This window comes from Dermochelys coriacea, chromosome 1 (genome assembly GCF_009764565.3).
Source record: "Dermochelys coriacea isolate rDerCor1 chromosome 1, rDerCor1.pri.v4, whole genome shotgun sequence".
In the NCBI taxonomy this organism is placed as follows: Eukaryota; Metazoa; Chordata; order Testudines; family Dermochelyidae; genus Dermochelys; species Dermochelys coriacea.
Genome location: NC_050068.2, coordinates 132,401,222 through 132,971,679, shown reverse-complemented (window position 1 = coordinate 132,971,679; position 570,458 = coordinate 132,401,222). Strand labels below are relative to the sequence as shown.

Below are 570,458 nucleotides of genomic sequence, written 5' to 3'. Positions count from 1 at the left end.
GTGGCTTTGCCCCTGCTCCTCCTCTTCCCCCCAAGGCCCAACCCTCTGGACAGGCCACAAGTTGGAGCTGGGCCGTGGTAAGAGCTGCCAAGGGACCCTGAGCCACTGTGAGGCGGTGTGTCCCGGGGAGTGGGCACATGGGCTGGGGGCTGCTCTTGGGCACTGCAGCCCCCCTGCCCAGGGCAGGTTGAGGGTCCGGGGCACCCCATGGTGACTTAGGCTCCATGGTTGGCAATTACCACTGCCCAGCTCCAGCTTCCAGCCTGCGGGGGGTAGGGGGAGGGCCTCAGTGGGGAGAGCAGAAGCAGGGGCAGGTCCATGGGGCAGGGGAGGGAGCTCATGCCCCCCCTTCTGCTGCTTGCTCCTGATTCTGACCCCAGGTCCTCTTCAGAGTTGCTGCTTTTTCAGATTATAGTCCCCCATTCTGGAGGTATGGTCTGCATTTTTTGTTCCTGGATGCATAATGTTGCATTTGGCTGTATTAAAGCACATTTTGTTTGAATTGGCCCAGGTTACCAAGCAATCCAGAGAGTTAGAGTTTTGGACCCTGAATACTTGCAACAAATAGCTCATTAATTACAGGCCAATAATTAGTCAATGAAATATGTTAATGAATACATTGGAGGAAATCATACGGAGTTCTTGGGAACATGTTTGCTATGAATACTCTGACTAAACCCAAAGAGTTTCAGGTGGAGTTTCCAGCTCCTGATGTGAAGGGAAGGGACTTTTGTTAGCAAACATGTAGCTAGCACTCTTTTTACAAACCTGGTAGCAACTTTAGCCCATTGCAAAAGTAATTTTACACAGACATCAAATACTTTAAAGGATCCTCTCAACATATTTTGAAACATTCCCTTCATAGGGTCTTGGAAATTCTTTTTGAGTGTAAACAGGATTGTTGCCATTCTTTGATCTGCTTTCGGACTAAGCATGACATTTATCTATATTTTTGTAGAATATTTTTCCCCTTCCTTGATTAATGGGGGTCTTGATTTTTGTTTTTCTTTAATGGATATTCTGAATAAAACTCTCTGGCTGGAAACTGATGATAAAAAGGTGTTATTCCCATATCTACCCTTAGCTTGCAGATGACCTAAGGCTCAGGGAGTCTCTTGCTCCTCTTAACTTTCTAATAGAGATAACAAGGCTCATGAAAGAACTTGTTTGCCTCACATGGATTTGTTTAGCTGGCACAGTCTTATTTATCATTACCGTGTCACTTCAGGAAATGTGTATTCATGGGATATAAACTTGGCTGTCATTTTGTAATTGCTATTTATATTGCACATGGTCAGGTCTCTTTTCTGGGTCTCCTTCTAATTGTGCCTGGAATGCTGCAAATGTGAGGAATGTATGTTAGACTTGGTTTGGATTTTTCAAGGCAGTTGTTCTCTGACCCTTTTTATGAGATGATTGAAGGGGACTTGGGGAGGTGGGGTGTTTTTGGCTCTCTTTTTTTAGTGTCCACAGTAAAAACTGTTCAGCAGTTTTGAACAGTCACAACACGTTTGACTGCAAAGCTGAATTAGTGCTGAGAGGGCTTTCTGATGAACTCCATGAATACTTTAGCCATCCTAAGAATCAAAAGAAAAACGATGACTTTTTTTCTGAAAGAAGTACTGTAGGTAGGGAATAACTCAATGGCCGTTGCATTTCTTCCATGCCGGGAGGAGGAGAGAAGGGGATTTTATTACCCAAAGTATTTTTTTCTTTTTTCCTTTTAAGTGGCTCATTATTTTTCAGAATGTTATAATGTGTACATATATGCTAGATTTTTGTTTACTTGCTTCTCTGCAAAATCAAACTTTAGCTTTCTATGGATTTGCGTGGAACCAGCTCTTCTCACAGAAGTAGCTGTAAGGCTATCTTTCCCAGCATCTGACTCTTCTGTGATCTGGGGTATGAACTAAGCAGATGTGTCTGGTGCTTGACTCATACATCCCATAATGTCTGTGAAGCAATAATACTGCCTACTGAGCAACATGGGAGGTCATATATGATCTATGGGCATAAAAATGTGCTTGGGAACTAGCAAAAGTTGCGTCAACATATATGTGTTAACATCTGGATCCACTAGTTGTTGTACTGCTTGAAAGCGTACAATGTCAGCTTAGGCTATTGAAGAAACAGAAATTGCTCAGGCATTAATGAGACTTCTACCATCCTTTCCTTGTATCAGATTAAAAAAAGAGGCATTCAAAAATAAAATGTGCCTGATACGGGCAAACAGTATTGTGCGTACAAAATGATTTTTTCTCATCAGAGAAGAATATTTATCCCACTGAATTGAATAGCCTGTGATAGATGCACACTATGGCCCTGATTCTGCATTACTCTGAATGCCTCTTGAGAAATGCAGTCTTGAGTATGCCTTTGATTCCCACTCAAGGAGTAGGTCCTAACTTTCATTTCTGTATTAAAGTGTCTGAGGTGCAAATACAACCACTGCAAGTGAACTTGTTGAATAAAGACATGTTAGTTTTGTTGTATGCTGTAATTTCCCTAAAACACATGCATTCCCGTACATCAGAACCAAAATGGTTAATTAATGCCCTGCAACCTTGATGTACCTTGATTTGCTTTAACGAGGATCCAAACAGATTACCTGTAAAGGCACAGTAATCCTCATCTCTAAATGAGATAATATGGAAAGTAATAAACAGCATCATAAAACTGACATAAATTAGCCTGGTCTCTTTCATTCAACTGATGGCTCAACTGATGGCTTGCATGTGCTTCAAAGAAAGAATTCAACTAATTAGTAGAGCTCAGGGAAACCACCTAGAAAGTAATCTCATATTATATCTTTTGATCTTAAGGTGAGATGAAGTCAATAAAGAATTTTAAAATAAGAGAGAAAAAGGGCAGCAAAAAATAGATATATAAATCCTGGCCTCCGTACATCTTGGAAGCAGTAGCCATAGCCAGAAGGACCTAATGGCTTTATCAACCTGGATGTATTGTGTCATGGATTGGTCTTGTCATACTGGAAGTAGTGTGATTATTGGTAGGAGAAGTGGATGGCTTTATCAGTAATGTTCACTTTCTTTTCTAAATGAACTGTGCCGCGCGGACAATCTTTTCATATGGTAATAAAGTGGTGTGGTATTCTTCTGGGTGCAATATACAGTATAATTGTTTTTCCATAGACATTTCCACAGAGGAAATATATATTTTCAATTCAGTTGTCTTATTATTTGTATTACAGTAGCACGTAGAGACCCCAGTGTAGATCTTTAGTTATGCTAGGCACTATACAAACACATAGTAAAACATGAACAGTCCCTGTCCCAAATAACTTAGTCTATATGACAGACAAAAAGAAAGGGAAGAAGAAGAAACAGACACAGGGGTGAAGTGACTTGCCCAAGGTCACTTAACACATTTGTGGCTAAACTCAGATTTTCAAAATCCCAGTCTAGTGCCCTAGCAACAACCCTGCTGATTGATATTTTAGATTTGAAGAAAAATGAAGTCTCCATAAGAGAGCAGAGAGCGTGTGCCTCCTCTTTATCAACAGCCATCCTGAATTAGCTCAAAGTGACTTCTCTACAGACTGACCCAGGGGCCCATTCCACTCTTAAAGATGCAGTCTATAGAGAGAAGCCTTACCATTGCATACTGTACCTCACAAATAAAGTAATAATATCAGTATTTATTAAATAGACTAAAGGGGCTCCCTAGTTCTATTTGCTGAGGACTGGAAGTCAAGAATCCTCTGATACTTGGGGCTGATCTACACTACCGTGGTTAATCCATCTAATTTATGTAATTTCAGTTATCTGAATAACATAACTGAAGTCCACATACTTAGAGCCATTTACCACAGTGGCTACACTGCGCTGTGTCAACGGGAGAGTGTCTCCCATCAACTTCTCTTATGCTTCTCAGGGAGGTGGAGTACACAAGTGATGGGAGAGTGCTCTCCCATCCATTTAGCATGTCTTCACCTGACCCGCTAAATCTACACTTGCTGCATCGATTGCAGCAGTGCTGATCTACTGGTAAGTGTAGACAAGCCCTTGGATTGGATAGGAAGGGAGAGAGCCACAATAATGATTAAAGGATTGGAAAATATGATTTATGGTAATGAGTTCTTTGAATCTTGTCTACTAAGCTTAAAAAAGAGAAGGCCAAGGAGTGATTTGACCACAGTCTAACACTGCCTACATGGGGAACAGAAATCTGATAATGGAGGACGATTCAATCTATAAGATCCAATGGCTGGAAGCTGAAGCTGGAAAAATTAATTCAAGAAATAAGGTGCAATTTTTTAACAGAGAGGGTAATTAACCATTGGAACAATTTACCAAGAGCTGTGAGAGATTCTTCATCGCTAGACATTTTAAAATCAAGATTGGATGTTTTTCTAAAAGATATGATCTAGTTCAAACAAGAATTAATTGAGGGAAGCTCTATTGCCTGTGTTACACAGGAGATAGGGTTAGATAGTCACAGAGGTCTCTTCTGGCCTTCAAATCTATGAAATAGAATCCTTAAGGGCTCTAACAAGGATTCCCATCCGAGATCTCAGGCAAGTTGTTTCTTTTTCTTGATTTTTAAAAATAGGGATAATACTCCTGTCAACTGCACATTGTAAGGATTGATTATTTTTGTAGAATTCTTTGAAGATAAGTGCTGTAAACACTTAGAGCAGGGGGCAAGGTTGTAATCAGAAAAGGTTTATTTGGAATAGGAAAATTCATCTTATATTAATATGTTGGCTTTGAAAGTTATATTGGAAGGTGAAAGTTATCGGGTTTGCATTCAACTCAGGAGTATAAAGGCAGAAAGGAAAATCATCCAATAAAAACCAGAGTATAAACAGAAGAGTGATGAGCAGAAGGACTGCTATAATGTAAAATAAAAAGGACACTAGAGATGCTAATGGCAAAAATGGATAATATAGTGTAAACCTAATGGCTAGGTGGTTTGCTGGGAATTGAAGCTCTCTGGGTCCCCTTCTTGGTGAAAAGGGAATGTGTATGCTGCATATATGGGGCACATAGTAGCCATGTTTTTAGTGCTTGGCCTTCTAACTGTAACAAATTGCACAGGCTTTGCTTTGGCTCAGAAAACTATTTTAGAGAAAAAAAAACTCCACCCAGGAGTGGTGGGATGTGGACCCTTATTTACAGGAAATGGGTTCATAAATTTCACAAAGCTCCAGATTCCTTCCTACATGCCTTCCTAATGCTCGTGACCCATACCATTTTCTGTGGCTTCACCAATGCTGTTTCATGTATAAGAGCAGTAAATGAATTGTGGCATTTGAGAATCCCCAGCTGCAAGACAGGTACTCGTTTGTTTTCACAAATTCAAAGGTTGGTCATAAAGGGTTTGGGGAATGGACTAGAAATGACCGTAGTTTGTAGCACACTAAAATACTGCACAGCAATGGTAAATGCTGATGTGACGATAATAAAGCCCCTGTGTAGAGGCAGTCCTAGGGACATGGATGAAGTGTGGTTGTTCTTAGTGCCTCCTTGCTAGTGGCATCTCCTTAGTACTGCTGGGGCTGGAATCAGCAGGAATCATTATTTTAAAAAAAGAAAAATAAATAAAGGGTTGGAAGGGTAGAATAGTAGGCAAGTGGTGGGAGCTTCCTGAGGAGGAATGGGAACCTCTATACTGCCAACTACAAGAAGTTACTTCTGTGACTATGATGAGTTGTCTGAATGTTATTGATTATAAGCAGCACATAATTTCATGAATTTGAGTTACTCTTTACAGTTTGCATAAGGTTTAAAAGACAAAAGAAAGGAAAATGTTGGGAGCTTTGGATATGTATGGGGAAAACCTTAAAAGAGGGCTATGGACACTCTCAGGGTTTATTATTTTAGATTACTTAACCAAATCTGATAGGAAAAAGCAAGCAGCTTTCAATTCTTAGTTTTCCCCTGTATGTCGTGCAAGATACTGTAGACAGGTTGCAATGTGGTGAGAAGCACATCAGCCAAGTGTATCAGCTGCAGTGCCAGGGTAATTGCATAGCACAGAATAGTTGATACAGAAACTGAGAAGTCTTGTTATTTTGCTCCTAGAGTTCTCACTTTGATACTGTAAATAGTAGGTCGCTACAAATAAGGAGAGAGAAACTCTATATTTCTGTTGAAAATATATACAACTTTCATCTCCCACTATGTTGTGTTATCTAGTCACCTTGATATCATGCAGCCACATCATTCATATTCCTTTTGATCTTATTCTTGGCAAATATTGAAAAGGACTGCCAAGATCATTTTAGCCCTTTACCCAAATTACTATAATGGCTAGGTTCTGAGTTGATGTCTTAATTCTCTATCTCAGATGAACTGAAGAAAAGCTGAGTTCTCAGTGGTTTGCTCTAAGAGGAATGCCGATCCGGGTATCTCCTTGCTAATCCCGCTTGACTTTCATAGTACCATTCATGAGTCTAAAAAGCACAGGTAGTATGATGGCCTTTAGTTTATCCTTCAATAGTCAAATCTGTGATATTTTTAGGTTTTGTGTTTCAGCCTTTGAACGATTACCTGATTGAAATCTTGATTTAACAACCTGTAAATACTAATCAGTTATTTTACCATATGATAACAGAGATAAGCCTTCTTTAATGGATGGTTTTACAGATTGTGCCATTCATAAAGACAGATTATCTTCTGAGATCCAGCCCCTTTGCGCCACTAAAGCGGCATAAAGGAACTGTTATCTGGCTGCAAATCACTGGCCCTGTACTTCCCTTTCCCAGGTATTGGATGGGGACCTGGCAAACCCTGCCATCTGTGGCAGATCTTACAGCAGACAGAAGCAAACTAAAATGTTTTGGGCGGGTCAGTCTCTGTCTCTTTTTGACCAGAAATTCCATTCTGGACCTGAGAACTTTTTTGATGAATCAGTATTTTCCAATGAAAGCCATTTAATCAAAAAATTCCTGACCAATATTAGTAATTTCCAAAAAGAAAAGGAGTACTTGTGGCACCTTAGAGACTAACAAATTTATTAGAGCATAAGCTTTCGTGAGCTACAGCTCACTTCATCGGATGCATCCGACGAAGTGAGCTGTAGCTCATGAAAGCTTATGCTCTAATAAATTTGTTAGTCTCTAAGGTGCCACAAGTACTCCTTTTCTTTTTGCGAATACAGACTAACACGGCTGCTACTCTGAAACCAGTAATTTCCAAGTTGATCTAACCGATGTTAATCCGAGGTGGTATGCAAGCAGAGAGAGTGAAAGTGAAAAGACAAAAAAGGGTATTTTAAATATGTGGGTGTGTCACTCTGTCACATTTGAGCACTTAATACATGTTGTAATTGGCTGTTTTTAAGCACAGATGTCACTATTTATCATCTAGAAGTATGGTGCTGACTGTCAAAGCCCTTTTCTCTTCCCCCTCCACCCTCCTGTTCTTATTAAAGCTCTGTAATAGTGAAGTGGACCAACATCCAAAATATTCCAACATAATGAAACAATATTATGATTTGAAAGCTGAAACTGTTGTGGTTTGGAATCCAGAAATCCTGGGGATTCAAAATTGTGGTATAGTCCTGTATAACTATACTTGGTAATTATGAGAAGCTCTATTTTTCTTTAATATTAAATTTCACTGATTAAGAGGTTCAGCCTCTAGCTACAATACATTAGAAAGAGGATAAAATAATTAAATCAACACAACTTGTGTTGCATTTAGAGAAGTACATATCATGATGAGAGTAAAAACTAAAAATAAATAAAAATGAAAAACTGGAGGCGACTTGCAATGAGAACTTTGTAGACTAGTGAAATATGTTTGATAGAATAAATGTTCATACTGTGTGGGTTTTCCTTCAGCGCAACTTCATTCTCCAAAACACTGATTTCCATGATAAGAATTGGATAATTTAGACAGACCCATTAACCAGTAGCAAAGTTACTCACAGTCATTAAGCCTCCCACTGTTCTCTTTTAAGAAGAATCTGTCTCATGGAATAAGAACCCATATAAATAAATCACTCTGACACTGAAAAATATCATTGAGCTGATCAGTAATTGTATCTATTGTTTGAACCCCTCTGTTTATGCATTGCTCAAAAATCTTGAAATAACATTGGCTAACATTTTCAAAAATGGCTGCCTAACTGTAGGCACTCAATCTCATCTATAAACAACTAGAGAGGTCACTAGAACTTCAGAGGTGCTGAGCCACCTACAATTCCAACTGAAATTCAAGCCACCAATTAGCTAGAGAAGGATAGGAGAGAGGTCCTGGAAGCCAAATTTAGGCTGCTAGGTCAGAGATTGAAGTCCAGGACCTCCATGGTAGCATTATCTGAGATGCTCCCAGTTCCAAGCGCAGGGCCAGTTAGACAGGCAGAATTGCAGAGTCTCAATGCATGGATGAGATGATGGTGTAGGGAGGAGGGGTTTACATTTATTAGGAACTGGGAAAACTTTTGGGAAAGGGGGAGCCTATACAGGAAGGATGGACTCCACCTAAACCAAAATGGCACTTAACATTAAAAAGTTTGTAGAACAGTTTTTAAACTAAGGGCTGGGGGAAAGCCGACAGGTGCGGAGGAGCACATGGTTCGGAGATACACATCCCTTAGGGGAAGTTCTATTAATAGAGAATCTTTATGTCCTAGTGAGGATGTCAGGATGGAAAATGATAAAATACAGGCAGGTCTGATCAGAAACAGTCAAATGAAAAAGATTCCCATTCAATTACATTGTGTAATGGCAGACAGCTAAAAGGAGACAAGTTTTTAAAGTGCTTATATACCAAGGCTAGAAGTCCAAATAATAAAATGGGTGAACTAGAGTGTCTTGTATTAAATGAGGATATTGATATAATAGGCATCACAGAAACTTGGTGGAATGAGGATAATCAATGAGATACAGTAATACCAGGATACAAAATATATCAGAAGGACAGAACAGGTTGTGCTGGTGGGGGAGTGGCATTATGTGTGAAAGAAAGTGTAGAATTAAATGAAGTAAAAATCGTAAATTAATCAAACTGTACCATAGAATCTCTATGGATAGTAATTCCATGCTCTATAATAATAAGAATATAGTGGTAGGGGTATATTACTGACCACCTGACTAGGATGGTGATGGTGACTGTGAAATGTTCAGGGAGATTAGAGAGGCTATTTAAAAAAAACCTCAGTAATGATAATGGGGGATTTCAATTATCCCCATATTGACTGGATACATGTCACCTCAGGACGGGATGCAGAGAGAAAGTTTCTTGACACCTTAAATGACTGCTTCTTGGAGCAGCTGGTCCTGGAACCCACCAGGCAATTCTTGATCTAGTCCTAAGTGGAGCACAGGATCTGGTCCAAGAGGTGAATATAGCTAGACCGCTTGGTAATAGTGACCATAATATAATTAAATTTAATATCCCTGTGGCAGGAAAAACACCACAGTGGCCCAGCACTGTAGTATTTAATTTCAGAAAGGGGAACTACACAAAAATGAGGTTAGTTAAACAGAAATTAAAGGTACAGTGCCAAAAGTGAAATCTCTGCAAGTTGCTTGGAAACTTTATAAAGACACCATAATAGAGGCTCAACTTAAATGTATACCCAAAATTAAAAAACATAGTAAGAGAACCAAAAAAGAGCCACGGCAGCTAAACAACAAAGTAAAAGAAGAAGTGAGTGCCAAAAAGGCATCCTTTAAAAAGTGGACGTTAAATCTTAGTGAGGAAAATAGAAAGGAGCATAAACACTGGCAAATGAAGTGCAAAAATACAATTAGAAAGGCCAAAAAAGAATTTGAGGAACAGTTAGCCAAAGACTCAAAAAGTAATAGCAATTTTTTTTAAGTACATCAGAGGCAGGAAAGCCTGCTAAACAACCAGGGGGGCCACTGGATGATTGAGATGCTAAATGAGCACTCAAGGATGATAAGGCCATTGCGGAAAAACTACATGAATTCTTTGCATCAGTCTTCACTGTTGAGGATGTGAGGGAGATTCCCAAACCTGAGCCATTCTTTTTAGGTGACAGATCTGAGGAACTGTCCCAGATTGAGGTATCGTTAGAGGAGGTTTTGGAACAAATTGATAAATTAAACAGCAATAAGTCACCAGGACCAGATGGTATTCATCCAAGAGTTCTGAAGAAACTCAAATGTGAAATTGCAGAACTACTAACTGTAGTCTGTAACCTATCATTTAAATCAGCTTCTGTACCAGATGACTGGAGGATAGCTAATGTGACACCAATTTTTAAAAAGAGCTCCAGAGGTGATCCTGGCAATTACAGGCCTGTAAGCTTGACTTCAGTACCGGGCAAACTGGTTGAAACTATAATAAAGAACAATATTGTCAGACATATAGATGAACATAATTTGTTGAGGAAGAGTCAACATGGTTTTAGTAAAAGTAAATCATGCCTTACCAATCTACTAGAATTCTTTGAGGGGGTCAACAAGCATGTGGAACAAGGGGATCCAGTAGATATAGTATACTTAGATTTTCAGAAAGCGTTTGACAAGGTCCCTCACCAAAGGCTCTTATGCAAAAAGCTACCACAGGATAAGAGGGAAGGTGCTCTCATGGATTGGTAACTGGTTAAAAGATAGGAAACAAAGGGTAGGTATAAATGGTCAGTTCTGAGAATGGAGAGAGGTAAATAGTGGTGTCCCACAGGGGTCTGGGACCAGTCGTACTCAACATATTCATAAATGATCTGCAAAAAGGGGTAAACAGTGAGGTGGCTAACTGGGCCCTCTTTAGTTCTTTGTTTTAAGGTTTAGTTAGTAAAAGACAGTATTCTGTATTGTGTCTATGTTAAGTAGATTAGAGGAACATTGAAGGCCTGGGTCTCAATGTAAATTGTCTTGGTTATTGATTGTAAAACTTAGCAAGGTTTAATTTGCAATGCCTTTTTGCTCAATATAAAATACTACTGTTTATATTCTCAAAGTCTCTATAAAAGACAGTTTGGTCTCTGCAGATGATACAAAATTACTAAAAACAGTTAAGACCCAGGCAGACTGCGAAGAGCTACAAAAGGATCTCTTTAGACTGAGCAGCAAAATGGCAGATGAAATTTAATGTTGACAAATGCAAAGTAATGCACATTGTGTTATACTTATAAGAAGCACACAGGATCTTTATAGGGAAGAAGGCAGTATGCTGCATTTATTGAAAATGCAGTTAGCATATGCTTTTCAATCTCACACACACACACACAGAGTCCTGCCAGTTGATGTTTATAGTTACCAGTCCAGAGTCTGGATCAATCTAGTGGCCAGCCAGATTGGTCACAGAGGGGAGCAGGGCGCTGTCAGTTGCGATCTGATGCTCCTGGAGTGTGGCAAGAGGAACCCAAAGTCCCAGGGCAAAGCACCCTGTTCTTATAGTCCTTTTTCTCTGTTGAAGTCTATAGATTTTGCTATGTTAGTTTCTGACCGGTTACTCCTTGATTGGTGTTAACATTCCAAAACACCTCTGAGAGGGTCATCCTGTTCTGGTCTTGATTTAATCAATTGTCTTTAGGGGTGCCAGCCTTCACCTTGGGGTTGTCAATTTGCCCTTCTTCAATCATGGATACGCGTTAATGGTTCTTTGGCATCAACAAATCTTGATAAGTGTCTTCGCTCCTTCTTTCTTAACCATCTGGTTAACAATGGCCTTCACACCTTATCTTTTCCTGATGCATGCACTCCTCATTCACACAAGCAGTCTCTTACAGAGACCAAACAGTCTTTTACAGAGACTTTGAGAATACAAACAGTAGTATTTTATATTGAGCAAAAAGGCATTGCAAATTAAACCTTGCTAAGTTTTACAATCAATAACCAAGACAATTTACATTGAGACCCAGGCCTTCAATGTTCCTTCAATCTACTTAACATAGACACAATACAGAATACTGTCTTTTACTAACTAAACCTTAAAACAAAGAACTAAAAAGGGCCCAATTAGTAATGCATATGGGAAAACAGAACTCATAGTCCCAGAGGGTCATTCCTTCCTGCTATTCAAATGGGGTGGCTAGCAGGATGAAATCAAATTATACATTAATTCTTATAGTGCAATTCTAAAATCCTACTCCTACTACTGGAAAGCATAATCCCAACTCTACATATAAAAAGATGGGTTCTAAATTAGATGTTACCACTCAAGAAAGAGATCTTGGAGTCAATGTGGATAGTTCTCTGAAAACATCCACTCAATGTGCAGTGGCAGTCAAAAAAGCGAACAGAATCCTGGGAATAATTAAGAAAAGGATAGATAACAGAACAGAAAATATCATGTTGCCTCTATATAAATCCATGGTACGCCCACATCTTGAATAATGTGTGCAGATGTGGTCGCCCTATCTCAAAAAAGATATATTGGAATTGGAAAAGGTTCAGAAAAGGGCAAAAAAAATGATTAGGGGAATGGAATGGCTTCCATATGAGGAGAGATTAATAAGACTGGGAGTGTTCTGCTTGAAAAAGAGACGACTAAGTGGGAATATGATAGAGGTCTATAAAATCATGACTGGTGTAGAGAAAGTAAACAAGGCAGTGTTATTTACTCCTTTTCATAACACAAGAACTAGGGGGTCACCAAATGAAATTAATAGGCAGCAGGTTTAAAACACACACAAGGAAGTATTTCTTCACACAATGCACAGTTAACCTGTGGAACTCCTTGCCAAAGGATGTTGTGAAGGCCAAGACCATAACAGGGTTAAAAAAAGAGCTAGATAAATTCCTGGAGGATAGTTCCATCAATGGCTATTAGCCAGGATGGGCAGAATGTTGTCCCTAGCCTCTGTTTGCCAGAAGCTGGGAATGAGCGACAGGGGATGGATCAGTTAATGCTTACCTGTTCAGTTCATTCCCTCTGGGGCATCTGGCACTGGCCACTGTCAGAAGACAAGATACTGGGCTAAATGGACCTTTGGTCTAATCCAGTAGGGCCATTCTAATGTTATGTTATCTAAATATGGATTTTGGGTGCCTTACTTTGGCAATGTTGGTTAGTGCATATTAATACATTGTATATTGCATGTAATTATTATTAGGAATTATTACTTTTCTCCAGTTAGAGCCTTTTTAAAATTTAAACTACAGTCATATGCCCCAGTCTTGCTAACTCTTCCATGAGAGTGGAACTCTGTGCTAATGTAGAGTATAGTAGCCTCAGCAGTATTGCAATTAAGAGTTTACGATATGTTTGAGAATACAATGACAAACACCAGCAGCTTTGTTGCCTTTCAGCCTTAAATCTCTTGCATAATACAACACAGAATTTCATTCACCATTTTCATGCCTTCCTGGCAATAGCAATGGAAAAATAAGTGCAACAGTAGAAAGATTAATTGCAGTGCCAAATATGTGTTAGTTTCTCATTAATTTCTCTATTCCAATTATCTTTTAATGAAAGAGTCAGTATAACTATTGGACTAGTCGTTGCAAGCTTTTCTCTTAAGAAAAAATAATGCTGGGCTCCAAGAGTGGGATTAGGGAGACATATCCACCAAATCAAAGGCCGTATTCTGTTAGTTGAAATCAAAACTCATGAGTTGAAACCTTGGCTCCAAAGACATCAGTGAGAAATTTGACATTGACCTCAATCAAGTTAGGGTTTCACCGATGGTGATATCTTTCCCTAAATGAATAACTAATCTTGTGAAATGCATTGGTTCTTCTGAGTTAAGTAACTTTTACAATATATACACACCATTAAGACATAATGGAGTTTTATTAGGCATGAATTTAGCCTATGCTGTTTAAAACATGAGGAGGCAAAATGGATTTACCAATTGGCCAAAAAGGATAGCAATTTCTCCCTGCGAAGTTAAATTACTGATTTACCACTTTAAAAACCAGGTTTATCAAGGTCTCATTAGAGTTTCATTACAGAATGGCAGGTAACACTTAATTGTAAATATTTTTAATTTAAAAATAAATAACTCTTGGTTTCCGTTGTTACTATATTAAAGTACAGGTGTACAAACTTAATTTGTTTTACTAATTTTTCTGTTATGGTGGTAAAATCCAGGTAAAGACCGTTAGCTTTTCAACTGTGGTTAGAATTTTTTTTCAGAAATTTGATCTGTACTTGTTCCTTTTGTATTGCTTTTGGCTGCTTGCAGCTCTGTTGGAAACCTGTAGTAATTGTGTTCTGCTATTATTCATGTTTGCTTTCACTAATCCAGATAAAGAATGCAAAGAAGAAGACTCTTTTTTTAAAAAGTTAGAAATGATTTAGATTAATGAGTTCAACATAAAAGTTTTGTTCTTTAATAAAGTGCTTGTAGTTGCCATAGGTAAGTAAGACAATCTTGTTTCTGAAATTCTAGTATCTAGCGAAACAGAAATATGATTCCACTACTAAAGGTTGTTAGTACTAATATCTAAGAAATGTAAATAAAACTTTTAAGGACACATGGCTTAGGATGACTTTTTTTCTAGGGAAGCTTAATCTTTTAAAGTTTGCTTGATATCATTCTTTCAAAGAAACACCCATAAATAAAAATCTAATACTGTCCAGTAGATATCTCTTGATTGATTTTCGCTTTACCTGTCTCACAGTAACAATTGATCTTTGTATAAATTATGTTTCATGATTACCTTTCCAGCCTATCTTCTGATGTGGAAGTTCACATTTCCTTTAACTAATAGCTTTACCACTGTGGAGGTTTATCGGAGGTCTTGTTGAACAGTGTGAATAGGGAGAGAGACTATTTCATCAAGAAGAAAAGAGTACTTGTGGCACCTTAGAGACTAACAAATTTATTTGAGCATAAGCTTTCGTGAGCCGATGAAGTGAGCTGTAGCTCATGAAAGCTTATGCTCAAATAAATTTGTTAGTCTCTAAGGTGCCACAAGTACTCCTTTTCTTTTTGCGAATACAGACTAACACGGCTGCTACTCTGAAATGTTTCATCAAGGTGACAGGTTTCAGAGTTGTAGCCATGTTAGTCTGTATCAGCAAAAACAGTGAGGAGTATTTGGGCATAAGCTTTTGTGGGCTAAAACCCACTTCATCAGATGCATGGAGTGGAAAATACAGTAGGAAGATATATATACATAGGACATGAAAAGATGGGAGTTGCCTTACCAATTCTAATGAGACAATTAAATTAAAGTGGGCTATTATCAATAGGAAGAAAAATCACTTTTCTAGTGGTAATAAGGGTGGCCCATTTCAAACAGTTGACAAGAAGGTGTGAAAAGAAAAGGAGTACTTATGGCACCTTAGAGACTAACAAATTTATTAGAGCATAAGCTTTCGTGAGCTACAGCTCACTTCATCGGATGCATCCGATGAAGTGAGCTGTAGCTCACGAAAGCTTATGCTCTAATAAATTTGTTAGTCTCTAAGGTGCCACAAGTACTCCTTTTCTTTTTTGCGAATACAGACTAACACGGCTGCTACTCTGAAAGAAGGTGTGAGTAACACTAGGGGAAAAATTAGCATGGGTAAATTATTTTTTAGTTCTTGGAGTGACCCATCCATTCCCAGTCTTTATTCAGGCCTAATTTGATGGTGTCCAGCCTGCAAATTAATTCCAGTTCTGCAATTTCTCGTTGGAGTCTGTTTTTGAAGTTTTTTGTTGAAGAATTGCCACTTTTGAGTCTGTTATTGAGTGTCCAGAGAGGTTGAAGTCTTCTCCGACTGGTTTTTGAATGCTATAATTCTTGACGTCTGATTTGTATCCATTTATTCTTTTGCGTAGAGACTGTCCGGTTTGGCCAATGTACATCGCAGAGGGGCGTTGCTGGAGGGATGTGAATGGCATGATGGCATACATCACATTTGTAGATGTGCAGGTGAACGAGCCCCTGATGGTGTGGCTGATGTGGTTAGGTCCTATGATGGTGTCCCTTGAATAGATATGTGGACAGAGTTGGCAATGGGGTTTGTTGCAGAGATAGGTTCCTGGGTTAGTATTTTTGTTGTGTGGTGTGTGGTTGCTGGTGAGTATTTGCTTCAGGTTGGGGGGCTGTCTATAAGCAAGGACTGGCCTGTCTCCCAAGGTCTGTGAGAGTGAGGGATCGTTCTTCAGGATAGGTTGTAGATCCTTGATGATGCGCTGGAGAGGTTTTAGTTGGGGGCTGAAGATGACGGCTACTAGCTGAAGGCTTCTAGGGATGGCAGCCTTATTTAATTCACTGCAGTAGGATGTTGCTTGTCATCTGTAGCCTGCATTGTGATGCAATCCTACTGGTCAGTGCTCTTTTCTCAGGCCAAGAAGCAGCACTCTACCATTTGCAGCTGCTCCATGAACGTCACCAATAATCTTGATTTGATCCTTTCTACGTCCCACAGTAATCTGCTCTCCAGGAAACCATCATGTTTCCCCAGCTCTTCTTGCAGCTCTGCAAATACTGGAGGATTGTGCATTCTGTGCTTGCAACACTCATGACAATAGTACTGAACTGTGCAGCTCCCATGCTTCTGTCAGAAATGGCAGACAGTGGCAAGTCCCATGCGGGTTTGTGGGATTTTCAAAATAGGCGCAAAATTTATGGGATAGAGAAAGTTGCATGATGTGAACTTGACCCTGTAGGCCCAGTCACTTTTGTGCAACTCATTTCCGCCCCACCCTGCATTGACGAAAGTTCTCCTAAAAAGAGTGTGCTGGATGGTGGTGAGTTGCACGCTGAGATACCTACCCATGGTGCACTGCAGTGTGCATTGAAACAAGCATGCCTGGTGAGCAAGAAACCAACTATGCACAAGCAATAGGCTAACTACAGTAGCTTTATGCTGATTTTATGCATTGACAAAAGTTTGTAGTGTAGAACGTGCCCTCGGTCCTGGTCAACACTACAAAGTTAGGGCCACTTCACCTTGAATGTTCCCTTAGAATATGTGTTAACTACTTATGCTAAACAATTGGCTGTACCTTATATTTAGCTGTGACAGGCTGAGGGCATGTCTACATGTACAGCGCTGCAGTGGTGTGCCACTACAGCACATCTGGTGAAGACGTTCTATGCTGATGGGAGAGAGTTCTCCCGTCAGCATAATAAAACCGTCTCCAGGAGCAGCAGAATCTGTTGGCAGGAGAGAGCTCACCTGCCAACTTAGCACTGTCCACATTGACGCTTATGTCGGTATAACTGATGTCGCTCAGGGGGCTAGTTAATTCACACGTCTGAGCAACATAAATTCTATCGACATAAGCTGCAGTGTTGACATAGCCTAGTACCTTTCCCAGACATGGAGAAGAAGCTCTGTGTATCTTGAAGGTGTGTCTCTTTCACAAACAGAAGCTGGTTCAATAAAAGATATTACCATGTTTCTCTAATTGTTGCTTTTCATTTAGACATGAAATTGGTTGAAAGCAATGGTCAGCAAAGTTTGCTGTTTTCCTAAAGGACAAAAGAATATAAATAATTTAAGTTAGAAGAGTTTAACATAAAATATTCCCTGAAAATGAGGAAACAACTGATCCTAGGTACTATGGTAATACAAATAATAATAATGATGATTTACAGATCGTTTATTCCACAGTGCATAGTTAGCCTCTCTTGCTAATCTACTTTTGTTTTGTCATCTTTGCAACAAAGAGGCAGTCTTTGGGCATGTAATAAAAAGGAATGTTGGCCTTAGACCTCTCATTTTAAATCTGTGCTTTAAAGACCATTTTTTCTCTTTTAAATGTAAGAACAATAAACTCCTTTAGCAAAACTCTGGAACATACCCAAACCAAAATGGTAAGAATAGTATGGCTAAAGTTTACACAAAATGCATGCTTAGCCTTCAAAAACTTTAATTAGGTAAAGCAAACATTCTTTCTCTCTCCATCTCTTTCTTAATGTCTGTTCCATTGCTATTGATTTCATTTTTTAAAAACTTTTTTATTATATCGTTGTAAAATTAGAGACATAGTTTGGAGTTAGGCATTATTTTCTTAAGAAAAGACTACAGAATTGCAAGTCAAAGATTGCTTAAGAGAAAACAAGTTTGCCATTCATGTTTCACAGGACCAGCCTCTTTGTTCCCAGAGGACTTTTTTTACAATTACAATTTAAAGGTTAAAATTGTGTGTGTCTGTGCATGTGTATATATAGCTATGTGCTGTCATATACATACATTTTATATATGTGTGTAACATATAATACATATGTTATACACACACACAATATAGGACATTTTTTGATGAGTAAACTTTTTTTTCTGCCTTTAATTCTGAAACCTTTGAAAAGTGAAATTTATGTTGGGAACTGGAAGACTAAATGTATTCTGTTTCTGCTAGTGCTATTGCTACTCTTGCAATTTGTATGAGAGAGATACATAAATGTGCTCCCCACCTATACTTTTAGCTAGTGGGTTTGTCATGTTATCACCAAGAAATAGATGGGTATACATCCTGGATATTTTTTATTATCTTTGAGTCCATAATCAGTTTGGAATTCTTATTTATAACTCACTATTTAACAAAAATAAACTTCCTGAACAAACCATACAAGAAAAATAAAAGGACCTAAAAAAATATTTTAAAGGACTTAAACTAGAGATGAATGTGAATTAGAACTCCAGGCCTAAATAATACAAACTTCAAAGAGAAGCATTATGGAATCAGAATTTGAACCTAGATCCAATTTTGTGATTGGTCAATTTCTTTATATGTATTTGGCCTAGCTCAGATCCAGATTCCAACAGCCTCAACAGTATGGGGTTTGGGGGCTAGATCTAGCTCTGAAATTTATGGATTGAGCTAGAACAATGAAAACAATTATGGAAATAAATAGGGACATGCTGTAAAAACATAATGAAAATGAAAACTGCTGAAGTGGAAGACATACAGTAAAACCACATGGACCACATTCTACTCAGTTACACTAGTGAAAATCTGGAATGACTCCAGAAAAGGCAGTGGGTTTATTCCAGATTGTCACATTGAGGTAACTGACAGCAGGATTTAGCGTGTTTCTTAAAAAATACTGTAGTAAACTCAAAAAGCTTCAGAGGGGTAGCCGTGTTAGTCTGGATCTGTAAAAGCAGCAAAGAGTCCTGTGGCACCTTATAGACTAGAAGAGGGCCTCATCCTCCCTGATTGAACTAACCTCGTTATCCCTAGCCTGATTCTTGCTTGCATTTTATACCTGCCTCTGGAAATTTCCACTACATGCATCCGACGAAGTGGGTATTCACCCATGAAAGCTTATGCTCCAATATGTCTGTTAGTCTATTAGGTGCCACAGGATTCTTTGCCACTTCTAAAAAGCTTGGTATTTAACTTACTTTCCATGTTGTACACATACAACACAACATTGACTTTCAAAATGTCCATATCTCTCTGTTAGTTCATGTGATAGAAGGGAAAGAAAAGGCCCTCTATACATCACTGAGCATCAAAATATACTTTGGAAATATGTGAAAGTGCAAAGGGATCGTGTGTTTCACTCTGTGTATGTGTATTCATCTTGGTTGCTTAATTATGAAGCATAGAATTAAGGCTGAACCGTGCACTCCTGGTTACAGGACCTGTGGGGTGACTGGATCCATTGCTTGGTAACTTGTTCCTCAAGGACCAATTAAAAGCAAGACAGGTAAAGTTCAATAAAAGTACAACTTTTGTGAGCTGCAGACTTCTTGCTAGAAACTGGCATTAGCAGAACTTCAGTAAATTGCTTTTTCTGTTATTCTTTTTATGTGAGACACTTAGCTAACTTGTTAATATCAATTCACACCAGTATCTAAAGGTCAGCAATTTAATTAATTGGCTATTTTTATACACTAATATTATTATCCTCATTATTATCTTATTATCCTTGTGAATGAAAATGAGACATGACTGTAGCTGAAAAATCCTCTCTACAGTCACATACAATCCGTATAAGAAAATATTCAACCTCTTGCTCTGCTGATGTTTATGTGGGATGCTATGTGGAGGAATTTCAGATCTTGTTTATGTCAGTAATTTAATCTCAAAAATCGTAAAAGCCTAGTTAATTTAGCTCTGCTGATGATGTATTCTTTCAGCTTTCAGCTAAATTATAGTTAAGAGATTTGTTGAATTATTCATTTATATCATTTTGTATGTCAAGGCTCTAAATATATATACTCACAAAATGAACAAAGTACATTAAGCATCTGTAATGCATTGTGAACATATGTATAGTTACTCAGAAAAACGGGCCTTTATTCTCCACTCAGTCATTCCATCTTACATTGCTGTAAATGCATACGCTTTAAAAGAGTTGCTCCCAGTCTACAGTGGTGTAAGCAAGAGGAGAATCATGACTATAATCTCTACATTGCTAAATGAAAGGAAAAACCCAGGAGAAGATGTACAAATAATCAATTCAGCAGCTCTCATGTTTAAACATAAACGCTCTATCCACTAGCAAATATCCATTCATAAACAACTGCTAACTCTGTTATAGATTTACCATATGCATGAGTACTTATGTTAATGAAGAAATAATATATCATTTGTCAAAAGTGTTAGTTTCTAAAGATGTAATTTCAAATTTCTTGCACTGTACTTGGAATAAGAAAGGAGGGAAATATGGCTATGTTTACATTAGTATTCTAAAAGCAGATTTGTTTATTTGGAAAATATTCCAGTAAAGACAGATATTTACATTCAGACTGGCCACTGAATAATTGTAGCCAATTATGGGAACAAAAACTAGCTCAAATAGGGCTGCAAGAGAAGAAAAGGAGCATCCAGCACTCAATGAGAGTAGTCTGAGAATATCAGCAATCATTCCTTGGTTAATAGAGGCAGACCTGCTCTTGTTTTACATAGATAGTACAATCCTGTTGTCTGGTGAAGTTGCCAATATGGGGGCCAGCCCTCCAAGCATAGGTCTGGAATAGTACTAAGTGTGTTTCCCTGTTATCTATAAAACAAGCTATCACTTGTTTTAATTGCAAGCTATCCTACTGTACTAAGCTGAGCAGTATGAAAGTTCAAAGGGAAGCAATTTTCAACATGAGCACACTGACACACACATTTGAAAATGTGATTTACAATTATGATTGACTTTTATTCAGCCTAAATTTTCAAATGCTAGTAGTGATTTCATAGCCTAAAATTCTGGGTGGCCACATGAAACATCTTAAATATTTTCAGAAAGAAACATTTGACCTAGGCCATACATTAATGAAAGCTTGACTTATCTAGCAAGAAACTACAGTTGCTGACATTGGTTTCCATTCCCTCTTCAAAGGAGGGAACTACAGAGAAGAAACCAATTCATTTACTGGATGCTGTGAGACTTTGGGTTGAGCACAATAGTCAGATCTAAAACTTTTGGTATTTGAAGAAAGAACAAACACCAGTGAAACAAGGACAAAACGCTGGAGGCAATTTAGGACACTTAATTTTTGAAAGCAGAAGAAGTGGAAGATTTAAGTAATTTGTTACACCTCTCTCACACAGGCAGTTCTTAGCCTTATTTTTTTCCAGAATAATTAGATCTTTATAATCTAGCAAAATAATTTCTGTGAATTAGTGGTGGAGAAAAGGGTCTGGCCCGTAGGAATGGGGAAATGAGTCTGGTATACCGTAGAAAAACGCACTGCAGTTTACTTGGAGCAGGGCTGGCCTTACCATGAGGCAGCTGCCTCAGGTGCCAGACTGTGTGTGTGTGGGGGGTGCCACTAGGATCCAGAATGTAGAAAATTGTGTCTGCTGCTGGTGCACATGTATTCTCTCTGCTCTAGATGCACAGAGATGGTGGAGCGCTGTGCTGCAGGAAGGAGGGCATAAGAGACATAACAGGCAGGCAGGAGAAAAGGTGAGAGGGAATAACAGAAAGCAGCAGGAGCTGCAGGGAGAGAGAGGAGGAGGAGCCTTTTATGTACCTCTCTAGCACTCCCACGAGCCTGGACTGATTAACACCAGCTTCTTAGGGAGCTTCCTGTTTCTTGCTGCTTCCCTGAACGCACTTGAGGAGAACAGGCAGTCAACTGAAATAGTAGGAGCCAGTTAGACCCTTAAGATGCTGATATCTTCCCTCACTCAGGCCCTGCTACCAGCCTCTTTATTTGTCCCCTTCAACTGAGTGTTGAGAGCCACTAGAGCTGGCACAGAACAACAGTCATGAGTGAAAGAAGAAAACGCCCCTCTGGGGCAGCATTCAGAAAAAGAAAGCAAAGGAAGCTTTTCTATCTAAGCGGGAAGGAGTTCTCCTGAGATACATAGACTCAAATGTTCACGGTGAGCCTTCCAGCCCCCATGAGGATGTGAATGGTGTGGAGATGCCTGATCTTCCAGTTAGATTGCAGGTGACCTGGCACCTACTGCAGCATCCATATCTCCATCTCAAATGGATGTAACCATGCACATTCCTGCAGAAAAGTGTAGATCAGAGAAGAGTCTGGTGGAGGCACAAGAAACAGCTGCTGCTGAGTTTAGTTCCTGAAGTCTAGATGATCCAGGACTATGGACTCACTTGAGCAGTAGCCTGAGGGACTTCCTTGTACTGCACTGTGGGAAACTTCACGTTCCCCAAAGACAATGAAAATAAAAGCTTCCATCCAACACAATCCCAATGGTGACAAAGTGGAGAGGCCATGGCTTATGTACTCAAAAACCCAGAATGCTGCATACTGGTTTTGTTGCATACTTTTCCAGTCTAATGTTCCAGGCACACTGGGTTCTACAGGAACAAAGGACTGGAAAAATCTGGCATGCCATGAGAAGGCAGCAAATCACCGGAGAGCATTCCATAGGTCGAAAGAGCTTGAGATGAGACTAAGGTTAAAGGCCACCATAGATCAGCATCGAGAGAAGATTGCATCAGAGTCTCTTTACTGGCCAAATGTTCTGAAAAGGCTCATTGTCATTGTGAGAATGCTTGCTACCCAAAACCTAGCACTGTGGCACTTCAGATCAGCTGTACGTGCCAAACAATGGAAACTTCCTTAAAATTGTGGAGCTGATGACTGAATTCGATGCTGTACTCCAGGATCATCTAAGAAGAGTCACCACCCAAGAAATGTACACACACCACTGCCTTGGAAAAACAATTCAAAATGAGATCATGGCAACTAAAGTAAAACAGGAGATTGTGGCAGATCTGAAGTCAGCAAGATATTACTCTGTTATTCTGGACTGCAAATCTGACATCAGCCATACGGAACAAATGACTTTAATGGTGCGTTTTGTAACAACAGAACATAGTGAAAATGTCCCTGCAATGGTGACTGTCAGAGAGCATTTTCTAGAATTTATTGACATTGATGATATTACAGGAGCTGGTATGACAAATGTGCTTCTTAAAAAGCTGGAAGGTACGGGAATTGCAATAGCTGTCATGAGAGACCAGGGCTATGATAATGGTGCCAACATGAGAGGAAAGAACAGAGGAGTGCAGACACGGATCCCTTATCCCATGCAGTTCTCATTCATTGAACTTGGTGGTCAGTGATGCAGCATCAGCTTCTAGTGAGGCTGCTGAATTTTTAATGTAATTCAAAGCATCTATGTATTTTTCTCTGTATCATCTCATCAATGGCAAATTTTGAAGCAATATCTGGGAACATCCTCTCTGACACTGAAACCACTGAGTTCCACACGATGGGAAAGTCAAGTGGAGGCGTTAAAGCCTATGAAACACCAAACCGGGAAGCTAGATGATGCCATAGTTGCCATTATGGAGGATAATGCTATGACAGGAACTGTTCATGGGAGAACAGTGGCAGAGGGAAATGGAATCACCAGAAACATACATAACTTCAAATTTCTATGTGGCTTAGTGTTGTGGCATGACATACTGTTTGAAATAAATGCTGTAAGCAAGAGACTCCAAGGTGTTGACCTTGATATATCTGTAGCAATTCAACGACTGGACAAAGCAAAGTCTTACCTACAGTCTTACCAGTCAGATAAGGGACTTCAAAATGTTCTGAAGAGTGCACAGAAGTTGGCAGAGGAACTTCACACTGAAGCTATTTTCCCACCAATTAAAGAATACAAGAGTCACCGAAGAAGACATTTTGATTATGAGGCATGGGATAATCCCATAAGAGACCCCAAAATAACAATTCAAAGTTGAATTCTTTAACCAGGTGCTAGATCAGAGGTGGGCAAACTACAGCCTGCTGGCCACATCCGGCCTGTGGGACCATTCTGCCTGGCTCCTGAGCTCCTGGCTCCTTCCCTGCTGACCCCCCTCTCCCACAGCCATGCAGGCAGCACGGCTTGTGCCTGCCCACTTCCCAGGCTTTCGAATAAGTCTTCCTGCTGCTCTGAGTGGCATGGTTAGGGGGCAGGGGGAGGGGAGGTTGGATAAGGGACAGGAGGTCCCGGGGGGTAGTCAGGAGGCAGTTGGATGGGGCAGAGGTTTGGAGGGGGGCAGTCAGGAGACAGGGAGCAGGGGGGTTGGATAGGGGGTGGGGTCCTGGGGAGTCCCGGGGGGAACTGGAAGCAGGGGGGATTGGATAGGGGGTGGAGCCTTGGGAGGGCAGTTAGGGATGGGGGTCCTCGAAAGTGGCGGTCAGGGGACAAGGAGTGTTGGGGGGGTTGGATGGGTCAGGGAGTCCTGGGGGACCTGTCAGGGGGTGGGGGTGTGGATAGGGGTCGTGGCAGTCAGGGGACAGGGAGCGGGGGAGTTGGATAGGGGTTGGGTTCCAGGGGGGACAGTTAGGGGTGGGGGGGTTCCGGGACGGGGCAGTCAGGGGACATGGAGCAAGGGGGCAGTAGGGGGCAGGAAGTGGGAGGGGGTGGATGGGGGCAGGGGCCAGACTGTTTGTGGAGGCACAGCCTTCCCTATCTGTCCCTTTACCGTTTCGCAACCCTGATGTGGCTCTCGGACCAAAAAGTTTGCCCACCCCGTGCTACATTGTGCAATACAGTCAGTTGAAGAAGGTTTCAGCTCAAGGAACACAGCAGTATATTTGGGATGCTGTATGATATTCCAAAACTCCTCTCTATACCTGAAGACCCAAGCAATGCAGGGCACTAGAGACATTTTTTGTCACATGATGACATGCGCGATATTGATGCGAGTGATTTAGGTGATGAACTGAAAGCCCTTTCAAGGTACATTTCAGCAGGATTAACTCCAAAGGCTGTTCTGGAATATGCGTGCACAAATAAGATGACCGCCCTCAAAAAAACAAATGCTTTTGTTGCTCTGCGCATACTTCTAACACTTCCTCTAACAGTTACCAGTGGAGAACGCAGTTTCTCCAAGCTGAAGTTAATGAAAACACATCTACACTCCACAATGACACAGGAGAGGAAGGTTGGCCTTGCAACCATCTCAATAGAGCATGAGCTGGCCCAGACTGTGGACCTTCAGGAAGCAGTTCAAATCTTTGCAACCAAGAAGGCACGGAAAGCACCACTTTGATTATTCAAACAGATAAAAATGCCAGTGTGTACTATGCAGACAAGAAAAGTTACATTTGCTGTTCAGGCGTTTGAAAGTTAAGTGTTACTTAAAATTTTTGAACAAGGCATTTTAAGTTGTTAGTTCTCCTTTATTGGGGTAGGTAGCAGAGCAGTATCATGAGAGGAGTAGAACAGGAAGATGGCAGAACTGAGACCTTTCAAAGTTTTAGCCCAAGCAAGGGGGCATGGGGGCGTCATTTGAACTCCCCGCCTCAGGTGCCAAAATGTTGTGGGCTGGCTCTGACTTGGAGACAATCATAGGAATATACTTGGCGTCCCATGTTTCTGTACTCTGAAGGTTTATCTTCACTAGGGAATCTTATGTTTCAGCCACTGTCACATTGCATGATGTCAGCTAATCATGGTTAACCAATTCTGAACTTAACTGGTCCTTTTGTTTCAGAAAGTGCAGGAAACAAACAGAGGGGCAGCCATTTTAGACTTGATTCTGACCAACAGGTGAAGGTGGAAGGCAATTTGGTTGAAAATGATCATGAAATGACAGATTCCATGATTCTAAGGCAGAGGTCTCCAAACTTTATGAGACAAGGGCCATATTAGATTTTTGAAGGGGCTTCGCAGGCCGAAGTGACTGTGAAAGAAATTAAATATATGCAAATATATGCAAAATAGTTTTAAAACAACACTACCGTGTCAGTATCGCATTAAATTCTAAATCAGGCTCACCTTTTTGGGTTTGCTCTGCCCTGTACCTGCTCCCTTCTCCCTGTGCCTGCTAGGCATGCCTGCTCTGCTGAAGAAAATGACAAAGGATTGAAAGTTTGGCTGTGCTTTAGTAAGAGAAGCTCCAGGTTCCCATTGTTGGTTGGGACTGTTTGGTTCTATTCGTGCTGTAGTTAAAATTTAACCATTATGAAGTTGTTAATTTCCATCTTCTTTACTCCATTTATTGGAGATGTAATTAAGCATCTGGCTTGTATTTTTACTCTAAGGTAGGGGTCAGTGCCTGCTCGGCTGCAGCAGCAACTCTCCTCTAAGTTGGCTCCCCTACTTGGGTGACACTAGTTCCCAGGGGCACTCACCCTCCGCACAGCTCAGCTGAGCTACCCCCACCTACGCGAACTGCTGCCAGCAGCCCCTCCCCCTGCCTACTCAGCTGTTAGCTTCTCCCAAGTTGGTTGGAGGGCCAGACAAATGGAAGCCCCAGGCCAGACCCGGCTCGCGGGCCGTAGTTTGGAGACCCCTGTTCTAAGGAAAGGAAGGAGTGCGAGCAACAGAATAGGGACAATAGACTTCAAAACAGCAGCCTTTAACAAACTCAGAGAACTGGTAGGTAAGATCCCATGGAAAGAAATTCTAAGGGATAAAGGAGGTGAGGAGAGCTGGCAGTTTCTCAAGAGACCATATTAATCACACAACTGCCAGCTACTCTGACATGAAGAAAAGGAAGGAAGAATAGTAAGAGGCCAATGTGGCTCTGTCAGGAGCTATTTAATGACCTGAAAATCAAAAGGGAATCCTACAAAAATTGGAAACATGGACAAATTGCTAAGGAGGAATACAGAAGAAAAGCACAAGCATGTACAGACAAAGTAAGAAAGGTTAAGGCTAGCAAGAGACATAAAAGGTAATAAGAAGAGGTTCTATAAGTACATTAGGAGCAAGAGAAAGATGAAGGAAAGTGTAGATCCTCTACTTAACAGGGAAAGAGGGCTAATAACTATGGCTTCAAGAGCCTACTTTGCTTCAGTCTTCAATAAAAAGGTTAATGGTGACCAGATAGCCAACACAATGAATATTAATGACAAGGGAGAAGACAGAAATAATAGCTCAGTCTGTTATGTTATCAAAAAGAAGACTCAGAGGTGACTTGATTATGGTGTATAAGTACTTTCACAGGGAAAAAATACCCAGTACTAAAGGGATTTTTAACTCAGTGGAGAAAGGACTATCAAGAACCAATGATGGAAAGCTGAAGCCAGGCAAATTCAAATTAGAAATAAGGCACATTTTTTAACAGTGAAGTTGATAACCATTGGAATCAACTATCAATAGAAGTGGTGAATTCTTTTAAGCCAAGACTGGATGCCTTTGTGGAAGATGTGTTTAAGACAGGGGTAAGTGGGTGAAATGGAATGGCCTGTGATACACAGGAGGTCAGACTAGATGACCTAATGTACCTTTGTGAATTTAAACTCTCTGAATCTATGCATTACCATTTCAAGTAAAACAATGTAGTTTATATCTAGTCCTAAATTTGTCTAGCTTTAGCCTACAGCCATCAGATCTTGTTTTACTTTTGTCTGTGAGAAGGCTTTTTAATCTACCAGACAAAGGCATTACAAGATCCTTAGAAGCTGAAACAATACAAATTCAGCCTAGAATTAATGTGGAATTACGTTTTTCACCAATACAAGATGGCTAGCATCATAGGTGTTTATACCATATCCAATTACCAACACTACATTTATCAAAGATAGACACACCTACTGTCTGTAGTTTCTTTATTTTTTTTTAATGTTTATTATGGTAGTACCTAGGAGACAACTGAACCCAATTGTGCTAGGCACTGTACAAACACAGAATAAGACAGAGTTCCTGCCCGGAGGTGCTTACAATCTAAATAGACAAGGCAGACAAAGGGAAAGAGATATAACACACAAGCAGACTGAACAGAGTGATGATCAGCAAATGTCATGTACATTTTTTTTTGCTTTGTTGTTTAAATCCTGGTTTGGGATTATATTAGGAGAGGATTAGCTAGATTGAAGACTAAGAAAGTGGGGGGTGAAAAGATGTTGGAGAATATGAAGTAGGGGGCAGAAGGAGTTGGAGCAAACAGCCAATTGTATTATGGTCAGTTATGCATATGATGGTTCCTTTTATCAGCTGGCACAGCATTGGACATAGCTGTTTGTGTGTGTTTATTACACATTACTGAGTTAAAAAAACAACAGTTACTTTGAGAAATCATTAACGTTCTGAATTATATAATTGATTGGAAGAGTACAGCCTAGTAATTGTTTAACAATATTCTTGAGGATACACAGACTCTTTTTTCCTCTTGAACCTGACTTACTGTATTTGAAATGAGCCAAACACTAGCACCTCATCTCTCTCTTTTCACTTTTACTAAAAGTTAAATGTTAATTACAAGGGGTCTGTATTGTGATATATAGAGTTAGTTTTTATGACTTTTAGATTCCTAATTAATTAAGAACAGTTTAGGAAAAACAGCACATTTAAACAATGTACTTGTCTCTGGTCTGCTCATATAAATGTAGGAATCATGAAAGGGGAACAGCTTTTCTAACAGAAGTGCCCTTCTATTTGCACTAGGCTTAGCCATTAAAATGTTGAATGTAAGAGTAAAATACTAGGTTTTTTTATGGGAGGATTTGTTGCCTCACCCTCTGTTAGGTAGGAGGTAAAGCAAATAAAATTCTGTTAAATGGAATGTGGAATCAGATTTACTGCACTGGGAGTAGTTGGGGTTAACAATGGCCATGAAGTATACAGATAAAATCTTCTCTCCAGTGGATGCCTCTGTTCAATAAACTAACACTAATAAGAGACTCTGATCCTTATATAAGACCGAAAAGCTGAAGAAAAGTATTTCCCAAAAAAGGGTTATCTGTAAAATTTACATTTTTTCTGTGTATTTTTAAAGTAACAAATACATAGCAACTTCCTATTCCTGCTGTGATGGTTTGGGAAATCTATCTATACATAGTTTATTAGTTCTGTTTTATACTGGGAGCTCTTTATGTGTACACAAGTAAGATCACGGACTTCATTTTGAATATTGGGCTTGATGCCTTCTCTATTGTCTTTTAATCTCCGTGGTGGACTGAAATTCCAAGAGATGGTGGCACAGGGCTAACGAGAGAGGGTTGTTAAATCTTGATGACCCTCTATTCAGATAGAAGCACCCTTGGACAAAGTATTGGTTCTTCTGGGTGGCAGCCAATCTGCCCAGATGAGCTGAAATTTAGCACTTTGATCACCTGATGATGTTAAATAGAGAGCACCTGAGAAAGGGGATGGAAGATTATAAAAGAGAAGATTTCTTGCTCCCCAGATATTGGGAGAGAGACCAAAAGCAGAAGAAGTTGGGGGCAGGGGTGGAAGAGAGCCAGACCAGACCAGACCAGACCAGACCAGACCAGACCAGACCAGACCAGACCAGAGCAGAGCAGAGCAGAGACTCCATGTTCTGGATGACAAGCTGAGGGCATGGAGGAAAGGAAGGATCCTGGACTTCTTAGAGGATTTTGAATTCAAAGACTGTTTCAGAGTGGTGAGAAAACTGTGATAGTGAAATGCAGGTAGATATATTTTTTTGTCTGGATGTGTGTGTTTCTCATTCTATCTAAGTAGAGAGCAACAGAATTCTGTGCAAAGTCTGCCTGTGTATCTGTTTGCTTGTGACTGTCATGTGACTGTCAAGATTCCTTCCCCACTCTGAACTCTAAGGTACAGATGCCGGGACTTGCATGAAAGACCCCCTAAGCTTATTCTTACCAACTTAGGTTAAAACTTCCTCAAGGTACAAACTTTTACCTTTTGTCCTTGGCCCTGCCACCACCAAGCTTGTTAAACAAAGAATAGGAAAACAGCCCACTTGGAGACGTCTCCCCCCCCCAATATATCCCCCCCAAGCCCTACACCCCCTTTCCTGAGGAAGGCTTGATAAAAATCCTCACCAATTTGCATAGGTGAACACAGACCCAAACCCTTGGATCTTAAGAACAATGAAAAAAGGTGGTTAGCCTTCCCTTTATATTTATGACAGTGAACCTGAAGAGTTAAACTTTGAACCCAGATTATGGCTTGAGTTCTGGGAGAGGGTCTGCTTAAGTTACCGGGAGTTCTGCTGTAGCTATAACTAGGGCTAGTTAAATCATGGGGGTCTCAGCTCTCAGAAAGGGGCTGCTAGACAAAGGATCTGCCCACCGAGTGTGTGCCTAGAAACCTCTGCCAGGAGCGGTGCATGGACTCTGTTTAGATTCAGGAAGCTTAAAGTACATGGGGCACAGGAAAGTGGGCCCCAAACACAACACCCTGGTTAATGTCTTGCTACAGGAAGTTCTACCAGTGCTGTGGATGTGTGATACCTGCTTTCTAAGATTGCCAGAAACTCCAGGTTGTCCCCTTTCACTTTTGGTAATTGCTGTAACTGTGAAATGCTGTGAAGTGCCTATCACTGAAACGAGGACTTTTGTAGAATATTATGGAAAAAGATAAGCTCAATGACATTTTGTGACATACTTCATAAATCAGATGAAAGCTTTCCATTTAAATCAACATGGACACTTACTTTAGAAAGGGGTTGGCAGAGTTTTGCTCCCTGTTATGTTAATAAGAATTTTTCCAATGGCTTCAACCAGAGGGCATTTTTTATAGAGAAGGGGGACGTATGGCAGTAGAGCTGGGTGAATGATACATTTTCAGTGTCGCACTTTCAAAAAATAATTCAGTTTGGATTGAACCAAATTTGAAAATTCCAAAAACGCTTGCTGAATCAAAATCCACTTTGGGTTGAGGGAATGTTTTGTTGTACCGGAAACATTTTGTTTCTGGGAATTTTTAAAGGGCTATATTCACAGGGAGGAAGTGATGGTGTCTCCTTGATAAGTTTTCGTCCAGGCTTTAGGGCACTCTGCTGCGATCTGGGTTCAATTCCCCACTTTGCCTGATGCAGAGAAAGGATGTGAACTGTAGTAGGATAGTGGCCTAATCCTCAAGTCATAGGGTAGTCTGGGGTGGGTTTTTCTCAGTCTGTCCTGTTGAAGCCGTTCCACTTTGAATACATGATTAGTCATTGAGAGAGAGAGAGAGAGAGAGAGAGAGAGAGATAGACTCTATTCATATTAGACCCGACTCCAGTAACTGTTTAATTACTTATATGCAGTGGAACAACTTTAACAGGAGAAACTCCTACATTAGAATAGCCCATAGCTCAGAGGGTAGAGTGTGAGTCTGCAATGTGGGAGGTCCCTTTTTCACATCAGCAAGAGGGGGGAATTGCCTTAGGTGTGTGCCCTAACCAATGAGCTAAAGCTTCTGAAGGAGGCACTACTACTACTTCCTCCTTTTCTGGCCATTTTGTGCACAGACACCTCAATCATAAAAAAAACCCCATTTTTAGGGTTGAAATTATTCCATGAATTTAACTCAAATTCACAAATAGTTTAGGTTCCCCCCAAATTGCATTTTTTGGTAAATTTGCTATTTGTTGGGGGGGAGGGGAAAATCACACATAGCAGTGGAGGGAACAATCCTCCCTTAAGGATTGCTTTCCTTTACATCCTTTTCCAATCCATTTGATCTGTTAACCATATCCCTTCCATATTGAGTGCCTACACTGGATATCTTACCCGATCCAGGTAAAAAGAGGACCTCTCTAGGGCTTCATGGGGTATAAATTACAACCCCCACCCCAATTCCATTAAGCACAAAGACAGCAACCTTCTCCTGACCTGGTCCCAACTGCATCCTGCCTTTCCTGTCTGTCTCTTTAATTTTTCTCCCTTTCCCCTACCCATTGTAAGGAAGCCCCTAAAGGGGCAATAACCTTTTCCCTCACAGCGAGCTGCACAAAGACCCCAATATGAAGGTTGCAGTGGACATACTGTGCGTAAGCATAATTATTAGGGGAAGACTTAGGTGACAAGGTGCTGCCTATGACTGATTGGTCAGGGTAGACAAGGACCAGTCAAGTTGAGAATTGTTTAACTATGATTAGCTGACATCATGAAATGTGACAGTAGCTAAACATAAGATTTCCTAGTGAAGACAGGCCTTTGGAGCACAGGAATGCAGGACACCAAGTAGTTGCTTTGCTTTTGTCTGTCCCTATGACTGTCCCCAGGTAAACTGCAGTTCTTTTTCTATGGTATACCAGACTCATTCCCCCATTCCTGTGGGCCAGACCCTTTTCTCCACCCCTATTTCACAGGAATTATTTTGCTAGACTACAAAGATCTAATTATTCTGAAAAAGAGACTAAGAACTGTCTTCTGAGAGAGGTGTAACAAATTACTAAATCTTCCACTTCCTCTGTTTTCAAAAAATCATGCTGTAAATTGCCTCCAGTGTTTTGTTCTTGTTTCAGTGGTGTTTATGCTTTTTCCAAATACCAAAAGGTTTTGATCTGACTTTTGTGTTCAACCCAAAGTCTCACAGCATCCAGTAAATGAATCTGATTTCTTGTCTCTCAGTTCTTTTCTCTGAAGAGGGAATGGAAACCAATCCTTGTCAGCAACTGTAGTTTCTTGCTGGATAAGTCAAGCTTCACTAATCTATGGCCTAGGTCAAATGTCATAGGACATATGATTTCAGAAGAAGCTGGAAGTTGGGAGGGTTGTTGACTTTGGGGGTATTATAGTAACAACAGCTAGAAGAAGAGTGTTAGGAGTCATTAGAAAAGATGCTAGCAGAGCGCAGGGAGAGTGTGTGAAAAGAAGATAGGAACTTGGAAACTTGTAGCTAGGAAGGAAGACTGCAGCTAGAGATTGCAGAGGAGAAGCTTTTGGATACTGCAGGAAGCAGGAGACATGGGAAAACTGAATCTGGGAATTAAATAATTAAATATAAGGGGATTCAAAGTTTGTACCTGAAAGAATTTATAGAATTAAAGAGTTGAACTACATGAATCAAGTGGTGGGGCCACAACTGAGAGAGGTTCTCTCAGGGGCGCTGGAACAGTTTTTAAAGTGGGGGTGTTGAGAGCCATTGAACCAAACTATAAGCCCTGTATACAATGGAAACCACTTCAAACCAGGGGGTGCTGTCACACCTCCCGCACCTCTAGTTCCAGCATCTATGGGCTCTCTGCAGCGGTGGTTGGGACACCAGCCACTATCTGTCACTGCTGCTGTGGGAGCATCAGTTGCTGCTTCAGTTTTTCAAAGTGTCATAGACATGCTTTTTAGCTTGGCTTTTTTTTTTTAATTGTGCGTGTAAAGTCTTTGGTGCAGGAAAAGCATCTTACTCTGAATGTGGTGTGTAAACTTGCAGTGCTGTCTAAATGATTGCACATAATAGCATGTTGTGGTTTTTAAAGGCTGTTCATACAATGCAGGATAGAACAACTCGAGTACTTCTCCCCCCAGGCCCAGACAGACTCCATAAAGAAAACTGTTGAAATCAGCTGACAGAAAGAGTCTATCTGAAGGCTCAGCAAGGCATTTAGAGAAAGAGCCCTTTTCCAGAACCCCTGCAATCTTTCTTCTGGCATGCAGACAAGTTGTAAATATTTAACATGGTCTTCCTTTTTTTCTCCTTCTTATTTCACTCCATCAGAATGTTTTATTCTCTCTTAAGGAGAGCTGCTGTCAGGCCCCAACAGGTTATTTGCCAAAGCACTAACAACCACATCTAATTACTGTTTATCTGAAACTGCTTGAAGAATTTTTTTTTTTAAATTTGTTAGAGAAGAATTCTGTCACTGAATCTCAGCACAACAGTTGAAAAATCCCATAGATTTCAGCAATTGTGAATAGTTCCCTTACTAAAAGAGAAACACAGGCTATATTACAGCAGTAGCTTTACCAGGATATGATTTATTATAAATAAAACCAAACTTAGCTGAACTTGGGTATTATTTGTAAAGTCAGTGTGGTCAGAGTAATCGAAACTGCACTGGGATTGCTACTAGAGCTGGGCAACATTTTTATTGCAAATATATATTCACTAAAATAAGCATTTTTGTGTCACCTAAACATTTATGAATTTGGGGTGGATTCAGCTGAAAGTCAAAATGGTTTATTTTGGCCGTTTTGCAACAAATCCTTTTGACTTTGTTTTGAAATGACATTTTGTTTAGCAATTTAGCTTTTTTCTTTCTTTTTTTTAAAAAAAGTGTAAACAGCTGGAAATAACCCAAATTGACCCATGTCTTCCCCTCCCCTCTCCCCCGCCGAAAAAATTGTTTTCAAATTTTTCCGTTCACTCAGATCTAATTGCTACTAGCAGGAGGAAAAATATTAAAATTGTTGGGGGGGGGAACCCCAGCCAAAACAGTTGCTCCCCCCACACACAGTAGAATTGTTTTAAACATTTTGTAGATTTCAAAAGGCAAAAATATGAAACTAAAGTTCTTGAAATAGGGACTTCAATGTGTTCCTGTGAAACTACAGCAGGTTCTGCAAGAATTTTTGTGAGGGGAACTAAGATTCAAAATCAAAGTGAACCAACGTGGCCCAAGAAATATAGGCCCTATCCTGTAGAAACTCCAGATGTGCAAATCCCTGTGAGAGTTAGATACATGGAGTAATTGCAGGATGAAGCCCTTCAATAGAAAATAATTCCAGTGGATCAGTGGGACTGTCAGACCTGTTAATAGATAATCATTGTGAGTCTTGTTCTCCACACAAACTGAGCCAGCCCATATCTCTTACCATTCTTGAAAACTGAAGATGGAAAATCTTTTGTTCATGTTAGCAAAATTACCAATTTTTTTGCATCATCAGTTTTATTTGTAAAAATTGAAAGACGCATAATACTCTTAATGATGAATCTAGGACAAACTCCAGCATTTTATGTAGCTTAACCCCCACTCCAAAGAAATGTAAACAAACTTTCCTTATCAAAATCCTTCCCTTTGATTAAAATTGTGAAAAGTTCACAGATCAAAAACAAGTTTCTTTGCGGGTGTGTGTGACATTTTTGTGAGTTTATCTGGTGATGGCATTAGTTTACATGAAAGATTTATAACTAGGGCCCTGCCAAATTCATGGCCATGAAAAATGGACCATCATATCTGGTCTCCCCCAGTGAAATCTGGTCTTTTGTGTGCTTTTACCCTTTACTATATCCGGGCCCTTTAAATCACTGCTGGAGTCCTGCCGCTGCTACCCCAGGGGCTCCAGCAGCGGGGCTTGGGAGGTGCTTTAAAGGGCCTGGGGCTCCAGCCGCTGCAGGGAGCCGCAGGGCTTCAGCCGCTGTGGGGAACCCCGTGCTTGGGGGGCGCTTTAAAGGGCCCAGGGCTCCCCGCAGTGGTTGGAGCCCCTGGCCCTTTAAATCACCACGAGAGCCCTGCCACTGCTACCCCAGTGGCTCCAGCAGCGGGGCTCAGGCAGTGCTTTACAGGGCCCAGGTCTCCCCGCAGCAGCCAGAGCCCTAGACCTTTTAAAGTGCGGCCGGAGCCCTGCCGCTGCTACCCCAGAGGCTCCAGCAGCAAGGCTCAGGGAGTGCTTTAAAGGGCCCGGGGCTCCAGCCACTGGGGGGAGCACTGGGGCTTTTAAAGTGCCAGCCTGGGGAAGCTGGTCCGGTCTGGCGCAGCGTACTGGCTCTTGCCTGTACGCCGTACCGGACCGTACCAGCTTACTTTCACCTCCGGAACCTTCACAGTAAATATCAGAGAGTGCTGACAAAAGGATAAATAGAGGGTTTTGAGAGAAGTGAAGGAAGATATACATATATGTCAAAATATTCTGAGTACTTGGTGAGCAAGTTATTTCACACTATGTGCATATATTATTTATAGGCTATTAAAGCCTATAATATTCATTATATTTGCTTGAATATAGGCTAGTTTTTTCACTTTCTCAATGCCTGTCTAGCGATTACCAGTCTTTTTTTTTTTTGTTAAATTCTTTCTCTTTTGCGCATATAGCTTGTTGTCACTCTGTGTATCCAAGGTGTTTACTTGAGATTAATTAGTGGTCCTGGGGAGACAGAGGATAGAGAAGTGAATGCAAAGAGAGATGTCTGCCTAAAAAGACTAGAATTTGCTGCTCACTGGGTTTGGACAGCACAAGATAATATTTTACTATAGGTAGTATGCCATGTAAAAATTCTTATATAGACTTATAAATCACATATCATATGCATAACACATTTTATTTTTATAGTATGGCAAAAGAAAAATCCCCAAAATGCATTTTTTCATAGCGAAAATTAAATCTGAATAAACATTTGTAAATGTATTTTTATATAGTCTGGATAAACTTTCTTTCCCTAACAAAATTAATCAAACATTTTTTCATTTATACATATGAAAAGAAGCATAATTTTCCTTATTCATGGTGTGAAAAAAATTATATATCCGCTCTTGTTTTCCCATGAGAATATAGACAAAATAGCACTAACGTTCACAGAAATAACCTGGTAAAATAACATAGATTTTTGGTGGGTGTATATGTATATGATTTGTTGTTGTATAGATGTGTTATAAATATTGAGATTTATATAAAATTAATTTTTTACTTGTTTAAATAAAAGCTTTCTGCTAATAATTTTAGTACCAACATTAGGTAATTCAGCATAACCTTCTATAAAAACAAAACAAATCAATGTATTGGAAAAATACAACCTGCATACTATTTTCTGATGGTTTGCTTATTACTTGGGTGTAATTCATATCAATATAACTTATAGTTGAGCTTTAAGCTTGTGGGTTATCTACATCCTATATCCCCTATTGCCTCTTGTATCCTCTATTGCCGTCTTATATCCTCTAAGAGTCTCATTGCGTATTCAGACAAGGAATTCCAAAATTTAAATGCCCCAACAGAGAAGAAAAAGTTCCTGAGAACTCTTCTAGTAAATTGTATTATTTACTGTATTTTTTTATTTTGTAGTTTTTAAATTGTATTCTTTACTTCTACTTTACTTACATATGCAATTAGTTGAAAGAATTTGTATAAAATTTATTTCTGTCATGTCATCATTACAGAGAGGTCTGCTGAAAATGAAGATTATTATTCTATTTTTACAACTTCGCCTTTGTATAGATGCCAATATAAAGCTTTCGTATTTAGATATTCAATGTCCTTTCTGTGAAAATAATAAATTCATTTTTTATGGTATGGAGCCTCTTATATTTGACATAGTTTAGGGCCTGAGTCATAATCGGGCTCTGCTGCATTGCATCAATGGGAGATGCTCTCTGGTTGACTTGCCTTACTCTTTTCAGAGAGCTGGAGTACCGGGGTCAACCTGAGAGCGCTCTGCCGTTGATTTAGCATGTCTTCACTAGATACGCTAAATTGATCCCTGCTGCATCAATTGCAGCAGCATCAATCTCCCTGTAGTGAAGATCAGCCCACAGACTTGAACTGAAATAACTAAAAATGTGAATTACAATAAATTGTTACTTTGTTTCCATTTACTGTGTAAACAAGCCCATAGTCAGTTTAACAGAATTAAGACTTTGCTAGGGACACGAAGAATGTGCATGTAACCCAGCATAGGCCTCAACAGCTCCTTGGAAGTTCCTTTCACTTCCACTAATGATGTGCATTGAGTATAGCAGCTTGAGATGTTCTAAGTTTCTACACTGAAACGTGATATATGGGCCCAATCCGTGGCCCCCTGCCATAAAGGATAGACTCCCATTGACTTCAGTTTGCTTTGGATCAGGGCTAAAAGAGCATTATGATTTGATTGTTTAACAAATAGTATTATCCTCCTCCATCAGGAATGGAGGGTATTTATATTACCGAAATATAATCTGCTGGAGGTCAGACTGTCTGAACAAGCAGACAAACAAGAACTTATTTTGGACTTGGAGAAAGTAACTTTTTTATTTCTTATAATTCCATAGCGAATGTTCTCAGTTTACAAGTTAAAAGATTCCCCCTCAGATCTGCCTTGCAGACTCAATGTACAATCTCTGAATCCAGCCATATTAAGAAATGTTGCCTCTTGCATCATCACAGTACACATAATTCTGCAATATGAAACTACTGATGACGCTTAAATCAGACTGGTTTCAGAGTAGCAGCCGGGTTAGTCTGTATTCGCAAAAAGAAAAGGAGTACTTGTGGCACCTTAGAGACTAACACATTTATTAGAGCATAAGCTTTCGTGAGCTACAGCTCACTTCATCGGATGCATTTGGTGGAAAAAACAGAGGGGAGATTGATATACACACACAGAGAACATGAAACAATGGGTTTATCATACACACTGTAAGGAGAGTGATCACTTAAGATAAGCCATCACCAGCAGCAGGGGGGGGAAAAGGAGGAAAATCTTTCATGGTGACAAGCAAGGTAGGCTATTTCCAGCAGTTAACAAGAATATCTGAGGAACGGTGGGGGGTGGGGTGGGGGGGAGAAATAACAGCTACAACTACAATACCCACCTGCTGAAGTGAAGAAACAGATTGACAGAGCCTGAAGAGTACCCAGAAGTCACCTACTACAGGACAGGCCCAACAAAGAAAATAACAGAACGCCACTAGCCATCACCTTCAGCCCCCAACTAAAACCTCTCCAACGCATCATCAAGGATCTACAACCTATCCTGAAGGACAATCCATCACTCTCACAGATCTTGGGAGACAGGCCAGTCCTTGCTTACAGACAGCCCCCCAATCTGAAGCAATTACTCACCATCAACCACACACCACACAACAGAACCACTAACCCAGGAACCTATCCTTGCAACAAAGCCCGTTGCCAACTCTGTCCACATATCTATTCAGGGGACACCATCATAGGACCTAATCACATCAGTCACACTATCAGAGGCTCATTCACCTGCGCATCTACCAATGTGATATATGCCATCGTGTGCCAGCAATGCCCCTCTGCCATGTACATTGGTCAAACTGGACAGTCTCTACGTAAAAGAATAAATGGACACAAATCAGACGTCAAGAATTGTAACATTCAAAAGCCAGTCGGAGAACACTTCAATCTCTCCGGTCACTCGATTACAGACCTAAGGGTGGCTATCCTTCAACAAAAAAACTTCAAAACTAGACTCCAACGAGAGACTGCTGAATTGGAATTAATTTGCAAACTGGATACAATTAACTTAGGCTTGAATAGAGACTGGGAATGGATGAGTCATTACACAAAGTAAAACTATTTCCCCATGTTATTTCTCCCCCCACCCCACCCCCCACTGTTCCTGAGATGTTCTTGTTAACTGCTGGAAATAGCCTACCTTGCTTGTCACTATGAAAGGTTTTCCTCCTTTCCCCCCCCCCACGCTGCTGGTGATGGCTCATCTTAAGTGATCACTCTCCTTACAATGTGTATGATAAAACCCATTGTTTCACGTTCTCTGTGTGTGTATATCAATCTCCCCTCTGTATTTTCCACCAAATGCATCCGATGAAGTGAGCTGTAGCTCACGAAAGCTTATGCTCTAATAAATTTGTTAGTCTCTAAGGCACCACAAGTACTCCTTTTCTTTTTGCGAATACAGACTAACACGGCTGCTACTCTGAAACCTGTCATTATGCAAGGCACTGAATTTAGCCGTACAGAGTGGAAATCTGTCAAATTCATGAAAAAACTCGTACAGATACAGACAGACATCATCTTCCTCTCCAAATACAAACAGATGGACATCATACCGAAAGGACTGAAGGTAAAAAATCCATTACAATCTACATACCACACAGACTATGCTGACAGCTTGTGCCACACACTCTCAAAGAAACTGCGGAACCACCTGATCAACATCCTCTACCGCAAACAGGGAAAGATAAAGAATGAGCTCTCAACACTGGATACTCTCATAAAGAACCAACCTTCCACACAAACTTCCTCGGGGCTGGACTTTACAAAAACTAGACAAGCCATTTACAACACACACTTTGCTTCTCTACAAAAGAAAAAGGACACTAAGCTATCTAAACTACTACATGCCACAAGGGGCCCCAACAGTGGTTCCCGTAATCCACCCAGCAATATTGTTAATCTATCCAACAATACTCTTAGCCCAGCAGAAGAATCTGTCCTATCTCAGGGCCTCTCCTTTTGCCCCTCCACCCCCACGAACATGATACAGTTCTGTGATGACCTAGAATCCTATTTTCGACGTCTCCGACTCAAGGAATATTTCCAACACACCTCTGACCAACATATTAACCCACAGAGACCTTCCTACCAACACTACAAAAAGAAGGATTCTGGGTGGACTCCTCCTGAAGGTCGAAACAGCAGCCTGGACTTCTACATAGAGTGCTTCCGCCGATGTGCACGAGTGAAATTGTGGAAAAGCAGCATCGCTTGCCCCATAACCTCAGCCATGCAGAACACAGTGCCATCCACAGCCTCAGAAACAACTCTGACATCATAATCAAAAAGGCTGACAAAGGAGGTGCTGTCGTCATCATGAATAGGTCGGAGTATGAACAAGAGGCTACTAGGCAGCTCTCCAACACCACTTTCTACAAGCCATTACCCTCTGATCCCACTGAGAGTTACCAAAAGAAACTACAGCATATGCTCAAGAAACTCCCTGAAAAAGCACAAGAACAAATCCGAGACACACCCCCTAGAACCCCGACCTGGGGTATTCTATCTGCTACCCAAGATCCATAAACCTGGAAATCCTGGATGCCCCATCATCTCAGGCATTGGCCCCCTGACAGCAGGATTGTCTGGCTATGTAGACTCCCTCCTCAGGCCCTACGTTACCAGCACTCCCAGCTATCTTCGAGACACCACTGACTTCCTGAGGAAGCTACAGTCCATTGGTGATCTTCCTAAAAACACCATCCTAGCCACTATGAATGTAGAAGCCCTCTACACCATCATTCCACACAAAGATGGACTATAAGCCGTCAGGAACAGTATCCCCGATAACGTCACGGCTAACCTGGTGGCTGAACTTTGACTTTGTCCTCACCCATAACTATTTCACTTTTGGGGACAATGTATACCTTCAAATCAGCGGCACTGCGATGGGTACCCGCATGGCCCCACAGTATGCCAACATTTTTATGGCTGACCTAGAACGCTTCCTCAGCTCTCGTCTCCTAATGCCTCTACTCTACTTGCACTACATTGATGACATCTTCATCATCTGGACCCATGGAAAAGAAGCTCTTGAGGAATTCCACCATGCTTTCAACAATTTCCATCCCACCATCAACCTCAGCCTGGACCAGTCCACACAAGAGATCCACTTCCTGGACACTACCATGCTAATAAGCGATGGTCACATAAACACCACCCTATATCGGAAACCTACTGACCGCTATTCCTACTTACATGCCTCCAGCTTTCATCCAGATCATACCACACGATCCATTGTCTACAGCCAAGCTCTACGATATAACCGCATTTGCTCCAACCCCTCAGACAGAGCCAAACACCTACAAGATCTCTATCATGCATTCCTACAACTACAATACCCACCTGCTGAAGTGAAGAAACAGATTGACAGAGCCTGAAGAGTACCCAGAAGTCACCTACTACAGGACAGGCCCAACAAAGAAAATAACAGAACGCCACTAGCCATCACCTTCAGCCCCCAACTAAAACCTCTCCAACGCATCGTCAGGGATCTACAACCTATCCTGAAGGACGACCCATCACTCTCACAGATCTTGGGAGACAGGCCAGTCCTTGCTTACAGACAGCCCCCCAATCTGAAGCAATTACTCACCATCAACCACACACCACACAACAGAACCACTAACCCAGGAACCTATCCTTGCAACAAAGCCCGTTGCCAACTCTGTCCACATAACTATTCAGGGGACACCATCATAGGGCCTAATCACATCAGCCACACTATCAGAGGCTCGTTCACTTGCGCATCTATCAATGTGATATGTGCCAGCAATGCCCCTCTGCCATGTACATTGGTCAAACTGGACAGTCTCTACGTAAAAGAATGAATGGACACAAATCAGACATCAAGAATTATAACATTCAAAAACCAGTTGGAGAACACTTCAATCTCTCTGGTCACTCGATTACAGACCTAAGAGTGGCTATCCTTCAACAAAAAAGCTTCAAAACCAGACTCCAACGAGAGACTGCTGAATTGGAATTAATTTGCAAACTGGATACAATTAACTTAGTCTTGAATAGAGACTGGGAATGGATGAGTCATTACACAAAGTAAAACTATTTCCCCATGTTATTTCTCCCGCCTACCCCACCCCCCACTGTTCCTCAGATATTCTTGTTAACTGCTGGAAATAGCCTACCTTGCTTGTCACCATGAAAGGTTTTCCACCTTTCCCCCCCCTGCTGCTGGTGATGGCTTATCTTAAGTGATCACTCTCCTTATAGTGTGTATGATAAACCCATTGTTTCATGTTCTCTGTGTGTGTATATCAATCTCCCCTCTGTTTTTCCACCAAATGCATCCGATGAAGTGAGCTGTAGCTCACGAAAGCTTATGCTCTAATAAATTTGTTAGTCTCTAAGGTGCCACAAGTACTCCTTTTCTTTTTTTAAATCAGACTAACATCTATTTATAAGCTTTGTAATCTGCTTTATGCATCATCAACTAAATTTTATTTTTTCAGCACTGTAATCAGTGATGGGTCTGACGCATATTAAAAGGAGGCAGAAGGTGTTATATTACATTATCACTTTACTGACTAAGTCACACTTACAAACCTGAAGATGAACAGGTTTTCTATTATAATCCTGCAGGATCTAAAGTAGCTGGCTACAGATGACACCATCTATGTCAGCAGGGTAGAATAATGGCTAAAGTAATGAAACCTTTTTCTGAAACAAGTGGGTGATCCCATCTGTCTGGTCTTGCTTCATGTTAGCTAGCAAATACCATTTTGAAATATCCCAATCAGCCGATTATATATAGATACCGTATACAGGGGATATGCCATGTGTGCATTCTATAATTTAAGGAGGACTGAGAGAGGAAAAACTCCACAGCACAGTTAAACCTTTTCATTTTCATTGTTCTTTGATTCTTCCCCTTCTTACTGTGTTTTATGTGGCTTGTACATGATGTGACTTGAGTTTGATTTAATGGTGTGAAACACAAGTGTTGGGACCCGAGTGAACTTTTGTTTTTTGCTTGTTGGCATTTGGATGAAAAAAAGGATTAACACAGGTTAATGCTATTTAGAGCAAGTTGAAAAATGGGTTGACATTTTTGCTAAAAGATTGATCTGTTTTATTCACTGAAATTCAAAACTTTGAAAAAAAATCTTGAAATTTCTTGAGTGGTTCCAGTTGTTACCCCATCTCAAAATAGGGGTGAGTAGTCATTGACTTCAATAGTTGTTGCTGATACTTTATTTGTCTTTCTTTTAAGAATGCCAGCAATGATGCAGGTTCTGTGGTTGGTAATAATTTTCATTGACATGATATTTTTATTACTTTCTTTACAACCAAATATTGCCATCAGTCACTGACAAAACAATGTCTATAATTTCAGTTACTTATTACAAATTATTTGGATTTGCTACCATAATATTTTTTTTATAATTTGACAAAGAAAGGAACAGCAATTGGGTATGGACAACTAACTTTTAGAAACTGGCTGAGACCATCACCACATAGGCCTCTGAAAAGTCACAATTATTTATACAGCACCATAAATATGCATGTTGCTTTACAGACCTTCAGAGAGCAATGAATTTCTGATGTTACTGGCCTTTGCCAGATTTGAGCCATTGGCTTAAGTAGAAAAGGCTTCATGCCCTGTTATCAATCCCCTAAATCGTTCAATCCAGTCATTTTAGTATTTGTTTTCCTTTTCATGCTATGATAATATTTCTGAATATTGATGAGATAATTCATTCCTTCTAGACTCAGGTAATCAGATTAACACATATAAACAACATATTTAAAAACAGCCAGCATTACAAGGAAATTTGAAGTGCGAGCTGTTTTATGTCTTGCTATCAGGCAGGTGTTGGTACAATATGCCAGAACTACTTAGCTTTGATGTGTCTGTTCTCTCATCCATACCCATACTAGATTAAGCTTTCATATCAGAAGAGTATCACAGGGGCTTTATTAATCTCTGTGAACAAGGACAGTAGTTATGCCATCTCACAAAGAGAAAAATGGAAAATGTACTAAATATAATTTATTTTAATCCAATGCACATTCATCTGCTACATGTTTTCAGATGAATGGCGACTGAGTTGGTAGTAAGATCACATTATCCAGATCTTGTGCTTTTTCTAGCAATAATCCTTGTGTAATTACACATTTGACAGGTGAAAATTGACAATGGAGTTTGACACTGCTTTGCAAAGTGTAATCTTGCATGCTGCAATCTGTAATTTTCTTAGTTTTGTGAGAGACTACATGATGTTATCTCTGTGCAGTCGGGGTTCATCATCAGAACTGACATACTGTATATTTGTTATCTATACTGCTTACTTAGCATGGCACTATACAGTGCATTCACAGTCTTTTTGAATTCAAGACGCAATTTCTAAAGTCAAAATACTGGTAAATCACTCTTGCTGTTTTGGATATCTTCAAAATTTATGGGTTAGGATTATTGTTGCATGTAGAAGAGAGCCTGCTGGTCTGTCTTTTCCATTGTGAGCAGGTTATAGATGTTCTTTTTCAAATTCAGAAGAACCCTTTGAATACTGCTGAGCAATAAATAGAGCCTTCAGTTAGAATCAATTTCATAAGAACATAAGAACGGCCATACTGAGTCAGACCAATGGTCCTTCTAGCCCAGTATTCTGTCTCTGACAGTGGCCAGTACAGAACAGGGCAACTTTGGAGAGATCCATCCATCCTGCCCTCTCAGCTTCTGGAAGTCAGAGATTTAGCGTTGTCCGGTCATGGATTTGCATCCTTGACCATGATGGCTAATAGCCATGGATGGATCTATCCTCATGAATTTATCTAGTTCTTTTTTGAACCCACTTATACTTTTGGCTATCACAACATCCCATAGCAATTAGTTCCACACGTTACCTGTATGTTGTGTTAAAAAGTATTTCCTCTTCAACCTGCTGCTAATTAATTTCATTGTGTGAACCCTGATTTTGTCTTGTGGGAAAGGGTAAATAACATTTGTTCCACACCATTCATGATTTTATAGACCTCTATCATATCCCTGCCCCCTTAAATGTCTCTTTTCAACACTTCTGAATCTGTCCTAATAAGAATAATTATATGGCAGTTTTCATATTTGGAATTCATTGTTAAGATTTGTAGTTTGTATCCTGAATGGGGGAGAACCAGATTTTTGAGATATTATAATTCTGTTTTCTTTAAACTTTTTCTCCAAGTGATGGAAATTAATCAGTCAACTAAAAACAGTCTTCAGAATGCAGAAAAGGTAAGTATTTAAGATCACACAACATGGTATGATAGTTGTGGCACCTTAGAGACTAACAAATTTATTTGAGCATAAGCTTTCGTGAGCTACAGCCACAAGTACTCCTTTTCTTTTTTGCGAATACAGACTAACACGGCTGCTACTCTGAAACATGGTATGATAGGTCCACAAAGGAAATCTCTTCCAAAGACTTGCAGGCCACTCTTGAATTTATAAAACGTAGAAAATAGCAACTGAGTTAAGATCAAACAACCTGTTTTACGTACCATTCTACAATAGGTAATAGCTGTCATATTTTGTTGCTTTCTATTGGTCTTGAATACCTACGGTTGGCGTACTTATTTCAAGACAAAATATTTCCTTGGAACTTTATTTTGGTGCATATCCCCATGAAGCAAGACACAATGTGACACCCCTGCCCTCCACACAGTTGCTGATCCAACAGCATAGTTAAATGCAAATGCAGCATGCATAGTTTTTTTGTTGCCTATTCTACATAACCTAATTACAAGATAATTATATGATAATGGTGTAGGGGACTGTGCAAAACTTTGTTACGGCCTATCTAGGGAACTTCTGCTTTCTCGTGCTGATAGGTTATTGTAGGACATAGAAACCCAGCTAGAACCGGCCAACGGCCGGTTACAACTACTTCGCATGGCCCTTTGCCAGGAAGCTGAAAACCCCTTTTGGAAATTCTATATTCATGAGCTGTTTTTGTCTATATTCAAAAACCTAATTCTATATTCATGAGCTGTTTTTGTGTAGTGCTTATTAATGCTGGCCGTCTGCCCCTCTGTTGCACTCCATGCCAGGCAGAGCTTTGGTGTGCTGGGTTCCCCGCCTCCGTGACTGCAACGCTTGGAGTCCCCGTTGTGGGTGGGTCACTAACCTTCAGTAAAGCCAATAATTCACAGCTGTGTGTAAGCTTTGTTTTTTCAGAGTACTCCTGCCAGGCCTGTGGTGCTTCGAACACCTTGGCCCAGAACATTTAGCAGAGCGAGCAGGGTACTCTGAGAAGTGATGCCACTTTGGCCGAAGGTAGGGGAAGTGGGGAAGCCGTCGCTGTCCCTAAAGCGCATACCAGGATGGCCCCTGACGGAGCGCTGGGGGCTGGGAGCGTGGATTGTGGCCAGGCGGGCTGCCCCGGCGGATTGGCCGGAGTTTCAACAGGCCGCAGGGGTTACGCCCATGCAGCTGGTTGAGGGGTTACAACATTTACGAGCGAACCGGCACTCTGGGGCGGAGCGGCGGGCGATGGGGGAGCTAGGGTGCCTCCTGCTGACTGTCGTCCGGGCCCAGGATGAGGAGGTGCTCCACTTACAGTGGGCACCGGAAGGAAAGACTCAGGAATGCACGGCGCAGGCAGAGGCCCATGCCAGGGCTCAAGAAGTTGTCACCTCCCAGGCGGAGCGTGCCCAGGAGCTGACATGACGCTGCGAAGTGTTGGTTGCCCGGGTAGCAAATAAAAGGCGCCTCAGGCGCGGGCGGCAGCCAGTAACCACCACCCAGGTGCGTGCGGTGACCGCTGCCCCTTCCTGGGACCCTGAGTTGGGATGGGAACATTTGGGACTCCTCATTGTCAGAAGAGGGGGAAGAAGAGTCCCCTGCGGTGGCTCTGGCACGCCCGGTCCGGGAGTTGCAGATGCAAGGAGGCGCCCTACAACCAGGATTCCTAAGCAAATTTAAATCGAGTGAGTTGCAGGAAATTGTGAAGACATTCCGACAGGAGCCCGGGGAGAGCGTCCTGCAGTGGCTCGTGAGGGCCTGGGACAATGCCGGTAACACGGTTCTGCTGCTCCCTTATGAATTTCAACAGTTGGGCGTCCTATCACAAGACTCTCAGGTACATGCACAATTGGTGAACCCGCCACGGCCGCAGGCCAGGGGACAAGATGTCGAAAGCCCCTCTTTGTACCGCTGGCTGGCAGCTGCAGTGGGGGCGGCCTACTCCTCGGTGGGGAAATTGGAGGCACAGGCTCACCCCTGGAAGACCATTCCGGAAGGGGTGCAAGCCCTCCGTCAATTGGGAATGGCCTGGACCGTCACCACGGGCAGGGAGATGGGACCGGACGATGTACCGGTGACAAAATCAATTAAAGCCACAGTGTTACGCCTGGCCCCTGATAAGTTAAAACCTTCCCTCCTCACGGTTGTCATGGCAGAGAATGGGCGCGTGGGAGACTTGGCAGTCACCCTTATGCAATTGGAGGTTGCCTTGGCGGGTGCTAGGCCAAGAGCCATATGGGCTGCGAAGGGGCAGCAAGGCGGGGGACAGGAGAAAGGGGAGTTGTGGGTGCCCCGGAAGATCTTGTGGCTAGATATCTTGCAGGCTGGTGTCTCTCACGAGGAAATCAATGGGAAGCCAATGGCGGACTTATTTAAGCGGTGGATGCAGCTGCCCCCTACCAAACATAGTGCCAGAGGAAAAGGGGAGAAGAGTGTGGAGCGAACCAAGCCAGCGGAGCCCTCTGCTCCTCCAGCCGAGTGGAAACTGCCACGCCCATATTGAGGGTGTGGCAGGTCCTCCATTCCGTGTGTCGCGGAGGCCACACACATGAGGGAGGTGGGGGACCAACGCCCCTATGTACCCCTAGCGATTCGCTGGCCGAGAGGAGGAGTCCAACACATGTTGGCATTGATAGATATGGGTGCTGAGGTCACCATTTTGCACTCCGCACAGACCCAGGGCCGAGCCACTGTTGTAAAAGGCCTCAGAGGAGCGGAGACCCCGGCGTATGAGGTTACTGTCACTCTGACCCTGGGGAAGGCTACCCCGTTCCAGGCCACAGTCTTGGTGGCCGCTATTGGAGAATACATACTAGGCATCGATGTCCTACAGGGTCACTCTGTGGACACCCAGTACGGCCTCTTTGCGTTCGGACACCCCTGGTATGTAAGTGCGCCTCGGTACAGGAGGTGCAGGCATTGACAATCCTACGGGGCTCCCCCCGTTGGGAGCCCATGGTGTTGCCTCTCCCAACTGCTGTAGTATCAAAATGACAATATCGCCTCCCTGGAGGGGAGAAAGAGATCACCCAGACTATCAGTGCACTGTTAGAGGCCAAGATTATTCGGCCCAATTTAAGCCCATATAATAGCCCCTTTGGCCAGTGCGGAAACCGGATGGAACCTGACGTATTTTATCCTCCGTATTGGTAGACTATCGCGAGTTGAATAGGGTCACCCCTCCGCTGACGGCTGTCATGCCTGATATGGTGACCCTGATTGAGCACATTGTGGCAGCTGCCTTACCCTGGCATGTCATAATTGACCTCGTGAATGCCTTTTTCTTCATCGCCATCGCCCCTGAGAGTCAGGAGCAGTTTGCATTTTCATGGCAGGCCCACCGATATACTTTCTGTGTTCTGCCGCAGGGCTGGAAGCACTCCCCAACTATTTGCCACCAGTTGGTGAGTGCCGACCTTGCCCGAATACGGCTGCCAGACGCGACCCGTTGTTATCATTACATTGACGACGTGATGGTATCCGGCTCCTCCCGTGAACTGGTGGTGGATGCGTTACATGCAGTTGTTACTGGCTTGGAGGCACATGGATGGACTCTGAACCCACAGAAAATACAGGGCCCCACTCAGACGGTAGTCTACCTAGGTATTATGTGGGCTGGACCAGATCGGCAAATTCCTCAGAAGGTGCAACAAATGGTGCAGGGTTATCCCCCACCCCAGACGTAGAAAGAGTTGCAAGCCTTCCTTGGTCTACTTGGGTTCTAGCGTGCCTTCATTCCCCATTTAGCCTTCCTCATGCAGTCTTTGCAGGCCTTGGTACAAAAGGCGGCACCCTGGCAATGGCAGTAGGGCCATCAAACTGCCTTTGACCTGTGTAAGGAGGCCTGCTCACTCATGCTCGGCTCCATGCTCCGCAGCCTGGGGTCCCCTTCGAGTTTGAGGTCACCACGGTGGCGGACGTGGCCTCTTGGGGCTGTGGCAGCAGGTAGGGGTCCAGCAAAAGGAACCGATCAGGTTCTGGTCCCGTACATTGAAGGGGGCTGAATCCGGATACACCCCCCTGGAAAAGCAGATCCTGGCAGTGGTCTGGGCGTTGCAGGATACCGAGCGCATAACGAGCCCTACTCCGGTCATCGTGCGCACGCCCATTCCCCTGGGGCACTGGGTACGGGCAGAATCGGCCCAAACGCAGACAGGGATTGCACAGATCGCAACCCACTTTAAGTGGAAGCATTACTTGCAACAGCGCATGCTGCTGGGCCAGCCCTCCCTTTCTATCCCACATGCCCTGTTACTGGGGGCCACTACATTCGAGCATGTGCCCTCTCTCACGGAGGAGCTGCCCCCAGTGAAAGACCCCGTGCCTGCTCTCCAATAGAGGGAGGCCCCCTCGGTGGACCAATTGTCCACTGCGGAGCAGGAATATGCATGGCTCACGGACGGGTCAGCCTCCTATACGGCGCAGGAAGCCCGGTAATGGCGGGCCATGGCCTATGCCCCCTATGCAGATGTCGTGGCATTGGCTTGGGGAACGGCAGGCTCCAGCCAGTGGGCTGAATTGTGGGCCACCACCCTAGCGATCGAGGGCGCCCCACCATGGGTTTACCTATATATGGACAGCTTGGTATTATACAAGGGCCTCCAGACCTGGATAACTGTGTGGGAAGCGAAGGGTTGGGAACTTGCAGGCCGGCCCCTGTGGGGAGCGGTGCTCTGGCAGCAAGTCCTGCACTATGCCCGACGGGCCCTTCTGGCCGTGTGACATGTAGACGCCCACATAAAGGCTAAAACCTCCGAGGCCCACTGGAATGTGGTGGCCAATGCCATGGCGTGGGGGGAGGTCTTGCAGCTGGCAGAATGGTACCATGTGGAGGGAGGCCATCGAGGAGCCTGAGCAATGCAAATCACAGCCCTCTGCCAAGGCGCCTCCCTACCCTTGGCAGCCTGTCGAACAGTTCGTGCCAGTTGTCTGGTTTGCTCCCGACTGGCGCCCATTGCCCTCCCGGGACCGACCAGCAGAATTTCTCAGGCTGCAGGTCCCTGTCAGGATTTGCAAGTGGACTATATTGGCCCCTTCTCTCAAGAGCAACGCTGGCAATATGCCTTTACAGCTGTGGATACATATACTGACCTGTTGTATATCCCAGCGCCACCGCAGCTGCAGCCACTATGTTGGCTGCGCTACAGCAACTGTGCTCCCGCTATGGAACTCCACACACTCTACAGAGCGACCAGGGAACCCACTTTACGGCCCAGGCCGTATGGACCTGGGCCGCAGACGTAGCAGTGGACTGGCACTACCATCTTCATTATACACCTACAGCGAGCAGCCTTATTGAGCACCTGAATGGGCTCTTGAAGGATCAGATCCGTCGCCTCACTCCCACCCATATGCTCCGCGGGTGGTCTGGGGTGCTGGAACAGGCTGTCTGGCTACTCAACAATCGCTCGCTGGGTGGCCAAACGCCCTTCCAGCGTCTGGTCTTTCCCCCTGCCATACCTGCCCACCTACGGGTAAATCTCATCCAGGCGCCGGGTGTGACTGACCCAGCACAAGGCTTAGTTACCTTATATGGCTCTCCACATTACGGGGTTGGGCCGCCCATCTTGTCCAAGGCCTACTTATTGGACTTACCAGCCAAGAAGGCAAATATTTTTGCTGCCTTTGCAGCCGTGGCCTAGTCTCCCAGTGCTGTGTGCGGTCTCCCCTCCGCAATGTATCCTCATGGTCTTTGACGTCGCTCGAGAAAGTGAGGGGAGGAGTGTAGGGGACTGTGGAAGACTTTGTTATGGCCTAGCTAGGGAACTTCTGCTTTCTCGTGCTGATAGGTTATTGTAGGACATAGAAACCCAGCTAGAACTGGCCAACTGCCGGTTACAACTGCTTCGCATGGGCCTTTGCCAGGTAGCGGAAAACCCCTTTTGGAAAGTACCTAATTCTATATTCATGAGCTGTTTTTGTGTAGTGCTTATTAATGCTGGCTGTCTGCCCCTCCATTGGACTCTGTCCCAGGCAGAGCTACGGTGTGCTGGGTTCCACACCTTCATGACTGCAGCGCTTGGAGTCCCCGTTGCGGTGTGTCACTAACCTTCAGTAAAGCCAATAACACACAGCTGTGTGTAAGCCTTGTTTTTTCAGAGTACTCCTACCAGGCCTGTGGTGCTTCGAACACCTTGGCCCAGAACAAATGGTTTCTTAGGGGTTACATGCAAAACATTTCCCGTATACTCCATCTTCTTTCTGTAACACAAAACAGTATTTCACACAAATCTGTGAAAAGTTTTAAATAATTTGCTTTGAATATCTCAAATATTGCCTCAAGATCCTTTGTTCATATGCTTATGCCAATAATTTAATATTGCATGATTTTACTGATATTAATAAACTTGATGATTAGGTAAAAATGCCATTATGCTTAACGATATTATTGCCATGTCAATGGCAAAGCCCTCCCCCTTCAATTCCCATTATTATTGCATAGGAATGAAATAGCCTCTTTAGATGCATTAATGCTTGGGAAAGTGTCAGTCATTTGGGAAGACTTCCTAGAAATAAGATAGGGCCTCATGTTTGACAAGGGTACAGCACAGTCATCCATTGTTTTCTTACTTCCACTTTTTTCTGTTTAATTTCCTAATACAAGCTCTTTTGTGCCTCTCTTCTTGTAACCAGTTGTTTTCATAACGCTGAAGGAAAATGGAAAATAAATATTTCTATTTCATATAGTATATAAGCTACTCCTAAAATCTTATTGGAAAAAGTGGGGCTCTAAGGCATTCTTTTGACTTTTCTCTGGATTTGCTATATGTTGCTTTTACTTTCCTGTTTGGTGTTTTCTGTATGCTTTACATTGTATATGTACAGAAAAATATAATATACTATATAAAGCTATATAATATTAATATATATACTATATAATTGTAGTATGTTATGGGGTTGATCCAAAGTTTAATTATGTTGATGGAAAAGTATAGATGAGCTCCTATTTTTTTTATTTTAAGAATACCGTGACTACATTATGAACTCCCTGATGAACCCAAGAATCCAGAATGTCAGGATTGCTGTCAAACCATCTAATATATGGCAAAAAATGGTGCAGGTGCTATCATAGCACAGAGAGGGCCAGAGAGATTCTGATATCCATTACACCTGTGTAAATTTGGGGTACTTCACTGAATTCACCCTCAAATCAGAATATTTTCCCAAGTTGTTCTGGAATCCAGAGAAATGTCACTTTGGCCCAGAAACCAAATCATGGTGTTGAAAAATGGTCTGCCTGTCAGGGTTGAAACAATAACAGATATCAACACGGTGAAGCCTTTGTCCTGCTTTCAACCTTGGCATCTCTGGTCTTGAAAAAGCAATAGTTCAATAAAAATAAGAGAGGTGGGGGATGATTGAGTGACATATATATATATATATATATTTATATATATATATATATAAACACACATAATTTCCTGGCTCTGTTAGTGGTAAGGGAAAATGTGATGTTTTAACAGTATGTCCCTCTGACTAGCTGGTACTCTGCCAGGGAGAGCAGAGTTCCTCTGGTTGCAGGAATTTCAAACATACTGCCACTTTTTGCTTGGAAGTTAAGCCCTAAAAATCAATAATTGGGTTTCAATATTAAGTCATATACAGCATTTTTATTGTGGTTTTATTAGATCAGTAAAATGCCAACTGTGGGACAATATCAGAAGCAAACTTAAAATCTAATATATGCCAAAGAGTGTAGAGAGAGGGATTTGAAAGAGGCAAAGAAACTATAGTTTTAGTGTTGAGTTTCCTAATATGAAACGAGTAAAAAGAAACTAAAGTCCAATAAAGTAAATATTGTAAATTTCAGATTACCTTAATTTGCTGTGTAAATTGCTAAGGAAACAAGGTCATGAGACACTTTCTCAGTCACCTTCCTTTCCCCATGGGTTGTTTCTCCCCCACTTTCATCACACTAATTAGAAACAAAGAAATTAATGGTAATCTAGAAATTTTATTTTTGTTAATTAAATTGGAACCATCAATTGATTAAAGTATGGGCAGCTGAGTTTTGTTAAACACATTGGGCCAAGATATGACACATATACTCATGCTGTGTAGAATCTGGCCCATAGTTTGTGCATTTCTCAAATTTAATCCTTTAGGGAAGGATCTGAAGCACAGAACCAGATTCTGTTCTGATTTATATCAGTGTTTAATGTGAAGTGATTCCACTGAAGTTTGTGGAATTTGGAGTATCTTTGGCTTTTCACTGGAAGTTTGAATTACTCTGGAGTTACATCATTGTACCAGAGAGATCAGAATTTGACCCAGGATAGGCAAGTTTAACTTCTAATCTGAGTTTTAAAAAGTCTGTTATTATTTATTATTGCCATTGACTGAAATGACCATAGGATCAGGCCCTTTAATATGTTAGCTTCAATGATATCCAACAGGGGGCAAATGAAGAACAAATAAGTAATGTGAGTAAAGCTGAATTAAGTTTACTTTCACACATAAGAATGAGCTACTGAAAAGCTGAAAGAAATTCAGTTCCAAAATCTGTGGGAAATCATTGGAGGAACTGCAAAAGAAGAATATGTTTAACCAGCTTCACTTAAAATATACAAATCTTCCAATATGTACATTTTAACAGTTTTTTAACAGTTTTTAATAACATTAACTTTGTAATTAATTCAGTCTTGTTTTTTAAATTTCTACACACATTTCCACTGTTCTCCTCTTCAGGTATTTGTGTGACTAGTGACTGGAATGTAATTATAGTATTGGTCTAAAACCGGTTTAGTCTGATATATTATTCCAAACTATACATGGTGACACAGAGATAGTACAAAATCTACATCACTGTAGGATGAGAGCTTCAGGGTGACAGATCTAGTGATGAGGATGAGGCAGTCATGCACTCTAAATTGAGGTTTTTTGAGAAAGACCTTGACACTATGAAACTGCTCTTTCTCTAATGTCAATATAAATTCAGTCACATCTACTTTATATTATAAAATTCCTATAAAGCATATAGGCAGCTAAACATCTAGAAACAAATATGCAAATATTGATAAAGGAGATATCACCATGTTCTAAATGCAAATCCATAATTCATTAAAAATACCCAATTCTTTGTTAGAAAAGATCAGTTTGCCTTGATTTGCCTTTTGCCAGATGTCAGACAGGAGGAGACAGTTGCTAAATTGTTCACCATGCACTTGAAATAGCAATGGAAGTATTATACCCAGCATGTGGTCCGAAGGCAGACATCTGCTAACAAAGATTAGGTATATTGTGGAACAGATTCACAGTTGTTATAATGAGCCAAATGATCTCCCATGTAACTCCACTGAATCAAATGAAAATAGCAGTCAGTGGTGTTGTACCAATGTTGGCCCAGTGTGCTTTGCCAATTGGATTCATCGTATGTGTTTAGTGTTTTGGGGGTTACAGATGCATTTGTCAGAGCTTCTTGGTAAATCCATGTTTACTGGCTAGAAATATGATGAGAGTGAAGTACCTATTGCTCTAGGGGAAATAGGGAAAACCACCCAACTTCATGGAAACGGATAAAGCCATTGAGGAGAGTAGCTGTTGGAGTTCTACATATGCTTCAAAGATAAACTGCTTCTAGTTCTTCAGAGAGCGTACAGAGAGACCAAGTGGAAGTACATACTTTGTTGTACCTTTTGATTAGAAGAATTCTCTCCCGCAGTTTAGGGACTTGCAGCCCTTTGAGAGGTATCTGTTACGTATGTGTTATTAGTATGGTCACTAAAATATAAAGTATAGTTAAAATCATTGGGTATGGTTCATTCTTAAGACACAGTAGGTTTGTTGGGTACTCGAGAGTCCCAACAACTCCATTTGGATTTTGTTAACAAATTTTAAACTTTCTTTTAAACTTTAAAAAGGAAAAAATCCAAGTAGTTTTAGAGATCAGTTGTTCACGCTGAACATTTTGGTAAACTTCTGCATTAGCTCTTAAGATGTTATTTTATATAGTCTGTCAGCAAACACAGATGCAGGCAAACTGTAGAATAAACCACCTCACTTCTGTTTCACCTCTGGCTTGTGTAACCAATGGAAACACAATAGGCATATGTGCATACATTCTGAGATAATTAACTTATTACTTATTGAATAGAGTATGGTGCAAGCATGAATACAAAATGTGTAAGGCTAGGTCAGCCACTTACCACAGTTGTCATTCATTGCACTTGATTTGAAGAACTGTGGCTTCATAAATTGGTATGCCCTGGACATTTGGCAGCATGAAACTGGGATTACCCTTTTTCAACTTGAAGCTTTTTGGTTTCTATTGTATATCTAACCCATGAGAGGAGAATTAAAAAATGTTATCTCCCGATCAGATGGCATGATATTCTCCAAATGGATAACATAATGTGATGTCAGTTTCTGAAATTTCTATTGGTACCTATGGGATTTCATATTTTCTTTCCAACAATTCTGAGAAAAATACACACTGCACCTAAATCAACATTGAAAACTTCAAAAACTTTGCTCAGGTGTGTATAATAATCATAGTGGATGTGCCAGGCAAGCTGTTCTCCATTTTATCACGTCTCAGCTTCATTTAACTTCCACTTCAATTAATATAATCAAATAATACATTTAAATGTAAGATCTCTATCCCCCTTCATCTCTGAGAGTATAAAAGCTAAATGGAAAACAAATCTGGATATTGTTCTATGATGATGCATGAAGTTTTGTATATTATATCTATGCCTTTCATGTGAAACAGAGTTGGAAGGAAAATAGTTTAAAACTAATCCAGTTTAAAACTTTAGATAGGCTATTTTAGACACCTGCAAAGATGGAACTGTGCAATTGCTTGCTCCATGAGTTGCAGAAAGGGAATTAATAATCTTATATTAATGTAGCACCTTTTTGCTGGAAGACTTTACAAACTATATTGAAACATGTCTTAAACAATACTCAAGGGACTTACCAAAAATGGATTGGTTAATGGAGCTGGTCTTCTAATAAAGGTGCAGCAGACCTGAAATTCTCTACACACTGAGGATACTTTGAGGTGGTCTCTTTAAAAAGGTTTGCCTAATAAGGCTGTACAAGTTTATACTGAATCTTTTTCTTTACATATACAATGTAAAGCATATAGAAAACACCAAGCAGCAAAGTAAAAGCAACATATAGCAGGTCCAGAGAAATGTCCAAAGAACGACTTAGAGCCCTGCCTCTTCCAGTAAGATTTTAGGAATAGCTTACATACTATATGAAATAGAAATATTTATTTTCCATTTTCCTTCAGCCTTATGAAAACAACTGGATACAAGAAGAGAGGCACAAAAGAGCTTGTATTAGGAAATTAAACAGAAAAAAGTGGAAGTAAGAAAACAATGGATGACTGTGCTGTACCCTTGTCAAACATGTGGCCCTATCTTATTTCTAGGAAGTCTTCCCAAATGACTGACACTTTTCCAAGCATTAATGCATCTAAAGAGGCTATTTCATTCCTATGCAATAATAATGGGAATTGAAGGGGGAGGGCTTTGCCATTGACATGGCAATAATATCTTTAAGCATAATGGCATTTTTACCTAATCATCAAGTTTATTAATATCAGTAAAATCATGCAACAATATTAAATTATTGGCATAATCATATGAACAAAGGATCTGATTAACTAAGAGTTATACTTACCAATGGAGGGAGGGAGTTTGCATGTGGGAGGGGGCTAGGGGCAGGGGCTTGGGGCACGGGAGGGGTTTTGGGGTGCCGCAACTGGGTGGCGCTTACCTCGGGTGGCTCCCCGCATGCAGCGACATGTCCCTGCTGCTCCTAGGTGGAGGTGCGGCCAGGCAGCTCTGCGCGCTGCCTCAACCTGCAGGCGCTGCCCCTGCAGCTCCCATTGGGGTCAACAAGCATGTGGACAAGGGGGATCCAGTGGATATAGTGTGCTTACATTTTCAGAATGTCTTTGACAAGGTCCCTCACCAAAGGCTCTTAAGCAAAGTAAGCTATTCTGGGATAAGAGGGAAGATCCTCTCATGGATTGGTAACTGGTTAAAAGATAGGAAACAAAGGGTAGGCATAAATGGTCAGTTTTCGGAATGGAGAGAGGTGAATAGTGGTATCCCCCAGGTGATCTGTACTGGGACCAGAGCTATTCAACATATTCATAAATGATTTGAAAAAAGTGGTAAACAGTGAGGTGGCAAAATTTGCAGATGATACAAAACTACTAAAGATAGTTAAGTCCCAGGCAGACTGTGAAGAGCTACAAAAGGATCTCTCAAAACTGGGTGACCGGATAACAAAATGGCAGATGAAATTCAGTGTTGACAAATGCTAAGTAATGCACATTGGAAAACATAATCCCAACTATACATATGAAATGATGGGGTCTAAATTAGCTGCTACCACTGAAGAAAGAGATCTTGGAGTCATTGTGGATAGTTGTCTGAAAACATCCACTCAATGTGCAGCAGCAGTCAAAAAAAGCGAACAGAATGCTGGGAATCCTTAAGAAAGGCATTGATAAGAAGACAGAAAATATCATATTGTCTCTGTATGAATCCATGGTATGCCCACATCTTGAATACTGTGTGCAGATATGGTCACTCCATCTCAAAAAAGGTAGATTGCAATTGGATAAGGTTCAGGAAAGGGCAACAAAAATTATTAGGATATGGAATGGCTTCTGCACGAGGAGAAATTAATACAACTGAGACTGTTCTGCTTGGAAAAGAGACGACTAAGTGGGGGTATGATAGAGGTCTATAAAATCATGACTGGTGTAGAGAAGGTAAACAAGGAAGTGTTATTTACTCCTCATAACACAAGAACTAGGGGTCACCAAATGAAATTAACAGGCAGCAGGTTTAAAACACACACAAGGAAGTATTTCTTCACACAACGCACAGTCAACCCGTGGAACTCTTTGCCAGAGAATATTGTGAAGGCTAAGACTATAACAGGGTTCAAAAAAGAACTAGGTAAATTCGTGGAGGATAGGTCCATCAATGGCTATTAGCCAGCATGGGTAGGGATGGTGTCACTAGCCTCTGTTTGCCAGAAGCTGGGAATTAGCAACAGCAGATGGATCACTTGATGATTACCTGTTCCGTTCATTCCTCTGGGGCACCTGGCATTGGCCACTGTCGGAAGACTGGGCTAGATGGACCTTTTTGTAGTCAACAAATGCAATACACAATGGTACTTTGTATATATTGCATTTTTTGATGAGCTGCCAAACTGAATTAATGTGATCAATTGTCAAATACTCTGAGCAGAAACAGGCTTGTTTTCTGCTCTCATACATTTCAAGATCCTTCTTAATTCGATTGAGTATGACACGGGTGAAGACTTTATATGCTTGTGAGAGAAGTGTGATTGGATGCTAGTTGCTCAATTCTTCTAGATCGCCTTTCTTCATCAATAGTATTGTTTTTGATTTCTTCCATGCATCTGGAACACACTTGCTATTGATGGAGATGGTGAACTATTTTGCAATGCTTTGAAGAGGGAATCTTCTTCTGCTTTGAGATAGTCCGGCCAAATATCGTCCACTCCTGGGCTCTTTTTTGTTACTAACTGCATATTTGATTTCTTCCCACATAACACTGGGAACTTCTGTAGCCTGCTGCCTTGATGGTGTGTGTGGACATTGAAATGCGTGGATTAGAGATCATTGTAGAATTTGTAGATATTTTGTTCATCTTGCTCCTTTCCAATGTTCTTTCACCATTTTCATCTTTCAGTGCTGCCAGAATAAACTGTTTCAGCCTAACGTCTCTTTGTACCGTCTTCAGACTCTCCTTCTTTTCGGCAGCCTCTCTCAATTTTTTCTTTCTAAAATCTTCACAGTCTTCTTTGATCTTCACGTGAATTTCTTTGCACAGTGTTCTGTATTCTTCACCCATTTTTTCCTTCTAATTTCATGCATGCCCTCCTTGCCATCAGATTCACAGTTTCCTTGCTGATCCTCTGCTTGCATCCAAGGGTTTTCAATGCCTTTGCCTTTTTAGCTGCTGAGATTATCTACAAGATAAACTCTTCATAGTCCTTATCGATGTCCTTGTTGACTTACACTCGAGGTCCATTTCACTCACTTCCTGTGCAAATGCCTCTTTGCTGAAGTGCCATTTTCAATTCAGTTTCTGGCTTCTCTTGATTCGGTGTTTGTAGACATTGTCAGTGCATAGTTTTGAGCACAACATATGATGATCTGAGCCTCTACAAATGATTCGTTCTCCTATTATTGCTACATCATTGAAGATTCTTCTGGTATCCATCAATACATAATCATTATGATTCAGTGTGACTCCATCCGGGCTTTTCCAGGTCCATTGTTGATGTTGTTCTTTTTGAAATATCATGCTACCCCGGGTTGTTAGCATTGGTCAGACCGACACATGAGTCTGTGCTCAGTTTCCCAGTTTATTCTGCTTTGGGTGGCTTGTTTGGCAGAAGAGTTTTGCAGCAGTGCATTTGGGGTGCCGGCCCTTGTGCCCTGTAGCTGTGGTACCCGCTCCACTTTGGTCAGGTTGCCCTAGAGTAATAGAGGTACAGTCGGCCTCCCTACTACCTTGGGTGCTAGCTTGACACCCGCTCGACTTGCTGAGACCTGCCAGAGCATGCGCTTAGAGGACGAATGGCCGAATGTTGTATAATGGCAGACTAAATCCCTGATGTAAAGCTGAAGGGTCAGGGAGTCTACCCTGTCTGTCAGAGACCTTTTTATTCTTGGTTTGTGTTTGATATATTGTTTCTGTTGTATGTTGTTGTTTAAAGTAAAGTTTGGATAAAGGTTTTATCAGCCTTTCCTTTCCAGAAGGAGGGATGTGGTGCTAGTTGTGAATGTTTATAGTGGCCACCAGGGGGCAAAGAGCAAGGAAATAAGTCTGTATAAACAGGAAACCGACTGTCTGACATTCATCCCAAGCACAGTATGTTGGGTCTTGGTAATCTCTACACCTCTGCAAAAACTTAGGTTCCATTTTATTCAGAATCCCTTAGACTTACTTACATCCACTCTACTGATGTGTTAGAGAGTCTAAGTTAGTGTAGCCTACCCATGAAGGGTCCAGAAGAAGGAGTATGTTAAAACAGAGTGAATGAAAGCAGCCCTTAAGAAGTCTAGTTAGTATTTGTGGGGTCTAATTTACACATTACCTCTAAAATTGACCTGGCATGTCTAGAGGAGTCTAAATAAATTAAATGTGAGTGTAAAAGAGTCTAAGTTTAGAGAGAGTCTAAATTGGTATAGGATATGGGTTCTTCTTGTGCCCTTCGACTGTAAGTTGCACCATACTCTCTAGACTTTCCTAGTCACATTTGAATTTGTTTCAAACTCTCCTAGATTTAATGCATAAGGGAATCTGAGATAGTGACGCTTACATGCTGAGGAGGCAGGAGAGATGTGCTCATGGGTGCTACTTCAGTGTATATCTCCTAACTCCTTGTTAGAGCACTTCTGCACATAAGTCACATCAATTAAGGTTACCTTAAATCTATTACCAATATCTAAGAGACTGTGAGGAGACTGTTTTAGACAACTTTACATATTCCTCTCAATTTGTTCCAATGGGTATCTTTGTTCTGTGCCACCTCAAAAAAGTTCTCCCTAATTAACAGTGAGTTACATTACATAATAATGTCATCCCAATTAATGTGAACTAGTTCCCTTTAAATTCTGTAGCAGCGGACCTCTTTTCAAAGTACAATGACAGAAATATGAAGAAAAACATAAATTTGATATCAGTGCTATCATAAGGTCACCTGCAATCCCTCTGGCTGTGTAATATTCTATTGCTAACTTTTTTTCTTCACATGTTTAGAAAACAATTTATATTTAATAACTTACTATTATAAAATGTTTTTGTCTGGCTAAGACATCAGTGCGAAAAGAACTACAGATGCTACAGTAACTTTAAGAATTTATTAATGTCATTCATTTACATGTTCATTTAAATAGTAATTAGCATTGTTATAAAAATGTCATTAAGATCACTATGATGATATTGAAATGCACAAGATAAACACATTATCATTTAAGTCTATGGAGAACATTTTCAAAAAGATTGCAAGTTACAGCAGAAAAACTCTGTAAATGTCTCTGAAGATGAAGAGATGGCACAAAGCAGCAAAGATAGAACCGCATTCAGACTTCTCAAATATTGGGGATGTTCACATTTAGGTCCCTTTCTAGTGGAGACCACATGATGGTAATGGTAGGGGTTAGTGAATGGCCAAAGAGACAAGCTTTACATTGCTAAATTACTAGACTGACCAAGATAATGCACCAAATCACTCATATTAAGACGAACTATATCAGTGCAAGTTAGTGCAGACTATATTAGACACGACAGAGCTTGCATTATAGTACTTGTATGAGGTGAACTGAAAAATACTGTTTCTTTTGTTTGTCTTTTTACAGTGCAAATATTTGTAGTAAAAATAACAATACGAAGTGAGCACTGTATACTTTGTATTCTGTGTTGTAACTGAAATTAATATATTTGCAAAATGTCAAAAAAATCCAAAATATTGATGATAAATGTAAATTGGTATTTTATTATTGTTCAACTGTGTGATTAAAACTGTGTTTTACACAGTTTTATTAAATCTTGCGATTAATTGTAATTATTTTTAAAAATTGTTTGAAAGCCCTAGGAAATATTATAATTTATATAGGAATAGGTTGTAAGATCCTTAGGTCAGTGACAATGGGCCATATTCTCAGCCTTGCTATGGCTGCTTTGTGTCTGTTTAATGCTGATCCTAGTAGCTGGAACAGGCCCTTGGGGCTATAGACAGCTCTGTGTAAATTAGAGCAGCTCAGCGTGTGCTCTAATTTACATCAGGGACTAAATCAATCCTTGGCTGGCCTTAGCTTAAGGGAGCCATAAAGTTGGCAATTTTGGCCTCCTTAACAGAGCTGCACCAAGTTCAGGTCAGATGTAAACAAAGCTCATGTCCTCATTTTCAGTACACTTTGCTGGTGCAATACACAATTGTTTAATAATAATAATAATAATAATAATAATAATAATCTAGGATTTATATTTCATTAGAGCCCTCTTTGCAGTATCAAAATGTATAGACCACGTGTGTGAGGCAGGGTTGCTGTCACAGATTTACTTAGAAATTTTCTCACTTTGGTACTCTCTGCATCTGTTAATTTTGAGTATTTTAATAGAGATTGATTTTGGTATGTTCTTAATAGCCAGGCTGCTAGGCTTTGAATAGGCATCTGCTTATGAAGCCATTTCCCTACTTTACAAAAATCCATCCTATGCACAGAATTTGTCATATCAAAAGCTTATGTCAATTATGTCATATATGACATAAAAATATATATGTCATAAAAATATGCTTATGTCAATGGTTATAAACTGTTCAGGAAGGACAGGCAGGGCAGAAAAGGTGGGGGAGTAGCACTGTATGTAAGGGAGCAGTATGACTGCTCAGAGCTCCGGTACGAAATTGTGGAAAAACCTGAGTGTCTCTGGATTAAGTTTAGAAGTGTGTGCAACAAGAGTGATGTCATGGTGGGAGTCTGCTATAGACCACCGGACCAGGGGGATGAGGTGGATGAGGCTTTCTTCCGGCAACTCACGGAAGCTACTAGATCGCATGCCCTGATTCTCATGGGTGACTTTAATTTTCCTGATATCTGCTGGGAGAGCAATACAGCGGTGCATAGACAATCCAGGAAGTTTTTGGAAAGCGTAGGGGACAATTTCCTGGTGCAAGTGCTAGGGGAGCCAACTAGGGGGAGCGCTTTTCTTGACCTGCTGCTCACAAACCGGGTAGAATTAGTGGGGGAAGCAAAAGTGGATGGGAATCTGGGAGGCAGTGACCATGAGTTGGTTGAGTTCAGGATCCTGACGCAGGGAAGAAAGGTAAGCAGCAGGATACGGACCCTGGACTTCAGGAAAGCAGACTTTGACTCCCTCAGGGAACAGATGGCCAGGATCCCCTGGGGGACTAACATGAAAGGGAAGGGAGTCCAGGAGAGCTGGCTGTATTTCAAGGAATCCCTGTTGAGGTTACAGGGACAAACCATCCCGATGAGTCGAAAGAATAGTAAATATGGCAGGCGACCAGCTTGGCTTAATGGTGAAATCTTAGCGGATCTTAAACATAAAAAAGAAGCTTACAAGAAGTGGAAGGTTGGACATATGACCAGGGAAGAGTATAAAAATATTGCTCGGGCATGTAGGAAAGATATCAGGAGGGCCAAATCGCACCTGGAGCTGCAGCTAGCAAGAGAGGTCAAGAGTAACAAGAAGGGTTTCTTCAGGTATGTTGGCAACAAGAAGAAAGCCAAGGAAAGTGTGGGCCCCTTACTGAATGAGGGAGGCAAGCTAGTGACAGAGGATGTGGAAAAAGCTAATGTACTCAATGCTTTTTTTGCCTCTGTTTTCACTAACAAGGTCAGCTCCCAGACTGCTGTGCTGGGCATCACAAAACGGGGAAGAGATGGCCAGCCCTCTGTAGAGATAGAGGTGGTTAGGGACTATTTAGAAAAGCTGGACGTGCACAAGTCCATGGGGCCGGACGAATTGCATCCGAGAGTGCTGAGGGAATTGGCGGCTGTGATTGCAGAGCCCTTGGCCATTATCTTTGAAAACTCGTGGCGAACGGGGGAAGTCCCGGATGACTGGAAAAAGGCTAATGTAGTGCCCATCTTTAAAAAAGGGAAGAAGGAGGATCCTGGGAACCACAGGCCGGTCAGCCTCACCTCAGTCCCTGGAAAAATCATGGAGCAGGTCCTCAAAGAATCAATCCTGAAGCACTTAGAGGAGAGGAAAGTGATCAGGAACAGTCAGCATGGATTCACCAAGGGAAGGTCATGCCTGACTAATCTAATCGCCTTTTATGATGAGATTACTGGTTCTGTGGATGAAGGGAAAGCAGTGGATGTATTGTTTCTTGACTTTAGCAAAGCTTTTGACACGGTCTCCCACAGCATTCTTGTCAGCAAGTTAAGGAAGTATGGGCTGGATGAATGCACTATAAGGTGGGTAGAAAGCTGGCTAGATTGTCGGGCTCAACGGGTAGTGATCAATGGCTCCATGTCTAGTTGGCAGCCGGTGTCAAGTGGAGTGCCCCAGGGGTCGGTCCTGGGGCCCGTTTTGTTCAATATCTTCATAAATGATCTGGAGGATGGTGTGGATTGCACTCTCAGCAAATTTGCGGATGATACTAAACTGGGAGGAGTGGTAGATACGCTGGAGGGGAGGGATAGGATACAGAAGGACCTAGACAAATTGGAGGATTGGGCCAAAAGAAATCTAATGAGGTTCAATAAGGATAAGTGCAGGGTCCTGCACTTAGGATGGAAGAATCCAATGCACCGCTACAGACTAGGGACCGAATGGCTCGGCAGCAGTTCTGCGGAAAAGGACCTAGGGGTGACAGTGGACGAGAAGCTGGATATGAGTCAGCAGTGTGCCCTTGTTGCCAAGAAGGCCAATGGCATTTTGGGATGTATAAGTAGGGGCATAGCGAGCAGATCGAGGGACGTGATCGTTCCCCTCTATTCGACACTGGTGAGGCCTCATCTGGAGTACTGTGTCCAGTTTTGGGCCCCACACTACAGGAAGGATGTGGATAAATTGGAAAGAGTACAACGAAGGGCAACGAAAATGATTAGGGGTCTAGAGCACATGACTTATGAGGAGAGGCTGAGGGAGCTGGGATTGTTTAGTCTGCAGAAGAGAAGAATGAGGGGGGATTTGATAGCTGCTTTCAACTACCTGAAAGGGGGTTTCAAAGAGGATGGCTCTAGACTGTTCTCAATGGTAGCAGATGACAGAACGAGGAGTAATGGTCTCAAGTTGCAATGGGGGAGGTTTAGATTGGATATTAGGAAAAACTTTTTCACTAAGAGGGTGGTGAAACACTGGAATGCGTTACCTAGGGAGGTGGTAGAATCTCCTTCCTTAGAGGTTTTTAAGGTCAGGCTTGACAAAGCCCTGGCTGGGATGATTTAACTGGGACTTGGTCCTGCTTTGAGCAGGGGGTTGGACTAGATGACCTTCTGGGGTCCCTTCCAACCCTGATATTCTATGATTCTATGATTCTATGAATTAATACCTCCTATGAATCTTCAATAATACGCACTCTGTGAGAAATTTCACTTGTGCATTATGCATGAGCATTTCACACACAGTACGTGCATGGACTATACAGTTTTCTATCTACATTGGGATCAAAGTTCTATCCTCTTGCTTTTCTTGTGTTTATTGGCAGCTTTTAATTCCATCAATCATGCTTATGCAACATAAACTTTGAAGGGACACTGCTGGGTTACTCAGTATTATTTTGGCACGCTTGGTTTTCTCATAGCTCTTCAGGATTCCATCTCAGACCCTTATTAGCCCCTTGTTGTCACATGCTAGTGTCCTAATTACCCTATCCTTTAAAATATTAGATGTGCCATTCAGGTGACCAGACATCCTTACTGAACTATGCCTTCCAAAGTTGATTTGGTTCCTGTGGTTTCTGGGCTGTCATGAAGATATGCTTCTGAGCTAGGGCCAAAGCTGTACAACATTTTGCTTTTGTGGAATTCTGACAGGATACAAGCTTTATGTGCAGAACCCAGTATCATCTTGGAAGAGCCTCTTCCTTCACAGTCTCGTTGGAGGATGATTTTTCCATTTCCTGTCACTACAGATTGCACTCTTGGAGGCAGTTTTAAATCTGCAATGTCTTTGATGTTTTCTTCTTAGTATGCCAGGAACATTCCCAGAGTGACACTGATGCTCTCCCAGGCTGTCCAAATGTGTATTCATGGCAGGCTTCCGCTAAGCTCTCTCTCTCTTTCTCTCTCTCTCTGTTTGCTAGCTTGCCAGATGTGAATAAGCTTCAGTTAATTGAAAATACCAGATTTTGAATAGGTTGCAATTAATTCAGAATGCTAAAGCCAGATTATATGTGTGACTAAAATTTATGTCAGCTAAATTTAACCATTACATTACTCCTCTATTCAAATCTATTGACAAAAGTTTCTTATAAATTTCAGAACATTTTCTTTCCAGGCTTACAAATGCCTTCCAAGATTATTTTTTTATTCCTCTTTCCAGTCTAATGTGTCAGACAAAGCATTTAGAAATGGAACATATATGTCATGGAGATGGCCAATTTCCTATAGCCAAGCAACCAAATATGTTTTTGCCTCCTTGTTCTTCTAGGACCTGCCTGTAGCTGCTCCTCCTTCTCCTTAAAGGGAAATTAATTGATTTCAGTGATTGCTCCCTGTTGTGTTCCATGGAGCTAGGTAACAGGGTGGTATCACCCACCTTCCTTTTCTTTCTTCCTTCTGTAGATCCACCTCTTCCTTTTTGCTGAATTCAGATCAAACACAAACCAAAATGCTTGTCTGGTACCATGATACTTCAAAAGAGTTGTTGCAGAAGCTAGTAAAGGATTCTGGGGCATGCATACAGCCATTGAAATGAAGGAGCACTGCATTATTTGGAGAACAACCATCCATCTTTATGAAAGAAAACCACTGAAGTCTGCAAACAAAAGTTTATGGGATTACAAAATAAGAAGACTGTTTTACTCATGGTAATGATGCAGTAGACAGGGGAGCCCTCCATGCATCATACTTCATGAAACTGTGAATAGTGAAAGATGCCAATTCTCATTATAATTGAGGAAACATTGAGTTTGCCTAGGTTTTGAATGAATGTCATTATTGCTATGTCAGAATCTGCTGCTGCCAGTCAAGTCAAAGCAATGCCCTTTTCTAATGATGTAGTCAGCTGATGAATTCATGTTATGGCCGGAGAAGTTCAGGAACAGCAGCCTAGAAGAATTCAGTAGAGCCAGCATTATTCAGTACAACTGGATGAAACTATAGATATCAAATGCCCAATTTATAACATTTGTCTAGTATGGGTGGGAAGGACCCAGACAGGAGGACTGACTGTCCACTGAAAGATTCTATAAAACTGAAAGAATGTTGAAGTCATGCCAGTGTTGAACAAGGGCAAGTGAGATGACCTGGGGAATTATAGGCCTGTCAACCTATCAGCCTGTCATCAATCCCAGGTAAAATAATGGAAACGCTGATATGGGATTCAATCAATAAGAATTGAAGTATGGGAATATAATTAATGCCAGTCAATGTGGTTTTATGAAAATATGCCTGGCCAAACAAGCCTGATTTCATTTTTTGGTGTGATTACAAGTTAGGTTGACAAATGTAGCTGGTAACTGCAATAGACTGAGGCTTTTGAAAGGCATTTGACTTTTAATCAAAATGTTATGTGCTAACATTAACACTATATGTTTCTACTGGGGATCCACAGGGATCAGCGCTTGGCCTAAGTCTATTCAACATTTTCATCTTGTATCTAGAAGTAAATACAAAATCTGCACTTTCAGATAAGAGAGAGGTTGGTGGAGTGGTAAATAATGATGAGCCAGACTGGGGAATCTGAATTTCATGGTAAACTGGGTCTGTTCAAAGAAAATGTGTTTAAATACAGTCAGATGCAAGATTATATATCTAGGAAAAAAGAAGACAGACCATATCTACAGAATGGAGGACTGTATGTGGGAAATCAATGATTCTGTAAAGGATTTAGGGATCAGTAGGAACAAGCAACTCAACATGAGTACCCACTATAATGCTGTGACGAAAAGGGTGTATGTGATTCATGGATGTCGAAATAGAAAGGTGAGTAGTGATCAAGAGTAGAGAGGTGAATTTTATTTCAGCATGTGGAATTAATTGGTCAGGCAGATACTGGAATACTGTGAACAGTTCTGGTGTTGCAATTTAAAATGAATGTTGAAAAATTAGAGAAGGTGTGGAGAAGTGTCACAAAAATATTACTAGGGTTAGAGAAAATGCCTTATAGTGGAAGACTTAGAGTTCAATCTGTTTATCTTATCAAAAAGAAGACCAAGGGGTGATTGATTAGAGTAGATAAGTACCTTCATAGAGAGAAAATAGCATGTACTAAAGGGCTCTTTAATCTAGCAGAGAAAGACATAACCAGAACCAGTGTCTGTAAGCTGAAGCCAGACAAATTTCCTTCACAAATAAGACACACATTTTTAACAGTGAGGGTTATTAACCATTGGAATAAACTACCAAGGGAACTGACAGAGTATCCATCTCTTGATGTCTTCAAATGAAGACTGGATGCCTTTCTGGAAGCGAAACACAAGTTATGCTTTAGTCAAACACAAGTTATTGGATTCAATACAGAGATAACTGGATGAAATTCTTTGGCCAGTGTTATATACAGGAGTACAGACTAGATGATTTAATGGTCTCTTCTGGCCTTGAAATCTATTAATCTAATGCTAGAGAGGAATTTTTTTTGAAATTTTCTAAGAATCCAGTTCTTGCAGCGTGAGTTGATTAGTATGGCTGTATTGCTATTTCATTGATGTTGACACTGTGGCCTTGCAACTAGACTGTATTTCACCCTGAGACATTTGGACATCATTTTCTGTTGAACAGGAAAATGTTGTTGTGGCGAGGATGCTAGTGGAACTGAAAAAGGTTCTTGACAAGACTGTAAATTGTGAACTCTTAATAAAGATAAGCCCAGTGCATGCCTCTTCAATCTTTTTATATGCTGAAAGGGCCATTCAGCATCAGCTCCTTCTCCTCACTAAGGTTTGTTGGCCTTTTGGGTGACACAGTTTTAAATCAAATGTTTGAGCTCAGAGAAGTGGTTGGGATTTTTCTTGTTGAATGTGGCTCTGCCCTTGCAAAATATTACATTGAGCAGCATTCATTTACTTTGAACTCTTCTCTCCCGGGAAAGGTTTCTGACACGAATTTTCAACATAGGACTCACAAACAGGTGTTAGGGGGTCAGGATCACCTTGCTCCTCCCCTAATTAAAAATGAAAGGTAGGGTGGTCTTTGGAATAGGGTGCTGATTTTCCTTAGGCGGAACATGCCCCTTCCTTCAAATTAAAAATTAAAGGGGAAAGTTAATACTTGTGAACCTATATTACAATTAGAACAGGAGTACTTGTGGCACGTTAGCGACTAACAAATTTATTAGAGCATAAGCTTTCGTGGGCTACAGCCCACTTCATCGGATGCATAGAATGGAACATATAGTAAGAAGATATAGATATATACATACAGAGAAAGTGGAAGTTGCCATACAAATTGTAAGAGGCATTGTATATATGTATGTATATATATATCTTCTTGCTATTTGTTCCATTCTATGCATCCGATGAAATGGGCTGTAGCCCATGAAAGCTTATGCTCTAATAAATTTGTTAGTCTCTAAGGTGCCACAAGTACTCCTTTTCTTTTTGCGGATACAGACTAACACAGCTGCTACTCTAAACCTGTCTTACAATTGATGACCACCTTCATGTAATCAGTGGGTCCAGTATAATTCTTGGCTGTTCCCTTGTGCTCTGTCATCACAGAGACAGTCAGCTTTGACCAGACCAGTCAGGAATAAATAAAATACATTTTTAGATCCATTCACTTAATTGGTGCCCATGTTAGATTGTAAGCTCTTCAGTGTCTTTTTATGTATGTCTAGGGATGGTCTTGGTTTACTTGGTCTTGCCTCAGTGCAGGGGTCTGGATGTATAGACTTCTTGAGGTCCCTTCCAGTCTTACATTTCTAATTCTGTGTTTACACACTATGTAGCACAGTGGGTCCCTGCTCCTGATTGGAGCCTCTAATGTGAAAAGCTTAAAGCTCACTCATTCTAGAGCAGAGTACAAGTTCTTTCAAAGTATTCAAAAAATCTCTGTTTTTCAAAATGTGAACAATGTAAAACAAGGGGATTTTCAAGAACAATATTTGCTATCACCCCACTTCCCATTTTCTCTGGATTGCCCCTAGAATGTATTGGCCATTCATTCTCACTTCTTTTTCTTCCTCTTCCTTCATTGCCCTACTGGTCTTTCCATTCACCAGACAGGTTTTATGAGAGCATGAAACACTTTTTGGGGATATTTGTCTGACTCAAGAAAGGATATTGCTTGGTTCAGGTGCAAAGTTGCTCTGTATCACTTTCTATACAACTTCCACTAGGTAACATGTTGTTTGCCTTCTCTGGTCCACCACATAATAACGGGTATTGTTTAGGTTGGATTTGTTAGTGGATGGCCTTCAAGAAATTGTGTTGTCATCTATATGGTGGACATTTGTTAAGTGAGTGGCACAGGAAGCATTTATGTGGCATTCAAGTTTGTTTGAATTTTGTCAGTAGTCTCTCTCTAGAGTGTTAAATTATTTTTGTCTAGGATTCATAGGTGGAGCTTGGACTGAATAGCCAAAATGGCTGATGTAGATCATCAGTGGATGCAAGCTTCAGTGGTAGCATAGAAATGAGACACTCCTAGTGGAATGTAAAACTTGAATTTAGAGGTAATCGTGTCTCAATTTTTATGAAAGCACAGCTGTGCCTGTAAGTAATCAGACACTATGTTTTATGTGGAGGGTCATACCACATCAGATAGGTGGTGAACTGTACACTTTATAATTCTCTGTTAAAAGTTGTGGTTAAAAAACTTTAAATATTGAATTTATATCTGGAGAGCCAAATTTTCAGCTGTTAAAAATCAGCATAGTTCTAGTTAAGTCAGTGAAACTACACTAGCTTGAACGACCTGAGGATCTGACCTGGAGTGTTTATCTGGCTGAAATTGATGGGAAGGGAGGTGGCAGAGTTTTACTGACACCCAACTATGTGTGGTTTTTCCTAATTAAGCAAACTACTTTATATTTTATGGAATGAAACCCACCCTGAAAACAATAGCAGAAATCTGACCACTACTTCTTCTTGTAAATCTTCTTTCTCTCCTCATAGGCTTCCTTCTAATACCATAGTAATTGTTCTGGACTCAGCTCTCTAATGTTATTAATTGAAGAGTAATTTACTTTTCATTCCCCCCACCATTTATTTTAAAGAAAAGCAAGGACTTCAGAACACAAACATGCATATAATAATGTGAAATTCAGTATGTGAAACTAAATCCACAGAAATTAAGACGGTGACGCAAGCAGACACAATCCAGGGACTTCAAGCTTAAGGCTAATATTTCATTCTCTAGAGCAGTTAGGCCTTTTTATTTTTTCTTTTCTTTAATAGGAATAGTGTGAGCTATGGATGTAGTGTTGGTTAAGTTAAAATTTCCTGGCTTTTCAGTTTTTGCAACTTTAATGTGCTTTGTGTAGCACGTGTGCACATGTTCACATATTCTTTCTCTCTAAAACTGCTGATATCAGATTTTACATGAAAGAGAGAGATTCTCAGAGTTTTCACAGAATGAGATATAATACCTATTTAATAGCTGTAAGAAGTGGGTTTTGCATATTGCTTTGAAGGTCATGGTCATTCTGATCATTTCCAGGTGGGAGTTTCAATTCTGTAGGCCACACACCAAAATGCTCTGTCTCTTGTGTGACTAACAAATTTATTTGAGCATAAGCTTTCGTGTGCATCCGATGAAGTGAGCTCATGAAAGCTTAAGCTCAAATAAATGTGTTAGTCTCTAAAGTGCCACAAGTACTCCTTTTCTTTTTGCGAATACAGACTAACATGGCTGCTACTCTGAAACCTGTCTCTTGTGTGTGCTTATTAACCTTTTGAGATTGATAGTTCCATTGTTTCAGTGGAATGTAGCTGTCGTGGGAGGCCTTGATCATACAGGCTGAGGTGATCCCCCAGGTAAATTTGACCAGTCCCACAGAAGGCTTTGAAGATGGGGTTCAGAACTTTGAATTTAACCCATATTGCATCAGAATCAGTGAAGGGAATGGTGCAGTAGGGTGTTTTTTATGTGGCTATGCCTGTTTGGATCTCCAGAAGCAGTGAGGAGTCCAGGTGAATATACAGGCTGTGAATTGTCAATTCTGAGAACATAGCCTGAGGTTTTTAGACCTTCCTCAAATTGTACATTGTTAGTGAGTATATACACTACATTTGTTTCTAAAAATCCACTAGTTTCTTTGTCTGTTATCTGCCTCATTAGAAGTGGTCCAGTTAAAGGTGTTAGTAAATTAAGTAGAACAGAAAAGAAGTGCATCATCTGGTTTTTAATTTCTATTTTTTGGGGAGGATGGGTGTGTTTTTAGGCTAGCTGTATACTTTTGGTGCCCTTTGTCACATCTGGCCAATCATTAAATCTTGAGGGTTGAGGCTGGAAAACTGATGGCTTGGCTTCTCACAGAAAATGCAGTCCAAGTGACACACAATATGAAAACATCACATGGAAATTTCCAAAAACATGTGATGTGAAAATGCCAACTTAATTAAAATATACATTTTTTTAAAATTTCCAGATGAAAATATGATTGGCAGTAAAGCTGATCTATTTTGCCTGTATAGCAAGATTTGGAATTCATTTAAATTAAAGGACCAGACCAGTGTCACCTTTCCCAATTTTTGGTGCTGCATGTCAAATAAAGTATTGTTACAGGAGCAGTGAGCTAAGTAGTTGTTTGTAATAATGCTTTACATTGGTAATGAGGAAAGTTTTAAGAGTTTTGAAAACAAATTGATGTTTACCCTTTAAAGGACAAATTCTACTGGTAGAAATATGAATGGGGCTTCTGTTGACATCAATGGAAACCATATGCTCAAAGGAAGAACGCAGCTCATAATCTTGTTATCTCCAAATAGGGAAGGAGAGCCTGGTCAACCAGAAAATGGGCATTTCTCGTCTGAACAGGGATTCTCCAATCTGGGTCTAAAAGTTTGGAATTCATAAAAAGTTCAGATCAAGAAGTACCACTTCAGAAAAATGAGGGGTTTTATTTGGTTTTATCCCCACTTTGCTTTCAAAACTGTTGCCTTTTCCCTTTACCAAATAGAATACTGATTGCCCTACCATTTCAGAAAGGGCCGGGGCAGGAGTCTCACCAAGGAGAGTTTTTTGAGACACATCTGAGTAGAAATATCAGGCAATGAATCTATCTTACTATATGAGGATGACTCATTGAGTCCACAGCCACTCTCCAGTAATTATTGAATACATGAGAATCAAAAGGAGGAATGACAATAGCTGGGAAAACAACAATGACAAAGCAACTATAAGAGATTATGGTTAACCCATCCCAAATTCTGCAGCTCTCCCCCCTTCTCTAGTACTTTCCATATTCCCAACCTCTTCCACCAAATTAAACTGACTGCCATCTCCAGTCCTCTCTGTGCCTGAGTCTGCTTTGTATGTTTTAATCCTAGACCTTCTATAGGAGTTTGTTTTCTCCTGCCTGCCCACCTGTAACTCTGTTGACATAGCCCAATAGACACTGAGGATGGCTCCTTCTATGATGGACAGGGGCAAAGCTTTTTCAACTGTGTTTGTGCTGCTGCTGCTGCTGGGAAAGCAGTAGAAGGAAAATAAACAGATCTGAAGGACAATAGTAGTGCTGCAGGCAGTGGAAGATAAACACAGCTGAGCAGTAAGAGAAAGATCAGTTCTTTAGCTTCTTTAAACTTTGAAATGGGTGGGGCAAACTTGAATCTAGTGAGCTGGTTACCTCCTGTCCCATTACAATTTATGTCTTTGATACAAAGAGGTGAGCTGAGGGTGGGGGGGGGCAGAGGGATTGAAAATAAGGAAAAGAGGGATTGAGAAGAAGGACGACACTGAGGGACTTAAAGAGAGAAGAGAGTGGGTTGATGAAAGTGGGGAGAATGAAGTTGTTGGTGTGACACTGGTTCACTAATCCTTCTCTCTACCTTCCCAGACAGTCTTTTTTCACTGTGGTGTAAATTACAATAGCAGATGTGGAATCTGTGAAGTAATTTCTTTTTGAAGAACTTAAAGTGCTCACCACTGGCTTGTTAAGACACCATAACACTAGCAATTATAAAGTGCTCTAAGAAATGCTGGCTGATGGGCAACTCGGGTAGCAAAGAGAATTTTTTTTCTTTTCAAAAACTGGTTACAAATGATTTTACGGTTCTCAATGCACTAAAGCGTTCTCTTACGCAGAGGCCTGAATTATGAAAACTATTCTTCTGCTTCAGAGACACTAGAGAATAGGACTGCCTGACTTTTGCTTAATGAGAGAGCAATTAGGATAGCTATACATTCAAGTTGCACTCAGCACCTTAATGTTGTTTTTTTTATTAATGTATAAGAGTTGTGGCTGTTTGTTTCAGGAGGGATGCATTCTATACATGCAACTCCCATTAATATCAGTGGAAGCTCTGCATATAGATTAAGATAGTATGTTACTCTATATGCTTTTTATTTGTTTCTGGAAATTGCGCACATTCTGTTCTAGGAAATTTATTTAGCACATTTGTAGGAGCTGGAGCTGGGGCTGATAGTGAAGGTGGACAATAATATGGGTTGCAGTATTGTGTTTATTGATAGACTTTTCCAGTGCCTTGCAGAGATTCTTTCCATTAAATTAGGCTTGAATAAAGACTAGGAGTGGATGGGTCATTACACAAAGTAAAACTATTTCCCCCATGTTTATTTCCCCCCACCACTGTTACTCTCACCTGCTTGTCAACTATTGGAAATGGGCCATCCTGATTATCATTACAAAAAGTTTTTTTCTCCTGCTGATATGGCTCACCTTAATTGATCACTCTCATTATAGTGTGGATGGCAACACTCATTGTTTCATGTTCTCTGTGTGGTGTGTATATATATATACTTCCTACTGTATTTTCCACTGCATGCATCCGATGAAGTTGGTTTTAGCCCACAAAAGCTTATGCTCAAATAAATTTGTTAGTCTCTAAGGAGCCATACTTTAATACTTAGCATTAGTTTGTAGTATTGCATATGTAACTATTTAAAACAGAGCTTGCAAACCACATCAAAAGTCTCTAGATGGGTATTTTTGCTGTTGCTTGTATTTGATTCCCACAGCCATCTGCCACTATGTAAGCTTATTTTCTGTTCTTATTTGTGCAAAGAAAATTATCAAACCTTAAGTCCATTGTGAATACCTCGAGAACAGCACTATTGTTTTATCATTTAGCCATATGTTTTGGGTAAATCTTACCATAAAATTCAGCTGCAGCTCAGAACTGTGTTCAGTACACTTTAAACTTTATAAAATCTTCCATATGTAAAGCAAATTAACCAGCATATCGTGGCACATGGCTATTGTGCTGACAGGAGACTGTGGTGCTGCTCTTGTGTTGTGTTGGAAGGTGGCTATCCTTTGCAAAGAACAGATTGGGCTATGCATTCTGTGCTTAATGCCCTTTCAGAGCTGTGACCTGAGAGGCTAGGAGTTGGGGCACCTGAATAAAGAGGTGACATTTTAAAAGTCTAGATGGCTTGAGAAACAAAAAAATAATAATTTAAAACTCTGTGTTGGCTTTAGGCACAAGCAGTGCAAGATGCTTCTTAGTTAGTTCTTAGGACCCTGCACTTCTGTAGGCTTTGCAATGCTGCACTGACTTTGGGAACTGAGCAGTTGACTCACTCTGGCAAGGGCCATGGAAGGGAGGAAACTCGGGGTCAAAGATTTAAACTACTTTCAAATTTCAGCCCATGGTATTGAAATGAATGAAATCTGACCCATGAGTTTCTGGTAGTTAATGCCAACCATCAGCTCAGCTTCAGTAACCTCACCCTGCTGTGGTTTCTGACATCAGTCAATTTGTTGTTTTCAAAAAGACCAAAAAAAAGCTATCTCGGCAAAAGCATTTGATGATAGACTATATATTATTTGCGTAATTACAGGATATAGAAATCGCAGTTCTGGAGCATCACTGAAAATCTTCTGCCTCTCTTCTGCTGTTGACAGATTCTATGCATGCTTAGGGATCACAAATCTTGTTATTGAGTGATCCTTAAAGTGTTTCTCTAATTTATTGTGTTCTGCCTGGAAATGGCCTTGCAAACATCCCCGGGCTTGCTGAGGGCCAAAGGTTCATTCAAAAACAGTCCGTGTTGCTTTTCCTTTTTTTTTTTTTTTCAGAAAGCTATCTTCACTGATGTCAAACTACTGCTCTAAGTGCTTTGTTATTATTGGAAAGGAAAAGAAAAAAGTTTTTCTCCTCTCCCTCCATTTGATTGCAAAATAGATTTTTGGGATTGATTTTCAAGAGCACAAATGGCTTTCATTAGCCATTGAGAGCCAATGGGAATTAGGTGCCCAAGTGCCATTTCTATTTTTGAAAATCTACTCTTCTATGTTTTTCATAAATGTTTGCAATTTTGCTTGATATAAGTTGTCAGTTTAGATCTTTACCAGTTTGGCTATGTATCTAATAATGGAATAAAAAAAATGGAGCTAGGAAATGCAGATCCTAGGTCGTTGCTACATTTAGGTTGTGGTTTGTATTTGGTCCTAGATAGTGTGTTGAAAAATTTTCTAGAAAACTTTGTTGAAAAATGCCATTTCATCAAAACAGATGTTTCAAGGAAGCATACTGATTTTGATGAAAATTTCACTGGGAAGGTTTATCAGACCCAGGATTGTGAGGGCAGGGGAGAGGAGGAAGAGGAAAACCCCAGAATAGTCAATAGCCTGATTAGTAGGGCTTTTAGTTAGACCCAGGTTCTAAATCAGGTAGGGAAGAGTCTTGAACTTGGGCCTCCCTAACCTAACCTGCCCTAACCACGGGCTATCAACTACTCTAGGGTGTGTCTCTGTGAGTGTGTGTGTGTTTTTTGACCAGAAATTCTATCCTGGACCTAAGAAACATTTCCTGACAAAAGTTTTGTCTAAACCAATATGTTTCTGTGACATACTTCAGTTTGGACAAATGAACATTTTCTGACCAAAAATGAAAAATACCTGACCAGCTCTAATAATGATCACCATCAGCACACATACTACAAATCAGAAGCCCCTCCAACAGTCCCATTATGCAAAACAAACATGCAGCCCGCCCCATCTCAGCCCTCCCTCAAAACCAGCTCTTACAGATGGACTTTGCAGTGTATCCAGATGGACAACATAGTAAGGCTACCTCAAGCCCAAGCTGGGAACTGAATTCCAAAGCTGATGTGCCCCATAGAGAATCCCCCATCTTTTTTAGACAGCCAAAAAACTGCCAGAAATCTAACCAGTTCCCAAGGTGATGATCTCAGTTTCGTTTTCACTAGACAGAAGTCTGCAGAACAAACAGAGCTTGTCACTACCATTGGCAGACCACTGTGTTATCATTGTTATTAATTATTTTGAGCTCTTATTTATTATTTATATTACTATAGTCCCCAGGAGCCCCATTCATGGCCCAGGACCCCATGGTGCTAGGTGCTGTACAAACACAGAATGATAAGACAGTCCTTGCTTGACAAGCTTACACTAAGTATAGGTCAAGAAACAGTGGATGGATATAAATAGGGGAGAATGGAATACAAAGAAACACTGAGACAATAATGGCTACCATGACAGACTGTTGTGGGCAGTGTAGTGAAGGCTGATATGATGGGCCGATCAGAGGAAGCATCGACTGCTTGACACTAAATGAGAGAGATAGGTGGGTAGGTGTGGGGGGCATAAATTGACTGTAAAGGGTCAGGAAAGTCAATACAAGCAGTTAGCTTTATGCAGTACAGAAGAGGGAGTCAATGGAGGGGTTCAAAAAGAAGTGCTCCATTTCAAAATGATAGGTAGGTAGAATAGTCTTTGCAGCAACAATATGAATGGATCTGAGGTAGGCCCTATTCCTTATTTTCAGCTTCCTCTGTGTTACTAGATCTGTCAATCTCTCTTGCGACAGGAAATATGGTTGTAGTGCAGAAGGGGTTTCAATTATCTTCTCATTTGCTGGAAATAATAAAAAACCTCAAGCTGACATGTGTCTCAGGAAGCATACATAGTCCATACCACAGAAACAAACAAACAACATTCCTTCAGCTCCAATATCCTGGTTGGGAAACCAAAAAGTGGCAGAACATCAGCAGCTGCATGATCTAACAGTCTTCCTTGCTGACACTGATGTGTACATGCTGGTGTGTCAAAGTGCATTGTGCGCTGACCAGCCATGACTGCATAAGTCCTAGAATGAAAAAAGTAAATTTAGAATTATGTAGGGATTTTATAAAGGTATGTATAGCTTTATATGTATATGTATATTTTTGCAAGAATCAAAACATTTTATAGAATTTTAAAGTACATTTTTATACTGGAATCACTTCACCCACCAAAGGAACATAACTGCCTTTGGGGTATAACATGGTAGGTGTGTTTGAGTAGCGATAATTGTTATGGAAAAATGATAGACATTGCTGCAGAGACCAAAGTTCATCCTCCGTCATGGAAAAAGTGGCTCTGAACTGCAGAGGGTGAGCTGCAGGTTGAAATGAACAGCAGGCTCTGATTTGCATTTTGTTACAGTGATGCAGGGTAAAATTTTCTAAAGTGCCTAAGGCCAAGATCCTCAAAGGTATTTAGGCACCTAACTCCCATTGAAATGGGAGCTAGGTGCCTAAATACCTTTGACTGAACGTAAGTATCTTAAGTCCCATTGAATTTCACTTCTGAAAATGTTGTCTCTTTTGCAAAGACCTGCACCTCAGTAAGGCAACACAGCAAGTGTTAAACTTCATCTAGGTGTGGTACACAGAATGCAAGTAAAGAAGTGAATAATAACACATACGATTGAAATTGCAAGGGAAATATACCTAAGCAGAATGTAATTATCTGAATTTGAATTTTAGCTAGGAGACAAGGGATAATAGCCTACCTTTCTGAAAATTGTCATGGGATCAATAACCACAAACAGGACCTTGGTTTCATGTCTCATCTAAAACACTGTCTCTCCAGTGTTACAATGCCCTGAAACATCATAGAAATGTATGGCTGGCAAGGTCTTCTAGTCCAGAACCATGCTGGGCCATTAGTTTTCTGTGCACTCAGGGAGAAGAGTACTTTCTTCACATTTATGTTCTGAAGCACTTAGGTGTTTGGTCAATATCAGTAGACCAGACCCCTGTTAATCTTACGTCTGCTTAGCTTGTGACAGATGATGGAATCTCAGCATCAGGTGCTTTTTCCCTTGCTTTCACAGATATTCAGCACATAATTTAGAGCTAATTTATTTTTAAATAGTGCAAATCACCTTTAAACACCTGCCTTCCAAATGGGAGGAGGCAGGCCTTTAAGAGAGATGGCTTCATTTACATGTATCTCACTGTGTATTTAGCAAGGGCGTATTTGACTCATTTTCATTTTTTGTTATGGCATCTGCAGTATATTTAGCTTCCTCTGACAGTAGTAACAGTTGTTTATATAAAATAAAATTAACTGTTTAAAGATTTAAGTCAATTTTCATGCTTCATTTTTGAGTGTATATTCCAGGAGAGAAAATTTCCTGTGCTTTGAAGGGAAAAAAGTACTTTTTTGGTGCCAAAGAATCATAGAATATCAGGGTTGGAAGGGACCTCAGGAGGTCATCTAGCCCAACCCCCTTCTCAAAGCAGGACCAATCCCCAACTAAATCATCCCAGCCAGGGCTTTGTCAAGCCTGACCTTAAAAACTTCTAAGGAAGGAGATTCCACCACCTACCTAGGTAACGCATTCCAGTGTTTTACCACCCTCCTAATGAAAAAGTTTTTCCTAATATCCAACCTAAACCTCCCCCACTGCAACTTGAGACCATTACTCCTCATTCTGTCATCTGCTACCACTGAGAACAGTCTAGATCCATACTCTTTGAAACCCCCTTTCAGGTAGTTGAAAGCAGCTATCAAATCCTCCCTCATTCTTCTCTTCTGCAGATTAAACAATCCCAGTTCCCTCAGCCTCTCCTCATAAAGTATGTGTTCCAGTCCCCTAATCATTTTTGTTGCCCTCCGTTGGACGTTTTCCAATTTTTCCACATCCTCCTTGTAGTGTGGGGCCCAAAACTGGGCACACTACTCCAGATGAGGCCTCACCAATGTCGAATAGAGGGGAACAATCACATCCCTTGATCTGCTGGCAATGCCCCTACTTATACATCCCAAAATGCCATTGGTGGTCTTGGCAACAAGGGCACACTGTTGACTCATATCCAGCTTGTTGTCCACTGTAACCCCTAGGTCCTTTTCTGCAGAACTGCTGCATAGCCATTCGGTCCCTAGTCTGTAGTGGAGCATGGGATTCTTCTGTCCTAAGTGCAGGACTCGGCACTTGTCCTTGTTGAACCTCATCAGATTTCTTTCAGCCCAATCCTCTAATTTGTCTAGAGCCCTCTGTATCCTATCCTTACCCTCCAGCATATCTACCTCTCCTCCCAGTTTAGTGTCATCTGCAAACTTGCAGAGGGTGCAATCCGCACCATCCTCCAGATCATTAATGAAGATATTGAACAAAACCGGCCCCAGGACTGACCCTTGGGGCACTCCACTTGATACCGGCTGCCAACTAGACATGGAGCCATTGATCACTACCCATTGAGCCCAATGATCTAACCAGCTTTCTATCTACCTTTTAGTCCATTCATCCAATCCATAGTTTTTTAACTTACTGGCAAGAATACTGTGGGAGACTTTATCAAAAGCTTTGCTAAAGTCAAGGTATATCATGTCCACCACTTTCTCCATATCCACAGAGCCAGTTATCTCATCATAGAAGGCAATTAGATTAGTCAGGCATGACTTGCCCTTGGTGAATCCTTGCTGACTGTTCCTGATCACTTTCCTCTCCTCTAAGTGCTTCAGAATTGATTCCTTGAGGACCTGTTCCATGATTTTTCCAGGGACTGAAGTGAGACTGACTGGCCTGTAGTTCCCTGGATCCTCCTTCTTCCCTTTCTTAAAGATGGGCACTTCATTAGCCTTTTTCTAGTCGTTCGGGACTCCCCTGCTCGCCATGAGTTTTCAAAGATAATGGCTAATGGCTCTGCAATCACATCCGCCAACTCCATTAGCACTCTCGGATGCAGCGCATCTGGCCGTATGGACTTGTGCTCGTCCAGCTTTTCCAAATAGTCTTTCTTCACAGAGGGCTGGTCACCTCCTCTCCATGCTGTGCTGCCCAGTGCAGTAGTCTGGCAGCTGACCTTGTTCGTGAAGACAGAGGAAAAAAAATGCATTGAGTACATTAGCTTTTTCCACATCCTCTGTAACTAGGTTGCCTCCCTCATTCAGTAAGGGGCCCACACTTTCCTTGACTTTCTCCTTGTTGCTAACATACCTGAAGGAACCCTTCTTGTTACTCTTAACATCTCTTGCTAGCTGCAACTCCAGGTGTGATTTGGCCTTCCTGATTTCACTCCTGCATGCCCGAGCAATATTTTTATACTCTTCCCTAGTCATTTGTCCAATCTTCCACTTCTTGTAAGCTTCTTTTTTGTGTTTAAGATCAGCAAGGATTTCACGGTTCAGCCAAGCTGGTTGCCTGCCATATTTACTGTTCTTTCTACGCATTGGGATGGTTTGTCCCTGTAACCTCAATAAGGATTCTTTAAAATACAGCCAGCTCTCCTGGACTCCTTTCCCCTCATGTTATTCTCCCAGGGGATCCTGCCCATCAGTTCCCTGATACAGAAAGCTTATATGCTACGATAGAATGGTGAGAGGAATGGGACTGTTTCTGAGAGAATAAAAGTTCCTTTTACTTCATGGATTTACTTTACATGACTGCTAATATTTTTAAATTAACCTGGTACCTATCAGGCAGTAAAAAAGCAGCCCCCACCTTATAACTCTCCCCCCCAAAAAACAAAAACAAACTTTTATTTTCCTCTTCAAGCAGCGTAATTCTAAGACTGTCTTTAAACTAAACATTCCTGCTTAAAAGTAAAGTGCAATCATGTTCTGCTTTTGAAGACAGCTGGTAGTTTGTCCAAATTCATAAAAATAAGTGTCACAGCAATTACCATAAGAGGCTGAGCAATTATGTCGAATTCTCCCTTCAGTTACACTCCCAATGTTATTGGAAAAGAGAGAATAATGAGAGATGTTCAAGCAATATGGGAAAATAAACATTTAAGTGAGCAAATATTGGAGCTTAGGTAATGGAGCCCCCAGGACAATGAATACATTCCAGTACCTAGATATCGGTTTACAAGCAGAAAACTTTTCTTAGACACTGGAGTTAATTAAACTTCCATGTTTGTCAATACTTTGCCATTTATATCTGCTTCTGTGAATAATATATCCTATGACAAAATATCACATCAGTGCCCAATTCTTTAAACTCCTCATGTGACAATTTGTCCATCATGGGTGGGCCAATTGAGTACTAGAAATAGTCAAATCTGTGGAGTTAAGTTGAAATCATAGAGTTATTGGTCTTCAGATTCTTAGAGAGGACCAGGATATGTTGAATGAGGGTCTTGATAAAGTGAAGGACCGCTGAGTAAGAGATCATTCTCAAGTTTCCTACTCAAGCTTATGATCTGTTTTCTCTCTGCTCACACAACACACATGCCTATACACAAATTCAGAGAATCTAAGGCTAAATTTAAAAAAGAAACCCAAATATTTAAAAGGATGGAATGCACAAGTAAGGTAGCCAAGCTATCTTAATTCTGGCACTGTAGAGATATCAGCCTCTCACCTTCTTTTTGCTGCAGGAGTTCTGGCAACATAGAATATTTGGTTATATTTAGTTTCATATGTAAGTCTCCAATACTAAGTGAGTTGCTCTGTCACCATTTAACAACCATATTTTTATTGCAAGGGCTTTGATTTCATGATCTGGACCAGGATTCTGATATATGCAGGCAAGCTTAATGTGCTTAATGACACTTGCATAAGTGGCTAGTATGTAACTGTAGAGCCCAGCAGCAAAGTTCTAAGTACCTTTGAATACTGCAGCTCCCAGTATTAGGCCCTGAATGAGGATTGGGGAATGATTGCCTGGTGTGTGCTATTTGTTCAATTGGGAACTTGTAAAGTAAGCATTTTCTTTTCTCTGGGTGGCGTATGAACATAAAGTAACCCATAGTTGGTGCAACCATGGCATCATTAAGCTTAATACCTTGATTTTTGTGGTGATTGCTAAAATGATGCTTATTATGGAAGGATGAGATAGTTTGAATATCTAATTTGCTCAGGATGTTGCTACAAGGCAGAGCTAATACTGTTTGAGTGGCTTAATGATATATTTCATTACAAGAGACCAGCAAGGTCATTCATTACATTAGCTAAATATTAAGTTACCCTTGAGGAGAGAGCAGGGAGCTTGGAAGGGCTATTGTCACCCTGTCTGCAGACTTCCTAAAAAGAGTCCTACTCTTGTGTATCTGTCTGGATCCACTGGTCCCTTGCTGGAACTCTGTGGGAGCTGGAAATAGAGAGATCAAGGTCATTGTGGGGAGGACTCTCCTTCTCTTCCTGTGGATCTCCTCTATAGGAGGGACCCACTTTTGCAGATGCTAGGAAGTGCACAAGAATAAGGCCCCACATGGATACATCATGTCCCTATGAGCCTGAAGGGGTTTGTTGGGGGACCTTTTTCACACATGTCACAAGTGTTAGAAGGCTCGTCATCCCAAGCCTTCGGAGGTTTGTCAGGGTCCTCCAACCTCCCCCGACAATTTCCATCCACTAACAAGCCTTGGGAAGTGGATGACTTTTGTGTAGGCAGAAGGAAAGCTGGGAAGGCCATTTCCCCCATCTCTGTTGAATAGATGAGTCTAAAACCTTAATTTGAAATGTCTCCCATACTTTGGTCTCAAATTAGGACCTGGCAGATAGGGCAGAAGGATTTTCTAATTATGACATTTTCAGAGAGAATTTTCTGAACATTTCTGAGATTTTTCTATCATGTGAAACAACTTGGGATAAACTGATTTCAATGAGAATATTCATGTGACTAAGGACTCCTGGAATGGGTGAATGTTTCAGTATCTGGCCTTTAATTAATATTGTGATGGAAATATTTATGCTACATACATTAATATGTAGCATAAAGCAAAGACTCAGAAGTTAGGTCTGGAAGAGGTTATCAAGTCCAGTCCTGTGCTTGTAGTGCAAGTTTATCTGCTATGCTATTCGTCTGAGTGTATTATCTAATCTCTCTCTAAGTATTTCCTCTGAGGATGTCTCTGTGGCTTCTCTTGGCAGGCTGTTCCATTGATTAATAGCTCTTATTAGGAAGTTTTTCCTGGTATCTAATCTTAACTTGTTCTTCTTTAGGTGAAAACCATTACTTCTTTTAATGTATCCTTGGTGAACTTTGAATAAGTCTTCCCCCTCTTTCACCTGGTTTCCCTTAAAACCAAAAAAAGGTATAGAGAGTTCATATGTACTTTCTAGTTTGTTTAAACAATGTCTCCTTTTCACCTTGTTCCTCCTATGGTACCTTCCAACTTTCTTACTGTTACTGCCCTTCTTTGCTTTCTCTCTTTATCACTTCTGTTTGTACTGAGATGCCCAAAGCGCTTCATGCTATTCTCAATTAGGCCTTTTCAGTGATGTGAATGCAAGAATTGTTACCTCTCCACTCTCAAGTATAATATTTAAATGTATATATTTTCCATATGGCATTAGTCTTTCCCCTGACGGTTTGTTGTATCAAGGCTGAATCTAAAATTGCAGTATCCCTGGTATGTTTTCCTACTTTTTGGAACAAGAAATTATTCTCCAAATATTTCAAGAAGTCCATAGAGATCCAATTTTTATGCAAATATATTCATTATATTTGTGTGTTCTAGAACAATCTCTTCATCCCCTCCCCTATATATTTTGAGTCAGATTTGTGGCAGTCTATTGTCACCCATCCACATTGCTTTTCCTGCATTACATTAATCCATAAAGATTAACTGTTGCCTTTTCCTCCTGAAAGGCAATTCTATGTCACTAAATGTACCAATAATTTAAATATAAATTCACCCCAACCCTGAATTGGCCCATAGATTCTATCCATAAATAATGAAATTCCATTTCTATCAATTTATCCTATCATGTTTTATGTATGTCAGGCATCATTCTGTCTACTTTCTCACATACATGACCACATTCCTCGGATTTATTGCCCATGCTCTTTATTTTTGTGTATAGATACTTGAATTTTATTTTTAATTTAATCTTATTTTGGGGCTATCTTTTATCCATTATTCCTTTTTATTAGACTTGTGCTAAATTATGTCTGTAAAAGGCAGAGATGTTCAGTGAGTAAGGGAAGGAAGCATGTTGCCTGAGCAGTGCTTCCTCCAGAAGCACAGAGGGATGTGGGTGAGCAGGTTAAAATGTGTAACAAGTTTCCCTCCAGTGCTGTCTGGTGCTCAGGGTACCATGGCCTTCCATTATCATTCTCAGGCACATCTGCTTTGGACCATTAGCTCTCACCCACCGAGGTGCTCTCTAGTATAGTCAGCCAACTGATGCTGACCTCCTTCAGGATTGTGCTAGGCTGTGGTGTTCACCCCTCGGTTTGCCCACACAGGTCCAAATATAATTTGACCTGTAATGTTTTGTTCCATACATGACAATTTCCTCCATCCTCCAAGCTCAAAGATCTTTGTTCCACCTTAATTAGTTTGACATTCAGATAGCTAGCTCCCTATGTTTGACATTCAGATAGCTAGCTCCCTATCTGATCAAATAAAGGCAGAACGTTCTAAATAGCCCTGGTGTTAACATATTTGTAAAACTTTGAAGGAAGGTCATAATTACTCGCTAGTTACGGAAATCTTGAAAGACTAAAGGGCTGTAAAACAAACTCAAATTACAACCTGTCTTAGTGGTTGAGATCCCAGATTTTGATAAAGACTTGGAGAAATGTTCTGCTGTCTAGATTCCTAAGGTCTAAGAAGTAAGAGCTGGATTTACAAAAGGATGTAGGCACCAAACCGCCACTTTCACAAAACTGCTGCTTAGCTGCCCCCAAACCCTGTAGGTGCCTAAAATCTCTGGTCCTATGCTGAAGCTGTTGCACTGTGATTAAATAACAAGAGAATCTCTGAGTGTGAGGGGGTTAGGGAAGAGTTTTAAACCACGATTTGAGGACTTCAATAGCTCAGACATAGGTGAGGTTTTTCGCAGGAGTGGGTGGGTGAGATTCTGTGGCCTGCATTGTGCAGGAGGTTGGACTAGATAATCATAACGGTCCCTTCTGACCTTAGTATCTGTGAATCTATGTATCTAGAAGAGAGCTCTTGTGCACAACCATCACAATGATGCTGTAGCCTGGTGATTAGAACACTAATCTAGCATGTGGGAGACCTAGGGTCCGGTCACCCCTGCTCCAATGATTCTTTCATAATTCATTCAAAGTGGAACAGTGTCAGCAGGAGAGATTGAGGGAGCCCCACATTTGAATAGCCCAATGGCTAGAGCATTCAGCTGAGAAATGGGAGAGCCCTTGTTTAAATCCCCCTCCCCACCCTTGGCAGAGGGGTGGGAATTGAACTGTGGGTCGCTCACATCCTATGTGAGTGCTCTGACTACTCTGCTAAAAATTATAAGTTCCTCCTCACTCCATGGCTTCTTGCAGAAACAGCACAGGTGCCTAACACCAAGAGAGGGTTTGCAGCTGAGGCTCTCAAGCAGAGGGAGGCACCTATTTCTGAGAGAAGGGTGGGGCTTAGCACACACTCCCTTTAGCTAGACATCCCCCATTGGCTAGTTTAGATGAGGAGCCACCGAACATGTGCTGGCTTTTGTGGCTTTCATTCTAAAGCTCTGGTCTCTTCCCATTCATTGTATAAGGAGCCTAGGTGTCAAACTCAGGCTTTCTGAATCCCAGTTATTATCTAGGCAACTAATTTTCTTTGTGAATCTAGCCCTAAGTACTTCCCATGAGACCCTCGTAGGTCTAGATATTCTGAATAGTCTTCTCATGTGTCTCAGAAGGCATTTTCCATGCTGAGAACATATACATTTTTACTATTTATTTTCCAGAGTATTTTAATCCCCCTCTAATCTTAATAACATTATTATCATTATTTCATTAACTTCTCCTACTAATACATTTTAGCTCCTCAGTACCAAATAGTTTTCTTCTGCCTTCCATACCAATTGCTTCATCAGATCCCACAACTTTGAGTTTTTAATTTATTTAATGAAAAAAACCCATGAGTTTTTGGTCTTGTATCAACATGTTTTTGAGGCCTACAGTAGCCCTTACACTTGGTACAAGACTGTTGTATTACAAAGGTTTTAATGAAACAATTTGTGAGAGATGAAGAAGAAACCACTATGATCTTTTTCCAAGGGTAAAATAATATCTATAGGACTTTAGCATATTTTGACACCTTTGTTCCTATGTAAAAGTTAATAAATATGGTAGAATGTTATAAGCTATGTCTTATTAAAAGCAATATGTTAAGGTTGTAAAATTAAATACCCAAATCAGAAAATACTATACAACCTTCACTTTTTATTATAGTGAACTGATCCATACAGATCAGTTACGTGCTTAACAATTGACCCAATACTTTAAAATACTGCATATTTTATGTGCAACATGAACAAGTTAGCATTTTCTGAAACCCATAACCTTTTCATTTCCTGACTTCTTCCTGGCTTCTTTTTATTTGTAACTTAAATGTTGCATTAATATAATTTCTTGCATTAATTTTATTTTGTGCATTTGTTGGGGAAAAAGGATAAAATGGGAGAAAAAACTCCACATCAAAATACTCATAGGTGTGTGTTTTACATACTTGATTGCTCTGTATTAATAGAATTATAATATCTTAATTCAGAGTGCTCCATTTTAAGTATGCATGGTTAAATGGTCTATTTTGGAAACTATCACTTCCATGACATGGAAATATTAAGAACATACATATAGTTATTGAATGAAAGTAGTCTGAGGTTTTCTGTCTGGCCTCGGCCAGCCCAACGTTCTTGTCTATAGAGAGGGAGAGTTGTATAACTTCACAGTGCAGCTTTAGGAGACACAGAGACTGTAATATGTCAAATAGAGACTGTAATATGGTAGCCTTTTAGACTCTTCTTTTGTAAACAATGTTCTATGAGTTCAGTGAGCATCAGACTTTTTTAGGAATCATTTAGACAATTTCTTGAGTTTTATGTGTGGTTTTCTCCTTTTTTCTTAAATACATTTTTTATCTTATTTCATTTGGATTGAATTTGTCAATTTTATTTGAGGAAATACATATTGTTGCCATTCATGAAAGAGTGTGATTTATCTGTCTTCAGTTCTGGGTGATGTTATGGAGAAAAAGAACATGAACTATTAAATTGTTGGCCTGTCAGAAAGGAGCAGTCCCAGAGAAATTGTTCTGATGATAGACTGGTGATTAAGAGATGTCATGACCAAGAGGGAGGGTGAAATCCTGTCCTCAGTGAATTCAATGGGAGTTTTGCAATTGACTTCATGTCAAGATCTCAAGAGTGCAAGAGCAGCTTAACTCCTAAAACTGTAGCATAATAGTGTTGTGCAATCAAATGTTGCACATCTCCCCTCGTTTAAACTCAATGGTTTCAATAAATGTAGCCAATTTATCGTGGTGTTCAAACATGGACAGTTTCAACCTAAAGAGGGAAATTTTCAGGAAGTTATGGATTAGAGAAGATTGGAGGTTGCAGAAACATTATTTTAACATGATAGCTTACCGGGCCTATACAGATACTTGTGGTCAATCAAATACAGAGTTCAGTAACAAGAGATTGAATTCGTACTTTAGATTTTTATAGTGAGAGGAATTCTTAAGCTAGTTACTTGAATAGTGAAGGCAGGCTGTGATTTTTATTAAAATGATGGGCACTGGTTATTTAGCTTTTTGGTGCCAGGCCTTTCCCCTTTATGATCTCTCTAAATTCACCAGGCAACATGGGAAAATTGCAATTTTTACTGGATTTCTGTTTCTGAGCATGGTACTGATTCCATCACTATGTAACCACTGAAATGCGGGTGCATTTTATGAACAAGTTATGAAGGGAAAATGAAAGCAAGTCACTCATTTAAGAGGCAAGAATAGTTCTCATGAATAGTCGCCTGCACTGTAGAGAATACAGCTACTTAGGAGAACAATTGGCAGTCATGAAGAGGCAGCATGGTTCACTGGATTAGTCTCTGACCTTTGAGGTCCTCCTTAGAGACTGTCCTTATCCACAGTAAACAAAGCTCATTGTAATTACAAACAGATGCCAGATAAAAGGTGGAGAATACAATAATCTCAGCTGAGCTTCTAGTGAATGCTGAGAATGGAAAACAGGGTACCATCACTCCAAAGGAGCATGGCACAGTGTAGTTAAATTGTAAGCTTTGTGTTGAAAGTTACCCAGAGTACGCTGGAAACCCCACGGTTGCCATTACTTGCATTAATTCCTGATCCTTTTCATATCAACCCTTCCATTTCCCAAATTTTAAAAAGAAATATTTTACAGGACCAAAATGGGAGTATTTTATATGGAATAGGCACATACATATGCATAATCAAATGTTATGTCTTGCAACTTATTAATACATGAGGTTGATTCCAGTGAAATTAATATAATCCTATCATCACTTGCAGACCATACATGAATGACAGGAAAGTAAATGAAAGCAACCATGACTTTTCAACCCTCAAAATTAGACAACTGCTCAAGATTATATTTTGAAAAGGCCATACTGTACATTACAGCAGCCATTTAAATACAATCTGACTACATGTAATATATTATAATAATATGAATTATTTTAATTCTTTGGTGTAGGTACATAGTGAAAGTGTAGTGAAAATATTTTTACAATTTGAGAGATTGCTAGTTGCACTGCTACTCTCTGTTTTAAGTAAAGAGACTATCTCCCAAACCAGTAGCATATTTCAAAATTGAAGAAACTTTTAAAGTGTGATCACTATGCCACGTACTAGGGATATGACAAACCCATAATTTTGGGATTCTATAGATAAATAGTGAATCCTGATGGATTCAAATACAGATATTGATTATCTTTAGAGTCTTTGGCTCATGGATGGAGGTGAACAGAGGGCTGAGCTGGGGGAGGCAGTGGGTGAATAGGTTCTGGGGCTGTGGTGGAGGGAGGGGACGGAGAGAGAAGTAATAGGTATGGGTGGAAGGACCCGTGTGTGAACAGAGGTGAGCAGTGGGAAGGAATAGTTTTTGTTGTGTGATTTGCTTCTGGGGCTATGGATTTGCTGGAAGAATGGTACTAGTCAGGATCAGCCATCTCAAGCGTTTATTATCTGTTTTATTATCAACTGGAGAATCCAACTGATTTCAGTACAGGTGCAAATGTGACTTGCTTAATATAAAAGTTGATTTTTAATTGGGGATTTGTCAGATGTTTTACTTACAGGGAGAAAATACATGGTGTGGTGCAGTACAAATAGTTTTTATCATAATAGTATGAGTTTGGCATGGCCAACTTACCCACAAGTAGTGAAGCCACAAGTGAATTATTTAAATGATCCTAAATGAATCCCATGAAGACCATTATACCACATCCCATGGTCAGGTATTTGGTATATGCTACATATTTTACAGGTAGACTATTTTAAATGTATGTATGGAGTGTTTTACAATTTTTATTGGAATCATTCTTCATATTTCTCTACCTGTAAAGCCAGACTTCTTCAGTATCATGAGGCCAAATGCTTATGAGGCAGAAGAAGAGGAATATTCTAGCTAATGAAGTATTGAAACAATTCAAAATTACCAAACATAGCTTTTCTAAACAGTACATAATAATCTATGGCTCTTAAAATCCCATATATCATGGGTTCTTGGAGCTAAACAAAAAGTCTTGCTGTCTTGGAAAGAGAGGAACCTTACCTTTCTGATGGTATTCTGATGTTTCTAACCCTAATAACTCACCTGTTACCAGACGTTATACCTGTTGCTGGTTCAGGACTGAATATTGCCTGTCATGAGCCATGTGGCTGTATATGTTTGGCATGAAAGAATGAAAAGTTGTTTTTTTCCTCTTAGGGCTGTATATATCTGTACTTAATATTCAGTATCTCCTCCCCACTATATCTCCCCTTTTCCAGTTTTTATCCACTTTTTTCTTTTTCGCTTTTTGCTTCTTTCTACTTTCTCTCATCTTTTGATATCCCCCATATTATGCTGGCAATGCTCTCTATTGTGAAGGGAAGGCTTTGGCAAAGAGATGAGTCTTGATCTGACTGGAGTCAGCTGAGAATGTGTTTAACTTGTGGTATTTTTAATGAATTACCTGACTGTTGAAGCAGCTCTGGTTTTGAAATGTTAGAAGCAGTCCATGAAGAAATGGATTAGTAGGCAGAATGCAGTTGAGGGGAGTTAAAGAAACATGAAAAATTCAGATGTATTAGTTCCACAATTCCTCACATAACTATCCATTCCTTTAGAAGCACGTGTGCCCTAAGGGGACACCTTGTGTGTCTAGCTATTTCTGTAAAGCATCCCAAGGTATGATTGTGGCAGTATGATAGATATAAAAAAAGAGATCCCTGTCCCAAAGAGCTTAAATGCTAAAAAATACCCAAAATACAAACAAAGGAATTGGAGAAGGGACACAACAAGCTTTTTTTATCCCAGTCTTTTCTGTTCTATTTTATTGTTTTAATAATTTGTAGCCTTTACTTCTTGCACATAAAATTCAGTTTACTGTAATCTTGTATTAAACATTCTGAGCACTGCTAATTTTTAAAAACTCTCAGATCTCTGTGTTTATACACAGATACATGTACCAGTGTCATCTTTTGTGCTTTGTTTCTCTCATCAATATTAAAGTATTGGATGATGAGGGTGTAGTGCCACTGTTGTAAAAACTCTGTTTCTGTACTGTAATAATGCATAATATCTTAGTTTTAATCAAATGAATATTTGAATAGATGGTAAACCATGCTCTAAATTAAACTGGTATCATATTCCTTTTGCAGTGTCTTTACAATGCTTGCTAGCAAACTACATGCATTCAAACCGTCTGGTATTTGTGGAGTTAACTAACTTAAACCTATTTCCAATTAGCTTCTTACACCCGGTATGCAATGCTTGTTCACCTATATAAGGAAACATGTTATACTGAAATGAGCTTGGCTGGTTTTTAGTCTGACTGAGAGAGACAAGTAAGCACACACCCTGGAGAGTGGGAGTGATCAGTAGGCTGGACAGAGCACAGCTTCCTGAATCAAACTGACTACAGTCCAGCTGATCTTGAGAAAAACAGCACAAGCCAGGCAACAAAGCACCCTACTTGGAGGAACTATCAACTTAAAAAAACAAACAAACAGAATTTCAGGAAAAGAACAATAACTGACAGTATAAAAATGGAGAAGCAGGTAAGTCACTTTCATTTTAGAAGTGGCCTTGTTAGAATGAGGAGGAAATCAGAGTGCTACTATTAAGTCTTGTTCTTGTATCTCGTTCAGTCCTAAAACGGCTTGCACATTTTAGAAATACTTCTAGACAATTTATGCCTCTTGTGCACAGTAACATCTGTGTGGGGTAATTATTTTAGTTTATCTGACTTTCCATGTGTTCCTAATTTGGATACACCTTTCTTTACCAAAGAGATTATCAAAGTTTCTTATCTTTGATGGAACACAGATGCATGCTGAAACTGTGGAAATAAAGCTAGGATGCTTTGATTAACTGTCTGAATCTCTGCAAACTGCAGAATGCAAAATTTCTAATATGCACACACTAAAACCCCTTATTTTTAAGGTTTAGTGCATTTTTTTAAAAAGTGAAATATCTCTTCATTCCGTAGTTTCTAGTATACTTCATTTTGATTGGTATGACTGGAGCTTAGTCAGCACAGCTGAAATGTTCTTGCTCGCTGTACATGGAATAGGGGGATACCTGCAATAATAATAAGCACAAGTTACTTACAAATAAGCCTGGTTTGGTCTTGCTAAACTTGTAAACAAAACTTGTTCTCCTAAAAGAAAAGTTGTCAAGGTACAAAACAAAAATGTGGATTGCTTAGGGAACATTTACAGATTCTGATAACCTTTACAATAGACTGATTTGAATCCAGAGAGCAAAAGAGTTCTTTGAAGAATATCTCAGTAAGAATGACATTAAAAGTAGAAATCTGAAACAATATGTTTCAATAGACTTCTAATTGTATATTGTTGTACAGTACTTCAGGACAGTCAATGTTAAAATGCAGCTAGTTGTAGAACTTCCTTTAAATTCTATTGCACTGATGATACAAAAATTACAAATGAAAGTTTGGTTTAACTGATCCCTCTGAGAGGTACCTTCCACAGAAGAATACCGTGTACAGAAAACTTGACAGAAACAGGTGCAGACTTTGTTTTTAGGGTGATTTCATTTCTCTCATTCTGATGGTTCACTGTCATATGATTGCATTGCACTAAGCTTTGACTGATAATCTCGTCACAACAAATCTGCGTTAAGAATTTAATTGGTATGTCTATATCTTTCCTGGGAGCCAAAATAGCAAACAAAATTACATTAATATTTCTAAAAATTTAGAAGATTTTTAAGAAGTTGATCACACTAGAAACAATCAGGGTAATTTCAAAATGTTGCAAGATTTAATAATGTATGCCTAACAGTAAGCAGTTATATTGCAAGCTCCTGTAATGTAATATTTCCTGGCTAAAACATTCATTCGTGATAAGGAATTGGCAATGTTAAAATTCACTTATGCTAATTTAGTTTTTCATTCATAAATATACAGGATATTTCTAAACTCCTGACCTTCAAAGTGATATATTAATGGGAGTTACATACATAAAACAGCAATGCTGTATCTTCAGTATAGTATTTTTACAGGATCATCTGCAAGGAAAGTAGATAGTGAGTTCTTAGACATGGGCCAACATCTGAACATACCATGTTATCCTCCTGAAATATCATTGGTTTCGATGGAACTCGGCAGCAATAGGGAGTCTGGGAATGGAGGAACAGGAGCAAAGACTGTGGCTTCTGAACTTCACTCACCTCACCTCCCACCCCATCTTTGCTGGCTTCAGTTTATGGTACCTGAAGAAACTCTATATTATTATGCCTCAGGTAGGGTACAAGATAAGAGATTTTATCAGGGATATTTGTAAATAAAATAGAAGCTTTAAGAACAGGAGAAACAAATGCCAAGATAAATACACACTCTTAATCCATTGGATTCTGTTCTGTCTAGATACTTAATGGTACTGATCTGAATACCTCATAATCATTAACAGAATTTACCTTTACAACACCCTGGGAGGTTGGGATGTTTTACTGCCATTTTACTGTTGAGAACTGAGGCACAGGGTATTTACTTATTTATATTATTGTAGCACCTAGAGCCTCAGCCAGACCAGGATCCCATTGTACTAGATGCTGTTATATAGATGCAGATCAAACAGTTCCTAGATTAAGTGATTTACCTAAAGTCACAAGAAATATCTGAGGATGAGCTGGGAAATGAACTCAAGTCTCCTGCATCTCAATCCAATGCCCTATCCACAAGATCAGAGTTTCTCAATTGTGAGGGGGGGAAGGAGGTGCCTGTCAAATTTTATAGGGGTGCAAAGCACATCACAACACCATTCAAATTTGGCCCGACCATCCCTCAGTCACAACAGAGGAGCAGAGGAGCAACCGGTATAAATTTGAGCAAGTGACATGGGGCCTCCAAGTTTAAAAACAAAAAAATACCTCCCCTTCCCCACACAAAAAAGCCAGAGATGTGGGATGTGGTTCAAACAAGGTTGAGAACCCCTGCACTAGATCACTCTTCCCTCTTAATCTACTCTGCCTGAGCCCCTTATCTGTAAAATGGGCATATTTCTTCACACATCGATAGACAGAAACATTCTCTCTGGATGATATGCAAGTAAAGTAATCTTGGAAACTGGGAACACCGCCCTGTACAATGTGGTTAAATAGTGCTTTCACTGCCAATGAGCTGTATGTAAGGAACTCTACTTTTATATTTGGTTAAACTGGTTCCAGCAATTTTTTTGGTCCATGAACCCACAAAATGGGGGCGGGGGAGGAATCAATCCCACAAACCCACGATATTTATGGCATTTGGGTCATGAGACAATATTTCTGCCATTTTATATGTGGAGCAGCTGGCAGTAATGGGTGAGGGTCTTTTGGGAAGCAATTACCTTGAGATGAATAAATTATATAGCCTTTCTTCTTGATACTTTTCATCAGTAAATATGTATTTTTTTTAAAATGAGTTTTGCCCACATAGTAGAACACTTCCATTTTAATACTCCTTGAAATACTGAGGAAAAGTTTCCACTTTAAATGGTTGGTGGAGAAAAAGCTATAAATTTGTTTTCAAGGTTAATTCCAGGTTAAATAATGTAATTAACTTCTACAGGGTCTTTGGATCTGTGTCAATTTTAATTGTTTAACTCCAAGGAAAATAATGAAGTACACTGATGATGTTCAGTCTAAAGAAATGTCAGATTTACAGATGCACATATTGAATCTAAGCAAAGGTGTTGTGCCCCAACAGGCCTTCTGTGTGTATGTATGTACTTATAGCACCATCTTTAGTTGTCTAAACATGAGGACTGAAGTGAAACAGAACTCTGATTTGACAGTCCGAGTTTTAACAGAGAGGACTGAGTTTGAAATTTTTGTTCACATTTCAGAGCTGTGAAGTTATTACTCTCTGACAAAGGCTTTGATTACTTAGACAAAAACGATTTTGCTTGGTTCTGAGTGAAACATTGCTGAAGCATTAAATTCAGGAGTGTTCTTATCCATTTGTGGTTTTAGCAAATCAAGTGTTAACTTTAGAGCTGAGGCTGTTGGATGTAGTTATCATGACACTTTTATTGTAAAAGAAAAGTTGAATATGGAAACTAATATTTCTCCTTCTTTAATCCATGAACTATAGTATTTAAGGATATTTTTTAAAGTTTCCAAGGTAAATAAACTAGAGTTGACTGTTCACCTTGCAACAATAGACACCCTGTCTATTTCTTGATTAAACAGGTTTTTCATGGCCACTGCTTTGTTTATTTATTTTTACTTTTTAAATTTTTCATGTAATTGGGATTGAGAGCTCCTATGCATTAGCAAGTAGAGGCTGTGCACATCACATTTCCATTTTGATATCTTAATACTTTTTCAATAAGAAAACTCAAGACTTTCAGAATGTAACTAGAGAGCCAGCAATAATAGATGAGCATGCTGTGCTAATTGTGTGCTCCCTGTAGGGTTTTGTTAAAGGTTTTACCATTCTATTACGTTATCGTTTTCTAATGTAAGCATTTTATATGGCATGTGTGATTTCATTGCCCTTAAGTGACCTAAGTAAATTCCTTTTTTCCCCTGAAGCATATGCCTAATTGAAAAGAACCGTCAGCAGTTGCCGAGCTGCAAGCAATATCTCTAGGAATAGCTTGAAGAGAGACAGGTGTCAAAAGGGTGGGGTCAAGTGGGACAACATTTATAAGAACCTTCTGCAGATCCTGCATTGAGTCATTGTTAGGATTAATGGTAATGAAGAAGTGTAGGCAGGGCATATTAGTTTAGCTGAAGAGAAGACAGCAGCTGCCTCAAGATTAAATATATAGATTATATTTTCTGAAAGGGCATCTGTTTTGGTTTTTTACTTCTGCTGTCCTTGCTGCTCTATTTAGGAAATTTAAAATGCAACTCAAAATCTGTATATTTCATAGAGCAACTGTTGTTCTAAAATCCTAAAGCCCCACGTGGCTGTGTGGAACCTCTGCATTCATAAATGTAGTTATGAAGAACACACAGCGCTGCAACCTAAGATTGAAACATTGTGTTCCCTCTTGGAGGCCTTATGTTGCTTTTACAGTGCCAGCTGCTCTGAGTGCATGTGTTTTAAGAGTCATGCAAATGAAGGACAATCTCAAGCTGGGGAACAGCCTTTCTCTTCCCTGATCAAGAGACATAAAATTATCAGATGATAATAAATCATTGGTCAATTCTGCTTAGAGGATTAAAAAATTAATCTCGGTTTAAAGTACTTCCATGAAGTCTGCTCAAATTTTATATTTATTGATCACAACTTTAACATGCTTGATCAGGTCAAAAAAAATCAGTACTTAAATTTAAGAAGGTTAAAAACCAATGGTCCTTGCAGGCACAAACACAGAGCCTGTATCATATAAGATGTGACACATCATTCTATTAGCCATTCTGTGCTATTTGTCTGTCTTGGAAAGTTCAGAAAACCACTAGGCTGAAAATGAAGGCTAGGAATGTCTCTGCCAATGGACTATGGATAGTAAATTAGCTCAGCGCGTCTGTCTTGTGTTATCTGTCAAATAGTCTGCTTTAGGTAGGCTTGTGCTATTGATTTATTTGTTTCTGTATTTATTCCAGGCTATATTTCAGTAGTACATGTCAGAATTTTAGTTTTGGAATGCTTACAACTTTGGGCCTGATCCTGAAAGATGCTGAGCACCCACAACTCCCATTTCAGGCAACTAGATTTATAGGTGCTGTGGCCCTTAACAGGCTGCATCTGCCTGGTTTCTTTTAGAACAGTATTTCCTGTTGTGTTTTATTTTTTGCTAAATTAGTCAACACTAAATCTAATTTTTGGTGCTGTGCCCAGTGATTGAGAGACAAGGCTGTGTTGTTGATGCAGAGGTTTGTTTGTAATACAGTATTTTATAGGGGGTTGGTCATTTTCATGATAAATTCCTGGTTCAGCGAAACACTGAAAGACAAAAGAGCTATATTTCCAGGAAACATCTCTGTCATCAATACTGACGTCAATGGGACTTAAGCACAAGCATGTTCTTAAACATTTTGCTAAATTGTGGCCTCAATCAACAAAATCAAGATCTTTGTCCTCAGACTTTTATGCTCTTTGTACAGTATATCAGGACTAGGGGAACAGATTACTTTTGAAATCAGTTTTAGCCAGTAGGACTTCTTAATACAAAACTCAGCATTTTCACCTTATAGAATGAAACATTTTCAGTGGTTTTAGGTTTTGCACTATTCTTATTCCTGGACTCACACCCATTGGTAGTAATTGTGGTGGCCCTTAATATAAAGAATTAGGGTGAAGGCCTAATGGAAGTGGGCAGTTTCTCTTATTAGATGTGATTAATTTTATTTGCAGGAAGTGTTTGTATAATTTCAGCTTCATTTAAAACCAGCTGAGGTTACTTTCAGGAATAATGAAACAAGAAATTTGGGGATACTGTAGTGCAAAGTTCCAGTCATTCCTACAGGTTGAGAACAGTCTTGTTTTGTAATACAATAGATATATGCAGCATCATATTCAAAGGGTCTTGACTTGTGCCCAATGAGCTTCCACTGATGTGTGTTCTCAGCGCTGCTGGGTTTCCTGCAGTTCTGTGTGGTAACTGCCTAAACTTGGAGGTTCCATTTGAAACCCCATGTCAGGATCCCTGAGGGGTATATTTTTTTGTACTTGTATCATATTCCTATGTATTAAAAACTGATTGTTCTCCTAATATGTGAATTCTGTAACATAAGTCATTATTTTTACTGTACATTTTTATCTTAGTCTGTCTCTAATTTCTTAGTCTGTTTGAAATTCAAACCTATTTTATCTGAGGACTTTAAGTATTAGCGATTAATTATAAATTCTTACCTTAAGAATGGAAATATGCCACAAAGAGGTTTGGGAATATCTTATTGGTTGTTTATTCAAAATTAGGCAGCTGCACTTAAAACTCTAGTGGGCAATTCTGAATATGTTGTGTTTTGCCTTTGATACAATGCCATTCCTCCTCCATTAGTTCAGCGCTTAGACTGCAAACATCTGTTTGCTTTTATTGCACATGTGTTACGTAAGATGTTCTGTTTCTGCATGATGTAAGTCACTGGAATTTACTGAAACATATGATTTTTTTTATTCAGTAAACCTTAAAATGTGCCAGTAAATTGACTATCCTAGATAATGACATATACAGACATACATATAGAAGGAAAAGCTGATGCTCAGTGTCTGTGTAATCAACAATATTACACTTTCCTGTTTTTAAAAACAATTTGTAAACATTCATGTGATTGTCTATAAAAAAAATTGACCTAAAACTGGGACACATCCACACAATCAGATGAGAGTGGTCAAAACTGAGGATATAGAAATGCACCTGACTTAATTACATTTCAGAAAACAAAATGACAAAATCTATAGACCCTCATTCTAGAATCTTGCTATGTTCACAGAACAAAACAGAACATATGAATGTATAATATACAGTAAATGCATTTTCAGGTGATCATGGCTGTATACGACATATTGCCTTTTGAACAAATTGATAAATTAAACAGTAATAAGTCACCAGGACCAGATGGGATTCACCCAAGAGATCTCAAAGAACTCAAATATGAAATTGCAGAACTACTAACTGTGGTATGTAATCTATCGTTTGAATGAGACTTTATACCAGATGACTGGTAGATAGCTAATTTGATGCTGATTTTTAAAAAAAGGCTCTAGAGGCTATCCTAGAGGCAATTACAGGCCACTAGGCCTAACTTCAGAACCACACAAATTGGTTGAAAGCTATAGTGAAGAACACAATTATCAGATACATAAATTAACAGAATATGTTGGGGGAAGAGTCAACATGGCTTTTGTGAAGGGAAATCATGCCTCATCAGTCAATTAGATTTCTTCAAGGGGGTAAAAATTGTGTGGACAAGGGTGATCCAGTGGATATACCATTCTTGGACTTTTAGAAAGTCTTGGACAAGGTCCTTTACAAAGGGTTCTTAAGCAAAGTAGGCAGTCATGACATAAGAGGGAAGGTCTTCTTATGGATCTGTAACTAGTTAAAAGATAGGAAACAAGGCGGCGTAATAAATTCTCAGTTTTCACAGTGGAGAGAGGTCCCCCAAGGATCTGTACTTGGACCAATGCTGGTCAACATAGTCATAAATGATCTGGAAAAATGAGTAAACAGTGAGGTGGAAAAATTTGCAGATGATACAAAATTACTCAAGATAGTTAAGTCCAAAGTAAAGAGTTACAAAGAGATCTTACTAAACTGGGTGACTCAGCAACAAAATGGCAGATGGAATTCAATATTGATAAATGAAAAGTAATGCACATTGGAAAAAATAATCCCATCTATGCATCTAAAATGATGGGTATAAATTAGCTGTTACCACTCAAGAAAGATCTGGGAATCATCATGGATAGTTCTCTGAAAACATCTGCTCAATAAGCAACAGCACTAAAAAAAAGATAACAGAATGTTAGGAACCATTAGGAAAGGAATATATCATAATGCACTATATAAATCCATGGTATGGTAACACCTTGAATACTGCATACAGTTCTGGCCACCTCATATCAAATAAGATATATTTGAATTGGAAAAAGTTCAGAGAAAGGCAATAAAAATGATTAAAGGGTGTGGAACAGCTTCCATATGAGAAGAGATTAAAAAGACTGTGACTGTTCAGCTTGGAAAAGAGATGATCAAGGCGGGGTCTGATAGAAGTCTGTAAAATCATGAATGTTGAAAGTGAATAAGGAAGTATTATTTACCCCTTCCCATAACACATGAACCAGGGGTTAACCAAGGAAATTAATAGGCAGCAGGTTTACAACAAGCATAAGGAAATACTCATTCATAGAATGCACAGTCAACCCATGGAACTCATTGGCAGGGTATGTTGATTGTGAAGGCCAAAAGTATAACTGGGTTCAAAAAAGAATGAGAAGTTCATGGAGAATAGGTCCATCAATGGCTATTAGCCAAGATGGTCAGGGATACAATCCCGTGCTCAGGGTGTCCCTAAGCCGCTGACTGCCAGAAACTGGGACTGGATGACAAGGGATGGATCACTCGATAAATTAATCTGTTCTGTTCACTCCCTGTGAAGTATCTGTTGGAAGACAGGATACTCGTCTAGATAGACCATTAGTCTTGATCCAGTATGGCCATTCTTATGAAACATTATCTGGATTCTGAAACAAGTTTCTCAAATGATCTCAGTAACTTCGGTTCTTTCAACAATCTTCTTTCTATCAGACTTCTTGAAGCTTGGTTCTAATGTAATGCACTCAACATTGCTAAATTGCATAACTTAATTGTTTACTTTAGGTTACAGAAAATATAACCCTTTGTAGCAGATTAAGCTTATGGCTATCAAGCAATTTAAAAAAATCAGGAATAATCGCGCAATTAAAAAATGAATCACAATTAATTGCATGATTAATCACACTGTTAAACAATTATAGAATACCATTTATATATTTTAGATGTTTTCTACATTTTCAAATATATTGATTTCAGTTACAACACAGAATACAAAGTGTACAGTGCTCACTTTATATTTATTTTTGATTACAAATATTTGCACTGTAAAAAAAAATATTTTTCAATTCACCTAATACAAGTACTGTAGCGCAATCTCTTTATCATGAAAGTTGAATTTACAAATGTAGAATTATGTACAAAAAAAACTGCATTAAAAAATAAAACAATGTACAATTTTAGAGCCTCCAAGTTCACTCAGTCCTACTTGTTCAGCCAATCACTCAGAGAAACAAGTTTGTTTACATTTGCCCGCTTCTTGTTTACAGTGTCACCTGAAAGTGAGAACAGGCATTCACATGGCACTGTTGTAGCCGGCGTCGCAAGATATTTACATGCCAGATGTGCTAAAGATTCATATGCCCCTTCATGCTTCAACCACCCTTGCCGAGGATATGCGACCATGCTGATGACAGATTTTGCTCGATAACAACCCAAAGCAATGCAGAGAGATGCATGTTCATTTTCATAATCAGATGCCACCAGCAGAAGGTTGATTTTCTTTTTTGGTGATTCGGTTCTGTAGTTTCTGCATCGGAGTGTTGCTCTTTTAAGACTTCTGAAAGCATGCGCCAAACCTTGTCCCTCTCAGATTTTGGAAGGCACTTCAGATTCTTAAAGCTTGGGTTGAGTGCTGTAGCTATCTTTAGAAATCTCACATTGGTATCTTCTTTGCATTTTGTCAGATCTGCAGTGAAAGTGATCTTAAAATGAACAACATGTGCTGGGTCATCATCCGAGACTGCTATAACGTTAAATATATGGCAAAATGCAGGTAAAACAGAGCAGGGGACATACAATTCTTCCTCAAGGAGTTCAGTCACAAATTTAATTAACATTTTTTTTTAACAAGCGTCATCAGCATGGAAGCATGTCCTCTGGAATGGTGGCCGAAGCATGTGAATGTTTAGGGGCATATGAATGTTTAGCATATTTGGCATGTAAATATGTTGCAATGCCAGCCACAAAAGTGCCATGCAAATGCCTGTTCTCAATTTCTGGTGACATTGTAAATAAGAAGAGGGCAGCATTATCTATTGTAATTATAAACAAACTTGTTTCTCTTAGCAATTGGCTGAACAAGAAGTAGGACTGAGTGGACTTGTAGGCTCTGAAATTTTACATTGTTTTGCTTTTGAATGCAGTTAAGTACAAAAAAAATCTAGATTTGTAAATTGCACTTTCACGACAAAGAGAGATTGCATTACAGTACTTGTATGAGGTGAATTGAAAAATGCTGTTTCTTTTGTTTTATCGTTTTTACAGTGCAAATATTTATAATAAAAAATAATATACACAGAATACAATATATATGAAAATGTAGAAAAACATCCAAAATATTTAATAAATTTAAATTGGTATTCTATTATTAACAGTGCAATTAAAACTGCAATTAATCGCAATTAATTTTTGAGTTAATTGTGTGCGTTAACTGCGATTAATCAACAGTCCTAGTTATTATGTTCGTGATGTAATTTTAAATGGCTCTCACTATGTTAGCCTCAAATGCCTTGCAGTTTTAGTTCTTTATCTCCCTATCTGTTTGTGTAACTCAAGCATAACTAAACTAGAATGCATTGTTCATCCACTGGAGAATGAAAGAATCAAAGCCTAATTAGAAAAGGAGAATTTGAAAGAGGACAGGTCAGTTGAATCATCAGCTGCATAACCTTTTATTTGCCTACCAAGAACTTGAAAGTATTCAGAGTTCTGGTAAGAGGCCACAGAATTTCAGAACTGGAAGTTTCCTTAGACAGTTGAGTCTGTAAAAGGAATTGAAGGTACTGCTGTGACCTTGAAAATTGGAACAGGTTATTTTTTGTCCTAAACTGGCTTTAGGGAATTAAAGAGTTGATCTTTCCTGAGACTCACATTTAAATTGTTGGTATGATGCATATGATTCCCAGCAGATTGTGATGTCTACTGAGGCCTCTTTAGTCATTCCAAGGTAAATTATTTTGGATTGGCACTCTGGAACTTTAACTGATTATTTTTATGTTAGACTATTACACAGTTATCAGTATCAAGTTTAACGCGCAGAATTCCTTGCAGCTACCTGGCTTTTAGTAACAAAGGATGCAGAGTTGCCATGAAAAAATGCTAAACCTAGGATAAATGTTACAAATTAGTGAGAACATTCACACATCTATTGACATGAAAACAGTCACCATGTATAATTCAGTCCAGAATATATAATTTTCCCCTGTTAAATGCTAATTAAGGATTGTGGCATAGGTAAAGAACATAACAATGCAATATCTGTAAATGTAAGGCAAGCATGAGAGTAACCACATGTACATTATGTCATTCCAGGAGAAAGATGTGTTGTCCTCTATGGTATTTTTAACTTTCATGTCTGAAGTGTGGGGGAAGAGTTGTATGACAAGGTCCTTCTAAGAGAACACTGAGCAGAACTGGTTGTTGCTTAGAATGTAATATTGATTTGGCATGATCAACAAATGAATACTCAACATATCGCCCATGGTTATGTTGCAGTGTTGAGTCATTGATCAGTATGGATCAATGCTGCACTCCATACTGCAGTATCCATTAGGTGTGCTCTGGGAATTACAGGCGTTATTTCTTGAACAGTTAGGTTACAAATTCGAGTCAATGATCTCAGAAATAGCAGATAATAAACAAAGAAATGGAAATGAGATTGATTTCTTTTGCATGGTACTTTCCATAACCTTACCTTCACGAGTCAGTATTTTTGAGATAAATAATTGCAGTTAGATTGGATAAACTGAATCCCTAAATAAGGATGGTCTTTGTTAGGAGTGTAATCAAGAGCAGTAAAATGTCAAGGCTTTGTATGTGTACATCTTCTCTTCTAAAATTGGCCAATACGTAGTCTTTATACTAACAGATATCTGTCTAATATTTAGATATTAGATAGCTATTTTGTGATATCAAACCACAAATCTATCTGTCAAGGTGGGATCATATTATGGATTCTGAGCACCTATATCTTAATTCTTTATTTGTTTGTAGCTGGGAATAATTACTTTAACAGATTTCTTTTTAGTGAATTTTGTACTTGTAAAAGATGCAGTCTCACAGCCCTGGAGTCTGAAGTATTTTATTTATCCACAGAACAGATATAAGTACAAGTAGAAACTGAATAGACTCTAGTCCTCCCTTCTATCCTGTTTATGTGACACATTTACATCATGGTTGGGGAGGAAAAGGTAATTCATTCTTAATATTCACTCAGTCTTTGGCCTAATTGCTGGGACTGCCAACACCGATTCCATGGCTTGTGTGATGAATTTCCAAAAGGAACTGGATTCAGAACACCAGCTCATTATAGTGTTGCCATTAAATGTTGTTAAGCAATTAAAATTTAATTGCTGTCTCTCTCACAGTGATCTCTGACATTCTGCAGTTATTTTCTATTGTAAATTTAGGAAATGATGCAGTATGTCGGATAACAAATGTTGTAACAGTTGGCAAATGTTCACTTTTGAATGGCAGCCATTTCCTTTCACTTATTGCTGTTTTGGATCAGAACAGATTACGTTTTACCTTCAGTGTGTATGGCACTTACTAATTTCTAAGATGTGACTGAAGCTCTGCATCTAAAAATATTTTGTAAACATTAAATTGAACCACGCTATTAAAAATTCAACAATTACGTGCAACTGTACTTCCATATGTCTGCTCAAAGCCAGCTTTTAACATTTTGCCTTTAGACAAATTCTCTTTAAAGTTCTTGGACAAGTTAAATCCCAAGCTAAAATTTGTTTGGAAGATGATATTTTACTAAGCATGGTTTAGTAATTCTCCTAGATCAGAATCAAATCAGTAGTTTTTAGTATATTTGTACTGAAGACAGATCTCAAACTAAAAACCTATTAGAACACATGACAAATCCTCTTGTCTGGAGATATTCAAAGATGACACCAATATTCAACAAAAAGGGGTGACTTTAGCCATCTCCTGAAACTATAGACTCTTATGCTGAACTTGTGAAATTACCTTTATTCCCAGATGGAGCAAATCATAGCATTTGCTAAATCAGGGCCCAATCCCTGTTTCCATTTAAATTAATAAGAGTTATACTTCTCACTGGCTTAAAAAGGAGCAGGATCAAGCCCTTAAAATAAATCTGGGATAGATTTAGAAGAAGACTCTGTATCTGCAATGGATTTTTAGAAAACCTTTAAATAGACATGTAGTGGTTGCACAATTCACATAGCAATGAAAAACTCCTATTTAAACCTATCATATAAACATCTGTAGCAGGAGGTGTGAATGGATAAAGAACTTGATAAAAAGTAGAAGAACAAAGAAAAGGGTAATTTTCAAAAGTAGCCAAGTGACTTAGGAGACAAAGTCCTATTAAAGGACAGTGAGATTTAGGATCTTCAGTCTGTTAGATACTTTATAATTTTACCCAAAAGGATTAAAGGAGTTACATCCCTATATCTATTGGAATATCCCATAGAATTAGATAGGGATGAAGCAATAGGACACTGCCCGGACGCAGTTAGTTTGAATAGCATGTAGAATCCAAAGGCTGGGACCATTTGTAAGCAGCCTGATAACTTGTCTCTCTATCAACAGCAGAGGTTGGTTCAATACAAGATATTATCTCTCTCACCTTGTCTTGCTAATATCCTGGGGACTGACATAGTTACAAGTACACGATATGCAGGCTGGTGACTGTCCAGGAGAATTCATCCTGGGCTGTACCATAGTGTATTTTAAAATAAAAGAAAACCTTAGAACGTTAGGGACATTTCAGAAGCATCAGGACTATTACAGCATAGAATTGTCTTCCAAAGGAAGTGATAGAAGCTCTATTGCTTCAGTCACTTGGAACTGAATTGTATAAAGCACTTTAGAATATACTTTATACAAACCTGCACAAATTGAGGGATAGACTTGATATGACCTAGCTGGGAGAGTGGAGTGGAAGGGGGCAGTTTCCATCTATAATTTCTATGATGCATGTCTTGACAAATGTGCAAAGCTCATAAAGGGAAGTTTGCATTCTTACAGAGATCAGTATGAGTTGCACTTTTGCCACAGAGCAGAAACACTCACTTCTTCCTGCTACCTAATACGCCACCAGCATTTCTTCCTCTGCACTATTTCTGTGTAATCAGTCTTAACAAAACAATCCACCAGAGTCATAGCTATCTCTGTGTGACACAGAGAACATGATTCTATTTGGAAAGTGTTTCTGCTTCTACTAATGCGACTAGGAGAGCTAGAAGATACTGTGCTCTAGGTGGATAACATGGGAGGATGAGTTTCATAATTAACTAATGGAGGGAAGATAGCTGTTTGAATGAACATAATGGGTTCCCAGCCTGGTTGGCATCTAGGTGAATACTTATGGACATATTTTATATAAGATGTCATAGTCACCAGACAAATTGCCCCTCTGAGCCTTCCTTGTCTCTCTCAGTGCTCACCCCCACCCTTGTCTCAGTCCTCAAGTCATCACTAGGTCTTGGGGTAGATTCCTGCAATTCTCCCTCTCTTAGACTAGGCCCTGCATGCAGTCCCCATGTGCACCAATTTAATGTCTAGATGCTTCTTCACATTGTTTCTTCTGGGAGCAATGATGGTGGTGATCAGACAGCCAAAGTATTATTTAATAGAGCAAAAGCATTTAAGAGAAAAATAAACTGTATGCCTGTCCAGCCTACCAGGCATCTAATTATCTTCCACATGCAGACTCTGGAAGGTCTAACTTTGTTTACATTCGTCTGAAGAGTTTCTCTCTGTGTCAGCTTTCTCCACGTTCTAGCTCATTGACCATTCCTTCCTGCCTTTGCGAGTGTCACTTTAATGCTTTGATAACCCCCCACCGCCTCTCCTTCATGGTAATCATGCTTCCACCTGTGATGTGGTAACTCTCAGCTTTGGCAAAACAAACTTGTTGGAGGCAGAAGGTAGGATCTCTGAAACCAATAGCCTCCCTCATTGTCTTTCAGGTGTATACCTGGATGCTCTTAGCTGGGAAGCCATTGTGTTGCCTTCTTGTTCAGTTGCCATTGAATTCAAGCATTTCAGATGTATATATTAAATGTTCCATTATCCCCAATGTAAGTTATGTCAATAAATCAGACAGCAAAGTCCACCATAACCCACCATAGTTATGAAGTAATTTTACCTCACTCACCAGGTCACATAGTGTTCCTGAAGTTGTTACATCTCAGGGTTCTTAAAGTATTATATGGAAGTGCCACAACTGTCACATATGGAAGATTCTATTGATAAATAGTTTATAAATGATTAGTAGAGGTTGCATACAATTTTCAAAATACCCCAGGCCCATTTTCAAAAGAGCCTAAGTCCAGTGGGACATAAGGAAACACAGAAAAAAGGTTTCAGAGTAGCAGCCGTGTTAATCTGTATTCGCAAAAAGAAAAGGAGTACTTGTGGCACCTTAGAGACTAACCAATTTGTTTGAGCATAAGCTTTCGTGAGCTACATGCATTCGATGAAGTGAGCTGTTGCTCACGAAAGCTTATGCTCAAATAAATTTGTTAGAGATAAAAGGGAGATAAATTATGGAGGATACTGAAATGGACTGTCTAGTAGACAAGAACAAGTATCTAAGGCCCCAGTCATGCAAACACTTACACAAATGCTTAACTGTACTACCTTATGTAGTCCCACTGAAGTCATGGTAGTACAGTTAAGCAATTGTGTAAGCATTTGCAGGATTGGGGCCTTAGATATGATTCAGGCTGCAGTAGGAAGCCAGCAAAGGGACTTGGACAAGGGCTGAAGAGACCATCACAGAAGCTAGCTAGATGACTTTTTGTCTCTGAATTTTTAACAGATGGCAGGGAGCCTCTAATTGATGACTGATATTTTCAGTTTATGTTGTCGACCAAGAGGAGAAGCGTGTGAAGTCTCACTGCAAGGAAGCAGAAAGTGTGAGTCGGGAATACCTTACAGATGCTACCCTTTCACTTTATTCTTCATACAGGTTTTCTGAGACGGGGCCCAAAATGTTTTGATAGTGTTAAAAACCCACTCCCCTCCCTTTACTCATCACAGTGTGTTCAGCATTTTCATGCAAGGTTTGAAGTGGAATGTTGTAAAGTTATATGCTTAGTCTGTAAAACTCTGGATTCTGTCCAACAGACCATTTTTACATGGCCTGTATACTTTTTAGACAAACAGGAATTGTACTAGGGTGCAAGAATTTAGACAACTGATGCATTCTTTAAAATAATTACAAGTTGGCCTGCTGCCTTTGAAATGAGTAGAAGAGCCCCCAAAACCCCCCTCCAGTGGAGTCTAGGAATATAGTTGTGGCAAAAACAATTGTAAGTGCCTTTAAATTAATAAACGTTAAAGGTACATTTTGTTTTCTGACACATTATAATTCCTTTTTAATTAATTTGCCATCCACACAAGGTAGGTGAGGGAACTTAAAATTTCTGCAACAAAATACATGTACTCTGTGAATAAAGTGTTAATTTTTAAATGAAAATATGTCGTGACATTTTTTCTATAGTGGTAAAACTAGCTTTTCAAGTCCATGACACCCTTTTCATGATGAAATTGATTCAGTGATGTGCTACCAAAATTTTAATATAGGATTCCTCAGAAATGTTCTGCCTCAGACAGTGATATGTATGATGGTCTCCAGGAAAAGCACTCTTTCATCTCCTTGCAAAGATATGAATTATTCTTCCTCCCTGATGATACATTTTTCCATCACTATCCCCATCTTCCAGCTCAATGCCTCTTGATACTTCATTCTATCCCATTCCCTGCACCACAAAGAAATGCCTCTAGATGCCAACCCCTATCAAGCATCTGTTCCTCACAGCAGTAGTGGTGGCAGCAGCAAGTGAATTGTCCAGTGGTCTTTGTTGACAGCAATAGGGGTGGATAACTTGTCCGGTGGTCTTTAGCTGTGGAATGGTTGGTCAGGTGAGGAGTGGATCCCTTCTGGTGGCAGATAGGGAATAGGTCTCCTTTTAGCTCTTGAGGTGGGTAGGTTTCCACTCACTTCTGTTAGGAAGGGGAAAGTGTGAATCCTCCACAGTTGATGTGGAGAGTATTAATGGAAGAGTGGGTCTCTGTTAACTGGTGTGGAAAGTTGGGTGTGGAGCAAGTCCCTCCTGGTACATGGGTGAAGAAACATGTTTCCAGGCTCTCTGCCAATATCAGGTCTTCAGGCTCAGGACAGGGAACAGGTAGGAAATAAGATGAGGGGTGGATGGCAACAGCTATAGGACTCCTACTTTGTGCAGCAGCAGGTTGACCCCATCTTCTTTCTTCCTCCTTCTGTGCTGCAGCAGCAGCTGTGGAGACAGGAAGGTTAAATGGGTGTGTCTTCTTTGTGGACCTAAAGGCACTGATGGGGGATACACAGGAGTTCCCCTTGCAGTAACTGTCATGGTTGCAGTCAGAATGTGCCTACCCAGAGTGAGCTGAAAATTTTAATAAGAGTCAGCTTTAGTATTCTGGCATTTTGTCACTTCTCCTCCAAATGCAAGCAATTTCTTACCACTGTAATCATACCATATTGCACTGGGCTGACTGAAAAGCCTAGCAGGGTGATTGGGCTACAGTCCAAATGCAACTGACTTGTTTTATATAAAAATTATTTGTGGGATAGAAGCTTTATATCCTCCCTAGTCTCTGGCTGTGGAAATGGAGCCCCCAACTGCATACTCCTTTATAATCCTAGCAGTCACTTTTCATTGATTTACTTTTTCATGACTGTCTTCACAGGGAAAGGGACTAGAGGGCTCTTTTAAAATTAAAATTTAGCTTTTCCTTTAAAGGGACCGAAATCTGACTCTGTTAACAAGGGACTCACATGAGTGCTCACTGACTTCAATTTATTTGAGTTTTACTTCCAATTTTTTCTTTCCTTCTATCTATTTTTAAGTAAAGAGATCCTAGTTACAACCACATTCCTGGAATGGGATCAGTGCTGAGGTCCTTGTGTAACAGCCTTTCAGGAGCAAACCTAGATAAGTAGTTTGACTCGGATAAGCATATATGAGCAGGGCAGGCTAGCTTTAGCCTGTTTGCACTGGGATTAGAACAAAGACAATGGGGGAGAAAAGTTTGAAAGCATTTTCTTCAGGGTTGTATTATAGATTGTTTGCTGATTTGAGAGCATTCTTCAGAACATTGTCAAAGACAAGCATTTCTTTTCAAGCTTGGAAAGCAAACCTTGTGAATTTTTCATGGTTCCTTCTTTAGTGGTTTCTTTAAGTTCTTTTAATCAAATAGTTGTGAATGATAGAATTATGTTTTTAATTATTTTTATGTAAGAATTTTATAGTAACAGAGCTAGGGCCAAATGATCTCTGGATGCATGATTTGAACTGAAGTAAATGGAAGTTGTGCATCTGTAGCCAAAGACAGAATGTCATTTAGTGCATGAAAAAAAATGTAGTTTGATGTTTTTCCCCTCCCCGCATATCTAGATGTATATCTTGCTTTACTTTTGTATTGGGTAGCGAGGGAATTCCATCAAATTGAATCAATGGGGAGTCCCTTACTAAGGTATGATACATGTAGCTGCTATCTTGTGTTAAAGATAAACAAAGTTGGTGAAAATGCAGTTTTAATACACAATTATTGAGAAAGTGACAAATACAAAAAAGATGTAATTATGGAAAAATGATTCAATCAAATCAATATTTATAATAAAAATACATTTTCTGTTAATATTTTAGTAGCAGTGTTATGGAACCTCCTGATATAGAGCAAGTAAAACATTAAAAAAATGTCAAGCCTTACAGCATTTCAGCAGCAAAGACCTAACTTGGATCAGATAAAATGACACTGTACAGTAAAGTAAATGGATTGAATTACTGCACTAATAAAAGGGAAACTGTGGTACAGTAGTTTTGCTCAGCCACTGGATTTCACAGGTGCTTAAACCACTGTGGGATAGAATAACTATATTGTAAATATAGTCATTATATTTGCAATTAGCTGCATTTTTCTGTGAAATGTGATAAATCAAGGAATGGAATTTGTCAGGCATCAGTTCCCTAATGGAAAGAAGAAAAAAGCCTCACAGCTAAAATCACCATTTTTTAATGTTAATGTTTTCACTCAAGTCACAAGAGAAATATTACAGTCCAGTTCATAGACTGAAGCTTTTTGATTTTTATTTGCATTAATTAGAATAGGTTTATTATGTAACCAGATATTTTGGCAACACCTATGCCTTTATTGTGTATTTTCCACAAATCTGCAGCTCCTTGTGAAGTGTGGCACTTTGTCACAATCACTTGGTGCAATCTGATGTCTTCCTCGCTGATTGGGGAGTTTATAGTTGATAGCTAGTGGAAGAAGCATTTGCCAGTTATTCTACAGGTGTATTATTCTCCATGGGTAGCGGAGTTTTTTTCTTACAGTGTTAACTATGTTTTTCCTGGAAATAGTTATGACTGCATAGCCCATTTGTTGTTAAAAATTCCATAATTCAGGATTCTACACCTCTGTAATACTGCATGAGCGAATTTATGGTAACTAACTGATATAGGAAACCATAGCCACCCTGAGATTTTTTTTCTCCCATTAAATAAAAAAGCATGGTGGATTTAAATTTTGTGATAATTTAAAAATATAAAAAGGAAATAGTTATTAGGTGATGGACATTAAAGTCCTGATCCAACTCCCATTAACTTCAGTGGGAAGTTAGATCAGTCCCTAAAATGCAAACACAAATGAAAATAGAAGTACGGTAGCTACAATTAACTTTTGCTGTCACCAAGATGTGACAGATCTGCCTTCGGCTGCACATTCAGTTCCTATCTAAATAACTGACTTTGAATGCAGATCATGCATCCACTGGCGGTTACCTTCTGTGTGCTTAGCAATTTTTCTGTGGTGGATGCAAAAGCTTAAAGGGGTATATTTTCCCCTCTAGCCACATGTATAAAATTCACTAATGTTAACATGTCAGCTGAGCACGACCAATGAGGTAAAAAGAGACCCCATAATGAAGCAAATCCAAATGATGTGCATGTGGGTTATTTTTTTATACTTTACAACATTAAAATCCTTCAGAGATCACTCCCTTTCTGCCACAGAACATATTTCTCTTGGAGGACTAGATTCCAAAACTGCTAATGCCATGAGGATCATATTTCTTTTACTCTGTCTTTTTGTGAGAAACCCCCTTTGGAAGTTGAGCAATGAAATTAGAGTGGAATGTAGCCCTCTTAAGGGCCTAGCTCATGCTGCCCAGTTCTTTATAAAGAGAATCTCTCTCTCCTGCATGGAAATACGTGTCAGTCATCTATGCAGCATAGTTTCCCTCACTCTGGAGAGTATTCATTTGTTCCAAGGTCAATGCATGGGAAGCGGGAAGAGCCCAGGGCTATATTATCTCTTTGCTGGAATCCATTCAGGGGCCCCAGAGCAGTCAAGGCCAGAGTAGTGCAGTTCCATGAAATCCCTTTTGCCAGAACCCAGGGAATTAGTACAGAGGTCCAAGGGATGTGCTGGCCGCCCTTCTCGCAGCCCCCATTGGCCTGGAGCAGCGAACTGCGGCCAGTGGGAGCTGTGATTGGCCAAACCTGCAGACGCAGCAGGTAAACAAACTGGCCCGGCCAGCCAGAGGATTTCCATGAACAAGCAGCAGACCGGCTTTGAGAAAACTGCAATACAGACTTCACTGCTTGAATATAAAACATAGGAGGAGTCAGTCAACAAGCAAGTGTGGTTGGGGTTGGAATTTCCTGCTATCCTCTGTAAGAACAAGTTTCCATTTTGTTTGAATCTGAGTGATATCCAAATATTATAAGACAACAAACATTAACTATTATCTTCATGCTAAAGCAACTCCGAGGTGAATATAAACAGTGATTGTTTAGAGACCATCAATTAAACTAAGATGTATTTACAGCAGGTGCCACAGAGATAATGGAATGAATGTAAAGAGAACTTTATAGCCTCATAGCTTTAAAACAATTAGGGTTTTTGATATCATGTTTACTGGGAAAAGTACTGAGATGATATTCAAGACTTGTGCTACTTTATGAAAGGTTTACAGTTTAACAACAATTTGCAGACATCAGGTAAGAACTGCTAAGTCGTGGGAGCTTTTACCCTGAAGAAAGATTTATTTATAACTGCAGTAATTATTAAAATGACACTTGAACCTAGAGCCAGAAGTTCAGATGCTAGATCTTTTCTAACCTATGATTAGATTAGATGTGATTTGTTTTAAAATAATATATGTTTTAAGGTAACCTTTTACTATATGCATTTGGAATACAGTATAGCATCTAGAGGCCCTCATTGAGTTTGGGGTCCTGTACGTACATATAGTCGCTGTTCTGAAGAGCTTGCAATTTATATAGACAAGACAGACAAAGTGGGAGAAATGGAAGCGTATATTATCCCCATTTTGCATATGGGGATCTGAGGCACAGAGAAACAGGGCTTGAGATTTCCAAAGCACGCTAGGGCACTTAGCCTCATGACTCATTGAAATTAAACCTACAATGCCCTGTCCAAGGTCACAAAGGAAACTGAACCTTCAACTCCTGCATTTTAGTTCAGTGCCTTAACCACAGGACCAACCTTTTGCTGACATTAAAAGCAGTTCCTTTAAAGGATTTCTAGCCCCTTGATTTCTGCCCAGGCATGCTGTATTACCAGGTGCTTAACAGTGGAATGAAGGAGAATCTTGGATTTTAACCTGAAATGTCCCAGCTCATTCAACGAGCCAGTGTCACAAATTATTTGATGTTCCTGTACCTTGGTCAACTTAGCTATCAGATTAGGTAAATAGAAACAGGACTTCACTGAGAACTAGATCCTGTATCTGAGCTGACCTATCCCTAAATAAATAAGCTACAAGATAAAGTTAACTATTTCTAATCGTGGTGTGGCCCATTTCCTTAAACAAGGGTTTTGCATCAGGATTTTAGTACACATGAAACTTAGCTTTTTTTACATGATTAAACTGTTATTAATAATACTGATTGTGCTTGATGCCACATAAAACATAGAAGAGACATGGCCCCTAGCCCCAGGGAGCTTCCAGTTGAAATAGAGAAACAATATAATTCAGGCACAGAGCACTGGGTGACACTACTTGTGCACATGTGGGGAAACAGGATTCCCTGGGCCAGATTCTCTCCTGTGCTAGAATTCCACTCAGTGTAGAAACGGGGCAAGAGAGCCATAAGGGATCCAGTTATTGCTCCCTGATTCTCAGGGCTAATTCCAGCCCCAGGGAGACCTAAAGCAGCTTCTGGACAGCTCTCAGTTTCATGATTGGTGTAGGGTCTTTTAGTGAAGTCTATGCCAGTAGAGGAGCAGCATAGTAGAGAACATCTCTGGGACACCCCTTCTCTTTACGACCCCTCCAACTCTGAGAGAAGGAAGTGGTCAGGTGAAGGACTTAGTTTCAGCACACTTGCACCACCCGGGAGTTTGCCTCCAACAGGATAATTCTCTGTTGGGCATTTCAGGATGAATTATACCTCCTTTGTGCCACCTGATTGTTGCAAAGATGAGTAGCTTTGTAGGGAATCTGGCCTTCTCTGTACATTTCAGGTCTGAAAGATCTCTAGTTTGAATTTGCTTTGTCGTCTTAACTCCTGAGTTTGACAATATATCCACTTGTCAATAGGGAAGCACCTCATTCAGCCAGTTAACAGTCTGATGTAGGCCTGTAAAAATTCCTCCTTCTCCATCTCTGCCTAAATGGCAAATTCAGAGCTTGTTGTTCACCTTTCTATACATTCAGCTGCCACTATCTAGTTTGAAAAACAACAGCAACAAACTGCTCTTCTCTTCCACATTTAAAGGAAGCCATAACATTATCACTGTAGTGAAAGACACCCAGTTACAGTTCAAACTTTGCCGCTGCCCAATAGCCATAACATAGATGGCAAACCCTAGTGGGATTACAGCATTCTGATATTTACTGTGAGAAAATAATCTTTCGTTAGATTTATGCTTCTAGTGATACGAGGAAGTCTGAGCTTCCTGCTGACGGTTAATGAAAACTGGCATGTGCAATACAGGATACCAAAGTTTGAGTTCATAAACAAATTCATTTCCTGCTTTACCATCTATTCCTATACTGATCATATAATCACAGAATATCAGTGTTGGAAGGGACTTCCGGAGGACATCTAGTCCAACCCCCTGCTCAAAGCAGGACGAACCCCAACTAAATCATCCCAGCCAAGGCTTTGTCAAGCCGGACCGTAAAAACCTCAAAGGATGGAGATTCCACCACCTCCCTAGGTAACCCATTTCAGTGCTTCACCACCCTCCTAGTGAAATAGTTTTTCCTAATATCCAAGCTAGACACCGCCCACTGCAATTTGAGACCATTGCACCTTGTTCTGCCACCACTTAGACCAGTCTAGATCCATCCTCTTTGGAGCCCCCCCTTCAGGTAGTTGAAGGCTGCTATCAAATCCCCCTCACTCTTCTCTTCTGCACACTAAATAACCCCAGTTCGCCCAGCCTCTCCTTGTAAGTCATGTACTCCAGCCCCTTGATCATTTCTGTTGCCCTCTGCTGGACTCTTTCTAATTTGTCCAGATCCTTTCTGTAGTGGGGAGCCTAAAACTGGATGCAGCACTCCAGATGTGGCCTAACCACTGCTGAATAAAGGGGAATAATCACTTCCCTCGATCTGCTGGCAATGCTCCTACTAATGCAGCCCAATATAACATTAGTCTTCTTGGCTACAAGGGCACACTGTTGACTCATATTCAGCTTCTCGTCCACTGTAATCCCAAGGTCCTTTTCTGCAGAACTGCCACTTAGCCAGTTGGTCCCCAGCCTGTAGCAGTGCATGGGATTCTTCCATCCTAAGTGCAGGACTCGGCACTTGTCCTTGTTGAACCTCATCAGATTTCTTTGGCCCAATCCTCCAATTTGTTTAGGTCACTCTGGACCCTATCATTACCCTCCAGCATATCTACCTCTCCCCCACAGCTTAGTGTCATCTGTGAACTTGCTGAGGGTCCAATCCATCCCATAATCTAGATCATTAATGAATATGTTGAACAAAACCGGCCCCAGGATCAACCCCTGGGACACTCTGCTTGATACTGGCTGCCAACTAGACATCGAGCCATTGATCACTACCCATTGAGCCTGACAATCTAGCCAGCTTTCTATCCACCTTATAGTCCATTCATCCAATCCATACCTTTTTAACTTGTTGGCAAGAATACTGTGGGAGACCATATCAAAAGCTTTGCTAAAGTTGAGGTATATCACATCCACCGCTTTCCCTATATCCACAGAGCCAGTTATCTCATCATAGAAGGCAATCAGGTTGGTCAGGCATGATTTGCCCTTGGTGAATGCATGCTGACTGTTCCTGATCACCTTCCTCTCCTCCAAGTACTTCAAAATAGATTCCTTGAGGACCCGCTCCATGATTTTTCCAGGGACTAAGATGAGGCTGGCCACTCCGTAGTTTCTGGATTCTCCTTCTTCCCTTTTTTAAAGATGGGCACTATAATTGCCTTTTTGCAACCATCTGGGACCTCCCCCAGTTGCTACGAGTTTTCAAAGATAACAGCCAATGGCTCTGCAATCACATCAGCCAACTCCCTCAGCACCCTCAGATGCATTATATCCAGCCCCATTGACTTCTGCATGTCCAGCTTTTCTAAATAGTCCTTAACTGGTTCTTTCACCACGGAGCGCTGCTCACCTCCTCCCCATACTGTGCTGCCCTGTACAGCAATCTGGGAGTTGACCTTATCTGTGAAGACCAAGGCAAAAAAAGCATTGAGTACTTCAGCTTTTTCCACATCATCTACCACTAGGTTGCCTCCCCCATGCAGTAAGGGTCCCATTTTCCCTGACCTTCTTGTTGCTAACATACTTGTAGAAACCCTTCTTATTACCCTTCACATCCCTTGCTAACTGCAACTTAGTATTGAAATACTCCAAGGATTAAGAGAGTGCCCACTGTTGGTTATATTAACAGCTGCAGATAAAGTTTTTCAGTGATGTTATCCCAATTCTTCCTTGGGAGGAAATAAATCGTTCATGGTGGAGGTATGTGGTTAAGTCCTAATACATTAACCAGGTATTGAAAGCAGGCTGAGGATCATGAGAGAATTGCCAGATTTTTAAACTGTTGGGCTGGTAAAATTTCTCAAATTTCATTCATCCAATGAAAAATTGCATTATCTTAAGGGATAGTACATATGAGACCATGTAGATCTTTACCCTTATTTAATATATACATTCATTGACTTAGAAAAATAGATCTGTGTTTCAGTCAAGCATAAATTGAATGGATAAATCATATCCTTAAATGGATAAAGTTTATACTGAACTTTTATTTGTAAATTAGTTTTTAGTTGGCCAAAAACTGCCCTACCAATTTTGTTCTTATATTTGTCTTCAGAAATCGACATATTTCTTTGTTTGTCATAAATAAATGTTTCATTGTACTTTTATCTAATAATTTAAAAAATTATCAAAAATGCCAATCCTCAAACTGTCAGATGCTGGACATCACTAATAAGCAACCCTGAAATAACAAATCAGTGTTCCCATGTGTTATAGGGGAAAAGAGTTAAGAGCAAAACAGTTCAGTTTCATGCTTTCAATATGTTTAAAACAATGGGTGTAAAAAAGAAAAAAACAAAGAGAAAGAAACTTGACAAATGTTGACAGCAGCCTTTGAGCTTTCAGAAGCAAATAAACGGTTAACTGTTCCATAAACATATAGGGCCACAATCTGCCATGAATGCACACGTGGATTCCCTCTGAAATCAAAGAGAGTTCTCCCTAAAAATTGATTTATGATTTCATATAAAATTGACAGTTTATATGTAAAAAAAAATCCCATGTGAACTTACAAAATGTGTTGAATAACATAAGTACCGTTTTCAATTTTAAAATTCCAACCTCAGCAATTTTATTTCTTCAAGTGCCAATTTATTTCCTCTTTCACAGACATACTTTCTTTAATTCCTCCTCTACTAAAATGAGTAGTGCAGGGCTTTAAAAACTATGATTAAAATAATCTCAGAATTAGTTTCCTGGCATGATTTTTATTTAAATTGTAGAGGAATTTTTAATGGTTCTTCCACTGAGAAGTTTATTTCTAATGCATTTTCTTTATACCTTTTACATCAGTCAAGCATTCTTTTCATTTACATAATTAACTTAAAGTATCTTCTTAAGATAGCGTTGGATATTTTTTAATACAAACAACATTTAGTTTATTTATTAATGCTCAAACATTTTTTTTAACCAATTGAAATTAAAATAACATGATGGCACTTGATCTTATAAAAAACAAAACATATCTGCTTATTTAGGACCTGAATGTTTAGACAGGGCAGTTTTATATCACCATTTCTCTACAGGGAATGCATATTGATAGGTGGAAATTCGGAAGATAATACTCAGCAAAGTCCTATGACTTATATTATACAGGAGATCAGACTAGATGATCACAGTGGTTCCTTCTGCCTTTATAATCTATAATCAATTAACCTTGGGTCACATTACAGCAGTGACATCTAATTTTCTCAGCTGTTAAGGCCATTGCAAGTATGCTTATTAGGTACTTACCATTTCCATTGTAACTGAGTGCCTCACAATGGAAGGAAGCTATGAGAGAAGACGTCTCCATGAAGTTTCCCCCATCATCCTATGGAGGAATGGGAGTTTCCTCCTGTGGAATAGGCTACAGCACCATCGGAGCAGAGATGTCAGAAACGCCCTTTGCCATTAGGACATGGTACTTCTTGAAGAAGAAAACACAGGTTTAGCCATGTAGTTCACTGTTGTTACCCATGTCTTCCCTTTCCTCTTTTTGACCATATTATGTGTTGCTATCACTCATGTTATAATATTGTTTCTATTATCAGACATCTAAGATGATGAATTCTTCAAGGCAGGGGCTATGTCTTTTATTTGTCTGTTCCTAGCAAACTTGTGGCCTGGCATAAACAGTCATGATGATAATAATTTGATTTTTCACTTTCACTCTCTGTTGATACTTTTGGGTAAGAGTGTTGTTCATCTAGCAGATGGCACTGTTTGTTTCATTGTTAACTTCAGCCACTCCTGCTGTGCTTTTGGAAAGGAAAAGACTCAGCAGGAAGAGCTTTTTGTTACAGGAGCCAATTGCTCCATGCAGGTGTGTGTATGTGTCTCTAGTGGACTGAGAACAAACAGTCTTAATTTTTCAACCAGACAGCAATAATCTGAAATGGGCTGACCTGGAAAGTCCTTGGCAGGGGGAAGGGGGAAATCATTTTGTAAGGGCTTATCCCCCAGTTCTGAAAACAAAGAGAATATTGCCTGCAGAACTGGGACCATAGTGATTTGAGAAACAAAACATTTTGATAGTATATATTAATGTATTTCATGGAAGGGACTTGAGAAATCTTCTCTCCTTGGTAATCTGAAGTATAGTAAATTACAGCGTTGGATAGGTCTTGCAGACCAATGACTCTGAAAGGGTGTTGAATAAACAGCTGCAAATAAATAAATACCGGGCTTATTTTGGATTGGACGGGAAGCAAATTAATAGCTTGACACAATTAATATTTACAGTTGAGCCACTGGTATAATTAAAATGACACTCAACAGAAACTTCTTTTCTTACATTTTGATTGAAATTCACTTTGTGCAGGGGGCCAACCCTAGTCCTTGGCACAATATATGTCTCTATTAACCACTGTGCATTGGGTGAGTTTCACCTTTTCTGAATGTTTGAGCAATATCAAGGTAATTAATGGCAATGGAGCATCTAATGGATATCTTGCTATATATCACTCAACTGCAGAGGGGGAACAACAATGAACTCCTTGGTCACATATACAAAATAATCTGTTGCTGGCATTTCTTTTACCTATATGTGATTGAAGTATGTCTTATAAATGGCTGATAAACCTAGTCTGGTCTGATGGAAAAAATGATCAGAACAGCTTATTGTAAGTAATTGAGAAGAAATGATGGTTTTATGGCTAAGGTGCCAGACTGGGGTTATGGAAATATAGGTTCAGTTCTTGCTGTGGCTCAGGCTGTGTGTGACTTTGGCAAGTCAGTTGGGCCTGAATGTTCAGAAGTGACCAATATTTCCTCTAATTTTTGACAGGCCATGGGCGCAAAAAATTTCTTCTGTGCAAATTGTTGTGCTTCTGTGCAAATTTTTGTGCGTGCGGTGTTTCACCATGTGCGTGGGGTTTAGGATCCGTGTGTGCGCACACATGCGCACAGCTTTGAGGAAACAGTGGAAGTGACTAATGGTTTTGGGTGCCTCAATTTTTGGGTGTCCTGTATGAAAATCTTGAGACAGATTTTCAGAAAGTGCTGAGCAACTGCCTTCTGAAAACCAGTCCTCTTTCAGGCATTAAATTGGGCACCCAAAAATGGTGGCTCCCCAAATCAGCAGTGACATTTGAAACTGTTGGCCTAAATTTCTCTGTGTTGCAGTTTCTCATCTGTAAAATGGGAAAGATAATACTTCCTTTCTTCAATCCTTTGCCTATCTTTTCTATTTATATTGTGAACTCTTTGCAGGAGGAACTGTTTCTTACTACATGTATGCTGAAGCTCCTAGCACAATAGGGGCCTGATACCAGTTGGTGCCTCTGGGTGCTACTGAAACAATATCATGTTTCAGTTCATTGTTTATTACTATTATGGCTCTTGGGGCACAAATTTTGGCTGATGGAATAAGCATATCATCCTTGAATGTTCACATTATTTATATTATCTAGAACATATGTTTATATCATCTGTGCATATAAAACATATAATTAGGGAATATTTGAATCTGTAAAATAGGTTTTATTAGGAAACTGAAAACCAAAGGTATATTTTATATTATACTTTATGCAACAATAAACTGTTAACAGCTCAGCTTTTGTAAAGGATTAGAAAAGAATTCAAACAGGTGTGATAAATTATATGTTGAAAGAGACTACCACATAAAAATACAGACTCCTTATAGTTTAATGTCCATTGAATTTCTAAAACTTGAGTTAAGGATCAGGTGACATTTTAATTTCAGGGGGGGCATACATAATTATTTGGCTCCTATTAAGTCACTTAAGGCTAAAAGTTAGCAAGCAAGCTGGGTGAATTTTCATTTTCTAAAAATAAAAAAATTCTTCTGCTAGTTAAAGAGCTCTGTAAATTATTTTTTCATGCTGTGTGTGTGTGTGTGTGTGTGTGTGTGTGAGTGTATGGTTTGGGACACCCTATTTAAAAGTTAGAACATTAAATTTTTTTACTGTTTTTCTTTGGCAAAGTTTTTTTTCTGTGGTCTTGAATAAAACTCGGGTTAATTTGTCTGCTTCAATTAACAGTAATTAATACAATTTATGCTAAAAAAAGAGTCTGTACTAGCATCATCAGTGACAAAACAACTGTGGAAATTGTGTGTGTTAGTGTAGCTTGGGTATTGCTATTGCAGTGCCAGCACACACAAATTTGTTTGTGAACCTCACAAAAATTTGTCTGTTTTTATGTTTTCTGTTATGGATGGCTATTATTTTTTTTACAATATATTTAGAATAATCAGGGCACCCCACCATGGTGTTATGTTGATGGAAGGATAGGATAGACCTAAATTCTGACCTATTTTGTAGGTAGAAGGTGGTCAATACATATTGATTTTTGTAGCTATAGTTGACATTTCCACTTTGCTCTCACTAAAAATAGCTTTCAAAAGTGATAGTTTCACATCTCTCACATACTTGGGGGCCTGATCCTACAGCCCTTGTGTACCCAAAACTCAGAGTGAATTCATTGGGAGTCTTAAGTGTGCAAAGAATTTCTCCCAAATAAAAATTAATAAAATCTCCATGTTCCGTGGTAGTTCTACCAGCTTTACTGTTCATGAGGGGAAATAAAATCTGAGAAATTCTTAAATGAGATTTCATCCATTAGTAGCAGCAATGTGATTAATTGCAGCTCTCTGGAAACTGTAATATCCCTTTCCAGTTAAAAAAAAGAGAGGACTCAGTTTTAATAGCTGTGACAGTTTAGCTAACATTTATAACATGATTATAAATCATAACATGATTTACTTCCCTTTTCTTAGATTTATGGCAGAGGTGAAAGTAAGCCGGTACGCCCCGGTACAGTGTACCGGCAAGAGCTGGTGCGCTGTACCGGGGTGGATCGGCTTCCCCAGGCGCAATTTAAAAGGCCTGCGGCTCCCAGCAGCAGCTGGAGCCCCCGGCCCTTTAAAGTGCTGCCAGAGCCCCGCTGCCGGAGCCCTGGGGTAGCGGCGGTGGGGCTGGGGCGGCAATTTAAAGGGCCCGGGGCGGTAGCGACAAGCTCTGGAAACGATGTAAAGGGCCCAGGGCAGTAGTGGTGGCCAGAGCCCCATCCCTGGAGCCCTGCTGCCGGAGCCCCAGGGAAGTGGTGGTGGAGCTCCGGGGACGATTTAAAGGGTCCAGGGCTCTGGCTGCTGCTACCGCCCTGGGCCCTTTAAACCACTGCTAGAGTCCCCGGCTGCCGCTGTTACACTGGGAGGGGGAGGGAGGCACTTGCTGGTACAAGTACTGACCTCCCCCAGTCCTGCCCCTCCCGCCTGAGGCCCTGCCCCTTCTGGGGGCCAGAGCTGGCCCCAGCCCAGCCCCATACCGGTAAGTCCCTAGACTTACTTTCACCCCTGGTTTATGGGCATGCAAAATCCCAGTGCAGTTTGAAACCAGTAGAGTTGCAGGGATGGGGGTGGTCACAAGGGTTTTTTGGGGGGGCGGTGTCGCAGTATTGCCACCCTTACTTCTGTGCTGCATTCAGAGCTAGGTAGCTGTTGGCTGGGAGCCCAGATCTGAAGGCAGAGCCTCCGCCAGCAGCAGCACAGAAGTAAGGGTGGTAATACCATACCGTGCTATCCTTACTTCTGCATTGCTCCTCGTGGCAGCTCTGCCTTCAGGCTGGGTTCCCGGCAAGCCACTGCTGCTCTCCAGCTGCCAAGCCCTGAAGGCAGCACCGCCACCAGCAGCAGTGCAGAAGTAAGGGTAACAGTACTGCAACCCCCTCTACAATAACTTTGCGACCTCCCCGTCCCCCAACAATTCCTTTTTGGTTCAGGAGCCCTACAATTATATCACCATGAAATTTCATATTTGACTAGCTGAAATCATGAAATTTATGATTTTTAAAATCCTATGACCATGAAATTGACCAAAATGGTCCATGAATTTGGTAGAGCCCTAGACCTGAGCTTGCTTCTCTTGACTTCAGATGGAGCAGGAAAAGGTCATTTATTTTCATCATCTGAAAATGAGCATTCAGAAGGAAGTAAGGCAGTGATTTCAATGGGATGGACTGACTGTTAAAACTGGATAAGGATCTCTGAATTTGGACTCCAGAGAATACTAACTTGATTTGAGTACTTCCCTCACAATACAGTACAATTCCTATTGCACAGTAAAATAGTGCTAAATCACTGAGCTATTGTAAACTTGATATACATCAGAGAAACTAATTCCTTCACTGCAAGCTTCCTCCTCTGCTTTTTGGTTGTTTGTGACTCTTCTTGTGAGCCTGTTACTCATGTTTAAGGCCCGTGTCACACATTTAAACCTGGCAGATTGAGAGCTATGTGGCTAATGTGGAATTCAGATTCACAAACTAACCATGCCTTCACATGCAAACTGTGCATAGCAAACATACTTTGCTTTGTACATTTTTGCATAGAAACTGTAACTCAAAACGCACTACAGAACTAAAAAATACAAGGCAGAGGCCAATATCTGGTATAAGTTACAAAAAGCAGTTCTGAAAAGACATTGATAAAAGAAATTAAAGCAGTGAGTTATCAGAATAACGAAGGCAAAGAAAAATAAAGGGGCTTAGGGAAGGGAGACAAGCTGAAGATAGGTTTCAAAGTGGCCTTCCTGTCAATTGTTGAGAATGGGTGATATCCATCCTGATTGAATTGGCCTCATTAGCAATACAAAAAAGTAATTTTCCCTCTGATATTCAGCCCTTCTTGTCAACTGTTGAGAATAGGCGACTTCCACATTAATTGAATTGGCCTCATTAGCATTGACCCCCCACTTGGTAAGGCAACTCCCATCTTTTCATGTGCTCTAATATATATACTGCTTACTGTATTTTTCACTCCAGCATCTGATGAAGTGGGTTTTAGTTGATGAAAGCTTATGCCCAAATAAATTTATTAGTCTCTAAGGTGCCACAAGGACTCCTCGTTGTTTAAACTGAAGATAGGGTCCTTGTTTCTGCAACTAATTTTGCATGTACAGATCCTTTTGTCCACACAGAACCCCACTGACTTCAGTAGAACTCTGTATAGGTGCAGGGGTTTGTCCAGATGTTGTCAGCTACAATATTAGGGCCTTGGTTTTAGACAAGAGAGGGTAAATGAGATTGAGGTGGTGGAAGGGTGTTCCAGATGGCAGCAGTTGCAGAGAAGAACATTCTCACAGCAGCAGTGATAAGTTATGTGACGGGACAGAGAAGTGGAGGGGATTGGGAAGGGAAAAGGTCTGTAAGGTAGGCTGGAGCAAATATATGGAGGGTTATTAAGAATTGTATTCAGAAATAAGCAGGGTAGGTGTTTGACTGTGGAGGTGATGTGGTTGGGTTTCTTTGTGTGGGTAAAAAGGAGAAATGCTGGATTCAGGAGAGCAAGATCTTTGAGAAAGGGTATATTAAAAAAACACCACTCATGTAATTTAATTATACTGTTTAGGGCTTGGTCACCCATGGGACAGAGCTCTCTCTCTCTCTCTCTTTTCAGAAGGCAAAACGTTGTAGCATACTTTTTTTTCTTTTTGACAATTAACATTCTATATAATGTTTTGTGGCTAAGAAAGAGAGAGGGAGATATATCTCTGGCTCTCTGTATCCTCATGGGAAGGCACTGGAGATTACACCCATACTCTCCCTTATGAGTAGGGTGGAGCAAAACCTGGTGAAAACAGGCTGTGGAGAATAGAGGTTCTAGAGCATATTCTTTCTTCCCTTTCCTCTGCTCCCATAGAAAACTCTCCCCATTAAATCCAGAGCTCTGAGATTTGTGAAGGTTCATAACTGCATGGGGAGGGGTAGGACTGGGAGGATGGTCAAGTTCAGCCACATTGCCCCTACCAGAGTTCTCTTGCATAGTTCAACTCCTATTCATGGATGTTTTGGAGCAGCTAGTGAGAATGTCATGAAACTTGCCTGGGGGTAGCTGTGCTGCTGTGGGGAGAGGGAGCCCAGGGAAATAGTGTGATGGAACTAGTTCATCAAGCTAATTCGATTTCAACAGATTTCTGGTTTGGTGGGCCTCACTCCGATCAGTTCATCACATGTGGGCAAACTCCATTTTCGTGATGGAAAAATCGGAAGGAAACTCTACAAGTTGAAACTCAGTGCTCCGATGGGGTTTTCTTGATGTACACTTCATCAGATCTGCAAATATTATTTGAACAAGAGATGGTAGGTCTATTTATTGTTGATTTGGGCTATCATTTCCCTTGTGTTGTTCTCACGATATTTCTGCACTTTTCTTTATGAAGGTTGCTTAAGTGAGAACCCAAACTGTGCTCCTGAAACAAGCATTAAGGGTGGTGTAGCTGCGTATTAGGGCTGCAATGCCCTCATTATCCAAAATAAATTATTCTTTTTTATTAATGGGATTTCTCTCACATTGTCAGCCTTTTCCTGTCCCTTTCTATTATACTTTCCCCCCGGATGAACATTTGACAGCTGATATGAAAAAATGTTATATTTAGAGAAAAGTTTGCCTGAATATCAAGAGTGTGAGAGACAGAACTGATGGCATTTCTTGCACTGTGATGTTTAGAAGAGTATCATACTCAAATATCTGTAGCTGTTCACTTGAAAATATTGGAAACTTTTTTTCAGAAGAAAGAAAAAATAATCCATCTGTTGTCAGTTGTCATATGTAAGAGATAATATCAGTCCAGTACAGAGTTGCCGTCAGATAATTGATTCCTGCTTCTGCATAAGTGCTGAGACATTTATGGAAAATAAATGTCAAAGTGAAGCTGATGTTTATTTTCAAAGCATGAGGCATGGGTCCTTTGAAAATATTTTAGTTTAATTACTTAAAGGGTAATGTGGTACTAATACCTGTGAGGCAAAAAATGGTTTTGTTAGCAATTTAATGCCAAAGCAAAGCTTGAAGTGTTTGTTAACTGCCAAAGTTATTCTTTGCTAGAGCTGGTTGACAAATAGAAATTTCCATCTGGTGGGAAATTCTGAGATTCTAAAATTTTGGTTCATCCCAAATCAGATGCAAAGTTGTAATCTCAAAATTTTTTTCATGAAACAAAATATTCCAACATACTTTGTTTTGACTATCGTTTCAACTATTATGTTATATTTATAATATACAAGTCAAAACATGTTGACATTTACATTATATTCTATATAATGATATGATAAACCTGAAGTGAAATGTTTCGACTTTATCAAAATGAAATGTTGACAAAAGCAATACGCTCCTGCAAAACTATTCCACTGGAAATTTTTTTGACCAGCTCTGTTCATTGCCTGTATACTCAAGTGTCATGAACCCTATTTGTATTATACAAGGCAGTGGTCAATTGAGGAAATCTAGGCCTACACAGGCCTGTGCCAGGGGCAACATACCAAACAAGTAACAAGTTTTCCCACTCTGGTGAAGATTTGAAATTAGAAATAGTGGTTGATTATGCAGAAAACTGACTGGGTGACCCACATTCTTTATTTGTGTGTGTGCGTGTGTATAATAAAGCTGGTATATACTTTCAACAGATTTTGTCTCCCATCTTGGTGTCCAAGTGCTATACCCTCTTTCATCAGCAATAATTATGTGATATTGGGCCAAATATGCCCCTCTGTGCAGTGCAAAGAACAGTAAAAAGAGAGGGGACAAAACAGCAGATGGAATAAAGGTTAGATTTGGATGTGTGTTTTGGGAACGTACTGAGTTGAAGTAGGTAGCACTTGGGTGACAACTGGGTAGCAACTGTTCTACCCAGCACACCTCCCTCAACAGCTAATTTCTCAGTAGAAATTAATGCTGCCTATTGTAGCATTAACTATTCCTCTGAAACTTCTATTTCCTTTGGAGAGTGGAGATGGTGCATAGCCATAGAGGGGGAGTCATTGGTCAAACGGCTCTAAGAGCTGTCAGAGTGGACCAAGCAGCACTGAATGTGAAGAGGTAGTGCTCTGGATGACACAGGTTCCTTTTGAGTTGGAGCTAATTTCTTTCATTAGCTCTACTCAAATGGCATTTCCCTAGCTCTTTCACGTGACTGTTGACCAATCCCTTACAAGGGAGCATGCTTCATTTTTCCTCCCTGTTTCACACAGGAGACTTTATATTTACATTAGTTTTTGTCCCCTCTTGCAGGTTTTTTCAGCAGATAGGGAAAATATATCCTATGGTCACTCATGGCCTATGGTGATGAAGGTATTGCAAGTCCCTTGGTAAGAGAGAATCTCTTTCTCGCAGATGCACTTTAGATGGGGGTTCTTGAAAATAAATGAATTTTTTTTGGATAACATAAAAGAAAAAGATATAGAACTATGTTTACAGCATATAGTATGTATTTACAGACAGTAAATTCTAGTTTTCTGAAACATTATTGCTGGAATGTCTTCCTGAAGAAGAAAATGATTGTACTTCTGGGTAAATTCTGTGGAGGGAAATGTTCCTAGCATGTCTTATAATACCCCAGAGACATAATTATTTGGTAATTCTCACAGCTTCAGCCAGGCTGTTGCTGATTAAATAATGTAAATATATATGTGCCACATCTGTCCCTGCACTTTTTCTGAGACTCTTTCTAACAGGATGGTGCTATGAACTGCTGTTTGAATAGTGTGAATTTCAAATATAAACTGGGGAAAGATTACATTTTTGGAACATCTGTAATCATCTGTGCGCTATTACAGAGTTAATTAGCTGTATATGGATTTTAAGCATTTCACTCCATCTCTGTTATATGGACATAATGCATGTTTTGCATTCTTGAGACCTTATTGTTTTCCTAAAGATTGTAGAATAAAAACTGAAACCTGCCTTGATTACACATGATGTTCAATAGTGTAGCTAAGTATGTGTGTACCAGCTTATTTAAGGTATCTTTGGGGGGACAGAAAAGAAAGATATTGATATGGAGTAAAATCCCACCATACCTTTTATTAGTGGCATTGATATGCAGATTAGAATTAATGAAAGGATGAGTCCTTCATTTACCCTGCATAGGTGTGTAGCAGGTGAAAGTGTGCTTTCCTGTTAGGATGGTTAAGTATCTGTCCTTAATACAAAATGTAAAAGCAGCTTTAGGGCTTTTTACCAGATTAAACTGAATCTATATAATGTACTATTACACTGATTTAAGAGTGTCCACACAAGAGGGTTCCACTGACTTAATATAATAAATTTAGGAACTAATTTCTTTAAATCAGTGTAATTTCTTGTGTAGACTGGGTCTTACAGAGAGACAGACTTTTTAAAATGTCTTTCTGCTGATTCATAGTCACCAGCAATAAATACATCATATTTTTAATTATCCATTAGTTTACATGAATTCTCTTCTTCCCCATCACCCCCCAACCTATTTTGTACTACCTTCCTCTCCCTAATCTACCTACACAACCTATACTGGGTGAGATGAGAGCCTGGTATTTCACTTATCTGTTTTAATTTTTTGGAAGTCTTCCTCCTCTTGAGCTACAGAGTGACTTCCTCCCTTTGAATCTTACATCTTTCTTTGTCTCGGTTTCTGATTAATGCTTGGTACAAAGTGCTCTGTGATGCTGTGAATTAATGGCATTTTTGTAAAATTAAAATGTATCTTATTTACCAGAATTTGGTTCTTTGTATTCTGGACCTGCCATTTGTATTTTAAATGATGGATTACTTGAAAATCAATAGCGAGACAAGGTGGGGGAGATGATATCTTTTATTGGATCAACTTCTGTGATGAGAGACACAAGCTTTCGAGCTTACACAGAGCTAATATGAAGAAGAGTTCCACGTAAGCTTGAAAGCTTGTCTCTCTCATCAACAGAACTTGATCCAGTAAAAAATATTACCTCACCCACCTTATCTCTCTAATATCCTAGGACCAACCTGGCTACAACAACACTGTAATGAAAAACAAAAGTCATCTGTGTATATGTGTGCATGCACATTTTGGTTTATGGCCTCCTGGAATTTTGCTTGAATTCACTTTGTTGATTTGACATCTATGCTAACAGTAGCCTACCTGAAGCCTTTCACTTGGTTGCTAGTTCATGTCCAATACGTATTATCAGAGATTGAAAATGATTACAAATTGTTGGCTGTTTGATGGTTAATGTAAAATAAATTGGTGGCCTCAGTCCAATTCCCTGTGGACAGACATCTTGCACAATTGTCACCGGTGTTGGTAGCCCTTCAGAAAGGTAAAGAATATAATGGGAATGAACACTGAATTCCCCTAGAGCCTGTTGCATCAGGTCAGAGCTGAGGCATTCTGGCAGGGCAATTTGGGGAGGCCTTCTCTGCTGTTGCTGCCTATGCTGCATGTATTTTGTAGATGAAGTTCAGTGCTCTTAATTATGCATTTTTTCTGAGCATGAAGGCCAAAAGTTGCAAACCTGGGTGCTTAAAGTTAGGATCTTGAATTCAAAGTGAGGCACCTAAATAAACGTGGCTTGATTTTTTTTTGAAGTACTGAGCACCCACAAACACCTCTACAGTTAATAGGAGCTGCAGGTGATCATTACCTAAATTCAGATGTCTAAATGTGGATTTAGGAGCCTAACTTTAAGCACCCAGGTTGGAAAATATTGGACTAAACTCTCCAATTAATATTGGGAGGAGAAAGGGGAAAGATAAATCTCTCATATAGGACCTGATCAATAGCCCATTGAACTAAATGGAACTCTTTCAATTGATTTAAGTGGGCTTTGGATCAGGTCCAAATTCTTGTCTCCATCAGTTTCTGTTCTGGACGATATAGAATTTAATTGTTGTTTATCTTTTAGATTTGGTGTTGCTAAATATTAGTCTACTCTTCCATCATTCTCAGATAGTATCTTTGCAGTCTGAACTGCTCTGTCATCACATTTATTTCTCTGAAGCTAATGATTAGAGGAACTCACAATATACTTTAGGTCCCATCTGTTGGTGAATTGCTGAAATTCTTTGCAGCTGAGCTGTGGTCTGTTACCATTTATTAGTTCATCTGGAATTCCACCCTTGCTGCTTGAGCTTTCATCTTCTCAATAACGGCTGATGACTTAGTATTTGGTGAGACATTCACTTCAAACCATCGTGTAGTCTTCTTTTAGCAAGTAATCTCTGTTGGGGCACACCAGTAGATCTGCTCTATTTCTCTTGGCCTTTGTGGAAATGTGAATGACAGCAAAGATACTTGACTGTGGTTCTTGTGACTAGAGTATGCCTTAGACATTTCTGGATGTATTTTTTTATGCCGTCTTCTCACTGTGCTTTCTATTGCTGACGTCATTTACATGCTTCTGTTCTAAGGTGTCTTACAGCTGATAACTTTCAGAATGATCGTCTTAATCTAATAATAATACTTAAACTTTTACACAGTGTTTTCATCATCAGTGCCCTTTATGGGTTGTTATTAAGTAATCTTCAGATTGCCTCTGTAAATTAATATAGATGGGTAAATAAATTTTCATTTCCCAAAGGAAGCAGAGGTACTTCACGTAGGGGACAGGAAACTCTTTCAGATTTCTCAGAGTTTTTTACATGAACCTCCATAGTAGGGCTCTGGTTTAGCTCTCCTCCTCCCACAGATGAGATAGGCGGATTAGCTTCTAAAGCCAGTAGGACCTTTGAAATCCACGGAGACTCTACTTCCCTGTGACAGATGTGGCAATGTCCTGTAATAGCCTTAAAAGACCGTATTGTATTAAGTTCATGTATTATTGTGGGCAGAGATTGTATGTAACCTCTCTATGGGAGAGATGTGATGGATGTAAGAACTTGGGAGTTCAGAAGAATATATTGAAAATGTGTCACAAGTATGGACTTTTGGGACAAGAAGTGATAAGTGGATTTTCTGGGGATTCCTTAGGGAGAGGTTAATGCAAATTCCCCAAGTCTGATTATGCAAAAACCCAGCTTTTTGAAGCTATGCTCCAAGGAAAGGGTCTTTGTCAGCTGATCACTTGTTACAGAAGGCCAAGATCAAAGGCTCGAGCTGTATAAAGAAATGGCGTCAGATGAATTTGTAACCTTGGGGAGAACTCAGTTGTGGGTTTTGAAGGACTGAAGCCTACCAGAGTCTAGGTTAGCACTCAGGATGACCTCTGGTAAGCTTTAAGTGGGTAGATTTTTGTATTTTAATAGGTTTTCTCTGTAATGCCTTTACCTTGAGAATAAATGTGCATGCTTAGAAGGAGCTATATGATAACTTATAACTGTGGGCAATACACTGGACATAGCCATCTAGAGAGAAAGTAACACACAGTTACTGGCCTGCTTAGGCTGTCTGGCTTGCTGAGAATATCACAGTAAAACCAAGGGAGCTGCGCAGCCTTAAAACCTCTGGCCAGGAGGAAGAGTCCTGGTCTCTGCCCAAGAGAAGTGACATCTGGGAGCAGGAAACCTTTAAGTGGGTGCCCTTGAGTGATCAAGGAGGAGAAAAATAAATGCAATTACCCTTTGTGGCAGAGCTCCAACCTTGTCCCCGTGGGTCCTGCGCTTTCAGGCAGTTTATGCTAGCCTCAGAAGTCACTGTGACCCTCCACATAGCCTGTCTCTCTCGGGTCAGGATTACAGTCTACTGAACCCTTTTCATCATAAGCCAGCAATGGAGGTTGGTGAGAGAACTCCCACAGTCTCTGTTGTCCCTATGGGCTTGTTCCAGAACAATTTAGCTTCCTGTCCTGAGAGGGGCCTATTTTCCCCTCCCAGGAGGTGTTTCTATAATGGCAGGTTGGTGGGAACCCAGGTCCGCCCTCTACTGCGGGTTCAGGCCTAGGGACCCTGTTGGCAGCCGACCTTTCACAGCCAGAGTTGCTACATTTCCCTGGGCCACTTCCCCACAGCTCTCCCACTTCTCTCTCTTAACTCCTTCTTCACTCTTACCTTAGGGCTCCCTTTCCAGTGGCTTGAGGGTGTCTTCATTACCCAGCCCTTCAGCCGTACTTCCTCTCCTCTGGCTCCCTTCGGCCTGACTGGAGTGAGCCCTTTTATACTATCAGAGGGGCCTTAATTAGAGTCAGGTGTTCACATTAGCTTAACAGCCTCACCTGACTCTTTGCAGGCTAATTGGAGTCATGTGTCCACCCTAGCCTGGAGCAGCCCCTGCTCTGGTCAGTCAGGGAACAGAAAACTGCTTATCCAGTGGCCAGTATATCTGCCTTCTACTACTCTGCAGTACCCAACTGGCCTGGATCTATCACACCTTAACAGTGACATCTCTATCCAGACTCCTTTCAGAGTCAAGCTATTGGGGCTCTGCTGCCAGCCAAGACGAAAGCAAACTTCCTTTAAGGGGAGCATTTCACGGCATAGAGGGAGTGTGTGAGGGATGTGGGCAAGTTGATTGCTGATAGGATTGTCAGTAACTTGCCTAGAAAAGTTCTATAGGTTTGAGGGAGAGAGGAAGATCATTTCACCTCCTTAGCTGTATCCCTGACTGAAAGGATCCCTGAGCCTCACATGGGGTGTCCACAGAAGTCTGATACTGTGGAGACACTGTGAATTAGTGGATCAGACACTGGCCTGAGAGTTAGGAGACTTAGATTCTATTCCCAGATCTGTCTTGGGCAAGGTACTTCATCTCCTTGTGCTTCTGTATCCCTACCTGTAAAATGGGGATACTGATACTTTCTTTTGAAAAGTGTTTGAGTTCTGTGGATAAAAAGTGCAGTGATCCAAATCCTACTGAAGTCAGTAGTAACATTTTAATAGACTCTAAGGAGCATTGGATCAAGCCCTCTTAGATTAAGTATTATTTATTTCTTTATTTTATTGCCTCTTTCCCTGCCCTGGGATCTCCTGAATCCTTATACATTCTGTGATGGGAGCAAAAGGAATGATGACATCCTTTGGTTTGCTCATATTTCAAAAGGCATATAATAGCCATCCATAAGTTAAACTGGCTGCTATAATATATATTTCACTAACAAACTCTCAATTTGTTAATGGTAAGTATTTCTCTCAAATCAAAACCCTCAGAAATCTGTACATCTCTAAAGACTTCCCATCCAAAGCCTTGAATTCTTAGATAAAGCAAATGAAAATATATTTACAAAGCATGAATTAAAGTAATAATTTTTTTAAAATAATGAATATTTTTCAATGTGACAGGGTTTGATGAGGTTACAGAGGGAAAATTTAAACTGATTGTAGTGATTAACGGTACTCAATAGAAAATAGTCTTCTGTTGCCATAAATCAGAATTAATCACACATAATACTGTATGCTGTGTATCTCATGAAAAGGAGAGGACTAAGTAATGGGGGAGGGAGGAATAGGTTTTATTTATTTTATGGCTTATAGCTGTTTGGTTGTTTTTTTTTTAATTCTTGGACAGAAAATTTATAATACGAGGAATATAAGTTAATGGGGAATCGCAAAGTGTTTTCTTTCCTATAGTACAGGAATTCAGCTGAAACTGTTATTGATAGAAAACCTAAAGCATAATATGAATCCATACAAAAGGGACTGTACTAGTTTATCCGCATACCAACTAAGATTATTATATTTAAAAGTCAAAGCATTCTTCAGTTGCTGATTTTGGAATATGGAAATTCAATGTAAATACAAGTGAAAGAGTGTTATCTCAAGAGTGGCCTTTCCATCCCCCCAGTGCCAAAAGCTGTGAACAAATTAGAACAGGTGTCCACCCTCAAATTCTTTGCAAAGCCTTCCATGTGCAATCCGTCACTGAAAGATCAAAGTGAAGCCAGTTCATGTAGCATTTTTGGGGATTTGTAACCTGTCCAGAAAGGATTTTAATTGCTTATTTGGAATATAGACAATTATTACTAAGAATGTATATTTTGTGGCTTTGTCTAATATGTGCTAAATCCTCAAAGGCCCACTTTGCTTGGACAATATTACTTAATCAGCCCCTTTTCTTTCCCTTATAATTGCAGTTTCTAATACAAGATTAAGTAAAGCTTTTAGAAAATTGCTCATAAGAGTCAGACATTTCATCTGGTAGGGACAGATGTGGGCATTGTACACAGTGTAGAAACAGCTATTAAAAATGCTCATTCTCAAAATGAAAGGGATGTTTGATAGAATCTCCTTTTCAGCCTTGTAGGAAATAGGCAACTGGAATGTTACAATGACACAAAACATTTTGGGGAAGATTCGCAGCTGCGGCCTAGCTCCACAGATGTCAATTTACACCTTTTGAAGTTGAGCCTGTGTGTTGCAGTAATGGAAGCTACAGTCATAGGGATGGATTCTGGCACCCTTAATGATATAGGGCAGTATCTTACTCCACAAATAGTTCCATTGGAAGAAATTGTGATGTTATTGACATAAACTGTGACCGTATAGATCATTGTTGCAACCAAGGTCCTATAGTTATACCAAATCTTGTACAAAGGAGGTCAAGTAAGGTGTCTATAGAAAGGTTGAAATTTGCTGGTTATGATTATACTTTCTGCATGTGTGTATCATTTTTGTATTTGAAATTATATATATTGGTTATGTACCTGTATCCAAAGTGTTTGATACCAAGTAGCCTCAGGGAAGCATTTGGTCAGCTTCTTGAGAAAGGACTATTCTCAGTAAGTGCCCAATCAAAAAACACTTAACTGACAGTGGACTTTGGGAGACGCCAATCCACATCTGAGCTTTCCTGGGAATGTTCAAACTAACATGTAAACAATGGCATCGGTCTGCAAAAAGCTGAATCATTCATGGATATGTGACTTGCCCAGGTGGCTACAAACTCCATCTTGTTGCTGTGACTTTGCCCAGAAGAACAAAGGGCTTCCACCCACAAGAGAGACTATAAAAGGCCCTGAAAGCCTCTCCATTTTATCTTCAGCTGGCTCAAGAGATGGCCTCTCCATCCCAAAGAGATGCCTGAAAGAAACTGGGAAAAAGGACTGTAACTACGGGGGTGTGAGTGATTGCTGGACCCAGGCCATAAACCACAACATTGGTCTGAAAAGGATTGGGCCCAGACTAGGAAGGAGTCTAGTCTGTGAAAGAAGCTTATTGGAACATCTCTGAGGGTAAAATTTACCTGTATTCAGTTTCCTACTGTATTAGGCTTAGACTTGCGTGTTTTGTTTTATTTTGCTTGGTAACTTACTTTGTTTTGTCTGTTATTACTTGAAACCACTTAAATCCTACTTTTTATACATAATAAAATAAATTTTTGCTTGTTAATTAACCCAGAGTAAGTAATTAATACCTAGAGGAGCAAACAGCTGTGCATATCTCTCTATCAGTGTTATAGAGGGCCGACAGTTTGAGTTTACCCTTTATAAGTTTTATTCAAAGTAAAATGAATTTATTTGGGATTTGGATACCGCTGGGTGTCTGAGTGCTAGAGACAGGAACACTTGCTAAGCCGTTTTCAGTTAAGTCTGCAGGTTTGGGGGCATAGGTCAGATCCTGGGTCTCTGTTTGCAGCAGATTAAAGTATCTGGCTCAACAAGACAGGTTTCTGAAGTCCCAAGCTGGCAGGGAAAACAGGCTCAGAGGTAATCTCAGCACATCAGGTGACAGTCCCAAGGGGATCTCTGTGACCAAATCTGTCACAGAAATCTTGGCCTCATTGAAGTTAATGGGAGTTTTGCCATTGACTTTGACAAGGGCAGAACTTCATTCGTGACTTCAGTGAGACTATTAGTAGTGTAAGGTACTGGTCAGCATAAACAAAGGTCTCAGAATCTGGCCATGGTGACAGAAAAAAAGTGGACAGTTCTGTTTAAAAACATATTACAAAAAATCCAACTGATGATTTTGTGGAATAATTATTTTAGGTACACAGTGGAATTGTTGGTGACTTTATTATAACATAGTTAGAGGCATTTATGAATATAAGACAAACATGATGTTTCTTCAGGATAAGCGAATGCAATTTTTATATTCTGAATGAGTATTCTTGAAAATGAAATACACAGTTCACTGACTTCATTACAACATTGCTGCTACACTTACAATTTCTGCATTGCATCCCATTTTCATAGGTTTATATTTTGATTGTAGAGACTTGGTCTGAATTGCATGCATCATCTCTTAGACTGGGAGCTATTAGTTTTATAATATTTTTCTCAAAAATAGCATTAGCCTTTTTGAATAGAAAAACAAATTAAAAGTTAACATGTTAAAGATTTATTTTTATTTCTATGATTCAAAATATTCAAAAGATTTTTTGCAGACATTTGCTTATAATAGGAATTAGTGCCTTAAGGGAATAATTACTAGAAGGTAGCTTAGTTAATTTATTTATAATTGCAATTCTTTGCATGCACACTAAGAATTCTGTTCTTAGTTTACGTGTATAATTCCCATTAATTTTATCAGGAATTAAAAACGTGTATTCAGAAAAGAATGACACAATATTTTCTTTCTTTGAAAATTTCATAGAGATTTTTGGCATGAGAAAATAGCACACATTTATAACAGCTGGAACAATGTGATTGATCACAATAGCTGCAAAGGAACAATTACACTTTAATAATTCAATAATCTTGTTAAGAAGGAAGTAACTATTACAGTACTTTGTGTAAATACTATGTGACAGATCCTCAGCTAGTGTAAATCGATGTGGCTCTATTGAGTGAATCTGAGGACCAGGGCTGAGATCTTCACCTCCACTTTAGCCTCTTCATGCTGGGTAAAGGAGCCAGAGTAACATAAAGGGGCCCTAAAAGCTCTGACTCTGGCTGGGGATGGACTCTCTCAGCTCAGGCGGTGCAGAAGATAGCTATAAGTCTGACTTTCAAGGACCTCTTTATGAGCACAGGCATTGGGGCTGTGCTGGAAACAGGAGTGGCATGTCAGCTGCAGGGGCTACAAGTTGTATGTTCTGCTTTTAAGAGGCACAGAACAGAATCTTATCCTTAGTCTGCTTGTTCTCAAAATTCGTGGGCTAGATCCTCAGCTGGTGTACCTTAATGTAGCCATGTTGTATAAATGGAAGTAAATGGATTTATATTAATTTACTCCAGTTGGGCATCTGGCTCACCACATTTCGGCATGTCTAGACTAGGTACTATTAGAGAGAATGTGTTTTTTTACATGGTTTTAAGCAAACATCCCTTAGCAGCCAATATAAAGAAGATTTAAAACACTTTAAAAATGTGTTAGCTGTTTATGATCAAGCCTAAACTCCTCTCAGAACCAGCTGACATGTTTTCAAATGTGTTAAACCCTGTCAACACTCGAAGTTAAGCAGTGTTTTAAACTGAATGAATTAAAACATGTTAGCTTACATGTTTTTAAAACATCCCCTATTTTTCTCCTCTCACAAGGTCTTTCGGAACATATGGGCCAGATCGTCATGTAGAGTTAATTAGTATAGTTTCACTGAAGTATATACACTAATATTGATGATGTATGTTATGTAATTTACCTGACAGTAAATATAAAGACCTTAGAAGGGGAGAATTACTCACACGAGGACAGATACCAAGCTGGTGTAAACTGGATTATTATCCTTTCTATCTACTTCGTGATAAACAATGTAATGTCAATATTAGTGTATACACATATTGAACATTCAACAATGCCAGTTATATAATTTGGGGAAAATGGTATAGAGGGAGTTATCTAGTATTTATATTACTGCATCATTTTATATTGGCATATTCAAAAAATCTTTTTCAGTGGGCAATACAAGAGCTCAGTTCTGTCCCTTTTACTAGAGCTGGTTGAAATTTAGAATTTCCCATTCATGAAAAATTTCAACATTTCAAAATTTATTTTCATTTTTAATTGGAACAAAGGCAAATATTTTCAACATTTCTGAAAACTTTTGTTTTTCTAGATTATGGGTTGTGTTCAGTACTGATCTATACTTGGGGCTGGCTTTACCCATTGGTGACCCTAGCAGAGAATGCTAATGTTGAAAAGTCCACCAGAGAAGAGAGTGTTTTTGAAAAGTTACTCCTGGGGGAATTCTGCACCAACAATTAAAAATTCTGCACACAATATTTTAAAATTCTGCAAATTTTATTTGTCAAAATAACACTATATAATCATGCCAGTTTTAGTAATTTATTTCAAAATACCTGTCAACAAGTATGTCTGTAGCAATACAAACACACACAAAATTTCCCCCAGGAGTAGAGTTAAAGAAACCCCTACAAAAACCCAGTTCCTGCTTCTCCGCTCCACCCCAGAGTCTAGCTGGAGGAGCCAGACACTCATTCCCCCTTCCCCTCAAAGCTCAGCCATCGACCCCCTTCCCCAAGCCCAGACAATCACACCCTCTACCCCGCAGAGACCAACTGCGGGGCCCCCTCTGGCCCAGACACTCATAGACTCCTAGAGCCCAGGGATCCAGAGGGAGAAACAACCCAATGCTGGGTCCCAGGCTTGCACAGAGTTTCCTACGTGCCATGTATTTCCCTCAGGGAGTACTGGGAACTGCAGCTGCTGGGAACCCTCCAATTCCCTCCCCCAGGCCTTGTCTTCTATTTGCAAGCTGGGCTCTGCTGGGTCCAGCAGCCCCTAGCGGTGGCCAACGTCTCTGCGGCCCATTTCTGTGAGGGAAAAAGGAAGTTCTGTGCATGCAACATTAATTTCTTCTAAATTCTGCGTTGTGCAGCGGCACAGAATTCCCCTGGGAGTAAAGAGTGTGGCAGTGAAGTGACTGTATCCTCCTCCCTTTGGAGGGAGCCAACACAGCTAGAAAACCTTTTTGGTTTTGGAATTAAGAAGGCACTACTGAATAGTTTGATTTGATTGAGTATGTTCCACATGAGTATTATGAAATCTTATAGTCTAGGTCCTTATAAAATAAGGATAATTCTGAGCAAATTAGTAAAAGGAGCTGATTTATTATACTATTAATTTGTTCATTTAAATGAGGACCATGTGGAGAGTTAATAAATTCAGCGGGTTTCATTTCAACTCCCAAGGAGGGTATCCTATGTTTTATTTTACCCACAGTAAATGACACATAGTTGGTTGGAATGTGGAGAGATACATCACTGAAAATTTCCCCAAGTGGAGCTCTGTCATTGGGTATCATTATATCGCAGCACGTGTGCAGTAGCAATGGTTTCTTAGCAACTAACTCTCTCTTTCTTTTGAGTTCTCCTTCTGTGATGATGGGGACATTCTTAGAAGTAGACCCTTGAGCTCCACGCCTTTATTTTCCATTTCCAAGGCAATGAGAACCGGGACATGAGCATATTTTGGCCGCTAAGAAAGCCCATGTTGCAAATTAATATATCTTCCTATGCTGTTCTATAGTCCCTAAAATCTATTGCATCTATATTTGAAAATAAGTAATTTATGTTTTTTGCCTTGTTAATAATATATAGTATGGCATGCAAATATATTTTAATATGAAATTTGGCTTTAGTCAAAAATATATAGTAATTAAAATCTGCAGATCTGGCCTTTACATAGAAAATTTATTATTTTCCATTGGGTCAATGTTAATGCAAAAACATTTTTTTTATTAAGAGTCAAAACATCTGCATAGTTGATGTAAGGACGGACAAGGAATAGAATTCCTTCTCTGCAGAAGCTTGGAGGCTATGCTTTCAAACTATTGACTTTAAAAAAAATTTGATCTTAGTGTGTATATTCCTAATGCTGGTGTCAAGTATCGGGGGTAGCCGTGTTAGTCTGTATCCACAAAAACAAGAAGGAGTCTGGTGGCATCTTAAAGACTAACAGGTTTATTTGGGCGGAAGTGGGGGAGTTTTACCCACAAAAGCTTATGCCCAAATAAATCTGTTAGTTTTTAAGGTGCCACCAGACTCCTTGTTATTCCTAATGCTGCCATTGGATGTTTTGTTTTATTGTTGATTTATTTTTCTTCAAATTATTTAACCCTCTTCTGTTTGCAGTGGCAATGTATGCTGGAAATCTTTCAAGACATTTATTTTCTAAAAATGCTGGGATCAGGGTAATATTTTATTGACCATGGCCCTTCATTTGCTCAAATAACAATGCAAAAAGTCGGTGTGTTAGGTAGCTGAGTGGGTGTAATGAATAATGTTCCATCTAAATCCCAGTTATATTCTCATGTCTAGACAGGGTCTGCTACAAGGAACATGTAAGTGTAACGGAACGTCAGTATGCATTGAAGACTTTTTTTCTAATAAGCTTTTAATACAAAACAACAACATTTAGTAAAACTCAAAGCATGTACACTGTTTAGAAAAATATTTTTGAAGTGAGGAATCTGGTTGATTCTTCTGCACTAAGCTGTTGTGTGACCTTTCAAAGTATGTCTAATATAATCCTGAAAGACCACCAGAGTTGAAACTACTTTATTATGTCCCCTTCAGGCTTATTATCTATATCACATGAAATACTACTTCACTTTGGTTTTAGTTAATTTGACAGGTCATTGTTAACATCATTACTAATAGCAATCTACAACAAGTCTCACGTGTTCAGACAAGCTGGAGTTTTTAGATAATGTCAGTTAAATAGTGTACAGTGAAAATGCCAATTGCTTCTTTCCATGAACTGGATATTCTTAATATTTTTGTGGGGGAGAGGCAAAATATATTTACTTCATGGACAGAGCTCTCTCTCTCTCTCTGGCTAAAGGTAATTAAGACTAAATAAAAGTTTGAGGATACCTATAAACAATCATAGTGGTAATACCATGCAGGCACTCTGATGAGGAGGACATCCTTGTCCGGTAGCTGTATATCGAGCAGCTTTCGTGATGAATCATCACAAAGTCACATCAGTCCTTCCTGTTCAAATTCTATGCAGGCTTTTGAGGAACTTTTTGTGGAGTGCTACAGTAGCAATGTAGCATTCCTTGCCCAACATCTTTTGGAGCTAAGGGTGGCTGTGACTAAACTATCCTAATGTAAAACTAAGGGGACTATAAAGCTGTTCCTCAGCTGATAACATCAGTACATGGAGCTGTTGTAGCACCTACCAATCTTGTGCTGCTGCTTGGCAGATATAGTGCCTGGTAGATCCGCTGGCTCTGTAGCTACTACAACCAGATTTTCAGGTTGGCTACCCCTTATTTGCAGTAAATCATTTTCATGACGCCCTTACATTTACTGTAAAAGTAAGAGTAAAAAATGCAAAAATGATAAGGTTGTGTAATTTGTGTTTTGAGAGATTGAAAGAGAATGCTTGACCATGAAGGGTTAGAGTATGTGGGGAATCTTAGAGCGAGATTTTCTTTTTTAAGATACAAGGGGAAATCTCTGAAAGTTAAATCTCTTTTCCAAATTTGGGACCACTGCTATAAAAAGCAGCTATAATAACTCTTCTCTGAGTGTTTCTCTCAAAGGGATTCACCAGGGAATAATTGGCTGTTCCAGAGATACCTCATCCCCACTCAGATCAAAAGATTTAAAATTTATTATTATTATTAATTTATTTACTTGTATTGTGGTAGCACCTAGGAATCCTCATCAGGGACCAGGACTCCACTGTGCTGGGCACTGTACAAATATGGAAGAAAAAGATGGTCCCTGCCCGAAAGAGCTGTGATGCTTGCTGTAGAATGTGCGTAACAAGGGAGCGATGCTTTGGAGTGTCCAAAAGTGACCAAACTTAAAGCATATATTCTGGCACTGACACCAGACTACCGATGGATCCTTTAGTTATAGTTTCAGGCCTGGCTTATTTCTTAACTCTTGATAGCAGCAAGATGCTCCTTAGCTGTGAATTGGAAGAAGAAAGATCCCTAATACAATTGCTCTGTTTGATAGGATCTGGGACATATGCCATGTCCCAGAAAAGCTTAAAGACAACACAGAACAGGTGTTAGTTTCAAAATAACTTGACTCCAATTTTTTTTTCAGAACAAAATAATCCTTCAAAAACAAACATGTGACTAGATAGCACCAATGTTTTTCTTTATCATGATCTAGGCAGTGTCTTTCCTTTTGACATGTGTATAAACCCTATGCATTCCTGGTCTCTTCTTATTCCATTTCCCATATAATCTGCATACCTTTGTTGTATTCTGAAGATTGCTCTGTCTCCTATGTCTGTCTTCTATGTTTAATTTTGTTATTTCTGAACAGAAGTAAACATAATTTATTTATTAAGAAAAAAGACGGAAAGCAAGAGGAGGGGAGATGGTGAAGGGACAGGAGTGAGATAGAACTGTCAGGATAGCACAGAAAATGTGCTGGGAATTCTCATTTAAAGACAATACAATGAGTATGAGATCACTTTTGGAGCAAGTCAGAAAAATGCCAGAACAGCAATTTCTCCCAATCATAATATCCATGTTTACACTGAGATTCAGCCTGACCACTTGTTAATTAGTGTCGCCGATCATATCACACTTAGCTCTACATCTCAACATGCCACAACTGTTCGATTTACATTTCACAAAGAGAAACAGCCCTGACAGAGGCTGTGCAGAGAGGCACAGCTGGGTTATGTAAATGTAATTTATCAAGCTGTAACTTGGGTCCTGATACTCAGATGCTGGTGTCTAACTCATTGATGATTTTAGTGGTTTCACACATACTCAGTGTTTGGTATTGACTCTTAAGCTCATTTGCTTTTATGAATGTCATAAAGGTTTACATCAAAGTTATCATATACCCTGAGTCCATGCTCACAGTGACCTGAGATGTTTATCTTCCTCCTTTCCCACTCTACCATTCGCCACAGTGACGCTGTTAAAGAGGGGGGATGCATACCAAATGTGTCTAATTTAACACCAGACTTCAATGAGTGAAAGAAGCTTAAGAAACAAAATGTAGCAAGTGGTATCTAACTGGTCTGTTGTACTGGCGGTGTTTCCTTTTCAGTTGGCCTTGATCCCAAAACCTTTATGGTGCCATTTGTATCTCGAAAGAACAAAAATGTGTCTCTGAAGGGTGGTTACGTAGTGAGCTTTATCCAATGCCATAGTGTTGCTGTAATTGTAATTTCAGAGGGGGCATTTCAGCATTTGAAAAACTGCTGTTTATGTTAGAACTTGTAACTCATGGAAAAGGTGTCACATTGCAGCTATACACATCACACTCACAAATAATACTTTATGGGTTAAATTGAGCCATAAGGCTAAGCCCTGAATAAGAGGCAGTGCATAGCTGCGCTGCCCCAGGAGGAGCCCTAGTAAGGAATTGTGACTTAGCCTTGTCTACATGAGAAAGTGACTATATGGAAAGTGTTTTTTAAACCAATTAAGTGAAAACCCCTGGGTGGATACTCCTATTTCAGTTGAAGAATGGCTTCTTTGAGTTTATCCTCAGTCTGTCCCAAATAAGCTAAACTGAAATAAGACTGGTTTAAATTGAAATAAGAAGGTCCACAGCGGGGTTTGCACCCCTTCAACTCACTGGGTGTAAAATCAAGTCTTTAGTTCAGCTGGTCCCACTTCTGTGTATAGACAAGGCCCCAGAGAATTGAAGTTACTTCCCTTCTCCTTGGGGAGAAATAAATTGCACTGTATTTTCCTCCACATGCCAACTCTACTGGTCTTGCTATACACTGGGATGGGGGAGATGAGGATTTGCCTGCTTGATTGTGGGGGGCCTAGGGAAGGTCTGGAGTGCTGGGGCTGCACCCTTCACCAGATCCAGACCCAAATGAAATACTGAGAGCTTTGCACTGAACCCAGAACTAGTGCTTACCTTACCCTTAGACTATTTCTTCATTATTTACAGAGATTTGGATGATCTCATCAGCTCTTTAACACCAAATATTTCTTTTTCTGTTAAAATCCTTTATAAAGCATCCTTTTGACCTATGAAGTTGTTTATATGAGAGAGAAACCAGAGAGACATGAAGATCTGTTTTCAATCCCATGGTTTTGGGCAATGGCCTGAAAATGCCAACTATCTCTGTCAAAATAACCAAGAGAGCAAACAATATACCAGCAGCCTCTATTGTACTTTTATACTCTGTTTTTAAAAAGTTATGAAGATTTGAGTATTGCCTTTGTGGGAATGTAGGATGGGCTCTGGGATTGGAGCAAACAGAAGTTACTATTGTTAGCTGTTGACCCAGGAGCCTCCTATGTTGACTCTTGCACAAGTGGGCAGGCACTGAAAAGCCATTGTGATGGGAAGTTTGCAGCCGGTTTGAACACTGTAGCCTGAGCTAGAGGAGCAGAGAGTTAAACGATCTCAGAACGTAGAAACTTCAGAATCAAAATAAACATTTAGCTGATATTTTTTTTAAAAGTATAATCCACATGGGGTCGTTCTGCAATTAATTATTTCATGGATTTTTCTGAGATTATATTTTGCCTTGTTTGAAAGTATAATAAATAAGGGCAGCATTTGAGGCCACTACAAGCTGCAGAGCTTGGGGCTTAGTAGGAAAGTAGTCCTGGGATCCTTGGCTAGATGCAGAGAGGCTTTCCTTCCATTCTCATTAAATGACAAACCCTCTTCCCTTCCTCCAGACAAACAGCAGTACAGCTTGGTACCAGCCTTGCTGCCATTGGCTGTCCCGTATGAGATTATGTTATGTTCATTTTATGTGGACTGCCCACGGAGGAAGGGGAAATGCAACATTTTTTGAGTAACCGTTGCCAACTCCAGACTGCAGTCTTTGGCCACACAGGCACTGTGGAGACATGCTAGAGATAACTATGCAGAGGAGAGGAGAGTAGCCACTTTTCCTCTCCAGATATATCAAGTGGTACAAGTAGAATTCATTTCTTACCGGTACACTGCACCAGCTAAAGGTAGCGGGGGCGAGACATGTGACCTCCCCAGGTGACTCCTCACGTGACCCCATCCTGCCCAGGGCCCCGCGCTCTCACTCCCCATGATCCATCCCACATTACCTGGGTGGAGTGCTTCCAGTGAGTGGACATGGCAGAGCTGCAGTGTGGGCTGCTAAAAGAAGCGCAGGGCTTGCTCTCTGGAACAATAGCCAGTTCACAGTCACACCTGTTTTGGGAATTGCCAGCAGTAGAGCTTCTAACCAGCTCCCTCTGACAGCAGAGCCCTGGGCTGGCAGCTCCTCTGGCCGCCCCCAGTCCTTCCATGCAGCTGTCTCCCCTGAGTCCTGTCCGGGGACTGTTCAGCAGCCCTGTTGCAGGACAGGGCTGCGGGGGCGGGAGGGGGGCGAGGCTGGGCCCTGGGGTGGTGCAGCCGCGCCGCAGGAGCTGCTGGCGTAGGGTTCTGCTCCTTTTGCCGCTGTGGTTCCTAGGGAGAGCCTGAACCGTAGAGCTCTCCTGGGAACTGCAGCAGCGAAAGGAGCAGAAAGTGTGGCCACTGGGCGGTCCCACGCCGGCAGCTCCTCTGGTGCAGCTGTACTTCCCCCAACCCTGCCCCCAGTCCTGTCCTCCAGTGGGGCTGCTGTACAGCCCCCAGACAGGGGATGCAGGCACACAGCTGTGTGGAAGGGCTGGGGGTGGTACAGCCACGTCAGAGGAGCTGCCGGCATGAGGCCACCGTTCTGCTCCTCCTGTGTCTTTCCGGTGCGCCATACTGTCTATAAATAGCTTACTGGTACAGCATACCAGACTGTACTGCCCTACTTGCACCATTGCATATATCTCTCTGACTTCTGTCTCTGTTGTTGCTTCTCTCCATTATGTGCAGCAGGAAAAGAGTAAGCGTCTGATATCTACCTAGATCCTCAAACCTCCCGAAAATAACTTTTCTGTCCTAAGTAACCCTGCAGGCCCTACAGATTCTTACAGTATGGAGAAATATTATAGGTACAGGATGTTCTTCTAGCAGTACAGACCCCTGAGCATCCTTATGATCCTTAATTAGCCTTGTGGAACATGGACAGATGCAACACTTGCTGCTTAACTCATTCCAGTAATACATTTAAGCAATTAAAATAATCAATTCCAGGTTTTTTTTACTAATTAAGATAAAAACATTTTAATTTGAAAAATATAGATTTGATTTTTCACCTGGAATAAACAACACATTTGTAATGGCTTTTTTCATGTGTCGAGGAACTGAAAATGTAAATTGGACTGAACGGTGGTGATTGTTTTAATGTGGATTAATATCCCTTATAGTGTTCAGGAGGAAGCTACCAAACTTCATTTTCCCTTTTAGAATTATATCTCTGAAGCTGGAAGACTAGTTCACTGACACTGTCTTATTGTAGCCTCATCTGAGAGCCTTATCATCCAATAGGAGAGTGTCTCCAGCTTTTGGGTCTGGGAAATGTGGCAGACATTCTTATATCATTCAGGTTCTAATCAAATGACGATGATTCAGTTTGTTACAATAAATACAGCTTGAATAAATAAAGCTGGATTCTCCCCTACAATTCCATGAGCACAGGAAAATCACCAGAGAAGGGCTGTGTTTATGCACAATGAGGAATCCTGGCTTCATGGCCGTCCATCCCTTTTCCACCCATACACTCTGCGAAAGTGGGTGGAGGTTGTACCAGGTGTAGGAAAAAGAAAAAGGAAAGATCAGTCAGAAAAATCCCGGAGTCTGATTTTCTGTATGCCTTGTGGGAGTAACCTACACAGGGAGAATATTTGGCTCAAAGCCATTGTTTAAATGTTTGGGCACCATATCTCACCATCCTTTCTCATGTGGCTCTCCCAGGATCAGTGAGAGTTTTTTTGCACAAAAACCATTTGCAGGATAGTAATTAATTGATAATTACAGAAAGCTGTCTGTTTCTTTAAAAAAAAAAGAGCCTTATAATAAATGATGGTTAGTGCAATCTGTGAAGTGCACACTTGTTTCCTGACATGATGCAAAATCCTTCACTGCTATAACATAGGTTTTTAATTCATAAACATGGTAGATTTGATTTTAACTATACTCAGGTGAAAAGGAATTTTAAAATAAAAATTCAATTAAAAAGAAGAGGAGCTCTGTTTGGCTAGAAAGCTTGTCTCTTTCATCAACAAAAGTTGGTCCAATAACATATATTACTTCACCCACCTTGTCTCTCTAATATTCTGGGACCAACATAGCTCCAACAACACTGCAAACAAACGTATTTTCTCTTCACAGAAGATGTTCAAAGAAGCTCCATGTTTGGCCCTGGATACATTGTAAATTCTACAGAGATCTCAAAGGGAACTATCCTCACTGCTTAAATGTACAACAGCAGCTGGGTCTTGAAGTGTATCCTAAAGTTTTCATCTACATTCACAGTTGCCCAGTTACGTTTATACATACCATTCCTTTGGCAACCTCATTTTCCTTCCTGCCTGACTACAGCAATGAACAAGGTTTCATTGCTTCCCCAGTAACAAAGGTCTCCCGTTGAAATTCTGTAGCTTCTTTCTGAAATGGAAGAATATGGTACTAAGCCAAACACCCACTTACTTTCCATCAAAATACTTGCAGGGTGGCATTATTCTGTACAAGCTACTAGAAGGCCTATATTTGACATAGCATACCAACTGAAAAAATGATAGTATTGGACCTGTGCCTCTCCCTGTTTATTTAAGTGTATTGTATATCTTTGTTTAGACTACTGACTCTTTTCCTTACTAGCAACCTACTATATCCACAGATTGACAGTAGTAGTTTCTATCATTATGCAAACATTACCAACCATTTTCATTTGTTACTGCATACATTAACATGGAAAGCTGAATGCATTTTTAAATAATTCAAAATGATAATTTCCGATCATTCCAAGTAGCTGACTGGAGCGCTCTCTATAGTGTTTTTGCTGAAAGTGTTATTTTATAAATATATAAAAGGGAAGTTCTCCATTTCTCTCTCTCTCTCGAGTTATTTCTTATATAGGTTTTGCATTCACTTAAACATTGTCATGCAGAAGGAGCATATGAGCACCCAAGAGCTATGCACAGTTATGGAATCTGTGCTGTAAACTATGGGGCAGATCCTCAGCTGATGGTAATTGGCACATCTCTATTGGATTAAAGGCAGTTATGCTGATTTACATTACCACCTTAGAGTCCTGTGTTTCCAGGAAATAAATAAAACTACCTCAAGGAACAAATTCACACATCTATCTATGATAGTTATGTGGCCCCCATTATCATATTTGAGAACCTTGCAATCTTCACAATGTAGTTACTTCACAACAATCCTGCGAGGCAAACTCCATTTTACAAAGGAGTTCCTGAGACTCAACGCATTGTCCATAGTCACACAGAAAATCCTGTGGCAGAGTAGAGAATTGAGTCTGGATCTTCAAAGTCCCAAGCTAATGCCCTAACCACTGGACCATCTATTTACTGCTATTGTGTGGCTTTCGTGGGGTGCACATGTGTCAAGGTAAGTCACCTTGTTCATCACCCCCCAGCAGCAAGAGGGAGAATTGCTTGTGTTAAACTGAGTGTCAACTCCCTGACACTACCAATGTGTCAGCCACCCAAATAATTCCTCAGGGCAATGCAAGTCCTGATTTTGCCTTACGATGAAGTGAGCTGTAGCTCACGAAAGCTTATGCTCTAATAAATTTGTTAGTCTCTAAGGTGCCACAAGTACTGCTTTTCTTTTTGCGAATACAGACTAACACGGCTGCTACTCTGAAACAGGTTAAAAATAGGTGCTCTACGGTCTGCAAGCCCCTTTGAAGCACTTCCCGATGATACCTAGCCCCTGCCACTGGCTACTCACAGAAATACCAGGTAGACTAGCCCCAACGGGACAGTGTAAACATGAGCTTGTTTGATTCAACTGAGGATCAGCTTCTATATAACATCATAGCCCTGAGACATATTTATAGTGAAAACATAAATTTATTATCAAAAATTCAGATTTAAGCAAGAATAGTGGAAACAGAAAGGTTACATATAAAACAAAATCATAACATGCTTTCTAGAGATTAAATTTAACAGGTTAATTTCCTGTCAAAGGAAGTTTATCTGACCCCAAATGTCTTTTACCGCATTTCTAACAAAGTCTGGTTGAGTTCCCATTTTCATGAATGTCATTGCACTTCCCAATTACTTCCTCATATAAAGGAGCATCTTTTGCCTTCCTCTTCTGGTCCCCAAAGTCATTATTTGTCCGTAGAGTCAGATGACCCCCCCCCAGTTTATTCTTTGGCCTGCTGACTCCATGTTGATTTCATATCCTCATACTGACTTCATATGCAAAACAATGCTTAATATTTACTTCTGAAGTGAGGCAGGCAGGTGACTATACAGCTTTTGTCTGGCAGAAACCTACTTGTCAACCCTGCCTTGAATCAGACTTTTAGGAACATGCTTTCAGTATGTGTATATACATAATTTCTTACATGGTATTTGGTATTTGCACATACATTTCACAACACTGTACATGATGAGTATGACCCCAGCTTTTATTGAAGACTCTTATGACATTATTTATGGATAAATACTATGAAAGCAGTGTGCTAGGTGTAGTGTGTTTGCCAGGCCCAGCAGAAATTGCTGTTACAGAACAGTGAACCCTTCTCAAGTTGTGCTTCTTAGGGTCACAGTCATACCACATTTTGTCATGGAAACACATTCAAAATAATGTGTACATTACAAATTTAAATCATTAAGATTAGAGCCAATAATTAAACAATTTGGTAGTTATTTACAAAAGTCCATTCGTATATGCACCATTGGCCCAATCCTGCTCCTCTGAAGTTAATGTAAAGACTTGTAAGCAATTTGACTTCAGTGAGAGTTGGATTAGGAGCCATGACTTTCAAAATGTGACCTCTGCATTCTGGGTGGAATTCCAGTTGAGCTAACACTGTTAGAGACAGAGTTTTTAAACAATAGGAAAAAAACCCAAAAATAATTACAAGACACTTCTTTGACTAAAATTTCACTGGTGTTTCATTTTCAAAGAGAATACAAAATATTTGAGTAAAGAAATGAGTAAATAATGTTTAACCCCCCCAGGAGCATCAGAGACTTTTTAATTTTTAAAAAATTAAAAAACAACTCTCTTTTCTATTTTATGTCTATATTTCCTGCAAAGCAAAATCAAAAAGACTAAATAATGTGTCTAAAATATTTCACAAGAAAGAATTCAGAGGACAAATAGCTGCATGGAAATTTAGAGATTTTAAACTTCTGTGATGCATTTTTGAGTAGTCTTGAATAGAAATAAATCTAAACTAGAACCATTAATCCAAACCCAACCTCCCCCAAATCACTGAAGGTTCAGATAAAATGGAACCTGGAATTAAACCACCAAAGCCTGACAGCTGAGATTTTACAAAATGAAAATCAGGCCTGATTTTGTTCAACCCATGGTCTTTCTTCCATTCCCAATAAAGTAGATAGCAAAAAGTCTCATTAGTTTTAATGGGAGCAGGAACTAGGCCTCTGTCTGGAAGCTGCTGTCTGAAATTCCACATAGAAGATTTTGATCTAATTGCTTAGCATGAAAGAATGTTGGATAGCAAGATAACCCAGTCATTTGTTACTGCATTACAAAGCACCAAAGAAGTGAGCTGTAGCTCACGAAAGCTTATGCTCAAATAAATTTGTTAGTCTCTAAGGTGCCACAAGTATTCCTTTTCTTTTTGTCTAAAAACTAGCTCCTCTGGCTAAAAAAATCTGACACTTCTGTTCAGAACAGAGAGCAATCAGGAGGCATTATGAAACATTTAACGTTATACTGCTCCATGGTTACTGCTGTGGACGTACTGTATCATGATCTGTGGCATTAGAGTCAGAGAGCCATGTTTCCTGGAGGACTATTATTGATGGGACAGGGAAACAGAGAATGCTGGGGAGTTAGGTTGGAAGCTACGCAGCCACATAGATGGAGCAGTGTAAAGGGTTTAATAAAATTGCACTTGTTCAGTGTAATCTGTTTTCTGCATCTCTCTTTGCAGATAAAACAGGGATGGCAGCAGGCATTCAAACTTGTAACTCAGATTTTTAATTTTTATTTTAGAAAATAGTGAAAAATGTTTAAAATTAAATACGTTACAATATATGTATGCAGTTGCATCTCTTTCTATAGAATGCTTCTATGACCAGCTGGTAAGAGACAAGAGCATCTTGGCTTCCATTTTCAGTCCATTTGGCCTTAAACTGCTCAGCCCTGAGCATCTTCTGAGGGTTCACAGGAATTCAAGTTCAACAGTCTGGAGTGAACCCAGTCTGGAGTGAATTCATATCTATTCAGTGTACTTCCAAAAAATTGTTGCCAATATGTTCTTGAAATAACAACAGTGAGTTTGCTTTCATTAGGTTCGCACCCCTATTGTGGACACTTTCTGCAAATATTCTAAACCACTAGTTTACTTAATGTTTGTAAATTTTAAGGAAATAGTCACAGAAGGGGATATTCACTGCTTCAGTCCAATTTCAACCTTCAAAATAGAGAATTCAAGTTGTGTACAGGTCTTTCTGATGGCCTGCTATACAGGAGTCAATTTCATGCAGGAAATGATTTTCAAAATATTAATGAAAGTATTTGGACTGGAAAACTGATTGTAAAAGTTGTGTTAATCCAATCAGGGAATGGAATAGTACCATGTGTCCAATTAAAATAATGGACCAGAATCTTCTGAACTATGAATATTGGATACTGTCGGTTCTCTGCTTAGAATCAAAGGCCAGAAATTATTTAGTGAATAACTTTCAATAGTTAATACATTCAGGCAATTCGATTGTGTGGATGCACTGTTTTTTAACACAAAAAAGTGGAATTTGACACATTCCTTATTCAACACAAATTATTTCCCTATGTTTAGTATGCATATAGATTTCAGTTTTCAGCTAAATTACACAAATGCAGTGGGAGCATATAATTCAGGACCATCTGTGCCAGAAAATAAATGTCTCCATCACTTGTACTAAAGATAAATGATGACCTAATGATGGAGTTACCTTCTTTGTAGGCCTAATGCTGCCATAAGTTTTATTCCATGAAGCATAAGGACTAAATAAGCAATACAATACAGTACTCTAATTGCAAAGGAGCCCACAGTTGCATTAGTGCTTATCTTAAATATGCAACTATCCTATACAATTTAACAGACAATGCAAACCTTTACAAAGATTTTTTTTCAGTCAGCCTATAGAATTCTATGGTGACGTTATCATTGTCTATTCAATTCTATAGACTTGGAGCAGCAACACCCTGAGCTGGAATTGTATGTTCAATGAAAGAGACCACCTGTGATATGTATATTGGTAATCAAGACAAATACATTTGAGAATTTGTGGACCTGACACTCTATCGATTTTTTTCTTATCTTTGAGCATTGCAACAAATAGAAGTCTCTCCAATGCAGTCCTGTTACTACAGCTCTTCATGTGCTTTTGTTCGTGAGTCTGTGAATCACAGTCAGGCTACTTCAAATGTCTCCCTTTTTTTCAAACTTTATTTTTCTTTCAGGTTATTTCCATATTTTGGGCTAGACTTCTTGAAACTACATAGTTCAGGGTCAGTCATGGTGGTCCAGATAGATTGCTCCAACTATTAGGGATTTAGATCCAATTTTGAGTCCCACATGAAGACTCCTGTCCTGCTCTTCATGTCAAATGTAGAACTACTTGCCAGTTTTTAAAACCAGAGGGCTCAAGGGTGGATAGAAAGCAGTTTCTGAGTTTCTTTAATATCCCTAGGAAACCTATGAGAGTATAAATGGCATTTGTATTTCGTTAGTGTCTTCTCTACAAAAAGAAAGGAGGACATTTTCCACAGATTTTACTTTTTACAGTGTTTTTCTGGATCACAGGGAATTTGCCCACATAGCATTTGTTTAATCTGTAGCATTATTCCACTTAATTTGAAATGGCTACCAGGTCAGAAAATTGGAGACTTTCCATTTAAATGAACTTCCTTTTTCTGAAGCTAATGTGTAACCACCTGGCCTTGCAAAGAAGTTGCTTGAGTATTTGTATTCAGAATACCATATTAACTGAAATATGATACACTGGTTGTCATCAAAAGTCAACATTTACCCACAGTTATCACAATGTAGTTATGCGATGGTGCTTTAGAGAAACAACAGTTACCATTTGCAGAGTGTATTTTATAAAATAAAGTCAATGAAGCAAGTTGATACACATGGCTTTGCTTGTCAGGATTTTCTTTTTAAATTGACTACACAACTACTTTTGAAAATTTCAGATAGGAACGTTAAAGAACATACCATACTTACAACACATTATTCTAGCCCTAGTGTCCAGAAATATGAAGATCTATGTTTAGAGAAAAGCAGCAGTCTTTCTTTCTTTCTTTCTTTCTTGCTTTCTTCCTTTCTTGCTTTCTTCTTCATTACTGGTGCATGGTGGAGACTTTGAGAGAGGCTGATATAGAGAGTGCAAATAAGAATCAAGCACAGAAAAAGCAATATGCACTTCATTCTGCAGGCTTGAATCTGTCTATATAGATTTAGTATACTGTCATGCATCAGCATTGTATCTAAGTGGGGTCTGGGAGTTTTGCCTTTGACTCCAATATCACTGACCATAAACAGGAAACTGTAATAGTCCTGTGACTTAGCGCCTTATGGTTGCTGCCATGCTGTACGCGACGGGCACTAGGAACTTCTTTGTGAGAGTGGAGATAAAACTCAAATCCTCCAGCTCCAAAAGCACTAGCTTCTACCATATGAACAAAAAGAGTCTCTGTTAGTTGTACAGGGCTATCACACACAATTAAGCAGTTTTAATTTTATCCAGAAGAGGTCATTGGAACAAATAAATACTAGCAAGTTTATTATATTCTCCCAGTTAGATAAAACTTGAGTCCTTGAGTGTGTGAGGGTCCCAGGATTGCTCGTCTCACCTCTTATACCTGTGTGGCAAATTGGTGGCCACCTAGGGATTACACAGTGTTCAGTATGTTTTCACAATGACAATGGGGGTAGAACTATTATCATCCTACTATAAAAGCTCAGACAACTCCCATCTGAAGTAAGGAGAGTCAACATTAGCTGTCTGTCCACCTATCTACTTACCTAGCTACATATATAGTCCTCACCAGAGTAATGTCTGAGCTTCTGTTAGAAATATAGAGATTTATGACACGAGAATGATCTTTTCAGATTCCACTCAGTAGAAAACAGTGGTGCACAAACAATAGCCAGCATACTGCAATCCTTTGTATTTTATATAGCACTTTCCAGCTAAGTATTTGAAATGGAATTTTGAATCCGGATGAATTCAGATTCACAACAGCCCCATGGAGTATCACCATTTACAGGTTAAGGAAACAGAGCCTCAGAAAGAGGCAAAAAGTTTATTGTAGTTCTGGGAATAAAAGTCAGATCTTCTGGCTCCAAATCATGTGCCTTGACCACAAAAATTTTTCCTTCCCAGAAAATCCAATTTTTCTCTGGCTTGTATCCTTGACTATCAGTTCTTTTAGGAATCTGCAGATTTTGGTTTATGGTGTCATACAATACTTCAGAACAATGTCTGACTTGAATATTCTTTTGAGTGTTGAAAGAAAGGATCTTTAACTGATTTCATTTAGTCTTTCTTAGCAATTTCTGAAGTTTTCACTTCACTATCATTTACATGTAGGAGTATCTGATTTCAACACTGCCAGTTAATGTTAGTGTAATGCCGACAGACCCTGGTCATTGGTGGGCAGGATCAAACCGGGGACCTCTGGAGCATAGTGCATGAGCTAAAAGCCAGCTGGCTCTTAGCTAAGGCTGTAGAACAGACTCATTTAACTCTCTCTAAGTAGTCTCGATGCCACAAGATGGGTCAGAACACCACACCCAGGGCCGTCCTTACCCACACGCAAAGCAAGCAGCTGCGTAGGGCACCAAACTTCCCGATGCCCTGCGCAGCTATGTGCTGCTCCAGCCCCTGCTCCGGCTCTTCCCCAGGCCACTGTCCCTGCCCCGCCCCAGCCCCACGCCCACTTCCCTGAAGACTGCAGCCAGGCTCAACCCTGCACTCATGGCATGGTAAGTGGAGCGACCCGGCCCCAGCCTGCTCCGCTCCCCTGGCTCCCAGCTGCGCCGCCAGCGAATGCTGAGGGGCGGTTCCCCCCCCCCCAAGCCTGGGAGCCAGAGGAGCAGAGCAGGCTGGGGCCAGGTCACTCCACTTCCCGCAGGAAGTGGCCAGCCCCCGTCCCCCACGGAGGCCTGGGGCATCCCCCCACAGAAGCCTGGGGCCCCACAAGCCCCTCCGCAGAGGCCTGGGGCCAGATCCCCCCCTTTTCAGACCCTCTGCAAAATGTGATTTTGGTAATTAATTGATCTTTAAATATTCAGGGTAAATAGGCCTAATCGCCTGAGATGGGATATTAGATGGGTGGGATCTGAGTTACCCAGGAAAGAATTTTCTGTAGTACCTGGCTGGTGAATCTTGCCCATATGCTCAGGGTTTAGCTGATCACCATATTTGGGGTCGGGAAGGAATTTTCCTCCAGGGCAAATTGGAAGAGGCCCTGGAGGTTTTTCGCCTTCCTCTGTAGCATGGGGCACGGGTCACTTGCCGGAGGATTCTCTGCTCCTTGAAGTCTTTAAACCACGATTTGAGGACTTCAATAGCTCAGACATAGGTGAGAGGTTTTTCGTAGGAGTGGGTGGGTGAGATTCTGTGGCCTGCGTTGTGCAGGAGGTCGGACTAGATGATCAGAATGGTCCCTTCGGACCTTAGTATCTATGAATCTCTTCGTCCGCGGGGGGCGGGGGGGTTGCGCAGGGCACCAAAATAGCTAGGGACGGCCCTGACCACACCCAGAAGGTGTGTGGGTTACATACTTCCCCTAGCTGAGGAAGCACGTCCCGAGCTTCAGAGACTTCCCAGTTGAAATCCCAGATGAGCCCCCACTTGTAATGCCAACAGATCCCGGTTATCGATGGGACTGAACCTGGGACCTCTGGACCTTAGTGCATGAGCCTCTACCACACGAGCTAAAAACTAACTGTCTCTTAGCTAAGGCTGTAGAATAGACTCATTTAGCTCTCTCTCTAAGTGGTCTCTGTGCCACTAGATGGGACAGAACACCACACCCAGAAGTGTGTGGGTTACATTAGCAATAATTACCATTCATGTTTTTTTTAAAAAAAACTCTGTGAAGATGTTTATACTTATCATATTTCTACCCTAATGTAAACTATAGCCAAGAAATCTATCAGCTGAACATTTAAATGTTCTGTTCAGGGCAACAAATCTTGTGCTCTGCTGTACAGGCACTGAAAGCTTTCTGGGCTTCCAAGCTCAGTATAAGCACAGGGTCTGTTAATTTTTAATCAAAATTGTTGTTCTGACATCTCCCTCAAGAACTCTAACTCTTGCCCATCCTCAATACCCTCTTCAGGCATGTCCTCCTCCAATATCAATGAATTAGTGGCCCAGTATCGATTATATTAATGAACACTAGTCAGCCTCTTATGGTTTGATTTCATAGGGTACTAAACTATTGAAATATTTTAATATGTATGGGACAGAATGCTAGCTGTAGCACCCTGATCACTGACATTACTGCTGGAGGGAAAACGCTGCAGGCTCAGTTGGAAGCAATTAAACACTTTCTGTTGGGAGATTATGACCACCACCTGGCTGGTCATTGCTGGGCTAATGATACAATTAGCAATAATTGGAAAGATATAATGGTGGGAGGAGGGGAAAGGGGCCAAAGTGACAAGATGAACTGAGAAGAGGAAAGATACTACATAGAAGTTTCCTCCTGCAGTATGTCTGTGACATGTTCTGTTTGTGGGAGACTGAGGAATACAGGTACATGGGGTGAAAAGGAAACAACTTGGGTATGCTTGAGATGGAGGGACCATGGAAGCAGGCTAGGTAGAGAGGCACAGCAAGTATCTGAAGAAGCACCCTATGACTGTGAAAAAATAGTTGTGCTCCCCAGGTTCTACATAAGATTCTTTCGTTGATTAGTGTATTTTAGGAGCCTAAACAAGCTGACAGCATCCCTTTGTAATAAACCCTTTGAGCAAGGGTAGTCAACTATTTTTTGTCAGGGTCCAAATTTCTTGGTCAAGGTTCAGACTCCAGAGAAGAATAAAACCCCCCTACTAATGATAAGTAAATAAAAAGATTTCAGGATCTGTTCAAAAGCATCTGACAGTTTGGATTTGGCCTGCCTACTGACTACCCTGCCTTTGAGTGCTCTGGCTGAAGCTGAGTACTTGAGAAAGATTAATGTTGTCTTAGGACTGTATATTGTACTCAGTGTTTTCTATTCTTTCATATTTCTGTGTTTGGTTGGTTTTTTTTTTTGAATGTATAAACAGATGTAACCTCATGCAATATCAGTATAACAGTAATGCCGTACTACTATTTTAGAAGACAGGCTTCCTCCAGAAAGGGGAGAACATTCAGGCTCCCTGCTTTTCCTCAGTGCCCTATGAAATGACTCATGCTACCCCTACCCAGTGGGAGAAATGAATTCCAGTCCAACACATATATATGCAAATATAGTCACCTGACCAAAGTGTTAAAGGCAAGATTCCAGGTTGCGAATGTTAAACATCTTTCTTGAATTTGCTTTCCTAAAGTTCAGAGAATGCTGCTCTAGCTCTGAGCTGCCATGTGAATTATGCATTTTCTTCTGTTTCTTAATGGGTAATGTATTTATTTTTGTAGGCAGAGGACCTGATTTTAAAATGTGGCCTTCAGTTTTGACTGCAGATTTATCAGGTGCACCATTTCAGATTTTGGTAAGGGGTGGAGCAACTTTAACCATGATGCCAGGGGCTACACTACAAACACAAGTAGATTTCAAAAATAACCAAGCATCACCACTACCCTGCAGGCTAACTACTTTAAACCTTGTGGTATTGAAATGTTTGAATGATGCACATGAACAATATTTTATTACACCCTAAATCAAATTGACAGCTCAGAAGAGGTGTTGTGTGACTCTTGCACACACACACAGTGCTGTGCATCTGATTTAAAGGGCCAGCACTCGCTTCCTGCACACCGGGGCACATCCACGAGGAGCAAGCTGGAACCTGGCTTGGGTACAAAACTCGGGGGGAGAGGGGAAAGCGCTGCCCCTGAATTTTATGTGTCCATAACTTTGAGTACAACAATTGCATGTCTACCGTCTGCACCTGTGAATCAAGTAGAGGTTGGCACCTGCAATTAGTTGTACAGGTCTTTACTAAAATCGGAATGAGAGAGTTCCCTAGTTTGTTTTAACTCGAATAATCCAATTATTGATGGCTAGGTTCAGGGGCAGGTAAGGATAACTGGAATGTAATAATAACAAGTGTAAATTAATATAGGAATATAAAATTGTATATCTCCGCCCCCTCCTTCATATGTTATCTTCGTAAAAAAGTGTAAATTCTGAGGGGGTAAGAGTAGGGATAACAGGGTTTTTTTTGTACATTTAATACTTAGCACAATTGGGCCCTTATTTTGATGGGATTCTAGATACTATGGCATTATAAATAATTAGGTTGTTTATTTATTGTCACTAGTAGCCAATATGTAATTAGCCCTTTTACTGCAGTCTATTGCTACTTTGTACTGCAGCTTTAAGTAGACATCCCCTGATAATAAGTAGGACATGCATACTTCATGTTTTGGGCAGCCTACGATGCCTGTGTCTGTTTGGCACAGCTGGTATTTGAGAGCAATTAAATGGTTAATTACTTTGTGTGATATATTTCAGTCCTTTAAAGTCTCTCATTTTCACTGAAAATGATATTGTTTAAAATAGATAGTTGAATCCAAACCATGAGATGCAATTTGTTGCTATATACAAAAGTAAACCTAATTTTTTTAAAAAACATTAAATAATTTATGGTAGGTTCATTTGAGATGCGGAAAATATTGAAACTATATTCACGGGGAAATGACCTTGATAACTCACTTGAGCTGCAGCTTTCATGTGTTATGAGCTCTTCTCTTGCCAAGAAGAGATTCCTCCCCTCCGCCCTCCCCCCCCATCTCTGACATGCCCTTTGTGAATACTATTTGCCTCTCTCTAACTCTAATACTGATTGTATTTCTCTTCTGTTTATCAGTCCGGGGAGTGGAGGGGGGCAGAAGAAGTAACAGAAACAAAACCACATCTCAGATAAAATTGTGATTGTGATACAATAGATAGTGACACAGTAGAAATTGCACAAGGCTGACTCACCACTCTGTAAGCTTCCCCTCAGGGGCCAAACTGGGGAGATAACTGGCTAATCACCCAGTCCTTTGTCAATTAACAAGGGGATTGAGATGGACAGCTGGGGATAGTTAAAAGGGAGAGGGAGAGGCTGGAAGGAAAGACCAATGCTTGATCTAAATTGTCGAGCTAGACTGAGGTAAGGCAACTTACATCAACCTAACTCTGTAAGCATTTACACTGCAATGATGCTCCCGCTGATGTAGGTCACCCACTACACTGACATAATAACTCCACCTCTGCGAGAGATGTAGCACTTAGGTTGATGTAGTTAGGATGATGTAGTGTCTGTGTAGAAACTGTGTTATTTACATCGCCTGTGGGCTGTCAGCTCCACCACTCCAGGGCCCACATAGAGTTACCACCTATCTGTTTTTCCACCCAAACAGTCTGGGTTTCAGCTTGTTCTGGGTGCCATTTGACAAGCCTGTATGTCTGTTTTTTGTTTATTGGGGGGAGAAGAGGTGGGGTGCAGTCTTGGGGGGGAAGAGGCAGAGCAAAGGGCAGGGCCTCGGTGATTTGGTCAACAGCCATTAGAAAGGTGGCAACCTAGGGCCCACAGGCGGAGCGCTGTCTGTGATTCCTGCACAGGGGTCACAGTCTGGGCCGTGGGCCTCAGAGGGGCAGGGGACTCCAGCTGTCAGTGCCTCAGAATGCCCCACACAGTTAAATTGATGGAAGCGTTCCTGATGAGAACACACACCACCAAGAGAGGGGGCGTAGTGTGGACATGAAGCATTGCAGTAATTACTATGGTGGCTGAACATTGACCTAATTTAGATTGACTTAATTTTGTAGCATATACAAGGCATGAGAAGCCCATGAGGAGTGAAATCTCTTGCCCTAAGCCTAGAGAGTATGCCTTATGTTGTAGGGACACAAACTTGTGCAAGATGATATAAATAAAACACATGGTGCTGAGCCTACAGGAGAGTGTGTGAGGGCGAAACACACGGCGGGGGGAGGGGAGAGGGAGCTTACCCTGCGATAGGGATGTATTCCTGAGGTCCAAGAAGAATGCAAAGTATACAGAGTAGCCTAGAAGATGGAATCAAGATGCCTGAGAGTCTAGCCATGTTCTGTGCCTTTATTTTAATTTAATAAGTCTTGAAATGTGTTTTATTAGTTTTATAATTACAGTTTCAAATTGTTTTATTTTGGCAGCTGCATTAAAAATGTAAGCATCAAATAGTACCTTGAAATTGTTCCATGAACCAGTTCGAATTCTTCTACTGGCTCCCTGCCTTACATCTAAGCAGAGCTCAGGAGACAGATCCTCTGAAGATATGTTCGAGGAAGTCTCCCTAATTGAAAAATCATTTCCCTCTTTTTTTTCCCCTTGCAAATACAGGAAGACCTCATTAGGAGGCTCTCTAATATAACATTCACAGACAAAAAGCTACTATACTTTAGCTTCAGTTTTCACTAAACTCCATTACAGAGACTCAGATTATTCACACACACAAATCTTTATGATTAGGCCACTAAAGTCCTTTCTAACACTGTAGAAAATGTGTTATGCTTAAGCTTAAACCAAGTTATTAGTTTATTATTCTCCAACATCTGTCTCAAACTTGTGAGAGAACTGAACCGTTTGGCTCCGTTTACATTTAAATCCTGTCAAAGCTAAGGAATTTGTCACACAAACCACTTTGTGGCCCACCTTGCATACATACCAAAAATACTCCCAAAGACTAACAGGAATTTCTGTCACCAATTATATTAGACCTGCTTTGAAAAAATGTAGCAAATTTGGTCTCTCACTTTGCCAGTTACCAATTGTGACTAGTTCCCCAGGGTACAACCTAGAACTGGGGTACTGCTGAGCCCTCTGTTTCACCAACCTGGGCTCCCTCTCACACTGTGATGCTGTGACAAGCTACAAACCCCTCCAGGTCCTGAACTTATGCTGCCATCCAGAGGCAGAGAGACACCCAGCTGAATTACATGAAGCTTTCGCCAACCTCTCATGAAACCAACAATGGAGAGGGTCCAGCCAATACTCCACAGGTGCCCAGCCTAGGACCCCATAGCTAAACTATCTTGCCCTGGTCAGAAGCCTGACCAGTGTGCGTTTATTACCCAGTCCGCCCCTCCCTCAATGTAGAGAGGACATGCACCAGTTTTTGTTTCTGAGCCAGATTCCCCAAACACTCTGAGCAAAACACACTGTTTTATGCAGGTAAAATATAAAACAGTTTATTAACTATAGGAAGATAGATTTTAAGTGATTATAAGTAATAAGTGAACAGAATAAAGTTGTTATCTAAGAAATAAAAGTAAAATTGCAATCTGAGTTCTATAAACTAGACAGGATTTGAATCAAGCAGTGTCTCACCCTGATGGTATAGTTCCTTATTGTGCAAGGGATTCTCCTTTCCAGCATGGGACCAACTCCCCAGTTCAGTCTTTGTTTTCCAGACATGGTTCCAGGTATGGGGAATGAGGACCAATGATGATGTCACTTCTCCTCCTTTATTGGTTCTTCCAGCTTGCTGGAAAGATCTTTTGCTATGATGTGAGTCAAACAGTGTCCATTGTTTACATGCTCCTTCTGAGAAGCCTTCATTGTATAAAGATCCTGTGATAGTTCTTAGTGTTGTAGGCTCATAAAGGAGAATCCCCATTATTATCTGGCTTCTCCATTGTTGTACCTGAAAGGCTGGTTGTGGGTGTTTCCAACTTCACAAAATATTTCAGTAACACACATAGCAAAACTTCATGACTTCACATACAATTTAACAGGGTATTAATGTTCAACAGATTAAGACTTTTAAAATGATACCTTACAAGGCATATTTTGTACAAAACATATCATAATCATTCACCATGGTAAATATGGGTATGCCAGGGTGTTCTTTTGGGGTACAGTGTGTCACACCAATGTTGCATTGCTAGTGTGAACAAAGAGTAATAATGCCAGTAGAGCAAACATCCCTCCCTCTCCTATTCCACAGTACAGGGGCCACTGCTTAGGTGACTTGTCTGGTCTTCTCCAAGCCACTGCTTCAGAGACTGTCCTAGGAATTGTGGCATAATTACCTGCATACAATCCAACTGCAGTGAGACAGAACAGTATCTGTGCAGTTGCATGCTAATATTTCAATTTGAACCAGCATGGCTACCAGGGAAAACACTGCACCATTTATGCCCCCATTAGATCCCACCAGTTTAATTACCAAAAAAATCATTTTTCTAGTGTGAACAGGGCCTTAGAAAATTCAGTGTTATCTGAACCTATCTACCTAGTCCTGAAAATGTGTTGTTGGTTTTTTTAATGAGTAAAACTTGTTTTTGCCTAATCCTCATTGATGAAATAAAACAAGTGGAAAAAAACATTTTTAAAAAACCATTTAGTTAATGCACCTTTTTCTACTTCTAAACAAGTTTTTTTTCTGTGTTTATGAGTGTGTTTCACAACACCACTTAGCAAATAGGGCAATCACTAAGATTTGCTGTTTTAAATAAGGGGTTTCACTGTCACCACTCATCTGTTCATTTTTTATTTTTCTTTGAAACTGGAACCTGGAATGTATGATATCACTGTCAATTTCATGGCAATAAGAATGATGTAAAAACACAGGATTATAATTTTATTGCAGGATCATGCATAGAGAAATTTTATTGTAAGTGAAAATTCTTATTCAAACACTAATAACTTCAGTAACCTGGTGGGGCATATATAAAATTGCAGTCAAAGTAATGGCTTTTGTGGAGGGTCAGGACTGGAAGGAAGGAAAGTAAAAATATCCATTTTATCTTTTAAAGTCTATCCTATATATCTTTGTTTAGACTCTGTGGCTTCTATTAGATTTAATGACTTTCCACTCTAGATTGCATCGTTACTAAAGAGGGCAGCATTTATTTAAAAACTATTTATTTAAAGCTCCTACTCAAAAGTGGCTTTTAAAATAGAAATAAAAGTGTGTTTGTTCTCAGCTATCTTAGTGCATTTGGTGTGATTTATTGTTGAGAACCAGCACTTTGGCTGGAAGAGTTCAGGGATGAAATATTTTGTGTATATGCGGATGTATTTTCTCCTCCACATACACACAGACTATTTCATGTCTCTGTTAATTACAGCTTGATTAATCCAGCTGCTTATTAATTTTGTGATGTGTCTTAGTAATAACTGTGTGCCTGATGTCTAGCCAGGAATCTGGGGGAAACACTATATTACTGGTTTCAGAGTAACAGCCATGTTAGTCTGTATTCGCAAAAAGAAAAGGAGGACTTGTGGCACCTTAGAAACTAACAAATTTATTTGAGCATAAGCTTTCGTGAGCTACAGCTCACTTATGCATCCACAACCACATTTCATATATCTGCTAAATGCAATGACTGAATCCATCTGTTACCATTCTATGGCATGTTATCATTTGCCAACCACTCACCATGGCCATTAATTGCATGTACATGGTCCTGCCACAGTTGCAGAGGGTACAGTTACCCTTCCAGAGTGGTGTTTGTGACTTATTTCACTGATTACCAGGACTTTGGGGAAATGCAGTATGTTGCAAAGTGTCCCCTTGTTCTCCCATGCATTATAATACTATTTGATTACATCTGCTAAATCCATGGATGGAATTTACTGGTCTCCATTTTCACATCCTTTCTTCTTTGCAATCACTGTCAGTCACACAAATACTTTAGTAATTGTATATATGTGTGAAGGGTGAGGTCACTTACCCTTATCCATCTCATTGTATTAACTACATTACTGCCAAATTTAGCCTGATGTCTAGGGAAAGCTGTTTTATTTCCCTGTTAAGTATCAAACTCGTACTGTTTTAACATTTATATTGCAGCAGTGCCTAATGGGAGTTCAATGTCCGTTAAAGGAGAAGCTGAAAAGAGCTCAGTGGAGAGTGGGGGAGAACCAAGATTCACCAGTTAAAGGAGCAGAAGAGAGTCCAGAATGAATGTATTTAGCAGGAGGAGGGAAGGCTGAATTCATTTATTGTTCAGAGCCCAGAATTTAACTAATGTATGTGTCAAATTTAAGATTTTTTTTTTGGTGGATTCAGGCTGGAAAAAGGAGGCTGGAAGGGCTGGAATTACCTGATATGGGAGTGAAGATATGGTGTCATAATGACTTTGAAAAGCCACTTTAACAAATTCCAAATGAATAGCAACCATGCAGAAAACAGCTCAGGTCTGAGTGATGCCAACAAGCAGGTTGCTACATTAATACTATCAAATTGAAGTGGTGATTTATTTATTTTTCTAGTTGTTGAAATTAAGTTTGTAATGGCATGGTTAAAAGTCAGTTGTTTTGCTGCCACCCCCTCACCCCTGTCCCAAAGTTTCAATGAGACATTGTTAGAGCTTGAAGGTTTCCCTTTTTTTAATTTGTCTTCCCGCTTTCCCCCCACCCCTATAGGATCACCAGATGAGGAACAGAGAGGAGTGAACTTCACAACAAAACTTGGGTACTAGACAAAAGGAAGCCAGAGGTACTGGCTTTATACTCCGTTTGCACTGTCCATAGGGTGAATCTTGGCCCCATGGAAGCCAATGGCAGGGCCCCTATTTACTTCCATAAGTCCAGGGTTTCATGCATAGTTTCTAAGACTTGTGCTTTGAGTGCTTTTGTCCTGTCCTTCTGCCAAACCTAGTAAAGAATCCTTTCCTTGAAGTTGTGTGTATTAATACCCATTGGGAAGCCATCAGGCATTAGACTCTATGGGGACTAGTTGTTCCAAAGGCATGCTAGCAGGTATCTGAAGTGCATTGGAGTATCATCACAACCAAAGTAATACCATGGAGTGGGGTTAATTACAATGTATATTTTAGGATGGCTGGAACCTCAGTTCTGTGCCTCTTTTGAAAGCCACACAGTAGTGCCCTATATGATTTAAATGACTTACTGAATTGTAAATGAATCCTTTTAAAAAAGAATTAACAACACCTCTGTATAAGTAAAATGGCTAGATATTGTCCACATACCAAAAATCTGTCTTGGGATTTATGATTACTTCTCTTCATTCAGTGACAAAATCATACCAATGAAAGGAACACCCATATAGCTACACCGATAAACAGCCTTTATTAACACCACACATCACTGTTGGTGTATAAATAATCTTTAATAGATGCCTATTGGTTGCCCTGGTTGGACAATAAAAATGCTAAATAACTTCAGAGTGAAAACAGTCCCACCAACAACCTTAGATCTTGTACTATCAGACATAATAAGTTTGTAGCCTCTTGGATATTTTTATTTCTCTCTTTCTGAATTATTTAAAGGAAAATAACCAAGTGTAACTGTGAGCTATGCAGCTCTACCCTGCAAATGTAATCTCTTCTCATTTGGTATGTGAGAGTAAACCCACATGATTTATTTATAGACTCCCAGGCTTTTCCATGGTGCTCATCACCATAGTAGCCGAATGCTTCATAAACATTAATGGAGTTAACTTGACAGTGCCCTACACTGTGAGGCAACATTCTCTCCATTTATAAGATGGGTAACTGAAAACACAGAGACTGGTACTTGCCCAAGGTCACTATGTCTCTCGTAAAGCCAGAGATGGAACTCAGATCTCAGTACAGTGTCTTAGCCTCCAGATCATCCTTCCACAGTATCACTCTCATACACCACAAATTTACAAGAATTGCTCAGGGTAACATTTGATCTTGTTCTTATGACAAAACATAAGTCTCACCCCATTCCAATGCAGCTCTTAGAAAACATATCCAAACCTCCCACAAACATCCTCATTTGAGACATTAGCGTTGCCCTGATGACTGTTAAATTGATACAAATATTCACCAGAGAAAAGTTTGCCTTTCTAAAAGAATCACCACAAAAGTAAATGACCTCTAGCTGTCAGATGTGTAATGCTGATCTCCAGGGTTCAGAGGGAGCAGGACTCAATATCAGCCTACAATCACAATGGATAGTATGCAGGTTCCTTCACTCCTCCCCCCCAAACCCTCACACTCCTGGGGCACGGAGCTGACCTCGTCACTCAGGGAGGATGACCTCTGCCAACACACTTGAAATCCTCTCAACAAAGTTCCAACGAGAATGGAAGGTTCAAACCAAGACTTTAAGCAACAGAGGTTTTGACAGAAGAACCATACTAACAGAGGCATACTAACATCTTTTTCTGACAATTCAGAAATAAAGGTGGCGGGACAGCCATTGAACAATGAAATACTATATGTTGCTTTAATGATCACCATGTATGGTGCATATGGAGTTGTACGTAATGAGACAATACATGTTGTTGTTGGGTTTCATCAGCAAGAATTTGGAATGGCCGCATTGCTTACAAGAAGCAAAGAGGCAGATATGGTTAATCTTTAGGGGCTGTCTATGTATAAAATGATGCAGCAGTGCTGCTGTAGTGCTTCAGTGAAGGCACTACCTACACCAGTGGAGGGTGGGTGGGGGTGTTTCTCCTGTTGGTGAAGGTAATCCACTTCCTTGAGAGGTGGTAGCTAGGTCAATGGGAGAATTCTCCCATCGACCTAGCACAGTCTACACCAGGGGTTAGGTTGGTTTAACTGCATCATTCGGGTGTGGATTTTTCTCGCCCCTGAGTAACACAGTTATATCATATTAATTTCCTAGTGTAGGCTAGGCCTTAATGATGTGGGTATTCTCACTGACTTCAGTGAGACTATTCATATGAGTAAGGGTTGTAGTATCATGTCTTTAGGTCTGACCTGACCAGGCATTGCAGAGCAGTAATGGGTAAGGTATGTATAACTTAAAAACCAGAAGTATCTTATCTTCTTTCATATTTCAATAAAAGATTAAATACTTGTGTAGTTTGTAGATTAAATACTTGTGTAGATTAAATACTTGTAGTTTGTCATAAATGAGTTAAACATCCCAGATTTTTAACTTGGCTCCTAGAATTATAATTCATAATGAATCAATTTAATAAATTCTTCCTTTCTGTTAGCAGAACTTCTGTCCATACAAAGATCATCATTTTCTGGATTTTTTTATTTGAAATTGCTCAGTGAAAAATTTCACAAATTCAACTTTCTCTGTGCATGCCATTCAAAATTCAGGGTGTGTTCCTTAGTTGTAACAGAATTTACATGGTATTGTTTCTATTGCCTGATTGGCTGAGCAATAACTCATTTTGGAAATGCTTGGGGAAAGCAAATGTAAAATTAACTGTTGCATCATGGGAGCTGAGAATGTATATTTCCATTGTACAGTACTTTAAATATTATTTTTATATCTCCAGTGTTGTGTATGGTTGATTTTCTGTCCCAAAGAACTTAGAATCTTGTCTATGTGGCACATCCATGAGTAAGGGATAGTAAAAAACCCGAGGAAAAGGTTGGGGAGGAATTGTGCCTTGGAAGCTAGTGTAGTATACTCTTGGCCAGCTTTGTAGGCCTGCAAGGGAGGGGAGAATAGAACTGGGAGGACCCACACTTCCAAGGGAGCACTTCTCAGAATGTAAGGAAAGTTATTCTGCCTGGCCCTTGCATGAAGCAAAGATCTCTTAGAGACTAACAAATTTATTTGAGCATAAATTGCATCCGATGAAGTGAGCTGTAGCTCATGAAAGCTTATGCTCAATTAAATTTGTTATTCGCTAAGGTGCCACAAGTCCTCCTTTTCTTTTTGTGGATACAGATACTAACATGCCAGCTACTCTGAAACCTGTCAGAAAGATCTCTGTGCCTCTTCTTCAACCTGCACACTCTTGTAATGACAAGGCTCACTCTGACCCTAATTTAGGATGAGAAACAAGAGGTAACAACACAGGGCAGAGGTGGGAAAGAGATATAATGGGGAGAAGACAATTGCCCAGATCCTCCAGCACATAAATACCTTTGAGGCTCTGGGCCACTATGAGTACATGGCCATATGGGGGACTAGTACATATGGTTGGTTACAATTATGTATTTATTTGTTAATGATGTCTTATGTATTTAAACTAAAGCTATAGTTTACATGCAGCCTTGAAAAATGAGTTGCTTTTTTTTTTAGGGATTAACAATAGAGGAATGGCAGGAAATGGTGCCAGGATGTGAATTTTTTTTTTTACATGCTACATATGAAATATCAGCTGTTCTGGCTGCTGCAGCTGGCAACCATATTTTTGAAGAATCAGTTAAAGTTTCTGCAATTTATCATTTCTGTTCCTTAAGGTTAGGTTCTTGTTATGAGAATTCATAACCAAGTATAAGTTTATAGATAACTACCAGAGCTATCAAATCATGGAGGCTTTTCGTTTTCCCTTTTCATTTAAGAGGACTGATGTAGCCCTAGCCAAAAGACTTTTTCTGCCTTCCACACAATATATTATAATTGGGGTTGACCATGTTTGCCTGAAAATTAGTAATGTCCTTGACTTCATAGCTTTTCCAAATGTCCTTGTTGGTTTTATAGAAAACAGCACTTCTCCACCGTTTTCACTAACTCCATCTGACAGGCCACCGGAAAGAGCCATCGATCAACTGAGATGCTGAAAGTGATCAAAGGCTGGCTGATCATGTGTGCACTTCCAGGATCTTCCCTACCAGTCCTGTATCACATTGCCATGTCCTTCTTACCAAGAGCCTGATCCGTCTCCTATTGACTTGAGTGGAAATTGGATTAAGTCTAAATGATGACTAGCATGCAGATTCTTATGGCTCAGTTTAATTCTTAGTAAAGTTAGTGAAAATAATCCTATTGACCTCAGAGGGAGTTGGTTCAGGTCCTTTGTGTGTCTGAAAAAAAGTGGTAGTTGACACTAGCATTAAAATATGCAATTTCAGTTCACAACCCAGATATGGGTTTTGTTACAGATTTGTTCAATGTTTGGATGGAATTCACAGCCTGTTGAGCTAAGCTGACCATTTATTAAAACTTCTCCATGTAAATCTGCTGTTTGGAAAAACTCTGGATTACTTAGCTCATGATCAGAATTGCCATCTGCAGCCAGCCATTTCAGTTGCTAGTGTCATAGAACTGTATACAAAGTTCCAAAATTTTATTGTGCCTTAATTATTGAAAAGGGTGAGCAGTCTAGCAGAATTTTTGTGACCATTAATAAACTCTCTTCGTAGTTATATAAAAATTTAAGGTAGTCCATTAATGAAAAATATGTTAGTGCAGGTGTTGAGTGTACTGCAATGAAATTACAGTACTCAAGAAGTTGTTTGTTGTACTCGGTTACATGTTCTGTAATACTTCCAGTTATTCATTCTGAACTCAAACAAATGAAAACATAGATTAAATCCTGTTAAAATTGAAAATAAAGTTAATGACAATAAAGAAAAGGAGGACTTGTGGCACCTTAGAGACTAACAAATTTATTTGAGCATAAGCTTTCATGAGCTACAGCTCACTTCATCAGATGCATTCAGTGGAAAATACAGTGGGGAGACTTATATACACAGAGAACATGAAACAATGGGTGTTACCATACACACTGTAATGAGAGTGATTAGGTAAGGTGAGCTATCACCAGAAGCAGAATGGGGGAAAAAACCTTTTGTAGTGATAATCAAGGTGGGCCATTTCCAGCAGTTGACAAGAACATCTGAGAAATAGCGGGGTGGGACGGACATACCCACCTGCTGAAGTCACTCGATTACAGACCTAAAAGTGGCAATTCTTCAACAAAAAAACTTCAAGAACAGACTCCAACGAGAGACTGCTGAATTGGAATTAATTTGCAAACGGAATACAATTAATTTAGGCTTGAATAAAGATTGGGAGTGGATGTGTCATTACACAAAGTAAAACTATTTCCCCATGTTTATCTTCCCCCCCCCACTGTTCCTCAGACGTTCTTGTCAACTGCTGAAAATGGCCCATCTTGATTATCACTACAAAAGGTTTCCCCCCCCCCCCCCCACTCTCCTGCTAGTAATAGCTCACCTTACCTGATCACTCTCGTTACAGTGTGTATGGTAACACTCATTGTTTCATGTTCTCTGTGTTTCTAAATCTCCCCACTGTATTTTCCTCTGAATGCATCCGATGAAGTGAGCTGTAGCTCACGAAAGCTTATGCTCAAATAAATAGGTTAGTCTCTAAGGTGCCACAAGTCCTCCTTTTCTTTTTGCGGATACTGACTAACACGGCTGTTACTCTGAAACCTGTTAATGACGATGTTTATAGCAACTGAATCTAAGTGAAGAAACCAGTCCATAATGAATTTAGAGGAAATATTTTTTCCAAGCAGACTCCCCATGATTTCCCAAGGTTTATTATAATAAATATCATTGCCATAAAAACAACTTCAGCCAAGGACTTCTGACAACTTCATTTTTAGTCTGGTCAGCTAAGGTAAACTGAGATGCCCAAGGAGAGTTGGGGAAAGAGTTTACTTGCGGTAATTGTAATAAGGGAAGTTTAAAAACCACAAGCTGTTACAATTCAAAAGTGAACAACTGGATATTATTTCTAACAGATTTTTTATTTCCTCTTTTTGGCAAGCTGGTGCTACTTTGGGCTAGTGGGAATGGGATTGTTTTGAGGTTAGGGCTCTGTTATTTATTTTAGATAAATGAAAGTATAATCACTGCACACTTTCACTGCATAAATTCAAGTTTTGTAGTTTTAAATCCTAGGACTTTGTTTTACAGCCTTAATAAAACACACCATAAGTAAAGATCAAATCATAGCATCCATTTGTTTCTGGCACTGAAGTTCATTCGGTCAACTTCACATGCGTGAACAAATACTAACAATGTACTATTTGCCTACTACACTTACTAAATTCATTGTTTCTGCCAATAGAATTCTAATTCTGTTTTGCAATTTCTATAGCCTGATTCAATGGCAAAATATTTACCCTGGAAGGAACCATTTGTAGCTATAAAATATTAGAAAGTGTAACTCAAATATGTTTATAAATGATCCTGGAAGGTGAACATTTATGGCTGACAATTTTATTTATGACAGGTTTCAGAGTAGCAGCCATGTTAGTCTGTATTCGCAAAAAGAAAAGGAGTACTTGTGGCACCTTAGTGACTAACAAATTTATTAGAGCATAAGCTTTCGTGAGCTACAGCTCACTTCATCGGATGCATCCGATGAAGTGAGCTGTAGCTCACGAAAGCTTATGCTCTAATAAATTTTATTTATGTAGTCAAATGAAAGCTTTGATCTCAGTAAAATCAAAATCTCAACTATAGCTTCTGGATGGCTTGCATTTGCAGTTATTTTTTTAAAAAAAAAGCAATGATACATTTTGATAGACATACAATACATGGTATCATGTTTGAAATGAAGCTTCTCTACACAGAGTTGACTGCAGAATTGCAACAGAAGTGCTGGCAGCTTTATGCAAATTAACCATAGGAGGGAGCCTTTCCTCTTTAAGGATATAAGGAATCAAGGCCTTTACAAATTAAAGATGTCTTTAGTAACAGACTATGGTGTCTACCAACCAGTTTTTATTCTGGTAAAAAAAAAATACTCTTATTCTGTTAAGATGCTCTATGGCAACTTCACAAAAGGTAACATTTACACCATAGCATAGACTTCAACTTCTATAGGCACATATAGAGCAATTTCCAAAACCTACTCTGAAGAGCACATAAGGTGTGATAACACTTTTTTAATATTACTGGGATTCACTCATTGTTAGAAGAAAGCTGTTTGTTTAAATCTTTGCCAACATCAATACTGGCTGCTGTGGGAAAGAAAGTTTGTTTGCTGTTTTAATGCTTGTTTGGGTTGCGGCCTACCTTTGTAGTCACTGACTGCTGTATCCTCAGAACATATCAGAGAATAAAGTCTCAATGACTCCCTTATGTCTTCGAATAAAATTAGGAGTGGTTTACACAGAAAGGTTTAACTTTTTAAAGTAAAATCAGGTTTAAAATCAATTTGGCTAACCTGCTGGAAACCCCCATGTGAACAACTGACTTGTATTGCTTTCACTTAATTTGGTTAGGCAACCTACTGAGGAGAGAGGTAGAAATTAGTTGATGGGTAAGTACTGGGGGGAAAAATAACAGAGGGGAGAAAAATACGATTTTTGGAAGAAAAATGAAGAGTGAGAGAGAAGGATGAGCAAAAGCAAAGGATTAAATTAAAAAGATTATTTTTTGCAGTGTTTGTAGCTGTGTGGGTCCCAGGATATGAGAGAGAGAGAGAGAAGGTGGGTGAAGTAATACATTTTATTGAGCCAACTTCTGTTGATGAAGAAGAAGAAGAAGAGTTCTGTGGAGCTTGAAAGCCTGTCTCTCTTACTAATAAAAGATATTACCTCACCCAATTTCTCTCTCCCATTTTATTTTGACATTAAACTGTGGTCACTGAAAACACATTTAATTTTCTAAAGGGATTTATGGCTGAATTTTTATAAGCTCTCAGAAGATATTTCATGGGTTGCTTGTGCCTGCTGGTTCATCTCTAGGTCTGTGGAGGGACTCTGCTATTTTCCTTCTTTAAGTGGCCGAGGAGGGAGTTCCTCTCGCTCAGTTGTTCTCAACCTTTTCTGCACCATGACCTCATGTTACAACAGCAAAAGGTTTCAGCACCCTGCTCCCACCTACTCATTAAACCAACCAACTCCTATTCAAGTTAAAGGAAAGACTGCCATTATGTTGAGTGGGAGTTGGATAAGACCTAAAACAGTTAGTCACAATGCCCCTATATTTGATGTGATTGCAGATCCCAAGTTAAGAAGCCATTCTCGGTCTAGACTGGAGCAGGAGTGGGCTGTAGATTCTCACCTGGGCTGGCATGCCTTTCCAGCTCTCATAGAGCTGCTTCTTCAGACTTAGCTCTTACCTGCCTCTCCAGCTCTCCCCCATACCTCACATGAGCCCCTGCCTTACCAGCCCCTTCCTTCCAAATTAATCTGTCCCCTGGCTTGTTCTGAAATCTGCCCCTGTCAACAAAATATTTGGGCTTCGTTATTTTGAACAAAAGCTAAAGACCACATTTTCCCACAGCACTTAACGAAGATAATATGCATGTTTTAACAGAAGTCTCTTTCACCATGGCGTTGTGCCTCCTTCTCATGTACGTGAGGTGCATGAAGCACCTCAGGCTCCTGTAGTGGAGGGTGAAGGACTCAAACGGTCACTCTGGGAGGGGACCTCGCACATGCCCTTGCTACAATGAGCTGGACTGGCTCCTCTCCAGGGCTGTGGGTACGGCGCCTGAAGTGACTCTCTACCCTCTCCTTGCCCATACCCTTCGTTGGCATCCCTTTTAATTGTATGCCTGGATACCAATGAAGGATGCAGCCAAGGAGGCAGCGGGGATCTCAGAGGAAGTTCCAGAAGGAGTCCTGAGGGAGACAGAGGAAGAAGAGCATGTAGTTGCACCTCTATCTGGCTGACCTGTTCAGGAAGCCCATCCCCCGTCTGCCCTGAGAACACAGAACCACTGTAGGAACAAGCATCTGATGCTGGGAAATTTTTACAATGGTGCCCCAGCTGCCATGACAATATTCCCTCTTGCTCTGGTGCTACATGCCTCAGCCTGCCACCTCCCACAAGATCCCACCCCTGCTCCACCCTGACATGGTCCTGAAGCAACACATGGCTGTAAATCAATAATTTTATTGAAATCCCATGAACCGCTGTAAAGCATATAGTGGAAGCAATAACATATTTATTAATGAGCAGTCACTGTGCCTCTGTCTCTATGCATTTCTTGACCATCCCTGATAACGATAGTCCCTGGGCTGTGTGAAAAGGGGCCTGGAGAAGGGGGGGTGGATTTTGAAAGGACCCCAGGGGGGAAAGAACAGTTTGTCATGACAATTATGGTTGTGCAAATACCCAACACCATCTCTCTCCACACCTGTCCCCTTAGTCTTTCCTTCATCTTATGAGTGGGAGCCATGTGGAATGGGATGGGGGTGGTTGGTGGCTTAAGTGCCGGCTTGCCTAGGTCAGGGAAGGGAAAGGGAACAGTTTGTTTGCTGAGGAAAATCAAAGCAGTCCATTCTCTCTATGACTATTTCAAATATTTTGAACCATTCCCAGTCTCTGGCATCCTTCACGAAAGCTGGGAGAAGCAGCGGGGGGTGGGTGAATCATCCACTTAGGCAGTTGCATAAATACAATGCTGTTTCCCTTATTGGGGAGAGGCGATTGCCATGCGCAATCCAAAACTTCAGGGAAGAAAATATACTTCTGGAGTCACTCTCTGTGTTCCATGTCCCTTTCAATGCTGCTTGCTGGACACGGGCTGGATCATCTGGTGATGTGGAGGTCCTAGGGGCTGAGTGGATGTTTTCTGTCCTCTTCCAGGGGAACTCCATCTGGTAGCTTAGAATAGTCAATTTCCTGTTGAATTGCCACTCAGGCCTGTAAATATAATTCAGTAAATTTCTCGTGTAGCAGAAATTCAAGATGGTTCTTCAGGTTTAATGGCAGGGCAAATGTGCTTGGTTCACCTTCATAGCTCACCAAATCCTTCCACTCAGCAATAGGTAGAGGGATCACCATTAGCAGAGACTTCTCTTTGGCATAGGTGTCCGCCATGGTACTAGGAAGCACATTTCTTTTTTCCATTCCAATACCTTCAAAACTGCTGTGTTCTCCAAGTGATGGCCAGCCTTTAAAGAAAAGAAAGGTGACTGGTAATGTTATCCCTGAAGGAACCAAACCACTCCCCAACTAGTCCCTTGATGGACTGCAAACATTACAACATTTAAATAAAAGTAACGCAGGTATCTTACCATATTTACCCTCTGCTCCTTCCTTGTGGGCTGCATAAGTAGTCTGAAGGAAAGAGGCTGTAACACTTGCATTCCTGGGATTCTAAAGACTACCAATATTGTGGCCTTCGGCAGCACAGTTATGTTAAGTGTGGGAGGGATTTAGGTACCTGGCAAGGAAAAATGAAATAGAATGCTACCCTTGTCTTTGACTTGGTAGACTATTCCAGTGCCAACAGGGAAACCATTCCAGTGGTTGGGCAATCGCAGCACCACAGAGGTAGCAGAGGAAGACCTGCTGCTTGGCATGGATAGCAGTCAAGAGCACTTGAACTTTCTCAGGGAAAGGGAGGAATGGGCTCTTAGGTAGGATGAGGCATTCCTGCAATGGAGATGCAGAACAGGCAATGGTTCCATGCACAGAGAGAAGGGGATCATGCGGTTCCTCATTCAACTGGTGGTAGAACACTTTTGGGGCCTGCCGCTCCTGTATGGGAATGGGCTTCACCTACTCCTTCTCTAGCTATCACACCGCCTGCTGCTGAGGTGGTGCTCCCCAATGGGAAGGAACATGCTGGATGCCTGACACATCCTCATCCACTGAAACCCCTCACAGAGAACTCAGGATTCAGTGAGGGAACATTGAGCCTGATCCCCTCCCTCTTGTCCAACCTGTGTTTATTCCCAGACCCATGCAGAAGATGTCCCTGTTTGTACCCCTGCACAATATTCTGCAGCCATTCCTCTGCCCCTCTCTCTCCTGGCCCTTCCCTTCTCCCGACATGTCCATAGACATGGTTTGCCCACTTTTCTCAGTGAATTTAACCGGTTTTGGCTCATTTTTTCTAGTTATAAACCCCTTTAGCTCTTTGTTCAATGTATGCCTGTTCCTAGAGAATTGGCTTCCCAACCCTGAACTGGTTTGCAACTGATCAGTAGATGCCAAGGCTTAACAGCTTCCAAAGGGTGATAGCCACCCACTTATGTACTGGTATGGATTTCTGAAATCAAGTGGTCTGGCACTGAAGGGTTGTTGCAAGCTGCTCAGACAACTCTGTGAAGGTCTGCTTTCCCATTCAGAAGTTCTGGTGCCACTGGTCATCATCCCAAGTTTCCAAAACTATGTGGTCCCATCACGCCATGCCGGTTCTCCTGGATCAGAAGTGGTGGTCCACCCATGGGCATTCTATTGCAATCATGGCACTTAGCACTTTCCTTGGGACTACTGCAGATTTTAATTCCCCTTCTGAGTCAGTCATCTTCACCATCTCAAATTTTTATGGACCGATTCTGCCCAGTATCCGATGCTGAACCACACGAGCATTTGTGCTTTGGACAGGAGTAGAACCACATCATCATACACTTGCTCCATATCTCCAACACAGTTCAGATCACAGGAGCTGCTGATGCCAAATGTGTGAAGGCCGCATACAGTGCCAGCAGTTCCCAGAGTCTCCTGTGTTGAATAGAGCTCTGGGATACTCCCATTTCAGGGGTGGTGCTACTGTGCCATACTGAAAAGGATTAGTGTGTATGCAGCATACAGGTATATTCCTGTGCACACTATGTACCCATGTCCAGCTTGGCATATGTGGACACTTGGTGTGGATATGGGGAACACCTGCTAGCAATACATGGATAAGTACCCAGGGAAGTGCACAAGCATAGATGTAGCCTAAGCATAGTACAGAATCCATAGTCCAAGGTGAGGGTGGGAGGGACTAAAGTGGCTTAAAGCCACTTTAGCACTCTCCTAATCCTGGCCTGGTCTGCGATCATCAGAATAATTGAGACAGTCCTGGGAGCCTGTCTAGGTTACAGCAGACTGTCCCTGCCTGCCTATGGGCAGCAGCTCTGACCAAAATCTATCCCTGGTGTGCCTCTTCCACCTGCAACCTCACCCCAGCACATACTCTATGCTATATTTGTGAGGCAGTCCTTGGAAGACATTCTTATGGCCAGTGCTGGAGGAATCTTCTCCCGGCCAAATGTGGGGCTTTTAGAGCTACTTCATGTCACGTCTAAAGAGGCTGGAGCAGGGCTAGGGATCTTGCCATTGCAACTAGCACTCTCTCCAACTAGCACTATGGTAACCAATGGCAGGAAAGTTGCCGTGTTTCTATTCTGTTTTCTTTTTTCTAATAAGCTTTAAACTGAGGTTGCATTCACTAAAATTCAAGAACCATTCACGCAAACCTGGGCTGAGTTATGCTTTGATATTAGATTCTACAGATATTCTTAGTCTCTCAAACTCCTGATGCAAAACCAGTAATTAATTGGCTGACTTTTACTTTGAAAATATGAGTTCATCCAAGTCAAAAACTAAAAGCAAAATTTGGGAGTGGGGACTGGTTGAACCTATATGGACCAAAACCAAAGAAAATAATTGGACAGACCCTTGCAAAATTGAAATCTTTGACTATCACAGAGTTCTTGCTGGAGTGAGTCTTTTTTTCTCTGACTAATGCTAAGTAATATCACAATCTTGTGTGTTTCTTACTCTCATTTTCTCTTCATCTCAGTTCTTTCTTTTTTTGCTCTATTCCATCTCTCCCTCTCCTTTTACTCTTCCTATTTCTGTTCCCTATTTCTGTCTGATTCTCACCAGATCTCTCTTCTCTCTAATTCTGCTCCTCTACTCTCCCTTCTCACTTCTTTCTCAGAGGGCATTACCTGTGATATGTAACTGAAAACATCATCAGAACATTTATGCATATTAAGCACTGATTGGGTCTTCATCATCCACAACTTTATTTGCAAATGGTACATTTTCAGAGCTTATTGAGAAAAATAAGGAGCTGGCCTGAATGAAAAGTTGTTTGAAAATCTCTAACATTTCCAAAATGTGGACCTTCCATGGATTTGTACTCCATCTGTACTTTACCTAAAGCAAAAACTTAGTTTTCCTGCAGTTGTAAATCATCGCTTTTTTGACAGTATTGAATCGAAATCAAATTATAATCTCTTTGACCTCTTATCTTTAGATCTGAAATTTGGTGTTCCATGTGACTTCTGCGTGTTTTTAATGTGCCAAAACAAACTGGCAATGGAAAAATATAAAAAATGACACTGTATCAGTAGATAAAATGATTCTAAAACTGTCAAGAAAAAAATCAATGGGAGATTACAGGACAGAAGGCCAATTTTGCTTGAATCCATGGGCAGCTGTCTTCTGCCCCAAGATCTGCACAGTTTGAGGAGATTGTGTAATATTTTCAGGGAGCCAGTTACAATTCCGATTTTTTGGGGCTTCATACTTTCAGATTGTCTGAGTTACTTTAGTGATTGTTTCAGAGGGAAACCTAATTGTAAAATTTATTGAGGATTTTTTAAAAAGGGGATGAAGTGGCATTTAGTCACTGGCAAATAAAGAAAGCATCATAGCTTGGCCTAGGGCTGTCCCCCAAACTGAAACTATTCTGAGAAAATCCAAAGTTACCACAGTTCTGTAATGAACAGGCTAGGGAGTATGTTTACCACTGCCCTTTATTGGATGGAATCAGAACTGCTCCACACGTAGGTCATGGATGCTACACTGCTAATAGTTAACAGAAAGGATAATCTCTCTCATGTAGTCGAGACCAGCTATCCTCTTTATAGCTGAGAAGTTTTGAGTCCCTTTTATTGTGCAATGTAGTAACATCGATGAAATCCTTGGTGTGTATGGATTTGTTACAATTTGTTTCCTTATTTGCGTAGGGCTCTGATCTTGCAACTGGCTCCGTGCAGAGCTCCAATGACTTTAGCAGGCCTCCACATGGTTGCAGGCATCCACCCCATACAGCTCCTTGCAGGATCAGAGCCTACGCCATCATTAACTGCTTTTATATAATAGCCTTGAAGAACAATTTTGACAAATGTAGGAAGCTATTCATTAGAATATGGGATTTTTCAAGCAACAAAGGCTTAGTTGTGACTAACTCTATCAACTACTCATCTTGGAGAAATATTATTAATGGTCATGAGGACAAAGCATTGTCTTTGTTCATTCACTCACTAGCTCATAAATAATAATGCTGAATGTAAATATTAGAAGTTTAGTGTACATTTTTCTTTGTTTTTATTGTTTCTAATGTTAACTGCCTCTTTTGCCTCTGTCTCCACATTGTGTTCTAGAATTATTGGAATTTTTTTCCCAAGAGCAGATCCACAACAGAAGTGTCGCTGAGCTAGGCTAATCTAATCAGTCACATCACAGATCCTCAAAGAGCTTAGTGTCCTTTCATGTTTAGTTTTGCTAGAATCATTTCCAGTGCAATTACATACTCTGTTCTGCTTAGGGATTTGAAATACATTTAGGATTACTGTTAAAAATGCAGAATTATGACCAAAATGACCTTGCTTTGTTTTTTCTTATTAATCCAAGAAACATAGAAGGAAGTCAGTACTATGCCAATCAGGTGTTTTAGATAGGATAAGGATAAATAAGGATTTAATTTTGAGTAAGTAAAAGAGAAATTATACCAGCAGAATGTCCGCCTTGTCAACATTTCCCAAAATTTCAACCTTGTTTCTGGCCAGGCCTCTTTGTGTGAATCAGTATGAAAGTTTATATTCTACTCCAGAGACTCTCCAATTCTTGTGTGTTACTTTTGATTGGTGTGTTTTATTTTTGTTGTGGGAACAATTTTATAACCTGCTTCTAGTTCCAAGAGTGGCTGACATTTTGAGATGAGCTGGAGCCTGTTCATTTTCACACTTGAAAGGTACTTTCTATGTGATGCCTATAGCTCTTTCCACTGTAATCCCAGCTATACTGTAATTCCTGATTACATCCTGGATAGTAGAAAAACTGTTAGTTATAGGCAATAAAAATGGTTCTTACACATGCCAACTTGTGAATTAGTCGCGAGAAACATGATTTCTAAGTATCATTAATCCTGATTCATGATCTTGATAGAATTCTCAATTGTCAGGATTATTTTTTTTCAGCCGTGGCTACGCTGTCAGCCCGCCCAGGGCTCCCCACTGTCAGCCCTGGGAAGCCAGTGTTCCCCTGCCAGCCTGGGAAGTAGGAGAGAGGACACACCCCGCAGTCCGCCCCCACCCCTGCCATGGCTGGGGAGGGTGAAGAACCCTAAGAGGATCAGGGGTGAGGCTGGGAGGGCTGAACTATGGCCTGGGAGCTGCAGGGGGGCTGAAGTGAGGAGAGTGGGGGCTGATGCCTGACTAATCTAATTGCCTTCTATGATGAGATAACTGGCTCTGTGGATGAGGGGGAAGCAGCGTGTTGTTCCTTGACATTAGCAAAGCTTTTGATCCAGTCTCCCACATAATGACAGGTTTCAGAGTAGCAGCCCTGTTAGTCTGTATTCGCAAAAAGAAAAGGAGTACTTGTGGCACCTTAGAGACTAACATATTTATTTGAGCATAAGCTTTCGTGAGCTACAGCTCACTTAAATGCATCCGATGAAGTGAGTTGTAGCTCACGAAAGCTTATGCTCAAATAAATTTGTTAGTCTCTAAGGTGCCACAAGTACTCCTTTTCTTTTAGTCTCCCACAGTATTCATGCCAGCAAATTGAAGAAGTATGGGCTGGATGAATGGACTATAAAGTGGATAGAAAGCTGGCTAGATCATCAGGCTCAATGGGTAGTGATCAATGGCTCCATGTCTAGTTGGCAGCCGGTATCAAGTGGAGTGCCCCAAGGGTCGGTCCTAGGGCTGATTTTGTTCAATATCTTCATTAATGATCTGGAGGCTGGTGCGGATTGCACCCTCAGCATGTTTGCAGATGACGCTAAACTGGGAGGAGTGGTAGATATGCTGGAGGGTAGGGATAGGATACAGAGGGACCTAGACAAATTAGAGAATTGGGCCCAAAGAAACCTGATGAGGTTCAAAAAGACAAGTGCAGAGTCTTGCATTTAGGACGGAAGAATCCCATGTACCGCTACTGACTAGGGACCAAATGGTTAGGCAGCCATTCTGTAGAAAAGGACCTAGGGGTTACAGTGGACAAGAAGCTGGATATGAGTCAACAGTGTGTCCTTGTTGCCAAGAAGGCTAATGGCATTTTGGGCTGTATAAGTAGGGGCATTGCCAGCAAACTGAGGGATGTGATCATTCCCCCTCTATTCGACATTGGTGAGGCCTCATCTGGAGTACTGTGTACAGTTTTGGGCCCCACAAGAACGATGTGGAAAAATTGGAAAGCGTCCAGAGGAGGGCAACAAAAATGATTATGGGACTGGAACACATAACTTATGAGGAGAGGCTGAGGGAACTGGGATTGTTTAGTCTGCGGAAGAGAAGAAGGAGGGGGAATTTGATAGCTGCTTTCAACTACCTGAAAGGGGGTTCCAAAGAGGATGGATCTAGCCTGTTTTCAGTGGTAGCAGATGACAGAACGAAGAGTAATGGTCTCAAGTTGCAGTGGGGGAGGTTTAGGTTGGATATTAGGAAAAACTTTTTCACTAGGAGGGTAGTGAAGCACTGGAATGCGTTACCTAGGGAGGTAGTAGAATCGCCTTCCTTTGAGGTTTTTAAGGTCAGGCTTGACAAAGCCCTAGCTGGGATGATTTAGTTGGGGATTGGTCCTGCTTTGAGCAGGGGGTTGGACTAGAGGACCTCCTGAGGTCCCTTCCAACCCTGAAATTCTATGATTCATGCACACACCCTGGGGATGGGCAGGGGAAGTTAAAAAATCCAGAGACTTGAGCTAAAAACACAATATAACTTTTTTTAAAAATCTCATTTGAGGGCCAGTTTAATGATTTTGGGCGGGGATCTGGCTCATTTTTGATCTCTTGAAGTTGGCAAAACTGGGTTCTTAAGTTGCTGTACCTATAGTTTTAAAAACATTTGAGACATTTCCTTCTTTAGAGACACCAGGTTCCCAGATCCCAGATGTCAGAGATCCTAAACCAATGAGAGCAGTTCAAAAGCTGTCATAGAGAGAGAAATGGTTCACAAGTGAAACTTCTGAAAGCCATCTACATAAGTGGTGAAATTCACCCCTTAAGAGTCAGTGCAAAGGATCTGTATTGCTTAAGTCCCCTTTAAGCTCTCAAAATGAGTGGGACTTAACTGTATGTAGTGCATAGCTCTTGTGCTGGTCCTCCATACAAGGATGAGTTTCACTCACATAGAGCTATGTGAATGAAACAAAACATATAAATATAAAATATATTATATAAAACCCACCAATTTTGCTTTGCTGGTATTAATCACTCCTTATATTTGATTGTCTTTGAACATTTGTGTGAACAAGTTTGTTCATTAGAACATGAGAAAGCAAAATCAGAAACACTCACCTGAATAAATGTTTTCACTAGAAATGTTATCAGAGTCACTTTGAAAAGCTTGTTTTTGTCTTCATACCAATAGAATAATCTAAATGTTGCAAAAGTTTGTGCCTAACTTGTGACTTGAAAGGACTCATTTTTACAAAGTTTAGGTCATGCCTTCAGGGAACAGAAATAATACCATATGGCTTAGGTGGCCAACAATATAGTGTGGGTAATGGACAGTGAATGCTCAACCAGTTTTGCTAATATTTGTTTTTGTAAATAATTCTTAAAATAATATAACCAAATGTGAGCTATATTGGGATGGATGACCTCTTATTTAGGATGCGAGCTCTGGTCTCTGGAGACCTGAGTTTAATTCCCTGCCCTGACACAGATTTTCTGTGTGGCCTTGGGGAAGTCAAATAAACTTGCTGTGCCTCAGGTCCCCCATCTGTAAAATGGGAGCTAATAGCACTTCCCTACCTCACAGGAATGTTGTAAAAACATTACAGACTAGTGTGCTACAGTCCTAACAGAATGGCCATATATGAGTACCAAAGTTAGCAAGACACGTAGATAGAAATGAGCAGTCCCACTAAAATTAATTGGGTTTCTCCTTCACTTGAGTAACATTAAAAGGTTAAGTATTTGCATGATTGACCCCAAAATTATAGAGAATTTATTGGAATGGAAGTTTCTCATCTATTTCACTGGGAAGGTGACAGTACCCAGAGACCAGTGGAGAAATGCGTATCATTTTGCTGCTGACTTTAGACTTGGCACAGATGCAACACCCCTGTATCTTATGGTTCTAATACCAAACTGCAATTCCATATCTATTTTACCAATAGTTGATTCTGTGAGGCAATGATGCTGCATGAGAGCTTGAAATGTAGAAATGGGTGTTCAATGAGGTAAAAAAATCTGTGAAAGCTGTAAATTAAATAAAAATTAGTTAACTATAATGTTAAAAGTTCATTTTAGTGTGGAATCTGTGCTTGAAATAGTAGGGTGACACTAAATTACATATTAGTACATATTGTTCCTCTGATATTTTACAGTTACATTTTAATAATAATAAGCAATCCTCTACTGGGACTTTGTGTGGTGCAAGATTTTGCCTCACAAATTCTGTTACAGGATGGGGCCTTAGTGAAATACACAACTGTTCAGGGTTCCTGGTAAAGCCATTAAATTAGTAGTTAGGAAAAATTGATAAAGGTCATAGTTCAAGTGCCCTTGATGGTACATGGAAACAAAAAAATTCCTTCCTTCCTGGCTGATCATGCTGTTTTTGTGGGCCAAAATAAGCTTTGCTGTGTGCTACTGACACTAGCCCTCCTCTTTGTAATGTCTCCCTAGTCACCTCTTACTCCCACAGCCTTTTCCACAAGAAACCCAGAAAAATTTAGAAAAAACAAAAACCAAACAAACCCTCACAACTTTGGTGAGGTAGTAAAAGGAAGTCTCAGCCTTTGCTACACAGGTTTTGTTTCATTTTATTGTTAAAATTGTTTTGTGTGTAGTCGCTTTTTGTTTTTGTTTTGCCCTCGATAAGCCATAATAGGGGATGGGGCCGGGGGGGGGTGAGGAGTGGGAACGTAGCTAATGAAGTCACAACCTATATTGTGAACAGAGAACCTCATCCATCAAACCGTCACCTCAGGTTTCTGTACAGGGTCACAGAGGAACAAAGTACGCCTGTGTCAGGTTGAAATAGCATTGGTAAGTGTTAGTGTGTGTGAAGCTGGTGGTCTGAAGTTTATTTATTTTGTCTGAAAGGCACAAATGGCATGCTGCTGAGTCAGGGAACAAGCATGGGGGAAGTGTCCTTATCAATTATTACTAGAAGGCTAACAACCGACATTTAAGATGTGGAATTGTACCATCTGCTTTTCCACATCTTTTGTTTTGTTTTGTGGCAGCTGTTTTTTTCTGAGCTTCAGAGAGAGACGGACAGGTAAAGCTTATGTTTCCAATTAAAACAACAATGTTTTTGAACAAAGCTCTAAAGACTTCGTTAACTATGAAGAATATGCTGAGGATGAGATTTGATTTTTATGGCATAACTTCAAGGTGCATTATCTGGGAAAACCAAATATTGGCCCTTTTTACATGTAGTTAGAAGTCTTTGTCCAAAGTAAACTTCACATAATAGCTTTTTCTGCTTGTAGCTCTTATTTCAGGGAGCCGTAGATGTTTTAATAACTCACCATTGATTTCAGTGATTCCTAATACATTTTTGATCTTATTTGTTAGCATTTTTTTAACTTCATGTTTGTTGTTATCTTTTTTTTTAAAAACCTTTAGATTTATTTCCAGGGTCTTTATTTGAAAAATAAATAAACCAAAATTAGGCCCATTAGCAGCCTTAGGAAGTTCACGTAGCTAATTTTTTTTTTTTTTAAAAAAGACTAATTCCTTAACGTACTTTAACTGAGATGTAAACAAGTAACCCTTAGAAGTATCAAGGGGTGTATTTATTTCAGAAATTAGTAGCTAAGATGTTGATGAATGGAGATGCACATTTCTTTATGCCTTGTCAAGAAGCACTCTTTGTATGGCATTTGGTGCCTGATGTCCAAATGACCACACTGAGTAGGCGAGTTTATTTGGATACCCTCTCTGAGGATTAACATACTGCAATGGTTGAATGCCAGCAGAATCTCTTTCCTCGCCACCCCCCAAGAGAATGGTTTCTGCTGAAGTCATTTGGTGTGTGCTTTTTCCTGTGTGAGGATTAGGGAGTAGGAGAATGGCTTTGTGAGAAGATTCGGAGAGAGGGAGCTGAGGAGAAACTAAACACAGGGTACGAAAGACTTTAGCCTTTCAGAGTTCTTTCAGTCAATTCATTCTGGGAGACCAATTCCATGTGATACAGCAGCTGGGGTTTTGTTTTCTTTTCAACTATATACTGTAGGAGAAGCTGGTAAGGTTATTTTTTCCCCCTTGTTCTACTGTTCCATGATGCTGTTGTAATTGCTTTATCGAAGTGATTGTTTCAAGAGGAAGGGAAGTTGGTTAATGATGCTGGGGACACCCTGCATTGTCTCTCCTTTGTACAGCTGCTTAGTTTGCAAAGAGATACTGTTTACAGTAAAGGGATCAGTTTCTCTCGAATATCTTTGCTATTTTTTAATCAAAGTTGTTTTAGCCTCTCTTTCTGCAAAGCTAGTAAAAATAAATATATAAAAGGAGCTCAGCTCTTCAGTAATGTTTGAATTTATAGAAAGCTAATTTGGGGGGAAAAGCTTTCATCTAACTGCTAAGTTTGAGATGTTTGTTCTTCATTGATGTTATCAGATTTCTCACTTTTCTGGGTTAATTCCAAACCTCTCCTGGGTTTTGCGTGAGGAACATATATAAGTCTTGCTTCTTACATGCTCAACCTAGACAACAGGGGACACTTGCTGTGACAACAAAACAAAAGCAAATACATTTCTGTAAGGAAGGTGAAAATGAGAAATACAAAAAAAATAAAAGGGGCAGGGGGGAAAGAGGGGAGTCCAAAATGAATTTTGTTAATTATTTTAGTTTAGTTTAAAAAGAAATTGCAAATAAATCCTCAGCAAGGACATTAATATTAGACACTTATTCTTACCAAAGTGCTTGTGGATAATGTAAGATGATAAATACAAGGCTAAATAGAAAAAATAAGGAATCTCTCAGAGGAATCAAAGTATACAGATTCACATATAGTATAATTACACCCTCTCAAAGAGGCAGTTTTCAGATTCTCATTTGAAAAAAAATTAGCTATCCTTTCCCTCCCCATGCCCCACACATTATTTTCAGAATAGTGACTTGTGTTTGTCTGCATCTTTTATTTCCTTTCATATCATCGTGGGAAACTTTATCTTGAATTGCTTGAGGATATGTGAACACAGCTTGGGGCATACCATGCCTATTCCACAGGCAAGCTATGAAAATCCTTCCTGTGACTCAGATGAATTGCAAAGTCCATAATTACAAACAAAAGTTTCTTTTGTGGTCAGTCAAAAATCACAGACAAGGGAACTGGAGAATGATTGACACCAGTTATAGGAGTGATTGACAGAGAACCAGAAACTTGGTCCATGACATAGTATGTTAGTTTTTCAAGCAGTGTTGGGTTTTTTTTTTACAGTTATTCATTTCTTTATTCCCAGTTCCCCTATTGAGTTCTGAAGGATTTGCTAAAATGGTCCTTTGTAGCTATAGCCTATGGATGTCTGTATACAATGATTTACTAATCTGTAGCTGCTGAAACAAAACTGATAACTGCATCATAATCAGACTTCCTTGAAAGAATGTGTAGACACACTTTACACACTTAGCTGTTGTTCCAGGTACAGATCCCACCCTTGTTAAGTAATGAAGTGCCAATGCCCAAGCCTGCAAAACCATACTCACAAGGTTAGCTCTTACTCGTGGAGCCGGCCCACTCATCTTAATGTGGTTACAAGTATGAGTAAAAGTTTGGAGGATCAGTTTCCTAATCATTAATGAACTGGACTACGAAGTGAGCCGTTACTGTGGTTTTCTTTATGGCTTTGAAACATAAACATCTATTAAAATAGACCCTGATGGAATCTGTCATGGGGGCCCAATGAATGTCAAGCTCACTGGCTGAATATCAGAGTGTTGTAGACTTTTGACTTCACCATTACAGGGAAATGCTAAAAGATGGAGCACATTTTGCAACTTTACCTTTAGAATACTAACAATTTTGGCAGCAAGGGAAACATAATTCTTCTATCTCTTTGCGTTCTACACTAGATACTGTGACCCCAGGGTTAGCAGTGTAACTTAGAGCTACTCTCTAGGAGGACAGAAGTTAAATTAGTATAGTCTTATCATCTATCATTGGAGTCCTTACCCCTCCCAATTCCTAGCAATAACTCTCAGTTCTGCCAAATAATTAGATTCATTATCTTTTGGCATCAGGATCTGTTTTCAGCAAACTGACACATCAGGTTAGGCTTCTGGCTGTGGTTCTAAAGATGGAAAAGTAGTTTAACTCCAAACTGTAGAGCAATATACACTGTTTATTATTTTCACACCACTGATTTCAGTGTGACTACTTGTGTGAGTAAAGATTTTCAGTATCAATACCCCAGTCATGAAGGAACCAATCTAAGTGAGCAGTTACTGTGTCTCCTTGGCTCTCTGCTATAGTGCTGTCCAAACTCTGTTTCATTAGTTTTCATAACTCAGCAGCATTCTTTAATGTATGAAAGTAAACATGAGGCTTTGTTGTCATTCTTGCCAAATATGTGTGGGTCTGCAAAATTTCCATGGAAGAGAAAATGTGATAACATTGACCCAAGTGAACAACATTAGCTGCTATTTCTGTCCACATTGGAGGTAATGTAACTGCACTGAGTTAGTTGGCCGCAGCAAAAAGAGACATAAAATTATCTGTTTGAGCCTATACTCTGGCTAGTTCATCATCATATCACAATGCAAAAATATCTATTTTTTTCTATGTATACATTATTGGCAGTTATTGCTTAGAAAAGGGGGTGGGATCCAATGTTAGGTAAAAGGTAATGTTGTTTTGCCAGACCTGTTATGTTTATCATCCTGTATATTACATAGGAATGTGGTTATGTAATTTAAAGTACCTGCTATGTTTATGAGCACAAAGAACATGTGTGAGAGAAGTCCTTGCAGCTCATGGTTTCCTATCCTCCTAAAAATAACCACCAGACTCCCACATCATCATATCTCAGGCTAAATACGCTGTAAAGAAGTTGTGCTTTCATTATCCAAGTCTAGCAGAAACCACATCTGGTCTCTTATGGGAAGTTGCCATTTTACAAGCACTAATCCGCCAGAGGTCCAGTCCGACGGAATAGGGTAAGAATTAGGGAATACAGCTCCCAGTTGCTCATGTAACAAAACAAGAGACTTTGAATATTGCTGTAAAGTCAATTCTATCACATTGTAACAGTTTTTTTAAATTGCATCTGAAAACGGTCAGCAATTATATTAATCATTCTTATTAATAGAACTAATTTATAGTAATTTTAAATCTTTTATTTTGTCATCCATTCAAATGGGGGCTGTATTCTCTAATTATTTATTATCAGAGCTCCATTGTGGCAGCTTCCTATATGATTGTCAATTATTCTTTTTGGTACTTGACAGATATGGTCCTGGAGCTTTAAAACTGCCAGATGTTCTATACTGTCTTTTTTACAGGAACCCAGTGTAACTTGATGAAAACCACCTTGCTGAGTAGGTGATCAGCCACAGGATTGGTGGAATTTAAAGTCTCTGGGACGGTATAACTTATGGTTGAGGTTTTCAGAGCTGATGAGTGGATTGAGCCACACAACTCACATTAATCTGTTTGCATGTTATGTGATTAAATATCATGCCTCGCCATCTTGGAAAATGTGTATTTATGTGTGTGTGTGTGTGTGTGTGTGCACGAATTTGTACAACTTACACTCCTTTGTAATTAGATGTGGTGAGTATCCTTTATATTACATTTCTGTGTCCTTTAGGAATATTTCACCATTTCCATTGTAAATGTTCAGGATTTAACAGCTTGACTATGAAAATTCATGGCAGGTTAAAGCTTTGCATAGATGATAAAACAGACTGGACACTGTCTAGAACTCATATTTGATACAGAATGGAATTGAGACATGTGGACTTAATGTATAAACATAACCTCTATTGAGACCAGGATTGAAATTTTAATGATCTTTTGTCTGACCCTTCAGGGAAAGGCCACCAATGATTTCCTAGGGGAAAAGAGCTATTAGCTTGAAAACGTGTCTTAGTCTGACCAAGCTTTTTACATTATTAACTGTCATCTATGTAGGTACATAAGAACTTTTGAAGTTCTCTCTACTACAGAGAACTTCAAAGAGAAAAATAGAATGGGTTGCTTTTACTTCCATGAAGAAAGTGGATCTCTGAGATACTTCAGTGCTAAGACCAGAAAGGTAACGGACAGCCTGTCAGTCAGGACTTGTCTATATTGGGAAAATCTGTAAGAATTTTTCTGTACCGGTGAAGCTTATCCAGTGCTAGCTATTGTGGCTAGGGTGTAGGCTGAGGCTTTTTGAGCCATATTATGATCAGAAAAGTGTTAGAGGCATTGTGACATTCCTCACAGTACATTCTGGACTGTTGCATAGCTGTTATTCCTCAGTTCTCCAACCTGGAATGCCTTTTACACTGTTTTACTGGTGAGCAGCCACTCCTGGTCAGTTAATTACAGAGCCTCCAGCATTCAACTTGCTCTCAGCTACACAGTATTTAGTGCTACTAGCTAACAACTTATAAATTACACTGCAGAGGAATACCTGCAGGTTCTCTAATCCAAAACCTTCTCCCACAAATGTGCATCTTGTATTGCCTAACACCTTGTTGAACAATGAAAGCTCATATAAAGTCTGTCATTCCATCTAAGGAAAATGATATGCACCAGCTTTGTTATCCCAAATGGAGTTTCCCCGCACACTTTAAACCAAAAATATTGGTTAGATAAAATGATGAAACAAGTTTATTAACTACAGAAAGAAAAGAGACTTTAAGTGACTACAAGTACTGAGGCATAAAAGTCCAGATTGGTTACAAAAGAAATAAAAAGATAAAATGCAAACTAAATGCCTAACTTAACAAACTAAGTGCAAAGGTTTTTCTCACCATAAGCTTACACCCGTCAGTACTAGCTGAAAAGTCTCCCAACTAGGACCTCTCCTCTCCCCGTTCAATGGTGCTTCCTTTGTCTTTTGAGTGTTGTAGCTGTCATGAATAGAGATGAGGAGAGAAAGAGGTGATTTGGAGGCCATTGTCTCTCATTCTCTCCCCTCTTTGCTGATTACCTCCCAGCTGGGTGCAGGCGACAGTCTCTTGTGGACGTGAGGTTGGAACCATGCCTGTGATGAAATGTAAATTTCTCATTCACATCTTCTCATTGTTGGAAAATGGCTGCTTAAGCTGGTGATAGCTCTGGGTGTTTGCCAAAACTGGTTTGGGCCTGATTTTCTTAACCTTTGAGCATATTATAACAATGGTATACAGTAGAATTTTGTAACTTCACATACAATAGTGATACACATTTTACGAGAACAATAATGTTCAGCAGATTATGACATTTCAAATGATACCTCACAAGTCATACTTTGTCTTGTAAAAGTGTTGTAAAAGTGGTGAACATAATCATAGAATATCAGGGTCGGAAGGGTCCTCAGGAGGTCATCTAGTCCAACCCCCATACTCAAAGCAGGACCAATCCCCAATTTTTGTCCCAGATCTCTAAATGGCCCTCTCAAGGATTGAACTCACAACCCTGGGTTTAGCAGGCCAATAATCAAACCACTGAGCTATCCCTCCCTCAGTATAGATTATCAGAGGCATACTGGTAAAAATACCTGTAAGCTGCTTTCACCAGCTCTCCTGCCATCGCTAGCACCTTTGTAGCAGCGCTGTGTACAGAGAAACAAAATTTTTTCCCCATTTTAGATGTGCCCTAAGAGACTGAATTCTCCAGACTCTAAGGGCCAAATCTTGCAAGTATTTAGGCACTTGAATAAAGGTACCCATGTATATAAGTGTAGGCTTTCCTGAAAGATTGGATTTGAGTGTTATATAGCTAAGCCTGTACAAAGTTTTGGATCAGATATGATTTGATACTGTAACATTCTGTTGGGTTTGGGCTTGAGTATTTACTGTGGTCCGCCCAAGGAAACAAGGAAAATGAACTTTTGCTCCCTCCAAAGAGACCTGAAAGGAAGTTACATGATATTGTACCTGGAGCATGTAGTTCAAGGCATGGACAAAAGACTGTCTGCCTTCAAGAGTTTCTGTGCAGATGCCAGCTGTGGTCAGTAAAGATACAAGAAGAAGGCTAGGAAACCACTGGATGCAACAAGACTAGGAGACCAAAGACTGCATAAGGTTTTGGCCCTTCAAAAGCCTTTTAAAAATATTTATAATAAACCTGTTTTGTGATTAGAAGAGGGAAGTTTTGACAATGTTTAGAAGTAAGTGGTCAATAATTTATAATGTTGATTAGTGCCTTAGGGTGTTTTGGAAAGAAAAATATAAAAAATAAGTTATTTTAGTCCCTATCATGGTTATTGTGTCAACAATGACATTTTCCTACAGATATTCAGGAGGATTTTTATCACTCAGAGCACCAAATAGCAGGATGAACTTTATTTTTTGTGTAAGGTTTAATTTTCTTTTTAGTTTTAGGAATAAGATGATTTGGGGGAAAGTTTGATGTGGGGAATTCTGTGGTTAGGTGATGTTAATACATATCAAAACCAGTCTGTGACTTACTTACTATAGTTTTTAAATTGAATAGTCAAATGATATACCGATGTAGATGAGAGAAGAATTTGGTCAAGAGTGTCTGGTACATTTAAAAACAATTGGTTAAGTTTAGAAAGAAAGTAGAGTCAGATAGATAGATAGATAGATAGATAGATAGATTTAATTACTAGAGGGAAGAGTACAAAAGAAATACCTGTACTCAGCTAACATTCTGATCTGGCATTACTTTTACATCCACAGTGCCCATTGATTGGTGTCAGTCAACCAGTTATCAAGGTATTTTTACAATTTAGGATCTTACAGAACTCATTTATGTTTTATGGACATCCAGCTGCTAGTGATGGCTTGATATATCTTCTTGATCTTCAGCTAGCTAAGGGATAGTAACATATAATCTATCTCAGATATTGACCTAGTCATGCTTACCCACCATTTATCACCTCTAGACATCCATGCTTACATTGTTAGGGAGGCATGCTCAAGGAAAAGCTTACAGGAAATGGCTCATAGAATTCTCTGTAGCTGGCCCTCACCTCTGGAACTCATTCTTACTGCAGGGAATACAAGATGCATATCTTTATTTAGCCTGACTCAAGCAGGGATAGAACAGACTTTTTCATATGTTGTGCATTTGTGTCTATCACCAGCCTTGATTTGTAGCTCTGCAGCCCAGGGTGTAGTGCTCATGCAGAGGGGTTTGTCTAAATTTAGGAGTGCGTTAATTATTTTTATTTTATAGTAGTGGTTGAGGTTTCCCCCCTACAGTTTGAAGAATTATTTCCAAAATGCTAGAACTGTACCTTGTATTAATAACCCCAAAAAGGCCTCCCCCACCCCAAAATGCTGACCAAAACCAGTTGGAATAGACTGCAAAGATAACAACTGTAGAGTGAGAGAGAGGATGTGTCTATATTGGTATTCTCTCTCTCTGTTACATCCTCACACACGGTCTCATTCTGCCCTCTTTTACTGTGGTTTTAGACTGTTGACGTCAGTGGAGCAACTCCTGATTTACAGTGGTATAAATGAGATTTTAATTGCGTCCATTGCATTCCCTGGTTTCATATTACCATTAGACATAAATATGTCAGGTATGATGATCCTATTCGAGAGCTGAATAGCATAAAATGACTGTTATGCCACCCTCTGATATGTTCAGCAGGAGGGCTTAGTCCTCTCCTTCCCAAACATGCAAGGTGGGATATCCAACATTGGCATAACCCAGTTCCATTGGAGTCAAAGCGAGTTTTACCATTGGCTTCAGTGGGAGCATTAGGCCACTGTTGCGTATTTTTGAAAATATCACCTGCAGACTTATTTCTGCAGAAATATTAGCATGCATAGGTTGAGTATGGGGAGGAATATGTTCTGAGCATACTAGTGCAGTATGTGGAGTACTTACTGCTCTACAGGGTAGTTTGCTTGTTCACTGCAAATACAATGGAAGTTGCCTGCCACTTCTTTGTTTGCCCTGGTTTACCCCTTGTACTTCTTGTTCTCAATTGGTGCTGCTACTCTTGGATTTTCCACTTATTTGGAGTCCATTTGCTGAGCTCTTAAGACTCTTGTGTGTATAAGTAATATTTTTCCCACCTCACTATTTTTGCATGGGTATGCATGCCAAACATTTATTTCCACAATTAAACATTCTAAAATATAAATCCAGTTACTGTTTGTTTTATATCTATCAGTAATTAGACCTCAGATTGTAGGGCAATTGCAGAACAGAGTTTATCAATTTACATGCTAATCCAGCTGAGTTTGATGGAGCATGATTAGCATAGACTCAATCAACATATTAATGAGCTACAATCCCAGTATGCTGCAGTGGTGGTTATCACTCTGAGAATTTTTCCAGAGCAAATGCAGGTTCCTTAAAAGCTGATTCTCAGTGTTGTTGTTAAAGCTAACACCTTAATAATTGGTTTAATAAGGGAAGTTAGTTAAAAACCACTCAACCTCACATAGAGCACCTGGGGCAGCACAGTATCTTTATTAGGAGACACCTGGTCTCTCACTTGTATCAGAGGATAGACCTCTGCCCACTGTTAAATTAAACCAGGTAATTAAATAATAGACGTATCAAAATGAAGTTCAGCAAAAGGATATGATAGATCTTCTGACTTAGAACAAATGGTGAGAAAATAAATCTCACCAAGTGACATGCTCTCTAAACCTTGTTGGGTTTTTTTTAAAGGTTTTGGGATGGTTTTATCCAATTAATTAATTCCACATGCCTACAGCCATAGGAATCTCTCCACAGGAGACTGTAAGAAATCAGTACAAGCACAATTTGAGTCTGCCTTTGTATTTGAGTACTCTGCTGAGCTAGACTTCACCTGGGCTATTAGTATCTACCATGATATTTTGTGACTAGAAACACTAGAATGACGTTTTTGTTTTGTCTGTTAATTTTTGGGGTAATTTTAGGATTGAAGATTGAGTTTTATGTACATAATTATATGTATGTTTACATACGTATTTTTAAAATGTCCCTGAATTAGACATTTTCAAAGCCCATGCTTCTGAAGATGAACTCTGAGTGAAAATAGATGTTTTGAAATTTTCCCTGCTTCAACTCCTTGCTGAATACTTTTTCACACTGTAAAATGTGTATAAATCTGGGGAAGGATTCTGTGTATATTAAAAAAGCAAAAGCCCAAATCAGAAATATTTGTTTTCTCTGGGTGAAGGGAGGAACTTATATTTTAATTTTAAAACCAGGAGCTACTTATACCGCATATATTGATGCTACTCCAACATTACAAACATTACATTACATTTTAGGTTAGAACTCAGCAATCTGTGACCTTACACTTCTCATTGCCCTCGGGAACATCATAATGACTATCTGTTTGGGTTCTAAGACAGAAGGTTTAAAGCCACTCTTTGTATCAGACAGTCCACACAGGGAATGCCATTTGCACGCTCTATTCAAATACTACTCTGGCCTTCCAGCCAGGGGAATGACACTGTCAACTCAGACCAAAAGGAGATGTTTTATTTGGGAGATGAATCAGAAAATAAAGGAAGAGGTTTCTTATGTCTCCATCTAGACATCCTTGTAGCTAGAAATGTCTAGAAGTTATAAATTATATTATCTGTCAGAGCAGATCACAGAAATTATTGATGAAAATGACCCATGAAGTCTCCTCAATCTGTTCCTCTGCAATGCAGTATTGTTCTTCACATCTTTTCAGCTTCTTTGTCCTGACCTCCACTGTATTGTTTCTTACATGCTTCATTAATGGGCTATCTCCCACTCCTCTTGAGAAACTGTCACCAGTGTAATAGAGCTCACTGTCAAGAATTCTTTTATTGATATTTAACTTATAATTTCCTTTGTTTGATTCAGTCTTACTACTCCTAGTCACTATTCCTCCAATTTTAAACAACTCTTTTCCTCATCAGATGAACCACTACTGGGAAGTGTTCTGAATGCAGTGAAAAATCAGTTTTACTTTATTTGAGAATATGTTATCTATCATCAATTGATTGAGAATCACAGGGATTTAAAGAAACCAATGAAAGAAATAGCATTCATTTATAGACTTATTATAGGGAAGATAACATTTTAAAATCTTGCATCCGATGAAGTGAGCTGTAGCTCATGAAAGCTTATGCTCAAATAAAATTGTTAGTCTCTAAGGTGCCACAAGTCCTTTTCTTTTTGTGGGTACAGACTAACATGGCTGCTACTCTGAAACCTGTCATTTAAATACCTGTTAAGTCCTATAGTCTTTTAGTATAAGAGGATTTTAAGGGTATGGGTGCCTAACTCCGTTAGGTGCCTTTAAGGCAATTTTCAGCAATATGTTTCAAATAAACAAGAACTGGCTGATCTCAAACCAAAAGAAAAAAGTAATTCACATATATATTCAATATACAGTGGTCACCATTTAAAAAAAAATCAGCATTATCCACAATTGCTATACTGCAGTATTTGAGTTACTACCATTATTTCTTACTCTATTCTAATATAAGCATTTGCAGTATCACTGGGGATCTGGGTGCCACAGATACCACACTGGTAGTGAAAATGTCTATTAAAATGGGTAAAGATATGAAACTCTTAAAATACTTTTATCATAATTGCAGAGCACCACATCGAACACAGCTACATAGTTTGGACACACCTAAGCAGTTCCTTCTGGTTCCGGAGGCATTCTGTGGTCTTGATGGAATTCTGTGTTTTAAGTATAGGGAATATCTTTGGAAACCTTTACTATCTCTAAATCTAAAAGGAACTTTTGAATTGGGCACAGTGGAAAATATTGTTAGTCTTTATATACTTGGTAGTATATTTAGAGGTGCATGTGTCTTATTAACTCTGTTTTTTCCTAGAGCTCCAGGAAGAAATCCCAGCCAGCGTTTCACCCTATCTGTGATTTGCGGGGCGTGTCATAAATATAAAGGGAAGGGTAAACACCTTTAAAATCCCTCCTGGCCAGAGGAAAAACCCTTTCACCTGTAAAGGGTTAAGAAGCTAGGATAACCTCGCTGGCACATGACCACAATGACCAATGAGGAGACAAGATACTTTCAAAGCTGGAGGGGGAGAGAAACAAAGGGTCTGGGTCTGTCTGGGTGATGCTTTTGCCGGGGACAGAACAGGAATGGAGTCTTAGAACTTAGTAAGTAATCTAGCTAGATATGCGTTAGATTATGATTTATTTAAATGGCTAAGGAAAACAAGCTGTCCTGAATAGAATGGATATTCCTGTTTTTGTGTCTTTTTGTAACTTAAGGTTTTGCCTAGAGGGATTCTCTATGTGTTGAATCTAATTACCCTGTAAGATATTTACCATCCTGATTTTACAGAGGTGATTCTTTTTATTTTTTCTTCTATTAAAATTCTTCTTTTAAGAAAACTGAATGCTTTTTCATTGTTCTTAAGATCCAAGGGTTTGGGTCTGTGGTCACCTATGCAAATTGGTGAGGTTTTTTTTACCAAACCTTCCCCAGGAAGGAGGGTGCAAGGTTTTGATGATGATTTTGGGGGGAAAGACGTTTCCAAACGGCTCTTTCCTAATAAAAAACCCGGTTAGACATTTGGTGGTGGCAGTGAAAGTCCAAGAGCAAAAGGTAAAATAGTTTGTACCTTTGGGAAGTTTTAACCTAAGTTGGTAAAAGTAAGTTTAGGAGATTTTCATGCAGGTCGCCACATCTGTACCCTAGAGTTCAGAGTGGGGAAGGAACCTTGACAGGCACTGTGCACATTGCAACACTTTATCCAAACTGGAATGCTGTCCTACCCTCTGAAGTCACCTTTGTCACCTCTACTTACTCTTTCTAGTGTTTTTATTAGACAACCCCATTATTATTATTCAGCCTTTCCACTCATGTTACTGTATTTCTCTCCATCTGATATGGGACTTGAATCATCTGTTTTTCATGGACAGCTAATGACAATTTCAATTATTATTACTAAGCCACATTGCTGGCAGATTGCTTTAAAATTAACATAACACTGAGTGACTCCCAACAAATTGCCAAACTTTTGTAATAGTACAAGCACTTGAAGTAGTAAATTTCAATTATGTAACATGTTAACAACAAGAAATATGTACTTTTATAAGATAATTTCCTATATACAAATCTAATTTCCACTGGTCTATTTTCATCAGTTTTAGTGCACTGTTTTTTCTGAGGGTTTTGACTCTTGGAGATTAATGCAGCCAACAAAAGGAACAAGCCAAAACAGGGATGAAGCAGCCTAAGAGCAGTTTCTTCCCAAGATGTAGAAATGTCATGTGTCAAAACAAATGAACAATATTATGTTGAATAATGGGAGACTACCCAGGGCCAAATGGTTGTAGGTTCTGGTCATTTACATGACATTAATATAATGTGCTCCTGTAAAGACATTTCACCAGCAGCAGATTTACATTACACTGTTCAGATAATTAGTGCACTATCATTAACAAAATCTCCTTATTAATATTTAAGATGTTCCAGTTGTCATCTTTGTTGTTGTTTCATATCATCCAAATTGCTGTAAATTTTCTTCCCCATCTTTTTCTCTCTAAATAAATCTTTTTTGGGGGGCAGGGGAGGAAGGAAATAAACATGGAAATTATAGTTGTTTACTTAGTTGGAAAAAAGCAAACACATGGGAGAGCTGAATTATATGCCAAATGTGGGAATTCCAACCACAGAAATTGCATTAACTTCAGTGGCAATTTTTTACTTTTATTTTTAAATGTATATTGTCTCCATCATCATAGCTGTTTTAAATTCTGTAAATTCACCCAATCAGACAACTACAAGTATTGCCAGCAACTGATAAAAAAGAAACACATTTGTGCCTCTCCTAGGGGGTCATTGAAAAATAATTCCCCCCAGCTGGTCACAATCCTCGTTAAGGAAAAACATTTTAAAAGTTATTTTGCATTGTGTTCTAAAAGCCATTAAACTGGTAAATCACAGTAGAAAGTCATCTCTAGAGCTGAGAGTCCTTGATTAATAATTCTAATTAATTAGTGCTTCCATACTGCTTTTCAAATATTAACTAGTCCACATGATGTACCCCCACTTTACCCAGGGGGAAATGGAAGGCAGAGGAGTTCAATGATTTGCTCAGGGACCACAGAGGGTTTCATTTACAGAACCAGGATCAGAACTCGGGAGTGCTTTTCTCCTAGTGCAATGATCAGATCACTACACTTTTGAAGATAAATCTCTTTCCCCTTATCAAAAATGCTTTCTGGATCCTATCTTTGAGATACACTGGGAGAGAAGATCTGAGTTTGGTGAAAAGAAGGCACAGACATTTGAACTGCATCATAGGTGTTCAGCAACACTTTTATTAAATTGGGTGCATGTAAAAATTATTCACCCTATAGTGAAAATGGAAAGATAGGCTCTTTTCTCTGTATGTTAGTTGTATTCTAGTCATGTGTCTGATTCTTAACACTGTGCTATATGCTATGTATATGTGATAGTCAACTTCTAGAGATCTGGGAATGGAAATAATATTACTAAAGTATTATTGAATTGGGAAAGGGGAAAAAAATCAAGAGTTCTATGAGTTGTAAAAAAAACAGACCAGGAAAGAGCCCACCAGCTGTGCGATACTGTTCAGTGTGAAAAATGTGCTATTAATTCTCTCTCTTTTCTGTAGATCATTAGAGGGTTTTACAGTCTTTCCACATCAGTACAAGAGACATTCTGTAGCTTGGTGTGTGTCTATGAATTTGGAAGATATGCACTCCAAAGGGATACTGCTGTTTGTTTATCTTATTAATGTTCTGCATTTATTTCTGCAGAATATCTACACTGTTTCTCATAGCTGGAACTGCCTGTGGTGATAAATTGGATCCTGAATCTTTGCACCTGATGTCATGCAAAGCTATAAATTAGTTATGGGCTAGCAAGATGGAATCCTAAATGTTTCCATTTCTCATAGCGCAGCTGACCCTGGAGATCACCAAGCAATGAAAGGGGGAAAAACTGGACTTGTTGGCAAGAATACAATTAATTATTTACACACATGTGAACATTTGACATTAGCATCTTTAGAATTAGAAGGCTTTGCTCTGCTTCTTTTATTTTTGCCCTCAAAACTAGATAGTTGGTAAAAAATGGGAATCAATGTTTGGCTCATTTAAAACCAGAAAATATACACAAAACAAGTTATCGCGTAAAAGTGGGGGAGGTGTGTTACAAATTTTTGGTGAACAATTTAAATGTTTTTAAAGAATCTAAGATTAAACTATTTTATGTCAAAGCTACAGCATTGAAGAATGGACAGTGGTTACTTAACTGTACATATGATCGCTTAATATCCCTATACATTCAAAACCAGTGTAAGAGTAATAAATATAGTGAATCCTATGGGTTAAACACAAAGAACAGGGAAAAACCCACCTCCCAGTACAATTCCCATTGGGAAATCTTCAGTGAAGTTCAGCCAGGTGGGGTTTCCATTTGTTTTTCTCATTTACACTGCCATGCTCTATTCATCACAACACCAGGGTCACTTTTCATCCATGAAAGCTCCTTGCTAAAGTAATATGTGGATTTTGTAAATAAAGCCTTGCATCACTGAGAAAAAAATATAGAACACTAGGTACTCCAATATATTGAATTTGTTTTAAAGTCTGAAAAGTTTATTCCTGTAATGGAATATTTTAAGGCACCCTTGGTAGGGAAAATTTTCTTTTTAATGGCATGTAACCTTTACAGGCCCTCCATGGCTATAGAACTGTTGTTTTGATCATGAAGGGGCTTAGAACTGCTGCAGTACGATACAGGAATTTTAGTATGATTGCTCCAAGGGGAAAGCATTTTTTCCACTATATGAGCAATTCTAAAACATCAAGGTCCATGTTCTGCTCTTAGATACATGCCCAAGAGATCCGATGGCTACAGGGAGAGCTGCACATGTATAACTAAGGGGCAGTATTTGGCTCTGAGTGTTAATGAGGCTAGGGGAGAATAGACTTTTGTTTTGTATAGCTCCTTTCCTACTTGGCACAGCTCAAAGCTACTTACAAAGAAGTAAATGAGATACTAGCAGCGTGATGACTGCAGAGACAAATGAAGCAGCCATGAGATGCTCAGTAGTAGCTCTCTCGCTCTCTGGAAAAGTAGAGCCTGGTTTATGTTGAGAAAAACAATACTAGCTAGTAACGCTGGGGTTATCCTGGTTTTTTTTTTCTGAAAGTGCCAATGGATCTTTAATAGTATCGACATCCACCAAAGAATTTAATGTCTCAAAACTATGGACTTTCCCCCCTTCTCCTTATAGTGTTGTTCTAAGCCCTGCAGCAACTTGAAAGCATCAGGTGTGAAATACAAAATGCCTTCTCCAGCTCAGTGCTCCAGTTTCAAAGATGCTAGTCTAGACTTACTTTTAAAATCATATACAGGAACAGGGGCGCTGGAACAATGTTTTTGGGGGTGGAGGGTGCTGAGAGCCATTGAACCTAACAGAAAACCCGGGATATGATGGAATCCATTTCAAGCCAATGGTGCAGCAGCACCGTCAGCACCCCTAGTTCCAGCACCTATGTACAAGAAATTTGTTTACTTCACATGCATGTTCTGTACAGCAGGGTGTGGGCAGTCATTCTAAGCAATGGCCATAAATAGCTAGGCACCAAGTTAAGCAGAGTTTTCTTATAGCTAACTTAGGCCCCAATCCTGCAATGAGCTGTGTGTAGGTGGGGGCTCTTGCACTTGCATGGAGCTCATTGCAAGCTCAGGACATTAGATGTAACAGTGCAAGTGTTGATATTCTATGCTATTCCCACACAAATAATCATCTGCTGCAGAGAAGGAGCCTTTGGATTCATGGGAAATGCCTGAATACCGTCTTCAGGCTGATGTTCCTGACACTACCACTTTAACAGCCTTAAAAGCTGCTGACCTTTCAATCTTTGATTCTAGTGCCAAAGAAGGAAGTCACATATGCATATGATTTTTCCCCTCAAATTCTTGTGTTCATAAGCACTGTTGCAGTGGTTGCATAGTTTTTACAACTTGGAATATTTTAAATACATAGCACTGGCACACATCAAAGGGTGGTTTGGATGACTGTACTTTAGAGCACTTCTGGAATGATGTTTACACCATATTTACACCATATAAAGGATCGGGGCATCTTATATGTCACTGAACAACAAGAAAGGCAGGCTCCATTCTTCGGCAGTGCCAGGAACTACTTGGTTTTGTAGACAGGGAGGAATATCTTTTGGGATGCAAGTGGGCAAATTTGTGGAAGGTGATCTGAGGTCATGATAGTAATAAAAATGGATATATGTACTATCCATGCTCTTTTATACATAATCTTTCAAATCTGGCAAACCTTGAGTAGTTACTTAGCCACACTACCCTCCCTTCCTTTATACCTATATCCATAAAAAGACACAATAAAATAGAGAACAGCATCTTTAACATTTTCCACCTAATGCTCTCTTTAAAATTGGTATGAACAATGCTGGCTTTGGAATCCCAGCTGGTCTTAAATTGTTTAATAGCTTGCCAGCAGCACGCCAACCTCAACTTTGTAGTCTGTGGGACAAATGCTGCTTGCCTAACTCATGTAAGTAATCTATTAACCTGTGGCCCTGGGCATCTGACATTGCCATGGTAAATTTTAGAAAAGATGATATCTAAGCATTTAAAGGTCTTCAGGACTCCATTATACTCAGAGAAACATCTATTTTTCTTTTTTAAATTGAGCTACTTGTCTTTGAAGTGTAGTTTCTCCTAGAATGACGGTGACAGATTTTGCATTAGGGTGCAATCTACCACAAGGGCTAAGAGCCTACCTGATCCTAAATGCTCTTATGAGGCACAGCCTTCGGGTGCAGGGGCAGAAAATTCATTGTTTGAAGTAATGGTAGGCATTATCTTCTGTGCCTGATCCACAGGATGGGTGAGCCTGTTACAGTGCTCAGCTGTAAAGATTGGCTCTTTAACTCAAGCCGTAGATGCTTTCAATCCCTGGTGTTTTAGCAATTATCATATATGGAGACATTGACCTGCTCTCGTTGCCCACATCCACAACATTGCCAGACCCACACATTCAAAATACGTGTTTCAGGTCCAGCAGCACACAGCATACAAGATGATATATTCTTGTTTATGATCCTTTCTAAGGACTGTTTTACAATACCTAATTATTATGTGAGTTCTGTTACTAATTGTTTTTGTTCTGCACAGCATAAAGCAAAAGGTCAAAACACAGTTCTTCAGGTCTGGAAAGCCAAGAAGTTGTTTTTTTCACCAGAAATGGAAGGCTTTAAACTTTTACAGGAAAAAGTCACCAAGCGAGAGAAAGTGAAACTGCAAAAGCATGAAACTGCAAAAGCAAACTTAACTAGCTTGCTAATACAAAAGGAAAAGGACAGTACTGAGAAGTACATGTCTTTTGTGCAAAGCTGAAAGTAAACCAGCATTTCTAACATGATTTGGGGAGCACTGCTTAAGAAACACACACATCAGAAAATATGGATTTTTGCAGCTAGAAATCAAGTATGGTGCTGCTATGGCTGCCAGATATCATCAAAGACATCCTAGTGGGAGAAGAGAGAATGGTGCCGAGTTGTAAAGTGAGACTGCCTATAGATACTGATCTGAAGTCAACCCAGAAACAAAAAAAGGAAATACATTTCTTCTCTCAACCCAGCCATAAGAAGAGCTATAGGCCAGTTCTGTTTTCTCCACATTGCCATTTACTTAGGGTCAGTGTCTCAGGGCTGCTCTAACTGCCACTGGGGTTGGGCTGGCACAGAATCAGAGAGCTTGTAACTGAGAAGAACTTGGATTCAGGGGAAAACTGAGCATCCTTTTTTTGGTCCAGATTTTAAATTGTTTGGGACAAACCGTATGTGCTGACTCTGTGAGTGTTCCGGGGCAGTTAGATAGATGTTTTTAATGAAATAATTGTTACCTGACACTTTTTTCCCTAGGAAATAATAAGTTTAGGCCTATTTCTCCACTGTCTTGCACCTTGGCTACAGCTGCAAAGTCTGGCACCCATCACTAGTATTTATTTTTCTCTCCCTAAGTAAACTATCAGCATCCCCAGCCCAAGAGCTTTGATGTGGATAAACTGCCAGATTTCCACTTGAGAAACACAGCTTCACTATAAACACACCTTTGTTTGCAGTGACAAGTATTTATGTGTGCGTTGCACCATCCCTCAGCTGTGCTTGTTTTCTCCACTAATATCAAAGAGCATGTAAGCAGTGAAAGAAAGCAGGGCAAAGTGAACCTGAGCATCCATGAAGCACAGAGCTGGTAAGGACCAGCTACCAGGCCTGATAGTGTCTCTTTGAACAACATGCCTGTGATATTATAGGTCCTGATCCAACTATCATTGATATCAGGTACAAAACTCTAGGAGCGGCTCTTGTAAGAGCAACTAAAATCTGGCTCTGTGTGTGTGTGTATGTATGCGTGTGAGAGAGATTCCTCAAATGCAGAGTATACTTTATTCCTAAACATTTCAAGAAACTATTTGGCCTTTGACATTAATGACTTGACATAAAATGTGTTAATAATAGCATAATAGTTAATCTTTGCAAGAAAAATAAGCGCATCCCTCAATACTTGCCATACTCCTAGATCAAATGCATCCCTACAGACTATTAATGCCAGATGAAATCTGAAGATGTAATATAACATGAGATGAATAAAATGTGTTGTCCTTTGTTACTCAGTTCTTTCAAGGCTAAGAAGTAACAGACCACAGGATATCAACTGTTTATTTCTCAGTAGCCCTGTTCTTGCACATTGTAACTGTGCCATCTTCTGTTGTGCCATCCTTTTCGCAAGTGTCAGCACCCTGCTGAAGCTCTGTTGAATTATTATGGCAAGTGTGGCTCATTAACTTCACCCTAGAAATAAGGAAAGTATGACTGGTTGCCGAGGAAGAAGAAGCTAGTGAGTTCAGTTGAGAGCTGTGCGAATAACTGATTTTTCAGTTTGCCAGCTGAATCACAAAATCAGAAAAAAATTAGAATTTTCTGGCAAAAAGTCAAAAAACAGTTTTGGGTGGAATGAAATGTTTCATTTAATTTTCAAGATTTTTGTGAATCTTTTATTAGTAACATTGAAACAAAATTTGAAACAAAGTCATTTTGCATCCAAAAATCAAAACATTTCATTTCAAAAATGTCAACATGAAGTGTTCTATTTTTTTTTCAGATTTTTTGGGGTTTTTTCAGATTTTTTGAGTTGAATGAAACAATTTGGTGAATTCAACACAAATTCATGAAATGTTTGAGTCAATCTGAATCTGCATTTTACAGTGAAACAAAATTTTGGCCAAAAAATGTCACCCACCTCCAGTTAAGATATAGGAACTCCCGGGAGAAAATATTATAAATAGCTAAGATCAGGGAGGAAGCTTAGGCTGAAGTTTATGTTGTGGTGGTTGTGTTTTTAGTTATCAATACAATCAGACTTCAGGAGGAGAATGAGCTTGGGCACTAACTCAAGGTCCACATGCGTTTCTGGGAACAGGGTAAGGATTCAGTCTGTTCACACACATGAACAATATGAGCCAGATTATTCATAAAGGGATAGGAATGGGATTTCTGGTTGCAATCCGCTTTCACCAGTAGCCATTGTTCATACATCTAAGGAGAAACAAACAGCAGAAATTGAGAAAGCTCGGACTGGAATCGTGATCCATTTCATTATGGATTTATTTACCTTTTGAAAGAGTGTTGGGGTGCATAATAATTATTATAATTGCCCTGTCTTCACCGAGTAATTATAGAAGGTAGCTGTCAACGCATTGAGCTGTGTTCTTCTCTTTCATGTTAGAACATGCTGACATGCTTTCTAAGTTTCACTTTGTTTGACTTAAAGTTTGCTGGTTGGCATAACTGGATGCCTTTTATTAAAACAAAAAGAAAATCATGATCTGACATAAGGTAGAAAAATATTAAAATGCACAAAATGAATGGACATCTACAACTTAAACTCTCCCAATTCAAGTATATCTGAGGCTGATACTGTGTTGTTCTTATCCCCTTTATGCTGACTATCAGGATATCGTGTTGCTATAGGCTAATGTGGAATGCACAAGTGCCTTACTAGTCAGAGTTCAAGGGTTTCAGCATATTTTTGCAGCCAGAAAGCTGGTCCCAAGCACAGTTCCTTTATCCCAAGGGGCCAAACTTTTTTGCTGGGAAAAACTTACCACAAATCTGAAGCATGCAAAGTCTTGCAGGCTCTTAAACTTGTAACTACAGAAAAATTACAGAGTAGAGACTTCAAAGTGATAGTACAGTTGGAGTATGTTGTGTAACATAAAATATTCCCAGTGGACATTGGTGGGGTACCTACTTAATAATTCCAACATACTTTAAAAAATTACAATTTTAAACTATTGTCTTTGTTTGCTCATACAAATAAGTTCCTTTAGCCGATGAAGGCATATTTAGAAACCGAGATTCCAAGTTGTTTTTAAAATAGCAGAGTATTGGGTGGGTTTATTTTCAAGAATTTATAGAGCTGCCTGCCTTATTTGTTCCTTTTTAAGTGATTGTGTTTGCTTATCAAGTTTAAGAAACTAGAAGCAATTGAAAATAAAGACCTTTATTTTTCTTCTGAGTAGCTGAAATATCACTATGATATCTACGTGTGCATGAAACTGATCTCAAGCCTGGATTGAAAGGAATCCCATAGTTTTTACAATTCATTTCTGGGCCATCCTTCAGCAAAGTCTGCGAATCATTTTCGATTATTCAAACGTATGTGTTGTTTGGGCAGCAGGGATGAAGTGTGCTGGGGATTCTTGTGCTGTTTATTATTGGCCACTAGAGGCTGCTCAGGGTCCACCATACTCATTTCATGGAGGATTAGAGTCCTAGTGGTAAAAAGAACAAAAGGGGTCTTGCTCTGCCATCTCTTTGAACTGGTTTCTCCTATAAAACTAATACATTCCTTTGAGGTCTGGTCTTTGTAGCAATTAATTAATTACCTCAATAAAGAACAACAACAATTCCAGACTAACTAATGACAGTCCTATCCTTTACTCCTTTGTTTTTCCTCTAGCTTCTTCCTTCACATTTTGCAAAGAAAAAGTATTTTTTTCTGCTATCTCCCAATTAATTTCACTTATTTTCCTTACGTTTGTGATGTTAATATTTTAAAAAATGTTAATAATTTAATTTTTATATTTACAAATTCTTGTTCTTTTCTTTTTTGTACTTTTTACATTTCCCCTTCTTCTGTCTACATTTTTCATAGCCATCTCCACTTACACATTTCCTCCAAAAACTTTTTATTTCATTACTTTACAATCCACTTTTTTCAAATCTTTGAATAAGTGACTAAAAACTGAAGCTTTTAACGTGATCAGTGGTATGATAACCAAATAGTGCACTGCCAAATGGAAGATATGTCATAGGTTTGGAACTGCATACCTCACCAACGGCTTCTGTTGCTTAGCATTACAATTGCCGATTTCACTAGCGCTATCAAAACACACTTAAAGACCAAACATGACTAATTTACCACTGCTAACTACATCACAAAAATGATTCTCTGAATGCTTATTATTGTATGTACAGATCTCCTTAATATATGTATGTATACCATATGTGCTTACTGTTGGTGCAGTGTGAATTTAGGGTTTTATGAAGTGATAAGCCACGTATTAATAGTTTTAACAGAAGGCACACTAGTTGTTAACATGGTAACACCTTGCCAGAACAATGTTATATCCATTTTTTATGCTAGAAATAGGCTAGCTGCCGGGCTTTAAAATATGTAATGTGAGTGCATATTTAGCACTTGTATCTGGTCAATATATTATCTTCCTCGGTCTCTTGGGCTATTGGTAATAGTGCTATAAAAATGTGCAGCTCTAGACTGAATATTAATCCATTTCCCAGTAATTTGTGAAACAATATGCAAATATTGACCTCAGCACTGCAAACACTTTAGCACTTGCCTAACTTTACTCATGTGCATAGTCCCATAGATTTGAATGGGCCTACTCACATGAGTAAAATTACCAAGTATTCGAGTGTTTGCAAGATGGGCCATGGCTTGGAGAAATAATTTTCTTTGTTCTTGCAAGAATTATTAGATTATGGGTAAAATCCTGGGCCTATTCAAATCAATGAGAGTTGTGCCATTGATTTTAACAGGGCCAGGATTTCATTCATAACTTATTAAAGTAATTTCACAATTTGAAAATCTCTCTCTCATATATTCCTAACATATCCAACAAGCTCTAATCTTTTATCTGTAACTCGATAAATTTTAGGGATTAGGCAGTGAATGTCCAAAGTAGCTTACATGGTTCCAAAACGTTATGATATTTGGATCATCAGAAAAAAAACAGGGAAGGTTCTCATGTCTTCACTTTTCAGAGTTTTTTTAATAAACCAGATAAAATGCAAAATTAGCATGAAATCAGCATTTTCAAACTTCTGTTCAGTAGCATTGTTAAGAAGATTGACAAAGATAAAATTCAGGTTAAATTGCCAAATATCTTGTCTTTCCAGTAACTCCTTTAAACTTGCCATTCCTAGGAGGGAATGCATGAAAGCATTTACCCGTGAGTAATACCTTATTAAACTGTCATGATTTAATGTGACACATTTTCGTCTCAATTTGCATGCCTGATAATAAACTTCCTAAATATCAACTTCAGGACCATTGGCAAAAAAAGTAACCCAATTGAAATAAACGTTGGATCAGCAACCTGGGACAACTACAATGCCCCTTGTGAATACAGGACAAAGGGCTTAAGCCATTAAAAACTATATGGTCCATTGCCATGCTAATGTTGAATTCTTTGTGCAGAATGGGCTTGTTGCCTTGTAAACACATTTCCATGATTCATTAAATCCTGTGGAATAACCCCCCCTCAACAATTCCAGTACAATGGAGCAGTCATTTTTAGATTTAATTATGAACAGGCAACACTGAGCTGTCTAACTTTCCCACTTTTGCTGAAGGACTAGTGTGTCTACAGACCTTTCCTTCGATTAACAGTATAAACATTTTAGAAATCCATTACTTTTTTAAGAAGAAAGAGAGGGGTGGGGAGAAGTCTTGAAAAAATAATAAGGGTGCATAAATGAATGCCATTCGGGGCACTAATACTTCATTCATCAAGTTGCACTGGTTTTGCACATCTATTTAGTATTCAGTTTAATAGAATATAGTAACCATAGTAACCAGTGCATAAAGGGATATGCAACTGCTTCAGACTCTGCAACGTCTTCTTAATGAAACGTGAACCAAATGCCATTTTAATATCTAAAACAATTTTGTTGATACTATCAATTGGAAAAAGCTACAAGGAGAGATTATGTATAAAATCCTCAAAAATCCTGACCTTGCATTATATTTTTTGCCTTTTAAATTAAACATTGACTTCCCCTTGCCCATTTATTTGTGTTATGTATTCCTGGAGTGACCAGTGAGAGTGTAGGTGTAGTCTGCAGAGGGCATTTCTGTCATTTTAGACTCTGCCTGGCAGCCACATCCCTTGCCTTTGCAGCTTCAAAGATGCACTGGGGTGAGGGTCTACTTTTGTGGTGTTTAGAAAATGGGCACGACAGCCATGTTCTCCTGCTGTGTCATTCTGAAACCTCACAGGGGCTCCAAACAGCTGCCTGCTCCTGCAAGTCTCTCCCTGCTCATCCCACAAGACAGTACTTCAGCCCCTTCCACTGTAGCCTGCTCCTTCTCCACTAGTTTAGGAACTGCACAGGACGGGTGGATGGCTGTCACGTGGAGCTCCCAAGTTACACAGGAGCCCTTGAGCAAATGCTAAGGAGCCACATTTGAAATGATAATTTCTTCTAAGGTTTTCATCAAAATATCAGTTTCCTTCTTTTCTTTTTAAATTTTAACTGAATGTGAGATGCAATAGTTTTACATTTTCACTATGGCTACGTATTTAGAACTAGGTCTATACAATCAGTGGTATGATTCTGTGATTCTAAATGGTTTCATAATCATTGGACATGGCTGCACAATTCAGTGCAACTCTGCTGCACAACTTGAGAGATCTTGGTGCATAGTTTAGGTCGATGCCATGCAGCACAAAGCTCCCGGACCTTAATCTCATAAAGTAGACATCTCATTGCTCACAAGTCAATGGGAGATTTGGGTGTACACGGTATGCAGGGTCAATAGAATCACTGCTTTATACCAGCTGAGTGGGTGGAAAGAGGCCTTTATGTAAATGAGAATTAGGTCCCTACAATTTAGTTATAGTTATGGAAAGAGAGAGAGTAGTAAAAAAAAAAGCCTGTTGAAGAAGGTATTAAAAAATGTGACAGTATATGAGAGAAAGGGTGGCCACAAGCATTAAAAATTGCATACAATGGCATACAGGGCATACACTAAACTACCCTCATGGTGAAATATAATGTAGCAGGTATTTCTGTGCTTCTCTTTTACTGCTGTTGGTGAATAGTGATTGTACCTGATGGGAGTGCAGTGTAGGCAGGAATTTGAACATCTGGTGTTCCAGCAAAGAAACACAAGCAGTCATGAAGAGTGTTACACACCTGTCCGTTTCTGTGACTTTGGATACTGAAATGTCAGAAGCTGATTGAATAAACTGGAGAAAAAAAGAGAACATTAATGAAAGCACACTGATACAGCCTTTGTTTTGTGCCTGCCTTCATATTGCACAAGCACTACCTGTATCAGCCTTCACAATTTTAACTTACTGGAATGGCACAAAAATAACGGCACTTCACATAAAAATATCATAGTTTCACAAATCAATAGTTCAGTCTTTTGTATGGGTGTGGCTTAAAAAAAAAAGAAAACAATCAGAAAATCTGAATGTAAAACAGCATTGCTAGAACCCTGGGGAAGTACATTATCTTTGTAGCCATTGTCTTTTATTACCAGCAGCATTTAACAAAAAAGAGAAGCCTACAGAGGAAACGCATCTGGAAATGTGTCCTAAATAAAGTAAAAATTCTTTTGGGAAGTGGTAAGCCTATACTATATGTCTGTAATTAAAAGAAATGAGGTATGGTGGCTCATAAAAAAAACCATCTGAAAACAGTTTAAAGGTTAAAAAGAGGGCTCCCTGGCATAGATAGAAGGGTAAGAACTGAACAGAACAACTCACTCCTCTCAGGGTGGTGCTCACTGTCAGAAAACTTAAAAGTGCAATTTAATGTTTCAATTCATTCCTTACTTAGCTGGCATGTACATAAATAATTTTAAGTACTAAACAATGCCACTGACAAGAAGAAAAACAGCATTCATGTGATAGGGAAGATTCTGAAATTGTTTCTTTCTTACTCATAATATTGTATGACTAATGTTTAGAGACATCAGTCCATGTCCTTGTGGGTTACTTCATTAAATCCTTAAAGCCAGTTCTGTTTTCATCTAAGGCTTCTGTTTTTCCTCTTCTACAAAGCAAGAACAAGGATGCTTTCTGCTGGGTTTCCCTAAAAAACATATTGGGTAATCAGCCCCAGGAGTCATGGATGACAGTAACTGAAGCAAATTCAGGGGTACTGCAGCTATATGGGACTGTCTTTGATGTAGGGTTGCTAACCCTCCAGATTAATCTTTAATTAAAAATTATGTAATGTGATGAAACCTCCAGGAATATATCCAACCAGACTTGACAACCCTACTTCAATGGCGAATCTGAGGTGCTGTCCTGACAATTAAAAACATCAGAAATTTATTCAAGCCAGATCCTGAGGCATTTATTCAGGTAACCTCTCATTGATCTCTCATTGATGAGCAAAATCTAAGGACTTCTGGATTTTTGTCCACTGTATTTTTGCTCGACTTCATCATGCTAATATGACACCAAAAAAGTCATATTAACAGGTTCCCTGTTTAGCTAAATGTTTAGCCCAACTGTGTGTGTGTGTGTGTGTGTGGAGGATCCTTACTTTTTAATTGAAGTAAAAAGACGTCACTCCTTTTGATTCTAAGGGGGGAATTTAAGTGTATTAGAGCATCATGATAAAAAGCTCCAGGCAACAGTGGAAATATCTAATCTGGAGTGTCTTGATACTTAAAGATATTGTAATTTTTTATCTTCTCATTTTGAAAATATTTTGGAAAATATTTGCACATTTAACTATATATGGACCAGCTTGTGTAAATTAACATAGTTTCATTGATTTCAGTAGAACTATGTTGATTAAACCTGTGAAGGATTTGACCCATATGGTTTATTTCTATATTTATTAGTGGTTACTGGAAAAATTAAATGAAATAGAAGAATGGAATTCTGAACATTTTTGGGAGGGTGATTCCCTCCCCCCCTATTTTCAGGTCAACTTTAATATTTATACTTTTAAAACTCTATGCATTTTTCTTATCAATGCCATGTTCTTGGGATATTTTTGGCTCCCTACAAGCTTCTAGGTCAAGGATTTTATGATGTTTCTTTTGGAGGTTATTTATGTATTCTGTTTTTGTTGTTGCCACTTGAGAATTAAAGAATTATTTTGTATTCTGGACATCCCAATCTTCCTCTGGATGTTGATTTAAAAATCACTGAGGAAAGGGCATATGAAACCTGCTTGTGGAGAATTGAAATCACGTTAGTTTGGGTGTGAAAAGTAGCTCTGTCTGCGTGAAATGTGAAGGATTAGGTGATTACTCATTTGTGAAAAATAATGGGTCTTTATTCCTCTAAATTATTTATATCTAAAATCAAAGGCAATCTGTTTGTGATAGACTTTGCATCTCGAGATGATGATGATGATGATTGTTTGTAGTATTACGGTCCTTTTTCAAGCTTGGCTTTTTTTTTTTAAACATGTTGGGTCAAATTCATACCTGGTGTCAGCATAGCTGGTGCAACTCTACTCCATTTTGATGTAGGACCAGATCCTGGGGTGAGGCCTGGCTGTATCTGGAGCAGCTCAAGATGGGGACAGAGTGTGCCCCTTATCTTGGGGCTGGCTAGGTTACTTTAATGTGTAGTCACTTCCCTTGGTCCAAAGGGGCCGTTATGGCAGTTGGCGATCAGATGGGTGTAAAGAGGCCCTGGTTCCATCTGCACTGCCCTGGCCCCACACCCTATGCCACTAGCAGGTAGCAGCTCTGTGCCATTTGAGAATTGCTCTATGCCAGAACAATTGTTCAGCAGCTGAGGAAACCAGCTATAGAACAACTTTGTACCTGTTCTACCAGTTCAAATCCACCTGGTTACTGGAAAATTGGACCTGAGTTTGGATCAAATTGTATGTACTGGGAAACAAAATAAGCTGTCATAGATCAGATACTTTATATGAAGTATTAGGCATGCTAAAAATAAGGTCGCATACAAACATCTGGCCATAGTGTAGCTGAATCAGATTTTTTTCATGTGACGTTTGGCAAACAAATTAGTTTGATTATATAAGGTAACAGTGTGCTCCATTCCTTTCAAAGTATATAACTTTCAATCTATCAAAACAGAAATAGCCTCTGTCAGATCACAGTAATCAGGGCTGATTTGTCTATTTTCACAAAAAAGTAACTGCCTCAACAAGCCTGCTCTTACTGCTGTACAGTAACTCTCAACCTGCCAAGGCCCACATGTATGACCTTGGCCTGTACATTTGAGCACAAAAAAGAGTCACAACAGAATAGCTAAGGAAGGAAACTGAGAAGATGTGAGATTAGTTTATAGAATGTATGTTGTTTCCATAGTTTAGTTTTAAAACTTAGCATAGCTGATGTCAGTAATTATGGATTCACTAGTGACTCAATATGTAAGACAGTGTTTCCACTATAAGTGCAAACTGTTTCTCATGCAGGAAATCTCTGCTCTGATAATTTGTTTCGAAAAGTATGAGGGTAATTAGGGCAGGGTTAACTGGATAAGCCATTTTGAGGTCTGAGTCTTAGAACAATTTTTATGAAGTGAAAAAACAACACGGTTTCAACCTATTTTCCCCTCCCCTCATAACTTTACAAGTCTTGTATGAAAACTTCAAACTTGTCTTTTGCACTAATTCTCATTGGCCTAACCCCCTGTACTATTGAAATCAGTTGGAGTTTGCCAGAAATGAGATTTGTCCCAATGAAAAATAATGCATAGCCTGTTTTTACCAAGTTGTAGTGCAAATATGTTTCATGATTAGGGACTGATTTTCATACATAATATATACAGTAGACCCATTTATGCGTGAATCCGCTTAACCCGCGGCCAGGCCTCCCAGTGCTACCTATTTAACACACAAGACTCGTTAATACACGGTACAGGAACTTGCAATGTAGCGCTACAGATTTGCTCACTAACTCACTGACAAATATTGACAGGAAGTGAGGAGCAGAAATGTGTTACCGATATTGGTAAAGACATATCACGCATGCTTAGTCATTGTCACGCTAGAGAGATATAGAAAGATATATAGATATAGATATAGATAGATATAGTGTGTGATGGGGCAAGGCCAGATGGCTATAGAAAAGTAGTGGGAGATAGATATATTAGTTCTAGGCTAAACAAAGCCCTGGTATCAGGTTAAGTGAAATGGAAGCTGCTCCAGGTCAATTAAGACACCTGGGGCCAATTAAGAACTTTCCAGAAGGCAGGGAGAAGGCTATGTTGATTGGGACACCTGAAGCCAATCAGGGGCTGCCTGAAACTAGTTAAAAGCCTCTCAGTCAGTCAGGTGGGTGTGCATGTCAGGAGCTGTAGGAAGAAGTTGTGCTGTTGGAGAGGCTGAGTAGTACACACCATATCAGGCACAAGGAAGGAGGCCCAGAGGTAAGGGTGAAGTGGAGCTTGAGGAAGCGAGGGCTGCTATGGGGGAAGTAGCCCAGGGAATTGTACATGTCATATTTCTAAAAGGTCAGCTACCATAGCTGATACTATTAGGGGCCCGGGCTCCCCCCCACCTTTGCCCCCTGTTTAATCACTGAGACTGGGAGACAACAGAGACTGTGCAAGGAAGGATAATTTCTCCTCACCTCCCTTGCTGGCTTATGATGAAAATGGCTCAGTAGACTGTGACCCTTGTCTCTAGAGAAAGAAGGGTTACGTGGAGGGTCACAGTGAGCCTCTGAGGCTAGCGAAATCTGCCAGGAAATGCGGGACCCATGGAGGCAAGGACAGAGCTTTGTCACAACTGGTTTTAGAAGTGGGATTTCATTCACAGCGTGGCGGAAGAAAGAGGTTTTTTTAAAAAAAAGTGCACTGGGGTTTTGGATTTTTTTTTGTTTTGGTTTTTGTTTGTTTGCTTTATACCACAATGGAGCAGGTAGTAAGAGCTCTGGTACAAGCCATGGCAGCCCAGCAGGAGGCCACCTGGGTTCAGGCAATGGCACAACAGGAGTCTATCTGGCTACAGCAGGAAACCAATCAATTATTGATGAGCCAGGCGACCCAAGATCATGCCCTCTTGAGAGAAGTGGTGGACCAGCTGAAGATCCTCACCACCCAGGCCCAGGGATCCGACAGGACGCAAACCCTGAGGGCCACTGGTTGTCTGCCAAAGATGACATCAGGAGATGACGTAGAAGCATATCTCCTCTCATTCTAAAGGACTGCTCAGCGTGAGGCATGGCCCCAGGAGCAGTGGGCCAGCATTCTCGCCCCTTTATTGTGTGGAGAGGCCCAGAAGGCCTACTTTGACTTGCCTGCCATGGATGCCACTGACTATACCTGTCTGAAGGCAGAGATCCTAGCACGATCAGAGGTAACGACAGCGGTAAGGGCCCAGAGGTTCTATGAGTGGAAATACCAGGAGAACAAACCCCTGAGGTCCCAGCTATTCGACCTCATACACCTCACACGGAAGTGGTTACAGCCTGAGGTGTGCAGGCCGGAGGAGATTTTGAAGACGCTGGTCATAGACCATTACATGCGGAGATTGCCACCAGATCTCCGCAAATGGGTAGGCCAGAATGATCCGTCCACGTACGATGAGATGATCACACTGGTAGAAAGACGGATGACAGCCAGGGAACTGACCCGACTACCTCCTTTCGAAGCAAGCACCCGATCCCAACTCTGGAAGGTTGGGCAGCCAAACCCCCGGCGAGTCCTAGGTGGAAGAATGGGGGGGCCGAAAACCAGCGGGGATCCCAGAAGGAAGGGATTGGCCGGAGTGGGGGGAACCCCAGGACTAAACCCTCTAGCCCCCAGGATAGGGGAGTGATTAAAAGCAATTATAGATGTTATGCATGTGGGGAGTGGAGACACATAGCAGCACAGTGTCCCAGCACCGAGGAGCCTATGCAATGTAACTTGGGGGATTGGGAGGTCCCGTGCTCCCTTATCCACCTCGCGGGGGTTGCATTAGCCCGCATAATTACATCAGACCAGTGAGGATAAATGGAGCAGAGACTACAGCGCTTGTGGACTCTGGGAGTGCTATCACTCTCATATCAGGTAAGCTGGTAAAAAATAGTCAGCTGCTACAAGCCAAACGTGTAGCAGTGACGTGCATGCATGGGGCCGTGAGCCATTACCCCACCATCCCAGTGGAGATAGAGGTTCAGGGAAACCCCATTGAGGTGACCGTGGGTGTAGTTCCTAAACTCCCATGTCCTGTAGTCATTGGGAGGGACCTTCCAGGGTTTGATAATTTACTCCCCCCGGAGAGGCTGGACGGAAGTGGGGACCCTGAGGACAGCGACTCATCACCGGGGGAATGTCAACCCCCGATGTTCGCTGAGATTTCTCAGGATCTGTTCTCAGCCCCCCGAAAGACCTGGAAGACAAAAAAAGAGAGGAAGGTCGCGAAGGCCTTGGGAACCCGGATCCTGACCCAGGGCCAGAAGACCTCCCTAGTAGGCAGATGGACGCGAGCAGCCAACAGAGAAACTTCCACCACAGAAGGTGAGCCAGAAGCTGCCCCCAGCCATGATGGCGGTGAGCCATTGGAAGAAGCAGAAGCCGGCCCCGGGAGCTTGGGCAGGTTAGTCTCAGGAGAGAGACTTTTGGGCGGGACCAGGCAGAGGACCCCAGATATGACAACACCAGGAAAGAGGTGTTCGAGATCGATGGGATACCCGTGGATGGGAAGGTCCAGGGTCCCGGACCTTAATTTATAGTGAAGAAAGATCTCCTGTACTGCGTGGTGCAAATGCAGGAGCAAGAGATACAACAACTTCTGGTGCCTCAAAAACATCAAAAAGCCATATTGAGTCTCGTCCACAGTCACCTGTTTGGAGGACACCTAGGACTAGAGAAAACCCAGGCATGGATCCTGCGGAGGTTCTTCTGGCCAGGAGTACATGAAGATGTCCAGCGATACTGCACCTCTTGTCTGGAGTGTCAGTTACATAGCCCTCGCCCGCACTTGCGGGCTCCTTTGATACCTCTTTCAATAATAGAGGATCCTTTTGAACGGATAGCCATAGATCTGGTAGGGCCCCTAGAGAAGACAGCTTGGGGCCACCAACATGTGCTTGTTGTACTGGACTATGCAACCCGGTACCTGGAAGCTGTTCCCTTGCGCAACACAGCTTCCAAGACAATAGCTAAGGAGCTAGTACAGATCTTTGCCCAGGTTGGGCTACCCAAGGAGATTTTGACTGATCAAGGGACACCTTTCATGTCCAAGTTGATGAAAGATCTCTATTCATTGCTCCATGTACAAGCCCTACAGACCTCTGTATACCATCTGCAAACAGATGGCCTTGTGGAAAGGTTCAATAGGACCCTCAAGGCCATGATCAGGAAAGTGGTGAGCTGGGATGGGAAAGATTGGGATACCCTGATGCCTTACTTCATGTTCGCCATCCGGGAGGTTCTGCAAGCCTCCACGGGTTTCTCTCCATTCAAACTACTATATGGGTGCCACCCTAGGGGCATATTGGATATAGCCAGAGAAGCCTGGGAAGAGGAGCCAAATCCCGGAAGAAACATAGTTGAGCATGTACTGCAGATGAGAGATCGGATAGCCCGAGTTACGCCCATTGTATGGGAACACTTGGAGAGAGCACAGGAGACCCAACAAACCCATTATAACCACCAAGCGAAGCTTCAACGGTTCCAACCAGGGGATCGGGTGATGGTACTGGTGCCCACAGCAGAAAGTAAACTGTTGGCCCAGTGGCAGGGACCCTACGAAATAATCGAAGCCATGGGAGAGGTGAACTTAAGGTGCGGCAGCCAGGCCGCTGGAAATCGGAGCAAATTTACCACATCAATCTTCTAAAACCTTGGAATGATTGAGAGGCACGCTTAGTCAGGAGGATACTTCCCCAGGAGGATAACTTACACGAGCAAGTGAGGATATCATCCGACTTGACGCCGATCCAAAAGACAGAGGCAGCCGACATGATTAATCACAACAGAGATGTGTTCTCTACAAGGCGGACCACTGAGACCTATCACCATATCCACACGATCCCCGGAGCCAAGGTAACATTGAGACCCTACCGAATTCCAGCAGCCAAAAGAGAGGAAATCAAGGCCGAAGTAAAAAAAATGTTAGAATTGGGGGTTATTGAAGAATCTTACAGTCAGTGGTCCAGTCCAATTGTTCTAGTGCCTAAACCTGACGGTACCATGAGATTCTGTAATGACTTTTGCAGACTGAATGAAATATCCCAGTTTGATGCATACCCCATACCACGCATCTATGAACTGGTTGACTGACTGGGTAGTGCCCAATTCTTGACTACACTGGATCTGACAAAAGGGTACTGGCAGATTCCTCTGACCAAAGAAGCTAAAGAAAAGACAGCATTCTCCACCCCGGATGGGCTATTCCAGTACACCCTCCTCCCTTTTGGGCTACGTGGGGCCCCTGTCACATTCCAGCACCTCATGGATAAGTTGCTACACCCCCATACTAGTTATGGAGCTGCATACCTAGATGATGTCATCATCCATATGCCAGACTGGAGAACTCACTTGGAGAAAGTTGAGGCAGTACTGCGCACCTGAAGGCGGGCTGGCCTCACTGCTAATCCCGCTAAATGCACCCTAGGGCTAGCAAAGGCTAGGTACCTGGGATATATTGTGGGAAGGGGCATAGTGAAGCCCCAAATGAATAAGCTAGAGGCAATTCAAAACTGGCTCTGGTCGACCCGAGAAAAGTAGGTCCGTGCGTTCCTAGGCGTGGTAGGCTATTACAGACGGTTTATTCCCCACTTCGCCACTAGGGCAAGTCCCATAACAGAACGGGTAAAGGCCTGAGGTCCAGACATGGTAAAGTGGACCGACGCAGCAGAGGGGGCATTTACAGACCTTCGGACGGCCCTCTGTTATGACCCTGTACTCATAGCCCCAGACTTTACCATGAAATTTATTTTACAAACAGATGCTTCTGAGGTGGGGTTGGGAGCAGTTCTGTCGCAAATGGTGGGAGAAGAGGAACACCCAATCTTCTACCTAAGCTGAAAGCTTCTCCCAAGAGAACAGAAATATGCAGTAGTTGAGAGAGAATGCCTTGCTGTCAAATGGGTTATGGAGACATTGCGTTATTACCTCTTAGGCCGGCAATTTACTCGTGACGGACCATGCACCCCTCCAGTGGATGCAGCGGAAAAAGGAAAAGAATGCAAGGGTCACCAGGTGGTTCTTATCCCTCCAACCATTCCAGTTCCGCATACGGTACAGGGCTGGATGCCACCATGGCAATGCTGATGGTCTGTCACGAGCATACTTCCTGGCATCCCAAGTTGCCCAACTCTATGGTGTTGAGCAGAGCGGGGAGATATGTGACGGGGCAAGGCCAGATGGCTATAGAAAAGTAGTGGGATATAGATATATTAGCTCTAGGCTAAACAAAGCCCTGGTACCAGGTTAAGTGAAATGGAAGCTGCTCCAGGTCAATTAAGACACCTGGGGCCAATTAAGAACTTTCCAGAAGGCAGGGAGAAGGCTATGTTGACTGGGACACCTGAAGCCAATCAGTGGCTGGTTGAAACTAGTTAAAAGCCTCCCAGTTAGTCAGGTGGGTGTGCATGTCAGGAGCTGTGGGAAGAAGTTGCGCTGTTGGAGAGGCTGAGTAATACACACCATATCAGGCACAAGGAAGGAGGCCCTGAAGTAAGGGTGAAGTGGAGCTTGAGGAAGTGAGGGCTGCTGTGGGGGAAGTAGCCCAGGGAATTGTACATGTCATGTTTTTAAAAGGTCAGCTACCATAGCTGATACTATTAGAGGCCCGGGCTCCCCCCCCACCTTTGCCCCCTGTTTAATCACTGAGACTGGGAGACAACAGAGACTGTGCAAGGAAGGAAAACTTCTCCTCACCTCCCTTGCTGGCTTATGATGAAAATGGCTCAGTAGACTGTGACCCTTGTCTCTAGAGAAAGAAGGGTTACATGGAGGGTCACAGTGACCCTCTGAGGCTAGCGAAACCGCCAGGAAATGCGGGACCCATGGAGGCAAGGACAGAGCTTTTCATAATACTAATATATATACTACATTAGAAAATTTTAACCATAGGCCTGATATAATCGCAGAGGGCAAGCATCAGCGTTCCTACACCATAGAAGAAAAGCTAGCTGCAATAGATCGAGTAAATAGCAGAGAAACCCGGGCCAAAGTTTCAAAAGATATTGGGATTGCCAAATCTACTCTCCGAGGCTGGCTAAGCAACGAATCTAAATGGAATGGCTTTGTAGAAAATATCGATTTTGCCACGGGGCTTAAGCGAAAACGTGTGTGCTATTCAGCAAACCCACAACAGACAAAGCCATGCACACGAGGTTTGCTCAGGAAAGGCTGAAAGGAATGCCGCTAAGTGAGCCAATTCTTCAAGCCCAAGCTACAAAATTTGGAAATTTAACAGGGGATGAATCATTCCAAGCCAGCCAGGGGTTTATAAGTCAATTTAAAAAGCATCATGGCATAGTGCAAGTATCTATTTCTAGAGAAAGCTGATCAGCCAATCAATCGACCACGAACGCGTTTCATCTGCGGGGAATGACAGACTTCATAAGAAAGAAAAAAAAAATATGAGCCAGAAAGAGCAGAAAATAATGGTGTTTTTTTTCTAAGTGAATCATAGACACTTTTTTCAGCATGGCCCTCTTAACTCGCGGTCCGTTAACACATGGTCGTGACGGCTTGACTCCCGACATCCGTGTGTAAACGGGTCTGTACTGTATATAATAACTTTGGGGAGAGGTCTATTGAATGTTGTTAATGCTAGTCCACCTGATTACACTAGAAAGTGACTCTCTAGCCCTTATTGTTGGTGAAGACAGCTTTTAAAATGTAAACCCATGAGTAGGTTAGTACACTTGTAATCAGGGGCGGCTCTACCAATTTTGCCACACCAAGCAGTCGCCACTGAATTGCTGCCTCCCTCAGAAGAGCGGCGGAGCTGCCACTGAATTGCCGCCGCGGGACGTGAACACGGACTGCCACTCCATTCTGAATGCCACCCCAAGCAGCTGCTTGGAAACCTGGTGCCTGGAGCTGACCCTGCTTGTAATAATTTTTCTTTCGAAGAGACATCTTCACAATCATTTTCAGAAAAATGTCAGGCCCCCAGCCGAGCTTGCATATTCAGAGAAACACCTCTTCCCCTGTGCTGCTTGGTGAGAAGGTATGAGAAAGCAGTTCTACCACACCCAAGGAACCAAGCTATTGAGCCTTCTCCTCCTCCTTGCAGCAGCCTCATGTCATCTGCACAGGAAAGAGGGGCTAGATTTTAAATGCTGCTTCCTCCAGCAGTGGAATCTTCTTTCACTTCCCTGAAGCTGGTAAAATTGCTGTCTGTCCTCTCTGTTTCAGAGATGGAAGCAAAATAGTCCTCCAGGAGGGGCAGGGAATGACATCACCCTTTCACCGATACATGTGGCAGTGACACTTGCTCAACCTCTCAGTCATATTATTTTATCCTTAGGATTAGGGGCCTAGCGGCAAAGTAAATTGAAATCTGGACCCAAACCCTGATCTTTTCAAAATTGTCCAGAGTTCAAGGTGTCCAGAGCCAAGATTTTATGTCAGGCCCATTTCTCTTGATCTTCTGTCTTTTGGGAGACTTGGAATAGGAACCTCTCCAGCCCCCTTATGTGAGTGCAGAATGTCAGAACAGCCAAGTTTTCAAAAATCCACCCTGCACTCGAGTATCCCAGGTGATTGCACTGTGTATTGACAGTTATGGACTAATCACAAACCACACTCCTTGAATATGGAAAGTTAATTGAACAGGTGATAAAATGCTGACCAGGTGAGATATTTAGATTACCTGAGTAAAATGTTTCCCCACAACATGCATCTTTGTCTCTTTGGAATGGTTCGTTAGTAACACCATACAGGTATTGGTTTTTAGCAAATAGGGCCATATCAATTTTTGATGCCATAATCCGCTGATTAGTCATGAAGATAAAACCTGTATCTTGTGAGAAAATATATGGATTGCCAGTCACTGTGTGTGGCATTTTAGCAGATGCAAATTTCTAGAAGTCTTCTTCACCTTTCCTCATCCTTTCAGCATAGGAGTTTCTACTGTATCTGTTGTTGTGTGAGAGCCCCACTGAATGTGGCTCTTAGGACTGGATGTGGCTCTTAGGACTCCCTTGTTAAAATTCTGACACCAAATTGAAGAGAGTGTAGGGTGATTCCCCAGCCTTTGGTAAATTTTGCCTCTCTCTGGCTATTGCTAAATCACCCTTAGCAGAGCAGACTTATCTCTGGGACTCAAATTACTTCAGAAGAGCATTTTTTTTTTTAGAATGCATCATATTAAACCAAAGTCCAAGTTTTTAAAAGTATTTAGGTGTTGTGGTGTTCAGTTGCAATGCCTACCTGATTTAGGAGATTGTCTCATTTTCAAAAGTTATCTAGGCATTTAGGAGCCTAAATCACATTGACTGTCAATGGGAGTTTTGGCTCCTCCGTGACTAAATCCCTTTGGAAAATTATACTTACACTCCGTAACCAGTTAGACATTGCAATGCTGAGTGCAGCAATGCCTAAATACTTTTGAAAGTCTGGGCCCAAGTATCAGGCAAAAATGTTCCCAGGGAGGATTCTCCTAGGCTTATCTACAGTAAAAGGTCTTCACATACCTTATACATTTCGAAATACATTATCTGAACCCTAAGCTAGGGATATAGATATTTTTTAAGGAACAATGTATAAACATTTCTTTCAAAATGCATTTAATGCACCATTCTACCCTGCAGCCACTTAGAGCTCCAGCAGTGGAAAGAGTCCCTAAAAACCTCTGTATCTGGCCAGAGGATCATTAAGTCATCCCCTCTGGCCCAGTGTAGATATCATGGTTGGGGTTTTCCTTATGCCTTTATTCATGACAGCCATGTTGGCCCATTAAGGCTGCAAGTGAGAGCAGCCTGAATTCTTTAACCGAAGTGAGGATCATAGCAGCGTACAGCGTGGCCAGGGTCAAGAGAGTGGAAAGGTGTCTGAGCATGGAAAGGTACCCTGAGCTGTGCAGTGTATTCTTTGACTGCAGCAGAGGATCTGGGCCAGTATGGTATTACTTCCTTTCTCAGCTGTGTGTATGAGAAAAAACTTTTACATAGCGAAACAAAGGAATAGATTCCCCAATCCTTCATTCCCATTTCTACAACATACACAGCCACGGTACACGGAGCTTATCACAGGCCAAAAGAAAATACATTTTAAGAACCCCTTTATTGAACTAGTGGCAACACATCACTGTGACACCTTATTCTGCAGCGCAGTGCAAAAGATTCCTGGAGCTGAAAGGAATTTCTGGGTAGTGACTGCTTCTTGCCTTGATAGAAACAGCCATTGCTGTAGCAAATCCATGACCATGGGGCTTTTCTTCAGACATCAGATTTGCCTGATTATCCCTTGAGATCAAAAGACAGATTTCCATTTAGAGTGGAACAGAGGAACTAGCAAGCTTCTAAACTCATCTTAAGTTTGAGGCTGGGAAGGAGGGGTGAGAGGCGAGGGGAGGGGAGGTGAGAGGGTTAGGGACTCGAGGAGGCGGGTGTGAGTGCATAATTCTGTACATCTCCCCCTTTTCTTGGCTTAAAAATAGTGTAAGTCAAGCAGCAGCCACACTATACACACAGCTCCTTTTTAAAAGAAAGCCACTAAGGGACAGATTATGTGTGCTGTGCAACTGAAAACAGGTCCTATTGGACAAAGCAAAAAGGCTCCACTAGTTGTATTTTATAATCTGGATATTTTCTTGACATTCAAAATAGGGTACAATACTACCTTAGGTTTGGAACCTGTATGCAAGAATGATTCCCCCCTTACCCCCAGGAAAGGCAGGAATCACCCCTCCCTAAGGAGAAAAATGAAAGTAAAATGTTATGGAGAGGTTATACATTTACTAGTGAGATAAATGAGGGTTTATCACAGAACATTTTGTAATTTCTATAGCTTTATTTGCACATGTTCAGGTTTCTGTTCCTCAGGGCACACATATACTTGGTATATATGTAAATTAGATATAGCATGTTTTTCCCTCTGTACTTCTTATGTTTTATGCATTTTAATCTGGTAGGACTTCAAAAACAAATGTTTCTTAAATTGATAGTGACATATGTGGTTCTAAATAGAATGGGTGTTACTACACCTTACAGTTTTTTTTGTTAAGTATTTGGGCAACTCTCCAATATTTGGGTAGTTTTTGCTGGGTATTTAAATTTCAAGTGTTTTTTTTTTTAAATCTCAGGAGCCTGTTAAACTTTGAGCGGATCCAGAGCAGTAAAATAAGAATGGAAATAATCTCTTATACCACAAATTGACTTCCCTCTTTGTAGCCTTAGACACTGTTTCCAGCTGCTTTCAGTCTGTTAAATCCTTGAAAGCTTTCCTAATCCTCATGTAGGCAGTCTTTCTGTTATACCCCCCTCCCCTTTCTGCTGATTGGTGAGGCTATTTCATGGCCTAATTCAGCCAACTACTACGTATCTGAGCCGGGATTTGAAATAAGAGCAAGGCAGACAGTTGCCTCCCTACTCCTGACTTTTAATAGGCTAGAGGAAAGGTTGCGAAACTTGACATTGTCTTAGGAAGACTCCCCACAGCAAAAGATAAAGGAAAATGAGAGAGAGAGAGAGAGAGAGAGAAATTTAGCAGCTTGCTTATACGGAAACTGCTGATGGATTTTTGTTTTTACTTTGAAATTACACTGTAAATTTGAATTCAGATTGTTTCCTGCTGGATGGATAATGGAATTCTAAACATGAGGCAGGTAAGGAACATGCTGCAAAGCATTTAGAGATCTGTAAAGGAGGGAGCACGGGGGGGAGGGGGAAATTGGGTTGGTCTGTAAATATTTACTTTGTTGGACTAGATAGTAATTGCAGAAACCTTTACAGAGTTTAGGTTTTTAGCCTGAAGATCCTTTATAAATAAATAGAAATTAACCAAGGGTTTTTACTTTCAGTTTGATCTTATTGCTAGTAAGTGATGTCATGCAATTCATTGTTTGATTCAATTTTGTAAAGGGCATGAAAGCTGTTTGTAGGATATGTAAATCAATTCCAGTTTGCCATGGCTTAAATATATTGTGTAGACTTTCTCACAACCTTGTTTGTGATATGTAGAATAAGAATGTGTTTATAACTGTAGAGGTGTGTGTGAGTGATTTATTAAACATGCATAGCAACTCACGCACAATTGCCAATACTTTAATTTTTCAGTTGCTTTAAAATATAATGGTCTCAAGCAATTTTCTGTTTTTCAAAAAAAGTACTGTAACACTGCAGAAAAGAACCTAAAAAACCAATGATTATTCAAATACGATCACTTTTTTAAAAGCTTGCTATGAATGGACAAAAGCAGCTGTTTTCTTATTCACAAAGTTGAAGGTCACAATGGGATAACAATTTGATACTACACTATTTGTAGTTTTGCAATTAAAATATGCAGTTAGAAGAACACTGAGAGAGTACAGAGCACTGGCAGATGTAAACCTGAACCTTAAAGCAGAGCTCGGCTCTGAATTAAAGACCCTGGCAAATCAACATCTTAAAATCAATACTTTGTTTCATGGATAGCCACTGTATGAAAGTCAGGCTCTGAGAAAAATGTTTTTGTTTCTTTGTGAGAGTCGTAGTCTATTCAGGCAGCTTTCTGAAATCAGTAGGACTTGGGGTAAGGCGAGGGAGGAGGTAGTGGGGAAAGGAGGTTAGAAGCAGGGGTAGAGTTTGCACCTGCAGTGGAAATGGAACTTTTTTTTTTTAACCACTTTTTGGAAACAAGATGAAAGCACTCATGTATTTTAGACCATTTTGCCATATGTGGAGGAAAAGCAGTTTTTGTGAGTGGGCAAAAACCTGCTTTTTACCTTTTTAAAGAGTGTTGGGGGGAGGGGAATTCTTGTCATAGTGGAGTGCAAATGAAAACTAAAGTTTACATACCGCATTGCTTGGGTTCAAATTAGTCCTTTATCTGTGTGATCAGCAGAATGCTTTGTCACACAAAAAAGAATCTTTGTAAAGGGAGGTGTCAGAGAGGATCAGAAGAAAGTTGAGATATGACAGAGCTTAAGAAAATACAAAACAAACATTGCTACAGATCGATAAATGTTTTCTATCTGGGATGCTTCTATTTGAAGCATAAGGTTGTAAAGTGTGTGTGTGTGTGTGTGTGTGTGTGTGTGTAAGAAAAGGAAAATAAACCAGGAGAGGAAGGGGAGTGGAGCTAGTGAGAAAATAAACAGCACTAAAGTTCTTCAATGACTCCCCAGTAAAAGAAAAAGAGGAGGGGAAGATTTAGCATTAGAATATTTTTGACTCATTATATAATACCCACCTCTATCCAACAGAAGTTCTCCTCTTTCCACTTCCTCTGACAGCAGTATCTCCTGGGAAGTTGCATAATGAAGTTGAAAATATGGGCCCGATTCTACCCTCACAGCAGCTTTACATTGCTGCAGCCTCATTAATTTTAATGGAGTTACTCCTGGTTTTTCCCCTCTGTACATGAGAGAGGAACCAGATCCAATAGAGCAGACCCTTGACTGTTATACATTGTTATAGCTTCATAATGGAGCAACTACAGCAGGTGAAGATCCGTCCGTGTGTTTAGACACACATTTTTGTGCAAGCTTTCCCAAAAAACTTGGTTGACCTCACTTATGTCATATGCACAATTCTGAAGTTGCTACCGGATTTCAGTGGTGTTTGTGTGTGAGAAGTATTTCAGTTTGGCAGAGAATCTGTTTACTACTAGTTCTTGCTGAACAAAAGCCAGTGACCTAATAGTTTAGAGTTGAAGAGACTAATCAGGCGTATGTTGACAGAGCTCAAACAGCCTCTTTGCATCTTTAAAATGGTAATTGGAGATCTTGATAAGCCTCCAAATGTGATGACCGAAGGACAGTACAAAATAAGAAAGCAAAATATTCAGAAACTGAAGTGCCATGAAATTGGAGGCATGAGATGATTAGAAATCACTTCTGATTTTATTTGAAAATTTCTGAAGAGAAGGAGGAAAAGATGTGCCTTTTATATCTGCCAGCCAATTTGTTGTCGTAATCATAGTATGGTTTGGTTTTGCTGGGTTAACTATCAAACAAATCTGGTGTCATTGCATTCAAATGAAATCATATATTGTGCTGATGATTGATCTGGCCCACAGGCCGCATACAGCTACTGAACAATAGTGCACAGGCTCAGAATAGTGCAATGAAGCTAACTATCCTAGCCGAAAAGCAGAAATTACCCATAGAAATGTAATATGCTGCCTGTTGGGCTGATAAGATTCAACCTGCTTTATAACTGTGCCAGGCCCACAGTCCCTAGCGGGACATCCATTGGTTGGTGGTATGGAATGCTATGCTGAGAGTCATAAATGAGACATGTAAAAAGAAGTAGCCTTTCATTAGGAGGTAACTTAAAACCTCAGCAAGAGCTGTGACGGTCTCTGTTCTGTCTGATATAAATAACTCCACTGAAACCTCTATAATGAAATTGTGAAGTTTCCATACAACTGCTGTGTACATCACATCTTTCAAAGCACCTTGGTAATTCTGAAGCTGGAAAATTTCAGGCCTCTAGTCAAAAATACATCCCTATGAAGTGGAACTGTGTAGTTTACGAGGGTCTAACACAGGGGTGGGCAAATTTTGGCCCAAGGGCCACATCAGGGTGCAAAACTGTAGGGAAGGCTGTGCCGCTGCAAACAGCCTGGCCCCCGCCCCCTATCCGACCCCTCCACTTCCCGCCCCCTGACTGCCCACCTCAGACCACTCCACCCATCCAACCCCCCTGCTCCTTGTCCCCAACTGCCCCCTTTTGGGACCCCCCCACCCCTAACTGCCCCCCAGGACCCCACCCTATATCTAACCCCCCTGCTCCTTGTCCCCTGACTGCCCCCGGGACTCTCCCATCCAATCCTCCCTGTTCCCTGTCTCTCCCCGACCCCCTGAACCTCTACCCTATCCAACTGTCCCCTGATTGCCACCCGGGACCCCCTGCCCCATATCCAATCCCCCCAGCCACCTTACCATGCTGCTCAGAGCAGCATGTCTGGAGCTGTGGGGGAGGGAAAACAGTGGGGAAAGAGCCAAGGGCTAGCCTCCGGGCCAGGAGCTCAGGGGCCAGGTAGGATAGTCTCACAGGCCGGATGTGGCCCACGGGCTGTAGTTTGCCCACCTCTGGTCTAACATGACAGCCACATGTATACAGCCGTGGGTAGGAGAATGTATATAAGGAGCGAGGGTGGTGTGGATACTAGTCTAATAGGTTATACTGGCTGTGGAATGACTGTGTCTAATAGGGTACAAAATGTGAGCGAGGCCAAACAACAAAAATTAAGATGTTTGTACACCAATGCAAGGAGCCTAGGTAACAAAATGGAGGAACTAGAGCTACTGGTGCAGGAAGTGAAACCAGATATTATAGGGATAACAGAAACATGGTGGAATAGTAGTCATGACTGGACTACAGGTATTGAAGGGTATGTGCTGTTTAGGAAAGACAGAAACAAAGGTAAAGGTGGTGGAGTAGCATTGTATATCAATGATGAGGTAGAATGTAAAGAAATAAGAAGCGATGCAATGGATAAGACAGAGTCCCTCTGGGCAAAAATTACATTGGGGAAGATAACTAGTAAAGCCTCTCCTATGATGGTGCTTGGGGTGTGCTATAGACCTCCGGCATCTAATTTGGATATGGATAGAGCCCTTTTTAATGTTTTTAATAAAGTAAATACTAATGGAAACTGCGTGATCATGGGAGACTTTAACTTCCCAGATATAGACTGGAGGACCAGTGCTAGTAATAATAATAGGGCTCAGATTTTCCTAGATGCGATAGCTGATGGATTCCTTCATCAAGTAGTTGCTGAACCAACTAGAGGGGATGCCATTTTAGATTTAATTTTGGTAAGTAGCAAGGACCTCATAGAAGAAATGGTTGTAGGGGACAATCTTGGCTCAAGTGATCATGAGCTAATTCAGTTCAAACTAAATGGAAGGATTAACAAAAATAAATCTGCAACTAGAGTTTTTGATTTCAAAAGGGTTGACTTTCAAAAATTAAGGAAATTAGTTAGGGAAGTGGATTGGACTGAAGAACTTATGGATCTAAAGGTAGAGGAGGCCTGGGATTACTTTAAATCAAAGCTGCAGAAGCTATCGGAAGCCTGTATCCCAAGAAAGGGGAAAAAGTTCATAGGAAGGAGTTGTAGACCAAGCTGGATGAGCAAGCATCTTAGAGAGGTGATTAAGAAGAAGCAGAAAGCATACAGGAAGTGGAAGATGGGAGGCATCAGCAAGGAAAGCTATCTAATTGAGGTCAGAACATGTAGGGATAAAGTGAGACAGGCCAAAAGTCGAGTAGAGTTGGACCTTGCAAAGGGAATTAAAACCAATAGTAAAAGGTTCTATAGCAATATAAATAAGAAGAAAACTAAGAAAGAAGAAGTGGGACCGCTAAACACTGAGGATGGAGTGGAGGTTAAAGATAATCTAGGCATGGCCCAATATCTAAACAAATACTTCACCTCAGTCTTTAATAAGGCTAAAGAGGATCTTGGGGATAATGGTAGCATGACAAATGGGAATGAGGATATGGAGGTAGGTATTACCATATCTGAGGTAGAAGCGAAACTGAAACAGCTTAATGGGACTAAATCGGGGGGCCCAGATAATCTTCATCCAAGAATATTAAAGGAATTGGCACCTGAAATTGCAAGCCCATTAGCAAGAATTTTTAATGAATATGTAAACTCAGGAGTTGTACCGAATGATTGGAGAATTGCTAATATAGTTCCTATTTTTAAGAAAGGGGAAAAAAAAGTGATCCGGGTAACTACAGGCCAGTTAGTTTGACATCTGTAGTATGCAAGGTCCTGGAAAAAATTTTGAAGGAGAAATTAGTTAAGGACATTGAAGTCAATGGTAAATGGGACAAAATACAACATGGTTTTACAAAAGGTAGATCGTGCCAAACCAACCTAATCTCCTTTTTTGAAAAAAAGTAACAGATTTTTTTGATAAAGGAAATGCAATGGATCTAATTTACCGAGATTTCAGTAAGGCATTTGATACCGTGCCACATGGGGAATTATTAGTTAAATTGGAGAAGATGGGGATCAATATGAACATCAAAAGGTGGATAAGGAATTGGTTAAAGGGGAGACTGCAACGGGTCCTACTGAAAGGCGAACTGTCAGGTGGGAGGGAGGTTACCAGTGGAGTTCCTCAGGGATCGGTTTTGGGACCAATCTTATTTAATCTTTTTATTACTGACCTTGGCACAAAAAGTGGGAGTGTGCTAATAAAGTTTGCAGATGATACAAAGCTGGGAAGTATTGCCAATTCAGAGAAGGATCGGGATATTATACAGGAGGATCTGGATGACCTTGTAAACTGGAGTAATAGTAATAGGATGAAATTTAATAGCGCGAAGTGTAAGGTTATGCATTTAGGGATTAATAACAAGAATTTTAGTTATAAGTTGGGGACGCATCAATTATAAGTAACAGATGAGGAGAAGGACCTTGGAGTATTGGTTGATCATAGGATGACTATGAGCTGCCAATGTGATATGGCTGTGAAAAAAGCTAATGCGGTTTTGGGATGCATCAGGAGAGGCATTTCCAGTAGGGATAAGGAGGTTTTAGTACCATTATACAAGGCACTGGTGAGACCTCACCTAGAATACTGTGTGCAGTTCTGGTCTCCCATGTTTAAAAAGGATGAATTCAAACTGGAGCAGGTACAGAGAAGGGCTACTAGTATGATCCGAGGAATGGAAAACTTGTCTTATGAAAGGAGACTTAAGGAGCTTGGCTTGTTTAGCCTAACTAAAAGAAGGTTGAGGGGAGATATGATTGCTCTCTATAAATATATCAGAGGGATAAATACAGGAGAGGGAGAGGAATTATTTAAGCTCAGCACCAATGTGGACACAAGAACAAATGGGTATAAACTGGCCACCAGGAAGTTTAGACTTGAAATCAGACGAAGGTTTTTAACCATCAGAGGAGTGAAGTTTTGGAATAGCCTTCCAAGGGAAGCAGTGGGGGCAAAAGATCTATCTGGTTTTAAGCTTCTACTCGATAAGTTTATGGAGGAGATGGTATGATGGGATAATGTGATTCTGGTAAGTAATTGATCTTTAAATATTCAGGGTAAATAGTACTAATCCCCTGAGATGGGATATTAGATGCATGGGATCTGAGTTACTACAGAAAATTCTTTCCTGGGTATCTGGCTGGTGAATCTTGCCCATATGCTCAGGGTTTAGCTGATTGCCATATTTGGGGTCGGGAAGGAATTTTCCTCCAGGGCAGATTGGAGAGGCCCTGGAGGTTTTTCGCCTTCCTCTGTAGCATGGGGCATGGGTGACTTGAGGGAGGCTTCTCTGCTCCTTGAAGTCTTTAAACCATGATTTGAGGACTTCAATAGCTCAGACATAGGTGAGGTTTTTCATAGGAGTGGGTGGGTGAGATTCTGTGGCCTGCGCTGTGCAGGAGGTCAGACTAGATGATCAGAATGGTCCCTTCTGACCTTAGTATCTATGAATCTATACTGTACCAGGAAACAAATCTTCAGCTTCGCTATGGATACTGAAATTTCCTTCTACTAAAACTCTGACCAGCTCACTACTTGGGAAAAGGGATCAAAAGAGTCAAAAACTCTCAAAGATCAGAAGTTTAGATAAGAACACAAATGTGTCAGAGATCTAAGATTTATTGAGGCCAGTGTGGCTGGATGCAGTTTGCTTGTCTGTATTCTTGGTATTTACTTTAAAACTGGAGAGGGCAGTGTGGTATCTGTATTAGGTTCCCCAAATGGATCTCATAGAAACTAGGTAATCAATTAACTTTTAATATTCAAACCCATTTTTGCCCACAACAAATAATATCCTCAAACATACTAACACCATAATGCAGCACATAGGAATTCTGTGAAAGCAGATTTAGGGCTTTATTTTCCACTCACTCAAGTCAATGGCACTATTCCCATTGACTTTGATCAGGGCAGGACTGGGCTCATAGTCCTATAAAAGGGTCCTATTAGACATGCAATTTGCTAATGGATCATTAAGAACCTAATTAAAAGTGAAGATAAAATCTGTAAGGCACAGAGGCCATTTCAGTTCTTATTTGTCATAGCTATAGTCATATAGCTTTTATAGTATATGATTCATAGAGTGCATACATGCTGGATAGAATTTTAGTCGATAACACATGTAAAACATAAAATCATCCCTCTTCCATACAGATGTTTAGCTTTTTAGCATGTGGTTTCTATTTCCTACTTTCTTTGGTGCACCTTTTTTAATTCTTAATTTATTCCTTGCTAAGAAATCTATATCCTTGTCCTGAAATATTGTAATCATAAGACTTGCTTTAGAAGTGCTGCTTAGTTTTTTTTTTTTTATTTTTTATTTTTTTTCCAGGGGCTGTCTTGTCTAGAATGAGAATTTATCTCGGAGAATTCTGTTTTGTGTATGCCATATCTAATAAAGAAAACAAGTGTATGGAATCTGTGGGCTGAGAGTATATCAGTTAATTAGTGGCTGGACATTACCCGGTAGGAAGTCTGGCAAGGGGGGGTGGGTGGGTGGGTGTGCTTTCTTTGATCATTTGTGTGGTAAATAGACATGCAGAGTAACTATGGCAACATGTGCTGTAGGTTTGTGGGAACAGAGGGGATTCAATCACTGGACAAAGGATAGTTTGTTAGGATAAGTTATGATTAGAAAAAGGTGGCACCGAATAGGACATTTAACAACATAACAAATTTTGAGTTTTTCAAAACTTGTCAGTTGGAAAACAACATTTGCTTCTGTAGCTATGAAAAATCCTTCCATGTTTGAGGGTAGTGGTGGAGAGGGGAAACAGAAATAAATCGGAGTATAAAATAGTGCTATTTGATTATTGTGCAGTATATGCCTTTTGTAAAACTGCATTTGTTTGAATCAAATGTACATATTAGTGTTTTTTTAAAAATAAACCCTTAAATATTTAAACCCCATCAGTGGTTTGTGTATTAAGGCTGGAAGATTGGCCTTCTGCAGCGTCTAATATCTTTGTACAACTTGTGATCAAAAGATACTGTACCTATTTCAGTTACCTACCTGTAGAGGTCAGACTTGAAGTTCACAAAAACTTTACGTGATGGAATTTAAAAGAGTAAACATTTCAGGGCAGACATAGCCACTTCCTTATTAACTTTAAACTGAATTACTTTATCTTAGTTTATACATAAATAGTGTGCGCATGTGCGCGTGCGCACACACACACCACACACACAATGGATGTGCATAACCAGCTTGGAATAAATAAAAATGGAGCCTTCTCCCCCATCTTGAAAGGAACCAAACCTAAACCTTTTATTAGGTTCTAAAATATTTAGAAGTGTATCTCTCTCACTAATCCCCTACAGGCTTCTACCTTTGATGAAATACATCTCAGGTTCTCAGAATGTCTGGCTTTCTCTGCTGGGCTGGCTGCTGACTTCCAATCTAACTAATTCCAGGATTTCTGTAGTATCAAGGGTGGGGGCAATGCATTCTGGACCCCTTCTAACCTGGAGAAGCCTTTGAGCTCAGTAAAAATAGTGCCATCAGAGTCCATCAATAAAATAACACCAAAGGTAAGGGGTCTGCTGGAGGGTGGGTCAGGGATGCACTTTGGGACTGAGGTAAATGTTCAGGGGACTTGTTAGAGCTCAGCAGAGTAGAAAGATGGAGTCTGGGAGAAGAATCAGATGGGGTGGGAGGAAATAGGGGTGGGGAGGCAGAAACAAACATAAGGGGACTTTTTTCCCCTTACTAACTCAGTGGGAGTTTTTCGGAAGGCTACTCCCTTCCCCTTACTTTTAGTACTAGATCAATGGGAAATCAGGGTAAAGGAAGGGGGAGCAAAGACTCAGATCTTTTTGCTAACCCACTTCACTGGGGTAGTGTATAAGCCAGGAAAGTTCCCCACAATAGTGGGCCTGTTCCCCTGCTTACACTAGTAAGAAAGGGAAAGAAAGAAAGAAAGAAAAGGGACACACAAAAATGTGGATAAAGGTTTGAATAAGCATCAGAACTTCCAGGGCTTATTTGAACTGAACTTCCAAACCTTTTAAGGTTTCCTATACAGTAGTCTAACTTTTGCTGCACTGTTTTTCTGTACATTTGTGCTATTTTGTGCTTATACTGTTTCTGCAGGTTGTAAAGCGTTATTGCACATCACTTGAGAGCTCAAGTTCCATGCAGGGTAGATTTCATATTACAGGCTTAAAAGGCACCAAAACGGTTTGAGGAAGCAGAGTTTGATCTGATGTTTAATAAAAATAGTTCTCAATGTTTCAAAGTGCTACTTCATAGATGTATTTATTATACCATCTTATGGGGATATAGGTGGAAAGATATGCAATTCAAAAAAGCTGGAACATAACACTTTAAGGTGTGTTTATTTGGCCTGCAATATGACTAGATTTTTCTTGTAACATGTCTAGGTTTAAAAACACTTTGCAAAGTATTAAGAAAAAGCTAAGGCTCTGCTCCTGGCCCAGTGGGACAGTGACTGAGAAGACGCAGTAGGTTTAGTATCAATTTTTATTGTAACAAAATGGACTGTAATGACAATATTTTGCCACAATAATACATTTGTAAATTATCTAGTTGTATTAAGATTTTATTACTGCTGAAAGGAGTTGGTACTTGATAGTCCATCACTTTATTTTTTGGGAAAGAAGGATTAATTTTTGCACTTCTATAAGAGGCCTGATAATTGCACCTGAGCACCTAACTCTGTCACGTTGCATGTGTGCTATAAGAAAGTTATGTATTCATCCTGTCAACATCACTTCAGGCTCAGCCAGAGCAGCTGCTGTGGAGCTGAATTCCTTCTCTCTTGCCATCCCAGCATCTGAATTCAGAGTTTTTGTTAAATTTCCATACTTGACTGGCTCCAGAAGAGAGAAAGAGTCCTGTGAAAGTTTCTCAGATAGCGTTGCATGGAACTATCAGTATAGCATCAAGCTGACTCTCTCAATTCCAATATGATAATTCACATGTGTAAAGTTCTTCACATCTGTAAGTGTAGCCCTTCTGCCATACGCTGCTGTCAGCAATGAGGACTGGCTTAAATCTGTGTAGAATAAATAAAACTATGGCTCCAGCTCCCACCCAGAGGCGTGTTCCTACTTCTGGATCTGGAAAATAGAACCGCCGTGGTAGATGATTCTTCCCCATTGGAAAGCACTCAGGAATATGGAACCACAAATACTTTTCCACCCCCACCAAAAATTAAAGTAAAAACAAATCAAAACAAGTGTGAGATGCTAGCCACATCTATATACAGGAAGGTGAGCAAAACCCAATCAAGGGGTCAGGAGTATGGCCAGTTCCACAGATGCAATGTATTTGACCAGCTGGTTGATGTTTGGAAGTGTTACCCATGAAGCAATCCCCATCTGCCTGAACCAGTTCAGTTAGAGTAGTAATCAGGGGACATCAAAGGTTGGCTCCCCTGTGCTTGTCAGCTCAAGTCTAGAGAAGTCTGCACCACTGGGTCCTGCAATGTGGAACCACCTGATCCACTGATATCAGCTGTGGTGAAGTTAGTCCTGTTCCACAGGGCTCCTCCAGACATGGGTGAAGTCTGCTCTGCAGAGCCTCTTTGGTAGGCAAGCACTTTTTGCTCTAGGAAGCTTTGGAATGCTAACTGCTTAACTATATCACTTAATTCTGCACCTTGACTATTGACTAACTCCCAACCTTTGGGTCAAAATTCTCAAAGTGTGTGTTTTGATCCTGAGCCTGGTCCACTGAAGTAAAAGGTTAAAACTTATTTACTGTAGTAACACAGGATTAGGCCCTGTGACATTGTATTGTGAGATTCAGTGATGCATAGCATTTAATTGCACAGTTGGTGTAAGGGTGGGTGGGTGGAAATGATTCTGACATGTGAAATCTGATGTGTACTTTAAATGTTGTATTTAGGACTATTTCTCTTCAGGTTTTTGGTACTAAAACTTAGTGTTTCAGTTCTATATAAAGTCAAACCCACACCCTATGCCTCTTGGTATGGGCTGATATGGTGAGCAGAGTACAATATCATCATGAAATGAGAGTTACAATAGAGAAGTTAGTCATGTCCTTAACAGAAAATGTTCTGACATTTATTTTGTCAACTGCAATGTTATATTAGAATACATCTTAATCTTTTGTAAGGGGAACAGAATCACATCTTTACTTGTACATTAATGACAGTTTTGCTTGGGGGAATTAGTATAAATCTTCTAATTAGATTAGGAAAAGAGGTGAAAAGCACAGACTTCTGTCCTCATTAAGTTGACTTTTAAATATTGGGGGGAGGGGAGTAGAAGCACTATAATAGGACATGGTCCTGCATACACTTAACCTCCTGTGAGTAAAGTAACATATATTTTTTGTAGGGCTGTCAAGTGCCATTAACACATGATCAATCACAATGTGAGTTAATCACTGTTAAACAGAATACCAATTGAAATTAAATTTGGATATATTTTTAAATGCATTTTCAAATTTATAACAAAGTATAGTGCTCATTACTAATATTTGCACTAAAAATTTCAATTCACCTCATACAAGTGCTGTAGTGCAATCATGAAAGTATAAAGAGAGTACTTGGGGCACCTTAGAGACTAACATTTATTAGAGCATAAGCTTTCGTGAGCTACAGCTCCGTCAGATGCATGCGATGAAGTGAGCTGTAGCTCACGAAAGCTTATGCTCTAATAAATTTGTTAGTTAGTCTCTAAGGTGCCCCAAGTACTCTTTTTACGAATACAGACTAACACAGCTGCTACTCTGAAACCTATCATGAAAGTGTAACTTACAGATGTAGATTGTTGTTGTTACATAACTGCACTCAAACAGTGTAAAACTTTAGAGCCTACAAGTCCACTCAGGCCTACTTGTTCAGCCAATCACTAAGACAAACAAGTTTGTTTACATTTATGGGCAATAGTGCTGCCTGCTTCTTATTTACAATGTCACCTGAAAGTGAGAACAGGAGTTCGCATGGCACTTTTGTAGCTGGTGTTGCAAGGTATTTATGTACCAGATGGGGCATAAAATGCTTCAGCCACCATTCCAGAGGACATTCTATCAGTAGAGCTGATGACTCAGAATAATTCATTAAACAAACTTGTGACTGAACTCTTTGGGGGAGAATTGTATGCTTCCTGTTCTGTTTTACTGCATTCTGCCATATTTCATGTTATAGCAGTCTTGGATGATGACTCAACACATGGTTGTTTGAAGAACGCTTTGAGAGGATTTGACAAAACGCAAAGGAGGCACCAAGGAGAGATTTCTAAAAATAGCTACTGCTCTTGACCAAAGGGCTAAGAATCTGAAATGCCTTCCAAAATTTGAGAGGGATGAGGTGTGGAGCATGTTTTTTAGAAGTTTTAAAAGAGCAACACTCACATGTTGAAACTATAGAACTCGAACCACCCAAAAAAAAAAAAATACATCCAACCAACCTTCTACTGGTGGCATCTGACTCGTATGAAAATGAGCATACATCAGTCTGCTCTGCTTTGGATAGTTATTGAGCAGAACTTGTCAGCATTAATGCAAGTTCTTTGTAATGATGGTTGAAACATGAAAAAACATGAATCTTTAGTGCATCTGGCATATAAATATCTTTTGATGCCAGCTACAACACCTGTTCACTTTCAGATGGTGACACTAAACAAACATCACTTGATGTTTAAATAAAATGGTCCAGATCCTATGCTGCTATAAATGGGTAGTTTCTATTGAAGTCAATGGAGCTTTGAGGATTTACATCACATGAGGATCAGGCCCAGTGTTTTAGGGGAGAATGTTAAATTCTGCTAATTAGGTGAGCAAGAAAAGTTTAGAAAGTGAACTCATTTGCCTGTCTCCCTTCTTTCCCAAAATTTTTTTTGTAGAACATAAATCCAGAAAAATTGAGATTGACTTTTTGAAATGAAATGTTTCATTTAAGTTTACTGAACTGATCTAAAATGTTTCATTTTGAGCCTGTTAAATACTAAACTGTATTCCCCTAGTAACATATTACCTCATGGGAGATTTAGTTCAGGCACCTGATATTCCCTTTCTCCCGTAGAGGCTAGGCTCCATGGCTGGACTACATCCCCCATTATGTTTCCACAATCATGTGACTCATGATACACTAAGTAGTTTAGTCAGGGAAATCCACATTTCATTATAGTCCTCAAGGGAGCCTGGCCCATAGAGAATGGGGTCTGAACTGCAAACCCTCAAAGCAATGCTCTTCTGGGAAATTCAGTTTAATGTTTTACCGAACTCTTGGAATTTCATGTTTTGAGCTAAAACATTTCAATTCAAGCTGACCTGACCAGAAACTAAATATTTCAATTTGATTTCCCAATAGAAAAATGAAAATTCTCAGCAAAATCATCAACCATCTCTAGATCAAGAATATCCAGAGTTGTCCAAAAAATTTTGGAATTATTATAACTCATGCTTCAGGTCATAAGCCAGTTTCTATTAGAGACTAGGAGGAGACCTAGAGTGGAGGTCAGATTATTCTACATCCGCATGTTGCAAAGTTCTTATACCTTCCTCGGAAGCATCTGGTGCTGGCCACTGTCAGGATGGTGAACTAAATGGTCCTTGTCTGATCCAGTCTGGCAATTTCTAGGTTTGACAGAAGCCTATTGGCCAAGCGTCCCCGGTCTTTTGTGACCAACTCACCTCAGACCTAACACTTATACCAAACACACATCTCTCAGGCTATTTATCCATAAAGAGTAACATGTAAAGGTACCTACAAAAAGCTTATAAATAGTCAAGATTCATAATCTGAGATGTATACTTGGGTAATATTTAAGGAATAGGCTTTATGGACTTCAAGTAAGAGTTAGTTACCAATGGATGTTACCAGTATGTCTTGATGGCCCGTTCAAGCAGGAGGACACTGTCACCCCTCCTTGGTTAGCCAGTGATGTAAAGCAAGGCTCAATGATCTAGCCTTGCTCCATCCCAAGACTATCAATGGAAACCATCAAGGACAACAGCAAACAATGAAAATCACTTGAGGTGAAAAAGGGCATTACAATAGACAGGGGATTTCCGTGTCAGAGTACAGGCAAAAGACTGATTCCATATATTAGAGCGCAGAGAAGCCTCCTTAGTGAAAGGATGCAGATAGGCTATCATGGAAGAATTGGGTTCTGGTTTCTGTGAAGACAGCCAACTCTGCAACAAACTGACCTGTGGAGACAGAACCTACTTTAGGAAAAGTATTGATATACGTAGACCCATGTTTGTGGTTTTTTTTTGTATTTTAAACATTTCCACCATTCTGGTTAAATCACCACTCTTTTTTTAAAATAAACCTACTCTTGTTTTATGCTCACAAGTGCTGTGTTATATAGGAACTGTGATTTAAAGTAAAACTGGGCAGAAGATCTGGAATTTCTGTGCATTGCTAGTGTCAAGGGCTGGAGATCACAGGGGAATGATTCAAAGGGACTCAGGGACTGAGGTGCACCTATTAACAACCTGCATGGCAAAGATAGGTCTAGCATGTAGGGTTGCCAACCCTTCAGGATTGTCCTGGAGTCTCCAGGAATTAAAGATTAATCTTGTCATGTGATGAAGCCTCCAGGAATACGTCCAACCAAAATTGGCAACTCTACTCGCATGGCCTAGAGCAAAGTACTTTGAGTAGCATGGGTTTAGGGAGCCAGCACCTCAGAGTCCAGTGAGGCTACCTGTTGCTACAGGGATGGGATAACAATGTGACACTTGGTCCTGGAAACCCAGAGAACTGTTGCATTCTGTTCCAAACTTTCTCAGGTGAAACTGCAAACAGAGACTTCGGTAACAAGGATAAGACTTGTGTTGTGGTTGAGACTATGTGCTATGCTGCAATACAGCAAGTAAAGGCAGAAATGCAAGATGTAATTTTCTGAAAAAAATTCAGTTAAAAACCAGCATGTCCCCTGAAAATGACATTTGCACTGCAAGACAGTGTCAAGAGAACAAAGGCAGGGCTACTTTGGGAGAAATGTGGAGACAGCAGGATTCTTGTCACTTTCAGCACGCTGCCTGGCTAAAGAATGGGACAGAAACAAAATGGCAAAGGGTGGAAGAAAATAAAGGTGCATGTATGTGCCCCAGTCTCTTCCATGCACAAATCTGCACCTGTGCTCTGGCGTGCTGTAGCAGGGTCAAAACCAATGCACAGTTTGCTTAATCAAATAAATTGGCTTTGCAGTCCTTTTAGAAATAAAGTGCACTGAATAGAGCAACTGGTAGAGATTAATATATTTTGATGCAGATACCTCCTTTAACAATGCCCAGTGAAACCAGTGGCTGTAAAGAGTTAATGGTTCTTTTCTGATTGGATAAAGAAAAGAGTGCAGTTAAGTAAGGATTCCTAACTGGGAGTTAAACAGTTCAAAAGTGCACTATATTGTTTTGGTCTAATTAACACAACATGGTGATAAGACTTTAAAGCAGAGTGACAACACTATACATTGATAAGAGGATGTTAATGCCTGCAGACACAGCCTACATTGTAAAAATCTGGGAAAAATGATTATGTTAGATAGGTCAGTGTGGCTTGACCTAGTTTTGCTTTGCTGCCTGGAAATTATGTCAGTATTAGTTATGTCATCCCATTGCTTGACCAATTTAACATCCTTTCTGCATTGCAGTGTCCTGCTAGTATTTATATATATTTACTTATTCTCTACCAGGATCCTTCAGGCTAATAATTGTAGAGATCTGCATTTGACAAAGCAAAGCAAACCAACCAAACACCACCACACCCCAAAATTGGCTCTTTTTGATATGCCCTTTGTGTGGTAAGGAGGGGTTTTTTTTTCTGTCAATAAATAGCAACCTATAAAAATCCTAAGGCATCTCTTCTCCCCTTGATGTAAATGTATAACTTGCGTTAAGGTTATGGAGTGAACAACTAGGCCTCATGTTGCCCTACACAGCTTTATTTATGGAAATATACTTTTAGTTTTGTGATAATTAGCCATTTGCCTTTATCATTGTGTAGATCTTACTGAGTTATTGTGAATAAGCAGATTTCCTCCCCTGGTGAAATGGATGAGATCATAGGAAATCACTTGTAATTAATCTAGAGAAAATTTTGCTCAGCATTGAAGATAAAACTTGGATTTCCCTAAATATTCATGTTTTTTTTTTTTCCTTCTTTCCAGTGTCAGGGCTGGGCCATACAATCTGCCCCAAGTTCAAGGGTGATTGTTACTGTTATGTATTTGGTTGTTGTGGTAATAGCTAAAACTGCTGTCCCCAAGGATACAACGGTTAGTGCCTCAGGAGCAGGCTAAGGAATGAAATGTCTCTTCTTCCTCCCTGCTCCAGTGAGGAAATAATCCTAGTATAGCAAGTTACTTCCTCCTCTGCACCAGTTCATTTCTGTTAGCTGCTGTGTTAAGGTGGTGAAGCTATGGCTCCACCTACTCCTCAATTCTGCCCACCCACTCACCAACCACCTGCACAGATGGGGGAGTAGTGGCCCTGGAGAGTTAACTGTGCCCCCCTCCCTGCCTTCCCCCTCTTGTGGCCTCTTAAGCCTCTGCATGTTATTGTAAGGGCAAGTCATATTCTGGCTTTGTGTAGTATTTCTACATATCCAGGAAAGTTTTGAATCCTAATCTTGCTCCCATTAGAATCAAAGGGGAGAGGCTTTTGGCTAGTGCCTCTGGACCCAGTCATGCAGGCATGTAAATAATAATCATAGGACTACTTAGGTGGGTGAATTTGTACACACATGCAAATAGTTGAACTCAGACCCTCTTGCAGGAGCAGGGGGCGTAGGCCTTATCATAAAGTTTTTTTAACATGAATGATATGAAATGTTCCTCAGTGTTAAAATATTCTAATGTGGAAAGAGCTGCATAATTTCTCCACCCTTTCTTCACAAATAAATGTAGTCTTGAAAAGGTCCTGGTGCTCAGATTGTCAACTCAAGTAAAATTGCTTTCTAAAGTCCTTGAATGTGCATCAGATGTAAATGCTTACACCCGTCGTTATCAAGCTTAATGGAACAAAAGCCTGATAATATGCCTCATCAATATTTCTGAAAGGTGAAGAAATGGCTGGAGCTAGAAGTCTAGTATTCCTAGAGCAGTATAAGCACATGCAGTGCCTCATACATGTTACCATAGATGACCATGGCAATCTGCAAGTAAATGGAAAGACAAGTCCCTGCTCCTTTGAGTTTACAATGTAAACTAGATCAAGAACACAACAGCAGGTCATGATGGGGGAAAATCCAAATGATTTAAAACTGATCAAAGAAAATCTCTTTACACTGCTGTTAATTAGCCTGTGGAACTCACTTGCCACAAAATAGCATTAGGAACAAGAATTTAGATGGATTAAAATTTCAATTAGCTATTTATATGGATAAGATTAGCCATAGATACTAGCAAAGTAAAGTACTTATTAGGGGTCTGTCTTCATGCTTCAGGACACAAGTCAAACAGCTGTCTGAGGTTAAGAAACTTTTCCCCCACAGTTGGTTATTTTAGAGTTGCCCAGTGCAGAGTTTTACAGCTTATCTGTTTCTATGGAATGATACTAAAAATAAATCCTCCTCCTACATTGAGGGTAAGGTAGATTCCTCACGGAGAGTAGATCTTTTGAGCTGATTTGTTTCCTCCATGTGTTTTGTGGAAGAGATGACTGGGCATGGACCAGAATACTAGCAGTTAAAATAGAGAAGAAAAGATGGAAGTTCAAGCTGTTGTAGGGACTAAACAACAAGAGTTAGCAACACTAGGATATAGGCATAAAAGAGGAATCAAATACGACAAAGTTTGAGCTTTGTGTTGGGGAGAATATTGGAGTTTAAGAAGAAATGTAAGATTTTATTTTAGCTGTGTTGAGTCTGAGTGAGTAGTGGGATATCCAGACACACAGCTAGTGCTGCTTTTTTGGGGGTCAGGATTGCCCTCCAATGGCAATCCAATCTCAATGGTTGTGCGTCCTAACCTATGTGTAGCTGTCTGAGAAGTTACATTGCTCAAATAAAAAAAAGCAGAAAAAATTACAATACATTTTGCCAATTCCCCCCCCCAAAGTTAATTGAAAATTTTCATACTAATTTTTAAAGTAAAATATTTTGACCAGCCTCAGAGGCTTTTAACTGTTTCTCCTACTAGATAGTAGTATGCAGAGCAGGCTGGCTGAAGGCTCTTCACTCCTCCCCCCACCTCAGTCTTTCTATGCCTTCATACCCCAGAGCAGACACCACAGGAGGAGGTAGAAAGAGAACACTAGCTCCTTTACTAACTCTGCACTGTGTCTGCACTGCAGCACAAACACCAACTCTGTGGGTGGCACGTGAACTACCAAGTGGGGGAGGCTAACCCTCAGTCCTGCCCTTTATGCCCGATGCCCCACCCCTTCCACACACCCCACCAAAGCCCCACTAACCCCTTGTGGCCACTGTTTAGCTTCCCCCCCCAAATCGCCAGGAGGGTGGGTGGCGCCGCCCCAGCCAAAGCTGGGGCTACCACACAGGGAGACTGGAGCCGCACGCAGAGCGGGAAGCAGGAGGGAGGACCTGGGAGTGGAGCGTGAACAGGCCTATGCCTGGCTGTTTGGGGAGGCACAGCCTCCCCTAACCTATGGTACTCCCTGCCCATGACCAATTGCCCATTTTTTTTTTGGCATACTTTTTACAGTGTTGGCAACAGGAAGGAGATTCTGAGAGTCACCACTATAGAGCGGTAGTTAGAGCTATGAAAGAGGACTATGTTACCAAGGGATAATATGCAGAAGGAAGAACCCTGAGAGAAGCCACCAAGAGGAGAAGATAACAAGTGGGGCAAAAATGGAAAGAAAAGAGGAGAACTAGGTAATCATGGGATGATCACTAGGAAGGATCATAGACCCAGGAGTCCAAGGATAAGATTTTCCAGAGTGACTAATGATTTTTAGGTGCCTCCAGTTTTGGGTTTTACTCATCTTGAAGCTTTGAAGGGGTCAGATTTTCAGAGGATGGGTGCACAGCAATTCTTGAAAATCAGGCCTTTTTTAAAAAAAAAAGTGTCTCAAGTAGGGCAGCTAAAATAATTTATGAAATTCTTGAACCATGTGTGCTTGAAAAAGTATCAGATCAACAATGAGAATAGGTTTAGGCATTACATGATTATAGGTTGTCTTGGTAAGTATAGATTGAGTAGAACATGAAGAGCAGAATACTGAAGGAGTCGGAGAAGGCAAACAAAGAGCCTGGGGACAAAGAGGAGGAAGAAAATGGGGTAACAGTTGGAGAAGCAAGTAGGTTCAAGGCAGGAATTTTTAAAACAGGGATTCAAAGAAGGTGTCATGGGCAGTGTTCACTCCAATTTTTCCCCACTTGTGCAGAATGAATCTTGCTCTGTGCACCAATATGGAGGTGATGTGCGTGGGAAGGGGCTCAGCATAGGACTGAGGGTTGGGGTATGAAGGCTCTGGCTGGGGCAAGGGCTCTGGGGATGAGGTGTTTGGGAGCTCAGGGCTGGGGCAGAGGGTTAGAGTGCAGGGTTGAGGGCTGCAGGGTGGGGCCAGGGATGAGGGGCTCAGGCAGATGGTTGGGGTGCAGGGTCAGGCTCTAGCTGGGGGTGCAGGCTCTGGGGTGGAACCAGGGATGAGACGTTTGCAGTGCAGGCAGGCTACCCCAGGGCTGGGGACAGAGGACTCCCCCACAGCTCTCTTCCCACCAGCAGCACAGAGTTCCAGGAGCGGGGGGAAGAGGCTCACAGCAGCCCTGGATGCTCCAACTTGCTCCCCTGCCCAGTTCCCACCCACCCCTAGCCTGCTGCACAGCCCTTTACATCCTGCTGCAAGGCTGCACAGCTTAGAGGGAACATAGGTCACAGGGCAAGTACACCCCATGAAAGGTGGGGTGGGCCTGTAGTTAAAGCCAATGGGGCTCCCTTAGACAGCAGGGAAGTGCAGCCCAATGGCCAGAGTCAGTGGGGCTCCCCTGGACAGTCAGTGAGGAATCCACCCACAATGCATCCACTTCTGCCAGGACCCTGGCTCATCCTTCCCTGGGCTACATCCTACCATGACTCCTGCAGCTGAACTCAGTGTCTTTGGAGTCTCTGGGCTCCTCAAGGGGCAACCGCAGTCTCCTTAGGTCATCCACAAGTGTCTGGGCCTCAGCCGCTCCTGCTCTCTGGGATCCTGGCTGCTCCTCAGCTGGCACTGGCAAGGCCTATCCTTCCTCTTCAGCAATGAGCCCAGACTGAGTTGGGTTCCTCCTTTTTATACTGCAGCAGCAGTTGGAGCATGCCCAGCAGGGGGCATGGCTTCTGCTGCTAAGAGCGCTGCTTTAATCTCTTTTGCTCCAGTGCGGGGCCAATACAATCTGTCACAGAAGGCCTCACAAAAGAAGTACTGAGAAAAGTCATTGCTAACTTCATACACTTGTCCATTAATATGTGTGCCTTAACCCTGCTTCAGTCTGTGAGTGGCATAATGATCAAAGGTGATTTATCTCAAATAAATCCTCTGGTTTTGATTCTCATGTTTATTATATAAGTCAAAGAAAAAGTACAGTTTTTTAGTATGTAGTTTTGAGTTTAGCTTATCTAAAACTCGCTAAAAAGTTTTTCTCCAAGGATCAAATCCCAAGGGGATTTTTCTATAGTTTGAGGAATTTTGTACATTCTCTCTCATCAAGTTTTTTACTGATAGCTGTAAGCTTGATAATGAAACCAGATATAAATAATCAATTTAGAAACCAAATGGGAAAAAGTTTAATTTTTTTTTAAAAAGAGGGAAGCAAAATTTAAAGGGATGTTGTCAACTTAAGAGATTCTGGGAAATACCTTATTCCATTTTTTAAAAACTGTTTATGAGCTCTCATTGAGCCAGATTGTGAGCCCCTTGCTCTCATTGGTGAACATTTACTCACACTGGGGTCTACTTGTGTGAGTAAACATTCATCAGCAGGAGTAAGGGACTTGTTCTCTGGCCCTTAGTAATAAAAACAAACATTGAAATATTTTGTTCCATTGTGCAAGAATTTAACATTAGCCCTGGGGAGTAGACAACCTTGTGACACACACTTCTGATGACCTCAGCTATATGGTGCTGAATCAGGTCTTTAAGATCAATATTTTTAGTGTTTTTATGTATTGTTTTAATCAGCATTTGTATGGCTAAATCTAGTGCTAATGAAAGTGATATAACACTGGCTAGAATGTTGTGGGCAGATTGAATAACAGAGAACTCCAGCCATACCAAATTATATGCTGGTGTATGATTCTGATGTAATCAAATATTCTTATAAGATCCCCAAACACATGCAACTGTGTAACTTAAGCAGGGTTTGAACCTAGGTCTTCAGAAATGAAAGGCGACTGAGTTAATTTACTTCCCCAGCCTTGTACAGTAATATTTTAAGGCAGTGTGAATTGTAGAATCATAGAACTGGACGGGACCTCGAGAGGTCATCTAGTCCAGTCCCATGCACTCATGGCAGGAAGGGAATTAGCTGTTCTACTTTTAAAGGATAAAATTTTAATGTTTTCAGTATGTGAATTGACACAGAGCAAAATTCACACCATAGTTTATTTTGTAGAAAATCAGGCAAGTCAGTGAAACTTTGGGATTCGATCATTTTTGCTTTGGAGGTTAATTTATTTATTTTTAATTCTAACTGTTGTTGGGGTGAAAAGGTTAGTCATAGCTTCAGGTGATAATAGATACATTGTTTAATATTTGTGTTTATGCTCAGGATAAGGTCAAAGAATCTTTGCCTAAAGTGCGAGAATGAATGTGATTCAGAATGATTAACACCCAGAGGAAATTTCTGAAGAGTTTATTTTGGCTAGTCTGTAATTGATAATTCCCATGGCTAATGGCATGCCAGGAGCCATGTCTATCACCATCTGCAGATCTTAGCTCCGAGTAGCAGTTATTGGTCACATATGGTAGCTTGTCAACTGTCATTTTAAAAACAGAATGCAAAAGGGCACCTTAGTAAATTACAGCAATTGGGGGCTTAAATGATTCTGATGGTGGGTGGGAATAAATGTAGCCCTGAGGTGAGCCTGCCTGCTGAAGGCAATAGACTTCCCCTCCCCCACCGCTTGGGACTGCAGGTGAATGTGATTTGAGGGAGGTTTGCAGAATAGAAATTGGATCAAAGTGCTCTTTTGGTGCATGGTGTCCCATGTCATCACCTGTGGGGCAGCAGACATGGTTGGGTCTGAAGGCTCTGGATGCATTAAAGTTTGTTGGATTTGTGTTTTTGACAGTGTGGTCTCTTGCCTCATTCCACTGTTCCTTTAACAGTGTGGCTCTCTTGCCTCATTTGTAATGCTACAATACTATACTCGGTGTAAAGCACTCTAGGCCAGATTCATCCCTCCATAGTGAAGGAGGGGAGGATGTTTTTTGCTTACCCTATTCTGCTGGCAGTCATAACTTGGACCACTTGCTGCATTGCCACTATGGTGCTTGCAATAGGAGTTAATTATTGGCATGCAGATACATCCGGGCCACATCACCTCCTTCTTCCAATCCATCACTGACTGCTCCATGCTGTCCCAAAATGCTCCCTGGTCTGTGGATCCTGAAAAGGCAGGGGTGGGGGAGGGGAGGCTGCTCTGTACTAGGGGAGGTCATGCAGCCCTTTGCTGGCCACTTTGTTGGCTTAGCTGGTATAAAAGAGTCACAGTGCTGGGGATATATATCCCCTGGGGATATTCAGCCAGGTGTATCACTGCTCACTGGAACATTCCTAACCCTTTAGTGTAAATTTGTAAAGTGCCCTCAGGGAACTTCTAGTTCTGTTAAAAAAAAAAGTAAACAGTTCATGTTCTGTTCAACGCTATAAGGCTACAAAGTAAAATTGTGTAGTTCTGTTCCTGTAGAGCTGGTTGGAAACCAGAATTTTCATTCAGCAGGAAATTCTGAAATTTCTGTGATGATGATGTCCTGAATTGGAATGATGAGCTGAAATATTGAAATTTCCCATGGAATGGAACTTCAAGACATTTTTTATTCAGAACCATTGAAACAATTTGGAATTCAATTTCATTTTAATTATGTCAAATCATTTCATTTTGACTTTTATATTCTATCAAAATATTAAATATAATATTTATTAAACACACCTTATAAGCAGTGAAGACAAAACTGCAGAAGAGGTACTTCTATAGATGAAACACCAGTTGGGTCTACAGATACCACAATTATGGGCCTGATATAAAAGCCTAGATGCATGCAAAAATAGAATATTAATAATGCATTCACATTCATATAGCACCTTTGATTTCAAAGACTTTAAAGATTCTTTAGACATATTGCTCTGGTAAAATTTGGCCTTGGTTTAAAGTGTTTATATTAAAAATATGATGCACAGCTGTAGCAATTCATTTTAAATATTGTGCAAGTTTATTTCAATGTTTAACAATATTGAGGCAGGAAGTCTACTTATTAAAGCACTGGACTGGGATGCAGGAGAATGGGTTCAGTCCCTGGCTCTTTTACAACTTCCATGCTTTCTCTGGGTATGTGTTCACTGCAGACTTCGCCTGGGCACTTGGTGGTGTTCCTAACCTCCTTCCTGTCCACACACAAAAACCTCTTAGTTGAGTCTGGTGGTGCTTTCAACCCAGGCTTGTTGGCCTAACTGAGGATATATGTTGGAGGCCAAGTTCTGCTTTCACATGGGCTGGTAACCTTTGTAGTGAGGATGCAGGTTGTATCACTTGAGTGCTGATAATCCTCCAGTGCCTTCCCACGATTGCCCCGTGTGTCCAGAAGCACAGACAAGTTCTCCCACAATTCACTGGGAAAGCAGTGTAGAGTGGCTCAGCTTACTGCAGCACAAAACTGTGGAATGTGTCCCCAGAAATCCTCGTGATGCATGGAGGAGGGAGGGGGCGTAGCATCAAGACACAACGACTCTGGTTAAGGCTTTGCAGTGTGCAGTACTTAAAGTGTGTCTGGGGCAGTGCAAGATCTGACAAAATAAAATAAAATAAAATAAAAATGAGCTGGATCACTGAGAGGTGCACTTTAAGCACTGTTTTACCAAAGCTGCTGCTCCCAGACTGAGAGACCCTTTCTCCCTTGTGCCTCCCCGCCCCCACACACTTTCTTCAGACTACTTTAGCACTGGCAGCATGATTGCTCATATCTAAGGTAGGCTAATCTGGGTGCTCAGACCCAGATGCCAATCACTTTGCAGTGAAGACTTACCATGGGTGACCTAAGGCAAATCACTTAAACTACCCTGTGTTTCATTTCCCTAATCTGTAAAATGAGGATAATCCTTCCCTGCTTCACCAAGATGTTGTGAGGATAAAATCCATTAATGACTGGGTGGTGCTTGGATGTTGGTGCTGAGGGCCAGATAAATACCTAGATAAATGATAGGGGTTTTTTTAATATCAGATGTGAAAATACTTAACCAAAGTTGTTGTCAGTGGTATACCTATACAGTTTTTCAAATAGGATTACCCTGTGGAGCTACCTGTTCAGGTATATTTTAGATGTCACTAATGTTCTGCTCTCCTATTGACCTGAAGCTTTCAGCCATCATCCTTGAAATGAGGACAATGGAAGATGTCAGGAAGAGCACGTATAGAAAATTGAAATTGGTCTCATTGGGAACCTCAATGTTTAAAGTATCTTATTTAGTGATTTGATGCGGTGCCAGCAAAGGTTTTTCTCTCTTTTGTAGTACAGTTAAAAGCCCATAGGAGTAGATCTTTGGGAATGATCAGAACTTTGATCTGCACAAATGAATTATGGAGTCTGTTTTGATGATGCCATACAAAAAGATTTCAATTAACCTCAGCTGAAAAATGCATGGTACTGAGAAACTAACACATCCGATTAATTGGCCTTCAGCTCTTGGGTCCCAGTTGTGACATACCGAAACAAAATCCAGATTAGTGAGGAGCTGTGTGTAACTGCAGGCTGCCAACTACACCCTGCAACCTTGGGTACATACACTCAGGGTGTGGTTTGTATGTGTGTAACTGCAGGCTAGATCCTGGGTCTCATCACTCTTGATTATACTGCAGGATGACCTCGACATCCCCCCATTCCCAGATCTTCCCCCAGAAACATATGTCCTGTATAGCCCAGCCCTCTTCTGGACAGTACAAATATATTAAGTCTACTATTCCTTTAAGGAAATAATATATACACATCTTGTTACCAGAAATGGAATTACCCAGACACTTAAATGTAAACATACTGGATTAGATAAAACAATAAAACAAGTTTATTAACTACAAAGAGAGAGGATTTTGAGTACAAATAATGAGGCATAAAAATCATAAATGGTTACAAGAAAAATGAAGATAAAACATTTACTAACTGAACAAACTGTATTAAATTCAAGCAAAATTTCTCATCACATGCTTCCAGGGAGGTTATTGACCAAACTCTTCTGGTCAGGAACCACTCTCCCCGGCCCAGAGTCCAACGGCTATTTCCTTTGTCTTCTCAGGTGCAGAGAATGCAATGGGCAAGGAAAGAGAGAAAGATCTGTTGGGGTGTTTGCCTGTTCTGTTTATAGTTTCAGTCCTCCTCTTGAAAAACATTTCCATCTGAGAACCAGGAGACTATGTGGAAGGATGTTCTCTGCTGTTTTTTCCCCATTGTTTGTGCATCGTTTGTTTTTTCCCCTTCCTGCTTGGTGGCACCGCCCCTGTTTACTGCTTCAATGCAAATTAAGGCAAGCACACGTTCCTTTGTTTAGGACAGACCTGTTTCATGAGTTCTGCCTGTGCGGGACTGTGAAGTTGGACCATGTATTAATAGCATCATATAGGAGCAGGGCCGTAACCAGTGCGAGGCAAGCAGGTAGCTGCCCAAGGCGCAAAGCTGCAGGGATGGAAAAATTATGAAAAAGTAGGGGGCGCAAAAATGCTCGCTCAACCTGGGTGCTAAAATGCCTAGTTATGGTTCTGTACAGGGAAATCTTATATAACTTCATATATAATGTCATCACATGTTTTTTTATTTTTTATTTAAGACAGTACTGGGCAGCAAATTGAGTTTTCATGATACTTTAAAAGATGTACTTTGTACAAAGATTATTACAATAACGTGTAGGGTGTGAATACAGGGCTGTATTCTATCACAAAAGCTTAATGTCTTTTGAAATGTGATCTTAAATTAGAAAGAGACAGAAAATTTAATGTAAATAATGAATAATATTTTCATAATTTCTGCCACATGAGAAGACTGTTCCAGTACAGGGATATTGCATTACTGCTTTCCAGCACCTGCTTGCTTCTCTCCTACAGTTAAAGTGGAATTTGAATATTTCCAGTATGGAACAATTTTTTATGAGTTTGTGTATTTTTCAGAAGGCTGTAAAAATTCATGCTAGTCTGAGACTTGACGTCTCACATTAATATTTTTCTCAATTTAAATATAAAAATGCGTTCAATTTTTTTAAGAAGTTAGTATTTACACAATGGAACTAGTAGAGTATATCCCATCTATAATAATAATGCAACTTTTAAAATACTTTGGGTCACACTGGAATTACACCAGGGATAAACTTTGACCCCTTGCATATTTTTAAAAGTCCATAAGTGTGTCTATATAGATATGTGTACATTATGTCTGTCTGACTGTATATCGGTCTATTGATAGACCACCCTTATTGTGTCAACTGTCCACTAATGGGCCAGATCTCTGCTTTTAATTACACTAGCATAAATTAGTTTAACTGTTTTAACTTCATTGGAAGTACTCTGGTGTAAATCAATACAGACTTTGACCTATCAAGTTTAGGTGGAATGACTGCAGGCTTCTTCGATTAGATCATGATGGCTTCAGTGGAATTCTATCAGGGATGACTCTGACCACATATGCTGTAATACCCAGCCTCAAAGGATAAAGCAGGGGTTCTCAAACTGGGGATTGGGACCCCTCAGGGGGGTTATTACATGGTGGGTCACAAGCTGTCAGCCTCCACACCAAACCCCGCTTTGCCTTCTGCATTTATAATGGTGTTAAATATATTAAGTGTTTTTAATTTATAAGGGGGGGTCGCACTCAGAGGCTTGCTATGTAAAAGGGATCACCAGTACAAAAGTTTGAGAACCACTGTGATAAAGTAAGAGGCAAAATGCTATCCTGGATTTTGAATTTCCTTTCTTAGTTCTTGACATAAGCTTCCATTATCCATGCATCAGGACCTTACTGAGGTTCTGGGACCGTCTTTTGTTGAAGAGTAAGGAATTCTTATTCCTTGGAGCTGGGGACATGCAGACATAGAAGGTGTTGTGTTCATTGTTTTTGGCTCTATGGTCCTGAGATTGTGGAATGTTCTCTGTTAGCCATGTGTTTGGCCCCTGGTGAAACACTTATTGCTCCTCATGGATTTTGGCATAGCTATGGTTTTTAATTTTACCTCTATAGATACTAGCTTTTGATCATGTTTCTGCTGGTTTGTGAAGAGCATGGCATGTTGTGAGAATGAGGAGCCTAGTAAATGAAATGTATTTAGTATTACGTTAATTTTTATTTGTTCACTCAGCTACCCACATATGAATTATACAGCTGTGTCTGTGTGGGCCATTTATTATTTGTAGCCTTTACTGAATAACAAGTTTAATGAGTCCAGAACAATGCTCTGGTGGCTTTTTCCCTAGGTTGTCGCACGACTCTAGGTCTCTGACCAAACCTATCTGAGCCTTCACCCTCAGCAAATATTACACAGAGGTCCATCTGACTGGCACTTTGCAGAGAATGAGAAGAAAACTCCTAACACCAGATGGAAGGTGAAAGGATCAGGAGTTTGAGTAGGGGGTTCAGGGGTACATGGGGATGGGTTCACTCCTGGGTATAAACCACAAAACTGTTTGGAGAAACAGAAGGTAGAGGAAAGAGGATGGTTTAAGGCAGCATCGTAGGAAGAAAGTTTAAAGTGTTCCAAGTAAAATAAAAAAAATACTGAAGGACAGATTGAGCAGATGAAAGAAGGGATTGAGAGGACTGATAGAGAAGTGCTGTTGCTAGGGCCATGTCTACACTACCACTTATGTCGGCAAAACTTGTGTTGCTCAGGGGTGCGACATACATTTGGCCGGCATAAGTGGTAGTGTGCACAGCGCTATGTTGGCGGGAGAGCTTCTTAAAAGTCCAGTTGGCTGCCTGCAGTGGGGGCAGGCCGGGTGCCTGCTCAGTTCCGCATGGTCCCCAGGAAGCTGTTGGCATCTCCCTCTGGCTCCTAGGCTTAGGGGTGGTGATGGGAGGGCTCCATGTGCTGTTCCCTCACCCAGCGCAGGCTCCACAGCTCCCATTGGTCAGGAACTGTGGCCAATGCAAGCTGTGTGGCCAATGCAAGCTGCAGGCAGGGGCAGCACACAGAGCCACCTGGCCATGCCTCCCCTTAGGAGACAGAGGAAAATGCTAGCAGCTTCCTGGGAGCCGCCTGAGATAAATGCTGCCTGGAGCCTGCACCCCCTCCCCCTCCCATGCCCCAACCCCCTGCCCCAGTCTGGAGCCTCCTTGTGTACCCCAAACCTCTCATTCCTGGTCCCACCCCAGATTTCACACCCCCAGACGGAGCCCTCACCCCTTCCTGCATCCCAACCTCGTGCCCGAGCCCGAAGCCCCCTCCTACACCCCAAACCTCTCATTGCTGGCTCCACCCCAGAGCCCCCAGCCCAGAGCCCATACCCCCTCCCGCACTCCAAACCCCTTAGCCCCAAACCCCTCATCTCCAGCCCTACCCCAGAGACCGCACGCTCAGCCGGAGCCCTCACCCCCCCCTCACACCCCAACCCCCCTGCCCCAGCCTGGTGAAAGTGAGTGAGTGAGAGTGGGGGAGAGTGAGCGACTGAGGGAAGGGGGATGTAGTGAATGGGGCGGGGCCTCAGAGAAGGGCTGGAACCTTGGAGAAGAGGCAGGGCAGGGTGTTCGGTTTTCTGCAAATTGAAAGTTGGCAATCCTACCACCGATATAGCGATCGCCGCTCGTTGGACGTGGCTTAATTATGTTGAAAGGAGAGCTCTCTCCCATCAGCATAGGGTGGTTATGCAAGAGATCTTACAGTGATGTAGTTGCATCAAGACAGCTGTGCTGCTCTAAGGTCTCTAGTGTAGACACAGCCTAAGAAATTTTATAGTTCTAATCTTTTTAACTTCCTCCTAGGGTTTTGTTACTAGAGCCCACTGTGGCTTAGCTATAGAGACTTCACTCCAGCTCTTTCCAGACATCTATTTAAAATAGAGCTCAGCTCCTCCACTCTAAAGTTACCACTGAGCAGAACTGCAAGAGACTGCTATAAGAAGACAGCTTTACACTGTTAAAATGCAGTTCTACCAAAGGTACCAAATAATTTGTGAGTAAATGGATTAATGTGCTTAAAAGGAGGAACATTTATTGGTCACACACATGGTGAATATCATATCTACATTTTATTTTTCTTCATCTCTGGAAACCTAGAAGGATCCTTTCTGTGGTAATGTTCAGAGTGCATAAAGGCACGCCTGTTTCTTAGAATTAGTGAAGCTATGAAATCCGTGAACTTTTCCCCATGTTCTTACAAAGGGAGTGCCAAATCTATGAATTTTAAAGTCATGGCAAATTTTTGTTGCCCTTGGCTGTGGATAACAGCTATATCTTTCAGTGATGTTCTGTTTGAAAGCTGTTTTCTGTGTAACATCCAAAACTTCACTTTATGCTTTCACTACATTCATAGCACCCACAGAAAGATGAATAGGCATTTTCTATTTAGAGAATTTCCTTATTTCATCTGAACCATTAATTTCATCCGGCTGCTTGATTGAAATAATTCAACGCCAATAATCCAGAGATATACAAAAATCTGTTTATTTCCAGATTTAAGAACACCAAGTTGCTAAAGGATCTGATGTTATAATCCATGAAGGAATAGTTTGTGCTTGTAAAATGGGTCGTACGGGGCTCAGCCACAAGAAAACTGGAAATATTTCCTGTGTAATGAGCCATGCAGGGTAGAGACTTAAAGGAATGGATGGCAGTACAGAGCTATCTACAGTGATGTAGTCATTTTTATGTTCCATTTAAATTTTGTTGTAGTATTTAAATGAAATTATGCAAAAGGAAAATATGGGTCCTATCATGTAACTCTGATAAGAAAGATCAGATTTCAAAGCATTAAGACTACCATTTAGAAGAAATATATACATCATACTCGGATTATTCAGCTGAGAACATTAGAGATGAAAGAAAAACACCCCCTAGGTTCAGGAAGGAAATTGTGGACTATTGAGCTTTCGCAAATGGTAAGAGCCAGTGAGGATGGATACAAACAGCAGATTCTTGGCTGAGTAGCTGCAACTTAAACAAAGTAAGATAACGCTTGGACTGAACAGCCTGTATTTTCAAGAGTCATTACTAGTGATTTTGGGTGCCCAACCCAGAGACACCTTAAGACAGAGGTGGGCAAACTAAGGCCCGTAGGCCACATCCGGCCCACGGGACTGTCCTGCCCAGCCCCTGAGCTCCTGGCCCGGGAGGCTAGCCCCAGCCCCTCCCCTGCTGTTCCCTCTCCCCTGCTGCCTCAGCTCACTGTGCTGCTGGTGCAATGCTTTGGGCGGCAGGTCCCCAGGGGGCAGTCAGGAAGGAGGGGGGTTGGATGGGGCAGTGGGGGGCAGTCAGGTGCAGGGGTTCCGGGGGTGGTCAGGAAGAAGGGGTGGTTGGATGGGGCAGGGGTCCCAGGTGGGAAGTTAGGAATAAGAGCAGGGGTTGGTTGGGGCAGCAGGGGGCAGTCAGGGGCAGGGGGGTCTGGGGGCAGTTGGGGGACAGAGAGGGGAGGATGGGGCAGTGGTCCCGGGGGGGGGCGTCAGGAGACGGGGAACAGGGGGAGTTGGATGGGGCAGGAGTCCCAGGGGGCTGTTGGGGGTGAGAAGTGGGGGGGGGGGTCTGATAAGGGGTAGGGGCCGGGCCATGCCTGGCTGTTTGGGGAGGCACAGCCTCCCCTAACTGGCCCTCCATACAATTTTGGAAACCTGATGTGGCCCTCAGGCTAAAAAGTTTGCCCATCCCTGTCTTAAGAGGACCTGATTTTTCAGAAAATGTTGAACACCTGACCTCCAATAAGCAGGCCTCTGAGATGTCTCAAGTTGGACCTCAAAAAATGGACATGCTACCTTCAAAAGATGATCCTGGGAGCTCAGATTCATAACTTTGCTTGATAGTAAAAAGTATGGACTCAACAGAGTTGATTTATGGCGCTTAACAATCTCTAACTCACTTAGCACCCTCGCCCCCCAGCCTTCTCCCCACCTCCCCTTTCCCTCCTATGACTGCAGAGGTATTAATGGGCTACTTCATTCTGAATGGTCCCTTGAAATATATGTTAGCTACTCTGGCTAAACAATTTTGTTCTGCTTGTATTTTGTTGTGACACTTTGTGTATGTAACTTTAGCGCCCTCGTAGCCAAGATGGAGTCTGCTCTGCAGGCAGCTCTGGCCAAGAGACGGCGTGTGCAGGAATGCAGCAGGGAAAGTCCCTTCCACCCCAGGGGCACCTGTTTCAAACCCCCCAGAGTGATCATACCCACCCACAGGAAAAGTACAATGGATATAACAAAAGGGAGATTTTTATTTACAGAGGGATGAGAGGCGAAAAACAACAAGGGGAAATATAGGGGGAGCAGTAAAACAGGGTTGCATTCAAACCAAGGCCCAAGGGCCCAGTGGTAGCACAGTCTGAAGGGGCAGACACTGAGAAATGTCTGCACACAGAGTTCAGGAGTCCTGAGCAAATTTCCAGTCCAGTGGTGAGTCTTGGGAGCTCCTGGTCGTCTTCGGCGCCGGTAAACTTTCCTCAACAAACCCCTGCGGTGCCCTCTTCTGCCATTCTCTGCAAAGCCACACAGCAACCACCTCCCCACTTAACTAGCTAGCAGTCTCCTCCTTATTCCCAATGCAGAGTCACAAGCCCCAGTACTCACAGCCCCATGCAGCTCTGGGCAGCAGAGATACAGCTCCAACCTGTCCTTCTCGAGCGATTCCTCCCTGGCACAGTGCTCCTCCCTGGCTCCTGTCCTGGGGTGTCACCGATCGGCCACGCTGTCCTTCCCAGGCTTCAGGCACATTCTCCACTGCTTTACCTTGTGAGGGCTTGCGGGCTGCAGCCCTTCTCTCTTTGGAGCTCCAGAGCCACCACCTTGGAGTTTCTCTCCTTTCTCTCACTGCTCCCCCTCCCACCTTAGGAAAAAGATTTAAAGGGGCCATACTCTCTAAACCCCAAGGGGTTACATGTATATTTCCTAGACCTGAAGGAGAGCTCTGTGTAGCTCAAAAACTTGCATCTTTCATCAGCAAACTTAGATGCAATGTGTTCATAGCCCATGCAATTCCAAAGCCTGTAGCCCTTTGCAGGCTACTGAATGAAGAAATCCCAAACCTCACTATTGAGAGCTTAGGCATTTCTGGGGATCCAGTTGTCTTTGGCCTGGAAGATGAGTTGATACCTAAAGAGCTTTCATCCCAGCTAGCCTCTGTGGCACTGGAAAACCAACCCACCTTTCCCCCAAGAGGAATCTAAGCCTGCTGCCAAGGCAAACTGCCACTGATGCTGCTAACTTTGAGTTTAGTTAGTGAAAAACCACTTGCAACCAATTTCAATTTCAATCTATTACAGTATGTCCAAGTTGAAAATACCTGTGTTCGTGTCAAAGAGGAGTGTCCTCAGCTTCAGTTTTTCGTCCCAATGAAATGTACAAGAGTTCATTCTCCCAGCTAATCTCCTTCCATGGTTGACCCACTGGGCTGTCAGTGCCTCTCCAAACTCATTTCAGTAGCAGCTTAGGCCATGCAGTCCTGGTCACTGGAAAAAGTTGCTTTGGCCCAGTCCAGTCCTGTGGCAGGGGACCCTTAAGTGTTGCCAGCTTTTGCAATTTTATCACTGTCTCCTTTTTCCTTAAAGTCCTCACTCCCAAGGTCAGATAGTTAAGTAAGAATCTCAGCTTTGCTTTTTTAATTTTTTTAAATAAGTCTCTAGCTCTCATGGTAGTTGAACCTTACAAGTTCAAAACCCAGAAGGCATGTAAAAAAGATCCCGACTTATTATTTTTTCAATCTTGTCATGATTTTTAAGCCACTCGGGATTTTTGGAGCCCTGACTTATGATTTTTGATTGGTGAGTATTGGTAATAATGAGTTTCATACTTGGGTGCAGAGCCTGCATTTGGAGAAGACTGGGACAGAGCAGGAAGAGACTTGCATCATCCTGAAGCCCCCTCTTATGAGTAGTACCCTGCCAGCCAATCCTAGCATTCCTTAGATATGTTGGGTTTGGCCAACAACAACAATCCTAAGAAAAAAGAAAAGGAGTACTTGTGGCACCTTAGAGACTAACAAATTTATTTGAGCATAAGCTTTCGTGAGCTACAGCTCATGAAAGCTTATGCTCAAATAAATTTGTTAGTCTCTAAGGTGCCACAAGTACTCCTTTTCTTTTTGCGAATACAGACTAACACGGCTGCTACTCTGAATCCTAAGAAAGGAAGGCTACTATGGTTACTGGACACCATAGTACTATTCCCCTTAGTTCAACCTCCCAACCATCTTGCATGAGAGGCAAGGCTCCTGGTACAAAGAGAGGGGAAATTACAGGGACACTTGTCAATACTGGCAAGCACAAAAAATTGATCTACCTCAGAAATATGTTTGTTAAAACGCCTGTCCCCCCAGAATACTATTAGTTTCTGTAACATCGTGGCTTCATTCTGTATCATAGATAACATTATTAAATTATTTGAATGGGTGTCTATCAGTAACAATTAACAGTAGTGCTAATATGTGCACTAGTTGTAATGCTGGTGTAATTGAGGATAAGCTGCTGTTTTACATGTTAAATATTTAGTGTTAGACATTTTAGTGCATATAAATTCCAAGGATTTTTATAAAATGTTGGTTTTAATTAGACTCAGACTATAAACTGGCAGACACACTGGCAGTTCAGATGTCATTTTTTTTTTTAAAAGTAAAAATCAGATAAGTTACAGTGGGGACATTAGATCAAGATAAGTCAGAAAAAAGGTATTTCAGTGACTTCACTTAATCTATTCCAAACTAAAAATGGAAATGTGTGTGATTTATAAGGTAGGCATTCTGTGACAATTCATAATACAACATGGGGGAGGAGAGGCAGAGTTTTTCTTTTGCCACAAGTGCTGCTGCCAAATTGGCACCAGTTCTGCATCTAGGGATTTTAAGCTTTGCATCTATGATTTGCACTGCTCAGAATGTTAGTGCGTGAATTCATTTGATACCCAGGACTGTTTCTAAAAACCAGGACACTGTCAGCCAAATGCTGCTCTCTGTTGCACTAGTGCAAATCCTGAGTAACTCCATTTACATCAGTGGGATCTTCAGAGGCAAAGAGCATCTGATAATCACACCAGATATTTAGGTTCCTGATTCTGGATTTGGATACCTAGCTCTTAGGCACTCAACTTTGAATTTTTTTCACTATAGTCAGTTTAGTCAGTTCAAGAATCATTCTCTCATGGTAAATTTTCTTCTAACTATATATTATTTTATGGTTTCCCCAACAAAGGAAATATTTATCACATAAAGATAGTCTGGTCAATCCTTGTTGTTCTGGACATTTGTTAAAAAAGGTATGATTACTTTGAGCCTCATCTCGCTTCTGTACAAACGGCCCAGTCCACCTCTCACTGAAGTCAAGCACAAAACTCCCATTGTCTGCAGCAAGAAGTGAATGGGATTCATGAGTGCTCAGCGTCTTGCAGAATCTCATTCAATGTACTTTCCATTGAAAGTTAAAGAACTGTCCATTTCTTTAACTTTCATCCTTCATAACTACAATCATTCACAAAACATAAAGCTATATGTCTTGTCAATGTCTATGCTTATTTGAACAGTAACATTTATATATGGCAAAATAATTTATAGTAAAATAAGTGGCACATAGAACATATTTCCCATTTTTTTTATTAGGGTACTATATGCTCTGATTGAGCTAGCATGCTAAAAATAGAGTGCATCTGCACCTGTGCGAGTGATGCGAGGGGTAGCTGCCTTTAGTACATGCACATCTGAGACCCTATGCACATACTTGGGGCACTTAGCCTCTCCACTACTCACACCGCCCCAGTTATACTCTATTTTTAGCACACTAGCTTCATCAGAGCCAGTGTGAGTATGTCTCCACAAAATGGAATTAATGCTTCCAGCTTGAAGTGTAGCCGCACCCAGCGTATCATAAAATCCTAGGTCAGTTGTATGTTAAAATAAATTATTAACTTTCTTTCTTCATAATGTTTTAAAACGGTTGGCTCCTGAGAGATGGAAGATAAGTGATGCTGTATATGTAGTTTCCAGTCTTTTTCACCTCTGAAGGCCTGTGTTATAATCTGATTTAAGTGGCAATTGAAACAAGATTGATGGTCTCAGTTTAGCTCCTAATGTACATTTGTTAACCGCCACCCCCATGCAGTTCAGCACAGTTAGTGGTCTATACACAGTAGAGTCCAAGGACTGGAATAATAGGGGTATTGCAGCTCAAGACTGTGGGGCATTGGCAGAACTGCATGAAAAGAATTTACACTTTACATTCTGCTCTTACAAAATCAAATAAACTTACTTTTTATATGCCACAAAAATTCATTCCGATTTTACAATGTAGAAAAAATACCCAATCCAACAACCATCAAATGCCTTAGTTCTCATGGATGACAGAATGTACCAATGTTTGCATTATAAATAGCAAAGCTTTCTGTGTTGTTTGTGGAGAAATCACTTAGAAGGAGGAAATGCATTATGGTAAAAGTAATTTACTTGTGATTTTGCAGCGCTTTGTTGAAGGTATCAGCAAAGCAAGGAAATCTTCACTTAGTAGAACGAGAGCAGATGGCATATTATCTTTATGGTATCCTCAAGCAGGAAGCTGTGCTAGATTAAGATACTGACCTGATCAACTGATTTTCCAGCAGTGATTCACATCTGACTACTTCTGAATTCATAACAGGGATGATATAGTGGTGTGACACGTATTTGGTTTCCATAAACTATTCTTAGGTATACATTAGAATTTAACCTTATATAATAGTAGTGAAAATAAATGTTGATGACTCCAAAAAGATGAAGCCAGACCCATATTGCTAAATTCTGAGAGGAAGACTCTATGATGCCCTTTGAAATGCACTATGGCAGTTAATCCCATTTCTGTAACCCTAGATAGATGGGAAATCTGTGTACCACAACCCTCAGCAAGTAGGTTTTTGCAAGACACAGAGCAGACATAGCAGAAGAAAGTTTTTAGAGCTCAGCATGCCAGGGAGCTAACATGTATAAAGGCTACTGCTCGAATGAACGATATTTTAATCCCTGGTGCTGCCAGTCAAGATAGTGATTAAAAATCACCCATCCAGAGAATTACTTCTGGATGTTGTTATGCCAGGTTGTGAGGGTGGGGTTTAGGGGAGGAGAAAAGGAAGGTTTGTGTGGGGATGGATGGTGTCTGAGAAGTTGTTTTTGAAAAGGAGGGAGGGAAAGCGGGGGAAACTTGGCTGGCTTGAAGAGAGAGAACAAAGCTCCCTTTACTAAACTCACAGCCACCCCCGCAGTCATAATTTCTGTGTTCCTCATGAGTCGGCTACAGCACTATTAATACCAAAGAGGGAGCAGAATTGTGAACAAAATGTCAGTGATGGAGAATTAATGAGAAACTTTTAAATGAGGCAGGTTTTGGACTGAGATAATAACCAATAGCAGAACTAGCCAGGCTGTTGTGAAGCCCTCAGGGGATTTTTTTTAATCTGCTTTTTTCCAGGTGCAAAGTGTGCAGTTCTTTAAGTAGGTTCTTCTGTATGTCAAAAGAATGTATGCATTGATAATAGTATAATATAGTCTTCAATGTGAGGGGGTAGGAAGACTAACTAGCCGCTTTTTTTCTTTTTTTTTTTTTTTTTTTTTTACCCTCTCCTGCTAATTCAGATGTGTGGGGATTTTTCTTTATTTTGATTGTATAATTGATTAGTAGATATTTTACTTCCAGGGTCTATTTGATCCTCTTAAAACAAGGGCTGGGGAAGGAGGGGAGGAAAGTAAATATAGTTCATCTGCAAATTATCCTAAACAAATGAAAAATTACTGCCCCTAGCTGTAACTCCTCTTTCAGCATTAAACATTTAAGCGATGTCTGTGCTGCTGCCTTTTAAGTTCCCATATACCTCCTAAGGTGTTTCATCTCCCAGGCTTTTTTTCACATCACATCTGTGTTAGTGAGGAGAAAATGCTTTAGTTTCTGATCACTGCAAGAGATCAGTTCATGGAGTTGCTGGCACTCAGCCTCTTGCAAAATAACTGTATCCACTATTTTTGATGGAGAGACTTTAGTCTGATAGATTTACTTCAGCGTACCTGAACCACACAAAGTCCTTAATGCCGGTACATTTTAATAGAGCTAAACCAAATGACATAAAACCACCTTCTTCCTTTCTGGATTCCAACTCACTGTTTTATATTTATGCTCTTCAAAAGTGAGGAGAAGAATGGAGGTTTTGCCAAATACAAATTCTGAGTTGGTAACATGCAAGAAAGCTCAGAATATGGTCCATGGCTAACATCCAAAACTAGGAGTAAGAGAGCTGAGTTCTGTTCCCACAGATTTCCTGCTGCCACAGGTGTGATCTTGGGTTAAGTTATTTAGCTCTTCTGTCCCTCATTTTTTTTCATTTGAAAAATGGGGCTAATACTACTCAGATCCAGTGTGTTCTGCAATTCTTTGACCATGGAGCTTACTGTACAGCCCCACTTTCTGAAGAATTGTGCTTCATAATCTGACCTTCTGTTTTTTAAAAAAAGTTCCTTATGGTAGTGGAGATAGTTTATAAAGTGACCCCCAGTGCAAACCGATGCAGTCTCATTTGCCTGTGTGTGCAGACAGTCTGAAACAATAGGTCTGAGAGGTGTGAATTGTCTCACTGATCTCATTTGGGATCCAATGTATCCTGTAATTCTGTTGTTGTGTTGTAATTTGGAATTTTCTCAAAATACAAAATCCAATGGTATTCTTACCATTTTGAAGTATCCGGGTGCCCAATATTTTATTTTCTGTCTCCCTGCCCTTCTGGGACCTGTCTGTAGTTTCCTCTTGCTCTGTAGCTTTCTCCATAAGGAGGAGTTAATTGCATGCTCTCCGTACAGTTCCACATAAGAGAATCCCCAAAATCATCAACAGCTCTGAAGTCAAGGAGCATTTTCAACTGAGAGTCATGGCTATGTTTGTTTTCCTGGAGGTGGAGACAGGGGAGGTATAGGAAAGTAGGATATTTCATGCAATAGAATAAATGAATGTTGCCATGGGATTTAGTGTTTGCAGCCACAGAATTTAGGAGCTGCTGGTGTGGAATTTTGTCCTGTTGTGTGGTGGAATACTTGGGGCCCTTGAGAAAACCCCATCTCAAAAGATTACTGTGAGGATTAACTAATGTTTGTAAAGTGCTTTGAGATCTCCTGGTGGAAGGCACTTATAGAAGTGCAAAGTATTTATTTATTTTTATTTATAATTGTTAATTTTTTCAGTATGGAAAATACTTAAAGGAACTACTGATATGGCCTTTTGTTTCCTCCTTCACTTGAGTCCCAGCTTGAGTCGTATTCCTTTACTTCACAGTTCACAGCATCTGACAGTGGTAATAGGCTAAATGTGTTCTCCAAACATCCCTAATGGTTTGCTAGTGTAGGCCAAAAACTCTTTCAAGGCAGCTTAGCCACCGTAATGCATGCTTTTCCATATTCTTCCTACATTTTGACAGAAAAGCTCTAAAAAAACAATCTCTTGGCTCTGCTATTCAGAAACAGTGACATGAAGCCTTTTCAGATGCTTTAAGTTCAACAGCAACGCTCCTGAAAATGGCAGTAATTCAGAAACATATTTTTTGCTTGTCTAGAGTCTGATTTAAATGTGCTACCTTTTTCCATGAGGAATTTGTGCATCAATCATTCCACTGATCGTACGACATGTTAACCAATTAACTCGTAGATTTCAGTGTCAAGTTGAAAATAATTCCATATAATTCAAAAAGTCTTATTATTCTGTTTATAAACTCAGTATTGTGCCCCCCCGCCCCAATCTCTGTGTGGTTTACGGGTTCAGTGAATTTCCATCACAAAATCCTTCTGTCTGGGGTAGGATTTGCTCAAGCTGACTACACAAGAAGCCAAGCATTCCACCCCTCAATCTGTGGGCCATCTGAGCTGGGCTGGAAGCCCTACTACATTTCTGACCCATCACCTTCACATACTACTTGTAGCTCCTGAACAGCGTAGCTCCCAGGCAGGAGTGAAAGTAGCTTACATTTCTTATCAGTACAGTCGTATCGCAACCCACCTCCATTCCTACACACTTAACTTCATGGATCCCTTTGCATGATTTTGATATAGAAATTAAAGCTACAACTACCAGTGCTGTCTCTAGAATAAAACTTCAATAGTGGAATAAAAGCCTGAACTCACTGTCACATTTCTCTTCTCTCCTCCAATTTAAGGGAGTCCCCATGGTAAGAAGACAGCATGGAGGGAGGGGGAGAGAATCTATGTACATGAACCAGACTGAGAGGAAATGTAGCAGGCAGAGGGAGTGGGAGGGAGCCTCAGCCAACACCACTGAGCTCTGCAGGTGCAAGACTCAAGAGAAGAGTCCCTGTAGGCTCTGTCACCAAAGCCACCAGCTCCACCACCCTGCGCAGCTGTGGGACAGAGCTGGGCTAGCTTCAGGATGATGCCCAGGAAATGCCCCCTCTCCCAGGGCAGCAGCCCATCCCTTACCATTCCAGCTACCAGAACCAATTCCAGCTTGAAGTAATGGGCCAGCAGGGCCATGATCAGGGTGTCTTTGTTGGAGCCATCGATCCAGTAATCCAGTGCTGTGCCCCGCCACCCTGCCCTTGGTGAAGGAGCTGGAGAGAAGATGAGGAGGGCATGGTGACTTTGTTCCAACATGCCAGGACTCCACCCGGTGGCTCCTTCCTCCTCCGGCCAGGCTGTGGAAGGTGGCTAGGCTTGGCGCTTCACCCCTGCCTCGCATTAAGCAGCTGCTCCTCTCCAGCTTGCGGCAGGGAGGAGGGGAACTGGCTGGCAGAGAAGCCCAGCCACTACCAGGAAAACTTCCAGCCTCAGCAGCTGCTGCTCTGCCAGGCTGCGGGAGGGAGCCGTGCACAGAAGCCACCCGGGGGGGGACAGAGGTCCGGGGGTGGCAGCAACACACACAGCAATGGGGGCTGGTGGGTGGGGGCTAGAGCTTCAAGGGGAACCCACAGCAAACCTGCCCCAGCCACCCTCCAGCGGCTCAGTCCTGGCGTGTGGAAAGTGTGAGCAGGGGCAAGGGACATCCGGGAAGGGACTGGAGCAACCATCTAGAAACTCCCACATTGGCCCATACAGTTGATCTTGATGCTCTCCCTGTTGTCATGTCATGCCTTGAGATGAACGTGCTGCACGTCGGCTCCTTTCAAGCCACAATTTCATATATGGCATGGGATTTCACTGAGTATAAGGAGGTCCCACACATGAAATGAATAGCAAGTCTGCTACATGATGAGCGATAAGTGTGATCCGTTTCACTAATGATGATGTTCATCGCACTGAATCCCCTTTCACAGTGAGAGTTGCTTGCAGCAAGGGTGTCCACTGCAAGTACAAGGGTTTTTTTAAGTTTTTCAGGAAGGTTTTTCCTTCAGAAGCCTTGAATTCCACAAATCCCAAGTGTATATCCTGTTGATTTATTCTCCGTTGATCAGCCAGTGCTCTTATTTCCCGTTCTCCAAAGTGGGGATTCTCTGGATTCTCTTGCCATTTTTCAGGATTCAAAAACCGACAAATTGTTAAATAATCAGAAGCCCTTTCTTTTCGTGTGCTTTGATTGGCTTTGTTCAAGGCAGTGGTGAATAGTTTTGTCCTTGTGTTGTCAACGACTACTTGAATGAATTGAGAAGAGTTGATTCTGGGTTTTTTTCCACTGCCATTTAGTTTGCTGTTTTTGAACATCATGGATTATTAAGCCTTCTGAGTTTGTTCAGAGTGAACTCCTGGGTCTGTTTTTAGACTTTCGATTCTCTTGATGTGTATTTTCATTAGGTTGTCTGCTTTTGGAATGGTCATGTCTCATTCTTGTAACATCTCAGACAAGTTCTTCAGTTCTGCCAGCACATCCAGCATTAAAGAAAAGTTTTTGATGAAATTTACAGAACACAGCTTTGAGTGTAGTCCTTGAAATTTAAGATATTCACTTCTAACTCTCAACCAGTCTTGTGAGGCCGCCTCAAAGTGTTTTACCAAAGCAGGGTATGTTTGCCATACTGCACTGACTGCTCTCCACATTGATGCCACCCACCTTAAATTGAATACTTTGCCAATTTTTTTTTGAAGTACAATGTGTAATTCTTTGGCATGAGCTCTTAGTTCATGAGAGTTTTTTGGTGATTGACTATACAAGGAATATAATGCATCCAAAAAGGCCTTAAAGTCATTTGTACCTCCAATGACTTCTAAAGCTTCATCCACAGCAAGTTCCAGTGTCTGGTTGAGGCAATGATATAATATCACGTTAGGAAAGTCCGTTTGTAGTAGTTTTCCAACACTAGCTTTGACTGCTAACATCACATTTGTGCTGTCACTACAAAAGCTGATCAACGCTTCCAATAATAGTTCTTTAGTGAACTCGCAATGCAGCAAGCATTTCAAAATTTCCCCTTTTAATGGCTGCTGCTGTTGTGCTTTGCAGCTCAATCAAGTCCAGAGGAAACGTTAGTGGCCTCATAATTCCATCTATACTGGCTTTCAAAAAAGTGAGAGTCGAGTTTCCAGCAAGAGTAGTTGATTCATCGACAAGTACTGTAATTTCTGACTCGTTGATTTTGTTGACAATTCTTATTCATTTCAGTGGATATATGATTGATTATATCTACACAAACTATTCTACTATGCAACAAACATCCCGTTTCAATTCCATTGATTTGCTGTAAGTCAGTGAGGCTCTTGTGGTCACTGGGTGGTTGATTTTGTTTTGGCAATGTAGTAAGCTGTACAAAATACACGCACAATAGTTTCAAATGCCGCCTCTTTACTTTTAGCATTCAGATTAAGAAGAGTTTCTTTTTTTAGCCATGACTTGAATTTTTTCAGCCTCCATGTGAGCTGCCGATTTCTTATCTTCATTTATTTTTTTGCAAAGGGAGGACAGCTCTGACTCTTTATTCTTTCCATACGAGGATATTTCACAAGAGGCCCAGTTTAGAGAGATGTTAACCCTTCTTGCAGAATGCAGCTTCAAATTGGAAACATCATGATGGACTGTGCACACAAGTTTACCGCCCGAAGCAAAGGGCCAGTAGCTTTTATTTTTGAACTCCTCAAATTGCATTTTTGACCATACAGCAGGGTAAAGTGATTGAGTCTTAGTTTTCTTACCTGGCAATTCAGTAGTTTCATTTGTCTCCTCTCTTTGTGGCGGCTGCAGGTGACTATATGACAAAGATGTAAAAGTGTCGGTGTTTTTCCCTGTAGATGACTTTCAGCTTCTTCATTTGTTGCTGTTCTTATTGACTGACAATCCCCATTTCCTCACTTTTACGTTTAAACTTACCCGTTAGGGTCTGTTGAACATGTATATTCTTAGGTGGCATTTTTTTTCACCTAAATTGCATGCCTGACAAGACAGACTTGACCAATAAGAAGCAAGCATGGTTACCATGATGGCAGTATAGCACTCAAAAGCGAACGTTTGGAACAACCATGTGAACATCTTCCTGTGAAAGCAAAATCTTCTTGCTTGACAGATCTATATATCTATTTATCTCTCTGATCCATATATGTTCTAAGTGTGTATACACACACACACACACACACACACAGAGCGGGGGTGTGTGTGTGTGTGTGTGTGTGTGTGTGTGTGTGTGTGTATATGTATATGTGTGTGTGTGTGTATATATATATATATATATATATATATATATATATATATATATATATATATATATATATATATATATGTACAGTATGGATGGATCTCTCAAAAAAGATAGCTTTTCACTGTAGCACCAACAGCCCCCCTGCCGGGCCGGCTCCCTCCCCACTCCAGAATCCCGGGCTGTGCGGCTGGAGAATGCACCTGGCCGTTGGAATGGGTGACCGTTTGCACAAGGACAGTATGTCACAATGTATGTCAGCTGCCACTGACCAGAAGCCACCCCAGCAACCAGCCCTCGCTGGCTGCTGCCTGCAGAGAGTACTGGGCTGGGTCCGCCAAGGAGTAACTGAGGCAAACCATAGCCAGCCAGCCAGCCAGGGGCAAGGGGCTGCCCTATGCCCGCCAGTGCCCCAGACCCTCCCTATTTCCAGCAAGTGAACAGATCTCAAGGATTGTTCTAATCTCCCAGGAGCATAAAAGGGCACAGGGGCATACCAATGTGTGGCTAGTAGGGTGAAGGACAGAAGTGAATGAAGGACCACTGGAAATAGCCTTCATGAAATATATAAGATACTTTGAGAAAATTTTGTCAATTTCAGACTCCGGCTTAAAATCTAGAATTAAGACAGACATTAGCTAGCAACTTTTAAAATGGCAGAAATCTGGGTTTGTTTTGCTTTGTTCCTAAAATGGAAACATTATTTTTTGTTTTGTCTTAATTTAAAAATTGCTTTAAAAATGAGGATCTTTTCTACCTAAACAAACAAAACTCCCACAACCCTGCAAGTTACAGAGAGAGATGGGGCACCGAAACAAAACAGAAAGAGATCTGAGATTGCGCCTGTATGTTCTAACGACATTTCAGGTGTTTAATTCAATATATAAATAGGTGGAAACTGTTTTTTCTTTCAAAGGCGGCACAATAATTTCCCTAACTATCCAGTTTTCCCCTCCAATCTCTTTGTGGTTTTGTCTATGAGGCTAATTGCTTTCCCTGTGCTTTTTTCATTGCTTTAGCAAAATTCATTTGCCAAAAATAAGCCCCGATGACACATCTTCCAACCAAGTTCTCCATTTTTTTTAAAAAGCAACATTTCAAGGAGGATCTGCTAGCAGTTTGGGCATTACATCCCTCCTCCTGGATTCGGGGTTTTGACTCCCATTACCAGCCATTTTTTTTTTTTTTTTTTTAAAAAGGGAGGCAGTGATGGAGGGATAGACTTGAACTTGGAGGAAGTCCCTGATTTTATTTGTGTATTGGATCCAGGGCAGAAAAAAACTGCCCCTTGGTCACACCAACAACTGTGAAATAAACAAGGATGCCAGAAATGGCCCCTAATCTTGCAGGTTGAACCGGGGACAGAACATTAGCTGAGTTTAAGCTGTTATCCAGCCAAGCAGAGGTGAAAGTAAGCCAGTACTGAATGCTTTGGCCACTTTCTTACCGGTATGCTGCCGCACTTTCTTAGCGGTACACCGTACTGGCTTACTTTCACCGCTGCTCCCAGGAGACCCTTCTTGCTGGGGATACTACAGTCTAGTTATGTCCCGAGCCCCTTTCAGGCATATCCAGGAGGCACAGAAAGTTGTTACAGGAGTGCTCTGTAACAGAACCTATATACATGTAAATAGTTAGTTACTAGATAAAATGCCAGTAGATGGCATTCAGGAATATGTAGCATCATTTCTGGGTTTTATATGTCCAACAGATTTTTTTGATGATACAAATTTCTTCCTGGGTGTAGTTGTTTACATAGAGCTCTTAACAGAGGGAAGCCTGTGATTACTGCAGTGGCTGGGCCTTATTTTCAAAGGAGCTGAGCCCCCACAGCTCCCACTGTCTTAATCAGTAATTTTGGGGTATTACTGAAATCAGACTGTCTGTTTGCAGCAGTCTGTGTTTGGGGGAGTACTCAGACACCATTCAAATGGGGCCTCTTCTCATCTCTGGAGCTGGAAATCCACAAAAGGGAATTCTCAGGTTTGGTGGAATGGTAAACGTGCTGTGTCAGTGGCTCTTCACACTTCTTGCCTGGCCCAGCCAGATCTGTGATTCTGGAGGCCCTCCAGATGAAGAAACTCAGGGGGAGACCGTGTTTAATAGAAAATCAGATGCCTGTATTTATAAAAAGGGACATTGCACCATGGGAAAACTGAAAAAGAGAACATGTAATTTATCTAATTTGTCCAACATTTTCATATTCCCTTGCTACTATTAAAGAGATTTGTGCTTTCAGAAGGCTTTCTTCTCACAAATCAGCTTCTCCATCTACTAAATCCTGCAATAAAACACTAAATCTACTGCATGTTTATGGCATGAGTTATTTTTCTTCTTCTTTTTTCTCTCCTTTAAAGCAAAAAGCCCTTAAACAATGTCTTTGAATGTGGCAGAGAGAGAACGAATGTGAAAGTTAAATAAATCTATGCAAGAATATCTTCTTCTGCGTTTTCACAATCCTTGCTCCTTACTGATCTAGTTGTTTTCATACTCTCCAACTCATCTTGTCCTAGGCACAACAAGTATTGATTAGAAAAAGGGCAGCAATTTCACTCATGGAGTGGATTTAGAATACAAGCTTGGATTTAGAATTCAAGCTTGATTCTGCCCTTGTACATGCCCAATTACTGCACTTGTGCATGTACATGCAATGAGGAACTGTTAAGAAATGGGGCATGCTGCATAACCAGGCAGGGCTGAGCCATCGGTGTGGCAATCTCCTTCGCAAGGCACAGTGAGTACATTTAGTTTATCTGTCAGTAGAAATAAAGAACACACTTTAGCTTTGTTCTTTTTTTCTAGCTTCTGCATTAAACAAAGTCTTTCTGGGGACTGAGGTGGGAGTGCTTGGTGTTCTTATTCTGTTAGGAGAGTTCTCAAAGAAATGAAGACAGAAGCCAAAAGGGCTCTTGCTCACGTCAAAATATAAATTGACTTAACATTGATGTATCTAGGTGAGGAATCTGCAGTTGTTTTAGGATGGCTAGCAGGGTGGGATGGGCTTGGTTTCTAGCTGCCGTGATGATGCAAAGTGTAAATGACATTTACATCAGCATGCCAGCCCAGTGGACTCCATGATCTGAAGACAGATTAAACAAGCCAACTGTGTGCTGAACTGGCTGACACTCAGGTTGGGTTCCCAGAAGAAAAGGTTCTTCTTGGCTAACTGCTTCCTAAGGAATATGCCCTGTCCTTTCATCCAAGCTCTGGATTGTGATCTCTTCTCATCTGGCACTGTGACATGATGAGGTCAGAATTCAAATGTCATTGCTTTGTGCCACAAAAACAACACTGAATTTATACATAGATTCTCTTAGTTCAGAAGAATCCATTGGACTGGCTTGGAATTTTATTTATTTATTTTGCTCAGCCCTACCAGAGATTTCTGTTGTTATTGAAGCTTTGTGGTTACTCTCTGAAATGTGGAAGGATAAATGCCATTTGGAGAGTTGCAGCTACAATAACAGCAGCTTGTATGTTGGATTACTTCAAGCATGAAGGGCAATCCTGAGCCTGGTTGGCAGTATTTGGATCAAGAGGATAGGAGATAGCAAGAAAGGAATAGAGCAGTCTTTCATTGCTGAACTTATGCATACAAGGCTGACAAGAATATAGACAAGAGACACAAACAAGAATATAGAAGACTGGTAGACTTTCTGAGAATAGTGGATTTTGCTATTGGCACCTGAAAATTGAGCTAAACATACAGAAATTGGTTTATGTCTCTAACCACACCAACTGCATGCTTGGATTAGGTTTAAAATAGCTTTCATTGTCTGTATTTAATTTGAAGGATGCCTGGTGCATCAGACTATTTATTTCAGAGTAGCAGCCGTGTTAGTCTGTATTCGCAAAAAGAAAAGGAGTACTTGTGGCACCTTAGAGACTAACACATTTATTTGAGCATAAGCTTTCGTGAGCTACATGAAGTGAGCTGTAGCTCACAAAAGCTTATGCTCTAATAAATTTGTTAGTCTCTAAGGTGCCACAAGTACTCCTTTTCTTTTTGAGACTATTATAAGTCACAGTGAATGCTTTGGGAAATTCAGTTTACAATTAATATTGTGGTACAGACCCTTTATGCTAGGTCAGGGGTTGGCAACCTATGGCATGCGAGCTGATTTACAGTGGTACTCTGCTGCCAGCCTGGAGTCCCAGCCACTGGCCCTGCTCAGCCCACCGCCGGCCTGGATGGACAGAATCCTGGGCCAGCAGCGGGTTGAGCAGGGCCGGCTGCTGGGACCCCAGATGGCAGGGGATGGTGGACGGAACCCCAGACCGGCTGTGGGCTGAGGGCCCGCTGCCGGTCTGGGGTTCCGTCCGCCAGCCCCTGCCAGTCAGGGTCCCGGCTGCGGCCCCGCTCAGCCCGCTGCTAGTTCCGTCCCCCGGCCCCTGTAAATGTAAAATGTATTACTGGCATGTGAAACTTTAAATTACAGTGAATAAATGAAGATTTGGCACACCACTTCTGAAAGGTTGCCGACCCCTGAGCTAGGTGCTCTGCACACACAAGTCAAAAAGTCAGTCCCTGCCCCAAAGAGGTTACACTGTAAATAGATTAAGATACAATAGACACAAAAGACCATAAATAATTGTTCTCTTTCAGATGGGTTATGAGGCATTAGTCTGTTTGCTCCTTAGTGTTAATATCAATCTTTTTCTATCATTTTTAGGAGAATTTCTAGAACCCATAATTCAGTTTGTATTGGGCACCCCCCTCTCTTCCTGATTTACAGAAGATATAAGTCTACTATAGCTACCAGCTAAGAGACTTCATCCTTCAGTTCAAGCGGTAGAGACTCGTTCATTTTCTGGTGTTGCCCAAGATAATGGTGGTTACTCTGCTGAATGATTGGCCAAGTTTTCTTGAAGTCATTCTGGAAGGATGTCCCCCCACCTTTTTTAATTACTAATCCTTTGAGATTGGATACACTTTGTATGAACACAGTGACATGTTTTTATAACATCACGGTACTTCAGAATACATTAGAGCTGCAGGAGATGCTCTAGAAGAAAGGAAGGAAAGAAAACTATTACATTTTGTTTTCTTGCCTCTTGGTATATGTTGTTCTTTAGGAAATTCCTTTAAAATAACAGTACAATCACAGCATACCGAAAACTGCTGGGCTGGAGAGCCTGCATCCCTGGTGGCAGGTGATTCTTTGAAGCACTCCCCTGCCATACGTGAGGAAAACACATCACAGCAGTTGCAGATGTATCAGTCAACCCCAGCTGCCTATTCCACAGTTAGTAACTTTGTATTGGGCATTGCCTGTCCTTCCTGGCTTCAGGTATTCTAACCTGACAAAGACACAGAAGAGAGAATAAAGAAAATGAGACAAGCAAGTGTAACGGAGGATTCCTTTTAAATCAGAAATATTTGAGGAGAGAGTATGGTTGAAGGGATTGATTAGTGCTTTATGTTTATCAAATGATTCCAGCCATACTGAACCCGTGAATTATAACCTGAATTTTGTAGAAAAGACCAAGAGAGATTATGGCTTTTAAAGTGCATATCAGTTTAAGAATTTTATTTTTTATCTGTATGGGAGAAAAATCAGATGAATAGGCTAACAGTGCATATACAAGATAATATGAAATGTATTACCATGATTTATATTTCTTTGGGAGAGTTAGATAAATGCAGATAAACCAAGCATGGGTCAGCTAGGCCTGCCTCTCTCCTGCTGCCTATAGTGGTATGAATTTGGATCCATCTTGTCTGAACAAATCATTGTACTTGCTTGAGGTCATCACTTAAAATGACAAAACTTACTTAACATGCTTTGTATTTAACAAAACTTAATCTCAGTTTTCCTCCTCAAGCAGACTGTAAGTGTATATTCCTGTAGTTACTTTATGTATAGTTCCATCTCTTTGCTTGCCTAGGGAACTAAAATGCATGTGTGTGTTTGAATTAGAAAACTGAAGGGCCCCATCCAATAGACTCTCACACAAATGGCCTGTACTCAGTTCAAAGGGACTATGCCCTTAAGTAAAGATATCTCAAATGTACATCCTAAGAGTCTGCAGGATTGGGTCTCTTGTTTTTTAATTGAAGCACATGCCTTTTTTTTTTTTAATACTGTAGTACATGCACATTCAGTTCCTTTTCTGAATGCATTACAGAGAGAAAGAGAACTGTTTAAACTATATATTTAAAATTAATATAGGACTATCACCTGAAGACATACTCCTGGGAATAAGGACTCATTACATTAAAATATACTTGCTTTGGTCCTAATCCTGCAAACACTTAGGCACATGCTTAACTTTACCATTGTGACTAGTCCCACAATAGTAAAGTTAATGGGTGTGTGTTTGTGGGATTGGGGTGGGGGAGCTGTGTATGTGTGTGTGTGTGTGTGAGAGAGAGAGAGAGAGAGCTAGAGAGAGAGATAGATATAGATATAGAGAGCGAGAGAGCTAGAGCGAGAGAGATAGATATAGAGAGCGAGAGAGATAGATATAGAGAGCGAGAGAGAGAGAGAGAGAGCTAGAGAGATATATAGAGAGAGAGCGAGAGAGAGAGAGATATAGATATAGAGAGAGAGAGCTAGAGAGCGAGAGAGAGATATAGAGAGAGAGATATAGAGAGAGAGAGAGAGATATAGATATAGAGAGAGAGAGAGCTAGAGAGAGAGAGAGATATAGAGAGAGAGAGAGAGCAAGAGAGAGATAGAGAGAGAGATATAGAGAGCTAGAGAGAGAGAGAGAGAGAGCTAGAGAGAGATATAGATATAGATATATATATATATATAGAGAGAGAGAGATATAGATATAGATAGAGAGAGAGAGCTAGAGAGAGAGAGAGATATAGATATAGATAGAGAGAGAGAGCTAGAGAGAGAGAGAGAGATATAGATATAGATAGAGAGAGAGAGAGAGCTAGAGAGAGAGAGAGATAGATATAGATAGAGAGAGCTAGAGAGAGAGAGAGAGATATAGATATAGAGAGCTAGAGAGAGAGAGAGCGAGAGAGCTAGAGAGAGAGAGAGAGAGAGCTAGAGAGAGAGAGAGAGAGCTAGAGAGAGATATAGATATAGATATATATATATATATAGAGAGAGAGAGATATAGATATAGATAGAGAGAGAGAGCTATAGAGAGAGAGAGATATAGATATAGATAGAGAGAGAGAGCTAGAGAGAGAGAGAGAGATATAGATATAGATAGAGAGAGAGAGCTAGAGAGAGAGAGAGAGATATAGATATAGATAGAGAGAGAGAGCTAGAGAGAGAGAGAGAGATATAGATATAGATAGAGAGAGAGAGCTAGAGAGAGAGAGAGAGATATAGATATAGATAGAGAGAGAGAGCTAGAGAGAGAGAGAGAGAGATAGATATAGATAGAGAGAGAGCTAGAGAGAGAGAGAGAGATATAGATATAGATAGAGAGAGAGAGCTAGAGAGAGAGAGAGATATAGATATATATAGAGAGAGAGAGAGAGCTAGAGAGAGAGAGAGAGAGATATAGATAGAGAGAGAGAGCTAGAGAGAGAGAGAGATATAGATATAGAGAGCTAGAGAGAGAGAGAGCGAGAGAGAGAGAGAGAGAGAGAGAGAGCTAGAGAGAGAGAGAGAGATATAGATATAGAGAGAGATAGAGAGAGAGAGATATAGATAGAGAGAGAGAGAGAGCTAGAGAGAGAGAGAGATATAGATATAGATAGAGAGAGCTAGAGAGAGAGAGAGAGATATAGATATAGATAGAGAGAGAGAGCTAGAGAGAGAGAGAGAGAGCTAGAGAGAGAGAGATATAGATATATATATAGAGAGAGATATAGATATAGAGAGAGAGAGCTAGAGAGAGAGAGATATAGATATAGATATAGAGAGAGATATAGATATAGATATATAGAGAGAGAGCTAGAGAGAGAGAGATATAGATATAGATATAGAGAGAGAGCTAGAGAGAGAGAGAGATATAGATATAGAGAGAGAGAGCGAGAGAGAGAGAGCGAGAGAGAGAGATATAGAGAGCTAGAGAGAGAGAGCTAGAGAGAGAGAGCGAGAGAGAGAGAGAGAGAGCTAGAGAGATATAGATATAGATATATATATATATAGAGAGAGAGAGAGAGATATAGATATAGATATAGAGAGAGAGAGCGAGCTAGAGAGAGAGATATAGAGAGAGAGCTAGAGAGAGATATAGAGAGAGAGATATAGAGAGCTAGAGAGAGAGAGATATAGAGAGCTAGAGAGAGATATAGAGAGCTAGAGAGAGAGAGCTAGAGAGAGAGAGAGAGAGCTAGAGAGATATAGATATAGATATAGATATAAATATAGAGAGAGAGAGATAGATATAGATATAGCTAGAGAGAGAGAGCTAGAGAGAGAGAGAGATATAGATATAGAGAGAGAGCTAGAGAGAGAGAGAGATATAGATATAGATAGAGAGAGAGCTAGAGAGAGAGATATAGATATAGATATATAAGAGAGAGAGAGATATAGAGAGAGAGAGAGAGCTAGAGAGAGAGAGAGAGAGAGAGAGTGAGAGAGAGAGAGAGCTAGAGAGAGAGAGAGAGAGAGATATATAGAGAGAGAGAGAGCTAGAGAGAGAGATATAGATATAGATATAGAGAGAGAGCTAGAGAGAGAGAGAGAGAGCTAGAGAGAGAGAGAGAGAGAGAGAGAGAGATGATATATTCCCTCTAGTATCTGCAGACAGGATAAGGCCCCTGGTACTACTTCCAGCTAGTGGACATTTCCTTATCTGCCACACAGAGTTTTGTTACAATGTTGAAAAAAGATTTTCAGTATAAGGACCTTAATTTGTAATTAAAATAAGATGCTGATAATGGAAATAATTTTGTCAAGCAACGGCCTTTTGAATGTTGTAGTAATTTAAAAATATTAATTTTCATAAGAAAAAGTGCAGCCTGTAGGGAATATGTGTGGGAGGGAGGAATGCAGCAGGACATGACCAGGAAAATGCAGTGACTGAATCATTCCAAATAACTTGTTGGGACTTATTACCAAGTCCAAATGGCTAGGGTCAGATCCATCTGTGCTCATTACAGTGCTGGTATGACATTACTGTAACTTATCCCTCTTCGCTAAGAAACTTTGGAGCTGATCCTGCATTCTTGGTATACCCAAAGCTCTCATCAGCTTTAGGATTGGAGGTTTTAAGAGGCATGTTGAACTTGCAATCAAAGAATGAGGAGAATGCACAGGCTCATTTTTGACCATTTGAGTCTCTTCCCTCCTAGACCTGATTTGGTGTCAGATTGAGAGTGGGCCCATCCATCCATCTGTAGAGTGAAGGCGGAGGGGGTCAGCAGATCAACACTCTAAGCTGATGGCTTTTCTTGTAAAGGTTAATTTTAAAAATGGTCATCGCCACAGCATGGTTAGCCAAGCAGAACAAACTGTTCACAATCTTCTCGAAACGGTCCCATACGTGGAAAACTGGAGGCAGGCTTGAACAACAGACCAAAAGGTACAAAAGAGCTAACCGGTTAATATGAACTATGCACTAATTATCTTGGTGCACTCATAGTAAAAACCAGGAAATTGTTTTCAGAGAATCATAGGATAATTCTGGATCTTCCAGGGTTGAGGAAGAATGGACCTTGTCATTCATTTTTTTTTAATATAGTTATCCAATCAGTTGAAGTACAGTGCAGAGAAGAAGCCAATACCTATCAGTTGACTGTATTGAATACTCAGAAATGAGATGAGACCTAAATTATCCAGAACAGCAATCTTGAGAATTTCCAATCTTTAAACTTCTTTTAGAAAAAAAAATTCTATATTTACCAGGAAACAGAGAGTTGTCCCATATAACACAAACAAAAAATTGAGATATGCTCTTTATAAAACAATCCTTTCCTATTTATAACAGTGAGGTATCACTATTGTATACAGCAAAACTAAGAATCTGGTATTATGCTAAAATATATACTTTGGTTACTGTCAGTGTAGAAGCTTTTAATACCAGACATTAAATCAGTTTTGTTCTCTAGCCTGGCAGAGGTTTATGTTTCAACATTTTAAGAATAGAATTTTTAGGGCATTGAGATACCATAGTGGTTGCTGTGGTATGAGAATCTGAGTAGACTAGAGTAGGACTGCCCTAGTACACTTATGCAATCCTTACATCCCAATACGTTGAATCAGAAAAGTGTGCGGGTAAGTGAAATTGGAGCTCATCATTGTAAAGCATTTATTATAGAGGGGGGCCAATGCGAGGTTAAGGTTTAAGGCACATCACACCAAGGGAAGATTACACAATATTCGATTTAGGCATGAGCAAAGGCCGCAAAGTTGGGACTGGGATTCAAACTTGCCCAAGGTTTGAGGATATTTGGATTTGAGGTTGAGTGCGTCTCCAATCCCAAATGTAGTCTAGGGTTGTATTAATTTCCAAACATTGCAGCTGGAACTCCAACTCCCTAAGGATCCTTTGATAATCCCAGCCTTTGTGGTTTGTTTGTTTCAGACAGAATCACATTTGGATATTCATATTGCTTTAAAGCAGTTTAAACAAGCTCTTGTTACTTATTCATTGCAAAAGGTTTTTCGGGTGGTGATGCTGAGAAGAAGTTGCAGTGCGTTGTTTATATTGCAGTGTTGCTGTCAGCATCATCATCATCATCATCATGTTCCTACTACGCCTCTGGCATTTAGGCCAGTGACGAAGCTCCTTCACTCCTGTCTGTTTCTGGCAAATCTTTCAGTGGTTTCCGCAGCTGTGCCCCAGGTTTTTCAGCTCAGGTTCTACAGCTTTTTACCATGTTTTTTTCGGGCGGCCTTGTTGCTGTAAAAGGAGTCAGATAGAACAACCTCATTGTTATGGGATTTTTCTCTACTGATCTGAGTAGTATGCCACCTCTGTTCAGTACACAGGAACATGCAAAATTCTATTCCTCATCTCCTTTTTTTCGTATGAGGGGATCACCCTTTTCATTACTGCTTTTCTAATCATTCCCTGTCTTTCAAGTGGTTAAACTAGAATTCAGTGCTTTACTGTCAGTTTAACTACCTAACAAAAGGAATTCTTCTTCTTCTTCTCTAGCCAAAAAAGAAAACACAGTTGCTGAGCTCATGGCTCCATTGATCACAGGGGAATGTTAAAAGCATGTCCTGTATAATAGTTCAGCCGGATGAGGTGGTAGCTTTTTTTTTTTTTTTTAAGTTTACAAGTAACTTTAATGTATTGTGAATGAGGGGAGTTTTTGTGAATGGTTCACTTTGAAGTTTAGAAAGATACCAGCTTGTTTGAACAAAGGAAATCTAATATTTGATGGTGCAATTCATAATCTAGTCATTTTATGTGAATCAAGTACCATACAATTGTTCCTTTAGTGAGTCACAGACTGCCAAAGAGCACATGCTGCTATTGAAATTAAAGTTTGCCAGGCTCCAGAGAGCTGTAATAAATTTGTCACTTTTAGTAGGACTCATTGGGCCAAATTCAGAGCTTACTTAAATGCTAATGTAATTTGCAAGGGAGTATAAATGGCACAATAGTGTATCATTTTAATGTAGTTACTTATCCTTTTTCTAAGGCTGAGAAAGCAAAAGGTGGGGGTGTATCTGACAACGGGAGGCTGTGCTATGAAGCAGCCATTTAAAGGAGACTGTAATAAAGAGAGTGTAGCATAAAACAGCCATGTAAAGCAGTTTGGTATAAAGAAGCCATCCACCTTCCATGGGAAATTTCCATCAAGGGAGTTGCATTTCCTGTGCCACTAGTTCTGAATTTGGCCTCTAGTGACTGGGCTGGATTCTCAGTTCTACCCTACTCTCTTACTACACAAAGGGAGTGCAAACCTCATGCAAGTCCCAAACTGCAGATGCCTCTGGCTCCTATGCCTCCTTCTCTCTTGGCCTCAGGTACCAGGAGCATATCTGAGATGGGCAGGAGGAGTGGCCATAGAGCAATGCACTCTGTGAATCCCCAACTGGCAGAAGAGCACTAGATTTCTAGGAACCTGCTGTTTAGAGCAGCTGTGAGACTATTCTAACGTTCATGTTCGGCCAGTGAAAGAATCCGAGAGCCCCCATGCTGTGTTCACCTGGCATAAGTTGGACATGACAGGGAAACTAGGACATTTGATTTTCTTCTTGAACAATCATTTTACTTCCCAAGAAACTTTCTCAGAAATTGAAGGAATAACATTTTCACTGTCTTCATCTAGCTGTGCACATGAATACATCAGCATGTGTGTAAGCATCCTTACATTTGACCAAAGACACAAACTGAGGAGATATAAACTACCAAACACTATTCTTAAATGTCAGCCTCCCTGAAACTTTTATTTTTCTCATTGTTAATATTATATTGATGTAGCTCTGCCCTGATCTCGCTGTACTACATGGCTGCATTTGCACCCTGCATAGGGACTGGCAGCTTGGAATATCAGCTGCCTGATACCTGGTAGTATCTCCCAAACTTTAAATATTTGTGCCCCAAAAATCATGAAAAAATGCAAAAGTACTTCAAATTTCAAAAAAGTTGGCATTTTTTTAACTAAGTGAAAAATTCTGGAATGATATAAAAATAAATCAGAAAAATGAGTCGAAATTGAGCACTTCCAAACAGAAACAGGCAAAAATATGTTCCATCTTCTGACCAGAGGTGAGAAAATTTTGCCCTGAAAATATGCACCAAAAAAAAAAGCATATTGTAACTTTCATACGTGGCAAATATTTTTACCTATTGAAATACTGACATATGAAATTGTTTTTGAATCTTCTTCAGTCTGTCTAGGTATTTATACCTTGCTCACCAGCATAACATCTGAGCAATTTTCCCTCAGCCCAAACCCAAAATAACTGCTCTCTGGACTGTAGAGTTCCAGGGGATTGGAATTCTGTGTTCTGTCTGGGGAGTTGATCAACAGCTACTTCTGGTACTCCTCTTCAATGGGTTTGAATGTCTGGTGGATCCATGACCAATTGTCACATCCCGCCCTCATCTTGGTCTGCTTCTTCACCTAAAGGCCTCGTGCTTGCCTGGGCACAGGGAGCCTGCTGTGGTGCACAGCTCCATGGTGGTCAGGGAGCAACAATCTGGGATCTCATAAAATCTGGGCTCTCTTGGTCATAAAGTTGCCATCTTTCTAATGGCTGGTAACCAGACCCCAGAGTCCCCACCCCCTGCTCCGCCTCTCCCGCACCCTCCAGATAAAAAAAACTGGACATCAGGGCTTGTCAAATGGCATCTGGATGCACAAGCCGAAACCCAGACTGTACGGGTGAAAACTGGGCAAGTGGCCAACCTACTTGCTCAGCAGAATCATATTGTGTCATATCTTCTCCATACAAGGGTGATGTGGATGGCCCTGAATTCTGTATAACCAAGGTGTTGATGAGCAAAAGCACTGGAGATCCTGCCATCAGAAATACGTGCTTTTCCTCATTTAAAAATTATTTCAACTCTGTTGAGGGTTAAAGACTTGCCTTTGAAGTCTAAGGGTGGGGAAAGTGTACTTCTGGGGTACTGCTCTCAGTCCACAGAATATCAATAGGAAATGAATACAAAGAGGGAGGCTAGCATACATTTCCAGAAAAGTGTCTGTTTAACGTTTAAAATGCTGAGTTAAGGAAAGGGCAGCAGGTGTCCGATCAGCAGGAGAGATGAGGTGAACAGTCCATTAGATGCATGATTTAGCTTAAGTTAAAGCTGCTGAATGAAAACTAGGAGATGCTAATGTGGCCAGGGGACACAGTAGAAATATTTGCTTTGGGGGACAAATTCTTTGATTTTTTTTCTCTTGTACATTTTTCCTTTAGTCTTCTCTTTCATATTGACCACCCATACATTTGTTTGCACACCTGGAAGTTGTCCTACAGAGTATGCGTAAAGCTGTTCCAGAAATCCAGTTTGAGGCATAAGGGCCTGATCCTGTAAATACCTCCTATTTGAATAACCCCACTGAAGTCTATTGTCAACTCATGAGAGTAAAGTGAGAAGGATTAGGCCCTCAATGGCTCTCTCACTGAATGTATACAAAAATCCACATTTTTAATCACACAAGCGAGTTCAGATCAAAATAGAGCTGTTTGGTTAGAACTGAAACAACAAGGAGTCTGGTGGCACCTTAAAGACTAACAGACTTATTTGAGCATAAGCTTTCGTGGGTAAAACACCACTTCTTCAGATGCATGGAGTGAAAATTACAAATGCAGGCATGATATGATGACACATGAAGGGAAGGGAGTTACCTCACAGGTGGAGAACCAGTGTTGACAGAGCCAATTTGATCAGGGTGGATGTAGCCCACTCCAAATAATAGATGAGGAGGTGTCCATTCCAGGAGAGGCAAAACTGCTTTTATAATGAGCCAGCCACTCCCAGTCCCTGTTCAAGCCCAGATTAATGGTATTAAATTTGCAAATGAATTTTAGTTCTGCTGTTTCTCTTTGAAGTCTATTTCTGAAGTTTTTTTGTTCAAGTAGGGCTACTTTTAAATCTGTTATAGAATGTCCAGGAAGATTGAAGTGTTCTCCTACTGGCTTTTGTATGTTGCCATTCCTAATGTCCGATTTGCGTTCATTCTTTTATGAAGGGATTGTCTGGTTTGGCCAATGAACATAGCAGAGGGGCATTGCTGACACATGATGGCATATATAACATTAGTAGACATGCAGGTGAAAGAGCCTCTGATGGTGTGGCTGTTGTGGTCGGGTCCTCTGATGGTGTCGCTAGAGTAGATATGGGAACAGAATAGGCAACGAGGTTTGCTACAGGGGTTCGTTCCTGGGTTAGTGTTTCTGTGTTGTGGTGTGTGGAGTTGCTGGTGAGTATTTGCTTCAGGTTGGGAGGCTGTCTGTAAGCGAGGACTGGCCTGCCTCCCAAGGTCTGTGAGAGTGAGGAATCATTTTCCAGGATAGGTTGTAGATCATTGATAATGTGCTGGAGAGATTTTAGCTGGGGGCTGTACGTGATAGCCAGTGGTATTCTGTTATTTTTCTTGTTGGGCCTGTCCTGTAGTAGGCGATTTCTGGGTACCCATCTCATTCTGTCAATCTGTTTCCTCACTTCCCCGGGTGGGTATTGTAGTTTTCAGAATGCTTGATAAAGATCTTGTAGGTGTTTGTCTCTGAGGGATTGGAGCAAATTCGGTTGTATCTTAGGGCTTGGCTGTAGACTAATGGATCATGTGATGTGTCCTGGATGGAAGCTGGAGGCATGTAGGTAAGTATAGCGGTCAGTAGGTTTCCGGTATAGGGTGGTGTTTATGTGACTATCACTTATTTGCACTGTAGTTTCCAGGAAGAGGATCTCTTGTGTGGACTGGTCCAGGCTGAGGTTGATGGTGGGGTGGAAATTGTTGAAATCTAGGTGGATTTCCATGGGTCCATATAATGAAGATGTCATCAATGTAACACAAGTAAAGGAGGGGTACTAGGGGACGAGAGCTGAGGAAGCGTTGTTCTAAATCAGCCATAAAAATGTTGGCTTACTGTGGGGCCATGCGGATACCCATAGCAGTGCCACTGACTTGAAGATATAGGCCGTCCCCAAATCTGAAATGGTTGTGGGTGAGGACAAAGTTACAAAGCTCAGCCACCAGGTATGCCGTGGCCTCATCAGGGATAGAACTGAGGCAACCTTCTCCCACTATCCTTTGTTCCTGTTACACATCTTTAAAAGGGGGACCGTGAAAACTTTTAATTTTCTTATTTTGTGCAAAAGGTTCAACAGAATCATCTTTATCCAAAACACCACTGTGCAAATCTCCCTTTCTAATTTAGCTTATCTACCTGTTTGGCCCCCACTACCATAATTTCTGAGCACCTCACAGTCTTTATTGTGTTTGTCGTCATAACAGCCCTGTTTTTATCAGTTGGGAACTGAGGCACAGAGAGATTAAGGCCTTAATGCACAAAAGGAGTTAGGCACCTAGAAAATCACTGTGATTCACAAAGTCTGAGTTGGGCATCTTGTACAATGAATAGGGAGAGAATAGGCTCCTTAGAGTGCAATTCGCAAAAGCTAGCACACCACCTAAGCAATGCCAATGAGAAGGATGTGTGCCCCCCTTTCAGAGAGAGGTACCTAAATCCTGGCTCCAGGGAGGTGCCTTGGGATTCTCAGTTGCAAAATGTCTCTTGGTGGTAAGTGCCTACACAGTTAGCAAGAAGCTGGGAAAGAGGAAGGTAACGTCCCTCATATCTTTTAGCCCAGTGGTTAGGGTACTCACCTGGGATGTGGGAGACACACAATCCAAGTCCCCACTCTGCCTGATGGGAAGAAGGAATTTGAGCAAGTATCTGCCACCTCTCAGGTGAGTGTCCTACCCTTTGGGCTGCAGGACTCCCTGAGATTCTGTCCTGTTGAAGCTCTTGCACTCTGAATAAATAATGAAAGAGTCAGTGGAGCAGGGGGACTAGATCCTGGGTCTCCCAACTCAGTGCTCTAACCGCCAGGCAACAGTTGGATTCTCATAAGTGTGTGCTCATTCTCACTTGTTCGTTCACTCACTCTCTTTCAAAGAGTCATTTGAGCTAGAGAGATAACCCGGGCCTGAGACTAACTCTATTGCCTGGTGGTTAGAGCACTCACCAGGTGTGTAGAAGACCCATGATCTCCTCTTCTTCTCCAGTGACTCTAATAATTTATTCACAATGGAACAGTGTCAAAAGGAGAAATCCTTAAAAAATCTGAATGAAGTATGTTGAAAAGGGCTCCAATCCATTGTTTTAAGGAAATGAAATGCATAGGAAATTAAATAATCACAATGTTTATTATTCCATTGTGAACAAAATACAGATTCATGTGGAGAAAGAAAGACCAAAGAAAATGTTTGTTTTGCATCCTTATGGCCAAACATCTGAGGTATGTTTGCTTTCTCTGTGCTGTGCTGCAACTGCATGAAAAAAATCATTGCAGCATGAAAAACAGAAAACACCAGGAAGCAATTCTTTCTTGCTGTTTCCACTTTAATATGAATTTTTTAACACCTTTGTTGGAGTCTAAACGTCTGGTGTAATATCAAATCAGTCAGGATTACAATCAGACATTTTACAGGCTTTTGGGTTAATCTGTAGTTTATTCTTGCGGGTTGTTCACTTGCACACTAATGATTTAGCAACAGTTTTTACACAACTGCAATCACCCAGTGTTTCACCTCCTAAACTAAAAGAGGTGACTTATTCCTCTGTGGTACCGGAAAGAATTCCCTTCCCAATAAATACAACTAGGTGTTTCAAGCAGCTGCCCCAGCTTTTAGGTGAACTCCTGCCAGGCTTTGTTTATGTGATGTATTTTTTTAATACTGCTTGGAGAAAATAATAAAAATAGCAGGGGAATCATTTGTCATTTTTGTCCTGTAGAGTTCTAGATTCTGTGAAGAATTAGAAAAGTTCTGTACTGGTCACATTGTGTGACAGGTTTTGCCAGTTCAGGTCAGTCTCTTTTACAGGCATGGGAACTACAATTCATTATTCAGCTCTGGATTAATTACACAGCAGGCTGAGCTTCCACTTGTTCAAGTTATGTGGCAGCGTAGCCCAATGTCCTTATTACAAGCCATCATTGTCAGACAGGTTATACAGAAGCTCTGAGAGAATCTGATCCTCATTGCTTTTTCACTCGATTTAAGTTGAATGCTGAGAGAGATTTTGCTTTAGGGTCAGTGACTAAGGCATCTGGATTGCTGAAGGAGTTTTGATTCTTAAACTCTGGCGGAGGTGATTAGGTGGAGCTGGTTTTCCTGGAATTGTAGGGTAGATTTTCCTGTTGTGTTACAGCATCCACTGTCTCACAGCTACAGACACAGTCACAGTATTGCTCCAGGATTCCTAGGATAGTGGTAGCTGCTACCATCTGGCCGTTTTGGCCTGTCAGTGTTTTTTGAGTGGGTCAGCGTGGTCTTTATCTACAGAAATGTATCGGCCAAAAGAACTAGGGCGAAATCCATCGGTGGGTATGTGAGTTGATACATTCTTGAGAGTTGGAACCGATACTTAAATTCTCAATGGCGAGATTACATTTTCCATTTTCAAAAATATTTTCAAATGTGTTTAACAATATGGGTAATGCAGCGTTTTATGTGTTTGTGCTATTATAGAAAATAATCTTCTCTGTATGGGAAGCTTAACAAAAATGGGAATGTTTCTCAGTAATAAGCTATTTTAAATTGTGTGAATGTTGTTGTTGTTTTATCCATTGGTGTTAAGCTACTAAAGAAGCCTGGAAAATAGGCATTTTCATTCTGGTAAATGCAACTTTATAGTTTTGGTTTAAAAAGTATCAAATAAAGGGTGAGGTAGCACATTTTCCCTCAGTTCTCTCATTTAAACATGAAATTTCCTACAGCCCTCTACCGTGCTTGTGCAAAGTCTTTGAAGTCACCTTTTGATATAAAATATTCATTTGTTACCAATCAAGTTACATAATCTAAAACTTTGACGTGTACTAGGCTAATGTCCTAGAGATACATGTTAGAAGGATAAATTTTTTTTTTAGCACCAGTATGGTCAAGGTGGTATAGAAGACAACTTGAGCATGTAAACTATTTTATTTATGTGTGATTGAAGTAATGCCCACCAGATGTACTATATATATTTTCAGGAAACCAGGAGTGTGTATGAGCCACAATTACTGAGTTTCTAATCTATATTTCCCAGTATGATATTTCAAACTGAACAATTGTCTAAGGGCAAGATAATTTGACATTCGGAGAGGTCAGTTTTTAAAGTAGCTATTTAAAAATCTAATAGATAATGATGCTAGGGTGTGTGTGTGTTATGGGAAGTGGGGGTGGGGGTGGGGCTGGAACTGTACAGTTACATGCCGGTAATTCTATCCATCACGTTACTCGTTTTCAACCAGTAAAAGTTAAGGTCACTGTACTCTGATAATTAACCAGAAATGTATAACATGCCCTAGGTCTAGAAAGTTGAACTGAATTAAAGGAGATTTTACATTTTGTTGATGAATGGCATTGCAAAGAGCTGTAACGTTAGGTATTTGTTTTTCTCATGCTGTCTTCAGAAGTAATTAGATACTTTTGTGATGGGTGCTATAGAAAATCTTGTGGTAGAAAGACTGAATATCTATTTAGTGTACTGATGCAACCATTCTTTATAGAGAATAATTTTGCTTTTGTTTATTCCTTTTCATTCTCTGTCTCTTCACTGTAGGGTGTTGTACTGGACGGTTGTCTCTATGACATCAGTCACTACCCCTGGTAGCAATATTTAATGGATAATTGCCTTTTTTTCATTCTTTACTCTACTCTCCTTTTCTACCTTTTTAGAGAGGTGCTGAGCACAAGCATCCCCCACTGATTTCATATGGGCACTCTGCACCTCTCCAGATAAGAATTATAATGAGAACATAAGGAAAGCAGTACTGAGCAAATGCTGTACCGCATATTGCATCTTGGCTTTAAAACCCGTGGCTAGAGAGAAATGAGAATCAAGCACCAACTCCCAACAATTCTGAGACTAAGTAATACGATTTCTGAAAATCCTGTATTTACGCAGTAAAATTTAGCTCAGATGCGACACCCAGCTATCAATGAGGTTCTGCTTTTGTGCAATCTTCCAGGTTGATTGAGGCAGATTTCCTCCAAGGTCAAATAGTAAATGACTTTACTCAGATTAGAACTGAGTATCCTCTGGCTTCCCAGTCTTTTTTTATGTGCTGGAACTAAGGCTATGGGGCGGAGGGGGGGGATGCTGCAGCACCCTCTGGCTTGAAGTAGTTTCCATTATATACAGGGTTTACAGATTGGTTCAAGGTCTCTCAGCACCCCTGCAGTCTTTGTTTTGACTGCTGTACCCACCCAGCCCCACAAAATCTTGCTCACCTATATTTTTTTTTTTTTTTTATGAAATGAGCCAATAGCATTTGGCACTTTAATTGTCTGAATTACACACTCAGTTACTGATACTGTTCTTTCATTTGCTGCTTTTAATTCTTCAGCTTGAAGTACTAAAGCTATTGTTCTGCATGGCTGCTAAAAGCCCTCAAGACGAGATTGTATGGTTGTGGGCAATTGTTTGTTTTGTCTCACCGTGCTCCTTACCTTACTCCTTTGCCCCTAGGGATGCAAATACAAAAAAGAAAATACTTGAGATTGCCAAGGTTCATGTATGGTGGGGAGATGTTACCTTTAAGTTCCCACAAAATAAGAGGGTGGACATGCCTCTGTGAGACAATGAAGCATTGCAGGCTCTTCCTGTAAGCAGGTAGCTTTTGCAGCCTGTTCTCAAACAAAGCCCATAGACAAGGTAAAGTAGGGTGACCAGACAGCAAGTGTGAAAAATCAGGACGGGGGTGGGAGGTAATAGGCTCCTATATAAGACACAGCCCCAAATATCAGGACTGTCCCTATAAAATTAGGACATCTGGTCACCCTAAGGTAAAGTAAATAACTCCCCTCTTTGCCAAGATCGGGTTTTATTAACAAAATGGTAGAACTGAGACTTTTACATCTCACCCTGAATAAGGGGCAGTACATAGCAGACCAGGGAATGAATTGTGACAAAAAATTGTAATTTCTTTCAAGCTCCAAGGAGGAAGAAAGCTGCTGTTGGCATTACCAGTAGCTGATTATTTCCCCCCAGTGTTGACTGAGATATGCTGGTCAGCAAATCGACCAGCTGCACAGTGGAGTAAAGAGGGAGAAAGAGTCTTACACTTGCTTACTTATCTGCATAGTTATAACAGCAAATCACTATCTTGTCCAAATAAATTAACAATAAGATACTAAAGCGAGGTTCAAGCTTTCTTTCCAGGCTTGGCTGTTCTTAGGGCTCCTACTTAAAGAGTGCTCAGCCCACACCCTAGATCTTCAGCGGAGATGAGAAGCTGCCTGCCTCAGTGATACAGCAGAACCTCCTTACTTTTGAATGGAATAGAACAGAACCCTTTCCCAGCAGAATCAACACCTGCTAACAGGGAGGGTTGTTTCACTGCCAGCCTGTTATACTCTCATTGTACTATACCAGAGGTGACTCTTTGCCGGTAACTAAATTGAGTTTCCTGCTCATTCCGTAACAGGCTAAAGCTGAATGGAAATGAGATGGGGGGCAGCAGACAATAATGAAAAGGAGATGGCCATCTTTGAGATACTCCTGACCCATTTCTTGTTGTTCTTGGGATTCAGGATTTTAGCAAAAAGAAAAGGAATACTTGTGGCACCCTTAGAGACTAGACCACAAGTACTCCTTTTCTTTTTACGAATACAGACTACTCTGAAACTTGTCATTATGCAAGGATTTCAACAAAGATATTTGTAAATTCTCCGTGGAGGAAATCAGGAAGCCTGGAGACAGTTGCTCTGCAAATCTTAGTCGATTATACTAAAGTGTAACTGACATAAGGCACAAAAATACAAACTGTGTTTAGTGGTTGGAGTAGGGGATTGGGCTCTGCTGCTTGTTCTGCAATTGACTTTCTATGAGGACATCGCAAGTCAGTGTCTTAGCTCATAGAGCCTGAACCATGCTAGGAAGATGGGTAGGAGGTATAGAACAGTGGTTCTTAACCAGGGGCCTGGGAACCCCTGGGGAGCCGCAAGCAGGTTTCAGCGGGTCTGCTAAGCTGGGCCAGCATTAGACTCCCTGGGGCCCAGGGCAGAAAGCAGAAGCCTCGCCACCTGGGGTGAAGCCTTGGGTCCTGAGACCACCACCTGGGGCTGAAGCCAAAGCCTGAACAACGTAGCTTCGCGGGGGCCCCAGTGGTGTGCCCTGCTTGCTATCCCCTAATGCTGGCCTTGGCTTTTTTATGCAGAAAGCCAGTTAGTGTGGCACAGGTGAGCCGTGGAGTTTTTATAGCATGTTGGGAAGGGCCTCAGAAAGAAAAAGGTTGAGAAGTAGTGTAGAACACAGTCCTGAAACCATTCTGCCTGCATGGGCCAGAGTGGGAGCGTCCTTACTAGGATTGCCAATTTTGGTTGGACGTATTCTTGGAAGTTTCATCACATGACATTATCTTTAATTAAAGATTAATCTTTAATTTCTGGAGACTCCAGGAGAATCCTGGAGGGTTGGCAACTCTAGTCCTTTCTGCTGTCCACAGTGGCACCTCTGACAGGTTTCAGAGTAGCAGCCGTGTTAGTCTGTATTCGCAAAAAGAAAAGGAGTACTTGTGGCACCTTAGAGACTAACAAATTTATTTGAGCATAAGCTTTCGTGAGCTACAGCTCACTTAATTGGATGCATTTCACCTCTGTTACAGCTAATGACTGCATTCCTCTCAGAGCTGTCTCACAGACACCAGGCCATATGTGTGAGGGACACGTATCACAATCTTGCCAACACACAGGCATGTGTAGTGTCTGTCCACCCTTTGTTCTCTCAGGAGACAAGCAGCCAAATTTGGCTGTCTGTCTCCTGCACAGATAGCAGTGCTCTCTGAGCTCTATATTGCTCCCCTACAACAGTGCATCTTCAACAGAGCAGCTATAATTTGCCCCTTATCCTCTCGGTGTCATAGTCAGTCAGTAAAATAGGGACCTACCTCACTGGGGCCACACGAGGCTCAATGGATTAGGTCCAAACTCTCCTCTCAGCTACACTGCTACAACATTACCAACTTTGCCCCTTAAAGTTTGTAAAATGATTTGGGTCCTTGAATTAAAGTGTGTGCAAAGGGAAAATCATTTTTGTTGTAGCTCATTTTAATTCTACTTAAATACTTAAGTGATTTACAGTTTTTAAAATCTTTCCCCCTCAACTTACCTTAGCAATATAGTCTTCATTTGAAAATATATTTGTCTTATACAGGCACTCAGAAGAACATACAGAAAGGAATTACAAGTGTGATAGACATATAATTGGAATAAAATGTTGAATATTGGATTGGGAAATCTTGTAAAAGCCAGTGAGCTGATCCTTTTCATAGTGGTTGCGAATGTGCAGAGTATAATACTGAGAACACATTTCTGGTCTGTTAGAATAAAAATACACTTTCTTTATGGGACTTTTCAGCTATCACATGTGAGGAGCAGAAAGCAAGGCAAAGAGGTTGATGGGGTATGCCTGGTGGGTAGGATGGAGATTAGTTTAAAAAAGCAAGAGCTTTATTTAGCCAAGATTGCATCTGTACATTGAACTTCCAGTTTGTTTAAATTCTAAAAGCCCCGTGAGACGTGAGGTCATAACTTGACCGTTGCAGCTCCCCGAACACCTCTTACTGCCATTTTAAAGGCTCTGTGTGATGTGAGAACAGACCCTAGGTTTCTTCTGACAGTTTATGATTCATGGTCAAAGTTTAGGATGGTTATGAATTTAAATATGGTTTTTACCCTTGTAGCGTTAGGTTCCCACTTGAGTCTTTTTAAGTACATGGTTGTTGTCGCCCATAATGCCATTACACTGATCAAAAAGCAAAGTGAAGTGCCCAATTTTTGCAGCTGCATAACTAGAGAAACATTTGAAATTAATCTCTTTTCATATGGAGAGGTGAGAATTATTTTTATGTAAGAGTATTTTAGCTGGTGTAAATCAGTCAAGTTAATGGAGCTCAATCATGAGGTCAGTGGAGTTATGGTGGTTTACACCAGCTGAGGATCTAGCCCTTTGCTTTCAGCATTCCACATTTCAGTGTCACATACCTAAAAATATAGAACTATTTGACACACAGGAATATTAAACAATTCAGAGCATTTAATTTTTAAAACATACAGAAGCATATTAAAATATATATCTGCTATTCTATTTTATGAACCCTTTGGGGCTTTATATGGCCATTCTTGATTTTTTTTTCAGTTTTTAACATAAGGCTCAAAGAATATTCTAGTTCCCAGATGATTATTAGATCCCAGTTTGGTAAACGACTGTGTGGGTTTTTTTCTATTGAAGATTCCACTCCTGTGAGGTGCTGAGCATTCTCAGTCCCGCTGATGTCAACTTGCAGGATTGGGCCTTTAGAACATGTGTTCTGTAACTGACATATGACATTCCACAGACAGAATGATGCCATCAGGACTATGTTTAACCACAAGTGGTGTGGAGGATGTGCTTTTGCTGTATTTGTTAACATCTCTTAAATGTTCCAAAAAATGTAAACTGTTACAAACATTATGTACATGTCATATGTAGTTTACTTGTGGACAAAACAGTTAATTATTCCTTTGGCAATGAAAATATGAATAATATGAAATATTCACATGAAAAATATGACATTCACTTGTGGCAGAAGCTGTTGAATGAATACTCTCCTTTTGTAGTTTTATTAACCTTCAGTTTTAGGATATAAATGAGGAAGAGAATTCTCTGCAGTAAACGGAGGCTTATATGTAATGATGACTAGCTTTCCCTAATGTGGTGAATGCTTCTCTTCCCAAAGTATTAGGAATAATTTTTTAAGCTTTGATTATCAGCTACTTGTGGATGGTTGCAGTCCTTTAAAAATATGTCTATGTCAAAGTAGTGAAATGCATAAATAATTAACATCACTAGTTAATCACAGACCTCAGTTGTCTGAGATATAAAAGTTGAAAATAGTTAATGGATTGGGGCAAACATTAGGTTGTGACTGTTCTTTAATAGCATTAGGAATACTTCTTGAATCTGATGCCACGTGTTCTAACTGTTCCCTAAAATGATTCTATTTATATCCTTCAGCAGAAAGAAAACTAGAAAATAAATTTTCTTTCTTCAGAGCTAATACTAGAAATTCCAAATGTATCAATTACAGATGAGACAGGTTTTCTTTCTTGCCCCTTTCAGTGCCCATATCCGATTCTATGACAAGAATGTAAACACTTAACTAAACTTTACTGTGCATTTATACAATATCCTGCTAACCTGAATAACAGACATTGCCTATTATGATGCTACTTTGTGTCAGCACTAGAAGACACACACCCATGCGCGCACGCACACACAGTAATTCTGCCTTTGACTCCATTTCCAAATTTCACTTAAGGTCATTATAAACAGTTTCTATACAGTACATTCTTTGTGTGTGATATCAATAAAGGTTTTGCAACTTATTTTATAACTGCCATTCTTGGATTAACATAACATGGTAAATTATATAATAAGGATCTTTTTATATTAATTTTAAATTTTTAAAGTTTGAAAGTACTTTCTATAAAAAAAATAATTGCATCAGCAGGTGTTCCATGTCTAAATCCCCAGTCTTGCATGCTTATGTACCTGTATGGTTTTTACACATGTGAGTTATTCCCACTGAATTTAAGTACATCACAGGTGCTGGAAGGATGGCAAGAGTGGGGGAGCAAATCCCTCTTTCCCTCCCCCCGAGTCCCACCCTACTGTAGCCTCTGCCTTCCCGGAGCCCTTGCTCCTCCCACACACATACTCTCCCTGCTGACCAGCCTGAAGCCCTCTGGGGACGGGTTTTTCCTGCTTCCCAGACCCAGCGGGTTCCCGGCCCCAAGAAGAGCCTCCGCTGTAGTTTTGGTAGCTGACAGGTAAGGGCCCAACTGCTGGCATGTGGCTCAGTGCAGAGCAGCAGGACCCAAGTGCCAGCCAACCAGGCCAGGTCACAATGTGCTGCCTCCCAGGCAGGTTTTAAAGGTGGTGGTGGGGGAACAATGGCCCTTCGGGTGCCCGGAACCTTTGTAGAATTGGGGGTTGGGAGGGAGGCAAGGCCAAAGTGGCAAAGGAATTAATATTTAAATATCCCACAGAGAGCACATATGTTTCTTTTAAAAAATTGGGGTGGCCATGGCACCCTAACCGCCCTCTCCTCCCCGGTTCCAGTGCTGGTGACACGGGTCAATGTGTGTGGCATGGGCCCTGACATTGCAGTACTGAAATCCAGATATGTTGTCAGTATCTGTTGCTAGGAAAAATGCCAATGGAAACTGCTTTGGGTATATTTAGGATATGATTCACCAACCCATGAAAAACTGAAATCTTGTTAGTGAGGAGACACATCAGAGAATCTCCAGATATAGCACAACACACTTTTTTTGCTTCTGAATAAATACAGTTTTACCAAGTTACATAGTTTTACATGCACTCGAACACAGTGGAGAGTGGCAGCTGGTTCAGCAAGTGTAGGACTGCTCAAGGACAGCCCTTATTTATGCCACTGGCTCAAGAACCTTATGCCAATAGAGGATCAAGAGTAGCAGAGATCCATTCTGCCACATTGATACCTATCCCATCTTGTCCGTGACCTGCCCCTGACACACGCTCTCCTTCCACTCCCTCTGAGGAATAGGCAATTGTATAGAAGCATTTGAGCCACCTCTGCTAGCTTTACTCCAGTAGAGGTTTATTCTCCATTGACTTTCTGACAGAAAGTGTCCTTAGTTAACTAGAGACTTTAGCCTATTATTTAGTATAATTTTACCTCAGTTATAAAATGAGCACTCTTCAGAAATTAGCAATACCTAGTCTTATCCTGAATTTATTGGGTCAAAATGGTGGATGACATTATCTGGCAATAATGACATTATTATGTAGTTAACGCTAAAGAGAAAAAAACCAGACACTCAAATGTTGTGGTGATGAGTATAAGATAGGTAGGAAGATAGGAGAGTTTCAGCTTCTTGGTATGTGTAGGGTCTTTAAAGTATTTCATTGTTGTTGCACTCCTAGGACCAAAGAAAAGTAGAGAAGAAATACTCAAAGTACAATGTTATCATTGTACTTTGGTCCGTAACCTTAAAGAAATTGTTTAAGGGGTTAAATGCAATGCCACCTCAAGGAGGAATACTAACACACGTGTAGGGTGCATTGGATTTTTTCTTTGTTTGCTATAATAGCTGCAACATACTTATTAGAGCCAAGAAGAACATGTTACATGCTCCTCAGTGAATGTATTTTTGGGTCTTGATCGTGCTCTCATTGAAATAAATTGCAAGAGTCTTAATTACTTTAATGGCATAGGCGCTGGATATTGTCAGCGAAAAAGTGTTAGGCTTTTTGACCAATAATAGATGTATAGAATTGTGAGTTTTAAAAAGATATGATTTTCCACTATGAACATTTTCTCTTTAAATGTAGCTCTCTATTGAAGTTATATTCATGCATTTCATTCATATCCAACTAATATACAGTTCAAAGACGCATTCTTGTTGGACTTCTGTTTTTTCTTTTATCATAATACCCCTGCTCTGTGTGTTTAAATTGCACTTAAATAAAATGATAAAGCACAGAAATAATAAAGTAAACATAGTAATAAAATCATATTGCAGATCATAAAAGTAATGAAACAATCATATAAAGGAAGAATTTTCCATTGTATTCCGCTCGTACTTGACACTTGCAAGCTAAAGTAAATTCAGTTTAAATTGTCCGTTCTCTTTCTTCTCTTTTTCTGGGGAGCTTGAGGATGCTTTCCTCATGGAATTAAAAGGAGTTATCACCAACTCAGAGTTCTTCAGTTTGTCTTAAAACAATGGGTCAAATCCTGGCCCACTGAAGTCATAGGAAGGGTCACTGATTTCAGTGACATTTCACCCCCTGTAAGGGCCAACATTCTATTTCTAGCATATTTCATACACTGCATTTATGTAGAGGAGATTCAGACTTCCAAGTGTCCTGTTTCCCCTGAGGTTTCTTCCATTCAGTTTCCCAAGAATTCAGTCCGACTCCAATCTCATCACACAGGTTCCTTTATTTGGTATACAACAGGGGTTCTCAACCTTTTTCTTTCTGAGGCCCCACTCCCCAACATTCTATAAAAACTCCATGGACCACTTGTGCCACAATAACAGGTTTTCTGCATAAAAAAGCTGGGGCTGGCATTGGGGGTAGGAAGCAGGGAATTGGCTGGGGCCCAATGCTACAGGGGCTCCCGCAAAGCTACATTGCTCAGGGCCCCAGGCTTCAGCCCCATGACATGGGGCTTTGGTTTTTTGCCCTGGACCCTAGCGAGTCTAACACTGGCCCTGCTGGTGGACCTCCTGAAACTTGCTCACGGTCCTCCAGGATGAGAACTACTGGTACACACAGCGTAGCTTTGCTGTATATCAGATTCAAGCGTAGTGGTTGAACATAGGGCATACCACATATCTAAATGACAGGTTTCAGAGTAGCAGCCGTGTTAGTCTGTATTCGCAAAAAGAAAAGGAGTACTTGTGGCACCTTAGAGGCTAACAAATTTATTTGAGCATAAGCTTTCATGAGCTACAGCTCACTTCATCGGATGTAGCTCACGAAAGTTTATGCTCAAATAAATTTGTTAGTCTCTAAGGTGCCACAAGTGCTCCTTTTCTTTTCACATATCCAAAGTTACACAGCAAACCTTTTCCTTTTATATACATTCATACATCACATTGCATTTATTATACGTTGCATCACATGTTTTGGGTTTGGCTTGGTTACTTTGTAGGAACTAATCTCTGTGCGGCGTGCTCTGTCCATGCACAACTTACTGTATACCTCATCTTTATATTCCCAATTTATCCATTGTTCCCAATTTATCCACTGGACATTGTAAATGGTTCCCTCTTTTCTTAGCTAGAACAAACATTCTATTTTTAGCCTGCTGATCTTAATTCTGTCTCCCAAAAAGTGAGACCTCCCCCATGTCCAATTACTCATGTCAAGCCAGGCCTACATTCAGTTCTTACTGAATTAGGTTTCCCAGCTAGAAATAAGTTATGTTTTAGCATTTGCTATTTCACTGTTGTCTATTGCTAAAATTACTTCTTGTGAGTAAAACTTAGTATCTCTCATTGCAATGATATTTTTATGCCTGTAATTCTAAATTTTTGAAATTACCAAATTATATATTCCAAGTTCTTTCCCCTATTGCTGTTTTTCCTGCACTGGTTGGGTGGCAGTAATTTTACGAACCACAGCTTTGTAAAGCCACAAAAGAATCTATTATAAACCATTTATACTGAATTTTTGTTTCTATGATAATACACTTGGCATATGGAGTGTTTTTTTGGGGGGGGTGTGGAGGGTTTATTGGTTGTAAGTACAGTCTTCCAATTTCAAGTGGTTAGAAGTTTTCCAGAAAGCTCATGAAAGTGAAAGTTTATACATAAAAATTTGAGAAAAATGGCATTGGGTTTTAAGAGACTTTGTGGGTGGATTGCTAACATGACCTGCACTGAATTGTTTAAAAGTACAATAGAAGGATTGTAATAGTAAAGTAATAGCAGGATTGTAGTTGGTTAGATACTCCTATTTGGATTGTCTTTAGCATACTCTGTCCCTCTTAGAGCTTACATTAGTTTTTGGTTCAGTCACAGAGACAGTGGTAATGAAAAATGCAGTGTTGTTAAAAGTAAATGTCATTGGCAGCTATGAAGGAGAGGAGGTGCAGATGATTTTGCTAGAGGTTTTAGCAATATTTGGTACAAGGGGACATATATCATTTATTGAGCTCCCTCGGTGTGTTCAACTCTGAACAAACAGGAAGACAGGTCTCCAAGGCCAGATTTTGATGCCCTTACTCTCACTGAGTAGTGCTACTCAAGGAGTAAGTTACCATTCAGTGTGAGTAAAGGTATCAGAATCTGACCCTACATCAGACTTGGACAAAATAGTCTATAAACACCTTTCTGAAACACTGGGTAAGCTCCAACCTTTGGATAAGTGGTGCATATATCTTCTTGTTTATCTGTAGTTGATTATCATTAAAAGCCATTTGTTTCAAGGAGGCAACTGAACAGAGATAAGGAGGTCACCTGCCACACACTGAGCCAGCGGGATTTCCATATATAAAAGAAAGCATGGAAGAAGCCCCAAATCCTAAACAATTATAAGAAAGAAATGCTGAAGGTCAGTGTGTTTTCACTGAAATGCCAGTATAGAAGTAACAATTAGGGTTGCTGGCTTAAAACCTTGGCTTCTGCCAACCATAAATCCCCTTCTCTTATTTTCAGTTCATCATATAAAATGCGGGATAAATGGGTGATATTTTCCGTTGTAGTGTGGGAATGAATTCAAACAGCATGAATGAGGTTTTGATCATCTGGATCTGTCATGGAACAGTGAATGAAGAAAAGAAAAGAGACACTGTTCTTCATCTGCAGAATATGCTTTCATCTTTTGTGTGCTGTGTGACTGTGGTTGATGTGAGAGTGGAGGGTTATCATTGCACCCATGTCAAATCAACAGGTCTTTAATTTTTAAAAGGCACAGCATGTATTTCTGGCATTTGATGGATAGTTATAACTGAATTAGACAGTGGCAAAGTGAACTTTAGTTGAACCAAGATCATCAGCACAGTAGACCTGAAAATTAAGAGTTGTGATGAGGTCAGTGCGTTTTTAAAATCTTCAGAGCTTTTGGCATATATCTGGATGACTGCAAAGAGGCAAAAACATCTCTGGAACTGAAGCCTCAGTGCCCTTACCACAAAGCATGTATGAATAAGAATTAATAGGTGATTTGAACCTTGCCTCCATTTGTTGAACTTTTCTGTTCTGTTATGGTTTGTATTGGGGTTATATATAGCATTCCTGTCACTGTAACTGCAGTCTGAAGTTTAATTGTAGTGAAATGCAGAAAGTTCAAAGAGATTTGGTTCCCAAGCTTGCTAATGAGCACCAGGCTCTCTTCACCCTTAATGAACCAAGATTTGTATGTGGATTTTTTTTTTAAAATGGGAGGGAGGCAGGAGTTCACACAACTGAACAATGACTTTACAGTGTAAAGAGTGTGCAGCTGTGCCATCTGAAGCTGTCCTCAGTTATGAGCAACAAAGCTTAAATAGATTGTACTATCAAAAGGTACAGCTCTGTGAGTGTGAAGCATAGCTTTTGCTTCTGCTTCACTGACCTGTCTGCTTGCAATAGCAATGAGGCCTTGATGAGAGCTTAGGCAGGGAGAGCTGCATAGGGAGACTCTTTCAAAATCACTCCCTGTAACTTGAATAGAGAAGAAGAAACAAAATGAAGTTTGTTGATCTCTTTCCAGGGATGTATTGCTCCATTTTCTTGAAAATCCCATGCCCTCCATCTAAAAGTCATTGGTAATTCCTTATCCTCTTCAGCTGATCAATAAACCACTAAACTGAGTATTTTCAGCCGATAGTCTGTTTTCCTTCTAAATTGTAACAACAAAGATTATACATACCAAGATAAATTTGTTAAACTAAAGAAACCAAAGATATTTCACGTTAGCTCAATGATCTTCCAGAAGCTCATATTATGTCTTAGGTCAAGCTCATTTGAAATTTGTGCAGAGCTAATATTTTCTCTCTAAATAGATATCTATATTATATTTTGTCTAATCTCTCTAGATATTTCTGTTGCATCCATCGCTGCTGCTGCTGCTGGGTATATGTGTATGTGTGTGGGTGATGTATTTATGCACAAATACACATTCTTGAGAATATATATATACACACCTATGTACTCTACTGCGTGTGTATATACATACACACTACGTTACATGTATATTCACAAACACATAGATATAGAGACAGATATACCCAGTATATTTATGTACCATGACTGTAACATTAATTAAAATGTGTAATATGGGACAATGCCACAATGTGAAGTACAGAAGCAACAAGGAGCTTTTAGGTTATCATAACACTGTGGCTTAATCTTGCTCTGCTACTCTTCAAAACAGAAATAAAAAAAAATTGCCAGCAGGTTAGCAAAGCAGAAAGCCGCTTCTGCAGCGGGAATCTATTTTTACTGTGATATGTTGTTATGCTGTTTGAAGGTCTTAATTTTGGCTTTTAATAATTCAAAAGCACCAGAAAACATCTGCTGTTGCCCTCTATCTCATGTTAAAGATAGAGAAACTGACAAAAGGGTTTTGTTTGTTTTTGTTTTGTTTTTTAAATACAAAACAGTACAATTGCTATGTTTTTTTAAATTGTTTGTTTTTTAAATACAAAATAGTACAATTTTAAATACCTTGACGTGTGCCTATGCAGATTCAAAACTTTAGATAGCTCTTCAGTCTGCTGTGGTGGCTTGATAGTACCAGTGGCGAAAGTTGACAACCCCCCGTGGCTGACCCCTCTTGCTCTCTCTCGCCTAATCGAATTTTGCATTATGTTTCCAGAAAGCCGATCAGCTTCCCTGGATTTCGCTGACGACACAGGAAAGCTTTGCCTGAAGATGGAAACACTGGAGTCAGAATTGACCTGCCCTATCTGTCTGGAGCTGTTTGAGGACCCACTGCTGCTGCCTTGTGCTCACAGCCTCTGTTTCAACTGTGCGCATCGCATATTGGTCTCCCACTGTGCCACCAACGAATCAGTGGAATCCATCACTGCCTTCCAGTGCCCTACTTGTCGTTATGTCATCACTCTCAATCAACGTGGTCTAGACGGACTGAAGCGCAACGTCACCCTGCAGAATATTATCGACAGGTTTCAAAAAGCTTCAGTGAGTGGGCCCAATTCTCCTAGCGAAACCCGCCGAGAGCGGGCATTTGATAGCAACAGCATGTCATCCAGTGAAAAAGTTCTCTGCCAGTTCTGTGACCAGGACCCTGCACAGGAAGCAGTGAAGACCTGTGTCACTTGCGAGGTGTCCTACTGCGAGGAGTGCCTGAAAGCGACTCACCCGAACAAGAAGCCATTCACGGGCCACCGTTTGATAGAGCCTATTCCGGACTCTCACATCCGAGGATTAATGTGTCTGGAGCATGAGGACGAGAAAGTTAACATGTACTGCGTGACTGATGACCAGTTAATCTGTGCCTTGTGTAAACTGGTTGGACGGCATCGTGATCATCAGGTGGCAGCTTTGAGTGAGCGCTATGACAAATTAAAGGTTAGTTTTACCTACTCACCCCTTGTAGCCCAGCAAGCATGGTGTGACAAGAAGCTTAGTTGCATGATGGGGAAATATGTTTTCTCACTTCTGAAGAGTGGTTGGTATGGGTAGGAGTGCAGTCTGTAATTAATATACAATATGCATGTACACACATCTGTTCTTGAAAAGGTGTCAATTAATTTGCCTTAGATAAAGTTACCTCAGTATTATCTAAACTTCCCTATACTTACCATAGGGAATACCAAGCATACTACAAATATTGAAGTAAACTTAATTTAAAGCATTATCTATAGTGACTGGTAAGTTTTTCATGTTGACCGCTGTACATATAGGTATGTGAATATACATATACATGGACATTGAAATTTCAGATATTCTTTGAATATTGTGATGGCAATTATTTTTAACGCAGTTGCTTACAACTTGAAATCCCTCTGCATCATGCAAAGCAGGGGAAGCATTTAAGAGCTGTCTTCAGGACTCCCCCAGCAACAACATTCACTCACACTTATATAAGACATAGAAATGAAAACAAAAATGAAATTGTTTCAGCGCTACCTGTGACATTCTCTTGGTTATATGATTTCCCCCCTCCCCTCCACATCTATCCTATCAGGTAACAATGGTGCTCTGACAGTCCTGTGTTCCATTGTAGAATGTCTTCATTATAGTATCGGTATTGCTCACACACATTCTCTGGATGTTCTCCAGTTTCAGCATGGAATTAATTTAACAAAGCTCCAACTCAGGTAGTAGTAACTAAGTAGAGAAGTATTATACCTCTTTGAGCCCAGGATCTTTTAGTTACCAGATTTGCATGCTGCTGCAGAGCAGAATAAGAAAGAAGGAACGTCAGGAACCCCCACCCCCATTCCTTAGGGAAATGCAGCTTTGATTATTTCGAAGGAAGACTACAACTGAGAGATCATGAGTATGAAGGTAAAAAGAGCATTCTTCTTCTGCATACAATGGTTTCAGTGGCAAGAAATTAACAGAATAGGTTGAATTTAACTAGAGGTCTTATCTCAAAATGTATAACAACACACATTGGTGGGTAGGTGTGTGTGTGTGTGTGTGTGTGTGTGTGTGTGTGTGCACAAACCCTTTATGTTTATATATGAGTGCGCACACACACACACACACACACACACACACACACACACACACACGTCATATTATATTAAAACAGTGAATAGTAATAGGAAGAAAATCTGGCTGAAACTGACAGCTTCCTTTTTAAATCTTAAAGGATTTCTTGTTTAATAATGAAGTATAGTTATTTTTATATATATTACACAATTTTATTCTTTGATAAATATAAGATTTTTTGTCATGATTGATAATATTTTACATTTAGTATTATAGAATGTGGATATAAAAACCCAATAATTGGCTTAATGAAATGTTACTATTCGGTAGATGAATTAGAACTGTTACATCCTATTGTTCATTGATTTATATTGGTAGTAATGCACTATTTAATGTGAAATACCTGCCATAATTAAATATTGGGTAAGTATATTTTTTAGTATCTCAATATAAGCAATTAGGAAATCTCACATTTTGATTTATTTAGATGTAGTAAGCCTAAATATAGCATTTTTAAAACAGTTGTCTCTTCTTTCTTTATAGCTTTGAGTTAATATCACCAATAGCTTGGAAAATTAAATTTAAATCCAAACTAGTTTGTACTGTGCTTAGGTTTTCTCCTAGCTCTGGTTGTGAACACGAATGCAGTGGGTAGAGTAGATGATTGTCAAATGATGCCATTCCACTTTAATGACAATGCAAATGATTATTTAAATTCCTACTAAAATTTTTTTTAGCTAAAATTCTCTCTTTACATATTATATTACAGTGTTTTGGCATTTTGTGTCCAAGATAGCAAGATATCCAAATATGTGTTTCCTTGGCCCCAGCAATCCTGCCAGGTGGTTGATCTCTTCCCATAGATAGTTCTCTCAAATAACAATAAGCCTGTCTGAAGGCCATTTGTTACCCACTTCATCATGAGCTACCATTCCCCTCATATAATCCTTCCCTCCACTACACTCTGGGTAGAAGGGTAGTAGGCCAGGTAGTTTCTTTCAAGGTCAAAGTTCCATTCTCTGGCCATCAGTAAGGCTATTTGAAAACCATGCCCTATCCTTTCTCTCCCTACCCTTTTCTCCCAGAGGCTGAGAATATTTTGTGCGCTAAAATCCTAGAGCGAGATCTATAGCATGTAGATCGGCATCATTCCATTGAATTAAACGGAGTGATGTGGGTTTGCATCAGCTGAAGATCTGGCCTCTGCTGTCTATCAGACAAGCAAGAGTTCCAAATCCACTCTTGAATTCTGGTTGTCTCCTTCATTAAGGATAATATTGACCTTTGAGATAGATACAAGGTCAGTTTAGCTACATTACTGCTACTAAGAATGGAAGGATCTTGGTCTTGAGTTTATATGGTAACTTTCATCCACGTGGACCTGTAGAAGCTAATAAGCTCAATGTTAAAATTAATAAACTAAAACGTCAACTAGAAGAAATGGATAACAATGATTGTGAAAATACTGTTATTTAAATGAAAAGATTTTTGGTGATGCAAAGATTTTTTGAAAAAATGAACATCTATTCTGTAAAATCGCTGGACTCATTCATAAATTTCTAATGATAAGTTTCCTTAAAAAACGAAAACACACCATACCTTAAGTGACATTTTCTTTCAGTGGAGTTTTTTTTAAATCAACATAGTGTTGATGCTAACAAAAGCAACTAGTTGGTTTTTGATATGTAGCTCTGGGTGTCAAGCAATGCTAATTACTTGCATTCTATCCCAGCAGTGTTGCTAATTATTTAAATATATCATCCTTCATTAACCACGGGACAAAAGATGCCATTACAATCTAGCTCTTTTTGTGGCAAAAATGAAGCCCTTTAATTAAGAGTTCTGGTACACTTGTCTGAGGCTTGCATGCTAGAATGGATTTAACAGTCAATGTAACAGTCATTGTGAAGCTCTGGAAATGAGAACTAAAAGTCTCTAAATCACTTTGCCCTGACAGTTATAACTCCAATCCTGTGAGGTGCTGAGTACTTTCATCTTTTATCAGCGCACTGTGAGTTGAAGGCACTCATTTTCTCACAGCAGCAGGCTCTGGTATTTTTAGTTATAGGATTACATGAAAAATCTTCTGTTTATTATTATTAATAATAATAATTAATAAAGTAGGTCATGGACATGTATAATAAAAACTGGGGACAAGTCGGTAATATATTGAATTTGTGACATGGTGTAGTGTTAACTTTGTGGTGGAACTTTGTTTATATAACAGAAGGTTAATTTTAATGTGTAGTGTGTTATAAATATTAACAGGATTCTAGCAAATGCTCACATCTAACCCGCTTTATGAATGCAAATAATCTCTATTACTCAATGAACATTCATCCTTTCCTGTTTGTCTTGGAGCAATGGAATGAAAAAAATGCAATTAGAACATATACCAATTTTTTTCAGGGAAACAAATCAAAATTAGATTCTCATATAGTTGTATCTACACAAGTTAACATTAGCTAAGGTTTTGGAGTGAGAGAATGTTGTGCGCGGACAAATGTAAATGTAAGACAGATAAAGTCAGCTAATGTTCATTTTGAGTTAATAAACATGTTACATTTGGGCCTGACAAAAGGAAAAAATACATCTTGGGCAGAGTCTCAAATGGTGTAAATAAACATTGCTCAATCGAAGTTAATGGAGCTGCTTAGATTTACACCAGCTGAGGATCTGGTCCATAACGTTCAGATAGCAATATCTCCCATAACGCCATGCAATGTGAAATCAGTTTGGGGTGGCTTTCATACTATCTAATCAGAATGATTCTGTGTAATTCTTATTAATGCTGAAGTGTCTTAGGCATGTTTACAAAGGGTAGATCACTTTCCAGAGTAGAATTCTGTAACTCCAAGAGTGTTGCCTTTTTCATTAACATTTTTGGTATTTTTACTTCCAAAAGTACACCAACAAAAAGGAATTTTTAAATTATGTTTTTTTTTCCCCATGGAAAGAATTTACAAAAATAGACAGACAACACTACAATCAAAATCCACATTTTGATGTGGTGATTTTGACAGAATCCATTTAAAAAAAATCTTTTTTTTTCCTAATGTGAATCAGGACACAGGGAAAATAATCCATTTGCCTTAAATTTAGTGCTCAAACATTTTTCAGTGGGAAACAACTATAAAATATTTAAGCACTGAGAAAATCAAAGTTACATCTTACAAAATTACTTTGAGCATATTATGATAGAAGGCCTTCTGCCAAATCCAAAGCTTCTATAAATAGAGTATAACAATGCATGCATCTTTCCCTATTGTTTTAAACTTGAGATTAAAATCCTTAATATTTAAATGTCTTTGTAGAGATACTGATACAATATATGCTGAAATTTTCAGTCCAGCTGTGTGCGTTCCTTACTCCCTTTTTGTATTACTTTTAATTTATGGACTGATCATTAATCAGCTTTCAAATGTATTGTAATATCATCAGGGTCTGACACTGCAAACCTGTACTCATGTAAATAGTCCTGCTGACCACATATGAGCATGTGCTTAAAGGATCAGACCGTACGTCATTATGTTCATTTATTAATAGTATGTATGTGTAGATCGATACCTATACACCCAAAGATACTAGTAATATCTACATGTACTCTGTGTGTGTGTGTGTATATATAATTTTGTTTCAGAGTAGCAGCCATGTTAGTCTGTATTCGCAAAAAGAAAAGGAGGACTTGTGGCACCTTAGAAACTATCAAATTTATTTGAGCATAAGCTTTCGTGAGCTACAGCTCACTTCATCGGATGCTTATGCTCAAATTTGTTAGTCTCTAAGCTGCCACAAATACTCCTTTTCTTTTTATATAATTTGTGTATGTGTATAATACACATACAACTTACTAGTAATATCCATATTTACACGCATGCAAAAACACACACAAATGTACAGTGCATGTGCATGTAAAATAGATACATATGGGGGTGCATAAAATGTGTGTATTTATATGAATTACATACACATGTATGTTATGTATATGCATTCCATATATAATGTACTTGTGGCTATTACTAGCATGTTTATAGATGTAATGGATTTCTATTTTTAACTCAGCATTGATTAATGTATCCTTTTAAAACACTTTTTTTCTGTTGCTGCCTTTCACATTTATGAATATGTTTTCCCTTTTGTATCTTTGTAACGTCTATTAACATTAACAATGGTAGTTATACAGACAATACATTTAGGAAAGAATATGCGCCTTAGAAGAAACACACAAAGCCTTTCCCAATAGGATCAATTTTTCAATCTGTCAGTGAGCACAATATATAGTATAAAGAATGTGGAAAAAATTATAACTAACTTTACAAGATTGAAATTTTCCTCCTGCTTGCTTAGTATTGAATGATTCTGAGCAGTAGCCAGTTGTCACCTTTCTTTCAAGTTTATGCAGCTTTAGTATTTAAAAGTATTATATTAAACCTGGCAAAATGTGTTCTAGGGAAACTTGAAATTCAATAGCTTCTTGATCATTCCATACATGAACTTCAGAAATAAGATGAGAGGTTTAATAAAAATTGTTAAACAAGTACAATATATGCATACATGAAGTTAATAAATTGTTACATTATATATTGCCCGATCTAAAAATTGTGTATTCTACTGCATAGATTATTATTTTTGGTGTCAACATTGGTGTTTAGTCACATTTACTTGTATAGAATATTATCGAAACACATAATCAGACTGGCTGCCTTGAAGTGTGCCAATACCCAGACAATAAAAATAAAACTAATATGTGTAGCCATGGTGTTTTAGGGATTATTGTGCTACAAAGAGTGTGCAATCTAGGTAAAAAATGGAATAACTATCAACTACACTAATTTACTACATCAATATACTTATACAATTATGAGAATCCTCTTTTTAGTCCTACATCCTTTGTTTTAGTGTGTGACCTTAAGTCTGTGTTTGTTTTTTCCTGATTCAGAATTTTTTGGTGGAGAGGAGCAGGACCGTATAACATTTAATTACGGTAACAACAGATATTGCTGTGCCTGTATGTTTTATCCTTTTACTGCCTTCTTCCATAGTATATAATCTTCCATGCATGAGTCATTTCAGGCATCCTCAGCTACCAAGCAAATTCTAAAATTTACTTTACACAGGTTTTCTTAAGAGGGAGACCTTTGTCTGCCCCTACTAGATCTACAAGTTACCATCCATCTTTTATTTTCAGTGATCAAATAAACTCTTCAAGGCTGGAGCATAGTCATTAAACATGTCTGTAAAGTGCTTAGCATAATTTGAGTATCCTATAAATAAATAATAGTAAGTGAAGGAAAAAGTGATGTACTGTTGACTTTTGGTGATATGCTGTATGGTGCTAGCAATGCTGCCTGAAAAAGAGTTTGAGATGGCCTTTTTCTTGTGGCTGGTATAGGGTGCATTAGGAGCATCACTTTTCTTGTGACTTTTTCCTGTTTGTGTTCTGGCACTATACAATAGTTCATTTCATACCTTTTTTTTTTTCCCCCCCCAAAGAGTACCTTAAATAAAAGTACTTTCAGAATCAGATCCCTGTATCGGTACTTTAACTTACTGTTCCTCTTTTCCATTAGAATGATTTGATTGAGTTCCTAAGCTTTCTTCTCTGCATCTGCTGAGGTGTGAGATTTTTGTTGCATCTAGAATTATATATAAATGTCCCCACTGTATTTTCCACCGAATGCATCCAATGAAGTGAGCTGTAGCTCACGAAAGCTTATGCTCAAATAATTGTTAGTCTAAGGTGCCACAAGTACTTTTTTTTTTTTTTTTTTTTTGCGAATACAGACTAACACGGCTGCTACTCTGAAACCTAGAATTAGATTGGCACAGATATAGCCGTCTGCCTTTTGGTAAAACCTGCAAGGTTATTTACTATTTCTCTCTAAAACAGTTCCTGTTCTTTTTAGGATTTTAACAATGGAAGAGAAAGGGCAAGGGGCAGTCAATATTGTTCAATAGTAACATTTTTTCCCCTTAGGCAACAAGCATTAACACGATCATATGTCAACAGTTGTTTATATAAGGATATGTTTTCAAAGGTGCCTCAATCCAACTTCTAAAATTACATGCACAATTTTTCACATGATCCGAAAAATTTGAATGTGAAAAATGGTGAATTCAAAAAGACTCAGCAGGCAAAATCTGATGTGTAATTTGAGTGCATTCTTTTGAAATTTCTACTCTAGCCATCAGTTCTGCAGAGACTGAAAAGCAGTAGTAGTAGCATGATATTTTAATTCAGTTTGATAGTATTTGGTGGATCAGAAGGTTCTTGAAAGACCATAAGAATAAGGGATACAATAGGAGTGACTGTGTCTAAATTTCTCCTTTTTGAGACTTATCTTTTCAAGAATTTTTGAGATTGAGAGGGTTTTTGTTCCATAAACAACTATAGACTATTTTTGTGAGTGGTCTTTCTCTGACATATAAAACATCAGAGAGATGAGGTAATATCCTTTAGTGGACCAATTCTGTTGGTGAGATAGACAAGCTTTCGACCTACACAGAGCTTTTCTTCAGGTCTGGGAAATATACTCTGGTGTCACAGCTAAATACAAGATTAAACAGTTTCAAATTAAACTATATGTTCAATTTTGTAGTTAGCTGTGACACTGGACTAGAACTGAAATTGTTGCAGACAACAGATTAGAAGGGCAATGGGAATGGAGGCTTCAGCACGGCAGTGAGGAGTGCAGGCCAGCGGCTGCACAAAAATGGGGGTCACCCGGAGTCCCCACTCCTGGGACACAGGAGTGATGAAATTGCATCCAACCCTGACACAGGGCAAGGGCCAGGCCTCCCTCAGAAACAGCCCAGGGCCCTGCCCCTCTGCACTGGGGCACACCGCAATTGCAAGCGAGAGGGATAGTCTCACATGCTCACCCATCCCGAGCCCCAGTTGGTGTGGGCTGGCAGGTTCAGCCCAGCAGGATCCAAGTGTGGAAGGGCTTAGTGTGGGGGATGCAGGTGTGGGGGAAGGGTTCTCTGTGCGGCAATCTGGGTGCAGGTGGCTTGGTGGGAGGGTCTAGAGTGGGGGGGTGCCCAGGATGCACAGGGGCTTGTTGGGGGGTTCTGGGTGCAGGGGTAATGGGACTCTGTGGGTGGTGGTCCAGGTGAAGGTAGATAGAGCTCAGCAGGGGGTCTGGGTGTGGGTGGGATGGGGCTTCGTAGGGGCTCTGTGTGTGGAGGGATGGGGCTTGGCAAGGGAATTCAGGAGCTGGAGGGATGAGGCTTAGTGAAGTGAGATTCCAGGTATGTGGGGCTTGGCAGGGTGGTCAAGGTGCAGGGGGAGTGGAACTTAGCAAAGTAGGGTTTCAAGTGCGGGGAGTTCCGTGAGGGATGGTCTTGGGGTGTGTGTGTGTGTGTGTTGGGGGGCAGATGCAGGAGCTCAGCAGGGGAGTCAGGGTGAGGGGTGGAGTCTGGATGCATGGGGGTTGGATGGGCATGGGGGCAGCTCCCTGTACAATGACTCCTCCCCCTGCAAGCTGGGGAGCTATGGGAACAGGAAGTGGGGGTAGATGTGGAGCTATCTGCAGCTGGGGTCACTGTATGGGGAGCTGCCCCCCATATCTACCCAACCCCCATGCATCCGGATACCACCCCACTCCCCAGCCAGACTTCCCTGATCCATACAGTGGAAGAGGAAGTTCCGTCTTGCACCAGCCCAGCCGGGACTAGCAGCTAGAGCCCAGAAGCTCTGGGTGTAGCACAATAGCAAATGAGGGACAGTCTCCCGCATGCATGTCCAACCTCCTCCCCCACCCTTAGGCTATGATTTATGTTGCCCTCAGCTGCTTCCAATGCCTGAACCAAAAATGCCCGCTCTGGCCCAGTGACCACTGTGAATCAATTATTCTATGAGGAAAGAGTAAAATCTGTGGGAGACATTAATTCTGTGCTTGTGCAGTGGCACAGAATTCCCCAGGAGTACAATTCTGAGCTCAACTCAGGATAAATCAGGAGTATTTCCATTGAAGTCATTGGTATTATACTGAAGTATTCTAAAAACTGAAGTGAGATCAGAATCACAAAGCTCATGCAAAAGAACTTAAATTCCTGAAAAAGTGTTTTATATCCCAAGTGTGCTGGTAGCCATTTACATCCCAGTATGCTTTGTATTTAGAATGGGAATTACCATAAATATAGTAATAAATTTAACTACTACTTGCTGTAAATGCTGAGTTTTTAATGGCACCCATTGAAAGTCCTAAATCTCTCATTTCTGCCATCAAAATATCAACTCTGAACAACTTTCAGAATTTGCAGATGATGGCTTATTTGTTTAGCTGAGCTAGAAAGGTTCGTAATTTATTCTTAATATAAGATAGTGGTTCTCAAACTTTTGTACTGGTGACCCCTTTCACGTAGCAAGCCTCTATGCGTGACCCCCGCTCCCTTATAAATTAAAAACACTAATAGATTTTGGCATTAATACCATTATAAATTCTGGAGGCAAAGCAGGGTTTGGGGTGGAAGTTAACAGCTCGTGACACCCCCATGTAATAACCTCATGACCCCCTGAGGGGTCCCAACCCCCAGTTTGAGAACTCCTAGTATAAGAGGAAGCAAGGGGGCAATAGTGACTCAGAAGCTCCTGGGACTACTCCTGGAATAGTACTGTTGATGGTACTGCTCCTTGTTCAGGACTGTGTCTAAAATCACAAGCTGCACCTCACCTCCTTGTATCACTTCCTATAATTGCATGTACTTTATTGTAAAATCCTGAGTTTCACACTTTTGGAATTAGTTTTAAAATATTGATGTTTTAATTCTGTGTCTAAAGTTAAACTCTAACTTGTCTTGTTTTTAACAAACAAGATTTTTGGATGGATTAAAATACTGTTCTCCTTAGCACTAGCATGACAGGTTCAGAATATTGGGGCTGAGGGAAATGATGACTAAGTAAGTAGAGGAAATCTTTCTATGAAACTGATGAGAAAAGAGATACCAGAATAGAAGTGTTCCCTTGTTGAACATAACCCTGTTCTCAGGTAAATGAAAGAATAGTTGGTGACTTAGGACCAGATTTAGGGGCAGGTGACCAAATGGGGTGTAGGGCTTGGTGGGCACCAGGCTTGGGTGATGTAAGTTATTCAAAAGTTTAACAAATGGGATGGGGTGCTGAAGGTGCTCCTGCCTGGGGCGCCATTTGGTCTAGGGCTGGCCCTGGCTAGCAGTTGTCTGCTTGCACTGTGGCAAACTCTTCATTGAAACTGATCCATGTGAAAGTGTCCTCTTTGATTCATGCTTTGCTTTCTTGAAACATGAGGCTGTATAACTGAGCTCTGTTGTTTAAAGGGGCCCAGACATTATGGTCAAACTTTAAAACTGATTACAGACAGACAGCTGTTTGCCACATATGTATCTTGTTCAGAAGTCATTTGCTAGAATTGTTAGGCTGTAGTCAATGACACTCTGTGCTAGCTTTGCCCCATAACCAAAAAAGATAAAAAGGAAGAATAAAACTCTTAACACATTGACTCTTTCCTATCTATCTATAATGGTGAGTCTGTATACATAATCTGTTAAACTGTGAAATGGGTGTGTGTGTGTGTGGCGGGGGGGGGAGGGGGAATGGCAAACCGTTCAAATATTTGTTAAAATATGATATTCTCCACACAAAAGCCTCACCATATATATTAGGAGAAATCCTTTTCACTGACTAACAGAGAGGAAGAAATTATTAAAAGTATACATTGCTGGGGCAGATGTAAGTAAAATGCAATATAAAATAAACCTAAGTAAAAATAGAGGTTTTTCTGGGTATCCAACCCAAATAGATTCTGTAAAATAGAAGAGGAGAAGTTGGTGCTGATGCACGTGAATATGAAGGCTGAGGAGAGGTGGAAGGTCTGCAACCCTCACTACCATCAAGGGCACACACTGTCTACAGCCACTTCACTCTCACAGCAGAGGAATATGTAGTCACAGAATGAAACGCCCTTACCTTGCCCTTCCTATTTCCTGCCTCCTCCTGTACATTCGTGCCTGGGGTGCTGCTGTTGTGGTCACAACAAAATCGTGGTAGTTCCACTATGGGGGGTTTCGGGCCTTCCTTATCTGAAGGGGGAGGGGCCAGGATTTGGGTCAATAGGGTTAACTACCACGCTTATGTCTCTAAGGCTACAATTGAAGGTTTATAATTATTAATCTACAGTTTTGAAAAAGTTATCTGTAGTAGGATATAATGCCTGCATTCTGTCATTGGCCCTTCACTTCCCCCACCCCAAAGAACAATAGTTGCCCCCATAAATAAAAAATTCTGGTCTAGATACTTGGTCAGATTAGTTAACCTGTACATTGATGTTGGTTTTTGTTGCACGTTTAAATGAAGGCAGAATTTTCCTACTGTTTTATTAAGCCCCACAACAAATCTGTCTGTACTCAATGTGTTGCATCATCGCTGACCTTCTGAGGCTTCTGTCATAGCTCATGGGGCTATGTGACCTTAGTGGAAATAACAGCTCCATCAATTTTAGCAACAGCCATCCTCATAATGCCTTTCCACTTTTTTTTTTGAATTACCACCCAACTCACTGAATTAGCCCCTTTTTTTGCAGGGGGGAATGGTGGAGCAGCACTCCAGAAGTTCAGATGCTTTCCCAAACCTCTCATCTAAAAACTGGACTAAAAGTCTCATGCAAACAGGATGTCATGAGATTTCTGTTTCTGGCTGGGTAAGAAATATTAGAAGAACTATTTTTATTTACTTCAGTCCTTCCTGTCCTGCCCTTGTTGAGAAAAAAAAATCTTACACATTCCACAGAAATGATCTAAAAGTGCTATGTCTGTCATACTGTTGCCTTTTGGATCAGTAACAATAGAAAAAGTTGTACTTATTGTTAAGGGTAACTATATGAGGGGGGAAATGAGAGAAATGAAATAAAGTTAACTGTACTTTTTTGAACCTTGAGAAGGGTTGAGTTTGGTTTGAATTTTGAGCAGAGTTTGAAATTGGCTCCTGCTTCATCCACATCAGTTTGCACATTCCCAGTTGAAACCAATGCAATTTACTTTGTCAAATAAATCACTACTGCTCTTTAGAAAAACACACTAACAAATCCCCGTCAGAGTAGTGTTGTTAGGATCCCCATTGTGGTTAATTCTGCCCCATTGAAAACAATAGGGCTTTAGACTTCACCGTTTTAGTCAATGGGCACAAGACCAAAGTCCATTGTGGACAAATTTGCAAACTACACTGCCCAGTTGTTGCCTACATTGACATGCCTCTTAAATAAAAGCCCTGTGTTAAACTCAGTGTTTACAAACTAAATTATCTGCTTATAAACTAAATGATCATCAGAATTACAGATGCATGTGAAGGAGTGATTATTTTCTTAGTTACCATGTGTATAGTTAGTAATGAAACAGTCAGTAGCAAGAAGAAAAAAGGAAAAAACGGGCATTGCTTATTTTACACACTTTTACAGACAGACATATTCTGGGACTGATAAGAGCTCCAATTCATCCTGAAGTCGGAGACGGAAGTTTTCTTGTTGAATGACTACTGTGCACATAGTGGGACTATTAATCTGTTGTCACGTGTTTTCCTTGGAGGAATTAGTTTCCTTCCTGAGGAGGTCCAATAGGTCAGGTAAATATCTGAGTTTGGAAGCTGTTTGCATCAGTCCTGCCCTGTTAGAATGAACGTTTCTACGAAGAAACCGTGAGAGGAAAGCTCTAGGAAACCTATTTGTGCAGCTATGCAATACAGCAATGTCGGGGAGCCATTTTAACTGTGTATGACAGATAAAAGGTCTCCTCTTTATTGTGTAATTTGAGAATCTAGCTTGGTTAGAAATCAGTATTCAGTTTTGTTTTATTTAATAGCATTGGCTGAGTAGAGATTAAGAGCCAGATTGTGGAACCTTTACTTAAACCAGCCCTTGTTCATGCAAGTAATCCCTGGTATTACTTGGTCAAATAAGCATTCTCCAGTGTACGGATTCTACAGTCAGGGCCTAAGAAATTTGAATCTATTACTATCCATCTGTTCTTGTTTTATACTTACATTGTAAACATTTTGGGGCAGGGATGGTCTTTCTGTTCTGTTTGTACAGTGCCTAGCACAATGGGGTCCTGCTCCATCACTGGAGCTCTTAGGTCCTATGATAGTAGAATAAAATAATATCTCAATTATACAGTATTTACATTGGTTCATCTGGTCACACCATGCCTTAATTTACACCAGTGCAAATCCAGAGTAATCCCATTGAAGTAATGGAGTTATTCTGGTTTGTACTGATGAAACAAAGTTCAGAATTTGATCCATAGCGTTTTAATAATGAACAAAACAGACAAACGTGTGCCTGTGCAGCTCTGTTAAGGGCTTTCTCGGTTGTTAATACAAACCTGTACCATGAGAAGTAGAGATGAGAATCAAATCCTCAAAAGTGAGGAGTGTTTGCAATATGAATCTGAGGCCAAGACTACACTAGAAAAGGTTTGCCAGTGTATGCTATACAGGTCTAGCTATACTGGCAAAGCTTCCTAGTTAGGGTGACCAGATGTCCTGATTTTTCAGGGACAGTCCTGATATTTGGGGCTTTTTTAAATATGGGCTCCTACTACCCCCCCCCACCTCCTGTTCAGATTTTTCATGCTTGCTATCTGGTCACCCTATTCCTAGTGTAGACGCAGTTTATAACAGCAAAAAAAGAACTCTTGCTTCTATGTGTTATACCGTGAAATATAGTGAAAGTGAAATAACCTATACCAGCAAAACCACTTTGATGCTGGTGTAACTGCATCAACACTAGGGCTTTTGCTGGTATGCCTATGTTGCAAAAATATCACCCCCTTTGCTGACATTGCTATACTGGGAGAAGCTTCTAGTGTAGATCTGGCCTGACTGTGAAACTCTTGTTCACAAGGGTTTGTGAAAACCCTTGTGATCTATCTAGTTTGTCCCCCATCCCTGAATTTCACTTTATGCTTTAGAGTAAAATAAAACTCAGCCAGTTTTCTGAATCTAGCTGTAGGATCTCCAAAAAGGCTCATAAAGCTAAGCCAAATTTTTACAAACCTGCCCTGAATTTTGAGCTTGCAACCAGCTGCCAAACTGGCCATGTTTTGGTTTTCACTGCAAACATTTAACACAGTTCTAGTGCTGTGTTATATAATCTCCTTGGTTGTTTGGAAAGTGACTCCCTAAAAATATCAACTTCACTTTCCAAACTGTGAATTTGATATTTATATATTTTGATTTACACACTGATCCTGTTAAAAAGGAGCACCTTCCCCTGCTCTAGGCACTACTTGACTATTCCTAAAAATAGAGAGCTTTTCTGTAACTCCCTTTTAATTACAAGTCAACTAATTCAGAATAACCCAGCAGCAACTAACATATGGAAGATCATGAAGATCTCCCACTAGAACCTTCCGCCTCCTTCAGCCTGGAAAAACAAATGGGCTTCAGAGCATGCCTTGAAAATTAGGGCTATTTCAGACCAAGAGGAGAGCGTGTTCCAAAGTATATACAAACTAATTCCTCATTGTTTTACTATAAACGACAGTGAATCCTGATGAAATGAATACAGCTGTTGCAGTACTGTGACATAAGAGAGCCAAAATATGGTAACTAATTTACTATTCAGGGATTTTTTAAAATATACATTTGGAGGAGATTCATTATTGGCAATTCTTCAGTGAGGCATTTATAAACTTATCCTCTGAGGTGATCGTATCTTCTTTCATTCTGAGAACACACAGAAGAAATAGAACCAGGATGACAAATGAGCAGTCAGAAAGAAACCACAAGAACCTCAGGCTAATCCAAACCAAGCTGAAAAACCTTTTGCGAAGGAGATGAGAACTCTTTCATGGGCTGTTAGAAAAATTCACCGAGAGGCTCTCTGCTGACCAGGTCACTGAGACCAGAGTCACCAAGGGAAGGCTGCAACAGCCATAACCTCCCATATGCTTGCAGGACCATAAGAATTTGCCCCCAAAAGTAGGTAATGTTGGCTGGGAAGGAGTTGTGCCCAGCACTGATTCTATGTGTCCCCTCAGCAACCTCTGCTGATGGTGACCCTATGGAGCTCTGAACATAACCCAAGGATGGGCTGCCTGTTCTCACTTATGGTGAATGCTTCACTGCGGTATCAGTGACTAGGATGGCACAGGGAAGTATTCCGAATACTTCAAACATCTGTAAAAAATTCAGTGATTCTGGCCCACAAAATGAATACTGCCCATACTGCAGTGTCTACCCCACAGATAATCCCAACCTTTGCTCTGGCTGTTTGGATGTCTGCTTGCTTACTTCTAGAGCACCAAAGTCATGAAGAAGTGTACATAATATCATTTACACTGCTATAAGACTACTGGCAAAAGAAAAAACAGTTGCCTCCTGTCTTATCCTGAAGAGGGTCTAGCTTCTCATTTCTACTAATTGTGACCCCAAACTATATTCTAGCTTCAGGAAGTGGGAAAATATACATTGCCAGAATTCCTTCTTCATGTGTTCTGATGTTTACTGTGTTTGGTATTTTGACTTGAAAATTGCTATTTATGCTATGCATAAAAATTGTAGAAGTACATGACTAAATAGGTGAAATGGATATTAAAGCTGGTGAGATGAGGGTAAAGCATGATTTGAATTGAGTTAACTGAAATTGGTGCGAACCAGGGTGCGATGGGATGTACTAGGCCCTTTAAGGCAAAAGGCTAGAAAATGAGTAATGAAGGCGGCTCCCCAGGTCTTCCTAGAAAGGCTGCAGGGAAGAAGCTGATCAGAGCTCAGCAGGCTCAGCTAAAAGGAGTTAGTTCCTGGCAGGTACTAGAGGAGCAGGAAAGGCGCTCTTTGCTGGAGTTTGAGACAGAACCAGAAGGCTGGTTCTGGTGACACTGGTGTTCTGTGGGGAAGAACTTCAGCCCTGAGGTAATGGTGAAGAGGAAGGGACTACATGAGAAATGGCCCAGGAAATAGCAACAGCTATATATAAGGTCCTGGGTTGGGAGCCAGAGTAGTGGGTGGGCCCAGGTACTATCACTCACAGGATGATCTAAGCCCCAAGAAGGGATTAAGACTTGTTTATAACCCCAAGAGAAGGGAAGGACTAAAAAAAAAATCTCCAGGGAGAATGCTGTGGGGGCACTGCTCTATGCCAGGGCAGACAGGGAGTTAAAGCTAGCCCAGAAGGGTCTGAGGACTGAGCCCAGAGACCAGACTAAACACATTACTTAGGGCATAGGGACAGGCCCTGTTGGATCTTTTACCCTGGAAGAGGTAGGTTTTGTTGACATGTTGACTGTGTGACTTGGCCGGATGGCAGAGCCACTGAAGGGCAGTGTTGGCAAGGGCAATAGCCGAGGGAACACAGCGAAAAGAGAGAAAGTGAGTGCAGGTTTGCACCTACCCAACACAAGGTGCTCACAAGAGGTGAGTGTGCACCACCACATGGGGCTTAGGTTGAGTCAGTTTTTACAAGACCAGACTGACTTGCACACCAGATACAGTAACTCCCCACTTAATGGCCTCACACTTAACATTGTTTCGATCTTACATCCCTGCTCCATTACAGAATTTGCATGTTTAAAGTTGTGCAATTCTCCCCTATAACATCATTTGGCCACCTGCTTTGTTCACGGCTGGCAGCCCCTCTACGACCTCCCCCCCCCCCCCCCACCAGCACCTCCCGCTCACTGGCGGACCCTGTGGATCAGCACCTTCCCCGTGCTCCCCCTGCCTCCTGCTTGCGGCAATCAGCTATCTTGCAGCATTCAGGAGGCTAGGGGGAGGAGCGAGGACATGGTGCGCAGCCTTCCCCCTCCCTCCCCGCCTCCTGAATGCCGCAAACCAGCTGATTGCCGCAGGTAGGAGGTGGAGGGAGCAGGGAGAAGGCACTGATCTGCAGTGTCTGCTGGTGAGCGGGAGGTGCTGGGGAAGGCGTGTACGGGAGCTGATGGGGGGCAGTCAGCCTGTTTAATACCTGTATAAAATTACTTGTTTAAAATGTATTTAATGCCTTTTGTCTGGCAAAAAAAGTTTCCCTGGAACCTACCCTCACCCCCATTTACATTCATTCTTATTGGAAATTGGGGAAATTGGATTTGCTTAACATTAAAGTTGCATTTTTCAGGAACAAAACTACAACATTAAGTGAGGAGTTACTGTATTCAGCTTATGTAAACTGTTGTAGACAGGTTGAAGTTGGTGGAGCTGTGACATTTTACACTAGCTCGGGATGTTTCCATAGGAATGCACAGCTCTTCGTGTTCCCAGATTAAAATGAGGCCATTTGAACCTTTCTCACAAGAAACCACTGAGTTTTGTGAAACCCTTATTGTTCTTGAATAACACAATGTTTGTGGGAAAGTGGTTTTGGGAAAAGACAGCTCAAAAGACTTCTGAAAAGAGACTGATTCCTAGAAGTACACAGAGAAAAAGGGAAGGTAGGGCACTATGTCAGAAAGGAAACATTGTGTGTTAAGGAGAGGAAAAGATGTTAGCTGAAGGGAAATGGTAACAGTGGGCAACTCAAAGCAATAGGGTATATTCAGCACAACCAGATTAGGTAGTGTAGAGCTACAAAATAATATTTAAGATGGAAAGGTTACTCTGGAAAGACATTCCTCGTGGTCCTTATTTGGCAGAAGCTGAAAACTAGGAACTTGGTATGTGAGTGATAGACAGAATTATCTCCTTTATTAAAGAAAGACATCTCTGTACTCTGAGAGGATTTATTTAGGATATCTGAGGGTGTCCACGAATTCTTTCTGAATCCGGAGACAAATTGAAATAGAGGAGAGCTGATCTAACAGCTGATAACAGACTGTGGAAGAACTTAGACAAAGCAGATGAGGGGAAAACCAAGCCCTGTATCAACCCAGCTGCTTCACCTTGTAGCTGCAGTTGAACAGCTGCACAGAAGAAACATTCAGTCACACACATCTATAAGCATTGTACCTTGCTGGAGGTAATAGCTAAGACATACAACATTAGCCTACAGTTAAAACTCTGAACAAAATGCAATCTAAATCTATAGTCTGAAAACCTCTTCAAGAGTAAAGATAACTTCCATGATTTAGCTCTTACCCTAAAAATGGGCTATTACTAGAATAAATGCTGTTAACACACATAGAATTGCATTGTGTATTGTAATATGTCCTGCCTTTTGATATTTTTTTTATTACAATTTAAAACTAGTTTAATATAGGGAAAGTCCTTTAGTCCCCTAGCTTGGACTTCAAAGAAGACTAATTACTTGCGCCCTTTTCTGTAGGGAAGACAAACTTCTGACAAAACTTTTTCTAATTTGGTTTCCAAGTGACCAATAAGAGTTAAGATATTGAATGCCCATAAGAGAATTGAAGATTGGTCATACTGGGTCACAGCAATGGTTCATCTAGCCCAGTATCCTGTCTTCCGAGAGTGGCCAATGCCAGGTGCCCCAAAGGGAATGAACAGAACAGGTAATCATCAAGTGATTCATCCCCCATTGCCCATTCCCAGTTTCTGGCAATCAGAGGCTAGGGACACTTCAGAGCATGGTTTCATATCCCTGTCCATCCTGTCTAAAAGCCATTGGTGCATCTATTCTCCATGAACTTATCCAGTTCTTTTTTTGAATCCTGTTATAGTCTTGGCCTTCACAACATCCTCTGGCAAAGAGTTCCACAGGTTGACTGTGCACTTTGTGAAGAAATACTTTGTTTGTTTAAAACCTGCTGCCTATTAATTTCATTTGATGACCCCTAGTTGTTGTGTTGTGAGAAGGAGTAAATAACATTTCCTTATTTACTTTCTCCTCACCAGTTATGATTTTGTAGACCTCTATCATATCCCCTCTTAGTTGTCTCTTTTCTCAGCTGACAAGTCCAAGTCTTATTCATCTCTCCTCATATGGAAGCCGTTCCATACCTCTAGCTGTAAGTAGATTATTATGAGCAGCTCAGGCTGAATTTTTCAAATTTCAATTTTGCAACAAAAAGACAGTGATGAATTTTTCATGAAAAATTGTCTTGTTTTTTGGCCGGCTGTAATTAAGAGTAAAAGCTGGTTAGTGTGAACATGGAGCTTAAATGGTATATTTCTGTACCTTTGTATGCTAAATCTAATTCTTAGAATCATGTTTACAGTGTGCATATTCGCTATTACGGATTCAGTTCAGAAATAGCTTTCTGTGAGTATTTTATGCCATGCTTCCTCAGATGAGTTCTCTGACACTTAAGTGCACAGACAGCATTGTTAGAGCATGCCAAAAGATTCCTTTACTTTATGCTTACTATTCTTTGTTCCTTATGTTTTGTCCAGATGGTGAAAGCATTCCTCAGTAACTGCTGATCTGAGCGATGCAGGCTGGCTTGGATGTAAAAGGACAAGAATGTGGGGGTTGGAGGGATTGGACTTTTGACCAAACCCCCCTAAAATTTTAAAAAGACAGAAAAATGCTATGATCAGACTGTCATGGAGTTTATGTTCAGCAGTAACTTTCAAAGAACAACTTGTAAGAATTTTAAATGTGTTTTTCTTCAATGTAGAAAGGCTAAGTGTAATTACCTCCACTTCTTAACTTTTGTTGTCGTATTAAAACTGCTTAATATCTCTAACATCATAAGTATGAGGCAAGAAAAAAAATGGCCCATTACATCCTTTTGTTGCTCACCATTGGTCAGTAAGCATGAATTCCTTTTTTGGACATAATAAGAGATACAAGAGCTTGTATTTGGCCTAAAGGTAAATGTTTTACCAGCATGAATCTATTGTAGCAACAAACTGAAATCTTTTTTGAGTTCAAACCAGAAGGAGAAGAGAAGAGATAAATGGGGAGGGTGGGATTTATAGGTCAGTCATTGATTTCATTTAATTCATTTTTTGCGTAGCTTTAGGAGTACAAAGCTGTCTGAGATTTACAAAAACAAAACATTAATTTTTCTTTCATAGTGTTGCCAAATTACAGAGTGCTGGCAACCCTAGCAAAGAGTATTCACAAGCATCTTTCTATGGACAAACAGCCTTGCCTCATACTGATGAATCTGGACTTTTACACTTAGCATCTTAGGCTGTTTCATTCATTACTTCAGGGTGGAATGGCTCTTCCTGCCTTAACTCTATCACACATTAGTAGAGTGATTTCTTACTGTCTGACAAATCCCTATGATTTCTTTTTTAGTATTTATAAGCTTAATCCTAGATTTCTCTTTGGCGTGTACTCTGTTTTACATCAGATAGAGAAACCTGCCAGCTTCTTTAAAGGCCCACCGTAAAATTTTCAAAAGCACTCCAGTCATTTAGGGTACAATCCACAAAGCAATTGAGGGGCCTAATTTCCAGATTTAGGTGTCTAAATCCCCATGCGTGGCATCACTGTGATCCATGAAACTCCTTCTTGGCTGCTGCCTAGTCCTGCAGGTGCTTAAACTCACTCAGCATCTAACTTTCTGCTGTAAAAGTTCTCTAGGCACCTAAGTTTAGACCCTGGGTCATGTGCATGGCTGCCTCCTCTCGATGCCCAGGCACTCATCTTCCCGCCTAAGCCCCAGAGCAATTAATGAACAGGGAAGCTAGGTGCTTGTCTGCCTCAATCACATATGGGATCCAATCCAGTAGATGGCCTCTGAGAATGCCTACTGGATCTGGTCCCATGCAAAATCCTATTGGAGGAGGAGGTGGTGGTGCTGATTCTCATCTTATAATGTTTAGCCCAGTGGTTAGAGCACTTACCTGGGATGTGGGAAACTCTGGTTCAATTCCCACCTCTCCTCTGCAAAAGGGAGATCCAGGATTGGAAAGGAGCTGGGATGGTGTTTAACCACTGAACTGTAGGAAAGTCTCATGTGTGGCTGTCTCAGGGTCTGCTGTTTTAATAAATAAAGAGCCACTGGGAGCGGGAGACTGGATCCTGGGTCTCCCACATGGATGTCCTAACCACTGGACTACAAAGTCACTTTCTCATTCTGTCTGGCCCAGTGACTGCTCCACTGTAGCTAAATACTTAAATAATCATTGTGAGAGAGGGAATGATTCTATAGTCCAGTGGTTAAGGCACCCACCTGGGAAATTGGAGATCCCAGGTCCAGTCCCCATACAAAGTGGAGCTTTATCAGCAGGAAAGATTGAGGGAGCCCCACATCTGAATATCCCATAGTTCAGTGGTTAGAGCACCCTCCTGAGAGGTAGGTGCCAGATTTTGCCACCCTTATTCACTAGAAATAGAACCTTATTCTGTGAACATGCTTTCAATAGGACTAATCAGAGTAAAATACTCCTCAATGTCAGAGTGGCTAACTCTGGCCCTTTTTAAACTGAATCTCCTGCAGAGGAGAGTTTCCAAGCAATGCCTTATTTTTTCATTTGCATTGTCCAAGAGAGTCTTGTCTTTTAGGTAGACTTCTTTAAGAGAGAGATTCAGCAAGTTAAGATAACACTGAATTCGTTGGCATGGCAAGCCTGCAGTTTGGCCAGAGATAGTTCTCTGATACTGAGATTTGGGAGGGATGCCAGAAGCAGGTGTTTCAATCTAATATAAGAGAATGGCAAATGAAAAAGCCATTGACCAGGACAGCTATTACATGAGACAAGTTGTCAAAGCCTGGAATCATCCTGGCCCAATGGGGGTTGTTGTCAATTATGTTGGAGTAACTTGTGTGAAGTCTTTTTTTGAGTAGTGTTCACTCCTTAAGGTGCTGCAGGTGAGATGATTAGTTAGAGGGAAAGCTAATGGGTCAGGATTCCAATGAGGGGAATTTATATAGGTTTTTGGGAGCTTTGCAAATCCCAAAGTTGATTTCCTGTTCCCAGGTGTCCCGGGATTTAAAGAGATGTTCATATTCCCCTCCCCTCCTGTAAGCTATTTAGTGGAATAAGCAGTTGATAGAATTCACACTTAAATTGTTCTTCTAAGGTGAGCTCTAGAGTTAGCACTCCATTAGGCACCTACCACACTTAGGAGCTCTGAATACATAATAATTTAAAAATAAATAACTGAGCTGAATGAAGGAAGGGAAAGAGTTCACATCTCTCTAAGCTATTTTTTCAGATAGAGTCCTACTGCTGTAGGGGGACTGCTGTAGAGCCTGGCAGAGGGATTGAGATCCTGCGGGTCCTGCAGGACCCGCTACCAGAACTGTGAGAGCAGGTGGGAGTGGGATTAAAGAATAGTCTCACACACAGCTCTAGTTTGAGGCTCTTTGTCAGCAGACTCAGACAACACGGTATTAGTTACATCAGTTCATATTTGGAAGGTTTTGTTCACAACCCTAAGGGAAGGACACTCAATTATTCTAAAATGAAAGTGTAGATTCTGATTAAACTGATAGCATATGCCTCCTTGTCCCATTTAGATCCACCACCACTTGGAGACTCTACTGAATACCCTTGCTAGTACACTCAAGTCTCAAAATACTCAGGCTTCTGTTGTTTGTGAACCACAACGGAATAAGAATTGAATTGCTCTGAGGCTTTCTGTCAGAGCATGTCATTCAGCTTGATGTGTGACTGATTTGAAAGCCTCAAGGTAGTGTGACATGTGAACTAAAAGCAGAGGGGAGCAGTAGAGAAGCTGCAAAACCTCATGACAGATTTCTAAATGTATGAGAAGGGAGACAGACACTGCTGGAAGAAGAGGAGTAAACACAGATGAAGAAAACTCGATAGGTTGGGTGGTGCCTATCTGAACTTCTACGTCCCATGAAAGGGCTGAACTTTACACCACCTTGTTCTTTGCAAGATTTTCAATAGATCCTGGATCTAGCTAGGCCACAAATACCAGAAGAAAAACTTCTTACAGTTTTTCTGCACTTCTGCTTCCAATTGTGGCTGAAACCAGGAAGCATGAGTCTTATTAAACTTGAATATGGGAAGCTGGGCTAGGAATAAAAATTAGCCTAACTATTGTATACTTCAGATAAAGGTTGCTTTTTGGTTTTGTTTAACTCTTGATTGAAACTAGTTTACTGTAGAGGTGGTGCTTTCCTCCCTCCCCCTCCAACTTTAGAGTTCAAATAAAAAGGGAGCTGAATCCAAAATGTCCCTGGTGTTGCACAGCTCCGATTTAACCAAATATTTTAAAAATGGAATGTTTCAATTTTGTTTGGGGGCATAGGGGAATCTAGTTAGAATGAGCAAATCTTTTGGGAGTGGTTATTGTTTAAACCACTTTATCAATTTCCAGTCATAAGTATTTATGAAAGAACATAGTCTTGCTTAACCTGATTGCATACTTTGAGCAATACACAATGCTAGCTGATAATTCATCTTTGAAAAGGAAGATTTGTTTTTATGAAAGTTAATAGCCTCCACTAAGTTAAGACATTGCAGTTTGTTTGTCACTACTTTGTCAGTTGATATGCTGAGATCTGTGCATATATGCTTACACTTACAATAGTAGGCTTTAGCTTTATATTGGTGCATGGCTCTTGCACATCTGCATTGCATATGTTTATGAAGGTGTTTTCTGTTAATAGTGGGGTGGAGTTTGGAAAGGGTGATGGGCACATGAAACCAGTTGCAGCTCCCTAATCCTGAGCTGCCCAGCCTTAGCACAAGTTAAAAGTTGCATTGGAGCAGCTCTGACTAGCATAGGATCCAGGTGTACATTGGGATTCCATCTGTGACCTCTTTCCACTCAGCTTCACAAGAACTTAGTTTGACTCCAAACTCCATCACTCAGGTACCTTTATTTGTCATACAGCAACACTACGCTGAGCTGATCAGGTTTAAATATGGGGTGTCTGTGGTGTGAATGAAGGGTATATCACATCTCCAAAGTTAGAGAAACCCTTTCCCTTTATATACATTTTCACATCTCGGTGCATTTACTATAAACTACATCACACACCTTTTGATTGGCTTGGTTACTTTGCAGGAACCAATTGCTGTGTAGCATGTTCTGTCCATGCTTGACTACTCCTTACCTTATCTCTACATTCCTAATTTACCTTGTCCATTGTTGTTGTTTTTCATAGTAAATGGTTCCCTGGTGTTCTCCCTCTTACCTTAGCTGGCTCAGACATTCTGTCTTCTTATCCTACTAATCTATTTACTTATCTTATTTAGCACAAAACCATCTGTTTTCAACTTAATGATCTCTTTACCTTCTTAATTCTATCTTTCAAGAAATGAGTCCCCTCTCCAGGTGTTAATTACTCATGTCAGGCCAGACCTACAGTTTAACATAGCCTCCATCATACTCCATCCCTGACAAGATCCTAATACATTCCCTATACCAGGGTTCAAGGGCTGGTATAGTGGCTTCACTGCCTTCTGTAATTAGCTTTCCATTAGCAAATATCTCCCCTGCCAGACAGAATTATCAAATGGCCATCTCTGGATACATTAGGTCCACTTCATGGTAACAGCTTACCAGAGAAGCTGGCTCTGTGGGGAAAAATACTCATCAGTGAATGTAGATAAAAGGCCAGCTTTCCAGCTGGGAGTTTCTCCGCTCAGTAGACTATCAAGTTTGCCAACAAGCCACACCTATACACTAGTTGTGAAGGTAAAAATATGATTAGGAGATAGTGTGGAAATAGCACCTCTTGGTAACAGAACTATTTCTCCCTTATTTCATTCATTTTAACTGGTAGCCTCAAAGATTATGGTGAAAATAGGTGACATTTATGTCACACTTTTCATCTAATGGTCCCAAAGCACTCATCTTACCTGACATAAGCCAATAATAAGAATTTATTATTATTGTTTGATTTCTAGTGATCTACATAAGATAGTATCTACCTTGAAGAGCAATATTCTGGAAGAGCATGACTTCTGAGTTCTTGCTTTCTATGCCATAGTTTTCACATCCAGAGAATGAGGGCAATGTTACTTACTTTGATTTCTCAACCACATAATGGTGTTGCTTCTGAATCTTCCAGTGCATTTCTCCATTCAAACTTTAGTTTGACATTGAACCAAATTGAAATTCATGACTAATGGATTTTCAAATATTTCTGATGTAGACATTCAGAAGGCAAGTGATATGTGCATTGGCTTCTTGCATCAGTGAACATCAAGGTTTGTGGTACCTTGGAATAATTATTGATCTCTCTTGTCAGTATAGCTTGTTGTTTGACAGAACTGAAGGTTTGCTTAATATTGTTATGGGAGTATATAAATGGATAAGTGAAGCATAAGGAGTCTTGCTGATAATTAGCTGTTTTGATGGTACTGGTGCATGTCAAGGCAGATCTGCATTTTAGTGCCAGTTCACCTTTACAAAGAGAGAGAGAAATCTGATGTGTAATCAATGGAAGAAAATTAGAGTAGAAAAAGTAGAAGGGGGGTGAGGGAGAACCATTTTAAGGCCTCAATCCTGTACTATTGAAATCAGTGGGAGTGTAACAGTTTAAGGCTGGGATCCATAACCTTTGGTCCATGGCCTGCCAGGATAAGCCCCCTGGTGGGCTGGGCCGGTTTGTTTATCTGCCACGTCCGCAGGTTCGGCCGATTGCGGCTCCCACTGGCTGCGGTTCACCGCTGCAGGCCAATGAGGGCCGTGGGAAGCAGCGGCCAGCATAGCCCTCGGTCTGCGCCACTTCCCACAGCCCCCATTGGCCTGGGATGGCAAGCCACGGCCAGTGGGTGCTGCAATCCGCCGAACCTGTGGAAGCAGCAGGTAAACAAACCGGCCCAGCGCGCCGGGGGCTGCAGGCCAAAGGTTACTGATCCCTGGTTTAAGGACCAGGAAGCCTGGGGCTAGCCAGCCCTGTTTATTCAGCACACCTGTGCAATAATTAACTGCATTTTAGGAAGATTGGAATGGACTAATTAGGGTCAGGTGACACTTGAAACACCTGGACCTCATAGAAGGGCTGAGAAGAGTTAGTTTGCAGGAGAAACCACATGGCGCAACCTGGGCTCCTGTGAAAGGCCCTAAAACAGGGTTTGGATGAGGTGTTGAGATAATGAGGGGACTCCAGAGAAGGAGCCTGGGAGTCGGGGCCAAAGAGAGAGAGAGAGAGAGAGAGGGGAAAAAAAAAAAACTTAAAGGTAGCCCAGAAGGGGCTGGCAACAGAGCCCCAGAGGGCAGGCTGAAGAGGAGCCCAAGTGGGTGTGTCACAGTTTCAGGGTAACTGCAACTGTATCTCTCCCCCTCCATGTTCCTCTCCAGGAGTTTCTAGGCAGGTCTCCAGGCAGAACCTCTGTCTCTAGGTAGGGACCCTTGTCCCACTCCCTTCTGACAGGGGGTTTTAAGGCTGCATTGCTTTCTGTCTTATACTGTGATATCTCCAGCAAGCCAGTCTGTATAACAGCCAGCACCTCTGCTTTGATTTCTCTCTGAGGGTTATGAACAGTGTATTGCCAACAGTTATCACACAGCTTTTTTTTTTAAGCAAGCTGTCAAGGTTCCTTCCCCACTCTGAACTCTAGGGTGCAGATGTGGTGACCTTCATGAAAACCTCCTAAGCTTACTTTTACTAGCTTAGGTTAAAACTTCCCCAAGGTACAAACTATCTTACCTTTTGCCCTTGGACTTTATCACTGCCACTGCCAAACGTCTAACAGGTATATAATTGGGAAAGAGCCCGTTTGGAAACATCTTTCCCCCCAAAATCATCATCAAAACCTTGCACCCTCCTTCCTGGGGAAGGTTTGGTAAAAAAAAACCTCACCAATTTGCATAGGTGACCACAGACCCAAACCCTTGGACCTTAAAAACAATGAAAAAGCATTCAGTTTTCTTAAAAGAAGAATTTAAATAGAAGAAAAAAGTAAAAAGAATCACCTCTGTAAAATCAGGATGGTAAATACCTTACAGGGTAATCAGATTCAAAACATAGAGAATCCCTCTAGGCAAAACCTTAAATTACAAAAAGACACAACAGAAATCTACATTCCATTCACCACAACTTATTTTCTCAGCCATTTAAAGGAATCGGAATCTAACACATATCTAGCTAGATTACTTACTAAGTTCTAAGACTCCATTCCTGTTCTGTCCCTGGAAAAAGCATCACCCAGACAGAGAGAGAGGCTTTGTTTCTCTCTCCCCCCCAGCTTTTGAAAGTATTTTGTTTCCTTATTGGTCATTTTGATCAGGTGCCAGTGAGGTTATCCTAGCTTCTTAACCCTTTACAGGTGAAAAGGTTTTTCTTCTGGCCAGGAGGGATTTTAAAGGTGTTTAACCTTCCCTTTATATTGATGACACAAGCACATTTATTCTTGTGGTAAAACCATTTCAGAGGACAGACTGCAAGAAATAGGGCAGACAATTCCCCCTCCCCCCGGGTGGTTTAATCTATAATTAGATTCACCAAGCCAGTAACAAAAAAGCTTCTACAGCACCACACTGGTTAAACAAAAGCCAAACACAGACACCTTTAGGCATTCCAGCCCTTGGCTCCCATCCAGACAAACAGGCCTAATATAGTGAGAGGTTACTGAAAACTCATTTTGCCATATGTGAGGTTCTTACTGATCCCAAAGGGTCAGATACTTACCCCAGATGAATGTTCATCTCAGAACTTACCTAAATATCATGCTGTCAGCTGGATTGGTAATAAACTAACTGAAGATTTAACAATAAAAGAATTATAAATGGTTAATAGATCATATATATACAAATGATTGCAAAGTCCTTAGATCAGGTTTGTAGCAGTGATGGAATAGGCTGTAGGCTTGCAAAAGTCTGTCTGGTGACTTCCAAAAGATTGGCAGGCCCCCAATCCATAGTTTCAGATGCTCCTTTTATTTGTAAATCCACGGTCCAGAGAATTAGAAAAGGAAAGAGGCAACATGGAGATGTCTCATGTGTCTTTTTATATCCTCTGCCATGTGCATGGAATTTTACTGTCCCAAACAAAGCCCACAGCCTCTGTATATGGAAAGTGGCTGGTCCAAGATGGAGTCCAGGGTTACATAAGCATATCACATATCCTTAAATGGTTTGCTGAATCACACGGAGTGGCCATTGACTCTTCACTGTCTGAGGCATCCTCAGGAACAGCTGTCTGGACGGGATGTGTTTCTTCAATGGTCTGTTGAGAGCTGAGTGTCCTTGATGGGCCATCAATACATAGCTATCTAGCCCTGATGTAAATGTATCTGGGGTGTGTCACCCAGGAATACAACACAGGTTTAAGTTGTATTTAAACAAGTTCATGGCTAATATTCATAACTTCAAATACAAAGAAGATCCATATATATAAACAGGATAATCATGCTTAGCAAATCATAACTTTTTTCCATTGACACCTTACACGATATACTTTGTACAAGATTTGTTGCAATTGTATAACATTGATACAAATGGTCATCTATCTTATACACATCACACCTGCAGCACCAAGTCCTGACACCAAAGTGTGCCAAGGCAGTCAGTGGAACTGCTGACAAAGTTTTACCATTAACTACAGTGGGAGCAGGAACAAGCTGTGACAGATGTGGCAATGTCTTGCAACATCTCTGAGAGAGATCATACTGTATTAAGTTTATGTATTGTTGTGGACAAGGGATTGTATGTAATTTAATGGGGGTGAGTGACCACAGCCTTCCAGGAACTAAGACCAGTGTGGGGTGAATAGGCAAATTAACTGAGGTAGTAACATCTCCAGAGAGGTATCACTACCTAGAGAGGCTTGCATATACTGGTTCAAACTGAATTTGTCAGAGACCCATGTCAAAGAAAGGAATTTTGGATAAATAGCTTGAGTTCACACTGACTCAGGGCCTTCTTTCTGATCTGGCCTAACGGGGGGACCAGAATCCTCCTGGAAGGGTTGGAAGGACTGACATCTACCTGAACTTGGAGTTGTGGTAACCTCTGAAAAACTTTTTAGCATGCATTGAGGTTCTTTTATTGTTTTTTAATATTTTTTCTGTAAGGTTTTCACCTTACCACACAGCTCTTTTTAAGCAAGCATATTAATTCGTAATCTATAACTGTCGGCAATTATGCTGTTATAGCCTCTGGAGAGAAAGCAAAGCACAAACACTGGCCTGTTTAGCCAGTCTGGCTTGATGGGAATTACACAGTGCAGATAGGGAAATGTGCAGCCGGAAAAAACCTTGTTCAGTACAGGAGAGAAAGAGAGATGCATCTCCACCAAGGTGAGGTGATGGCTGAGAAGTGGGTGACCTTGGTGGACCACCAAAGGGGAATACAAGTGCAGTTGCCCTGAACTGTGACACAAGTCCATTAGTCCCACATCTTATAACAAATTGTATTGCAGTCATTATAAAATAGTGCTCTATTTTTGTTACATTTTTTCCACATCAAAATGCTCAAGCACTAGAAAGTCATTCCCCAGACTAGCATTTAGTCCCTGGAGTCCAGGGAGATTACTGAAGAACCCAGGAAGCTGAGTAACACATACCGCCTCCTCAGCCACCCTGGAACCTGCATGGCGCATATCAAAAGCTCAGGTTCCTTGGGAAGAGAGACAAGCTTTTCCTGTGAGGTGGCTTAGGGTTTCAGGAGGGGAGATGTGGCATGGCTGGGGTGGGATCCAGCGGCCCGGGCCTCCTCCGGCCGTGGGGGGGATGGGACAGTTGAGGCTCAGGGCTTCTCTGGGGGTCCTCAGGTACAAGGGATAGGACAAGGGGGGGGCTAGCCTCCCTGAAGAAGGGCTCCACCTGCTGCCAGTGAATACATGTCCTCTCTCCTATGTAGTCAGCCCAGACTGAGCTGAGCTGCTCCCTCTTATATTGTGGTTCCAACTGGAGTATGCCCGGCATGAGGGGGCATGGCTTCCTCAGCCCACAGTATGGGGTTAACTCTTCCTGTCCTGTGGAACAGGTCACAGCTGGGTTGCAGTATCTTCCATTTTATGCTGGGCTTTTGATTATAACAGGAGGCATCCAGCTTCAGTTACCTCTACTTCCCCTTTCCTTCTTATTTTTTTTTATCTATTAATTCTGATATAAGCTCAGGAACATGATAAAAAAGATCTAAAACTCAGTGAAATGCACACAGCAAAAAGCAGCAAGGAAATGTTGCACTACAGCAACATAGGCACAAACATTACAGTTAATAGATGTCAATGGCTTTAAGAGCTTCAGCACTTAGTGCACCACATGAATATAGAACATGGCCATTCTTCTAGCAGTGCTTGTGGTTTTGCTATAAGAATCCCCTGAATACTTCTGCAAAGAGTCCCCTGATTGTGTGGTAAATTCTAGTGATCTGGGATACTATTAGGGTTAAAATATCTTTCCCTCAATCTTTATTCTTTATAAAATGGAACTCTGTGAGCCAGACCAAGCTCCATAGATCCATGTATGGAGGGAATCCTAAGCATACACCCATCTTACATAAAAAATGTGTGTATATATAATGTTGTGAAAAATAACTTGAAAATAAAGCAAAATTTGGTACCTTTGACACCTTTATCCCAATTTCTATCACTCCTACAGTGCCTCAAGTTTGCAAAGCGCTTTACACAGAGTAATCCTTTCAACAGCCCTGAGGGTTCTGTGACCGTAAGCATCATTATCTCCATTTTACGGGTAGGGACACTGAGACAAGGAGATATGTGATTTCCCCCCCCCCCCCAAGGCCCCACAATAACTCAGTGCCAGAGCTGGAATTCAGAATAGCAGTTGTGTTAGTCTGTATTCGCAAAAAGAAAAGGAGTACTTGTGGCACCTTAGAGACTAACAAATTTATTTGAGCATAAGCTTTCGTGAGCTACCGCTCACTTCCTCGGATGCATTCATCGGAGCTGGGATTCGAAGTCAGGAACTAAACTTATTGTGGATGCTAAAATTTTGTTGCTTGAAACTAGACAAGACCTGATAGGTATTGTGCTATGTAAACATTACACACTCAGGTGCTGGCAGACAACCAGTTCATTAAAGAAAAGGCACAAGCTACAAAAACCAACCTTTGGGATTTCTGGTGGGTGATGAAAAATCACCCTAGAAAGCTAGAGCTCCTGCTCTCAAGTAGTATATGTGAGTTGTCATTGTTCTTCAAGACCTAATATCTCACCCTTTTGTATGTTGAAGGTTTTAGGCTAAAATTCCTTCCTTTGCTCATACAGAATTAAGCAAAGGTATTTTTCATTTACATAAATTATGCGTTTGTAGGGAGACAGCAAAGTAAGCATTTTCATCTTTTTGCAGGTTTCAAAGGAAAAATGTATGAAAGCTCAACAAAAAAATTGTGGGAAGAATGCCTATAGATCTATACATAACCCATTTATTAAAGTTTGATTCAAGTGTGTAAGGGAAAAAAAGCCATAGATCATTATATTTTTTCAACCACCATTGTATTATATTTCCTCTCTGAATACACAAAGGCCAAGATTTCAGAAACAGGAGCTTCAAAAATGAAGCTGAACACTTTTTGTAAATCTGGTCCTTTATTTAGATTCCTAAATATGAATTTAGGACCTCACTTTAAACTTCTATTACTGAACATCTTGGCCAGAATGTACAGTGTTATACACGTGTGCATGCACATTTGATTGGATTTATTTCACCTCCGTTCATAGGGACAATTTTTCTTCTCATTTACAGCACCCAACTGAAGTAAGTGCAGTTGCTCTACAGATTTACACGTCATGTAAGCAAAAACAGAATCTGTCCCACTATGTACATTATTGTAGTAACTCTTGCACAAACTTGAGCACATCCGTATTAATGATGGAAGAACTCTGCTTGCACTTCTGGTGAGTGCTTATTCAAGCTACATGAGTGCTTATTCAAGCTACATATAGCTACATCAAGCTACAAGCTATTTTTTGTTCTACTCACAGGCATTGTTATCAATGAATTAAAACAGGTATGAGTTAAATTACAATAAAAGTAAAATGGAGGATACTTGTATATTATATTGTATATACACTTTTCATATTCTGTTAACATTCATAATGAATATACACACTAATAAAGTAGAACAATGCGGGACAATTCACTTAACACGTACAGGAACAAAGAAATAAACAAATCCTGAGATCCTTACTCACTCAAGGAAAATTTCCACTAAAATCAGTAGCAGTTTTGTTTGAGAAAAAGCAAGGAACATTAGAATTTGGTAAACGATTGCTAATCTGATACCTTTAGAAAAATATAATAGTTTCTCAGTCCCTCTCTTAGTTTTATTTGCTTGTAAGCAAAGCAAAAAAACATTGGAACGAGAACTACCCTATTAAAGCCTGCTGTGATTTGCATCCACAGCAAGACTGGATTCTCTACAGGAAATGGAAATGATAGTAACTTAATTCTTTCTGCACTGACTAAATTTTTTTTATTCCTTAAATATAATCCACTTTCAACTTTCCTGTGTATTTTGGAGTATTGAATATTTTAGCTCATTAATTGCCCACTACTATATGGAAGTGTACAAACAACATTCTGTGAATTATATAGGACCTGATTTAATACCCACCAAAGTCAGTGGAAAGGCTGCAATTGATGTAAATGCTCATTGGACTAGTTTCATAGGGTGTTCAAGATGGTGTGGTATAAAGGGTTTGATTGGTAATTACTTGGGATGTTGCCTGGCTCCTTGATTGGTGAAGCCATAAGTGAGTTATGCTGATGATCCCAAATGTGTGAATCCATAAAGAAAAACTACAGGAAAAGGATGGTATATTATTAAATCAATCACTCAGGGTTGCTGTGCAACCTTAATTCAGCCCTCTTTGGATATCTATTTTGATACAGGGGAGCTTTTTGAAGGCACGAATGGCAATTGAGCACCTAAATCCCAGAATCAGACTCCACTGGTATTCACAGAGCCCCAGTGCAGCTGCTGTTGAGCCCTGTAGGCACCTAAACTCACTTAGCACCTAAATTTTCACTGTAAAAGTTCCCTTAGGTGCCTATATCTCTACCTCGGGGCGTGCACACAACAGCCTCACTCTAGGCATCCAGACACCTAAGCCCCAGAGCTATGTGCGAACCCAGGGAAGATAGGCGTGTCTCTGCCGATGTTGCTGCAGGGCCTGATCCAGTAAGTGTGCTTGGAGCTTGCCTACAAGATTGGGACCCACAAGTAAGCTCACATAAAACAGATGGGGGGGAAGAGGAATTCCCCTCACAACTTTTGGCTCAGTGGTTAGACTATTCACCTGCGATATGGAATACCTGCAGTTTTCAAGTCAACTCACCCCCCTCTACCTGAGGGGGAGAATAGATTTGAACAGGGATCTGCCACCTCTTAGGGAAGGGTTCTCAATGCTGAGCTGTGGGATGTTCTGATGTGACTCCCTCACTCTCTTCTCTTGAAGCTATTCCACTGTGAATAATGAAAGCATCATTAGGCCAGAGAAAGCAACTATGAGAGTGCTCACCTGGGAGGTGAGAGATCCAGTCTCCTGCTCCAATGACTTTTAAAATTATTTATCTACAGAATTATGTTCTTCCCCCACATAATACCTCTCCCATTCTGTGTCCAGTACACCCTGAGTGCTTAGCTTTGCAATCTTAGCAGTGTTCTTTTAGCATTGCTTGTTTTGTATGGGGAAATATCTATATTCTCTTACACAGGTACCTTGCCTCCCATATGTTTCTCTATGTTGGATTTAAGTTCTTCAGGACATAGGTATTCGTAAAACTCGGGACACTTTTGGCTCTATACAAATAATGAAGGGCCTAGTCATTAGATTAGTAACTTACATGCAGAGTCCCAAGGAGGTTAGTGGAACTCTTTGTGTCACAATATCTACATGAATAATTGCTTGCAGGGTTGGGCTCTCATAATGTCTGTTGGGGGATGTGCATGTGCATACTTTTTTTTTTTAACTCAGGAATGTTCAGCTCAAATGCAACATCTAATTTTCAGCACAGTTCTGCTCTACTTAATTATCCATTTAGATTGACTGAGGCATAAGGAGGTCAGCTGACTAGTACAGTGTTCCAGGGATCTCCTGATTTAATTCTGCCAGCAACCAGACTGCATGACCTTTTTATCTTCTTTTGAATTGATTTACACATTATGGAGGTCCACTGCTTTGTACTGTCAGATGATTAATGTACACAAATACTTATTAGATAGGCACATAAACTGTTTTCCTATTATCATTTTATATTATATTTGCATAATGCAGAAACTTTCCAAAGTACAATTAATTTAAAACATGATGTAAAAAATAAAAGGCTCTGTTTTCAAATTAGTTAAGCTCTATATTACACTTTTGATAGTCTGTATATTAAAGCATATCATACCCAATTTAGAATTATTTATACCCAGAATTACTTATATTGTCCTGATTATGAATAATCCTGTGTAATGTTGCCTATAGTTTTTACCTAAGCAGATTTATGTCTATCAAGTACTCCACTAAATTGGGTTCATTCCAGCTGTAGTGGGGATATATAGTAACTGCTTCATGTAACTCTATACAGTTTATAGACAAAACAAGTCAAATTCATCCTCAGTCTGACTCAGGTGATGTCACCAGAAATAAATTTGGCCAAACAGATACTGCAATTTAAAATGGAGTTTGGGGGTCATATTCTACCCTTTTTCTATGCCTGCCATTCACATTGGATGTCAGTAAGTTTAACATAATGTTGTCTGTGTCTTGAAGGAAGATAATCGCCCTGACTATTCACCCCAAACCAAGCTTCAGAGGTTCAAACAATTCAAGGAATATTATCTTACTTATTTTACATTTTCAGGTAGCTCTCTACTCCTTGACTCCAGCTGAAATCAAAAGTAGATGCATGTCAGTCTCGGGAGAACCTGTGCCCATGAGATTTCCAGCCCAATCTTTATCCAAATCAGACCTTCTAACCTTCTGATGTGACCACCTGTGCCAGGATACTAGTGTATTCATTAGAGAAATATCCTGGTCCTGGTGGATAAACCTCTAAGAGCCCCATCCTCTGTTCCATGCATCTTTTGAGGTTTGTAGTTGAAATGACAAAACCTTGCTGCTATTAGCATATTTAGAGTTTTTGATTTGTAGATAATGGCCCAAATCATGAGGTCCTTAATCAGTATTTACTTGGTCCTTACTAAATAAACGCAAAGGGTCAGACGGCGCCTGTGTTGCATGTAATGTGAAGTTGCACTGCCAAAGAGGACCATGTATTCTGAACTCCCCTGAAATACTGGAGGGTGGACACAGTGCATCAGTCATATCTTTGGCCCTTACCTGTACCCTTTGATCAATGGCGCAGTGGAGCATGATATAAATGTAATAGTAATGATCCACAGTAAAAGGCAAATACAGGCCACACTAATTTATAATGGCTCGAGAGTGGAGCTGTCTGAAGACCTTGTGCATCAGCCAAGTCCAAACCATGTAACCTTTTATGGAATGAAAGGTCTTCATGCACAAACTGGTGAAGATCAGTAAGTGTTATGACCCAGTCCTGTAAAAAATGTAGTCACATGAAGATTCCTGTTGTCTTCAATGGTACTTCTTACAAGAGTCAGGGCTACTCATGTGAATAAGGGATTACAAGTTAAAGCCCTTAGTTACTATTTCAAAACTCTTTACAGAATTATTAAATAATACGTTCCAGGAATGCATCCAACTACCTGCTCTTTTACCATTCCACTAGAAACAACAACCAAATGCATCCTTTTCCTTTAGGCATGTCTTCCACTTCCATATTGAATCCATAGAGGCACATGAGGGAGCAGAACGTAGCCTTTTGTTTTACTTATTTACATTAAGTATTGCATGATGCAATGCAGACTAACTTGAAAATAATTACTAAAAAGTACATGGCTGCAAACTTTAGAGGAGTGTTCTTGTGTTTTATCCTCAGAATTTCTTGTTGCCCTGGGTAACAAAGTCTCTGAGTCCTGGACAATTCTCTGGACCAAGATCCACTTAAACCATATAAAGAAAAGGAGTACTTGTGGCACCTTAGAGACTAACACATTTATTAGAGCATAAGCTTTCGTGAGCTACAGCTCACTTCATCGGATGCATTTGGTGGAAAAAACAGAGGAGAGATTTATATACACACACACAGAGAACATGAAACAATGGGTTTATCATACACACTGTAAGGAGAGTGATCACTTAAGATAAGCCATCACCAACAGCAGGGGGGGGAAGGAGGAAAACCTTTCATGGTGACAAGCAGGTAGGCTAATTCCAGCAGTTAACAAGAATATCAGAGGAACAGTGGGGGGGGGGGGGGGCGGGAGAAATACCATGGGGAAATAGTTTTACTTTGTGAAACTATTTCCCCATGGTATTTCTCCCTCCCACCCCCCCCCCCACTGTTCCTCTGATATTCTTGTTAACTGCTGGAATTAGCCTACCTGCTTGTCACCATGAAAGGTTTTCCTCCTTCCCCCCCCTGCTGTTGGTGATGGCTTATCTTAAGTGATCACTCTCCTTACAGTGTGTATGATAAACCCATTGTTTCATGTTCTCTGTGTGTGTGTATATAAATCTCTCCTCTGTTTTTTCCACCAAATGCATCCGATGAAGTGAGCTGTAGCTCACGAAAGCTTATGCTCTAATAAATTTGTTAGTCTCTAAGGTGCCACAAGTACTCCTTTTCTTTTTGCGAATACAGACTAACAGGGCTGCTACTCTGAAACCTGTGATTAAACCATATAGTTAGCACTCAATATCTTTTATTAGCAACCATTACAGAGCTCAGGTGTAATTTGCTCTTGAAAACATACATTACCTAAAAGGCAGTCAGCTGCATTCTGACAATAACACTAGCATAATTTGCACTAACTGAAGCTTGCAAGTGGCCATCAAGGGTACAAGCAGAGCTCATTGAGATAATCCAGTCTTTGTATGTTAAAAACACAGGTAAGCGTGGCATGGATTGCATCTGAAAAGAAAATCTCCTAGTCAGGGAAAATGAAAAAAGACATTTCTGGCCACTACTACTATCTGGGAATTTTGGAGATTGAAAAATAATGTTAGTGTCAGTGGATGAACACAGCTGTGTGTATAGCCATAGCCACAAAGCATCATCTCAGTTTTAACGAGACTGATCTTTGAAATGCTGGCTTTTATCAAAGTCCCCACAAGGAACTGGCAGAGTGGGGTAACAGCTTTGTCCAGGCTCATGAAGAAGAAACCTAGAGCAGAGTATAATCAGCATATTGATGACATGGCAGCATTTCACGCATTACTTCACACTTATGTAGTGCCCTCCATCTAAAGCACTGAAAGCACTTTAGAAACTTTCATTGCTTCATCATAGAACCCTGTGAGATATGTATATTATTACCCTAATTTTAAAGATAGGAAAACTGAAACAAAGTGTGTTGGACCAAAGTCACAAACTAAGTCATTTGTCAAAACTGGAGGTAGAAGCCAGGATTCTTGATGCCCAGACTCAGACTCCAGGCACTAGACAATGCTGCCTCCTTTGATTAAATAAATTACAATTATCAGTTTAAGCATTAGCTTGCCAAATTCAATCTTGTTCTAACCCTGTTTCAATGAAAGGAGTTGCAGCCATTTACATCAGGATTGAGTTTGGTGCAGTATTTATTTATTTATTTTCATTTTACTCTTGTGGCTTCTTTGTTGCTATCTAGCTCATAACTGCCCTGGGATAACAGAAAGAAGTTTGTTAAAATACCACTGTAACCATGGCTAATTATACGACAATAACTGGCACACATGGGGTTCAAATTAGAATTGAGCAAATAATTGATTTTTTTGGTTAGGTGGACAAATTGGAAAAACCAAAACAAAATAAGTCAGTTTGGATCAAACCAAAATGGAGATTTTTCAGGTTCTCGCTTTACAATGAGACACCTGGAAAAACTAAACATGGTGTTTCCTGTTGGTTCTAGAAGTCCCTTGGTGGGTCTTGGCCCCTGAGCTGCAAGCATCAGTGTCCGCAGCAGCCTGCCAGGAATCCAGGCAAAGTTCCAGGGGAACCTCATTTTGGATTTGCTGAAAGTTTGTAGAACCCAGAAGTTTTGGGAGAAACATTAACTCCACAAATCAGCATTTTCCGACAAAACATTGTTTTGCTGGAAAATTTCTGGCAAGCTCTAGTTCAAATTTTGTAGGGGTATCCTGAAAATGTGAAAAATGTCATTTGTGCTCTGGTGAAAATAGTTAAAGCAGTTTGAAAGTTCACAATTAGGGAACAATACAGCACAACTTTTCCATGTGGGACTTTGTATAGGGCAGGGGCAGAACAGAAAACAGGTAATATCTGATCAAGAGCCAAATGCATTTATGATATCATTCCTATGTTCATTTTCTTTTCATACAGTGCATGAGATAAGTATTGGCATCGTCTTTATTTATTTTAACAGGGGATTTCATTATTAAATTATTGTCTAGTTACAACAAAAATAAAGCTTCACTGGAGAAAATCATGTACTTTTCCAAAAATCTTTACTTTTAGTGGTCAATAAATCATCTTATATTCCATCATCTGATATCTAATGTTTTATTCCATTCTTCAATCTGTAACAGAAAGCTCTTTAAATTAAATATAGTATAATACATTGTCACTTTCAATGCTGCAATTTACTTGAACAATTCTTGCTCATGTAAAAACTGGTATCTGAGGCTCCTGTAGTTTATCCACATTCTTAGGATCCAAAGATTCAATTATAGTCTGCATAAAGGTTATAGAACAAAGAGGATTGTATTTTTTTCATACATGAGGATATTCCAAAGTTCTATACAAAGCAAGGAGTTAGCTCAGAGGTGAACAAAACACGTTTTTGCTGTAGATATTACTATAAAGATCAGGAGAGTCACAGAATGCTGGGATCATGTAAGTGATAAAGAGAACAAATGTAGCTCTCTTGACACCTATCTCTTTGGAAACAATAAAGCAGGGATAAGAGAAACAGTAGAGAGTAGGGCCTGCTTATTATCATTATACAGATGCTCCGACTGCTATGCTGAAAAAAATTGGTATAATTTTCTTTTAAATAAATTGTGATGGTTTGGATTCAAGATGGGTTCAAACCAAACACTGGATCCAAACTTCCTCTGAGAGGACATTCTGATTCATTTCTGAATATGGACTCAAATTTGTGGCTCTGACTAATTCCTAGCTGTGGTAAAGGAGGATGAAACAAAGAATGATTTTCTTGAAGTTTTTCTATGTAATTTAAAATTGTGTAGTGGAATTCTGCTCTTTTAAAATAAGAGACTTCCAGCTTTATATCTAAGATCATGTTCCCCTGATTTGTGTCCACCTCCTGCTGCATACAGCTCAAACTCCTCACCTGCAAAGCCTTACATAATCATGCCCAAATCATTGCTCTCATTTACCACTAGAACACCTTCTGCTAGCTGTGCTTTTCCTTGTACGTATTCATTTCTTAATCTCTTTTCTCCCACTCTTGCTTTCATGCTTTCTATCACGTTGGCTCCCAGGCCTGGGACAGTCTCCCTGTTCCCATCTGTCTAGCACTCCCTTTACATCCCTCTAATAAGAAAACTTGTTTAGGGAAACTCTTCTCAAGATTTTCGATACTGTCATTTACGGACTTCTGTGGACATGGCATCTTTCTATGAGAGAAGTGTCTCAGCATCCCTTTGAATTTCATATTCCCAAAGGAACAGAAATATATTGGTCAAACATTGTACAATCGGACATTATTTCAAATCAGCCTGCCCAGTTCCAGTTTGTTGCATCTGTGACCAATCAGGACCTCCAAAGAGAAGTTGCGGGGAACAAGGGCTACATGAAAGAAAAGCAAAACCCTTATTGCATAGAAGAAGGTTTAATATCTAGAGCAATGGTTCTCAACCAGGGGTCCAGGACTCCCTGGTGGGCTGTGACCAGGTTTCAGGGAGGCTGCAAAGCAGGACCAGTGTTAGACTTGCTGGGGCCCAATCAGAAAGCCGAAGCCCCACCACATGGGAATGAAGCCTAGGGTGGGCCCTGAGCCCCACCGCCCGGGGCTGTAGCAGAAGCCTGAGCAACTTAACTTTGCAGTGCCCCCTATGGTGTGGGGTTCCTGCCAATTTTCCTGCTTGTTACCCCCTAATGCTGCCCCTCACTTTTATATTGAAAAAAACAGTTTTCAGAAAGAAAAAGTTTAAGAATCCCTGATCTAGAGTTTTCATTGATTGAATATTGCACATGCAGGAATGACTATTCAACTGATCAGTGGTTTTGCATCCAGGCATTTTTGTGCCTGAACTAGTGGGCATACCATTCTCACATACAAAACACAACAGTTGCATAATCTGCCAGATACTGAGCCCCTCCTCAGATCACTATGGATCCTCCTCTCCCAATTGAGGTGCTCATGTAAAAATCACTTTATTGAACATCTAGAAAAAGGGTTTGTCTATGTATACAAAATGGATCATGGTCATCTCTAGCTCATGATTGCCAAAAACTGAGATTTTGATGTTTCCTTCCAAGCCTTCTCCAATAACCCTGTTCTCTATTACTGGTGACTATGATCCTCTCTGTCATGTTGACTCAGAACTATCTTTAACTCCTTTCTACTTTTCCACCCAAATCCAGGCCATGACCAAGTCCTGCTTTTCTTCCTCCACAACAATTCAAACAACTGGTCATCTCTCTTTCTTTTCAAACAGCAAAATCATTTTTCCATGTTCTAATCATCTCCCATCTCAGCCACTGCCATCTCCTCCTTTTGCCTCTTCGTGAAAAACTATGTTCCACTATTATTTGTCTGATATGCTACTGTCAAAATTATGTTTTTCGTCCATTGTTTCAACCATGTAATCCCTTCTTTGAGTCACTTTTCTGGCTTCGTATTGTGGTGTTCACCAAATTCACACTTTCTGTGCTTCCTTTAACAGGCCTTACATCATGCACCCCTGCCTAACTCTGAAACCTGGTCTTTGTTCAGGTTGCCCCCTCCCTCTCATCTGCACACTGAAGCCAGCCTCAAGATCCTTTGACTCCATCACAAACATCTTTGTGCTTTCTTCCTGGCTGTCCCTTTTTTTGACTGTCCCTCTCACCAAATTTTATTTGTTGGTTCATGATCAGTTTAGATGATAAACTTCCACAGCAAAGGTGTTCTGTGGTTTTACTTGTTTTATAAAGTGCCTGTCACATTTTCAGGAGCTCAAAAATATTATTAATAATAAAATTATATTTTGAATTTTTAAATATTTCGTATACTAATTGTATTACATTTAGTGATTATAAGCTCTTTGGGGCAGGTATCACCATTTTGTTCTGTGTTTGTACGGCGTCTAGAACATGGGGGTTCTGGTCCATGACTGGGACTCCTAAGCACTACTACAGTACAAATAATAGAGCATTATATTTTTCTCTTTAATTATTTCAAAATAGATTAATTTTATTACAAATATTTTATGCTTTACATACAGTGAGCTTGTATTTCTTTTTGTAACAGACTGTAATATAAGAGTACTGCAGAAATAGAATATAATGCAATATCTGGATTTATAAACATTTGGTTTAGAAATGTTTAAATGTTTCTAACATATTTAGAAATCTCAGAATTATTGAGAGATATAAGTCATGATTTATATATTTAAACCACTGTTTAAATAAAACATCTCTTAACTCCAGGACAGCAAAACATTTTGTTTATGCTAATATGCTCCAGTGAATCCTATATCATTGTAATCCGATTAGTCACTACTTTCTATGTACTGCCCAAAATCTTTCTCCATTTCTTAAAAAGAAGCAGCAGAAGTCTTGGAAGGAAAATGTAACATTACATTAAAGTATGCAGTATTAACTTTCTTTAAACTCCACAAATGGAATAACATTTTTGATCAACTATCATGCAGGACAAGAGATACTATTATTAATTGGTCTGGAGACTGTTGGCTAATCGTCACCTTTTAAATCTCAGCCTAACAAAATGTCCAAGATTTAACAATATGCTCTTTGATAAAGTGATCTTGTTGGGCGGGGGAGAATTCTTCTTAGAGTCCTGCCCCTTATGTGTATACCACATGTGTGTATTCCACATTGGTGAATTACAGATAGGAACCACCTCTCAAAGAACATCCAGTTACAGGTAAGTAATCACCATTTGCTCACTGCTTGGAATTGCCTCTAATTACAAGAAAGATCACTTAACTTTACAATTATTCACCAGCTATAATGAGTGTCTTTTTATCCGCAGATAAATATCCTGTGCTAGAGAAAGAAAGGGTTACTAGCGGGCTCATAATCCTATTCCCCGCCCCCTTATTTTTTGGTCGTCCTTGATCTATGTGAAACTCATTCATTTATTTTTGTTTGTTTACTCATTGTCTTATCTCTCAATACCATGGGTATTTTGTAACCAAGACCCAATTCAGCAAGATACTTAAAGCATCCTTAACTTTAACCTTTTGAATTCAGTAGGAATACTGGGAGCTTAAAGTTAGGCACATATTCAAATACCTTGTTAAATCTAGACCTAAATTCACTGAACCATCCTGGGAAGTCGAGGGAAAAAATATGTTCCTATTGTGTGATGTCAGCTGTTCAGATATAGGGCACCATAACACATAAACATAGCAAAGAGTACACACAAGCATGCCTAATTTGTTAGAATTCAGCTTTATGCTTAGGTCATGTCAAACTGCTGTTTAAATAAAACATCTCTGACTCCAGCACTGTGAAATATTTTGTTCATGCTAATATGCTCCAATGAATCCTAAATCACTGTAAACAAATTAGTTACTGCCTTCTATATACTATAAAGAAGCAGCAGATGCCTTGGAAGGAATTAAGGAACAGATCAACTCTTTAGGATAGACCATACTTCAGAACTCTTTGCAATCCTGTGTAGATAAAATAAGCCACTCTGTGGATCCTGCTGAACTTAATTATTTTCTAAACCTTGGTTGGTGGGGATTAAAATCCTTTTCCCTGAGCACAGTCTAGAAGTGAGGCAATTTTCCTGCAGTAGGCAAAAGAATATAAATACTGTAATCCTGAATCCAGATTTTCAACAAACATCATAATATTGTAACAAAATTGGTGAACATACAAAGCTACAGTCATTGCTATAATTTACTGTAACACTTCCCAGGTTTATAGGCTGTCCCTATGCCCATCATGTCTATAACCAGCATTCCTGTGGCACCTTTTAGAGAGAGACCATGAAGTTCCTTCAGCTTTGACCAAATACTTAGCCTGTATTCTGTTTTCTGATTCCTCTTCTCCAAATACCTCCCACCGAGCTCTTCCTTCAACTTCATCTACCCCCTGAATCCAGAAGCTGAGTTCTTGTTGTCCAGTAAAAGACCTGTGGCAGGGCCTTGGCTGGCCTGGATCCACTGACTCGGACTCATGGGGCAATAAAATTGAAGTGTAGACTTCGGGGGGTTGGATCTCACAGCAGGCTGCAGGGACATGGCAAACCGTGGCCACTGAGAGCTGCGCAGGGCTGTACCTGCGGATGTCAACCTAAACAAAATGTCTTGTGGCCCATCAGCGGATTACCTTGATGGGCCACATTGCAAAGGTTACCGACCCCTGATTTAGACTGATTTTAAACTCTTTGGAGTAAGGACTATCTTTTTATTATTTTTGTATTGGGCCTCAATATGTGACAGGCCTCTAGATGCTCCCACAATACAAATAATCAATAATGATAACTCTGATTGTGACTGGGAGTATGTGGGGAAGCCACATTGCTCAACTGTGCAAGAACCAGTCACAGTCTAGTCCTAAATAACACATCCTCCTGAGGTAAGTAAGTGCATTTTGCATGTGACAGATGGGGAAACTGAGGCATGGAGGTGAAGAGATTTATCAAAGGCCATAGAGCGAGTCTTAATGGTGGAAACAAAAAACAGGGATAAAAATTGTTTAAAATATAATTATGGAGTTTGGCTCTCACTAGACCACGTTCAAAACAACACAGTTCACTTAGCACCACTTGTTGTTTGCCAGTTGGTATTAGTCATGAACGTTTTTCCTTAAAAAGAATACTTGAGAAAACAAAGTAATAGACCTGTTAGTGAATAGCATGTATTGTGTACAAAAGTTGTACTCCATCTCCAAAATCTCTCATTAGGAACAGTAAATATTTTCTTGTGTAAAGTATTGTTTTTAAAACCAAGTTGGGGTTTGCTGAGATAAATTCCTTTTTTTCCTGCCACAAAGTTCGGCTTTTCTATTGAATAAATCATGACATGTAAGAAACACATCTACAGTGTGACAGAGTACTCACTGCTGAAAAACAATATTGTTCAACTGTGCCTGGAATTAACAACCATCGTGCAACAGGATTGCACAGTATATGAAACAGAAAATAAAATTCTTCATCTACAATGGATAAAATCCATTGACAAAAAATCCTACCTCTACTTTCTGCCAGTTGGTGATTAGATGCTACAACACAGCTGCCCAATTACTGAGGTCAGCTGACAGCTGGGTTGAGAGAGTGAGTGTCCAGAGCCAAGATTCCAGCAAAGCCCATTTTGGTTGCAATAGTATTACAGCTTGGTGAGTTAGTCACACTGAACAGTATATTTAACAGACTTACCCGCCTGTTCTATTCACACATCATCTGTGAACAGACTTCAAGGAGCCAAATGGGCCAAAAGGATCTGGCTGAACCAGAAGGAAATCCGCAGCACAAGTGGAGAGATGGATGAACTGCTTCAGGCGCCTGATGGAAGTTATGCACCTAGGCACTTGTGAAAAATTCACTAGGCTCTTAGCTGCAATTTTAAATGCCTACCTACCTTTAAAAATCTGGCTCAACAGCCTTGTCAACACTAAACATAAGGGGATTCAGTTACAACATGGTTGCCTCTTAACCTGATAACAAGAGGATTAAAATGTGTATTGCTGACAGGATCTAACCATGTCCCCACAATCAAGCTAAAATCTGGGATTTTAACTATGTTGTAAGTGGCTCAGGGGGCAACTGCGTTGTAATGGAGTCCCTGGTTTGGTAATGGCTGTAGTGTAGATGGGACCAAAGCTTAATGAATCCCACAGAGTTGCTTTAACTTTTCAGCGTTATCATGTAATGTTTTGATGTGAAGTTCTACACAGCAATGTTAGTTTGGCAAAGTCTGTCATTTGGGGATGAAGCACAGGTGCCAGAGGAAAGTTAGCTTCTTAAATCCAGCTAGTTTGGCTAATTGGAGTAGTATGAATTCAGTCTGGTTGATGATGTTTTCTGATCTGTTTTCCCATTCTGACTATTAAATTTATGCCCCATGGAAGTTGGTCTTTACAAATTTGGCACTTCAGATCTTACATTGTGCTTGTACTATAAAGTTACAGGAATTGTTATTTGACTGTCTTGTATTAGATTGATATCTGAGTACAATTCCCATTTTTAAGGTATCATTTTTAAATGACTCATATTAAACATTGAATGGATTTAGGCTCATGTGTCCGATTAAGTTGTAATGTCTGTGTAAAATTATCCATGATAAAGCAGTAAGTGATTTTATCTTTATTCACAGTAAATATTAGAGGCTCAGTTTGTGGAGCACATTCTGAGATGGAGTCAATGGAGCTATGACAATTTACACCATCTAAGAGTCTGCCCCTGAGTTCTTAAAATAGTTACTTGAAATTCCAGTTACTTTTCTATGGTGAAAAATTGCTACAGCCAAAACTATTATACCGTTTGTGAAAGAATTGGAGCACTGGAACTTAACTTTTGTATTTGGAAACTAAACTTGTTTAGCTTTCTTCCTTGATTATCAAAGTCAAAATAAAATAAAAACTACAGAATGTCTTCCTTTGAGAGCTGAGTAATAAGGGCATTTTACTTTTAACCTAAGCAAAGCTGATGGGGGTAATATAACATTATATGTTATACTTAGCAGCAGGTGCCAGGAAAAAATTGCCTTCTAAAACCCTTCTAACCTATGGAGAATAAATAGATGGTGCTAACAATGAATACATTTTAAAATAAATGGAAAAAATGACATTGACATTGCAACATTTTGTTTGGTGGATGCTGGATTAAGAGTGTACATGTTACGTTCAGCTCCTTTTTCAAAGAAACACAAGACAAAATCCAGGCTCCATTGAAGTCAGTTGCAAAACTCCCATTGCCTTCAATGAAGCTAGGATTTCACCCACAGACTCTTCTAACTCTGTCAATTTGTTTCTTCACTTCAGCAGGTGGGTATTGTAGTTGTAAGAACGCTTGATAGAGATCTTGTAGGTGTTTGTCTCTGTCTGAGGGATTGGAGCAAATGCGGTTGTATTATAGAGCTTGGTGGTAGACAATGGATAGTGTGGTGTGGTCTGGATGAAAGCTGGAGGCATGTAGGTCAGTATAGCGGTCAGTATATAGGTTTCCGGTATAGGGTGGTGTTTATGTGATCATTGACTATTTGCACTGTAGTGTCCAGGAAGTGGATCCCTTGTGAGGACTGGTCCAGGCTGAGGTTGATGGTGGGATGGAAATTGTTGAAATCCTGGTGGAATTCCTCAAGGGCTTCTTTTCCATGAGTCCAGATGATGAAGATGTCATCAATGTAGCGCAAGTAGAGTAGGGACATTAGGGGATGAAAGCTGAGGAAGCATTGTTCTAAGTCAGCCATAAAAATGTTGGCATACAAAGTAAAACTATTTCCCCTTTTTTATTTCCTTTACTACTGTTCTTGTAAAGTGCTGGAAATAGCCCACCTTAATTATCACTACAAAAGATTCCTCCCCCACCGCCCCGCTCTCTTGCTGGTAATAGCTCACCTTTCCTGATCACTCTCTTGTTACAGTCTGTATAGTAACACCCATTGTTTCATGTTCTCTGTGTATATAAAATCTCCCCACTATATTTTCCACTGTATGCATCCAATGAAGTGAGCTGTAGCTCATGAAAGCTTATGCTCTAATAAATTTGTTAGTCTCTAAGGTGCCACAAGTACTCCTTTTTCTTTTTACGGATACAGATTAACATGGCTGCTACTCTGAAACCTGACAGCAGTAGTAGGTTGACATCCTCAATATGGACCTATACTAGAAGGGAATGACATGCTTTGTCAGTAAGTTTCACCAGTATTTGCTGATAGCAAAGGAGTGGTGAGATTCAAGAATCTTGGGCTCCAATTTGGCTCTGGAGGGGACTGTGCTCTAGTGGGTGCAGTCTTCTGTCTGGTCCACCCCCCCCCCGCTCCACCCCCTTCAACCTGTGCCAGTCACTTTTTCTTTGTTTACCTCTCCTCAGGTTTCTCATCTCAGTCTCAGCCTCCTTGCCCGTCAGTCCTAGTTTCACCCTCCAGGCTTGCTATCTGAATCCCAATCTTCCTTCCCACACCCAGCCCCAGTGTCCTTGTTCAGCAATCCCAGTTCCCAGATCCTCAGGTTATATCTCTCCCCACACTATCCTGCTAATCCTAGTCTCTCTTCCCAGATCTTCATCCAACCTCAGTCTCTCCCTCCTAGCTCCTTGCTACAGTGTCCTTCCTTCCTTCCTGGCTCCTTGTCCCAGTCTCCTTGTCCACCAAGTCCCTGTCCTTCCCATGCATTCCAGCTTCTTGTCTGTTCTGTGTCCCCTCCCTCCAGCCCCATTCTCCCCACCTCCAATACTGGTTCATGGTCCCAGTCTCCTTGCCAACTCGGTCTCAGTCTGCCCCCATTTCCTCATCCAATCTTGATGTCCCCTACTCAGTTGGCTCCCAGTTCCCATTTCTCTCACAAGTTCGCAGTCCTAGTCTCCCCTGGCTTCTAGTCACAATCTCATTGGCCAAACTGTCCCAGTCTCCCCTCATCTCCCCCCACCCAGATCAGTCACTTTGCCCAAAGTCCCCACCCTCCCTTCCTGCTCCCTCTCTGGTTCCCAGCCCCTGTCTCCCTTACCTCCCAAGCCCAGCTTTCCTCCCAGCTCTTAGCCTCTGTCTCCTTGCCCAACCAATCACAATTATAGTTTCTCTCCCAACACCCTGCAGTTCCAATCTCACCAGATTCCTTGTCCCAGTCAACTCCTTTTGTTCCCCCAATCTGATTTTTGTCCCCTCTGCATTCAAATCAGACAGCTTCTTCCTTCATGCTTCTAGCAGTGGGGTCACTGAGAGCACAGGAGAGACAAGTTCCTTGCTTTCAGTTCCACTGCAGTGATGATAGGGAAAGTCTGACTTTATCCTAGTAATCCTGGACTGGAGTATCCTCAGTCATTCTGTGGGGATGCCACATGTTGAGTCTGGTCAGCACTAAGCGCTGTGAGGGGATGGGGCATGTTTAATTGCTCAGTGGGGATGGCAGATGCATGAACACTCCTGTCACAGGTAGCAGCTGAAGCATGCTCAGTTGCTCTGTGGGAATGGCGCATGTGCAATTAGGTTAGCACTAGGAGGACTCAGGACTAGGTTTGAGGCTTGACCATACTCAGTGAGGACAGAATCTGCAGAGATTTTAGTTGCTAAAATCTAAGTCTCTACTCAGCATGGGCTATCTGCAGTTTTTCAAAGGGTTGTAGCTTGGCCATATTTGGGTGGATTTTCTCAGGGATGACAAAAGGCACATCCCTGAGACAAAGTCCATGCTGGTCCAAATTTCAAGTTTCTGCTCCAAACCATGAGACCACCAGTTTCATTAGAAATGTTGTCCACATTTTTTACATGAGTAAAACAAGCTGTTCTTGGAAATGACTGATCCATTTTGGCTGACCAAAAAAAAAAAAGTGAGGTAGACACCCAGAATGGAAATTTCAGCCTGAACAGTTCAAGTTTGGCAAAGTTATAAGCAAATGAAAACAGGAATTTGTAATGCGAAGTGTAAGGCAACCTTAATAATATTATAAGCTTTGAAAATATAAAATATGCTCTAAATATTTTCAGGTAAATTCTGATTATGTCAGTTACATTTCTGAAAACCATGTACATGTGCATGGGCTTTACTGGCAGCTGATTTTGACTTTTTGTGCATACCAAAATATATTCATTTTTGTATCTCTTCTAGACACCACTGATTTACACATTTTAAGACAAGAAGGGGCCATTATGATACCTACCTTGGCCCCCGGCATAATAGAGACTATAACATTTTTACAGTAATTCTTCCATTGAGCCTAATAACTTGTGGTTGAACTAGAGCATCTCTTTTAGTGTATCTATGCCACTTATCTGTAGTGAGATGGCCAATTTATTGGGATGTATCCCAGAAAAAAAGTTTAGCCTTATGATCGTGAATGATGTGACTGCATCTTACTGGGGACATTGTTAGCAAAAAAATTCCACTTAATGGGGATGCACTGGGCTGATATAATGGTTTAAGTGATCATCAGCCAGCTGTGAAATTATAAACTCCAGCGTTAGTACAGAAGTTGCTAATTAATGCCTCAGTCGAGAAAGCACTCAAACTTGAACTCAATGGGGCTATTAATATGCTTAAAAAATGCATCATCTTAAGCACTTTGCTAGGTCAGGACCTGTAAGAATCAAAAATAGAGATGAATTTAAGAGAATTAAATTTTTATCTTGCATTTTTATTGGTTAGGTTTGGTACATCATTTTATTTCATCTTCAAACATTTTCATTCCCCCCGCTCCCCAATCGCCGTTTGTTTTAACCAGGATAGCCTGTTAATTGGGATGATAGGCTGCCCACAGGATGTCCCAATTAAGAGGATAATACTGTCAACCTTAAAAGAAGTTAGGATTCCACTTCAGCCAAGTGGCTTTTTCAGTTTTTGAAAAGAGCATAGATAGCTTAATTGGTTGAAAAACTGGTCAGCCAGTTTATTCAGGAAAAGCTGAGAAATGGGAGTGAGATTTGTATCAGGATCTGTAACTACTTAGTTGATGCCCAGATCTTTTCCTCTTTTCTCAGCCTTTCCCTACATCAACCTCTCAATTTCATTTGTACTTCTGTCTGAAGCAAAATAGGAAAAAAGTCTTTGTATAAACCTTTCTCGTCTGATTCTCGTATTCTACAAGCAGATGTTAAAAGCAGTGCTGTTTGTTTAATTGAATCTCTCCACTGATGGGTTTTTAAATTAAAGTTATTTTAAACTTTCATGCCTGGAGTGTCAATACAGCCCTGCAGTACTTGCCCTTTGCCACATGCTGATGCACCAAGTCTTAGAATACAGGTTGACAATTTGTCCCGCTATGCTTACAGTACCCTACCACTATTGAATGAAAGGTAAAAAGGTGTCACTATTCATTTATAGGTGAGTGCATAAAATAGTTTGCTTGGTAAAGGCTGGGGATCTTATGAGGTGCTCAGCATCAGCTATACCATTCAGTGGGTGCTACAGCTACTCTGCACTTCACCTTAAATTTGTAATTACACTAGAAGAAAGTAATGAAAATTTCTTTATAGTTTGCCATTCATTAAATTATACAGTGTACTTTATTGGTTTGCAAATATATAATTCTTTATAACTGTGGGACTTGGCAGTAAAATAATGAAACTATGATGGCAGATGGAAGTTATGAATTCAACAGACAGATGCAATTAAGCTAATAGGTAAGTGCTGTACAGCTCTATAATAAAACTATGCTTAATCATTTATTTTTTAAATATTAAAACTGTACAGTTTGCCTAGGTATAGTGATAGGTGTGCTAGAAATATCTAATAAATATAGTAATCTTGTCAGAGTCTTAAACTGATTTTCCTGAAAAAGGCCTTCATGGAGACTTAAAAATGGAATCTTAAATGCATACATATTTATTAGCCCTTTATGATCATATATAGGCATGTCATAGTAATGTGTTTGGATGGTATAACTATTGTAGCCAATCAAAGAGGGATAAAATCACATAAATTAGGTTTTAACTGTCAGAGTCAAAATTGCAATTTCTTCAGATTTCCTTTGCTTCTATTAAATGTAATGGTTTATTAGGGTGGCAGGTTAATTTGGGCTTGTTGTCTTATTAAAGATAACAATTACATTTTCTTAGAAGAAAATCCACATGTATCACACGTGTTGCCTAAATTAATTAATGCACTAGTGTTTGATGCCAGTGCTAGTCATTCAAGGCTAGATTCACAACTGAATTTCAGCATGGTGATGCTCAGCATCACCACATCTAACGTTCAAGCATTAAGAAAGTCACTGGGATTCACAAAGCCTGAGTTAGGCACGCAGGCTCCCTACACAGTAAAGGAGGAGAGAGAGGCTCCTTAAAACGGGATCCACAAAGACCAGCATGTTAGGCAGCTCTCTGACTCAGCTAGCCAATGGGAGATACGAAAGTTGGTGTCGGGGGAGATGTAAGCCTTGTCCCTCAGAGAGTTCAGCACTTAAATCTAGGCTGAAGGAGGCACGTTCCTCTGTTTGGAATCCCCAGCTGCAAACCCTCTTTTGGGGCTGCGCACCTACGCTGCTCTTGCAAGAAGGTGGGAGCTGGGAGGAGAGGACCTCTCTCGTTGTTTTTAGCCTGGTGGTTAAGCTACTCACCTCGGATGTTTGAGACCCCCCCCCGTACCAGTCCCCCCACTGCCTGAAAGGGAGAAGGGACTTGGACAGAGTGAGGGATCTGTCACCTGTCAGGTGAGTTCCCTAACCACCAGGCTATGGGATATTCTGATGTGTTGCTCCCTCATTCTACTGTTAAAGCTGTTGCTCTCTGAATAAATAATTAGAGTTATTGGAGCAAGTTATTGGACTGGATCCTAGGTCTCCCACCTCTCAGGTGGGTGCTCTAGCCACCAACAGGAGAGACTGAGGGAGCCGCACATCAGAATATCCTATAACTAAGTCTATGATTATGTTAGAGAAGTCACGGAATCTGTGACTTCCAGAGACCTCCATGACATTTTCTTCCCCGGGGCTGGAGCTGTCAGCGGGCAGGCTGTGCAGCTCTCAGCCACTGCTGGTGGCTGGCTCTCAGCAGCTCCTATCTCCTGGGCAGCAGGGGGACCCCAGAGCTCCCAGCTCCTATGGGCGGTAGGGGGACCTTGCAGCTTCCAGCACCTGGGACACTCCCCCAGCTGCTACAGGTGGCGAGGGGACTGTGGATCTTCCACTCCGCATGGGTGGCATGGCCCCCACACACAGCTGCCATAGACAGTGAGATGCCCCCCTGCTGCTCAGCCAGAGCACCCCCCTGCAGTTCCCAGCTACTTGGGAGGAGTGAGGGGAGGCCTCCCAGCTGCTGTGGATGCTAGACCCTCCTCCGTCCCCATTTTGTCAGGGATAATTTTAGTAAAAATCACAGGCAGGTCACAGGCTTCCATGAATTTTTGTTGGTTGCTCGTGACCAGTCTGTGGTTTTTACTAAAAATATCCTTGAGAAATCTGAGCCTTACTTGTAACCCAGTGATTAGGGCACTCACTTGAAGGGTGGCAGATCCCTGTTTAGATCTATTTTCCCCATCAGGTCTCTCATGTCCCAAGTAAGTACCCTAGCCACTGGGTTAAAGGTTATGAGAGTGGGGGCAGTGGCAGGAGATTGGGCCCCACAGGTGAATTAGGCAGATGAATGCCTCTCTTCCCCTGGTTCATTAATCACTCTGGGGCTTAGGTGTCTGCATACCTAGAATGAGGTATGTGCAGAGACAGGAACATAGACACCCTGGGGAACTTTTACAATGAAAATTTTGGTATCAAGTGAGTTTAGGTGTCTACAGGGTTTGGCAGCAGCTGAGCGGGGGCTTTATGAATCCCAGTGAAGCCTGGGATTTAGGCAGCTGAAGTGGCAGTTAAGCGCCTAAGTCCTTTTGTGAATCTAGCTCTCTATTCCTAATGCCTTTTAGTATACTGCAGAAATGAAACAAACTAGATCTTTGTTTAGTTTGAAAAGCATCCAGCAGTTAATGTTATACATTAAAGACAAACTAGAGCATAGATTTGGGAATGAGAATGTACAGCATTTAAGACCAGGCCAAGCCCAAAAGGAATTATTGAAGTCTTCTGTTTCAGGAGTACGTTAAAAAAAATAGTGCCCAATGGCAAGCCATTAATTCTTCAAAATGACTCTGACATACTAGCCTTACAGCCCTAGAATTGGGGGTGTTTGTCCGCTTAACTTCCAGTTTGATCCTGTAGTGGTGAGATTTGGAAAGCACAGTGCACATCTGTGTGGTTGGATTTAGACAGCTTTGAGTTAGTGCTTTTGCCATAATGAGGATTCATTAGTATGTTATAACAGGCCAAATTCTCCTATCAAATATGCCTCTGCAACTTGGATGAAGTAAGTGAGAGTTGCGTCAAATCACTTACTGAAGAATTTGGCTGTAAGTGGAGGTCAGACTAGATGATCTAATGGTCCTTTCTGGCCTTAAACTCTCTGAATCTGTGAATTAAATATGCACCAGACTGAGTCCCAAAATTAGTGACATAAAACCATGTATTAAATGGCAACTGTGGCAGGAGAACTGGATTCTGTTCTTGGCACGGCTACTGAGTTGCTGTGGACCTAATCCAACACTAATAGCAATGGAAAGACTCCCATAGACTTCCGTGGGCTTTTGAAGAGCTCTGTGTGACTTTTGATAAATTAGTTTGTCTGTAAAATAAGGATCATAATGCTTACTCACCTTTTGTAAAGGACTTTGAGATCGATCCATGCAAAGTGCTATACCAGTATAAAGCATGAATTATTGTTGTTTATTTGGTCAGAAATTCAGTTTGGTGAATTATTAGTCAATTACTTATTTTGATAGTTTTAGGAGGTTTTTTGGTCAGTCTGTGTTTTTGTGTTTTTTCATTTGAAGTAATTTAGTTGCTATGGAGACAGGGCAGTCGTATAATTTGGGCTGTCATTAGCTTCTCAGACAAACAAATTATTACAAAAAAAAAGAAACTCACTGGGCAAATGTATGAGCAGAATCAGAGCCTTACTAATTAATAACCCATCTTGGGTAGAGGATTCTTTTTATAATGTTGAATATAAGCCATCCATGTTGGCTTATATGTTGAATATAAGCCATCCATGCAAAAACAGGGCTTGTTTTTTTTACAGTTAATATTACTATATAATTATACCAAATGTAATTCACAGTCCCTACTTGACCTGTTAAACAAAGTGAAAGCTTTACCAATAATCATGTTATTTTACTATTTCAGTGTCACTATTAAACTTAAATATAAAATTTACATATTCCAAAACAAAGGAACAATATTAAAAACTGAGCTGTTCTCTTTTTCAGTTATGCAGTCAATACAGCATCACGTTTTCCTCCCATCTACTTGTACAAGTATTTTCTTGGCCATCTCACAGTATGTATGCTATGTTTTTACATATGATACTTTGTTTAAAGGAAGAACCCAAGCATCTTAATCTGGGGAAGCCTGATGTCCTGAGGTTTGATAAGTGTTGCCAGGTTTCACTTCCAGAACTCCTGGAGATATCCAAGAGTGTGGTGCAGGACAGTATGGATTAGACACATGTCAACTCTTCTCCCCCATGTACAGTTCATTTTGACTTTTACATGACCCGATGTGTTCAAACAAGAGGAAGTGGTTGCATAACTGAAATCAGCTCAAACTAGAGGAGTAAAGTATAGGTTTGGGACCCACAAAAACAGCAAGAACCAAACTGACCTCGTTGTTTTCATTTTGGTATTTGCTAACACATATTAAAAGTCTACATGAGTTTCAGGTACAACTCTTTAAATAATTTCTTTCACTATAAAGTATTGAATAATGCACCAAACCTTATCTCAATCATTTAAAGAAGACTGAAAGAACTATAATCTGATAGAATGATCTTAAAAATGAAAGAGAGAGATCAGAAACAGGGTCCAAACCAACATAGTCACAGCCTAAAAATCCCAGAGGAGTCCTCATATTGTCCATCTGCAGTGTAACAATTTTTGCATGACATTATGTGGGATCTAGTTTTTTTCCTCTTCCTGGATTGTGTGTGTATGTTTTATGTACCTAAACAGGGTGTAACTAGGTTAAAATTGGTAGGCCTGATTCACAGAAGTCAATGGATTTACAAGCGTGTAAAGCTGAAGTAATGCACTAGAGTAAAATTAATGAGCTCAAAATCAGGCCCTTTATTTGACTAAAGATTCTGAATAAATATCATCTCCTTGGGCTTTTCATTTATTTATACTTTGCCAAATTGACATAAGAAACATACTTACATAGCCACTGGTTCACCATTCAACCTTTGCCACCCTCAGTAGAAGGGAAAACTTGAAAGGTTGTAGTAAATCAAATGAATAATTTGTCTGGAGGAAGCCTGTACAAATTGGACATGTTGTCTAAATTGGTCAAATGAAACATTAAGATTTCTCACTCAAGGCTCTGAAAAGATTCATAGAATCATAGAATATCAGGGTTGGAAGGGATCTCAGGAGGTCATCTAGTCTAACCTCCTGCTCAAAGCAGGACCAATCCCCAACTAATTCTCTCCAAAAGTAATTTGATTTTCACATTTTTTCTGAGATGTTAGTCTATCCCAGGGATCAGCAACCTTTGGCACACGGCCCAACAGGGTAAGCCCCCTGGTGGGCTGGGCCGGTATGTTTATCTGCCGCATCTGCAGATTCGGCCGATTGCAGCTCCCACTTGCCGTGGTTCGCCGTTCCAGGCCAATGGGGGCTGCGGTAAGCGGCGCGGACTGAGGGATGTGCTGGCCGCCAATCGGCCGAACCTACAGACGTGACAGGTAAAACAGCTCGGTCCTCCAGGGGGCTTACCCTGGCGGGCTGCGTGCCAAAGGTTGCCGATCCCTGGTCTATCCACCAGAGTGAAGCAGCATGTGCTTTCCATTGTCTAAAAGTTCTGGGTGACAAAGGTTTATACATGAATGGTTAAACTAGTATATGACCATTTTGGACAGGCTGGCTTACATTTAACTTTTGCACTCTTCTCACTATCTGGTTAAAGATGAGCAGTAGAACAGACTTTTAGCCTTCAAACCAAGATACATTTGTGCTGGAGACAAAGTTAAGCTTACCATATGAACATCTTGTTCTTATTTGACTGATAAAAATGGCTTAATTGATTCCTATCACTAGTAAGAGACTAATAAAGTGTGCAAGATTTTTTTCTTGATTGTTCAATCTATTGAGATTTTGAAGTGAACCAACAGAGAAACCAACATGTGAAAATACAGACTCAGATGCTGAGCTATATAATGATGGGTCATAAAGTTAGACATGGAAATAATTAGAAATGAACCTAAGCTGCAGAGTTTGAATCTGGATTTCCTGGAGGTCAAGGGGGTATTTGCACTGAGGAGTTTGATTTGGGCTCATCTCTAGAAAAGACCTATTAGATTTACATTGTCTATCCCTTTACGAATGCAGGATTGTTCGCTGCAGTATGTCTTCTAGTACCATGTCTATTCTAGTTTTAACTGTCTCGAGTACTGGACTTCCGCCCATTTCCACTGAAAAAGAATGGACTCTAGTGGATGTTCCAGTTAGGAAGTTTTCCCAGATGTATGCTTTGAAATGTGAAGTAATTGAAGCAGATGGAAATAATATTTGACTCTTGATAATTATAACAAAAGAGAATTTACCTTAGTATGTGTATGTTGTGGTACTATATAAATGTTTTATTATAATATACATTTAGTGAAAAATAGCCTTAGAAAAAGCACCTAGGCCCCAATCCTACAGATATTTATGTATATACTTTAATTTACTACTGTGAAGTAGCTTCGTGGGGTTACTCACAGTAGTAAAGTTAAGTACACATAAGTATTTGCAAGATTGGAATCTCAGTGAATCTGGATTGGTCTCCAAAATGTTTTATTTGTTTAAAAAGCTATTCATTCAATATATTTTTCTAGTTATTTTTCTTTATAGCAAGAATCTCTAATATATAAATTATACAGGTACCTGAACCACAATTTCAGCTCCAAACATTTCTGAATTTTCTTAATGGGATGTGCAGGGAGCGGGTGGCAGAATCTGACTGTGATCGTTGATGAAATGTTGTCATTAGGATTTATATCAGTAGTGTACAAAACTAAAATCCTTAATCTGCATATCACTGAAATATTAATGGTGGTTCAAATTCAGATTCAAACCAGAATCTGTGTTTTGCAGCTCACACTGATTTATTATAAACTGAACTCATCACCAAGCTGCCATATGCGGTAGTGAGGAATACCTCCAACATCCCATCACAGATTTGAGAGAGATTGTAATTAGACTATCCAACATTTTTCTTATGTTATACCCTTAACTACTTGTTAATACCAAGTCCTTCAACATAATAATGCTGTAGTTCAAATCTAGGTCAAATATGATTATTTTTCTAATGAAAATCCCAGATCTGATGCTGATCAAAAGTTATGTAACATAACCAATAGCATATGAGCTGTTACATTACAAAATAAACAAATGTCATTGGCTTAAGTTTCACACTGAAAAATGACTGTCTTATACCAGGTCCATATGGTATTTTGGAAAAAAGTTTAAGGCCCCTATTCAGCAAAGTACTTAAACTGAAGCCTAACTTTAAGCATGTGAATTGTCTCCGTTTATCCAATCAGCCCCCCTCAAGATGTTTACTCAGGCTGTTTACTCAACCTTGCAACCTACAGTACAGACACTTCTGAGCACTGGATAAAGAGCAGAGCATGTGAAAAGGCAATTGAAGGTGCTGAACACTTCCCTAGAGTATGTTCCGGGATGGAGCCCTAAACTTGTGGAGGATACTAATTTTCCGCTTGATGCTCTGCTAGAATTAGATCCAACTCCAGTGGAAGACAAAGGCAAAACTACCACTGACTTTCAGTGGTGCAGGATCAGTGCCATAAATGCACTAGTAGCACATGGCATTCTTCGTGCGAACATTCTAGCCAGGTTTAAATTGGGAGGGGGGAAGGAGAGAACCAAATACATGTTGCTTTGTTTACTGTGATTCGCACTTAAGTCACAACTCTCTTGTTTGTTTGGGTTTTTTTCTCCTTTTTTCCTCTTAAATAAGGAAGAGAAAGCTGTCAAAAACAACACACACACAAACAAACTACCAACAAGGCAAGAATACTTAGTTGGCTTATTTAGCGTGCAGAAGAGAAGAGTGAGGGGGGATTTGTTAGCAGTCTTCAACTACCTGAAAGGAGGTTTCCAAAGAGGATGGAGTTAGGCTATTCTCAGTGGTGGCAGATGGCAGAACAAGGAGCAGTGGTCTCAAATTGCAATGGGGGAGGACTACGTCGGATATTGGGGGGAAAAATATTTCACTAGGAGGGTGGTGAAGCACTGGAATGGGTTACCTAGGGAGGTGGTGGGATGTCCATCCCTCGAGGTTTTTAAGGCCCGGCTTGGCAAAGCCCTGGCTGAGATGATTTAGTTGGGGTTGGTCCTACTTTGAGCAGGGGATTGGACTAGATGACCTCCTGAGGTCTTTTCCAACCCAATACTTCTATAATTCTATGAATACTGACCAGAACTTAAGTCCTCCAAAATGGGATAACTGACACTATGGTTCTTTTTTACTTTCTTTTAAAGATAACAACCTTGACAGAATCCCCAGAAAGTAAATTCAATTGCATACAAAGTTGGATCTATCAAAAGTCAGTTCCATCCCAGTTAAACTGATTTACTATTGTTCTACAGTCTGTTCATCAATCTTGGTTATGGGGAAGTTATTTTTTAAATAAAAAGGTGAAGTGTGATATGACAGTGATTAATAGCTTTATGGGCTCAGTCAGCTGCCTATAAAACTAGTAATAAAAACAAAAGTGCAAAGAACAAATTTGGGTTTAAGGAGAAGTTATTTTAGTTCACTTTTTGAAAACTTCTATAAACAATATTTCTCTTTATTCACATGGGCTAATCCAATATGTAGCCAAATATTTGCTGTCACCTACTAAAATTCAGCAATTTTTTTTTTTGCTTATTTCACACTTGCTTAGTATCGGCTTCTCTGCTTTAATGATGCTCAAGATAAAATGTGCCACCTCCTTTCCTGTATCAAACACTCATATCATGGCTTGCCTTATATCAGTTAAAAACTGACTTGTCCTTTCATTACTGTGGCTCCAATTGACAAGTGTTGTCAGCCCCATTGATCCAGATATCTGTAGGAAACTGTTGCTGTGCCAGCCTTACTTCTCTTTAAAATTTTAATCCAGTCAGGTTTCCTTCTTCACTCATCATAAGGTATAACACTTAATTGATTTTTTATATAATCCCATAAGATCAAGAAAGGTTATGTTTCAACCACAGAATTTAGTAATATGTACTGGCTGATTAAAAGCAGATTGTCCTCATGATGTATCCCATAAAACAAAAATTTTAGAAAGTGGAGAGGCACATGTTTGTAGAAGCCAGAATTTTAAAAGCACTGCATAAATTGTGGTTCTTTAGAGGAGCTTTTACCTGTCCGTGCCAGTAAAAGCTGTTTTAGTATTAGTGATGTGTAAAGCTCAGAACTTCAGCTTTGGAATGGATGCTAGGAATGGATTAGCCTAGGCATTTTGTGTGCACAGGCTATTGGGAGATTTCCTGATTACCAGCAGTTCCCACTTCTTGGCAGGGAAGAAATACATTTTGACTGATCATCCCTTCTTGTGATATTTAAACACTTCAGCTCTTAATCTCAGCTGCTACAAAAAAAATGCAGAGCTGGACAAACGTTAAATATAATTGGGGTCAAAAGCTGTCCACACCTTTTCAAACCCCTAAAAGTTCAGGTTTCAGCCAAAACACTTGTAATTTATCCATACCACTTTACCTATCCCTTCTTAATTACTAATTAGAGATGGGGGCTAACCCAAAATCCTACTCCCAGACCACCACCAGATTTTGGGATATTTGAAATCTAGATTGAAGTCTGAATTTTGCCTCTGTTGCCCATCTCTAATGGCAGTTTTGTGCCAAGTCTACTTGGACATTGTTAGTACATTGTTTTTGCAAGAGGTTTGAATGCATGGAGAAAGATGTATTGCATTTTGTATGAAGCTATCCTATGGGAAAACCAAAGCAGTACTGTAGCTTGTGATTGTTCTCAATCCTGCTAGATCATCTCAGTGGAAAATTATGCAGAGGAATTTATTTTTTAAACTTTGTTACTCTAATATTTTAGCTCTGTAGACGCTAATAATTTATTTTTGAATGAGACTTACAGAATCTTTGCATTTGTTTTTCTCCAGCAAGTGTACTTTATCTGGAGTTTATCCCAATCTTTCCCCAGTATCTATACTCATAATTTCCTCTTTATGTTGTGAAATAGGTGTGGGGAGAAGAGTTGAAATAGTTAAGGAAATAAAGACAAAGGCAGGACAACAACTCAGAGGAGCTTTTCGCTTAGCAGTTATAGCTGTTCTAGTCAAAGAACAAAAATGTAGCTGCACTTCAGAAGCATCCAGTAAGAGAAAGCAGTGTGCCAGGGGCATGACTAGCAGGTCAGAAAGGGAAGAGCTATAACACTTGTCAAGAATACTGAGATCTGTGTTATTGGAGGTGTTTGTGTGTTTAGGTAGATCTGAAACATTTTGATCATCCCCACAATGCCCCACTTTATGTAAGAATTAATAAGAAAATAGCAGCATTCTTACAAAATATAGAAAGAATTTTAATTTAGTTTAAGGAGTACTTGTGGCACCTTAGAGACTAACAAATTTATCTGAGCATAAGCTTTCGTGAGCTACAGCTCACTTCATCGGATTCATCCAATGAAGTGAGCTGTAGCTCACGAAAGCTTATGCTCAAATAAATTTGTTAGTCTCTAAGGTGCCACAAGTACTCCTTTTCTTTTTGCGAATACAGACTAACACGGCTGCTACTCTGAAATTTAGTTTAAATAATTTAAATTATATTGACTTCAAAAGCTGTTTCCCTTCTATTACATTTTTTAATGAAAAATACTCCTCGCCTATTAATTGCTTGTTATCTTTGAGTTTCTCCGTGTGGTATACTGTGATGAGTTGAGGTATAAGCTCAATTCCCATAAGTGTGTATCAACATCATAGTTATTTCCACTTCACAATGTGTGGAGTGAGAGTTGAGCTCTGTGCCTTTGGACATGAGATGAATTACTCCCATAATCATTCTGTGGGTTCAAGACTGTCTGGAAAATTACATGGGTCAAACAAGCAAATTAACATGTCTGTAGGTTATGCATAAGTATAGGTGCATAGGATGAAAATTAGCTCAAGTTCTTCCATGTGCACTTGGTATCCTGGCATATTCACTTAAAAGAACAGAACATCACTATATAGAGGCAACAATTGTATTGGAGAGGGAAGACATTACATTCAAATATACTCAAAACCAAGCTTTTCTTTATATTTAATATTCTGTATATCTTTTAGAATTGAGTGGCAACTTTGTCTCGTGGATCAGGCATTACACCTGGAGCTGGGAGCAATGGGTCTTAGTTTCTGTTCTACTATTAACTAACTCTGTGACCTTTTTAATTTTAGTCATCCAAGCTTAAAAATTTGGGCCATGACTTGTCTGTTTTCCACTTGTAAAAGGCAGATAATAATACCTACCTATTTCACAGGGGCCTTGTGAGATTTAACTGGTTATTGGGCCCAATTCTGTGGTATTCTGACCCCCAAGTCCACCTAGAGTCCAGAATATGAGGAATACAAAGTGATGCATAGTCACCTTTAACCTATCCCAGTACAGTTCCGGCTCCACACACAGGAATAGAGGAACTGAGAATTGCAGCCAAAGTTTGAGTACTTGGATCATGTACCATACTACATAAATGCTAAGTAACATTGTTATTACAAAGAGTTCTCCTGGAATGTTTGGTTATAGCAGGTGACCAGATGAAAGCCTTTTATAAACCATAAAGGAAAAGGAGCTCTTATATTAGTACTCTGTGTGTGGGTGCGTGCGTGTGTGTGTGTGTGTGTGTGTGCATGTGCGTGTGCACGTGCGCTCTCACGTGTATGTGTGTGTATATATATATTTATTTGAACAGGCAAGAAGAAGAAAAACATTACTTTACCGTACCCTGTGCAGTTCCTATTGTAACTGACTGCTGTATGTTTCTCTTTGTAGCCCTTTGAATAGGAAGGTTCTACAGTGCAGGAAAATATCTTTGGGAGTAAAAGAGATTCTTGGGAATGTGGCTGTGTCCTCTACTGTGATAAATTTTTAGAAACCCTTGTCATGCCAATTAAGGCCGTGTCAGCACCAATCAGCGTTTTTTCTGTTTAGCGTATTTAGAATCTCATTCTTTCATTCTGACAATATCATCAGCCCTTGTAATGGTTTAGGCCTATCCAAATCTGCAGATCTAGGAGGAAAGCAGCTGATAAATCCAAAGAAAGAAAACTGCTACCTTCCTTTTTTGTACACGCTGTTCTTTGCATGAGAGCACTAATTTGGCAAAGGACATGCGTTCACATTTGGTTTTCGTATATTTTAAGTCTAAAAGAGACTATGATGATCTTGTCTGACTGTCTACTTAAGACAGGCCAACAAACTCACCCAATAATTTCGGCATCAAGCCCATAACTTCTGATTGAGCTAGAGTATTTCTTTTAGAAAGCCATCCATTGCTGATTTAAAGACTGCAAGTAACACCACATCCCTCATTAAGTTGTTCCAAATGGATAATTAGCCTCACTGTTAAACTCAAGCTTATTTTTAGTCTGAATTTGTCCAGCTTCTATTTCCAACCATTGGCTCAAACCATTCTATAGACTTGTGGAACAAAAATGAAACACCACCCTCTCAGTTGTCCCTTATAATTATGTTTTGGTGACTCATTCTGAGTGGACTTGGCCCCATTACACGCCATAAATAATCATGTTTTAAAATGATTATATAAAGCTCTATCTTCATGATCATTTTAACTGAGTCAATTGACCTGTTTACAACCCAGTTAAAAGTTGTAATATGATTACACCTACTGTGTCCAAGCAACCTGGTTAAAAGAAGCTTGTGAGTTTTGGCTAGTTGTTTTGTTAAGGTTTGTCTACACTACCGCACAGGATCAATCTAAGATACGCAACTTCAGCTACATGAATAGCATAGCTGAAGTTGATGTACTTAGATCTACTTATTGCGGTGTCTTCACTGCGGTAGGTCGACAGCTGACGCTCTCCCATTGACTCTGCTTGCGCTTCTCTTTCTGGTTGACAGGAGAGCACTCAGCGGTCAATTTATCATGTCTATACTAGATGCGATAAATTGACCACCCCTGGATTGATCGCTGCCCGCTGATCCAGCAGGTAGTGTAGACAAGCCTTAGTGTTGCTGTTTAAGTTATCACAAGTGGACTTTGAAGTCAGAACTTCATTTAGATAAATAGAAATGTTCCTACCTCTTTGGGTGGCGTTGCTTGATTGGGCTGAGTGCAAATTTTACAAGGCAGCAATGCACTGGCAGAAGGGCCAGAAACCTAATTTTTTTTTATAATGAGCGTATACATTATATTAGACATATTATGATTTTCTTCTCCACCCCATCAAAAAAATCCTCTTGTATTTACAGATAATCTGTAAAGGCTTATGTAGCATTTATTTTGTTTCATTTGCTCAGCCACACAAGCCAACCTTGTATCTGTCACACTTGTATCTGTCCACGTTATCATTAAAAATCCATGTTTTCAGAAATTTCTAATTTAACTATGGAAATCCATTCTGGACAGAATGTTACACAGTGTGCTTCTTCTATTTTATGCATTCTCTATGGAAAAAAAGAATGTCACAGAATTAAAATTCTTAAGCAGAACATTTAGGCAGATCTATAAGGGTAGCCAGATGTCTAGCACTTTATGCCTTTTAATGATTATCTATTTGTGTTTGCAGAGTTGGTTAAGAATGGGATATAGTTTACAAGACTATTTCAAAAAATACGACCTTTAAACTAATAGCTCCAAACCTGAGGGTACACTTAAGCACGTTAATCTGTTTGAATTTTAGTTTTAAAAAATACAGATTGTCATTTACAGTGTTGTGCTACAAGACAAATATTAGTTATCACAATAAACATCTGACTAGATAGGCTGAGAAACAATGCACGAAGAGGGCCAGAAACAAATTGAGCATAAACTAAAATAACCGGAAACATAGTGAAGAGTGACTGCCTATTATTATTACTAATTGCTATTAGAGTAGCAACAGTCACATTCACAGAGAGTAGAGAAGTAAGACTACTCTAGAAAAGCTGATGAGTGTAGGGGGGGCGGTGTGCTAAACTCATTGCTTTGTGAATTGGGCTGTACAGGGTTGTAAATTCACTAAATCCACATATAGCCTGACTTTAGATGGAGTGCAGGGAAGGTAGGAAGGTGAACTCTTACCGCCAGGCTAGAATTGCCACCCTGTGCTGTTTACACAGGGTACTAGTGCCACTGGATCCATATTAAGGCAGACTGTTGGCCCCACTCGCAGCTTGCCCCCCACATACACCCTCAAAGCGGATGGGGTGTAAATTTCACTTCTCTCCTTTACCCAAAATATTCAGGCTTTTGGTGGATTTCTCCACAATTGACAGCCCTGACTGAGACACAGCTACCCCTTTGGCACACAGCTATCCTGTAATTACTGTCATCATTGAGACTGCCCTGCATACGCTGGTGCAGTTCCAAAGCACATGGGGGTATACAAGCACCCCAACGTGGTCACTCAGCTGGCCCACACACACACTCAAGTTTAAACAATGTGGAGGGTCTTCATGAATAATACCATGAGACGCAATATGAGGGAACATGGGAGTATAAATCAAGAGCCCTGAGTACAAATCCTAGCTCTGCAAATACTTTGCTGTTTAGCCCTAAGCTCTGTGCTTCTCGTTCTTCGTATGTAAGGATTTGGGGCAGAACAGTAACATACCGAAGTATATCATTAATACATCATTGAGGATCCATGTGCACTCATATCTATATATCTCATCCACTGTTGCATGCCTTAGTGTCCTGATGATGCAGGATATGGAAATTTCCCCACAATATAGTATACTGTATTTTTATTCAGGATTTGTAATAAAATCTAAGGTAAGTTTCTGTGTAAATCAGAGAAAAATGCCTGATATTTAGGAGTTCATGCTCCTCATATGGGATTCTTCTGGTTTACTGAGAATTTTTGCATTATGCCATAGTAAAACAGGAAGCACTAGTGGTATGTGTCCAATCTGTTAGTGTTACTCATGTCACATAATGAATTTTTGGTTGGAAGGTCTAAATCAAGACTTAGGTATTTGATTTCAGTCAAAAACTTTCAGTGTACAAATGTCTTCAAATATCTGTTATAAACTGTATGCTTATTCACTACAGAGTTATAAAGTATCATTTAGAGAATGTACATGCCCCCTTAAATATCAGTGTTTTCCAAACGTCATGGTGCAGAAATCTGCCATTGTAATTGTATATACTTCTCTAGACTATACGCAGGACTCTCAGTTCTACATATTTACTCATTGCAGCATAATGAGTATATGTTCATAATTAGATGCTCATTCAAAATATAGCATATGCAAATATGAGGTACAGATCAGCCTCTTCGATGAAGAATGCCCATTCCAGTTGCTTTTTTTTAAATGGACTATAAAACAAAGCTCAATGAAATATCTGTAGAAGACATTTCTACAGCAAAATCATGTGAGGACTATCTGTAGCTCTCACAGGGTGAAAGCAAAAGGCCAAAATATTCTGCCTCAAACCCCATGTTTATGTTGGGCTAACAATCTTGCACTGTAGACTGCACAGCAGTGGAGAATAAAAGTCCATTAATAAAAGAGGACCAGGAATGAAATTAATGGTGTCTCTGCAACAGCTGAGATACTGCACTCCCTTCTACAAGAGAAAATACAGAGCCAAATTCTGCCATCCTTACTCAGTATCTTCTAATTTATTTCATTAAATCTATTTGCAGAGTAAAGTACAATTGGTGGGGGAGGAGAATCTGTTGTCTATAGTAAATCTTGCAAACATGTACCCAGGTGAGTAACTTTACTCCCACAAGTAGTCCACATTGCCTTCAAATGGGACTTTTATATATAAAATTACTCACATGCATGAGTATTTACAGGATGTACAACTAAGACCCAGTCCAACTCTCACTGAAGTCTGAAAGTTGGATGAGGCTTTTAATAAACGTATGTATATATGTCTCTCTTACTCCCCTACTTCTTTTATATAATATGATACAGAGCAGATAAGGTAATACTTGGAGAATTTGAACATAAAAATCAGTTGATATATGCATACTATAAAGGAAATTAACTAATGAAATAATCATAATTCACCATTACAGTTGAAAAATCCCAAATAACTGGGCAGTTAGTGAGTGAAGAAAAACAAATGGTCTACAGATTTTTGAAAAGGGTCTTGAGCAACATCTAAATAGGATATTTTCATTCTGAAATAAAATGTCCACACACAGGTCAGGACTACATTACAAAATTTGTTGCTGGAACTATATCTGTCAGAAGTGTTAAAATACCACACCCTCTCACTGTCATAACTGTGTTGTTAAAATCCCCAGTGTAGATGCAGCTACTGCCTTCTGTCTTCTAAACTGCTTCAGTTGTCTTAGCTAATCTAGTTCAGAGAGGTGATGTTACTATATGGGCAGAAAACTCATCCTATGGCTATATCTATACTAGGGGCTATGTTGGCAAAGCAAAGATTATGTAGTGTAGACTACCCCACAGACTTGCGCCAAAATAACAAAAGGTGTGAATTAAACCAATTTAGTTATTTTGATGCAAATGTGTGTAGCTCAGCCTTTTACTCATACAAACAGCCCTTAGTATTGCCAGCCCTAAATGCTCAAAAATCATGAGTCAGGCTCACAAAAGTCCTGAGATTTAAAAATAATGATTTGGGCTTTTTTTTGTTTTCTGGCTTTTGGATTTTTGAAGTGCATTAGAGCCACATTTTCAAGCTGTTCTCCTCAACCAGCAAGGATAAAAACATTGTGGGTTTTTGTTTTTGTTTTTAATTAAGCTCAGACTGTCTTGTATTCACTTGTCTTCGTGAGCTAGGCTTTAAATAAAATTTCAGCTATCCTGAGAACCATGATAAAAACAGGAGGTGACAACACTGATATTTATTTCAGCCATAAACATGAGGATAAAAAGCCATAAGCAATAAGCCTCATGGGACTATAAAGAAGAAATTTTTGTAGAGAAACTTGATTGCTGTCCCTGATAGAATTACAAAGTTAGAAGACAAAGGGAACAAAGTAGATATTATATTAGGCTTTTAATAAAGTGTCTGATACTGTCTTTCTCAAAAACAACTGGGAAAAACAAAATTGGTAAGGGATGATATTTCATTTTCATGGTTATAAGAGATTTATTTAAAATGGCGAAAGAAAAATATAGATATATTGAAGATCTTGACAATGATCTTTAGCTGATATTAAATCAATTACAGTTTTGGTTAAAAATTTGTGAATTCCAATAAGTTTATACTTTGCACATGCATTATCAGATACTGTATGTTCAGCACATGGCTAAATAGGCACTTTCCTTACCCTGTGCCTGCTCAAAACATCTGGTAATACAGATAAATAAGAAAGCCACATGTGCATACCTACAAACTTAATAAAAGGCCCTGAAAGTATAACACTTTTCCATGTATTTGCCTGAAATCCTAAATTCTGCAGAAAACTAAAATGTTCTTTTCTTTCTTTTAAACAGCAAAATTTGGAGAATAACCTCACGAACCTTATTAAGAGGAATACTGAACTGGAAACCCTCTTGGCTAAACTCATTCAAACCTGCCAACATGTGGAAGTGAGTATTGAGCTATTCTTGAAATACTTGATACCTGAAACATGTATTTACAGCCAGTACCTGTGGACTTCAGAAATCCTCAGCTTCTAGGAATTCTGGAGGAACATCTTAGAGCAGGAGTGGGCAAACTATGGCCCACGGACTGGATCCAGCCCGTCAGGGCTTTGGATCTGGCCCACGGGATTGCCAGCCCCTTGGCGCAGCAGGGCTAAGGCAGGCTCTCTGCCTGTCCTGGCCCCGCGCTGCTCCTGGAAGCGGCGGCACAATATCCCTGCGGCCCGAGGGGTGGGGGCAGAGGACTCCACATGCTGTCTTCACCTGCAGGTACCTCCCCTGAAGCTCTCATTGGCTGCAGTTTCCCATTCCCAGCCAATGGGAGCTGCAGTTCTATGTTATGATAATATTTCATATGGGGCCATTTAGCTTCTGACTACATTTTCATTCCTGTGGCAACTCAGTGTTATTCAGAGAACATTGTAGATGCCTAATAGACCATTATATTAAATATTAATAATGGTGTACAGGAAAGGTTTCACAATATTGGGATTAGAACATATTAGAACATTTCTTGCCTACACGTATAGCAGTCTAAGGGAAATCTACTTTATTCACCAATATTACACTATGGAAAATTCCTGTAGAGAAGGATAGCCTTTTTACAGAATCTTTAAAACAACTTTTAGAATCTAATAGAAATTACCTTGGTAGAATGCTATAAGATAGTTACCAAAGTCTATGGAAAGATACTATTCATTATTAAATGCTGCAGGTTTTTAGAGTAACACCTATATAATCCTGTTGGTTTCATCCCTATACAATTCTGTAGGAGTTTCTCATAGGATATTTTATTCTTGGTTTGATTTTGGTCTTTTTTGGTATGTGGCATCTACCGTTTTTCCACAGGCTTCGATTCAGCAAGGTACCCAAGCTTGTGCCTAACTTTAAGCAAGTGACTGTGGCTATTGAGTAGGCCTATATGCATGTGCTTAGTATCTTGTTAGGTTAGGCCTCAGTGTCTACTGCGGTATTTGGTTCTCTCTTGGAAACAAAGACAAGATGCATCACTTCTTGTTTCACATGTTTAACTCTGGTAGAAAATTTTCCTAATGGGGTTGAGATTATGGTGAAACAAGACCTCCTCTCTATCAGAGGAACTACAACCAGCACAACCCAAAGTGTGGATGGACCCTGCACATTTTAGGGTCAGTCTTCAGGGCAAGTCTATGCTTAAAAAGCTTCATCGGCTGAGCTACATCAATGCAGCAGCACTGCTGTAAGCTTTTATGAAGATGCTCTTAACTGATGGGAAAGAGCTCTCCCATCAGCATAGTTAATCCACCTCTCCGTGAGGCAATAGCTATGTGAATGGGAGATGCTCTCCTGCCAACATAGTACTGTCTACACAGGGAGTTAGGTTGGTGTAACTACATCGTGCAGGGGTATGGATTTTTCACACCTCTGAGCAACGTAGTTATACCATTATAGGTCTGCAGTGTAGAGGAGATCTCAGTTTTCTCTGTGTTCTTCAATATGCTACAAATTCTAAGCTTTCTTTAAAAAAAAAAAAAAAAACCCTAACTTATTACACTGCAAAGATATAGCTGCCACACTGCAAACAGATGTGCTGCTGTCCCTTGATCTCAATTTTACAAACAAGTCTCTCCAGACAAAAAGCAGCAGCTGCAAAGTTGGGAACTCATTCCTTCTCCAGCCAGTTGATCGAATTAGCATATAAATTAGCCCAATATTAAGAGATGTGCCTAAATCACAATCCTGGATCCAAGCACCACTGAAATTTGGACAATTTTGGATCTGGCTATTAACTTAACAGCTGTCCCTATTTATCATCAAGGACCCAACTGTGACTTACAACTTACAACATCTGGGACAAACCTTATGGAATAAAATAAACTTTATTGAATTAAGATAAACCCTTCTGAATTAGGTTTAATACCTTTTAGGATCCATGGTATTAAAATGCAGTTGTATATATGTTCTTGTGGAATTGTATGTAACTTCTCTTGAAGGAGCAGGATGCTAATGTAATTCCCCTGTTTATCAAGCTCTTTGAAGCCACCCCCTGGAGAGGTTCACATATGCTAGTTCAGACTGAATTCTCCAGGACCCAACAGCGAGGAAAGGATTTTTGGATAAATAGCCTGGTAGTAAACTGACTCGGAGCCTTCTTCCTGATCCAGCAAATTGACAGGACCCCTGGTCCATGCAGGGCCCCAGTCCTTAGGGTAGAGATGTAAGCACTAGGCCTACTGAGGCCGTGGGAGTGGGTGCTTGTTCTGAGCTGAAGCTCAGTGATCAACTGGTAATCACAAAGAAACCCCTTAGTTGAGGTGTTTAAGGACTGCTCCTGTCAGAGTCCAGGTTAGGGTCCGGGTGCTGTCTGGTCACCTTATTAGCATGCATGTAGATTATTGGGTTTTTTAAAATGTTTTCTCTCTAGTGCTTTTACATTAAGAATAAAATAGGCTTGCATATAAAGAGAAAGCAAGCAGGACTGCTTTGGCAGCCTGTCTCTGCTGTAAACAACACAGTGAATGCCAGGAACTGTTCAGCCTGGAAATACCCCGGCCAGGAGGAAGAGATGCATGTCTCAGCCCAAGAGAGGTGATGGCTGGGGAGCTGGAAGCCTAAGAGTGGGTCCCCTTGGTATACAATTGGTACACAGTTGCCCAGAACTGTCACACCAACCAAAACTTTAGAGCTAAACACCCTAATCTTGAGAAGTTGAGATCTGGCTCCAGATAAAAACTTGATTCTGAGTCCATCTATACTATTTTTTGAGCACAGGTAATTGCTTTTTGTCTCTTTCTTTTAAATAAAAATAAAGTACAAAAGTCAAGCAAAACAAACTTTTTGTTAATGCAACATTAATGTTACAAAGTTAAAATGACAAAAAAGTCAGGAAAGGAAAAATGTAAGGTTCTACTAGCAATGTTAATTTTGCCATATTTCTTCTCTGACTTGACTGCTCAAGACTTAGACAACCTGAACCTGCAATATGGCACCCATATGTTAGAAGTGTTTACAGGACTGAGGCCGTAGCATTTTCTATTTCAGTTTTTTTGGTTTCACATATTACTGACAATGTAAAATGTATTCTGTAAAATATAAACGGATGTACTACATGCCCAATGCACTGTAGGAGTTGCTGTTGTGTAATAAATTCACTATTGCCTGACTGTGTTTTTAATTTTGTAGTCTTATTGTTGCCTTAGAATTTTTTTAAACACACAGTTACTTTAAATAAGATAAGCCTTATATATCTTAAGGATATAGCTTGTGCAAAAATATATATCCAAAAACAAGAAAGGGAGACAGTGGCATTGGAACAATGTTTATTGTGGGGGTGCTGAAAGCCATTGAACAAAGCTGTAAACCCTGTATATTATGGAAACCTCTTCAAGCCAGGGGGTGCTTCCTTACCTTCAGCACCCTTAGTTCCAGCACTCCAAAGGGAGGAAAACTACTGTTCTTTGATTTTCTGTTTCAGAGTTTATTAAGATGTGCACAGGCTACAAAACTTATTTAAACTACCTTCATTTGCTCTTATAAAATAGTAATAAAACTTAACATCTTAGCAGAGCATTTTGGTCCTCAAAAGAATGGTAGTTAAATGTTACAAGAAAAATTAAATACAATCAAAAATGAATGGGGTGTTCCTTCTAGTTTTGCTCTTCAGTTTTTAGTGTGTGGCAGACCTGATGATTCTGACAAAATGAAAAATGGGCTATGGGCCTTCTGTAAAAAAAAAAATTACCTGGTCTACCGGGGAGATATGTTGTAAATGTTTTATACATTGCCTGTGTTTATCATCCAGTGAAGTGATGTCAATGAACCCAAATGGTCACTGGTTCTGCTACTCATTACAAAGTTTAACTCCCCAGCAACTGATTTCATCATTGATACATTATTTAGAGTTAGGGTGACCGGATGTCCCTATTTTATAGGAACAGTCCTGATATTTTGGGCTTTGTCTTATATAGGTGCCTATTACCTTCTACCCCCGTCCCGATTTCTTTATATATGCTATCCGGTCACCCTATTTAGAGTACACCCCTCAAGACATAAGAACTGATGACTTAACTTAAGGAACAAATCCAGTTCACCCTATGACTTAAGCATGACTTCCGTGTGTCTTTTAAAAACAAAAGCAAAAAAAAAACCCAGAGATGCACTTCACTCCTAATTAACATGGGTAACCCTGGTGACTTCAACATGAATACTTACATGAGCAAGACAAGCAGAATTTGGTTCCAAATTAATAAAGAGGTCAGAAGACAATTTTAAAAAATCAATATAATTTTGGTGGGGTTGGGGGAGGAATGAAGGAGAGCTACCAAAAAAGTAGTTTTCATCTATAATATGAAGGTATAAGCCCTGATTCTGCAAACACTTAAGCACATTAGTAACTTTAAGCATGTTACTATTTCCATTTGGGGTCACACATGGTAAATTTAATGTATTGCATGATCCTCTATGCACATGCACATACACACAGAGAGTCTCTTTTGGGAAGGGTTGTTTGGTTACACACACACTCTGATTTATAGCTGGTTTCACTCACTTTTCTGATTCATCCACACCTGTTTTTTTAACTCATTCCGCACCCTCTCGTTTTTCATTCCTCACCTTTCCAGGGAATCCAAAAGGCAGGTGTACTATGAAAAGTTTTCTCTTCTTTTCAGGGGAAACTGGTGTTAGGGGTACAGCTGGCTCCCAACCTGATCATTAGGCAACCAGCATGTTCACCTGTACCCAGTGATTTCCCCTCACTCCAAATGGTTGCACTTCCTAATTGGGCAGGGGAACCAGCAGTTTGCTACTTGAGCCTTGCAGCAGCAGCACAGAGACTGCTCAATACATACCATGCCTGCAGCTGTGCTTACCTGCTCTCACCTCTGCTTCATGCTCCAGCCTTTGTTCCAACCTGCTTCTAGTCCAGGGGTCAGCAAACTTTGGCACATGGCCCATCAAGGTAATCCACTGGTGGGTCTTGAGACTTTTTTTAATGCTGACCGTCCACAGGCACAGACCCCCGCAGCTCCCAGTGGCTGTGGTTTGCTGTTGCCGACCAGTGGGAGCTGCAGAAAGCAGCACGGGCTGCAGGGACTTGCTGGCCACCGCTTCCCGCAGATCCCATTGGCCGGGAACAGCAAACTGTGGCCACTGGGAGCTGCGGGGGGACGTGCCTGCAGACGGTCAATGTAAACAAAATGTCTCACGGCCTGCTGATGGATTACCCTGTTAAGCCGTGTGCCGAATGTTGCCACCCCTGTTCTAGTCCTTGCTCCAAGCCCTGCTCCTGCCTTGCTCCCAACCCTGTTCCTGCTTCAGTCCCAGAATATACCTGCTCTGTTCTGATTTCTGAAGCCTGACTTCACCTCTGGCTGCATCTGACTATGATTCCTGCTTGCCCTTCAGCTTAGGATTAGGCGTCTGACTCCAGTTCTGACCTTTGGTTTGGCTCCTTAACCCCGACTCTGGCTTCACCTTTGGACTATTACCTGTTTCCTGGATCTAAGCTTGTCATTACCTGACATATGTTTTAGGAAATTGGTTAAAATGTTTATTAGTTATTCAATAGATTGAAGCTGTTCTGGTCCATTATGCACTAACGTAATTAAAACACAGCTGTAGAAGAATCTGAACAATTAGCTGTGAGGGGGAATATAGGTTTGGCCTGTAGACAACATAATAACATCTGTGTTTTAGCCATTGTTTTCAGTCTACCAAACATAATAGGCAAGATTTATGGATGCTATTGCAAAAATTTCTTTTTGTTTTTTCCAGTCAAAATCATTCTTTGGTTATATAAGGGAGGGAGGAGCATTTTTACATATTTGTATAACTCTGGAGCTGCTGCACTCACTGTGTTGTTTATAATGGAAATGCTTGGATTCTAACTCAGCTATAAAAATCTTGCTGCAGGCTTAAACTCAGCAGACAAGGCCACAGTCAAAAGTGTGTGTGTGTGTGTGTGTGTGTGTGTGAGAGAGAGAGAGAGAGAGAGAGAGAGGTTTTAATGGTCAAGTTATATAAATCCCCTGAAAAAACAAGGGGGAATAATGATGGGCCCTTAACTCTGACAGCACAGATACTGCCACTGTGATACAGATCAGATGTCTCTCTACATCAGTGTAACAATAGCAGAGCAAAAGATAGGGAGGAAAAATGGCAAGCACAGTGGAAATCCTGCAGTCGCCTTATCCAAAGAAAGGGCCTGATGGAAAGTCACAATTCAGGGGCTGAGGCACAGGATAGCATAGGAAAATAAATGTAGTTAAAAATAATGAAAATTCAAATATCTTCTCAGACTTCAGCCACTTAATCAAAGAGCTTCTTTGAGTTGAACTGCGAAGTATGTCTCCCTTCTTTTTTCCATGAAATAAGCTTAGAATTTCCCTTGTTTGTGGTCTAGGAAAAATTAGAACTATGCTTGCAGGGTGCTCCCCTGAGGACTCTTAGCAATAAAAAGGCTCTGTTCGTGACAATAAAAATAATGCACTGTGTGATGCCAGCTCCTTTTATTTCTCATTCACAAACTGAAACTTGGGAGCACTTCATTCAGATCTCACATTAGCTATAGTCTCCTCTGCTTCTCAGCTCATAGGAAGGTTTAGGTAGAAATCCTGTCTACCAAACATGTTGATAAGTACTTTAGTAAAGCAGCCCCTCTTTATCATCAGAGTTCTGACATACGCTGTTTATAATAAGCTACCTACTTCAGATGTTTACGTATGCTGAATATATTTGCATAATGCCCAGTACAATAGAAAAAATAGATAAAATAATACACAGAGTTCGTCCCTCACAACACGGCATTCAGTAATGGAACTTGAGGTGAGAGTTGATTATCTACCATTATATTGGTGGGGGGAAAAATCATACTTGGGAGGCAGTGAGGGAGTAGGAGAAAAGAAGGTAGGAGTGAGTTTATTAGGGTCATCACAAGAGGGCAAGGAGCTTCTCTTGGACACAGGAAGCCAGTGAAAGAATTTAAGAAAAGTGATGGCATAGTTGGAGTGATACTTTTATACCAGTGTTATGGCGAGACATAAGAGGAAAAGCTGGAAAATAAAAAGTTTCTGGTTGAGAGATGACCCAGGCTTGGACTAGGGATTTAGATGTGCAAACTCCTGCTAATTCCCCCTTGTCAGGAATGTGTCTTTGTGATTCCCATGCTGATTCAGCGGGAGGTTGGGATTGCGATGCATCATGGGAGGCATAGTCCAGCCAGAGAGCCCAGCCCAGAGAGGATGATAGGAGCATAATGCATATGAACTACTCCTTCCCTGAGGCATGACATGAAATACACATATTAATGGCAAACTGACTCAAAATGAAACAGTTCATTTTGGTCAAGCAAACCAAGATGTGTTGTTTTGGTTTGATCGGATATGAATATTTTGTTTTGATTTTTCCAACAGAAAACTGAAAAATTTCAATAAAATTATTAGATATTGGTTAGGGGGAATTTTATATAGAAAATTCCTGACCAGATCAAGCAATGTTTCTTAAGAATTGCATGTATCATTTCAGCTGGTTTCTCTTTCCTCTAATCTTTTTTCTGATTTTTTTATAAAGCAGTGAACAAATATTAAATGTTTTACTTTATTATTAAAACTAAGGTAGCTGATAACAGCTACAAAAATATTTTCCCTCCCTCCCCCATCCCCTTGCATTCCCTTTAATTATAAGCAATTACTCAACGTCTTTCTCAGTTTCTTTATCTAAGTCCTAGAAGTAATTGAGATTTTTATATTTTGGTGGATGAGCAGGAATAAATGACTTGAAGGAAATTGAGTTATTGTCGGTGAGAGAAATTAGTGATCTCTTTAAGCTGTGCACAAACCCTTAAAGAAGGGTTTATGTTATTTGTTTCCTAAGACAGATATTAATGAGTGAGAGGTACTTTCTCCATTATTGTTGTTCAGATGAATTATGAACATGCTCTGTCTTTGTTTTAGGAATCATGGTAGTACAGAGTTTGCTGTTACTGTGTGTCTCTCAAACAAGATATTTTTATTCAGATCACAAATGAATACTAGGCAGTAAACTTCCGAAGTTTGTAGTTGCTTAAACCTCAAAAAAAAAAAAAAGGGTGGGGGAGGGGCAAAAATACTGCAGGTGACCACACTCTTCAAGGTCCAAAACAAACCACAGGGTGTTCTCAAGCAGGGTACAAAAGTCCACAGAGTTTATTGAGGCAGTTCCCCCCACACATCCTGCAACAGTCTTATTAGGCCCCTCAGGCCTGCCCCAGGCAGCATTGTACTCCTTTTTGTAATAGAGCAAAGAAATACTTTCAAAAGCAAACTAAGTAGTCATGTGTGAAGTCTGCCTTCTTCTAGAAACATTGCTATTAGACAGTCATTTTCCCCATTAATGCAGAAGTAGAGAGATCACTTTGCCAGTCTATGTGTATGAGGGAGGAATTGCAGATTTCCATCTTGTCAAATTCACTCCTTTGGCCGCTAAAATAGTTACGGCAATCCTTTTCTCAGTGTTAACGAGTAATACCAACTCATCCAGCACCCCTAAAATACCCAGGCTTGGAGAAGGAAAAATATCAACAGTTAAAGTTTTCAAAAGAGCACTGAATATAGTGTTCCAGAACACATGCATTTTTGACAGGTATAGAAGATTTGTGAAAGGTTAGCATAGGGGCATTTGCACATCCAACCTTCACTGCCTGTTACTAATCAAGCCTTAAATGTTCTGGAGTCCAGTAATACCCATTTAATATCTTGTTCTGGAATAATTGCAAAGATAAGGAACTTGAAGTATCTTTCACATTAAGCCAGATATCCTGCCAGGTTTCTGTTGAGATAGTAAGGCTAAGATTTTTCCCATTTTTCTTTGAAACTAAGATTGAGAGGGTAATGCCAAGCATTAAGCCACCTATAAGTAATTCCTACAAAGTGACTTGTATTTCCATATTTCTTAACACATTATTCTTGAGGTGACAGTTGAAACAGAACAATTGTCCCCTAATCTTGCATGAATCCTTGAGCATAGCCCCTGAAAGAAGGAACTGTGAGATAACAGTAGCTGATATTGGTTGTAAATGTAAATTGAGGGAGGCCAGTTTATCATCTTGCGTTATATCTTTAATTTTTGGTAATGCTTTTTCTATACAAATTGTCTTAAGAATGGAGGTGGCCTTGATCCTAAGACACAGGTTATCCCATAGTGGTACAAGAAGCAAATTAGTGAGATTGGATGTGGTAATCATTTAACCCATTGCAGGATTCCCCATGTAGATGCAAAGATTGGATTTTTCCTTAAGGGTTTCAGTAGCCTCTTAAAGTATATAAAAGAGGAGAGGGAACCAAGTGGCATAGCTAAGCTTTTTTTTAATCTCAAACCAGGTTAATGTTTATATAGAACTACCGCAGGGGAACCATCCTACAATATGACACATTTGGAATGCTAGATCGTAGAGATCCAAATCTGGCAACCCCATACCTCCAGTTGCCCAGGATTTTTAAAGTGTCTTGTGTGACAAGCCCGGCTGTTGTTTTTTTTTATCCCATATAAACAGGCTTCTCATGCAATTTATACAAGCACAGAGCAAGGGAGAGAGTTTGAAAGCAATAGGTGAATGATATAAGTCATCATGAGACAGATATTCATATTGGCTATTTCTGTTCTTCCCAGTAAGGTTAGAGTAGAGGAGGAGATGCCTCCTCTCAACATCCTTAGAAATTTCTTTTAATATCTAGTCCATATTTATAGAAACAATTTTGGGAAGATCAGGACAAGGTTTAAATAAATAATTTATTTGAAATAGAAAATGTTGAAACTGAGAAGGATCTGATCTTTGGAATAAATCACAAGCAATTGATATAGCCAAGTTAATTTGAAAACCAGAGATCTTTCCAAAAACATCAACTGCATTCAATAATTATGGGATTGATGAGGATGCAAAGATGTCATAAGCTTATAAATTGATTTTGTATTGTTTCCAGTTTATAGTCATACCTTCAATGGTTGAATGCTCTGATGTGTGTTCGAGAGTGAGATGAGAAAGAAGAGGTGAGAGGGGACCGCCCTGTCGTGTTTCTCTTTCTAGCTGAAATGGTGGGAGAAATAATTCCATTAGTTGATACCAAACAAGGGAACAGTTAGTTGTATAATACTCTGACCCAATTCAGGAATATTGGTCCAAATCCACATTTTTAGGGCAGCCTTTTTATAAGGCTATTCAAACCAATCCAAAGCTTTCTCTGCATCTAGAGATAAGGCTATGGAGGGAACATCTGGAGCTTATTGGATCAAGTGAGAGATTTTTCTCTTACCAGCAGTCATTCTCCCTTTAATGAAACCAATGTGATCTGTGTATATAATTGATGAGATGGTGATATTCAGTTGTGTCATTAAAATTTTTGCAATCTTAGTTCAGTAGAGACGGCAGGGGGGAGGGGGCAGAAATTGCCACAGTTGCAACCATCTTTGTTTGTCTTTATTATTAATGTAATTAAAGCAGTTCTCATGTCACAAACCTGGTGACTTTTTGGACTATTTCAAGTGAAGATTTTGAAAGAATAGAAGATAGTGGATTACAAAATATTTTGTAGAAACCCACCAGAAAGCGAGCTATCCCAGAGGCCATGCGGAATTCATATTTTTATGGCCTATTCAATCTTTTGTATTGTGATAGCTTTGTCTCTAAACAGGTGTTAAGGTATTAAAAGGTAGGTCTTCAACAAAATGATCAAATTGACTAGAATCAAATTGGTTGTCTGATTTTATATAAAGCTTGATAGAATTGCTTAAATCGATTATTTATATCTATTGGTTCAAGGATGGGACTAGAGTATTCTTGTAATAAGAAGAAAGAAATAATGTTGTTGGCTAGTTCCATCTTAAGTCTTGCCATGTAGTTTATCTGTTTTATCTCCCCATTCATAATATCTTTGGCCCCTTGAGGGCAAATTCGACTTGACTGGATAAGCATTCATTATATTTATATTTGGCATTTATTAGAGAACTTAGGAGGTTTTCATTATTTCAGTCAGTCTTATGCCCTTCTCTGCAACTCATCTATTTTCTTATCCAGAGAGCACAGTAATTTGAGCCTCTCTCCTTTTGAGAGTCATACTTTATCCATTCATCCCTTACAGTAGCTTTTAGAGCTTCCCAGAAGATGGTATCTGAGGTGACTGAGTGCTTATTTTCTTTTCTGAAGTTAGAAATGACTGAATCAACTGTAGAACAAAATTTTGCATCTTTTCGTAGCGGAGCATTCTTCTTCCTCCTAGAAGATTTGAATGATGTGTAACCAGCATCTATGGTAGATATTAGGGCTGTCAATTAATCACTGTTAACTCAAGCAATTATCTCAAAACAAATTACCTTGATTAAAAACATTAATCACAATTAATTGCAGTTACACAATAATAGAATACCAATTGAAATTTATTATAAATATGTTTGGATCTTTTTCTACACTTTCAAACACCCAAAAGATACCTGGTTTACCTGTTGTGTTTTGAGGACTCACAAGTCATGGGATATTTGACTGAAACTGCTCTTGCTGAAGCAATCAATGAAGGTCTCTTCAGGCCTGAAGGAAACAGGTACTAAAACACACCAGGCACTGGACAAAAAAATAAAATCCATGAGCACCCCATCAAGTAGACATGTGACATCCAAAACCAGCAGGGAGGAGACCTAGGACCAAAGACCCCGCACTGAAGTCAACATAATTGGCACTGAAGACAATATAGTATCATAGAATCATAGAACTGGAAAGGACCTCGAGAGGTCATCTAGTCCAGTCCCCTGCACTCATGGCAGAACTAAGTATTATCTAAACCATCCCTGACAGGTGATTGTCTAACCTGCTCTTAAAAATCTCCAATGATGGAGATTCCACAACCTCCCTAGGCAATTTATTCCAGTGCTTAACCACTCTGATAGCTAGAAAGTTTTTCTTAATATCCAACCTAAACTTCCCTTGCTGCAATTTAAGCCCATTGCTTCTTGTCTTATCCTCAGAGGTTAAGAAGAACAATTTTCTCCCTCCTCCTTGTAACAACCTTTTATTTACTTGAAAACTATTATGTCCCCTCTGTCTCCTCTTTTCCATCATCTGCTCGTAAGCCAACACTCATGGCATTGAAGCAGATACCAAGTCCAGCAGCAGGAGAGGCTGCCCTGATAGTTAAGTCAGAGACTGTAGGCAGAGCTCAATGTTTTTGCAGAAGAAAGACTACACATGGCCTCCAGGAAGAAAGCCACTAAGCCCCAAATGGAGTCAAGGGCTAGTGACAAGAAGTCTCCTATCAACTCTTCATGGAGGGAAACTTCCCTACTGCTGACTGCACAAGTACTGATGTCCGTGTCAATATCATCAGTCACTGTTGCCACCGGATATGTCCGTGGAGGAATCCAGAAGGACCTCAGTTCTGAGACAACTACTGGCACTGATGTGCAGACCCAGTGTACCTTTCTGCTGCCTCTAAAGAGAAATCTGCTCCTCCTGTCTATCACAGTGGCACATGTTCTTGCCCCCTTCCAGTAGATAACCCTCTTTCCTGAGGTCCATAGGTGAGACCACAGAAAGAACCAAGTGGCTTTCCTTACAGACCTCAGCCATAACCACATTGGGAATGACACTGGACTAGCCTATGCCAGACCAGCCGGCCATATCTGTGTAGCATGCCATCATGATTTTATTGAGCTTAGCTGGGTCCACCCCTACACACTTCCAGGAGTCAATCTCCATTCCATTCCAGAAAGAGGCAGAGATATTACTCACAAATGGCATCCCTCGCTAGACCACTGACACTGGACAGAAGAGAATGCTAAGAACTGTCAGATATAGGACCTGAGGAGAAACAGCAATAACATCCTGCCTCACCATCCAAGGACTTTTACTGTTCATCACCCGATGAAGCAGTAACTCTATCAGTGCCAGTTGACTTCCAGTCATTTCAAGAATTACTTTATAAGAATCACAGATACCAGTAATATACGTGTGTCATACAAGAAAAATCTCATCAGTTGTTTAACATGCTGGCAACTTCAGGCCCAGCTAGAATTGCCTTCAAATAAATGAAGGATTGCTAAGGTCCTGGGAAAACACCTGCCATGACTGTGATCCTAGTAACACCACAGTGTCAGATGGCAAGGGGTTCCCTGATAAGTAACAATAAAACTCAGTTGGCCTGACCAGCTCACTACACTTCGCATGCTGTTGTCATAATATTTAAAACGTCTTGGAATATCATTCAAAACTAAGAACATGAGGGACACTAATATTGCAGTGATATGTACATAACAATGCTATATGTGAAATTATGGATACTCACTGATCTTATGTTCTGAAGTCTGCAAAAGGAGGCAAAACATTTTTCCAGACTAAGGAGAAAGGCAAACACCTCTTTGTCTCAATTGCAAATTGAACTAGGCATGACCAGGGAAGGGACAATGGGCTACTAATTTGCATCAGAGATTGTAGGAAAATCATTTGCATTGGGAAAAAAATCACAGGAGACTGCAAAATTAGCATGGTGTCAGCTCCCTGGAGGACATACAAAGCTGAACCCCCGGATGGCTTTCTGACTTTAAAGACAAAGAAACTTTGGGGATATAAGGAACTGCTGAAAGCCTTTGGGATATCCATCACCTGGGAGAACAAAGAAGCCAGTGCTTTGTATCTAAGCTGGGTCATCCTGCTAAACAACTTGGAGAATGCTGACAACTTGGTGTGAGTAAGAAACGATGTTAGACAAAACTGAATCTTGCTAGAATCAAGTGCTAGACACTAGAAAGCTTGTTGTTGTTGTTGTCGTGTGTGCAATCCTTTCATACCTTGTTCACTCTTGCTTGAAATCACTTAAATTTATGCTCTTCCTAAATTTATTCTTAGTTTTACTACAAACCATCTCAGTGCTGTGTGTTGAGGTGGAGTGTATCACCCCAGCTATGCTAACAAGCTCTTTGGATGGAGTGAACTTGGTGTTAACCCTCCGAGTGTCTGTCAGAAGGACTGGACACTGCAGTGGAGATTATTTTGGGGAGACTCGGGACTGGATGATGTTGTTGGGGGTCACCCTGTGAAGAGTAAGTGGGCTAGTGAGATAATTGTGCTGTGAGCATGCTGCTGGAGTCGGGGCTCTGAGCCAAAGCTGCACAGCACAGAGGCACCCGGGGTTGTAGGGCAGGTGGTGACAGAACCCCTTATTAGTCTGAGTGAACCCCCAAAGCATCACAATCATTCACCACAAAACGGTTGAAGAGGTACCAAGTCACTCAAACAAGTATCTGAGTACTTCTGTGCCCTCCCAAGCACAAACTTCTCAGCCATGTCAACAGTGCAGGAGAAATCAAAGTCCAACAAAATCATCTCAAAGGATAAGGGCCCAGAAAGCTTGACTTATTCATGAGGCTACCATATTCCCCAGCCTCCCTTCTACTACAGGTGGAAAATTATCAGGCCCATCCGGCTATTTTTTTTTTTTGGCATCTCGGAGAGAATGACATACTTTCTGTTTAAAGCTCCCACCGGATAACAGCCGAAAGCTCAAAGAGAGAATCAGAAAGGGACAGTTAGTAGCCAAAATGCTCCTAACAGTGCTTCAGACACCTTGGCCAGATCCATGGCCATGATGTAGATGACATAAAGAGCTTCCTGGTTTCAGACATCAGGTATTCCCAGAGAAGTGCAAGCCCTTTGAAGGCATGGACTGATTCAGTGAGCACAGAGATAACCCTGTACACTGTTTAAAGACTAAAGCTATCTTCAGTCAGTCGTGCCTACTTTATGGGGCCTAAACTAGCAGAGGCCCTCTTAGGCAGACTGGGCATTTGGCTATTTTAGAAGTTTTCAGGACCTCCTCTGGTTTCCTCAATGTCCAGTCATGGCAGTGGCAGGGGATGAGGCTAGTGGGGCTGCCCAGTGGAGGAGGGCAGCTGCCAGATGGGGCTGAGAGGAGTAGGCTGACAGGGAAGTGTTGTTGCCTTCTCCCCAGCTGCTCCCCACTGCTGGCACAGAGGTGCTCCTGGTGGCACTGCCTGCACTGGTTGGACTTCAGCTGCTCCTCTTCCCCCCTCCCCCATGGACTCTGCTGTCTAGGCTGCTTCTGGCCTCTGCTCAGGTGCCACTTCAGTGGCAAGGAGCTAATCTGAAAAGATATGGGGGACAGACTAGGGGATGTGGGGCTTGCTGGGAGCCAGACAGGAGGTGCAGACTGGGATGGCAGAGTGTAGGGGACCAAGTGGGGGGGGGTGAATGGGTCTCATTCTGCTTGAGCTGAGCAGCTCCAGAGGAAGGGTTGCAGGAGATACCCAGCCCTGGGCAGGGCAATGCGGACACCAGGGGAGGTTTGAGGAGGAAGGATGGGGAGCAGGTCCGCAGCCTCAGGGGTAAAGTAGGAGGCTGGAGGATGAGTAAGCTGGTGAGAGGGGCCTTGACCTATTTTTGCATCAGAGTCCTCCAGGACCTTGTTACGTGACTGAGTGAATCAAAATTCCTCAGGGGCCTCCTGCATACTTACCCTCCTGTTAGAGAACTTACTCAACATTATTGTCCTAAAACTCATAGAACCTCCTTTCAGGCAGCTGCTGGATTGCTCAGCATATCATCCACCCTCAAGAGGGTTTTTCTGGTGGCTCTCTTCAGTCACAGAGGGTCAGTGAACTTGAAGCCTTCATGGCTTAGACTCCTCACACATTCTTTCATAGGGACAAGGTAGTGCTCAGACCACACCCTACATTCATCCCAGTTGTGGTCTCAGAATTTCACCTAAAGTCAGTCAATTTACTGGTCGTCTTCCCCAAATCAGACTCAATACAGAAAGAAAAGAAGCTAACATGCTTTGGGCGTTTTAAGAGCCTGGCTCTATTACGTTAACAAGACCCCACACCTTTTAGACTATCTTTTCACCTCTTTGTGGCTATATCTAGCCCATTGAAAGGTTAAGTCAGAATCCCTGATCAGGTTCTGAATTGTATATCTGCCATCTATCAGATAGCTGGCAAGACCTCTCCCTCTGAATGTCAAGGCACAGCCTGACAGCATCTTCAGCCTGCTTCAGCAGTCTCTGAGATCTGCAAGGCAGCAACACGGAGTAACCCTCTGATATTTGTTCAACATCATTACTTGACATGGCAGCCAGCCATCTGATGCAAAGCTTGGGGAAGCCATTCTTTTATTATTATTTGATGAATGCAGCAGAAACCTCTCGTTCCCATCCTCCTGAGTCCATGCTGATAAATTTGTTAGTCTCTAAGGTGCCACGGGTACTCCTTTTCTTCATGCTGATACTGTTTGCCAGTCACCTACATGGGATCCACACTAGCATTTGAAGAAAGAATAGGTATTCATCCTACTGTGACTGGTTCTTTAAGATGTTGTAGTCGGTATGTATCCCACAACCTGTTCTCTGTGCAAAATCTTCAGCAACATAGGCTTTGAATTGCAAAGGAACATGAGGAGGCACAGGGGACTTGTGTGTGGCCCCAATGAAAACTGCTATTCAAAAGACTCCTATTTTGAGCATACAAGGGGCATGTGCAGTTACATTAAGCTCCACACTGACTACATCTCGAATAAGCACAGTCATGTAAGTAACCATTTTTTAGTTTTGCTTCTGATCCTGAAAAAAAACAAACACCACTGTCTATGCCTCAGCTGCTGCCACATATGTGGTTATAGAAAACAACAAAATAACTCTTCTAGCTTCATTTTCCTCAAACCTATTGTTTATTTTGTTTACAGTCAAAGGCCTCCATGTCTGGAATGTAACGGCACTGTGATTTTTGTGGTCTCTAACAGAATATTCCAAACACCCTTGATCTGAAGGCTTTTTTGCTGGAAAACTTACAAGAATAGACTTTTCATGAGATTTCTGATCTTTTTAAATACTGATTGGGTTGGAAATATTTGATAGCCTTTTTCATGTTGTTTATTCACTTATCAATCTGCTCCCAACAGTGGTGCAGAGGCATGTAAAATGACAATATTTTAAAAACTAACACAGTTACTCTCCAACCCCAGAAAAAGTTTTATTGGATTCTCTCTTGGGACAAAAAAGAAAAGGAGTACTTGTGGCACCTTAGAGACTAACACATTTATTTGAGCATAATCTTTCGTGAGCTACAGCTCACTTCATTGGATGCATTGAGCTGTAGCTCACGAAAGCTTCTGCTCAAATAAATGTGTTAGTTTCTAAGGTGCCACAAGTACTCCTTTTCTTTTTTGCGAATACAGACTAATACAGCTGCTACTCTGAAATCTCTTGGGACAAATGTTGGTGACAATCGACCCAAACTGGTTCAACTACCCTGGCTTAATGGAGATATTGTTCACAAAATTCTTAGGTAGCCTGTGTAGGTTGGTTTATTTTTGAAAGAGTTTTATTCCAATTTTCTTGAGAATGCTACTTTGTGCCTCACATAGTATCAGACAGACATAAAAGAGAAGATGTTTGACCTCACAGCACACATCCAGTCTCATCATCCAAAGAGATCAAGAAGAAAATGCCTTTTTGTTGCTGATCATCATTCATTGTCCCTTATATTTCCATCACATTGTTCTCATGTGTTGGTGTCTCAGTGCACTGATAAGATAATTTTTATACCATGAGCTAATTGTCATATTTGGATAAGTTTTTAAAAACAAGTTCTTAAAATGGACTTTAAGAATTGTCTTAGAAAAATAGATAATTTACACACTAAGCCATTAAGGAAATGGAGGGGCACAGTCTCTTTTGATGGTTATGGAAATATTGTGTGGGCACAAATAAAGAATAACATTGGGAAACTGAATTACAATGATATCAATTGTTTTATGAAAACAGTTCACTCAGCTATTTTTTTTAACCTAGTCTCAAGCTATAATAATGGTTAGGCTTCTGCTGTTCTGAGACCACTCTGCTGATCATGCTGACTAATATTGTCTCATAGTTTCCTTGTACTCTGTCTGTCTGTTGTGCCTCAGGACAGGGACCATGTTCTTGTTCTGGTTTGTATAGTGCCTCGCACAGTGGGATCCAAGTCCATGACAACATCTCCTAGGCACTATAGTAATACAATAATAAATAATAATCAACAAAAAATCCTCCCTTCTGAGAGAAAACATTCAGATAAATGGCAAAAGGCATCCAAGAAGCCATGACACATGCCTTAAGTTCTGCTCACCTATTTTTCAGACGAGAAATGTCTTCTATTCATTTGTTTTCTCTCTAAATTGAGACCCAATTCAGCTCTCTGTTATCCCCATATGATAACTCTGTGGAGTCGCAGTGGAGCTACTCTGATTTACCTGTGGGTAATTGAAAACTGAATTTTAGCCCACGGTATTCTTGAAACAGTTAAATAAAACAAAGAATATTTTAATGTATAGAGGGATGGCTTCATGTGAATGAAGATCATCAATATTATAATTGACAGTTTTATTTTTACTGTATCTAATGAAAGGAGTGTAATTCTTTCATCGTTTGTGGACTCAAAATCCCTGAAGGATGGTTACAGGTCCACATGATGAAAAAGAGGGACGTTTTCAAAGGCACAGGAACATTTAGGCACCTAACTCCCATTGAAAGGCAACAGGAACTTTTGGCTCCCATTTGTACCTCTGGAAATCTCCTGCAAACTCCAGCTCTGTGGGCCAAAATGCACAGTGATGGTGAAGTTACACTGATTTTCCCACTTACATCAGGAGGGTAACTGCCACTGAACTGGCATTCAGTGAGTGTGAGATGGGACTACCATATTTTACAAGCCTTTCCTGTTTCAGGCCCCTTCTTATTATTTTGCACATCCTAATAAAGTCAAGTGGGTGCAAGATACACTACTTTACCACTTACACTGTTTTCTGATCAATTTACTCTTGGCCAGCATGGACTTAATAAGTAGGCTTTTCTCATCATAGTAGCCCCTGGCTAGAGTACTTGTTTCATCCCATCCCTTGGTAAGATTCTGCCAGGAGGGCTCCTATGCAGACCCAACCACAAGTTCAAGCTGCCAACTTCTGATGAACCCCAGAGGGAGAGCTGTGCTGCCATGAGGTGAATCTTGCTAGGACACCACAAAACACTTTTGGCTCAGAGATGTGAATTACACAAGTGCTAGTAGGTGTGAGATTAGTCCTGTGAGTTCACTCTTTGCCAAATTAAGGTTGAGCTAGCAGCAGAAGATTGGCTGTAATTTAGTTGCCCATTGTGCCAAATAATTTTGTGATTTACCAAACATCTGCTAAGGACTTTGAAACCATCACAACCATTTTGCTTATGACCTAAACCACAATTTGACTCAAGTCTCTGAATATGCAAGTCTAGGCAGCCTCTCAGAGAGCAGAACTCTTTCCAAGACAGTCCTCAGTTTTAGTTGAACTAAAAACAGCTGGCCTAATTTCTCCCGTTGGGTTAAGGATGTTTGCAGCTACAACTCCCTGTCAGCGCTCTGAGGAGCACCCATTTTTCTCTACTTTCCCACTCTCACTCTTGAAGATCAGCCTAGCAGTCATCTTTCTATTTGGAAAATATTTGAGGTGCTCCCTGAAGAGCCCATTAGTCAGTAAGATGGATCACTGTGTTGAGGTAACATAGGACAACCCAGTTCCCTGAGGGGCCTGGGTGTGCGTTGCAACTTGCTTTCATAGAATCATAGAATATCGGGGTGGAAGGGACCTCAGGAGGTCATCTAGTCCAATTCCCTGCTCAAAGCAGGACTGTCGTAAATATAAAGGGAAGGGTAACCATCTTTCTGTAAACAGTGCTATAAAATCCCTCCTGGCCAGAGGCAAAGTCCTTTTATATGTAACGGGTTAAGAAGCTCAGGTAACCTGGCTGGCACCTGACCCAAAATGACCAATGAGGGGACAAGATACTTTCAAATCTGGAGTGGGGGAAAAGGCTTTTGTCTGTCTGTGTGATACCTTTGCCAGGAACAGATCAAGGATGCAAGTCCTCCAACTCCTGTAAAGTGAATAAGTAATCTAGCTAGGAAATGCGTTAGGTTTTCTTTGTTTCGGCTTATGAAATTTGCTGTGCTGGAGGAAATATCTAGTCCTGTTTTTGTGTCTTTTTGTAACTTAAGGTTTTGCCTAGAGGGATTCTCTATGTTTTGAATCAGCATGCCTGAGAGATTATCTTCCATTCTAATTTCACAGAGGTGCTTCTTTTACCTTTTTTCTTTCTAATAAAGTTCTGTTTTTTAAGAATCTGATTGGTTTTTTTGGGTCTTAAAAATCCAAGGCTGGTTTCTGCTCATTTTGTTTATTCTCAAGCTTCCCCAGGAAAGGGGGTGTAAGGTCTTGGGGAGATATTTTGGGAAATAAGAACTCCAAGTGGTCCTTTCTCTGTTCTTTATCTAAATCACTTGGTGGTGGCAGCATACTGTTCAAAGACAAGGCAAAATGCGTGCCTTGGAAAAGTTTTTAACCTAAGCTGGTAAAAATAAGCTTAGGGGGTTTTTCATACGGGTCCCCCCATCTGTACCTAGAGTTCAGAGTGGGGAGGGAACCCTGATAAGGACCAGTCCCCAATTTTTCCCCAGATATCCCCCTCAAGGATTGAGCTCACAATCCTGGGTTTAGCAGGCCAATGCTCAAACCACTGAGCTATTCCTCCCCCAAAATTCCAAAGCCTTCCCAACCCCTACCGGATTACAGAGCAAGAAGGAGACTTCTGGCTACTGTGACCACTCATTGATGGAAACACAGGCCACTACTGTTATCTTGTCCTTCCATCCTATCCTTCACCCCAATCCCCGTTTGTTTAGTTTATTTTACCTGTCACACATTTTCTACATCTTAGATTGGGAGAACTGTCTTCCAGTTATCCGTTTGTATAGAGCCTGTTTAGAGTCCTTAAACAGTGCAGAAATAAAAATGATTATTTCATTATCATAATAACAGAATTAGAGTCAGACCTTGTCTCTTGCATGGCAGCAGAGAACAATATCATGTAGCCAAAACACAAAGCCATACCAGTCTGTTTTAAGTAAATTTCATACTATAAAATAGCAATGTTGTAAAACGGTATTTTAAAGCTATAAAAGATTAGGTTGAAAGTAACAGTTAAGGCCTCAATTCAGCAGGGAATGTAGGCTCAGACGTAACTTTTTAAGTTCATGAGTAGTCCCATTGGCTTCACTGGTACTTAAAGTCAGTTAGGCATGTGCTTAATTAAGTACTGAAAAGGGCCTATGTAGCCTGCAAATATAATAAGATAACGTATCAATATTTCAGAAAGGGGGTCAGAAAAACCTAGAAAATGAACTAGCTTTTTTAATAGTAGTTTTGGACACACTGTCCAAAAATTTTGAAATACATTTTCCACTTTAATAAAAATTGGATATGTGTTCAAAAGAATTTAAAAATTTATTTTTCTAGTTTCAAAGAAAAGAGAAATCTGTCTTCATTGAGTAAAAGATCAAAAAGGGAAAGTTTTGAAACCATTTTATTCATATAATTTTGGTAGGTGCATCTTAATTTTTTCCCCTTTCTTAAATAAACTTGGCACTAAATAAAACATGGTTGTCTATATTTAGCCCTAGTGTGACTCCCCTGATGTCTGGAGAGTTACGCTTTAGATGAATTTGGTCCTATAGGCTAATTTAATCAGTGATAGAAATGGTGATAGAAATTACACAGTGAGTGGAAGCTAGTCAGAAATCCTGTTTAAGCGATAAAGTAATTAATCTAAGCACCAGTCAACCATGACATAAATGAGCATTGACATAAAAAGAGTTGCACCCATTTATACCAAGCCTGAGTTTTACCTTAATTTGCATCAGTTTGGGATTCCTTGCTTTGTCAAAAGGAATTTCAATCCATGTAGTCAACCAGAAGTCAGAAGAAGGGCAGGGCTGAGGTTAGAAAATAGTACAATTGGTTAAAAGCAGTTCTGCAGAGGTGCAGGATGACAAAAGTGACCAGTGGGAGCAGGTGTCAGGAGACCAGGTTGTAGGTGGTCATGCCTAGTAGTCAGAGTCAAAGTCAAAACCAAATTCAAAGTCTGAATGCCAAATCCAAGAGTCAAGACAAAGTCAGAACCAGGAACCAAGGCCAAGGGGTCAGAACTGTAGTCAGAGTCCAAATGCCAGAGCCAAGGGTAAAGACTGAGTCAGAGCCAGAAATCAGAGCCAAGGGAGAGAAATGAATTACCAAGAGTCAGGGAAAGCAGGGCTGGTTCTAAGGTAGCAGCAAGGCTGGAACTGGACTGGAATAAGGTCAGGTGCAGGGCAGAGTCTAGGTTTGGAGCAGGGCAGGAACAGGACTTGGGAGTGAGGTGAGCACATGGAGGCAGAGAAGCTGCAGACAGGGGTATTGAATAGTCCCAAAACCTTTGCAGCTGCTGGCCTTAAGGGCAAGCCACCTGAATGCCAGAGGCAATCGTGGCTCTGCTGTGGCCCAGTTGCATTGACTGACAGCCTGACAACTGGGCAGGCAGAGCTGCAGGCCCTCATTTCTGACAGCAGGTAAAATAGATTGTTACTAACATCTCTAATACACACACCATTTAAAATAGGCCCATGTTTCCTCTTCAACTATGACAGGGCAGATGTCTCCAGCACCACATAGGTCCCTCCTCCAGGGTTATTGAACCAAACAGCATTTCAATATTGAAAATACATTCAAGTATTATAAAACTTCTACTCTATTAATGCTTAAGCCTATGGTAGACGTGGCTAAACCTTGAATGTTATTGCAATAAAATCGGGGTTTTGTACCCTACAGTTAGGCTGAGGGACATAAAGGCTGTTCAGATAAGAGGGAACTTTGTAAAATTGGCCCTGATCCAATAACTTGTTTAAGCATGTGCTTAAATTTAAGTACAGGGGACTATTAATGTGCTTAAAGGTCAATACATGTTTAAATGCTTTGCTGGATTAGAGTCCTTTTTGTAATCTCTGCTCAAGGAGCTGTCCGTTTACTTGTCTGTAAATATCATTCTTGTTGCACTGTATAAATACTATAATGTAAAGATGAGATACAACAGCCTACTCTCCATTTCCTTAAGCATTATGTTCTAGAAGTTTTTTATAATGCTTGAATTTTAAACAATGTCCACACTATATATTCCTTCTATCTACCAGTGATATACTCTGAAACAACCATTGTTATTCTTTTAGATTCTTGTATGTAGAATATATAAAAAAGAGCTGCTTGAAAAGTGATATTCTTCCCACCCTCCCAACCCCCTAGAACATTTTGACTTTAATCTGAAACCCCCAAAACTTTTTGATTTAAATAGATTTTTAAAAAAAATCTGTTTTGGGGGCATTTGGGGTGGGGGGGTATACAAAGTTGAAATTTTGCACAGAAAGCAAACATTTTCCATGGACATTTTTGTGTTTCCCTCTGCCCTGCGCCCCCCCCCCCCCCCATCACCACCACTTTTCCATTAAAAAACAGTTTTGAGAAAAAAAAATTGACCAGCCGTGAGACCTCTCTCTCTCTCTCTCTCTCTGTAATCACAATTATTTTAACACTATTTTGTTACTGAAGAAGAATGGCAAGAATCTCAAATACACCTAATGTATTAAACAATTGACCTTTTCCATGGGCTGTTGTGTATAAGCTGTGGTAATAAGCTACATATGTGTTCTTTCTTTGAACCTCACTTAGGCCTCGATTCTGAGAGGTGCTAAGCACCCAGTGAAGGATACTAAGGGCTCTCAACGCTCACTGATGTCAAGTAGAGTTGAGGTTACACAGCACCTGACAGGCCATATTTGACTTTGGTTAGAAATACTGATGAGTTTGTCTGTACAGTGACACATTATGAAAATGCTCTGTCTGGATTTTTGAATATTCATATTTCACAAGAGTCAGAAGAGGGAAAGTAAACAGAAGACAATTTGTAAAACAAAAAGAAAAATACAAAATTTTTTTAGAGATGATCATTTTAAATTAAAAATAGAATGAAAAAGACCAGACCTTTTCTAACCAAGGTGACTTGCTCTTCAGGTGAATGCATCGCGACAAGAAACCAAGCTGACAGAGGAATGTGACCTGCTCATTGAAATAATCCAACAGAGACGACAAATTATTGGAACCAAAATAAAGGAAGGGAAGGTAAGAGCTCTCTCTTCTCACGATAGTTCAAATGGGTCAGGAGTGTTTCTTCATGCTCTGAAACCTCTGTGATTTCTTAATTTAATGTGCTAGAAATACACACTTACAAGAGACCTTAGATACTCCTTGCCATCTGTGACTTTTAGGTGAACTGAGATGCTGTCTGCATTGGGTAAACAGGCAGTCATTGCTTAAAACTTATTGACTGTTATTTAGTGTTAAACACCAAAATCGCATAAGGTTAGATTAAGGTTCTTTTTTTGTAATGTAATATAATTTTTAAAAATCAAATAATTTATGTAATATTTTCCCACAGGGATGTGATTTCATTTATCAAAAGATATTTATAAAAAGAGGGACTAAAAAAACTTTTACTTTATCAGAAATCTGAAGGCATTTGCCCATAGCAAGAATTTACTGTATCACAGGACTTGCTCTCCAGTCATCTGCATTAATATTTTATTCCACACAAACCTAAATTATTTATTAAAGACTTTTATACAAAGTAACTCTACAGAAAAGAGCAATTACTTTCAAGATAACACTTTTTGAAAGACTGTAAGGGGGAACTTTAACTTGTATTTTACAGAAAGTGGTATGAGATTTTTACTACCTAAAAATATTAGGAATGTAAATTCAATGCCATTGCTTTCCTAATAACTGCAGGACAGTGGTTGTTAGTGTCAACCTAATGAATAAGATAAATATCAGATATGCATTCAAGTTTTAAATTGATCTAGCTACCTGGTAAATTAAGGAACATCTTAGTTTTAGATCATTATTCTTGTTTCTTTTGGAGCATGGCATTTATTCTTTACCTGCTAAAGTAGCTGAAAGAGTGAAACATAAACTCTTCTTGTGTGGGAAAAGCTCAGACAAGGAATAAAGTCAAGGGGAGGTTAAATGGTTCACTTAGCTGTCAAGATATTCCAATTAACTTGAAATAAAAAAGGCTGTAGGCAAGGGCTGACTTAAACATGTTTGAAGACCACAGTTCCCATTCCTTATTTGACAGATCTTGAACTTTATGATGTTAACAAAATACATCTCCCTTCAAGATGTAGTAGCCAGCCTTCTGCATAATCTTCTTGGCTATATTTCTGCATACATTGAGACCAACCCTACTGCCCTCAAAGTTCGTGGCGAACTTCCTATTCATTGGGAGCTGCCCATTATGCATATAGATTTCATCTTTAAAAGATCCTACACCAGATTTTGATCTCAGTTACGCCAATGAAAACTTGTAGATTTCATTAGTTACTTTGGATTTTCCTCCAGTGTAACTAGGATCAGACTGTGCCCCATTCTTTTTTCTGTTTTAAAAAAAATCAGACTTCTAATAACCCCATAAATACTTGAAAAATATGTGGTTCCTTCCTAAAATCTGCATCACTTGCACACTCTGGATTGTTTTGATGAGGCTCTTCATTACTGACAAGGTTGCTGCTAATGATTTGTTTTTAAGAAATATTTTTAAACAAATATTAAAGACCTGTTTGTGCCCAAACCCCTGCATGGGAATGTGAGGCCACAAGAAAACCTCCAGAGGCCAGGCACAATGGGAGTCCTTGCACAATACTGAAAAAGCTTCTACCTGTTTTCCAACAATGGTGCAGCAGCTATACCAGTACTATCAACAGGGTAAGCACTGGTAAAGACAGGGGTCAGGCATTTTTATCAACGTGTCATGAAACCCTGCTCAGAGCAGCTGGAAAACAAGTACAAATATTCTAGTTTAGATCTACCTAAGGAGCCCAGAGATAGAGCTACCGCCTATATGTGCCTAGCTAATGGGTCAAGGCAGGGGTGGAGCCATGTCCTGTCCCTCCCTCCTTCGCACTGATCAGCGAAGCCACAGAACAGAGTGCATGTTGCACCTTCTTTAAAGAAGGCACGTCAGCTATTCCACAAAGGAGTTCTAGAAGGCACAGTACCTCCAAACTCGCCTTTGGCCTGTGACTTTGTCTAGAGACCTGTGGACTCCAGACTGGAGCTCCAGTTGTTGTTATAAGGATGAGGGCTCTGACATGGGACTATGGCTATGGGCAACAGCTCAGCCCTTAATACACTGTTGTATACTTGTGTAATCACGTGAAGTGTACTTAACTGAACTAGGCATTTAAATATCAAACAGATAAGATGTGTTAAGCATAGAGGACATTCCTGCAATAGGGGAAAGGAGGTTCTTCCTTTCCAGATTTATCATCTATTGTTTATATAAAGAAGCTGAAAAATGCTAATTCAGACATTTGGCCTGCCAACCAGGAAAGTGTCCTCTGGTGCCTAAAGCACATTGTGTGACATTTGTTCAGTTAATTACTTAGATTGTTAATGAATACCACAGTAAAGAATTGAACAAAACTTGCATGTTTAGCCAGTGAACGTGTCACTGCCTAGGGCAATATATGCCAAAATGCTGTCTCTTCATGAATGCACATAGAGAGCATGTCTTGTGCTGCACAGAACAATCCCCAGCATATGTACAGTATCTAAACAAATGGCTCCTTTCCTAGTTATCTACCTATCCCCGTACAGTGTGTTCATGAGAAACGATCAGTTAAGTGAGGGCTGGATTATGACCCCTTTCCTCACATAAGTTACCTACTGGTTTCAGTGGGACTACTCTTGTGAGTAAGTGCTCACTAATGTGAGTATTGGTTGTGCAATCTAGTCCTTAATGTTTTGCGAGAGCAGAGAGATGCTGTTTGGTAAATTATATCAATAATGAATTATGCTGAAAGTACATTATGATCTTTTTTCTTTGAAGAGCAGGTGACAAATGTTTGTTTCATTCAAATACTCAACAATAGTAGCAGCCAACCACAGTAAATATGATGTAGCAGTAGATCACATTAGGAACCAGCCAGAACATTAACATCATCACCATGTGTACGTTTCTGTAGCAATTTTTCTCCATTCATTGCTTGTATTTTGTGGGAAAATATCAATGTTAAAGATTTTCAGCCTTCTTCAACATTGACCTTTGTTTTTTTAAAGTTTCCTGAAAGGAATATTTTACTTTTGCTTGTGGACTCCATTGTCCTAAAGCAAATTATATGTACCCTCACCTCCACGCAGGATGCATAACTCCCATTGCAATTAATTATCTGGCAGCAGAGCGAGCAACTACAGTGTTTATTATTTAATTAATGAGACTCTTAGAGTTTGTGTTAACTTTAGTATACAATTCTGATCTTTCTGCTAATCCACTTAATCATTAATTTCCTGATTTTATACATAGCCGGAGCTTAATGTCCTTCTGAGGTCCAAAGTTATTAGATTTCCTTCCTTTTTTTCCCCTCCTCTTAGAACTATGTGGTGGTGATGATGATGATATTATAGAAATAGGAAGGATTCCCAGAGCATTCAGGAACTAAGAGGCTTCAGGAGCCAACATTGTCTCTAAAAGGCAGATTGATTGGTCCCCTCCCTAGCCTTCCAGCTAATGGTAGTTTCCAGGACAAAGTCATATCTCATGTGGATTTCCTGACTGGCTATTTCCTTGCTATGTATAGCAGAAGCACAATCAATTCTCCATTTATAGCTGTGCTTCTGAGTAGCCAAATTCATTCCACAAGACAGGTTAGGATCTGAACAAACATAAAATAAAAAGGATGAACATTTATTTATTGTTAGTGAACATGAACCAAGCCCCTTCATCAAATTTTGTTTTCATGTCATTTTTGTGTAAACCATTTGGGACTAAAGAAAAGTAATGAGCCTTGTAAACTGCTCTTAACACATTTCTCATCACTTCAGGGAAATGGTTATCAAGATACTTTTTAGTTATCATGTAAGCAGAAAGTGCCAGGAAATGACGTCTTGCTGAAGGAAAATAGGCTAGCTGTGCTTGTTTTGGCTCCCCTCTGTTGTTTCCAGTGTGGAAAAAGTTGACGTAAAAAGAATAAATCTGTCCTCTTGTAAAATAGCACATAGCTTTTACTTGGCTAATGTGGCCTATGAGTAAAGCGGGTTGAAAAGAGACTCTTTCTTGTCAGTCAAGCCACTGATGTTAACACCCCATTTGCACTATGGCCATGAGCACAAAGTGTAAATGCTAATGTGATTTGTGAGCATGTGGATCTGACTCTCTTTTCTTATGTTTTTGTTCAAGGTGGTGAGACTGAGAAAACTGGCTCAGCAGATTGCAAACTGCAAACAGTGCATTGAACGTTCTACATCTCTCATCTCTCAGGCCGAACAGTCTCTGAAGGAAAATGATCATGCACGCTTCTTGCAGACGGCTAAAAATATCACTGAGAGGTAAAGGCATGGACTGCTAGGGAATTTCCTCCTGGCAGATGCAAGAGTTTAAAGTTAGGGCAGTTGATTGGTTATGACTGCCCTCTTGTCTTTCTTGTCTTGCTGTAGTGCCTTCAAAGAATAAAGCAGGGCTGAATTGCTTTATTCTACACTAATGATCATTAGTATTGCCTTGAAATGTCAAGGTCCTTTCTATAATATTAAATCAAAACGTCTATTTAAAAGAGGAAAGACACATGAGAATGGAACTGCTTTCAGTATTGTTTCAATATCCTGGTCGTCCATGGATGAAGAAAGTGGCATAGTTATACTGGAGATTGATAAATACTAATCCGTAGTTTGGCGATAAGTATAGTTATAATTAGAGCTGGCCAGAAACTGTAATTCCCCATGCTATGGAAAATGCAAATTTAAAAGGAAAAAAAAATCCAAAGTGGAAAGAAAAATGAACTTTCCTGAAGGGTCAGAATTTCAAACCGTTTCTGAGGTTCCCTAAGCTGCCAAAAACCCCAGCGGCCTGCCAGGTGAGGAACCAGGCAACTTTCAGCCGGCGAGCCGAATAGCTTGGGGAACTTGGGAACCAGCATTCACAGGACTTTTGAGCTGCTGAAGGGTGGGAAGCCTGGAAACCCAGGTAGCCAAGGAACAGGAAGCGTGGGAGCTCGGGGGGCCAGGGCTCGTAAAGGCTTCAGGCTCCTGGCTTCCTAGTAGCCTGCCAGGCAGGCCACGAGAAGCGGAAGCCTGGGCTGCCGAAGAGCCACAAGTCTTGCAGACTGGGCTCCTGGGCAGCCAGCCAAGGAGTTTCATGGGTGAGCTGGCAGTGGATGAGACTGATTTCCAGTGGAATCCTGCCTGGATTCCATTCTGCTGGAATTTCATTAAACTCGACACGTTCCCGTGAAAATGTCTAACGATGTGTAGATATTCTGTTGAGATGGGAGGAAAAAGCAAAGTAGCTGTAACTATGATAAAAGGGAGTCTACACTATAACAAAAAAAGAAGTGGCGCGCACATTTGGAGCTTGCCTTTCTACTAATATTTGTCCAACTACTACACTACACACTTCTACTACACATCTTTGTCCAACAGTTCTTTTTTGGCTATGGGGTTACTTTGTCTTCACATGATACAGCTAGTCTAAGTGCTGGCCTAGTCTAAGTCATAAGGATCTGTGTTGTTGTTTATTTTGTGTTTTACTCTTTCTACTACTTTGAGACACCCTTTCTGCAGATGACTGAAATCTCAAAACAATGCCTTTATCCCTCAGAGCTTTCTTTACTTCATCTCTGATATAAACCAGTGACATACACTGGAGTGTTGGGTGTAGATTTGGAATGTCAGTTTATTCCTGAATAAAAAATTAAGCCCAGATCCTACAAAGACTATTACATGTCCTTAACTTTAAATATTCTGAGTTAGTCCCATTGAGATAAATGGATCTATACACCATGTGTAAATTTTACCATGTGTAATAGAATTTTCAGCCGTGGAGCCTAAATTTGATTTGGCTGTGTTAGACCCACTTTTGGTGTTTACTTTATGGACCAGTCTCTGTCACCTTTTACTTATTGTATTTTACTCTACGAGCAGACCCTTTGAAGTTAATGGGACCACTCATTTAGTAAAGTACAATTCAACATGAGTAAGCGTGTGGGAATTTGGCCACGTCTCAATATTCTAGAGAATTAATCTTTGGGCAGAAATATTTACAGATACAATATATTTTCAGTGAGTGTTAGAATATTCACAGAAAGTCCATTTTGAACTCATAAACATTAATATATTTGAACTAGAAATGTGATTGCAAGAGTTTCATTCATCCAGTCAGAGAACAGTAATAACCCCATGTGACCGATGTGTTCAGTCAAAATTAATCCAATGCTTCTTGCATATTATAAGCCTGTACCTATGACAAAATGTTCATGATTAGAGCAGGTTGGAAATCTTCTGACAAAACATTTTCATTGGAAAATGCCAGTTCATCAAACCTAAAATTACTTGTGAAATTTCACCAAATCATTGTCAACATTCCAGTGGAACCCTGCCAGGTTTCCTGACAGTTTGCCTGATTGGCTGCTGGAGAGACCTGTGATGCAAACTGCTCCAAGGCTGGGGATCCCAGGCTTCCAGGGTCCATGGCTCTGGGGCAGGCCCATCATATAGACTGCTCCTGGGCTGGGGACCCAAGGGCTTCCAGACTCCCTGGCCAACTGGGTCCCTGTGTTGTTCAGTTTCAGAATAGGCAATCCTGGAGCAAGCCAGCCTGGGAGTCTGGAAGGCCTGGGTTCCCTGACCCCATGGTAATCCACATGGCAGGTCTGCCCTGGAGCCACAGATCCCGGGAACCCTTGCAACTGCTGTGTGAAATTGACATTCTTGTGAGTTTCACCACAGCTAATATTAATAGCAATAGAAAGAATGTCAGTTGTAGCCAGCAGCTTTCACTCTGGGGAGTATATTTTGTTTCAAAAACTCCATGTGTCCGTGTTTTCAAAAGAAAATTTAGGGATGGATTTCTGAATCAAAACAAAACCACATTTCAAAACATTAAAATTTCTCATGAGCCAGAAATGTGAGTTTAGGCCAGCTGTACTTGTGAACAGTCTGTGGACCAATGAATAATTTCAAATAAGAATAAATCCAAGAAAATCATAAACTGCTCACAGACAATTTACAAAATGGAGAAAAGAGACTAAATTTATTCAATAAATTATTCACCACAAATGATTCTCTCAGCTCTAGTAAAACATTGCTTGCTGCTAGAGTATACATGCAGTCACCTCTACAGGGCCCTGAGCTCCAGTGGCTAAAACTGATTTCTTAAAGTTATGTACAATGCATTTTTTCATGTATATATTTCAAAGGGAATGCAGTATAAAATTATTTTCTGTGGGCACAGAAAATTCTTTTCTGTGGGCACAGTAATCAGATGCTATATGAGGGAACTGCTGGAGGGAGAGCTGGGGGAAGTGAAATCTACTTCTGAACCAGAAGGATATAGGTCTACAGCATGCCATTTGCTCATTACGTTGTGGGGCACAGAATCCACCTAAAATGGATGCCATCACACACGTAATACCATCACTCGTCCAACCTATTGCGGCTAATATAGAGACCTTTTCCATATATGGTGTTTGGAGACACCCAGGAGCAGCTGCTGTGTTCACAAATCCACTTCTGTACTTCCCAGCAACCCCAGTGTGGGGCCTCTGGTACAGAAGGCCAGGTATACAAATTTTGGCCAAACCTAATGTAATATAAGGTCCAAAATAAATGAATGAGTCTTTTTTTCCTTTAGGGATAGAAACATTAGGGCCAGATTGTTGTTGATCTTTTAGTGAAATGGGGAAGAGTACAAAAAACTTCCCCACTGTGTGCCAACACTTTCACTTGCAGTCCCTACAATAGACCTCATCCACACTAACATAATTACCTGAAAAAAGAAAAGGAGTACTTGTGGCACCTTAGAGACTAACAAATATATTTGAGCATAAGCTTTCGTGAGCTACAGCTCACTTCATTGGATGCACCGATGAAGTGAGCTGTAGCTCACAAAAGCTTATGCTCAAATAAATTTGTCTCTAAGGTGCCACAAGTACTCCTTTTCTTTTTGCGAATACAGACTAACATGGCTGCTACTCTGAAACCTATAATTACCTGAGTGTCAGCCACAGTCTCAGCAGAACCAATGATGAAGATGATTAACTGCAATTATAGTACAGGAGAAACCTCATTCAGCACAGTTTCAGAAAACCATTCTTAAAATCCTGGTGAGATGGATGCTCAAATAGATGTGAATTCTCTCCTGAATTTTCTGTAAACATCACAATCCACTTACACTCCTGGTTCTTGCTGACATGTCTTTGAGATATCAGCCTGAAAAGTTCCAAATGCAGCATCTATCTTAGACCTAATTTTCCTGGAAAATCTCGTCTACAGATGCATGATGTTTACTGGAAAAATAAATACAATTTTTGATGTGAGCTAGGCAAGAAAGTATTTCAGGTTTGAAAAAACATTATTCTGCATGTTCAAAAGGCTAAGCATTTCAAGATAAAACATCCTGACATCTGTTTGTTTAATCTTCACTCTGCACTTTTTGAAGTTAAAAATTATGTAACTTGTTTAACAACTGGGGGAAGTGTGACAGTCTGAACCAAAACCACAGTTTTTGAGACAGATGTGCGAAGGAATGCCTGGAGCAGGAAGCTGCTTAACCAGGCAGTGGTTGAGAGAGATACAGCATCTGTTCAGGGCTGTTTAATACACAGCAGAAGCAAATAAAAATACTTCTAAGAAGAATTTTGTTAAACAGGAGAAGGAAAAAACCCTGCTTTTCCATTTTTTTAAACCTATTGATGTTTGATCATAATTTTGTTAACCTTGTACAGTAAAATAGTTCAACATAGCAAAATGGGAGGCAGCCATGTAATGGGCTGGCCCTGCGGACTTTGCTTACAGAAGTAAGAACTGCAGGATACAGTTACACTAAATTACCGTAATGTGTTTTTAAAAATGGTTGTAAAAATGTGACAATTTGGGGTTGAGTCTGATGATTAGGAGATGAATGTGAAAGCTACTGCATCCTTCTGTTTTTCCATTATAGGGTCTCCATGGCTACTGCATCCTCCCAAGTGTTAATCCCTGAAATTAATCTCAATGATACTTTCGATACTTTTGCGCTTGATTTTACCAGGGAGAAAAAATTGCTGGAATGCCTCGATTATCTTACAGGTATTTTTTTAAATGATTAATTCACTTGTAAAATAGTATGGTCATGATTGTCACTTTCCCATCCCCATTAGACGCGTTGCATGGATTACCCATAACACAGGGGAGGGGAAGGGAAGGGAGTAGGGACAAGCGTGAGGAGTAGGTGTAGCCTTGCCTCTGTCCCCTGCTCCCTGCCCAGTGCTCTGGCCAGCACAGTTAAGTGGACGTGGAGGGGAAAATAAGATGAGCCCAGTACATGATGTGCACTGATTCTCCCCTCCCCACCCTCCCACATTGGAGCGATGGGGAAGTAGGGACTGAATCCTGACTCATAATCATAATTTGTTCCCTGTTCTACCTCTAGGCTAGTGCTGCTGTGCACTGCTTGTGTTCAAGGCAGATTACTATTGCTGTTCAAGGCAGTTTAGCTGTATATTAGTAACCAGAAACAATTCTAATAACCAGGATGAAGGAATCAGCAACGAGAGAAGTATTTGTGTATCAACACATACAGGACCTTTCACCTATGAAGTACCTGAAGGAGCTTACAGTGTTCAGGATGGTCTAACGTGTGGCATCTTTTTCACTGCTTGCAGATTGATCCTACAGTTTTTACTTTCTCAAAGATCCCATTAAGTTAAATGGGAATTTTGCCTGAGTAAATTGGCAGGATTGGGCCCTTCCAAACAGATTGCGTAATCTACAATCACAGAATATTTAATCATTCATAAAGGAAAACAAATTGCTGAAATCAAGAATGTTCCCTTTTTTGGTGCCAGAATTAGAACAATTAATTTGTTTAATTAATTGAAAACAGCAAAAACATGGCAACGACTCTATAATTTTGCACAACCTGTAAGCAGCCATCACTGAGAGTGAGAATGTGGAACTGAAAAACACACAGCATTGTTCAAAGATCACTTACAAATTCTGCCTCAGTTTTGATGGGATTTCACAAGGACATGCCATATACCATCAGAGAAAGCACCCCAGTCTTAATTCTGCCCCAGTTGGGATGCCAGCATTCAACTACCCCCTTCCTCAAATTCCACCCACAAATAGACCAGACTTCTTCTTGTCCCTTCTGCACAGTTCTGTGAAATGACACACACTCAGGTTTGGGGGAACAACATAATAGGTCTGTTTAGCTAGACATTTTTAATCTAACATTTTCATTGTTTGGCTATCCAGTCAAGAACAGCCTACCTACCCATGTCTTCACCAGATTAGTCTTTCATAGTAATAAATACTGTGTGGCTCAAATTGCAAAATACAAACAGGAAATCCAAAGTGTTCGAGCACAAAATACAATCTGCCTAGATTTCTTGTATCTCATACACGAGTATTGAAATAAAGAAATTATATATACACCAGTAGTCCTATATGCTTGGCTATTCTGTATTATAATTTGAAATCTTTAGGGCGAGAATTTACTCCCTTTCCTCATGATGAGTAGTATCTTAATTGATGAGGAGTTTCACTGAAAACAATGCAGCTATTTGTGGAATGAAGCTCTATTCACAATGATGAAATGTAGCAGAATCTAGCCCTTTATAAGCGATTTCTATTCCATTATGTTTCCTCACTTATGATGTTCTGAAATAGTTAATTTTTTTAAAGATAAATTGGTGCTTGGATTACCAATTAAAGAAAATTGCCCCTATTACATTTACCACTGGTGAATAAACAACTTACAAAGATGTGTCTGTTTCATTGCTTTATAGACCAAAAGCCGTAGGGGCTACAGGTCCAAGGATGGATTTTACATTCAGATGTTAAAATTTATTTGAAAGATGTGGAAAGACACTTTCAGGCAAGGAATTCCTCTGACATCTTGAGGAATTCCATGTATACTATTGTAGTGTAGCTGGTTCATGAAATAAGTAATGCTCTGGAAACATCACCCATATTTTAGTTTCAGGGAAGGCTAGGTACACAACAGGTGAATCGGATAAAATCCTCCCATTCTGTCTCAAATCCTACCTCTATTTTGTGATTTTAGAGCATGAATATCTATACTCTTCAGTGGGAACCCCTGTGTGTGCACAAAAAGAGAAAATTCACACTGGTGTTTTCAAAGAGGATGAAGGGAATTAGGCATTCAATCCCTGTTGAAATTCAATGGGAACTGGGTGCCTCCATCTCTTAGGCTACTTTGAAAATCCCTCCCTTAAGTTTTATAATAGTTACCATTTAACCATCAATTATAATAACTATCATCTTTCCCTTAAATTATTATTTGTGCTATGGTACTGCCTAGAAGCCTCAACTGGGATTGATCCTATTGCACTAGGCATGTAAGAGAACGAAAGCACAAGCATTTCGGTTTAATACAGTCCCACAAAATTGGATATCCCAGCCTAGATACAAAGATCAGTTTTTCCTTATAATGATATTTTTCTAACCTGAAGGAATGGCAATATATGGAGGAGGAAGAATAAGATACAACAGAGTTTAAAAAAAACACCTACAGTAAGTTATTCTGATAGAAAGTCAGGTCTTTCTAAAAGCCATGAATGTCAACCTCTAATATTTCAAAGAGAATTCAAAATAGCAACACTGCAATAGACTCTTTCACAATATATTGTCAATTAATATACACTATCTAAATTGCAGCAATATCCCTTTCAGAGAATTGTTTTCTTTTTCTTTTGCTTAAATTCCCCTTCTGGAATGAATGTTCTTATTTTGCTGATTTTCATCTCTTTTTGTTAATACCCATATTCCCAGGGGTTCCTCGGTTTGGAAAAAAACTACGCTGACAAGCTTCTGTTCTACAATATTTAGAGCAGCACAAATCATGGTCAGATCATGAAACACATTTGAGTATTTCCATGTCCCTCGCAGTTGCCTGTTTTACACAAATGAAAAACGCTCTTTGGAACAAAGTCTATCCCTTTAATCCTTGCATAACACATAAATGAAATAGAACCTTTAAAATATAAACATATTTAATAGCAAAATAAAATTTTAAAAAGGTTACATTAAAATAAAGTTGCTGGGAAAGGAACAATAGACTCTTCTACTGTGGGGGGTTTTTAAGTGCTCATGACAGTCTGAGAACTGCCAGCAAAAAACATGTGTAGTCCACTTTTTCCTTTACTTTTAATTCAGGTGCAATTGGGTCATTTTTGTACAGCCTTCTCTGAGAGTTATCAGTACCACTGACCTCACTGGGACTATTCATATTAAAGCAACTTAGATGTGAAAGGATTTTTAAGATCTGCCCCCATGGATGGTGGCAATTTTATGACAGGAATTCCTGGAGACTGATTTTTAAACTACTCAACTAAGGGTCAAATCATCCGTTTTTAAGAAGTTCCCATTGATGTTAGCAAGAAGTTGGCATCCTGAGGTCCTTTCCCACCACTGTTCCCTCTAAACTGTGCGCGCGCACACAGATCCTAAACCCTGCGCACATGGCGAAATACCACGTGCACAAAAATTTGCACAGAAACACAAAAATTTGCAAAGGGAACATTGCTTCCAACCCTACATTTCTAAGTTCTGCCTAAAAATCTATGGTACAATATGGCCATAAAATCCCATGTAAAATTTGCACAATTATCTCAGAGGTGAAAGGGAAAGTACCCTACTGAGTCCGTCAGCTCCTTCCCCTAACAGTTGTTCTTGATTTTTCACAGCTCCTAACCCACCAACCATTAGAGAAGAGCTCTGTACAGCTTCTTACGACACAATCACTGTCCACTGGACCTCAGATGATGAGTTCAGTGTGGTCTCATATGAGCTGCAATATACCATCTTTACTGGACAAGCTAATGTAGTTAGTAAGTATAAATCTTCTCATTTTCTGTTCTGTTTAATTGTGAGTTTCAGTATATTACATACCTTCAAATACAAATATATACAGAAGTCAAGAAGAAAAGGAGGAAAAACATAATTCCTATACATTTTTATTGCTCTGTTTCTATATTTAAAGTCCAATGACTTTTGAAAGGATTTTCAAATTCAAAACCTGTGTGGCTTGAATTTCTTGTTTGCGTACATTTGCTAGGAGTGTAGTAGGGGGGGAGTTTAAAAAAACAATAATAGATTCCTAATGGTACAAATACAATCCATCTCATAAGAGTGAAGCAGTATTCATAACTTTTTAGACTCTTTGTATGATGTTAAGTGAGTTTAAAATATATGCACTGTAGTTATAAATTCTGAGCAGTGATATTGCCAGTATAAGCAAAGCCAGATGGCCAGGGCCAGGGCCAGATTTTCTAAAACACTTAGCACTCGATAGCTCCCATTCAAACACTTATGGTGAGAATTTCAAAACAACTCATTACCCAATAAAACTGTACTCATTTGAAAATCTGATTTCTTTAGATTAATGCCTTGATATGCCAAAACATTTAAGTATGTGCTTAACTTTAAGCAAGTAGTACTATTCATTTAAATGGGATTGTTCATGTGCTCTAAGGTAAGATTTGGTCAAAGACTATTCAAGTGCTTATGTTCAAAAGCACCTATGTGACTAAGGAGCCTAAATCCCACTTTCAAAAGTGTCTAAGTCTCATTGACTTTCAGTTAGACCCATGCTCCTAAGTCACTTAGGTTCTTTTGAAAAAATTTATCTTTAGGGATAAAAAATAAGGTTTTCCTACCAACTTCCATTGTCTGTAGGGCTACAGAAAGTAGGGATCCATTTTGGTGTGAAGCTTCTCTCAGTGTATTAAAGTCAAAGGGAGTCAAACATCAGTGGGATGTCAAACTTTTAAAGTTTAAAGTCAAACATCAGTGGGAAAAGCTATTGACATGGTGATTTTATTTGACTCAGTTTTTATAATTACACTAACCCTTGTATAGTCCTATATGACTTATAGTAGAACATTTTCCTTCTCCTTGATACTAAGAGTTTTATGAAAGACCAAATTTAACTTCTTGTTCCTTGTGGGTTAACTTGTTTCTAGGCAACTCTTCTAGCAGTAATGAACCTCCTAATTTTTATTACTGTAAATTATTAAAATGGATCCAAATCCACAAAGAGACTTGGGTACTTAAAGCCCAGATTTTTGGAAGAGGAAGCTGCCTGCCTTTTACCTGTAGTCCAGTGATTACAGTATTCACCCAGGATGAGGTAAACCTGGTTCAAGCTCCCTACTGTCTATTGAAGAGAAGGACTGTGAACAGGGGTCTCCCACATCTCAAGGGAGTGCCCTAGGCAATGAACTATAGCAGCTCTCTCTCTCTCTCTCTCTCTCTCTCTCTCTCTCTCTGACCCAGTGCATATTTAATTATTTGTACAGTGTGGAACAGCTTCAAAAGGAGAGACCGAGATAGCCCCACTTTAGAATAACTCATAGTCCAGAGTTTAGGGCACTCACCTGAGAGGTGGGAGACCCCAGAGTGAATCCCTTCTCCCCTTCAGGCAGGATAGAAAATTGAACTGGGGTCTCCCACATCCCAGGTGAGTACCATAATTGCAGGGCTAAATGTAATACGGGAGGCTTTGTCTGTCTTTTCCTGTCTGTTTTGTGTGGAGTCTGGCAGGCACCTAAGCTGTCTGACTCCAGGAAAGGGGGTTCTGGCTGTGGATCACAAGCGGAGAAAGGTGCTTCCCTGCAGCCTGGACTTAGGCACTAATCTCTGTGAGAGGAGTGGAGCATAGGACACACCTCTGACATCAGCATCGGCATCTCCCATTGGCTAGTGTAGGTAGCTCCTCATGCTGGCTAACATGCTGGCTTTTGTGTGTCCCATTCTTAGTCGCCTATCTCTCGCCATCCATGTAATAGGGATCACAGGTGTCTAACTCTGGCTTTGTGGGGTCCCATGATTTTCAGCATGATTTTTCCCCTTCTGCATAATGGAAATAATACCTGGCTGATGAATTGAGAGGATGAATAGTCATAAATGTTTTGAGATGCTTTGATGAAAGTTAGTACTGTGCCTAAGTGCAATTCCTGCTGTTAACACCTGGGAATGAGCTGTGGTCTGAACACAGGCTTGGAAGCTTGGGATCTAATCCAGGTTCTAATAGCACTGACGCCTGTGGCCATAGTCAAGCACCTCACACTTGCCACCTTAGTGCTTACGTCTTTAAAATGGGGTGAGCATTTACTATCCCCTCTAAATGGTTTGTCTGAGGATTACTTAGCTGGTGTCTGCACAGTGGTCTGAAGACAAGAGTATCACAGGATAGAGCATCATTTTGTAAATCGGAATCCTGGAATATTGAAAGCACATGCTTGTCAAATACTTGAGTGAACCCTGCATTTAGTATTTCACTTGTACGCTTAATTCTTGTCAACAGCCTCGAAATTCTTAATAGAGCTGAGTAGAAAGGCCAAGTAAACTTCAGTATACACTTGTACGCCCTGGTGAACTGATGGATTTCATGCAATAAAGACTTAAGAGTACTTCAAAGGAATTAGAGCAAGGCAGACAATAGAAAGAAAAGATTCTCTGATTAATCACTAACAAGCAGACAGAACTGTTCAACAATGCAGTGTGCTGCTTATTCTCTGACCCATTTTCATACATGGTATTTTGCCTGACAGAAGGCATATTGTGGGGTAAAGAGAGCACATCAGCTGCAGAACATTAAGGATGGGTTTGATGTCAAATATAAATGATGGCATAAGTGATTGCAGTTTCTGCACCTTTGTAATCTGACGCTTTCTGTTCCTTGTTTGCTAGTGAATAAACAATAAAGTATCTCCTTTTAAGGCTATGTTGTAGGCTTCACATGTGGTGGTGAGAGCTTTGATCTACAAAACAAGTATTAATGGGATTTTGGTAGGGTAATATTTTTTTTTTGGAATTGCATAGTGTGAAATGCTCAGTGTATGCTATGAAATTTAATTTTTGCACTTGCTATTTTCCATACATAATAACATTAAAGCATCAAATAAAAATTAATGAATCAAGTAAACATCTTCAGAGAGCTTTTTATAAAATGTGTTTTATCTACATTTGTCTGAAATATATATGTTGCGGCAATATGTTGGACCTAATTATCCTATTTCCCCAGTTTTACATCATTGCGACTCCATTGACTTCAGTGGACTTCCTCTCTTGATTTATACCAGCAGAAATCAGAATCAGTCCAGTGGTCTTTGGAGAAACTGATTTCCCAAAATGTTTATGGCTTCTTCAGGTCTCTCTCAAGAGTGAAAAATGGGTAGCTGTTTGTTTTAATTTTACTTTCATCTGTAAGCCATGGAACTGTAAAGTTTTATTCTAGATCATAAAAAAATGTATAAACATTGTTTTACTTCTTGTAAAACTTCCTTTTTTCTCTCCGGCTGAGGTAAAATCCTGTGCCTCATAGTGGAGATGCCATTTTCTTCTTGCAAATACCAGTTCCAAGGGGAGAATCCCTACAAGCCTGCCCTGATTTCTTTGATGTAAACCTCTGTAACATAAGGTCCAACTTTCAACCATACTCAGAGATTTGTCCACCAATCTCCTGTTTTTACCCAGAGTGCTCTTGAGTGTTTGGGGTTTTTTCTTCATGTAGATCATGTTCTTTGTCCTGTAGTGGAGGTGAATCTTCCTGTTTTTATATTTGACTTTCCAAGAATGCAGCTGGAATACTGGAGTGTTAATATCTTGAATTTTGAAATAAATGGTATATTCAATGGAACCCTCTTACAGTGAATTATTTTTCCCAGAACAGTTTAGTATAAGTGGAAGTTCACTGTGGCTGGGTATGCAGTATTCATGTTGCACTGTACTAAAACAAATTATTATATTTTAATATAATGGAGTTCCAGTAAAAGATGGTTTCCCTATATTGGGGCATTTACATACTCCACATAGTAAAAGGCATTCTTCACTTCTTCCCCAACCACCCCCAAACAATGCATGCAGTGGCTGCTCTTACTGCAGGTTACCTCCTACAGAGTGTGTCTATCCATTTCTATTCATGAATTAGTCAGGAGGAAGTAGCTAGAGTATTGTATCAGGCCAATAGGCTTCTTTCCCCAGAGGCTATGTGAATGACTTTGGATACGTATCCACACATTCTACTTATGTAAGTTGTTTTGGAATCCATTTCTTAGACCTGCATAGCCAGATTTGCTACACTTTCCTGTCTTTACTATATTTCTCTCAGCAAAAACATATGTTATTAAGAGATTATTATGAATTCAGCAAGAAAAACAAACCTAAGCTTTACTGATGCATTTTGTGTCCAACATAATAAATTATAATATTTTGTATTAATTGATAAATTTGGAGGTTAAAATTTGATCCAGGCCTTATTTAATACAGGAAAGATTATTTCCAAATGTGGCCGAATTGCTTGACTACCAAAGACCTGGCAGCACTGTTTCTGTAACAGTGTAGAACTTTAAATTAAGCAACTTTTTATTACAGTAGTTATTCTCAAAGCTATCTGAGGAGCTGTTTGCACATTAGCATCTCTGAGAAGTAGCTAATCATCTGCAAACTAAATACTATAAATGCCTTTTCATAATTACTGTGTACTAGTTGCTTTGCATGCAATATAATTTTTTTATCCCTTTTAAATCATGTGAAACATAAATCATGTAAAAAACCTAGTACTTTTTTAACATCATAGAATTTCTTTAGTACACTACAGTAAAAGTCGTGGAATTGCTTTAGTACACTACTGTAAAGGTCAGCTTTCAACTCTTTGTATTCACTGTATGCAGCACAATGTGTTTTTGAACAACACTCATGGCTCTCTCTCTAAGACCAAATACAGGAGGCAAAAGATTAATTCTATTACTCCTGGTCATTGAGAGAATCAGACCTGATATATATATATATATATGTGTGTGTGTGTGTGTGTGTATTTAAAGATACAGTATAAGGTGAAAATCTACCCTGAGTTAGATGGCTACAACCCCCAGGAGTTCCATCATAGAGGAAGTTCATCCCTGTCCCACAAAAAGAGAGGACAGATGGTCATGTGGTTAATGTACTGGACTGGAACTCAGGAGATCTGTATTCAATTCTCAGCCCAGTCATAGACTTTCCATGTGACTTTGGTCATCTTAGGTTCCCTTCTGTTAAATGGGGAAAATAATATTTCCTTTGTCTAGTTAGATTGTTTTATCTCTTGGACAGTTTACACTCTTAGGGGCAGGGTCCATGGATCCAATTGCAGGATCAGGTCCTAATCTAGAACCATATGCTGGGTTACATGGTACATTTTAGGGCCTGATTCTCATTTACTCTCACTTTAAGGCCCTTTACGCTGCCAGAACAATGTAAAGAGACCTTAGTGTAAATGAGAATTAAGTCTTTAGTCTGAGATTTTCAAAAGTGCCTTAGGGGGCTAGGTACCCAACTCCAACGGAAATTCAATAGAGACTGGGTGCTTGTCTCCCTTGGGCACTTATTGTCTGAGCTGTTTCGGTGTATTCCTTGGGGCACAGGTTGTGTGTTCCTCTGTTTTTTGTAAGAGTACTGAACACATTGCTAGAACGTAACAAATTGTTTATTGTTGTTGTCCTAACTGTTTGTTTGTTATGGCCCTGAGCACCCAAAGAATGGCGGGAGAATAGAATTTTTATCTTTAGGTCCAACAGTTTACCTAACTAAAGAAATTGCAAGGATAAAATTTTCAATAGTTAACTCCATTGAAAGTCAACAAGACTTTGTCTTTGAGAACTATGAAATTGTGAAAATTTTACTATCTCTTTTTATAATTCTTTAATTGATTAAAAGAGATTTTCTATATTAAGAAAAATTCCATCGTACTTTCTCAGTGAGTATCTCTTGAATGTATAATAGCCAATGTTCCAAATGTGGGATAAAACCAGGAAAACCTCAGACTATTAAAAGAGTGTTCAAAGATCGTATTGCTTAGGAAAAATTGTTATGTATTTAACAGAAATTCTGTCTATATTAATTTCATCCATGTGGGAATGTGGAGGGGGAAAGTTATATATCTGTCACCTTCTCCTACTGTCATTTCTTCACTGATGTGAGTTGGTAATAAATTTATTGAAATAAAGCATTTTTAAACAATTAAAATTCTTGGGAGATTAGATAACCTTCCTGTGACTTATGTGTTCCTGGTGTAGTTTAAAAAAAAAAGTGTTTTGTTAAAACAGTGTAAATTTTAGTAGCATTTACACATTGGGATTTTTCCCATCTGGTTTTTCAAGTGCGTCAGCAACCAACCCTGGGGAAATAGCTTTACAAATTATTATCTCCAGATTGCAGAAAACTTTTTTTTTTCAGCAAAAACTCACACATCCTGCATGGACATCACTATACTCACTGCACCATTTCAGGATGTAATTTAAATTCCCTAAATTCTTCTAGGATACATACATTGTTTTGCCACCTGCAGGAGCCTCAATTCTTAATGTTTTAAAGCCCTAGATTTCTGAAACAAGAAACCTGAATCTACAAACAATATGTGCACATGCTGTGATTAGGAGCAGTCGTGTCTCTCAGCTGCTTCTTCTACACCTGTGCATAAAGCTTAATGGTGCTGCTGTGGCATTTAAATCATTGGCCATGGTAGGGAGTCAAGGATGCACACGGTCCTAGTAGCAACTCCTAGAAGCCTGTGAAATATTCACACAAGCAGGTTGCCTAGTTGGCTGATCATTCCTAATCCTCTTTTCCCCTTTTCCCAGCTAACTGGGATCAGAGTGCTGTATCAGTCTTTTCCAGGCTTGCCTGTCCAACGCTTGTTCCATATTTACTCCATTTTCCTCTGTTCCTAATTTTCTCCATTTCTTAAAAAAAGTGGCTATTCTATTATGTCTGGCCCTGGAATAGAGTGGGGGACTAAACAAAATATTCTCCTAAGTAATAGTTTTATATGGCTCTTGTTGGTTGTCTGTACTTGTTTTAGATCATATTATAATTGTAGTTGGAGGACATCATCATAACTTTACTCTTTCAGCTTTTGGGGCCAAAGAGTTGTTTGGTCATGTCTCAGCCCTCCAAGGATAATCATCAAGGCCCCCATTCAGGAAAGCATCCCTGTTCAAATGAAATTTAAACATGAGTTTATATGGATAGACTTAACCATGTGTTTAAGTTTCCTCCTGAATAGGGCATTGATGATTGTCCTTGGGGGCCTGCCACATGACTAAACAAAGCTTTGACCCAAAAACATTCTATTTAAAAACATTGTTTTATATCAATAGACACAGGCTGCAGAAGTTTTCTCAATGACCTTCTAGTAGCAAGATATCCTGATGCCTTAGAATGGTATAGTTATGCCAAGATTCTGGAGTCTAAATTAATGTTAAATTAATTGTTAAATAATTTAATAACTAATATGTACATATAGTTAATTTTATAGCTAATATGTAACATATGTAAATCTAGATGGTGAAACCCATAACAAATGTATCTGCATTTTTTTACAATTCCTCACATGCCTGTTTGAATGCAAGTTTTAGACTGACTTTATTGAGATCATTTTAACTTCATCATCCTCTCATGGATTGCATCCAGTTTTTAATGTTGTCGAAAGGTTCCAAGGCAAGCTACAAAAATGTACTTTAATTGGAGAGTTCTAGGGATTGATACAGATCTCAGATTTCCAGGTCATTTAATAAATGGCAATTACTGTATCAACAAAACTAACACAGTATTGAGGAGCATAACTCTCACTACCACTGCCTACCTAACATGGGCCTGGAAGGATGGGGCATACCCAGCACTAAGGGTTGGATCTTGCTGCGATGAGCACCTCCCATGATGAGCCGAGTCAGTGGGAGCCGAAGGCGCTCAGCACTATCCAGGAGGTATGCAGCGCTTTGCAGGATCAGACTCTAGAAGCAATTGAAGAAGAAGTGAATGGATCTGGTGACCGTTCATGGCCTTATTCTGTGAGGCTCTGAGTCCATCCTGTGAGCTGAGTTCCTTCCATCCCCAGTCACTTAACAGCAGCAGACTGTGTTCATCACTGTGGTGGGGGTGTTCAGCACCAGGCAGGATCCCTCCCTAAATCAGTTTTTAAAAAGCAGCTCTGTATAGCACAGTGTAACAGCAACTGAAATAGGGCCCGAACCTGCCCAGTGTTGAACCCTGTATTTTTCCAGTGCTTGATGTGGAGTCTGTGATTGCAGAATGTTCTGAAACCACTACTTGAAGGGATTATTTTCTTCCTGACTCAGTCCAGGTGTTTTACCTTGGGTAAGTCACTTAGTGTATGTCTACGCTGTAGTAAAAGACTCATGCCATGACCACTGATTGGGCTTGCGGAGCTCAAGCTGTGTGGCTATAAAATTGCACTGTAGATGTCTACTGAGACTCGGTGCTGTGGGATTTTTATTGTAGTGTAGGCGTATACTCAGGTCTGGATTTTTATAGGTATTTATGCATTGTGGCGCTCAGTTTTGCAGCGCCTAACTGTTTTAGGAGGTTAACTCTCATTTTCAAAATGGATTTAGACATTTAGGAGCTGAAATCCTGCCTTAATCCCTTTATGAAATTAAAATTAGGCTCCTAAATCAGTTAGGCGTTGCAATACTGAGTGCCGCAGTGTTTAAATACCTATAAAAATATGGGCCTTCATCTTTCTCTGCCTCAATTCCCCATTTGGAAAATAAAGGTAATACCTCCCTTCATTGTTGTGAGGATAAAATCCATTAATAATTGTGAGCCACTCTGATATTATGGTGATGAAGGCTAGATAAGTACAGAGATAGAAAGAATGAACTAATGAAAGACCATAGAGACAAAGCAACAAAGTTAAGAAATTAAAAGATGAGTCCTAAACTCTATCCTGAATGGGCTTGCAAACAAAAAAACAAAGCAGCCTGAGTTAGCAAGAGCGTTTCCAGCGTAACTCTGAATTTATTCAAGTCTCTGTACCCTATCAGCATAGTTCTTTTTTATATGATCTCCTTGTGTGTGTTTTTTCTTTCTTCACTTTTTTTTCTCAAAAGGTTTTGTACTGGCACCAGTGTATCTTCAAGTATAATAAAAGGTTTCAGAGTAGCAGCCGTGTTAGTCTGTATTCGCAAAAAGAAAAGGAGTACTTGTGGCACCTTAGAGACTAATAAATTTGTTAGTCTCTAAGGTGCCACAAGTACTCCTTTTCTTTTCATGTATAATAGAGTCTGTTGTCAACTGGTAAAAGTCACTATCCATCCGTGTTCCCTGTTCCCCTGGTAAAAGGCAGATAAAAGGTCAAAACTGCCCTGAAAATATTCTGGCTTTTACAATGTGTTCCAGCCCCAGTGAAGTTAAAGCCTGGAAAGAACTTCAATCTTCTCATCCAGTGCAAGATTGTTCCTTTTTGTTATATTTTCAAGTCTTAAATTATTATTCTAAGTATTATTTATATAATGTAATTACATGCATATATAATTATTAACATCTTTGTTATTTCTATAAATGTTTATAATGCAATAGTACGTAGAGGCTAATTAGACTGGGACCTATTATACCAAGCACTGTTTTAAACACATAGTACTAGTAAATGATTTGTCTCAATGAGGCTTCCATCAAATCTTGTAGGAAACACTTCCACAGCTTAATAGATCTCACTGTGGGATGTTTTCTCCTTTTGGTTTAGCCTACATTTTTCTTTCCTTCGTAGCTTCCTTCTATGTTATACCCTCATCTGGATGCATCTCACACACAATAAAAGTTGATAACTGTATATAATGGAAAGCAGTACTAACCTTTCCCAACTAACCACCGGGAAAGAAATCAGAAAAGTAGTAAAATAAATTATAAAGCATGCGATTACTGGCAGAGGGTAGACTGAAAAGATGACACTTGCACAATACCCTGAAATCTAACAAATTTAGGCTCTGATAGACCACCAGGAGACGTAAGATCTGCAGTTGACATCTCTCCACCAACAACTTGCTTCAGGTCCTCAAAAATGAACATTAAGGGACTGTCAGCAAAAATGCCTTAACAAACCTCATGGCAATGAGTCACATTAGTCTTTTAAATCCTAAAGCATACAACTCAATTCATTAAGTCAAAAAATAGACTGATGGCATTTCCACATCCTCTAGTCCTTAAGCAATAAACCATTCCTTGTCTAGGGACAATTGAAAGTTCCCAGACTATCCACACATCAGTGATTCGTTTCTTAAAGGTCCATTTTTCATGGTTGGTTTCACATACTAAGATTTTAAAAGGTACGCTGGTTGGGTGCAGGTGAAATGTGTCAGTGGAAATTAGCAAACCAGTTGGTTCAGCACTTAAGTAAAGAAAGAGGCAAGTGTCTTGTGGATTGTTTAATAATTCCTTTTCAGGTTAATGTAAATATTCATGAGGTGTTCAAAGTATGTCTCCATCAGTTACAAAGTATTTAGTATGTTATGACTAATGTGTTTGGTTTGAAATTACAGGTTTATGTAACTCAGCCGACAGTTGGATGATTGTTCCAAATATCAAACAAAACCACTACACAGTGCATGGGTTACAGAGTGGCACTAAGTACATCTTCATTGTCAAGGCCATTAATCAGGCGGGCAGCCGAAACAGTGAGCCAGGCAAGCTGAAGACAAACAGTGAGTAACATGGAATCCAGCAAACACACAGGCACTCCCACACTCCCTCTCCTCCCCACTGTCTTTCATAGGTTTGATGCTTGAAAGGTGCAGGAGTATAAAGCAAGTTGCCTTGTTTAAAGTGCTTTGCACTTAAGCCGTTTATTTTTCACCCCATTCAAGACTGCTATAGTCTTCAGCATGACAACACAGGGATCTCTTTTATTCTGGAGGTCCACTGAAGTGTCCACATCATTAAAAATACCACTAGCAGTAGCAACATCAAGAAAAAATTATTGAAAATGTTTCTTTTGGGTTTTTTTTTTACTTCTCATATTGTCTTGTCCTTTTCTTCTACTGTTATAGGACATTTTATTTCTTTATAAATTTGATAGGATGGTCATTATATTGTTAAAATGAGCTAAATTGGGTCCTCTTGGATCCCTGTTTTATGAAATTGGGAACCTCCCTGAATTTATTATAAAAACTATGTGGAGATGATGGAGTCAGAGATCTCACTTTTAAGAAAGTAATTGAACAAAATTATTAGTGGATATAATATAGCACTTTAAAGCAGTGGTTCTAAGCTTTTTTCCATCTGTGGTTTCTTGTCATGCCCTAGCCAATCCCATGATCCTTTTAGACTACAGATGGGTTTGGGTATTGGGTAGAGAATGTTGGGGCTGGAGGGGCAGTTGCTGAGGGATAATGAAAGTGTTAGGAGATTACTCTGGGGGAGCTGGTGCGTTTCTTCTTCCTCCCCTGTCTAGCTGGCCAGCACTCTATCCCTAAGTTACCGACGTATTTACAACATCTGCTACTAAAAAGAACGTATGTAGCAGAAAATACAGTTTTAATAAAGCAGACATTTCCCTTCCTCTGAAAGACCCATATGGGAAATGGCAAACTTTCTTCTCTTTTCACTTTGAGACACAATGTGACAGACAAGCAGTGTTTATCGTCAGGTACCTGTGACATAATCTGGCCTGATGCAAACCAGTACAGAGAAAGACATGTTTCAGATGATACTTCACTAATACAAAGACTAAATAACAGAGAGACATGTAAAAGGTATTTTGCTGATACCCAGTGGTAGAAGCAAGCAGATACTGTTAGCATTGGTGGGAAAAAACATGTGTCATAGCCTACATTCTAAAGGGTAAACCTTACCCTTGATATATGCATAATTCTATGTATGTTATGAAAGAAAAGATACCTCTACATCTAAAGCCATTACTTTGATACTAAAGATGAAGGAATAGTGATTGAGAAAGTGTTGTCCTAACCTTTTCCTTTAAATGCTTAGCCTTTCAGATTTCTTAGAGATCTGAAATAAAGCATGTTGAATATCACTTTTCAGACCTATTTCATTCATCTTTTTATGCCAACTTCAATTATTTCAATTCCCCTGCATAAGAATTACTTAGCTCTTCTTTCACAAACACTAAGGAATTCACATCTTGATTTAAAGTGCAGAGTTATCAATAGCGTAAGGTCACAGAGCCACTGAGAATGCTCATTTCCACTCCCCACTCGTGTAATAAGATCTTCCACTTATAAGAAGATTTGCCTTTATATGAAAGAGGATAAAGGAGAAAAAAAGACTCTGTTGGACACTGGTGGTATATTTTTTTCCAGTTGTCCTTCAGAAATTCTCTGGCAGAAGTAAAAAGATCTTTCTGCTTTTTAACTCAGGTAAGCTTGTCAGAGTCAGAGCAGGCATTATGTATCTACAGAGTTCGGTTTACCAAACTGCTTCCTGTTATTTTCTGCAGAACCTGTGCTATGGCAGAAGATACCTGCCAACAACAACAACAGTAATGTTTTTACACCATATTGTTTGGACCAAGCTATAGTTCATTTCCTTCGTTTTAATTCACAATATCCACGATTGTTGGCATCCCAGTATAAATAAAACTAAGAGAGAGTGAATGAACAGACCAGGGTAGCACTTCTGATTTTCAAACTTCATTTTATGGGATTATGAAGTAATACATTTTTTGCAATAGTGATAAAGCTATTATTGTAATTTTTCATTCTTGGCAAACTTATAAGAATGTGAGGTACTCTAAAATCTAGTGTATAACAAAAAAAAGCCATAATGAGAGAGTGCATGTTTATTGCAATTCAATTGTAATTTCAATTACATGAAAGATTTAGAGCAGTGGTTCTCAAAGCTGGTCCACCGCTTATTCAGGGAAAGCCCCTGGCAGGCCAGGCTGGTTTGTTTACCTGCCGCATCCGCAGGTTTGGCCGATCGCGGCTCCCACTGGCCACAGTTCACCGCTCCAGGCCAATGGGGGCTGCAGGAAGGGCGGCCAGCACATCCCTTGGCCCGCGATGCTTCCTGCAGCCCCCATTGGCCTGGAGCGGTGAACTGTGGTCAGTGGGAGTCGCGATCGGCAGAACCTGCGGACGCGGCAGGTAAACAAACTGGTCTGGCCCAGCAGGGGCTTTCCCTGAACAAGCAGTGGACCAGCTTTGAGAACCAGTGATTTAGAGTATTCAAGTTAGCTCTAGGTCTCAGACAATGAGTGTGACTTTAACACAGGGCTCTTCTTAGATATAGTTATCTAAGTTCAGATAGAGTTCGGTCTATCTGAACACTAATCTACAAAGATCATCCTTTTGTTGAGTTAGAAGGCAATTTGAACTGGTATATTAAAGTCTTGGCCTGTTTTAGTCCAGGGTAACGTTCCAGAGAAGAAAATATGTCATATTATATAATCTTATCTGTTTAACATGCAGATTTTATTATTCAAATATATGACTTTACGTGTGTTTACTAAAATTAAACAAACCTTTCCTTTGTCATCCTTCTGTGTGTGCCCAGGCCAGCCATTTAAACTGGACCCCAAGTCTGCCCACAGAAAGTTGAAGGTGTCCCATGATAACCTGACAGTGGAGCGTGATGAAACCTCTTCCAAAAAGAGCCACACACCCGAGCGATTCACCAGCCAAGGGAGCTATGGAATAGCTGGCAATGTGTTTATCGACAGTGGACGGCATTACTGGGAAGTGGTTATAAGTGGGAGTACCTGGTATGTGTCACATTTTTAATTACTGTAGTATCAGAAAAAGTTGCATTTATTTCCATGCTAGTACATGTCAGTGCTTCCTAAACAAAATTGAAACATCATTCTTCAATAAAAATAACAGATTGAATATGAAAGCAGCTTGATGGTCCAGTGGCAACTGCTACACAGGGGAGTCAGATTTGGTCCAATATCCCTAGAGAATGGGAATGCTGTGGATACATGTCCCACAGTGGACTGTACAGTGTAAACGATGAAGAGGAGCATCCCTTCACTCTTGAATGAGCCTCATTGGCTGTCATGTGGAACAGGGTTTGTGGCCTCTGGGGGTAGCTGTACCTACCGTGTTTGATCAGAAAGAGAGACACCATGACATGGGATTCAAGGGATGTGATAGTGCTAGAAATAAATGGAATGGAAAATTGGTGGGGCCTGGAGTGCCCACCTCCTGTAATAAAGAAAAGTGCACATTTGCTAATGCCACCACATAACAGGCAGAAAAATGCTTAATAGTGTATTTAGCATAAAGCAACAAAACACAGCTGATATAGAACAAACATACAGTAACACATATTAGGTTAGCTCCTGCTTCCTCCTGAGGAATGTAAGCCATGAAAGCTTCTTCCCTACCGGGGAAATCAGACCTTCATGCAGGGCGCCCAATGATGAGACTACCCCTGGAGGTCATTGTCCTAGTCTGTTTCGCTAGGACATCCCACCAACCCTAACACTTGTTTGGCAAAGGAATGTTGTCTCCTACAGTTACCTCATATGGCCCAATGCTCAATCCAATAAACTTGATGCTTGAATCTACATACCTCACAGAGACCTGGCAGAAGAGGTTCTATGAAGGCAGAAATGGGCGTTCCATGTACACTTTGATGCTTTTTCTCATCTTTCTGCTGCACCATGTATTAAATCAGCAATAAGAGATCACATTAATAGCAAATGCAACAATAGAAAGTTATTTGGTTTATTTCATTAGCATGCTATATATGCTTCTGTTCAGGAATGGAAATTTCCAGACGAAGGATTATAACTCTGAGCTGTTTAGCATGCAGCAATTTTCCTTGTCAATAAAAAAGGCCTTTATCATTAGCTAAGTGTTCCAAAAATTGCCATAGCATCCAAACTGTAAATAGCAATGTGGACAACAAGATTTGCATGACCTGCCAGTCACAACATTGGGAGAAGGGAGGAATATTAATTAAATGTGGTATTATGGTTATCCTTCTCTTAATGAGAACATAGCATGCATAAACAAAAGAGGGCAATGCATTCCTTAGAGTCTTTCAGGGTAAAGTTTAGCCATTATTGATAGAAAACAACATGGCACAAACCATTGGTTTTCTAGACTATTTTTGTTTTACAGGTATGCAATTGGTATTTCTTACAAGACAGCGCCAAAACATGAGTGGATCGGAAAGAATTCTGCCTCTTGGGTGCTTTGCCGTTGTAATAATGCCTGGGTGGTCAGACATAACAGCAAAGAAATTCCTATAGAACCTGCTCCTCACCTCCGTCGTGTTGGGATTTTGCTGGACTACGACAATGGTTCCCTTGCCTTTTATGATGCTTTGAACTCTCTACACCTTTACACTTTTGACATAACCTTTGCACAGCCTGTGTGCCCCACATTCACTGTGTGGAATAAATGTTTGACAATTATAACAGGCCTGCCTATTCCAGATCACTTAGACTGCACTGAGCAGCTTCCATGACTGCTAAAAGCCAAGGGATATAATTTCAGTTTTCCAGTGGACTGCAAAAATACTGCCCACAGGAGCTATTTGAATATGTGGCGTACAAAACATCCCTGATGATTCCAGCCAGAACTGAAAGTGGGTATCTCTCTTTGCTGTGTTTTTTGTATTAAAGGGCAAGAAATGGCTTTAATAATTTCTCAGAACTATTTTGTATTTAGTCTCTTACAGGAAGATTTATAAATTATTTATATAAAGAACTCCCCAGTTTGGCTATTTGGATTACAAATCATTGTTTTTGCACATTAAGGGCCCCATTCACTAAAGTTTCACCAGCCTTTTCTACAGTTTTATTTTACAAGGGACAACTAGCAGGAATTTTGTTTCCTGGAAACTGTGCAGTGGACACATTGATATACTGTTGATCTTACATTAAACTCCAATCTTATTGTGTGCAACATCTCTCTACTTCCGTTTTGCACATCAGAATGTGCATACCAAAAAAATGAAATAAAATAAACAAGGGAGGAAATGGAGTTATCCAGTACAACAAAAGAAGAAGGGTTTATTTACTTCTGTTCACTAATAGGTCTGCATGTTAAACTTATTCATGAAGAAATATATGGAATCCCTTCTAGAAATGTCAGTGGATAAATCATCTGGCAATTCCCATTTATCGGTGCTTCACTTTTGTCTCTGGGAAGTTCAGTAAGATCACTGAGGATTTGTAAGACTGATATCATCTCAGAAAATCAGCAACATTGGAGCAGCGCAACCAATCCAAGGTCTGACTATATCCTGATTTGATGAGATGATGTGTCATTTAAGGTTCCATTATAATTGGAGATGGCTTAATTCTGACGGTTGAGGTGTGGGTATATATCACTGATTTTACAGGTACACCACAACAATCCAAGCCCATACATCTGAAATGAGAGATGGACTACTTACAACTGATTTTAAACTAAATGCAAGAGTTTCAGTGCATCAGTAAAGAAAAGCAAAGATATCTGGTATATGGATGTTGCATTGAGAAGCACTGTATTGACTTCATCATAAAATCAGCCAATGAAACAAAAAATGTGTATTGTGTCATTGGGTTGTTTGATGGGATAGAGTTCTCTTTGTGAAGGAGGAGTAAATGACAGCTTTGCAGCTGGAACGTTTGTCTATCTGAATTTCACCTGCACATATGGGATTGAAGTTAGCCCTGGTGTTAGTGGCTGCAACTCCACTGAGATAAGTAGAAGCTGTACGCACTATATCCCAAAGCTGAATTTTGCCCGTTAATTTTTTTTAAAACATGAATAGGGCCCTTTGTGAGTATTACAATATTTCTGTATAAAATGATCATTTGGGAGATTCCTGAGAAATATTTGAAATGTGGAAGATGGTATGATGCCTTTTAAAAATATTCGTAGAGAGACAGTGAATGGGTTTTTGTTGATAATATGCAAAGGATGAAAATATGCCTTCATAGAATAAGGATAAATGGAATACAAGCGTAATGAAAGGATTGGCTCAGTCATTTTAAACCTTGCTTTGGGTGTCCTTTGAAAACGACACTTTAATGCACTTTGTTCACCACTGGGCCCAAAATGAAAGGGTCTCAAGCTTGGCTTCAGATTTTTTAAATATTGACTCTCCAGGTACAAAGATGTACTACAGTTTGCCTTATGATAGTAATATGAAAAGAGCTTATGAGGAGGCTAATGAATACATGATTACAGGTTTTGTTTAAACAGACATTAATTACTGCTCATGTTCCTTTGATTCTCTATACATACCCTGTTTACTGTGGAGTGAATGGGGAAAAGTATCTCTCTGACAGCATGTTGGTTTCAGCCATTTTATCGCTTCCTGCCATGGCAGTGTTCCATTGTTTACAGAGAGTAGCCACTGACCTTTTCTGAGTTGACATATGTAAGGGAAAATATGTACATACTCGATGACAGTGTTTACTCTAATGTCTCTGATGATATAGAAAAGGGCCCCCCAAGAACTTTAAAAAATTTCTGAAACAGTGTTTTTTGTAACCAAATGCGATATTGCCAGTGTGACTTGATGTACTTTGTTCAGCTGATCTGGCCTTGACTGTTTGAAAGGCAGTTGAGAAAGCATGAAAGTTATTATACACGGTAGACTGGGTGCAATTTGTTTAAAAAAAAGGGTAAAAAGGTGTTTGGAGGGAAGAGACAACATGGGATGGGTGTCAGCTTTCTGCCTAGAAGAACAGAGTATGTCACTGCAATGTACAAGGCACCACACTTTTTCATAGAAATATTATTAAATATATCTGGAAGCTAATTTCAGAAAGGGGCAAACTGACAACAGTTCAATATTAGATCGTACAAGGTTCGCAGAGATCAAACTGGATTGAAAAAGTATCATGAATATTTGGAGGCTTTTCTCCCCCCCTTTTTTCATTTTAACACCAAGCATGCGTTTAAAGGTTGACAATGGTTTTGGCTGAGAGGGAAAAAAATGGTTCAGTATCTAAAATAGTAAACCTTACTATAGGATTTATATTTCAACAGTGAATACTTCATTTTAAGCCAAACCACATTCTTCGAATGGACTATTAATTCTATCAGTGCTCTTTGTGCATGTATGTGTGTGTATATTATATATGTATAATTACACATGCGCACACACACACACACACACACACACACATATATATATAGAATTGTGTTAAATTATATATGTGTGTGTAGGTAATTATACATATATAAGTACAGATTAATTGGCAATAAATTAAGTGTCCCACCATCCTTTTTAGCTTCTTATTTGAACCATTATGTAGTCTGTATGGACTATGATTGGGGAAACAGTTTGCTGTGCTTGGTATTTGTATGGACATTTTCAAAAATAAAAATCTGTTTATTTTACAGTACTTGATTCAATGCCTGATTATACAATAAAAACATCCATTTCAAAACTTGGCTTTTGTGGTTCTATGGCATTTTGCATGGTCCATAAGAATAAAATGAAATATGGGGGGACCAGCAATCTTAAACCAGTAACTAAAACATGCTGCTTTTACAATGTATGGCAGAGCTGGATCAGGTTTTCCTCTGGTATTCTGAAACTGCTGAGACTGTCTGACTGCCAGTGAAGCCTGCATGTGCACAATGATCATTTTAAGGCTGTAAATCCAAGTTGGGATTCAGTGGAGCAAACTGTGGAACCACGTTAGGAAACTAAGTGCAAGAACAGAATGGCTGAATGGCTAGGGGTGTTGCTCAACCTGGTTTACTGAGACCAAAAGGAAAGCTGCTCACTGACATAGCTTTTCCTCTGACTGCTACATCTCTCAACTGCTCAGGCAAATGAATCTCATTGAGCAGGGGCTCCCCATCAATGGTCGAGAGAGCATTTGTGGGTGGGCTGTCGAGATTTGGCTGATCATGGAGTAATGGCTTCTCTTTTCCAGCTGCTACATCGCAATAAAAGAAGCTAGAAGTACAATGAATGTTTGCAGACATTACTTTTCTATGTAAGCAATTGCTGTAGTTGCAAGAAAGATGATATAGGCTCATCAGTGGAAGAGGTGAAGGTGGTCCATTTGACTACCAATAGGAAGGGAGGATGGTGTGTGTGATTGCAAATGGGTGACTGAGCCTGATGCTACATGTAAGAGATGGTAGGTCCATGACACAATCCTCATCACTTTGACCATCATCCCTCTCATCCACTTTCAAGGCCCAATCACAATCTATTTCCCATCCAGAGCCGGCCTTAGGGTGGTCGTCATTGGCGACTGCCCAGGGCATCGTGGTTGGGGGGGGGCACCATCAAGAGAGTGTAATAATAGCTTGAGAACCTCTGAGCTAGATGAACCCTTGTTATGGGTTGGGTTAAAACCCCATTGAGGTTGATAGGTGTCAATTCACCCTTCAATGAACATAACTGTAAATATAAGAGTGACCTAAGACTAAAGGTCTGAATGAATCCACCTAGGAGCTTTTGGGCTCAGCATTGTTTTGGGTAGCTGTGTGTAAGAGAATACACAGACACTGAGGTCACAGACAAGAACAGAGAGAGGCAGAAGAAAAAAGGCAAGAAAAGCCAAGCAGGAACCTGAAAGCACAATGTGACCCTGGAACAAAGCAAGAGAGAGAGAGCTTTTGGGTCTGTTAGCCAAAAGAGGGTTGGAGGCTGGTAAGCTAAGACACTGTTCCTTTTGGTTTGTGGTTCCTTCTGTGTTGAGAGACACAGGACTTCATACATTACTTGTAAAGAAACAAGATTACATCACAGAAATACCTGGCTACCACTAATTTCTACTCCCAACTGGAACACCCCCAGGGCCTCAAACTTTGACTAGTTTCTTGGATCAATATGGGCAACACTATCATCACTCATTCAGGATCGAAAGGTTGACTCCTGCCTGTGGTAGGCCCATGATGCAAGCCTCCATCACCCCTTGTTACATTTTCAAACAAGCACCTTTGTCCTTTCTCCCTGCTGCCTCCAATGCTTGGGAGAAGTTCCCCCTAAACATCTGCAAAATTAATGCATTATTCTCCTTCAGATCTCTCCTTTATACTCTCTTCTGCTGTTAAGCTTACAAAAAAAATGGCAACTGGCTGCTAGTGTAGTGACACCACAGCCTATCATGTTGACCAATACTGTCTCATTGTTTTTCCTTTTACTCCCCTGCCTGTATCCACCTGTTGTCTCTAGGCTTATGCTTAGATTGTAAGCTCTTTTTGTTCTGTGTTTGCACAGCATCCGGCACAGTGGGGTCCTGGTCCATGACTGGACCTCCTAGGTGCTACAATAATACTACCAGTAGTAATAATTAAAAGGTGTCCACCCTATGAAAAAAGTTGGAGACCCCTGACATAAAGTGAAACACATATTCTGTTCATAGAAACAAAGAAGATCAGGGTTTGAAGGGACCTCAGGAGGTCATCTAGTTCAACTCCCTGCTCAAAGCAGGACCAATCCCCAACTAAATCATCCTACCCAAGCCTGACCTTAAAAACCTCTAAGGAAGGAGATTCCACCACCTCCCTAGGTAACCCATTCTAGTGCTTCACCACCCTCCTAGTGAAATAGTGTTTCCTCATATCCAACCTAGGCCTCCCCCACTGCAACTTGAGACAATTGCACCTCGCCCAGTCAGTTACACACCATGTAAGTCAGAAGTAGCTCCATTAACTGCAGTACTCCGCATCGGTCTCAGCTAGCCCAGCCTCCATGTGGGAGGAATATCAATATTCTCTATATCAGAAAACATAGTAAGACTATATTGACAACACATTTAATGTTACTGTGTCGAGTTCTTTACTACAGTCATTCTTGGGAGGGTCAGCACTGGCATCTGTATGAAGGACAACTAGGCTTGGAAGAGTACTCCAAGACCAGCGGGGAGTAAAGGCATTCCCAGTTTTTCTGTTTTAATTAGTCGGGTACAACAGCTGTCTACTAACCCAAATTCTGCTCTCACTCTAAGTCTGCGAGACAGCCTCAATGCTGCAGCTACCCCACTGTAGCATAGATGCAAATATGACAGAAGGGGGTTTTCAGTCACTAGAAAATCCACCCCCTCAAGAAGAGGTAGGTAGCTAGGGCAATGGAAGAATTCTTCCACCTACCTAGCAGTGTTTACACTAAAGCTATAGTCCTCTTAACTACGTCTCTCAGTTGTATGACTTTTTTACATCCCTCAGCAACATAGCGAAATTGACCTACATTTTAAGTGTGGACCATGCCTCAGTTACACCAGTGTAAATCCCAAACAACTCCATTGAAATAAACAGGGAACTTAATTTGCTCCAGGGTCCACATCACACAAATTGCCATCATACTTGATTTCAATTGACAACTACCTCCCTTCCTGAGTGGCTGAAGGTTAGCTGGACATAGAATCTTAAATGTTCCCACTCCAGATTAGGATTGAAGTCCGCTGGTGTGGCTGTTTGGGGAACCTCCCTGCTTACCTGTTATATGTCCTAACTGTGCTCAATATGTGAATAACAGAGAATTTCACTCTTTATTGCTGCCAATCTGGCTCCTTTCATCAATATAATGTAAGCAGAGTCTAAATGAACTCTCCCCTGACATCTAGTGGTGAGCTGTGGAAAAAGACTTCAGGAAGTCTTGATCTCGTTTGCATGGACACACCCTCCCTGCCTAGGTACTCAGCATGATGGGATTGCTTATCCAAATGATCACTTGTGGCTGTGCTGTATCCCCAATCTCCTTGTTATTATGGCAGGAGTAATAAAAGGTTGTTCTGTGAGCTGAAGGCAGCAGAACTGTACCTGGCATACCCTGATGAAGGGACTCACCCTCAACTGAACAGCACTTGCTAGGCAGGGGACTTGGGTTCCAATGCCAATGAGTGGAGAGAAGGTGGGGATAGGTACTTGTACTTGGTGGTGTGGGCCCTCTTTAAGGGTACTAGACACCATTTGCCCCTTCTGCTCTTCATGGTACAAAAAAGAGCTAATTTAGACTCAATTGAGAATCTGGTTACATGCTGCAGAGCTGAAATCACTGATGTCTAAATATCAGATCTACTTTAGGACAAAGTCTCTATTGCAAAAGACTGCCCAGTGTGCACCAGCAGTGAGGCTCCTCCATTAACAGCTGAAATCACTGAGAGCTGTGTGGGGGGCCTAAAGACATCTTAGCATGGCCAGCAGGGTGGCTGGTGGAGTGATGAACAAGTGCCTGAGAAGCAGAGCTTATAAGGTACCTGCTTCCCCCTGTTCCCCCTCTGCCCCTCCCCACAGGGTGGGAGGTGGACTCTGCGGATGCACCTCTGAACTTTGGGGCTGCACTGGACAAGGAAAGCAACTGTGAGTGGGGTGCAAAGAAGGGATGGGCATGTTAAAGGGACTTTCGTGTTGCTAGACTTAAGAACCTGAGGGGAAAAGGACACTGCCCAACTTGCTTGGGGGTGGGTCTTTTGCTCATGGTTTGTGTTTATGAACCCTAGGTGTGGTGTTTTCCCAAATTAAAGATGAGTTAATTCCCTTCTTTTATTAAAAGTTTTTGGTACGTTTAGACTCTGTGCTTGTGAGAGGGAAAGTATTGCTTCTTAGATGTGCCCAGGGGGTGGTGTGGAATTGTCCCAGGTCACTGGGTGGGGGCTTGAGCCAGTTTTGTGTTGTGTTGCTGAAAGGGAACCCCTAGATACTGAACCCATCCCTTGTTGCTCCTGGCTCCACCTGGCGGAAGGGTTACATAATATTTACTGAAAAGTAAGGAGGGAAGCTTACTGCCTTTCATTTTCACAAAAGATGTTCCAGCCTTCATAAACTAGCGAAAATTTGATAATTTAGTCTCTCCCTCCCCGACCCAGTGGGGATAATTTTTATGTACTGCAGCCTTAAAAGTGAGATTCTGGTGTGTTTAGTTATAAGGAAGGCTGTGACCCTTTCTAACTTTTTCAGCACTGTTTTTCTGCCATATGATTGACAGTATCATTAATAGTGCTGTCTCTGAGAGAGGGGGAACTGCTGGGAAAGACAGCTCAGAAATATAGGATGGGTGGAAACCTGCATCCCTTCTTTTCCCTAGTGTAGCTGCATCCCCAGCTATATATACATATAATATAAAGCAAGTCTGCACCCATCCTTCCATCTGTTGCTTCCCTCCCTGACCCCATCCTACATTCCACAATGACACAAATATGCTGTTTAAGGATGTGTTTGAAATCCTAATCTGAACAAAAGCAGCAGAAGAGGGATGTCAAGCCCTCAGGCCCTGATTCTCATCTCACTTACTCAAGTTTTACATTTGTTTGCTTCAAAGTAGTTACTCCTGATTTACACTGGTACAGGTGAGAGGAGAACCAAGCCCATAATCTTCAGATTCCATTGGGGTCAAAAATCCAACAAAGCATGAACGCTTGTGCTATCAGACTAGCATTCCTAAAAAATCATGTCTCTGGAGTGGGTGCATTAGCTGCTAGAAAAGCCTGCCCCGTTTCTCACAAGCTGTTTCTCAAGCCCAACACAGGTGTGTTTTAAAATGTACAGTTCAATTGCATGCTGCTTGGATGAATTGTTCAGGCAATGTTATACCATTTCCTTAAGGCAGTATGCAGAACAATTCTCTTGGTAGGTACTGAGTTACATAACATGGGAACAGCTGGTACATAAGGTAAGACACAATAAAGCAGCATAATTCTATTGTTCCTGTTGTTTCCATTTAAAAAATGGAGGCTGTCTATAGCAGTTGAAAAGTCTACTTTCTCCAGCTGTTTATCATAATTTATATAACTATTCTAGTGTATGGAGAGGTTTTCTCTCAAGGAGCATTGGACCTTTTCTTTTTAATTCCTCCTGAGGCTCCTTTGTTTCTAGAAAATCCACTGTAGCACATAATAGGTTGCAATCAACCCCCTGAAAGATGTACAGTAAAAGCATTGTTGTGTCTCCTGCTGGCTGATGAATGAAAGAAAACTGGAGCTGATGGAAAATGAAATAGTTTTGATCACCAATCTGCCTTTAAAATCTCATGAAAATTTTCCTGAGAATGTTTTGTTTCTTTTGACATTTTTGTATCTTTCCATAGGGAAAAATACTTTACCTGGGTATAGGTTTTGGGTTCTCCCCATTTTGTGGCTTTTCTCTCCTTGTTCTTTCCCCCATCCCAGAAGTTTTGATTTTCAATTTAAAAAATAAATGTTTGCAGGAAATTAAACAAACATACAAAATAATGTGAGAAAAAATGACCTCTTTTCCACCAGCTCTCATCAAAACTACAAATAGAATAAAAACAATCAAATAATGTAGAAAAGATACAGTTGATCTCAGGATATGTCTACATTACAGCCACTATAGCAGCAGTTTCACTGTAGCACCTCTGTATAGACACTTCCTACATCAACATAAGGGCTTTGGGGGGGAAGGGGAGGTTAGTGCAGTTAAATCACCTTTTCAAGAGGCAGTAGCTAGGTTGATGGAAGAATTCTTCCACTGACCTAGCTGCATCTACACCGGAAGTTAGGTTGACCTAACCCGGCACTCAGGGCACTACATTTTTCATAGCCCTGAATGATGTAGCTTGCTCAATCTAATTTTTAAATGTAGACCAGGCCTCAGACGTAGACTTTGGCAGTTACTGTTCTGATATTATCTTCTCATCCACATGACAACAAGTAAGTTCTGGAGATTCATTTTAAAGGGTAGTACTCCTCTAAACCTCCTAGTGAGGGCATTGAGCTGGAAATCTAGTGAAATGAAAACAGCTGTAGTCTACTGGACTAAGCCTAAGGCTGGCATCAGCAAATGTAGATTTATTTTCCAACTAGCACTGACATTTCCTTTGACCTTAAGAAAGCCACATCACCCTTCTGGCTCAGTTTCCATCTGTAAATTGGGAATAATGATTCTCCCCTACATTTGCACATCACTTTGAGAACCTCTGATCTAGTGCTTTTCAAATCCATTGATTTCAAACTGTGGTCTGCGAACTGCATTCAGGTGGTCCGCAGATGGTTCCCGCTAAGATGCGCACCTGGGCAGCCGCACACAAGAGAATGAAGAGCCACCCACCTAATTAGTGGAGCCGCGCAGGTGTGGTGACACTAATTAGGTGGCTGGACCCTGGAGAAGACACACATGTAAGGTGAGGGAGTGGCCTTGGGGAGAATAGGGGGTAGGTGGGAGGGGGCAGTGGGGTTAGAAGAGGGGTTGGGGGGAATTTGGAATGTGCAGGGCTGTGGCAGCCAGAAAAAGAGGCGACTTTCACCAGCTTCAGGACTTTCACCCCCACCTTCCCAGCCCCAACTCGGGGGCTGCTGCAGCAGGGGAGAGAGGGAGAGCCCCTCTCCTTCCAAGCCCCAGCTTGGGAGCTGCTGCGGAGGGGGAGAGAGGGCACATCCATCTCATTAGAAAGGTAAGACTACTGATATTAAAATATGAGTTGTGTGCTTTTTATTTGTAGAACAAAAATACATTAATTATTATTAAGGGTTTTTTTTTGTGTGGCGCTTTTATCCAAAGCGCTTTACAATAGTTAGCAAATGGTACAAACAACATTTGAAAAGATGATTAAGTGGTCCACTGAGACCTTCAGCAATTTTCAAGTGGTCTGCGAAAAAAAAAGTTTGAGAACCACTGCACTAGATAATTGCGAAATATCAATCTTGGTCAGTATATTTGGTACTTTCTGATTTTGACATAGTGGAAAATACCATGGAAAGCAGACCTTTCTCATAAAATGTTAGGTAAACGTTTTTGGCAAAAACAACAACAACAAAAACAATCCAAAATCAGGATATTCAGAGGCCAAAGAAGCTATCACAGCTTTTTTGAAACACAAAATCGTTTTAGGAGCCATTTGAACATGGAGCAATGATGCAGGTCAGTCATGTTCCAAGGGAAACAGAAATAGCTCAAATGAATTCATCCTTGTCACAGAAATAAGTAGTGAGTGATACCAACAAGCAGAGAGGGTCAAATAGTAAAAAAAAATATGTGAATATTTCAGTAAATATATGGTTTGCTCAGTTTCTCTGCTATTGATTGGGTCATATTTAGAACTGGGAACAAAACAGTTTTCCCATCCCATGAAAATTTTTGAGGTATTGACAATTTTTACCGTCATGGGAAAATGTCATAATGTTGACAATTTTTGTGAACTGGAAGTCTTGAAAAAATATTGGTTTGGGTCAATCAAACAGTTGGTTTTGAAAATTTTGAAGTGTTTCATGAACAGTTTCAATTCTGACAAATCAGCATTTTTGGCAAGAAAAAATGGCTTGTTAAAAAAATTCCCACCTACCTCTAGTCATGTCATTCCATGTATTTGGATCAACACTAGGTATCACAAGCAATTTAACTGTTTGCCAACCACCCAGAGGCTTCTTCACCTAGACTGTTCAGCCAATACTTAGAAATACAAAGGCATTCACAGAAATCAGGATCAGTTTGTGAATGATACACAAATAGAAAGAACAGCCTAAATTCACCGCATCCATCAATCCCAATGTATTATTCAAACAATTCTACAAACAAGTTTCAGAGTAGCAGCCATGTTAGTCTGTATTCGCAAAAAGAAAAGGAGTACTTGTGGCACCTTAAAGACTAACAAATTTATTTGAGCATAAGCTTTCGTGAGCTACAGCTCACTTCATCAGATGCATTTGGTGGAAAATACAGAGGGGAGATTTATATACACACACAGAGAACATGAAACAATGGATTTTATCATACACACTGTAAGGAGAGTGATCACTTAAGATGAGCCATCACCAGCAGTGGCGGGGGGGGGGGAGGAAAACCTTTCATGGTGATAAGCAAGGTAGGCTATTTCCAGCAGTTAACAAGAACAATTGAGGAACAGTGGGGGGTGGGGTGGGGGGGGAGAAATAACATGGGGAAAAAGAAAAGGAGTACTTGTGGCACCTTAGAGACTAACAAATTTATTTGAGCATAAGCTTTTGTGAGCTACAGCTCCATCCGATGAAGTGAGCTGTAGCTCATGAAAGCTTATGCTCAAATAAATTTGTTAGTAGGTATATCAATCTCCCCTCTGTATTTTCCACCAAATGCATCCGATGAAGTGAGCTGTAGCTCACGAAAGCTTATGCTCAATTAAATTTGTTAATCTCTAAGGTGCCACAAGTTCTCCTTTTCTTTCTACAAACAAGCCTTTCTCATTAGAGTCTTGATGGTGTTGTCTTGTGGATAGGATGAAATATGAGTTCATCATCTTTGAATCTATGAAGTGAGTGTTTCATATTATTAATACTTGGAAATCACTCAGGATGAATAAATTCAGTACAAACACCGGTACTGGAAACTGAATAAGCTATTAGCCAGTTATAAGACTGAATTACTGTCTAGTTATGAATGGCTTCATGCATATTTTAAGTCGTGTAAAAATAAGCTTGTTACCCATACTAAACATGTGCTGAATTTTACATAGATGTATGAAGAGACTCTACGATTCTGAATAAAGTAACAGAGTTAGTTTGGTACAGTGATATGCAGAATCTATAGAATTATTTTCATAATGTACCTGTGCTTGGGTAGGTTATCATGCCTGAATAAATATTGTAGCATTGAGCCAAATCGTGTCTTGTTCAAAATGGGAAACCAGGATCCTGACCTTTTGTGTCCATTAAAGATCCCATGGCATTTTACCACAACAGCAAGGGCATTAGCCCCAGAACCTGGCTAAATGTCATCTTTAGTAACGGAATAACCAGGGGCGGATCAGGCCTCCTGAAATCCATCTTCTGTGGGGAACCTTTACATATACCCCTCTTGGGACGAGAGTCGCTCAGCCATCTATTCAGCAGCTTCCCCAGCTTCCATCAGCAAGCTCCACTGGATTCAGGAAACCGCAAATGGGAAGGGGATACATACTGGTAGGACTGGGTATGGGGAATGCACATCTTCCTCCACTCAGCCTAATAGGGTCAGGGAGAAAATATTCTACAACCTGGACCATATTATACTTCTCCATCTCCTTGGTAAAGGGACCCTCAATTTAAGGAGGGACCTGTCCTGGGAAGTCCTGACAACATAGCATCAGTGGAGTCACACTGTCAGGCAGTGGGTGGAGAGGAGTGTACCTGAGAGCCTGAGTTAGTGCAGAGGCACAAAGCCACCTACTCCTGCCCCAGGATCTGTAGGGTTTGTGAGCAGGTCTTGCAGCCTGTTCTGGGTAGAGCTGAGAAAAATGTTTTTAGAGAATAGGAAATGTGCCAGAAAATGTATTTTGGGGGAGGGCACCAAAAATGAGTTGTGAATTTGGTTAGAATGTGGCAAATAGGTTTGACCAAAATCAGAAATGTTGAAATGTTTCCTTTTGAAAATGTCATTTTGAATTGACATTCGGACCATTTTGTTCAATCCAAATGGAAAGAAAAAAACAAAATAAATCAATCTGAAATGAAAGTATTATTAGGTATTATTATTAGGGGGAGGTAGTGGGGCTTTCAGTTTAGGTAATGAACTGAAAGATCAATTATTCACTCAGTTCTAGTTGGTGTGGAGGGAGGGGAGGCATACATTATTCCACTCTGCCACAACCCTCAATGTTCTATTTGGGAAGAAATTGCTGTGAAAGACCGATGCTAGTGATCTTCTGATTGTTCAAGCTGAACAAATAAAAAAAGGAAACATCAGGTTTGAACTAGTGGTGAATGGTGAATTCTCTGTAACTTGAAGTCTTTAAACCATGCTTTGAAGACTTCAGAAGGACTGCCAGAAGCTGGGAATAGGCGACAGGGGATGGTTCACTTGACAAGTACCTGTTCCATTCATTCCCTCTGAAGCACCTGGCATTGGCCACTGTCAGAAGACAGGACATTGGGCTGGATGGAGTTTATTCTGACCCAGTATGGCCATTCTTATGTTCTCAGTATCTCAGACAGAGGTTAGGGGTCTATTTCAGGGGTGGATGAGGTTCTGTGGCCTGCAACGTGCAGGAGGTCAGACTAGATTATCATGATGGTCCCTTCTCACCTTAAAGTCTGTGTCTATGAGCCATCAACAGTGGAAAATATCCCTTGATTTTTATAATTCTTTAATTTTATATAATCTATAATGTTATTAATCACATCACTAAATAAATGTGTTTGGGTAAAATACAAGATTTATGCCAGGCACATGGAGTAAAAAATCTTGGCCCCATTAAAGTCAACAGTAATTTTGCAACTGACTTCAATGGAGCAGAGGTTTCATGCATATGGACTATATCCAAGGTGGATTGGCGTATGTGAAATTCCTATTGAATATGGAAATCTCCACCAACTAAAGACTGCTCTAACAACTGAGCCCTTTTAAAGTTTTTCAAAGGAAATTCTTCACAATGATGCTGCAATGAAGAGTCCCCCTGGGCAAAAAATAAAAGCTAAGCGGTTTGGCAACAGAACAAAAAACTCTTAAAACAGGATTCACTTATGTACTTTTTATGTAGATATTCTTGTATTTTTATCTACTATATTAATAATGTGAGTCAGCGGAAATACTTTAGACTCCAAACTCTTTGAACAGTGTAATCAATAATGCTAAGTGTTTTGTTGGTAAATGTACTAACAGTACCTGATATTATCATAGCTAGATACTTTTTTTTAATAGAGATCATGGCCAGCTTGCATCTGCTCATCCGATCCTGCATTAGCTAATTACCACTGTAAGCCATCCACAGATTATATCAAACCTGGAACAGCTGGAATCAAATTCATGTGGGAGCATCGTTCTATCATCTTGACACTAATAGTATGATAGACTGCACATAGGAATCAAAGTCAGTCTGTAGCAAAGAATGATTTAGCTTGTGTCATATAGATTTTTGTGTACAGAATCAAGATTCCCCTACACAAATCTCTCCTGGTGGGAATGCAACTAACCCACTGTGACGCTGTGGATAAGAAAGATGACCATGTGTAACCTTGTCACTACCACTGTTATACAATTGCAACAAATCTTGTACAAAGTAGGTCATATAAGGTGTCAATGGAAAAGTTACAATCTATCAACTATGATTATCCTGGTTAAATCTATGTATCATCTCTGTATCTGAAGTTATGAATATTGGCTATGCATTGGTATCTGATACCTGTTTTGTATTCCTGGGTGACAACCACCAGATGTATTTAAATCAGGACTATGTGTTGATGGCCCAGTAAGGCATTCTAACAATGGGACAGAGAAGAAACTCATTCCACCCAATACGTCTTCCTGCAGACGACTCAAACTTTGTTTGGGGTGAGTCTGTCCTATTTCTCAGCAGTATGTCCTGAATTTGGCATCCTCAGCTGTGACCCACTGGGGCACGATGACACCCACAAGCTTCAAGGAGTATGTGAAAGAGCTTTGAAAAATGTGGGTCCTTACACATTGATATTCAATAAATGCTGGTCCTTAAAGAAGTTATGTTAATGTGCAATATGCCAGTGTCCTCTGCGGGGGGGGGGGGGGGAATGTTTCTAAATAAAGATGTGGATGCTCTAGAGCAGCATTTGTCAAACTGGGGTCTCCAGGGGTACTCCAGGGGATCCGTGGGCCACGCTGATCAACTCCTCCCCACTCCCTCCCTCAACTCCTCCCCCTCCTTCCCAGCACCTCCCTCACACCGGGGAACAACTGTTCCCCAGCATGAAGGAGGCACTGGGAGGAGGGGGGAGAAGCGGGACCCTGGGTCCATGCCACTCTCGGAAGTGGCTAGCACATCCCTGCATCCTAGGGATGGGGGGCAAAGGGTCTCCACGTGCTGCCCCCAGCCTGAGCACTGACTCTGCAGCTCCCATTAGCCAGGAACTGTTGCTAATGGGAGCTGTGGGGGCTCTACTTTTAGGCAGGGGCAGTGTGCGGACACCCAGTACCCCCCCCCACCTAGAAGCTGCTGTCTGGGGGATCTGCCAGTCACTTTTGGGAGCTGCTCAAGGTAAGCGATGCCCCCCTCATTCCCTCCTGCACCCCAAACTCCTGCCCCAGCCGAGAGCCCACACCCAAACTCCCTCTCAGAACCCACATTCCCTCCTGCATCCTACTCCTCTACTCTGCCCTGAGCCCCTTCCAACACCCAAACTCCCTCCTGCACCCTCTCCCACACCCAAACTGTCAGCCCAGAACCTATATCCCCTCCCACACCCAAACTCCCTCCCAGAGCCCACACCTGCTCCTGCACCCAACCCTCTGCCCCAGCCTGGTGAAAATGAGTGAGGGTGGGGGAGAGCGAGTGATGGAGGGAGAGGGTGGAGTGAGCAGGGGCATGGCCTCAGGGAAGGGAGTGGGGCTAGAGCTGAGCAGCGGGAATTGGGGACCCCCAAAAAATTTTAAATCAAAATGGGAAACCTTGGCTTGCTAAAGTGTGAGAACTGCTGCTCTAGAGCCCTGCTGGTGTTCTTGGCTCATTATATTTAGGCTATCAGGTTTGTAAGGAAGGGCTTGTCTACGTTACCATTTTTGTCTGTATAACTTATGTCACGTGGGGTGTGAAAAAACACCCCTCCTCTGGACAGCACTATGTCAACAGGAGAGCTGCTCCTGCCAACACAGCTACCGCTGCTCAAGGAGGTGGTTTTATTATGTCAACGGGAGAGCTCTCTCCCATCAACATAGACCAGCTACACTGGAGATCTTACAGCATCAGTACAGCTGTGCTACTGTCAGCTCGCTAGTGTAGATATGGCCTCAGTAAAAATGTTCTGCCTGTCTAGGGTTTTGGACTGCATTCATTCCCATAATATGAGCATCTTGCATGCATAGGTTTGAATTTATCCATCTTTAAAAGAGGGCTAATACATATACACTGGACCCTCGCTAAAACACGGGATTTGGGATCCATGCGTGGTACCACGTTAATGCGGGGACTGCGTTATAGCGGGGACTGCATTAAAATGAATTGCAATTAAAGTAATTAAATTTGGGATCCATGGCCACGACTGCATTATATGCAAATTCATGCTATATAGATATGTGTTCTAGCGAGGGTCCTGTGTATTTCTAACATTCTAACATCATAAGGACTGATACATTCATTAATGTCCATCAGCTGCTTTGAGATCCATGAAAGAAACATCTCAGACAAATGACAAATACTGTTAACTGATTGTTCTTCACAGGTGAAAGAAGTAACTCAGGCTGGGGAAAAGCTAGTTTAAAAAATTGGCTCTCTCCTGGCTGGTAGGTAAATTGGTGGAAGAGAGAGAATGCGTTCCTGCCAGAGGCATATGTTTTGGGTAGAAAGAATTAGAGGTATAGGATGGGAAGGATAGCTGATAGAAGGCCAGGAAAATGATCAAACTAGGCAAATTTATCTGGGGAAGGGCTAGCTAAATGGGAATTTGATGGAAGGGAATTCACTCTGGAATTCCAACTGGAGCAAAACAGAGGGAGTTGGTCAGGTGGGGTGGAATTTTTCAACAAAAACATTTTTTCAATGAAAAATGCAGATTTAGCAATACCAAAACATTTCATGAATTTGCATCAGTTTTGCCAATTTTGTTTCAGATGGAAAAAAAGGAAAAATAAATTCTGGAAACAGTGAAACATTTTGTTTTGATGTTTTAAGAAATGAAATGTTTTGTTTGCAAATAACTTTTCACTTCAACGTTGCCTTTAATTTTATTTTTAAACCATTTAAAAATGTTTGAAATCAAATTGAAATGTTTAATTTGCCCCAAAATGATTCCCCCCCAATTAGCTGAAAATTTAAAAATAAAATTATTTCCAGTGCAACCCAATTTCTTTTTTTTATTAATATTTTTTCAGAATTATCAGCTATTATACACCCAGTGCTATTCAGGATCACATCTAAGGATGGCAGAGAATCTCAATTTGGGTAGATGCAGGTGATTGGATGAGAGTGCTGAGAGCAGTCCTGTTCTAGGACATCATCTCAGCACTATTAGTAACAGTGGCAGTGAAAAGACACTGAACTGGAACAGGGGTGAAACTAGAAGAAGGACAAACATATTCACTTATTCCTTTTTTTTTAAGTTAAAAAATGCACTATTGTATGAGCTCAGCATTTAATATGGGAAATTATGCAGCACCCAGAACAGTTGCAGAGTGCAGATGGTAAAGAATTTTGGAATCCAGTCTCCTTACCTGTGTCACTAATGACCCTTCAATTATTAAAATGGAGAAAACCTAATTTACTTTTCACCATTCATCTTGGTTTGGGGTTTGGTTTTGTTGTGTTTTTTTTACTACTTGACAGTCAGTCTCTGCATCTTTGCTGTCAAACAGCAGGTCAGATTGTGACCCTGAGATTCATGCACAGCTAGAGCCTTTCACATACGAGTATCCCCTAATCCACATGGAAGGTAGAATAAGCCACTTCAGCAGCACTGAAAGGCAGAGGGTGTGGACCAAAAGATGGTTTTCTGGCTCCCAATTCTATTATTTTATTCATGGAGCAACACCGCACTAAGGAATTCCCATCTGAGGCAAAGTTCAGAGAATCTGAATGGAGGCCAATGGAGGCCCTTATAGAGCATATCTCATAATCTATGGAGTAGCCATGACTGGTCTGGGCAGAGGGGGAGTGAAGCTGCAGAGCCAGCATTGACACACATGGCCTACATATTGATGGCTTTGCCTTCTGCTTATGTCCCACAATAACAAGGGTCATAGCATGGAGGGGATTCAAACCCTGCCCTCTCCCAGTGGATTTTGGGGAAACTATTTGGAGACCTTTGCTGAACTTCCCCGCTACTCCCCAAACTTTCTTCCCCATGTGTTTTCATGGGAAGTGCTGCTCTTCTGAATGAGTCCTGGGGGAAATTTCATTTCTGATGTAAATGGATGTAGGTATATTAAAGTTAATATTCCACCATGATTTCAACAATTTCCATCCCACCATCAACCTCAGCCTGGACCAGTCCACACAAGAGATCCACTTCCTGGACATTATGGTGCTAATAAACGATGGTCACATAAACACCACCCTACTGACCACTATGCTTACCGACATGCCTCCAACTTCCATCCAGACCACACCAAACGATCCATTGTCTTCAGCCAAGCTCTATGATACAACCACATTTGCTCCAACCCCTCAGACAGAGACAAACACCTACAAGATCTCTATCAAGCATTCTTACAACTATAATACCCACCTGCTGAAGTGAAGAAACAGATTGACAGAGCCAGAAGAGTACCCAGAAGTTACCTACTACCGGTCAGGCCCAACAAAGAAAATAACAGAACGCCGATAGCCATCACCTTCAGCCCCCAACTAAAACCTCTCCAACGCATCATCAAGGATCTACAACCTATCCTGAAGGATGACCCATCACTCTCACAGATCTTGGGAGACAGGCCAGTGTTGCTTACAGACAGCCCCCCAACCTGAAGCAAATACTCACCAGCAATCACACACCACACAACAGAACCACTAACCCAGGAACCTATCCTTGCAACAAAGCCCGTTGCCAACTGTGTCCATATATCTATTCAGGGGACACCATCATAGGGCCTAATCACATCAGCCGCACTATCAGAGGCTCGTTCACCTGCACATCTACCAGTGTGATATATGCCATCATGTGCCAGCAATGCCCCTCTGCCACGTACATTGGCCAAAATGGACAGTCTCAACGTAAAAGAATTACAAATCAGATGCCAAGAATTATAACATTCAAAAACCAGGCGGAGAACACTTCAATCTCTTTGGTCACTCGATTACAGATCTAAAAGTGGCAATTTTTCAACAAAAAAAACTTCAAAAACAGACTCCAGTGAGAGACTGCTGAATTGGAATTAATTTGCAAACTGGACACAATTAACTTAGGCTTGAATAAAGACTGGGAATGGATGTGTCATTACACAAAATAAAACTATTTCCCCATGTTTATCCCCCCCTACTATTCCTCACATGTTCTTGTCAACTGCTGGAAATGGCCCACCTTGATTATCACTATAAAAGGTGTTTCTCCCCCCTGCTGGTAATAGCTCACCTTACCTGATCACTCTCATTACAGTGTGTATGGTAACACCCATTGTTTCATGTTCTCTCTGTATATAAAATCTCTCCACTGTATTTTCTACTGCATGCATCCAATGAAGTGAGTTGTAGCTCACAAAAGCTTATGATCAAATAAATTTGTTAGTCTCTAAGGTGCCACAAGTCCTCCTTTTCTTTTTGTGATACAGACTAACACAGCTGTTAATCGAGTTACAGAGGGCTGAATTTGTGTGTGTGGGCAAGGGGGAAGTTAGGAGTTTTGAGGTGAGGGAGAGACAAACAAAGCAAAGTTCAGAAGAGCTTTTCTCCTCTATAAAACAAAATTGTTAGTGGACTATCTCTGAGCCATAAATTCCAGTCACAAGAGTAAGAAAAGGTTTAATTTCACAGTTGGCTTAGGGATAGCTTTCTATCACATTCCTGGGCCCTTGGCTCACAGATACTCTATCTAAACTTCCTTAGAACCACTCAACAAGCCCATGCCAGAGGAATCGCACCTATTTAGTCACCTTTTATTACTTATAATGAAAAGTATATAAAATCGCTAAGCCAAATATAATACAGGATTTATGAAGCTAGTGCTTTTTTTCCCTGAGCTGCAGCATATCATGATAAGTTGTTAATCATGCCTCGAACAGCCATTCTTTATCACTGAGAAACCATTTGTATACTTATGTACCTGCAGCCGTACTGCCTTGCGCTATGGGCCCATTCAGTCTCATAAGCAGTGTGGGGTCAGATCGAGACTTGTATGGGTGCTGGAAATTTTGCATCTGGCACTCTTCCCTCGCTGAGTGAGTGTTGAACCAATATAGTCTTAGGGGGTTATTATGGTCCCAGTTCAGCAAGATATTTAAGCTTGGGGTAGCCCCACTGAAGTTGATGGAACTACTCATGCTTAAAGTAACATGGATGCTTTAATGAATTGGGGCCAACTGCTGAAGTTGACTTTGTTTTAGCTCAAAGAGTAAGGAGAGAAAAAAGTTCATGTAAAGAAAAGCTATGAATCCCTTTCAATGTTGAATGGATGAGTCTAGAATCTTACCAGTTTATTTAAGAAGAATCGTCATTTAAGTTCTAAAATGAGTGTTATTAATTAATATTTTAAGAAGCTCTCTTACCAAAACATAGTATTACTATCCTTAGCAATGCTAAATTTAATACAGGATAAAAAAATCAAAATTATTCTGTTTAGCATTTGACAGCAGGTTTAAGAAATAGCATTTAAGCTTTGATGTTCCAGTTTACCTTTAGTCCCCATTTTAAAAGTAAGTTGGCCATAGTTAAAGCCACTGATGTAATTTTGAAAATATGTAAAGTTCAGAATAAGTAAAATTTTTAAAAATAGTTTTGTACATTGGAAAAAAGCTCTTCTTCCTGCAATGATTCCTTAGTTTCTGGTTGTAGATAGGCATAGCTTCTCCACTGCTAAATCACCATCAGGACTCCAGTTTAAATTTGTCCAAGCAATTGCAGTGGGGCAGAGGCCATTCCCACAGCATTGGGTTGCCTTCTTCTGAAGCATTAGATATTGGATCCAGATCTCCATTAGAAATTCGACCACTTTTTGAAAAGTGGAGCTAGTGGAAAAGAAAGGGGGTTTCGATCCAGGATTGGAGCTCAGACATGTCTACACCAGACTTGATAAACCAATGGACTAATCCAGTAAGAAAAATCATATGAAACTCTCTTCCTGTGGGGATCAGGACAATAGTTTGGTTCAAGTGACAGTTTCTAGCTTACTAAAAGAGTGAGGCTAGAAAAAAGAATTTAAGATGTTATCGACTTGCAAAGAATAGACTCCCACTGCCCGTTTGTTACACATGGACTACAAATAATAAGAAAAACAGATTCCCCTTTGCTGTTTATCTGTACTCCCTGATCTATTCCTTTAGGACCAGATTGCAACCCCCTTACTGCTCAGCAGTGTGAGTAACTCCCACGAGCCGTTCTAGTGAAATGAGTTGGGCCAATCAATGGCTCGATCCTGTCACTCCTCATGGTGCCACCCAGCATGCAGTTCCCTGCAGGAGTGTGCTGAGACTTCTCCAGAGTAGCATGCAATCCAAAGCCCACCCATGCAGCAGGGGACAGGCAGTGTGTGTGCTTCAAAATAGCGTGTGGGGCTGGGGGGGGTCACCTCTCTCATCCTTGCAAGGACTGCATGTGTTGAGGGCTGCGGTGCTCATGTTGCAGCGGTCCGGTCCCTGTCTGTGCAGGCAGCCTGGTTTCTTGCATCCTGCAGGTACAGGATAATTTTGGGAAAGGGGACATCTTCCACAATCATCTACTGCCTCCTGGATAGCATGACCAGAGGAGATGCAGCACCATGTGCCTCCTCTGTCTTGCACCATGCTCCTTCTACCCTCTGCACACTCCAATGGAGCTGGGTGTTCGTGGACCTTCACTGCTACCTGGCAGCCATGGGTGTCTTGCTCTCCACACAGAGCACAAGTAAGGATCAGCGTCATTGGGGAGCCCATCCGTATGGTAGCCCTAACTTTTGGGCAGGCTCAAACTCCAAGTGAGAAACCGCTCAGCAATGTGCATACGTGGGTCATAATCTGGCCCTTAGTATAGTATTTGAACCACAGCCACCTTTTAAGTAGGAAGTTAGGAAACTTTTTCTATCACACTTTGCTTTAAGAGCCACAGATTTGTATTTTACTTAAAGTCAACCTCATGCATTTTTAGAGATATATCAGTGATTTAAGCAAACCTTGCATGTAATAATCTGGCTTTCAGATTTTGCTTAAAAAATCAAATAAACTTTCAATGAAAAATGCAAGGGGAAAATGCAAATATTTAAATCTGAGACTGATTCAGTGTTTATCTTAAGAGTCATTTTAGCTTAATAGTAAAACGATTAGAAACAGAAACCTTGCGGAATGCCACCATTCTTGCACAGAATTCCAGATGTGCTCTGACCGATTGCTTTCAAAAGCAGTGAGGATATTAAGAGCCTTTAATCATTTTAAGTGAGGAGCTATTTAAATCACAGAAGCTATCTTCTCTTTTCTGAATATCTGACGGCTTGCAAACGTTACTGAGGGGAGTGCTTATTATCTTGAGTAGTCCCTTTGATTTCAGTGAGAGTAGTCACAGTAGGAAGTGCTATACCAAGTACTAGAGAGTGTTTGCAAGACTGGTCCCAGGGTTTGTGACTTAAAAGGTTCAAGAAAAAACATATAAACCAGCCTACACCCGATCTAGATATGGAGTGAGTGAAATCAAATACATGAGTAGTTATATATTTATACTGTTTTTAATGACTTTTACTATTTTGTCACCACAAACTTATTTCATGTGTTGACTAATATATGCTGGGCTAGCACCTAAATATCACAGTGCAAATACATATTATCCACACCATACATATATCAGGATATACTGAGAGCAGTATATTAATATAATAGCGGTTAGATAGCCAGATTGGCCTATGCTTTTTATATAATCCTGCTCACATATGTGAAGTATCTCGTAACACTTTGCATTTCCTGCAGTATGCATTTAGCATAAGCAGAAAGGAAACTTGTCAAAATCAAGTTACATAGCTGTATGTCTTAGTACAAGGTAGGGAAGTACCTTCATGGACCAGTACCTGGAATGCTAGGGTCCAAAACACAGATAAGAAAGGAACAGAACAAGAAGTTAGTAAACTGGGACAAACTGATGGGTTGGGTTTTAGGGACATGTAAAGAGATGTGTAACTTGTAAAACCATCATATAAATAATACCAGCTGAAACGTTTAGCTTTGGGAGCACACCTTCTGTGTAAGGGGAATGTAACATCACTGCATGAGACAGCTTCCCAGAGGTTGGTATCATAGAGAACCTTTTTCCTCTACTATGTTATTATTGGTTTGGAGCAATCAACCTGACTGACATTTGTTTTTTGGTCTCGAGTATATTTCATAATGAACCAAAGTGTGGTCAAGCAATTAACTATACAATTTGTGTCTGTATATATATATGTGTCCCACATTCTTACATTGCAGCATTAAATGGTGTAAATAAGGGAAGAAACTGTGGAGACAATATCATAGAATCATAGAATCATAGAATATCAGGGTTGGAAGGGACCCCAGAAGGTCATCTAGTCCAACCCCCTGCTCAAAGCAGGACCAAGTCCCAGTTAAATCATCCCAGCCAGGGCTTTGTCAAGCCTGACCTTAAAAACCTCTAAGGAAGGAGATTCTACCACCTCCCTAGGTAACGCATTCCAGTGTTTCACCACCCTCTTAGTGAAAAAGTTTTTCCTAATATCCAATCTAAACCTCCCCCATTGCAACTTGAGACCATTACTCCTCGTTCTGTCATCTGCTACCATTGAGAACAGTCTAGAGCCATCCTCTTTGAAACCCCCTTTCAGGTAGTTGAAAGCAGCTATCAAATCCCCCCTCATTCTTCTCTTCTGCAGACTAAACAATCCCAGCTCCCTCAGCCTCTCCTCATAAGTCATGTGCTCTAGACCCCTAATCATTTTCGTTGCCCTTCGTTGTACTCTTTCCAATTTATCCACATCCTTCCTGTAGTGTGGGGCCCAAAACTGGACACAGTACTCCAGATGAGGCCTCACCAGTGTCGAATAGAGGGGATATAGTTTCTTGGTTTTGTTTTGGGGACTCTGTGTGCCTGCAAACTTGACAGAGCCAGGAAGGGGGAGGCCATGCTGGGTGGCCCAGATCACTGGGTGTTACAGGCACTAAATGTATTCATTTGCTATTTGAAGATACTGTACTTGGATGATTTTCATTGTGGAAAAGCAGCCTGGCAGAACACACCCAGAATCACTCTCTAAGCATGGAATCAATGTGAACTCAAGAATAGGGGAGGAGTTTTTTAAACAGAAGTGGGAGCCAGATTGAAACTCAGAGGAACAGCAGCTCAAGGACCAGGAAAATCTTCTGTAGAATGCATCCGATGAAGTGAGCTGTAGCTTACGAAAGCTTATGCTCAAATAAATTTGTTAGTCTCTAAGGTGCCACAAGTACTCCTTTTCTTTTTGCGGATACAGACTAACACGGCTGCTGCTCTGAAACCTTCTGTAGAATTGTGTTCCAGGGACTTTGCCAGTTTGTTGGATTTACACTGCAGGCTTTTTCATCCCACTGGAGAAGAAGATTAGAATTTGCAACAGGCTGTGCAAATTGTGATTGAAGTTGCAAAGAATCGTGGGGAGTTTGAAGGAGACTATGGGATTATCATTTGTTTCCCAACTTTAAGGTGCTGGTACTTCATATAGAGGGTTTGGACACCATTCCACAGAGGATGAAAAGGGGAAATCCTCCTTAAGAAGAGTCCAAGGGGAGCATTTGTATGTGCGCACACATCATTATATGTTGCATTTCAATTTGTGTTAGTTATAGGTATTAAAACATAGGGAAAATTCCTTGAAAGTGTTATCTTTAAAAAGTTGTTATTGACAATATTTGCAGTTGTTTCATGGATTATATGTAAACTGTTTACTTAGAACTCATGAAATACTGTCAATAACAACTTTTTAAAGATAACACTTTCAGGGAATTTTCCCCAAGAGAATATATATACTTTTAGTAAATATTTTTCCTTGAGAGATTGTGTCATTTTATTTCTTTCAGCTATTTAATTTGTATTATATATATCTATATCTATATATTAGGGCTGTCAAGTGATTAAAAAATGAATTGTGATTAATCATGTGATTAATTTTGCTGTTAAACAACAATAGAATACCATTTATTTTAAAATTTTTTGGATGTTTACTACATTTTCAAATATATTAATTTCAGTTACAACACAGAATACCAAGTGTATAATGTTCATGTTATATTTATTTTATTACAAATATTTGTACCGTAAAAAACAAAAACATTGTATTTTTCAATTCACCTTATACAAGTTCTGTAGTGCAATCTCTTTATCATGAAAGTTGAACTTACAAATGTAGAAATATGTACAAAAAAACCTGCATTCAAAAATAAAACAACGTAAAACTCTAGAGCCTACAAGTCTGCTTAGTCCTACTTCTTGGTCAGCCAATCATTCAGACAAACAAGTTTGGTTACAATTTGCAGGAGATAATCCTGCCTGCTTCTTGTTTACAATGTCACCTGAAAGTGAGAACAGGCGTTCACATGGCACTGTTGTAGTTGGTGTTTCATGCCAGATGCGCTAAAGATTCATATGTCCCTTCATGCTTCAACCACCATTCCAGAGGACATGCATCCATGCTGATGATGGGTTCTGCTTGATAATGGGTTCTGCTTGATCCAAAGCAGAGCGGACTGACACATGTTCATTTTCATCATCTGAGTCAGATGCCACCAGCAGAAGATCGATTTTCTTTTTTGGTGGTTCAGGTTGTGTAGTTTCTGCATCGGAGTGTTGCTCTTTTAAGACTTCTGAAAGCATGCTCCACACCTCATCCCTCTGAGATTTTGGAAGGCACTTCAGATTCTTAAACCTTGGGTCGAGTGATGTAGCTATCTTTAGAAATCTCACATCGGTACCATCTTTGCATTTTATCAAATCTGCTGTGAAAGTGTTCTTAAAATGAATGTGTGCTGTGTCATCATCCAAGACAGCTGTAACATGAAATATATACAGACTGTGTGTAAAACAGAGCAGGAGACATACAATTCTCCTCTCAAGGAGTACAAATTTAATTGACATGTTAGTTTTTTTTAACAAACATCACCAGCATGGAAGCATGTCCTCTGGAATGGTGGCCGAAGCATGAAGGGGCATATGAACGTTTAGCATATCTGCGGGGGGGGCAAACTTTTTGGCCTGAGGGCCAAATCGGGTTTCGGAAATTGTATAGAGGGCCGGTTAGGGGAGGCTGTGCTTCCCCAGACAGCCAGGCATGGCCTGGCCCCCATCCCCTATCTGACACCCCCACTTCTCGCCCCCTGCAGGTCCCCCTGGGACTCCTGCCCCATCCAACCCCCCCATTCCCTGATGGCCCCCTGGGGACCCCTGCCACATCCATCCCCCCTTGCTCTCGGTCTCCTGACCGGCCCCGGATCCCCTGCCCCCTAATTGCCCCCTGCTACCCCATACAACCCCCCACTCCTTCCTGACTGCCCCCCCAGGAACCCTGCCCCATCCAACCACCCCTTCTCCCTGACCGCCCCCGGACTCCTCACCCCTAACTACCCCCTGCCCCTAACTACCCCCCACTACCCCATTCAACCCCCCCTCCTTCCTGACGGCCCCCCGGGACCCCTGCCCCATCCACCTCCCTAATCCCTGTCCTCTGATAAACCGCCTGCCCCCACCGCCCCATCCAACCCCTCCTCTCCTTCCTGACTGCCCCCCCCCGGGACCCATTCTCCCATTCAACCCCCGTTCCCCTCCCTCTGACCACCCCCACCCCATCCATGCCCCTGACCACCCCCCGAACTCCCCTGCCCTCTAGCCAACCCTCCCCCCCTGCTCTCTGCCCCCTTACCACACTGCCTGGAGTACTAGTGGCTGGCAGCGTGGCTGCACCAGGAGAAGCAACCATGCTGAGCAGCACAGAGCACCGGGTCAGGCTGGGCTCTGCAGCCCTGCCTCCCAGAGTGTTGCACCATGCGGCGACATGGCTGAGGGGGAGGGGGAACAGCAGGGGAGGTGCCAGGGGACAGCCTCCAGGATCAGAAGCTCAGGGGCCAGGCAGGATGTGCCCTGTGGGCCATAGTTTGCCAACCTCTGATATCTGGCATGTAAATACCTTGCAACACCAGCTACAAAAGTGCCATGCGAATGTCTGTTCTCACTTTCAGGTGACATTGTAAATAAGAAGCAAGCAGCAGTATCTCCCACCAATGTAAACAAACTTGTTTGTCTTAGCGATTGGCAGAATAAAAAATAAGACTGAATGGACTTGTAGACTCTAAAGTTTTACACAGTTTTGATTTTGAGTGCACCAAAAAAAATCTACATTTGTAAGTTACACTTTCACGATAAAGAGATTGCACTTCAGTACTTGTAAGAGGTGACTTGAAAAATACTATTTATTTTGTTTATCATTTTCACAGTGCATATATTTGTACTAAAAAATAATATAAAGTGAGCACTTTGTACTTTGTATTCTGTGTTGTAATTGAAATTGATACTGCAAATGTAGAAAAATATCCAAAAATATTTAATAAATTTCAATTGGTATTCTATTGTTATAAGTGCGATTAAACACGATTAATTTTTTAGAGTTATCATGTGAGTTAACTGCAATTAGTTGACAGCCCTAATATATCAAAGTCCTGAAAAAAACTAAACTCTGCTCTGTACCTTTGCAGAGAAGTAGGCTGAGCTACAGGAAAGGGGAAAGAAAAACACCTAACATAAGCATTGTACTTTAACCAAACCCATTACAGACGCACAAACACATATCCATTTAGAGGGCAGAAATGAGAAATGTGATCATCTACTCTGATCTCCTGCATAACACAGGCCATAGAATTTCACCCAGTAAATTCTGCAGCTAAATCCCGGTTGATCGAGTTTATCTTTCAGAAGGACACCCAATCTTCATGTAAAACATCAACTGACTGAAAGGTAACCCATCCCAGTGACTAACTACCCACACTGTTAAACCATTGTGTCTTAATTCTATTTTGAATTTGTCTAGTTTCAACTACACACAGACACATGCACTCACTATTTTAAATTTTAAAAAAAAACCCAACAACGTTGTGAATTTCTCCTAAATGAACTCTCACCCCTGAAGGGTGGGGGTTGGGGGAAGCATCGAAGTAGAAAAACATTTTTAAAACTTGACATTTTAAATCAGGTGGTGAAAAAAGGCATCTCATAATTTTTCTCTTGCTCAAAATGTCAGGTAATCTAACCAACAAAAGAGTGCCTCTGTCACCTTGTAATAGTCTAAACTTTAATCTCAGCTATAAAACGATAGTCCATTGTTAGTCCTTAAAAGCCTCCATTGTGAAAGGGAAACATAATAACCTTTGCTGCAGATACATCAGGTATTCTTCACTAACAAGCCATGGTGACAGAGTGATGTCATCTTTGACAATAACTTCTGCAAGGTATTGAATTGCAATAAAGACGCTTACCAGATATTGTATCTTCCAGGATTATAAATTGTATGAGCAAACCATATGATTTTACACAACGGGTTAAATAATGGATAGTAGTGCTAGATACCTTTTGGAAACATTGTAAGCTTGATCTCCTATATGGGAAAAATCCAAGGCGTTTAATAGCTTTATAAAGTAGCACGTTTTTGTCCCAGCATAGAAGGCAGCAGTAAATTCTTGGATTACTGCTGTTATAAAACACAGTAACAGAAACCCACAGCTGTGCTTTAGGATCCTCAGCCACAAAGGTTAGTGATGGTTTTCCTTCAGTGCTGACCAAGTGACCACAGGGAATTCCATATCATTATCCATGTTCTTAAAGTTCAGTGAGCTGTATGCCAGCCTAAACAATTAAAATTGAAATACCATTACTGCAAAATGGATCTAATTATAATTATCTAAGTGGTTGCATTGTACAGTCAGGGTTTGGGATATTTTTAAAAAAGCCTATTAAATATGATGCATTCCATGAGTTACACATGAACATAAAGAATGACAAGGAAGAGTGAATAAAAGCCTGGTGGCAGAACATATAGCAATTTACATCTATTCATATAGCATATTACTGATCAGATGCTATTAAGGGGGTCCAATTTGTCCATCATTTTGAAAGACATGTGGCTAGTCTCAATCCAATGTAAGGCATAGATGATGACTCCTAATGAATATGGTTCAGTTTTACACCATGAGAACAGCGCACCAGCAGCCATCCTTCTTGATTGCTGATAACAATATTAAGAAATATTAATCTACTACATGAAGGACACAAAGCAAGGAAAAAGCTCTTTGCACTTGCTCCTGGTGATAGGGTATCCACCCCACCCTTGCCCTGGGGGGAGAGGTTAATCTAGTCTAAGAAGAGGGCCAATTAACCAGACAGGCCACAGCTGAGGGAAATCAGGTGGTTTAATTAATCCCCTAACTGAATAAGAAGGGAACCCAGATGAGGAGGGATGAGCTGTGCTGGTGTATGAAGACTGGAAGTTGGCAGCAGAGGTGGGCTGTAAGGAAGTAGTCTATAGTAACTGCCTGTGTGAAGGGAGGTGTATTTGGAATTTGAGAGTATAATCTACAGTTACTACCTAGGATGAGGGAGTTTGGATTAGCAAACCCAGAGCAGGGAGGGAGCCAGAAAGGTAGGAGAAGGCTCAGGGGAAAAGCAGCAAGGCATAAAATAGTGCAGATCTTGGCTGCTGAACCCCTGCCAGCCACTAGGGAAATGGCAACATAGAGCAGAGAAGGGGAAGACTGCCTGAGACTGCAAGTGAGGAAAGCCTTTGGTAGCCTGGAAGGTGGAAACATGTATTGTGACCTGGCTGGAGGGCAAAGCTGTGAAGAAGGAGCACCTGGAATTGCAGAGGCTGGGAGAGAGATAAAGAGTAGCAGCAGAGGGGGGCCCTGGACCTGGGCAGAGCTAATCTTCAGAATGGCCAGGAGGAGGTGCCGCCTGTAGTGAGTGGACCCCCATGACACTCCCCTCCCCTTCTACTTGTGTCCCTGTGCAGGGCCAGGCTTGCATTATCTTGAATTTTCTACAGCATCTAGCTGTATGGTATCCAAGCAGTTCCCAGTTAAAATTAAATCGACATGACAAGGCCCCAGATAGACTTCACAGGGTCTTCTGGTTCTCTCTTTTCTGGTATACACCTACAGATATGTTTTTATCATTATTATCTTCCCTCCTCTATCAACTCATTCTCGTTATGCTAGGAAAACTAATAAAGATGCAGGTTTTGCAGCATGCTTTAAAGGTGATCAAAACCATGCCCCATTAACTAAGAATGTTTTATCTCCCGCTTTCTCGTGGCTCATCCAGTGCTTTGGCAGCTGCATTGGCCCCCAGGAGTGCAATTGTTTTGGCTGGTCATGGAGGGAGATTCAGTCACCAACTTAGCTTAGCTAAGTCACCAGCTTAGTCACCAATGGGTGACTGTGAAAAGCAGGGCCAAGGCCTTGAACTGGCTATAGAAATGACCTGGGAGCCAGTGATGAGTTCCGAGCACAGAGCTGATGTGCTCATGGTGGCTTGTCCTATTAAGGAAGCAGACTGCCACCTTTCTGCACAAGCTGGAGCCACTGCTTTACTTCCACCTTCAGTCCTAGTGAACCTAGCATTTTACAGTATGCCAGTCTGTAGGTGACAAATGGCTCGACTGCTGGAATCCTCTGATCGGTGTAGGAGGTGTGGCATTCCTTAGTAAGCTGGTGATGAAAGAAAGCACTTTTCGCCACTTACACTGGCTATCTCAATGATGAGTCAGACCGGTCTGTTTGTACCAATTTAGTGATGGGGGGGGGGGAGAATGCCTTTGATGGAAGTGAAGGGGAGGGCAGAGCCCCCAGCTAGTTCTTCAGAGCTTTTGTTCCTCCAACGAGGATCACAGCTGTCCTGCGCAGGCTTAGTTTGAGCCAGTTGTTCTTCATCCAGGTGCTAATCCCTGTAAACATTGCAACATTCTTTTGAGGGAGCAGGCTCCTTCAGTGTAGAGCTAAGCATCATCAGCATGTAGCATCTCACCACCACTCCTAACGATATCACACAGATATTGAAGGGAGGACAAGATTCTGAAGGTAAGGGCAGAGAAGAGATGCAGTTACCCATCACCACTCACTGACTCTTGTTGCAGCAGAATGACTAGAGCCATTGTAATGCCCTATAGTATACCTATGTCATGTAACTGGGCGAACAACACCTGTGGTCAACCGTTCTGAAAGATCAAGTAGTAGGAGCCTGGAGATATGGCCTGTATTCATTGTCATGTGGAAGTCATCTTTCAGTATCTCTATGGCTGGCTACCCCAGCCAGTACCTCTATGGCTGTGATACCCCAGCCAGAAGCCCCATTGTGAAGAATGCTGGCAGATGTCACATGCTGTCAGTTGTTACTGCCCTCCATGATTTTGTCCAGGAATGGGAAAATGGACATGGGGAAGTGGTCAAAGAGGGTTTTCTACATCTGGTGTAGGTTATGCAACTATTACACTTTTTCCCCCAGGGAGATTAGCAGTTTGGCATCTACGAAGAGGGTGTTGATGAAAGCAGACAGCAGCTTTTCTCTGACTTTCATCAGCCAGGAAGAGTGCAGGCTTCTTTTACAGGGCTAGCTAAGTACTTCCCAGGGCTTCTAAAGCTTCATTGTGTGTAATGGGGCTGAATTATGTCAGGGCAGCGAAGTGGTTAATGCCAACCCGTCCAGTTGAACGTGTTCTGCCTCAGTGAGTTCTTGTCATATTGGGTTTATCTTCCTGTGAAGTAGGATGAGAGTTCTTTGTGGTCTCATGTTTAATAGTTTAGTAGTGCAGTCTTCTGATACCAAGTTTAAATGGCCTCTACCAATTATTGATAGGATAGTATTCTTGAATTTCTATATGCATACATATCCTTTCTACAAACAAACTGTATTCTAGACCTCCTGAATTCCACAGTTGCCACACTATATACCCCTTGTTAGAGCACTGTGCTCCAGAATTTATGCTTTCTTGGAAAAAATGACATTGCTAGTCATTACATTTGCAAAGCAAATGTCTTAAATGTCAACGAAATGTAAACTAATGCAGCATTCTCTGTCTGGGTATGCAGAGAGCCTGGAACAATAGGTCTGAGAGCAGTGAACTGCCCCATTCATCTGAATGGAAGATTAACTCTGAAACATAATGATTACTATCCTCTACCAGAATCTTAGGTTCCCCCTTCTGATAATTTCTACAATGCCATTCTGCATTTTCATTACAAAATTCTGCCACACACTGAAAGTTTGGGTTGAGTCATAGCTTTTCCATGAACCCTGTGAATGGGATGCCATATTGTTGCACTGCCCCAAGAGCAGCATCGGGTGGTTTCCTGTTGGTACTTTCACCAGAATGAGAACTTGGATAGGGTGACTGAATGTTCCAGTTCACTGGAATTGTTCACGTTCTAACTGCATTGAAAAAGGGATTTTTGTCTTTGTTTCTATGTAGTTCTGGCTTACTTATCTTCTCTCCTATAGTGTTACTCTGCTGGCAGCACACTGAGTCACAGTCTGTCTACTGTTTTCCCCGTGCTGTTGCTGGAGCCAACCTTATACCTGGCACAGCGTAAGTCCCCAGCATGCCAGTGCTTTGGAGGGGAAAAGCCAAGGTTCCACTCATCCCCATGTGCAAAGGAGAGATGGGATGGACCCAGGGAGGCTGCTCTCCCCATCATGGAGCTACTGACATTATCTGTTGCAGCACAGGGGACTACTATATCCCCTTTCTTTGATTTGAGGAAAGACTAAAAGACCAGGACTGTTCAGCTTAGAAAAGAGACAACAATGGGGAGAGGAATATGATAAAGGTTTATAAAATCATGAATGGTGTGGAGAAAGTGAACGGAGAAGTGTTATTTTCCCTTTGCCACAATACAAAAGCCATGGAGCAGCTGATGAAATTAACAGGCAATATGTTTCATACAAAGAACAGGAAGTACTTTTTCACAAAATGCACAATTAAACTGTGGAACTCATTGCCAGGGCACGTTGTGAAGACTAAAAGTATAACTGGGTTCAAAAGACAACTAGATACATTCATAGAAGATAGGTCCATCAAGGGCTATTAGTCAAGATGATCAGGGATGCAATACTATCCGCAGAGTGACCCTAAACCTCTCACTGCCAGAAATCAGGAGGGGAAGATGGGGTAGATCACACCAATTACCCTGTTCTGTATACTCCCCCTGAAGCCTGGTATTGGCCACTGTTGAAGACAGGATACTGGGCTAGATGGACTGTTGATTTGTCCCTGCATAGTGGTGCTTATGTTTACTCCACTTCTGTACAGGAAAGAATGGGCCATGAGCTGGTTTTCTGACAACATGAAATGAACTTAATACAACTTCAGTGTAAATACCACCAGGTGGTCCCATACTGATTTGGCTTAATCATTTTAATATTTAACAAATAAAATCCTCCATTTTTTTATGTACCTGAAGGTTTTTTTATCTACCTGAAGAATTTCCAGGTTGCCACAGAGTGCTGGAAACTCCAGTGAGCCTGGATGCCCAATGTTAAACCAGCCTGCTGCAGAATACACAGGGCTTTGACCATATGGGAGTGATTGTGTTTTTGTTCAATTTAAGAAGGCTGATGTCCTTTAAAGCTTCTAGACTCTTTTCAAGCAGACTATAATTTGTTTTTATCATTTTATCTACTGTGCTTGCTGAGTGGATGAAAATTACTCATTAAACTCCAAAGCTTGTTAAGCATTCCCTGATTTTTAAACCATCCTGCCACTTTAAAAAGACACTCCCAGGAAGGGTAAGGCTGTATGAACTGACTTTTAAATTGTTCTACATTCATCTAGTGAGAATGGCCTGGGTTTAAAAAAATAACAAAGCTATCCTGATCTGGTTGGATTAAGAGATTTCCTATAGGGTACAAAGTTGTCATCTTCTTCTTCTTCCTCTTCTTCTTCTTCAAGAACTCAAGTATAAATCTAGCTAATGGCAAAAATGTGCTACCATTTCATGGCTCTTTGTGGCCACTGACAAAGTAGTTGGTGGCGTCAGTCCAGTTCATAATGAATAAATTATTGCTATGAAATCCATCCTCCAAATTGGCAGCATGGTGGGATACAGAATGACCCACTCACTTCTAGAGGTGCTTTCACCAGAATGGGGATTCTGGTGGGGTGACTACATGTTCCAGTACACTGGAAATGTCCAAGTACTAATTGTATTGAAACTGGGATTTTTTTTCCTAGTGTCGATATAGTTCTGAGATGCTTATCTCTCCTCTGCATTACTCTCCCAGCATTATTCTGCTGGGAGCACACCAATGCAGCTCCTGTGGTAATGGTCAGGGAGGAGGTGGGAGTAGAAGTGAAAAGACAAGAAGTATGAAGGACTTAATGAACAGGCATTGGTGACAGGGTAAGGTCAGTATTATTGGATGCTCCTTCTCAGTCTTCTCTTTACTCCCTCTCTATTCCTCCCATGGCGTTGTGAGCAGAAACATCTCACTCATCCTCTACATCTCCCCACAGAAGCCCCTGTGTCCTCTGTGTCACTGCCATAACTGTCTGGGGTTGTCCACGCCCTGAATCCTGAGCCCCCACTTTTTCTCCCTCCGCTGAACTAATCCAAAGAGGGAGGAGAATAACCTAATTTCTTGTTCCTACATCTCCAGGACACTCAGAGCTTCCAGGAACTGAGCAATCAGGCAGAGAGGAATCTTAGTGGCCTTCTTGCCTATCCTCTAGCTGCAGCAGGAAGAGTGGCCCTTAGTGAGGATTTAAAGTGGGTTGGCTGGCCAGAAAGCTGAAGATGATGGATCAGAGTGTAATGAAAGTACCAAAAACCTGAGTATCCTTCCAAAAGTCAGGCTGGTATCTGTCTAATCCACTTGGTAGCAGGAGGAAGACAGGAAAGGGTGAAGTAAGAAATAAGATAGGACTTGGAACAGGGAAGAAAATAAAATGTAGGGGAGCTGGGCTGGAAGTGTAGCTGAAAATACAATGAAAAGGGTAGTACTGAGAAAATAGTAAAGGGAATACAGGAGGTAAATACTTTTTTCTCCCTTCCTACCTTTAGCTATAGCATGTTTTCAAAGGCCTCTATAACTATTATGAACAGCAGAGGTTTCTAGTGCTTTGGTGTTTTCAGCAATTCTCTACGGTAATTGTCAAAGAGTGGAATTCAGCTAAAATACTAAAAGCACTCTTGCTGCTGACAAGTCACTCATTGTTCTTTCAACAATGTGTACTTTGTCAGCTATTGGAAAACTCCCCCCAAGAGCACTTGAATTGCTGTTTTAGTCTTTTAACATTTTATAGAGTAAAATTTTAAAACTTTTGTACCAGCTGCTAGCTGGCAGCTTACATTGACTTTAATGGAAGTCATGCCACTGAAACCCCATGCAACACTCAGAAATTACTTTTTTTTGTATCCATTTCATTTTAGTAAACATAGTCCAACTGAACTAACTGTACCCAAAGAGCCTATTTTTCCTGCCAAAGATAGTTAATCTTTTGTACCTACTGTAGTCTAAACTTTCGCTAGTTAAATTGTATTCAATTTATTGTTTGTATTATTACTATTGAGGTTAGGATCTCGTGCTAGGCAGTTTAGGTGAGAGACCATCTATTCAAATAGCTTCTCTCAGAATGGTGTGTGTGTGAGAGATAGTTATATCCACTGTTTATCTTTCTCTCATATTTCTGTCTATACTACGAGCTAGGGGCATGATTTCCCTGCTTGCATACACATACTCAAGCTAGCTCGATGAACACTAGTGCAAGTGTAAATAGCAGTGTAGAGCCACTGCAGCATGGGTAATGGCTGTAGAGGCGCGTCTGTGGCGACTATGTACCGACCTGGAACTGGTGGATACCTATACCGGATGCTGAAGTCTTGCCTTTGCTGTTACTAATCATGCTACTGTAGCTACACTGCTATTTATACTTGTGCTAGCTCAATAAGACCTAGATCAAGTAGGTGTATGCAAACAGGGCAATCAGCCCTAGCTCATTGTGTAGACAGAGACACACACAGATGGGTGGAGGAATTCATGATAGTGTAGTGTGACTTTTTTTTGTCTGCAATTGTTTGGAATGACTTCAAATCTCACAAATGGCAAACCCATAAATAAGTTAGGCCTTGATTCAGCAAACAACTCGTGCATGTGCTTAACAAAGCATATGAGTAAGTTCATTAGCGTCAATAGGAATATTCACATGCTTAAAACTATGCATATGCTTAAGTACTTTGCTGAATCCTTATGCTGGTCATCCCCGAACCTTCATAGTACATCATGGTATAGTCTGCATATCTCACATATTTAACAGAAAAACTGTTCCAAGATAAGCCACTGATTTTTTTTCCAATCCTGTTGCTTATTCTTGCATAGAGATTCATCTGTCTCTATATGCATAATACATTAGGAACATGTTAAAATAATATTGTAGCTATATTTGAAACATACTTGATAGACTGTGTAGCATTGCAATATGCTATAAATGTTTAATTTTGTGCCTGGAAATTATTTTGAATATTTTATATGTATATATAAAATATATATTTGGATATATTAAATGAACTAAACAGATGTTTTAGATATGTTGGGGGAATATCTGATGTACATTTAGTACATGCTATTTTTCTACATGGGAAGGCTTCAAAAAACCATGAATTTGGAACCTACAGCAAGTGGGCTTATTTCTGACTCCAATCTAACATGGCTATTGCAATTTAATGTGCCAGTCTGGTTTAATGTACACATACAGATGAATGTAAACAGAATTTGGGCAGTAGGGAACCCTCACTAGTTGGCTGATATGCGAATAGCTGAAATGTATATTTGGCAAAGCTGGATTAGGTTTTTAGTTTTTGTTTTTATTTTATTTTGTTTTTTGATGAAACAGAATTGTTTGTGGAGAATGGAAACCCCTGGAAGTTTGTATGTAAAAAAATATTCAGGGGTTAGTTGAAAAACTGAAAACCAAAAGGCAACAAAAACCTAAAAAATTTCAGCCAAAACCAACCAATTTTGGTGGGGGTTTTTGTCTGTTCATTTGTTTTCTGAAGAAGGAAAAAAAAAGCATTGAAGCAAATTTTCAACAAATGAAAACATTTTCATTAAATTATGCAGGGAAATAAAAGTATTGACCAACTCAAACACTGAATTGCTGTTGTCCTCACACTTTCACAGCAAGAAGGCAAAAAGTAAGATAAAGATTACAAAAAAGAACAAAAATTGCAAAATGAGAAGTTGGTCTAATAATTAGGATATTTGAATTTTTTAAAGGTGATCAGATTGTAAGGTTTTAGGACAGGGACTGTCTCTCTATGTGTTTGTACAGCACTTAGCCCAATGATGTTCCAGTCTAGGTTCGGGACTTATACATACTGCTGAAATATATAATAATAATTTCACTTTACATTTAAACTATATGACCTTTTTGGAAGGCAGTAAGACCTTCTCTGAAGAACCATTGCTGGATAAAATTATAATATGTTACCTTTATAAATATAAGCCAAGGTTCGGGAAAACACTTCCTGCTATGATTCCTGATGGTAGATTTGGGAAGAAACTGTTAATTAATGAGAGAGGCCGGAAACAGATGAACAATCACATAAATGTGCTTGAAAACTCAACTACAAAGTTCAGCTGCAAAAGATGTATGGAGAGGTCAGACACAGATATACCAACTGTTACATTTTGGATGAGAGTTAGTTTAAGTAATACATCTAAGGCAGGGCAAACTATGGCCTGTGTGCTGGATCCTGCCAGCCATTTTAATTTGGCCCTTGAACTTCCGCTGGGGAGCAGGGTCTTGGGCTTGTCCCGCTCCAGCATTCCAGTGGGGGAGCAGGGTCGGGGGCTGCTCCTCACGGCTCCCAGAAGCAGTGGTATGGCCCTCCTCCAGCTCCCACACGGAGGCGTTGCCAGGCAGCTCTGCTGCACACTGCCCCTGCTCCAAGCACTGCCCTTGCAGTTCCCATTGGCTGGGTACTGTGGCCAATGGAAGCTGCAGGGGTGGCACCTACAGACAGGGCAGCACGCAGCAGAGCTGCCTGGCCGCGTCTCTGCGTTGGAGCCGGAGGAGGGACATGCCGCTGCATTTGGGAGCCGCTTGAGGTAAGCACTGCCCAGAGCCTGCACCCCGAGCCACCTCCCGCCCCCATGCCCCAGCCCCCTGCCCCAGCTCCGATCCCCCTCCCGCTCTCCAAACCCCTTGGTCCCAGTCCAGAGCACCCTCCTACACCTCAAACCACCCATCCCCAGCCCCAGCCCAGAACCTGCACCCTCAGCCGGATCCCATACCCCCCCATCCCAGCGCCCCCTCCTGCACCCTGACCTCATTTCTGGCTCCATCCCAGAGCCCTCACCCCCAGCCAGAGCCCTCTCCCCCTCCTGCACCCCAACCCCAATTTTGGTTGCATTCATGGCCCACCATACAATTTCTATACCCAGATGTGGCCCTCGGGACAAAAAGTTTGCTAACCCCTGATCTAAGGATTCTGTACTCTAAAGTTTTCTTCTTTTGGGGATTTTACAGAGATGTCTGTTTCTTTGCCAATATATTAAAATTAAATACATTTTTGTGGCAGGTTCTTTTAGTAGTTTTATACCTTTAACAACTGGATATTCTCAGGAAATATAACAGTATCTGACAAATTGTCATTGAACTTTAGAAGTTAGAAAAGACCAGTCCAACCAGACCATCTCCCCCTACAGAATAGTCTTTAGATCGTGTAAATCAATGTAGCTTTAAAATCCCTAGAGATCCTTTAAAATGTTCAGAAAGAAAGTTTTAATAGAGTTGGACAGTATAATAACTTACTGTCCAGCAAAAAAGGTTGTTGACATTTTTTAAGAGTAAAAGATGCCAAATGATAACACAGAGTTTGTCATGCTGAATCTACCTTGAAATTTAATTAAAAATACTTAAAATCCTTCTATCAATCACTTACAACAGATTGCAAACAGAAGCACAGCCTGTCTTATGTAATGCCTGGCAACACATAAATATGTTTTGCTTGAGGACAGTAGGCCCCCTAAAGCCTGGGGAATTCATGGTTAGAAATTGGCAGGTTTATTGAGTAGCTGGATGCTTATTTTTTAAAAATTAGCTGTTTGAACCAAGGACAGCATGTGTAGAGTTTCTATGTTTATTATTTCTATGAGTCACTCTGGATTTACACCAATGTAAATGAAGATCAGATTCTGGTCATATATCTCTGGTAAAACTCCCAGTGGGATTAGGATTTGGTCTTTATTGTCCATCACGATCCATCCTATAAACCTTAACCACTTTTTCTTTCTAAGCATGCTTTAACATATGTTTTTCAAACTGAACACTTTATTTAGCCAAATGATATGATGGTGTTGGGTATTTATGCTGGTTGTGGTACTGAGACAGCAATGCTAAAAGTGCTTTGTGACACTTTGCAGCAAAACTGGAATGGAGTTATGGCCGTTTTATTTAATTAAACAACTGTTTTTGACACAATCAGCCATTTGACACCGATTCAACATTTATCATCTTAAACTTCCATAGTTTGGAGTGCAGTAAAGTGGAGTCTTATCTTTCTAATAATTCTTTTCTGTGTCATGTGAAAATCAAGCTTTTCACATTCTTATGCTTTATAAATGTTGGTGTACCTCAGGGCTCAAGCCTTGGTCTTTTACGTCTTTCATTATATTTAAGTCCTCTTGAAGTGTTGATTGTGTCACATGGCTTTCATTATCATATGCACTCTGATGTTGTTCAGATCTGTGGTTCCTTTTAACCTTTCCTGCTGAGGTCAGTAACTGTATCTTTGACTGTCTAACAGCTGTCTCCTTCTGAATGTCTCATAATATTTTGACATTAAACATGGACAGTTCGGAGGTTTTGTTAATTGGGTCCGACAGTCTGTATTCTACTTTTGGTTCACATTCCATGGAATCTGTTCAGTACCTTCCACCAGGAATGTAGGTGTTATTTCTGCCACTCACTTGTCTTTTTCAGTTCACATTTTTTCCTTCAACAGAATCATGTCACTATCAATTATTTACCATCTTCCAAATTTGCATGTACTTGGCCATTAGAACGGCAAAAACATCAAACATGAGACCAGAAGAGCATGTACTAGAGTATTGCAGTACTCTGAACACATATTTACAATAGAAATGCTCTTCTGCTTGGTGCAAAATGGAGGCCTATGTGAGGCTGTGCACATGTTGCCAGGGATATTGGGCAATGTGTGCACCTTGGTATAGGAGTAAGTTAAAGTATTTGGAGGGGAAAGTATTGCTTTACCTTATAGTTCCCTTTAGTCTTTATTGCACTGCTACTGATTGGCTTCAGTGGGACTTTCTTTTGGAGTATTCTCTGAGTGAGGCCTGATGGACATACACAATTGCATGTGTTTGTTTAAAGGTATGATTTATAAATCTATGTAGTTAAACCAGTGCAGCTTTGTGTTTAGACACTCTTAAATCAATTTAAACTTGGCTCATATTGGTTTAGCTTGAATCTAAACTGATAAAAGTATGTCCACACAGGGGGTTGCACCAGTTTAACTTAAATTTAAGTTTAACGCAGGCAACTCCTCCATGTGGACAAGCCCGGTGAGAATACTCTGCTATGCCTTCCTCACTTCTTGTGCACAACCCATGCATTCTAAACCTCTCAGACTTGATGCTCTGGCTCTTAAATCTGTTTTCCCTCCAGTGTGCAACTTATATAAACAATCAAATTTAGCTCCGTGTTTTAGAAGTTAGGCTGAAGACTGACCATTTTATTGGTTGGTTCTAACTTTATAACTATTGGGCCAAATTCTGCCTTCAGTTAAATTGAAGTAAATTTAGGCCCAGATATCAAAGGTATTTACGTGCCTAAAGATATAGATAGATGCATAATGCGATTTTCAAATGTGCCTAAATATCTTTGAGGATCTGGGCCTCAGTGACTGAGGGCTACAGCCATAAAGGGACTTAGGCATTGCAACACCATGTGTTGTAATGTCTAAATTCTAGATACCCTACTGCCGAGTGGCATCCTCAGTCCCACATTAGGCACCCACATTAGGCTTCCCCTAAAGAGTCCAGGGAGAATTAGGTGCTTAAGGAAGCAATTCTCAGAAGCCGGCAAACTGAGTGGGAACCAGCCTAAGTTAGCCAGGAGTGAAATGCAGATGAAAGAGAGGAGGCTTAGGCCCACATCCCCAAAGTTCCATCAGTCTGGGCCTTAGGGTACATCTACACAGCAATTAAGCATCAGCAACTGGCTTGAGGCAGCTGAATTGGCCTCACAGGGCTCAGGCTGTGAGTCTTCAAAATTGCTGTGTAGATGTTTGGGGTTGGGCTGGAGCTGGAACTCTGGGACCCTCCCTCTTTGCATGGTCCCAGAGCTTGGGCTCCAGCCCAAGCCTAAATGTCTAAGCAACAATTTTTAACCCCTTAGCCCAAGCCCCGTGAGTCTGAGACAGACTCACAGCTGTGCCACAGGTCTTTTATTCCATGGTAGATGTACCCTTATGCAGCTGACTGACAGACTGCAGAGGGGCACTGTCTCAGCTCAGGATTCTCAACCATGAGCCCTCTCCTGGAGTTAGAGGTTAAACCTGGTCAGCCCTTTCTCTGTGAAAAATCAGAAAGACACCCATCCACCCCATAGTCCAGTGGTTAGATCTAGGAGACCCAGATTCAACTCCCTGTTCTGCTTGATTTGGAGCAGGAATTTGAACCCAGGTTTCTCACATCGTGTATGAGTGTCTTAACCACTGGGCTAGGGGCTGTTCCTTCATCTCTCCTACTGGAACTGTACCACTTTATATAAACACCTATTCATTGAAACTGCTTCTCCCACATCCACCACTGAGAGGACAGCTATACAGTCCCTGAAGTCTAACTACCAGAGAGTGATCAAACCAGCAGACAAAGGGGGTGCCACTGTAGACCTCAACTCTGCTGACTACATTAATGAGGCCAACCAAAAACTCTGACCCAATCTCCTATAAAGAACTCCAAGACCCCTCATCACAATTTACCCAGAAACTTGACGATATAATCAAATCCTTCCCCAGACAGCTCTGAGAGAGTCTACAAACTCATCCTCCACAAACCCACCGCAACAGCCTTCTATATGTTTTCCAAGACATACAAACAAGGGAACCCAGGCAGATCCATTATATCTGGCCATAGCACTCTTACTGAAGGAATATCGGGACTCATAGGAACCATCCTCAAACCACTCACCATACAAAGGGCCAGTTTCCTCTGTGATACAAATGATTTCCTCCACAAACTTTGCAACATCAACAACCTCCTTCAGAACACCATCCTTGCAACCATGCATGTCACTGCCCTATACACCAACATCCCTCACAATGATGCCATAGCTGCCTGCCTCAAGTATTTGCAAGACACTGAACAATCTGCAGATATCCACCGTAAACACATTGCCAAACTTATCCATTTCATCCTCACCCATAACAATTTTACATTCAACAACAAACACTTTATCCAAACCATGGGAACAACCGTGGGTACTAGGATGGTTCCCTAATATGCCAACCTCTTCATGGGGCACCTTGAAAAAGAATTTCTGGATGAATGCACCACAAAAACAATGATATACCGGAGATACATCGATAATATTTTCATCCTCTGGAAAGATGACTTAAACTCCCTCACTTACTGCCACCACCACAACAATCACCAGTCCGTTAAACTCTCTCTGGATCACTCCCACATTAGCATCAACTTCCTGGACACCACAATTGGCTCCAACAATAGAATCCTACAGACACTCCTATACAAGAAACCCATGGATCACCACACCTACCTTCACAAATCCAGTAACCACCCCAAACAGTAAGAAATCTGTTATCTACAGCCAGGCAGTCAGATACCACAGAATATGCTTCGAGGAGAAAGTCTGGGATACACACCTTACCATACTTCCAACCACCTTCACCAAACAAGGACACTTTATCAGAGAAGTAGATCACATCATGGAGTGGGCCATCCACAAACCCTGAGAAAACCTGCTTCAATATTGAAATAACCTCCCCCCGCAACCACATACCTCTAATTGTCAGTTACCACCCCACACTGGAACCCATATGGCCTCTCATGAAACAATTACAGCCCATATTCGATGGGGGACTCCATCCTGAAAAATCTTTCCTGAACTCCAGACTTCTGGCCTTCAAACAACTCCCCAACCTCTCCAAGCTCATCATCAGTAGCATGTTCCCACAGACCAGGACACACCAATTCAGAACAGCACCAGACCATGTAAGAACAAAAAAGGCAAAACCTGAGACATACCTCCACTGCTACAATGATCATCAACCCATAAAACATGCCATTCAAGATCCATAAATCCTATGCATGCCTATCACAACATGTGGTGTATCTCATTCAGTGCCCTAAATTCCTCAATAACAATTATATGGGTGAAACCAGACAATCACTACACTCTTGAATGAACTCACAGAGGAAAATGATAAAAGACAAAAGCTTGCCTCTCTCACCAACAGAAGTTGGTTCAATAAAAGATATTACCTCACATACCTTGTATCTCTAATATCCTGGGACTGACACAGCTACAACTACACTACATACATCCCACATGAGTGTGCTTACCACTGCACTATAAAGTCTTTCTCTCTTGCACCATAAATATATAATTGTTTATACAAAGTGGAACAACTTGGACAGATTTCAGAGTAGCAGCCGTGTTAGTCTGTATTCGCAAAAAGAAAAGGAGTACTTGTGGCACCTTAGAGACTAACAAATTTATTAGAGCATAAGCTTTCGTGAGCTACAGCTCACTTCATCGGATGCATCTGTAGCTCACGAAAGCTTATGCTCTAATAAATTTGTTAGTCTCTAAGGTGCCACAAGTACTCCTTTTCTTTTTGCAACTTGGACAGACTGAGAGACCCATCCCACTATACCCGACAGCCTGGGGGACTGAGGTCACTTTTCTGCAAGGTGAGAAACCTGAGTTTAAGTCCCTGACCCAAATCAAGCAGAGTAGGGATTTGAAAATAGCACACACACCCCATCCCAGTTAAGTGCTCTTTCTTTCTTTCTGTTTTTCTGTCTGTCTGTCTGTCTGTCTCCTGGGTTGACCTAGGTTAGGCATTCAGCTCCAGGTGAGAGTTCACAGCTGTGACTTCCAAACACAGATAGGCACCAGGGAATTACATATCTAACTACTTTATCTTTGAGGGGTCAGGGTCCACATCCCTCTCCTCAGCATTTCCTGCTGGCTGCGTTAGGCCACTTCCCTTCTCAACATGTTGCCATCAGTGAATTTTTTGGTTAGGCATCTAACTAAACCTATTGTATTGTATAGGGATCCTGGGCACCTAATTGGGGGCTGTGGATTCCCCTGGTTGCCAGGGCACCTAAAATTCAGGCTTTGCAATGCTGAGCAGTGTGACTGAACCTCCTTTGTGGATCTATTCCTTTGTGCATTCCCTACATGAAGTTCATCCATGGTGCTCTCTACTCCCCTCAACAGACAATGGACATTCAGAAAATATTAAAAAATAAACATTTTACATGACTAGACAAAGTAGGTATTCCACTATTTGTTTAGTTATTTATTTTTACATACCCACGAACTAAAAAATTGCTGTTTAGAAGGGCTCAGTGCACAAATTCAGCACAATTACCGAGGATAGAGGGAAGGAGGGGGAAATGTGCTGAGCACTTTAGTATTAATCTTCCTCTACAGTTTCATTCAAAGAGCTACAGGCATACTTTCTCAGCTTCACAGATGCGACATGGCATCATGAGCCTTCATTCGATGCCATCTGCAGGTGGAAAGCTTCATCTTGGCCTGCAAATAGAGCAAATGTTATTACAGTTGAATGAATGAAATGAGACACATAATTTCAATCAGCACAAGGGTATTGGAGGGAAAATCAGGCCAAACTAGTTCAGTTTTTGCTGGAGGAGCTAGAGAAAGATTTTAGAAAATCATTGTTTGGAAAGTTTGGTTAACTCTATATCGGGAGGGGGTGAGTCGAGAGGGGAAATATGGAGCTAGTGCATTTTTTGGAGCTGATTCTCCAGTTTCCTGGAATTTTCTTAACATTCCTAGCAGTCAAAAATGTAGAGACTACTGAAAAGGTGATAAATTGGTCATTGCAGTTTATTCCTAACTTTGCATTTGAAAAGAATAAATCCAGAGAGCATCTTCCCTGAAGTTAGATGCTTCTTTTTGTCATAAAATTGAATGTGTATCAATTAATCTTGTGCTAACCCTAGTAGCTTTGGGGTTTGTTCTCAGTCTGCTGGTATTGGTTTTTTTGGCAGCTTTTCAGACCAAACTTCCCTATTAACTCTTACCCAAAACAGAACTTAAAATGTAAACAGAACTTTTAATATCATCAACAGGGGAAAAGATCATGATCATACAAAACCATGATAAAGAAATTAATCAGGATTTCTGAGCCTATACATACAGATTGTGAGAAAAAGTACACACTGATAATGTATACATACCTCCTACAAACCTAGTACACTGAAGAAAGCTCTCTCAGTCCAGAACTTTTCTGTTAACTCTATCTCCAGGCAGAACTTCCCCTATTTAAGTTCTCTAATTGTGTTTTCTCAGTGTAGTTTTCCCTATCTGGATCTCTGAGCATCACCTACCAAATTCTCATGAATGTTTACATTCGCTCCTCTATCAGGTGCATCCAATAAGAGAAGCAGCAAACAGCTTCCTGGTGGCCTAGGGGCTCACTTCTAGCGATGCAGGACAAACCTCTCCTGAATGCAGACTCATCCTAAGGTAAGATTCTTGGGAAAGCTCCAAAATCTCTTCCTAGACTAGTAAACAAAACTGACTCCTTCCTAGAGGGGATGGTTGCACAATTCTCTCGCTTACAAATCAAATAATCCTCAAATAATAATAATCCTTTCAGTTAGGCCCTGTTTTGTTATTCTGGGCTCTAAGGCTTTCAGAAATATAAACAAACCATCCATACAGAAATACAGGATGGAAGAAAGAAAAATATGCTGTTATATTCTTTGTAAAACAACTGTCTGTCAAGTACAAACTCTCATATCCTTTACTATAATATGTTCATCGTGCACAAATATTAGGGTTACCAGATGTCCAGTTTTCGGAAAGCCCAGTCCAAAAGGGACCCTGGCAGCTCTGGTCAGCACTGCCAACTGGGACGTTAAAAGTCTGGTTGATGGTGCTGCGGGGCTAAGGCAGGCTAGTTCCTACCTGTCCTGTCTCCATGCTGTGCCCCGGAAGTGGGCACAGGGGGCTGGGGCTCCAGGCGCTGCTCTGCCCCGAGCACTGGCTCTGCACTCCCATTGGCTGCTTCTGGGGTGCAGCGCGGAGCCACGACAGGCAGGAAGCCTGCCTTAGCTCCACTGCGCTGCAGACCAGGAGCTGCCCGAGATAAATCCGTGCCCCAACTCTGAGCCTCAACCCCCTACCCCAGCCCAGAGCCCCTCCCACATCCTGAGCCCCATCCACGGCACTACCCCGGAGCCTGTCCCCAAGCCAGAGCCCTCACCCCTCTTGCATCCCAACCCCCTGCCTCAACCTGCAGCCCCCTCCCACACTCTGAATCCCTCTGCCCCACTCCCTAGCCCAGAGTCCCTCCTGTACCCCAAATCCTTCATCCCTAGCCCCATGCCAGAACCTGCACCCCCAGCCCAGAGCCCATACCCCCTTCCACACCCCAACACCCTGCCTCAACCTGCAGCCCCCTCCCACACTCCAAATCCCTTGGCCCCACTCCCCAGCCTGGAGTTCCCTCCTGCACCCCAACCCCCTGCCCCAGCCTGGAGCCACCTCCTGCACCCTGAACCCATCATTTCTGGCCCCACCCCAGAACCCGCACCCCTTGTTAGAGACCTCACTCCCTCCCGTACCCCATCCACCTGCCCCAGCCCAGTGAAAGTGAGTGCAGGTGGGGGAGAGCGAGCCACGGAGGGAGGGGGAATGTAGTGAGCAGGGGAGCGGCACTTTGGGGAATGGGTGGGGCCTCAGGGAAGGGGCAGAGCTAGGATGTTTGGTTTTGTTCGATTAGAAAGTTGGCAATCCTAACAGATATTTGTCTGCTATTGCTGAGCTGTTTGCCTCAAACTGCTAATGGATTTGAAAAAAAGGCCTGTTAGATAAAGAGAAAAATCAGATCTACAAAACACTTTCTATTCTTGTGGTTGTTACTTTATCTATCTTACACATGTTTGGGAATTCATAGTGCTGAATGCTAATAAACTTGGTGCAAACTTTAACTCCATAAGGTTTAAGTAGCATGTGGGCCTAACTGATCTCTCCACAAGGGGGAATTTTCCTCAGACTATTTTCACTTCATTCCTGGCATAATAAGGGAAAGCTTCAGTAGCTTATTTAAGACTGGAGCTTCACAAATATGTTAACCAAAAATTACAAAGCAGGGTGAGGCAAATTCTGGTCTTAGTTATACTGGTGCAAATCAGAAATTATTTGTCCTCTTAGGTATTACTCCAGAGTTCTGTAAATGATATCTGGCTCACAGTTTGCTTCATATTTCAAAATTTTCATAATTTTAATATGTATATTTAAATTTCCATTATTTTTTTCAGCCAATGAAGTGTTACAGAGTAAATCAGAGGCATCTCATCCAAATGCACATACATACCACCCCTGAAAAGTCAGGTTAGAAAAATAATATTCCAGCCATAGGGAGATGTAGTTTCTATACAAACTTAAGCACATTTAAATTCAAGTGAGGCCAAGTTAGCCCTACCAATGCCTTTCTTGTAAGATTGAAATATCATAGAATCATAGGACTGGAAGGACCTTGAGAGGTCATCTAGTTCAGTCCCTTGCATTCATGGCAGGACTAAGTATTATCCAGAACATTCCTGACAGGTGTTTGTCTAACCTGCTCTTAAAAATCTCCAATGTTGGAGATTTCACAACCTTCTTGGCAATTTATTCCAGTGCTTAACCACCCTGACAGGAAGTTTTTCCTAATGTATAATCTAAACTTCCCTTGCTACAATTTAAGCCCATTGATTCTTGTCATATCCTCAGAATTTAAGAAAAACAATTTTTCTCCCTCCTCTTTGTAACAACCTTTTACATACTTGAAAACTGTTATCATGTCCCCTCTCAGTCTTCTCTTTTCTAGACTAAATAAACCCAGTTTTTTCAATCTTCCCTCATAGGTCAGGCTTTCTAGACCTTTAATCATTTTTGTTGCTCTTCTCTGAACTCTCTCCAATTTGTTCACATCTTTCCTGAAATGGAACGCCCAGAACTGGATACACTAGTCCAGTTGAGGCCTAATCAGTGCAGAAGTGTAGAGCGGAAGAATTATTTCTTCACTTTTTTTGCAACAGCGTTACACTGTTGATTCATTTTTAGCTTGTGGTCCCTTATGATCCCCAGATCCCTTTCCGCAGTACTCCTTCCTAGGCCGTCATTTCCCATTTTGTATGTGTGCAACTGATGTTCCCTCCTAAATGGAGTACTTTGCATTTGTCCTTATTGAATTTCAACCTATTTACTTCAGACCATTTCTCCAGTTTGTCCAGATCATTTTGAATTTTAGTCCTATCCTCCAAAGCACTTGCAACCCCTCCCAGCTTGGTATTGTTCGCAAACTTTGAAGTGTACTTTCTATGCCATTATCTAAATCATTGTTGAAGATATTGAACAGAACCAGACCAAGAACTGATCCCTGTGGGACCCCATTCATTATCTCCTTCCAGCATGACTGTAAACCACTGATAACTACTCTCTGGGAACGGTTTTCCAACCAGTTTTGCACCCATCTTATAGTAGCTCCATCTAGGCTGCATTTCCCTAGTTTTTTTATGAGAAGGTCATGTGAGACAGTATCAAAAGCTTTACTAAAGTCAAGATATACCATGTCTACCACTTCCCCACATCCACAAGGCTTGCTACCCTGTCAAAGAAAGCTATCAGGTTGGTTTGACATGATTTGTTCTTGATCAATCCATGCTGACTATTACTTATCACCTTATTATCCTCTAGATGTTTACAAATTGATTGCTTAATTATTTGCTCTGTTATCTTTCCAGGTACAAAAGTTAAGATGACTGGTCTGTAATTCCCTAGGTTGTCCTTATATCCCTTTTTATAGATTTGCACTATCTTTTCTCTTTTCCAGTCTTCTGGAATCTCTCCCGTCTTCCATGACTTTTCAAAGATAATTGCTAATGGCTCAGATATCTCCTCAGTCAGCTCCTTGAGTATTCTAGGATGCATTTCATCAGGCCCTGGTGACTTGAAGACATCTAATCTGTCTAAGTAATTTTCATCTTGTTCTTTCCCTATTTTAGCCTCTTCTGATCCTACCTCATTTTCACTGGTGTTCACTTTGTTAGACGTCTAATCACCACCAACCTTCTTGGTGAAAACTGAAACAAAGAAGTCATTAAGCACCTCTGCCATTTCCACATTTTCTGTTATTGTTTTTTCCCCCTTCATTGAGTAATGGTCCTACCCTATCCTTGGTCTTCCTCTTGCTTCTAATGTATTTGTAGAATGTTTTCTTGTTATCCTTTATGTCTCTAGCTAGTTTGATCTCATGTCGTGCTTGGCCTTTCTAATTGTGTCCCTACATACTTCTGTTATTTGTTTATATTCATCCTTTGTAATTTGACCTAGTTTCCACTTTTTGTAGGATGCTTTTTTATTTTTAGATCATTGAAGATCTCCTGGTTAAGCCAGGGTGGTCTCTTGCCATACTCTTGCCGTATCCCACATAAAGAAACTATAAATTTAGTGTAGAGATGGAAGACTAACTTAGACCTAATTTGTTTTAGTTATTCTAGTTATCCCAATTAAATGGTCACATTAAATATCTCTCATTACGAGTCTTATCAACTTTTAAAAATATTATTTTCAAAGCTATGTTTTCCATGTAAAATATCTTGGATCAGATACATACAGTGGTGAGCTGGAGCCGGTTGTTAAATTTAGAAGCCCTTTTAGAACCGGTTGTTAAATTTAGAAGCCCTTTTAGAAATGGTTGTCCGGAAAACCAGTTCCAAAAGAGCTTTTAAATTTAACAACTGGTCAAAATTGGTGCCTTAGGCACCCACTCCATGGGTGCTACAGGGCTGGAGCACCCACGGGGAAAATTTGGTGGGTGCAGAGCACCCACTGGCAGCTCCCCGCCCTGCCCTGCACCTGGCCCGGCCCCAGCTCACCTCCACTCTGCCTCCGTCTTCTTCCCTGAATGCGCCACCCTGCTCTGCTTCTCCACCCTCACACCCCCCCCCCCCCGGTTTCTCATGAATCAGCTTGTCAAGGTTCCTTCCCCACTCTGAACTCTAGAGTACAGATGTGGGGACCTGCATGAAAACCTCCTAAGCTTACTTTTACCAGCTTACGTTAAAACTTCCCCAAGGTACAAACTATTTTACCTTTTGCCCTTGGACTTCCACTGCTACCACCAAACGTTCGGGTTTATTTTTTGAGAAAGAGTTGTTTGGAAACGTCTTTCCCCACAAAATCCTCACCAAAACCTTGCACCCCCCCTTTTCTGGGAAGGCTTGCTAAAAATCCTCACCAATTTGCATAGGTGACCACAGACCCAAACCCTTGGATCTTAAGAACAATGAAAAAAGCATTCAATTTCTTACAAGAAGAATTTTAATATAAGAAAAGGTAAAAATAATCACCTCTGTAAAATCAGGATGGCAAATACCTTACAGGGTAATTAGATTCAAAACTTAGAGAATCCCTCTAGGCAAAACCTTAAGTTACAAAAAGACACAAAGACAGGAATATCCATTCTATTCAGCACAGCTTATTTTCTCAGCCATTTAAAGAAATCAGAATCTAACGCATATCTAGCTAGATTACTTACTAAGTTCTAAGACTCCATTCCTGTTCTGTTCCCGGCAAAAGCATCACCCAGACAGACCCAGACCCTTTGTTTCCCCCCCCCCCTCCAGCTTTGAAAGTAACTTGTCTCCTCATTGGTCATTGTGGTCAGGTGCCAGCGAGGTTATCCTAGCTTCTGAACCCTTTACAGGTGAAAGGGTTTTTCCTCTGGCCAGGAGGGATTTTAAAGATATTTACCCTTCCCTTTATTTTTATGACACAGCTGTTCTCGCGGAAAGCCTGGGAGGGCTGAGAAGCAAGCAGCGGCTTCCCACTCAGGCCCAGAGAGGTGGAGCAGAGCGGAGGTGAGCTGGGGGGGGGGGCGTGAGGAGGGCCGCCTGTGCCGCAGCAGGTAACTGGGATGAGGGAGGGCGCGCAGGGGAACTGCTCCCCTCCCCAGCTCACCTCTGACTCTCTGGACCTGAGCGCGAAACCGCCACCTGTGAGAACAGCTGATTCACGGGAAGCTGGGGAGTAGGGGGGTGGGGAGAAGCAGAGCAGGGAGCCACATTCAGGGGACAAGGCGGATGCGGAGGTGAGCTGGGGCCAGGTGCAGGGCGGGGAGCTGCTGAGCACCCACCAAATTTTCCCTGTGGGTGCTCTATCCCTGGAGCACCCACGGAGTCGGTGCTTAAGGCTCCACTTTTGATGTGATCAGTGGGGGAGCAGCCGCTCCCCCTGCTCCCCCCCAGCTATGCTCCTCCACCCCAGGAGCCAGAGGGACCTGCCGGATGCTTCCTGGGAGCTGCCCCAGGTAAGCACCTCTGGGACTCCCACCTTGACCCCCGGCAGGTCTCTCTGGCTCTTAGGGGTGGGGTGGGCACCCACTTTGGTGGCCCACAAGACCCTCCTGCCTGGTTCTGGGGGCAGTCAGGGGACAGGGGAGGAGGGTAGATGGGGCAGGGGTCCCGGGGTGGGGCATCAAGGAATGTGGGGGATTGGATAGGGCAGAAGTCCCGGGGGCGGGGGTAGGCCATGACCCCCTCATGGGGTGAGCAGGGAACCAGTTGTTAAGATTTTGGTCAGCTCATCACTGGGTACATTCATCAAACTATCCTGCAGTGTATAAGTACCAACCTCAGGGCAGATTATTAAGAAGCAGGGCACAAACCCAAAACTGGCTGTGAGTTCTATACTTAGATTTCATCAACCAAGTATCGAGTGCAAATTTCTCGAGTGTAACAGCCTAACCAAGGAGTCAAAGACAGTCCCCTAAAGTACTCTGATCTATCTTGTCACCTAGGCAAGCTTGCCTTTGTTGTAGATGGTCCCTTACACCAAAAAATCCAATAATATTCAGGTTACACCCAGTCCCAAAGGACCAGTCACTTATGTCAGGGCAATTGCAACTTAGATCTCACCATCAAAGACAATGCTTGTAGCCAATCCTATAATAAATTATCTAAAGATTTATTAACTAAGAAAAGGAAATAAGGGCTATTTACAAGATTAAAGCAGGTAAATCTACACAATGAGTTACAGTCTTAAGTTCCAAAATGTAATAGAAGCTTTTATAATTAGCAACCTCATCCCTTAGGGTTAACACTCGGAATTCTTGCTTATGCCTAAAATACCTTGCCCTCTAGAGTTCAAGCACTTTAGGGCAGAGGTTCCCAAACTTTTCTTCTTGCATACCCCTTTCCAGATCTACTAGTTGCCTATGTACCCATACCCTTCTCATAGCTAATATTTCATGTGTTCTTCTTAACCCTACCTGTCTTTAGCCATCTGTCCACATTTCACTGTTACGTACAATATAGTGCGATACCCTGACTAAGTTCTGAGCTTAGTTAGACTGGATAGCTGCAAGGCAACTGAACCCATATTGTACAATGATTGGAGCTCAGGGCTGTGTACATCAGGATCTCTGTGTATCTGTGGTCTCAATGTTACATCTTGAAGTAAATTAACTACCTTATTTTATAAAACAAATTCCCACAGAGTTTTAAAGCTTTGTCTGACTAGCCTATAATGGAAATACAATCAATAAAATAATTAATAAATAAAATCCACCATTACACAGTTCTCCCACATACCCTCCAGAGATATCTCACATACCCCTCGGGGTATGCATACCACAGTTTGGGAACCCCTGCTAAAGGGAATGCAAAGTAAGGTTTGCAAAATTCTGAGATGAATGACTGCAAGTTGCAAAGTCTGAATGGCTAGTCAGCATTACCACTGAAGAGGTCACAATGACTTCTGTGCTCCTCTCAGACTTCTAGCTGCTGCACTAGTTTCTGTTCCACTGAGTTCAACAGAATTGATTCAACAGGAAAAGGACATAGAGCCTTAGGATATGTCTACACTGCAATTAAAAACTTACAGCAGGCCCATGTCAGTTGCCTTGGGCTCACAGGGCTCAGACTAGGGGACTGTTTAATTGCAGTGAAGATGTTCGGGCTGGAGCTCAGGCTCTGGGACCCCATCACATTTTGTAGTTGTGCATTTGACTTTTTTTTTCCTTCCTAAGTGTAATACTATGCACTTGTGTTTACTGAATTTCATCTAGATTCATAGATATTAAGGTCAGAAGGGACCATTATGATCGTCTAGTCTGACCTCCTGCACAATGCAGGCCACTGAATCTCACCCATCCACTCCTGCAATAAATCTCTCACCTATGTCTGAGCTTTGAATTCCTCAAATCATGGTTTAAAGACTTCTCGTTGATTTCAGACCAATTTTCCAATTTGTCAAGGCTGTTTTGAATTCTAATATTGTCCTCCAAAATACTTGCAGCACCTCCCAGTTGGGTGTCATCCACAAATGTTATAAGCATACTCTCCACTCCATTATCCAAGTTATTAGTAAATATGTTGAATAGTGTGGGACCACCCACTAGATATATCCTCCCACTTTGACAGTGAACTATTGATAATTACTCTTTGAGTATTTGTACTGCATCAGAGAAACATGTGCAAAAAAGAAAAATAAGTTATTGTAAAGTACATATTAATTTTATAAATCAGGGATCGGCAACCTTTGGCATGCGACCCACCAGGGTAAGCCCCCTGGTGGGCCGGGCCAGTTTGTTTATCTGCTGTGTCCACAGGTTTGGCCGATCGCAGCTCCCACTGGCCATGTTTTGCCGCTCCAGGCCAATGGGGGATGCGGGAAGCGAGGAAGGTGCTGGACCCTGACAGGCCATGTGCCAAAGGTTGCCGATCACTGTTATAAATTATCTGACAAATTGTTTTGTTTCTCATGCAAAAAAATAAGAATAAAAAATAAAGTTGCAATGAAAATATTATGATAATTTTTGGTGCATTCTGTAAAACAATAACAGGAGAAAGCCCATTAGGTCTGTTCAGTTATTCTTTATTTTCCTCTCTGCCTCCTTCAAAATGCCATGTTAAGAACTTGTTCGAGATTTTTATTCTTGTTTGCATGCACTGGGCTTTTCTCACTATGCTCCCAGTTCCATAAACTTTATTTTCTACCTTCCTGTTCTGACCACTGGTAGCAGGAATAATTTATCTGAGTCAGGGTAATGAATTCTTTTCAGAATTTTTCAAACTGCACCTCTGAGTCTTTTCTTGCCCATAAAATTAAGCCCTTCTTCCTTAGCCGTTTTTCACAATGTAAATCTTGGATCTCTAGTGTCATCCTGATCGCTTATTCTGCCTCTTGCTAAGTGTTATATTTCACATCCAATGCATAGCTGCCAATGCAATACAATGTTATTTTTACTTTCTTTTGATTTATTTTAATTTCCATTAACAATGCCAATGCATCTCCTTGCTTATCTGCTTCGCCTCAGCCAGCAACAATTGGATAGAAAGACTTAGGTTATTGTTTTTGAGGGTTTTTTTCTGACAACTTCCAGGTGTTTTCCATGCCATCTTGCAGTATGGAGCAAACATTCCCTCTGTCAACTCCTAGTCTTGGCTCAGTTGCATTTACACTGTACTTCACAGGGCTTGAATTAGTTCCTATTCCTTGTTGTAACTCCCATTTTATCATTATTTTCAAAAATTGAAATCTTAGTTTCCAAATTTGTTGTCCAAGTTAGCTACTGTGGATAAATAGTAAAACATTTAGCATAAAGAATAATGATGTAAATTTTCACACAATGCATAACTAGCCTTTGGAACCTATTGCTGCAAAGTATCATTGGAGGCTCAGAGCTTAGCAGGGTTTCCAGAACGATTAGACATTTGTATGGAATGTACAGAGTTATAGTAAGTTACATAAATAAACAAGAGTTTTGGAAAGGACATAAATCCTCAGGCTTTGGATCCTCATAAACCAACTGCTAACTGTTGTGGATTACTCTTAGCCCAGCAGAAGAATCTGTTCTATTTCGGGGCTTCTCCTTTTGCCCCTCCACCCCCACGAACATGATACAGTTCTGTGGTGACCTAGAATCCTATTTTCGACGTCTCCGACTCAAGGAATATTTCCAACACACCTCTGACCAACATATTAACCCACAGAGACCTTCCTACCAACACTACAAAAAGAAGGATTCTGGGTGGACTCCTCCTGAAGGTCGAAACAGCAGCCTGGACTTCTACATAGAGTGCTTCCGCCAACGTGCATGAGCTGAAATTGTGGAAAAGCAGCATCGCTTGCCCCATAACCTCAGCCATGCAGAACACAATGCCATCCACAGCCTCAGAAACAACTCTGACATCATAATCAAAAAGGCTGACAAAGGAGGTGCTGTCATCATCATGAATAGGTCGGAGTATGAACAAGAGGCTACTAGGCAGCTCTCCAACACCACTTTCTACAAGCCATTACCCTCTGATCCCACTGAGAGTTACCAAAAGAAACTACAGCATTTGCTCAAGAAACTCCCTGAAAAAGCACAAGAACAAATCCGCACAGACACACCCCTAGAACCCCGACCTGGGGTATTCTATCTGCTACCCAAGATCCATAAACCTGGAAATCCTGGACGCCCCATCATCTCAGGCATTGGCACCCTGACAGCAGGATTGTCTGGCTATGTAGACTCCCTCCTCAGGCCCTACGTTACCAGCACTCCCAGCTATCTTTGAGACACCACTGACTTCCTGAGGAAACTACAGTCCATTGGTGATCTTCCTAAAAACACCATCCTAGCCACTATGGATGTAGAAGCCCTCTACCCCAACATTCCACACAAAGATGGACTACAAGCCGTCAGGAACAGTATCCCCGATAATGTCACGGCTAGCCTGGTGGCTGAACTTTGTGACTTTGTTCTCACCCATAACTATTTCACATTTGGGGACAATGTATACCTTCAAATCAGCGGCACTGCGATGGGTACCCGCATGGCCCCACAGTATGCCAACATTTTTATGGCTGACAGAACAACGCTTCCTCAGCTCTCGTCCCCTAATGCCCCTACTCTACTTGCGCTACATTGATGACATCTTTATCATCTGGACCCATGGAAAAGAAGCCCTTGAGGAATTCCACCATGATTTCACCAATTTCCATCCCACCATCAACTTCAGCTTGGACCAGTCCATACAAGAGATCCACTTCCTGGACACTACCGTGCTAATGAGCGATGGTCACATAAACACCACCCTATATCGGAAACCTACTGACCGTTATTCCTACCTACATGCCTCTAGCTTTCATCCAGATCATACCACACGATCCATTGTCTACAGCCAAGCTCTACATTATAACCGCATTTGCTCCAACCCCTCAGACAGAGACAAACACCTACAGGATCTCTATCATGCATTCCTACAACTACAATACCCACCTGCTGAAGTGAAGAAACAGATTGACGGAGCCAGAAGAGTACCGAGAAGTCACCTACTACAGGACAGGCCCAACAAAGAAAATAACAGAACGCCACTAGCCATCACCTTCAGCCCCCAACTAAAACCTCTCCAACGTATCATCAAGGATCTACACCTATCCTGAAGAACGACCCATCACTCTCACAGATCTTGGGAGACAGGCCAGTCCTTGCTTACAGACAGCCCCCCAATCTGAAGCAAATACTCACCAGCAACCACACACCACACAACAGAACCACTAACCCAGGAACCTATCCTTGCAACAAAGCCCGTTGCCAACTCTGTCCACATATCTATTCAGGGGATACCATCATAGGGCCTAATCACATCAGCCACACTATCAGAGGCTCGTTCACCTGCGCATCTACCAATGTGATATATGCCATCATGTGCCAGCAATGCCCCTCTGCCATGTACATTGGCCAAACTGGACAGTCTCTACGTAAAAGAATGAATGGACACAAATCAGACGTCAAGAATTATAACATTCAAAAACCAGTTGGAGAACACTTCAATCTCTCTGGTCACTCCATTACAGACCTAAGAGTGGCTATCCTTCAACAAAAAAGCTTCAAAAATAGACTCCAATGAGAGACTGCTGAATTGGAATTAATTTGCAAACTGGATACAATTAACTTAGGCTTGAATAGAGACTGGGAATTGATGAGTCATTACACAAAGTAAAACTATTTCCACATGTTATTTCTCCCCCCCACCCCACCCCACCCCCCCACTTTTCCTCAGATATTCTTGTTAACTGCTGGAAATAGCCTACCTTGCTTGTCACCATGAAAGGTTTTCCTCTTCCTCCCCCCCCCCCCCCCCCCCGCTGCTGGTGATGGCTTATCTTAAGTGATCGCTCTCCTTACAGTGTGTGTGATAAACCCATTGTTTCATATTCTCTGTGTGTGTATATAAATCTCCCCTCTGTTTTTTCCACCAAATGCATCCGATGAAGTGAGCTGTAGCTCAGGAAAGCTTATGCTCTAATAAATTTTAGTCTCTAAGATGCCACAAGTACTCTTTTTCTTTTTGCGAATACAGACTAACACGGCTGCTACTCTGAAACCTGTTGTGGATTAGATTCCCTGGGCATAGATAATTCCCCTAATTAACTACTGCAGGGTTGCTCCCACTTTTCTGTGAGGTATTGTGTAGTGACCACGTCAATGCCAAAATGCTGGCCTAAATGAACTATTGACCTGATTCTGTATTGCAATTCCACATTCCTGAGCACTGATTCCAGTGATATCTCTTTGACAGGATGTAGCAAGACCTTATTTTGGGGAACAGGTGAGGGGGTTGGGGGTTCCTTATGAATGTTCACTGCAGAAAGCAATAATCTTGGCTGAGTCAAATAGGCTGAGGATACCCATTGCCTTGTTTCCTGAGTTGATGAACTTGGTTTATTTCCCTGCTCGTGAGTGTCTCATTTCCATTTTTATTGGACACCCCTTTCTCAGTTCCCACACATGTAATGAAAGAAACAACACTGGCTTAAAAACCCACCTTCACAACAAAGATTGACCCAGTTAAGGTATATTTTTTTTACCTAAAAATAGATGGCAGTCACTCAATAAGCAATGATTGAATTAATTCTTATTTTGAGGGATGGAGGGAGGGATATCATTCAGGTTGTTAGACCACTTCTGCTAAGTGATCTTTTAATGTTTTGTGTTAGGTAGCAACCTTGGACTCAATGTACCAGCTCCATTATATTAGGCTCCTGAAAACTTTCTGTAATCTGCCTGCAACAATATGTAGAGTGAGAAATACTATTTGTAACCAATTTCTTTAGTGAAACTAGCTTAGTTTGCATGTTTTGTTTCATTTGGTTAGTAATCTGCTTTGTTCTGTTTGTTTAGCCCTTTTGCCACTAAAATCTGCCTTTTATAGTTAATAAAATTTGTTTTGTTTATTATTAAACCCAGTTTCTGTCATTTCTAACTGGGTGGGTGAGAAGATGTGCATACCTTCCTCCACATTGATGGAGGAGGCAGATTTCATAATATACCTTTGGGTCTGAACTTCAAGGGAGGTGGACACCTGAGTGCTGGGGCAAGTCACTTAAGCTGAGCCTTCCCAGAACTGTTCTCAGTGTCTGTTTCATTCTGCAGCTGGGTGTGGCCCTGCCTGTGTGTTTGCTGAGGGAGGCTTAATACCTTAGCTCAGCAAGGCAGGTAAAAAGGGTGTGTCAGCTGGCATAACAGGCAGGTGTAGTGATATCTCAGCACATCAGGTGGCATCCTAAGGGGTCCAACCTGTCACAGTATGAAGAAGTCAAAATGATTTACACTTGAGAAGGTCAGGCATGTTACCTGATGTCAGAACATCTAATCCAAGTATCCTTTAGTACACTTACATGACTGCTTCTTGGAACAGCTACTCCTGGAACCGACAAGAGGAGAGGCAATTCTTGATTTAGTCCTAGGTGGAGCACAGGATCTGGTCCAAGAGGTGAATATAGCTGGACCACTTGGTAATAGTGATCATAATATAATTAAATGTAACATCTCTGTGGTGGGGAAAACACCACAGCAGCCCAACACTGTAGCATTTAATTTGAGTAAGGGGAACTACACAAAAATGAGGAGGTTAGTTAAATAGAAATTAACAGGTACAGCACCAAAAGTGAAATCCCTGCAAGCTGCATAGAAACTTTTTAAAGACACCATAATAGAGGTGAAATGAAACTTAAATGAAACCCCCAAATTAAAAAACAGAGTAAGAGAACCAAAAACATGCCACCATGGCTAAACAACAAAGTAAAAGAAGCAGTGAGAGGCAAAAATGCATCCTTTAAAAAGTGGAAGTTAAATCCTAGTGAGTAAATTAGAAAGGAGCATAAACTCTGGCAAATGAAGTGTAAAAATATAATTAGGAAAGCCAGAAAAATAATTTGAAGAACAGCTAGCCAAAGACTCAAAAAATAATGGAAAAAAAAATCTAAGTACATTAGAGGCAGATATCCTGTTAGAGAATCGTGAGCCACTGTATGATCAGTATGCTAAAGGAGCACTCAAGGATGATAAGGCTTTGCAGAGAAACAAAATGAATTCTTTGCATCAGTCTTCACAGCTGAGGATGTGAGGCAGATTCTCAAACCTGAGCCCTTCTGTTTAGGTGACAAATCTGAGGAACTGTCCCAGGTGTCAGTAGAGGAGATTTTGGAACAAATAGATAAACTAACTGTAACAAGTCACCAAGACCAAATGATATTCACCCAAGAGTTCTGAAGGAACTCAAATGTGAAATTGCAGAACTGTAGTCTGTAACCGATCATGTAAATCAGCTTTTGTACCAAATGACTGGAGGATAGCTATTGTGACGCCAATTTTTAAAATGGGCTCCAGAGGTGATCCTGGAAATTCCCAGGCCAGTAAGCTTGACTTCAGTACTGGGCAAAAGGTAGAAACTATAGTAAAGAACAAAATTGTCAGACACATAGATGAACGCTGGGAAAGAGTCAACATGGTTTTTGTAAAGAGAAATCATGCCTCACCAATCTACTAGAATTCTTTGAGGAGGTCAGCAAGCATGTGGACAAGGGGGATGTAGTGTATTAGATTTTCAGAAAGCCTTTGAGAGGGTTCCTTGCCAAAGGCTCTGAAGCAAAATAAGCTGTCATGGGATAAGAGGGAAGGCCCTCTCATGGACTGGTAACTGGTTAAAAGATAGGAAACAAAGGGTAGGAATAAACGGTCAGTTTTGAGAATGGAGAGAGGTAAATGGTGATGTCCCACAGGGGTCTGTACTGGGACCAGTCCTATTCAACATATTCATAAATGATACGAAAAGGCGTAAACAGTGAGGTTGCAAAATTTGCAAATGACACAAAACTACTCAAGATAGTTAAGTCCCAAACAGACTGCAAAGAGCTACAAAAGGAAGTCTCAAAATTGGGTGACTGGGCAACAAAATGGCAGAGGAAATTCAGTATTGATAAATGCTAAGTAATGCACATTGGAAAACATAATTCCAACTATACATATAAAATGATGGGGTCTAAATTAGCTGTTACCACTCAAGAAAGAGATCTTGGAGTCTTTGTGGATAGGTCTCTGAAAACATCCACTCAGTGTGCAGTGACAGTCAAAAAAGCTTACAGAATGTTGGGAATAAGAAAGGGATAGATAATAAGACAGAAAATATCATATTGCCTTTATATAAATCCATGGTATGCCCACACAGTGTGTGCAGATGTGGTCACCCCAACTCAAAAAAGACATTCTGGAATTGGAAAAGGTACAGAAAAGGGCAACAAAAATGATTAGGGGTATGGAATGGCTTCCATATGAGGAGAGCTTAAGAAGACTGGGACATTTGAGATGGGGGGGGATATGATAGAGGTCTATAAAATCATGACTGGTGTGGAGAAAGTAAATAAGGAAGTGCTATTTACTGCTTCTCCTAACACACAACCTAGGGGTCACCAAATGAAATTAATAGGCAGCAGGTTTAAAACAAACAAAAGGAAGTATTTTTTCATACAACGCAATTAACCCATGGAACTTCTTGCCAGAGGATGTTGTGAAGACCAAAACTATAACAGAGTTTTAAAAAGAACTAGATAAATTCATGGAGGATAGGTCCATCAATGGCTATTAATCAAGATTGGCAGAGATAGTGTCCTTAGCCTCTGTTTGCCAGAATCTGGGAATGGGTGACAGGGGATGGATCACTTGATGATTACCTGTTCTGTTCATTTCCCCTGGGGCACCTGGCATTGACCACTGTCAGAAGACACTGGGCTACATGGATCTTTGGTCTGACTCAGTATGGCCGTTCTTATGTTCATCATTTCATATAATACAAGACACCAGGAGCTAGATTCACAAAAGGACTTAGGTGCCTAATTGCTTCTTTAGGTGTCTAGATTCCAGAACCCTAAATACCAGAATCAGGCCCCACTGGGATTCATAAAGCTCTCACTCAGCGGCTGTGAAATCAGGTAGGCACCTAATCACTCCGGGCACATAAATTTTTGCACTAGAAGTTCCCTAGGCATATATGTTTCTGTCTTTCAGCATGTACACTGCAGCTCCATGCCAGATGTCCAGATGACTAAGCCCCAGAGCGATGCATGAATTGGGAGAAGACAGGCAGAGCAACGCATATCTTCCCCTTCAGAGACCGCAAGAGTCGTCTAGTTTAACCATCTGTCAAGATACAGGATTTGTTGTGTCTAAATCGGGATGGGCAAAGTACAGAGGAGGGCCGGATCCGGCCCGTGAGCCATTTTAAGCTGGACCCCGAGCTCCTGCTGGGGAGCGGGATCTGGGGCTTGCCCCTCTCTGGCGCTCTAGCCAGGGCACAGGGTTGGGGGCCGCACCATGCAGCTCCTGGAAGCCGCGGCATGGCCCTGCTCTGGCTCCTACACACTCCAATGGCAGATGAGGCAGGGTGCAGAGCCACCTGGCCACACCTCCATGTAGGAGCTGGAGAAGGGACATGCCGCTGTTTCTGGGAGTCGCTTGAGGTAGGCGCCGCTTGGAGCCTGCACCCCTGAGCCTCTCCCCATGCCCCAACCCCTTGCCTCAGCCCTGATCCCCCTCTGCCCTCCAAACCCCTCGGTCCCAGCCCAGAGCAACTTCCTGCACCCCAAATCTCTCATCCATAGCCCCACCCCAGAGCCCACACCCCCAGCTGGAGCCTGCACCTGTTCCCTCACCCCAACCCCCTGCCCCTGCCTGGAGCCCCCTCCTGCTCCCTGAACTCCTCATTTCTGGTCATACCCTGGAGCCTGCACCCCCAACCAGAGCCCTCACCCTCTCCCATACCCCAACCTCAATTTTGTGAGCATTCATGGCGCGCCATACAATTTCAATTCCCAGATGTGGCCCTTGGGCCAAAAAGTTTGCCGCCCCTGGTCTAAATCATCCAAGACATCCCACTTCTCTTTGAAAACCTCCAGTGAAGGAGATGCCACAATTTCTTTAGGCAGTTTGTTCCATTGTCCTGCTGTTCTTATAGTTAGGAAGTTTTTCTTGAGATAAATTGAAATCTGCTATGCTGTAATTTGAACCCACTGCCTCTTGTCCTGCCCTCTGTGGCAAGAGAGAATAGTTTTTCTCCATCTTTCTTATGGCAGCCTTTCAAGTATTTGAAGACCAGTATCACATCCCTCCCTTAATCTCCTCTTTTCCAAACTAAACATGCCCAGTTCCTTCAGTCTCTGCTCATATGGCTCCTGTTGATCATTCTTGTCACTCACCTCTGGATCCTTTCCAGATTCTCTACATCCTTTCTATACAATGGTGACCAAAATTGGACACAGTACTCCTGCTATGTCCTAATCAGTGCCAAATAGAGCGATGCTATCACCTTCTGCGACTTACATGCTATACCTCTGTTAATGCAACCCAAAAATTTGGTTGATGGGACTACATTGTTCAGGAGTGTAAAATATCCATACCCCTGAGTGACGTAGTTAAGCACAAACAGCACTAGATCAATGGAAGGATTCCCGGCACAAACAGCACTAGATCAGTGGAAGGATTCTTCTGTTGACCTAGCTACCGCATCTCAGTGAGGTGTACTGCTGACAGCAATGGGAGAATCCCTCCTGTCACTGTAGTAAGTGTCTACACTGAGGCGCTACAGTGGTGCAGCTGTAGAAGTCTTAGGAAAAAATTGCTTGAGGGGGTGGAGCTTAGGACATGCTTGGCATCTCCCATTGATTAGAATAGGTGGGGAGCTGCATAGCCTGCTGGGTTTTATGAATCCCATTCTAAAGCAACTATCTCTCCCCATTCATTACATAGGGAGCCTAGGTGTCAAACTCAAGCTTTGTGAATCCCAGTGCTTTTCTAAATGCTAAAAATTAGATGCTCAGTGTCTCCATGTCTAAATTTCTTTGTGAATCTAGCACTAGGTGACCTGCTTCTACATACCTTTAACTTCTTTTCTGTTTGAAGAAAGACTATTAGGTTGTGTGCAAGCTTTTTTTTTTAAGCTCTTTAAAGTTACCCATTTCATCAAACCAAACTCATTTTTGTACATTTATAGATTTATTTCTGCCTGTCACTTTGATAAAATGCCAGTAACTTGATGGAAAACTTAAATGTGTTTCTTGGTGTTCCAAGAATACAACCCACTGCTTAGTTCATGCTTTTGGGAATGATGTAATTAATTTTTACATTTTTATTTGAAGAAAACGGTAATTTTAACAACCTGTCTCCGTGAAATATTAACCATATGCACAAAAAGTCACCTGGAAGTTCATATTCAAGAAAGGAGACTGGTGGTTAAATTGCTTATCTGCAAACAACCCTTTGATTATTTTTATAAGTTCTAAAAAACATATTTTCACACTCTGCTCGCCCCCTTGCCCCAACCCCTCACACCTGTTCACTCAAATTTCTAACTCTCTTTTCCATATAAAAGCATAAAGTCCCTCTCATTTCCCTTCACAGTGGAAGGGATCCCATCAGCAGAATCCTAGCAGAGACATTTCTGTCAATGTCCTTTTCCTTCCTTCCCACTGTTTTATTGTTTTTCTTGTAAACTGTTCAGAAAAGCTGCTAAGATTAGACATCTCCTTATATCAGTAGCCATTGCCTTCCTGGAGTGACAGGCTAATTTCCTCCCTTTCTCCTCATAGCCTTGTACCCTGCTAGCTCTGCTGTGGGAACTGGGGAACTAAGTATTATCCTCCTGATAAGGCTTACCTAGTTCTTCATTTTTGTGCATTGGCAAATGAAATAAAGACTCTGACATATAGGTTTTGGAGGGCAGGGATTAGTAATTTTTGTACACTGGAAAGCAAAAACAGCCGAGGAAAAAATGTAATATTTGTCTCACAAAGTTAGTGATGTTATGCATGCCATTTATTGTATTTTATCAATAAAGTCAGAAATATTTTTCAAAAGTGTAGGTTTGTTACCAGTTTCTCTATGGTATCTTGATAATAGGATTGAAGTAGTCATTCCAAAGAAGGAGTTGGGAGATGTAGAGTGCTTTAACAACCTGCACATTGTGATTTTGTTTGCTGAAGCTGTGGGATTTAGTTCTTCTTGATTTCATTATACATTTCCAGAGAGTAAGATCTAGAAATGTTAATCTTGCATTAGGATTGACTGAAGCATTTTATTTAGAGTTTTCAGCACTAAACTGATGCAGAAACATCGTGCAACTAATCTAAACAGTGAGAGGAACAAGATATAGTACATCTGCTTTGCCCTCCATGTTATTGTAAATGGATAGATAAGCTATATGTTCAATTTTAATGTTTTACGGACACAAATACCATAATTGAACTTGAAATCCATGTAGCTAATTTCTCTTCATTATTAAGAGCTCTAGTCTGATTAATTCTGCCTTGGTGGAAGTTACAGAGCAGGTTTATGTACATCACTGTGCTACTCCTCTGAAACTCGATTGAGCCTTTGAAGAGATTCACCCTTCTGATCCACAGGGGGACTGCTGTGGGAAAGAAAAAGAAAATGAAGTCTTGCTTTCAGTGAATTATTTCACGCCAGCAGAGCATTATGTCAAATTCTTGTGGGTCAAAAAAAGAGAACTACAGAATGTGTTGGTTTTTTTTCAAAAGGATGAATCTGGCTCTGAGCTGAATAAATTCCTGTGGAGGCTCAAAGTGGAACAGCTAACCATGTTCTTTGCTGGGAATTCTCTCTGACAAAAACATCAGATCCTACCCATAACTCCCACTGCTGTTTCTTCCCTCAGGCCCACATATTTGGAGAGCACAATAACACTCTTGTGTTGACTGCATCCTTGGCATAGGCTTCTGTGTATTTCAATTTTAGGGTGAACTGTGGCACTGGTCCTGCTAAACAGCCTTTGAGAGCCCTTGTTCTATGTGTTGAGATCATTCTTTTCTCTGATAGGCTGTACTCTTCCTTCAGTGTACTTACTTAGTATGACTGTGATGTAGGTGGGTATTGCTTAAAGTTCTCTTGTTTTGATAAGTTCTTAAACAAACTACTGTCAGAGCTCCATGAGAGCAAAATGTTTCAAATCAGAATCAGACTTTGCTGGTACTAAAATAAAGATGCCTTATTGTAGCTTTATGGCAAAATTGGTGGAAATCTAAGTTTGAGACCAGGAGAGAGAATGAATTCAATTAGTATCCAGAAGTTTACATTTGTTTCCTTTTTTTTTTAATGAAATGGACATAGGATAAATATAACATCCAAATAGATCTATACTCAATCAAAAGTGTTCAGCTGCTTAACTACTGTTAAATTAGCATGCTTTTGTTAAACGTGTGTATGGGAGAGACAGCTGCTGACTTTTCCTTTGTGTGTATATATAATAAACCACTAGACAAAGAATTTCCTTTCAAACTTCCTTTCTGGTTCCACTTCTAAGAGACACATCTAATCAAAATCTGGACAAATAAGGATTGTAAGGTTTTTTCCCCCAGCCATTTTCTTTAACCTCTGCAAGCTGACAAGTATTTCCTGTCTGAGTTTGCTTTAAAAGACAACATTCCTCCTGACTAACAACCCTCTATGAGGACCTGGCAGGTGCAGAAAAAGAAAGGTAGAAATCTGTGAGTGCAGATAAATAGATGGTTTCTGGAGCTGGACATGTTCATGCAGGATAATTTAGGGCTAGCAATAGAAAGCACCATGGCAACATGGCAAACCATCAATTCTGGGAACTGAACCAGCCAGTCTCATTTTAAGGCACTTTGTGTAATAAGAGAATTAAAAAAAAGTTTCATATCAAAATTCAGTTCTAGTAATGGTATCACTGCATTCACAGCAGTACTTATATCAGTCCTTCAGCTATTTCAGTTATAACACATGGGATATAAAAAGAGACTGGGATTGCAGTAAACTGCTTCTTAGTCCCCGTCTTACTCCTGCTGTGTGGCTACCCTGTGGGCCCAATTCAATTCAAGGAAAGTTTTCCCATTGACTTTAATGGCGATTGGATTGGGCCCATGCAGAGGGAAAGAGTTGGATGTGCCCGTTGCATAATGTTCACTATTTACTTCAATCCCGGTGAGTTTACATATAAACTTGTGCCTAGTGCTAAGAGCCCAAAGCTACATTAGCCATGGTTAGCATTTAGAAGGTCTGAAAGCTTTTCTAGAATGAATTAATGAAAAGGGAATCATATTACAAGTATATTATTTACCACAGCTTTGAGCAGCACCACCACTGTATTACGACTCTGTCAGCATTATGTTCACTTTTACAACTCCTGATTTTTTTAAAGGGGGTTTTTACAGTCACAGTAATTATGGCTTAAATTAAATTGCAACCTGGTTTGCTTGTCAACCTCCTGAATTCATTCTCTTAAAAGATATTTAAAAGCAACCATTGCAAATTATTTTTAGGTTCAAAGTTCCTACAGCTCCTAGGTGCAGAGGCAGCCGGGGAGGCTCTGCATGCTGCCCCTGCCCTGAGCGCCGGCTCCACAACTCCCATTGGCCGTGGTTCCCAGGCAAGGGCAGCACGTGGAGCCCCCTGGTCACCCTGTGCCTAGGGGCTGCAGGAACATACTGGCTGCTTCTGGGAGCTGCTTGAGGTAAATGCCACCTGGAACCCACATCCTCTCCTGCCCCAACTCCCTGCCCCAGCCCTGAGCTCCCTTCCAGAGACTGCACTCTGCACCCCAACCCCATGCCCCAGCCCTGAGCCTCTGACTGCACCCAAATTCCCTCCCAGAACCCGCACTCCAACTCCCTGTCCCAGCCCTGAGCCCCCTCCTGCACCCAAACTCCATCCCAGAGCCCTCACCCTGAACTTCCTCCCACATGCCAACCCCCTGCACCAGCCTCGAGTCCCTTCCTGCACTCCAAATCTCTCAGCACAAGCCTGGAGCCCACACCTCCAGCTGGAGCCCTCACACCCCACACATCCCAACCTCCGTCCCAGCTCAGAGCCCCCTCCCATGCTCCAAACCCATCAGCCTCAAACCTCAAACCCCCCCAGCCCAGAGCCCCCTCCTGCACCCCAAAACTTTCATCTCTGGCCCCACCTCAGAGCCTGCACCCCAAGCCAGAGCCCATACCCCCTCCTGCACCTCAAACCCCTTGTCCCCCGCCATTAGCCCCCTCCTGCACTCCGAACCCCTCGGCACCAACCTGGAGTCTGCAGCCCTAGTTGGAGCCCTCATCCCCCGCTCATCCCTGCACATATCCTGCCCCAGCCCAGACCCCCTCCCATACGCCAAACCCCTAGGCCACACACCCCCAGTCTGGAGCGCACTCCTGCATGCCAAACCCCTCATCCCTGGCCCCATCCCACAGCCCTTTTTCCCCCCCACACACTCTCCAACCTTCTGCCCCAGCCCGGAGCCCCCTCCAACACTCTGAATCCCCTAGCCCAGCCTGCTGAAAATGAGCAAGTGAGTAAAGGTGGGGAAGAGCAAGTGACAGAGGGAGGGGGAAAGGAGCGAGTTGGGGGCAGGGCCTTGGAGAAGGGGCACGGTCTCAGGGCAGGGGCAGCGCAGGGGGCAGGGCCTGGGTGTTCAGTTTTGTGCGATTAGAAAGTTGGCAACCCTAGAGCCATATACATACAAATTCATCATTTTATCATTAGTTTAGCCTCTTTTCCTCTGTGAGGAAAGTACTATTATTATAGTTGGGGAACTGTGGGGGGGAAAGTGAGATTATGTGACTTGCCCAGAGTTGCACAGGAAGTCTTGGACAGAGCCAAAAATTGAGCCCGGATCGCCTTAGGCCTAATCCTATACTTTAAGCACAAGACCACCTTTGTTTTCTAGAGTCATGTGAAAAAGTAGTTCAAATCTCTCTAGAGCAATGCTCCTGGCTGATTAAGATGTTGATGGGTTCAAAAGGAATCTCATCTATTCTCCTTCATCTCAAAGTATAGTAGTTGTGACATGTTGCAACAGAAACACAGAACGATGCCATGGGGAAATATGTTTCCTGTTTTTATCTTTTGATTTTTTTTTTAAATAATATTTTGACTTTGCCAAGATAATTACTTCTGAAAGTATCAGAGTGTCACATTTTTCTTTTCTTTACTTTGTGGGTCCAGGCTTAGGGAATGAGACAAGCACCAGATAGCTGTACAAGCAGTTAATCAAATAAAACTGTTCCGAAGAAAGAATTGTAAATTGCTCCTTTTCATCTATAACCACAATTTAATTCTCCTGTACCCTGGACTTTATATGCAAACAATTTTTACCTTGTACCCCAGAGGACTCTAATCTACTTTCTTTGCTGTGGACAGTTTCACAATGGAGGAGAAGAAATCTTTGCACTTACTAAAGACCTGAGGGAAGCTTGTAATGAGCTTTCCCAATATCCCACTCAAAGGGAGTGTAGCTGCAAGCCTTGGAAAGTGTCCCACAGCATATTGGTTTCCATTGCCCCAGTTCTCAACAGCCAGTTGCTTTCTTTCTCCTCTCTGCCTCATCAGAGTTCAAAACCCTCTTCTGCTTGACTGTTTCCCATAGACAACTCATTACTAGAGGGTGCTGGCAAATTGCATTTAAAAGTACAGGGCCAATGAGGTACAGATATCACTTTGAAAGGAGCATTTCCAGCCATTAAAGAATGATACTTTAAGAGATAACCTTCTATCTCCAGCAAATGAGTTTCCAGTGCTGAAGTGTAGTCAATGAATGTCGTGGTAGGTATCTCTGTGATGGGTCAATGGCCTGGATAGAGAAATGCCTGCATGCTTGTGTGTTGCTTTGGTTCTCACGATGAAAAAAAGGAGTGTCAACCAAGCTCTCCCACAGCCTTTCTATTGCCAATAATAGTTTGCAGTTATAGCACCTTTCAGTCAAGATCTCAATGGGTTACAAACCAGGATATCCATTTTATAGATGGGGGAAACTGAAGCTCAGAAAAGTTAAATGACTTATTAGTAATGTTGCTAATACAAACAATGTTACTTTTTCATACATAAATATTATCACGTGTCGTTTTTGCATCATATTAATCCATTTTCCTTATTATGCGAGGATGCCTTATAGAACTGAAAGCAGTATATTATTGAAATTATTCTCTATATCTGCTGGATCTAATTAGAATGGTATCCTTTCTATAGATTTGTGTAGTTGCCCGATAGAATTCTATAACAGGGATATGATTATTTGTTGAATTTTTCTTGCTATTTACAAAAAATCTATGAAGAGGGTATCATCCTTCTTTAAATTCCTTAGGAACTGCCATAAGCATTAGAGGCCTCTGGACCAAATCCTACTTGCCTTACTCCTGTAAGTAGCATGGGTCATACTGAAATCATGAGGACTGATTATGTGAATAAAGCAAGTAGAATTTTTATCCTATTGTCACAAACTATGTGGCGGGAAATTCGTCAGCCAGGCTATCCAGGAATGGCTAGTGCTGATTTACTTCTAGCATGATATGCTTCAACAAGACCCCTTCCAATACCTCATTCTAGCTATTTTGCATCCAAGAGACTCTTACCATCTGTATTTTTATAGTTTGGAGCACTAGTAGTTTTATAGTTTGGAGCACTGCTCCTCAGATGGCTATTACTTCACAGTCATGTTTTTGACAGCAACGGGGATGTACACTGGAAAATCGCAATTCTCTATATCAAAGTACTGAATTCTCCTTACAGAACAGTTCTCCCATCCTTTCTCTAAGGCCTTGCTGTAATGTTTTGCTTAATTTTGTTATGCTGATGGGGCCAGTTCAAGCAAACTTGGGGTCAATTGTCACTTTATTCAACTGAGTCCCCCCCATACAATTCCTACATTCATAGTCAAGCTTCTCTCCTTCACTCCAGTCTCCCACATACAACTGTGTCATATTCCATACCATCTGGGTGTATGAGAGAGTGAGATTAGGTGATAGTAATTACTCATGGGCTCACTTACTCTACTGTAAATGTCAAGAGACCGAACTGAAGTCAGTGATGTTATTCGGGAAATACACCAGTATAAATAACAAGATTTAGGCTCAAGTGTGAGTGTTTGGGGTGGGGGGAAGGGATGGATTTTTTAATAATAAACAAGAGAAGAGAAGAATCTGAAATGTGCCCCAGCCAGAGCTGCAGTAAAAAGGGATATATCCTGATCCTCCCAGGAGCTCAAGTTATCACTATGAGCTCTGTCAGCAGGAAACAGCTCATGCTTCATCCCCATATCCTACTCAATCACAAGCAATAGCATCACACTTGCATTTGTGGAGACACACAGCTACAATAGCAGCTTCTACTCCATTTTGTCCACTTAGACTTCATTGGAAATGTTCTTCCATGTTATTTCCATAAGGTAGTAGTTCCTTGGTGCAAGTCCCCATGAAAACAGTGCAGACAAGTCTTAGGACAGCCCAGAGTTTTCACGCTATATCATCTGGGCCCTGCTCAGAGCAGGGTTAGACAACAATGCTACAAACCGCTTGCTCCAAATGCTACACTTAGCATTTCCAGCAGAGGACTACTGCCCTTTGAGAATAATGGGTAAGAACACTTCTAGAAGTGAAAAGCCTTTACACTTAAAAGAAGTATTCCGGAGGGTTTAACATCTGGATTTTCCAAATCTGACCTCTCCTGCACAAAGCACAGAGAAAAAAAAGTGAAGCTGTGAGCAAACAAAATCAGAAAAAGGGTAGTCTTTCCATTAACATCAAAGACCTTAAGATCAGACCTAAGTATTTAAAAATTAAACAGCCAGTCATAATGTTCCATTGAGACTTTCATTACAAAAACACGGGAAAAGGGCAAACGTAGTGCTCTGCTGCATCTAAAAATGCTCAGAATCCAGAGAAATCATTGAATTCCAAACTGGAACTTCAAAATGTTCTGATCAGGACTGTGGATTCTTTCTGAAGATTCTGCACTTGTCCATGTTGATGTGAATGGGAGCCGTGCTTGGGAAACAAGCAGAGATAAATGCTGTAGATTGGTAGAGAAGGATTTTAACATGATTGTGTCTCCATGTGCCTATGTATTGTAGAGTGGGGTGGTGTAAAGTTTATGAGGGTGACTTTAGTTGGAGGGCAACAGGGAAATAGAAAAAATTATATTTACTTATGCAGTTCCATTTAGTGTTGCCATAAGTGAAGACAAATTTGACCACCACAGTGGTTAGACTGCTAAAGACTGAAGGGTAAATTCTGCTGACTACTGAGATTTATATTCTTAAAATGAATCTTATTATCAATGTCAGCCATCATTTGCTCATAAAAAAAAGTGTGAACTGGCAGCTCTGGACTACAGCTGCATTTTTTTGTGGGGAGGAAAAGGGGCATGTCATACTCAAGATGAAACTGTCACTTTTTTTTTGGTTATTGTCTAAAATATTTGTTGTAGAAAACTACTTGTCAATTCTACAGAGCCCTTGCTACTTACTATAGAAATTGCAGAAGGTCTTAACCTTAAAAATGTCAAGGAAGGCTTTCAAAAGCAGAAATGGGAGTCAGATATCCAACTTCCAAGGATTTTTTTTTCCAATAGGAGCTGGACACCACACTGTCATTTGTGTCATTGAAGAACTCCCCTTGTTTTACAGAACTAATTCTTAGGCCAGTTTGAAAATCCCAGCCTAAGCCTACTTTCCATAAAATATTCATGGTATCCTTTCTTTGCGAGTTTGCAACTGTGCTACTTAAGTTTCAATTTCCCAAATGTTCATAAAAAGCCACATACTTAAAGGCAGATTTAATAACACAAAATTGGTCCCCATGTGGCTGAAATGATAACTTTGAGAATATTTTCCATTCATGAAAATCGATTCAGCTTTCTTTTCCTTCCACTATAATGAGTAGCATCAGGATCAAATTACTGTACCAAACAAACTGGAGAAAAGAGAAACAATGAGACCAATCCATAGGAGAAGCTATAAAAAAGTTTGTTCCCATTGATTTATAATGACATGCTAATGTTAAACTATTCTAGCATGATCTAATTGAATGTATAATAAAGGAAATGCTTGGGCATATTAACTGCTGTGCTACTCAGGTAGGGTTGCAAACCCTTTAGGATTGTCCTGAAGTCTCCAGGAATTAAATATTAATCTTTAATTAAAGATTATATCATGTGATGCAATCTCCAGGAATTCATCCAACCAAAGTTGGCAACCCTATACTCCAACTTTGTCTACACTAGCACTTTTGTCGGCAAAACTTTTGTCGGTCAAAGGTGTGAAACAAACACACCCCTGACCAACATAAGTTTCACCGATAAAAGCATCAGTGTGGACAGCACTATGCTGATGGGAGATGCTGTCCTACTGACTTAGCTACCGCTGCTTGTTGGGGGTGGTTTAATTATGCCGTGGGAGAGCTCTTTCCTGCCAGCAAAGGGCGCCTACACCGGAGATCTTACAATGGCGTGGCTGCAGTAGTATAGCTGTGTCACTGTAAAGTCCATAGTGTAGACATAGTTCAGTCTATTGAATAACTGCTCACTGTCTGAATTAGTTAACTCTTCCACTGCTTTAGAAAGAGAGGGGTAGTACAAGGTACCTCTTTATAGAGATTTGCAAGGTTTTATCTATGTGACTATTATTGATATTATTAGAATTGATGCAGCAAAAATGCTGTGTATTGCCTTAATAGTGTAGCACATATTTTAGCACATATTTTAACACATTATTAACAAGAGAAAGGATACCTCATTCAATTTGTCTTCCTTTACGGGTTTCTCTAAACCCCCGTCAACTTCCTGTTTATTCACATTGCCCCCTGTGCTCCTTTTCCAGAAATGTACACCTATAGATCCACTGGAAACTTGTGCTCATGTCCTGGGGAATGTACCATATGGCCTTGAAGTTTCCAGAAACCATAGCCATTTCGCATTCATTGCAGAACTAAGAGCTCAGGCATGGTTATAACGGGGCATTTAAGACCCAGGTTGTGTTTGTGAGAGGGGAAGGGAGAGGTGTGATGGGTGATAGTAGTAGGAATTCCCAGAGGCATTCTGACTGACTCCGTTAGAATTCCTCTATGGGTTCTGGGGTGAAAACACCAGATTGGAAGCTCCACTCTCCTGTGTGGTGAAGCTGGCACTTCTCCCATGCTGGCTTGTCTCTACTGTGGTGTAACAACAACTATACTCTTATTCCACCTTTGTGAAGAATCTAATGTCATGACTGACTCTAGACAAGCATAGTCTGTGTATTTCCTACTGGCATGATGGCTGGTCTTCTACTTTGCTAAGAAGAAGGATGATTTCTTCACTCTTCCATACACATGGATTTATATCCACAATCTGTTCCACCCACAATAGACTCACCACACCTCTCAATTACAGAATAACCAAGGGTGTAGGATCCCTGTACTGGAAAGTATGGCTGGAGAGATGTTGATGCTAGCTGTGGAGGAGACTACTTGAGTGATGCTCGGATTCAGTGTATTCCCTCAGGTAGTCTCCACTGGGTAGGCTCTTTCTATAAAAGCCCCAACTAGAACTTAGCTTCTCTCCTCTAGCAGAAACTTTGGGTGAGGACAGTGATGCAAAAACAGTTAACCTTCTTCTGGGCGTGAACTCAGAATTGTCATTGAAGGTTTCTTTCAAATGCTTTGTAAAAATGCCAGTTTGTGAAATAATGGTCCTGATCCAACCTTCTCTGAACACGATGGATCCACTCCCATTGTCTTCAATGGGAAATGGATCAGGCCCTAAAAGACTAGCCAGAGATAAATTGTCTTTTTGGTTTCTTACGTGGAATTATACCATCCATTGAGGATATTTGAGGTACTCTGTGTGTGTGTGTTTGGGCTTTTTGTAAAGTATTTCAAATAAGTTTTTATTGTCCATTTCTCCTGATTCTCAAGGGAAATGTAAGTCTTCCAGGTCTGCAAATGTTTATGTTCCAGACAATGTTATAAAAATGAAATGAAATCTGATTTAATGCAATTTCAATCTTTTTGGCATAGAAAGATGCTGTAGCCTTTGTACATACACTTCAAAAGCCTGATAATTTTTCTTCAAATAATCATTTTACCTTTCCTTCTTTAAACCAGACATCATTTCCTTCATAGCTATTTCACTGGTTGCTTTGCTCTTTTAAAATCTTCCCATCCTTGTTGCCAGAAATTCTTGTTTTTTTCTCCAGATACCCACTCAGCCAATAGCTTCAGCTGGATAAGAGAACAAACAGCAAGTAAATAATACAACAAAATTGTATTCCAAGGGTGAAATATCCCCCTGTAAAGAGAATGATCACAAGGTCTGGGTACCATTTTCATAAGCCCTTGAGTAGTGCCGATGTCTTTTGCTGCCCCTCTGCAGAGAGGTGAATTTCACTGAGAATTAGCACATTGGAATGCTCCCTGTTACAGATACCAGCTAGTACGCTATCGGGTCCAGTTCCAAAATCAGGCTTCAGTTGACTAGTCGTGAACTCTGCCATACAGTGAGTGTGCAGAACTTAAAGGGACAGCAACGCACACCAAGTCACAATTCATAAAGCTAAACCTGCCACAGGGCACGGTGGAATACTTTGGTGCGGGGGTTTGTCATTTTTATCCTTCTGTCCAAAAAAAATAGTGTGAATGCAGCCTCTTTTTGTATTTTTCAAGCTAAGTATAAAAATAGTTGAATAAACAGAGCAAACTTTTCTTTACCCTAATTTTGACAGGGTGTGCAGAGTTTTACAGGCAATAAATAATGGTTTGCTGGTTGTGTGCTTCCATATTATAGTGTGGGAGAAGAAATGCATTTCAAATACTGTCCCATGAACCAGGGACATAACTTGAAAGTGTCAGTGTACTTCTGGAGTATTGGCTTTTCAAAGCAAAAAATGACAAAGGGTTTGAATTGGAATCCATAAGCCCTAAGCATAATAGATGAAAATGTAAGTGGTTTTTGATGTGACCAGAAGCCTTTGATATATTTAGAAAATCTTGCATGTCCTCTCATATTTTATGCTGGCTAATATATGGATAAAATAATTAGTTATAATATCATACTTTTATTGTGCTTTAAAACTGCACTTCAGAAAGTCCATCATTTATGCAGTGTCCCTGCCCAGGACCAGCATGGCTGTGGCTTTTGAATGCACCTGTGTTGCTTTTTATATTCACAGCGTAACCTGGGAGACATTCAAAGCTCCAAACTCAGCCTGTTGAACACGTATTGCAGTTTAAAGCAGTGTGGCTGATGGCTAAGCCACGGCTAAGTCACTGGTTCCATTTTTAAACTGGTCTTTTCTTCCTTTAGCATGGTCAGAGCCAAATTCTTTATTTTCATTTCCTTACACATTGGTGTGAAAGTCTATATGGTTCTATTGAAGTCAATGGAGTTATTTTGAACTTACACTGGTATGTCTGAGAGCAGGTTTTGGCCCTCAGTCTTGACTGAGATTTCACCTTACAAAAGCACTGTACTACAGCTGTGCAGAAAAATCCAACCCAAACCACAACTTCTATAGTGATATCCATGATATAAAAATACTGTAGGTATTATTCAATTGCACTCCTCCATTAATATCAAAATCATATCCGAAACAGTATCTTCCCTCAGAAAGATTTTCAGGACTTAAGATACTTTATCTGATCTATCCCTCATCCTGAATTCTATCCTAAACTCTGGAATTAGTGCCTTTACTTTAACCCTTCTTTAACAGTTCCTGATGTTACAACCAGAGGAGTTGCTATCTGAAACTTAAGAGCTCTGTTGGCTTTTGACTGTTCACATGGGGTTTTTTGCAACAAAATCAGTTGTTTTCAAATCTGCAGACTATAATTGCATGTGCTGAGGGAGATTTCAAGTCTGCTGCATTATAATGAATGTCTCCCAGGGCTATGGTGTCTTTGCCCTTTGAAACTGCCTGCTTTATTTTCCCACTTCAGCAGCCGTGCACCTGCTGCTCATTTTACCTTGGAGACCCATAGTAGAGTCTTCTAATGATACTCATACATCTGTCCTGCACACTTTCTTAGTTGAACATCTCTGTGCCTTCAATCAACCTGCCTGTATGTCTTTTGTCTTTTTTTTCATTAATAAGTGTGGACTTTATGCTGTTGTGAGGCTTTATCTCACTAATTCCACATGCTCTTCAGAGTTGTCCACAGAACTAAATAGCAAATACCAGACAGAAGAGTCTACATGCTTTTAATATTCATCCTTCTAATCTTTTTTTTTAATTTTTACAAAACCATCTCTTTTCAAATTGCCTTCCTTCTTCAATGTTTGTCCTTCTTAAGGCAAGACAAAAGGAGAAAGATGGAAATGATGAAGATATTACAGATTCCAGTGTGGTGACAACTACCCTCTTCATTTATTCATGTTGTTCTCTTCTCATTTATGCCCATGTAAACTGAATGCAGTTACACTAGACTTAATCTGCTGTAACTGCTCTTTGATTACCAACATTGTTAGAAGCCATATCCGGCTTCTCTACTTATTAATCTTGACTATAGCCACAGATTAATGACACTAGACCTTTATCTGATTCCTTGCTTTATTCTGATTGTGCAGGAAAGTTTGTAATGCACTTCTATGACAGGGTTCTACTGATTTTATATGATGTTAGAGGGCGTAATCCTGTAGTCCTTATTCAGTCAAAACTCATTTACATCAGCTGGAATGTGGCCTGAATAAGATCTGCTGGGTCAGGCTTCTTGACAATTCATCTCTCATCCCATCTACTTATAATATCATTGTGTTCAATTTCTTTTCTGCAGCTTACAACTCCTACTGATGATTAAGATCTTCAACCAGCTTCCAACTTTGACAGCTCAGACTTCCACTTACAAATCATTGTGCCTTCAATAGTTGCTCCTCCAAATGCTAGCCCTATAGATTTCTAATTGCCTCCTTTGCAATGGCACCGAGGTGCATCGATAGCCCCATGCTGTCATTTTCACTCACAATTAATAGGTGCAATTGTTTTGGGTTGCAAAGTTGTCTCTATGAAATTGGAATCTATTGGCTGAATGCCTTCAACTCACAATGAAGTTAAAGTGTAGCAGACTGTGCTCAGCACTTTGCAGGATCAGGCTTTAATTTTCTATATCCCTAACTGGATCCTCTAGTATCATGGACCAGATCCCACACTATCGCCAAGAAGCACACAATAAGTGTGTGTGTGTATGTGTGTAAAGGCAGTATAATGTTTGCCTTTGCATTTCCCTGATTCTAGCTATACTGTGTGCAGGGCCAGTTTCCAGCAGTTAGGGCATTTCAATGGCTGCTCTAAATTACACCAGCTATAAATGGCCCTAATGGTCTAAAATGGCAGCCAGAGACTGGCAGACCATAAGGCATGCTGGCCACATCTCTTTCCTCTGGCCATGCCTACTTCACCAGCAGCAGGGAAGAGGGATGACACAGGAGCTTCTACTTCATTAGAGGATCTTCCTTGCACTGGAATCATCCTTTCATGTTTGGTAACACTGGCTTTACAGGGCATGGGACAAAGAAGCTGCACCATGGGATCTGGAACTATATCTCATAAGAATGGCCATACTGGGTCAGACCAAAAGTCAATCTAGCCCAATATCCTGTCTTCTGACAGCAGTCAATGCCAGTGCCCCAGAGGGAATGAACAGAACAGGTAATCATCAAGTGATCCATCCTCTGTTGCCCATTCCCAGCTTCTGGCAAATTTGTCTTGGAGTTTTCATCCATTTTCTGACCTTTACAGAGACACATTTATTATAATCTCCCCTCTAACTTCCTCCTTAAAACTCCCTCAGGGAATGGATTTCAATAAAATGACTTTTCTTTCAGGTATTCCTTATTACTGTGCTTTCTTCTGTTTTTTTCAGCTTAATATTTCAGTCTCATGTTCATGCTTTATATATACAGGAGCATGCTTCCTTCATTTCCAGGGAAATAAAAGATAATACTTTACTCATTCTGTTGAGGAAAGAAGTGAATTAAAAGGCAAACCTCTTCAGTGAATTTTGTCTTCGTGTATTTGATTTTGTTTCCTACCTAAGAGCAGTACTTTTCACTTTATTTAATTTCATATAGTTGAATTCAGACCAATTCTTCAGTTTGTCAAGGTCACTTTGAATTCTAATCCTGTCCTCCAAAGGGCTTGCAACCCCTCCCAACTTGGTGTCATCTGAAAATTTTATAAGCATACTCTGCACTCTCTTATCCAAGTTATTAATGAAAATATTGAATAATGCTGGAACTGGGACACTCCTGCAGGACCACACTAGATATGTCCTCCCAGCTGGTTTGACAGCGGATCATTGAGAACTACTCTTAGAGTACATTTTTTCAACCAGTTATGTACCCACTTATAGTAATTTAATCTAGACCGTATTTCCCTAGTTTACTTATGAGAATGTCATGTTGGGTTGCCAACTTTCTATTTGCAGAAAACCAAACACCCTTGCCCCATATCCTGCCCCAGCCCTTCTCTGAGGCCCCACCCCACTCACTCTATCCCCCCTCCCTCCATCACACACTCTTCCTCACCCTCGCTCACTCACTCATTTTCACCGGGCTGGGGCAGGGGATGTGGGAGAAGGTATGGACTCTGGGCTGGGGGTGTGGGCTCTGAGGTGGGGCTGGAGATGAGTGGTTTGGGGTGCAAGAGAGGGCTTCAGGCTGGGGGTTGGAGCCAAGGGGTTCAGAGTGTGGGAGGCGGCTTCGGGCTGGGGTAGAGGGTTGGGGTGTGGGAGGGGGTACAGGCTCCGGGCTGGGGGTGTGAGCTCTAGGCTGGGGCTGGGGATGAGGAGTTTGGAATGCAGGAGGGTGCTTCAGGTGGGGGCAGGGGATTGGGATGTGGGGAGAAGTCAGGGGTGCAGGTTCCGGGCTCCGGGTGACACTTACCTCAGGTGCCTACCAAGAAGCTGCCGACATTTCCCTCTGTCTCCTAGGTGGATGGGCGGCCAGGGGGCTCTGCAGACTGCTCCTGCCTGCAGGCACCACCACCACAGTTCCCATTGGCTACAGTTCCTGGTCAATGGGAGCTGCGGAGCTGGCGCTGGGGGTGGGGAGCAACGCACAGAGCCCCCGTGGCCACCCCTAAGCCTAGGAGCCAGAGGAAGATGCCTGCAGCTTTCTGGGAGCTGCCCAGAGCTGGGCAGGCAGCCTGCCTGCCCCACTGCGGGCAGCCAACTGGACTTTTAATGGCCCAGTCAATGGTGCTGACTGGAGTTGCCAGGGTCGAAACTGGACACCTGGCAAACCTAATGTCATGTGGTACTGTGTCAAAAGTATTACTAAAATCAAGATGTAACATGTCCACTGCTTTCCCCGTCCACTAAACCAGTGACACTGTCAAAGAAGAGAATTAAGTTGGTTTGGTATGATTTGTTCTTGACAAATCCACGCTGGCTATTACTTATCACTCTATTATCCTCTAGGTGCCTACAAATTGTTTAATAATTTATTCCAGTATCTTTCCAGGTATTGTTAGGCTGATAGACCTATGATTCTGTGGGTCATCTTTTGTTCTCCTCTTTTAAAGATATGTACTATGTTTGCCCTTCTCCAATCCTCTGGAACCTCACCCGTCCATGAGTTCTTAAATATAATCACTAATGATTCCAAGTTTGCTTCAACTATTTCCTTAAGTACCCAATGGTGAATTTCATCTGGCTCTGCTGACTTGAATATGTCTAACGTATGTAATATATTTTAATCTCTTTTTTCCCCTCTGTTGTGGTTCTTGTTCCTTCCTCCTTGTTAATGTTAATTGTGTTAAGCATCTGGTCATAACTGACTCTTTTAGTGAATACTAAAGCAATACAGCCATTAAACACCTTCGTGGGGTCATTCTTTAATACCTTTCCATTTCCATTATGTAGTGGACCCACATTTTCCTTCATCTTTCTCTTGCTCCTAATGTATTTATGGACTCTCTTCTTATTGCCTCTTATGTCTCTTAGTAGGTGTTGATGCAGCCCCTTACTATTTTTCCTTTTTTCCTTCATGTCAGGATTATTGGGATGTAGCCCTAGGAACTCTGGTGTTTCCTGTCTGATTGCACCATCCTGGTGCACATATAGGAGCATTTAAGAGACAAGAGTAAGTATTTTACAAATTTCATAGTCTTTAACCAGTGTACTAACTCCTCTAGGTCCCTCATGTGCACAGGTATGCACTTCTTGCCAAGGAGAAGTTAAGCAGCATCAGCTCAGTGAAGCCCAACTTCTCCTTTTTAAGTTGCAATCTCAGACTTCCCTTTTTTCCTTTTAAAAAACAAACACACACACAAATAGGAAGTAAATACTGTAATAATCCTGAATTGACTCGTTGTTAATTTATCAAAAGTCAGGAAATGTGAAAGTTAAGACTTAGCACAGGGGTTCTCAAACTGGGGGTCAGGACCCCTTGGGGGGTCACAAAGTTATTACAAGGGGGGGTCGTGAGCTGTCAGCCTCCACCCCAAACTATGCTTTGCATCCATTGATGGTTACTGGGAGCCACCAGGGCTAGTACCTACAAGGCCCAGTTGCTGAAGCACCTTAAGTGCTTGCCTCTGAGACATGGTACGCCTGGCACACTACAGGCACTGTAGGGGTTTGGAGTACAGAGTAACCCCAATAATTGCACTATATGTCTAAGTATCAAGAATTCTAACACACAGCAACCAAATACAGAGAGAGACAGCAGAGCAGCACAACTCACCCACCTTGCAGACTCTCTTTTGCAGGCAGACTGCTGAAAACCCAGATCACACCCTTCCCTTACTATTTTAAGTGATAGCTTCTAATTTTAACAGTATACCACATAACTCTAGTAAAACTGATGCAGCCCATTCATCTTCTTGGACTTCTAGATGACTTGATTGTGCGTTTTACTGTGGGCATGTCTTCTGGCTCTGATCTCACAAAACAAAGTCCTGCTCTACTCTGCATTGATGATATAGTGGCATTTTTCACAAGAGTAGAGTTTTCCCTGGTGCCCTGGGACAAAATTTTCCCTCCCTGACCCCTGTTGTTGAACATTATGCTGTACACTGGTTAGCTAATGCCTTCAACATCAAAAGTGACTGCATCACAGAGGAGCTGTATTTGATCCTTCAGGTGGTATAAAATGTGCTAAGTATTGCTCTTATTATGGTACATGCCCCCTTATTTCTAACTATTCAGTAAATTATCTTTCTTCAATTAAGAACGGAGCAGCCAGCATAGTTATAATTTGCGTATTGGCATTTTTGAGAGAACTTAATTATCTTAGACATGTAACGTTAAACATCACCTCCAAGCTTCCCTGATATAACACATCTGATGAAATGTGTCATTTAAAATAATATAATAAAAGCACAGGAGAAAAGGTGGTGAACAGGGAGAACTTGTGCAAACATCAAAAGTACCATATGTACCAAGCATTTCAAAAAAGATTTCCTGTGTACTTAAAAGTCACAATGATTTAACATGTCTTCCATATGCAAGATCAAATCTATAAACTGATTAACTTGGGCTAAAGTTCTAGCTCTTTAAAAAAAACCGAAGTGTTTACAAAAAATAGAAGAAGAGTTCTTAGAACAGGCTTGTGAAATTTGGCTACTAACAGTGAGGATAAAGGAATCTGGACATCAGCAAAAAATGTAAATTAAGAATCAGCTTTGGACCGAAACACTTAGAAATTATTATTCCATTTAGGGCACGAATTATACAGCAGCTTGATGCTATTACATGCTTAGTTTGAAGCTTGTGCTCTTCTATTGTAAATTACATGCATGTTATGGCATTACACACACACACACACACACACATTCTCCTATGTCCATCTGCCCTTTCAGTCTGAACTCCTATTCACGTGGAATAACATTTTGCAGAATTATTTTGAATGAATTACAGCAAGCATATTTTAGGCAGAACATCACCTTTTGGGATGAGAGAGAGTTTGTGCTATTGAGCTATATAATGAAAACTTAAATGTCGATTGTGATGTAGGATATATACTATTTTCATATTTAGTTCACATACGCAAGTAATGGAATGAGACAGGTGTCTGCCAGAATTCAGTGCTCTAGCTTATTTGACTCTTTACTTCTCCTTTCAGACCACCTACAAAGGTGCCAATTAATAAAATTTCAAATGGTGATTTTTGGTGCTAAAATTAGACAAAATTATCTAAAACCATTCAATTCCTTTCAAAAAGTTACAAAAACCAGATATCTATTAACAGTAACTTTTTAAAATAGTTCCCACAAATGCATATGCTTAGAAACTATTTTCTCATAATATTTTATCTTAGCAATGTTGAGTCACACCAAAACTGGAGCTAGGCCGTTTTAATGTAATGGAGAAAATTAACATGGGGACCTATTGCAAATAAATGGGAGATTTATCAGCATTAAAATAGCATTATAATACAAAGAATTAAAGTCCTTTACCAACATAAATATATCTGCTGATTTTTTAAAACTAAAAAAAACCTTGCTCATATCCCTTAAATTGTCTGCCTCTTATTTACTCTTATGGTAGCTTGAGCACCAGATAAAAATGTCTGACTGGCCAGAAGCAGCCCGCGGACCGTAGTTTGCCCACCCCTGCTTAAATCTTGGGTAAACCAAATTTGCAAATCGTAGGGACAAATATAGGTTATCAACAGAGATGACTCAAAGTGTGGCTCTGGAGCCAGATCTAGACCACCCCAAATTTTCTGGGTGTTTTATGTAGGGTTTTGATTTGATCACTTATAAAGATGGAGAAAGCTGCAAAATTTGCAGTTAGAGCTGTGTTTGGATTTCAAAATTGTGCAAACTAGGAGTTGTTCAGAGCTGGAGATTTAGTTCTGGCCCATCTCTTTCTCGAGCATTTTGATTTTTAATCCAAGTCCTAGATCATTCTTTACATCTTACCCAAAGATTATACCTTGGTAGCATGTTAATTGTTTGTCTTCCACTTCTCTCAACACTACAATATAGGCTACAATATATATCATTCATTTTTGCCAGGTTTCAATTCTATAGTTTAAGGGGGAAAATTAGTTTATTATTTTAGTGCTTAGAACATGAGACTAGGATCCAAGGAGTTTTAACCCCAGGTTTGCTGCTGGTTTGCTGTATTACCCTGAGCAAGTTATTTATCATCTCTGTGTTCTGGTTTCCCCATTTTACAAAGGGGACAGTACCTTTGAACACTCAGAGGGATAGGATTATTTACTCAATCTTTATGCAACTCTCTAAACATGTAAAATGCTAAGTGTCATTAACAGTTATTACCATTAAAGACCCATTGTTTCAAACCAGATGACTTTTCAGTTGATGTCTTTTCCATAGTCTAATTTGACTGGAGTTAAAAGGTCCCACTTTTCTGCCTAAATGTTGCTATACACAGCTGTGAAACATTAGCAGATATAGATTACCCGGAGTCATCTTAAACTTAGAAGGGCTTTGTCTTTATAAAGTGAGTGAAGTGCATTTACCTCATGGTCTGACATTGAAGAAAACAAGAAGTTTGCAAAATTTTGGTGCATTACTCATATTCAGACTGTTTTAAGATCTGATGTTTGTGCCTAAACCTTTCATAAAAGGCTCCATATGTTCCAGAGTGAAATACTGTTATGATGTATGGAAAACCTGTCACATCGTTTAAAAAAAGGCATGGTGCAGTTGGAGAGGAAAAGAGAAAATACATAATTCTATATGATCTGCTCTTTACTCTGTCTCTTCCAGTTCATTCCAGCTATACGCAACAAATAACAGACCTTCAACTGTCTGCAACTGTCACTGATTTGTAACATTTGCTTTTAATCAAGATAAATTTGACTCTGATTTAAAGAGCATTCTAACCACTAACTCATGTATAAGTTCAGGGGGAGTGTTCAGGAAGGATGTTCTAGCTGTCCCCCAGGATAACAAGATGAATCTATCATTGAGGAATTGCTTTAACTGGCACAGTGTAATTTCACTGAGAGATTATTTTGTTTGAAGCAGTACTCTGCAAATTGGCATTTTTGGACTAGCTGACCTAGTAAAGTCTCTGGGCTGGAGTCATTTGGATGGGGCAAATCACTACACAAGCATGGGTTTCACAAGCATGAAGGTTCACCCCTTCGGTAGCCCTTCTGATCCACACTGAACTATGAAAAGGAAATGGACTTCAGCTTGACAAAATCAAAGACAGACTCATAAAGTGCAGTATCCCAGAGGCCACATGATGTACCCTAGTTATCCAGCTGGTTCCTGTGGAAGCATGCAGATAAGCTTTGCTTTAAAGCCCAATTTATATGATAGCATTAACTCTAAAGCAGAGCAGGAAATTGTCTTCCTGAAATCCTGAGATTTCAAAAATGTTTGTTCTGCATGGGAACAAAATCGAGACCGTTCAATTTTTTTCATGGAAAAACAAGAGGGACAAACATATTCCACCCCATCCACTTCACAGCATAGTTAATGATTAGGGCACTCCCCTGGGATGTGGGACCCAGGTTCAAGTCCATACTCTGTTTGATTTGAAACTTAGTCTCCCACACACCAGACGTGGGCCTAGTAACTAGTATGAGTTGTGTCTTTCTCTATTGGCAGTGCTTAATGTGGTCTGAAAAACAGGCCAAGGGGTCTACCATCACTCACATCTGCCTGTCTAGCAATTATTTCTGCCCCCACATTAGGTTTTCTGCCCCGGCCTCACCTCTGGAGCTCCTGAAGTTCTTCACCCCCACTTTTCCAGGTCTGCGCCAGCTGCAGCAAGGCCCCTTCTCCCGATTCCAGGCCAGGGGTTGCAGGAAGCAGAGGAGACATCTGTTTGCTGCCAGGGTGGAGCAGAGCTGTCCTGAGCTTTTGGGCTCTTTCTGTCTCCCCAGTCTCCAAGGAGAATGACATTGGCTCTTGAGGGCAGGGAAGGAGCGCTGCCTGCTTTCTGCAGCAACTCTGATTGGCTGCTCTTCCCCAGCAGCTGGGCAAGTGGGAAAAGCAGCCAATCAGAAAGGGTTTCCCCCCTATGCCATACAAAAAATGTATTGCAAGTGAGCCCCTCAGTGACCTGCCTCAATTTTTAGAAATTGTATCTCCCGGATCTGTGACCCATTGTGTCCCAGTGCACTTGCAGCACTGCTTGGTGGGTATGTTGTGGTGGGTCTTTCTCTCTTTCTCTCTCGTTGTCTCTCTGACTTTGAGCAGAAATTCCATCCTTGGCCTGAGCCCTCTTCCCAATTAAGTTTAGTTAAAACTGACTCTTTCCCGTGAAAAGCTTTGGTTTAAATAAGATGACACTTTTTGAGGGGAAAAAAAAGTTTTGTCAAAAAATTCTTAACCTGCTTTAATTATTACCTCCAGAGTTGAGTCAATGACACAAAGAAGTTTTGAGCACCTTTTTCTCTGTTCTTAGGTTCTACTCTTCCATGTTTCTGCATGTGACTGTGCTAAAGGATCTGATTGATGTATTTGCTCTTATTTTATGGAGAGTAACTGTGAGGAAAATATAATTCTCACCATTAGGTCACCTGTGTCAAGAATACCACATATGTTAGAAAATTGGGAACTATTTCTCATCTCCACCTGCAGCACATAAGGGAACTTAGGAATGATATGCAGTTGCCAGACTCTATACTGTTTCCTACAATACCCTCCCACTGACTTGTGTTTTGAACTGTCATTAATATGTCCTTTGAATGTTATATAGATTCAAAACTGACTGAGGAAACTGAAGTCAACATGCGTGAAGAGGTAAACCATTCCCAAAGTTTTGCAAGTGGCTAATTTGGATGAATTGAAAAAGGTGAGAGGAAATAATTAAGGAGAGCAATGAGGTAATTTCTGCAAGAACTGTACATGCTGGCCAACATTTTTACATCTTATTGCTTAAAATCTGTCTCCTAAATCTGTGTCTGGATACCTAAATAAGTGGTTTGATTTTTTTTGCACATGCTGGGCACCCACAAATCGGGAGAGCAGCCCATGCTGAGCATCTTTAGAAGTCAGGACATGTTTATTTAGGTGGCTAAATATGGATTTAGTAGCCTAGCTTTGGACCTTAGCTTTGAAAATGTTGGCCATTGTAAACAGATTAGTGTCACTTGTCCATGTCTAGTGATGTCTCACCAAAGGGACAAACACACTTCTTGAGTGTGGGCTTCTAATCATTCAGAAGGCATGACTCAATGAAGCTTTCAAAATGGCTAACAGTAAACTCAGTTTTAGGAAATAATTACTATGATTTTCCTCTCTCTTAATTGAATGAGCACTGACCTCTTTAGTCTGCAGAACTGGCTTGGAAGTTTTGGGAAGAGAGGTGCACTCTTAAGACTCCACGCATATCCATTTTGTGTCATAGCCAGAAATATCACATAATAAGATGAATCTCTCTCATGGTCCAAGCCAAAAAGCTGAAGGAAAAATTTATGTAAATATTTCATAATGCAAAGGTCTTTGGTTTAAGTGTTGTTTAAAGTGGGTGAAGTATTAGAGAATTTGGACTATATGTGTACATATATTTCATGTTCACCCATCTCTGTGGCTTTCCTCCTATTACAAAGTTGGCATTTCAAAAATTTGCACTCTCTCACCCAGTTGTTTTGAGAGTTGCTAGAGGCTTGAGAAAAGGTTGTAATTTTCTCAGTAAGTTGCGATTTATATTTAAATTTTGCACTTTAAAAAACTACATTTAATAATAACACACCTTAATAATATGTGTCCTTACTCTTGTAAGGCATTTTCCATGGAACAAATGCTGTGTTGATTTACACTCACATGCCAAAAAAATTAAATTAAATTAAATTAAATTAAATTAAAGGTAATTGGATTGAGTAAGGCTGTAAATCAGCACCGTATTTTTATGCGTTACCTTCACTCCCTCATTGTACGCTAACCATCAGAATGAATTATCACAGGCTTCTGGAACATGATATCTCCAGGACATTGGTGTTTCTGAGAAAAGAGTGTTTATATTAAAAATCAATGCCTATAATTTGTTTTTCCTCTATTAAAAATATTACTAGAGGCAGAGTGATTGCTAACGACGCTCATTGTGTAATCTGATTTCTTTGTACCCCTGAATACTAGTTCAGAAGCAAACATCCAATTTTATTTTAAAAAATGTAACAACAGATTTGAGTTTTAGCCATTCACCATAGCCTAGGGGATTCCAATCACATTAGGAACACTAACTAAAATTAAGGTGAATTCCTCTCTGATAAAACCCTGTTAGAAGTAATCCTTACTACTGCAGGTAGACAAAATAACTTCCTATAGCCTCAGTGAGCCTGATACAGACAAGCAGTTCAGCTGAACTGTCCAAGCTGAGAATTAGTGAAGGGCACTAATTGGGTGACTGTAAGATGCTGCTTTTCTCTTTTAGTCAGTTCAAGTGTCCAGCATCTGGAATCTGAAAGTTTCCAGACTGTCAGAAAGTAACATGTCACAGGCGCTCCATGACTCTCATCATTCTGTGATTTGACCCTGTCAAATCTAGACATACCATTTCTTCATGTCAGGCACAGCAAGGATGCTTTAGGTGGAAATGTTGCTGGGTACCTCGGCTGACAGAATAAATTGTTGGGGATGAGCTGTCTGAAGGATTTATTAATGTTGCTATTAGCTGAAATGATGGGTGGGGGTTTTTGCTATTCCGCCTCTCCACCATGTTTTTTCACTGCTATTTGTGGTCACATCACTTAAACATACTTTGTCATGTTAAGGTTGCAGTGGGGTAGCCGTATTAGTCTGTATCAGCAAAAACAAGTCTTTGTCCTGTAGTAGGTGACTTCTGGGTACACCTTTTGGCTCTGCCTTCTGTACCCAGAAGTCACCTACTACAGGACAGACCCAACAAAGAAACTAACAGAACACCACTAACCATCACCTACAGCCCCCAACTAAAACCTCTCCAGAGCATCATCAAGGATCTACAACCTATCCTGAAGGACGACCCATCACTCTCATAGATCTTGGGAGACAAGCCAGTCCTCGCTTACAGACAGCCCCCAAACCTGAAGCAAATACTCACCAGCAATTACACACCACACAACAGAAACACTAACCTGGGAACCAATCCCTGCAACAAAGCCCGATGCCAACTCTGTTCGCATATCTATTCAAGGGACACCATCATAGGACCTAATCACATCAGCCACACCATCAGGGGCTCATTTACCAATGTGCACATCTACCAATGTGATATATGCCATCATGTGCCAGCAATGCCCCTCTGCCATGTACATTGGCCAGAGTGGACAGTCTCTATGCAAAAGGATAAATGGACACAAATCAGACATCAAGAACTGTAACATTCAAAAACCAGTAGGAGAGCACTTCAATCTTCCCGGACACTCAATAACAGACTTAAAAGTCACCATTCTTCAACAAAAAAAACTTCAAAAACAGACTGCAATGAGAAACTGCAGAACTGGAATTAATTTGCAAACTTGACACCATCAAACTAGGCCTGAATAAAGACTGGGAGTGGCTGGGTCACTACAAAAAGTAAATTTCTGTTGATACTCACCCCTTCTTGTTAACCATTGGGAATGGGCCACATACACCCTGATTGAATTGGACCCATTAGCACTGACCCCCCCACACACACACTTGGTAAGGCAACTCCCATCTTTTTATGGGTTCTATATTTATACCTGCCTAGTGTATTTTTCACTCCATGCATCTGATGAAGTGGGTTATAGCCCACGAAAGCTTATGCCCAAATAAATTTGTTAGTCTCTAAGGTGCCACAAAGACTCCTCGTTTTTGTCATGGTAATTACTGTCATTATTGCTGCTGTATACAGATCCTCTCCCTGTTTGTCTCTAGATACTTTTTCTTTCTTTCTTTCCAACTGAGCTGATTTTGCACTTTGTATTAGGACTTGGTGTGGAAAATTTCAGGGATCTGATTTTGAGGGGCAGTTTAGTGTCTCAGTTTTCAGATATCTCTTGTAGAGGACCTCAGAGTGCCCTATTTGAAGGGAAGTTCCTTTATGGTCCATGGGCTGTCACTCTCACATGAAGGTGTATTTTTTGGGGAGGGAGCATAGCTTGGTATTTCAAATTTGGAGGAGAGGGGGCAGGGAATCAGATTTTCTTGAATACGAAGTAGACCCCTTGCAGACTCTAGCAATCTCTCTTTCTCTTTCACTCACACACACACACACACACACACACCTTGCTGTCTCCAGGTGCATGCAGAGAGAGCTACCTATTATTAGATTCCCACAGAAAAGCCTGAGTCCTTAGGTTTACCTTTAATTGTTTTGTTACCTTTTTTTATTGTGAAACGTGACTTTGCATCTTTCTTGGTCATTTGTCCAGAATTTCCCATAATGTTCTGCACCATGGTGATTTTTACCATCCTCTCTTTCCTTCTCTAATTATGGTTGTTCTGTTGATCATTAACAAATAGAGTTGTTTAGTTACTAATGTGGACAATCCCTTGAACCTTCATAAATATTTAACTTGAACTATAGAGGGGTAACAGTCCTTTGCTGATGATCAAACTCAATGTATTGCATGTTTTATAGCTGGGAAATTGTGTAGTCACCAAATCCCATCTCTTTCTGAAATGTCTAAAATACCTTAAAATGCAGCAGGTAATTCTGGTTTTTAAGGTAACTGTAAAGAAGGCAGGTCTCTCTGCTATCTTCTGCCCTATTTGGAAATAGCTTGTACTGTAAACTGAAATGCAATCCAATAGCTGCTTTAAAAAAAATCTGACTATGTGCAAAATGAAAAAGCAATCCAGTCCACAGAGGATTTAAATATTAATGCTGCCCCCACAAAATAAGATCCGGAGTCTCACATCCATAAGCCCAACACGTTTTTGTTCAGTGAATTAAAAAAAACCCACTATAGGTCATGTGCAATTACCCAGAAGGTCAGACAAAAGGCTATTGACTGAAACCTGTAACCAGTGCGGGTTGCTGGGGAAGGAATCTCACTTAATGGAACCCTGCAGAACAAAAACACAGGACTGTTTTATGATAACCTTGGAATGTTTGTTAAGAAACGTAAGATGCTTTTGCTCTGAGCTACTGCCCCTACAGTTCTCCCATTTACTGTGGAGTCAGTCTCCTTAAATGAAAGCTTTGACAATTTCTCTATAAATTGCACTCCTTGAGAGGTCTCCAGCAGCTCGTCTGTTTGTTCTCCTGGGGTTTTGAAAGCTGCACACTGTGGAAGCCTCCATCCCTTCTCTATTTGTCCTTTTCTTATTGCTTTCTGAACCAATGAGTATTTATTTATTTATCTATTTGTTTTTGACTGTCCAAAGAATTAGGGCTGAATAAAACTAAAACCCACCAATTTTGCCACAGATGCTAACCAGATGAATTCCTCCCTCCTCCTCCAAATCTCCAGCCAACACTATTGTCACCAAAGTAATGTAATCTTTAGGTTTATTCCCTTCAACTCAATTGGTTTAATATGGGTTTGTGTTTTATGGCATTATAGGTCAGAGTCTGACCTCAGTTACATGGCAGTAACCCTTTTCAATGGAGTTACTGAAGTTTTTGTTAATGAGATTGGAGTTTAATACAGTATTCTGAAAAGGAGCTCTTCATCTGGCTTGAAAAGTACTGATACTCTGCAGTGCAGGGTGCTGGCTACTGGCTAAAAAAACCAAAGGAGACAGCAAATAAATCCTAATATGTATATTTACCAATAAGTCACTTTGATTGCATTTCAAAAGGAGCTATAAACTGGACCATCTCTATGGTCAAAAAATAAGTGGTTTTTTCCATGGAAAAGTCCATCTTTTCAGCAAAATATCAAACACCAAAACATTTTCATTCAAAATGGCATCTCTTAGGAGCTATAGTTACACTTCCATTCTCCTCTATGGGCCTGGCTCCCAGTCAGACTATATCACCCATGGTCCACCAGTTTCTCTTCTCCTGGTGAGGGAATGTGTGGTAGGAATCACTTGATGAGGTGCATTATGGGAGATGTAGTCCAGCCAGAGATCCTAGCCCACAGAGGAAAAAGGGGTAAATAAGACACCCAAATTACAAATCCCATGAGACATCGTGGCACCATATTTTAATCAAAATATTTCTGTTTTTAGCTCTTTGGGGTTTTTTTGGAGAAAATATCAACATTTTTCTGATGAAACCACTTTTTACAAAAAAAACCTTTCATTTTGTCAGTACCTCAATTTTCCAATGAAATATAGTTTTGATGGAAAAATTTTACAAGCCTGACTAAAGTGAATAGTCAGCCCTTTTGGAAAGCTTCAGCAATTTCTGTAGAATTTTCCATTCTTTTTACTCTCCCATGACTAGCTACTTTGAGCTGAAAAAGTTACATGGCCACAGAGTAGCCACATAATTCCCACACAACTCTTTGAAGATCAGAGGACTATGTTTTCCTTGGCAAGAAAGTAAGAGTATGACAGGTTGAAATAGAAGGATCTGTTCATGGGCTGAGATTTACTTTCTGTTTACAGAAAACAAAGGTAGTGCAAACTTGATGTGACAACTGAAACATGTCTGATTTCTCAAGAGATTTTGGTGCCACCATGTTGCTTCCACTTCAGATCACAGAGCTCAATTCTGCACTCTTGCACCTGTGCAAGCTCATTGGCTGTTTATGTAACACCGACAGACCCCCATCATCAGTGGGCAGGATCAAACCTGGGATTTCTGGAGCTAAAGGTATGAGCCTCTACTGCATGAGCTAAAAGCCACATGGTTGCTAGCTAAGGTTGTAGCAGACTCATCAATCTTGAAGTGGTCATGGTGTCAGTAGATAGGACAGAGAACCACACCCAGAGGTGTGTGGGTTACATATGTATGAAACTGAGGGCCCATAATGTCTACATTTTCATAAAGTATTCCTGAAACATCACAGCCCAGTTCAGATGCCTGATGAGATGTCAAGGGTAGTGTACATCTCAGACTATTGGGTCCCGGTGCTTATGGACAACTGAGCCAGTGATAATGAGACTGGGGTTTAGTTCAGCTCATGGTCCAAGGTGGGTCACAACATGTACAAATGAAAAGGATAAAGATTATGGTAAAACTAGAGAGTCCAGACTACCAGGCACAATCTCGGATGTACCAGAGCTGCAAGGCTTCCAGTCTTTCAGAAGACCTTCTTATTATTTGTTGTTTTTAATGAACTCAAACTCTGGGATGGGACTCACACTCAGCTATCCCTTGGCCAAATGCAAGGGATGCTCAGAGAGAATAAAAGAACAAAAATGGTATTTTTCCTCATCAAAAACAAAGCACAAATGAAATTCAGTCCATTAATAATTTCCTTGTCTTTCAGTTCTATGTCTCCAGCCAGAGACAGAGATCTATGTGTAAGCTGCCAGGGTGTGGGCAGCCTACCTAGTGGGTAGGACCTTGCCTGGTGGTTGCAGTGGCAGTTTGGAGTAATGGTAGGTGTAGATCCAGGAGTCAGGTACTGGGCTCAGGGTGAAGCCAGAGTCTGGGTCAGGGAACCAAGCCAAAGCTCAGAACCAAACTCTGAATCGGGGCAGGGCTGCAAGGCAAAGACGGGAGCAAGGGGCTGAAAACAAGAGCAGGGAAAGCACAGCTGCAGGCATGGTACACGGTCAGGTGACGCTGTGCTGAGGCCACTGCAAGGCTCAAGTAGCTGTCTGTGGCTTCCTTTCCCAAACGGGAGACACAGGCATTTGGAGAAGGTCTCACTGGGCCCAGCTGAGCTTGCTGGGTCGCCTAGTGGATCACCCAGGCTCAGGCCAGCTCTGTTCCTGATACTACATGGATATAGTTGTGAATCTGACCAAGCTGCCGACCCTCCTTCCTTTCAGTCAGAAATCTTCATTAGCTATTCACCTGATCACAAACAAGCATACAAGATAAACTAAGCTTAAAAAAAAAAACCTCCAGCATACCAAGTCTGAGCTAGAGAGCAGTGATGGATGAACCTACAAAGTGTCAGAGGTTTAGTCTGGCTTGGACATTTTCCTGGAGCTTATTTGGCCAGGGAGTCAGGTTAAAAATCCAAGGACAGGCTTTCCTGTAAGATTTCCAGGTCTTCCTGACATTAGCTGTTTCTGATTTTTAATGTGAGGATAACTTTTCTTGTGGTATTTTGATATTTCTGCCTCTGGTCTCAGCCAAACCAGAGTTGTTGAAAACAGCCCAAGCCTCATGGTTTTGAATTTTGAAAACTCCCATTAAGTCCCTTTTACTGAATGTGACTCTTCCCCCATCTATAATTGAACTGGCTGCAAGTCGTTGCCTAATCATACAGGCTCAATGCTTCAGAGGTTTACTGGGGCATCCAAATCCCCATTCGTGCTTAGTTTGAGCCCACGTGTGCGCCTGTCCCACGCCCAGTTTTTAAAGTAGGTGTCTGGGATTGCACAGTCGGTTTGTGCTGGAAGAGGTGTGTGAGAAAATGAGCTGGGCTGTGAAGATGGCCATGGTCATAGATGTGCATGAACTGTATTTTCAGACTTGTGCAGACAGGCCCGTTCAGGTTGATTTAGACATGTGCAAATGGCTCAAGCGAAGGAGGTTCGGGCAAGGTGGATTCCAAGCAGCTCTCTAACCACAGCTCCAAAGGTACAGCAAATGAAGCTGAGTAACAAGCAGCACCAACAGTCATGGCCAAGTTATCGGGCATGTGCAATAGATTTATACCTAGTCCGGCTACGCTGCTGTCATGAGGGTAAAGTGCTTCCCAATCTAATCCTCCAGATTAGCCATGAGATTAATGAACACAGACCCTTGCCATGGCCCTGGTGTAGCTCCCACTGCCTCTCCACAGCTCCATGGTATCAGCTGACAAGATCTGTTTCAAAAGTTCCTTGACAAATTTATATGCAGACCACCAGGTGGCAGAGTTTGCTTACTGAGAATGGCAAATTCAAAATGGTGGTATCTGGTAGTGTGTTCTCATTTGGGGCATGATACCTCCATGGTTTGTCTGGCCCTGATCTGATCCATATTCATTCCTGTCATGCCCTTCCCTCCACCACGCAATGGACACTAAGTACTCTTAAAAGGTGGGTGGGGGGGAATAAATTTTAGGGGACCATATTTTACTGAGCTCCCTCGCCAAAGATATTTTATGTCTGGTGTGAAGTCCAAGAATGAGTGTGTCTGTTCCACAGGCAATCAAGAGTCAGTGCACGTATGTGTGGGGGTTGTGTGGTGTTACTTTTTAAAGGTACTGGACTACCCACATTGGTTATCTCTACACTTATGAAGACTTGCAACATTTGACCTTTATGTGATGAAAACTGTTGCCAATATCTCACTGTTATCATCCACTTGTGCCATGTAGTAAGTTGCCCTTTTGTCCCACTACAGTATCTATTGCAAGCAGCTGCAAAATGAGGTGATGCAGATAGTCTTATTCTTAGTTGTAATTGTCCTGGAGATCCTGGGCGGAAGTGTGGGCAGTAGTGTCAAATGGCACACAGGAGCTCCTTTTCAAAATCCCAATGTAGTGCATGCAGCCAGGATCTGTATGAGCAACCACATACATTTTGCTCCATTGTGTCCTCTTTTTTTCAGACTGCCCAGACCTGCATGTTTCTTTTTGAAAAGAATCCCTCTTCTAGGCTGCAGAAAGTAGGTACAAGTTCAGGTCTCAGACTCATTCTGGTGCCCATGTGCACCCATGTAAGATTCTTTGAAATTCTGATGTGGAGGCTTCTGCAGCATTTTGGCTGCTGTTCAGAAGTGTGTGTGTGTGTGAAAATACCCCAGAAGGAAGTTACTTCAAATACAATTCTGTTGTGAAAGGAAATATATATACACACACATACACTATCTCTCTCATATAAATAATACATACACATACACACACACACACACACACACACTTCCTTTCACATAAGAATTGTATTTGAAGGAACTGCCTGCTGGTGCATTAGAGGGTAGAGGAAATCTTGATCGGAGGCTTAAAAACTCATAACACAGAGGTTTTTTTCTCTTTTTTAAAATATGATACTGAAAAAACCTCCTAGACTTTCCTGTGAGGTTTAGTGAAACATTTTCTGGCACTGAAAATGGTTTATGGATTCCCGCAACTTCTGTAATATCTTTGATCTGGAATTGGGACTATTCCAATAAATACATTCTCTGTGTATGATGCATTGTATTTCTTTTTCACCTGGTCATTTTCCTTCAACTCTTTCTCCCTTTAGACAATAGTTTTTATTTAACTCATGGATAACTTTATTCTGGTCACCTTGAAATGTTTTGCAGCCAACAATTTATTTTATGCCTTGCTTTTCTTGTCTTATCAAATGCAAGAAATTAAATCCAAAACTTAGTAGATGGGGGCACAAAACAGAGAGGATCGGAATATTTATTGCTATTGTCTATTGAGTTGGGGATGAGGAGGAGAGCAATGGGTATAAGCCTTAGGGCATGTCTACACTGGCAGAGTTACAGCACCGGGAGTTACAGTGCTGCTCAGGGAGCAATGAAGGGAAAATGCTGTTGTGTGTTCACACTGTCAGCTGCCTGCGTAATAGCATGTTCACACTTGCGGCATTTGCAGCTTTATTCAGAGTGGTGCATTTTGGGGAGCTACCCCTCAGAGCATTTCTTCCTCTTCTGCCACTAAGAGTTGTGGGAAGATGGAGGGGGGTTGTAGGGCATCATGGGTACTGGCCCAATGCCCTGTGATGCATTGCTTTGCATCCCAGAAATCCTTTGTGCTTCCATCCACATTTTGTGCCATCTCTCAACAGTTTGTGTACTGCACACCCTGCCTCTTCGGGCTGCAGGAACGGATCCTGAACTGTTGACCAGTATGCTGCTCGCCCTGACCAACACGTCACAAGTGGCAGTGGAGTTATGCCTTAAACTACAAAGACAAGGTGAGTGTGACATTGATCTCACCATGCATAGTAGCTATGACATGAGATTGTTTGTGGCATTCATGGAAGTGCTGACTACAGTGGAATGCCGCTTTTGGGCTTGGGAAACAAGCACTGAGTGGTGAGATCACATTGTCATGCACATCTGGGATCATGAGCAGTGACTGCATAGGTGCTGACTTCTAATGGCGCCGGTGGGTGCTTGACTCCCCTCTGCCCCTGACCCCGCTGTGATTCTGCTCCTTCCTCTCCCTGAAGTGCCCACCCCAACTTTGCCCCCTCCCTACCCCTATTCCGACTCCTTCCCCAAATCCCCACCCCAGCCCCGCCTCCTCCCCTGAGTGTGCCATGTTCCTAGTCCTACCTTTTCCCTCCTGGAGCTTGCTACAGCTTTTTGGCAGCAGCAAGCTTTGGGAGGTAGGTGGAGGAGTGGGGACGTGGCATGCTCAGAGGAGGAGAAGGTGGGGCGTGGTGGGGAGCTTGGCTGCCAGTGGGCGCAGAGCACCCATTAGTTTTTCCACTTGGAGTCGACGCCTATGAGTGGCTTCAGAACTTTCGGATGAGAAAAGCTACATTCATGGGACTATGTGATGAGCTCACCCCATCCCTGCGGTGCAAGGTCACGAGAATGAGAGCTGCCCTGCCGTTGAAGAAGTGCATGGCGATTGCACTGTGGAAGCTGGCTACTCCAGACTGCTACCGATCGGTCGCTAAACAGTTCGGAGTGGGAAAGTTGACCATTGGTCTCATGTTGATGGAAGTGTGCAGCGCCATTAACCGCATCCTGCTCCGAAAGAGCGTGACTCTGGGCAACATGTGTGACATTGTGGATGGCTTTTCACAAATAGGCTTCCATAACTGCCGGAAGGGACGATAGATGGCACACACATTCCAATTGTGGCACCAGACCACCTAGCCACCGAGTACATTAATCGCAAGGGGTATTTCTCAATGATTCTCCAGGCGCTTGTGCATTACCATGGGTATTTCACACACATTAGTGCAGGCTGGTCCGGAAAGGTGCATGACGCACGCATCTTTCAGAACACTGCCCTGTTTAGGAAGCTGAAAGCTGCAAGATCTTCTCAAAGCAGAAGATTACCATAGGGGAAATCAAAATGCCCATTGTGATCCTGGGAGACCCTGCCTGCCCCTTCATGCTGTGGTTTATGAAGCCATACATGGGGCAACTTGACAGCAGAAAGGAGCAGTTCAACAACAAGCTGAGCAAGTGCAGAATGAATGTTGAGTATGTGTTTGGCCATTTAAAGGCCCACTGGCACTGCCTCTATGAGAAGCTGGACCTGGCCAATGACAATATTCCTATGCTTATACTGTACGCTCCATAATATTTGTGAAGGGAAGGGTGAAAGTTTCACTCAGGGCTGGACCACAAAGGCTCAGTGCCTGGAGGCTGAGTTTGAACAGCCAGAGACCAGGGCTATTAGAGGGGCACAGCACGGGTTCCCTAAGGATCAGGGATGCCTCTAGGTAGCAATTTGAAGCTGAAAGCCACTAATATTTGTAGCTATGTTCTGGAGTGCAGTACTTGTGATGCTAGGAGGTGATTGTGATTGGCGCAGGTGATGCAATATGAAGGTTTAACATAATTATCTGTTGCTTTGTAGGGCTCTGTTTGCTTTCAATTAAGAGAATAAAGATTGCTTTCAAACCCACACAATTCTTTTATTAAAAAACAACTGCAGCAGAGAGTCAAACAAAAAAACCCATCAGCAGTGAGTGGGATGGGGGAAGGGAAACTCCTAGAAGGAGATGGAGTCCCAGGATGGCTAAAGATTTGTGTATGTCCAGGGATCATATCGAGTACAATGCAGTGAGTACTGTACTTCAGCAAGGCTAAACTGCAGAGGGACAGGTGTTGAGTGTAGTGGGTATTGGAGTCTGCAGGGCTGGACTGTGATGGGGCAGGAGTGGAATGCAGTGGATACAGACTGGAGCCAGGAGGTTGATAAGAGTGTGTTGGCGGTGTCTGGGGGGAGGAGCATGGGAAAGAGTTTTGCGACAGTGGCTGCAGGGGAGAGCAGGTGCGGAGCTGCTCAGTTTGCAGAGCTAGTATCTCTTGGTGCATGTCTGCTTGGCGCTCCATAACCTTTAAGAGCCACGCCATGGCTTCATTCTGGCATGCTGCATTCTCCTTTTGGTCTCTCTTCTTGCTGTCGCGCCACTCCTTCAATTCCTTTTCTCGGCGGCGGAGTGCATCATAACATCACACAGAAAGTCCTTAGTTCTTGTTGGCTGCTTTCTAATTTTGTGCAGCTGTTCATCTGCCAATAACAAAGAGAGAGGCTGGGTTCCCAAGGTAATCTCTGTGAAGTTTAAATGCAACATTTTACAGAAGCAGTATTGTTTGCAACACACAGAACACTGATTCAGTGAATTAAAACACAGCCAGTACTCTCACACCTGTCACTAACTGACTGACCCCAGGTAAGCACACATGAGCCACAACCCCCTCAAAATGGTGAGTAGCTGCAGGGGCACGGAAAATCACTGTTCCCGAATCCTGCTGTACACTGGGGAGAGCCACCACTGTAGGGGGGGCCTGATAATCATTCCTGTCCCCACATTTTCCACAGGATGTGATCATTATGGAAGATATCTTGTTGCTGAGGGTGAGCAAGGAATCAAGGGAGGGTCTTCTCCAAGATTGTGGCTTCTGCCCAGGCCCCTTGTGGCTCACCAGTGTGCAGCAATGGTCCGCCCCATCCCCTTCCCCCCTGCCCCATGATGGCACAGTGGCACGGAAATGTTACTGTTAATGGGGCAAGAAACAAAGCAGCTCTGCTGAGGAACCTGCAGCAGCAGATTGCCCCATATCTCCATGAGTTTCCTGGAGATCTCTGAGGGAGATTCCTGTGAAGTGAGGGAGTCAATCAGCAACCTGTTCCACCACTCAGACTAGGCGTGTGGTGGAAAACAAGCCTGCTTTCTGCAGCCCTCCTGCCCCCAACAACTCGCTTCAGCAATTCCTCCAAATCAGATCTACTTACCAGGGGCCTCCTCTCCTGTTTGTGCTTCAACAACATCTGACAGCTGTGACTGGCTAGCCTCCTCTGGGGTAGAAAAGAGCTCCTGGCTGCAAGCATCGCTGACCTCCGAGTCATCCTCTGCCTCTGGGTCCACATCCTTGTCCAAGATTTCCTCCTTCTGGCTCAGTCCACTCTCGACTGGCATGCGAGCCACCAAAGTATCCACAGGTTCCTTCGCAGCAGAGGTGGAGTTGCCACCGACTATCGCATTCAGCTCTTTGTAGAACTGGCAGCTAGTGGACGCAGCACCCGTGCCTTGTGGTAGGCTTTCCGCAGCTCCTTCACTTTGATCCTGCACTGCAGTGTGTCTCAGTCATGGCCCCTTTCTTTCATGCATTGTGAAATCTGTCCATAGGTATCATAATTCTGATGGCTGGAGCGCAGCTGTGACTGCACTACCCCCTCTCCCCAAATGCCGATGAGGTCCAGCAGCTCGGCATTGCTCCATGCTGCGAATCTCCTGGTGCGTGGAGCAGGCATGGTCACCTGGAAAGATGCGCTGAGACAACTGCATGCATCACTGAGCAAACATGAAGGGGAATTTCAAAATTCTGAAGGAAAATAAGATATTGGGATGATGGTTGGTCATCTGAGGGCAGGGCAGTAGAGTTCAAACCAATGACCAGAGAGGCGAGAACAGGCATTGTGGGACACCTCCCGGAGGCCAATCACAGCACTGTAATCGACCACGGTGTCTACACTGACACCGCAGCACTGTAGCCCCAGTGCAGAAAGCTCTACGCCTCTCGTTGGGGTGGGTTTTTTAAGCGCTACAACTGTGCAGTTTCTGTGCACTAAGTGGCTTGGCAGTGTGTACACCTCAGGAGTTACAGCGCAGAAAGCTACTTTACTGCGCAGAAACTTGCCAGTGTAGACAGGGCCTTAGAATCTGCTTTAAAGATGTTAACACACATTGTTTAATAACAATTACTATGTTACTAAAGCAGTGTATCCCAACAACAATACAGGATGCTGTTTTAGTGATCATTATACACCCATAGTCTGTGTAAGGCCCTTAGGAATGTCCCCAAGCCATATAAGGGCAATCAATGTAGCTTCAGCAAAGCTGTATTCTAAATATAAAAATAAATATTCCATGCCCAAAATGGTGTCTAATGTATCTAGCAAGTGACCTTCTGTTACACTAGACATTCCCCTAGCATATTCAAATACAGGGCTTTAAAATTAGATTTAATAGAAATGGCAGTTTAGATCAGTAAAGAGCAAGCACAGAATGGCATAGAGCTGCAGGAACATAACAGACATTAGATGGGATTTTGATAGGTTCCTTCTGTGACTTGGGAGCACAAGTCCTATTGATTTAACTTTTTTGAGCTGAAAAGGATATTCCTCTCAGGGCCTCCCACAAAGGATTAGATGTTCACCTGGATAATGAGAATGCTCACAGTTAGGGTAAAAGAAAATAAGAAAGGATATTAACCTCATGCTTAGGGGCATAAGACTTGATTTCAACGTGACGTGTGCTCCTAAGGGCTTGTCCACATGAACACTTAGTTCATAGCAAGCTGAGGTGTAAATCTACCTTGCACTAGCTTGCCATGCAAAGCGTTCAACAAGGCTTTTAAGCAACGTAAGCAGTTATGGGTAAGACAGAAGGTTCTCACATGGATCAGTAACTGGTTAAGAGACAGGAAAAAAGGGTAGGAATGAATGGTTAATTTTCAGAATTGAGAGAGGTGATATGCCCCAGGGATCTGTATTGGAACCAGTGCTGTTCAACATATTCATAAATGATCCGGAAAAAGGGGTAAACTGAGGTGGCAAAATTTGCAGATAATACAAAATTACTCAAGATAGTTAAGTCTAAAGCTGACTGCAAAAAGTTACAAAGGGATCTCACAAAACTAGGTAACTGGGCAACAAAATGGTAGATGAAATTCAAAGTTGATAAATGCCAGGTAATTCACATTGGAAAACAGAATTCCAGCTGTACATACAAAATGATGGGATCTTAAATAGGTGTTACCACTCAAGAAAGAGATCTTGGAGTCATTCTGGATAGTTCTCTGAAAACATCTGCTCAATGTGCAGCGGCAGTCAAAAAGGGTAACAGAATTTTAGGACCCATTAGGAAAGGAATAGATGAGACAGAAAATATCATAAGGCCACTATATAAATCTGTGGTAAGTCCACAGCTTGAATACTGCATGTGGTTCTGGTTGCCCCATTTCAAAAAAAGATGTTGGAATTGGAAAAGATAAAGGGGCAACAAAATGATTAAATATATGGAACAGCTTCCATATGAGGAGAGATTAAAAAGATTTGGAGTTTTCATCCTGGAAAAGAGATGCCTAAGAGGGCATATGATAGAGGTCTATAAAATCATGAGTGGTGTGGAAAAAGTGAATAAAGAAGTGTTATTTATTCCTTCACATAACAAAAGAACTAAGGGCCACCAGATTAAATTAATAGGTAGCAGGTTTAATACAAGCATAAGGAAGTACTTGGCACAACACACAGTCAATCTGTGGAACTCATTGCCATGGGATGTTGTGAAGGCCAAAAGTATAAGTGGGTTCAAAAAAGAATTAGGTAAGTTCATGGATGCTAGGTTCATCAATGTTTATTAACCTAGATGGTCAGGATGCAACCCCATGGGTATTCCTAGTTTCTGATTGCCAAAAGCTGGGATGAACGATAGGGGATGGATCACCAAGGATTGTTCTGTTCATTCCCTTCCGTTGGAAGACAAGAAACTGGGCTAAATAGAACACTGGTCTGACCCAGTATGGCCATTCTTACATTTTGCATTTTTGTGGGTTCTGCTAAGTGGAAAGAAAAGGGAAGGGAAAGGAGGTGAGAGGCACAGAACAGGGGAGAAGAAGATAAGGGGACCTGTGTCAAGTAAAGCTAAGGTGAAGAGACAATATGGGAGACGGAGGGAGAGTTTGGAGAAAACAGCCACCATATAAAATACATTGAACTAAAACTCATTTTAGAGGGTGTGTATGAGGGGACATGGTAAATATATTGTTTATTTAAAAACAGAAATTGTCCTTTGAACACAGTCAGTTGATATGGATACTTAATACATTTAAATCACATTTAATTCTGAGTCAGGGTTTAGCAATTTCACTGATTTTTGCTCTTTTATAAACTATGGATAAAATAATCCAAATGCAATTTTTTAACATTCTAAATTTAATAAAACTTAAGCTCTTTCCAGAAGGTCTACCATGGCTATTTACTAAACCACTACCATAATAATTTTCTTCATCTTTTGTTTAGCTATATTTTAAATGGGCATAATAGTTTTTCTAATCTGAAGTGTACCAAAATAATTATGCAGGTCTCAAAATACCACAATACTGGCTTAAATGTTTAAATATTTTTTTCCAAAAATAATAGGTCTGTTCTTTTTATTTGCCTTCTAGTTTCTGAGCCTTTCGAGTGCACTTCAGTCATACGTTCAGATTTTTTTCTCTATGCAACCATGAGGGTGAAAAACTTTTTTTTAAATGAAAGCTGAGTTTTTTCCCATAATCACATGGTCCCCAAGAGCTGGTCTTTAAGAAAAAACAAACATCACAAGCCTCACTATAAAATTGTGGGAGATAGCACTACAGTTTGAGGGATTTACAGCTGACTGTTTTTTACAGGAGATAAAAAATTTGCTAGTGACACCTGCACTAGCATCAGAAATAGAGGACTCCCTCTGTCTCTTGGTTTAGTTGGGATGAGAAAAAGGTTGAGCTAGATTTTTTTGGTTTGCTAGAATGGATTTTATTTTAGTGGCTTGTCCTGTGCATTGTGTTGTCTTGACCTATTCTCTGTAATGTTTTGGTGGGTTTCTTATTCCTTGTGTTAGTGTCTTGCTGATTGAGTGAGTATTTCTGTGTTGGAGTACAGGGTTTCAGAAGATAAAGGACACTCTTGGCCCTGTTTAGACTAATGGCTGTAAACTGGTTATGAACTGGAGCCTTTGCTTAGATACTGTGTGGTCTGTAGAGGGATCAGAAACCACTGTTTAACCAGAAAAACTACTACAATAATTCATCCAGGCTTTCACCAGTCAAAGTGCTAGGAATCCTATATTCCAAGGTATGCTAAGTTTGAAAACTTCAAAAGGAGCTTCTTCCTTGCCTAGACTTCAGCAAAAATTCAGGTCAGAGGTTGAGGGTTTGTAAACTAATAATTCCAAGATGACACAGGAAGAGCCTTTACCAAAATTCATTTTTCCATCTTCCCTTCATTAGGAATATGTTGAAAAGTGGTTTGGAAAAGAAATTGTTTTTAAACATGAACAACAAACCTGGGAATATACTGACTGAGTGACAAGGGCCCAGAGAGAGCTCTGAAAACTATACCTTTTCACTTAGCTGATACAAAAATAAGAGCGTGCATGAACTCGGTCATGACTCAAAGCACCATGCACTATGCAACATATCAGACCTAAAAACTGCTACAAGGTTCCCTATTCTCTCTTACCACACTTACTCATGAGCTGCCCTGAATTCTGCACTATGCTGGAAATTATTGGAAAATGACTGGATGTCATATGATAACCCTCAGTTTTAACGAGCTTGAGATGCTGGCTGATCTGGTCATGCTATAGTGTATTCAGGTCAATTCATAGAATCATAGAACTGGAAGGGACCTCAAGATGTCTTCTAGTCCAGTTCCCTGCATTCCAGGCAGGACGAAGTATTACTAGACCATCCTGACAAGTATTTGTCTAACCTGCTCTTAAAAATCCAGTGACAGATTTCACAATATCCCTAGGCTATTTATTCCAGTGCTTAACTACCCTGACGGGAAGTTTTTCCTAATGTCCAACCTAACTCTCCTATGCTGCAATTTAAGCCCATTCTTGTCCTACCCTCAGAGGTTAAAAAGAACCATTTTTCCTCCGTCCTCCTTGTAACAATCTTTTATGTATTTGAAAACTGTTATCATGTCTCCGTTCAGCCTAAACAAACCCAATAGGTCACGTTTTCTAGACCTTTAATCATTTTTGTTGCTCTTCTCTGGACTTTCTCCAATTTGTCCACATCTTTCCTGAAATGTGATGCCCAGAACTGGACACAATACTCCAATTCAGGCCTAATTAGCCTCAAGTAGAGCGGAATAATTACTTCTGGTGTCTTGCTTACAACACTGTTGCTAATACATCTGTAATGGGGGTCAGCACCCACCTCTTGCAAGTGTTCCCCCAGTCTGCTGATATGTGCCTGCAATCATTCAGTTTTGAACAGGGCAACATCCACCTCTTGCGGGCACCTCCTTTCTGGTCAGGTGTGAGTTTGTTTTTCTTTCAGTTCTTACACTGGAGTGGCACCCACCTCTTGCAAGTGATCCCCCGGACAATGTTTGTTTGGTGGGTCTTCAGCGACTCAACCCTCTGGCCAAGTCACACACACTGTCCCCCATTCCAGATATATAGTCTCTAGTTCCTTCTCATGGTCCTGGTATGGGGCCATAGCACCAAGGCTTCCTCCCTGGAGACACTGCCTACTTTAACAGCCCAACAGAGGCCCACCCTTGGTCGGTGTCCTTTCAGCAGCCCTCCCTGGGCACAGTCTTCACCTACACCAGCATGGCCCATCATGGTACCCTCACCCGATCTGGCTAGGTTCTGGGTTCAATCCCCTGGGCTCAGCCTGCCTGCACTGACCTGTCCATGGTCCTGCTGCTCTTCCAGCCAGCCAGGCACCCAGTTCTCCCTCTTGGAGCTCCAGATAGCAACTGTTTGTTCTGCTTCTTCTGCTTCCTTTTCTATGTCCCTGATTGGTCACTCCAGCAGCCCCTCTGATTAGCTGCTCCCTGGAGGACTTCTCCTTCCCTCTAGGCTACCTTGAGGAATTCTCCACTGTGTTTTTTTTTGGGGGGAGGGGGTCAGGCAGGACCATGAGGCCTCCAGAAGGGGGCCTCCAGACCTAGTCCACCCCGTCACAACATCCCAGAATGAGGTTTGCTTTTTTTGCAACAGTGTTACACTCTTGAGTAATATTTAGCTTGTGCTGCACAATGACCCCGGCCCCCTGCTCCCTTCCCGCAGCACTCCTTCCTAGGCAAGTCATTTCCCATTTTGTACGTGTGCAACTGATTGTTCCTTCCTAAGTGGAGAACTTTGCATTTGTCCTTATTGAATTTCATCCTATTTACTTCAGATCATGTCTCCAGTTTGTCCAGATCATTTTGAATTTTAATCCTATCCTCCAAAGCACTTGCAACCCTCCCAGCTTGGTATCATCCACAAACTTTATAAGTGTACTCTCTATGCCATTCCCTAAATTATTGATGAAGAGACTGAACAGTACCAGATCCAGAACTTATCCTTGTGGGACCCCACTTGATATGCCCTTCCAGCTTGACTGTGAACCACTGTTAACTACTCTGTGGGAATGGTTTTCAAACCAGTTATGCACCCTCCTTATAGTAGCTCCATCTAGGTTGTATTTCCATAGTTTGTTTATGAGAAGGTCATGCAAGACAGTATCAAAAGCCTTACTAAAGTCAAGATATATCACATCTACTGCTTCCCCCATCCACAAGGCTTGTTACCCTGTGAAAGAAAGCTATTCAGTAGGTTTGATACAATTTGTTCTTGACAAATCCATGCTGACTGTTACTTAGCACTTTATTATCTTTTAGGTGTTTGCAACTTGATTGCTTAATTATTTGCTCCATTATCTTTTTGGATACTGAAGTTAAGCTGACTGGTCCGTAATTCATCAGGTTGTCCTTATGCCTATTTTTACAGATTGGCACTATAATTGCCCTTTTCCAGTCCTCTGGAATCTCGTCTTCCATGACTTTTCAAAAATAATCACTAATGGCTCAGATATTTTCTCAGTCAACTCCTTGAGTATTCTAAGGTTTCAGAGTAGCAGCCGTGTTAGTCTGTATTCGCAAAAAGAAAAGGAGTACCCGTGGCACCTTAGAGACTAACAAATTTATTAGAGCATAAGCTTTCGTGAGCTACAGCTCACTTCATCGGATGCATCCGATGAAGTGAGCTGTAGCTCACGAAAGCTTATGCTCTAATAAATTTGTTAGTCTCTAAGGTGCCACGCGTACTCCTTTTCTTTTTGAGTATTCTAACTTGTTCTTTCCCTATTTTAATCTCTGATTCTATCTCATTCTCACTGACATTCATTAAGTTAGATGTCCAATTGCTACTAAACGTTTTGGTGAAAACTGAAACAAGAAAGTCATGCAGCACCTCTGCCATTTCCACATTTTCTGTTATTGTTTTCACCCCTGCCCCGTTGAGTAATGGGCCTACTCTGTCCTTGGTTTTCTTCTTGCTTCTAATGTATTTGTAGAATGTTTTCTTATTACCCTCTGTATCTCTAGCTAGTTTGATTTAATTTTGTGCCTTGGCCCTTCTAATATTGTCCCTATTTGCTTGCATTGTTTGTTTGTATTCATCCTTTGTAATTTGACCTAGTTTCAACTTTTTGTAGGACTTTTTTTTGAGTTTCAGATCCTTGAGGAACTCCTGCTTAAGCCAGGGTGGTCTCTTGTCATACTTCCTATCTTTTCTACTCAGTGGGATAGTTTGCTCTTGCGCCTTTAATAACGTCTCCTTGAAAAACTGCCAACTATCTTGAACTGTTTTGCCCCTTAAACTTGCTTCCCATGGAATCTTACATACAGGTGTGGCTCTAGCAATTTTGCCACCCCAAGCAGCCGCCGCCAAATTGCTGCCGCGACGGGAAAAGCAGTGGAGCTGCTGCTGAGTTGCCACCGTGGGACACGGACTGCCGTCCCATTCTAATTGCCGCCCCAAGCACCTGCTTGGAAAGCTGGTGCATGGAGCAGGCCCTGCTTATATACCAACTCCCTGAGTTTGCTAAAATCTGCCTTCTTGAAATCCATTATCTTTATTGTGCTGTTTTTCCCACCTACGATTCCTTATAATCGTGAACACTACCATTTCATGATCACTTTCACCCAAGCCGCCTTCCATGGGAGGCAGATATAATAGGCCAGGGAAGGCTGAATCTTTCCTGGTGCTTCCATCCACCTGCCGCCGGACACCTGGGCCACGGTGGCCCCACCCCTTCCCCGACTCCCCCACCACCTGCTGCTGCTCCTGCTGCCTGCCTGCCCTGTCTCCTCCACTCCACCATCCCTCTGGAGGTCCCCATTGCTCGCAGCATCCCTCTTCCTCAGGGACGGGGGAGTGAGGAGATTCGGCCAGGTGGGTTCGGTGCTTGGAGGGCTGGTCAGGCACTCAGGGGGATGGTGGCTCAGCCCAGTGCTGGGGGGTGGGGCATCAGTGGCTCAGCTGCGGGGGGCCTTCAAGGGCGGGGAGGGCCCTGGCAGCTTGGCCCAGCTGGCCTGGTGCTCGGGATGGCCCGACAGCTCGCCTGGGTGCTGGGGCTGGCCCAGTACTGGCAGTGGGGGCCAGCCACTCGACCAGGGGCTGGCTTTTGGGAGGGGGGGGGCTGGCGACATGACCTGGCACTGGGGCTGAGCTGGTGCTCAGGGGTTGGGGGGGTAGCGGGGTCTGGCAGCTCAGCCCAAGTGTTCTGGGGCAGGCAGGGTGGGCCTCCTCCGGCTGCGGGGAGGCCCTCAGGGCTTCTCCTGTTGGGATGGGGTTCAGGGCTCCACCGTGCGGGGGCGGGGCCTTAGGCAGAAGGGGCATGGCCAGTGGGCTAGCCAATCCAAAGCAGGGGTTCACCCGCCGCCCATGATGCCTTCCACTTTCAAATTCTCAACCAGTTCTTGCAATTCATCTAAATCAAATCTAGAACAGCCTCTCCCCTAGGGGCTTTCTCCACCTTTTGAAATAAAAAATTGTCTCCAATACATTCACTTATATATTAGATCAAAGAAATTGTAAATATGTAAGTATTTTGGGTGTTTACATTTCATAAAACTATGAGATGTTACATGCCTTGTTTTCACTTATCTGTTCCTGTCATAATATAATAGCAAACATTTACATAGTAAATACCCTTGTAACTGAATTACACATAAAAGAAATCTTGTGAAATGCTAATGAAGGACTTAAGGACTTTAACAGAGCAGTTCTAATTTCAAAGTGAGCGGTCATTGTGTTTGATGATCGGAGGTCAAAGATAAAACTGAAGGGGAAGATGGAGATCTCCAGATCTATTCTGGGTAGCCCTGAAGACCTTTGGGAAACTGGCAATTTATTATACTACTGCTCCCATTTGCCTGTTATTAATATTTTACTGGCTTAACCTCTCAATAACTCTCATTCTTTTTTCTTAGCTAATAAATCTTTAATTAGTTTACTATAGAATTGGCTGCCAGTATTGTCTTTGGTGTAAGATCTGGAGTATCAATTCATCTTGGGTAAGTGACTGGTCTTTGGGACTGGGGGATACCTAATGTAGTGTGATTTTTTGTTTTAATAACCTCTTGTCACAAAGTCCAGCTTGTGTGGGGAGACTTCTGTGACTGCATGGTAAGACTGTTACAGTGATCCAGGAGTTCACATTTGTTACTGGGTTCATGAAATCTAATGATAGAACATACCACCAGTTTGGGGTGTCTGCCATGTTTTGTGACAGTCTGCCCTGGGGTGGGCACTCACAGTTGTGAGCCACTCCAGATAGTGCGAGAGAGCTAATCCAAAAAAAAAAAAGCATCACAAGGTGACAAGACATAATCAGTGCACGTTATCTGTTCTCACTGTAGCAGAGAGCACAGCAGCAGTCTGTTCCCTGGGTGGCTGGCTCAGGGAGTGGAAGACATGCAGTTACATGAGGTGCTGAATATGAGTTAACAGTAAGAAGAAGCATTCACCATCCAGAAATCCTAGATGGCACAGTAACAGAGCTCCACTCCTGCAGGGCTCAAGTATGTCAGATGGCTTCCCTGATATGCAATTCTTAAACTGTTCAGGGCTCCGATGTGAATTAGGAGTATTGGGTGGCATTCACTTCCTCCTGCAATCTTCCGCTCCAACCCCTGAGAAAATGTCAGGTAGGGCAGTTTTCTCTTTGAGCTATGTCCTTGTTTACATGAACTACGAAGGAGTTCCCTTTCAGGGCCATGCACAAAGGATCTGATGTTTGCCTGGATAATGAGCACATCCACTGTTACATTAGGTAGGGGAATAAGAAAAACAGGAAGGGCTATATATCCTTATGCTTCAGGGCATAAGCCAAACACTCAGGTTTGTTTAACAGTAGGAACTTATGTGGGTACAACTACATCACTCAGGGGTCTGAAAATCCACACCCCTGAGTGACATAGTCATATTGACCTGACCCTGGGTGTAGACAGTGCTGTGTTGACAGGAGGGTTTCTCCCATCAACTTAGCGACTGCCTTTCAGGGAGGTGGAGTATCTATGTTGATGGGAGAAGCTCTCCTGTTGGTATAGGTAGCGTCTTCACTAAGCGTTAAGAGTTAAGAAGAGCTCTTTGACATCATATGAAGCATTTGGTACTGGAAACTGACTAGGTGGATCAATTGGCTGATCTGCTATGGCAATTACTATATTTGTAGGTATGAGAAATCCAAAGAACTCAGGGAGAAACAGAAAAAAACAGATGTGGAGAAGGAAGGCAAAAATGGTGGGAGGAGAAGCTGAAGAGCTGAAAGAAAAAGGCATAAAATGTATTTTATTCTATGTAGCTCAAGTAGATTTGTGCTATATCTGGAAAAAGTAAATTATGTATCCACTTGTATGCATCAGATACAATTTTGTTGTTTCTGATGGAGTATCCTTTTTTCATGATAAAAAGAGTGCTAATTTACCCTAGAACAAATCACGTCTTTTATTCCAAGCAAAATATGTTTCATTTTTGCAGAAAAATAGTTTCGCCTTCAAAAAATCCCTTTTTGTTTCTTGTGAAAAAATGCCAAAAAGAGTGGAAAGCAAAGCCACAGAGTGTGTTTTATTTTTGTCTTCTCTTCCCCACCCCCAACAAAAACACCAACGAAAAATATGGTTTTCCTTGAACTGCACACATTTTGTCACATAGCTTTAGTTATTTTCTATACATGCTCCATGTTGTCTATCAGTGACTCTGCCAAAAAGGAATGAAGGAAAAAGAACTAAAGTGCTTAGTATTACCAGATCAGCAGACATTTGTTTCTGAATCACTTAAGTTTATTTCCTCATCTAAAATTGTATCCTTCTGCATGAATATATACAACAAACCCCTTAGTGGGATGAGAAAGAAGCCGATATTCTTTGCTAGTAGGTTCTAGGAAAAAGCCTGTAATCAAGTACAGCCCTAGTCTCCTCCAGTGACATGAACATTCATGTTGTTTAATATGAAAGCAATTTTATCTCACAGAGTGGATTATTTTTCTTAAGGTAGATAGGTTAGCTTCTGTAGATAGGACAATAGACACCAGCCATCTTCAATCCATCTTTGCATAGTGTTAACAGTGTAGTTATTTGTTGTGGATTTGGGGTGTGATTTCTTGTACCTTTAGGAAGCTTTTTATGAGAAATTGGATGACTTGATTGAAAAGTAATTTTAGTTTTGGTCTGACTGGTTTCTATGGAAAAAACAAACGAAATTCCCATCTCTTAAACTGATCAACTATATTACTGCGTGGATTTAAGGCACCAAATATTTGATATAGCTATTGTCTCTGATTATTTTTCACAATATATCGGTCTAAAAATCTTCTCTGTTTTTTTCACGAGTATATGAGAGAAAAATCCCATTTTGTGTGAATATAGACACTGCTAAATTCAAACATAATTGAACAACCTACGCTTGATTTATTTTTTTTAAATGTTCCCACTAAGGTTCCAGTCCTGCCTCTTGTAGCATGCAGGTAGACTTCAGTGAGGCTCAGTGTGAGACCAAGGGCTTGTCTACATTACCTGCTGGATTGATGGACATTGATTGATCCAGTGGGGATCGATTTATCACGTCAGTCTAGATGTGATAAATCGACAGCCAAGTGCTCTCCCATCGACTCCTGTACTCCACTGGAGCAAGAGGCACAGGTGGAGTCAATGGGGGAGCATCAGCAGTTGATTTGCTGCAGTGAAGACACAATGGTGAGTAGATCTAAGTACGTCAACTTCAGCTACGTTATTCACATAACTGAAGTTGTGTAACTTAGATCGATCCCCTCTCCAAGTGTAGACCAGACCCAGTAGTCCATTGGTGCACTATACACTGCAAGACTGAGGAATAAAGCAACATCAGAGACAATGCAATACGTCTTTGGGGGATTTTTCCACCATTGACAAATTTACAGTCTTAGATTAAGGACAAAATTCTGCTCTCACATACAGTCAACCAATCCACCTTCAGGTTAGTTGAAACCAAAGGGTTGACACAGATATAAGCAAAGGTAGAATTTGCCTCCAATGGTGGGATCCACAAAGTGATTTAAGAGCCTACATTCCTGTTTTAGGCACTTAAATTCCAGTTCTGGCTCCACTGCAATTCACAAAACTTTCACTGAACTCTGTAAGCACCTAAATTCGCTCAGTGCCTACATCTTTTCAACATAAAAGTTCCTGCGGCAGCTATGTTTCTGCCTCTGAGCATGTGCACTATTGCCTAACTCTAGGAGTTGGGTGTGACCCCCTGGGGTGCCACCTGGAACTGGGGTACCACTGATCCCCCTGAGCACCAACCTGGGCTCCCTCTCACACAGCTGTGACAACCTGAAAAGTCCTCAAGCCTGCACCTTCACCAGCATACATACAGGAAGGGACACACCCAGCTGCAGTTATATGCAGGCTCTCTGATCAGCCCCTGCATAGGAAGGCTACAGCTAAGGCAACTCCCAGCTCCTCAGGCATGTAACTCCTCCAGAGTATAAACCCAAAATTATACTGTCTTGTTCTGCACAGAAACTGTACTGTGTAAGCTCATAAAATTCACCCTCTCCCTCAATGTGGAAGGAATATGCGCTAAGATTTCCATACACTTTGCTATAAAGCAAAAATAGACAAAAGATAGACTTTAAGTGATTATAAGGGATAGCAAACAGATCAAAGCAGATTACCTAGCAAATAAACAAAAAATGCAAACTAAGCTTAAGATACTAAATACATTGGATATGAATAGCAGATTTTCACCCTAAGAGATTATACAAGCAGTTGCAGATTCTTAAGGGGGAAGCTGCACTTGCTTTACAGCTTGGACTCCCCAGGTGTCTCATTCACAGGCTAGAAATTCCTTTAGCCTGGGTCCAGCACTTCCCCCAGTTCAGTCTTTGTTCCTCAGGTGTTTCTAGGAATCTTCTTCTGTGGGGAGCGAAGAATGCCAGATGATGTCACTCCCCACCTTATATAACTTTTGCATATGGAGGGAACCCTTTGTTCCCAAAGCTTGGTTCCCAGACCAGTCTATGAAAAAATACTGACATGCCAAGATGGAGTCTAGAGACATATGATCTTATCACATGTCCTTTGCGAGTCATAGCAACCATTACTTGGAGTCTGTCTGTAGCGTTCTCTGAAAGGCTCATCAGGTGGGGGATAAGCTTCTCCTAAGGCCTATTGTTTTTTCCTAATGGCCCATTGCCCTAAATAGGCCCTTCCGCACCCACTATCTAGACTAAAAGAAAAGGAGTACTTGTGGCACCTTAGAGACTAACAAATTTATTAGAGCATAAGCTTTCGTGAGCTACAGCTCACTTCATCGGATGCATTTGGTGGAAAAAACAGAGGAGAGATTTATATACACATACACAGAGAACATGAAACAATGGGTTTATCATACACACTGTAAGGAGAGTGATCACTTAAGATAAGCCATCACCAACAGCAGGGGGGGGAAAGGAGGAAAACCTTTCATGGTGACAAGCAGGTAGGCTAATTCCAGCAGTTAACAAGAATATCAGAGGAACAGTGGGGGGTGGGGTGGGAGGGAGAAATACCATGGGGAAATAGTTTTACTTTGTGTAATGACTCTTCCATTCCCAGTCTCTATTCAAGCCTAAGTTAATTGTATCCAGTTTGCAAATTAATTCCAATTCAGCAGTCTCTCGTTGGAGTCTGTTTTTGAAGCTTTTTTGTTGAAGGATAGCCACTCTTAGGTCTGTGATCGAGTGACCAGAGAGATTGAAGTGTTCTCCAACTGGTTTTTGAATGTTATAATTCTTGACGTCTGATTTGTGTCCATTCATTCTTTTACGTAGAGACTGTCCAGTTTGGCCAATGTACATGGCAGAGGGGCATTGCTGGCACATGATGGAATATATAACATTGGTAGATGCGCAGGTGAACGAGCCTCTGATAGTGTGGCTGATGTGATTAGGCCCTATGATGGTATCCCCTGAATAGATATGTGGACAGAGTTGGCAACGGGCTTTGTTGCAAGGATAGGTTCCTGGGTTAGTGGTTCTGTTGTGTGGTGTGTGGTTGCTGGTGAGTATTTGCTTCAGATTGGGGGGCTGTCTGTAAGCAAGGACTGGTCTGTCTCCCAAGATGTGAGAGAGCGATGGCTCGTCCTTCAGGATAGGTTGTAGATCCTTGATGATGTGTTGGAGAGGTTTTAGTTGGGGGCTGAAGGTGATGGCTAGTGGCGTTCTGTTGTTTTCTTTGTTGGGCCTGTCCTGTAGTAGGTGACTTCGGGGTACTCTTCTGGCTCTGTCAATCTGTTTCTTCACTTCAGCAGGTGGGTATTGTAGTTGTAGGAATGCATGATAGAGATCTTGTAGGTGTTTGTCTCTGTCTGAGGGGTTGGAGCAAATGCGGTTATATCGTAGCGCTTGGCTGTAGACAATGGATCGAGTGGTATGATCTGGATGAAAGCTAGAGGCATGTAGGTAGGAATAGCGGTCAGTAGGTTTCCGATATAGGGTGGTGTTTATGTGACCATTGCTTATTAGCACCATAGTGTCCAGGAAGTGGATCTCTTGTGTGGACTGGTCCAGGCTGAGATTGATGGTGGGATGGAAATTGTTGAAATCATGGTGGAATTCCTCAAGAGCTTCTTTTCCATGGGTCCAGATGATGAAGATGTCATCAATGTAGCGCAAGTAGAGTAGGGGCATTAGGGGACGAGAGCTGAGGAAGCGTTGTTCTAAGTCAGCCATAAAAATGTTGGCATACTGTGGGGCCATGCGGGTACCCATCGCAGTGCCGCTGATTTGAAGGTATACATTGTCACCAAATGTGAATTAGTTATGGGTCAGGACAAAGTCACAAAGTTCTGCCATCAGGTTAGCCGTGACAGTATCGGGGATACTGTTCCTGACGGCTTGTAGTCCATCTTTGTGTGGAATGTTGGTGTAGAGGGCTTCTACATCCATAGTGGCTAGGATGGTGTTTTTAGGAAGATCACCAATGGACTGTAGTTTCCTCAGGAAATCGGTGGTGTCTCGAAGATAGCTGGGAGTGCTGGTAACGAAGGGCCTGAGGAGGGAGTCTACATAGCCAGACAATTCTGCTGTCAGGGTGCCAATGCCTGAGATGATGGGGCGTCCAGGATTTCCAGGTTTATGGATCTTGGGTAGCAGATAGAATACCCCAGGTGGACACTATGGTGCTAATAAGCGATGGTCACATAAACACCACCCTATATCGGAAACCTACTGACGGCTATTCCTACCTACATGCCTCTAGCTTTCATCCAGATCATACCACTCGATCCATTGTCTACAGCCAAGCGCTACGATATAACCGCATTTGCTCCAACCCCTCAGACAGAGACAAACACCTACAAGATCTCTATCATGCATTCCTACAACTACAATACCCACCTGCTGAAGTGAAGAAACAGATTGACAGAGCCAGAAGAGTACCCAGAAGTCACCTACTACAGGACAGGCCCAACAAAGAAAACAACAGAACGCCACTAGCCATCACCTTCAGCCCCCAACTAAAACCTCTCCAACGCATCATCAAGGATCTACAACCTATCCTGAAGGACGAGCCATCGCTCTCTCACATCTTGGGAGACAGACCAGTCCTTGCTTACAGACAGCCCCCCAATCTGAAGCAAATACTCACCAGCAACCACACACCACACAACAGAACCACTAACCCAGGAACCTATCCTTGCAACAAAGCCCGTTGCCAACTCTGTCCACATTTCTATTCAGGGGATACCATCATAGGGCCTAATCACATCAGCCACACTATCAGAGGCTCGTTCACCTGCGCATCTACCAATGTGATATATGCCATCATGTGCCAGCAATGCCCCTCTGCCATGTACATTGGCCAAACTGGACAGTCTCTACGTAAAAGAATGAATGGACACAAATCAGACGTCAAGAATTATAACATTCAAAAACCAGTTGGAGAACACTTCAATCTCTCTGGTCACTCGATCACAGACCTAAGAGTGGCTATCCTTCAACAAAAAAGCTTCAAAAACAGACTCCAACGAGAGACTGCTGAATTGGAATTAATTTGCAAATTGCATACAATTAACTTAGGCTTGAATAGAGACTGGGAATGGATGAGTCATTACACAAAGTAAAACTATTTCCCCATGGTATTTCTCCCTCCCACCCTACCCCCCACTGTTCCTCAGATATTCTTGTTAACTGCTGGAATTAGCCTACCTGCTTGTCACCATGAAAGGTTTTCCTCCTTTCCCCCCCCTGCTGTTGGTGATGGCTTATCTTAAGTGATCACTCTCCTTACAGTGTGTATGATAAACCCATTGTTTCATGTTCTCTGTGTGTGTGTATATAAATCTCTCCTCTGTTTTTTCCACCAAATGCATCCGATGAAGTGAGCTGTAGCTCACGAAAGCTTATGCTCTAATAAATTTGTTAGTCTCTAAGGTGCCACAAGTACTCCTTTTCTTTTTGTGAATACAGACTAACACGGCTGCTTCTCTGAAAACTATCTAGACTGCAAGCAACTTGTCTAGTGGGCATTACCCAGGTGTAACTACATTTGAAATACAGATACATAGTCAATATTCATAACTTCAGGTACAAAAATGATACATGCACACAGATAGGATAATCATATGCAGCAAATCATAACTTTTTCAATGACACCTCACATGACTTATCTTGCATAAAACGCATCATAATGATGCCATACTCGTATCATAATAATATCACTGTGAGGACGATGGAGTGCAATGTCATATCATGCCCATCTCCATGAACCCGTTGAAGCTATTTCATTGTGGTTAAAGTTTTCCATCTCCCTTTCCATCCATCCTTTCAAAGTGATCTTCTAAACTGGTGCTACCATTGCATAGGCAATTGCTAACAACAGCTGGTCAGAAAATTTCGGACAAAATGTTTTTTGCTGGAAAATTCAGGTTTGATGAAACCAAAACTATTGAGGGAAGGGTCAGTTTTGCCAAATCTCCCAATTAAAAAAAATGAATTTTTTTTGATATTGTTGAAATATTCCATTTTTAGACATTTTCGTGGCTGAAAAGTTTTGGTTTTCATTTTGGTATTACTTTTCATTTCAAGAATTTAATTTTTACTAAAAATAAAAAATAATTTAATATGTCAATTTAAATGTGACATTTTGAAGTTACAGAAACAAAATGTTTTAACCTGATCTGAATTTTCTTCTTAGTATTATTATCTGTTTACAAAAACTTTTCAGATTTAAACTTTTTGTCCCAATTCAGGACAGGAAAAACTTTTGAAATATCAAGTTCTCACAGGACAGCTTCCCAGCTCTACTGCTAACATATATATTTGAGGGAAACTGGGTGAAATTCTGGCTCCACTGAAGTCAATGGCAAAACTCCAATGAGTTCAATGAGGTCGGTATTTCATCCATTGCCTACACACACTGAGTCTGTTCGGGAAGCTAATTCTCCACTACCCAGTATTAGATGGGACGGTCTATCCTATGTTGAGCTGCGGCAGTCTCTGTTCATGTTGGTATCCACTCAGGAACAAACTGCATTGCAAATATGCAACAGTCAATGTACTGGACCATGCATAGTTGCCAACTAGAACAAAATTTCAAATTGCAATTCTCCAGATAAATCTGGGGATGCTGGATGTTACTAGGCCACGGGTATTGTAGAGCTTGAGTTCATTCTTGTGAATTTTATCACACCTATAGTAGAGGTTGTGACTTCCCTAAAGCCAAAGAGGGAGTCAATATTGTAGGCAGGACTGAAATGCAAGAATCCCTTGCTGTCAGTTCCATACCTAGTCTACTATACCACCCTGTCTTCCCATTATTGAGGTGCCTCTCCTAATGGCTAGAGACTACACTGGGTGATCAGTAGAGGAGCATTCTTGGTTGCAATCTGCTTTAACAGCTGCAAGGGATTGGGCACACATCTAGCATCTTGGTTTGAAGCACATAATAAAATCAAGACCTCTGTGGCTGAGGATTTCAAGGGTCCCAAAGGCCAACTCTGTGGTATTGTAAGAGATGCATGAACAGTGCATGAATATTAGGAAGAATCACAGAGACAAACTTTTTTTTTTTTATACTAGTTGACATTCTCAGTTTACTGCTGCAATGAAAAGGACTAGAAATTCTTTACTTGCCAGATGCAAGATCCACACAAAAAAGGTAAACTGACTCAACAGAGAGTCCAGTAATAATTATACACAAAGTGAAAGATGAGAGAAAAAATATTTTTCTGTTTCCTCTGTTATAATCTTAAGAGTAACTTACAACAGTAAGTTAAAAAAAAGTTCAGAAAGAAATATCTTTTTTAAGTTGATGGTGTCCCTTTTAAATCAAGTCCAATGACGTTTAGGTGATTGCATTGAACTATGCTTATTCTGCTATAGGTCACTATAACCACCATAAAAAGAAATAAACCACCACATGTTATTCTCTATGGTGATACATTTATAGTCCAACTCTTTTGAGGCTGATCCTTACCAATAATTGTGTAGCTTGTCTTGCTAATAAATTTATTACAGTTGAATCAAACTGGAAAGTAACATTATGCTCCATGCAGGCATACATCAGTGTTTGCTCTGAGGCTCTTTCACTATGAGGCAGATTAAAACCATATAAATCCTTTGCCCTGTAATAGCTTAAGTATTTTCACAGGACTCTAAATCCTCAGATTTAGTGGCAGATATATAGAATTCAATTATCAGTTCTTGGTGACCAGGTAAAGACCCTGATCCTGTAAACACTTAAGTACATGCTTAGCTTTAAGCATGTGAGCATAATTCCATTGATTTCAACAGGACTACTCATGTGTTTCATGTTAAGCATGTATGTTTGCAGAATCAAGGCCACAATGAGCCATGGAAAAATGTAGAAATGTCTTCTAACCTTCCTTTAGTCATTCAGCTCCTACAAAGATAAATATCTGCCTACCCATGGTGTACATAACAAAACAAAAATGCTTTGGCTGGACATTCAGGTAAGTTTTATTACTGGAAAATGTAATGCAAGGGTTGAATGGCATCAATAGGAAAGAGACAGAAATACTAGAAAGCCTATTGTGGTTAAGAGAAGAGTGAATTTTCACTTGGTCTTGACTTGCAGAAGTGTAAAGACAAGGCTGACCTCTCCAAGTTCCCAAAAGGCTTCACTTATAGCTAAATAGATCCTCAGGGCACTGTGCTCTCACCTTCCTTTTCTGTATAAACAAAAATGAGAGTGGATGAGCACCAAATTGCTCCCTCTACATTTCTGTTAGTCACTGTTGTTACTGTCCCTCTGGTCAAAATCTGGAATCAATAACTTTTAATGGAACCACGAGGGGGTGAAGGATATGCTGGGCACCATGTGTCCTCCATTGGCCCAGTTGGAGTTGAGCCTATTGAGTTTAAAAATGTACACAAATGAGTCATATCAAAAGACAAACCCCCTGGAGGGCTATATCAGCCAGGAGTGTGATTGCATGCCTAAGTGAGAAGCTTTCATTCTTTGCCTACCCCTGTGGTGTGCTGTGCTCAAGCTAATTGTATTATTTAGAATAAGGGTAAGCATTTGAAACATCATCTTGAGCTTGTTAAAAATGCCCTCCTGTTGTACCTTTTTTTGCATAAATAAACTGTGTTTACCTGCCATTCATCTACAAAACAAGGCTGATATCTAGGCATCTGGTAACTCCCTCAGGGTATTTATTTTAATATACTGGCCTTTCACTGCTGAAGATTATAGATTCCTCTGGGGACAAAAGAACCTTAACAGTGAAATTCAAAGGGACTTAGAAATGTATTTAGCATGGATTCATTAAATACCTTGTGAAAGGGCTCTTTTCTGTTTAACCTCTGTTCATATTTCTAGTAATATAAATACAAAATTCTGTATTTCTAAACAATATGAGATCCGATATATTTGACATGTTAAATGTACAGTTCAACCACATTAAGATGTGTGATTGAGCAGATCAGCCACATTAGAAAATGCAAAAGGACATAATTAAGTCTCATTTGATTCATTGTTTCATCTGCTTAATGCAGAGTTTGACATTTCCAGAAGGGGAACCAAGTTAGTATTAATTAGGGTTAGTTTAGGTAATGCTGTGTGTGTAACATACTGGAGAAGCATCTCTTTCCTCTCTAGTAGCTGGAATGTTAAAGGATAATAGCATAATACCCCATCAGCATTTTCTTAGGCGGTTACTTCTGTTGTACAAGACCCCACCACCACCACCATTGAGGGAGGGGTTTGGGGGCAGCCATGGATTTGGGTTTAATTGACACAGTAGTAAAAACTATGGCTGCTATGGGAACCTTGTGCACACTGAGCTACCAGTGTTAGCACAGGGTAGGATTTTTTTGCTCAAATTCTCTACTGTAAAATGTCCAAGTATTGATGAATATTATTGAAAGAAAGCACGATGAAGAACTCTGAATAAATGATACAATTCATTCCGCATCTGTAGTTTCTATATTCAGAAATTAAGGCAGCAACTGCGACTGGTAGGCTGCAAAGTCGGTCTTGAGCAGGTTTAGTCACATGTAGCGGTTCCATTACCCAAAGAAGGGAACACACGTTGTCTCCAGGATTCAATAGATATATGTTAAGAGTTACAGGTAAAAATAACAAAAAAACCCCCAAAAAAATCTAAGAGCTAAACATTTAAAATGTCTGTTCCCTAATTCTTACCTAACTCTAGAGACCTCAAACATTTTTTGCAGATCTAATTTATTTTCTTCTTCAGTGAAAAAAAGAAGACGTTTCCCCCTCCTCTCTTAGCTTTACATTTTCCTTGTCACTTAAGGCACCTATTAAAATGACCTTTAAAAAAAAAGTGATCTTTAAGAAACTAGAGTCAAGATGTAGACACCCATTTAATTTATTTATTTATTGAAAATTTTGGTTTAGATAATAGTAAACACCAAAAAATAGTTTGGCTGGTCGTTTGCATGGGTGAAAAACAGCTATTTTAGAACCACTTTGATTGTATTTTTTTACAATGGAAATGGTTTTATGGATTAAAACTCAGAGTGAAATGTAAATGATTGCATTGCATTGTCTATTGTGAATGGCTACTTTCCCCTCAGTTCAGGTTAGTGCCAAGTCACACTAGATTGATGAAAAGCACCTTGAGCAATCTTTTATTATGGAGGCTGCACAGGATCTTATGAGAGGAAATTGAAGGTATGGGACAACAGCATAGCCACTCTTTGCACTGGAGGAGGGAAGACAAAGGGAATGTACAACAGGCATAACTTGCTTTTGGTACTCTGATTTCAACTGGGATAGTTGACTAGGTCACATGCTAATACTCAGCTGCTGTTGGCTGAGAGAAATTTAGCAAGGCCACAAGGGACAAACAGAAGGAAAGTTGTGTGTTTCTTTCCAGCAAACCATATTGACTGCAAAGAGATATACTAATAGGGTGACCAGATGTCCCAATTTTATAGGGACAGTCCCGTTATTTGGGTCCTTGTCTTATATAGGTGCCTATATTACCTCCCACTCCCTGTCCTGATTTTTCACACTTACTATCTGGTTACCCTATATACTAATATTCTAAGAAAAAGCAATGTTCTTCTTTCTATTGAAGGAAGGAAGGAAATTCTGTTATTTTGTCAACAATTGTATTTTGCTGAGTGGTAACTGCAGAGGGTTCTCCCAGCTCATTTTTCATCCTTTCTTTGAAGAGTATCTCTAATACACAGCACAAGGATTTTGGTTTCCTTTTCAGTTTCCATCTGTTTTTAAGATAGAGAAGAAAATGGGGATGCCTCCATCTCTTATTTATCTGGAGGGCTTTGACATCCTTTTGATATTTTGTGAGCAGCAGAGGCTGAGAAGAAAAGAGCTCACATCCAGTCTAAATTTGGAAAGAGGCACAAAGCCAGAAGAAAAATGCAGAACTTCTCCAGGAACTATAGCTGCTTAGAAGTGTCATTTCAAAGAATTTGTTCAGGAGAGAATAAGCTAAACTCATCCGTGGGGTAGTTCCATTGAAGTCAAGAGTAACACAAGGGATGAGTTGGACCAATTGTCTTTGCTATGAGCTTTGACCATGCAGGGGGAATAGGGGAAAATTTTCCTTTTTCACATCTGTTTGAAGCATTTCTATTTAGCTGTTGGATAACGTGGCCAAACCTAGAGGGCTCAGTGCTGATGCCCATTGGGAGTTTTGCCCAAATAAGACACTTGAGATCAGGCTCAGTGTTACCAGCTCTTTTCATAGGAACAGGCCACTTTCAGAACAGATTGACTGGTGGACTTTGTGGTAAGAAACACACGCAGAATTCTTGTTTCCTCAGTAGTGGCATAACACTACAAATTAAACCCAGTTTTCATTTTCTAGAATAGCATTAGAGCCTATGAAGAAATGAATTGTTCAGCTGCCCACTTAATCTAGATGACAGTTTTATTACAATTAAATATCACCCCAAGGATGCCCTTTGTTTGCATTGGACAGATTTTATTGTGTTTATATGGGCTAATGAAGCAGAATGAAATTATACAGTTCATATTAAATTTACATGACTGATTTATTGTATTTAAAGCCCAAAATTATCATCTATAGTCTTTAATGCTGCACAAACCAAATTATTACTTCTGCTGTTTTTTATTTTATTTTAGTAAGTTGCCCCGTGGAATAAAAGTGACTTTCTGGCTGCACTAAACATTAGGTTATTTCATGTTCCTAATATTTAAAACTATTACTTTCAAGCATCATAACTGTAGAAATGCTTTGATTTCCATCATCTGTCCTGTACTTCAAGTAAGTGGGTCTAATTTCCCAAGAGTAAAATTGCATTTCATATGTTATTGTCAATGACTCTGAGGAAAACTTTCGAGTTGGGCCCCAGGGCAGCAGTGGGCTGCATGTGGTCAGACCCCTCTGGTAAGCAGGGCCTCTTTGAAGTCAAATGGGTCACACAAAGCAGCTTGCAGGAATGGAGTTAATATCGCCTCTCTCTTCACTTTATATCTTTTCTTTTTTGTTCTTTATCTGTATTGTGGTAGTACCAAGAGGTACCAGACTCATTGTACTAGGCACTGTACAAACATGTAACAGAGATGGTTCCTGCCTCCAAAGAGTTTACAGTCTAAGTAAACTTACAGTGTGGGTATATAGTTTTACGTGTAAATATCAATCTGGCTGCTTCTTGCTCACACGCTCAGGGTCTAACTGATTACTATATGTGGGGTCGGGAAGGAATTTTATGATTCTCACTATACAGACCCTTGATTTCTGAGCCATTTCTGAGTTTCAATGGCTTCTGCGGTCCAATGCAACAAATGGATTTGTCTGCTCAAGTGATGGAACCTGACAGTTTAGCAACAGCATGCTTCAATGAGTTTCCAGGATTCAGCTCTGCCAATATCAGTTTCTGTTGGGGATAAGTAACTATCAAAAGATGCAGTAGTTTGGATGCCTCCCCAAACCCTATTTGAACTGTAATAATGCAAGCTTGAGGTGGAAATAATGTGAGGTATTTGTCAGATCTCTTCTACGTGCAGGACCCAGATTTAGAGGCAGGCAACTCAGGCTTAGGGGGTGCCAGGCTCGGGAAGTTGTCAGGTATTCAAAAGTTTAACAATGGAGTGGAGGGGTGGCACCAAAGATGCTCCTCACCTCGGGTGCCATTTGGTCTAGAATTGGACCTGTCTACTTGTTGCATCCAGATGGTTCAGCACTAGGAAGTGTAGAGACACTCCCTGCAAGATTCACTGATAAGGTACCTGTCACTCATTAGAGCTGAGACAGTGAATGGTTCAGCAACTCTGTTGTCTGATTCTACTCAGGAAAGTGATTCTCCTTTCTAATGCTAAGCCTCTGATTCTGGATGAGTAAACTTTTACATGTGAGGAACAGCTACCTCTTTTCTATCTCTACACCTCCACATCAGTGTTCCTTTGCATGGGTCACTTGGGGGAATATCACTTCTCCCACTGAATTTTCAATCAGAGAAAAAAAAACAATAATTTAAAACACTGAGGCCCAGATCCACAAATAAGTCTTTGCTTTAGACACCACTGCAATTCACAGAACCCCCAATTGGCTGATACCAGATCCTGTAGGCACATAAACTCACTCAATGCTTAAATTCCAGAGGGGTAGCCTTGTTAGTCTGGATCTGTAAAAGTGGCAAAGAGTCCTGTGGCACCTTATAGACTAACAGACATATTGGAGCATGAGCTTTCATGGGTGAATATCGACTTTGTCGGATGCATGTATACTACATAAAAGGATAAATGGACACAAATCAGATATTAGGAATGGTAATATACAAAAACCTGTAGGAGAACACTTCATTCTCGCTGGACACACAATAGCAGATTTAAAGGTAGCCATCTGGCAGCAAAAAAACTTCAGGACCAGACTTCAAAGAGAAACTGCTGCACTTCAGTTCATTTGCAAATTTGATACCATCAGCTCAGGATTAAACAAAGACTGTGAATGGCTAGCCAACTACAAAAGCAGTTTCTCCTCCTTTGGTGTTTACACCTCAACTGCTAGAAGAGGGCCTCATCCTCCGTGATTGAACTAACCTTGTTATCCCTAGCCTGATTCTTGCTTGCATATTTATACCTGCCTCTGGAAATTTCCACTACATACATCTGACGAAGTGGGTATTCACCCACAAAAGCTCATGCTCCAATACATCTGTTAGTCTACAAGGTGCCACAGGACTCTTTGCTTCTTTAATGCTTAAATTGCTGCTGTAAAAATTCCCTAGGCACCTATGTTTCTGCCTCTGGGTAGGTGCCTAATTCCAGACAGCCAGGTGTTTATCTCACACCTGAGCCCCAGAGCAATTCACAAACCAGGGAAAGATAGGCATTCCAGCTATGAGGGAGGAATACCACCACATCTTCCATCTATAAAGGAGGCACTATCTCCTCCAGCCATGTTGTGTCGAGTGAGGCAGGTGCCTAACTCATCCTTGCAAGAAACAGCTTAGAATCCATCTACATTATAATTAAACACATATGGCTGGCCCATATCAGCTTACTTGGCTTGCAGGACTCAGGCTCTTGGGGCTCAGGCTATGGGTCTGTTTAACTACAGGGTAGATGTTTGGGCTCGGGCTAGAGCCTAGGCTCTGGGACCCTAGGATGGGGGAGGATCCCAGAGCCTAGGCTCTGGGACCCTAGGATGGGGGAGGGTCCCAGAGCGTGGGCTCCAGCCCGAGCCGAAGTGTCTAAACTAGTGGTTCTCAACCAGGTATCTGGGGTCACCTGGGGGCCAGAAGCAGGGGCAGCATTAGCCTTGCTGGGCCCAGAAGAGAAAGCCAAACCCCTACCGCATGAGGCTGAAACCTGGGGCCCAAAGCCCCACCGCATCCAAGGCTGAAGCCAAAGCCTGAGCAAAGTAGTTTTGTGAGGCCCCCCCCATGGCATGGGGCCCCAGGCAATTGCCCTGCTTGCTATTCCCTAACGCTAGTTATATGCAGAGAACCAGTTATTGTAGCACAGATGGGCCATGGCATTTTGATTGGGCAAGCTTCAGAAAGAGGGTTGAGAACCCCCTGATCTAAACCACAATTAAACACTCCCTGTAGCCAGAGCCCCACAAACCTGAATCAGCTGACACTTGCCAGCTGCAGGTATTTAATTGCAATGTATACATACCCTTAGGCACTTTAGTTGCCTGACTGCAGAAGAGAGACTCCTAGTTTGTGGATAGCAAGCAGCAATAGACACATCCCTGCAGCCCAGAGTTAAGTGCCTAACCCTGAGGGACTGGGGCTTAGAACATACCCCTCATGTCAGCATCCCCCATTGCTAGTTAGGCAACTTCCGGCTGGCTTTTGGGATGCCCAATCTTAGGCATCTCTCTCTCTCTCAAATTATTATATAGGTGCCTAGCTCAGGCTTTGTGGATCCCATTGTTATTCCAATGATGTTCTAGGTGTCTAAAAGTTAGGCATTTTGCCGCTCAGTGTTTCAGTGCATAAGTTCTTTTGTGGATCTGGGCCTTAGGGCCTGATACTGCTGATCCTTGTTACATCTGTATACCAGGAGGACTCTCATTGAAGTCAATGGGCCAGATTCTGCCTCATCCTGAAGTACAGACTAACAAGGGAGGACAATTCCATGAGACTCCCCACCTCACAGAATTCCTCCCAGATGTTTTGAGCCTTGGATGGAACAGGCTGTGAGCTCTGTCCACAAACCTCAGGAAGTGACCATGTGCACCAGCAGCCTTAGAAACCCCACTAGACAATTGCCACTTGCCCCAGCTACTTTTAAAAGGGGAGAGAAGATACTGCAGCTGGACATGAGGACAATATGCTTGCTCCCACCCAGGGTAGGACTGCCCATTCCTCGCTCTCCAGCCTGTCCAATCCCTGGCATATATTTGGGCAGGACTATCTGTGTGGCTGAGATCCACGCAGATAGTGCTGCCCAGATTTATGCACAATCTGGCCCACTGGAAAAAGTCACGCGTGAAGTTACTCCTGTGCATTAATTTGCAGACTGGGCTCTTGATCTGGAAGATGTCGTTAGAAATTATATATAAAACTTATTTTGCTGAAGCTAAGGATATGATCACTTGTGTCCACCTCTTTACCCAACTGCCTGATTGTTGGATAGTCCCATACCATATGTATCGGGGTTCTTTTTTCTTTGTTACAGTGCCAACCAACTACAGAGGATAAAGCCTTCATTGTGTGCAACCACTTTCGTGTCCAAAATTATATCCCAGGTTATTTATCTGCTCTGTTTGGTTTAAGTCCACTACAAAGACTGGTTCTTGAGGGCTGCAGTGATCTCCAAATGCATGATTTAACAAAAATGGAAGAGCAGGCTTATGCCCAGAACTGAGCCGTGGTATTCAGACCTGTCTGAGTTAGCAGCCAAAGAAAAAATAGGTTATTGATGTTGAGACCAAGTATATGAATTCAAAGAAATGTGGCCCCCATTTCTAGATACGGGTTGCATAAAATATGTTGTGATGGCTCAAAGAATGGCAGGCCTCAATTCCGCCTAACCCCTCATCTTTTTTCCCTCCCATCCTTCCCTAGTGCCCTCCTTCCCTGTTCTGCCTATTCATGTCTTCTCCTATTTTATTACTGTTACCACCACCCTAATGATATATTTGTGTTGTATCATCTGGTTTTGTATTGTCTGGTGTTTCAGCTTTCACAAGTTGTAAAACTGCATAATTCTATGGATAGCCTATGAAACATGCAGTTTTTGGAAGTATATACAGGTTGTAAGTTATTTACCTTTTTGTACTTTCATTATCTTATTTCTTTATGAAAATCAATTACAAATTAATCACAAAGAATAAAACTGATTTTGCCAGAGATTTATTACAAAATATGTATAAATTGCTAATCAAGAACAATCAGTAACAACCAACCTTAAAACAAGTGACAATGACTGACTGCAACTTTTTTGTGAGCTAAGATAAAAAGTATCTGTCTCCTGGTATCAGTTACGTAGTTGGTACTGCATTTTGATCTGTTGAAAATGTTGTATCTCCAAAGGAATAGAACTCTTTACTGAGGGTGACTTATTCAAAGTGGCCTGCAAGTCCACATGATTCATTTGATGATATGGTTGTTCTGTTGTCACATTTGGCTATGTTATGTTCAGGGAATCCACAGAGAGGTAAGATAAACACATAAAATACTTTTGCTGGGAAGGTGCAATGCAAATACCCAGTACTAGAAAGTGTTGTTTACCATAAGTAAATCCTTATGGGTCATTATTAAGGTCCTACATGAATCATGGAATGACTGTCAAATAATTGCAGCTGAGTTGCGGACAAGACATGGAAAATCATGGAAAAGTAATAATGGACCGTTATTAACTGCAGTAATTTGGAAATGCTGGCTGCGTGAGGGGCTGTTAGCCGGCGTCCCAGCCACACGTGAGGCTGTCAGCCAAAGCCAACTGTTAAAATGTAACATATATACACTTAAATTTAGCATCAAAATGGCAGTGGAAGCCTAATATTGTGGGATCCACAATTCCCACAATATTGCAAATGAGCTAGGGCCTTAGTCATTATTCCTTGCCAGATTAAAAATTACTTTAAAAATGAAAAACTCTTAGAATTCAGAACCCTAACACACATAAGCACCAAAACAAAGATAGGCAAAGCAGGCTGCTCCCTAAAGCAGAGAAGAACAACTCATCCTACCTTACTCTAGTCCAGAGGTGGGCAAACTATGGCCCCCGGGCCACATCCAGCCCATGGGACCGTCCTGCCTGGCCCTTGAGCTTTCAGCTGGGGAGGCTAGCCCCGGCCCCTCCCCTGTTGTCTCCCTGCCCCCGGAGCCATGCCGCTGCATGGGCAGCCTGGCTGGCTCTGGCCGGTGGGGCTGCGAGCTCCTGCTGCTCTGAGCAGCATGGTAAGGGGGCGGGGAGCGGGGGCAGGGGGGTTGGATAAGGGGCAGGAGTTCCCAGGGGGCAGGGAGCAGAAGGTGGTTGGCTGGAGCGGAAGTTCGGGGGTGATCAGGGAACAAGGAGCAGGGGAGGTGGTTGGATAGGTGTGGGAGTCTGGTGGGGGGCTTGTCAGGGGGTGGGGGTAGGGGTCAGGGGCCACTCAGGGGACAGGGAGGATTGGATAGGGGGTGAGTTCCAGGGGCCAGTTAGGGGTGGGGGGTCCTGGGAGTGGGCAGTCAGGGAACAAGGAGTGGGGGGGGTTGGATGGGTCAGGGGTTCTGAGTGGAGCAGTCAGGTGGTGGGAAGTGGGAGGGGGCAGAGAGGGGCTGTTTGGGGAAGAACAGCCTTCCCTACCTGGCCCTCCATACAGTTGCGCAACCCCGATGTGGCCCTCAGACCAAAAAGTTTGCCCACTCCTGCTCTAGGCTCTCTCTCTGCAGACTGACTCTGCTAGACCCAAATTAATGTTTCCTTATGCTGTTTCCTAGGCTGCAAGCAGGAGCAGGGAAAACTCCTTAGCATTTGAAGTGATAGTTTATAGTTTTCAATACACCACAGGCTAGGATTGATAATACCTGGGGTGGGGTTCTGTATTGTGTTTAGCAGGTTTTTTCCAGGTCTCTGGGGTGTATAGTATGTGGCTATCTAACTTTTTTTTCCATTATGAAGACCCTTTTTTGGGGTAAGAAGAATCTCCCCTCATCCCGCCCCCCGCCTCGCAGCAAAATTACTCACTGCTTACTTATCCAAAGTGGTTCAGAGCATAAATCACTAAAAGCGCCTCCATCAACCATTGGTAGTCCATGGACCATAGTTTGAGAGCAATTTAAGGGGCTGTGGAGCCCAGTATAGAAAAAAGAGCCTTTAGGGTTTGTGACATTACACCCCATAGTCTTCATAGAAATATGGTTATGATATGAATATGGAATAACTAAGATAGTTTATGCAAGGTAACACTGGAAAGGTTCTGATTTACTGAATGTGATTCCTAAAGTTAGGAATATTGACTATGTAATAATTACAGCTGTGTGTGTACTTGGGAAATGCCCACCAAACAGTAAGCAATGAGCCTTAATGGGCCATTAGAAAAAGACAATGAATCTTTGAAGATGTGGATCTCTCATCTGCCTGGAGTTCCTGCCTTTGGATATAGCAAATAAACCTTGTTTCATAGTTGCTTTGACACTGCAAGGTCAGGTGATAAGATCACCTGATACAAAATACCATCTTGGACACTGCCGGTACTTTTCCTCTGGAGGCGGGGGAGATCAAACAAAGGTTTCCCATCTTAGGTAAATCCTTTTTAAGGCTGAAGAGGGGGTTAATCTGGACTCTCCTCCATTGCTTGCCCAAGAAGAAAGACCGCTGAAAGTATGAGGAGGGACAAAGGAACTAACCTGAGGGGAAAGGCAGAGGTGAATCCAGACTGAGACAGGGGTCCAGTCTGTAAGAAGAAATAACTGGAACTCTAAGCTACAGAAACTCTGTAACTTGCCTAAAATAGCATTTAGGGTCAGAAATTACTTCTTGAAACTAGTCTCTTTAAGATCTTAAGCTTAGTATGTGTGTTTTGTTCTATTTGCTCAGTAATCTGCTTTGTTCTGTTTGCTATCCCTTATAATCACTTAAAATCTGTCTTTTATAGTAAATAAATTTGTTTTGTTTATTATTAAATCCAGTTTGTGCAATTTCTAACTGGGGGGGACAATAAGTTGTGCATCTCTCTCTTCACATTGGGGGAGAAAGCAAATTTGCATGAGCTTGCACTGTGCGGATCTTTCTATGCAGCGCAATACAGTATCATTTTGGGTTTATTCCCCAAAGGGATGTGCATGTGAGCGCTGGGGGCATCCTCTCATATGGAGTTGACTTCAGTCTGTGTCTGCAGCTCGGTGTGGCCTTACCTGTGTGTGTGTGTGTGTGCGCGTGCGCGCGCGCAGCAAGAGGCAAGAGAGCCAGATTCAGCAAAACAGGGAGAGGGAATCCAGGCTAGTGGAGCAGGAGGGACTCAGTGAAACCCCAGTACATCAGGTGGCATCCCAGAAGGGGGGTCCAACCTGTCACAGTTTGGGGGCAATTTAAGAGGTTATGGAGCCTTGTGTAGAAAAAAGAGCCTTTAGGGTTCTGAATTTTTGCTAGCTGGTGAAATTCAAGCTGGCAGTGATCCAATCCTTCTATTTTTGGTTACAGATGGATTGGGTCTGGGGAGAAGAGGGTTACAGTCTTAGGTTTATTTACAGAGATCTGCTATAAAAGAGGAGGGATTTGAATGTACAGTATTTTGGGGTGCTCAGAATACAATCAAGACAGTATATGTTAAGCCTGTACGGAATGGAAGCAAATCCATGTGAGGCTCCTGCTTGGAGGGCAAAGTCAGCCTCCACAGCTGAGGGCGGAGGTGTTAACATTTCTTCAGTTCTAGTAAAAGCTCACTGGGATATGCAAAGCACATTCATTAAGCACTGCTGGAGAGTGACAGCTACTGACACAATTTGACAGCTGCAAATACCAGGTACTAGGAAGTGTCATTTCCCATAAGTAAAAAATAACGGGTCATTATTTCTTGACAGATTAAAAACCAGCTACCATGAATGTATGCATTGGTAATCCTGTTTAAATAACACATTCTTTTCTCACTCAGAGGTAAAGGTGATTCCTTTTGTCTTTGCCCTATCGGGCACACACGTGTGCATATGTGTCTGCACGTGCTACGGGTCCCCATCTGTGCCTGTCCACAGAGGTTGTGATTTGATTACATCTCCAGGTCTGGAGGCTTGGCTGTAGCAGCTCATGAGTTTAGCTCTGGAGGCCTTAGGTTCAATCCCTGGTATATTGGCCAAGAGGGTGGCTGTCACCACTCCATTTGATGCTTAGGATACTTTGAGACATCTGAACCCATGATGTAGATATTGTTGCCCCTTTTTGACCTGAGCGGCTAGTCAAAGTTAGGGGCAATGGGGATGCTCCAGTTGAAAGTAGAAATTGATGGAGTCTGGTATTTTCTTTGATGCAATCTTGATTATTTACAGGGAATGTTCAAAGTCCTGCTTCTCTGAATGCAGGAGGAATTAACAACAAAATGTAGTAGGTGACTTCTGGGTACTCTTCTGGCTCTGTCAATCTGTTTCTTCACTTCAGCAGGTGGGTATTGTAGTTGTAGGAATGCATAATAGAGATCTTGTAGGTGTTTGTCTCTGTCTGAGGGGTTGGAGCAAATGCGGTTATATCGTAGCGCTTGGCTGTAGACAATGGATCGAGTGGTATGATCTGGATGAAAGCTAGAGGCATGTAGGTAGGAATAGCGGTCAGTAGGTTTCCGATATAGGGTGGTGTTTACGTGACCATTGCTTATTAGCACCGTAGTGTCCAGGACAGGCCCAACAAAGAAAACAACAGAACGCCACTAGCCATCACCTTCAGCCCCCAACTAAAACCTCTCCAACGCATCATCAAGGATCTACAACCTATCCTGAAGGACGACCCATCACTCTCACAGATCTTGGGAGACAGACCAATCCTTGCTTACAGACAGCCCCACAATCTGAAGCAAATACTCACCAGCAGCCACACACCACACAACAGAACCACTAACCCAGGAACCTATCCTTGCAACAAAGCCCATTGCCAACTCTGTCCACATATCTATTCAAGGGACACCATCATAGGGCCTAATCACATCAGCCACACTATCAGAGGCTCGTTCACCTGTGCATCTACCAATGTGATATATGCCATCATGTGCCAGCAATGCCCCTCTGCCATGTACATTGGCCAAACTGGACAGTCTCTACGTAAAAGAATGAATGGACACAAATCAGACGTCAAGAATTATAACATTCAAAAACCAGTGGGAGAACACTTCAATCTCTCTGGTCACTCGATCACAGACCTAAGAGTGGCTATCCTTCAACAAAAAAGCTTCAAAAACAGACTCCAACGAGAGACTGCTGAATTGGAATTAATTTGCAAACTGGATACAATTAACTTAGGCTTGAATAGAGACTGGGAATGGATGAGTCATTACACAAAGTAAAACTATTTCCCCATGGTATTTCTCCCTCCCACCCCACCCCCCACTGTTCCTCTGATATTCTTGTTAACTGCTGGAATTAGCCTACCTTGCTTGTCACCATGAAAGGTTTTCCTCCTTCCCCCCCCCTGCTGCTGGTGATGGCTTATCTTAAGTGATCACTCTCCTTACAGGGTGTATGATAAACCCATTGTTTCATGTTCTCTGTGTGTGTGTATATAAATCTCTCCTCTGTTTTTTCCACCAAATGCATCCGATGAAGTGAGCTGTAGCTCACGAAAGCTTATGCTCTAATAAATTTGTTAGTCTCTAAGGTGCCACAAGTACTCCTTTTCTTTTTATGGGTTTTTAAGTCTTATGACTACAGCTGGTCAGAAAAATTCCAACTGAACAGTTTTTCAGCAGAATTTGCCTGTTCATGCAAATCAAAACATTCTGTGGCGGGTTTGATTCAATCAAGTTCTGCTGGAAAACAGGCAGCTTTTGAAACCTGACTCCCAGAGCAGGTTTCCTGCCAGAGAGGCTACCAAGTAGCCTAGACTTCCAGAGTCCACCAGTCAGGGGCAGCCCACCGGATTGACTGTTTCTCTGAGTTGGGAGGTCCTAGAACTTTCCCTTTTATGGAGAATTTTAAAAATTTGAATCAGAATGAAACCAAATTTCAAAATATAGAAATTCTCTGTACAGCTCTATCTTCTCTTTCTCAAGAAGAGAACATGGACTGAGTGAGACAATATACAAGTTCAAAACAATCAAATTATCTTACACCACCAAGTCAAGTTACCATGTGAACTTACTGCTGTTACCCTTCTCCTTCCCTCTTTTCTCCTATAGTTATACTCGCTCATTTGTGTCTTGTTTCAAAGTAGATGATCAAATCCTTGGGTCAGGGACTGTGTCTTCCTGTGTGCCTGAACAGGGCCTAGCGCAAAGTGGCCCACATCTTGAATGGAGCTTCTGGGTGCTACTGCAATAAAAATACAACCAAGGAGCTAACTGATCTCAAGATAAATCTATTCCATAACAAGTTGCTTACGTTATGGAGGCTCAGATCTTGAGCTGTGCTCAGTGTAGCTCAAGATAGGGAGGAAAGAGAGAGAATGGTGTAAATATGGCTATAAGCTAGCACCACCACCAAGCTGGTCAGTTTGTGACGCCTGTCCCCACAATAAATTAATTTACACCCGATACTCATGGTCCCAAGGAGCGGTTCTCATAGTGAATTACAGACACAATCCAACCACCCCAGCTTTTCAATGGCCACACCCACTGCACCAGCATCTGGGAAGGGGGCAGTGTAAGAGCTTATTCCATTTAAGGATTCCCCTGAACAAAGTGAATCCTCGGGCGGCGTTGGCACTGTTTTATATCAGCAGAGAAGTGCAAAACAGCCTTAGGGCACTGAAGAATCTAGTCCTTGTAGACTTTTTTCCTGTATGCATAATATACTTACAGCAAGAAGCGTTATACATTTACTTATTTCAGTTACTTTTTAATCTGCATGTATCTGTAGCTATAGATTAGATTTATATCACCAACCCTCCTGCATAACACAGGCTATAGAATATCACCCAGTAATTCTGTAATGGTGGGGAATATGCCTTCTGTTTTACACAAGTGAAATTGCATGCATTAAAGTTGTATGACATCCATGAAAGTATAATATTTACCAAAGCATAAACTGTATCTACAAAATCTTAAACATTTCTACTGCATATTTTAATCATAATTATCTTTTATGCTACATTAATAAAGAGGTATGCAGCTTTAGATATTTTAGCATCCTTGCTATGCTTAAATTCTGTTAGCATTTACTTTTAACAAATGATGTTTGTTATTGTCTTTGTAAATTGTAGATAATTAGAGACTCAATAAGATGAACAAACAAAACAATCTCATTGGACAAACCACCAGTGAGATCATTATAGGATCTTTGGGGCAGGGACCATCTCTTTGTTCTGTTTGAACAGCATCTAGCACAATGAGGTCCCGGTCCATGACTTGGGCAGCTAGGCACTATGCGAATGTAAATAATGATAATTGGATACATGTTAAAGGCTGTACTACCACTCCAGGGTATTGATCAGTCAAAAGGAGAGGAGCCTGAAATGTAGTAATGATCATTTGTTTACTTCCCATAGGGAAAAAAAAACCCACACAGCACGGTGGGGGGAATGTAAATTAAATGTTCAATTTAAAATATCTCATTACACAGCTAATTATCAGATCAAGGGATATATTAAGAAAACTTTCCACTCCAATCTGCCAATTTCTTTCCCCCATTTTGTAACTGGTGGTTGTTCAGCGATTTGCAGCTTTTTCTGTCTATCAGTGGGAGAAGATTACCTCCTCAGGATGACTATCAAAGGTGGTCAAAAAGGTAGTCCTATAATCTCAGGCACCTGGCATCAGCTGGGAGCTTAGTTTTTGTGAATTCAGTGTCATGCTATCCAGTCTTCTAACAGCCTAGGTCTAGATACAAGTCTTCTAACAATGCTAGGTCTGTTTAAAAACAAATTCTCCTCTGGCTGCCCACCAAGATTTTGACAATCTCAATCGCAATGGCCATTCAGGACAAGAAGCCGAAAAGCATTGAATCAAGACTACAGGTGGAATAATAGACCACTGAGATGGGATATGTAATTAGCAAGAGGTAAACTGGTGCAGATAAAATGAGTGAACAAGCCTTCACCAGTGCCTCTTAAACTCCACCCTAACCAAGTCTAGTGTGAGAGAATTATTAAATATTTATAAGGCACATACTATCATTTATTATCATTGTTTATTTACATAATGCCAAAACTTCTCTAGACACATTACTGCACATCAGAGGCATAGTCCCTGCCGTGAAAAGCAGACAGGCTAAATAATTTGTCAGTGTGTCTTGAGAATACAAGTCTCATTTTTCAAAATCAGCCATATCATAGAAAGATAGCGTATGCATCCCTTTCCTGCATAGGGCCATGTTTGTCCAGAAAAAAGGAGCCCAGTGTTAGGCTCCTAAATCCATGTTTAGGCACCTGCCTGATTTCCAAAATTGCTGGTGACCCAAAAATCTGTAAATTGTCTAAATATGAATTTGGAAACCTAACGTTAAGTAGCTGTATTTGAAAGTTAAGCACATGCATAAATCTTAGTTTTCAGTTTCATCTTGACCTTTAATGTTCTGGATAGAACTGAGTGAAAATTTTTGTCAAATAATACATTTTTCAGAAAATGCAGATTTGGAGCAATCAAAACTATCCCCAAATTCACGTCAAATTTGGCAGATAGTTTGGGCCAAATAAAAAATGAGGAAAATAATTTCAAAAAAGTCAAAAGTCATTTTGATACTTTCACCATGAACAGTTTCATTTCAAAAATGTAAATTTGAATTGACCCAAACAGAAACGTGTTTTGTTTTGTTTTTAGTTTCAGCAAGAAAAAAATCATTCATTTTTGGTTTGAAACAAAGCACGTTTGGGATATTTTTTTTTTCAGATTTTTCATGTCAGCCACCAAAAAAATAATTATTCACTCAGCTCTTATGGATCAGGAACCAAGATTTACTTTGATATATTAATAAACTTCGCAAATGAGAAATAATCTGATGGTTATTTCTCAGCTCTTGTATTCAACAGCCGTTTTAGTGCTCGTTTTATCTGTAAGTCAGAAAGAAGTTGCAAAGGCAGTTAGTGAGGAAGTGTTACAGAACACCAGTAAAGTGGCTGACAGACTATTGGCAGCAGGAGCCTACTAGGAGACAATCATATCAGAATGAAAACAGCTGTCTGCCAGCACCATAAACCTTTAGGAAATGTTATGGGTGATTAGTTGTTACACTTAATGTGCGAAAGTTGGCTTCTGTCTGACTATGGACAAAGTAAACTCCTTCTTTTTTTCTACTTACTTCTACTGCTATAGAGAAACAACAGGACACGATGGGATGTTTTAAAACTCATAAAAGCCAGGACATTCAGAGTTAGAGCTCAAACTATGGCAATGACTGTCTCTTTCTATTTGAGTACCTTTGTGAGAGCAGGTCAAGTGAAATGAAAAAAGACCAGGAGGCAAACTGAAAATGGGACAAAACTCTAATGGGAAAAGCATCTCAGTCAGGAAGGAACACTCAAGCATACATTATACAGCACCTGTCCTCTTTGCTGAACTTGCTTTTCTTTTCAATAGTTTTTAAAACCTTGCTGGCTGCTGAATAGTGACAATGGAATGGTCCTATGAACAGACATTCTGATACATGCTATATTGTCTACTTCCCATGCAGATGTGTCGGATTGATTTCCCTGCCCCCGCCTTGGCTGAACATTTCAGGGTGCTTTATAGTGTCATTTTAAACAAAAAAAGAGCGCTGAATAGTAGCTAAGATGACATTCTGACTTCCTGATCTTGAAACACTTAGTTCATATGCATCCAGAACTAGATGTTCAAGGTAAGCATTTGAAACCAAATCAACTGTGATTGTAAATGTGGGTGTTCAACATGGATTAAACCATCCTCATTCTGTTTAGTAGAGTAGTCTCAAAGCTGGCTTTGTGGGAAGGATTTTGCCCGATGCATTGACTGAAATGGATTTGAAAATTAGATGTTTTGCTTAATATTTTAAATTGAGCCTACTGCTTTCAGCAATTGTATCAATGATTAATGTTTACATAGAACCTTTCAACCAAAGATCCAAAAGCACTCAGCATATGCATACCAATGACTACTTTGCACAACACTGGAAAAAATAGATCATTCTAGGGTGAAAGGTGGTGGCTAGCCTATAGCAATACTGCAAAACTGTTCAAAGCAGAGAATAAAGCTTTTGGCGAGGGCACCGGAGTTAATATTGCTGCTGTTGAAAAATATGCTATAGGACTTCTACGGACCAATTTTGCAAGCCCTCAACTTCCAGGACTTCTCATCCTATTGGAGACAATGGAAGACTTGCCCATTTACTTCAATGGGGTCCAGATTTCATCACCAGAATTCAATGGGATTTATACTCAGAGAACTTGTAAGATCTGACTCTAAATAACGACAAGTAGTTAAGACCTCCTGGTTTGTATCTTATTCAAGAGAGAGCTTGCCAACAGCACAGCTCCCATAACTGGGACGCAGGGACATTGGTTTAGTACTGATATATAAACAGAAATGTATCAACTGCTGAGCCTCTAACATCAAGTAGCCTGATGGTTTTTCCCTGAATGTTTCCCACCTATGTATGGATCAGGCTTGCTAAAGTATCATTATTTGTGATGGCAGCAGTATAGGAAGAACAATCCAGTTTCTGTCCTCCTTTAAGTTTGATTTAACATCAGAGGAGGAACTTCCTTTTGCAAACATAAGACATTTCTTGGAGTTTTAATCTAGAATTAAATTAAAGCAGAACTTCTCTCTTTTCACCTAAGAATCTTTGCTTCAGCTGTATTGGAATCTAGAGATCCCGAAGGCTCGCTATTGTAAACAGTAGCATGCATGGTATACTGTAGAGATTCCCTAACCTTAAACTTTGAAGATGTTATCAGTTCTTCCACTTCAATACAAAAGCTATTGAATAAAAATTGTTACAGATTTGTATGGTATAGTCCACTCCTCTGTACCCTTTTCTCAGAGTAATTTAGCATATTACAGTGCAAGGCTTTTAATTCAACACTCTCTGATCATGTTGATGCTGCAAAATAGCAGGATCTTCTCGGATCATGATGCATTTATCACATAGATTTTGAAGCTCTAGGGAAAATGAAACACTGAGAAAGAAGTGAAGTTGAAGAACATAAACAGAAAAATAGAAACAAGTCTCCAAATACTGAAAATATAACTCCATTTTTTCTAACTTCATCAGCTGGGGGGTATTTCCTTCTGATAGTCACTTTGAAATGGCAAAGAAATGCTTTCTTCAGACTCTAGGGGTAGGATTCTTAAGGGGAGCTTAGGCACTGCAATGCTGAGAGTTGCAGTACCTAACTTTTAGGTACCCAGAAGCCTAGTGGAATGCACAGCCCTGAGTTAGGCACCGCAGCTACCCATACCCCAATGTGCACAGTTGCAACACTCACACTTAGAAAAATCCTTCTGTATTTGTAATAGTTTTATTAATACAGTTAGCAAAGTCACCAACACTGTAACTCAGCAAGGTAGCTAGAATGCAGAATGCACAGTCAAACAGCCATATACTCACACCATCCCACTTAGGGCAACCTGAAATGTTAGCCATGATCTTCCTCATCACCACCGCCAGTGACCATTGTCCTGGTACCTCTCAAGGGCTACATTTCTCTCTTCCCAAGCACACAGGCTGAGATACAACTTTTATAATATGTTATGTTGACACCACTATACCTAATGCATATTCAGTAGGAGTCTCTCTTCTTCCTTATTTGTATTTCTTCACCCTACTAATGTTGGGGTGTCTTTATCCTATAGGTTAGTATATTACTGATCTCAACTTATCATATATGTCAATTTGTTGCCATGGCACTCTTGTGGTCACATGTATGTGGATGTTTCTATCCTAAAAATATGCAAAACCTGGTATCAGTTCAAGATTTTTGTGTTTAAGTCATATAAACTTCCCCCTTAAACACAACTTTTACTCGTTCCCAAAATTCAGGGTGACTGTCAGGCCATTTATCTGTGTCAAAGTTTGCAGGCCTCAAAGCCTTATGCTAACTGCTTACGTCAATGTCTTACAGAACTCAGGCTCATTGCTCTACTCCCTTAACTTATGCCTATGGCTTACCTAGCAAATTCCTATACCCATAGGCCACAGGATGCGCATTCCAAACCAGCAGGTGCTGCCATCCAAATATAATTTTGTGAATTGAGACTCTGTAGCCAAATTCACTGACAAGTTGCCTGAATCCTTTAGGGAAGAGTTCAGGGCATTTATCGTGGGAGACCATCTGGTTGGCAAGGTATCATTACAATAAGCACTGGGCATAACTGATACAGCTGCCAGAGTTATGGCATCAGTGGTTATCATGAGAAGGGCATCATGGTTGTAAAGCTCTGGAATAGCACCAGGCAAAGAGTGTGGGAGATCTGATAAAATGGATAAGACTTTATATTTGTTGAAGACTCACAAGCAACCCTGCACTCTTTGGGGATTTATACCCCAGCCATGAAAAGGGGTCCCTTCACAGGTCAGCAACAGCAGCAGCAATACTGGCCCCAATGGTATTTTAGACAGGTACCATACCATCTGAGGCACCAGACTACTTCAGAAAGGGGAATAAGTCCCATAGGAGGTGGTCTTCTGGATCTACTTTCACTCAGCCAGCCCATTTCCCTTCCACCTTCAGCCAGACGTGTACATTGATCTTAATACTATGCTGGCTGTCCTTGTGAGTCCTCTGTTTGAGTCCAGAGCAATCTGCTCACTCTCTCTCCTCTCCCAAAACTTTTCATCATCTTGACTTTGTCTCCTATGCAGATTGGATGAAAACTCAGCCAATCACAACACAGATGGTCTCCAGGTGGCTACCACAGCTTATATACGGTAGTTTCGATTATGCCCCCCGCAGACATTATGGGCCCATTCCAAAAGAGCTCAAGCAATAGCAATCACATTTCTCAGTGATGTCTTGATGTTGGACATTTGCAGGGCTGCTACCTCGTCTTCTGTATGCATTTTTGCTAGACAATATGCTGTTACCATGGCGTCTAGATCAGATGCAAACTTTGGGAAGATTGTTCTGCAGTCACTGTTTAAATGGACTCCGAGCCCTACTGCCTAGCAAAGCTGCCTGGGAGTCGCCTGAGTGGAATACATCTGCGCCCACTTGAAGAAGAAAAGGTGGTTACTTACCTGCTACTGTAACTGTTCTTTGAGAGGTGGGTACACCCATGGATTCCACTATCCACCTGCAACGCCTTCTGCATTGGAGTCCCGAGCCTTGGATTTTGACGTGAAGGAACTGAGGAGAAGGGCCAGGGTGGCATCACCCTTATGTAGCCGTGGGAGAGGCCAGGGCCATAGACCATGAGCACCATGCCTGTGGGTACTGCTAGGCGAAGTTCTCCAGCTTCCATGTGCTGGGTGCACGCGCACAGACAGACACACACACACCCACCCCTGAATGGAATATGCATCTGCGCCTACATCTTGGAGAATAACATTTACATTAAAGGTAATGACAGGTTTCAGAGTAGCAGCCGTGTTAGTCTGTATTCGCAAAAAGAACAGGAGGATTTGTGGCACCTTAGAGACTAACAAATTTATTTAAGCATAAGCTTTCATGAGCTACAGCTCACTTATGCTCAAATAAATTTGTTAGTAAAGATAAGTAACCATCTCTGACTGGGGGAACGCAACCATCTTTTGTGTGGATTTTTATATGCTCTCAGCACACCTTGAAAGCAAGATAGACGGGGAATGCCTCATTTGTTAATCCCGCTGAAGCTTAGGTGTTACACAAGTGCTCAGCTTCTGGATAGGGTCAGACTTAGGTGTCTGTGCACATGCTCAGCTACTGACCTTTAGATGCCTCAGAGACTTTAAAATTGGAAACACAGGCACCGACGGAGGTTAGGTTTCTACAGGCTTAGGCAGGGGCTGATCAAGGGGTTTGTGAATCACATCATCTCTGTGAACTGAATGCACTAATAATGGAAATGCATTGGTTGCATGAACCATCTCAAAGACACCACCAGGAAGGAGGTTGTAAATTATTTTTTCCTCTTTTTGCCACTATGTTTTCATAGCTGTGACGTGTGGATGAACCAGCCAAAACCAACAGACATGCTTTGCTCCTGCCCCAATATTCCAAACAATGCAGAGATTTCCCTCGCCCCCCAAGATCTTTGGCAAACCTCAGTGTTTAAAAATAAATAAATAAATAAATGAAAATGACAAATATTGAGTGTATCTAAGGCAAATCAAGGATACAGTTTAGAGTTAAAAAAATAAAAAAATCCCTTACAAATGTTAAAAGGGAAAAAACAGTACGGGCATGACTTGCAGGCATTCTGAGGCTGGAGACTTTGCTATATTGGGTATTTGAATGCCACCTAGTGGGCCTATGCAACTTATAGCCAGTGGAACAAAGAAGTTAACTCATGCTCCCTAAATTCGCAAAAAGAAAAGGAGTACTTGTGGCACCTTAGAGACTAACAAATTTATTTGAGCATAAGCTTTCGTGAGCTACAGCTCACTTCATCGGATGCATTTGGTGGAAAATACAGTGGGGAGATTTATATACACACACAGAGAATATGAAACAATGGGTTTTATCATACACACTGTAAGGAGAGTGATCACTTAAGATGAGCCATCACCAGCAGCAGGGGGCAGAAAGGAGGAAAACCTTTCATGGTGACAAGCAAGGTAGGCCATTTCCAGCAGTTAACAAGAACATCTGAGGAACAGTGGGGGGTGTGGTGTGGGGGAGAAATAACATAGGGAAATAGTTTTACTTTGTGTAATGACTCATCCATTCCCAGTCTCTATTCAAGCCTAAATTAATTGTATTCAGTTTGCAAATTAATTCCAATTCAGCAGTCTCTCATTGGAGTCTGATTTTGAAGTTTTTTTGTTGAAGGATAGCCACCCTCAGGTCTGTAATCGAGTGACTGGAGAGATTGAAGTGCTCGAATACAGACTAACATGGCTGCTACTCTGAAACCGGCTCCCTAAATTGACTCTATTGCATCCTGCTGTGCCTGTGGCATTTTATATTCTGCATCACAAGGAGTGCCATAGTATGTGCAATATTGTATACATAATGAGGTATATTCTGCATCCATAGCAAGCTCCATTAATGTTAATTGGAGTTACACAAGAAGAATGCACCCCCGTGTGTTGCTACTAAGTCATTTGCTAACTCAATACTAGCAAAGAATATTGCACTGATGTATGTCCTATATGCTTAAACGCAGAAGAGGACATTGGCCAGGACACCCTTTCTGGTATAGTACTTGAATGCTTTTATGAGAACGTAACAGGGAAAGATTAGATCTCTCTTTGAAGCTCACAGAATATCTAACTATGAGGTCAAACACTCGGCCTTCTTTGGGCTGCTGTACAGAAATAAGAACAGATTAACGCTGACTGCTCTGACAAGTTGTAGTTTGCCATGCTTTATACAGACAGAGCGGTACTAGCTGCCATAACAAATTTGGTTTCCATTTTAAGACAGATTGTGTTTATATGTGGGAAAATAAACTGATGGCAATTCCTACTACAGATGCGTATCTGGCAATTTAGTGATGACTCACTAAGTCCATACTCCTCCCCTGTTATGTCATAAAGGGTAGCGGATGAAATGGCAGGAAGGAAATGGCATTTGGCCAATCAGTTCACCTGAGGACCTTTTAAAAGGTCGGTCCCCAAAGGGAGGATTTGCAGCCAAATATCACTGTTCCTCACCTTTTCCTCTTGGTACATCTGGTCCCATGAAGCTTCAGAAAAACCTAAGGTAATAGAGGAGTCACTTGGTGAATGTCTTGAGGGACCGGGGTGTGGGAGGGAGGCCAAGGATGATGTTAGGAAAGCAGTACATTGGATGACGGGAGGCTGAGATTAGAGGAGAAGAGTAAAGGGATTACAGAGGGATAATTGCTATTTTTGTCAATCCTGCCCTTTCCTATATAGTATTGCAGTATTTCGTTCATGGATGAGCAACTGGATCTAGGAGCAGAGGGGTAGGCTTTCTTTACACATCCCCACCACCTTACACCTCATACTCCGCCTGCCCCACAATGCATTCCTTTGATGTTTTCTCCCCCTTCACTTTCCCTCAGGATCTCCAGGGTTGGCCCAGTTTGTCTCTTTGGAACATATGATCAACCCACCGTGCAGAGGGGGGAGGATTAGGGCTGCAGTAGAAATGGAGTTAGGCAGCTCATGAGTGCTTATTTGGGCGGCAGCTACCACTGCGCAAGCCCCTGCATGTTACTAAAAATAAACACTTTCAGAACTATTTAGACCGCTTGTATTTTGAGGAGTGTGCTAGAAAGGCAGAGTAGCCTGGGAGGCAAGCGCCCTAAGGGACATTCCTGAATTTGTCACTGGCTTGCCATCTTATAATTATTTGTATGATGGTGACCCCCTAGAATGTCTGTGGTATCCATGAGGTTGGACTACAGGGTCATAGTCATCCCTTGAGACCTTAAAAATATATGACGTCACAGTCCCTAAGCCCAGATTCTCAAGATATTTAGGCAGCTCAAGCTAGATGCCAAAAGAAACTGAGGATGACCACCACCTCCCTCATCAATTTTAGCCTACTGGTTAGGGCATTTCCCCTGGGATACGGGAGATCCCCCAGTTCAAGTCCCCTTCTGCTTGATGGTGGGAAGCAATGGGATTTAAACAGGGATCTGCCACCTCTCAGGTGTGTGCCCTACCCACTAGGGGATGGGCAATTATGATGTGGGGTTCCCTCATGCTCACCTGCTGATGCTGTTCCACTGGGGCTAAATAATGAAAGGTTCATATTAGCTATATGAGAAAGCATTTAAAGCATTAAAATGAGGCTATAGCCTTGGGGTTAGAGCACTCCCTTGGGAGGTGGCCAGGAGCCAGTCCTCCTGCTTCAATTATTTCTTTAATTATTTCTCCACAGTGGAACAGCTTAACAGGAGATCCTGAGGGAGCCCCACATCAGCATATCCCATCACCCAGTGTGGGGAGGAGGACAAGATCTCAGTTAAAACCTTTAGCCCATAGGTTAAGGAATCTCTTGTCCTCATCAGGCAAAGCAGAGAATTAAATCACAGTCTCCCACATCTATGGTGAGTGCTCTAATTATGGGGATAGAAGTGAGGCTGCTGTTACTCTTTGCCCAGCCATTGTGTGTGGTGTTAGTTTTTAGGTATGCTTGTGAGACTTTATTGGATAAAGCCCTATGGGGGAAGGCCTATCTTCACCTGATTTGAGGCTCATGCTAGGCTGAGCTATGAGAGAGGTACCTAACATGAGGCATTGTACACATGTCCAGCAGCAGAAACTTTAGGGGACTTTTATAATGGAAATTTGGGAAGTGAGGGATTTTAAGCATCTCCAGAATTGGCAGCAACTGAACAGGGGTTTTGACAATCTCAAACTCCCAATGTGGGACCTAGGTGCCTAAGTCAGTCCTTTTGTGGATTTATATTATAAAAATGCAAAACAAAGGGGGCGACAGGACAGTAGGAAAAGATACAACACACAAGACAAAAAGAAAAGGAGTACTTGTGGCACCTTAGAGACGAACAAATTTATTTGAGCATAAGCTTTCGTGAGCTACAGCTCACTTCATCGGATGCATTTGGTGGAAAATACAGAGCGGAGATTTATATACACTTACACTTATACTTATATTTATACTTACACTTACATTTATATATTCTTGTGCTTTTTCAGGGAGTTTCTTGAGCAAATGCTGTAATTTCTTTTGGTAACTCTCAGTGGGATCAGAGGGTAATGGCTTGTAGAAAGTGGTGTTGGAGAGCTGCCTAGTAGCCTCTTGTTCATACTCCGACCTATTCATGATGATGACAGCACCTCCTTTGTCAGCCTTTTTGATTATGATTTCAGAGTTGTTTCTGAGGCTGTGGATGGCATTGTGTTCTGCATGGCTGAGGTTATGGGGCAAGCGATGCTGCTTTTCCACAATTTCAGCTCGTGCATGTCGGCGGAAGCACTCTATGTAGAAGTCCAGTCTGTTGTTTCAACCTTCAGGAGGAGTCCACCCAGAATCCTTCTTTTCGTAGTGTTGGTAGGAAGGTCTCTGTGGGTTAATATGTTGGTCAGAGGTGTGTTGGAAATATTCCTTGAGTCGGAGACGTCGAAAATAGGATTCTAGGTCACCACAGAACTGTATCATGTTTGTGGGGGTGGAGGGGCAAAAGGATAGGCCCCAAAATAGGACAGATTCTTCTGCTGGGTTAAGAGCATAGTTGGATAGATTAACAATATTGCTGGGTGGGTTACGGGAACCACTGTTGTGGCCCCTTGTGGCATGTAGTAGTTTAGATAGCTTAGTGTCCTTTTTCTTTTGTAGAGAAGCAAAGTGTGTGTTGTAAATGGCTTGTCTAGTTTTTGTAAAGTCCAGCCACGAGGAAGTTTGTGTGGAAGGTTGGTTCTTTATGCGAGTATCCAGTTTTGAGAGCTCATTCTTAATCTTTCCCTGTTTGCTGTAGAGGATGTTGATCAGGTGGTTCCGCAGTTTCTTTGAGAGTGTGTGGCACAAGCTGTCAGCATAGTCTGTGTGGTATGTAGATTGTAATGGATTTTTTACCTTCAGTCCTTTTGGTATGATGTCGTCATCATGAATAGGTCGGAGTATGAACAAGAGGCTACTAGGCAGCTCTCCAACACCACTTTCTACAAGCCATTACCCTCTTATCCCACTGAGAGTTACCAAAAGAAATTACAGCATTTGCTCAAGAAACTCCCTGAAAAAGCACAAGAACAAATCCGCACAGACACATCCCCTAGAATCCTGACCAGGGGTATTCTATCTGCTACCCAAGATCCATAAACCTGGAAATCCTGGACGCCCCATCATCTCAGGAATTGGCACCCTGACAGCAGGATTGTCTGGCTATGTAGACTCCCTCCTCAGGCCCTACCAGCACTCCCAGCTATCTTCGAGACACCACTGACTTCCTGAGGAAACTACAATCCATTGGTGATCTTCCTAAAAACACCATCCTAGCCACTATGGATGTAGAAGCCCTCTACACCAACATTCCACACAAAGATGGACTACAAGACATCAGGAACACTATCCCCGATAATGTCATGACTAACCTGGTGGCTGAACTTCATGACTTTGTCCTCACCCATAACTATTTCACATTTGGGGACAATGTATACCTTCAAATCAGCGGCACTGCAATGGGTACCCGCATGGCCCCACAGTATGCCAACATTTTTATGGCTGACTTAGAACAACGCTTCCTCAGCTCTCGTCCCCTAATGCCCCTACTCTACTTGCGCTACATTGATGACATCTTCATCATCTGGACCCATGGAAAAGAAGCCCTTGAGGAATTCCACCAGGATTTCAACAATTTCCATCCCACCATCAACCTCAGCCTGGACCAGTCCACACAAGAGATCCACTTCCTGGACACTACCGTGCTAATAAGTGATGGTCACATAAACACCACCCTATATCGGAAACCTACTGACTGCTATTCCTACCTACATGCCTCCAGCTTTCATCCAGATCATACCACACGATCCATTGTCTACAGCCAAGCTCTACGATATAACCACATTTGCTCCAACCCCTCAGACAGAGACAAACACCTACAAGATCTCTATCATGCATTCCTACAACTACACTACCCAGCTGCTGAAGTGAAGAAACAGATTGACAGAGCCAGAAGAGTACCCAGAAGTCACCTACTACAGGACAGGCCCAACAAAGAAAACAACAGAACGCCACTAGCCATCACCTTCAGCCCCCAACTAAAGCCTCTCCAACGCATCATCAAGGATCTACAACCCATCCTGAAGGACGAGCCATCGCTCTCACAGATCTTGGGAGACAGGCCAGTCCTTGCTTACAGACAGCCCCCCAATCTGAAGCAAATACTCACCAGCAACCACACACCACACAACAGAACCACTAACCCAGGAGCCTATCCTTGCAACAAAGCCTGTTGCCTGCTGTGTCCACATATCTATTCAGGAGACACCATCATAAGGCCTAATCACATCAGCCACACTATCAGAGGCTCGTTCACCTGCGCATCTACCAATGTGATATATGCCATCATGTGCCAGCAATGCCCCTCTGCCATGTACATTGGTCAAACTGGACAGTCTCTACGTAAAAGAATAAATGGACACAAATCAGATGTCAAGAATTATAACATTCAAAAACCAATTGGAGAACACTTCAATCTCTCTGGTCACTCGATCACAGACCTAAGAGTGGCTATCCTTCAACAAAAAAGCTTCAAAAACAGACTCCAATGAGAGACTGCTGAATTGGAATTAATTTGCAAACTGGATACTATTAACTTAGGCTTGAATAGAGACTGGGAATGGATGAGTCATTACACAAAGTAAAACTATTTCCCCATGTTATTTCTCCTCCCCCACCACACCCCCCACTGTTCCTCAGATGTTCTTGTTAACTGCTGGAAATAGCCTACCTTGCTTGTCACCATGAAAGGTTTTCCTCCCCCCTCCCCACTGCTGGTGAGGGCTCATCTTAAGTGATCACTCTCCTTACAGTGTGTATGATAAAACCCATTGTTTCATGTTCTCTGTGTGTGCATATAAATCTCCCCACTGTATTTTCCACCAAATGCATCCGATGAAGTGAGCTGTAGCTCACGAAAGCTTATGCTCAAATAAATTTGTTAGTCTCTAAGGTGCCACAAGTTCTCCTTTTCTTTTTGCGAATACAGACTAACATGGCTGCTACTCTGAAACCTGTAGTACTATGAACTCACATATAGTACTAGGGATACTAAGTACTATCAATCTTATGTTATAAACAGGAAAACTGAAGCATAGAAAGCCTGTGTGTGGCAGAGGTGGCATAGAACCCAGACGACTAGCTGTTCCACCTTCACAGCCCTCAGTGTCTCACGAAGTTCATCACTCTTTATCTGAAGCCATTAGGAGAACAGACTGAAAAAACCAGAGGCTGCATTTGTCTCCTCTATACCATTCCCCACTATTAAGGGCATTTAGATCCAGCTTGCTAAATAGGTCTGAAGCCTTGGGAATCTCAAGGCACCTCTCTGACACTGAATGCTCAAATAGTCATAGCAGGAAAAAACACTGGCTGTTATTGGCTATACTATTGCATCATCTCTCTTCTGACTCAGACCTGATCATCTTAATCCATGATTTGTGTCTCTATCCCAGGAGCGCACAATGGAGCTGTTAAGCAACCATTTAGTTACATTCTCTCTCTCTCTCTGCCCCCCCACCCTTCAAGTGAAATTGTAATTAAAGCTAGACAAAGTCAAGGGACGTGGTTGCAGATTTTGAATGCCCCACATATTTGGGGGTCTGGATTATGGTTTAGACACATATCAACTTTTAAGTCATGCCACCACAAATCACTAGTTACAAGGGCATGGACCATGCAATCCTGGCCTATGCCTCTCCATTCCAAACCCAGAGGAATCTGCCTAGGACACGAGACCCCAAAGGCTCCCTTTCTTCTCTGCCTGGAAGAGCTCTCAGGGGTTGGACTATAGCAGTCTCTAGAGTCTTAGGGCACCAGCAGATAAGTCACAGCAGTCACGTGCCCCCCTTCCAGACTCAGAAAGGCCAGTTCATGTGGAGGAAGAATGGCATGTCCTGAACTGCAGCAATAGCCCAATTACCTGCCTACCTCTCCCTTTGTCCACTCCCTTGCCTTAAACCAATAGGCTTTTCCTTTCGCTGACTTTAACTGCGTGTACCTCACAGAAATACCCATCCAAGTTTTTGTAACAGAAATAAAACTAATATATTATCTGTAACTAAAAAAACCCTGTGCTTGGTACCACTCTGGTCATGTTTTGTCTTGTGTGTTTCAGAGTAGCAGCCATGTTAGTCTGTATTCGCAAAAAGAAAAGGAGTACTTGTGGCACCTTAGAGACTAACAAATTTATTTGAGCATAAGCTTCCGTGAGCTACAGCTCACTTCATCGGATGCATTTGGTGGAAAATACAGTGGGGAGATTTATATACACACACAGAGAACATGAAACAATGGGTTTTATCATACACACTGTAAGGAGACCCGTGCCTGTGGCTGCTCAATGCTGAGGTAATTTAGGTTGACATAATTTTGTAGCGTAGACATGCCCTAAGAATGAAGTGATCCTGCAATAATGTAATTGTAGCCCTGTGGGTCTAACCCCATCTTTTTGTCCTTTCACTGCAGAGGTGTTAATGGGCCACTCTACCTTGAATGGTCCCTTGGAATATGTGTTAACTACTTATTCTAAACAATCTGTTCCACCTTGCATTTTGCTGTGATTGGCCAGATGAAGTGAGCTGTAGCTCACGAAAGTTCACACGCAAACAAACCTGCTAGTCTCCAAGGTGCCACAAGCACTGCCCCTCCCCTGCGAACATAGACGAACACGGCTGCCACTCTGAAACCTTTCCCAGACCTGAAGAAGAGCTGTGTGTGGCTCAAAAGCTTGTCTCTCATCAACAGAAGTTGGTCCAAGAAAAGATATTACCTCACCGATTGTGATACTACTAGACATATTTATTAGTCTTTGCCACAGAACCGTTACAAACTAAACCACTTTTCCCAGCAGTTTTGGAAAATATGCCCTGATATTTAAAAAAACAAAATCCTGAGGCACTCCAGAATACTAATCTTTATAACATTAGAAAATAGACCACCATTGTTAATGACAGGTTTCAGAGTAGCAGCCGTGCTAGTCTGCACTTGCAAAAAGAAAAGGAGCACCCGTGGCACCCCAGAGACCAACAAATCCACTTGAGCACAAGCCTTCGTGAGCCACAGCTCACTTCATCGGAGGCATTTGGTGGAAAAAACAGAGGGGAGATTGATATACACACATAGAGAACATGAAACAATGGGTTTTATCATACACACTGTAAGGAGAGTGATCACTTAAGATAAGCCATCACCAGCAGCGGGGGGGGGGGGGGAAAGGAGGAAAACCTTTCATGGTGACAAGCAAGGTAGGCTATTTCCAGCAGTTAACAAGAATATCTGAGGAACAGTGGGGGGTGGGGTAGGGGGGAGAAATAACATGGGGAAATAGTTTTACTTTGTGTAATGACTCATCCATTCCCAGTCTCTATTCAAGCCTAAGTTAATAGTATCCAGTTTGCAAATTAATTCCAATTCAGCAGTCTCTCATTGGAGTCTGTTTTTGAAGGTTTTTGTTGAAGGATAGCCACTCTTAGGTCTCAGAGTAGCAGCCGTGTTAGTCTGTATTCACAAAAAGAAAAGGAGTACCCGTGGCACCTTAGAGACTAACAAATTTATTAGAGCATAAGCTTTCGTGAGCTACAGCTCACTTCATCCGATGCATTTGGTGGAAAAAACAGAGGAGAGATTTATATACACACACACACAGAGAGAACATGAAACAATGGGTTTATCATACACACTGTAAGGAGAGTGATCACTTAAGATAAGCCATCACCAGCAGCAGGGGGGGGAAAGGAGGAAAACCTTTCATGGTGACAAGCAAGGTAGGCTAATTCCAGCAGTTAACAAGAATATCAGAGGAACAGTGGGGGGTAGGGTGGGAGGGAGAAATACCATGGGGAAATAGTTTTACTTTGTGTAATGACTCATCCATTCCCAGTCTCTATTCAAGCCTAAGTTAATTGTATCTAGTTTGCAAATTAATTCCAATTCAGCAGTCTCTCGTTGGAGTCTGTTTTTGAAGCTTTTTTGTTGAAGGATAGCCACTCTTAGGTCTGTGATCGAGTGACCAGAGAGATTGAAGTGTTCTCCAACTGGTTTTTGAATGTTATAATTCTTGACGTCTGATTTGTGTCCATTCATTCTTTTACGTAGAGACTGTCCAGTTTGGCCAATGTACATGGCAGAGGGGCATTGCTGGCACATGATGGCATATATCACATTGGTAGATGCGCAGGTGAACGAGCCTCTGATAGTGTGGCTGATGTGATTAGGCCCTATGATGGTATCCCCTGAATAGATATGTGGACAGAGTTGGCAACGGGCTTTGTTGCAAGGATAGGTTCCTGGGTTAGTGGTTCTGTTGTGTGGTGTGTGGTTGCTGGTGAGTATTTGCTTCAGACTGGGGGGCTGTAAGCAAGGAATGGCCTGTCTCCCAAGATCTGTGAGAGTGATGGGTCATCCTTCAGGATAGGTTGTAGATCCTTGATGATGCGTTGGAGAGGTTTTAGTTGAGGGTGAAGGTGATGGCTAGTGGCATTCTGTTATTTTCTTTGTTGGGCCTGTCCTGTAGTAGGTGACTTCTGGGTACTCTTCTGGCTCTGTCAATCTGTTTCTTCACTTCAGCAGGTGGGTATTGTGGTTGTAGGAATGCATGATAGAGATCTTGTAGGTGTTTGTCTCTGTCTGAGGGGTTGGAGTCACCTTGGAGACTAGCAGGTTTGTTTGAGCGTGAACTTTCGTGAGCTACAGCTCACTTCATCTGGTCAATCACAGCAAAATGCAAGGTGGAACAGATTGTTTAGAATAAGTAGTTAGCACATATTCCAAGGGACCATTCAAGGTAGAGTGGCCCATTAACACCTCTGCAGTGAAAGGACAAAAAGATGGGGTTAGACCCACAGGGCTACAATTACATTATTGCAGGATCACTTCATTCTTAGGGCACGTCTATGCTACAAAATTATGTCAACCTAGATTACCTCAGCATTGAGCAGCCACAGGCACGGGTCTCCTTATAGTGTGTATGATAAAACCCATTGTTTCATGTTCTCTGTGTGTGTATATAAATCTCCCCACTGTATTTTCCACCAAATGCATCCGATGAAGTGAGCTGTAGCTCACGAAAGCTTACGCTCAAGTAAATTTGTTAGTCTCTAAGGTGCCACAAGTACTCCTTTTCTTTTTGCGTAGTACTACTGTGTATCTGAAGCTTAATTCATTAGCATGCTCCTTCTGACGGAAGTCGCTATGGAAGTGCAATG

The 570,458-nt window shown here is 40.9% G+C and overlaps 1 protein-coding gene and 1 long non-coding RNA gene across 10 annotated transcripts; one reads left to right on the top strand and one right to left on the bottom strand.

The window, feature by feature from the left end:
* The first annotated feature begins 92,114 nt into the window (after positions 1-92,114).
* MID1 (midline 1) lies at positions 92,115-421,289 on the top strand. Of its 9 annotated transcripts, none has more exons than XM_043501596.1 (11): positions 92,115-92,254; positions 298,891-299,606; positions 311,258-311,374; positions 366,856-366,951; positions 390,896-391,003; positions 395,118-395,266; positions 399,873-400,000; positions 403,624-403,767; positions 414,253-414,414; positions 417,227-417,434; positions 418,801-421,289. In XM_043501596.1, the coding sequence occupies exons 2-11, from the start codon at positions 298,947-298,949 to the stop codon at positions 419,147-419,149; spliced, it is 2,121 nt and encodes a 706-aa protein (XP_043357531.1). In that variant the 5' UTR covers positions 92,115-92,254; positions 298,891-298,946; the 3' UTR covers positions 419,150-421,289. The 9 variants fall into 9 exon arrangements, with proteins under 9 accessions (XP_043357531.1, XP_038243686.1, XP_038243683.1 ...); XM_038387758.2 differs by lacking the exon at positions 92,115-92,254 and adding an exon at positions 184,831-184,959; XM_043501556.1 differs by lacking the exon at positions 92,115-92,254 and adding an exon at positions 222,879-223,846.
* An 18,848-nt stretch (positions 421,290-440,137) lies between these two features.
* Positions 440,138-452,341, bottom strand: LOC122457690. Its single transcript, XR_006277367.1, has 3 exons — positions 452,262-452,341; positions 450,200-450,205; positions 440,138-440,148 (listed from the first exon to the last, which is right to left on the bottom strand). It is a non-coding gene; the product is annotated as an uncharacterized LOC122457690 (long non-coding RNA).
* Positions 452,342-570,458: the final 118,117 nt, after the last annotated feature.

Bases quoted from the DNA above. Each gene is read 5' to 3' on its own strand.
- MID1 (XM_043501596.1), top strand. From the start codon at position 298,947: ATGGAAACACTGGAGTCAGAATTGACCTGCCCTATCTGTCTGGAGCTG. The intron at 391,004-395,117 runs GTAAGAGCTCTC...TTTTTGTTCAAG, and splicing joins CCAAAATAAAGGAAGGGAAG to GTGGTGAGACTGAGAAAACT. The intron at 403,768-414,252 runs GTAAGTATAAAT...TTGAAATTACAG, and splicing joins TGGACAAGCTAATGTAGTTA to GTTTATGTAACTCAGCCGAC.